The following is a 556,247-nucleotide window of genomic DNA, read 5'->3' as shown; positions in this document are numbered from 1 at the left end:
CCGAGAGGAGGCTGGGTACCCAGTCTAGGGTCAGGAGCCCTTCTAGTGCTCAGTGGTGTCACTGCAGGGGCAGGGCTGGCATGCATGCTCCTTACGGCAGCCTGGCCCCATAGCCTTATGCCCTGGAAGCCCTCCTGTATTTCTCAGGTGGGTGCCAGTCCCTCCCACTCTGTCCCCTGCTGTCACTTGGTGAGTTGTCCAGAAACTGCTGCTATGAGATAACCCTGCCCTCCCTGCCTGCCCCCTGCCCCCACCTCGGGGCTAGGAGGAAGTACACGTTCCCCCAGCCTGCCCAGGTTGTTTGTGTTCATACAGGCGATGTGGCCCTGCAGGTTCTGGGAAGTGGAAACCTTTTATAGCAGAGAAAGTGAGCCAGGAGAGTGAAAGTGACTGGGGTGGCTGTGTGAGTGTGTGTGTGTGTGTGTGTGTGTGTGTGTGTGTGTCTGTTTGTATGCACTGCACACAAAGGCATGAAACTGATTCTCAGGTCTTCAGAGTGGGTCTGCAAAGATCAAACAACTGAGACTTTTAAATTGTTTACTTGTTTTTAAAAATTACATATATAATACAAGAGTACGATCTCATTTTAAAAACCAATTCATACAATGCAAAAGACGTTTAAAAACTTTGTTACTGGGAAATGTAACACATGCACAGGGAAGTACATCAGATGTAAATATACAGTTTAGCAAATAATTACAAGGCAAGCATTCCTGTAACCCCCAGATCAAGAAGAGAATCTTGCCAGAACCCGCAGAAGCCACTCCCTCCCCCAGAAGCCACTACTCTCAGGACTTCCGTTCGCCATTTCTTGCTTTCGAAGTTGGGTCACCTGTGTGAACAACCCTGCGTAACATGGTTCCATTTTGCCTGTTTTTGAACTTTATAGAAGTGGAATCATAACCCATATTATGTTCCGCGTCTGGCTTTTTTTTTTGCTCAGGATCATGTCTGGGAGCTGCCTCCTGGTTTTGATATCAGTGCATTTCTGGTATTAAAGCTCGTTTTCATTGATGTACAGACAAGCCTTACGAATTCTCATGTTTGTGCATTTTGTTTGATGAGTATTAGAAAAAAATAATGACTCCAACACTGATATTATTAAGCCTTTAATAAACGAGTTGGTTGAAAGGACCGTCTTAAGTAAATAATAGTACAGGTGGTCTGTTAAGTAAATAACAGTACAGGTGGTCTGCGATTGTGTCAGTGGAGGTATGTGACTTCGGGAAGTTTGGGAGCTTCAGGGTCTAGGACAGGATGATCACATGTACACACACGCCACTCCCCTCCCTGGGGTCACTGCTTACAGCTGGAGCTCAGCCTTTCAGATTTTAGCTCTGTGTTGACCTAGGTGGCTATATAGATATAAAATAGGTAGCTGGGGATTTTTTTTTAATACTAATTTTTTTTTTTTTTTGCTAAGAGGGTGTGCCATTCTTCTAAATTACTTCTTGGGATTTCTGAGTTTGTTCTCTGATTAAAGCAGCCAGTTTCCTTATAAGATTGTATACTTCAGGAGGGGGGTGAGACTGGATATATATACATATATATGGTCTTGGCCTGCAGATGTTGGGAACTTGGAATCTGGAAGGGAGTTAACAGAGGGACCAGGCAGAGGCTGCCAGCCTGGAGCACATGACCAGTGGTGAGTTAACATGGGATTGTGACCCGGGCCTGAGATGTGCACGGCTGTGGTGTGGCCATCTGTGCGTGCACATGTGTGAGAGAGACACACAGAGGAACAAGGGCAGGGACATGGAGAGACAGGAACAGGGACACAGAGGTAAAGGAGAGACACAGAAGCATGGGACCAGTTGGCTGGCTAACTTGCTGGGTGGCTGGTTGGTTAGTCGGCTGTCTGGCTTGGTGGCTGACTGGGTGTCTGGTTGGTTTTGGTTTTGGGGTGTTTTTTTTTTTATGGACTCAGGAAATCCAAGACTCCCTGGACTGTGGAGGGCTTCCCCTGATCTCGGCGCTGCTGTGAACCTAGGGATAGAGAGATTAACAGTGGCTGCAGGCATTTGGGTGTCTGATCGCCCCTCCCGCCATGAAGGTACTTTGAGTGCAGCTGCTTTGTCTTCATTATTATTGTGTTCTGTTTTGTCTTGTTTTGTATTTTTCTTTAATCCTGAATGAGGATGTACGAGTGCTTATTATGTGCCATTACTGTGGGGAGTGGGGCCTTACGGGAACATCTTGGGCTCCTCCAGCAGTCCAGTGAGGTGGCACTGTTATCCTCTCTGGTCTGCGTTGGGGCCGGGATTTAATCCCAGGAGATCTGACTCCAGAGCAGAAGCCTAACTTCTGCCATAAAATTACCCAGGGACAGAGGGCAGGCACTTATCAAAGACCCACCATGTTCACGGCTCTATCCCTGCTTTTTAGAGATGACAGTAGTTACGATGGCCTTAGAGTCACCCACCTGGGTTCGAGCCCCACCTCTGCCTTTTCCCTCACTGGGTGATCTCAAACAGGTAACTTGCCGCTCTGAGCCTCAGTGTTCCTTTCTGCAGTGTGGGGCAGAATGGTAGAGCCTTCCCCCTGGGAGGCCGCATGGGTTGAGTTAGGGCCAGGTGTGAGGCCAGTGCTTCTTAGCGGGGCTGCCGTTGTTAAGTGTAGCTGAGGGAACTGGACCATGGGAGCAGGCCTCCAGCCTGGGCTCCTGGCTCCGTAAGTGCCAGATTTTGCTCTCACTTTTGACAACTTGGACTCCTGTCCGTGAGTGGTCTCAGGACAGACTCTGGAGTGAGTCAGAGTTCAGAGTTCTGAGACCCAGATTCAGACCCCTGCTCCTCTGACCTTGGGCAAGTGATGTCCCCTCTCAGAACCTTGCTTTCCCCATTCTGAAATGGAGGCGATGAGAACACTGCCTCCACTGGTCACTAGGAAACTTGAATTCAGTGTTTTGTGGCACGGACTCTGCAGGGGGGCCTGGCACTCTGGATGGGGGAGGGGGGCAGTTAGGATGGTTACTGTTGGCAGCTGGGTGCCACCCAGGATAACAAGGCCCAGCTATGTGTGTCCCCCTCACCCCCCTCCCCTCCCACCACGGGGAGCCTTCCTGGCCGCGGTGTCCCTGGTGGGCTCCACTGCTCCCCGCCCCTCACCCCAGAGTCGTCCTCAGGTGAGGACAGGCAGAGCCCGAGACACCTCCAGCCTGGCCCCCCAAGAGCAGGATGAAAAGAACAGGGCTTTAACAGATGTTCTTTGCCAAGGATTCCCTGGCTCTGTTTAATCAAGACTGTCAAATATTGATTTAATCTCTAGACCCAACAGATGTGATCTTAGCAGGTTTCAGTGGCAATTAGCTGGGATTAGTTAGCAAGTCAGGCTCCAAGCTGACAAGACAACCATCTTCTAAAGGAAGTTTGGCCTGGCTACAGGAGTGAGCCCTGCGGGGGGAACGTACTGCATATTTAACCACCAGTCCGACCTGGGCAGCAGCAGCCACGAGAGCAGCCTCAGAAGTGGTGTCCTGGAAGCCTCTGTGGGCCCAGCGTTGCCCCACACAGTGATAGCGGCAACACTCGGGGTTTCGAGGCAGCAGCCGTAGACCAAAAAGCTTCAATATCAAAATAAACGGCATGGCCATACCAGTGCATGTGGCTTGACATTGGGCCTGGCTAGAGCCAGGAGATCCCTCGAGGAATGTCCAGCTCCCTGGAGCAGGGGTTGTGCCCCTGATTAAGTCTTCCCAGGAGGGGCTCCCCTGACCTCAGAGGCCCGTAGCCCAGCTCTGTCACTGTATCCCCACTCCACGAGCATGGCTGCAGCTCCTGGGTGGGCCTGGTGCATGTGCCTGTACTTCAGGAAGCATCCTTTTTTTTTTTTTTTTTTGTGGTACGCGGGCCTCTCACTGTTGTGGTCTCTCCCGTTGCGGAGCAGAGGCTCCAGACGCACAGACTCAGCGGCCATGGCTCACGGCCCCAGCCGCTCCGCGGCACGTGGGATCTTCCCGGACTGGGGCACGAACCCGTGTCCCCTGCATCGGCAGGCGGACTCTCAACCACTGTGCCACCAGGGAAGCCCAGAAGTAACCACTTTTAATGGTTTGGTGGATGTCTTCCTAGACCCTTTCTTGTACGTTTTATAGAATTTACGTATATACACGCTCACACTAACAAAATCTGTCCCCCTCTTATTTAAACCAAATGGGGTCATGCTACACAAACTATTTCACAACTTGCTGCTTTTCCTTCCCAAGTGGCAGCGTAGAGTAAAAGAGTATAAGGTAGGAAGCTGGATAGCCTCGGTTCAAATCCCAGTGCTACTGGATTCTAGCTGAGTGACCTTGGGCAAGTTACTCAGCCTCTCTGGACTGAGTTGCATTGGCTTTAAATGAGCATGGTCCCTCAGGCTTGTCATGAAGATTAAATGGGTGAATGTGTGTAAGCATTTCACCTGGTGCACAGTAAGCACTCGGTAAGTATGAGCCATGCTCATTCCCTTCAGGCCGTGTGGACAGTCTGCATGCACGACACCACATGGTGCTACCTCACTGTTTGTCACAGCTGCGGCACCTTCCCTGGAATAGAGGCACCCAGTTCACTTAACCCATCCTCTGCTCGTGGGCATTGGGGCTGTTCCCAGCGCTTCCATATTACAGCAGTGCGGCAGTGTGAGCACCCCTGCGGTTGAACCACCTTGAGTCTGTCTTTCAAGGTGCGAGAAAGACTGGGGTGAATATCCGAGGAAGAGATTCCTAGAAGGGGAATTGCTGGATACAAATAAAAACAATATGCACACCTACATTTTCAATGCATAATTCCAGTTCATTCTTCCTATTTCCCCAAGGGGAAAAAACCGATACCGATTTAACTCTGACTTGTGTGGGACCCTCACCTGTTTTGAGCGTAATAGCTGTACATGGCTGCCCTTGCCCCTGTGGGGACTGCCCTTGACTCCTAGGTAGGAATGTGGAGCCCTCCTGGATGCCTGGGAAAGTTTAAATTAGAAACACCCATCCGCTAGGCTCTGACATTAAATATGAAAGTGCAGGTTCTCACAGTGTGATACTGTGATATAATGAGAAAAATATTTTGGTCTTCATTCAGGTTCCTGGCACAAGAGCTTCTAAAACCCTTGGAATTTCCTGAGAGATATGGGTGATACCATCCTTTGTTATTCAAAATAAGCTCCTTTGAACAGTACCTGAGTTTATGCTGAAGAGGTGACTCTTGGTGGAACCCTGAATATCTTCAGGATGGGGCTGGTTGCCAGAGGAACCAGCCACGTGATTAGAGGCTTGGGACTTTCAGCCCCACCCTCCTGACCTCTGGGAAGGGAGAGGGGCTGCAGATTAAATCACCAATAGCCAGTGATTTAATCCATCAGGCCTTCATAACAGAACCTCCATGAAGCCCTAAACAACACGGTTCAGAGAGCTTCTAGGTTGGTGAACGCATGCACATGCTGGGAGGGCGGCACACCCCAAACTCCACAGGAACAGAAGCTTCTGCACTCAGGACCCTTCTAGACCTCATCCTGTGTATCTCTTCATCTGACTGTTCATCTGTATCCTTTATAATAAACCAGGAGTAGGAAGTAGTGTTTCCTGAGTTATGTGAGCTGTTATAGCTAATTATTGAACTTGAGGAGGGGGTCGTGGGAACCTCTGATTTGTAGCCAAGTCAGACAGAAGTGTGGGTAACCTAGGGACCCACTGCTTGCAGTTGGGGTCTGAAGTGGGGACGGTCTTATGGGACTGAGCCCTTTACCTATGGGGTTTGTGCTCACGCTGGGTAGTTAGTGTCAGGATTGAGTTAAATTGTGGGACACCCAGCCCTACGAGAATTGCTTGGTGTGGAAAACCCACACATTGGGTGTCAGGGTTGTTGAGCATACGAAACATATCACAGTAGTACATGGCCACGGTCAAGGCCCTGCTCATTGTTCTTTGGGCTGATGGAGCAGTCTCTGCCATGATACTTTCTAATGAGATTTCCATCCACCTTGTTTCCTGGGGGAGCTCTAAAGTGGTCCTGTGTATGCTCAGGTTTCCAATAAAGTGGGGAAAGATATAGCGGGGAGGAAACAGATTCTTAATCTGAAATCTGCTGAGGTGTTGCTGACATTCCAGAGCTTTGTCCTTATGAATTGATTTCAAAGATACTTGCGTCATTCATGTATTCACACGACACACCCATTGGACCTGCTGTATCTTTTATTTAGAGCATAGGTGTGTCAGACTGTCGAGGTTTGAATCCCAGCTGTGTGACTTGGCCATGTTACCCTTGCCTCATCTGTAACACAGGCATGCTAGGGTCCCTACTTAATAGGGACACACAAGTTAATACACCCCACGAGGGTAGCCCCGTACCTGGCCCATCAGGAGAACTCATAAGTATTGGCCTTATTGTTATAAGCATCACCACCATATCATTCCTCTCCTCTACCCGACCCATGTGGCGAGAACAAACTTTAGACCTCAGTCCACGACAGACTTGGAGCTGTTCAAGGTCTAAGGAGAGCAAAAGATACTCAGAGGCTTAAAAATCCTGTGGGCTAACTCTCGTAGTCGAGAGTGTGTGCAGTCCAGAGCCCTGGGAGCTCAGGGAGGGGAGGACAAAGGTGATTCTGCCTGGGGTGTGGAGGGGCTGGCGGGAGGCGTGCTGGCCAGCAGCACCGGAGGCGAGGGGCGTGGACAAGGCTCCCTGGAGCGGCAGTCCCCTGAAGTACCTCCTGCAGTGGTCACAGTGCCCTTCAGACCAGTAATTGTCACCAAAGGTGACCCTCTCAGCCTGTGAACCACCTGGTCCTCCCCAGACCACACCCCGCCTCCAGGGCCTCTCGCACACCTGCCCTCCTGCCCCTCTGCCTGGGCCCGCTGTGGCCAGTGTGCTCACTCCCTCTGACATTTGTGGCCTCTCGAGGCTTGGTGTCAGACGCTCCTCTCTTTGCTCTGTCCATTTCTTCCTCTCTCCTCAGCCCTGGCTACATGTTGGAATCAGCTGCAGAGCTTTTAAAAGACACTCAGGGGCTTCCCTGGTGGCAGTGGTTGAGAGTGCGCCTGCCGATGCAGGGGACATGGGTTCGTGCCCCGGTCCGGGAAGATCCCACATGCCGCGGAGCAGCTGGGCCCGTGAGCCATGGCTGCTGAGCCTGCGCTCCGCAACCGGAAAAAAAAAAAAAAAAAAAAAAGACACTCAGGCCTGGGCGCCACCCCAAACCAGCTGATCCAGACTCTCTAGGGGTGGGGTGTGAACACCTGTATTTTTATTAAGCTCCTCGGTGCCTCTAATGGACAGCTGGGGGAGAGAACCACCGTCTCAGACAACCCAAGAGAGCCTTATATGTGGGCCGCTCCCAGCTTTCCTGCCCCAGCACGTCAGCCTCGCTCATCAGCACACCTGGGGCACGGCAGGCGCCCTCTCTTGATGCAGACCCCAGGTCAGAGGGCACCCCCTCTCTGAGCCTTCAGGGTGGGACCTCCTCCCAACCTGTCACAGCATTACATTTTATTTCTTTATATGGCTGACTACCCTTTGAAGTTCCCTTGTTTTCTGTCTTTGTTTACTTATTTCTCTGGCTTCCTTCTACTGGAAGTAAGTTCTTAAGGGGTGGGGAGCGTGGTCTGCCCTGCTCAGGGCTATATCTTCAGCTCCTATAACAGCACATAGTAGATGCTTTAAGAAATTTATTGAATAAATTAATGGATTTTAAGTGCTTAGTGTTTGTGGAATAAATGAGTTATACATGCCTAGTAAATGGTGAATAAGTGAATAAGTTTTTAGTGCTTTTTTTGACTGAATGAATTTTTTGGACTGAATGATTTGTAAGAACGTGATAGATGTGGGAATTCCCTGGCGGTCCAGCGGTTAGGGCTCCGCGCTTTCACTGCCAAGGGCCCAGGTTTCATCCCTGGTCGGGCAACTAAGATCCCACAAGCCCTGCAGTGTGGCCAAAAAAAAAAAAAAAAAAAAAAAGAATGTGGTAGGTGGTTGTTATATGAGTGAGTGAATGAATGAATGAGTTTTAAGGACTAACTAGTTCTTTTTTTTTTTTTTAATTTATTATTTTTGGCTGCGTTGGGTCTTTGTTGCTGCCCTCAGGCTTTGTCTAGTTGTGGCGAGTGGGGGCTACTCTTCGTTGCGGTGTGCGGGCTTCTCACTGCAGTGGCTTCTCTTGTTGCAGAGCACGGGCTCTAGGCGCACAGGCTTCCATAGTTATGGCGTGCAGGCTTCAGTAGCTGTGGCTCGCAGGCTCTAGAGCGCAGGCTTACTAGTTGTAGCGCACTGGCTTAGTTGCTCCGCGGCGTGTGGGATCTTCCCGGACCAGGGCTCGGACCCATGTCCCCTGCATTGGCAGGCAGATTCTTAACCACTGCACCACCAGGGAAGCCCAAGGACTAACTAGTTCTTACTGGACAAATGAATGACTTGTATGTGCCCCGAAACTACTGAATCGCCACTGTGTCCCTGGAGGAGTCATTGTTCTCCATGAGCCTCTGAGAGTAGCCCTCAGACTTGGTGCCACAACGCTGAGCTATCCAGAGCTCACGGGTCCCACTGAGCCCCCATCACAATGACTGGGTCGTGTTTCCATAAAGGAGAAACATCTGGAGTAGACCAGGGCAGCCCTGGACACAGAGGCTGTATAGGATGGAGGCCCTGGATGCCTACTTAGCAACCCTCTCATCTAAGGCCTGTGAAGGGGCAGCACACATACACACACACACACAGACACTGTCTCTCCCCCCAACACATTACTTTCAGCTTCTTCCCAGGGGCAGACACACTTGGGCACCAAGCAAGCCCTACCTACCCTCAGGTCACGGACCCCAACTGAGACGGTGCTTCCTGGTCCAGAATGAAGTCATTCATCCACTCATTTATTTAGCAGATATTTATTAATGGCCTACTGTGCGTCAGGCTTGTGCCACAGGTGCAGGCAGTGACTCACATTCAGTGCCTCACAAACTTCACATATGGGAAACAATTAATTACGTGGTAAATTACTTACATATATGTATATATTTTTAATATTTATTCATTTTTGTTTGCATTGGGTCTTAGTTGGGGCATGCAAGGTCTTCCTTGGGGCATGCGGGCTCTTCATTGTGGCGCGTGGGCTTCTGTCTAGTTGTGGCAGGCGGGCTCCAGAGTGCGTGGGCTCTGTGGTTGCGGCACGCGGGCTCTTTAGTTGAGGCACGTGGGCTCAGTAGTTGCGGCGCGTGGGCTTAGTTGCCCCGCAGCATGTGGGATTTTAGTTCCCCAGCCAGGGATCGAACCCAGGGATCAAACCCATGTCCCCTGCATTGGAAGGCGGATTCTTAACCCTGGACCACCAGGGAGGTCTCTACTTACATATATTGATGCAGGTACCACCAAAGGGAAATGCAGAGAGCTCAGGTTGGGGATTGAACTGGTTGGTGAGAAACGAAGCTTAGGTGGAGAAAGTGTCATTTGTCCTGAGTCTTGAGAAAGAATTACCTAGGTAAAGGAAGGCGAGCAGGAATGGCATGTACAAAGGTCCTGAGACAGCAGGGAAGATGGGTGTGAGGGGAACTGAAAGAGGGACATTGTGGCCTGGGCTCCAAGAGCAAGGGGAAGAGGAAAGGGAGCCTGGAGGACTGAGAGGAAGATTTTGAATTTTTTTGTGTGGAAAAGGGCCCTTAGGAGCACAGGAACAGAAGCAGAGACACCAGTGAGGCTGTGGTGTAGTGAACCGGTGAAAGTCACAGCAGCTCAGACCAGAGGGCTGGTGGGAGAGAAAGATGGATTCGGATATGCTGTGGGGAGAGTCAACAGGACATGGGGTGGTGAATTGGACGTGTGGAGTGAGGGAGAGGAAGTGTGAAGGATGACATTGACGTTTCCAGTTTGAGCCCTTGGGTGGAAGTAAGTGCCTTTTGCTGAGATGCAGAGGAAGCAGATGGCCAGTTGCATTCCTGTTCTGACAGATATTCTGGTGTACCACCCTGCTGACATCTCTTGTCTTGATTTGGCCAATAAAATGTAGTTTGCAGAAGTGACACGTGTCATTCCTGAGCAGGAACTTTAAGGGCCATTGCATGGTTCAACCATGTCTTTTCCCTCTGAGATTGGCAGGGTCTCAGGTGAAGGGCTACTCCCTCAACTGGGAACAAAGCTGACATGAGCGGGGCCCTTGGCCAACCCATGATGGACATGCAGTATGAACAAGAAACAAACCCTTGCTGTGTAAGCCTCTGAGCACTTGGGGTCCTTTGTTAGTGTAATGTAGCTCAGCCCGTCCTGACTGTCCTGAGAAGGGGCAAGTTTTGTGGTTGGGAGAGGTCAAGAGTCAGGCTGGGAATGTTCAGTTTGCAGTGCATATGAGATACAGACATGGTGGTGTCAAGTAAGCAGGTAAGTGCCTGAGTTTGGAACTCAGAAGAGCAGTTGTATCTGGAGATCATTTGTTGTGTGTCACCACTGAAGAAAAGGAGAATCACGAGGCGCAGGAGGCTGCCTGTGATCACTGGGAGGGCTGGTGCCTGAGCTCAGGACTGCCTCACTTCAGGAATGAAGCAGCTGGGGTCAGTCCCAACTCTGCCACCTCACAGTCATATGGTCTGGGACACATTCCTTCCTTCCTGTTTCCTCGTGTGTAAGCTGGAGATAATAATGATATCTACCTCATGGAGCTGCTGTGAGGGTTAAGAGAAATAACAAATGTCGGGTGCTTAGACAAGGACCTGGACCACAGAAGGGTCATACGTGGTAGCTGTTGTTACAGATGTTGTTTTGTTGTTGTTTTGTCATGTAACTAAAATGTCCAGAGGTGGGAAGTGGAATCGGGTTGGCTTCAGGTCCAGGCTTGATGTAGAGACTCAAATGATGACTACAGCCCCCAGATGGTCTGTAACTCTCAGCCCCTTTCACAGATGGTTCTCCCCTCATGGTCACAAGATGGCTGCAGTGATTCCATCTTTCACATCCTCTCTGGCTCGGGGTAAAAGGGAAAAGCACAGTCTTCAGCCCCAGCACTTCTAGCAAAGACATCACTAGGTCTCTGGTTCTGATTGAGTTGTGTGATTTGTTCCTGACCTTGAGAAGAAGCCCTCCTCTAGCCCATTGGGTGGAGGTCAGAGCGGGCAGGTTCTCAAAGGGAAATCTGGGCTGTTGTTGGAAAAAGGAGTCATGGAGGCTAGGGGAGCAAACTACAAATGTCTAACACTGGAAGGCTTGTGTTTTTCCCTTTTCCTCTGCTCTGTGAGGTTCTGGCAGATATTGTGACCCCACAGAGCAGGGCCCTTCAGAGCCAGGACACTGGGGCCATGCTGCTGGCCTGTCCGCCTGCTGTTCTAGCCTCCAGGCTTTGGGGGCCTGATAAGGAAACATCCTCTCAGGTCAGAGTTCCCCAGCTTCTTTACAAATGACAGTCTGGGAGCTCTTACACAGATACACCATTAGTTGCCCGCTCTTCTAACAGACCCTGACGTTTTCTGGGAACCAGTGTGGCCAGCCCCAGGGATGAGTCCTCAGTGGCCCATGGGCAATCAGGATGATCGTAGACTCTGGCTGGCTTCACCAGCTTCTCTGGCAACCGGAGTGGCCATACGGGACCACATCCTGGCCAATGAGACATAAAAGAATGTCTGTGGAGGGAGGGGCAATGTTCTGGCAATGTTCTCCTTCCTGATTAGGGTCAGATCGGTAAGAACACTCTTACATCATCCCTTTCTTTACCCCTCGCCAGTAGTTCAGTGAGAGGCATGGCTGTGGCTGCCAGCTTGTGACCACGGGGCCACAAGCCAAAGATGTAAGCCAGCAGCACACTGCGGGACGGCAGTGGGGGAGAAAGAGAAAACGCCTGACGTCATTTCCCTGTACCAAGCGTGGAGCTGCCATATCTGGCCTCCTTGTTACATGAGATAATGAAGTGTCTTCATTGCCCAAGACACCATTGGACGGTATTGTTACTTGCAGCCAAATGCCTCCCACCTGACTCACCCACTGTCGCTTGCTTCTCATTGTGCCACTGCCTTGGCCCCATTTGTTCCCCTCCACCATCCACAGGTGCCTTCTTTGCACACAGCACCGTGTCTTAGTCAAGGTCCTCAGATGCCGGCAGCAAAAGCCTTGCTTGACAGTCTTGGGCAGAGGCAGATTTATCAGTGGCTTACAGAATCAACAGGAGGCCAGAGGAGCAATTGTAGAAAACAGGCAGGAGCCAAGCAACACTGGAAGAAAGGAACACCAGGGCCCCTAGCAAGTGACATGTAGGAAAAGTCAGATCCACATCCCCCGCTACTGCAGGACACCCTCCAGCCTTTTATGCTCTGCTGAGGTCCTGTGCCCACCCCTGGCTGTGCTTCTGTAATTGCGGGGAAGAACTCCTGCCAAAGATATGCGAAGGAACGGTGATAATAGCAGGGACCATGAGGTAGATGGTATTATCCCCATTTTACGGATTGAAATTGAGTCACAGTTTCAGTAACCAGTCCGTGGCACACCAGTATCTGAACCCAGGCAGTCTGGCTCTCATAACAAGAGGTTCCCCATCAGGAAGATCAGAGTGCTTCTAGGAAGAGGGAGTTCGACAGAGACAGCTAGAAAGGGACCAGTGTGCACCGGTCCCTGAATCCCAGAGAGGCTGTGGGTATCACACACTCAGTCTGTGAACGTCACAAGGAGACTCAGCTGCACCTGCTCGGGGAAGGGATTTGTGCAGAGACTGGGGCCTCAAGAACATCTGTGTGTTTTCATAGAAGGGAGCAAAGCGAATTGGGGGTTTCCGACTGAGCTGAAACAAAATGCCATCAGCAAAGCCCATCTGTCAGAGGTGTTTGCACAAGCAAGTCAGGGTCGCATCGGGGCCACTGCGTTTCCCAGCCAGCCCAAACGTGACCTCAAAGGACTAATCCTCTGCCAGGCTGACCCAAGGGCACAGCTGGGCTGCCAAGCGGCGCCAACAGTGCCCTCAGCTGGTCGGGATACCCCAGCCTGGCCTGGGATCCGGGGCCTAGCAGAGTTTGGGGCTGCCCTCAGGCCCTCATCTCTGGCGAAGCTGAAGACCAGTCACCGAAAGTCACAAACCAGCAGCCCCTGCTCAAATCAGGCCCACATACTTACTTTGTTGGACCTCGTTGTGGTGTGTGTTGGTAATTCATCTGTTGACTAAGAATACATGTAAGTAATGCAAGTGGTAGCCAGTGGTGTGCAATAAAAAGTAAGGCTCCTTTCTGCCCCTTCTTCCAAAACACAGATCCTGGGGATACACAGTAGCTCACATTCTTTTTTTTTTATTTTTTTTAACATCTTTATTGGGGTATAATTGCTTTACAATGGTGTGTTAGTTTCTGCTTTATAACAAAGTGAATCAGTTATACAAGCTCACATTCTTATGGGGGGAGGGAGGCCAGGAATAAATCAGAGACATAAGTGAGTATAAGTACTAAAGAAAATAAATGAAGCAGGGATGGGGCTGGGAGTGGAGAGGAAAGATACCCAGTTTCCCTCCCCAGGGGCAACCACCATGAGCAGTTTCTTGAAAGTCCTTTTAGAGGTCATCTCTGCATGTTAGTTTGTTGCTGTCGTAGCTGTTGTTTTTGCTTTTCAGGTTGGGAGATGTTGCATACAGTTCTAGATTCTGGTTTCTCTTGAAAAATCCCATGATCAGGCATCCACATGCCTGCAAGGCTTGTTTGCAGAAGCTGAGGCCCAGCTGCCTCTTTAGAGGACGCTCTGCTGTCCAGGTCCCCACGGCTTCACCTGGCCTCCATCTCCCCTAACCAGCCCAACCCTGGGTACTCTCCACTTTCCTGCCCCTTCTCTGCCACCTCCCCTGTATGCCTCCCTATGGTACCTTCAGGAATGCTCATGGGGAACCAGGAAGAGGGCGCTTTGCGCCCCAGCCCCACCTCTCCCCTCACCTGGTTCTCACTTTCTCAGAGGCTATAGGCTCCCCTTCTTTTTTGCTCCATGAATCTGCTTCATGCTTCCCCGGCGGTGCCTCTCTGCCAGCTAACTCCATACCTCTAGGCATGAGTTGTGAAATGCCTCCTACACGTGTACACGTGTGCGTACACACACACTCATACACGTGCTCACACAGGAGGCCTTCCACTTACTCAGAAAGCACCAACACTCACTGACTCACATGAGTCAGGCACATCACTCACAATGGCCATGTCCAGTTCCACATTCCAAGGGAAAGTAATTGTTAGTCACCTTGAGTCAGATGCCCAGGCCGACCCAGCACTCTGCTGCCCTGAATAAAATCAGTACTGTTGGCAGGAGAAAGAGGCACAGCTGCTGGGACAAGCAGCAGTTTCTGCCACAGGCCATGATCCACTTTCCCCTTCCTTCCCCACTGAGGGTTTCATCTTCCAGAAGCTCGGGGTAGAGACAAAGGGAAGTGATCCTGCAGAGTACTTTATGTTGCCGGGCAGAAGAAGAATGAACTCCCTTCCCCAGAGGTGCGCAAGTCAGGATGCACTAAACACATCAGGTCAGGTGGAGGCTGTCTGTTCGCTCATTCATACACTTGTGAACAAGTGTCCTGGACACTATTCCAGGAGCTGGGGCTACATCAGTGAACAACACAGATCGCCCTGCCGTTCTGGAACTGATAATTTAGTGATGGAGATAACCAGTAAATAGCAAACTAATTTCAATTAGTGGTAACCTCTAAGGAAAAAGAAGAGAGCAGAGTGACAGAGAAAGGCTCCTAGAGTGGTTTGGGAAGGCTTCATTAAAGAATGAATATCAAGTTAGGGAACCAGCCTGGTGAAGGACCGAGGAAGGATACCCACACATCCTGGATGGGGCCTGATATGTCAGAAGAACAGAAAAGAAGGCCAGTGTGATGGGAGAGGCACATCCCTTAGTTGGGGCTGGGGAGAGGCAACAGGGAGACTGGCCAGTCCTGTGGGGCTCATGAGCCAGTGGAAGGAATTTGGATTTTATTCTAATGCAGTAAGAAGCCACTGGGGACCTGTCAGCAAAGAAGCAATAGGAGCTGATCTGCCAGCTCTCATAGTATCAATATTTATTAATCACATAGATTTCTAGAGACATTCCCTCCCCCAAATCCACCAGTGCTCATGGTGACTCCTCCATCTTTTTCACTTCCTTTCTGGCGGGGTGGCTGGTCAGGTGGACTACAAAACAGATGGACAACCGTGCAGCCTCTGTGTACAACCACCAGTAGACAGGACTCATGGGGGGCAGAGGAACATGTGCAGTGACACCACAGGGAACAGTCAGCCAGATCCTGAAAGTGAGAAGCGCCGCAGGACAAGTGACCTCATTCCTTCCATAAGTAAATAGCATCAAGATGGGGGAGGGGGGGTTGTAGAGTAGTGGAGACTTAAGAAATATATATGCCAAAGCAGGGTACAGATCTTGTTTGGATCCTGATTTGAACAAGTCAACTTTCAAAAGACATCTTTGAGACAGTGCGGGGAAATGTAATGCAGTTGGGGTATTACATGACATTAAAGAATTCTTATTTATTTAGATGGGTATGATAAAGGTATCGTGGTTACTTTTTTTTTTTTTGAAGGCCTTATATGCTAGCGATACAAGCTAAATTATTTATAGGTAAAATGGCCTGATGTCTGGGATTTATTCTAAAATATTGTGCCAAAAACAAAGTGGAGGAGTAGGGGAACAGATGAAACAGGAATGGCCAATAGTTAATAGTGTTGAAGCTGGTGGGGTGGCTTATCGTGTCCTCCTCTCTGCTTTGGGGTATGTTTGAAATTTTCCATAGTAAAACGGTTTTTGTGGTTTTGTTTGTTTTTAAATGAGTAAAGCTGTCAAAAACAAAAGGTCATTCTCTGGGAGCAGTATAACGTCACATCTCACCTTTGCCTTTTCTCCCTTTTCAGCATGGCAGGGAAGGCACCCCTGCAGCCTGCCAGCCCTCGCGCACACCTGCTGCTTGCTCGGCTCCGCTGAGCCACTCAGTCTGGAGGCCCCAGGACAGCGCCTGCCTCGTGAGGTTGTCCTGGCTCAGTTGTCCACAGCGATGGTGGAGAACTGGACTCCACAGGCTCACAACCTTCCCGACAGGCTTCAGGGGCCAGAATCCTTCATCCTGGGACTGGTGGCCCTGAACAATGGCTGAGGGCCAGGGGACCCCATAAAGTTAGTCTACAGCTTTCAGGGGCCAGTAGCACTCCAGTGCCCGTGGACTATGGCCACCTATCGGCCCATTCCCAACGATGGTGTGGACCTGGCCGTCAGCTGTGGGACCAGGGCAGCCGATGTCCTCCCCGGCCCGCACACAGGGGACTACGCTCCCATGGGATTCTGGGTCCAGAACGGCAGCATGCCCCAGGCTGTGGGTGAGAGCCCGGCCAGTGCCACCACCCGCCCCAGTCCCACCACCCCCGCGGTGCCCAAGATGGGCGTGCGGGCAAGAGTGGCCGACTGGCCACCCAAGCGGGAGGCCCTGAGAGAACAGAACAACCCCAGCCCCTCACAGGACACAGATGGCACAAAGGCCACAAAGGTGGCCCATTCCATGAGAAGCGTACAGAACGGACAGCCCCCCACCAGCACCCCGGCTTCCTCAGGGTCCAAAGCCTTGCACCGACTCTCCAGGAGAAGGTCTAAGGATGTGGAGTTCCAGGACGGGTGGCCCCGGTCCCCCGGCAGGGCCTTCCTCCCGCTGCGGCACCGCAGCAGCAGCGAGATCACCCTCAGCGAGTGCGACCTGGAGGACGCGGCGGAGCCCCGGGGCGCCCGGCACACGGGGGCGCTGCCGCTCTTCCGCGAGTATGGGAGCACGTCCTCCATCGACGTGCAGGGTGTGCCCGAGCAGAGCTTCTTCGACATCCTCAATGAGTTCCGCAGCGAGCAGCCCGAGGCCCGGGGTGCCCCGAGCCTCACTGAGCTCCTGCGGGCCGATCCCGGCCGACACGTGGCGGGGGGCGGCAGTGGAGCCAAGGGGGACGCCCGCAACGGGCAGCCCGCCAAGGACGGCCTGCTGCCACTGCAGCCCATGAAGGAGAAGGAGAAGGCCCGGAAGAAGTCCACGCGGGGCCTGGGCGGTGGGGATGCGGTGGACTCGTCCATCTTCCGGAAGCTGCGGAGCAGTAAAGCCGAGGGCGAAGCGGCCCGGTGCCCCGGGGAGGCCGAGGACGGCCGGAGCCCCCCGGAGGCCAGCAGGCCGTGGGTCTGCCAGAAGAGCTTCGCCCATTTCGACGTGCAGAGTATGCTGTTCGACCTCAACGAGGCGGCCGCCAACCGGGCGTCCACGGCCCAGCGGCGGAACACGACCACCGGGGCCTCGGCCGCCTCGGCCATGGCGTCCCTCACGGCGTCGCGGGCCCACAGCCTCGGCGGCCTGGACCCCGCCTTCACCAGCACGGAGGACTTGAACTGCAAGGAGAACCTGGAGCAGGATCTCGGCGACGACAACAGCAACGACCTGCTGCTCAGCTGCCCGCACTTCCGCAACGAGATCGGCGGTGAGTGCGAGCGCAACGTGAGCTTCTCCCGGGCGGCCGCGGGCTCCACAGGCAGCAGCGGTGGGGGCGGCGGAGAGGGCCGCCCTCCGGAGCCCACCCTGAGCGCCTACCGCACGAACGCCAGCATCTCGGTGCTGGAGGTGCCCAAGGAACAGCAGAGGACGCAGAGTCGCCCACGGCAGTACAGCATCGAGCACGTGGACCTGGGCGCCCGCTACTACCAGGACTACTTCGTGGGCAAAGGTGAGGTGGGGGCAGACAGGTGGGCAGCACCTGGTCTCTGAGACTGTCACTGCTCATTCATTCGCTGCCAGGCCCTTCCTTGGGCACCGAGGGTGCAGAAAGACACAAGACCTCCCTCAGAGAGGGGCTGTGACGATGCAGGGAGTCCAGCCTCATGACACATGGGTAGCACTTTAAAACCCCGAGCTACATGAAGCAGTAGATATGCATTAACTTAGCAAATATGTGCTTGGGTCAGCTATGTGCCAGGGCACTTTCTAGAGCTGGGGGATACAGTATCGACCAGCTTGAAACAAAAACCTTGTCTTCCTAATGTCTTAGTGGGGTAAGACAAACAATAAAACTAGATAAATATGTAAGGTGTGGTGAGTGGCAAGTGCGGTGGAGAAAAGTAAAGCAGGGAAGAGGGAAACAGTGTCAGTGCTGGGAGTTGCATTTTCAGTAGGGAATGGTCAGGGAGGGCCTCCTAGTGAGTGCCCTTTGAGTACTGAGGTGAAGGAGGTGAGGGAGGGAGGCTTGTGGAGATTGAGGGCAGTGTTCCTGACACGGGAAACAAGTGCAATAGTCCTGGAACACTGGAGGAATAGGATGGAGGCCAGTGTTGCTGGGACAGAGTGACTGAGGGAGAGTGGAAGGAGCTGAGACAGGTGACAGGGGCAGATCATGTGGGACTTTGTGAGCCACAGTGAGGACTCTCACTTTTACCCTGAGTGAGATGGGGCCGCAGGAAAGTTCTGAACAGGAGAGGGCCTTGATCTGACTCAGGTATTCTCAGCCTCCCTCTAGGGAACAGGCTGTGGGGGCAGGGGGAGCTGGGAGACCGAGGAGGAGGCTGCTGCAATGGTCCAGGCAGGAGATGGTGATAGGGAGGTCTAGGGGAGCCTAGGAGGGGGGAAGAAGCTGGCAGGTTCTGGATTCCCTTTGACGGCGGAGCCGTTGATGTTTGGAGGGTGTTAACACAGGCATCACACATGGTTAAGTTCATTAGTGCTGATGAGGCAATCCTAGGAGGCAGCAGAGCATAGTGCAGAGACTACAAACCCAGGCAGCCTCGGGGACCAGGCAGGAGACAATAGAGGGAAGCAGACCAGGCAGGGACTGCACAAAGGGCAGCTCCTGCTCAGCTCCAGCTCACTGTTGTCATCAGGAAGTATAGACAAGCTCAGTGTTGCCAGCCTTTCCAATTTTTCTAGATTCTCCTGAAATTCAGATTTTTTTAGTTTGGATTCTCCTATATCAATTCAGAATTGAATTGATATAGTAACAGGCTTAAAACAACATAGAAGTTTATTTGTCTCACATAAAGAAGTCTGGAGATGTGCAGCCCAGGACTGGTATGGTTACTCCTCAGAAACAGTGGAATGCCAGCCTTAGTGCATGGCCTCCGAGCCCTCAGGGTGGTCTCCTGGTCCAAGATGGCTGCTGGAGTTCCAGCCATCACATCCATGTTTCCAGGCAAAGAAAAGGAGGAAAGGATTCGGGCAAAATGTCAACTCAGCACCCCTACCTTTTTTTTTTTTCAAGTCAGCCCCTTGTAAAGAACATTTTCAGAAGTCCCAGCCAACTGCTTCTGGTTATTGGCCACATCTGTCTGCAAGGCAGGCTGGGAAATGTTAGTTTTTAGGTAGACATAGCCCCTCTCTTTTCTTCCTCCAAGAACAGAGGGTTTCTCTTAAAATGAAAGAAGGGAAGAAGAGGTAACGGATAGGCAGCCAGTACTCCACAGCAACTAGTTTCAAATTTTTTTAAAAGCAGTATCCTAGTCAAATACAACAAATGTCAACTAGATCGTCCAGAGTATAGTCTCTGGGGGTCCACCAGTGTTGGAGTCCGACAGCCCTGGGTTTAGGATGTCTTTTTCATAGCTTATTAGCTACGTGACACATTTTACCCCTTGGACTCCGTGTCCTCATGTGAGGAACAGAGATGATTGTAGCAGCATCACATGCCCAGAAACAAAATGACACAGAGACTGAAAATTAAGGGGTGAAAAAAGAAGTTCAGACAGTCACTAACCAAGAGAAAACTGGTGAGGTGACATCAGTATCACACAAAATAGATTTCAAGGCTAAAAGCTTTGTTAGAAGAACCAAAAGGGCCATTTCTTACTGACTTTTTAAAAATTTACCCAGAAATTGTAATAGTTGTGAACCTTTGTATACCTGGCAACCTGTTTGAGGGGTATATAAATAAAAAACTAATACAGCGACAGGGAGACGTGAACAAATCCACAACCCATGGGAGAAGTTGACAGGGTCGCTCTTTGAAATTGACGAATCTAGTAGCCAGAAAGTAAGGCTGAGAGGATTTGAAACCTGGTTTTGCATTTATATTATATTAATTTTCTACCTAACCAACAGAGAACACGTTCTTTTCAACTTGCACGTAGGAATACCTACACGGAAGGACTGTGGTTAGGATCAAATAAGATTGTACATCAAAACAGTTCTTCATCAGGCAGATAGTGAGTACTTATCATGGAGCATTAAAAAGAAGCTTTTCTTTAAAAGAATGATTTCTTTGTAGCTCTGGAAACTCATAAATAAGTTAGTCATTGGTCAGTGTTTATCGATTGCCTATTCTATGCTAAGACCGCAAGGTACTGGGTATGCGTTGGCGGAAAACAAAACAGATCCTGCAGCTGTTTCAGGAATGAACTGATATCTGTGGAGCACACTTACTCTGTTCTCTGACCAGCTGGGGAGATTGTTTAACCCACTGCAGGTGCTGTTCTTATTGGGACCATTAATTAACACACATTTGAGCCTTAGATAAGCCTTTGAACCATCTTACGAGAATAGAAACCAACGTTTAAATATTGAGAGTGCTGGGGTGGGAAGGAATCTCTGGCAGTGCGGAGCTGCTGACTTCACGGACTTAAGACAGACTGCTGGTGGGCATCTCCCACAAGCAGGAGATCCTTGGGTTATATATCAGTTAGAACTGTTTGCCTGGAAGGATTATAAGACAGCAGCATGTTTGTTTAAAAAGGGGAGACAGCTGTCATTTTGGGGAGAGAACAGGAGACTTCCTCCATGACTTGGTAAAGTCTCTGTCACCATAAGGAAAAAAAGAGTAGTGTTTAAGCTTCCTACATCTATAGAAATATGGTTAGATAAAGGTGACGCTTGGGGACTGGAATCATGGTCCTTTTCTGTGACAAACATCATGCCCTGGGGGTAGTACTAGCCAACACATCTCATGTGCTTACTCTGTGCCCGGCCCTGTGCTGAGTGCTCCATGCTTATTAACCTGTTTAGTCCTTACAGCCGGCTGAGAGAGGGCTCCATCCTTCCTGGCACCGTTGTACAGATGAGAATGCCATCAAGCAACTTGGGCCACACATCTAATGAGTCCAGGGCCCGGATTTCAGCCGGGCAGAAGCCTCTCTAGACTAGAATCTAACCACTTCACGAGGGCTAATTGGCAGCTAAGCTGCTGAACATTTGCAAATATGGGATAATCACAGCGAAACTAGGTTTATAACATGGCACGCACTGCACTAAGCGTTTTTGGTTCGTAGCCTCGTTTCACTCTCACATCGGCTCTATGAATCATGGGTAGCGTGAGGGCCCCCCATTTCCCAGATGAGAGCGCTGAGACTCAGGAAGTTTCTGTGGGCTATAGTAAGGTGGGCTTTAACCTCTTAACGGTCTCTCCATTGAGTGTGATCGTGACCAGCCATGAGGTTTGTGTGACCAGGATCCCAAGAGCCTGCACAAGAGCTCTGTACGAGTTGCACAAGAGCCTTCCCCAGCTGTCCTCTCAGCAGGCCTGCCGTGGGACGTCACCCCTCCTTCCCAGAGAGCTGACTCTGAGCTCACCTGCTCTTCCCTCTCAGAGCATGCCAATTACTTTGGCGTGGACGAGAAGCTGGGACCAGTGGCCGTGAGCATCAAGCGGGAGAAGCTGGAGGACCACAAGGACCACGGGCCTCAGTACCAGTACAGGATCATCTTCCGGACCCGCGAGGTAGGTCCCATTGCTATTGTTATTATTACATAAATCACAGCCACTCACATCTATGAGCCTTACTCTGTGCCAGGTTCTGTGGGTAAGTGCTTCCCCTGTTTCAACTCGTAATCCTTCCAACAGCCTCAGGAGAACAATCCTGTCAGTCTCCCCATTTTACAGAAGGGAAGACTGAGGCTCAGAAACATGTCTGAAATCAGTGACTAAGTGGCCAGGATTGGAATCCAGTGTGTCTGACTGCAGAGCCCAAGATTCTGACATTTGCAAAAGATTAACTGTGATGAATATAAAAAATAAAGGGAGAGATATAGGGGATTCTTTCAGGATTGTGAGATGCCCTGCAGAGTGGAAAGGAGAACTAAGGCAGCAGGTCTCGGGCGGGGCAGGAATTGGGGAATCTCAGCAGCAGGCACTGCCGTTGATGTTGATCAGCTCAAAACAGGCCCAGCCTGCCCACTTTCATTCAGAATAGAGGATCCCATTGTCCTGGCTTGGTCAGAGGTCTTCCCTTGCAATAAATGTCAGCTGTGGCTAGGGAACAAGGCCCGTTGGGGGCACCCTGCTCGATTAGGACTCTTAAGTTGTAGGTGGCAGAAATCTACTTCTATCTGGTTTAAGCCAGAAATAGAACTCATTGGTTTATGTAACTGCAAATCCAGGGGTAGGAATGGCTTCAGGCATAGCTGGACCCAGGCACTCAAATGATGTCACCAGAACTCTGCCTCCTTATCTCTCCCGCTCAGCTGGCTCTGCTGCTTTTTGCATTGTGAATGTGATCCTCTCCTGCTACCAACAAGCTCTCTCCATGTCATGGGAAAATGGGGACCGGCTGCTCAAATCTTTTCCATCTTTATACTTTCTCCTCCGCGTTCTTATCTGCTGAATCTCTGGGAAGGACTCTGATTGGCTCTGCTTGGATCACAAGCCTGGGCCAGTCACTGTTGTCAGGGGTGATAGAGGACTCTGTCTAGATCTAGGACATGTGCTCCACCCTGGGTCCAGGGGCCGGGCTGGGCACTGTGATCGACAGTTCTGTCAGAGCCACCCACAGGTGGTGGTAGGGGGGTGGTTCCTCAGCAAAAGGTGGGGAGCTAGGCCAGTAGAAATGATAGCGACTTCCAAAAGACCTCAAAGGAAGACCTTTTCAGAAAAGGAGCAATCATCAGCTGGGCAGGCCCCCCCAATGGATCTCCCTCACCCCTGCATTACCCCATCCCCCTTGGGCCTGGGCTTTTGCACAGACATGGGAGCCCAACAGGCAGGCACTGCCAGGGAGTTTGGATGCGGGGCCGGCCGATCCTGGACCTCATCCAGGCCGGCAGATGCTGCACCGAGGGCCATGGCCGCATCCCCTCGCGAAGACCTTCCCGCTGAGGGGGAGTGAGATGACACAGATGGCAGTGTAGGGGAGGCAGCCCCAAAAACTTGGTGCCCCAGATCACAGGTGGTCACCGGCCCCTGAGTCTCCCCAGCATCCTCCTCCTTCCCTCTCCTCACCTTTCTGGCCAGATGAACACCAGGGCAGAATGTGAGGTGACAGCTCACACTGTATCCAAGTGTTATATGACATGTGGGGAGCTGCCAGGTGAAATGACAACAGCCATCATATACTAATCAATAATATTACACCTGCTGTTACATTATAGATTTATTCAACACTGTGTGTCGGGCATTTTCTACACCGATCATGTATATTCACTCCCTTTGCTGTGGTTCCTATTCAGTAGGTTGGAAACTGGCTTGGTGCCATTCCTGGCTCGTTCCTGCTTCCGTTCACTTCCCACGCCCAGCGCCCACACACTAGCCTCTGATCCACCCCAGGCTGGGCACAGGGCCTTCGCAGCTCAGGGGCACAGGCCTGGGGTTCATCCACTCCACGGAGATTCACTCAGTACCACCACCGGCCAGCACTGTGCTGGGCACTGAGGAAACAGTGTAAATAAGGCAGCAGAGATGCTCATGGGACTGCATTTTTGCTGGGGAGGCAGACAATACGTAGATACTCTTGTAAATTATACTACGTGGTACATGATGACAAGGTGGAAAGTAAAGCAAGGAAGAGAGATAAGTGCGGGGGTGGTAAGATTTTTAGACAGGATCGTCAAGGGAGGTGTTACTCGGAAGGGAACATTTGAGTAAAAGACCTGAAGAAGATGAGAGGAGCCATGTGGACATCTGGAAGAGTGTTCCAGACACAGGGAACATCCAGTGCAAAGGTCCTGAGGCAGGACCAGGCCTGGCACGGTCACTCAGCAGCTGTGAAACCTTGGGCACGTGGCTTCTTCTCTCAGAGCCTCTGTTTCCCCCATGGGAATCCCACTCTCACAGGACCATAGTGTGGGCTTGGTGAGGTTGCCCATATAAAATAGGCAGTGCTGGGCCTGGCACTCGGGGAGAACCCAGTGAGGATAGCCGTTGGGAGAGGTCTCAGTTTCCTGTCCCCTTGTCACATTCAGTCAGCCCTGTTGACTTTTGGCCCACCGTGAGGTTCATGGCCACAAGCAGGCCTTTCTCTGCCCCTCACACACATGCAGGCCACACGTGTACTCAGTCCTGGCCCCAGCCCCTTGCAGAGCCGCCTGTTGGGCACTAAGGCCTGAGGACCTCGTCATCCTGTCATCTGGAGGTAGGGGCAGAGGCCAACAAGGTTTGCCTTGCCCCTTCCTAAGGCCCTTCCTGCCATGGAGGCAGAGAGTCACATAACCCAAAAGTAGTAATGACAGTAGTAATAAGAATAGCTAACACTTTGAGCACATATTCCTGCCAGGCACTCTTCCGAGTGTTTTATATGCATTGACCCTTCAGATTCTCTCAGTAGTCCCACGATGTGGGTCCCATTCCCCCCATTCTACAGATGAGGACTCTTGAGGCCTAGGGCTGTCACTCGTGAGGGTCCCCCAGTGGCAGAGCCAGGATATGAACCCAGACTGCCTGTGTCCCCAGCCCGTGCTCTTAACCACTCACCACGCCCTGTGGGGTTGAGTTTGTATTCTGGCTCTGGGAACAGACAGCTTGGGGTTCGGTTGGGCTCTGCCACTCACTAGCCTTGTGAGCTTAGGCAGATGGCTTTACCCCTGGATGCCTCAGTTTCTTCATCTGTAAAATAGACTTTGTACCGTTTGTTCCTTGTGTCCTGGAGAGGCGGGAAGGTTCTCCTGGACCGGCACGCACGAGGTGGCATAGCACAAGGCTGCAGGGTGGTGAGTGCTCTGAGCGGCAGATACTGTGATGACGCTGCTGTCGTGTTGTCACTGTTTCCCGAAAGGTCAGAGGGCCTTTCTGGGGAGTGAAGGTTCAGCTTATGGTCAGAGTTCTGCCCTTCTCCTGTCGACACACACATCTCGGGCTCCAGTTAACCAAGGCATGGGGGCCAGAGCGAAGGGCCCAGGCTGTTTTCCAAGCCAGCCGGCTGGCCTGCCCCAGATGGCCGCCCCCGGCCGCCAAGCAGACCGAGTGGGCTCACATCTCCCAGCAGATGGGATGGGAGTGTTGGCAGCTCTGAGCCTCCCGCTGGGGCGGGAACAGACTGGAGCTGGGCTTCAGGACCACACGCCGAAACATCAGCCCCACCCACCCTGAGCCTGGACAGGACAAGCTCCAGGCCAGGGCTGCCCTGTCCTGAGCCCCTTGCCGGCAGGACACAAGGAATGCCAACTAGCCGGGGACTCTTTGGCCCAGCAGGCTCGGTGGGTTCCCTTTGGCCCCAGATATGAGTTTTTGACAAGCCTTAGTTTTGTGAGGGTTAGAGATTTAGATTTTTTTTTCTTTCTTTATTGAAAAAGTAACTGTCACTCATTAAGAATTTAAACAGTATATATGTATACAAAGCAGAAAAGGAAGAATCTTGTATTAAGTGTAAAAAGCAAGTGTAGTAGCGAACCTCATTTGGGACCTCACTTGTGTTCAGTAGGCACCGATGATGGTGTGATGTAATCTCCAAAGCATACTGTTAAGTGGGGGGAGAAACAAACTGTAGCTTCCTATTAAGGTTAACTTTTTTAAATTTTTAACTACACATATGGCTTTGTGTAAAAACATCCGACGTGTGTAATGTGATAATGGCTAACACATATATTGAGTGCTCACTGTATGCCAGATACAGTGGTAGGAAAGCACTGTACATGGATTATCTTCTTGAATCTTTATAACCCTTTGCGACAGGCACTGTTATTCCCCATTTTATAGATAAGGGAACAGGCACAGAGAAATTCAGCAGCTTGCCCAGAGTCACACAGCTAGAGAAGGGGGAGAGCCGGGATTTGAACCAAGGCAGACTGACTCCCAAGTGACCTCCCAGGAAGAGCTCTTGGAGGGTGGACGCAGCACAGGGGAAGGCAGGGATGCATCTGAGTCAGTAGCTGGTGGAGAACAACCTGTGCCGATGGTTAGTTGCTGATGTGGCCCTGAATCCCTTTCACAGCTCAGTGAGATGGTGCCAGATGTCATCAAGGGTCAGAGCACACAGGGTCTCGCAGCCTGAGCAGCGAGTGTAGTTTTGTTTGGTTTTGTTTTAAGGCAAGGGTTTTTTTTTTTAAATTTTTCTTTTGGCCATGTCGGGTTTTAGTGGCAGCACGCGGGATGTTCGTTGAGGCATGCAGGATCTTTCATTGCGACGTGCGGGCTTTTCTCTTCTCTAGTTGTATGTGGGTTCTAGGGCACGTGGGCTCTGTAGTTGTGGCACACAGGCTCCAGAGCACGTGGGCTCTGTAGTTTGCGGCAGGCGGGCTCTCTGGTTGAGGCATGCAAGCTCAGTAGTTGTGGCATGTGGGCTTAGTTGCCCCGTGGCATGTGGGATCTTAGTTCCCTGACCAGGGATCGAACCCGCGTCCCCTGCATTGTAAGGCGGATTCTTTACCATTGGACCACCAGGGAAGTCCTGCGAGTGTAGATTTTATTGGGAGAGAGGCGGAACGCTGTCAGCAGGTTCTGCACAGAGGAGAGACACCATCTGACTCAAGCTGCTGCGGGAAGAATGGACCGGCGTGGGGTGGTGGTGGGGCAGGTGCAGGGAGACTGGGAAAAGGCTGCTGTCACAGTCCAGGTAGGACATGATGGTGGACAGGGCCAGGTGGAGAGCAGAGGTGGCCACACGTTGCAGCCTGCCAGTGCCCTACTTATTATCGCCAGCAGAGAAGGAAAAGCTGGGAGCTTTTCAAGTAGTGGCTTTTGGTCAAGTCTTCAGAGCCAAAAATGTGACGGTAGGCCACCTGTCTCGAGTGTTGGAAGAGAATGAGGATTTCTGGTCCACGCTGTCTCTTGGCCCCAGCAGAGGGCACTGTGGGGCAGTGTCAGCAGGATAGAAAGGCGCTGATCCCGTCGGTGCGTTCATCGAAATTCACAATCCCAGGGCCACCCAGATTGGCAGGGCAGAGCATCCACATCCCAGTTTTTCGTGATGTACTTCAAGACTATCTGGCTTATCCTAAGAGAGATTTGTTTATTAATTCCCAAAGCCAGAACTGGGAACTCCTAACCATGAGATCATTCATTCCTAACACACATGCCTCTTGCCCAGGTCCTGTTTGGCGGGGTTAGGCTGTATGCTTAGAGGCAGTGTCATGACACGTCATTTTTGCCACCTCTTGCATCTGTTGACTTTTTGGGGTGAGCGTGTTTTTCCAGTTAACGTTGATCCTCCCTAGTCTTTAAACCGTAGCCCCAAGTGTATTTTGGGTGCTGACAGCAATCCCCTTGGGGGAGGATTTTTTTTCCCTGTTCTGCTGCAGACTAGGGAGTCTTCTCGCTGTGGTGCTGGAGCTGCCGTGCCTCACCCAGAGCACAGCGGAGCCTGGCGGCCAGCAGCACAGCGTAGATGGAAGCCTGCGCTAGTGATAGTGAGGACGGGAAGCAGCAGGGGCTCTCAGACGGGGCTGGCGGGGTGTAAATTGGTACAGCCACTTGGAAAACGATTTGGCAGTTCAGTAAAATTGAAGATTAACATGCCTGGTGACTCAGCAATTTCTCTCCTAGGTATAAACCCAGACGAAAATGTGTCCATGTGCACTAGGAGATGCTTCCGTGAATGTTCCTAACAGCACTGCTCACAGTTGTCAAACGCTGGAAGCAGTTTCCGTGCTCGTCAGCAGTAGGATGGATTAAATCCATTGGGGTAAAAACGTCAGCCTCTTACTGCAACATGGTCGTATCTCACATCCATAGCATTGAGAGAAAGAAGCCAGATAGAAAAGAATACAAACGACATGAAGCTCAGAAGCAGGCAGAAATAAATTCTGGTGTGAAAAGTCAGGATGGGGTTGCCATTAGGGAGGTGGGAAGGGGCACGAAAGAGTTTCCGGAGTCTAGTAATGTGTTTCTTGGTCTGGGTGGTGATACCTAGGTATTCACTCTGTGATCATTCCTTGAGCTGTACTTATATGTGTTGTAGACTTTTCTGTATACGGATTATATTTCACAGTTAAAAAAATATTTCAAAGAGAAAAATCATGAGCTTTGGAGACGTCAGACCTGGGTTGGAATCCTGGTTCAGCCACTTAGCTGTGGTGACCTTGGCTAAGGCACCTAACCTCGTAGAGCTTCAGTTTTCTTATCTGTAAAATGGAGATAGTAAAACCTCCCCTGAACAGACCTGTACCTAGATAGCTGCTATCATTCCTGGAATACAGTGCAGTGAACTATGCCTTCATAAATGTGACTCGTTATTAAGATGTATCTGTTAGAAATTGCTTTGTCTGCAAAGTAACAGAAAACATGACTAACAATAGCTAAAACAAATACGGGGTTATTTTAATTATCTAACAGAAGAAGTCTGGGGATAGGCAGTGGCAGGACATGACTTCTGTGTAATTTTTGTTGTTGTTGTCTCTTTACTTACGATCACAAGATGGCTTCCACAGCTCCAAACATCTTATCCTTATACCAGTGTCCTTAGAAAAAATGGGCAGGTGGAAAGGGGCTTTCCTTTACCAGGGAAGAAAATCTGCCCTAGACGTCCTCCCCAAGCTGAATTCCATCCCATCTCATTGCCTGGAACTAGTCATGTAGCCAACTATAGGAAAAACTTGGAAAGCAACATCTGCGTAAGAGGAGTGAGATGGCCATGATTGGCTTGACTCAGGTTTTCAACCCTGGCTTCACATCAGAATCACCTGAGTAGTATTAAAAGAGACAGAGAGGGGCTTCCCTGGTGGCACAGTGTTTGGGAGTCCGCCTGCCGATGCAGGAGACACGGGTTCGTGCTCCGGTCCGGGAAGATCCCACATGCCGCTGAGCGGCTGGGCTCGTGAGCCATGGCCACTGAGGCTGCGCGTCTGGAGCCTGTGCTCTGCAACGGGAGAGGCCACAACAGTGAGAGGCCTGCATACCACAAAAAAGAAAAAAGAAAAAGAGAGAGAGAGAGTGAGTGAGTGTGTGTGTATAAGTATACAAATATACAAATATGTAAGTGTGTGTATACATACATACGTGCGTGTATACATACATGTCTGGGCCCCACCACAGACCAGCCGAATCAGAACCACTGGTGGTGATTTTTTCAGGAAACCAGGTTGAAAACCAGTGTCACAATTCAAGATCCAAGATGGTACCGGTGTCCAGGGCAGGCAGGTGTTTTACATAAGAGCTTATGGTAATAAGTGTACACATAATATTATTCCTGATAATGACAGTAAGAGTGTTTGTTTGAGTGTCTACATTGTGGAGCTTGTTTTATCCATTATACCTCTTATTACCTGACATAATCCATCTCCTCGCCCGCACGTCAGCTCCAGGAAGACAGGGGTCTTTCTTCTTTCATCATTCGTTGAACAAATGAAGGACGTTCCATCCACCATCTCATTTAGTTCTCCCAACAGTCCTTGGAAGCTGAGGCTCACAGATGGGCAGTCACTTGGTCAAGAACACACAGCCAGGACACAGCAAGTTCAAGTTGGTCCAGACCTAGTGCTTTCTGGCAGAGCCCAGGCTACTAACCATCCCACATGTCGCTTTGAGAACAGGACACCCTCATGTGCTCTCATCCCTTCCCGAGTCCTGAGAGCCTCCTAACCTTCCCTCCTCTTCCTCGAGCAGCTCACCACCCTGCGTGGCTCCATCCTGGAGGACGCCACACCCACAGCTATGAAGCATGGGACAGGGCGGGGCCTGCCCCTGAAGGACGCCCTGGAGTATGTCATCCCCGAGCTCAACATCCACTGCCTGCGGCTGGCTCTCAACACTCCCAAGGTGACGGAGCAGCTGCTGAAGCTCGACGAGCAAGGGGTGAGCCGGGGCCCAGGGAGGGGGGTGGGGGGACACTGGGGCAGCAGCCTGCAGCCCCACTCCCGGTACCTCCTTCTGTCTTGGTCACTTGTTTTTTTCTCCAAAGAACAGAAACCCACTCAGGTTAGTTCCAGTAAAAGGAGTGGTCTCCTATCAAATTCTAGGGGTGCCAAGAGCCGGAACGTGACTGGGTCTTAGGAGGGAAATAGTCTAGGAACAAAACAGCCACCAGGTTCCCGTGTGTGTGTGCGTGCTCCCTCTCCCTCACTGCACACTGCCTCCCTCTGCTTCTCTGGCCCTCCCACAGCTCACAGAATTACTGTTAGGATTATAGGCACATGCAGGCCCCAGTTAGCTGACTCTCAGCCCCAGTAGAGCCTCTGACTGGCCCACCCTTAGGTCACATGACTGTCGATGGTCCAGTCACCAGTGAACAGAGGAATCAGGGATACATAAAAAAAACATGGAGGACTTTCCTGGTGGCACAATGATAAGAATCTGCCTGCCAACGCAGGGGACACGGGTTCGAGCTCTGGTCCGGGAGGATCCCACATGCCGTGGAGCAACTAAGCCCATGCGCCACAACTACTGAGCCTGCACTGTAGAGCCCTTGAGCCACAACTACTGAGCCTGCGAGCCACAACTACTGAAGCCCATGCTCCTAGAGCCTGTGCTGTGCAAAGAGAGAAGCCACCACAGTGAGAAGCCCACGCACCGCCACAAAGAGTAGCCCCCACTCGCCGCAACTAGAGAAAGCCCGCGCACAGCAACGAAGACCCAACGCACCAAAAATAAATAAATAAAATTAATTAATTAAAAAAAGAAAAAACACGGTTATCAAGGGCTCACCCCCTAAAAAACAATGTCGACTAGACTGAGTCCTCCAGAATTTTCTTTTGCAGAACCTTAGCCAGGTCCGGTCCACCTACTGTGGGAAGCCGGCCAAGGTCTTTCCCTTGAGAGAATGGCGTCGCCAGCCGCCCTCGGCCCTCATGTAGAAAGCATGAGAATGGCGGCACCAGCACCTTGTTGTGCCTCCCTGGAATGGCAGGGTGGGAGAGGGACAACTGGGACGTGCCCCCATGCCTTTTTTCTTCTCTGGCTGTAGCACTGAATTCCTGTGTGACCCCGGCAGCTCCCTGGGCTCCGCGCCCGAGAGAGCCTGCTTTGTTCCATGCCCCCCCTCCATTCTGCCTGGCCTGCCTCCCTGATGCCGCTCTCGCCTCCGCAGCTCTGCCGGAAACACAAAGTGGGCATCCTCTACTGCAAGGCTGGCCAGAGCTCGGAGGAGGAGATGTACAACAACGAGGAGGCCGGGCCGGCCTTTGAGGAGTTCCTCTCCCTCATCGGAGAGAAGGTCTGCCTGAAGGGCTTCACCAAGTACGCCGCCCAGCTGGACGTCAAGAGTAAGTGGCAGTGGCGGGTGGCCTTGCTGGGGGGAGCAGGGTGAGTCCCAACCGCACCCTCATCCCGTGAGCTAAGGCCCAAAGGCCTGGTGATACCCAGGTGAGGACTCCGGGCAGCGGGAGCTCGAGGACTCCATTGGTGGGAGTGCGGGCAGTGCAGCCACTCTGGACAGCAGTACCTCCTGTTCTGGTAGAGTCTGAAGACTCACTTGCTTTGTGTATCAGCCCTTGTGCTCCTAGACACGTCCTCTGAGATCCTGTGCACATGTGCGCTGGGAGACGTCCTAAGGGGTCATAGCCACAGACACCTGCATGGTGCCCAGTGTGCACGAGGACCCTGGGGAAGACAGTGCTCCTGGCCAGTGTCCCCAACTAGCAGGCAGGGCTGCCCTGGCCTCACAGCCACCTGGAGGTCACCTGGCTCTGGCACTGGCCAACCAAGGCTTCAGTGACCTCACCTGTCACAGCTTCTCCCCTAGGATGGAAGCCCACAAGAACAGGGATTCCTCGGTCTGTTTTACTGCTGTTTCCCCTGCACCTACAGTTAAATAAAGCTGGTGGACCTCAGTGCTCAAAAAGGCCAAGGAGTAGGCTTCCAGGGGTGAGTGTGACACCCTGGAGTTACTTGCAGTGTGGTTTGTGGGTTCACTCACACATCCAGCAAAAACAACCTCCTGGCTGTCCTCCCTGGGCAGGAAGGAGCAGTTCAAGAGGATACGATCAAATATGGGGAACCCAGCCTCATGTGGGGGCTGGGCCTCAAGAACATGGCATGTGACCCGAGAGGGATGAGTTGGAATAAAATAGGCAAAGAGGGAGCAGGAAGTGCGTTCCAGGGAGAAAGAACAGCACGTGCAAAAACCCTGGACCCTGAGGTCTAAAGGCTGTTGTTCAGGGAATTAATGTGAAGGAGGAAGTGAGGGAGGCAGGCGGGGGCCTTACCGTGCAGGACCTTTAGGGCTAAAGATTAGGGATTTTGGTCTGTTTCCTATGAGAATTTTGAAACTCATAAGAGGCAGCATTGAATACTGTTAAGGAAACACTCTGGAGTCAGATAGCCTGAGTTCCAGTCCAGACGCCACCACTGACTGAAGTGTGCGTGACCTTGGGCAAGTCACTCCCTCCCTGTGCCTCAGTTTCCCCCATAGAGCCCCTAATCAGGTGTTTCTCCCTGGTCATAACTCCCTCCCATTAGAGATGAACAGTATTCTGACTCGTACGATTATCGTTTCCTTCTTTTCGTCATAGTTTTGCCATCTTCATACGCATCTCTAAATAATATAATTCGTTTTGCCTGTTTGACAACATAATGTGAATGGAATCATACGGTTTGTGCTCCTTTGTGTCTGGCCATTGTATTCATGGGATTTGCCCATGTGATGGCTGTGACTCATTTCTTTTCACGGCCGTGTACTTTTCCACATTATGAACTGTTTATCTATTCCTTGGACTAACATTTGGAGGATACTTGTACCCGTATTCCGGGGCATCTGTGTACAATTTCTCTAGGCTGTGATCCTAGGAGATGAAGTGCTGGGTCATCAGTTAAGCCTATCTGCAGGTTCAGTCGATCTTACTAAAGAGTTTTCCGAAGTGGTTGTACCACCTGACCAGCCACACAGAAGGTTCCAGTTGCCCCACATCCCCACCAACCCTTGGCACTGTCAGACTCTTAAATGTTTACCAGTCTGGTGGGTGCTTAATGTATGGCTTCCTTTTTATCTAAATTTACTGGATTTTAAAGGGTGGAGTTAAGTGAAAACATCGAGTTGAAAACTAACACAGGGCTTCCCTGGTGGTGCAGTGGTTGAGAGTCCGCCTGCCGATGCAGGGGACACGGGTTCGTGCCCCGGTCCAGGAAGATCCCACATGCCGCGGAGTGGCTGGGCCCGTGAGCCATGGCCGCTGAGCCTGCGTGTCTGGAGCCTCTGCTCTGCAACGGGAGAGGCCGCAACAGTGAGAGGCCCGCGTACCGCAAAAAAAAAAAAAAACTAACACAGATGGCATGTGGGATATGGCAGGAGCCCAGGGGTTTTGGAGGCGTGGTGCTAACTGGTGTTTCTGTTTCAGCTGACTCCACGGGAACCCACTCCCTCTACACGACTTACCAGGACTATGAGATCATGTTCCATGTCTCCACCCTGCTCCCTTATACCCCCAACAACAGGCAGCAGGTCAGTGGGGCCCAGGGTGGGGGCCCCAGGTGACTTCCAGTGGGTACACAGCTGAAGCCATGGCGCTCTCCCTCCCCACAGCTGTTAGCTGGCTGCCTGCCTGGCACTGGCTCCCCTGGCACCATCCTTTGCAGCACATGGAGGCCTTTGGCCCTGGAGACCCTCTGCATCACGGTCTCATCACCTGGGGGTTGGAGACTAGGTCAGGTGTCATTCACTGTCAGTTTTCTTCTGTTTCCTTGGCCATCCTTCTACCCCAACTCCCCTCAAGAGTCTCTTGAGTCATCAGGGATCCTATGGAAAAAAAAAAAGTGAATCAGTCAACATTATTTCGACTGCAAGTGATAGAAGCACAAATCAAACTGGCAAAAGCAAAAAATGGGATTTACTGGGTTAGGTAATTCTCAAGTACTGGGAGAGGGCTGGCTTTAGGTATGGCCGGATCCAGGAGCTCAAACAATGTTAGGAATTCTTTGCATTTCTCGCCTCTGGTTTTCTTCGTAGTGGCCTTATTCACAGACCTTCCCAAGTAGTGCAGAGTCGACCCCCAGCAGCCCTCGCCTTACATCCCACCAGCTTTGCTACCCCGGGAGAAAGAGAGCTGTGCCTTGCAGAAGTCCCAGAAACGTTTCAGGAATGAATCTCATTGGATCACTCACTTGCCAGGCCCAGGGCAGGGATGGAATGGGCTGACTGGCCAAGCCTGAAGGACATGCCCACCCCTAGAGAGGGCGAGTGAGGTCAGCTCAGCTTGAAACATTGACAGAGATCAGGGAGGTGCTTTCCCAAAGGGGATGGACACGACTGCCAGAAGGAAGAGGAGGAGGTGCTAGGTGGGTGCAACAGCTGACTCCCACCACCAGGAGCCTCCTCACCTGGACACGCCATGCATGCTCAGTCTGGGAGCAGTTTCTAATGAACAGAAACCCCACAGACTTATGGTTTAGTGTATATATTTTTTTCCATTGGTACAGGTGATGTTGTAGATTTTACTGGCCGAAAATGGTCAAATATCGGTGATTTCAGAAGGGTCACCTAATAGCAGCTGTAAGAGCATTGCTGTCATTAAGCCTGGGTTGGAGTTCTTTCTCTGCCACTTCCTAGCTGTGTAATCTCACCTCCCTGAGCCTCAGATCCCTCCTCTGTAAAATGGGCAGAATGGTAGCACCCATGTCGCAGGGTCATTGGGAAAGGACCCTGTACTCATGCATGAAACTGGGGCTTGAGTCAGGGCCCGACATGGGAGGCGCACAGGAAGCAGACAGAAACCTACTCCTGGACGTCTGGGAGGCATGGTGGGCAAAGCTTGGGTTGTGGAGTCCAGCAGAAGCGGGTTCAAATCCTGGCTGTTTCCCTCCATGACTGTGTGACTTAGGGCAAGACGTTTAACCCCCGGGAACCTAACTTTTCTCATCGGTAAAAGGAGGTAGGATGAGTTAATGACTCACAGCCTTGTTGTAAAGATGAAACGAGGACTTCCCTGGTGGCGCGGTTGTTAAGAATCCGCCTGCCAATGCAGGGGACACGGGTTCTATCCCTGGTCCGGGAGGATCCCACATGCCGTGGAGCAGCTAAGCCCGTGCACCGCAACAATTTAGCCTGCGCTCTAGAGCCGGCGAGCCACAACTACTGAGCCCGCACACCCTAGAGCCCGCATGCAGCAAAGAAGACCCAGTGCAGCCCCCAAATAAATAAATAAATAAAAATTAAAAAAAAAAAGATGAAACGAGGTTGCAGCTTTCAGATGTGGATGTAAAATGCCTAGTACAGGGCCGGCCACAGTAAATGGGTACTTTATCTAGCAATTTAATTTCATCCAGTGTAAAACACACATAAAGAGCTAAGAGTTCCACAGTGTGAGTTGTGCCACTCTGTGTGACTGGATTTCACACCACGGGCCACCTCATGTAGAGCTACACGTGTCTCCCATCTGCGGACCTCACGTGGCCAATGGGGATTCCTAACAGTTACATGAAGACTAAACTTGTACAAATAAGAACAATGTAATTTCAGCAAACAAGTAAAATGTCGTGAGTACATCATCGCCTACAAAGATGACAGAGTTTTTCTCAGAGACCGTGACAGGCAGGGGAGAAAGGACAGGGTTCCTGTGGGCTGGTCTGAAGCTGCTGCCCCAGGCTTCTCAACTCAGGTGTCCGAGAAGGGGCGGCAGCAGGGATGGGCCCTGCCAGTGGTCTCGGGTCTGACTCTGCCATCGTCTGTGAGCATGGCCTTGAGCAAGTCGAAAGCCGCCAGCCCATGCTCTTCTCCAAGAGATGTTTCTTGAGCAGCTGCTGTGTGCCAGGCTCTGCTCTAGGCACTGAGGATACAGCAGGGGGCAGCAAACAAAGCAGACAAAACCCTTGTTCTCACGGAGCTGACATGGTAGTGGGAAAAGACAGACAAGAAACAAAAGGAAGAGGGGAAGCCGCTGTACGCTAAGCGTTAAGTAATAAAGGCAGAAAAGCAGAGGGGGTGACATCATGGGTAAGACAGTCAGCGAAGGCCTTGTGGGAGGGTGACATTTCAGCCAAGACCTGAAAGGAGGGAGGGCGGGAGTGAGCCATGTGGGGATCTGGGGGAAGAACGTTCCAGGCAGCGGGAAGAGTCAGGGCAGGGGCCTTGAGGAGGAAATGTCTCTGGAGTGTTTGAGGGGCAGCAGGAGGCCAGTGTGGCTGGAGCAGAGTGAGCGAGGGGGAGCACCGAAGGAGACGGCAGGGAGGTGACAGGGCAGATCGTGAGCCTTGAGCCGACCATGACGTTTTCCTCTCCCCGCCGTTTACCAGCTACTAAGGAAGAGGCACATAGGAAACGACATCGTGACCATCATCTTCCAGGAGCCCGGGGCGCTGCCTTTCACCCCCAAGAACATCCGCTCCCACTTTCAGCACGTCTTCATCATTGTCCGAGTCCACAAGCCCTGCACCGATAGCGTCTGCTACAGGTATGCGCCTGCACCCTACCCCTGCATGCACCGGAGACCACAAAAGCTGGTTTCCAGCATCCAGGCAGCGTGCGGCAGAGAGAGAGAGTGGGGACAGCTTGCGGCAGAGAGAGAGAGTGGGGGGACAGCTGGCCCAGGTGGGCTGCCTCCTGCGTTTCTTGTTTGTGCTTCAGTAGGGGAGCTCTGTTCACACCTTCCCACACCTTCTGAGAGAGTGATTCTTAACCAGAAAGGGGCATGTCACCCCAGTTTCGATAAGCAAACCATCAGGGATTTGTATTTGCCTGGAATCTTTTGCTTGCAAGTGACAGAAAACCCACCTCAAAAAGGCAGTTATGTACGTTGGTTCTCATAAATGACACGTTCGGGCCTAGCCGGATGTGCTCCACTTCCCTGTCTGTCACTTCGTTTGCTGGCAGCTCCAAGCTTAACATCTTCCCAGCTGCAAATCCAGCACAAAGACAGCTTTCCTTTCCCAGGAAAAGAAGCCCCAGGATTGAGGCTCATTGACCTGCTTGGGGTCACGTGCCCATCCTAGAGTAAGACCACCAGCTGTGCCTGGGCACAGGGCGCATGGGCTGAGAGGCACAGGAAAATCGGAATATGGAAGGATGGAGACAGGGCAGGCAGGGGCCCCCCTCGGGAGGCAGAGCTGAGGCTTCTCTTAGTTCGCAGATCAAGAAGTGACACAAGCCTCAGACCCATTCAGCGTCCTTCCAAAGCACCAGTTCTCACCTGGGGGCGTGGCTGGCCCCCAAAGGGCAAGTGGAAAGCTCTCTGGCCTCTCACCTCTGACCCCCAACCACCCTGTTGCCTGTCGCAGAGGCAACTACTATTAGCTATTTCTCACGTATCCTGATACCTTCGGGCCATACAGGCAAATGCTTACAAGTATTCCTTTTCCACCTTTTAACACACATGGTACCATATCCCACACACTGTTCTGCATCCTGTATTTCTTCACTCAACAGCCTTTGAGAACTTGGCACACCAGTCCTTAAAGTGCCTCTTCCTTCTTTATGACTGCATATTAGTCCATCACGTGGATGCCTGAGAACCTCCCCCCATCCCTTATCAGTGGGCGTTTGGGTTGTTTCCTGTTGCCTGCTGTTACACTCCCTGCTGCAGTGCATAACCTAGTTTTGTGGGGGGGTTTTGTTTTTTGTTTTTGTGTTTTGGCCATGCTGTGCTGCTTGTGGGATCTTAGTTCCCTGACCAGGGATTGAACCCGGGCCCTCAGCAGTGAAAGCACTGAGTCCTAACCACTGGACTGCCAGGGAAGTCTCCATAACCTAGTTTAGACTGTCATCGCACACGCGTCCAAGTACACAGCTGGGATAGATAAAGTCCCGAGCATGGAGTTACTGGGCCAAAGGGTATGTGCGTAGGTACACTGGGTGGTCTCAGTGGAATTGCCAGAATCTACCAGTTTCTTCTTGGCCAAATGTGTGAGAGAAGGGAGGTGGATTCCAATATGCAGGACGTGCTGTTTGACCACCAGGCTAGATGTGTTGCCCAGTGGCCACTGGGAGCCAGTACACCGCATGACAGGGCCTTCACATGGCCCAGGCCCAGGCCTGCAGCCCCCCTCCCTCACCCCCACCCATTTGTTCCCGGGACGGAGCAGCAGCTACGAGGCCCTGCACCTCCAGGCTCCATGTGGGCCTGAGGTTACTGAGATGCTGTCGATGTTCCTCAGCAGCTCAAAGGTAGCCCTGGTGAGCAAAGATGGAGTTGTTCTCGAGCTCACACACACACGTACACACAGACACAGAAGGACACAGCTCTCCTGTAGCACATCAGAAGCAGGGGGCTGCTGGGTGGGCCTTTCTCCCCTCTCTCCTAACTGTGAGCTCCCCTCTTCCACCTGGTTTATCACAGGAGCCTGCGGCTGACCTCCTGCCTTTCCAGGCCGGCCTTCACGTGGTTTCCAGAACGATCTCTTTTTTTCTGATGCTCGAAGCTTTCTTGTTTTTTTTGCAGTTTAATTTGAAATACTTTTATTATGCAATGTTTTAAACGTTCTGAAAAGTACAGAGGATAATATAACAGACACCCATGTGCCTACCACCAAATCTAACAGATGTTAACATTTTGCCATATTTGCTTCAGCTCTCCCTTTATTTCTGAAGAAAGAAAATGTTAGAGATACAACCAAAGCTGCCCCTCCTGCAACCCCTTTCTTCCCCTCCTCTCCTTCCCCACACGCAGCTGCTCTCTGGACTGACCTTCCCCTGTCCCCACTCCCACCCCCCGGTGTCTCCAAACACGTTTCTGTCTCAGCATTCATCACCCTGTAGGAACAAACTGTTGATGTGACTCTCACCTCCCTCGAGGGTAACCCCACGTCATACTCACCTTCATACATCTATGCTGGCCCGGCGCTTGCCATGTAGAGGACCGCAAAGACGCCTTTGCCAACTAGACACATGCCTGGCCCAAACATTGTAGGCCCTGAGAAGATAGTTGTTGAATAAATAATTATGAGTGTTCTAGAAATACTGAGCTACAGCGACCAGGTGACCTGGTGGTCGCACCATCTCCTGGCTGCATAAGGAGGTGCCGCCCTTTCCCGCTCGCTTCAAGTGCGTACTTTCTGCATAGTGCACCGGCATCCCCGCAGCCTGTGGGCTGGGGAAACCCCATCCCTCCTGCTGGGGAAGTGAGGGACCAGCTGTTCTGATTGTCCAGAAACCTTCGGCAGCTTGCAGTTTCATAATTCTTAAAATCATGAATCAGGACTATGGGAAGAGCCCAAATCTGTCACTATAAGCGACCATGTCCTGAATGAAGAAGTTGCAGAGCCATTCACATCTGTAAAGTACAGTCTGAACAGGGCTTTAATTAGAGTAGAGAGACTGGCGAGGTTGTCTTATCCATCCCCCTGCCTGGAGGCAAGGCCACGCCCACAGGATTTCCCACAGAGGAAAAGCTGCCTGGTTTGTGTGGCCTTTGAAGAACCTCTCCACCGGGAAATGCCTTTTTCTGTCAAACCTACCCATTGGTAGGAATCTGTTTCTTCTTGGTCTGTCTGCTCAAGTTTAAATCATTACTTTAATCGGTATTGAACACCTGTGCTGGCTCTGGGGCATCAGCTGAGCCCAGGTGGGTGGCACCCGCCCACACACATTCCCAGGATGTAGAGAAGGTTTCACTGCCCAGTGAACCGTGGAGGTGGAGAGCAAGGGGTCTGGCCTGACCCACCTGGGTCTGCAGTAGCTGCCTCCATGGTCTCCTGCACATTCTCTGGTCCCGCCCATCCCTTTCTTCATGGGGCAGCCACGGTGATCGTTACAGATGGTCAGCCTGGCACCTGCATTCATCAGGGACCCGCAAGAAGCAGGTGCCCCCCACTCTGGGTTTTAACTGAGGGATTAATGAACAGACTAATAGGTGTGGGTATGTTAAGGGAACCAATACAGGAGAATGAGACATCCAGGGACCAGCAACAGCAGGGAGCCATTACCCCACCCCCAGGGATGAGGTCAGAAGGGGATGGGAGAAGTTTCTGGAAACTAGGGAGAACTGTGGCTTTGGGAGAGGGGCTGCACAGCAGAAGCTGTGGCTGTTGAGTAAAGGGCCCAGGACTACAGCCACTGCCGCCGTCCGAGTCCAGCAGGGAGGCAGTGAAGAGAAATAAATACTCCACCTTCTCTCCTCTCCCCTTCCCGTAGCCTGGCCAGGGGAACCCAGTGAAGGTCGCACAGCCTGTAGAAACCCACCTTCCAGGGCAGAAAATGGTAGAGACTGCGTCTGGGGGCACAGGTGGTGAATAGCCAGCCCAGATGGTAAAATCGTTGCTTGTTTCGGGATGAAAAGCGCTAACTCGCCATCAAGGCCCTGCCTGGCCTGGTCCCTGGTGACCTCACCAGCCTTCCACCCTTCACTGCCTGGGCTCCGGGCACCGCGGCCTCACCTCGCCCTGCACGTGCTCTTTCCTGTCGGGCCTTGTTCCTCCCATGCCCACTGCCTGCACGGCCCTTCCCTTAGCTCTTCCTCTGTCTCCTACTCAGCTGCAGATCCCAGTGTAATGTCTCTTCCTCACAGCGGCCTTCCCAGAACACTAAATCCCCAGGGCCTAAGAGGGGGCGCGTCCCAGAAGCGCTGGTCAAACAAATGCATGAATGTCACCCTGTCCTCTTGTCAAGTTGGGTGGGAGCTTGGGAGTCGAAACCTGAACAAGCCTTTCATTGTGATTGGGTTTCACAAAACAGGTTTTAATCAAGAATCTCATTATTTTAAAAATTGTCTTATGGTATGAAATCTCTAACACCGTACTCACAAGCTGACATTTTTATAGAAGCTGAATGCAGTACTCTCTAAGGAAAACCTCGTTTTCAGCACCTCATACTGTTTTTTAATCGTCATTATGTAAACAGCACAACTCATGGTGTCTCTGGAGCCCCTTTAAATGTCTTTCCTTGAGAGTTGTCTTCCCCTGCACCCTGGGTGTTCACTCTGGCAGGTGCTATAGCCTTTCTGCCTAATACTAGAAATCGTCTAACTTGTAGCCAGCCACTGGGTCTCGAATGTCACAAACGAGGTTCATCAAGTCTAAACTTGACTTCTCAGCAAATCTCCTGCCTCCCAGCTCAGGATTGCCTCTGCCTGGGAACCTCGGTGGATGGGGAGCCTGCTTCCCTGTCCTCTGTTTCTCCGCCTTGCACTTCCCCTTCCCCAGGCCTGCTCGCTGCCAGTTTCTGACCTGTCCAGGGTTGGAGCACAAGGAGAAAACGGGAGACAGGGAAATGTCACTGGGGCTCTGGTCACAGCGGGCTGCGTGCTCTCTGGGCTCTGCGGGGGCTCCCTGTCCACCTTCTAGATCTCCCAGGCAGGAGCAGACCCAAGTCTCCTCCCAAATATAAGGGTCACCTAGGGACAGCCCCTATTCATGGGGCCACTTTCTCCAAGGATTTTCCTCCCAAGGAGATCCTCCCTCTCTAATTTGCGTAGTGGGTGAGAAGGTTATTTGGGGGAACAGGTTTTAGATCATTTCCTTTTTACTTTCTCACTCAGTTGCTATCTGATTTCGATCATAATAGCATCTCAGTCAAAACTGAAGTAGGAAGAGCCCCATCCTAACTTCCCCATACAATGAATTTTCAGAACAACCTTTGTAGAGATGATTTATAAAGTGTGTTAGTCTGACACGAGTGTCTGAAAGAAGTAAATCACAGAACGTTCCACGTCATTCAGGTGTTCCTACAATGCTGCTGCTTAACCAACCACCCCAAAGCTCAGTGGCTCACAAACATTATCATTTCTTCTTGGCTCACACATCTGCAGGTCAGCTGAGGTCTGGCTGGCCCTGGCTGCAGGTTTGCTCCAGGTGTCCTCATCCTCCTGGACCAGTAGGCCCTGGGGCATGTTCACGTCATGGTGAGGGCAGGTGCATAGGAGGTAGGCCTGGCCCGCACACACATTTGTGCCTTTGCTCGAAAGCCATTGGCCAAATCAAGTCACGTGACCAGGCTCAGGCTCAGTGGGGTGGGGATGTACCTGCCCACAAAGGTAGAGAGGAAGGGGTGAATTTTTGCCAAACTATAATTTACCGCAAGCCTGTATGTATGTAAAACAAGATTAACTGAAGTTGAACAATGCTAGGAAAATTATCCTTTGAATATCAGTGGATGTTCTAACATCTGCTGTATAGGAAGTAAAAATGCATGCATGTGCCCTAAGACTTTCTCCAGTTTCCAGTCTAGTCGGCTGGCAACTTACTAGTTAGACGTAGACTTCCGTTCTTAGAAAGGAAACTCCTCCTTCTGGTCATGTATTGTCTTTCTAAAGGAACTCTCAAGTGCCTATCTTTCTACCATGTAAATAATTTCTCCCTCCTCAGTATGGCTGTGACCCGATCCAAAGACGCTCCTCCTTTCGGACCCCCCATCCCCAGTGGAACCACATTCCGCAAATCTGATGTCTTCAGAGACTTCTTGCTGGCCAAGGTGATTAATGCTGAGAATGCCGCGCACAAGTCCGACAAGTTCCACACCATGGCCACCAGGACCCGCCAGGAGTACCTCAAGGACCTGGCTGAAAACTGTGTCTCCAACACACCCATCGACTCCACCGGCAAGTTCAACCTCATCTCCCTGACCTCCAAGAAGAAGGAGAAGACAAAAGCCCGGGCAGGCGCTGAGCAGCACAGCGCTGGGGCCATCGCCTGGAGGGTGGCGGCTGAGGACTTCGCCCAGGGGGTAGAAATCGACTGCATTTTGGGAATTTCCAACGAGTTTGTGGTGCTCCTGGATCTACGCACCAAGGAGGTGGTGTTCAACTGCTACTGCGGGGATGTCATCGGCTGGACCCCAGACTCCTCGACGCTCAAAATCTTCTACGGGCGAGGGGACCACATCTTCCTAAAGGCCTCTGAGGGTTCTGTGGAGGACATAAGGGAAATTGTCCAGAGGCTGAAGGTAAGGGAGAGAGCGTCTCAAGGGTGCTGCAGTTCTGTGGTCTGACAGAGGCCTTAGGAACCACTAAAATGCCTCCCTGAGCCCAGTCAGTTAGGCCAGGACACTCATCGGCCCCAAGCAAATCAGAATTGTCACTTACACACCAGGGGTCTAGTGGGTCCCACAGCCTGGGTTCTTTGTGGGGAAGGTGTCCGAGGCTCTCCGTGCCATCACCTTGGGAGGACAAAAGGCATATTTACTCACTCAAGATGTTGATAGGAAAGATAAGTTTAAACTCATGTTCAAAATGTAAGGATACTTTCCAGAAGAATTAAAACAGAATAAAAGGTTTCCAGACCATTAAAATATAGGACAGAAACAGGATGTTGCGGTGGGGAGTATACAAAAGCATAATAAAAGAAACGAAACAAACAGAAAATTGTATGACAGGAATAATTCCACATCAGTAATCACAATAAACGTGAGTGGATTAACATCTCCTGTTAAAAAACAAAGACTCACAGTCTGGATAAACATCTTAACCCTAAGCTCTCGGTAGCTCAGGCTCAGACTGTTGCCAAACCAAGGGTAGCAGATTGGTTTCAAGTCACATGACAACTTAGTTGGTAATGGCTGTTTGAAGCATTGGGCTAAGAAGTACTAAGGCCACATCTGAGCCCCGTGTGAAGGAATGCTGTGGTCAGTGATTGCCTCTCAGTGGGTTTAGCAGAATGGCATGTCATGCGTGGAATAGAGAAGGCAGTGTATCACGGGAGTTAACACAGGTTCTTGAATCAGAAGGCCTGGCTTCAACTCCCGGCACTGCCACTTACCAGCTGTGTAACCTCACCCTGTTGCTTAACCACTGGGTGACTCAGTTTCCCCATCTGAAAAATGGGAACAGTAATCATCCTATAGCACGTAAAAGTTTTAAGGATTGAATGAGTTATGTGGCCCAGGCAAGCTGGCCTGACTTGGGAGGCCGTGACCTCCAGAGGCCACTGTGACAGCTGGCTGTCCTCACCCTTCTAGGCCTTTGCACTTGCTCTTTGAGTTCAGTTGGATTGGTAAAGCCCTGCTCTCAGCTTCCCTGACTCCAAAATTCATGCCCCGCCTTAGACTACCACAGTAGCTTGTGTGTAGATTTCCCATTAGGATGGGAGGTTCGTGAACGAGGACCTCTAACTGTTTTGCTCACTTGCTTGTCTCATATGCACAGATCAGAGCTGGCACGTAGTAGGTGGTCAGTAAATGCTGATTAGTTGGTTCGTTGAATGAGATGACTGAACCCTGACTCTGTGCTAATGAGCCATTTACGTGCATGACCTCACAGTTCTTCACCCACCCTGTGGAATGTAGGCACTGTTTTTATCCCCACTTGACAGATGAGAAATGCAAGGTTCAGAGAGGTATAGATACTCACAGAAGGTCATACAGTAGGTGGCAGACAGGGATCTGAATCCAGATTTTTCTGACTCCAAAACCTGTTCGTGCCCAGACTTGAGGCTGATAACTAACTGCTTGCCCGGCATCTCCACTCGACCTTGAAACTTAACATGTCTAAGAGCAAGCTCCGGGCTTCCCTGGTGGCGCAGTGGTTGAGAGTCCGCCTGCCGATGCAGGGGACACGGGCTCGTGCCCCGGTCCGGGAAGGTCCCACATGCCGCGGAGCGGCTGGGCCCGTGAGCCATGGCCGCTGAGCCTGTGCGTCCGGAGCCTGTCCTCCGCAGCGGGAGAGGCCACAGCGGTGAGGGGCCCATGTACTGCAAAAAAAAAAAAAAAAAAAATCTGATTTAAGAGCAAGCTCCTAGTTTCCTGTCCCCATGCCTCCCAGGGTTCTCCTGTGTCAGCAGAGGACAAGCCTGTCACTTATTTGTGGGATCAGGGGCCTCAGCATCAGCCTCGCTCCTCTTTCTCTCACACCCACATCCAATCTGTCAGCTCCATCTCCAGTAGGCAGGCTCCACTACTTCTCCCCCTTCCATAGCCCCTCCTGGCCTATCCGGTAGCCTCCCCACTGGTCTCCTTTGCATCAACACTTGCTTCCCTGTGGTCTCTTCTCAGTAAGGTCGTCAGAGGGATCCGATCATGTCACTGCTCTGCTCAAACCCCTCAGCCCACTCTGGGTAAAAGCCCAATTCCTTACGGTGGCCCCTGAGGCCCTGCGTGGCCTCTCTGTCAGCCTCTCTGGTCTTGTCTCCCCTTGCTCTCTCTGCTCCAGGCACACAGACCTCTGCTGTTTCCCAAGTGCTCATCAGGCATCCAGCCTCAGGGCCTTTGCACTGACTGTGCCCTCCTGCTGGAACACTCTCCCTCATCCCCACATGGCTCCCTCCCCTTCTATATGCCTTTAGTCAGATGCCACCTGTCAGTGAGGCCTCATTATCCAAAATTGCAAACTCCCCTCCCCACCTCGGCCCTGAGCTTATTCCACCCACTTTCCCCACTTTAATTTTCTCGATAGCACCTACCACCACCTGACGTGTATTTTTACGTATTTGTTGTTTGCCGCTGTGTCCTCAGCACCTAGGCCAGCGTCTGGTGTGCAGTAGGCACTCAGTGACCGCGGACTGAATACTCGCATGCGTGCTACCCTGTAGTAACAGCAGAAGTGGCCATGCATGGGGGCCTGACTGTCTGGCTGCTTGCAGCCTTGCACAGCCTTGCATTTCTGATTCCCAAAAGCCCAGTGAGGGAGATACTGTTATCACCCCCGATTCACAGATGAGGAAGCTGAGGCCCAGAGAGGTAAAGGGACTTACCCAGGGCCCAGAGAAAGTGAAGGGCCTGGGTTCTTAAACATGAGAGGTCTTCCTCCCAAAATCCTGACGGCAGCTTGCGTTTCTTGAGCAGTGACCGTGCCAGGCACTGTGCCAGGCTACGTGCTTTACCCATATCCTCCTCTCTGTCCCACGCCCACCCCCGTGCCTACTGTTGGTGCAGTGCTTTTAGAGCACATTTCCACAGCCCCCCTCACAATCTCAATGCCCCAAAGCCCGCTGAGAAACCGGGCAGCCAGGAAGTGATGACATAAGCCATCTTCTGTGAAGCGACAGGGCCATCTTAAATGGCTCACAAGGTGAGTCTTTCTTTATGAAGTCCTCCAGGGTGAGGGGTCCACACCCTCCCCTGGCACAGCTGGGATTCAGACATCCTTTGTTTGTTAAGTCGACAGGTTTTATTATGTGCCGGGCCCTGGGCCGGGCAGTGCTGGGACTCAGCAGTGACCATGGTGGGCCCAGGCTCCCATCCGAGGCAGACACTGAACCGGAATCACAAGTGCCAAGAGGCTAAAAGGCAGAGTGTTGAGGATGCCAGGGGAGCCTATCATGGTGGGCAGTCTCAAACCCACAGATGGGATGCAGCCCCCAGACATATTTAATTAGTTACCAATGCTTAACATTCCGAGGATTGCGTCTGAACCTAGCTTTCTGGCTTCTCTTGAAAAACTGGGGGATCTGGCTATCCAGGGCCTATGTTTATACTGGTCAGGAGTCAGCTGAAGCAGGGTGTTGGGTGCCCCCTTGACACAGGGTGTGAGTGCACCATTTGACCATGGTTGTCACCAGCCTGCATCTCCCATTACCCACCAAGCACCCCAGCTTGTGAGCCTTGGCCGGGGTAGAGCGAGGCTTCCCTGAGGAAATGACTTAAACTGAAACTAGAGTAGTAAGTAGGAATCATCCTGGTGAAGAATGAGGGGGAAAATAAATAAAAGAGAAAAAAAAAAAAAAAGGCAGGGGAAGCAGCACAGGGGCTAAAAGATAGAGTTAAGGAGTCAGATCTGCTTTATGACCTTGGGCCACTGACATGCCTCAGATTCCCCAGCTGTCAAACAAGCAAATTATTGTATGTACGTCATAAGTGAGATGTTAGAGAAATCGGGCATTGAAAGGACTTAACCAATGCCTGGCACACAAAGATCGGTCCCCAAGAAAATTAGCTTTAAAGGGGGCAGGGTGGCCGCATGACACAGCAGAGGTTCCTCTGAACTCACTGTGTGTTTGGTCTCATACGGTGTTCCGTGTGCCGTGGAGCCTTTCTGGAAGCTTGTGAACATCGGGAATGGCTTTCTTCTTTGGGTGGGGCTGCCTTCGGATTGTAAACAAAAGCAAACGGCACAGAAGTTTCAGGACACTAAGCCGGAGCAGCCCGAGTTCCCCTCCTGGCTCTCTCCCGCATCCAGAATGACCCAAAGCAGCTATACTGGGTAGTTGCAGGCTGAGCTGCTAAAAGAAAGAGAGAGAGAGACTGAGAAATCCAGTGGCTGAAATAAGAGGGGAGTTTATTTTTTTTGTAGTTAGCGCTCAGGCTGCTCAAAGCTGGCAGAGACAGCTCAGGGACTCACGTCCCTTCCACCTGTGGCTCCTTCTTTCCCTTCGATATTGTACTTTTCAGCATGGTCAACGTGGAGTCACTCCATATCCACGTTCCTGTCTGCAGGGAGGGAGAAAGTGTGAGCGTGGAGGACAAGCAATTTTATTTTTAAACACACTGTTCCATCACTGCCCAAAACCAAGACATGTCCACACCCAGCTGCAAGGGAAGCTGAGAAATGTGGTCCCTAACCAGGTGGCCATGCACCCATCAAAACTCTTGATTTGCGGTGGGCAGGGGCGTCTCATTACTCAAAGGAAGAAGGGGAGGATGGAGAGTAGAAGGCACTTAGCGGTCCTTCTGCACAGCAGTGCCTGAGCCGTCGGGGCCTCTGCGGGGGGCTGGCTCTCAGAACAGCCCGGGACTCCCAGGGCTGGTGCTGCCTAATCGGGCACAGGCACAGACACACAGGACTCTCCTGTGAATCCCCCACAGCCAGATTCTTCGGACACAAGGGTGACGGCTTCAAAGGGAAGAAGAAGTTTGACTCCCAAAGCAGAAGTAGTGGTCTAGGCTGGAGCCACCCACAGCTTTCTCCTTTGAGGCACTGAACAGTAGACTTTCCTTTCCAACCAACTTTTTAAAACTTATTAATCGTGGAAATTTTCAAACATACAGAAAAGTAAAGAGACTCACACGGTGAATTTGTAGCTCCATCACCAGTTTCCATAGTTATCAGCCCGTGGCCCGTCTTGATTTTCCCTTCCCTCCCTTCTCTTCCCCTGATTATTTTGAAACAAATCCTAGACATCCTATCATTTCATCGGTAAACATCTCAACATTTATCTCTAAAACATACGGCCTCTGTAAAAATAACTATTTTGTCATTATCATACATAAAAAATGAACAGTAACTCCTTATTTTTTGGTCATGTAAACAAGTTGGGTTATGAAATCAATTACTGGGTCTCAACCAACAATTCTCAAAGATAGCGTAGAAAAGATTGCAACGTATCCAAGCGGATCCCAGTGGGGAAGGGCTTGGCTTCGTGGAGCTTTGTTCCAGTGTTACACGTTTCCTCACTTCCCAAATTCTCACTGTCCAGACCAGGAACAAATGTGTTTACATTTTCAGGCAAGTCTTTTGCCATCCAAACTCATTGCTCGCTACCCACACTCGGGAAGGTCACTGTGCACTGCAAGGAATACTTTCGTGTATACGGATACGTGCGTAAATGTGTGAATGCATAGCGTGGCTTGTGACATAAAATTCTTTCTTCCGGTGCTGCTCTGATAGGTACACCAGGTAGCCTTCTAGCCAGGGAATGACTTCTCACAGGAAGCGTGAACCATTACACGAACGCTTTCCTTAATGCAGTTTTAGGATAGGGCAGACAAATCCTGATGTAACTTGTTTAACAGCTACGGCTTGTTAAGTTAATCTTTTTGTCCCAGGAAGAGGAGGGGATCCCTCAGGACCTGCTGAAGAACCAGGGGTTCTGTCCAGTGGCTTCTCATATCTATGGTAATCATGACGAAAGTCTCATACAAATGAAGCAGGGAGTAAATTGGAGGCATGGCCCTGTGTGGTCTGGTCGGCTCCAGGATGGGGGACGGTCTGGGAAGGAGATTGGGAAGGGGTTTGTACCTCTAAGAATGATGTCATGAAGTAAAAAATATGGCCCGAGCCCCCAACCTAGAAACGGTCGCAGGATCTCTGGTCTGTCGCCTCTCTGGTTTTTACTCTGGTCACAGTCACCGTATTGGTCAGGATGCATTATTAGTGGCTTCAGATAACAAACGTTTATGTCACTCCCACCACGTATCCATCTTAGGTTCAGCTGGTGCCTGTGCTCCACGTTATTCTAACTTCGGGACCCTAGCTGACCAAACAGCCACTCTCCGGAATAATCCTAGAGGCTGTGGCTGAGGGGAAAGGCCTGCAAAGGGTCTTGAATTGGCAGTGAAATGCCCCAGCCCAGACAGTATGCCATTTCCTTTCCACACTTCATTGGCCAGAACAAGTCCCAGAGACCACCAACGGTGGGGTGGGGGGTGGGGGGAGGGCATTTGGAGATCACAGCTCATGACCGCCACCTCTGTGTGAGGTATCCACGTTTCTCCACAAGTCAGGAACCCCGGTCTGGGACTAGGTGGGTGTTTGCGCTCCCGTACCCCGACATCACCTGGGAGGGTAGACGGGGGTCAGCAGGGTCTTTGGCCTCAAAGGGCAGAATCTGACCAGGAATCTCCCACAAGAGCTGACCCCGAGCAGCTTGTGAGGCTAGACCCCCACGTGTTGCCTGCAGGTGATGACCAATGGCTGGGAGACGGTGGACATGACCCTGCGGCGGAACGGGCTCGGGCAGCTGGGCTTCCACGTGAAGTACGACGGGACCGTGGCCGAGGTGGAGGACTACGGGTTTGCCTGGCAGGCCGGCCTCCGGCAGGGCAGCCGCCTGGTGGAGATCTGCAAGGTGGCCGTGGTCACGCTGACCCACGACCAGATGATCGATCTGCTGCGCACCTCCGTCACCGTCAAGGTGGTCATCATCCCGCCTTTCGACGACGGCACGCCCCGGAGGTAAGTCTGTCCACCCTGAAAGGTCGGCAGCTCCCCAGGTGCTGGCACTTGAAGCCCTCCCTCGGTAGGAAAAGTGATAGTGGTGACGGGGTCAGAGCTAATATCTGTGGAACCCCTCCTGCAAGCCAGTCGCGGTCGAAGCTCTCCACGTGCGTGCTGTCCCATCCAGCCTCCACAACAGCCCTGTGAGGCGGGCAACCTCCTTAGTCACACACAGCGTCAAGAGTCCTTGACTGAGGGCACGTGGCACGTCACTCACTTGTTCAGCACATGTGTTGAGCCCCTACTGTGTGCACACTCCATTTGAAGTGCTCAGGATACAGCGATGAACAAAATAAAGTTCCCTTGGAGTTTGTGTCCTGAGGGAAGGACAGGCAATCATCAAATAGATGTATAATACAGGACCTGGCAGTGATGAGGTCTGAGAAGAGAAAGTGGGGTCGTTGAAGGGTTTGCAGCGTGGCAGGAGAGTGGCTTACGGGGTAGTCAGGGAAGGCTCCCGGGTGGAGGCCACCATGTAGTTTTCCAGGCTAGCGGGTCCGAGACAGGAACAAGCCAGGACAGGGTCTCCAAAGTGTCAGTGTGTGTGGTGTATTCCTGCAGCACAGGGAGGCCGGTGTGGCTGGAGCACAGAGAGCAAGGCTGCGAGATGGGAGAGACGGACAGACTGGGGGGCCCTTTCTGGACATGGTGATGAGCTTGGGTTTTGTTCACTAGGAAGCCAGTGCAGTGTTGTTTCTTTTCGTTTTGTTTTCTTTTGTTTTAATGGAACATTTCAAACATATGAAAAGTATGCTGAGCCCCTTTTTTCAACATTTAGCAACATGTGGCCAGTTCTTGTTTTGTTTTTTGTTTGCTTTTTAAATATTTATTTATTTGGTTGCTCTGGGTGTTAGGTGCAGCAGGCGGGCTCCTTAGTTGCGGCTCATCGGCTCCTTAGTTGCAGCACACAGGCTCTTTAGTTGTGGTTTGCCGGCTCCTCAGTTGTGGCATGCAAACTCTTAGTTACAGCATGCATGTGGGATCTAGTTCCCTGACCGGGGATTGAACCTGGGCCCCCTGCATTGGGAGCATGGAGTTGTATCCACTGTGCCACCGGGGAAGTCCCAGTTTTTGTTTTTTTTTTAATTCCATACCTCCCCACCTTGGATTATTTGAAGCAATCCCAACTCCTTGGAATGTATCTCTACCCAGTCAGGACCTTTAAAAAATTATTATTACACTTAAAAAATGTAGCAGAAAGTCAGCATCAAGTGCCCAGTCTATCTTTCACTTCTTTTGTATCAGAGAGAGATTTTTTTAAAAACAGTTGTTTTGTTACTCAGGCTCCTCCTGTGGCATTTGGTTGATGTGCCTCTTCAGGCTTTTCTAATCTGTAAGTTTCCCCTCCCTCTTACTTTTTTCTTACAGCTTACTTTGGGAGGAAACCAGGTCACTTGTCCTTTAGAGTTTCCCACGTCCTGGCTTTAGCTGCTTGGACACCACCCCTCTGGTGTCCTTTAACCTGTTTTTCTAGCATGTATATTTCCTATAAACTGAAGTTCAGCATAGAAGCTCGATCAGATTCTGGTTGAATTTCTTTTGGTAACGGCACTTCCCAGGTGTGCATACATTAGGAGGCATCAAATGTCTGGTTGTCCCTGTGTGAGTGATACCAAGGGCGCTCAGAGGGTTCAGATGGTGGCAACCTGACCCTTGACCATACGTTTCCCTTCAGCTCTCAGCAGCCATTCGTGATCATTGCCTGGATCCCCCATGTCATTACAGGTCACATTGAAGTGATGTCCTCATTTCTGTCATTCCTGTGTTATTTATTGGCTGGAATTCTTCCCTTTTTTTTTTTTTTTAATTTTTATTTTATTTTTTGGCCGTCCCGTGATATGCGGGATCTTAGTTCCCCGACCAGGGATCGAACCTGTGCCCCCTGCGTTGGAAGCCCAGAGTCTTAACCACTGGACTGCCAGGGACGTCCCTGGAATTCTTCTAAAAACAACTATCCTTGGGCTTCCCTGGTGGCGCAGTGGTTGAGAGTCCGCCTGCCGATGCAGGGGACACGGGTTCGTGCCCCGGTCCAGGAGGATCCCACATGCCGCGGAGCGGCTGGGCCCGTGAGCCGTGGCCGCTGAGCCTGTGTGTCCGGAGCCTGTGCTCCGCAACGGGAGAGGCCACAACAGTGAGAGGCCCGCGTACCGCCAAAAAAAAAGAAGAACTATCCTTCAGCAACTATATGATTCTTCTGAGGTATAATTTGTACAGGGAAGGCAGGATAGGTGCAGTTCTTAGAATAATGAGTTGGTACCCTCACAACCTCCAGAGGGGTCTGGAGACAGTGATTCTCTCTAGAATCACTACATTCCAAGGGTCGGAAACACAGCTGCACAGAGGACAGTCAAGGCCTGCACCCTCACAGCCCTGCTGTATGGATCGGGGGAGACAAACAGTGAACAAGTAAACAAGTGAGATGGTTCATATAGCCAAAGGGGGAGGCAGCTGAGCGTAGTGGGAAGGCAGGCTCTGCAGGGAGCTTGCCTACGTTTGACTCCAAGCTCCTCCTCCTATTAACTGTGACCCTGGGCAAGTGGCCTCACCACTCTCTGCCTGTTTCCTCATTTGTAAAATAGGGACAAGAATAGATCTTTCCCTAGAGGTGGTTGTGAGCTCGGGGGAGGTAAGGCCTATAGAGCACACGGAACAGGACTTGGCCTGTAGGAGGCACTCTGAAGACACCAGCTGTGAGATCCTGTGTGTGAGGAGCATAAAGGGTGTGACGCGACATCGGGTAAGGGCTGGGGAAGGCCTGGAGACGCGAAGGAGCCAGGGGAGGGGCCTTGCGGGCGGGGAGTGGCCATCACAAAGGTGAGGACAGAGGCCCTTGGCTTGTTGATGGACGAGAAAGAGGGTCATGTGACTGGAGCTGAGTGAGCCACGAGAGGCACGAGATGAGGTGACACTGAGTGCTTATATACATGACCTCGCAGGGCTGGTATGATCCCCGCTTTACCAGTGAGAAGGCTGGCGCCCAGAGTGGCCCAGTGTCTTGTGCAGAGTTGTACGGCTACTGAGTGGTGAGCAAAACTCAGTCCAGCTTCTGTGTCCAGATCCTCAGCTGCCTCTGAAAGCGATTGCGAGCTGTGGGCGTGTGCGTTCCGGCTGCACCAGCCCCATCTTCTTGAGTCTTTTTGCTCTGACCTTGGTGGGGGCTGGTTCTGGGCAGGCTTAAACCCTGCTGCAGCCAAGGGCTTAGCCACCCACACCCCAGCCCACCAGCCTCGGGGCTCCGGTCAGGCCCCAGGCGTCCCCTCTTCCCAGCCCTCTTCCGGGGCCTCCTTCACCCCTGCACAGAGCCAAGGCCTGGCCACACCTGCTCTGAGCTCTGCAGGGACAAGTCAAGCTGAGGTAACCCCACAGGCAAGCACACACACACACGCACCACACACACATCACACGCACATCTCTCTCTCTCTCTCTCTCACACACACACACACACACACACACACACACACACACACACACACGAAATACCCTACCTTCAAAACTTGGGAGCGCCAGAGGCTACAAAGGCGTCCTTGGACCAACAGGCAGGGACCAGCTGAGGCAAAAGGAAATGTCTCCCTGCAGGCTCCCTTCTCCAGCTCTGGGGAGATGGGGCCAGGAGGGTGGCTCCGCTCCCTGCCCTATTTAGGAGAAAAACTATCATCCGGCTCCCTTTACAAGGCGGCCTCCGAAACAGGATCTCCTGTTTACAGGGGCGGGTGTGGGTTGGGACTTGCGTGGTTTTTGTTGTTCTTCAAGTGCAGAGGCGTCTGGCTGGCCTCATTTGCAGAGCTGATAACCCCAGCGCTGGGGTCCCTCCAGCCTCTTGCTGCAACCCTGGCCTCCTGGCTCAAATGTCACGATAAGCTCTGAGGGGAAACACACCAGGATGAGCAGAGGGTTCTCCCTGCCTCCAGCCAGCCTCCGTATGGCGTGTGTCTGGACCCCATGTTCCTCAGACACCGAGCAGAATACAGGGGATCATCCTCACACCCCCCAGGCCGCAAGGCTGGGGTTCTCAAGTGAGCCCTGCACCGCCAGGCTGGGCAATTGCCAGGCGGGGCCAGGTCGCCAGGAGGACATTCCAGAGCCCCCAGTGAGGTGTGTCGTCGTGACCTTGGGTACTTGCACAGGCTCAGAAGGGATGTTCTCCTCTTGCCGTCTCTCGCTGCCTGACGGGGAAGGCGATCTGGGATGCTTTTGTCCTCTTCAGTTGGACTTAGATGTCTGAAGGGCGAGGGGGTAGAAACTCCTCCCTGAGAAGGGAAATTGAAACCCCACAAGTCAGTGAGTAGTAGAGATAAGAAAGGAGTCCCCATGGCCCCCAGAAACTAGGCTGTCAGGAATCAAGGACAAGGAGGCAGAGTGGATCCCAGGTCATCCACGTGATGGAACAGTCATGGGTTGTTTATAAAGAAAATGCAGTGAGGCTCTTTGTGCCGAGAGTTCAGAAATGCCGAACTCTCTGGTGAGAAATGTCGTTAATTGGGAAGAATAAAAAAAAACAAGATGGGATCTGGAGTTAAGTGTAATATTCTTTTTATTTCTATTTTAAATCATCTTTACGTATGTGCACAGGCTATTTCTGTCAGAATATGTAAAAACCTGGCAGCTGTGGGTGCGACTGGGGGGCGGAGACGGGGACAGGGATGCCCTTTTATACCACTTTAATTTCTAAGAACAGTTCAAAAACAAAATAAGTGAAATGGGCTTCGTAAACTTTTCCTCATGTCAGCATCATCCGTGGCAGCTTGGTAAAACGCAGCTTCCTGGACCCCACCTCCAAGAGGACTCTGCTTCAGAGGAGCCGAGGTGGGGCCCAGGAATCTGTGTTCCTTGACTGAGCGCTCAGGGGTAATTTAGATGCTGACGGATCTCAGATCACTGGGAAGGAATTTGTTCCAGAGCCCCCAGGTGGGTGTGGTTGGACTTCAGAAGGCAGAAGGGAGACTTTCACTTCTGAGCGTGTGGGAATGGCAGGTAGACAGTCCACAGAATCGGCTGGGGAAGGCGACAACAGCAAGAGCTCCTGTTTGTGAAGCACTTGGCACGCGCCAGACTTTCTGCTAATGCTCGCAGCCATCTTACAGGTTAGGAAACTGAAGCTCTGAGAAGGAAAATCCCTCACCCAAGGCCACACAGGCCATAAGTGGCAGAGCTGGGATCCGAACCAGCCGTCTGGCCTCAGAGCCCTGGCTCTCCATCACTCTGTGCTGCCTTCAAGATGACTGTTTCCCTCTTTGACGTCATGCCCAGGGACTCTTGACCAAAGATGAAGCTGTCAGTAACTGGGGCAGAAGGGACCCAAAAAATCTACTCACTGGTTCCCAAACCACTGTTCAGTGGGCCAGTGTATATGGTGGTTAAAGCTGTGGGCTTTCAAGTCAGCTTACTATCCAGTTTCCGGGAATTCCCTTGCAGTCCAGTGGTTAGGACTCCGCACTTTCACTGCCAAGGGTGTGGGTTCGATCCCTGGTTGGGGAACTAAGATGCCACAAGCCATGTGGCATGGCCAAAAAAAGAAAAAAGAATAGATACATACATACATACATGGGTACATAGATAAGTACATGGATACATAGATAAATCCAGTTTCCACCTCTTACTGGCTGTGTGACCTTGGATAGATTACTTAACTTCTCTGTGCCTCGATTTACTTCTCTCTTCAGTGTATCTACTGATTAGAATTCTGGTTACCAGCAACAGAGGTGAAGCAAAAGAGAGACTTTACTAGCTAATGCACCTGATAAGACTAAGAGATAGGGCAAGATTTAAGTGTGGCTTTATGCAGGGACATCTTCATCAGGAATCTTTATCACCTGTCTCCTTTTGTGCGTTGCTGTCATTCTCAAGCCATCTCCCACTTCACGGGGACAAAGATGACCTCTCCCTCCTCACAGCTCCAGCTTAGGTCTCCCCAGCTCAGCAGCCCAGGGAAATAGATCTTTCCTCCGGTAGTTCCAGAGCTGATGCTCACCGTCTCTGATTGACTCAGCTCGGGGCACATGACAATCCTGTGCCTGTCATTGTGTCCAGAGAGAGAAGAGTTTCTGACCAGCAGGCCTGGGTCATGTGCTCGTACCTGGAGCCAAGAAGTGGGGTCAGCTCCACCTAGAGCACACAGACCTGTTCTCAGGAGAAGGGGTGTAGAAGCTGAGCAGGCAGGAGTAGCAGGTGTGCACTGCCTGGGGCCACGATGGTACCCCCTCCGCCTCTGCTCAGGCCTGGCGTATCTGTGGGTTCTGGTAGACATTTGTATGTTGTCATTCCTCACCTGGTACCTTGTGCTAATCCAGAGCGTCTGCTGGAAGGAGCTACTGAACGTCAGCTCAGCTCCGACTCTAGTGCTACTGAGCGGCACTGTGTGTCTGACCCCGGTGCCAGAACACATCCTCAGGTCACCTTTTGATGACTCCTTAGCAGACAAGACCTGGGCCCATAGGCGCCCAGCCACCAAGTCCGCCAGATCTTTTGCTGGATGCCCTGAAAGTTCCCCAGGCTCCAGGGGACTCAGGAGAACCACAGAGGATCGGCTCAGTGTGGGCAGGAGAACTTCCAGGCCAAGGGCTCCTCTGAGCTCAGCTCCCACAGCTGCTGGGAGGTGGATTTTGTGAGCACGGCCCCCTCCTCGGGCTCAGAGCCCCCTTCCGTGCTGCACTGCAGCAGTGGTGGAGATGCCAGCCCAGCCTGTGGATCTCCGCAGCTAGAGCCAGGAACGCTGTGGTGCGTGTGTGCCGGCCTGGTCTGGGGGAATTCACGGGCCGTTCTGCATCTATTTCAAGGTTCTGGATTCCGGGGCTTTTTTTTTTTTTTTTTTAACCACCCTGCAAAGTAGGTCACCTGCTCCTCTTCCAGCTGCCTTTGAGCTTCTTCGGAACAAGGCAGATACTGTCCTCTGATTCCGAGGGCATCCGCCTTCCTGGCCCCGAGAACCACCAAGGGGGGCCGAGCCAGCCCATGGAGGACTCTGGCCGACCCAAGGCCTGGGTCTGGGAGAAGGGAGAGGAAGGGAGACGAGAGAGGAAGAGGAGGGGAGAGGAGATGAGGTAGAGAGCGCCAAGCGTTGGAGCCACATTGTTGGGCCCTGTCCCGGTTGAGGCCTCCACGCTGCTACATGTCAGACCAGTTTAAAGGGTACCTACTGGGCCTTTAAAATAGACCATGTCCGTTCAGATTGGGTGGGAAAGCCCAGCCCGTGCTGGTGCCATGCTCGGCAGGCGTGCGCGCTGGTGGGCCGGGGCCTGTCTGAGTAACGCAGTTTTTCTTCCCAGGGGGTGGCCAGAGACCTACGACATGAATACCTCGGAGCCCAAGACGGAGCTGGAGAGCCTGGTCGCGGGGGGCCGGCCCCCCTACCGCAGCAACGCTCCCTGGCAGTGGAGCGGGCCCGCGTCCCACAACTCTCTCCCAGCCTCCAAGTGGGCCACTCCCACCGCCCCCGGGCACGCCCAGTCCCTGAGCCGGCCCCCGAAGCAGACCCCCATGGTCCCCTTCCGGGAGTCCCAGCCCCTGCACAGCAAGAGGTAAGGACTCCCCCCGCACCCCACCCGGGGCACCAGCCCAGCCCGCACCTCCCTCCTGTCTGCAGCCGCCCTTTGCCCTTTTCTCTCTCCTTCCCCTGCTGTCCAGTCTCTTCCTCTCCTCAGTCTTCCTCCTTTTCTTCTTGTGCTTCTATGCCCCTCACTTCCTCCTTCCCTTAAGCTTGCCTTATGAGCCTCTTGTGTGAGGGCCCAGGGCTGGGGAGCTCAGGGTCTGAGGTTGGAAATCCACCCTAATGTATATGATTAAAACTATATATTTTTTTAAAAGGTCAAAGGACTGATAAGCACAAAATTTAGGACAGTGATTCCTTCTGGCAGGGAGGTGGGAAGGGGAGGAGCCCACCAGTGGGCAGGTATTGCCACCACCCTAGCTCTTGGGTTGGGTGGTAGCGTCAGGGAGTTTGTTTTATTATGATGGCATATACCTTAAAGATAAATGCTTTTGAATATATTATATATTAAAAGATAAAGAAAATTTTCCAAGTAATGAAGGAATCCACCTTGCAGAGGAGCGTCTTGGCCCAGGCGTGGGCGGGAACGGTCTTCGCAGCCCCATCAGAGCCCCGTCAGGCCACAGAAGCTGAGGGGCAGGCTCAGCTGCAGTGGGAAGGCAGGCAAGGGGTGCCCTGGCTTCCTGCTGCCCTTTGCTCAGCAGCCCTCTCTCTGTCCCCATGGGAGGATAGCAGGTGAATCAGATGGGGTGTGGTTGGGCCTAGGGAGAGGTGTGGCTGTCGCTCCTCGGAGGGCAGGGGTATCCTCCCCGCTCACCCCCACTGCCTTCCTCCCTCCTATCTCTGTTCCAGGCCCGTCAGCTTCCCAGAAACCCCTTACACAGCATCACCAGCAGGGGTCGACAAAGTCCCTCCCTACCGACAGCCTTCTGGGAGCTTCTCCACCCCCGGCTCGGCCACCTACGCAAGATACAAGCCATCCCCAGAAAGGTCAGAGTCTCTTCGCTCTTTTCAGTTAAGGAAGCTGGTGAAAGCCAGAATCCTTCTTCCTCAGGAAATGCACTTACCCCACAGGTTTATTTGCCATTTTATGGGGCTTCTGGACCCCTGAAGGTCATCAGAGGACCTCCAGGAGGGTGGGCTGTGTGTGTTAAGATGCAGGGCCAAGCCGGCCTGGGCAGGACTTGCTGTGCCTGTCCTTGCAGCAGCATTTCCATTGCCGTTTTCCTGACACCTGAATCACTTGTCTGAGCAACAGCAGGCGCCCTCCAGAACAAGCATTCATCTGACTCCAGCCTGTGCGCCCCAGGACCAGGCCACCAGCATTACCCAGTTTTCATGGCCTGTCGGGCTTCAGTCCTGTCCCCTTCTCCAGTCTGGCAGCCTGAGGGATCCTCCCAGCTCCTCCCTGGCTCCCCAGCGCCCTCGGGATACACCCAAGCTCTCTAGCTTGCTCTCCAGCAGCCTTCAGCCCTGGTGCCCTACAACCTTCCTCCTCCAGGGTCCCTGTCTGAGGGTCAGCCCCACCACTGCCCTGTCTTCAGGCCAGAGCCGTGCACCTCATCCTGGATGTGTCCCTTCCCCCCCTCCCCTCTACTGCGGTCCACCCCTTCCACCTCCTGAGCATCTCCGCCCCCTTCTCCTTTCCCCAGTGCCCCACCCTGGCCACCTCCCTGAGCCCCCAGCCTCTGTGCCACCTCCTCTGGTCCACCCCCCACTCGGTAACTGGGAGGTCTTTGCATATCTGGCCATGTCTGTCCCCTACTCCAAACCCTCCTTGTGTCCCGGAGCCCTCAGGACACAGCCTCCATGCCTCACTCTGGCCACTGGGACGCACCCGCCTCTCCAGCCTTGTGCAGTGCCCTGCACGTGAGCCGCCCTGGCCACTTCTGATTTCCTAGGCAGGCTGTGTGCATTTCAGAATCCTCCCCATGGAAATTCTTCATGAGCTTCACCCCCACCCACTCCACAGACCCCAGTGTGGGTGCTGCTTCTCCTCCTCCAGGAAGGCTTCCCTGCACCTCCCCCCACACTAGGTGACATGCTGCCCCTGTGCCCTTGGCTTCATGTGTATTTCCTGACCATGGCCTTGAGCGCTCTCCGTTCTGTTAGCCCAGTTAAGCGTGTGTGCACACACACGTGCATGCATACTCACGTGTGTGTGCACGAACAAGCCTGCTCTCCAAGATACGATACCTTTCCAGGTCGTTTTGTATAATATTATTACCATCACACAGCACAGGGTCTGGCACATGGTAGATCCTTGGTATATATTTGATGAAAATGGATCGAGTGAGTGAGTTGGTTTAAATAGTGAGCTTCCGAATCACCCGGAGGGAGGGCTTGTTAAAGTACAGATTACTGGTCTTACCCCTGAGTTTCCAGCTTGGTAGGACTGGGGTAGAGCATGCGATACCAAGGCTGCTGGTCCAGGGAACACACTTTGAGAGCCACCACACTAAACATCGTTTGATTCTAAGCCTCTGTTGTAAAACTGGGGGAAACATACTCAGTCTTTCATCTTCTAGTGGCCACCATTCAGCTTTCATCAGCAAAGGATCCCCAGAGCCTTCCATGTGCCAGGTGTCAGAAGAAATATTTGAGATACTCACTTACCCCAGGGGTTCCTGTTGTCAGTGCTGCTGTGGTGGAGAGAGGGTCTTAGAAGGGTTGTGCACTCTGATGAGAGCTCTAATAGACTCAGGCCTCAGAGGAGGGAGCTCAGCCCAGCGTCAGGTCTAGGCTGGCTGCCAGGAGGAAGTGGCATTTGAATAAGGCTTTGAGAAATTAATAGGAGTTTGCCACAGAGAAGAGGGAGAAGGTCATTCCAGACAGCAAAGGCTACAGATCTGAGTAAGCAGAATGGTGTGGAATGCAGGAGGAAAAAAAAGTTGAACTCAAAGAAACAGAGTAGAATGGTGGTTGCCTGGGGGTGGGGGAAATGGAGCGATATTGGTCAAAGGGCACAAACTTTGGGTTATGAGATGAATAAGTTCTGAGGATTTAACGTGTAGCATGGTGGCTGTAGTTAATAATTCTGTACTGTACACTTAAAATCTGCTAAAAGAGTAGATCTTAAGCATTCTCACCCAAAACAAGATAACTATGAGAGATAATTAACTCAATTGTGGTAATCATTTCACAATGTATACATAATTCATTACTCTGTACACTTTAAATATATTGCAGTTTTATTTGTCAGTTACACCTCAGTAAAGCTCCGGGCCGTGGGCGAGAGATGTTTCTAAGAGTGCTATTTACTCAAGGAGTTGAGAACATTGTTATTTCTGTGAAGGGGTATGCTGACCATTCTGTGTTATGTGTAGAGAAGTGTTTAGGAAGAAAAGAGAATACAATTGCTTACTTTGTGGTAAGTCCATTTTTAGTTTTAAAAAGAGCTGCCGAACTGTTTTCCAGAGTGGTTGTACCATTGTCCATTCCCACTGGCAAGGTATGAGTCATCCGGTTTCTCCACATCCTTGTCGCTCTCTGGTGTCATCACCGTTTTTCGTTGCAGCTATTCTCATAGGTGTGTGATGGTATCTCATTGTGGGGTTTTTTTGTCTGTTTTGTTTTTGGCTGCGACGGATCTTCATTGCTGAGTGTGGGCTTTCTGTAGTTGCAATGAGCGGGGGCTACTCTTCGTTGCGGTGTGCGGGCTGCTCATTGCATTGGCTTCTCTTGTTGCGGAGCACGGGCTCTAGGCGCACAGGCTTCAGTAGTTGTGGCACGCGGGCTCAGTAGTTGTGGCTCGCGGGCTCTAGAGCGCAGACTCAGTAGTTGTGGCGCATGGGCTTAGTTGCTTCGCAGCACGTGGCATCTTCCCGGACCCGGGCTCGAACCCGTGTCCCCTGCATTGGCAGGCAGATTCTTAACCACTGTGCCACCTGGGAAGCCCTCATTGTGGTTTTAATTTGCATTTCTCTAACGGCTAATGATGTTGAACATCTTTGTTTTTCAATGTTTATATATTCTAGATACAAGTCCTTTGTTAGCTTTGTGGTTTGCAAATATTTTCTCCCAGTCATTAGTTTGTCTTTTCATCTTCATAACAGGGTCTTTCACAAAAGTTTTTAATTTTGACGAGCTCCAAATTATCATTGTTTTCCTGTTATGGATCATATGCTTCTGGTGTTAAATCTTAGAGCTCTGCCTAGTCCTGAGTCCTGAAGATTTTTTTTTCCTAGAAGTTTTTCCTTTTTTTTTTTTTTTTTTTTTGCCATGCTGTGCAGCATGCAGGATCTTAGTTCCCCGACCAGGGATCAAACCCGTGCCCCCTGCAATGGAAGCATGGAATCCCAACCACTGGACCGCCAGGGAATTCCCTTCCTAGAAGTTTTAATTGTTTTCTATTTTACATTTAAGTTCATGATCCACTTTGAGTTTTTCAAAGCTAGTTTTTGCCTAAGGTGAAAGGTTTAGGTTGAGATTCCTTTTTTTGCCTGCCGATGTCCAGTACCATTTATGGAAAAGGCTCTCCCTCCTCCAGTGTATTGCTTTTGCTTCTTAAAGCAAAAATTCATTGGAAGGGGAAATTAATTGGGCACATTTGTGTGAGTCTATTTCTGTAATCTCTAGACTGTTCCACTGAGCTACCCGCATGATCTCAACGCGTGCTTCCAGCAATTCTGTGAGGTGGGCAGCGTGTCCCATTTTACAGAGGGAAAGGGAAAACTGAGGCTCAACAAGGTGAATCCACTTGGCCAAGGTTGGCCAAGATCACTTTTCCAGGAACCCAAGCCTATGTGATTCCAAGGGACCGACTCTGACCCAGAGCTGTCCTGCCTGCCCACGAGACTCTGAGCGCATCCTCCAAATCAGGGTGACATGCATGGTCCTTACTGGAGTCCCCACCCCACAGTGACACTTGATGGCTGTGATTTTGTGTTTCAGGCTTTCTGGCATTGGCAAGTGAAAAACTCTCACTTTTCCCTTGGATTCCAACTGTTCCCAGCCCACCCCTCTCTTCCCAGGGCACCAATGGAGCCTGACTCGGCTCTCTGTGGCCTAGGTCTCAGCAATTTTTATCTCTGTCAACAGCTAAGTTCCAAATTTTGCCAACCATTCCTAGCACACCTCAGCCCCTAAACCCCCAAAAGTGTGTCTCATGGCCAGTCACCAGCCGGCGATAAGAGGCCCGGGAACAAGTCAGGCTGCCCCAGTGGCCTTTGGCCCCAGCTCCTTTCCCCCTTTTCCTGCCGCACAGTTGACATCCTGGAGCCTGTGTGACCCAAGCCAGACATTCCAGCCCAGCCGCGGACATTCCCCCCTCAGGACTCCTGTGTCTCCTGCTGTCTTCTCCAGCGGGCCTGCAACTTGCCAAATTCATCAGGCTTTTTGGAGCTCGAAGGCCCTCATAGACAGAACCTGTCCTGTGGCCCATTTTAGATTTACTGAGACAGAAGGGCAAGATGGCCTGCACCTCATCAGCCATGTGAGAGTAGGCTTCACCTCTCTGCCCCTCAGTTTGCTCACATGTAAAACGTCTGCCCTTGGTGGTCCAATGGTTAGGGCTCTGCACTTCCACTGCAGGGGGCACAAGTTCCATTCCTGGTCAGGGAACTAGGATCCCTCATGCCACACAGCAAGGCCCAAAAAAAAGAAAAGAGAAATTAGCTGTTAAAAAAAAAAGTCTGCCTCTGAGCAGTGTTGAGGACAGTCTAGGAGGGAATCTCTCTCGAGCACTTAGGACTGAGCCCGGCACACAGTAAGCGCTCTGTGAGGGTTCTGACTGTTACTGCTGCACGCAGGGCTGTGCCGGCAGCTGCAGATGCGGTCCCCGTCCTCAGGAGTTTGCCACTCTCGTGTGCAACATGAGCAAACCTCCAAACTCAGTACAGAGCGCTAAGACAGAATTGTGTACCCAGCTCAGCACCCTGCGGGGCTGGCGTGGACCCCAGACATTTCCCCATGAGGCCACCTGGCTCGCTTTTTTTTTTTTTTCCTTTGTTTTTCTCTGCCACTTCCATAAAGAGCGGTATATCAGTTAGGCGGCATTTGACTTCAGACAAAATACCTAACTCAAGAAGGCATGAGCATCGGGGGGATTTATCATCATCATGTAATAAGTCCAGAGGTGGGGTGGGTCTAGGGCTGGTTAATCGTACAGGGTCGCCCTCAGGGACCTGGCTCCGTTCATGACCCCCAAGGGCTACTGTGGCCCCAGGCAAAACCGGTGCCCTGCAGAAAAAGGAGGAAGAGCTTCTCTCTGTTTCTAACAGTAAAGGAACTCGGTCACTTGCCTACCCCTGAACTAACCCCTGGCAAGGTCCCATTGGACCCCCATGACTGTCTTAAACCATCAGGATGTACACAAGTCGCGTGTCAGAGGGATGGCCGCCAGAGCAGAATCTGGACGCCACCAGCAGAGGCAAAGAAGGTGATGCTGACTGGGGTGACAGCTAGCGGTGGCTGCATCGTCCGTGCACCCTTTCCCCAGTCCTCCTGTAACGCACCCATCCACCGTTCCATCCAGGCCTGGAGCCCTGCCCTCAGGAGTTCAGTTCCGTCTTGGTACTTTCCTATATGGCGGAGTGGGAAGTTCAAAGCCCAGATCCTGGCAGCCCAAACCTGCTTCTGGGAAGTTTTGCCCAGAGCTATGCATGGTGAGATTCTGGAATGTTCCAGTTTCCAATCAGCTTGACCAGGATGTGGTAATGATAGAAATGGCCCCAAATAGGACATATTCAGCACCTAAAGAATGGTCAACATAGGTCATTCAGTTTGCACTGGGATAATAAGAAGGCTTTTTAGTGAGAGAATTACATAAATGGACAAAGTACAGGTTGTCTTGACTGGGGACAGTTAGCTGAGAGATGAAGCTGGTAACATATATCCAGCTAAAGACAGTCCATCAGGGGACTTCTCCGGCGGTCCAGTGGTTAGGATGCGGCGCTTTCACTGCCAGGGCCCAGGTTCAATCCCTGGTCGGGGAACTAAGATACCGTAAGCCACGCAGTGCAGCCAAAAAAAAAAAAAAAAGTTGGGATTGGGTTTGGCTGCTCCTCCTCGCCGACGTTCTGTCACCCTTGGCCTGTGGCCTACTGATCTTAAGGTGGCTGCTCAGCCTTAAGGAGATAATGAGGTAAAGGCACCCACCGCACACTTCCAGAGGTTGCCTGGGAGTCACGTGCAGTACTCTTATCTCATTGGCCAGGACTGCAAGGGAGCCTGGGAAATGTAGTTTGTTAGCCGATCACATTGCTGCCCCCAGTACAGTTGGGATTCCGTTATCAAGGTGGAAGCAGAGAGTAGACACTGTGGGAGCAGCCTGCAGCATCTACCACTTGGACCTTCCGCTTTCCTTTAGCTGATCCCAGCCACTGCCGTCTTCCTTTAGTACTCAGAATTCGATATGGACATTTTGAGACAATGGAATAAACACATCAACACTGCAGTTTCCAGCTGTGCTGGAGCCACATTTTACCAGGAGGTTGCCTGCCTCTGCTTTTTTATTGTTTTGACTCTTTTTTTCCCGGAGGCATTAGAGTTCAAGGTCTGGAGAAGCGGGGATACTGTGTATTTTCTTGGCAGGTGAGTCAAGATGAGATATCAGGAAGTCCAGGGCACCTCTGCAGCACCCCTCTGCTGCCCTGGAGGCGTTGAAGCCAGGGGTTTAGAGGTGGTCTCTACAGAGACAGCCCTGGCTGAGGGCTGGCAGGGTGACCCTGGAGAAGTCAGTTAACTCCTCTTTCGGATTTGGGGGGGTCCTGGTTTATCATCCTCTCAAGTTGCAAGTATAGGCACAGGAGCCAAATGGGGAATCACAGTATCAGCTTGATTAATGGAGGCTCAGCGACTCCTGCAAAGTCCAGGGCTTATGTCAATGGAATGTTTCTGGTGGCAAGTAGCCAAAACTTGGCTGACTCAGAATGCTGTAGGAATGTGTTATGTCACAGCAAGGAAGGTTCAGAGGCAGAGCAGGCTCCAGGGAGGGTTAATCCAGCCTCCCGACAACATCATCAAGGGCCCGGTGCCTACTCCCTTCCACGCTCAGCACTGGCCTTGTTCTCAGGCTGGTTGGGAGAGGGTGACAGCGGCTCTGAGCCCAGCAACACCTGGTGAAGAAGAGAGGCCATCTTTCCATGTCAGCTCCCTTCGGAGCAAGGAGACTTTTCCCCAAAGCTCCTCAGCAGACTTCCCCCTTTTCAGTCAGGTTATGCTGGGTAACAGATGCCTGAAAATTGCAGTGACCAAAGCCAGCGAAGGTTTATTTTGCACCCACACCGCAGGTCCAGCACTGGTTGGACCTCTCAGGACGCAGGCTGCCTCACAGCTCACTGGTGAGAACTAGTCACACAGTCCCAGCCAGCCGTCTCAAGGGGCAAGGAAGTGTGGTCCTGCCATATGCTTGCCAGGTGAAGAACCAGAAGTATTTCATGGGAGTCTTAATAACTCACATCCTCTCACATCTCATGTGCCTGTCCCTAACCAACCCCAGGCAGGGGGAAGGTTTCCGCCATGACTGGCTCTGATCTGAGGTGGAATGGACGTTGGGAGGCGCCCACAGGATTCACTCCGGGTTCATAGAGAATGTCTGTGGGATCTGAGGCCACAGAGAACCTTTTGCCAATCCCTCCGTTAAATCTCAGCCCTTGCCTGCGGGCGTGCAGGGCCAGCCTCCAAGAGAATCTCTGTCTAGGAGACAACTTTGTTATTTCATTCCTCCACGACCCTGTGAAGCAGAAAGTGTCATTTTTCAGACAGGAAAACGGCAGCTCAAACTGATGAGCGCTTGCCCAACCAAGGTCACGCAGCTAGTAAGGGATGGAGCTGGGGTTGAGCCCAGGCCTGCCTTGTTCTGAAGCCTGAGCCCACAGCTTCTCCTCTGCAGCTCTTTCCTCCACCAGAGAGACATACACAGTTCCGGCCTGTCAGCCTCAGGCTAAGCTCTGGACACACAGGACGACATTCAGTCCTGCAAGGAAGGACCTACTGCAGTTGCCTCTTGACAACTAGGGAAACTGAGGCTCAGGGCAAGGGAGTGACTGTACCTGGCTGGGCAAGAGGCCGAGGGGAGGTTTGATCACCAGGCCGCCAGGTTCCAGGCCTCCTATACCTACAAACGCAGCCTTATCCTGCCCTCCTCCACCAGAGATAGAGGGAGCCCAAGACAGGCCTGGGGGTGGGGCCTGCTGATGACAGCTCACCCCGTTTCGCAGCCAAGAAACGGGACCCCGGAGGAGCCTCTGGGTAGGGCTGTTGCCCAGGTGGCTTCTGCCCCCTCCTTCCTTGAGGACCCCACCTGGCCCACATGCCCTGCCACCACCAGCTCCCTGGCATGCTTCCCGTGCAGAACTCACTCCTGACCCTCAGTTAATAGCACGTTTCCAGGCTTCCTCACCTAGCCTCCCCTCTGCACGGGGCCTCCCGTGTATTTAAAACCCCACATCGAGGAAGTCTCACTGGTTTTGGCACACCAGCCCTTCACCCTGTGTTTGGTCCTCTTACTCCCCTGCAGGTACACAGCCGCCCCACACCCACTGCTGTCTTTTGATCCCCACTTCAGCCACGACGGGACGTCCAGCGGCGAGTCCTCCTCAGGTGGCCTGACCAGCCAGGAGAGCACCATGGAGCGCCAGAAGCCAGGTAAGGTCTCCGCAGGCCAGCTGTGCCCCTGGCCTCACCCTGCACAACCTCTTAGTCACAGCGTGACAGGTGACACCCCTCCTCCTGTCAGTGATGGATAAAACACAAAAGAACGCTGTAAGTGCCCCACGTAAGATTAGAGAGGTCGCCCGGGAGCGCGGCAGGGACCAGTGAGCCAGATCCATCTCCACCCGGGCAGGGCATCAGCGGACGGGGTCTGCCGACACTGTCGGCCAGGAGCCAGGGCACAGGTGTGTGTGCGGCTTGGAGGTGGGGACCACCGGGGGAAGTCGTTGAAAAGGGCTGGAAGTGGTGCTCTCAGGGGAGCCGAGCCGGCAGCGTTCTGAGGCTGCTCGTTACATAAAGGTTCCCGTGTTGCTTCTCGACTGCTGTGCTGAGAAACGAGCCCAGATCTGGAGCATCTAGCATGATAGCGTATCTCAAAGTGAACACGCCCGTGTTCCACACCCAGGGCAAGAGACAGACGTGGCCAGCCTCCTGGAGGGCCCCAGCCCCTCCCAATCAGTATCCCCAAAGGCCACCCCTGTCTTGCTTCCCGCGACCAGACTTAATCTTGCCTGGTTTTGAACTTCACGCATATGGGATGTGGACTCCCACTGGATGCACTGTGTGTGTGTGTGTGTGTGTGTGTGTGTGGCTTCTGTTGCTCAGTATTGCGTTGGTAAGGGTCGGCCACGTGGTTGTGTGTAGCCACGCCATTTCTGAGTAGCATATCCATTGTCTGAATGACCCACAATTTCTTACTTGAGTCTAACGTTGAAGGACATTTGGATTGTTTCCAGTTAGGGGCTGCTTAGAATAGTGCTGCCAGGAATACCCTCATACCTGTCTTTTGATGAACACATACTCACATTTCTGCAGGGAGTATACCTAGGAGTGGAATTGCCGGGTCACGCGTTTAACTTTATAAGAGACTGCCAAACCATTTACACCACTCCCACCAACGACAGAGAGAGAGCTCTATGTGCTCCGTCCTCACCAGCCTTTTCATTTCAGCCTTCCTAGTGGGCACGTAGTAGTATCATGTTGTGTTTTTAATTTGCATTTTTCTGATGCCTGATGAGACTGAGCATCTTCTCATCTGTCTGTTCTTCTATGTATAAGTATTAATCATGGGCATGTACTACTTAGAAGAATGTCTTAAACACGATTCCTCATAACAAAGTTGTAGCCCCTTTGAAGTGTGAGAACCAGCAGGTGATGGGTGGGTTCAAAAGAAAGACAATCAGTGAAGTGTCAGAGAGCGCTGACGTCAGAGGGGCAGGAGATGGAGGTGTCCATGCAGCGGGTGTTCGAGAGTATTCAGGCAGCTCTCGGCGGGGAGGACCATGGCAGCACATCACCGGCTCCCCCGGGCACTGTGGGGCAGGGGAGAGGTTGCCTGCCCCAGGATTAGCGGCCTGGAGAATTCCTCAGCACCCCCGCCCCATGGTTCTCTTAAACCAGGGACAACGGTTGGACTGCAGGCAAGCAGATCGCCCCAACCCCCAACTGTCCGCCACTGCTGCTGCCTCCGGGACCTGCAGACATGGGTTCGCTCCTCTCCTCAGCACGCTTGATCCTGCCCGCAGTCTGTGATCTTTGCTCCAGCACAGGCAGATTTGCATCCTTTTCCCCCCACCCCACCCAGTTGAGAAGAAGAGAAATGCGTTGCTTGGCGATGTCATTACACCAAAGTGTAGAATAAGAAGGAAATTTTTCCAGCATTCACCATGGGCCCCAAATAAGGAGTCACAGAGGCTCACCGTGGTCCCTCCTTTCTTTCCTCTTCTGTCCCCTAGAGCTCGTCTCCCCTCTCACTTCCTTGAGACCTTGTTATAAGTTGACTAACCCCTCCCTGCACACACACACATCAGGGCAGTCTGTGTCTAGGAGTTGTCATACAGTTTAGAATGTATTCAAGACCAGGGTGGGGGAATCAGGTGCCACGATGGATGTGGGGATGTGCCCAGCCCTGGGCAGATGACCGTGATTGCAGTGACAGCAGTACGGTTTCCGGTGCTGTACACTCCCTCCTGTTTAATCATCTCAGGAACACGACAGATTGGGTGCCGTGACTGCCCTGTTTTAGAAACGAGGAAGATGAGGCACAGAAAGGTTGTCCCTTGTCAGAGGTCCCTGCTGGTGAGTAGTATCATTGAGATTTGAACCAAGACCTATTGGTTCTAGAACCCTCCTTAACCCTCATCACCCACAGACAACACGACAGTCCCTCACCACGGAGTGAGTGTTCCTCAAGCCTCAGCGCACCCAGGTTAGGAAGGTGGCCCCAGAGCCACCAGCTGCCCCAGGCCCGTGCCTGGCCGTGTTTTCAGCAGGTCTCTCACAGCCACGTCCATGTCTGTCACCCACTCAGGTGTGTCAAGAGTGAAGCAGGAGCGCCAGAAGGTCACTGGGGCCCAGTTCAGAGGGCCGGTGAAGGGCCCAGGATCAGGGCCTGCTAAGGGCAGGACTAGGGGCAAAGGGGACACTGGGGCGGCCAAGGAGGGGCAGGAACCTAGCCCTTCATCCCTCCATTCATTCAACACGTCACCAATGATATGTGCCAGGCTGGGTGCCAGGGATACAGTGTGAGCCAGACAGGCGTGTCCCCTGCCTTCTTGGTGCTGACAGTTGGTGGGAGAGACAGGCAATAGCAGGAGCACCGAGTAATAAATACTCACTAATAATGCTGAGTATTAAGTGGAAACAAACACAGTGCCTAGAGAGCTTGGTGGGGTCTGGGGGTGAGGGTGTCTCTGAGCAAATCACATTTCAGGCGAGGCTAGAAGAATGCAGAGGAGCCAACTGGGAGGAGAACATTCCAGGGAAAGGGAGCTGGTTGAAGACCCTGAGGTAGCAGGGGGTGTGGTGTTGGTTGAACAGGAAAGAGGCCGAGTGGCTGGAGAAGTGAGAGATGAGGCCAGGGAGGTGACGGGGAGAGCATGGTGGGGACTCCGTCCTTCACTCAGAACCACGGGACTCAGTTCTTCTGAGCACAGGAGGGATGGGATCTGACTCGGGTGTTCACAGGGTCCCTCTAGCTACAGATTCTTGCAGGGTGGGGCCAGTGGAGAGGGAGAGATGGGCAGGTTCTGGATATGGTCCTCTGGAGGTAAAGTTAGAATTCCCCGATGCTCAAGGATGATAACCAGTTTCTGACCCGAGCAGCTGAAAGGATGGAGATGATGAGAGATGCAGGTTTGGGGCCAGATAAGGAGTTGGCTTTGGCCGTGTCCAGTGGGAAGTGCCCAGCAGACGCCCAGTGGAGGCGTGTGAGGGAGCCACATATACAAGTCTGAAGTTACGGGGAGAGGTCCAGCCGGAGACAGAAGTGTGGGAGCCACTGGTGTCATAGGTGGTAGAGAAGGCTGGGTGTGAATGCCATGGGCTTGGCTCTCTGCAGAAATGTGGTTTCCTGGCATGGTCTGCCCACTTCCAGGGGACCAGAGCCTCCTGGGCGTGTCGGATGCTTCCAGGGAGGAAAAGCGTCTGTAGAGGTAAAGTAGGTGGACAGAGCAGCCAGCCCGCCCACTCTCATGACCGTGGTTCCCAAATGAAAGCCACGTGGGCAGTGACACCCTTGGCAATGTCCAGCCAAGCTGCTCTCTGCCGTGTCCCTGAGTGCCGTGCCTGGCCCTCCAGGCCCACCTTCCCCAGCAGGAACATGGGCCCAGAGCCCTCTGGGGCTGCACTGGGGGCAGCAGTGTGTATGGTTGTGAGCTCAGCCTCCGACAGGCCTGGTGAGAAGTTCTGAGTCGGCTGTGTGACCTTGGCGGTGACCTCATCTCTCCCAGCCTCAGGTCCCTCTGCTGTGGCGGACACCCTAAGTGTCCTTCCTTGCAGGGTGCTTTCGGGGTCCAGTGGGATCACACCTGCCCAGCCCTCGGCACAGGACCCAGCCCATCACGAAGGGAATGACGACTTCTGCTTCTCGTGCACTCACTCTGCACTGTCACTGGAGTTGTCATTATTGGGGAAGCACAGAGAGGGTACAGGGGTTGAGAGCACAGGTCTGAAGCTCTTTCTTACTTTGTGACCTTGGACCAGTTACTTAACCTCTCTGAGTCTTAACGTTCTCTTTCATCTGTTACACTGGTACTAATATCCACCTCACAGTATCACTGAGAGGATGTAGCAAGGTAATGCATGCAAAGCACTTATAGTAATACCTGATACAGACGTGTGCTTAATAATAATTATCGTTATTATGATTATTCAGCACTGATCAAAATTGTGGGCTCTGGTGTTAGACCGCCTGGGTTTGGGTCCTCTGTTAGTGCATTTGCAAGTTCGATAGATATCAGCTAGCCCTGCACCGGGGTTGTGTGTTTTTTTAAGATCCGATGCTCCATTCAGGCACACTGGCTAGCCTTGGGAATTTAGACTAATTTACACCCACACCAGCCATCATGATTTTAAACCTGTTTCACCTTTGAGCCAGCCATTCCACTTAGAGAATTCTGTCCCAAACATAATTCCACACTTGCTCAAAGTTGGGTATAGAGGGAAGGCCACCGGAACATTAAGAAAAATCGAAAATAACCGGAATGTCCAATCAGCAGGAAACTGGTTAAATAATTGATGTCCATTCACATGATGGAATACTGTGCAGCTATTAAAAATAAGGTAACTTCATGTTCAGTTAACTTATGTGAAGATGTATTATGAAGATACAGAGCAAAAAGCCAGTGTAAGTATTATTTATTTATAAAGTAAGAAATCAAGTTGTGAGACATTGCTTATTATGATTCCACTTTAATTTAACCAAAAAAAGCTACGCACGTTTAAGCAACAAAGGAATGCGACCTCGGTTATATAAAGAATCTTATTCACCAAAAGACAGTCAATCTCGTAGAAAAATAGGAAAAGGATATGAACAAGTAATTTACAAAATAGGAAATGCAAATGGCCAGTAAGGATGAAAAGGTGCTCAAGCTCCTTTGGGTGGAGGACTGTTGGAGGGCTTCGCGAACTTAACGCATGTCAAGCACTAGAATGGTGCCTGGCACACGGTAAGTGCTCAGTAAACATTCTGTTACCGAGTGTTGTTAGACGCCAAGACATGAGTTGATGGGGGTCGTGGCCGTGTGTGAGCTGAGCAGACAAGCTGGCAGAGGAGTGGGACCATCCAACCACATTAAGGACCAGATTCTTTGGGTGAACTTGGACCAGAGCCTGAGTCATCTCTGACCACTGGTGTGTCTCCTGTCTTAATGCAGAGCCTTTGTGGCATGTGCCCGCCCAGGCCCGGCTCTCGGCCATGACTGGAAGCAGCGGGAGCAAGCACACCTCCAGGCAGGACACAGCAGGCAAAGATTCCCCCAACAGGCATTCCAAGGTGAGTCTGGGCCCCACCTGCCAACCCCGGGGGCCACCTTACCCGCCCTGACTGCCTAGGGCTGGGCGGCTTCACCTGGGTGTGGGCCTCTGAGCAGCACACGTGAGCACATGCTCCACCTCTGCCCCCTTCGGCTCCAGCAGAGGGGCGAGATGCCTGGTCTGGAGTTAGACCCAGCCAGGCGCACATCCTGGCTCCAGCCCCTGCCATCCACGTCATCTTGAGCAAAGACCTTCAGCCCCTGAAGCCACAGTTTCCTCATTACCTCAGCTGTGGTAGGTGTCTTCACCAGCTCGGGCTGCTGTAAGAAAAATGCCACCGACTGGGTGGCTGATGAGCAACAGAAATTTATGTCTTACAGTTCTGGAGGCTGGGAAGTCCAAGGTCAAGGCGCAGGGAGATTCAGCATCTGGTGAGAACCTGCCTCCTGGTTCACAGACGGCCTTCCCTCCACCTCATGTGTGAAGGGAGCTCTCTGTGCTCCCTTTTATAAGGATATAAATACATATATGGATTTTATAACCCCATTCATGAGGAATATATAAACATATATAGGATAAATATGTGAAAATATATAGAGGTTTTATAATCCCATTCATGAGGGCTCTACCCTCATAACCACCTAATCACTTCCCAAAGGCCCTCCCTCCTAATACCATCCCACTGGAGATGAGGATTCAGCCTATGAATATTGGGGGAACACAGACTATTCAATCTATAGCAATAGGTTAACTGCTGTAACAGACAGCCCCCAGATTTCAGTGACCTCACACAATAGAAGTTTATTCCCCTTTCAAATAACAATTCAGTGTGGGTACTCGGTGAGCAGCTTTCCACATGGTGATTCAGGAACCCAGGCTCCCTCCCTCTTGTAGCTGTCCCTCAGGGCCTCAGAGCCCTCCCCTGGGTCCCTGCCTCTTTGCAGCAGATGAGGGTAGGAGGGAGAGGGAAGGTTTTTGTGGCTCAGACCTGGAAATGGCATAAGTCACTTTTTTTTTCTGGCTGTGTTGGGTCTTCGTTGCTGCGTGCAGGCTTCTCATTCCTTGAGGTGGATTCTCTTGTTGCAGAGCTCAGGCTCTAGGCGCACGGGCTCAGTAGTTGTGGCGCACGGGCTTAGTTGCTCCGCGGCATGTGGGATCTTCCCGGACCAGGGCTCGAACCCATGTCCGCTGCATTGGCAGGCGGATTCTTAACCACTCTGCCACCAGGGAAGCCCCGACATAAATCACTTTTACCTATATTGCACTGGCCAGGACTCTTATCACGTGGCCACAGGTCACTGCAGGAGGAACTGGGAAATGTAGTCCTGTGTACACGCCCAGGAGAAGGAGATAGTTTTGGTGAGCAGTTGGAAGTCTCTTCACATCTATTCATTCAGTGGGTGTTTGATGGGCCCATACAGTGTGCCAGGCATTGGGACCACAGTGTTGAAGAGGGCAGATGCACCCCTGTGCTCACAAAGTTGGCATCCCAGCGGGGGCAACAAGCAGTAAGCAAAGAAACAGATTTCATTATATAATGGTAAGAACCAATTCTTGCTGTGAAAGAAAAACAAAGTACAGTCAAGGGAAAAGAGTGTCAAGCACAGCTACTTTAGGATGAGGTGGTCAGAGAAGCCCTTTGAGGAGGTAACCTTTAAGCAAAATCTTGAATGAAGTAAGGAGCAACCCATGAAAATATCTGAGGGAAGAGCATTGTAGACAGAGGGAACAGCAAGTGCAAAGGCCCTGAGGGGGCCGTGTGCCTGGCATACTCAAGGAACAGCGAGAAGGCCAGTGTGGCTCGAGGAGAGTGATCAAGAGGGAGGCGGGAGATAAAGTTAGAGACCAGAACCTGGAACCAGATCACACAGGGCCTCAGAGGCCATGGTGAGGACTCTTGCTTTTCCCCTGAGTGAGCAGGGAGAGGACATGAACTGACGCAAGTGTTCACAGCCTGTCTCTGGCTGCGTGTAGGGAACAGATGGGGGGCCAGGGGTGAGGGGAGACAGGGACAGGGAGTTGGGAGACCAGGGAGGAGGCTCCTGCCATGGTCCAGCAGGAGGCAGTGGTGGACAGGACCGGAGGTGGGGGGGAGCCACAGAGGGAGGAGAAGTGGCAGGTTTGCATCTGTTCCGAAGATTCAGGCGACAGGATTTGGTGTTGGACTAGATACGGGTGTGAGAGCAAAAGCAGCGTCGAGTGACTCCACGGCTCTTGGGTGGAGCAGCTGAAAGGACGGAGGTGCCGTTATGAGACAGGCAAGAGGCGAATTCAGGAGGGAAGGCCAGGAGCTCAGTTTCAGACGTGTTCAGCTTAAGTTGTGGGCAGCACGTTGCGCATGTGCTGTCATTTATCCCTCTGATCAACCTCATGGGGCAGGGTTATTATCAACCCATTTTACAGATGTGGAAACTGAGGCACAGGGAAGTTCAATCAGTTGCCCAAGATAGCAAGGCCAGTAAGTGGGGGAGCCAGAGTTCGAAGCTGTCCGGCTCCAGGGTTCACACTTAGGGGTAGGGAGGACCCAGAGAAGGAAGTTTGTCCCCCGCCCCCCCACCCCGAGTCTAGGAATGACACACTTCTCCTGCCTTCCAGGGAGAGCCTCAGTACTCCAGTCATTCCAGCAGCAATACCCTCTCCAGCAACGCGTCCAGCAGCCACAGCGATGATCGCTGGTTCGACCCCCTGGACCCACTGGAGCCAGAGCAAGACCCTCTCTCCAAGGGCGGCTCCAGTGACAGTGGCATTGACACCACCCTCTACACCTCTAGCCCCAGCTGCTTGTCCCTGGCCAAGACGTCTCGGCCGGCCAAGCCACACAAGCCCCCGGGAAGTATGGGCCTCTGTGGAGGCGGGCGCGAGGCTGCCGGGCGGTCCCACCATACAGACCGGCGTCGGGAGGTCTCGCCCGCCCCTGGGGTCACTGGCCAGAACAAGGGCTACCGACCGAAGCTGTACTCCTCAGGCTCCAGCACCCCTACAGGCCTGGCTGGGGGCAGCCGCGACCCACCGAGGCAGTCCAGGTAAGACACTGAATCTAGTCCAAGTCCTTCAGGGGGACCCTGACCACCACCTGCATCCCTCACAGTCCTGACAGTGGTGTTCCCCTCCCCAGAAACATGCTCGCAGATGGGAATGCTCGCACCTTAGTTTGCTTACAGAGTTGGGAGACTCGTGGACCACCCCCTGCTGCCATCCATTGGCCTTTAAGGATGCCAGTAGAGGGAGGTAAATCCCTGGCTGTCTGTCTCATCTGTCTCTGGTTCAGTCTGACCCTCAGTCTCTTTCCTTTTCTCTCTCCTGAGACTAGTAGTTTTTACACTTTCTGGGGGCCACAGACTGTTTCTGTTAGGAGTGCATTTGTCTGGAGGTAACAGGAAACCTGACCCACAGTGGCTTAAACAAATAGAGGTTTAATAGTCCCCTTTTGGGAAGTCCAGAGAGGGCAGAGCTGGGCTGGTGCAGCAGCGGCTCAGGGGGGGCCTCAAGGCCTAGCAGCCTGTGTCTTCCTGCTCCATCACCCTCCTCATGCTGGCTGTGACTTCCTGGTCTCCAGATGGCTGTGGTGCCCCTGGGGGACATGGGGACAGAGAACAGAGGAAAGACGGCAGCGTCTGTGTAGCTCCGTGTCTGTGGAGAAAGCAAAAGCTTTCCCAGAACCCCCTTCAGCAGGCAGTGTCACATGGCCATCTCAGCTACAAGGAAGTCTGGGAGATCACGGGTTAGCCTTCCAGCCTTCATAGTAAAGGGCAGTGTGGTCTCCAGACAGTCCACTGGAGGGCTGTTCAACACAGATTCCCCTGACCTACTGGGTGGGGCCTGAGAGTATGCGTTTTTACAAAGTTCCGTGCAGATGCTAATGTTGCTGGTCCCGGGACCACGCTTTGAGAACCACTGGTAGAGAGGCAGACAGGGTAATAAGTGAGAACGAACAGGCATTGACTAACCAACAACCTGGAGTCTGGACCACACACACTGCGAATGTGATGAAAGCCACGAACTGCCTCCTGGAAAAGTTCTGCCGTCACAGGACTCAGCCCGGCAGGGGCCCCCTCAGAGGTCTGCGGCCCCAGGCAGGGATTACTGTGCTGCAGTCCCCAGTGTGCACCCCTGAGGCCACCACCTCCTTTCTCCTCCCTGACCACACCTGAGCAGGGGCCAGCCCGTGTCCAGGACCCCCATTAGGGGCCTTCATCTCCCTTGGCTTCCTGACACCTTGGCCCGTCCCCAGACCTGCGCCTCTCTCCACACAGGACACGTGCACCCAGGCGATGGCCTCAGACCTCCTTGACCACAACCCACAGTGGACTTGGGTCTTTGACTATACAGAAATATCTATATATTTTAAAAAGGTGAAGCAAAAATCTCCCTAGCAGTTCCTAGCCTGGCCGTGCAAAGCCCTTTAATCCAGTCTGCTCTGTTGAGAAGGTTTGAGCGCTGCTCCCTACCTCCTTAAAGGATCTCATGACCGAGCGGCGGTTCTCTTGTTGCCAAATTCAGGTTCTGCTGCTTGACACTCGAAAGCCAATATTGGAGAGACAGGTGTTGATCGGAAAGGAAAATATGCAGAAGCGTGAGGGGGTTTAGCTGTTGTAGAAGTTAAAGTATTTAACTAGATTCTAAGACCAAGGGGCTGCTTACCCTCTGACAGACTTGGAAACCACGGTATTTGAGAGTGTCCGTCTGTCAGTGCTTTCCCTCACTGTGGCCCTGGTCCCCCTGGAGTCAGGAGCCAGGAGAAGGGTGAGGGTGGAGAGAAAGGGTGCCCCAGGGAGTTAGGTCTCTGTCTGAGCCAGCCTCCCTAGACAGATAGATGTTAATCATTTGAACTCACGGACTCTTTTGAACAGCTCATTCATTTATTTATCCATTCATTTCATTCACAAATATTTCTCAGGGATTTGTTGTGTCCCAGGGACTACGCTGAGAGCTAAGGAGAAGTAACGAGCAAATTCAGACGAGGCCCCCAGCCCTCACCTCACCCACCATCTGTTGAGGGAGACAGAGTAGAATCAGGTCATCACTGAGACAGATGTCAAAGTGCGCCCACCGAGAGGGCCTCAGTGCTATGCGGGTCCCAGGTCCCGGCTGTGGTAGGCCCCGTGTTGGGCACAGGCCCATGTCAGTAAGGCTCCGTAGCTGTAAGGTTTTGGAGTCTGTGATATAAAGGCAGCGGTGCTGGGGAGTAGACTATGTCTGAGGCAGCGGGGTGGGTATAAAATTACTCTGCGTCTGAGAGAAGGATTTGCTGAACCCAGAAATGAAGGGAATAAAATGGGAGAGGAACCTGCTACAAAAGAGGGCCCTGCGGTTGGGAGCTTTAATTTGCATACAGACAATTGATGCTAATTGCAAATCATTCTTATCTGCTCATTAAAGCTGCTTCCTGAAGTTTTCTCCTAGGCAACCAGGCTTTAGTGTGAAGCAGCATTTCCCAAAATGGGGTGCTTGAGGTGATTTGGGTGGTGTGGGGAGGAAAATGTTTTATTTTAAATGGATATTAGGAAAAGTGTTATCAACCCATCCCCTGATTTTACAGATATTGCCTTGGACAAATTAAGGAAAATTAAATGAGTTGATTTAAAGAAACAAATGTGTTCATGGTAGATGAGAGCGTGGACTCCAGAGTCAGTCCACTGGGGTTTGAGCGCCACCCCACACCGCCTTGTCTTGGCTGTGTGGCCTTGGGCAAATTACTGAACCTCTCTGGGCCTCAGTTTCCTCATCTGTGAAATGGGGGCCCTGTCACTGTCCCTAACTAAGGCCATGTCGATGTCCCTAGCTAAGGCCCTGACACTGTCCCTAACAGCCTGAGCTGTCCCTAACTAAAACTCTGACGCTGTCCGTAAGAAAGGCCCTGACTCTGTCATTAAGGCCTTGATGCTGTCCCTAACTAAGGACCTGAGCTGTTTCTAACTAATGGCCTGAGTTGTCCCTAACTAAAGCTTGACGCTGTCCCTAACTAAGGGCCTGATGCTTTTCCCAACCAAGGCCCTGAATCTATCCCTAAGACGCTGAATCTGTCCCTAACTAAGGCCATGACGCTGTCCCTAACTAAAAGCCTGACTCTGTCTTACCTAAGAACCTGAGCATCAGCACTTTATTTAGGGACAGCGCCAGGGCCTTAGTGAGGGCTCAAAGTCAATGGGGGAGACATATCCCTCCCCAGACAGTGACAGCCCATAGTGGTCAGGGCCAGGGTGAGGGAAGCGTTCAGGGTGTGGGAGCCCAAAGGAGGGGCCTGACCCAGTATGGGAGGTGCTTTCCTAAAGGAAAGAGGGTAAGCTACTGGAAACTAGGAGGGCAGAGTGTTCTAGGCAGAGAAGATGTGCAAGTCCCACCTCACCCTGCCAGTCCTCCCAGAATCTTCCCATCTCAGTAGGTACAAGTTCCCAGCAGGTCACTGAGCACCTGTGCTCAGTAGGTACAAGTTCCCAGCAGGTCACTGAGCACCTGTGCCCACACGTGCCTCTGCCTGCCGCTAGCCACACTGCCCCTTGCTCAGGGCAGCCCAGCAGCCCTGTGCATCTGCTGTCATCCGTCCATTCCCTGGGGCCGAGCCGGAATGACAACCTGCTGCCCAGCCATGGCTCCCCAAAGAGAGGCACAAGCGCTCCATAGCTGCCCTTGTGTCTACTTCCAGGCCCTTTGTAGCCCAGCACTTTGCGTTCGTTCATACAGAAGGCGCCTACTGAATGCTCAGCCCTCTGCCGCAGAGGACCCCGGCCGTCCTGGCACTGACAGGGTGCCAGGGGAGACAGCAAGCAAATAATTACAAAAGCAATGAATCAATTATGCTAGGGGAAAGCCTTCAAGGGAGACCTCCTGGGATCTGAGAGTGGATGTGGTGCAGGGGCTGGAGGGGGTGTCTAATCTAGGCGGGGGGTTGGGGGGCAGGGATAATTCCCCTGAGGAGGTGTCGTTTCTGCCACAGATGAGAGGGATAAGGAGGAGGGAGCAGGTGAAGTGGTTTCAGGGGGACCGATGATATACTCTTGATGCAGTTATGTGGGTGTTTGCTTTGTAAGTGTTTGTTAAATTGTACATACATGTTTTGTACACTTTGTTCTATGTGGGCTATTTTACAATGTTTTCTTTAAAAGAGAAAAAGGAAAGATGATGTGTGGAGAAGGCATCCCTATGAGAGGGAGTAGCATGTGCAAAGGCCCTGGGGTGGGGAGGAGGGTGGGTGCCATCAGGTCACTGAACACAGGCCCCTTGGCTCAAGTATAGAAATTGAGGGGGGCAGCTGATGGGAGGTTGGCAGGGACCAGATCACGCAAGGCGCTGTCAGCCACATTACAGAGTTTGGATTTGATCCTAAGAGCCGTGGGCAGCAAGGAAAGGCTTCAGCAGAAAGGATAACGCAGGGAGATAGATGTTTTGAAAGATGGTGCTGGAGGCGCAATTGCAGAAGTCTCAGGGATGGGTCTGAGGCCGAGATGTGAGTGAGAAGGAAGGGGACCTTGACTAGAGGACAGAGCAACTGTGGATGTGTCAGCAGGTGGCAGCACCAGGACCTAAGGAGGGAGGGAGGCAAGAGTCCAGGACAGTGTCTGCTGCAGTGTCGGGAGGCTGCTGCAGATGGGGAATGTTGAGATTCTTGAGAGAGAAGAGGAGAGCAGGGCTGGGCAGGCCTGAGAGGAATGTTATTCTCACATTCCCTGACACCAAAGCACCCACTGTGTGCCGGGTACCGTTCCAAACACGGCGATACAGAAGGGGGCAAAGTCGAGCCCTCTTTTGTGGAGCTGATGTTCTCCTGGAGAGAGAGTGAGGCAGACAGACAACTGAGCAACCGTGTAATATTAATATGCCAGGTGGAGATAAGGTCTGGGGAGAAAACCAAACCGGGCAGAGGTCCCAGAAGGCCTCTAGGAGGAGGTGATATTTTGCAGGAAGCATGGAAGTGATCCAGGCAGGGAAAATAGCAAATGCTGAGGCCCTGAAGGTAAACTCGTTTGCAGGGCTCTGGAAATGCTCTGGTGGCCAGACAGGCCAAAGGAAGGCAAGAGGTCTGATTTGCAAGGTGGGCAGGGGCCCAGCTCTGGCAGGCTTACCAACCACGGGCGGATGCTGGGATTTGATTCTGAGGGACGTGGGAGCCATGGGAGCACATAATCTGACTTATGTTTTAAGTAGATCACCCTGGGCTACTCGGGGGAAAGTGGACTGTTTCAGGGGTGGGCGGGGATTGAGTTCACCGGCATAGTGCGAGGACTGCCAGGAAAGGGATGGGCCCTGCCATGCCCAAATCCCCTACCCACTCCCTCCCTGCGCTGCAGCCCTCTCCGTGGAAGCCACCGCAGCCTGTAGCAGCTTGTGCCCGTGGATGATTCCACTGACTTCACAGACTCTCCCCCGAGACGTTCGTCATGGGAGCCCGGCTTCCAGGCACAGTGCCAGGCGCCAGTGCCTGCTGTGGGCATCGCGATGGGCTGAGTGATCCCAGGCGGGCAGCCACCTGCCCCCCACCCACCCCCCCGCCCTCTCTCGAGGCAGCGTACACTCCAAAGCTTCCTGGGCTTCCTGAGCAGTTTGTCAAGAGCTGTTTAAAGGCACTGAGAGGCTCTCCGCCCCATGTGGAGCCGACATCGCCGGGTGTTCCCAGGCAGGCAGGAAGCACGTGGCCTTGCTTCCGTGGGTGGGGCTGCGGTCTCCGGGATACCCTTCTGGGCGCATAGCCCTGAAAGGTGATGTGAGGGCCTTGGCATCCACTGGGGCCAACCCCACCTCTGTTGGCTAGGAAGCCGGGGTCACGCAACAGACCTACTCGGAGAGTCGCAGTCAGCTTGGGAAGAGGAACGCAGGCCATCTCCAGGAACTCAAGGGAAGGAGGGAACCTTGCAGAGATCTTGGGGCTGGGGCAGGGAGGAGTGCAAAGGCCTTGAGGTGGGAAGGTTTCTGGTGTGTTTGGGGAACAGCTTCCATGTGGCCAGAGCAGCGTGAGCAAGAGGCAGAGTGGGAGGATCTGAGGGCAGAGAGGGGTCGGCACAGATGGTGTGGGGCCTTGTGGACCAGGGGAGAGCTCTGACTCACCCTGAGCAGAGGAGGGCGGTGGTTGCACTCAGGCATTCACAGCCTCCCTCTGGCTGTGTTTGGGGCGAGGGCAGGAGGAGGCTGCTGTGGCGATACAGGTGCGCGGTGGTTGGTGGAGGTGGCCAGTGGTGGCTGGATTCCGCATCGATTTTGTGCCAGTGAGTTTTTCTCCCATGTCATCTCTGCTTCCACCTCCTGAAGACCTACTGTTCTTGCTCACAGGCTGCAGGGCAGAATGTTGCTGCATATGGCTCCTACACTGAGCCTGATAATTCCAGCCATGTGCAGGGACTGATTCAACTCTCACGCCCCTGCCAGACACCTGGGAGAGAGGGCGAGATCAGTCCAGCAGTTAAGGCCCCACAGGGGCCCACCTGGGGTTACCTGGGTGAGCAGTGTGATTTCCCAGCCTCTGGCCTCTGGCTGCCTGTGTCCAGGTCACAGCTCCACCACTCAGCAACGGTGTGATCTCCACCAGGCTCCTTAGTTCCTCTGAGGTTCAGTTTCCTCCTCTGTAAAATGGGGGTGAAGATGCGCTCTGTGGTCCAAGGCTGCGAAGATGAACCTACACCATGTGTTTAAAGTAGTTAGCACAGGGCCTGAGACATAGCTGGTCCACATATATCAGCTGCTGTTTGGTTTTATTTTCATGTATTGTGTATTTATCATGACTACCGTTGTCATTGAAAGTATAGGTTGGTGGTTAAACACAGTGTCTCTTGAGCCACACTGCCTGGCTTTGTATCCTGGCTGTATCCCTGGCCAGCTGTGTTATTTGGGGCAAGTTATTTAATCTCTCTGGGCCTCGGTTTCCCCACATGGAACTTGCGGGAGGTGGTAGCTTCTGCCTCGTGGGGTTGCTGGGGCAACTAGATGAAGTGATGCCTGTGAGATGCTTAGAACAGGGCCTGGCCGTGTTCACAGGCTCAGCGCGGTCACCACCATCACTGCCACCTGCTCCGTCACTGCTCTTCCTCCTAAAGGCAAGGGCACAGCTCCCTTTGTGCCTGTTGCCCACCCTGGGCCCACCCATCAGCGTCCCTGGGGGTGAATAGACCAAAGCATCACGCATGCCCAGGCAGCTGTGCGATTTCTCCATCCAGCCTACAGTTTTTTAGCTTTTTTTTGTAAGCCACAGAACCTTTTACTCCAACAAAATCTTAACTGCTCCTCTGAGATACAACACAGATAAACGCACAGCCTCTCTGGGTGAGGGTGGGGTCGGAGCAGGATGCCCCCCCCCCCCGCCAGTCCTGGCTGAGCCCAGAGCCCAGGCTTTTAGCCCCTGGACGCACCACGTCCCTGTATATCTGCAGCTCGGGGAGCACGCCCCGGTGCCCGGGCCTGTGCTGAGCACCGTGCACATAATGATCTTGTGAGGCAGGTGCTGTCATTGCCTCAATTCTCAGAGGAGGAAACCGAGGCTCACTGAGGGGAAGGGGCTCGAGCAAAGAGCACAGTGTGTCAGGGGAGCAGCATGGCCCATGTTCTCATCCACCACGAGGTGCTGCTTCGTGTTTCAAGCTGAGACCCGGGGAGGGCACCTGGCCTCACCGGTGCTTCAGAAGGAAAGTGATTGGCAGGTGGGGTAAGAGCTCCACCCTGTACTCGTGGTCCAGGGGACGTGTGAGAAGGGGCGCCCACCTCAGAGGGCCGGGTCAAGAGGCACAGCATATTCAGAATAGTTTTTTGTTGCCCTACTGTGTGGGGGACACCAGCCATTCCTGAGGTTGGTAGAGGTTGAAAACAGGGGAAGTCACGGGAATGCCTTTGCCTCCAAGCAACAAGAAATCCCAGCTCAATGGGAGGAAGTCTGTTATCTCTCAGAACGTGAAGGCACAAGGTAGGAAGGGCCCCACGACTGGGTAATTCATTGACTTGAGGACTCCTATAGACTGGCTCCCCTCACAGCCTCAAAGTGGCTGTCATTCAACCAGAGAGTCACAGTGTCCAGTGGAAGAACAGGGGATATTTGCTGCAAGTGGTCTGTGTTAGTTTTCTAGTGAAGAAATCTTCCCCAGAAGTCCCCTAGCACACAGTCCACACTCACACACCTGATGTCTCACTGGCCAGAAGTAGATCGCAGACCTACCCCAGACCCATTGCAGACAAGTGGCGGCAGCCATTCAGGATTTGTGCCCTGGGCTGGGTGCCAGCCAGGTCACCTTCCTTAAGGATGAGTACAGTCAGCCTTCATTTACAGGGTAATGGGATTAGCATGACACCCAGTGCCTGCCACAGGCCTGAGGAGAGGGCGAACCCCTCCCAAAAGAGGCAATGGCTGGAGCCAGCTGGCAGACACAGAGGCAAAGCGTGTTCATCTTATTCCCTTCCTTTTTTTTTCAATCATCTCTTGTTTTTCTCAGCTCGTAAAAGCTGAACATGCCTGATGACAAGGTAGAGAAATACGTACCGTAGAAAGTAAAAGTTAGGGTTAAAATCAATTAGGATATATTCGTAGAGTGGGCCCTCTGCAGCTGTTGAAGGGAGAGGGGCTTGTGTGGACTGACACGGAGAAGTCTCCAGAGCGCCGTGTTAAGGTTAAAGCCAGGTGCAGAACAAGCTCAGGATAGGCTTCCATTTATGTTACGAAGGAAGGTTGTGCTTGTGCGTACTAGGCTCTCTGTGGAAAGAGAAGAAAGGGGGAGGGGCAAGGTTGCCTCGAAGGAGACTGAGGTGTCAGAGGACACTTCCTTCCTATCCTGCACCTTTTATATGGTTTCATTTCCCCCATCATTACTATCTCCAGAGGTAATCAGTTAGTGTACACTCCCCCAGAGATTTTTCTCCAAACCTGTACCAGCCCAGATCTTTCACATATTTTTGGCCATTACCCAAAACAGGAAAAACATTTTATACTACAATCCAGCGTGGACATCCAGAATAAGGTTTCACAAAACCACTTATCCTTACCTCACAAGGGGTACACTGAAGTTTTTCATTCTAGTCTATTTCTTTTGTATTTTCCTCTTAGTAACAGTCAAGATCCACTAAGTTGATTTCATGACCCACAGTGGAGGAAAAAAGTGTACATTTCCTTTTCATAAAAAGATCCCCCCAAAAAAGCCCAGTAATCATATAGTATACATACTTTTTTTTAAAATAAATTTATTTATTTATGTTTGGCTATGTTGGGTCTTTGTTGCTGCCTGCAGGCTTTCTCTAGTTGCGGCGAGCGGCGGGACTACTCTTCGTTGCCATGCGTGGGCTTCTCATTGCAGTGGCTTCTCTTGTTGCAGAGCACAGGCGCCTAGGCACGCAGGCTTCAGTAGTTGTGGCGCTCGGGCTCAGTAGTGTGGCGCACAGGCTTAGTTGCTCCATGACATGTAGGGTCTTCCTGGACCAGGGCTCGAACCCGTGTCCCCTACATTGGCAGGCGGATTCTTAACCACTGTGCCACCTGGGAAGCCCCCTATATATACATTTTAAGAGAAGAAAAAGCATGCTTTACACAATGCCCTTTTTCCACTTACTGTAGCTCAGACATCTGTCCTCACCCATAAACAGAAATTGACCTCATTCTTCGCACTGGCTGCATAGGTTTTGATCATATGTATGTGCTTGGAACAATCTATTAATCCCCAGTTAAAAGACATTCAGTCCATGTCCATGTTTTCTTGATTACACACAGCATTGCAGTGACAATCCTTGGGCTTTTCTGTGGTGTGGATGTCTGGGAGGTCAGATCTGTTAGACTAAGGCTGTATCTCCTTCAGTTCTCAGCTCAGGCACCGTTGCCTCATTGGGGAAGCCCCTGACCACCCCAGACAAAGTCCAATCCCGATGTTACATGCTCCATGGCTCCCTGGACATCCCCCCACCAATGTGCAACCTTGGGCCTGTTAGTAGATGTTGCTGAATTATAGAAAGTATATATAAGTCAGTCAGAGCTTGCTTTTTTAAATCCAGTCTGACAATCTGCCTTAGAATGGGGGTGTTTCAGCATTCACGTTTAATGAAGTTACTGATAATGATTGGATTTATATTTGCCGTTTTCCTCTTTGTTTTCTATATGTTTACTGTTTTTCTTGCTCCTCTTTTCTTCCTTTACTGCTGCCTTTTGTGTTAAATAAATGCATTTTAATGCACCATTTGGATTCCTCTTGATTTTTTTGGACTATTTTTTTTTAGTTGTTATAGTACGTGCCTTTTCATGTAATTCAGATTAATACTAACTTAATTCCAATAAAGTATGGAGACTTTTTTCCAATATAGCCCCATTCCATTTCCCCTCCTTTGTGCTATTTTTGTCATCTATATTATTACATCCATACATGTTATTAACCCAACAGTATAGTGTTGTTATTATTGCCTTATACAGTCTTATGTTTAAGGAAGTTAAAGAAGAAATAAGGAAACGTAAGTCTATAGAGTTTTTTATTCTAATCCACAAATTTACCATCTTGGATCCTTCATTTCTCCGAATGGATTCAGGTCACCATCTGCAGTCATTTCCTTTCGGCCCAAGGACTTATTTTATTATTTATTAGGCAGATGTGCTAGCAATGAATTCTCTGAGTCTCTGTTTATCCGGGGACATCTTTACTTTGCCTTCATTTGTGAAGGATACTTTTGCTGGACATAAAAGTCTTGGTTGACAGTTTTTTCTCTCAGCACTTTGAAAATATCATTCCATTCCATTGTTTCAAATGACAAGTCGGCACTTAATTGTATTGTGCTCCTCTGTAGGTGATGAATCCTTTCCTCTTGGTGCTTTCAGGGGTTTTGTCTTAATGTTTGACCTGTTTTTCTGGATGATGTCTTAATATTGATCCTGGTGGGAATTTGTTGAGTTTCTTAGATGTGTAGATGAATGTTTTTTTTGTCCAGTTTGAGGAGTTTTCAGCCATTATTCTTTCAAACCTTTCTTCTGCCCTTTTCTCTCTTCTCCTTCTGAAACTCTCAGTGAGCATGTTTCGATATGCTTGATGCAGCCCCAGAGGTTCCACTATGGCAGAACCTGCCTGTTCACTGAGCTGGGCAGAGCCCCCAGGCCACAGTGTCAGATTCCCTCTGTTCTTACCTGAAGTTCCGTTTTTCAAGCATAAGCGATACTTGGATTCTTGCATGCCCTTGGTCAGTTTCCAGAGTGCTGAAATGATTGTTTTTGTCGATTTTGTGCTTTGGGGGAAAGAATTTGCCAATCTCCTCGTCCTGCCATAGTCAGAATCCCACCCCTTCAGTATTGCTAAATTGACCTTCAATAAGGATTTATTGACTTGCACTCCAAGGACGTTAATTTTCCCATTAAAGACCTCTTACTTGAAGTGGAATTGGAATTTTATTTAAAAGTTTTAAAAGCTGATTCGCCTCAGTGGGATCAGCATTTGGGTCCCCACGAGTCAGGTCCTAGTTAACAGCGTGAGGTTCATTGTAGCATCAACTTCACAGGAATCCAGCATTTGGGATATCGAGCTGTGGTTTTAGATTAGATCAGCTGGAGTGGTGTCCGTCGTGTAGTAGTGCGCAAAAAATATTTGAATGAAGAGGCGTGGCAAGGTATAAGTTAAAAAAAAAAGAAACACATAAGTTACAGAGCAAGTTATTAGCACAATCCCAGTTATATATAAAAACAATTCTCCCACCCCTCAAAAAAAAGCTCCTGTTTTCTGATTATATGCACTTTGTTTATTTGTTTTTGGCTGCAACATGCAGCTCGTGGGATCTTAGTTCCCCGACCAGGGATCTAACCCAGGAACCCCAGCAGTGAAAGTGCTGCGTCCTAACCATTGGACCACCAGGGAATTCCCAACACGTGTGTTTTTGTTTTTGCGGTACGCGGGCCTCTCACTGTTGTGGCCTCTCCCGTTGCGGAGCACAGGCTCCGGACGCGCAGGCTCAGCGGCCATGGCTCACGGGCCCAGCCGCTCCGCCGCATGTGGGATCTTCCCGGACCGGGGCACGAACCCGTGTCCCCTGCATCGGCAGGCGGACTCTCAACCACTGCGCCACCAGGGAAGCCCCACGTGTGTTTTTAATCATAAGAAAGGGTTAAGAAGGAAATAGAGCAAGCCATAAACCACGGTCACATCCAGAGACAGGCAGGCCCCCACCTTCAGCTGTGTAGGTTGTGCCTAGGAGACAGGGAATCTCTGGGGCGGGGTGGGAGCATCCACCCATGGGGGGTGACTTTTTAGATTCACATAGGGGTACCAACTGTGCTAGAAGGGCATCCCTGGGGTGGGATCGGGACTATGAAGGCAGCTTTACGTTTTCTCCACGTAGACATCTATGTATTGGAATTTTCCACAGCAGTAAAGTACTTGTATCTCTCCTGGGTGAATGAAGTTTTGTTTCCCAAGAGGAAATTTAAACAGATCGGTTTTTCAAAAAGTGGGATGGAATTGGCTTATTTCTCTCATTTTCACATTGCAGCGACATGAGCTCGAGGGCCGGCTACCCCACTCAGGTTCACAAGACGGCCAGCGCAGAGACCCCGCGGCCCTCACAGCTGGCCCAGCCCAGCGCCTTCCAGCTCTCCGCCTCCGTCCCCAAGTCCTTCTTCTCCAAGCAGCCCGTGCGCAACAAGCACCCAACGGGGTGGAAGAGAACAGACGAGCCCCCGCCGCGGCCGCTCCCCTTCACTGACCCAAAGAAGTAAGTGCCTGGACGCCCGGTGAGACCCTGCCGGAGCTGAGCTCGGGCATCTCGGGGTGGGGAGGAGGGTGACACCTCGCTCCCTCATTCATCAGGACGCCGTGCCGGTCTACACACTGGGAATACAGCTGTGAACAGGCGGACAGGGATCCCTGTCAGCTCGGGGAGCTGACAATGCCTGTTGGGGAGGCGGACAGCAAATAGGGTAACTAAGAAAAGCATGCAGCAGGTCAGATGGTGGCTAACACTGTGTGGCATGTAAATGAAGGCTGTTCCAGGCAGAGGGAACAGCAGCTGCACAGACCCTGAGGCAGGAGCATGCTTGGTCTGCTGGAGGAGGGCCAGTGTGGCTGGGATCACGTGAGCACGTGAGGTCAGAGAGGCGATGGACACAGACCGGGAGGGTCTTGTAGGCTCCACATAAGGACCTGGGCGTCTGCTGTGAGTGAGGGGGAGCCGCGGGAGGATCTGGAACAGAGGAGGGACATGACCTAAATTGGGTGTCCACAGGGTCCCTGTGGCTGCGTGCGGAGCACGGCCTGCGTGGGGCAGGGAGACCAGCGAGGCGCTGCTGTGATGGTCCAGGCAGGAGACGAGAGGCCTGGAGCAGGATGGAGGCCAGGGAGGGTCAAGGGGGCGGTTTCAGGAAAGATTCTCTGACGTGGGAGCAGGCAGGCTTTGCTGGCAGATTGGCTGTGGTGTGAGAGAAAACGAGGTTGAACATGATCCCAGGTCTCGCAGCCTGAAGGATGGATGGACTCTCCTCAGGCTGAGACGGGGACTGAGTGGGGAGGAGGCTCAGGGGAGCTCAGAGCTCAGTCCTGGACAGGTTAAGTTTGCAACTAGAAGATGTGGAGGAGGCAGTCGGGTAAGGAGTCTGGAGCTCGGGGGAGAGGTCAGGCTGGAGAGAGAAATCTGGGCGTCGTCAGCATAAAGGCACGAGGCTGGAGAGGAAGGGAGGTGTAGGACTCAGCCTGAGACCCCTCAGTGTTCATACGAGGAGGAGCCCGGGGTGACGACTGTGAGCCGTCAGCGGGACGAGCCCGGGAACTGAGCGTCGGTTGAGCCTCACAGAGGTGACTGCAGGGTGAGGGAGAGAAGGCAGGGCAGCACAGGAGGCAGCTGGTTTGCGGCATTTTGCTGTGAAGCGAGAGAGCGAGCAGAGGAGTCATCAGTGAAGACAGGGTTTTTGTGTTTCCAAGTTAGAACGTGATGATACCGAACATTTATCGAGTACTCACTGTGTGCCAGTCTCGGTTCCAAGCTCTCGTCCGTGAATTTATTCACCGAATCCTCCTCAACAACAGCTCCGGGAGGCGGACCTGTTATTCGTCCAGTTTTACTGATGAGGCACCTGAGGCCCAGAGGCTCAGAGCTGGGAAGGGACGGAGCTTGGATCAGAGCCTAGGAAGCTCGGGCCAAGGCTCCTCTTCAGTTGGTTTGGGGGGGGGGTCTGCCCTCCCCCATCCTGTTCTCGGTGATGTCCTCTTTCATGACCTGGTTGGGGCCATTCAGATGTGTGCTGGCTCAGAGCTCCTAAGGAGAGAGGTGTCAGGAGACAGAAACGGGATCCCTGGAGATGTGGGCAGGGAAGCAAGCTGAGAATCCAGTTCACGCACCTCACTAACAGCTGGGGGCACCCGGAAAACTAGATTTGGATCCTTCGCTCCCCTGATTAAAACCTCCAGTGGCTTGCCCCACTCCCAGGATTAATGATGAAGGCTCACATTTGCAGAGCACATATATCGTACCAGGCACTAGGGCACCGTGTGCTTTGCCTAAAATGCCACCTGGACCCTGCATGACCCGCCCCGTCACCCCTCTGCCCTCATCCCCTCCCACTCTCGCCTGCACTCACTCCACTCCAGCCACCTGGCCTCTTCCCACTCCTCAGACTTGCCAAGTGCAGGCTGACCTCAGGGCCATTGCACTGGCTCTCTCTGGTCCCTGGAATGCTCTTCCCCACATCTTGTGGCTGTCTCAGGGAGGGGAGGGGTTTGGTCCAATGCCACCTCCTCAGACGGGCCTTCCCAGCCTTCTGTAGCCCCTGCCGTCATTCTATCACTGGTCTCTGTTTCACTGCTCATTTCTCCCACTGGAAAACAGGTGACTCTGTCTTGACTTGTAGCCACCTGGCACTGTGTGGGTGCTCCGTCAGTGAATGGAAGGTATGAGCCTCGTATCTCACTTCATTCTCACTGTAACCCCCAAAATACAGTAAGGCTCCCACTTTTCAGGGTGGCCGGAGGGTCAGGCCCTGTTGACCACACTGTGCCCCTCCATGAGGGCAGCTCCCCTGGCCTTCCCTGGCGTGTGTGCTGTTCCTCCTGCCCGGGTCCCCCCCAGCCCCACCTGGCTCACTCCTGCCCATCTGTAGTTTGCTAGGGCTGCCATAAAAAAGTACCGGAGGGCTTCTCTGGTGGCGCAGTGGTTGAGAGTCCGCCTGCCAATGCAGGGGACACAGGTTCGTGCCCCGGTGCGGGAAGATCCCACATGCGGCGGAGCGGCTGGGCCCGTGAGCCATGGCCGCTGAGCCTGCGCGTTCGGAGCCTGTGCTCCGCAACGGGAGAGGCCACAACAGTGAGAGGCCCGCGTACCGCAAAAAAAAAAAAAAAAAAGTACCGCAGACCAAGTGGCTCAACAGCAGAAATGTATTTTCCCAGAGTTTTGGAGGCTGGAAGTCGGAGTCAGGGTGTCAGCAGGGTTGGTTCCCTCTGCGGGCTGCGAGGACGGCTCTGTTCCACGCCTCTCTCCCAGCTTCTGGTTGGCTTGCTGGCAATCTGGGGGATTTCTAGGCGTGTAGATGCGTCACCCCAGTCCCTGCCTTCGTGTTCACGTGGCCTTCTCCCTGTGTGCATGTCTCTGTGTTCACATCTCCTCTTTTTATAAGGACACCAGTCGTTAGATTAGGGTCGATCCTAATTGCCTCATTTCGCCTTGATGACCTCTGTAAAGACCCTATTGCCAAATCAGGTCACCTTCTGAGACACTAGGGGTTAGGACTTCAACATCTCTTTTGCTTGGGGGACCCGTAACACCACCCCTCAGGTCTCAACACAGACACGCCGTCCTCGGAGAAGCTCTCCCATCCCCCACACCAGGCTTATCCCTCCCACTGACCGCACGCTTCTTCCCTTCCTCAGCCTCTGTCCCAGGACACATCAGGCAGTCGTTTCCTAGAGACTTGCTCCCTCCCTGTCAGCCCACTGGACCGAAGGTTCTGGGAGAGCAGAGACACCCGAGCCCCATCCAGGGCCCAGCACATACACAGTGGGCACTCAGAAAACATACCTGGATACATGACAGCTGTAAAGAAACAGCAGCCCCCCCTTTCCCAACATAAAATCCAAAGAAGGCTTTTTACATATGTATGTGTGTTGTGTAAACATGTAAACTAAATATATAAAATACTGGGGGGACACAAAATAGGTTCATGGTTTCTTATGTTTATTAATTTAGTTACAGATGCATTTTTAAAATCACATGCATAAAATAACATGTTAATTTAGAATTCATGCTTTTGTCCACACGCTCCCATTTCGGAAAGCTGTTTTATTCAAACTCTTCCTGAGCATTTTGGAGACAATATCTTTGTCATTTAAAGACACTTCTGAGTCACCTAACCTAGTTTTCCAGAAAACATTGTCTTTACTTCCAGCTAAATTATTTGAGGCTAAAAGGTTTTTTTTTTTTTTTAATCTGTAATTCTGTTGCTGAAATTTTATCCCAAGGCAAAAGAACTCATTTGCATAACTTATTTACCTAAATTTTCTGATACCTCCCCTGCCAAGTACTGTCATAAGCCCTGTACCTACTTTAACCCATTTAATCTTCACTACAGAACAATGAGGTATAGGTACTTTGTATCCCATTTTCCAGATAAGAAAAATCGAGGTACAGAACGGTGAAGTCACTTGCCCAGATTCACTCAGTTAGTTAAGGTCAACAACTGCAAATATTATGGTTGTTGGTTTTATAATCTGTCGCTACAGGTCACCACATATTATGAGATTATCCCCAAAGGAGTAATTACCAAATCTGCCTCCTTTCTCATTGATTCTGGTCAGGGACCTAATGTATCCCCAGAGGAATGGAAAATGGCTGCGGCCGACGCGGGGGCTCTGCCTTTCAGCCAGGCTGCTGGCTAGGGCTGTACAACCTGGCCCCCTTGATCCTCCCGGCGACTTCCAGAGGAGAGGCCGAGGCCCAGCCGGAAGTGTGTAGCCCAGGGCACCTAGCTGCAAGCGGCAGAACCAGGACTCACGCCCAGAAGGACAACTACCAGAGCATCTCGTCCTAGGAGAGACTCAGGGAAGACTCGCTCGCACCCAAGGCAGTGACGTGCATTTTCTGAGGACTGACTTCTTGGATTTGGGCACGTGGTCTGTTAAACGAAAGACAGAATGAACTGGTGAAGGACAGAGGGGACACTGAGGGGACCGAGAGCACCTGCCACGGAAGGTCCCTCACCTCGGCCCCTCTGCTGCAGGCCCTGGTCAACTCTGGGGGACGGGCCAGCAGCTCTGCCTCGGGAGATGGCTGGACAGCCCCGTTTTGACCGCTTTGTCCCCAGACACTGAAGTTACTGGACTGCCTTCTCCCAGCCAGGGGAGGAGGAGAACAGCATGGGGGTCAGGGTGGGACTCGGCTGCTTACCCGCTCCTAAACCCCTCAGCTCCCCGCTCTTTAAAGTGGCCTGACGGTCCTCCCTACCTCCCAGTTGTGAGGATTTCCTGAGTTAATCCATGTGAGGACCCCAGCACCGAGGCTGAGCTGCACAGGGCTGAGCGGTGAGGGACGACTAGGCCGAGGGGTTGCCAGGCTGGAGCCCGCAGAGCAGGAGGCAGAACCAGTGGCCCTGCGTCCTCAGCCGTCCTGGGCACCTCCTCCCCGCCAGGCTGGTCTCAGCCCAACTGAAAGGCTGGCGTGTTGCTGCCCTGCTGGCCCCCATCCCTGCTGGCAGGCCCAGTGAGGAGGGGGCAGACCCTAGGGAACAGCCTGTTTGTTGCCTTAGGGTGGAGTGGTGGTTGGGAGGCCAACCCCCAGGTCACGCCTGAGGACCCAGGCCCTGAACGTCCTCATTCTTAAGAAGGGCAGCCCTAGGGCTTCCCTGATGACGCAGTGGCTAAGAATCCGCCTGCCAGTGCAGGGGACACGGGTTTGATCTCTGGTCCAAGATCCCACATGCCGCGGAGCAGCTAAGCCCGTGCGCCGCAACTACTGAGCCTGCGCTCTAGAGCCCGTGAGCCACAACTCCTGAACCCGCGTGCCACAATTCCTGAAGCCTGCATGCCTAGGGCCCGTGCTCTGCAACAAGAGAAGCCACCGCAATGAGAAGCCCGCACACCGCGGCGAAGAGTAGCCCCCGCTGGCCACAACTAGAGAAAGCCCGTGCGCAGCAACGAAGACCCAACGCAGCCAAAAATTAATTAATTAATTTTTTTAAAAAATGCAGCCCTGCCTCATGTAGGGCCACTGAGGGGATGAGATGAAATAATGTGTGTGAAGGGCAGCCTGGGGCCTGAGAGAGGGTGAGCGCTCAGCAGGTGAGCTTTGCTGCTGCTGCACTTACCACCCCTGCAGTCAAGAGCAGTCCCCCGAGTCAAGCCCACAATGCGACTCTGCTGTCGCCGTTTCAGAGCGGTGCTCTCAGAGCATCAGCGCTCCCACCAGCAGAGCGATGGAGGTGATGGCTGTGAGAAAGGAGAGTAGCCCCGTGGGACGCACCAGCCCCAGGGTGAGGCCCCACATCCCCCAGAGCCGCCGTCACCATGTTCCAGGCACACTGAGCACCGTGTTCATCATGAGCAAACCTCGGGCAGCTCAGCGCATCAGGCAGATGTGGGTTCTGCATGTCCTCAATTCACTGTGCCTCGGTCCCCCGGCCTCAAAGGGGAAGACAGGAGTGCCTACCTCCCAGAGGTGGCATGAGGATGCAGTGAGGCATAGGGAAGTGCCCGGTCAGCCTCGGCTGGGCTGACAGGCACTGGCATCTAGTGGTTGACACCTGGCTTTCGGGCTCCCTCCTTCCTCGAGTTTAGGGGCCCTGGGGCCAGCTCAGTGCAGCCACGGAAGGAGCAGCATCCCCACCCCACGGCAGGGTTGTCCCCCACTCCCGCCGGCCTCTTTCAGCCATCCTTCCAGGAAAATCCACCTGCTGCCTGAGATGCAGACCTGGTGAGTGTCCTCACCAGCGAGGTTGGCAGAACCCCCAGCTCGGGCTGGCTGACAGTGGTGCTAATTAGCTTAATTAACCCGGCCCCAAGGGAGCCGCTCCAGTTGGAGGCCAGCGCTCCAAGTCAGCTGGGATCGGGCCCAGACAAGTCGGAGCCGTTGGTCGCCTTCCACTCCTGGCCCTTCTGTCACGGGAGAAAGAAGTTGCTGTTGTCCGGGTCCTAACTGCAGAGCCTTCTTTGCAGTTTTTGTCTTCCTTTTTCTTTTCTAATGTGAGTGGTTTAATTCCACAATGTGGCAAATGCAAGTTCAGACAACGTGAGCAAATTAGAGGCTCTGTCCAATGCTGTCAGTCAGAACCTTGAGAGCGGGTACCTCCTCCTGGATGTTTTTTTGCATTTGTGTTTTAGAAGGTAAGACATGCACAGGATAAAAACCAAACTAGTACAAAAGGGTTTGCAGTGAAAACCAGGCCTCTCTCCCTTCCCTGGCCCCCTGCCATCCAGCTCCCCTCGCCAGAAGCAACCATTGTTTCATTTGTTCTGCATCCTTACAGAAATGTTCCGAACATGACCGAGCACACGTGATGGAGTGTGCTTCCTTTAACGCCGCTTTTTATTTATCCATGTGGTCACCTCCTGTCTGTGCTCCAGCCTTTTTCACTTACTCTTAGCTCAGCGACAGTTCCGTATTAGTACACAGAAGTTGATCTCATTCTTTTTAGCAGTCAGAGAATAGTCCATTTTATCCTCAGAGGTCATTAAGTTTAAGCATTTATGGAAACCAGAGATCTTGAGAAGAAGGAAAAAGATCAGAGATGCACAAGCCCAGTTTGGTGTTTTGTTTTTTTTTTTTTAACCTGGAATTAATGCCATTATAAATTATTGCTTAAAATTTTCAATTTAGAAAATACATTGGGGGACTTCCCCGGTGGTGCAGTGGTTAAGAATCCACCTGCCAACGCAGGGGACACGGGTTTGATCCCTGGTCTGGGAAGATCCCACATGCCGCAGAGCAACTAAGCCCGTGCCCCACAACTACTGAGCCTGTGCTCTAGAGCCCGCAAGCCACAACTACTGAGCCAACACGCCACAACTACTGAAGCCAGCATGCCCTAGAGCCCACATGCTGCAACTACTGAAGCCTGCATGCTCTGGGGCCCACGCACCATAACAAAGAGTAGCCCCCACTCACCACAGCTAGAGAAAGCCTGCGTGCAGCAACGAAGACCCAACGTAGCCAAAAATAAATTTAAAAAAAGAAAATACATTGGAAAATTCTTTCAGAAGAAAGCGAATAAGGGCAAAAATGATCAGTTTGACTCTCCAAACTGAACTTCATCATACTTTTTCTCTTTAGTCATGTCCCAACAGCCCACTAACAGTGTCAGCCATGTGGAACTTGCAGTGGATAGATAGGTACAGAGTTGAGGGTCAGGGGAGAAGGTTCTAGCAGGATTTCTTCCAGTGAGCCAGCCTTCCGCTGTAGAATTAGGAGTCCTGGAGGTCCTGGGAGCTGGGAAGGCAATTTAGCAAATGAACCCAAACAGAGCAGGGAAGGAATAGTTCTGTTCTTTTGGCTTGACTTTTTAAAGTATAGAGAGTAAAGTGTCTCTATACTTTTTCCTGTTTTATAAAAGTCATTTAAGCTTGTTGGAAAAAGAAAGGAGAGAGTAAGGAAGGTTAGAAGGAAGGAAGAAGATGGGTAGGGAGGTTGGCTGGTTGGTTCCATGTGATACACGTTTAACCACTAATCTGGAGTGCCTGCAATGTGGCAGGCCTTGTTCCCAACACTGGACATAGAATACAGAAGGCTCTGAGTCAGGTGGGAGGAGTGGAACCACAAACACAAGCACACAGAACAAATCATCATGAGATGGATACAGTGAAGAAGTAGCACAGGATTGCGTGTTGGAACTCACCTGGGCTGGGAGGGAGCTCCAGAAGGTCAAGTGGCCAGGGGAGGTGAGAAGGTGACAGTTGAGCCAAGCTGGATGGATGAGAAGCTGCCATTCACGGGGAATGCTGGGGAGGCGCTCTAGGCAGACAGAGCAGCCAGTGCAAAGGCCCTGAGGCAGGAACATGCCTGGCATGTTTAAGGAACCTTGGGAAGCCTGTGTGGGAGGAGATGAGGGCTGAGACCGGGCAGGACAGATTGTTTCGGACCTCGTGGGCTGTGGTGAGGAACATTTTTAGAAAGTGAATCCCCACATATCCACCTTTGGAGCTGAGACTTTGGTAAACTTCAGTATACCAAGCTAAGCTGTGTGCGAGTTTTGTTTTCTAAAAATGATTTCGCACCATAAATACCACTTCTTTATTCCCATGACACATATCTGGGCGAACCTCTTCCCATGTCATGTGGACCAACTCCACTTCTCTTCAGCAGCAGTGATGCCACTGTCCCTCCCTGTGGGGCCTCGCCCTTCCCCTGCTGGCCAATTCTGTTTGCTCCAGAGACAGGACCCCATGAAGTGTCCCCACACACCAGGCACACATGGGTCCCCATACACCTGGCACATTAAAGGACACACTCCCAGATGTAGAACTCCCAGGGTAGAGAAAGCGCACATGTTAAAGTTTTCAGCAGGTCATTTTACACCCCTTGCAGAGGGGAGCCTCGGGGACAGCGCCGGTTTATTGCGGTGGATGAGCTGGAGGCCCGGCCTGCTCCCACACCAGGTTGATGGGCTCAGGCGCGCCCTGCGCTGAGTCACATACTCCCCTTGTGCAGAGGATTCTGGGAAATGGCAAAATCAAAAGGGAAGAGGGAGGGGTGAATCCCCTTCCAGCCCCCAAGGGAGCAGCACGTACTCTGGGGTATATACGTCTCTTTCTGTCTTTGTATCTCTATTTCTCTCTTTTGGATAGGATGCTTTTCCTTTGCCCAAAGAGCATACTTCCCTAATAATGACAGAGCCAGAATTACCCTAGACCTGGAATTCTCATTTGAGAAGGAATACGACCTCACAAGAAAAAACTTACTACCTTTTCTTCCTTCCTTTGTTAAAATCCCAAGGCTGGCAGCTGAGAAAATGAGAAAAAACGTAGACTTCAATCCCCTCAAGAGCCCAAGATATCTTACTTCTTCCTGGGTTCAAAGATTCTTTTTCTTTCTTGAGTTACAAAATGAAGACGTCTAGGTGCCAGCTCTAGTTTTTATATTATTATTGTTATAACACATGATTATAGCAAAATAAATTCAGACAGTTCAGAAGGGTGTTGGTATCAGGTGAAAAGTAAAAATCTCATTTTTCCACCTCCTAATAAGACTACTACTTCCCAGAGGTAATCGTTCATAATTTCTTCCAGAATTTTTTTTCAGCATATAAAAGCATATTATTAAACCAAATGTGATTATATTCCACATACTGTACAGCTCTCATATGCCATCTCTGTGGTACAAACGTGACCGCCAAGCGTGATCGTGACACCGTGGGCTCGGAGGCCTGGTGGCCTTGGCTGGCATCCTGGCTCCTCCATTCATAGGCTGTGTGACTTTGGACAGTTACTTTCTCTCTCTGTGCCTCAGTTTCCCACCTGTAAAATGGAGATGCTAGTAATAGCGGCTCCCAGGAAGGGCTGCTGTGCAGATTTCACAGGTTAGCACACGTGGAGCCCTCAGGCTGGCGGATCATGCCTGGTGCTGTGCTCCTCTTAGCTGTCGTTATCTCTCTCCTGGGGAGTGGCAACACCTCAGGGGAGGGATCTGGTTTTCACTGGGGAAGTAAAACCTGATCCCAAAGGCTGGGCCGGAATCAGAAGGCAAGAGGAGATCTCAGGGGAGGTCCCAGGAGTGGAGGACACAGAGCCCCCGGGAGCCAGCCTTGGCCAGGAGAGGGCCAGGGAGCCAGAGATGACGGCCTGCGGAGCCAGCGGAGGGGACGGGAGCAGCAGGAGAGGACTGTGTGCAGCTCGGGGTGCCGGGCAGCCTCGGGTAAACAGTTATAAGAGCAGCTCTCATTTCCCCATTGTCTGTTCTGTGAGGTGCTGGCCAAGCGCTTTGCAGCAAACCCCAAAATGCTGTGAGGTCAGCGTGTTTTCCAGATGAGCAAACCAAGGATCAGAGAGGTGGTGTGACTTGCCCAGGGTCCCACAGCAGGAACAGGTGCAGGTACCTCATGTCTAGATCCTCCCAGCCACCCCGTGACGTGTGAGCTGTCTTACCCCACGTGGTGGATGAGGAGACCAAAGTTAGGGAAATCTGGTGCCAGGCCCTGGAACACTCAGGCCAGGGGTCTGCTGCCTTTGGCCCTGCACTTGCCCAAAGGGACTGGTCCCTTTGGGGAATTCTCCCTCTGTGGGACCCCATTCCCTCTTCTGTGGTTGGAACCTCTGGTCCAGGCCACCTCAGTCTCCCACCTGAACAACTGCCTCCCTTCCTCACTGTCTCCCTGCTTCCATGAGGGTCACTTTTCTGTCTGAGACCCTTCTAAAAGGCACATCAGGACCTAGCACTCACCACATCAGAGGCTCCCTAGATGCAACCCCAAGTCCCCTCCGTGGCTCATGAGTTCCAGCACATCTGCCCCAGCGCCTCCCAGGCCTCACCTCCTCCCCCTCAGCTACTCATCCCCGCCGCTCCGCAAGCTCACCGAGCCTGTTCCCACCTCACAGCCCAACAATTGCTGTCCCCTCTGCCCTGTGTCCTCTTCCACATACCAGGTGGATTCCTGCCTTCCTCTCCAAGTTTCTGCTCCGATGTCATCCCCTCAGAAAAGCCAGCCTCCATCCCCAGCGATCCCTATCCGTTTACCCAGCTTTATTTCTCTTCAGAATACCTCTCTCTACCTCACATTATGGGGTCTCTGTCTTTGTTCATTTATTCATTGTCAGTCTCTCTGACTGGAGTCCGCTTCACGTTCACCGCTGTATCCCCCCCTCCCCCCGCCAAGAACACGCATGGCACAGGGTAGGTTCCCAGGCAACATCTGTGGGATGAGCGAGTCGAGAGAATAAACCAAGTCTCTCCTCTATCCCACTTGCACCAGATGTTGTGGAGAAGCTGCGGTCGCTCGCCCAGCGGCGGCCAGCCTTCCCGTGTCAGGACAACCTTGAGAAGCAGCTTGAGCCTCCCGAGACCCCTCTGACCTTGACCATGACCCTCTCATTCCAGGCAGGTGGACAGCAACACCAAAAACGTCTTTGGGCAGCCGCGGTTGAGGGCCTCCCTCCGAGACCTCCGCTCTCCCCGGAAGAACTACAAGTCCACCATCGAGGATGACCTGAAGAAACTCATCATCATGGACAACCTGGCACCCGAGCAGGAGAGAGACGCCAGAGTACGTAGAGGCTGCCCTGCCCCTGCCCCCCTACACACACACACAATCAGACAGGCTGGTGGGGGGAGGAGGACTGCCTCTGCCTGCCCACCGCCTCTGCCCGCGGCACCTGCTGGCCTGTTTGGGTGTGTGGCTCCGCAGCCAGGAGTCAGGACGTCGAGCTGGTCAGGGGCAGGATCACAGCGTGAGCCAGCCTGGCAGGCTTGCAGGGGATTTATCTCCGCCGTAGCTCACGCGACTGGACCGGGATGCTCTTACTGGCTCTCACGTCCTTCTTGTGGAGCCCAGGCTGGAAGCAGCCCCCACCCCCGGACCACAGGACCAGGAGTGCAGGCGCGGGGCCCAGGGGGCATTTAGGCTCTTGTGACCCAGGGGTGGGGGGGCCAAAACAGCAGGCGTCCTCAATCCCCTCACACATGCCCTGCTTCTTTTCCCTCTTGTCCCTCCCTCCCTCGTTGGAGCTCTCTTGTGGGGACCTGGGTGGCAGCAGTCTCTCTGGGGTTCCCTCCCACCAGCCTGAGCTCTGGGGGAAGCCAGCACTCTGTCCCGTGTGGTCCCCACCAATGACTGGCTCTCAAGCTCCAGCTCGAGTCACCCCTGCCTTCCCTGACCTCACCTGGAGCTGGAGGGTGGGGTCGGCCCTCCAGAATAAGGTGGGCTGCAGAGGGGGTAGGAGGGATCCCCAGGAGAAAATTGGAGTACGTTGACCAAAAAGGGAGCAGAAATGGTTGGTGGTTGGGTAAAGACCGCAGACGTCCAGGACGGGAAGAAGCCCCTGAGGACGGCGACCCTGGCTGGGCCTGGCCGTGACCGCGCCGGGCGTCCCGCCTCCCACCCCTGTCTTGGCAGCAGTCGCCACAGAAGAGCCTGCAGCGGACGCTGTCGGACGAGAGCCTGTGCAGCGGGCGTCGGGAGCCCAGCTTTGCCAACCCTGCCGGCCTGGAGCCGGGCCTGCCCAGCGACGTGCTCTTCACCAGCACCTGCGCCTTCCCCTCCAGCACGCTGCCCGCCCGCCGCCAGCACCAGCACGCCCACCCTCCCGGCGGCCCCAGCACCACCCCTGCCACCGGCAACGGCTTCCCGGAGAAGAAATGTGAGCCCGGGCACCCAGGAGCTGGGTGAGGGTGAGGGGGTGGGAGCAGGGGGCACGAGCACGCAGCTCGCCTAGAGATCAAAGGCTGGGGGTCATCAGTGTCAGTCAGCTGACGGAGGGAACCGAAGCGCACGGGAGCTTCGGGGGCCCTGAGGATGGAGCACCGGGTGTCACCCACAGAACAAGGGGTCGTTGGCCAAGCATCAGGGGTCACCTAGGGATGGGGGCACCCAAGGACGGGGGTCATCTGAGACCAGAGAGAGGGTGTTAGTCTCTCTAGGTGTCTCCAGACTGGGGAGCTCATCCCTAGGGTCCTGACCCCGCTTCCAGCACCAAGCAGATCGCCTCGTGAATGTTTATTTGCGTAAGTGACGTCCCCCAGGCCTGCCAGCTCTGGAAGGGAAGGGGGTACAGGGGTGTGACCAGCATCAGCAAATAATTACTGAAGGGGGCGCTGTGCACACGGCCCCCATCAAAAAGCTGTGCGCTGGCTGGGGTTGGCCGTACCTTCAGCCCAGCCTGTAATCCCTTATCCACAGCCCCAAAGGCTCTGAAACTGAAAGGCCGAGCAGAAGTTTGGGCCAGGCTCGCTGGGCAGCAGGGCTCGACCTGAACGGATGCGAGGCCGTTTATGGTCCTCCTTCACCCCACGTGGTGTGAACGATCAGTCGCTTCGTTGAGGAGCGCTAGTGTGTTGAATAGGGGTACTGCCGACCTTCTGGGTGTATATGTATACATAGCGCATCATACTTTATCAAATCCCAACGAATCTTGACTTCAGAGATGTGTCCACCCCAAGGGTTTCAGCTGAGGACCTGTGCCCCTGTAGCATCTAGATGGAACCCTTTTGTACATTGCAGGGGATGGGTTGGAGGAGGCTCTGGGACTTTTTTGAGGGGTTCTATCTCCCCCCTTAAAATTCTTCCATGGCTCCCCATTAACCTAGTATCTGGGTCCATGCTCCTTGCCTGGTGTTTTGCCCCATGGGGGGAGCCCCACCTCAGTCCCTCCACTTCACAGTACCCTCCCTTAGATCCTTCTGTCCGCCACTCTCTCGCCTCAGGGCATTCCACATGCCTGGTCTCTCTGCTGGCCATGCTCTTCCCCTAACCCTGTTCTCGATAACTAACTCCTGCTTCTCCTTCAGGGCTTTGCTCAGTTATCGCTCTGGAGGCCTCCCTTAAGCTCCAGCCTGCGCCATCCCTCCCGTCTTAAACTCCAGAGCACCCGGCCTGCCCCTCCGTTGCCTTCGTTCCACGGATGTTTCTTGAGCACCTGCTCTGGGCCGGGCTCTGCTCTAGGCACGAGGCACACAGCAGGAGCGCGTCAGAGCAGCCCTGCCCTTGTGGGGCTGAGCTTCTTGGCAGTTCCTCTTGCAGCTTCACTCTGTGTCTCCTTCATTTGCATCTTGCCTGTACTGCCCTGTCCGTGCTGCAGGCAGAACCCGACACATAGTAGGCATTTGACACATCGTGAGGAGAAGGCAAGAGGGGCCAGGGCAGGGGTAATGTGCACAAAGGTCACAGACCCACACGGGGCAGACAGAATGCCCCTGAGTAGCTCTGCTTCATCCTTTCAGTCTCACCTAAGATGCCACTGCCAGGACTTCCCTGGCAGTCCAGTGGTTAAGACTTCGCCTTCTAGTGCAAGGGGTGCGGGTTCGATCCCTGGTCGGGGAGCTAAGATCCCACATGCCTTTGGGCCAAAAAAAACCAAAAAAATAAAACAGAGGCAATACTGTGACAAATCCAACAAAGACTTTAAAAATGGTCTGCATCAGAGACTTCCCTGGTAACGCAGTGATTAAGAATCCACCTGCCAGTGCAGGGGACACGGGTTCAACCCCTGGTCCAGGAAGATCCCACGTGCCGTGGAGCAACTAAGCCTGTGCATCACAACTACTGAGTCTGCACTCTAGAGCCCACGAGCTACAACTACTGAGCCTGCGTGCCGTAACTCCTGAAGCCCATGTGCCTAGAGCCTGTGCTCCGCAACAAGAGAAGCCACCGCAATGAGAAGCCCGAGCACCACAATGAACAGTAGCCCCCGCTCGCCGCAACTAGAGAACGCCCACATGCAGCAACAAAGACCCAACACAGCCAAAAATAAATTAATTAATTAATTTTTAAAAAAATGGCCCACATCAAAAAAAAAAAAAAGATGCTGCTGCCTCCAGGAAATCCTCCTTCCCCAGCCAGGCTGCCAGGCTGAGTCAGACGCCTCCTCTGGGCCCCCACAGCCCCCTGGCTTGCTCCCATCCCATCCTGCTCACTCTGCCTTATGTTTTCCCATCACAGCCCCACTCACTCCGGGCTGTCACTGTGTGGGAATGAGTCTGTCTCCCCTGTTGGACTGGGGGCTCCCTAAGAGCCGGGTCCAGGTTGTCTGGGTCCCTATGGGGACCACAGCCCAGGGCCCTCTGTCTCATGAAGCACACACATATACCTCTCTTTGCCCGTCTGACTCCCCTGTCCCCCTGAACCACAGAGAGTCCCGTCTGGCCTCAGTGTGGCCGGGGGCCCTGGGCCTGTCCACCTCTCCATGCCTGCTCGAGAGCCCTTCCCAAGCCACGTCGGGGCTGAAGAGATGCCGTCAGCCAAGGCCTGGGCTTCACGGATGAAGGGCTCTCCATGCCAAGGAGCCTCTCACAGCAGCGCCCGCTGATAGCTTGCTTGGCTGTGGCAGCTGCTCCCGCAACCCTCACCCGCTCAGTAGTGAGGTGCTAGGAGGCTGGAGATGGAGAGCATGGAGGTCAAGGGCTCGGCATCCTTCCTGCCCTCATTCATTCCCCTGAGCTTTCATTCACTGGGCAACACTTACTAGCACCGCACGTCCTGAGAGCTGGATGGCCCAAGTTTGTAGCCCAGGTCCTGAAGTTACAGCTGTAACCTATCTGTGCCTGTAAAAACGTGGGCAAAAACAGTGCCCACTTCACTGGGTTAATCCGAGAATCCAACAAGTTCTTCATGGAACCACTAAGCTCAATGCCTGATATGCAGTAAGCGCTGAAAAAAAAAACAGCTGTTTACGTATGTTTCTGTTAGTGTGCTGTCACCAGGAGCGAGCATTCTAATCCGTTATCAGTCAGGTTTGTGCCTCTGGACTAGAGAGCAGGGTTAAAATAGGATATTAACAGGGACCCTCTGAACACCAGAGCCGTGTGGGGTTGGGCTTAGAGCAGGGTCAGTGTCAGACCCCACGTGTCACACCCCAGTGCCACCACTGGCGAGCGTGAGTCTGCAGGCAAGGGAGTTTCCCGCTCTGAGTGTAGGCTGCCCCCTCTGCCTCACAGGGTCATAGCAGCACCTCCCTCCCGGCTAATTGGAGGTGGGACTGTGAGATGATCCCTGTAACACCCAGCGTGGTGCCCGCAGAGAGGACACGCTCCTTGGGGACATGGCTCTTCCTGCCTGAGTCACCTCCTGACCTCTATGCTTCACTGTCATCCTCTCTCCCCTTCCCTTTAGGGGCTGTGAGGCCTCGGTGAGCTGAGGCCGGGGGCCTAAGCCCAGCACGGGGGACTCGCTCTATCTTTGCAGCAAATGCAGCTGTTGGTGCGGTGCTTGTGCCACCTGTCACTTCCAACACCCTGAGACTCTTTCTCTACCCAGCGTGTCATACCTGAACCGACCAGGTCTCCCCACGGTGACCCTGCCACGTCTAAACGTCATCTGTACGCTGAAGCGCCCCACATCGTATCTGCAGCCTGGCACTCCTCCACTCCAAAACTCACGTGGCCAGCACCCCACGGGTGTCTGAGGCATCTCACACGCCCCCAGAAACTAACTTTCGATCCCACCCCCAGCCTTCCCCATCTCGGTACCAGCTCCAAGATCTTGAAGTCATCCTGGACCCTTCTCTGTCTCACGCCCACATCTGCTCTCAGGAAATACTATTGACTCCACCTATAAAATAGACCCAGGATCCGTCCACTTGTCCCTGCAGCCCCACCTGGTCCTGTCCGCCCTCATCTCGCTCCCTGGACCATCGCAGGGGCCTCCCCACTGCCTCCCTGCTCCCCGCTCCCCCCGCCTACCATCTGTCCCCCACACGAAGCCAGAGGGACCCTCTGGACACCTGTGACAGGTCACACCCCTCCCTGCTCAGGGCCCACCTGTGGCTCCATGTCACCCAGGTGAAGAGAGAAAGTTCTCATCATGGCCCACAGGGCCTCACACAGTCCAGCACTGTCACCTGTGACTTCACCTCCCACTGCTCTCTGCCTCTCCTTCTGTCCCAGCCACGCGGGCCCCCTCAATGTTTCTGAAACCTCGAGGCATGTTCCTGCCTCAGGGCTTTTTCAGCTGCCCAGAATGCTCTTCCCCCAAGTGCCCCCGCCCCGCCCCCCCCTTCCTTCAGAGCTTTGTGCAAAGGCCATCTTCTCAGCGAGGCCTCCCCCAGCACCTAAAATCGTACCTACGTAAACATCCAACGCTCCGACCCCCTTACCCTGCTGGGTGTTTTCCCTGGCATTTATCGTCTAATAAATATAATGTACTCGTTTAATTATACGTTAACAGGTATAACAGTTACATAATGTTACATAATTGTATATGAAGTGTAACATAATGTGTTAATTTCTTTGTTTCTCACACGTTGTCACTCACCCATCTCCCCTCTCCGCTATCCCCCCCCAGCCACCATCTCAGCCTCCGAGCTCTCACTGGCCGATGGGCGGGACCGGCCCCTGCGGCGCCTGGACCCAGGGATGATGCCGCTGCCCGACACGGCTGCTGGCCTTGAGTGGTCCAGCCTCGTAAACGCAGCCAAGGCATACGAAGGTAGGCGCCTTCCACCCAGGCCCGCCAGATCCCTCCTCCCTTCTCTCTTCTGGAAGGATCCACGGAGGGTCTTGGGGCTTTGAAGGGGAACACACTCGGGTTCCAGAATGAGGGGGAGCAGGGTTCACATCCTGCCCTGTCCCTTGGTCACTGTGCAGTCCTGGGCAAATGTCTTCATCTGTCTGATTCCCCCAGTTACCTTGTCTACAAAACTGGGATGAGACTGCACCCACTGCCTGGAGCCGCGGGGAGGAGTCTGTGTGTAAAACGTGTCGGGCACAGAACACGCTCTCAGCAGACAGTACTTTCTGTTATTATTACAGTGTGCAGAGTTGTCATAATCCAAATTGTACGTAGACATACTTTGGCTGCAAATGGCAGAAAATCCAAATTAACAATGACTTAAACAAACAAGATTTTATGCAGCAAAAATTCCTGGGGTGGGCAGTCTGGGGCTGGTACGGCATTTCCACAGACGCATTAGAGCTCAAGCCCCTTCTGCGCCTGCTCTGCCGTTCCTGGGGTGCCTCACCCTCACAGTCAGGCCACTAGAGCTCTGGCCATCACGTCCAGCTCTGAGGACATTTCCCAAAGCCTTATACTCTTCCTACACTCGCTTCCCACTGGTCAGAGTGTCACGGCCACACCTTGTTGCAGGGCCAGGGCAAGCTGGGGTGTGAGGCCACGTGCGAGGCTGAAATTTGTGATGTGCTATTACCGAGAAGGGGAAGGAAAAGCCATGAGGGACGGCTGGCGGTCTCTGCCACTTCTCTCCCGTGTGACTTTGGGCAAGCGGCTTTACCTTTCTAAGCCTCGGTTCCCTCATCTGTGAAACGCTGACAGACAAGACCATATTCTTCTGGCTCATTTTTCATCTTTTAGGCCACAGCTTTGCTGTCCCTCCTCCAGGAAGCCTTCCCTGATATCCCTTAGTCTGGATCAGGCACCTCCTCTGGGCTCCTATAGCCCTGACCCCTCTGCCTGTGCCCTTGCTTTCTAATGATGGCAAGACCCGGGGCTGTCTCAGTCACCACTGGGTGCCCAGCATGGGCCTGGCACAGAGCAGGATCTGTTAAACCAGACCCATACGGTACACATCCTTCTTATTTCCACGTGTGAGCCAGCCCGCGTCTCACAGGTGGCCCTGGAGGAAGCTCCTCCCTCTTTGCTTCCATTCATTGCTTCCATCCTGTCCTGCAGCCTCTCCCCAAGCCACGGGATGAAGGCAGTCAGGCCTCTGGGGTGGGGAGGGCACGGCAGGAGGGAGAGCAACGGAGAATACAAGGCCCGGCTTCAGGGATACCCCAGCCTCACACTCCAGAACCACTGGGGAGTGGCTGCCAGGCAGTGGCCCAGCGCTGCTGTCCAGAGGCCTGATGAGCTCGGGGGTGGGGGGCGCTTCCTGAAGGAGGTAACTCTGCAGCCACAGTGACATTACGGAGCATCTCCTCAGCCGGCACGTTATCACTTTACAAACTTCGTCTCTTCAGTGCTTCAGTCTGAGGGATGTATTAGGATCCCATTTACAGATGAGGTGACTTGAGGCTCGGCTGCCACCATCACTGGGCCAGATTGTACACTTTTCAGCGTGCGCAGTTGGTTGTATGTTGGTTAAACCACAATGAGCTGTTTTTAAAACGTAAAGGAGAAGAGTGATCAGGGGAATAAAAAAACCAAAGAGAGTGCAGGGGAGGGAACCAGAGTATGTTGAAAAGTGTTGAAACTGGCGATGGGTTCATGAGGACCCATGATGCTCTTTTCTCTGCTTTGGGGCCTGTTTGAAACTGTTTATAGAAAAGTATTTTCGAAGGGAAGAAATATTGTATCCAGGACAGAAAACCACAGCTATAAAGGATGTTATTTAGAGAATTGGAGAAATTTCAAGATGACTATCTATTAGACAGTAATACCATATAAATGTTAAATTTCCTGAGTACGATGTTGTTTCATGATTATATAGGAGCATGTCTTTACTTTTTGGAGATGGGTAGTGAAGTACACAGAGATGAAGTACCAGGATGTCGGCAATTTACTCTCAAATGGTTAGGGAATAAAATACACACACACACAGGGCTTCCCTGGTGGCGCAGTGGTTGAGAGTCCGCCTGCCGATGCAGGGGACACAGGTTCGTGCCCCGGTCCGGGAAGATCCCACATGCCGCGGAGCGGCTGGGCCCGTGAGTCATGGCCGCTGAGCCTGCGCGTCCGGAGCCTGTGCTCCGCAACAGTGAGAGACCACAACAGTGAGAGGCCCGCGTACCGCAAAAAAAAAAAAAAATACACACACACACACACGCAGAAAGTAAGTGTGGCAAACCGTTAACAGTGGGTGGGTCTTGGGGAAGGGTATTTGGGTTTTCAGTGTGCTGTTCTTTGAGCACAGAGATATAAAGAGCACAGAGATGTAAAGGAGCCTGCCTTTGCCAGGTAGCGGTGCCCTCTCCCCACGGGGCGACACGCAGCCCCACCTCTGGTGGTTCACTCCCCGCACATTCCATTGTCTGGCTGTCCTAGGGCTCACTCAGCCAGCTGCCTTTTGGATGCATCAGGACTGTCACCAGTTCTTGCCATTATAGAAGGATCACCTAATGGTCCCATCTGAAAATGCAGGTGCTCGGGCCCCTCCCCCAGAGCCAGTCAGGTGTCTGGGGTGGGACCCGGGAAGCTTTGCTTTAACAGGCAGCCCCCTGAGATTTTTTCCTCTCTTCCGTATACCTGATATCCTCTGTTTCGCTTTCCTTTTTGCTTTTGAAGTTTTACATTCTCAGAACTAGGATGATGAATCCCCACGTCCTCATCACCGGCGTCAGCCCCATCCACTTCTGGCCACTTTTCCCCCTACCGTTTATTTACTGACCGTGCCAGGTCACTTCTGCCCAGTTGGGGTGGTCACTTCCCCACACCGCAACTTGATTTCTTTCTCTGTCCCTTGTATTTTGTATAAGCTGGTCATCGGGTCTGGAGGCTTGCTCAGAATCAGGACAGGTTATTGTTGTTTGTGTCCCGATTTGGTTTGGTATTTTGGCAAGAATCCATCCTACGTGCCTGTGTGATCTCACCGGGGTGTGATTGGCAGTGTCCTGGAGTTTCCAGGGAGGGCTTGGTCACTGGGGGAGGGGGTGGGGTGAGGAGGAGCCGGGAGCCCTGCCGACCACCGCCCCCCTCTGCCCGGCAGTGCAAAGAGCCGTTTCGCTCTTCTCTCTCAACGACCCAGCTCTGAGCCCGGACATCCCGCCAGCGCACAGTCCTGTCCACAGCCACCTGAGCCTGGAGAGGGGGCCCCCGACCCCCAGGACTACCCCTACCATGAGGTGAGGTTCCTTCCCCCACGCTGGGTGAGAGGCCGCCGGGCAGGTCACCCCACCACCCCCTGGGCAGTAGCTGCAGGAGCAACCGCCCCTCTCACCTGACAGACTTTGGACTAACCCACGTGCTGGGGCCCAGCAGGGACCAAGTCGGGGTCAGCCCTGTGATCAGCACTCAGGATTGTTTCACTGCCAACTTGCAAAATCACTAAGTAGTGCCCCCCAGTCTCCCCCCCGCCCCCGGGCCTCTCGTCTGCCCCCTCTGTCTGCCCGCTCCCGGCCTTCAGCCTCCCGTCTGTCTGCTCCCGGGTCTCCTCCTCTGCAGGTTCCTGAATTACGCATGTGTTCCCCTGACATTTACCTCTCACTCTTCCCCGGCAGGCCCCGTGCTGGGCTGTCTGGGGACACAGCGGTGATGGAGGCCCAAGCCCTGCCCTCACGAGGCTTCCGGGGGAGGAAGGAGGACGGGGAGGCGGGCATCTCACATGTGGCATCTCACATGTAGTGCAGCAGATTCATCCGCACCAGCTTGGCAGAAAATAGAACTACAAAGAGGGAGAGAGGATGGAAATGGCATGTTTGCATGTCCGTGGATTTCAGTAGTGCATTTCACACTCATCTGCACACCTCACCGTGCAGGGTTCTGTATACAGCAGTCGTGCACTGTACTTTATGGGCAGTTGAAGCAATTTTCGAGGGTGGTTTTGACTCTCCTTGTTTTTTGCTTCACACAGTGGCTTTAGAACTCAACCTCCACCAAAGATTGGCCCCACTCTAATAGCAGAGCTGGGTGGTTACAGATGGGGCACCGTGGCAGGGGTAGGAGCAGGGTGGGTGTGGAAATGGCGGGACCTCCGGGCACGCTCCCGGACGCCTTTTGCCCTGAACTGTTGACCTCCCTCCACCTGCCTCCTGTCTCCCATTGTGGCTGCAGCTCCCCAAGATGCAGCACCAGCAGGGAGGAAAGGGTGGGAGAGGCGGGAGGGCCGAGTCCTCTCCCCTTCTTGGGCGGAGACCCCCCCACCCCCGTCTCCCTCTCGTCTGCTGCAGCCCACGCGCCTCCCCGACCCCGGCATCCCTGCCGGGTGTGTGCGTTCCCACAGCTTCCAGTGGAGCCTTCTCGGCTGCCTGCCCTCCTCTGCAGGGGCCAGGCGGGCCCAGGCCTGGGGAATCTGCACAGAGGGGGAGCCACGGGCTGGGGTCCTGGGTGCAGAGCCCCCGCCTGAGCCTGGGTTTCCCCTCTGTCCAGTGGGGAAACCACCGTCCGCACTGTGAGGTGAAACCTCACACGGTACAGGGTGGGCTCTCGGTAGCGGGGGGCTGTTATTGTCCGTATCGTTACTGGTCCTGTCCACCAGTCAGGCTCTCCCGTCCGTTTGCCCACTTACATGCCCCATGTGCCGGAGCGATGCTCGGGCCTGCCGGGGGCTCGGTGGATGGGCGTGGGGGGGTGTTCTTTGTGCTGTGCCACCTGAGGTGGTTATACGTGGGGGGAGTTTCTCCCAAAAGCACACGCATGGTCCATCCTCTGGAGGAGTGCACACACAGCAGGCCTGGTGCTCCCACGACCCACATCGACATCCACAGACGTGCCCTCGCCAGGTGGAGCGTGGCCTTCTCCTCCAGCAAGAAAAGGACTCCCCAGAGCCTCAGGGACAAGAGGGAGCCTGTATCCCAGGCTCCTCCCAGCTGTGGGCCAAGAGCCTGACCCTGCCCCCTGTCCTTCCAGTGAGGAGCCACCCCTGGATCTGACAGGCAAGGTGTACCAACTGGAAGTGATGCTGAAACAGCTGCACACGGACCTCCAGAAGGTAAGGCCGCCAAGCAGCCGCTTCACGTGGCACGCACCTCCCCATTGCACTTCCAGGCCCCCCCGAGGGTGGCGGGGGACAGCGAGGCTGAGGCACCCGTCCCCACCCACACCCCATCTATTCTAGGGGAGGCCGCCCAGCTTCGAATGTAGTCATGAGTGAAGATTAAAAAGTGACAGTAGGGAACGCTGGCAAAGCACACAGAGAAACCCTCATACCCTCTTGGCGGGAGAATAAATTGGCCCAGCCTTTTTGGAGGGCAGTCAGACAATATTTGTCAAAACTGTAATTGCGTACCTTGTCGACCCAGCAGTTTCACTGTGGGAACTTGTCCAACAGAATTTCAAGCATGGGCACGAAGAGACCCATGAGCAGGGATGTTCGCTGCTGCACCGCTGGCGATAAAAAATTGGAGCCAGTGCAGCTGTCCGTCGACAGGAGAATGGTTATATAAATGACAGGACACCCGCGCAGCGGAACGGTCTGCAGGCAATTAAAGCAGTCACAGAGATCTGTGTATTTACTAACATACAAAAGAAGTCCAGTAACTCAAGCAGAAGATTAAGCAAGTGGCAAGACCGTTTCCTAGAACATCATCATACTTAAAACATGTTTAAGAGCTGTGGGTCAGAGGGATACTAGAAGGCGACATTCGAGATTGTTCCTTGTACTTATCTCCAGGGTGTGGAAGAGTGAGGGGAAGTAAGAGTGGAAGAGGCTTTCACTGGTCGTTTTATATGTGTTTGGGTAAAAAGCCAAAAGGTGGCCGAGTCGAACATGGGAGCCTCAAGCACAGGGGTCATAGGGGCCCAGGTTCACGTCCCACCCGACCCCTTGATGCTGTGTGACCTTGCACAGGTCACTGCCTGAGCATCTTACACTGTCCTGGAAGGGCAGCCCTGCAGCCACATCCCAGCCCCCTACGTGCTGTGTGAGGTCCGGTCTCCTCTTCCAGGAAAATGGGGGTAACAACAGTCCCCAACCCTTGGGTGGCTGTGAGTGTGGAATGAGGTGCTCCTCATGACAGTGATGCTTGTCAGTTACTGCACGTCAGGCTGTGTTCTGAGAGCTCAACACATGTGACCTCAGGGAGACCTCTCGACTGCCCCTTTTAGAGCGGAGGAAACTGGGGCCGAGACTTGCCCAAGGTTGCTCAGCTGTTGCGAAGCAGCGCTGGGATTTGAACCCTGGCAGCCTGGCTCTAAACCACGGCCTAGCGGGGCTCGCAGGCCCCGGGGAGCCATTCAAGGTGCGCCCGCTGATGCCAGCCCCCGCCCCCGCAGGAGAAGCAAGACAAGGCAGTGCTGCAGTCGGAGGTGGCCAGCCTGAGGCAGAACAACCAGCGGTTGCAGGAGGAGTCCCAGGCCGCCAGCGAGCAGCTGCGCAAGTTCGCCGAGATCTTCTGCAGGGAGAAGAAGGAACTCTGAGGTGGGGAGGCTGCCACCTGCCCCCCTCCGCCTGGGCAGACCGGGGGCTCCTGCTGTCCTCTCCTTCAGCCCGGCTTCTGGTTGCAGGTGTGACCGAGCTATGCAGCCAGGGCCCCACCGCCCTCCCGTGGACACGGACACCTGGGGTGGCAGTGGGACCTGAGGGAGGCCTCACGGGGCTGTGAGCTGGGGTCCACTCCTGGCCCTCGAGCCCCAGAGGGCGACGTGGTCTCCCTCTGAGCCGCCATCTGAGGTTCCTGGGGGCTGGGCCACGCCCACACTGCCCCCAGGGTCCCATCCTGCCATCCACATCCAGCCTCTTCCTAGGACCAAGCCACTGGAAGCTGTAGGAAGGGGGTGGAGGGCAGGAGCGAGTCTCCAAACCCCACAGCTCCAGGAATCCCCAAACTGGGTTTCTTCACCACACACAGCAGCGTCTGGGCTTATGGGGCCAAGACCCCTGCCTGAGAAATCACAGCGGGAAACCATCCCGCTCTCCCCTCACGCCCGGAGAGGTGCGGGCCGGCGTGGAAGTGGGCCAGGGCTCTTGGTCCCTGGTGCGCTGGCTCCAGAAAGCATGGACATTGCCCCCTCCCTACCCTATCCTCCAAAAAGCAACCAGGAGCACTTTCTTAGAGTTTCATTTATTGTCTTGGGAGGTCCCAGGGTGGAGCGAGGAAACCCCATCCAGAGTTAACTTCTTTGAGGGGGAAGGTATTTGCACGCTCGGGACCATTTCTCCAGCCTTTGTCTACCAGTCCCTTGACTGCCAGAGGCCACGGCACCTGGGCCCCTCCGCCTGCGAGCTGCTGACCCGGCCAGGCCCAGCGGCAGAGCCGGCACAGCCCAACCCCTCCTCCTCCCCAGCTCCGTCAGCCCCGGCCCCTCCCGGGCACCAGGAGGGGCTCCACGGAGCCGTCAGATCCGGGCCGGAGGGAGGCAGCCTCCCTCTCCTCTCCGCTTTTGTTTCCCTTTGCAAAGCCCCTCGGCCCATCTCGTAGGCCCCGCAGTAGCAGCAGCAACATCGGACACCGTCACTGTGCTCCCCGGGGAGCGCCTTGCTGTGCTAACCCCACAAGACGCTGGTTCTCTCGAGGCAATAAGGGGCAGCTGGCCAGGCAGCCAGGCCGGTGTGGTACTACGCTGTTCACCCAGGAAACAGTTTCTTTTTTTCCTTTAAAAACAAACAAACAAAAATATATATATATATATTTATTTTTTCATGTGGAGTTGCGCCAGAACAAGTCTGTACGGCCACAGTCTGTGGATTCCCCCAACCTCAAGCTGAGGACCGAGGCGCGTCCCCCGTGGGCTGGGGACGAAAGCAGGGTGGGCAGGCGGGCCGGGGGGCCCAGCTGAGAGCGGCTCGCTCCGGCGGGGGGCCAGCACCGGGCGGTCCAGTCCCGTCCGGAGACCCCGCCACCTCCTCTCTGGGGCCGGAAACCTCAGGGAAGGAGGCTCTGGGGACCGACCGCACAGGACACAGACGTTGAAGGAGCAAGAGAAAAGGACCCTCGTCGTGCCTCCCTGCCGTCAACCTCTGGCCCCTCGGCAGCACTGCAGTCCCGCGAGAAAGGCCCTCAGGTCTGCCATCTCCTCTCCCTCACCTGTGGTTTGCGAGGGGCGCCTGCCGGGTCCTCAGCCCTGGCCAGCTACTGTGATGTCTCTGCCCCTCTTCCCGGGTCCCTTTTGGGGAGGGTTCTCCAGGACCACTTACCACCCCACCCTTTCCTCAGACCCTAACCTGGGGCTCACCCCTCCCCCACCCATTTTTGTTTTTTTAAGTTGTCTCCTCACATCTTCAGATCATTTGAATCATTTTGGGGACCTAATCATGTACATCGACAAGTGTAAATTATGATTTGGGGTTTTGTTGTCTGTTATTTCTAAAGGATCTCTGCAAAGCACATTTAATTTGAGTTTGGTGTTCTATCTGATGGCTGAAGATAGCAGCAGGGTTTTTTTTTTATGTTGATTTGTTTCATTTGGATTTTTTTATTCTTTATTATCTCCCCCCACCCCCCACCCCATCCCCGTCTTGAGATTTTCTGGCATGTTTCTGGAGGTTTTAAAGGAAATAAATGTTTCATAGAAGTGGCTTGTGTCTTCGCTAGCTGAGCAGCTGCCTGGACTCCCTGAGAAGCGGGTGTGATCCAGCGTCAGCCCCCTCCTCCTGTCCCCCTTGTCCCAAACGCCGTCACCCCCCCGAGGCACGCACACACCCCTAAGAACCAGGGAGCACCATTCTCTCTCTCTTGAAACCCAAGTGACAGAAATCCAACACTCAGAATGTAAGGAATTTAGTGAGAGCACGGAGTCCCTAACCACTGCACCGCCGGGGAGTTCCCCCGAATGTAAGAAATTCTTAAGTTAAAAAGAGGAAGGTTTTACCTCAGAATTCTTCATATACTTGAGGCCTAAGAGCCAGACCCGGCCCACGGAGTTGTGTTGGTTTTAAAATTAATGGTCAACTTTTTAAAATCTGGAGATGGTACAGAAAGAAAGCTGGATTTTCGAGCTTGGTAACGCTGTCCTCTGCAGCAAGACGCGGAACTGAGGGGCCCCGCCTCCTTGAGCGGGGCTGTCGCCCCAGGCCACACCCTGCCGGTGCCGGCTCATTGGCACCGCACCCGCCCTCGGTGGGAGTAGGCCTCCCTCTGCCAGTCAGCCAGTCGGTGGTTTGGAGTGAAGAGCAGCCCCTGCTTCCAGGCCCCGGGGGCTCGGGGAGAGGTGGAGGTGTCCGGGGACCTCAGCCCCGGGCCTAGGGGCTCTCCTAGGTGGGAGCGGTCTTCACTCCTGGGCCCAGATCTGCAGCTGCCCTGGCGAAACACTTTCGCAGTTTGACCCGGGGATCAGGGTCAAACTTATTTTCCAGACCTCGAAATTTCTTGTGAGAATCCCAAGGTCCGGCTTCTGGTGGGAAGTCTAGGTCCAGCTCCACCTGGATCTGAGAAGCAGCCCCTTCTCTGGACAGGGCTGGCCCCACGGCCGGGGCTTTCTGGCCCACCTAGACATTTACCTGTGATGGAGTTTACCGTTTCCGTGCTCAAACCTGGTGCTTCTGTAACCTAGACTCTCCCGCACACACACACCCGCCCCCCCACACACACAACAAATCTTTTTCCAAAACGGTTATATATCCTTTTTCCCGAGGAGGTGGACCAGCTACTTCCACATCTCCTAAAAATTCTAGAGTGTTCCAGACACTCTCCCCGTCTCCGCCCTCCCTGAGGCCCCATCCTCAACCCATGCTGCCCTCCCCCCTCCAGCACGGAAACGGCGGAACAAGCTGTTCTCACATCCTCTCCTGGCGCCTGTGACACACACCAACTTCCAACACCCCACAACTCGCACACGCCAGCCTGCGCTCTCGCCTGAACTGTGCCCTGCTCGTCCCTTCCCCATCTTGCCCCAGTTTTCCACTTCCTCTGCCTGTCCCCCTCTCGCGGGCCCGGGCGCCCTCCTCGACCCTCCCCCAGTCTCCTCTGCCTCCCACCCCGCCTCTGGCTCTCCCCTCACCCAGGCTCTGAATCCCTTCCCGCTCTTGGCTCTCTCCAGATTTTTCTATTGTCTCCCTAAATTCTTTGTGTCCTCTCCCCTGAAATCTCATCTCTGTGGCATTGTCCTAGGACTTCGCCTGTGCTGGGTCCTAACTTCATCTCTCTCCCCAAATGTGCCTCCCCGCTCTTAGTCTCTCTTCCGCTCTCCTATTTTACGTGCCCTGGTTCCCTGCCTCCCCACATGGAATCTCTTCTGCTTCTCTCTCCAGATCCCTGTACTTCCTCCTCTGTCTCTCCCCATGTGTCTGCTGTTTTTTATTACTATTATTGCCTCTCTCCCACTAAATCATCTCTTCTGTCCTCTTCCACCATAATTCCTCTGGCCCTCTTCATCTACATCTCCCTCCAGGTCTACGTCTTCCCTCTCCTGCTCTTTTTCTCATTCTCTATAAATGTGTGACTCCTGTCTGTCTCTCTCCTGACTGTTCTTGTGTCCTGGTTCTCACTCCTCACCTCACCTCACCCAAATCTGTCTTCCTCCTAATGTCCCTGGATCTATATCCCATGGCCCATTCCCCTCTGTTCTTTGCCCCACATCGGGATAGGGAGCTCCAGGTGACGTCTGGGTGTAGGGTGAGGCGCCCCTGGCACCCCTGATCCCTACCAACGGCCCCGAGGGGAGGGGCCAGCCCCCAGTCTTCATCTTTCCATCCCTTCCCTTCCCCCAGTCCCCAGCTTCCCGCCTCCCTCCTCACTGCTTCCCCGTTGCAGCTGCAGCAGTCCGTTGCCAGGGCAACCACAGCTGGCTGGGTGGGAGCCCCCTCCACCCCATCCCCCCCTTCTCCTTTCCAGCGAGGCAGGGAGGAGATGGGACAAAGCCAGAGAAAGGCGGGGTGCAGAGGGGAGCTGGAGGGAGATGGACGTAGGGCCAGCTCCAGCTGTTAACCTCGGTTGCTTCTCCCCCAGTGAGGCCCCATCTCCCCTTCTTGGTGATGCCCCAAACCAGCCTGGAGAACGAGGCAGACGACGTGGGCAGAGGGGTCAGGCCCAGTTTAATACACGGAACAAGTTAATTCACAGCAGAGGCAGGCAATAAAGGAGACTCGTTTACAAGGGGGGACACGCCTGGATCGGGGGAGACCCCCCCAAACCCACCACCTCCCCCACTTGCAGTCTCAATTTCCCTTTTTTTTTTAAACCCGAACAACAAACACACACAACCACAAGAAACAACCACGCCCCCTCGCGACCCGAAAATGGCCAGCGAGGGTGGCAGGGGGCAGCCCGGCCTGGCCGGTAGGGAATCGGGGCGGGGGGAGGAGGAAAATCTAGTCCGTTGCAGAGTCTGTGCTTCTCATTCCAGCAGGCGCTGGGCAGGGGCCCGCCTTGCCAAGGCAGGCACGGAGTGGGCTCGGGGCGGGGCTCTCGGGGAGGGAGCAGGAACGGAGTTCAAAACCGTGGTTCACATCATGCAGTATCCACAGTGGGCACCGAGAGGGCGGGGGTGGACACCACACCCTCCTGCCCTGGGCACAAGGGGGGAATGGCGCCCACCTTGGGTGGGGAGGTGGGAGAGCTGCAACGCCAGGGACTTGGGGGGAGGAGCCGCCAGGCAGGAAACTGGCGTAGACTGGTGCCCAGTAGATGCGCTCAGCAGTGCCCCCTCCACCCAGCCAGACCTTATAGGACTCTTTGTTATATATTAATTTCTTTTTTTTTTTAACTTTTTGACTTTTTCTTTAGAAAAAGGCTTTGTCCGTGCCCCCAGCTGGCATCCACCACCCCTCGTGCCCGCCCAGAGGCGGGGTATGGCTTTGAGGGGAGCAGAAGCCCCTGGTGCCCATTTGCGAAGGGGTGAGGCAGGAAGGAGGAAGGGAGAGGACCCTGCTGGGCCCACCAACCCACAGGGCAAACATTCCACTTGCACAGAGGGGAGGGGTGACCCAGCCCCCTCTCAGGCTCCCCCCACCCCCGGCCCCTTCCACTGTGGGGCATTAAGGATGGGGAGAGACTGGAGGAGCTCCAAGAGGCAGGTAGGCAAGCATCACCCCAGAGGTCCAGGTGAGCCAGAGCCAGGCCTAGGTGAGGGTGATGTAGGCAGAGGCCTTCTCTTTCAGGTGCCGAAGACAGAGGTGACAACTCCAGCTCCCTGTGGCGCGGCCGGAGGACAGGGAGTTAGGCCCAGGTCTGGGCAGGGCTGCCCCGACCCCCTCCCACCCAGCGGACAGCAGGACAACCACTGTCCAACACCCCACCCCCGTGTCCGGCCCTCCTCTTCTCTCACCTTCCGGGGGCTCCGCCATGGGGGGACTCAGGCAGTACATGTGGTAACCCCGATCGCAGTCGTCACAAAACAGCAGCTGGTCCTGGGAGGTGAGACCCGCCCAGCTGGCACCCTGGGGGCACGGGCACCAGAAACCGGGGTGGGGGGCGGGGGCAGGGGCCAGGTCAAAGGGGCTGGGGGAGGCGGTCCCTTGCAAGACAAAGGGCTCTGAGAAGGTCATCTTTGCAAAACCCTACTGGGCGACGAGCAAAACACCCCTGAGGACTGTCGGTTTGCAGTTTGTAGTTTAGGTTTTATAGGACTCTGTGGAACACTTAAAATGACACGAAGATGGTCTGGAAGTCATGGACGTGGGTTCAGGTCCCAGCCGTACCATTTTCCTGGCTGGGTGACCTTGGGCAAGTCTAGTCCCCTCTCTGAGCTCGGTTTCTTCTCTGTGAAGTGGGAACGAGATCACCTACCTCAGGGCAGTTGGAAGGAGTCAGAGAGTGAAGAGTATTAAGTGCCGGGCTCAATTAATGGACACTAACAATAATCATAATACAGGTTACTGGTGTTCACCAGGGAGGGGGCTCCAGGGAAAGGGGGCCGCCTGGGGGCATGTCCCGGGGAAGGGGGCACGTGGGCACTCACGTCGTTCTCCGAGGTGCCACACAGGCTGCAGGACTTGCACTCGATGCACTGCCAGCGGTAGGTCCGCACAGCTGCCGTCATGTTCACCGTGAACTGTAAACACGAGGGGTGTCCTGGGGGCCAAGGGGCAGGGATGCGGTTAGGGGTCATCGTGCCCCTGGTGGCTGCTGACCCCCGGGGAAGCAATGGCTCAGCCCCCATCCTTAGCTCACAAGGCCCACAGCCCGACCCCACCCAGCCCACGGTGCCCAGACCCTGTCCCGCAGGCAATGCTGCCCTGGCCACCAGTCTCCTACCCAGCCACCATGGCAACCACACTCTGCTCCCCAGGACACCATGGCAACCGCATTCCATTACCCACGGTGCCGTGGCAACCACTTTCTACCACCCACAGCACCGGGGCAGCCACATTCCGTTACCCACAGCAGAATGGCCAACCGGTTCCATTCCATTAACCGCAGTACGTGGCAACCACAGTCTCCCAGCCACGATGCCATGGCAACCGCCTTCCACAGAGGGGTCCCCACACCCTGGTTTTCCCTGCAACCCAAGCCCATTACACACGAAGCCCCAGCAACCACACTGTTACCCACATGACTGTGCAGGGTGCTAACCCACTGGTCAGCCCACCACCCCAGTACAGATGCGCAGCCACTACCCCAGGCCACGACGACCACCTTCCACTGCACCCAATCGCCATGACAACCATATTTCACTACCCATAATACCATGACAACCACAACTCATTAGCCACCGTGCTGAGGCAACCGCCATCTATTACCCACAAGTCCACCTCGGGAAACCACAGTCTATTACCCACAGCTCCATGGCAATGGCAAGCACCCTCTGTGAGCCACAGCGCCCAGGCAGCGGCAATCCATGACTCGCTATCACAGCCCACTACCCACGATGTTTTGGCAACCATCTTTCACTGTTCCCCACGCCAGGTAAGCACATGCCGGTACCCACAGTGCCATGACTCCCGCATCCCATTGTTCCCAGAGCCTCCCTGACCCCGCTCAGTTTCCCACAATCCTCAGCAGTCGAGTCAGCTGTTTAGCCTCAGTGCCCCTGGGATGCTCTGCATACCCCACCAGCAGTCCTCTCCCTCCTCTGCCTTCTCTCCTCCAGATCTGGACTCCTGGAGTCCTTTCCACCGCGGCCCCCAGAAACCTCAGGTGGGGGCATCACCTGATCGCCCACAGTCGGCACAGGAGATGAGGTCCTCGGGACACCCCGTCTTCTTGGAGCCACCCAGGCAGAAGTCACAGTAGCCGTTGGGGATGACAGTGCCATCAGGCGCCTTCTTGGCTGAAAGAGAGCAGGCAAGGGTTGGCATGGGCGGCAGGGACACCCAGTCAAAGGCTGCTGCAGAAGTAGGGGCAGAGGGAGGCGTCCCTACCTGTGTGTTTCCTCTGTGCCTCAGGGACCCAGGCCAATTCTTTGTAAAACTCTGGGGATGGGGGGACAGAAAGAGGGGCTCTCACCATAGGCAAAGCTCCACCCTGCCCCCAGCCTCAGCCAAAGGGGTGGACCCCTTCTCCAGGCATGGAGGAGGTGGGGGGAGGGAGCAGCTACCCCAAGCTGTGGCCAGTAGCAAAAGAGAGCTGGGGGAGCCCAAATAATTCTCATCAGGACCCCCCCAACTCCTTGAGGGCAACTGATACATCCTCTTTATTAGGTAAAAACGTGGCAGATGCAGCTTTAGGAAGAGCTCCCTGCTTCCCCGCCCATACACACTTCTACCAGACAGCCCCCCCCAACTAAGCCCCGACTAAACAACAATTAGGTGGACACCACGGGCTGAGATCTGGTATGGAAACAGACATTCGGAAGGAAAATTCTGAACACAGAGGTGCCTCGGTGTGTGGTGGGGATGGGATGAAGAGACTGCCCTCTCCCACCGAGGGGTGGGTGGAAAGATGGTTTTTCCACTGGCAGAGCCTCCCCCCCAAGCCTTCCCCCATCCCTCAGCTGTCAGGGTTGGCACCGGATTGGCATGGGCGGTCACCAAGGGTTCCCAGGCCACGGACCCTGCCCCTCGGCCAAAGCTTAGCAGAGAAGGGAGAAAGGGAGGCAGGGAGGGAGGGGAGTCATCTATCACCCCCCCTCCCCAAGCTCTAATTGAAACAATAAATCAGACCCAGAAATATTACGCCCGGCCAGGAGCGAGGGAGAGATGGTTGGTTGCCATGGCAACCTCAGAGCCAGCATCCCCCATGGTTGGTGGGGGGAGGGGACCGCTGAGCTGGAGATTTTCCAGAAATGTCTAATGTGCCCCCTCCCTCCCAGGCTCCTTAGCCCCCACTGCCAGGGCCCCTCACCACCCCACGCCCTGCCCGCCTGCTCACGTTTATGGTTGTTTTTCCGGTGGAAGGGCAGGGCGTGGCGTTCGGCGTTCTCCTCCCCCTCCTCCTCAGCCAGGTGGGTGTGGGTGTAGTGGTAGCTGAGCCCTGGCCGGTTCTTATACCGTTTCCCACAGACTGGAGAGTGAGCAGGAAGGGCCGGTCAGCCCTCCCAGCCCGCCTCTGCCCTGGCCTCCAGGATCACACCTCCACCCTCTGCCAGAGGCCTGAACATCCCCCAACCAGGGTCCAGAACAGAAGGGAGGGGGCCAGGAGGGGAGAGGTCTCTGGGCCCCACTCTCTCTCTCTTCCCCCCTCTTCAGAAAGACTCACTATCACAGACATACGGCTTGTCTCGGTCCTCCAGGGAAGCGGTGTCCTGGCGTTTCCGGAGACCCCCGATGCCATATGCCTAGGGGAAAAGGCATGAGTGAGGGGCCAAGAAAGGGAGGGAACTAAGAGAATTTTCATCATTTGGGCCTGAAAGTCAAATCGCAGCTCTGCCACTTCCTAGCTGTGGGCCTTGAGTAACTCCCTTGATCTCTCCAAGGTTCAGTTTCCTCATCCGTGACACAGGTATGAAGCTAGTTCTAACCCACTGTACAATCTCTGTTCTGCAAATGGTTTAATAGACCCAAGCCTCAATTTCCTCATCTGTAAAATGGGTATAAAAATCCCCTATCCCTTCAGGCTGCTCTGCGGATTAAATGAGGTCAAACTGGGGCAGGGTCTGAACATTGTACATACTCAGTAAATGGGATCTGCATTGAGCGGAGGAGTGATGGAGAGAAACTCTGGAGCGATACCTTTCCTTTGGCCCTGTTCTTCCTCCTGGGAATGTCATCCTCCAAGTCTTCCACTTCAAGATCATGTGGAAACTCCAGCAGCTGCTGTTTCTGGGCACCAGGAGAAGGGAGATTGGGGTTAAGAAAATGGGGTATTGTTCTGCTTTGCGGGTGGGGTGGCTCTGGGCGGACCGGAGACTGGGGGTGTCAGGGCAAGTCAGGAGGTCTTCCAAAAAAGAGATGACGTGTGGAAGAATAGAGACTTAGGATGCCCAAAGGCCCTAGGGGGCCAGGGGAGATTTCAGAGCAGGAGCAGGATGGGCCGGGGCAGGAGACAGGGGTGGGTGAGAGGGCAGCTGTGGCCCCTGGCGGGGGGGTGGGGGGATCCTACCTGGCAGTCCATAATGGTCTCCTCCTCCTTCAGCTCTATCTTCTTCTCCCCTGTCTCAGCACACAGTAGAGCCTCAAGGACCGGCCCTTCTGGGAGGCCGCCCTCCTTCTTCAATGGCGCCTCACAGTCTGGGGACAAGGGAGGAGGGTGTCAAGTGGAGAACTTGTTCCTGGAGGACTCCTCAAACTGCCCAGATTGGAGAATCATGCTCTTTGCTAGAGGGAAGAGGCTTTCCCACACTCAACCAGCAATAGACTCAAAGATTCAACCATACACCCTTCCAACAATACTTCCATACATCCTTTCCAAGGATGCCCAGACCCTGGGGAAGACACAGCCAGACCCTCAGAGCCACTTGGACACACTCAAGGGGAGACATGCCCAGACCCTCCTATATAACTACATACATACCTGTAGGAGACCCCACCCAGACCCTCACACCTGGAAAGAGCAGACACTCAAACAGGACACACATGGACATACACAGAGGAGATACATACAGGTCATCTGAGACAGCCAGACACACAAAGGAAGAGATACACCCAGACACTCAGATATACCCAGACCCATGGAGGAGACATATCCAGACCCCTGGGTATACTGGCACACCCAGCAACACTACAAAAGAGAACATTAGACCACCAGATATACCCAGACCACATGGGGAAGACACGGCCAGACCCTAGCAAACACCTGAACATACTTAGGGGAGATAGAGACACACCTAGAGAGAGTCACTCAGGTGGATACACATACACACAGGAGATAGAGACAGTCCCTCCAATACACCTGGACCCACACAGATCCTTGGATATACCTGGACAGGGGAAGAGAAACAGCCAGTGACTCTAATAGTACTGGACACATTCAAGAAGTGATAAAACCAGACACTCATGGGGCAGCGCACGTGCAGAAATACATCTAATACACCAGACAGACACTCAGGGAAGAGATTCTCCCAGACATTCCAAAGCATCTGGCGCTCAAAGGAAGAGAGAGCCGGACCCCCTGATACACCCACATCAGGAGCCACTGGACACTCTGATAGACCAGCCACACACAAGAGGAAACAAACCTTCTAATACACTTGGAAACACCTGAAAAAAGACACAGACACTGAGATACACTCTATTACAAAGGGAAAGAGTTACAACCTGACACTCTGATACATCCAGACACACTCAGACATCCACAGGAAGCAATACAGTCAGATACTCTGATACATCCCAGCTCACAAGGGAAGAGATACAAAGACTGGATACACCTGGACACACATAACAGATACCACTCTGTCCTGAACTACGCCTGGGCCCAAGTAGGATAACATACAGTCCAAAGCTCAGTCACTCAGGGAAAACTGGAGAATCTCTGGACGACACCCAGACACACAACGGCAGACACAGCCAGCCACTCAGACACTGGCTAGGAGGGAAATAAGGGCGAATGCTCAGACGCACACCGGCATCACCACACACTTATCAGCGTGTGCTGTGGGCACCCACTGGGGCCACCGAAGGCACAGGACGGAGCTCCACCCACCAATCTTATACTCGCAGGGCCGGAGTCTGGGGTCTTCCAGGATGTTGAGTCTCCGTTTCTTTCTCCAACAGCGGGCGGGGTACGTGTAAATCTGTCCCGGGGCCAAACCTGGAGTGAGAAGGGCGGTAAGAACGCGGCCGCGAAGCCACCGCCCCGCCCCACCCCCAACCTCCCAGCCGTACCCGGGCCGCGGTGGGTCTTCTCCATCCAGATGTAGCAGTTGTTCTGGGCCACGCCGGTCTGCGAGTCGAGGAACGGCAGGCGCAGGCTGCGCTCGGCGCACAGGCGCGCGTTGTAGCTGCGGCAGTGCTCGATGGCTTCTCGGTAGAAGTCCTCGCCTAGGCTGCGAGGGGCGGGTGGGCGGGCGGGCGGCTGTCAGCAAGGGCAGGCGCACCGGGTCGCCCGGCACCCCTCCCCCAGCCCGCCCGTGGGGAATGGGTGGGCCGACTCCTCCAACCTCACCTCTCCCCCGCTGTCGTCGCTCCTGGACCCAGGAGCCCCCAACCCGGACTCAAGCAGGCCTTGAGCCAAGGAGTGGATACACACAGTATAGAAACAGATAAAAATACACCGGGACCCATCCATACAGGCACATATCCAAATACACAACACAAACAAGTCGCACATAGTCACACAGGATTCACACACAAAGAGAGACATATCCCAAGACTCACAAAGGAGAAACAGACACATCTCACATATGTGCTCCCACAAATATCTACTGAAAAACACAAGTATCTCAAGTCCCATAGTGTAGAAGCAGACAGATCACACACGTATACATGCACAAATATATATCACATATCCGAAGACACACAACATAAACAATCACCCACACAAAGACACACAACATGCAAACAGATGACACACCACACACAGACACATCCACTTACTCATCCATCCGAAGACACACACAGATACACAAATGTTAAAAAAGAAAAAATGTTAAAAACAAACTACCCACATATGCACTTACACGCATATCCAAAGACACAACACAAATCACACACACACACACAATCCAGATACACTATACAAAGAAATCACACAGATTCACACAGGATACACACACACATTCACGAAGATACACAATATAGAAACCAACATCTAAAATCCCACATACTCAAACACACAAAGATACACACATACACAACATAGAAACGGACAAATCCACCCATAGTCACACAAAAATTTGCACATAAATACATGCATACCTACATATCCAAAGACACAGAACATAAATGATGCAGAGTTTCAAAGGATATGTACACACACTCAAAGACCAAAATATCCAAAGACACCTAGTGTAGAATGTGAAAGAAATTAAATGCATATCCACACACATATCCAAAAAAAACCCAGAACCCGAACAAGTGACACACACTCCACAACCCAAGACAAAGGTAGTGTGAGCTTCACTCAAGTTTACCAAGGCCCCCGGGCCCCCGGGCCATTTCACCCTCTCCCCAACTCCGGGGGTCGCAGGGCGGGACATGACCCCCTTTCCCGAAGAGGGCGCCAATAGGGCTCCGAGTTCCCCATACTCCGCGCTCCTCCAGGAGCAGCGCGTCGGACACGGTTCTTGCCAGAGACCCACAGTCACACACATTCGCAACCCCGCGCAGCCCGGCCCACGGTGACAGCCCCCCAGACACCCCATCGGCCCCACCCCCAGCCGCCGCACACACACACACACACACACACACGCCCGCGCAGACCCGCTCGAGCGCCCTCCCCTGCCTCCCGCCGGCCTGCAGCACCTCAGGGGGCCGGGGATGACCGTGGCCATCTTGCTCCCAGGGTCCTGCCCCCAGCAGGTCCCCGCCGGGCCGGTCCTCCCAGCGCTCGGGCGGGCGCTGAGGCCGCCCATCCATTCATTCCCGGGGGGCGGGAGCACCGGGACCACAGCCAATCAGGGTGGCGGGGTGGGCCCACCCGGGCCATGCCGGGAGTGGTAGTTCTCCCCGCCCGGGGCTGGCGGGACCCCGCAGAGAAGCGGGTCAGAGGTGGGGCCGGAGGCACGCACAACTACTCCCGCGCGGTCACTCATGCACACCTCTCGAGTCTCACACATGGGCCTACACTCAACCATGCACACCTGGACTCGCACACACCCACACGCGGCAGCTTACACACACATTCACACGTATACTCACAGCGTCCCACGCAGACTCACGCACACTCCCTCTCCCACACCTTCGCACAGACTCACATACATTTACACTCACACAAACACTTCAGTGCCAGGAGATTTAGAGACACCTTACAGGTGCCCACACGAACGTCCCACCAACGCGTGGCTCACCGACACCTCCCCCTCCCCCTAGTCCCTCGTAGCTCGGGAGAATCCTCTCCGGTCCCCCTCGGAGCTGCCTCTCTCACAAGGACCCCGCCCTACTCAACCCCTTCCCAGGCCTGACAGCTGCTGTGCTAGTTAGGAGATATAGCCACACCTCCTAGGTTCAAATCCTGGCTCTGCCACTTGGTGGCCATGTGACCTTGGGCAAATGACTTAACCTTTCTGGCCTCAGTTTCCTCATCTGTAAAATGCAGATGATGGCTCATTGGATTATTGTGAGGATTAAATGAGTAAGCATGGGTAAAGTGTTTTAAAAGGTACCTGGCAAGTAGTAGGTGTTCAATAAATTCATTCATTCCACAAAGAGGACCTGATATGTACTAAGATGTAAAATGGTGATAGCTAACCATTATTAGAAAGAATAATGCTGGGCACATAATAGATGCTTAATAAATATTTGTTGAATAGAAATATACTGAGTAGCCACCATGTGCCAGGCACAGTTCTTTAACAGAGATTAACTCACTTGATCCTCATCCTGACCCTCTGGGGTGATATTATCACTACCCCCATTTTCCAGATGAGAAGGTGAAGTCACATGCCCTCAGCTCCTGGTGGCTGTTTGAAGGTGGGACTAAGAGAAGGATTCACTCACCCAGATGTCTGTACCCAAGTGGTCACCTCCTTTCTCCCACTGTCACCCACACTGACTCTACCCTAAGGGATGCTCAGAGAGGGAGCTGACCTACTGAGTCACAACGATCACCAAGTCCCATGCACACACACCTGGAACACACCCCGCCCCCCAACCCCCGGCCCCCATCCAAAGTTCGTGTTCAAGTTTGAGCCCTTGCATGGATGAAAACGCCCACCAATGTCCTTGTCCACCAGGGGGCTCTCCAGCAGACAGAAGAGGCATAAGAGCCTTCACCTCCTCTTTTGTCACTCGACACCCCCACCTACACCCTGGTGAGAGAGACCCCCTCAGGGTCTTCCACACTCATGGTCAGTTCTGGACACATACACACACACACGCACACACACACACACACACACACATACACACACACACCTCTAGTCTTAGACCCCTTCTACAGTCTCTTCCCCATCTCCCCCAGGTAAGGCCTTGACCTCCCCCTTCCCAAACCCAAACAGCAGGGAGTGGGTCTCTGCTTCACATCTGGCCTAGAGCAGATGGCAAGGGGAGTAAGTCCTGACACTCACTCTGGCCTCCAGGTCCCTACAGTGGCCACCCCATATCTCAGCCACGGTAAGCCCTGCCCCACTCCTCCCAACAGGCCAGCTCAGCTCAGAGTGCCCTTGCCACCTTCATCTCTCACCTTCCACCACCCTCACAGATCTTCCAGTATGCCCTTACACTTTCCCCCCACACCTCTAGCCTCAGACACCCCGCTCACTCCTGCCCCACCCCGGAACCTGTGCATCAGTTTCGGTCAGCTTGGAGCCTGACTGTAGAACACTCCATCACTTCCCTGGACGCCCTTGTCCACCAGCACAATTTGACCCGCAGCTGACATTTGGAGAGGGGTCTCCCTTCCCTTCCTTATCCCTAGTCACCTTCAGAGACCCCTCTCCCACACTTGAGCTCCCCTGCCCAAACAATCCTCCTGTCCCCATCCCCCAGTGCCCTGTGTGGAAGCTGGACCACAAATGAAATCAGTATTGATACTACCAATAATAATCACTACATTCAGTCAGTGTCAGGCTCAGTACCAAGTGCTTTACAAACATCACAGAAGCACCATGAGGTAATAAGAGCTGTTATGATTCCCCAATTCACAGGTGGTAACACTGAGGCTCGGGGCGGGTGGGGAGGGCAGGAAATTAGTGCTCAAGATGGGGTTTGAATGATGCAGGCAGTCAGAACTGAGAGCAGCACCCTCCACCTCCCACTCCCAAGGGGACCTGACTCGCATTCTCTCAGGAACCAGTCCCTGCCCTCACCCCTGCAGACCCCTAGGAAGGTGAGAGCAAAGAAGGGTGCTGGCGCTCCCACCCCCAAGCTTACTCTAGCCTTCATGTCCCTGCAATGGCTGCCCCATACCTCCTCCAAGAGGTCTGGGCCAGGGTCAGAGTGAGGATGTCTGGATACCCACAGATCCACCGACCTGCACAGGAACCCCGTCCCAGCCACTTTGAGGGTGTCCCTCATAGGGGAGACAAGTGTGTGTGGAAGACTTAGAGTAAGAGGGAAACAGAAGTGTTGTCACCGTTACACACCATTTCACACTGACCCCCAGCCCCGTACACACCCTCCAAGCCCCCTTTGCCCACCGCCAAGCCACACTTGTAGGCGCGTGCCTCTAAGGTTCAGCCCCCTCCTCTCCCAACTCTCCCCCCCACACACACCTGAAACCAGAAGCTACTGGGCGCCTTCGGTCCGGCCACCTGGCACAGCCTTTCTGGAGGGCGGGGGCGGGGGATGGGGGGCGCCCCCGGGCCCCTCCCCCCCTCCACCACCACCCCCCGCATAAGTTGCTCAAGGTCAAGGTGGCGGGTGCCAGGGGTTGGGGGAAGGGTGGGGGAGGTCGCCCAGGCCCCTTTGTGCGGCGCCGCGGGCGTTCGCCCTCCTCCTCCTCCCCACCAGGCCGGGGAGGAGGGGGAGGGGAGTGCCGCGCACGCCAACCCGGGAGGGAGAGCGGGAGCGGCCGCGCGCCTGTCACTCCCAGTCCGCCGTCACCGCCTGGGGAAGGGGGGTGGGGAGCGCTGGGACCCAGGAGTTCGGGATCCCGAGGAGGGAGCGAGAGAGATGGAGAGAGAGGGAAGAAGAGAGGTGGAGAGAGCGAGGGATGTCTAGGAGAGGTGAGGGCTGGAAGAGAGCTAGGTTTGAACCCAGGCGTCCAGGATCCCAGCCAGTGGGCCCGGGAGGAAGCTAACACTCGGAGGAGGGACGCGGACAGGGAGAAAGGGAGGGAATCCCCGGAGGCTGAGGGCGCTCCCAGCACCCTCTCCCGAGGCATCTAGTCCCCAAGGAGATGAGAGATGCTCTCGTTAGATGTGTACGGGAGGAGAGAGGGAGGGATCCCACGGTCTAAGCTGAACGGGGCGTCGGGGCTTTAGGTCCTGAAGACCCGGGAAGGGAAACAGCAGGGATCTAATCGGGGACCCCCGACGTCTAAGCTCCCACCCTGCGGTCGCGCGGACCGAGGTCCCCGAGATGGGGGGGGGGGGAAGAGAGAAAGATGCTTTGATGAGGGGAAAGGATGGTGGAGACCCCGGAGACTGAGGTCTGGACTTAGGCGTACGTACTCCCAGCCCCATGCAGGGGCAGGCCCGGCGCCCCCAGAGACTCGGAGGAGGAGAGAGGGAGGAGGAGGAGAGGGAAGCCCCTACCCCCACTCTGGGTGGGGAAACGGCCTCCGCCACCCCCCAGCTCGCGCCACATTCCTTCACTGACAGCGACAAAGAAGAGGCGCCCCCGCGACCCCCGAGGGGCTCCCGCCCCCAGCCCCAGGGGGCGACAGGGGGTGGCGGGCCCCCCCAGGGGAGGAGGGCGCAAACTGGGGGCCCACATTCAACTGCCATCCGCCCACGGCGTCCCCCTCCCCAGCGAGGGCGGGGGAAGGGTTCGGGTAGGGGGCGGGATGGAGGGACGTGGACGGCGGGGACACTCACGACTTGAGCGGGTTCTGAATGGCGGTGGCCATGGCCCGCTCGGCTGGGCCGCCTCCGGCCCGGGGCGCCGCTGCCGCCGCGCGCGGGCCCAGCCCGGCCTGCGCCGCCCGCTCTGCCGCCCAGCGCGCTACGATTTCATTCATTCTTGGGGCTGCGGCGCGAGCGGAGCGGGGCGGGCAGGGGGCGGGGCTCGGCCAATCCCCTCACCTCCCGGCGCACGACGGGACGTGGAGTCTAGGGGCGCTCGGCGGCGCCCGAGGGCGCCCCTGTCCGGACTACACGTCCCAGGGGGCGTCGGGAGGACCGCACGCCCATTGGCTACTGGGGATACAGGGCGGGGCTGGGTCGCCCCAAGACATCCTTTCCCCTCCCTGGGGGTGCTCCATCCCCAGCTCGGGTTCTCCATCCTCCAGGCACCGCGTGCGCGCAGGAGAAGGTGGTCCCTGGCTTCTGGGTCTCCCCTGGGTGTGTGGATGACCCCAGGGTCTGTCGTGTATTCTTGCCTTTGCCTACTTGTCTGGGTGCCTCTTCTGTGTAAGCCAGTCTGTAAACAAGCACAGGGGTTAATCAATGCCTTTGTTCATTTATTAAGTGCCTGCTATGTGCCAGGCACTCTTCTAGACACTGGGGATACCGCGTGACCAACAGGCAAAGTTGCTGCCCTCAAGGAGCTGACCTTTTAGTGGAGGAAAAAAGATGATAAACGAACAAATAAGCTGATCATTTTAGAGAGTGATAAGTATTATAAAGAAAGTGGCTGCTCTGAGGAGGTGACATTTGAGCTGAGACCCGAGAAGCTGCCACCGTGCAATGGGAGGGGAAGGAGGAAAAGCTTGGCAAGTTCAAAGATCAGTGGGAAAGCTAGTGTAATGAGCAGAGTGAGTGGGGGGAGGCGGGGAGGGAGACAATATTAGGGAGACAGCAAGGATCCAGATTGTGTCGGGCCTTGTAGGCCATTATAAAGAAAACGGATTTTGTTCTAAGTGCAATCAGTCATCCTTGACTCTTCATTTTCACACACCCCCCAGACCCATCAGCAAATGCTGTTATCTCCACATTCACAAAATAGATCCAGAATCCACCCACTCTTCTCCCTTCACAGCCTCCATCCTGGTACTGCTCCCCTTTTGCTCCCCCCCCCCGCCCCCACAGTCCATTTCTATTCTCTCCAGGGCAGCCAGAGTGAGCTGCTTGAAACAGCTGGCATCACAACGCGCTCTGGCTCAAAACCTCCAGTGGCTTCTTTCACACTTTTTAAAGAAATATTCATTGATCTATTTGGTCGCTCTGGTTCTTAGTTGCAGCAGGCGGGCTGCTTAGTTGCAGCTTGAGGGCTCTTCAGTGGTGACATGAGAATTCTTAGTTGAGGCATACATGGGAGATCTAGTTCCCTGACCAGGGATCAAACCCGGGTCCCCTGCATTGGGAGCACAGAGTCTTAACCACTGCAGCACCAGAGAAGTCCCTTCTTTCACACTTAGAAAAAAATTTGAAGTCTTTACTATGCCCTCTAGGCCCTACTCAAACCCGTTCCCAGGCCCCATCACACTTCTGATCTCACCACCCTTCTTCCTTCCCTTGTCTAACTTTACTCCAGCCGCACTGGCCTCCTCCCTGTTCCTGGAACGTTCCACTCCCACTTCAGCCACAGGACCTTTGCACTTGCTGTTCTCACTGCCTAGAATGCTCCTCCCCCAGACACCTGCATGGCTCCAACTCTCACTTTATTCAGGTTTCTGAATGTCACCTTCTCAGAGACAACCTCAGCTAAGATGGCATCCCCCAGAATCTCTCTGTCCTCTTAAAAACTTTCTCCTTCTCCCAACACTTACCATAACTCATCATCATGTTGTAGGCCTATTTAGTTACTTGATTGAGTGTCTGTCTCCACTCCTTTGACTACCAGCTCTATGAGGCAGGGATTGTTGTTCATTCCACTGCTGTCTCCCCAGTGCTTAGAACAGGGCCTGAAAAATAGCAGGTGCTCAACAATTATTTGTTGAATAAATAAATGAATCAATTAGTCATTATCCTCCATGTCTCTCCCCACTGTCTGGCTCTGCAGAGTGCAAGCAGCAGGGAGAGAGAGTCATGCGGGCTCCAGGCTGTGCCTTCCCACACACTTGGACCATCTGAAGGGGACTTGGCGGGCGGGGGGCGGGGAGGGGTTGTATTAAGGAAACCTTCCCAGCAGAGGGTCTGGAGCTAAAGCTTCAAGGCAAAGAGAAGGGAGAGGTTAAGAGGCACATTCACTCATTTCTATAGAGTATCACTGTCCCCAGCCCGGTGTGGGCATGCTGGGGACACAGCAATGACGTGTCTGATGGCCCTGCCCCAGGCAAAGCCGTAAGCTCACAGTCCAGTGGGGTAAAAGACCCATCACCACACGATGACAGCCAAGGGTGGGGGAAGCCAGGGCAGACGGCAGGGCTGGGATAGAGGATGTACTCGGGGCTATGGGAGCCCAGAGGAGGCTCCTAACCCAGCCTGGGGGTCACGGAGGGCTCCTTGAAGGAAGTTCCAGGAGAGTCTTTTCAAGTCCTGACCCCCTGACCTCTCCAGACACAGGGCAAGTCCCTGTTCTGACCTCTTGGGGCTCTGGGGTCTACCTGTCACCCAAGTCTTGGGAACAAACAATTGCCAACGTTTGTTCTCGTCTCCTAACCTGGAATGCAAAGGTTTGGCCACCAGAGGGCACTGTGGCCTCAGTCTTTGTCCAGACAGACTGTTCGTGAAGCCTCGGATCCTGGAGGGACATTGTGGGGCCAGTGGGACCAGCCAGTGGAGACACTGGTGCCCCCACTATGAGCTTCAGACCCTGCCCAGGACCTGGTCACCACGGTCTGAGTCCCTCCCGCCAGAGGCTCCTGTGGAATCAATAGACCCTCTCTGTCCCAGACCCCTGAGGGCCCAGCTTGGGCCTCCGAGGGAGACCCTTGCTAAGCCCCCCTGATCCCTCTCTTCCCCGCTATTCTTCAGAGGGTACAGCCCTCCCCTAAGCTGCCCTTGGGGTGTTCAGACATGACCCTCAGAAGTCTCCTACCCAGATGAGGATACTGAGGTACAGAGGACGTGAGGCTGGGGGGAGGTGGTCACACAATACCAGGGCAACAACAATAACAATTAATAATAATAACAACAGTACATAAGGTCCCGTTGACTTAGCTCCTCCTGTGTGTCAGGATGGCTCCTGAGCTTTTCACAGGTCTTACGTCACGATCATACAGACCGCACTTAGGAAGCAGGACTCTCCACCTCAGAGTCAGACAAGGCAACTTGGGCTCATATAGACAATGCCCCCGCCAAAAGTCCCCACCTATCAAGGTGGGGAGAGCTGGGGCTTGAACCCCTGTCTCACTCAGAAGCTAAACCACAGGCCACCTCCCTGTGCTACTCTGAAGGGGGTTGCTGACTTCCTGTGTCAGAATCTGCTCAGGCCCTCCATGAAAATGCCATCCCTACCCACCCTCCCGCCCCCCAGTCCCAGGGATCCAGCGTCCCTGAAGGCAGATCCCAGAACCCCAGGTCTCAGGAGGCAGCCCCCAAGTCTTTCTAATGACTGCAAAGCCCTGAGAATCATGGTTTGTGTTTGGGCACAAAGGCAGAAAGAAGAAACAAAATGCAATTGAAGGGATGGTTCTCAAGCTCTCAGGTGGGGAGGGATGAGGGTATGGGTTTGCAACAGAGGCCTTAGAGTCGGTGGTGGAGTGTGGGCTCCACAGGCCACCTTCCTGTCTCCCCAGTAGCTCTGCTGGAACTTTTTGGTACTTTGGTTTTCTCATCTGCAAAATGGGAGTAATGGTTCCAACCTCACAGGTTCGTGGTGAGGGTGCTTTGGGCCCGTGTAGAGCCCTTAGTGCTTGGCACACTTTAGCACACAATAAATACTATCTGTGATCCTCACATCATCATTTCCTGTGGCTGAACACCTACTGTGTGCCACTCCCGGGCTGACGGCTTTACATACACAATCTCAACAGCCCAGAGACGTGTGGTCCCTGCCTGGAGATCACGAGGAAATCACGAAGTCTGGACTTGGACTCAGGTTTGCTGACCCAAAGCACCCTCTGTGCTGCCCTGATGGGCACTCTTACCTCTGCTGGGCACTGCGCTAACGTGTACACTCACGTGACCCTCGCAACAATCCTGAGACCGGGGATAAGGTGAGACCATGTCAGGTAGGACCATAAAACCCAGGGTAAGGAGTTTGGGTTTGATTCTGAGGGTAGGGGGGAGACAGTGGATCGTTTTCAGCATGATCTCCTCCTGTTTTTTTTTTTTAATATTTATTTATTTGACTGCGTTGGGTCTTAGTGGCAGCACACGGGATCTTCGTTGCAGCATGTGGTGCGCGGGCTTCTCTCTAGGTGTGGCACGTGGGCATGTGGGACCAGGGATCGAACCTACGTCCCCTGCATTGGAAGACAGATTCTTAACCACTGAACCACCAGGGAAGTCCCCATCTCCTTCTGTTTTTAGAAAGATCCTCATGGCTGCAAGTGTGGACCAGACTGTGGGGACAAGGTAGGAGGCGGGAGACCTGGGAGGGGGCTGAGATGGCTGGGGTGGGAGGATGGGGCCAGGGTCGGGGCAAGAAGGGGATGAGAGGCAACAGAATGCGGCTGCTGTAACAAATGACCATGAACTTGTCAGCTTAAAACAACAGAAATTCGACAGAGGCATGGATAAAGAAGATGTGGTACACATATACAATGAAATATTACTCAGCCATAAAAAAGAACGATATAATGTCATTTGCAACAACGTGGATGGACCTAGAGATTATCATACTGAGTGAAGTCAGAGAGAGAAAAACAAATATCATATGATATCACTTATATGTGGAATAAAAAAAAAGGTACAAATGAACAAATTTACAAAACAGAAATAGAGTCACAGATGTAGAAAACAAACTTATGTTTAGCAGGGGGAAAAGGGGGGGAGGGAAAAATTGGGAGATTGGGATTGACATATACACACTACTATGTATAAAATAGATAACTAATAAGGACCTACTGTACAGCACAGGGAACCCTATTCAATACTCTTAATGGCCTATATGGGAAAAGAATCTAAAAAGGAGTAGATACATGTGTGTGTATAACTGATTCACTTTGCTGTACACCTGAAACTAACACTACATTTTAAATCAACTATACTCCAATAAAAATTTAAAAACAAAACAAAAAGCGCCCAGAAATTTATGCTCTCACAGTTCTGGAGGCCAGCAGTCAGAAATCAGTATCACTGAGTCGAAATCAAGGTGTCAGCAGGGCCACACTCCCCCTGGAGGCTGTAAGGGAATATCCATTCTTTGCCTCTTCCAGCTTCTGGTGGCGGTTGATGCTCCTGGGCTTGTGGCCTCATCACACCAGTCTTCAAGGTTCCATCTTCACATCACCTCCTCCTCTGTGTGTGTGCTTCTCACCCTCTGCTTTTGTCCTATAAGGATACTTATAAGTGATGGTATTTAGGGCCCACCTGGATAATCCAAGATATTCTTCCCATCTCAAGATCCTTAACTTCGTCACATCTGCAAAGACACTTTTCCCTATAAGGGATTAGAACCGGTAGCTTTGGGGCGCCATTGTTCTGCCTACTACAGCAGAGTGGGCAGAATTTGCAGATGGATAATTTATGGGGCGCATGGGAAAAAGTCCGTGGAGTGGGCGCGAAGGCCCGTGGCCTGAGCAGCTGGAGGGATGGAGGTGCCGGCACTGAGATGGGGCTGGAGCCAGAGGGGCAGGTTTGGGAGAGCCCAGGAGCTCAGCTTCAGAAGCAGAAGCCTTGAGTTTGAGATGTACGTCAGGCATCCAAGGGGGGCTGCTGGGTAAGTCCCGACGTTGGGTTAAAGAGAGAAATTTGGGTGCATAAAGTGAGACTGGATGAGCTCTCCAGGGAGAGAGGAGGACCAAGGTGGAGACCTAGAGTTGACCATCAGTACCAGATCCAGAAGGTAAGGAGGAGCCAGTGGGGGCGCTGACAGGGAGCCGGCAGGGAGGCTAGAGAAAACCAGGAGGATGGCCGGTGTCTCAGGAGCAAAGGAGACAGGGAAGGATGACGGCTGATGGGTCAAGTAAGACGGCAACTGAAATGTGACTTGGATTACCACCAGGGGGACCCTGACAAGAGCACTTCCATGGAGCAGGGGATGATGGACAAGTAGAATGTGAACGTTTGATTGGAAAGAGTGCAGAAGGGAGCTGGAACCATCTCTGGGGAGACATTTTGCTGTAAAGGGGAGCCAAGAAACAGGGCTGCGGCTGGAGGAGGTCAAAGAGTTTTGTCTTCTGTTTTGTTTTAAGATGGGAGGAGTTACACTACATCTGTATGCCAGCGGGAATGATCAGGAAGGTGACGATGCAGGGGAGAGGGGAGCATTGCTGGAGCAGTGATGGAGACAAGAGGAAACAAGCGAGTCCCCGAGTGGTGGGTCAGCCTTCGTGAGGCTTGATCCGTATCAGGAGGAGGAGAAGACGTGTGGAGCAGACGCCAGGAGGTGGGAGACTGAGGACGTTCTCTCCTATGGCTTCAGTGAAATGAGCTGGGAGCAGAGATGGGGGGAAAGAGAGAGGATGCACAGAAGACCCCTTGAGGGGCCGGTCAGGAACTCAAAGTTTTGAGCTCTTAGAAAAGGACAGAAGCGTGGAGTAGAGGCCAAGTTTGATTTAGCCAGATTGGGCGTTTCCCAAGTGAGAATAATAAAGAGAGGGAGTTGAGGGGGGATACAAGGGAGCCACTTTGGTGAGTGACCACAGACTTGCAGGGCTGAAGGACAGTGAGAGGGGAGGGGGATCAATGGGGCTGTAGGTCCTGTCAGGGTTGGGGGACTGGAGGGAGGGAGTTGAGAGAGAGGAGAAGGCGGATAGAGAGCGAGAAGCATGAAGCTGAGATTGAAGGGGCTGTGTTTATCGGGCATGGGCATGACGAGAGCCAGGGTGGCTGGAGGGGCCGGGGTTGGGCAGAGGACCAGATCCCTGGCAGAGAGGTGGTGGGGGCATGGGGAGGCTGGGGGAGGTCGAAGGAGCATCTACCTGGATGTGAGGATTGTGTTAGGAGTGAGTGGTGAGCCAGGTGGAAAATGTAAGAGACCGTGATCCCCACGGTCATAGTGACCCCAGCACCCTCAGGAGGCATCCCTAACTGGAAAAGGGGACTTGGGTTCTACTGGATGGGCGGTCAGCTCTGGGAACGACATCTGCAGCTCCAGCTCCATCAAAGACCCGCACGTGAAAGGTCAATCTATAAAGTTTATAGAAGAAAGTGTGGGTGACTTCCCTGGTGGCGCAGTGGTTAAGAATCCGCCTGCCAGTGCAGGGGACACGGGTTCAAGCCCTGGTCCGGGAAGATCCCACGTGCCACGGAGCAACTAAACCCGTGCGCCACAACTACTGAGCCTGCGCTCTAGAGCCCGCGCTCCACAGCTACTGAAGCCCGCGCGCCTAGAGTCCGTGCTCCACAGCACAGCAAGAGAGGCCACCACAGTGAGAAGACCGCGCACCACAACAAAGAGTAGCCCCCGCTTGCATGCACAGCAACGAAAACCCAATGCGCCAAAAAAAAAAAAAAAAAAAAAAAGAATAGACACCAGAGAACTTGTTCTCTCTCTTTCTGCCATGTGAGGATTCAGTGGAAAGGCAGCGGTCTGCAAGCTAGGAAGACAGCCCTCACCAGAACCCAACCCTGCCGGCACCCTGATCTTGGACTTCCCAGCCTCCCAAACTGTGAGAGAATGAATTTCTGATGTTGAAACCACCTAGGCTATAGTAGTTCATTATGGCAGCCTGAGCAGACGAATACACTCAGCGCCACTTCCATCACATTTTGTTTGTGAGAAGTGAATCCCTGAGGCTGGTCTGTTTTTAAGACAAGGGCAATGAGACACCACCTTTTGATGGAAAGTATAGCAAAAAATGTGTGGACATGTCACAGTGATATTATTCTTCATTTTCTTGTATTAACTCCATAGTTTTATTCTTTACATTTAGGTCTTTACTTCATTTGGAGACTACCTGTGAGTCTGTTCTGTTCCTTTGCTGTATTCATCTGTTCTTCATCAATACCACACTTTTTTTTTTTTTTTGGTGGTACGCGGGCCTCTCACTGTTGTGGCCTCTCCCGTTGCGGAGCACAGGCTCTGGACGCGCAGGCTCAGCGGCCATGGCTCACGGGCCCAGCCGCTCCACGGCATGTGGGATCCTCCCGGACCGGGGCACGAACCCGTGTCCCCTGCATCGGCAGGCGGACTCTCAACCACTGCGCCACCAGGGAAGCCCAATATCACGCTTTTTATCCCTATGGCTTAACATTTGGTAGAGCAAGCCTTCCTCACTTTCTTTTTTAATGTTGGCTTGGTTATTTGTACATATTATGTACAACTGTTGTTCTTCCTCCATACAAATTTTAGAATAGACTTTACCAAGTATCTCAAAAAATCCACCCAGAATTCTGATTGAGATTGCTTTGAATTTATTGGCTAACTTGGAGAGAACTTACATGTGGATAATATTAAGATATCTTATGCAAAGGCATGGATGGTCTCATTTTTCCAAATTATCTTCTATATACTTTATTGGCATATTAATGTTTTTTCAATCAAGGCCTTATATATCTTTGATTAAGTTGTTAGATAAACTATAGTTTTTGTAGCTATTGAGAACCGCACAAGTTTTTTGTTTGTTTTGTTTTTTGTTTTTTGGTGTTGAAGCCTGGGAACAAGCTTTTAAAATGATGTTTTAATTGGTTATTACAGTATTAGTGAAATGATATGGATACTCGTAGGCTTATAGCAACCATGATACACCCTTCGTGAAGAGCCTTCCTGCCCTCTTTATTTATTATGAAGTATTTCTAAAACGTTTTAGCCAGTTGTGAATACCAGTCATATCATCAATGCGACACCATTTCTAATGTTTATCATTCTGATTAGCAGAGTCTCTGGTGTTGATCTAAGACGGGCGAGTGCTTTGCTGTAGCGACTTCTGAAGCCAGCTCTTAAATAAATGCCGGCCGACCAGCCCTGGAGTAGCTGACCGTTGGGGTGTAGTTTATTTAAAACAACCCGCATAGCCACGAGAGGACGCTAAGGCTTCACTTCTAGTCGAAGAGGGTTGCTGTGCGCGGAGAATGCGTCCCCGTTATTGGGCAAGCACCCGCTGTGTGCCAGGCGCTGCTCCGGACGTTAGGAATACAGCCGTGCCTAAGGAGCTAATATTCTGAAGGTGGGGGGAGGGTAGACAGACAATAAAGTAATGCATAATTTCAGGGTGTAATAAATTCGTGGAGAAAATTAATTATTGTGACAGGATAGTGACAGAGGGTGGTTTCTTCCATAAGGGGCTCAAGAACACCTGTCTGGAATTACATCTAAATGATGATCCCTCACTTGGGCGGAGTACTCCGGGCAGAGAAACGTCCAAGGGTCCAGGAGGGGAAGAGTCTCGTGGGAGTGAGGGGGGTTGGCGGGGAGTGCAGGTGAGGGAGAGGAGAGGGATGAAGGATGACAGGTGGGCGGGTGGAGCGTGTAGGGGGAGACTTTGGTTTCTCCTCTGAAGCCAAAGGAAGCCCGTGGAGGGAGCAGGGTGGATGGAGACAAAAGTGAGAGGGCCTTCCCTGGTGGTCTAGTGGTGAGTACTCTGCGCTTTCACTGCAGGGGCCGTGGGTTCGACCCCTGGTTGGGGGAACTAAGATCCTGCGAGCCGTGCAGCACAGCCAAAAAATAGATAAATAAAAAGTAAAGTGAGTGAGAAAAAGCATTATTGGGCTGCTAAGTGGGAAACAAGATCACAGGCCCTGGGAGGCAGCGTGAGGAGGTGAGTGTGGCAATTATGCAAGGGTGGTGGCTCGGGTACACCGTGTCCTTTGTGGCTTTTCCTAAGCAAAGCGCCTGTGATTCAGTGTTCCTAAGGGACATCTTGCTGGCCAGGGATGGCGGCTGTAAGGGGCTAATGGTCCAGCCCCTCCCTACAATGATAAGGTTGACGATAACGCTTACTTTGTGCCCGGCACTAGTCTACAATCTATGCATTTAAACCTCACAACCACCCTGGGAAGTAGGTACAATTATAATCATTTTCCAGATATGGAAACTTGAGGCACAGAGAGGTTAAGTGACTTGCTCAAGACCACACAGCTAGGAAGTAAGACAGATGGCATTTGAATCCAAGCACTAACCCCGGAGTCCATGCTCTTACCCACCATGGTATGCTGCTTCCCGATCCTTTTGTTGTAGCCTTGTTCTCAAATTGTATTGCCCTTTAGACAGGCTATCTCAGAGAGCTGTCAGCAGTCACTAACACCTTAGTATGAATTAGTCCACCTCTTCTTGCCACTGAAGAATTGCAATGTATGCTAAAGCTATGGCTTATAGGGGCACTGTAGTGTAGAAATATTTGGGTTCTGGAATCATAATGCCTGTGATTAAAACCCACTGCCACTTCCCAGCTGAGTGATTTTGGGCAAGTGTCATCACTAATCTGGGCCTCAGTTTCATCTTCTGTGAAGTCCCCATTTTCCAGATGAGGAAACTGAGAGGCTCAACACACGGCACACCCAAGACTTTGCTTGGGTACGAGGAGGAGGGATTCCTCCATTACACTCTCTATCCAGTTGTGTGGAGGGGAGGGGGCACTGGAAGCCTGAGGTCTGTCTGTACAGGGACAGCAAGGTCACCTGAAGGGCTCAACAGAGCAGATGCTCCTAGATACCCCTCTTCTTCAGGGTCGGCTTCTCTTCCTGCCAGATTAGAGCTGGGACCCCTGGGATGGGTGTCTGATCCTGGCAGGGCTTCTGGGCAGCACTGCATGGGCATGGGGCTCGGGGCCCCAATTTTAGGCAGTAGAGGTGAGATGGGAGGTGTGCTATGACCTTGGGGGAAGATTCCCCAGTTCCGGCCTGGCCCCAGTCCTAAGCACAGCCACAATCCCACCCCATCTCCTGACTGTACACAGCTGGGACTACTGTTGTTGAAATAATGAAGCACTTCCACAGTCTTTAGTAAATAACCACTACCCACTTCTGATACCCTTGCCCTTCCCCTGAGACCCTTCAGGGCCCTCCATTCCCCAGCATGAGCATGCCCCAGCCCAGGGGGCTTCCCTGATCCAGCTCTGAGGGACTTGCCCATCCTGACTGGTAGATGGGCCTGCCAATATTTGGTATCTTCCCTGGCTCAGCCCCAATATCAATCCCTCCTCCCACCAGTTCAGAGTCCTCTGATATGGGTACCCATTTCACACAAACTCCTATGCATCCTTCAAAGCCCTGCCTAAATGTCACTTTCTTCAGGAAGCACTCCTAGATTTCTTCACCACCCCAAGAGTGAACAGCTCCTCCTACTCCGTGGGCTCCCAAGTATCTTGGACCATGCAGCACACTTTGCTCGAATCCCCTGCTCACAGGCCCTTCCTCCCCACCACTGTGTGAGCACCTTGACGCCAGAGACTATCTTCTGCTATCTTTGTGTCCTCAATACTAATGGCCAGGGTAATCATACAATAGGTGCCCAATAAAATCTATGGAGAGGATGAATGGTTTGTTCCCAGTGCACTGTGGTCACATCAGGTACATTCAGTCCTGTGCATCTCCTGTGGCCCAGGGACCACAGGCGGTCCTCCCTACAGGAGCCCTCCTGTGCCACCCACACACTGAGGCCCTGCTGGCTGGGACTGGGCCAAGGCTGGGGGAGGTGAGGCGAGGATGTGAGTCCCAGGCCTGCAAGGTCAGCAGGGCCTGTTCTCATGCTCCCCGGCTGAGGAATGATTCTCCATCTGCCCGGGCCAGCTGAGGGTGCTGGGACATGAGGAGACGCAGCAGGAGAGAGGGAGGTGCGGGGAGGAGCTCAGGGAAGCCCACAGTAACCAGGGAGAAGAAAAACAGGCACGCAGTGTTATTGTTACAGAACCATTAAATACACCTTATAAACAAGCCAGGATGGCGTTGGGGGGAGATGGAGGGGGGTCACAGAGGCCAGAGAGGGTCAGGGCCGCGCAGTCCAGGCTCGGTCCTGGAGGGGGCTCAGGCTGCCGTCACCGGAGGGGCTGGGCTGGCGGAGGCCTGGCTGCTTGTGGAGGCCTCGCAGCTTCACCAGCAGCTCCTGGACGAAGTCCTGAGGACAAGGCGAGGGTGCTGAGAACACGGGAGGGCTGGGGGCATGCCCTGCCCTGCCCAGCCCTTCTGACCTGGGCCCCTCTATTTCCTGCTTCCCGGTCAGTGAGAGGGGGAAGGAGGTGGAGTTAAGGAGGGGTAGAGGCTACAGATGGAGAAGAACATGGGGGGGTGGGGGGGAACAGGGAGAGAGAGATGGAGAGAGACAGAGACCAGTAGACAGAAACCAAGACATAGATGCAGAGATAGAGAGAAATGAAGGGATAGGGAGAAACGAAGGGACAGAGCCACAGAGAGACATGCAGATATTTTTCGAGCCAAGAGATTATCAGGAGCGTCCCCAGGGACAGAGGCCTGAGCTGGCTCCAGGGCAGACAGACACACAATGACGTTTGTCGCTCAGGCAGCCCAGAGCTGGTTAGAGGAACATGAATATTTTTCCCTTTTAAAGCAGGGAAGGAAGTGGGAGGGGCCAGGCCGCTCAGGGCCTGGAAGGATAGGGTGGCCCCTGAGAAGTGGGGAAGGGAGCCCCAGGGCGGTGGAGGCAGTAACAAGGGAGAGAGGCGGAGGGAGGTGAGCGGGCAGACAGAGCGCAGCAGTGGCAGAAATAGGAGACAGATGGGGCAGCATGTCAGCAGGGAGGCGATAATGGAGCCCCGGGGGCAGATGGGAAGAGAGGGGACAGGAGTGAGGAAGACAAAAGACGCCACTGGAGATGAGAAAACGGCCATGGGAGAGGCAGGGCTCCCAGAGTTCCCTCTGCTGGTCCTAGGCACAGCCAGCTTCTTCCCTCCTCCCCGGAGACCGCCCCCCAGCCCCCAGTCAAGGTGCAGGGGGCACAACAGGGCCTGGAATGGGGGATGGAAAACTCACCTCTGTGGGGTTTGTGCACGACTTTAGGAGTCCCTAAACAACCCCCCACAAACAAAAAAAAAGAAAAGAAAATAGTAAATGACTAAAACATACGCCCCGCCAGCCCCTTCCATTTCCTAGCAAAGCCCCAAGGCAGCAAGACAAATGGTAGTCAGACTCCAGGTGGACTGGCCCCTGTGGCTTCAGGGGAGGAACAAGGCCCCGGCATCTTATACAGCAACTGGGGGCAGAGCTGGGTCAAGAAACTCAGCACCAAGACCAGCGCTAGATCCAGAGAGGGCCCGAAGGGCACACAGCATTTCCTGCCTCTAGGAGAGCACAGGCCGGAAGAGCAAGCACGCTGCGTCCAGGCTGCCTGGCTCTGACTCCCAGATATGCGCCTTCTGAGCTATGGGACCCTGGGCAAGTGATGAGATCTCGCTGGGCCTCATTTGCCTCAAGTGGAAAGCAGAGATAATAATAGTGATAATAGTGAGACGGAGATAATAAACCCTTCAGAGGGTTTTGTGAAGATTAAATGAGTTACTAAGCGTAAAGCAATTGAAACAGCGCCTGGCACTTAGGAAGTGCTCAAGAAACACGTTAACTATTGATATGATTTGTAGGGAGGTGCAGGGTAGGGGGCTGGGGGCGGCTTTCCCCTCCAGCTACCTGGATTTTCCGGCTTCTCTCCTCTTCACTCTCTAATTCCAACAATTCATCAATGTTGACCTCATCGGGCATGTCTGCCTCCTAAAAGGCGGAGAGGGAGGGGCGTCAGGGTCCCTTTCCCCTCCCTCCCCCGCCTTTGTCCAGGTCCCTGGAGGAGCCCCAAAGGCCCCGGGGCCCAGCTGGCGGGTTCTGGAGCAATAATGTGGCAGTCAGGGACAGCACCGCCAAGGCGGGACATCTGGGTGTTGGGGGGAGGGGTGACAGATGGGTCGACAGAGGCCCGGGAGCCTGTACCATCTCGGAGGCTGGCCCCTGGGCCTCGGGAGTCTTGGGCCTGGCACGGGTCTCTTGCCTTGGCCCTTACTCCCACAGCGGGAAACAGGCCTGGTGGAGTCTTGGAATGTCAGATTCCGGGATTCAGAAGAGGGGTTGGCTTTGCCCTTTCAAGGAAAAGTTTAAGCGCTAGGTGCAGGGGAGGGAAGCTGGCAGGCTAGAGCCTGCTGGGGGTGGCCCCTTGCCCCAGGGCACCCAAGCGGGGAGGGCTTGGGTCAGGAAGCCCCCCAAGGTGGGTGGGAGAGATAAGCCACAAGCCCAACTTTGAGCAGCCAAGAGGGGGACCCTTGGATGGCCTCTTGGGGCAAAGGGCAAATGCAGGCTGGCTCAGTAACCCTGTGGGGGCAGAACCCAGCTGTCTGAGCAAAGAGATCCCAGGGGTTACAGAGCTTTGCCTCCCCTACGCAGTTTTGCTGACTCCACTGTGGGCTTCAGGCCTGGGCGGCCAGGGGATTGTGTGTGGCACGGAGTGTCTGTAAGTGTGTTACCTGCTTGTGTGAGTCTCTGTGTGTGAGCCAGAGCCTGATGCCAAGGTGCCAGGGCCGGCACGAGGGTGCAGAGGTGTGTGACATCGTGCACAGCCTGTGCAGGGGCCTGTGGTCCTACGGGTGGGCAGTGGGCGACTCTGGCTTTGCTGTATTTGTCTCACCGTCATGCGTCACTGTAGCATATGCTGATCAGTAAGTGACCACAGCTTGTGTCCCTGAGAGTCTGGCTAGCTGGAGTGCCCACTGTCAGAGGACGACCTCAGAGGATGCCACCTACCACTAGCAACTGTCCACCTGTGTGAGCCCACATGTGTCTGAGAACAGAGGGCCCTCGTGTCACTGCGAGGGGCCGTGGCTTCTCCCACCTTCGCACTGTGCTGCAGAGCATCTGTCGTCTTGTGTGTCTGTGTACCTGTGACCATGCTCCACAGCACGTGTGTGTTGTACAAAATGTGACTTCAGGCAGAGACCCGAGTGAGATGTCGTGTCTGTCTGTACCCCATGAGACAGCATAGGAGGCCATAGCTTGTGCCCTGTGTGTCCACCGGCAGCTGCAGTTTCTACCATCGTATGTCTGGAGGTGCCCATAGCTTACGTGGTTTTCTGTCTGGGTGTAGCTATAATTTCTGTTATTTTATGTCTGCACGTGGCTGCAGCATCTATCATTGCGTTTGCACGTGATTATCGTTTTTTGCCTTTAGGAGATAATGGATGGTCGTTACTTGAATCACTAGGTGTCCGGGGGTAGCTGTTGTAACTTGTACCGTCTGCGAGCCGCTACAGCCTGTGCTGTGTGTATCTATGAACAGCTGTAACTGGAGTCCTTTTGTGTGGGTGTAGTTGTGTTGTGTCTGCATATGGCTGTGGCCTGTGCTGTTGTGACTGTGAGAGCCTGCAGCTGTAGCATAGGTTGATCCGTAAGCGACGCCAGCCTGTGTCCTTGAGAGTCTGTGCATGGCTGTTGCTTCTGTCACTGTGTCTGCGAGTGGCCATAGCTCGTCACTGTGCACGTCTGTGAATGCTGATGCTTCCTTTGCTGTGCAGCTCCGTGTGGTTGTATCTCCCCTGCCACCATGTATATGTTTGGCTTTAAGACATCCCCCTCCCCCCACCCTTTCTCCAGATATGGCCACTCCAGTTCCCCAAGTTTGCCTCCTCACCTCCCATACGCTAAACCCCTGGTGCTCCCCTGGTGTTTGGACCCAAGTGTCTGTCTGTGTGCACAAGCAGAGTGCCATGGAGGGTGGACGGCGAGGCCCATGAGTCCAGGAGCGTGCGTCCTAACGTGCGAACGAGGCTGCACCAGCGCGCACCAGCGAGCACAAGCAACCAGAGGCCCTCAAGGCGTAGGGAGTCTGGGCTCAGGGTCTATCGGTCCGGGACTCCCCCTGCAACCCCACCTCTCCCCGTCTCACCCTGCCGCAATAGAGCTCCTCCAAGCGCCCGTCGATCCACTTCTCCACGTCCAGCCGCCGCTGCAGCTCCCGCCGGTCATACTTGACGGTGACACGCGCGTGTCGCTTCTGCAGCCCCCCGGGGCTGCCTCCCGGTCCCCGGGCCCGCGATGAAGCCTGCAGCTTGCTCAGCACCCGCTTGCCCAGCCGCTGAGCTGCCATCGCGGTCCTGGCCCCGGCCCCGGCTCCGTGCTGTGAGCTTTCGCCTGGCGGCCAGGGGACCTCTTACGGGCCGGGGCGGGGCCGACCGGGGGCGGGGGCTCGGACTCGCAGGGGGCCGGCCCCGCCCCGGCTGCCCCGGGCCTCAGTTTCTCTGCCTGCAAAGCGAGGACTGACCGCTGCGCCGGCGTGAAGCCCGCGGCCGTGCCTGGCTCAGGTATGGGCGGGATCCGGGAGTCCCCGGCCCGATCGGGCGACAGGGGCTCCCGGGGCCTGGATCCGGGGGGGCGGGTCCGGGATGGGCTCTAGGGAACCCGGCCTGTCTGCGCCCTCTGGCGGTTGCCAGGGACAGTGCACGAGCCCCTGTGCTACCTACTCTCTTTGCAAGGGAAGGTCAAGCCATAGTACCTAACGGTGCATCATTTGTTCCTTCTTTCATTTATTCACTCATCCATGCATTCATTCGTTCATATTCACTCACTCTACTCAACAAATATTCATTTGACATCATGACATCTGGGCTGTAACCGCCCCCCCCATATCAGACTCCTCATGCCAGATAGCATCCAGGGGTTCTCTGTGCCTCTGGTTATCACCAGGCTCCCCGTCCTGAACTTCCCTAGGCACTGGAGATAGAGCAGTGAACCAAACAGACAAGCCCAGTCCTCATGGAGCCGGCGGCATTCTTGCGGTGGAGGCAGGCAGTGACATAATAAGTAAGTACAGTGTATTATACAGTTTATTAGAATATGATTAGTTCTATGGAGAAATATGAAGCAGAAAATGAGAAATAGAGTGAGGGTGGGGTTACAGTTTTAGCCAGGGTAACCAGAGAAGTCTCTTAGCTCACAAGTCTTCCCACTTTAATTGAAAGCAGCAAGAATAACACTTCAAAACTGAAATGAAACTTAAATTTGGCCATGTCCCTCCCCTGCTTAAGACTATCCATAACTAGGCAATGGTTTCTTAAATATGACATCAAAACCAAAGCAACAAAAGAAAAAAAATAGGAAAATTGGATATCATCAAAATTTAAAACTTTCATTTTAAAGAACGTCATCAAGAAAGTGAAGAGACAACCCACAGAATGAGAGAAAAAAATTGCAAATCATATATCTGAAAAGGTACTTGTATCTAAAATAAATAAAGTTGTGTAATTCAATAGTAAGATGATCCAATTTAAAAACAGACAAAGGATCTGAATAGACATTTCTCTAAAAAAGATATAGAAAAGCCAATAAGTACATGAAAAGATGCTCAACATCATTAGTTATCAGGAAATTGCAAATCAAAATGACAATGAAATACCACTTCACACCCATTAGGATGACTATAATTTTTTTTAAATGGAAAATATCAAGTGAGCGTTGGCAAGAATGTGGAGGAAGCAGAACCCTCATACATTGATGGTGGGAATGTAAAATGGTGTAGCCACTTTGGAAAAGTCTGGCAGTTCCTTAAAAGGTTAAACTTAAAGTTACCATATGATCAAGTAATTCCATTCTTAGGTACATACCAGAGAATTGAAAACAATGCTCACACAAAAATTTGTACATGAATGTTCATAGCAGCCAATAGGTGGAAACAACCCAGCTCATCAACTGAAGAATGGATAAATAAAATATGATATATCCATATGATGGAGTGTTATTTGGCAATAAAAAGAAATTAGGTACTTATATATGCTACAACATGGATAAACCTTGAAAACATGCTAAGTCAGTGAAACGAGACACAAAAGGCCACATGTCACATGATTCTATTTACATGACATGTTCAGGATAGGCAAATCCATAGAGACAGAAAATAGATTGGTGGTTGCCTGTGGCTGACAAGATTGGGGGAAGTGGAGTGACTGCTAGAGAGTCAAGGGTTTCTTTTGAGGATGATGCAATTTTCTAAAATTGATCATGATGATAGTTACACAACTCTATGAATACACTAAAAACCATTGAATTGTACACATTAAAAGGGTGAGTTGTATGGTATGGGAGTTATATCTCAATAAAGCTGTTATATTAAAAAAAAATGCCCAGAGCTCCCCATTGTTCTGGGGCAATCAAAGCTCTGCCAAACACAGTCCCATGCCAGCACCTCTGCACTAGCTGTTCCTCTGTCTAGGAAAGCTCTTCCCTAGAATGTCAACAGGGCTCACTCCTTCATCTCCCTCAAATGTCACCTGTACAGTGAGTTCTTCTCTGACCACCCTATTTCATATGGCAATTCCCATCCCCCTTACCTGGCTCTATGTTTTATCCATAATGCTCACTGCCTTTTCACATTGTATATAATTTACTCATTTTATTTACTGTCTGTTTTCCAACTAGTAGTGTACCAAAGGGAGGGCAATAGGAGTGGTCCACCTTGGGTACAGGAAAAAAGGGGTGCACTGTCTGTGGAGAATTTAAAAATAATAATAAAACTGATCAAATTTGGCCAAGCTTTTATTATGCCATGTGACAAATTCTAAACAGTATCAGTGATAAAATAATGCTTCCACCCTCAGGAAAAAATTGTTTGGTGGTCTACTGACTGAATTGATGCAATACTGTTGAGTTTGTTTTTAATACTGTTGAGTTTTAATAATATATATGTAAGCTTCAAATTATTTTTATTACTCTATCCTTTAGTAAACATTGTATTTGTATTCGTTTTTTTATTGCTGTGTAATAAATTAGCACAAACTTAGCATCTAAAACAGCCCATGTTTATTATCTCATAGTTTCTGTGGATCCAGTCCAGTCATGGCTTAGCTGGGCCCTCTGCTCCAGGGCCTCACCAGGCTGCAATCCATGGATCAGCCAGGGCTGCTCTCTCATCAGAGACTCAACTGAAAAAAGATCTGTTTTCATCTGTTGAGGCTGTGGGGATGAGGTCTTCATTTTCTTGCTGGCTATCAGTGGGGTTTGCTCCTGGCTCCTAGAGGCCACCTACATTTCCTTACCATGTGGCCTTCTCCATAGATCTTCTCACAATGTGGCGATTTATATCTTTCAAAGCTAGCAATGGAGAATCTCTTTCTTTTCATTCCACGAAGACAGAGTCTTACATAATATAATGTAAACCTCCTTTGCCATATTTAATTGGTAAGAAGCAAATCCCAGGTCGTGCTCACACTTGAGGGGATTATACAGGCCATGAACATGGGGACTGTCTGTTTATGTTTAAACATCTGTTTATCACAATATTCTACAGCAGCGGTTCCCAACTTTTTTGGCACCAGGGACCGGTTTTATGGAAGACAATTTTTCCACGGACCAGGGGGCAGGGGGGGGATGGTTTCGGGATGACCGAAGCACATTATATTTATTGTGCACTTTATTTTTATTATTATTACATTGTAATATATAATGAAATAATTATACAACTCACCATAATGCTGACAGAAGGCAGAGCTCAGGGCTCAGGTGGTAATGCGAGTGATGGGGAACAGCTGTACATACAGATGAAGCGTCACTTGCTCGCCCGCCCTCCACTCACCTCCTGCTGTGTGGTGTGGTTCCTAACAGGCCACGGACCGGTACCAGTCCGTGGCCCAGGGGCTGGGGACCCCTGTTCTATAGGGAAGTCAATATAGAGAACTCTCAGGTATACAGTTGACCTCTGACGTATGAAGACTCAGCTCTGTGTGTTCATTTTGAAAATAAGTTCATAACAATTTGGAATCATTTGGGCTTGTTTCAGGCATTTCTGTGATTCTACATATTCTTGCATTTAAATAATAGGTTAGAAATTTAAATGATAGCACACTGATTGTAAAGATGAAGAAACTATTCTGTCATTCTACACATCCTTTGGAGTTTTTGTGTTTAAAAATGTAAAAGAGTGAATCAGGGTATGAACTGTGAGGTATAATATTTTTATTTGGTAAGTACAAATTTTCATCCACACATGAAATATTTTACTGAATTTGAGTAATATCTTTAAAATGGAAATTTATTCATTTTCAATTATTAATTTTAAAATTAAAGAACACATAAAATAATGATTCTTACATGATTATTATCGAAAATAATTTCCTGGTAGAGAGGAGGTATAAAAAAATGATCCACCCCAGGTGTTGTTACAGAACTGAATGTGGGTTTGCTTGCCTGCCACACAAAACCAATTTACTGACACTGGGTTGTGGTAAAGGAAAGTACAGCATTTATTTGCAGGATGCCAAACAAGGAGGAGGGGCAGCTTGTGCTCAAAAGATGGGATCTCCCCAATGGCTTTCAAGGAAGGGGTTTTAAAAACAACATTTGGGGTGAGGGTTGTAGCTCGTGGACTTTCCTCTGATTGGTTGGTGGTGAGGAAACAGGGTGATGTTTTGGGAATCTTAATCATCAACCTTCTGGTTCCAACCAGTCTGGGGTCTAGATGCTTGTGGTCAGCATTTAGTCACCATCCTCCACCTGAGTGGGGGTCTTAGTTTCTGCAAACAAAACTCAAAGATATGTGTCAGATTGTCATGCATATCCCTTGAGGAGGAACGGACTCTGTTTTATCACTGAACTATTGTTTCTTGCCCCCTTCCTTTGTTTCTGCGTTCCTTTACTTCCCCAGCTAGTAACTGTTGAGTCTGCTCTTTGGAACTCAAGGAAGGCCTAAGAGACCAAAGCCTTTTTCTACAAACAAGAAACAAAGGGCTTTTGTACCTGGGAGGGCCCCACAGGGTCCTGCTTGGTTTCAATCCCCCTTTTCTTTGATACTCCTCAATCCTGAAGGGCACAGGGGCAGGACAAGAAACGGAATAAAATTTTGGATAGAGAGGTTAATCATAAACTTGATAGGTCCTCATTGCAAGATTAAAGAAGATGGCGGGCAGAAAATCTTAATTGTTTAAGGTAAACACCACTTTGATAACCCAGTTAAGGCTCTTCACATATTATGTCTGCAGGGAGGCCAAGTAGTGGGTGTGGCCCTGGCTCCTGTAACACACTGACATCTTTCTTGCTTCAGGACTTTTGCATTTGCTGTTTGCTTAGAATGTTTGTTCATCAGCCTTTCTTATCCTTCAGGGTTCATATCAAAACCATCTCCTCCACCACCTGTTCTCTGTTAATCCCAGCCCTTAATTCATCTCCTTCATAGCACTGTTAGGTGTTTTAAATAATAATACACTTATTTTAATTATCCTGTTGGCTACTCCTATGCCTGCCCTACTCCAACCTCTTTTCGAGATTCAGCTCATATATCCCTCTTCCAGGAAGCCCCCCCTGGCCCGGAAGCTGGTCAGATGCCTCCTCTGGGTTTTCCTCCTTTCAGGTCTGATTACTCTGCCTGTGCTTCCCCATCACAGCCCTGACACTTATCCTTCTCTGGTCAATTATCTGTCTTCATCTAAGTACTAGGAACTGTGGAGGCAGGGTCTGGGGCTCTTGTTCATTCATGGGTCTATGACCTCCTCTGGGAGCCCTCCGTGGCCCTCTCTCAGGCTGAATGGGAACTTGTCGGGCCTCCCAGATCTTCCACCACGCAGCCTCTGATCACTTAGCCTGTGCTTGTGCTGTCACATTCATAATCACTCTGCCCTATGCTTCTGTCATCACTGCGCTGGGCTGTTCCTGTCTGGTGATGCAAGGACCACTCTGGCGTGGTCACCTCTGGGTAGGCGCTCAGTGAACTTTGGAATTTAGGAAGAATAAACCCCTCGCCCTCAACGGAAGGTTGAAGCAAGATGGGCAAAAAACACAGGTTTCCAGTATGAGCACGTCTGCGGCCTCTCCTCCCACCCAGAGGCCCAATCCAAGAGAGAAGGTGCTCGGACGTGGTCAACAAGCCCACGCGCAAGGGCAACCGGAGCCCCGAGGTTCAACCTGCGAGCGCCGGGCCCTGGTCTAAGTCCCACCGGGGCGGAGGCGACGCAAGTCCCGCCCCTTTACCCCAGTGCCAGGGGCGGACCCAGGTGCGCCCAGGGAGGAGGACGGCCGCTCAGGTGCCTGCTCTTTGCGCCTGCGCTCTAACGCGTCCCGCCTCGCCAGGTGCGCCCCGCCCCTTCCCTGGCCTTCCACCTTCGGTAGCAGCTTCGAGGCAGCCGCCATTATCTCTGGCAACCGCGGAGTGTCTGGGGGGTGTGGCGGGGTTCTGAAGGGTGGGGGGAGTCCGGGGCAAGCGAGGAGCGAACTAAAGCATCGTGGGCGCAGGAGGCAGAGTGTCCGCACACCAAAGGACCGAGAAAGGTGCTTCCCGGAGACTTCCTGTGCGGCGAGGGAACGCGCACACCTGAACGCGACGCGCTCCAGTGCGCGTGCGCGGCAAGGGTCTTCCCGCACCTGATCGCGAGACCCCAACGGCGAGCAGCTCGAGGCCTCGCCTGGGCGGACCGGTGGAGCCAGTCATGGCGCAGCTCCGTGGGCTGAGGCGGTACTGGGCGCTCCTCGCCCTGCTGGCATCGCTGCTCCTCTCCGGGGCTGAGGCGGCCGACGAAGAAAGTGGCGTCCAAGGTGAGGGCCCGGGCGGGTCTCCTGGGAGCTGTGGAGGGCTGAGAGGCCGAAGGCGGGGCGTCAGGGGCAGGGTCGAGGGGGTAAGTGGGGGTCTGCGGAGGCCCTGGGCAGGGTCTGAGCGGGGAGAATTGGCGGGGGAGGAAGTTGGGGGCGACTTGGTGAAGCTCAGGGTGTGTAGCAAGACTGAACCTTGGGAAAGAGGTTTGGGAGCCCTTGGGAGTGAGGACAGGCGGAGGAGCCCGGCCTGGGAAAAGTTTCCTGTGAATGAGGGAGGAGACTAGCGCTGTTGACCAAGAAGAGCGGCAGTGCCCCTTCCTGTGGCAGGAAGGAGGTGAGGGGCCGAACAGAAGACCAGCCTCTTCCTGGCAGAGAAAAGTTCCAAGAAAGTCCAGGGAGGCCAGCCGCAGCGGGCGGGGCTTGGATTCGGTGACCTGGTGGCCGTTTTAGCCTCAGGAAAGAAGCCCTCACCCCCACCTTTTTGGATATTGGACAGCAGGCTCCTGAGAAACCTTTCTGGTTCAGCTGCAGCAGAATGCCTCCAAGAAGAAGGGTGTTTCTCAGTGATATCCAAAGGAAGGAAAAGAAAAGCAAAAGTGTTGAGGGGGAAAAACTTTGTCAGGGTGCAAGGCGGGGAGCCTCTTGGTGTAAGAAGAATATTGGCATTGAGAAGCTGGACTTGGATTCCTTGGCCTGGTCCTTAGAGGTTGGTGGAGGGGAAGGCTCCGTTTAAACCTCTAAACTCTGTGGAAGTTTGGCCTGAAAGGTCTTTTTGAACAAGTGTCGGTCTAACCTTACTGCTTCAGACAGCCACAAGGAGGCTTTGAAAATAGATCTCTTGAAAGAAAAATTCGTTGGTTCAGCAAAATTTATTGAGCCCCTGTTATGTGTCAGGGGCAGTGCTGGCAGCAGTGATAACAGTTGGGACTCAGACAAGCCAGGTCCCTGCACTTAGAGAGCTTATATTCTAGTGGGATAGACAGAGACAGGGAGTAAACATTCAAATAAAGAGCATTCACCGCAGTATTAAATTACTAAGACGTAATTGAGCGGGGTGAAGTAGACAAACAGGGATGATGTAAGATGATGGGGGCCACTTTAGCTCTGGTTGTCAGGGGAGGTCTCAGGACAGTGACGGCTGAGGTCTAACATGAAGAATGAGCAAGTGGCAGCGACACAGAGGCTTCAGGATCCAACTGGAAGTAGTGGAGTTCAAAGGCCTTGAGGCTGGAGCAAGCTTGGTGGTACTGGAGGAAAAGAGATGACAGCGTGACTAGAGCAGGAGTGTGTTGGGCGGGAGAGGTGGGGCATTGGAGGAGGATGCCAAGTGGGGAAAATAGGCAGGAGCCAGGTGGCTTTACAGGCCAGCATTTTGGACGGAAAGAAAGAAAGCAGGATGTATGTGCACCAAGTCATCACCTGTGCTGTCTTCTGAAGACTGTTAATTTCCCTATGCCTGAGGCAGAGAGGAAAAATTGAGTTGTGGGGTGGGGAGTAGTGTTAAGAGCCAGTGGGGAGAGACTCAGCTCCAGGGAATTAGGAATGCAGGTGTTGATCATTCTTGTGGTCTGAACTAGAATTTGTCAGCCCTTCTGGATTTTTTTAGGGGAATTAATTATGTTAGGATATACCTTCCAGTTACCTGGCCTGGGACTTTATCAAAACTGAGTTTGGGGCTAACATGTGTTGCTTACTTTGAGCTCTTGTGCATCACTTAATCCTTGAAACAACCTGGCGGTGGTGGTGAAGTTACAGATCTTGCCTAAGGTCACACAATAGTAATTGACAAAACCAGGTCTGGCTGCAGAGGCCTTTTCTGTTTGTTCCCAGTGGCTTCCCCAGCTGTTGCAGCTGGCTGGACCTACTGACCTTTCAGAAGTACTCCTATCTGGCTGGGTGAACTAATGCCCTTGCTTATCTGAAGTTCTATTTGTATGAAAGGTTTCAACAGCTTAATTTGAGGCAGGAGGTAGTTTTTATCCCTCCACCCCTTCTGATTGCTTTGATTTTTCTCAGGAAGCAAGGTCATCCATTAAGAGTGAGGTGTTTCTCCAGCCACACACAGCTGCACAGGTACCTCCAGATGAGTATGGTGGAGCGGGGGAAGTGTGTAGTGAGTGTGTATAGCGGGGTGATCATAATGATCTGTGTGAAGACATGAGGGGGCTGAGGGGTAGTGGAAAGGCGGTAGGGCCAGTGGATTGTTGGAGTTGAGATTTTGAAGAGACTGAACTAGGAAGCTAGGATACAATGGGCAGTGAGGGAGATGCATGAAACTGAGGTTCTGAAGAGGCTGCAATTATTGAGACAAGGTCTAGGTGTGACCATGGGAGGGAGCGGCTGCAGGGAGGGCAAGATCACTGAAGTAGAAGAGGTCTAGGAACCAAGAGGCCAGGGTGGTTGGAGGATCGCCTATCTGGATATGGAAATCACCAAGAATGTTGATAGGAGCAGCAGCGGGAGTGACAGTGAGCCAGGAGCTAAAATCATGGAGAAGTGAGGAGTAGTGACCTGGATCAGCAAATGACCCACAAGGTGGGATACGATTTACTCTGATGATGAAATTCATAACTGGGTGTTGAGGGTGGAGGGAGAATGGTGTAGAAGCAGTGCCCACTTGGAAGGACACAAGAGAAGCTATATCTTCAGGGGAGAGCTGGGTTCAGTTAGAGTAAGAAAGTGACAAGAATGTTCAGAGAAGAGATTGAAGAAATGAGAGATTTTGCTTAAGATAGGCCATGAGTATCAGAGACTCCAGGAGTTGGGGGAAGGGAGATGCTGACAAAACAGGGTGATGAAGGGTAACTGGAGTCTGGGGCTGATGTGGTGATAAGCAAGTGATAGGAGTGTCACATGGTCTCGAGACTGACAATGTTGGTGAGGCACTGGGTGGTGGAGGGCAGAGAGGAAGGGGTGTGGGATACAGTGGACATTTGGAGGCTTGGCAAAGTGTCCTGACTCCAGACCTTTGCAGATGGAGGTGGGGGAAAGCTGATACTTCTGTGGGTGTTCAGGTGTTCGTAGCATTCAGGGAGAGTGCTAGTCTGCATGGAAGCACGTAGAGATTATAAACTGGCTGTTCCCAGCAGGCCTCAAACAGGCTTTATGTGACTTGTACAGTTTCCAGGATTAATAATTTTTTATGAAATATTTTTATTTTTGGCTTTGCCTGAAAAATTTGTAGATCTGGCGGTGCCAGTCCAGTGTTCCCACATAGCACCCATGGGGTGGTGCCAAGTACTTCTTTTGGGAAGGACAAAGAAGACTGTCTTTCTCAGCCTGTATTTATTCACTTGGCCTGCCCTCTGTATCTTCTAAGAGTTGTGACTCCCATGTTAAGAGTATGCCCCATTTAGGAAACAAAGGTAGATAAAACATAATAGCTACTTACAAATTGTACAGTGCAGTGAGTGTGTGTATGTGTGTTATTGTTGTTAGGGAACACCCCTTATCAGGTGGCCACAAATGTGCATGATTTTTTAATCTCTTCTCGGGTGATAAGTCCTGGTATTTGGAGTGCCCCCAAATACACAATTTCGATCAATACAAGGGCAGATAATATATTCCTTTTCAGAATAGAACCTCAAATATTCCTTTTAGGAGTGGTTAGTTAAGTGTAGTTCCTGCTGCCGATAACGTATGCATCAGAACTTGTGTTAGTGGTTCCTTGGGCATCAGAACTTGTGTTAATGGTTCCTTCGCCCGTAGCCCTTCGTTGATTGTTCTTGGGAATTTCCACTGGAGATAAGTGCAGCAGCATTCATGTGAGAGCCTCCACCACGCTTTGAAGTGATCTTCCATGTGCATCAACCTCTTCGATTAATTAGTTTCCCCAGAACTTTGACTGAAAGAGTGAACTTTCCAGTAAATCTCCAAGAAGCATGTTATTAGTCACCACTCCTTTTTCTTCTCCTCACCCCCATGGATAGTTGTAAACTGAGTAGCCAAAGAGAAGATGACAGGTAAGAGGGAAAGTGCAGCTGGTGTTGGTGATCAGCTGGGAGTTCTCCAAAGTAGCATCTTGTATTCTTGTCCTTCACAGAAGAGGCACTTGTTTAACTTGCAGGCAAGACAGTTTCGTTCCAGGAGAGTTTGAAATATTTATTCAGCACATATTGAACACCTGCCAAGTGCCAGGCACAGTTTTAGGCCCTGGAAACAAAGCACTGAAATGAAACAGATGACACCCTCCCGCCCCAATCCAGGGCAGTTACATTGTAATGAGAAGAAGATAATACAATAAATAAATGAACCATGAATAGATAACTTGGTGATGAGTACTATAAAGAAAAGTAAGGTGGGGGAGGGAGAAATTAGGAATTTGGGAGTAACAGATACACACTACTATATATAAAATAAACAACAAGGACCTACCGTATATCACAGGGAACTATATTCAATATCTTGTAATAACCTATAATGGACAAGAATCTGAAAAAGAATATATATATATATATATATATAAAAAAACTGAATCACTTTGTTGTATACCTTGAAACATTGTAGATCAACTATACTTCAATTAAAAAAAAAGAAAAAAGTAAGGTAAGGTTTGGTGTGCTTAGTACTAAAAGCATGGCCTTTGAGGCTCAGATGGTGACTATACCTAAAGAACATTGAGGGGCTTGCCTGTAGGTCCACTGAGGGAAAGTGGACCCTTGCCACCAGAAACATTCCTTTGCCCTGGTCAGTATTTGAGAAGTCAGCCTGTAATAGAGAAAGCCAGCCCCCAACCTGTTTCTCATTTTACCTATCCCCAGAGTAATTTACAACATTCAGACTTGTCTTCAGGTAGTTGGCCAGGCAGCCAAACCTCTGTGTGCCACGTCCTGAGACTGACAGGCCAAATAAGGGGTGAGGTAGCTTGTGATTCATGTGAGGCAGGAGAGAACCCTGCAGGGGTCACACTGAAATGACTTAACCCCAGGAGGCCTTGGTGGCCCAATGATCACGTGACTAATGAGGAATTTGCAAATGACCCCAGAAGCATTAGTGTATGGATTATGGATGTCCTTGTGTGATCCTGGTCACAAATGTCATTTCACTTGTTTCTGACAAGACCTTTTTGAAAACTTATGAAGGAGTGCTGGAACTTGGATGCTGAGGCCCATGAACTTTGGAGTTAGTTACTTTGAAGTTTATTTGAAGCACATTTTTCATTATTGGAAAGCCATTTTAGAAATGAGGGCAAGTGTTTGAGATGGATCTCATCAATGGGGTCCTGGGTCCCTGGCCTCAGAAGCCCCGTAATCTGAAGTTCCTGAGTTCATATGTGGTACTTTGTCCATGTTTATTCCAGGGTCAGTCATTTAGAGTCTAGGGCGTGTTTGGGGTGGGGGTGGGGATGAAATAATACTAGATATAATAGTTTTTGACCTTTCAAAGGGCTACATAGATAGATATATGTCTGTGGTATTGAAATTTAGTGTGGTGCTTAGGAAAAACACGTCTACAAATGCTCCTGGGGTGGGGTGATAATGGAAAAAAAGGTTGAGAAACATTGCTCTAGGTAGAGGGCCTGTTAGCTGTAATCAGTTCCTGAAAATGGTCCATTTTTCAAAAAAGGTTAAGAACCCCTGAATGTGAATTAACAGACAATTCCATGAAAGACTTTGAAGCTACTGTTTGCTTACAAATTTTTTTTTTTTTTTTTAACATTTAGGACATTTTTCTAAAATTTGGTTTTTTTTTTTGGCTGCGTTGGGTCTTTGTTACTGCCCGCGGGCTTTCTCTAGTTGCGGTGAGCGGGCTTCTCATTGTGGTGGCTTCTCTTGTTGCGGAGCACGGGCTCTAGGCACACGGGCTTCGGTAGTTGTGGCACGTGGGCTCAGTAGTTGTACCTCACAGGCTCTAGAGCACAGGCTCAGTAGTTGTGGCGCATGGGCTTAGTTGCTCCGTGACATGTGGGATCTTCCCGGACCAGGGCTCGAACCTGTGTCCACTGCACTGGCAAGTGGATTCCTAACTACTGTGCCACCAGGGAAGCCCTTCCTTACAAATTATTCAGATGGAGCACTGTGATTCTAGTTATGAATTTAGGTAAGGGTAGAATTTATAGTCCTGCTTGAGTGATGAGTATGAGGTGACAGTGGGTAGGGGTGGTGGTTTGCATTGTGCTGATAGTTTATGGAATGTAAACCTTTAAATCTAAATATTTTATATCTAAAATGCCAAGATTATATATCTAAAACAACAAGATTTTATGAGCCTTATAATTTAAGTTGGATTTGTTATTGTAAATGTTCTTTCCTCATAAACACCTAGGGGTTATTTTAAAGTTTCTGAATTACTTATCCTAATAACGACAACTTCCCGGCACCACAACCTAGAGGACGTGGGTAGTTAGTGGCTTTCTGTACTAGAAACAGAAGTCTTCAAGTATGTAGAACCTATCCAACTAAGCAAAATAGCTGGATTTGTAGATCACCTTGAAATAAGACTGATTGTAAAATAAATGTCAACTTCGGAATTTGGCACAGTAGAATTAAAGCAGCCTTGAATATCTGCCTCCCTGGTATTCAGTACCTCTTCACTCACACAGAACTTTAATATTCTCTCATTCCTTGGTGAAAAGATAACTTGAAGTCCAAATGGGTAACCAAGGCATAATTTTTCTTATTTTCTTGTCTCCGACCTCTTAATCTCCTGATACTGTAGTGTTGCAGGACTTTGATCTCTGTGATAGTCTGCCATTGTCTTACTGTAGGTGAAGATAAGGAATTTTGTGTCTTCAGGCATGGCAGGTGGTTGCACAGCAGAAAAACAAAGGGAAGGAGTGATGGTTGGATTGGTTTGATCAACTCACTGACTTGAGTTTGTACTTTGGTTTTCCATATCCCCTCTATCCTGTCAGTCACCACATTCAGTTGGACTTACTAGTGAAATGTGTCATCCTTCTCTTTATCTTCATTCCCACTGTTCCTACAGTAGTCTGGTCTTCATAAAAATATAATATCTACTACTTGCTCAAAACTTTGTGCCAAATGTTTTAAGCCCTTATAGTGGAGTAAAAAAACGCCTTTAATTTTCACAACACTCTTAATGATTGTTCCCTGTGTCAAAGAAGTCCCTTCCATTTGAATTGTTTTTAAGAAATGCATCTGCAAGTCCACAGAGTTTAACTCAATGGGACCTATGGAGGGAAAACCAGCTGAATCTCCCCACTTTATTACTCACCAGTGAATTCAAATTACATTGAGCAAATGCCCTTTCCCAGACAGGCCATGGTCAAGATAACCTCAAGATTAATAAATGGTGCATTCCACAGCAGGAAACAAAAATCTAGGTGTCACAAAATGAGACTTATTGCTAACAAACTTGTCAAAAAACATTTTTATACTAAGTAGATCCAGAATGGGTACAAATCACACAGAGAGGCCTTCACTTCAACTTGGGCTGAGTTGTATTTATAATGTCCTCAAGTTAGTTCTCTTGCTAACATTTCAGCTTTCACTGTAACCTGAAGGAATTTTAAAGAGGAGACTCTCCTGTTTACTACAGAGAATATTTCTGATACAAGATGTGTGGGTTTTTCCACATCAAGCAGTTCTCAGCAGACATGGATTGGGTGTTTGGCAATTTAACTCAATTCTGAAACCGCAGGGCGTGAGCACAGATCCTGTAGGTTAAGGGCTCAGTCTCGTAAGACTCCCTCTGCCCCCTTCAAATGCCAGTCAAAGTCCGAGGTTGTCCCCTGTCATTTTCACCAACCTGCTATAAATCAAGGGCTGCCATGACCCCCTTGGATCCAATTTGCTAGAGTGGCTCACAGAACTCAGGGTAACACGTTTACCAGTTTATTATAAAGGATACAAATCAACAGCTAAATGAAGACAGAGGTCTGGAAGGGTCCTCAGTGTAGGAGCTTCTGTCCTTCTGTCCTTGTGTGAGCCACCCTTTTGGCACGTGGATGTGTTCACCAACCAGAAGCTCTTCTAACCCCTTCAATTGGGGTATTTTATGGAAGCTTCATCACATAGGCATGATTGATTATTAACTCAATATTCCACCCCTCTCCCCTCCCCGGAGAATAGGGGGTGGGGCTGAAAGGTCCAACCCTTTAATCTTGCCTTGGTTTTTCTGGCAACCAGCCCCCATCCTTTTTTTTGGCCGTGCCACAAGATTTGTGGCATCTTAGTTCACCAACCAGGGCCCTGTGCAGTTAAAGCGAGGAGTCCTAACTGCTGGACCGCCAGGGAATTCCCCCAGCCCCCACCCTGAAGCTTTCTAGGGCTCCCCCAGCCACTATCATCTCATTGGCATACAAAAAGACAATCGTACTACTCCAGAGATTGCCAGGGTTTTAGTTCTTGTGTCAGAAACATGGGTCCAAGAACGAACATTAGAATAGAGCATGCTCCAGCTCTCAGGAAATTACAAGGGTTTTAGGAGCTCTGTATCAGGAAGGGCAGGCGGGGAGAGACCAAATACATATTTCTAATTATGTCACAGATATGATAGGTCTATAATCAGAGCTTTGCCTTATCTTCCTAAGCCCCCCAAGAGTCTGATTTAGATACTCTAAGCCTCTAAAATCTGCACTTTTTTTTGATTAGCCAGGCCTAAATCAGAGAATATGGGGCTTGCCGAATTGAAGAATACTGGGTTTATACATTTTCCAGCTTTATTGAGAGGTTTATACATTTTTGTTGCATGTATTATTGTTCCCTTATTATGAATGAGGAAATGGGTGTGCAGGGAGGTTAGGAAAGCTGCCTCCCATCCCCCCCCCCAGACAGTGGGCTAGTAAGAGGCAGCCAGGAATTCCTGCACACACTGGTCCTTTACCAGAACAGCTTCCTACAGGCCCTGTCCTCTCATCTGTCCTGCACACTTTTGCCAAGTGACTCTTCCTTATTGTGTCACTTCCCTATACCAGAGCCTTTGCTCATTTCCTTTGTACCTTGTGTGGCTTACAAGCTCTTTGAATTTAGGGTGTGATTGTAATATTTTACCTTGGGTGATTTTCTTTTTCTTCTTCTATCCAAGCCAGTCTTGTGGCTCTAACTTAATTGTAAACCCCTGGAGGTCAAGGACTACATTCCCAGTGGGTGCCTTCTATGTAGGATGGCTACTCAGCTCAGTTTACCTTGGAGGGTTCCAATTTATGCCACTGTGTTTCCCACGGTAACTATTAAGAATACCCCTTTTCGGGCTTCCCTGGTGGAACAGTGGTTGAGGGTCCGCCTGCTAATGCAGGGGGCGCGGGTTTGTGCCCTGGGCTGGGAGGATCCCACATGCCGCGGAGCGGCTGGGCCCGTGAGCCATGGCCGCTGAGCCTGTGCCTCCAGAGCCTGTGCTCCGCAACGGGAGAGGCCAAAACAGTGAGAGGCCCGCATACCGCAAAAAAAAAAAAAAAAAAAAAAAAGAATACCCCTTTTCACTCTGAAAAGTGTCTTGATCTGGAGGATAAATTATATGATCGCCCTATTTACATATATTAGCTATTCACCAAACACTTGTTGCTTACTACTGTTCAAGATACTAGGGAATTTAGTACATTCAGTTTTATTTACCATGAAAAATTTAACTGAAAAATTTAAGCAAACAAAAGTGATGACTATAATCCACTCTCCAGATAAAACCCTTAAAGAAAATAAAAGTAATGAATTCACAAAATTAGAATACTCAAATTTTACTAAAAGATACAGATGGAAAAGAAAAACTGGAAAAGCTTCTCCCTCCTTTAGTCTCTTTCCCTAAAGATAGATTCATATCTAAATTAAAAATTTAAAAAGGAATCATAATATGTAAAACATTCTTTTGCTTTTTTTCTCTCAGACACTTTTCTATACCAGCACATACGTAGTTGTCTATTTTATTTTATTTTATTTATTTATTTTCTTTGCGGTACGCGGACCTCTCACTGTTGTGGCCTCTCCCGTTGCGGCTCCGGACGCGCAGGCTCAGCGGCCATGGCTCACGGGCCCAGCCGCTCCGCGGCATGTGGGATCTTCCCAGACCAGGGCACGAACCCGTATCCCCTGCATTGACAGGCAGACTCTCAACCACTGCGCCACCAGGGAAGCCCCAGTTGTCTATTTTAAACAGCTCTGAGTATTCGATTATGTGGATGTCTCACAAGTTATTTCACTAGCACGAACAGGGTGTTCTGGTGGTGAATTTTCAGTTATTGTAGGTCTGTGCGCACCAAGCCCTTTGTGGATGTGGTAATAGTTGCCCCTGTTCTTTGAAACTCTTGAATTAATTGATTCTTCCTTGTTTGCTTTTTGCTACTGAGGAATGAACTGTATGCTCTCCTATTTTTTTGTATAAAATAGTATTTTCAGATGTCTGAGGATTATTGTAGCAAATCATTTCTCTTTGGCCATTATCCTTAGAATTCTAAGTGGCTTTAATGAAAAGAGTAGAGCTGTTTTTAGTGATGGAAGGGTGTGCTGCAGCATTTTTGGCAAAGGATTAACCTGAGGAAGGCGTGGTCAGTGTTGTCATAGAAATGTGAGCCCTAGGAGTCTATGTGATAGCATCTGACCACACCTGTAGGACTGCTGAGTTCTGTCACATGACGGGGTGGGGGGTGTGGAAAATCTGAGCAGGGTGTTTTTAGCAACACTCTCTAAAGAAGTGATTGGCAAACTGCAGCTCGTAGTCACTGCCTACATATGGCCTACACTCTAAGTATGGCTTTTGCGTTTTTTTAATAGTTGAAAAAAATCAAAAGAATATTTTAAGGCGTAAAAGTTATATGAAATAAATTTTTATTGGAATGACAGCCATGGTCGTTCATTTACATATGGCCTTAGGCTGCTTTCATGCTACCATGACAGAGTTGAATAGTTAGGCTAGGTGACCCGTGAAGCTTGAAAGAAAGGCAGTCCATGCTTTGCACAGTTTTCAACATGCACAGATTTCAGTTACTACAATATATTAACTGTGAGTACTTGGGTACAGAACAAGTTTCAGCTACTAGCTCTTCAGTCACAAATCATTGTGTAAATTACACATATGCATAGTGATTGGTCACTGCACATCTGTTACTCGGTTCATGCACAGCAAAGCATGTAGTTGTGTTGCTTCCTTGTTTCCCAGTATACATGACAGTTTACAAAAATGGTTAATCACTAGAGGAGTTGGCCAAAAAAAGCACCAAAGTGTAGCAAAGAGAAAAAGTGATAACGCTGGAAGGGAAATTCCAATTGAACATAAATGGAGTGATAGAAGAATGCGTTAACTGTGGGAATGTTGACACTGCTTGCCATTTGAGGCCAGATATGCAGCCAGAGGAGCTTATCGACAGAAATGAGGAAAGTAGTTGTGACAAAAAAAGGATGATCCAGTGGAAGTAATGCTGGCAGAAACTTCCACAAAAAGTCAAGCAACTCTCAGCAATTTTGTGTCATTGAAAGAGCAAAGGATAAAATGTTGGAAGCTGATCCAAACCTAGAAAGAGGTGTGACACTTCACTAAGGCGAACTGAAAAGATGCTTGCTCTGTATCATGAGTTATATGAGTAAAGACCTTCACAAGCACTGTATAGACTACTCTTGGTGACTTATTTATTTACAAAGAAGATTAAACACTTCGATTCTCAAGTTTCTTTTTTTTATTTTAAATAAACTTATTTATTTCATTTATTTATTTTTGGCTGTGTTGGGTCTGTTGATGCACACGGGCTTCTCATTGCGGTGGCTTCTTTGGTTGCAGAGCACGGGCTCCAGGTGCGCAGGCTTCAGTAGTTGTGGCGCACAGTTGCTCCGCGGCATGTGGGATCTTCCTGGACTGGAGATCGAACCCGTGTCCCCTGCATTGGCAGGCGGATTCTTAACCACTGTGCCACCAAGGAAGCCCCAATTCTCAAATTTCTAATGTTTTAACTTATAGTGTACTAAATAAATATTCATTTTATTTTATTTATTTTTATTATTCTATACATTTATAGCCCACAGTTTTTCATTTTAAAGGTCACGGAACAATCATGATTGTTCCCATTGCTCTGCATGATTTCACACTATTCTGCCTGTATTTACTATTTGGCCCATCATTAAAAAAGTTTACTGACCTTCGCTCTAGAGAAAACAGATGAGGGGAGGAAAAGGACCATTTCATGAGTGGCTCCCAGCTTGTGATGTGATCCAGGGCTTTCTTATTAGTATACAGTGAGGCAAGAAGTTGGTGTTCTTCAGTTTATAGCACCCACAGGAGTAAAAAGTGTATCAAGGGACTTACCTGGTGGAGCGATGGTTAAGAATCCCCCTGCCAATGCAGGGGACACGGGTTTGATCCCTGGTCCGGGAAGATCCCACATGTCGCGGAGCAACGATGCCTGTGCAGCACAACTACTGAGCCTGCGCTCTAGAGCCCGCGAGCCACAGCTACTGAAGCCCGCGCACCTTAGAGCCCGAGCTCTGCAACAAGAGAAGCAATGCAATGAGAAGCGCACACACTGCAACGAAGAGTAGTCCCCGCTCGCCGCAACTAGAGAATGCCTGCGCGCAGCAATTAAGACCCAACGCAGCCAAAATTAAATAAATAAATTTTAAAAAAAGCTCAAGCAACTTTAGAACCAGAGAAACCTGTTTTCTATGACAAAGACCGGTCTGTTTGGCAATTTTGTAATAGCCAGTGTTCAAAATGCCTGCCAGGGTTTTGTAATTTAGGTTCATATGTCAGATAATGTGTGATTTTAACCATTTTTAATACTTTTCCAAGAGAATGTTACTGTTTCTGCAAGGCAGGAATTCCATTTTTCCATATTCTGAAGCAAGTGTATCCAAATTTGGTGCCCTTCAACTTTTCCCTGTTTTTCTTATTCTGTTTTGAAAACTTATAGAACATATTTAATTTTGCACTAGCATTTGTGAGCACAGAAATAGAACTTGAAACATATTTTTCATGAATGTTTTCCAAAACTATTCTGAGACCAGTATATCATTTCGTCATCTCTTAATAAGAACAGTTATTTATTAAGGAATAACTTCCTGAAAATTTTCCAACCGAGTCCCCCTCAGCCTTGGCCAGTTCTTTGGTGTGGCTGTTTATGACCCTGTCATTGAGTGTCACCATAAACAGGCATAGCAGAGGGCCTGGCCTTGGTGAGCCCTCCAGTTGTGATGAAGCCTTGAGGAATGTTTTGGCTTTTAGGCAACTTCAGTTTCATGTTTTTCCCACTGCCTGTCACTATAGTGGTTTTTTTCTTTCTTTCCATCCAAGGAGTCGTTTTGTTTGTGCCTGCGCTTTCTGATCAGACCCATTTGAATTCATATACAGGTCTGCTGCTTGCTTAGCTTAACCTACCCAGAGCCTCAGTGTTCTGCTTTGTAAAGGGCAGGGGTGGGGGTGTTACTGCATGAGTCACAGTTTTATTGTGACTATTAGAAATCGTGCATAGAATGTGCCTGGCATCAAGCTTAGTGAAGGCAATGAAATGGGGTGTCAAGAAATAAGTCATGCTCTGCATTTTGGTTCATTTTGATTTTAAGCTGGGTCTACCAAAGTATAGTATTTTGACTTTTTTGACTTTTTTTTTGTGTGTGTGTGGTACACGGGCCTCTAACTGTTGTGGCCTCTCCCACTGCGGAGCACAGGCTCCGGACACGCAGGCTTAGCGGCCATGGCTCACGGGCCCAGCCACTCCGCGGCATGTGGGATCTTCCCGGACCGGGGCACGAACCCGTGTCCCCAGCATTGGCAGGCGGACTCTCAACCGCTGCGCCACCAGGGAAGCCCTGAAGTTTTTTTAAGGAAGGTGATAAGTCATGGAAGTCATCTTACATACTAAAGTATTTCTGGCTTTTTGTACAAGATTTTTGGAGAACAACAAAAGAGAAAATGCACTGATGTTATTTGGAGTGAGGTGAACAACATGTGGCCTGTGTTTCCTAAAGGAACATTCTCTCCTTTGAAACGAACCAAGCAAGCAAACAAAAACAAAATCCTTTTTCATGAGATTACTTCCTTAAGCCTAGAGAGTAAAAATGTATATGATGGAAGCTTAAAAGCAGTTTAGTTAGTAAAAGCATGTGACAAAATGAGACTTTTCTCCATTTGACAAGGAGCCTCCATACTCAGAGAAGGGACTCTGTCTTGACACAGTAAGTGTGTGGTTAAATTTCATCTTAATTGAACCTAGCTTTGGCCAACTAATCTGCTCCTTAGAGCTCTTTTACTCTAATTAAATTTATTTTAAAAAGATCAGCTTTTACCCCAATTTTAAAAAAATAAAAACAAAGAGATTAGCTTTTTTCTGATTTTATTATAGGAATTTTCAAATGTACACAAAGGAGTGAAAACAGTTTTATGAGTGCCCATAGACCATCACTCAGCTTCAACAATTGTCAGCATTCTGTCTTTTCAGATATACTGTGTTTTTAGTCCAGGTTCTCTCCTAATAAAGAGACATTTCTAAATTCTCCTGGGACAAAAATGAAGTCACCCCCATCCCCTCCTACCCCACCCAAGCAACCTGAAACTGAAAATAAGGCTGCTTCTGAAACTTAAACTATGAGATCAATGTGTGATCATTGACAGCAGATATGAGCAGCCGTCTGAGACAGAATAGCCTCTGAGGCCCACAAAATTTATAATGAAGGAACCATCACATCTACAGAAAGAATGGTCCAGTCAGGAAGAGGCATTGGTCAGTGGTGGAAGTCAGAAAAGTAAGTGTTCCAGAGGCAGACCTTGACTGTGCTCTCTTGACCTAAGCGCTTCCCGAGCTGTCTGCTGCAAGCCTCTAGTCTGCGTGGTAGATCCCAGTAGAGAGTAAGTTCACAGGAATCCTACGGAAAACTTCCTTACTGTGACTCCAAGTCACCTGCTCCATTTCAGCTTGCTATCCGAGGTGGTATGTTGGTACACATCCGCCCCGCTGGACAGTTATTTTCTCAGTATCCTCCTGTGTGCTTTGTTAATAAGATCAGCATCCCTGTGCCTCATCAGCTCTGGGGCACTGAGAGTGCCTGTCTGAGCCTACAAAGATGAGGGCCAGATTCTGTGCAGTGTTTACTTCACCAAGGTAACTGCCCTCCATCCCTAGATGAGCTTTTCCCTCTTCCTCTCTATGCACCCTCAGGCTTCTATACCTGCACAGAATGTATCTGGCACCCTTGCTTATGAAAAGCCACCCAGTTCTCACCCTTTATACTGTGTTCGCCCTGCTGCATTCTCTGCTGTGGTGTCTGGCAGTTCCCACCTGGCTGGCTTGAGCTTTGTTTGGCCCCTCTCAGGTGTTTGTTTCCATTGAGACATAATTCACGTTCTGTACAGTTGACCCATTTAAAGTGTACAATTCCCCCCTCAGGGTTTTTGTTTAAAAGATTGTACGTGAAGCTGCTCAGGAAGCAAGGACACAAAGCAGTCGATGATCCCCAGGGCTCTCAGCTTGGCAGGGCATTGGATAGGCTGTTGCCAAACCTCGGCAGCAGTGGGGTGCTCCCGCCTTGATGTTGTTTTCAGTTTGGGATCATAAGTGGATCACGTGTGGGTCCTCTCCATCTTGTCTTGTTTTTAGCAGTGCTGCCTCTGGCATTTGACAGCCATGTGGATTGGGCAGAAATATATACCAAAGAACTCTTCTCCTTCCGTGTCTTCCCTGGGCCTTGTTGATTGCGTTTGTTTTGTGACCTTTGCACATTGTCAAAAGTACCTGTTCCAGGTGCACACCCAACTGGTTCTGGTTGATGTGTTATATGGACAAAAGGTGCCTGGGCCTATTTAAAAAAAAAAACTGATTTAGTAAAGTATTTACATACCATAAAATCACTTGTTTTAAGTATACAACCCAGGGCTTCCCTGGTGGCGCAGTGGTTGAGAGTCCGCCTGCCGATGCAGGGGACACAGGTTCGTGCCCCGGTCCGGGAAGATCCTACATGCCGCGGAGCGGCTGGGCCCGTGAGCCATGGCCGCTGAGCCTGCGCGTCTGGAGCCTGTGTTCTGCAACGGGAGAGGCCACAACAGTGAGAGGCCCGCGTACCACAAAAAAAATAAATAAAAGTATACAACCCAATGACTTTTGGTACATTTACAGAGTTGTACAACCATCCCCCCAATCCAATTTTAGAACATTTCCATCAGCCCCAAAAGATCCATCCCTGTGCCCATTTGCAGTCATTCTCCGCTCCACACCCCCAACACCAGGCAAACACTAATCTACTTCCTGTCTCTATTGATTTGCCTTTTCTGAACATATCGTATGATTCCATTCATATGAAGTATCCAGATAAGGTACTTTTTTTTTTTTGGTTGTGCTGGATCTTAGTTGAGGCTCATGGACTCCTTAGTTGCGGCAGGTGGCTCCTTAGTTGCGGCAGGTGGGCTCCTTAGTTGTGGCATGCAAACTCTTAGTTGAGGCATGCATGTGGGATCTAGTCGAATCCGGGCCCCCTGCATTGGGAGTGCGGAGTCTTATCCACTGTGCCACCAGGGAGGTCCTCAGATAAGATACTTTCTAACTGGTGGTTTCATTGACGGTTGCTTGCAAATTAACAGAGCATTTTTTTTACTTCAGAGTATGCTTTTTCTGCTGTACTAGTTACCTGTGATTTATTGGTGTGTGTGTGAGTTTCTTGGGGTGTTTGTTTTGCATAGCACCAACCTTTTTTGTCCATAGATAGATGTTTTGTGGAACATTTGGTTTCTTGCCCATCGTTGTGATGTATTTTGGGAGACGCAAGAGAAGCACAAATCCTGCTCTCTGTGCTTTCGAAAGGTATCCCCTAGTTGGTGAGGTAAACCTAGCAAACATGAAAACAACTAGGGAGGAGTAAATGACAGCATATAACCAAGTTTTGGGCCCTAGGATGTTTTTATTTGAGATGTTTATGAAGCACCCTGTGCTAGGCCCAGGGCAGGGTGGAATGCCCTGATGCCAGAAGGCAGAGATGTAGGAGGCCAGGGTGTAGGGAGAGGTGATGTGGACTCGTGATGCCAGGAGGGGGTGATATGGTGGTGCAGAGCACACGTTGAATCACATGGTCAAGTTACTCCCTTTCCAAGTTGCTTTCAATCCTCCTGATTCCTCCAGGAGAAAGTTTCATTCTAGTGCAGGTGATACCTCCAGCACTTGTTTATCTGTCCCTTTTTAAGAGAGAGCAGATTTCTAGGCCTTCTGCAGGCAGATCTATCTGGCTGCAATTGTAACATTGTTCTGTTTTCCTTGTACTAGAGTGGGGCCAGATTTTAGGACACCTTGTAACCCAGCCCATCTTGGTGTGCTCAGATTGGGGGAGCCATCATAAGCGCCGAAGCAGAGGAGTGACCTTAGTTGTCTCTGGAAGGTTGGCAGTTGGGGGAACTAACATTAGGGAGCTTCTTTCTGAGGCTCTTGTGGTAATTTGACTATGAAGTGGCCTATCCTGGCAGAGAGTAGACAGGAAAAGTTAGGAAGGGTCCTTCTGTGGGGCGCTAAGAGCACCAGGCCGTGCGTTTCCTTCCTGACCGTGCATTGCCAGCTCTGGGCTTTCATTTTTTTTTTTTTTTAATTAATTAATTAATTAATTTTTGGCTGCTTTGGGTCTTCTTTGGTGCGTGCAGGCTTTCTGTAGTTGCAGCGAGCGGGGGCTACTCTTTGTTGTGGTGCACGGGCTTCTCATTGTGCTGGCTTCTCTTTTTTTTTTTTTTTTTTTTGGCGGTACGCGGGCCTCTCACTGTTGTGGCCTCTCCTGTTGCGGAGCACAGGCTCAGCGGCCATGGCTCACGGGCCCAGCCGCTCCACGGCATGTGGGATCTTCCCGGACCAGGACACGAACCCGTGTCCCTTTCATCGGCAGGTGGACTCTTAACCACTGCGCCACCAGGGAAGCCCGCTGGCTTCTCTTTGTTGTGGAGCACGGGCTCTAGGCACGTGGGCTTCAGTAGTTGTGGCATGTGGGCTCAGTAGTTGTGGCTCGTGGGCTCTAGAGTGCAGGCTCAGTAGTTGTGGTGCACAGGCTTAGTTGCTCCGTGACATGTGGGATCTTCCCAGACTAGGGCTCGAACCCTTGTCCCCTGCGTTGGCAGGTAGATCCTTAACCACTGTGCCACCAGGGAAGTCCCATCTCTGGCCTTTCAGTGCTAAGCTCCCCTTGGCCCAGTGAGACGGGCACATATCCAGAAGGATCCTGCAGTCTGGTTTTTTGCCTTTGAAAGTCCTTTTTCTATACTGGATGTGTGTGTGTTTGATAATGGGGGCAGGGACCAAATCAACACGCAACTGAAATTCAGTTCAGTCTGGTGGGTTGGTGTCTTTGTTGTTAGATGATGCCTTCCTATACAAAGAAGGAATCACTAGGTAGGCCTGATGGCGACACTTCAGAAACAGCTCACAGAGGAACTGTGCTGAAACTTAAGGCTCTGGTTCTCCTCTTGGGGCTCTGGAAAGCTGTGGGCCTTCTCCTACAGGTCTGTGCATGTTCTGTCTTGCCAGAATTGCCCTGCCAAGCTAACTGGTCTCTGGTTGGTTGTGTTTTAGATTTTTGCCGAGTTTCGAAGAGTGTGGGAAAATGCCGGGCCTCCATCCCTAGGTGGTGGTACAATGTCACTGATGGATCCTGCCAGCAGTTTGTGTATGGAGGCTGTGGAGGGAATGACAATAATTACATGACCAAGGAGGAGTGTCTTGCAAAGTGTGCTGGTGTCACAGGTAAGACAGTGCTGTTGGGGAAGTTTTATTATCTAGAGACACTTTATTAATTGGGACATAACTGCCTTTTGCTCTTTGCTAGTTCTTCGCTGCTGAAACCGGGAGACGTTTTTAAAAGCAGAAGAAACAGGCACAGTGTGAAGGTCGCCCACACGGTGGTTTCACAGCGGTATCCTCCCTCCTCTTCCCAGAAAGGGGAGAGTAGGCCGCAGACTGGAGCCAGGGGAGGGGTGACATGACTGCGTCTTCTCCCCAACTTCCCTTCTCCCACTACTGAGAGCAGGTCCCACGTCAGGCCTGGTATGAGCAGAGTGCTCCAGGTCTACTCAGATGGGCTGCCCTCCTTGCTTCCTGGGCATTTGGGTTATTTTTACCTTTGGGACAAATGACTTGAGGAGCTCACCCAGCCAGCCAAGTTATGAATCAAGTTAAAACTAGAACATACTTCTGGAATCCATCCTTCTCTCAGCCTTCGTGAGTGACTCTGTGGAATCAAGATAATGTTGACCCTGAGAGCCTCCCAGTGTAAATAAAAACCTAAGGCCCCACAACAGTGTGCACTGGCTCTGAACGGAGCCTCGAGGGACTCCTTGAGACCTGATGGCAGTGTGATATTGGCCCTCTGGGGCCTGATCCTTCCTAGGTGTTCCAGAGACCCGCAGATTGGGCCAGCCAAACTGTCAAAGATTTTCATTGGCGATTTCCTTAACATTGTTACGGGACTTCTTGCATCCTTTCCTGACAGCTTGATGTCAGTGTTTGGACTCTGGATTATGATTCTGTGTCAGAATGTGCTGGTGCCCTCAGTGCTCACCGCACTGGCTGTAATCTCTCTTGGCTTTGAACTCTGCATTCAGAAATCAGATAAGCTTATTAAAGTTGTGTGTAAAGAGAGGAAGACAACAGTGGTCTTGGCTGTGAACTGAGGTTTAAAACATAATGCACAGACACACAAGCCCAGCAGTGACTGAGTGCCTTGAGGAACATTTTATTGATCTTTGTGTGCCCAGTGCCCGGAAGGCACTCAACAAGTGTTTGGAGAGCCGAGGTGGCTGGTATTAGTTTTGGATTGTACAGATGAGTTCCTCGTCTGTTTTGGGGCAGGATGGGGGGGCAACTGGCAACCTTACCAGATGGTGATGGAGAAAAATACCATTTATTGTATGTGGTTTTCCGCCATCAGCTGTGATCCAGTGTCAGGGAAGGAATTAAGGGGAAGTGTTTTTTGCTACCTTTTCTGTCCTTTTCCAGTCAGGAGTTGACAGTAGCAAATGTACATGCCGTTCTGGTTACTCCTTGGTTTCTCAGGGGGAAAGTTAAGTTCTAAGAACACAAGCAGTGGACAGTGGGCATTAAGGCGGGATGTCTCTGCAAGGAGCCACAGGGTGTAGTGTTTTGCTGGGAGAAGGCAGACAGCTATCTATCTTCCTAGAGGTCAAGCCAGAGTCTGGCCCCAGCCTTGACGTCCCGGAAAGCTCATTTGCTGGCATCCGAGCGTGGCCGCACTGCACAGCTCCTGAGGCGTTCTCTTTGCCAACATATTTTCTCCCAGGCAGGCAAGCTCTGTAGGGAACCAAATGATAATGAGAATGCCAGTTTATTAATTAATTATAATGAGAACCAGAACCACCAAAGGGACCAGACACTTCTGTCCCTGTGCCTTCACCCTTAGTTTGTGTAGGCAAACCTCTCAGCGACATTCCCAGAACATTGCTTGATGAGGGGAGAGGCAGAACTGGAGGAGCTGGTTTGTGATGGGAATGTGTAATGGCATCAGGTTAGGCCAGCCCCGCGCCTCTGCACAAGGGAGGGTTCCTCCCTCCTGGACCCTGCCAGCGCTCCCTTTTTTGCACTCGCACCCACGCTCTTAGCTTTGTGTGTGTGCAAGATAAAATATACATAACGCGGGCTTCCCTGGTGGCGCAGTGGTTGAGAGTCCGCCTGCTGTTGCAGGGGACACGGGTTCGTGCCCCGGTCTGAGAGGACCCCACATGCTGCGGAGCGGCTGGGCCCATGAGCTATGGCCGCTGAGCCTGCGCGTTTGGAGCCTGTGCTCAGCAACGGGAGAGGCCACAACAGTGAGAGGCCCGCGTACCACACACACACACACACACACAATATATATATATACATAACGTATAATTTAGCATTTAACCATTTTTAAGTGCACAGTTTAGTAGCATGAAGTACATTCACAGTGCTGAGCACACCCTTCACTTTTTAAAAAATATTTATTTATTTATTTGGTTGTGCCGGGTCTTCGTTGTGGCACATGGGCTCCTTAGTTGCAACAGTCAGGCTTCTTTGTTGTGGCAGGTGGGCTTCTTAGTTGTGGCACACGGGCGCCTTAGTTGTGGCCTGCGAACTCTTAGTTGCAGCCTGCGAATTCTTAGTTGCAGCATGCATGTGGGATCGAGTTCCCTGACCAGGGATTGAACCCAGGCCCCCTGCATTGGGAGCGCATAGTCTTTTTTTTAACACACCTGCATCTTTTTTGAAAAAATAAATTTATTTATTTACTTATTTATTTATTTTTGGCTGCATTGAGTCCTCATTGCTGCACGGGCTTTCTCTAGTTGTGTCGAGCAGGGGCTACTCTTCATTGCAGTGCGCGGGCTTCTCATTGTGGTGGCTTCTCTTTGTTGCGGAGCACGGGCTCTAGGCACCCGGACTTCAGTAGTTGTGGCATGCAGGCTCAGTAGTTGTGGCTCATGGGCTCTAGAGTGCAGGCTCAGTAATTGTGGTGCACGGGCTTAGTTGCTCTGTGGCATGTGGGATCTTCCCAGACCAGGGCTCGAACCTGTGTCCCCTGCATTGGCAGGCGGGTTCTTAACCACTGGGGAGCGCATAGTCTTATCCACTGCGCCACCAGGGAAGTCCCACGCCCTTCACTTTTTTAATTCATTGGGTGAGTTAATACAGTTCCACAGGTTATTTGGCCCTGGAAGCCATTCTGTCTTTTTATAATGTCATTTCACACGTCTTTGCTCGGATTCCCAGCTGGTTGATCTTAAAATTTAACCCACAAGGGCAGTCTTGGTTCCTTATTTTCCAAGTTCTGGCAGGTTTGTGGTCCAGCATGTGCACTGAAGGGCCCACATAAAGGAGAAATGGGAGTCGCTGTGAGAGGCACACAGGACCAAGCCTCCTCAGGGATACAGCTTGTTTTGTTTCACCAGGCAACCTTGGAGGTACACTTTCTCACTGTGCTGTTTATTTGTCCTCTTGTAGTGAACACCATCAATGAACTGTCCAGGAATGGAGCAGATTCCTCTGTCCCAAGTGGTAAGTTCTTAAAAAGACCCAGGATGGAATGAGGGCCATCCAGATGGCTAATGTGAAAGGACATTTTTACTTTGGGCATTGTACAAGGGCTTCCACCTCCTGGTTCTGTTTACTCAGAACTGGCGAACAGGGGCTCTGCCTGGGCTGCCAGCTTCTGGCTCCTGGCCAGCATCCTTCCGCTGGGGAGTTCAGCAGACAAGAGGGCTGAGGGATTCTACAGTGCTTCCTGGCTGACCTCAGCTTCCTCCTGGGGGATAAGGGATTGTGGCTACTGCTGCATGTGGCTCAGACCCCTTCCCCCGCTTTGGGCTGGCTTCCAGTCCCCTGGCCTCAGCCTTCGTGCTGTCTTCACTGCCCTGTCCCACCTCCTTGCTTGCTGTATCTCCTTTGCTCCGTGTCGTCCTTGCTGTCCATCTCCCTCCCTGTGCTAAGAGTCCTCTGCCTTCTGCCACCCCCGCCTCCGTTCCCACTGCAGTTCTTGATCTGGAGCTTTGTGTTAGCTTGCTTTGTAGTGCTGACAGCAGCTGCCCCATTCCTCCTTTATGCTTAAAGGACTCTGCATCAGGAGCCGGGGGTGAGTGGTTCAGATGCACTCGTAAGTCCAGTCCAGCTTTCCCAAAGGCCAGTCCCCAGGCAGTGGGTTCTGCTGGGTGAGACCTGCTGTGGAGGGAGAGAGTCCCCCCCTACCCCATTTGAGGATGGCCCCCAGTCAGCCACTGGCCACACACTGGTTGCAGTCTTGATTCTGGTCCTTTGACTCTGACATCAGCACCCACGTTAGAGTGAGGCTAGGAATCCTGTGACTGTCCTGACCATTGCTTTGCCTGGGTTCATTGCTTATTCCCAAGCTGGCCTCTGCAAGGTCATGCAGAGCCATGGGGCACTGGCATCGTAACTCTGGTTTCTGTCCTGTTTCAGAAGAAAATTCCCCCAAGAGAATAAGGGACTCTCCTCCCTGTGTCAGAGAGTGGACACCTCTGGTCTTCCTCATCACCCCAGAAACTGTGGCTGGGATTAGTTTCCATAGTAACCCCTGAGGTGACAGGCAGGCTTCCCCATCCGGCATTCATTCTGTGTGTGCCGTAGAGCCCATTAGGACTGGGAGGTGATGGAGCAAAGCTGCCCACAGAGAGGGGCTCCACCCCCTTCCAGGTACCTCAGTGGGCCCTTTTAGACTCAGCCCCAGCTAGGCGACGTGCCCTGTGTCCATTCCAGCCTCCCTGACATGGATGTTTGTGTTTCAGTTCCCAGAAGGCAGGATTCTGATGACCTGTCCAGTGATATTTTCAACTATGAAGGTATAACTTTTAAAAAACATGTTTTCTTACTTAATTGGGAATTGAGACACACTTGAGGATTTCCATTAAGGGTATTGTAGAGCAGGGCTTCCCGACCTCTCCCAGGTGTTAGGACTCATGAGGATGCCCTGGGGCAGCAGGAAGCAGGATGTGACACAGCACACCCTTGGGAAGCTTTGCTCGAGAGGCAGCAGTGGCGTGCAGGCTCTGCCTCCCACCAGCTGCGCCCACGGGATACTGTAGCTCTGCCTCAGAGTCCCTGACTATGAAATGAGGGGCCTAGTTCAGACCTCTCTTGAAAGTTCAGAGACCGAGTTGACACATGTAGAGCCTACAACAGTGACTGACATAGAATAACCTCCGTAACAGTGTAGTCTGGCCATAAAGAGAAAGAGATCTGAAAATGTGGGCCAGAATGGCCACGTCTGTAATGGCCAAGTTTCTTTTAACAGAGAGATGTTTTCCCCATTGGCTGGCAGTCATATGACTGCTTGGGAGCATTCTAGCTCCATTCACCTCTCCTGGGCCCTGCTAATTTGTATCCCTTGGGCTGTCTCACTCCCAGAACACTGCACTGCCAAGGCCATCACTGGGCCTTGCCGCGCATCCTTCCCACGCTGGTACTTTAATGCCGAGAAGAACTCTTGTGATAACTTCATCTACGGCGGATGCCGGGGCAATAAAAACAGCTACCTCTCCAAGGAGGAGTGCATGCAGCGCTGCTTCGGTGAGTCTGCCTGACTCCTAAATCCAAGAAACAACCATGGGCAGATGAACCCTCCCGAGAGGACACCAGTCCCTTTCCTCATCCCTAAAATGAAGGCCTTGGAAATGCTGTCATTTGGACTCTGCCGTTAGTCTTCTCTGGCTCCCTGGTGGGGAAGGGGGTGGGCTGTGGCTCCAGCTGTTGGGCACATGTGTCCTAGGTCCCTACTGGGGTGGCAAGGTCTCAGAACCCTCAGAAGAGCTGGAAGAAGCCGTTCAGAAAGAGCGTGAAGGCCCAGGGCTGAGGGGAATCCTCAGGTGGCTGCAGCTGTGAGGGGAGGAGGGCTGAAAGCTGACCTCAGGGTTGTGTGTTTTCTTCCAGGCAAGCAGTTGTATCCTGCCCTGCCCCGCACTAAAGGTAAACGGCCTCTTGCCCCCTCCACCTGCCTGCCTTGACTAAGCTCAGCTGTGTTTTTTGCAGGCTCATGTTGTCTTGGACACATCATCCTTCACTGTAAACATCGTTTTGTTAGAAAGTCGTGTTTCTGCACGAGAACAGCCAGGCAGCTTGGAACATGTGGTGGATGTTTGTCCCACTGTACAGTGTACATAAACGGGTTAGGAGTGAGGCCACCTCTGCCTAGGCAGCCTGGGGGTGACTGGGGCCACCTCCTCCTGTTTGAGGTGTGTGGGATCTGCTGCACGCAGGCCTGGGACTAACTCCAGGTTTTGAGGGGGAACTTTACTGCCATGGGGTGTACAGAGTTGGTCATGGGTGATAACAAAGGAAGGTGGAAAGCCCTTGTCATGTGTGGGTGGAGCATGGCCCCAGCCAGTGCTGTTGTCCCCAAGCAGTCTGGTCTGACAAGGAGGCTAGGCCTCCTCTAGCTTTTGTTTCTGATTCTGAGCCTGAATCATGGATGGTAGTGTTTGCACAAAAGACCTGCCACACTGGTTTGGCCTCTTTCCACCTGTTTCCCTGTTAAGGAGTCCAGGCCTGGCCTGTGTGTCTGCTCTGCTTTAGAAGAGAAATGAAACTGGGACCTGGTTTGCCAGGCATAAGGATCTGGACGGTTGGAGATGGAGAGTGAATCGACCCTGTCCAATTCTGCAGCCAAGCGGGGAGAGGGAGCCGGGTAGCTGCCATAGGAGGCCACATTCCTTAGGTGGAGCCCCACCTGAAGAAAAAGCATCTTAACTGACCAGTGGGACTGCAGTGGGGCAACCACTATTAAATCTACCTGGGCAGTTAGGAGCATGAGGGTCCCCTCCCGGCCCTGCTCCGAATATACCCATGCCTCTGCCCTTCCCTCATTCCACAGGCAGCCACCCCAGCCAACTGCAGGGCCACATCTTTCTCTGTGGCTGGTTGGGGGAGGGGGGTGTGTGTTTGCACACACACACCAGAGGTGTGTGCTTTTCCTGTACAAATTGCCGCAGAGAGGTGGCAGGGTAGTACAGAGTTGAAGTGGGGATTTTTTGTTCAAAAAGGAGGAACACAAGGAGCCACTCTGTCCATGTGCACATAGCATAGCACCTCCTTTTTTCAGGAACCTACTTCTCAAGACTGTAGGGACTCTCCTTGAGGACTTCCTGTCAAGCAGTGTCAGTTCTCCAGAGCCTTCTGGGTTGGGGTGGGGGGACGTCTGGCCCAAGGGCTGCTGGTCTACCTCCCAAGCCCACGTGGACACTCTGGCTATGGCCCGCCTCGTCCTGCTGGTTCTGAGGCCTCTCTCTCATCCACAGTGGTGGTCCTGGCAGGGCTGTTCGTGATGGTCCTGTTCCTCTTGCTGGGAGCCTCCGTGGTCTGCCTGATCAGGGTGGCGCGGAGGAACCAGGAGCGCACCCTCCGTACTGTCTGGAGCTCTGGGGACGACAAGGAGCACCTGGTGAAGAACACTTACGTCCTGTGAACGCCCTGTCGCCAAGGGGCTGCCCTCCTCAACCCCCTGTTAAGAGAATCTGCGAAGGGAGGAGAGACAAGTGTCGAACACGTGTGCTTTTTCAAATAGAGTGATTTGTCTGTATTTGCGCGATCATTAGGGCTTTTGGCCTGTTTGTTAATCCAGAAGGTAAGAGGGCTGCTCCCTGGTCTCCCGGGATGGGTTTGCTTTGGAAATTCTCTTAGTGAAGGGCTGTGCACGTTGCAGATGTTCTAGCCCTAGATCGGAGTCGGTTCCTCTTCAATTTATTTCTTTGCTCCAGGTATAGTTTTCTTAGCTTATGTTGAATCCTGTTGCCTCCTTTCCCATCACAAAAGTGATGTTTTAATAATTTCCTTTGTTTGTTTTCTGTTTGTTTTTTTTAAGTAAGCAGAAACATAAGTTTTTTTAATTAGGATTCTGAAAGGAAGAAAGTTAAATGTACAAGTTTAATAAAAATGGCCTTCCCTTTTAAAATAAATTTCAGCATGTGCTTTCTTTCTTTGTGGGACTGCTAATTTAAACTCTACCAAAGTTACCACAGGACACTACATGAGATGTCCCATTCCAGAAACAGACTTCTTAAAAAAAACAGCATCTTTCAGATCTTCTTTTTTATTTATTTATTTATTTTTTGCGGTATGCGGGCCCCTCACTGGCCTCTCCCATTGCGGAGCATGGGCTCCGGACGCACAGGCCCAGCGGCCATGGCCCATGGGCCCAGCCGCTCCACGGCATGCGGGATACCCCCTGGACCGGGGCACGAACCTGCGTGCCCTGCACCGGCAGGTGGACTCCCAACCACTGCGCCACCAGGGAAGCCCCTTTCAGATCTTCTTGAATGAAATACATCTTACATTCCAACTGAGTGCCCATAAAATTTCACCAAACAAGACTTAGCCTTACCACCTGTGGTAAGCTCTGATATTTTCTTATTCTATTTCACTTTTTAAAAATTTCGGCCTTAGGGACTTCCCTGGTGGCGCAGTGGTTAAGAATCCGCCTGCCAATGCAGGGGACACAGGTTTGTTGATCCCTACTCCGGGAAGATCCCACATACCGTGGAGCAACTAAGCCCAACTAAGCCTGCACTCTAGAGCCCGTGAGCCACAACTACCGAAGCCTGCATGCCTAGAGCCCGTGCTCCGCAACAAGAGAAGCCACCGCAACAAGAAGCCCACGCACCGCAATGAAGAGTAGCCCCTGCTCATCGCAACTAGAGGAAGCCCGCATGCAGCAACGAAGACCCAACACAGCCAAAATAAAATAAATAAAAAATTAATTGGGCTTCCCTGGTGGCGCAGTGGTTGAGAGTCCACCTGCCGATGCAGGGGACACGGGTTCGTGCCCCGGTCTGGGAAGATCCCACATGCTGCGGAGCGGCTAGGCCTGTGAGCCATGGCCGCTGAGCCTGCGCGTCCGGAGCCTGTGCTCAGCAACGGGAGAGGCCACAACAGTGAGAGGCCCGCGTACCACAATTAAAAAAAAAAAAAAATTTAATTAAAAACAAAAAGGGAAAAAAATCGTAAAAAAAAAAATTTTGGTCATACCACGTTTTTTTTTTTAATGACCCACTTTGGCATCCATGATTTTTTTTATTATTTAAAAATAAATTGGAACAAAAAGACAATAAGCCCTCCTTTCCTTGACCCTTCGTAGAAATCCCTTCAGGCCAAAAGGCCACATTCTATACAGACATACCTCCTGTTATTGCACTTCGCAGATACTGCAGGGGTTTTTTCGGGGTTTGTTTTTTGTTTTTTTACAAATTGAAGGTCTGTGGCAACCCTGCGTTGTCAGATGATGGTTAGCATTTAAAGTTTTTTTTTTTTTTTAAAGAAGATGTTGGGGTTAGGAGTTTATTAATTAATTTATTTATTTTTGCTGTGTTGGGTCTTCGTTTCTGTGCGAGGGCTTTCTTTAATTGCGGCGAGCGGGGGCCTCTCACTATCGCGGCCTCTCACTATTGTGGCCTCTCTTGTTGCGGAGCACAGGCTCCAGATGCGCAGGCTCAGTAGTTGTGGCTCATGGGGCCTAGTTGCTCCACAGCATGTGGGATCTTCCCAGACCAGGGCTCGAACCCGTGTCCTCTGCATTAGCAGGCAGATTCTCAACCACTGCGCCACCAGGGAAGCCCTAAAGTATTTTTAAATTAAGGTATATACATTGTTTTTTTTTAGACACAATGCGATTGCACACTTAGTAGACTATAGTGTAAACATAAGTGTTATAATCACTGGGAAATCAAAAAATTCATGTGACTTTATTGTGATATTTGCTTTGTTGTGGTAGTCTGGAACTGAACACACAATATCTTGGAGGGATGACTGTACATTGGGGGAAAGGCTTGTGTCCATTAGGGCTTAGAAATCTATCCCAGAAGCAATTGGGTAAATACCTCATCCAGTTTCCCCCAGCCTCTCTGGTCCATGGTAGACGTTGCTCATGGATTCTGGCATTCTCCCTGCCAAGCCTTCTGGGCAACCTGGTGTTCCCAGGCCCTCACTGTGGTTGACTCAGAGTTGGTGAACAGGTGCCATATCCCAGACAAACTGGGACACCCGCCCCCGTTTCCCAAGCCCCCCACCTCCCCAGTGCTCTGCAAGAGCCTGTGGTCCAGGGAAAGAGGGCCTAGACATTGGGAAGAGACTCTCCGCCCACCACCCCCCTCCAGGTGTGCAACAGCAGGCAGGTCACTTAACTCCTTCGAACCTCCGGTTTCCTCACCTGTAAGATGGGTGGATGTGAGGATCACATGAGATCATAGATGTCAGGTTGCCCATGGGAAGTGGTGGCCACCTCTACCCACCTACCTGTGTCCTCGTTCCTCCTTAGTAGTTGGTGGTTCTTCCATACACCACCCTGCCACCCCACGAGCAACTCTCAGGTCCACTCATGTATCTCTTTGGATTCAGGAACCTCAGACCCACTAATGCCTGTGGCCTTTCTCTACCTGCTTGAACAAGAGTTGTCTCTCCTTCATGTGAAGGAAAAAAGTAGTGTGTTTGGATTTTAAAAGAAACTGTTGGGAATCACTTCACTTTTTTTTGTTTATTTTTGCCGTGCCATGTGGTATGTGGGATATTAGTTCCCTGACCAGGGATCGAATTTGCACCCCCTGTATTGGAAGCGCAGAGTTTTAACCACTGGACCTCCAGGGAAGTCTGGGAATCACTTTTAAATAATTCTACTGTAGTAGGAAGATCATGAGGTGAATTCTCCTAACACCATCAAGGCCAGTCGAGTTTTCGCAGGTTTTTCATAGTGTATGTTTTTGATGCAGAAGTTATCTCTGTGACTCACTTCTGCCAGAATTTGTCCTGTTCTGTCTTGTGGTTTGGGAGGCCCTGTGTCTCCACTTGCTCCTGGCAGATTGACAGCATGGGGCCTTGCGGCGCTCTTTGTCTGCCGGTGGTGTCTTTGTCTCCCTTCTGTACTTTTCCGGGTTATGAGGCTGCTGTTCCAGTCTGGGCAGCCACCTCCTGCCACGCCACTATGGCGCTTGAAACTAAACTGCCATGTTTTCCACTTTCTAGACCATTTAAAGGCTGACGTTGGTCCTCTTTTCGTTGCAAAAGCTGCCTAACAGTAGGCCAGTAGCCAAGGTGTTCAATGGACATTTCATGGCCTTTGTCATCCTCAGACTGCTAGCATCATTCAGAGGTGGAATGGACTTCTAAAAAATCAACTCAGCAAAGATCTCTACCTCTTCCTGGTCCGTACACTTTAGTATGGTAGTTTGGTCACTGAATGTGTTTGTCACCAGAAAGGATTTCTCTCTATCTCCTGGGTAAAGATCAGGTCAAAGGGGTTGGGAGTTATATAGACTATTTCGAAAATTTGGAACTCTACCCTCATCATTCCTGTGTATGATGCATCTTTCTTCCCCCAACAGCAAGCCCAGGTTCACCTGGTTGGTGCACCCTCTGGCTGGCAGCTGACCAAAGCGGGCCTCAGGAATTAATTCTGGTTCAGCCTCCGAGATTCTTTCTTGGATGCCTAGTCCCAGGTCATGAAAACAATCACTGGGTGCCCTGCCTGCCACTTCTCCCTACAGTGGCCCACATGGTCTCTGTAAATTTGTAAAAATGCTTGTTCCATTTACATCTGACCTTTCCAAACAAAAGGTCTGGGTGTGAGTAGGTGATGATAGAAGAGGTAAAGCTGTACCTTCTGGGATGGGAGTCACACTGATTTCGTGTCCTCGGAGGGAGAATAACAACCTGGCACCTGGCAAGGGAACACCTCAGACCCCAGGAGGTGTGGGGGGTGGGGAAGGAGGGGTGTAATCAGTGCTCTTTGTGCCCTCTAGATCCAACAGTGCAGCCTGCCAATCCCTTACCTGGTCCGCCTGAGCCCTGCAGCAGGCAGTGTGACGCATAGACGCAGCCAGTCCTGAACCATTCTGCTATACCCAGTGCCATCAGCAGCAACGCCTGAATGTGGGCCCCACCCATAGACGTTTACAAACACATGGACCTGCTCAGCTTTGTTCTAATCTGGCTGATAAAAGCACACACTTCTGATGCCAAGCAGCTCCGAGCTATGCCATGTATGGCAATTGAGGCCACAGCTACTCATGGCACTGCCCATGTGGCTTAACCAAACCAGTGCAGTGGTGTTCCAAGTCAAGTTTAATAACAAGTCCTGAACTGGAGTGCCTTGTGCCCAGTACTCTGTGTGTTTGCATGTGGGAAAGAACAAGTCACAATGTCTCTCCATTGGGCATGAGGGCCTGCTCGGGGGCCTTGTAATTATTGGCCGTGACACCAAAGATCAACAGGTCAGTCTGAAGTCCCTTGTGGGGTTCCTAATGGATAAGAGACTAGCCTTTGATTACATCCTGGCTGTCTGAAATAAGCCCTGCATGGTCACAGCTTGATGAGTCCAGGACACTGGATGGCAGGTTGGCCTCATCAACGGGAGTCACTGCTACTTGGAGTCCTGCTGACAGTAATTAAATGCCGTATGAGACAAACTGTTGTTTGTTTCCCCGTCTCCCTTGCAGCTGGATGTGACCAGGTGTCTAAATCCAGACTGAAGGGATGTGTGCTGCCTCCAGGTCGGGTCCTTAAAAGGAAGTGGTGTGCCCTCCACTTGCCCTTTTCCTTCCTGAGAACCCGATAGTGGGGGCCAGGCTCCCCACAGGCCCAGGGACGACATCCTGGAGGAATGCAGAGCACCCAGACAGAGGGAGCCCGGTCCCTGGATGATCTTGCAGAGTCACCCACTCACCTGCTCTGGACTCCCACCAGCTCAGGTTTTCGTGGGAGAGAAAAGTGACGCTCTCTTGTTAAGCCTCTGTCTTCAGAGACTCTGAAAGCTGCCACATCCTTAATATAATATAGGAGCGAATAACCGGGGATCTGAAGGATCAGGCCAAGGTCTCCCTGGACCCATTCACTCACTCACCCCACAATTTTATTTAGCACAGCAGTGAAGAGCTACTACTTCCTCTTGAGTCTGGAAGGTCTCACACTGCTGTCCCACAACCCACTAGCCCAGTGTCCCACTGTACCTTTTAGGGCTCAACTACATATAACATGGGGATCCTATTGCCAGTTTCATAAGGAATCATGAGACTGTGTTTGTGAATCATAATAAAAACTAACACTTATCAAGTATCTATTTACCTTGTCCCAGGCACGCTCTGTGCAAAACCATGTACCTTATGAGGTAAGTTCCATTTGACAGAGGAGGACAATGAGGGCCAGACTGACTAACTTAATGTCCACAGAACAGTAAGGGGTAGAGCAAGGATTCACCTGTAAGCAGACTGACCTCCAGAACCCAAACTCGTAGCCACTCTAAAATTGCTCTAACCTGCCGTTGCCACACTGCCTGGCATCAGGTAGCCCAATTCACCAAATGATAGGGAGCACCAACTCTGAGCCACACCGTTCCAGGCGCTGAGCAAAGCAACGAAGCTCCCACCCTCCTGAATTTATGTTCTGCCGGGAGACACAGGCACTTTCTCTCATATCCTGCACACGGTTGTCGGCAAAACCACAATCACTGTTCACCACCTCTTCTCAGAGTAAAGACCAAAGATCTTTGATTTACAAGACACTCCACCACCCACCCCAACCATCCCTCCTCTTCTACCTCTCTCCCTCCAGCTCTTCAGATACACAGGTACATTCCTGCCTCAGGGCCTTGGCACTTGCCACTCCCTCTGCCTAGCTAAGCCTCCGTGTTCTTACATGGCTTGTTTTCTCACCTTCAGATCTGTACTCAGAAAGGCTTCAGTGAGGCTTCCCTGGTAACTATCTGAAATCCAGCGTCTCCCAAACATACTACATAGTTATTCCCTGGTCTCCCCCTTCTTGCTGTATTTCTCTTCTTAACACATATTACTTTAAAAAAAAAAAATAGAGTTCATTGAGTTATAAGTTACATAAAACCCATTTCAAATATACAATTCAGTGATTTTTAATAATTTTACCAGGCAGTGCAACTATCACCATAAATCTGTTTTAGAACATTTTCATCCCCTTCCCCCCAGTAAGATCCCTCATGGCCATTTACAGCTAATCGCCATTCCCACACTCAGCTCCCAGCAACCACTAATCTACTTTGTCTCTCTAATTGCCTTTTCTGAATACTTCATGTGAATGATATCATACAACATGCAGTCTCTTGTGTCTGGCTTCTTTCACCCAGCATAATGTTTTTGAGGTTTATGTAGCTGTAGCGTATGTCGGGAGTTCATTCCTTTTTATTGCTGAATAGTATTCCATCGTATGGATAGATATATCACATTTTGTATATCTATTCACCAACTGACGGACGGTTTTGTTTCCAGCTTTTTCTAACATACTCTACATTTTGCCTTGTTCCCGGCACTAGAATGTCAATTCCACGGGGCTGGAATTTTTGCTGGTTTTGTTCAGCTCTGTGTCCCCAGAACTTGAACTGTGCTGGACACATGGTAGGTACTCAATAAATATATGCTGAAGGAACACGTGAGAATAAAGATAACCTCAGAGAGTGGTAAGCAAGGGCTATCTACGCTGGCCACGAGGCAGGGGAAAGGGGATGGAGTGACGAGGCTCCGTGGACCCAGCAGTCAGGGCAGTCTCCTCTAAGGAATGGACTTTGGAGCAGAGACCTGAACGCACAAGGCTGATTACTACACGTTCGTCATCATCCGCAGGCCTCAGCTACCTGCTCCTGCCTAAATGCCAGTCTTGCCTGCCACTCCTGCAGGTCCAGGCAGCCAACTTGGCAGCAGGGCTGGGCTGGAGAGGGACTTGCAAGGACTAGCCTCACAGCCATCGGAACAGATGACGCAGGCCCCAGCTCCTCCCTGGGCCTAACCTGGGCCCTGCGCAGTGTGGGGAGGGAAGGCTGGGCTCGCCTGGCTGCCCCTTCTGCTGAGTGACCCCCAGGGTGAGACAAAGGGGTGAGGCACAGCCTTGGACTTGAGCTACACTGCCTGGGTTCGAATCTCAGTTCTAGCCTGTTCACAAGGAGCTAATTTTGTCCGTCATCTTAACTGGTCCCTCAGTTTTCTCATCTGTAAAATAGGGATAGCAACCATAGCTACCTTTTACTTAAAAGCCAAACATTATTTTATAAGCACTTACTCCTTGTAACTGTGTGCAGGCATGGTTGTGGGAAACTAATCCATTTGATTCTTACAACAGCTCCATATGGTAGCTGTTCTTTACAGATGAGGAAACTGAGGCCCAGAGAGGGGGAGTAACTTTCCCCAGGTCACTCTGCTACTAAGTAATACAGATGGGCTTCCAATCAGCAGACTGGTTCCAAGTGCATGCTCTTCACCCCTTCAGACACTGCTTCTCACCAAGCCAAAGGCATTGTCATAGTGAGTTAATGTATCTGAAGCCCTTGGAACAGCAGCCCAGCACGTAGTAAGTACACAAGGAGTGTCAGTATTATCACAGAGGGCATGGGGAGGCACCCTCCCTCTCATTTCTTCAAAAGCAAGGATCTGACCCTTTTAGGGGAAGCTGATAAGAGCTCTAGCCCCTCAAATCTGCAACTGCCCACACATTCCTCCCCCAGCCCCACCCACCACTCACTTGCCAAGGCTCACTGGGTGGGTGGTGGTGTGGGGGAGACATAAGTTAACTGTCCACCCTCCCCATTTCCCAGAGGACCAGTTGGGCGGTGCCGGGGAGGGGCTGTGAGTCAGGGCTAAGGACTCTGAACAAAGGTCTCGGGTTGGGCTCCTCAGAACTTCCGGGGCTGGCCCACTGCCTCTCCCCAAGGCCGGTCCTCTGCCTTTGGCCGTGCAGACATACCTTCTCTCAGCACCATGGAGGTCGACCGGTCGGCAGGTGCGCTCCTGGGGAGTGGGGAGCTTGAGGGGCAGGGGGCCAGACTCAAACCCAGGGACTGCCTCCAACGGGGCATTCCCTGCGCTTGCACCAACGCACCCAATTTCTCTTCTCTCTGCAGCCCTGGAGTCCACCTCCAAGAAGCCCCACGGGGCAGGCCAGGTAGGAGACCCCAAGCACGCCCCCGACAAAGTTGAGGTAGCTGATAACCCGAAGGTAAGTCACTTCATTCTTAGGAGGGTGTTTTTGACCCCAGGGTCCCGCTAGGTCTGGGGCCTCCGACATGGGGGAATGGGAGCTGGGAAAGGGGTCCCTGGCCTCACTGCCATGCCTCCGACTAGCATCAGCACGGCCACGGCCACGGTCACGGCCACGGCCACGGTCACGGCCACGGCCACGGTCACGGCCACGACCACGGTCACGGAAGGTCCTCAGGTTCCGGCAGCAGCTCCAGCGACTCAGAAAATGAGGCGAAGGTAAGAGGCTTACCCCTCACTAGCGGGTGCCCGGCGCCCCAGCCCGGAATTCGGGCCGACGTCTCACAGGCGAACCCTCTCTCTCCTCTCCCTCCCCCACCGCCCTCCGCCCCACAGCCCAGCGCTGCCGGCTCCGAGCTATACAAAAGCGCCCCGGGCAAGGTCAAGAAGCCCAAGGTGAAAACGGAGAAGAAGAAGGAGGAGAAGAAGGAGGAGAAGAAGGAAGAGAAGAAGGAGGAGAAGAAGGAGGGCAAGAAGAAGGAGGGGAAGAAGGAGGCTTCCCACTAACGGGCCTCTCCGGGGCTCAGTAAACCTTCTCTCGGCCTCCAGGTTGCCTTTTGTCCCCCGCCCTTCCCCATCCCCCTTCTCGGACCGGGCCTGCCCCCTGCTGGGCACCGCGCGCCAAGGAGAGGCTGCCCAAGCCGTGCCCATTACGGTTTATTGTTTCTGGAACAGTGGCCGCACTGCTGGGGGGCGGCCTGTGCAGCTGGAGATCTCAGCACCTCGGCGAGGATGGGGAGGGAGGGACTCGGGCGGCGGGGTGGACCCTGTGGCCGGCAGGTGGCCGGGAGATGAGCGCGGCAGCGCGGTGGCCACCGGAAGCAGCAGCTGGAGGCGTTGTGGGGCCGCCCTCACCGCACCAGGTGGAAGGTGAGCCAGTACATGAGCAGGGGCTGCGCCGCCGCCACGGCCATGGTCAGGTACATGCGCAGCTGGTTCCGCGCCCCACGCACCGGGATGCCCTCGGCCGCCGCCTCGGCCAGGATCTTCAGCCGCAGCGTCCGGATCTGGGCGGGGGAGGGGTTCACTCTTGAGCCCGCACTCCTTCCAGACTCCAGTTTCCCCACCCCTCCATAGGGCAGCTGGGCTCAAGTCTCTGCTCTTGAGGAACCTTGGTTTCTCCCAAATCTCCTAACACACGTGGAGGACCTGCTCCTCCTCCCAGGCCTTGGGAGAAAATGTGAGGGTTCCAAACTCAAATGCTAGGCGAGGCCTCTTAAGTGAGTGGGGTGAGGAACTTCACTGTGAATACTCCGCCTGAGGGGATGGCCAGGCTCGGCCCTTTGGCCGTCACCAGCTTGTGTTGACCCTTGACAATTTTTCAACACAAGCCAGAAATGCCTTCTTTTTCTTCTTAACTTTTTTCCCCTCCCCTCCCCCCGCCCAGAATTTTAAATAATGACATCTAAGTCGAAGTTTATCTGAGCAGATCTGGCCCACCAGCCACTAGTTTTTGCCCTCTGCTCCTCACACTGAATCCTCCCAGTACCCTGACGTGCAATTATCATCATCCCCATTTTACAGAAGGGGAAGCAGGTTTAAAGAGAGGAAGTGATCTGCCCAGGATCGAGCGAAGCCTGGGTTCAAACCCAGGCCTGGTGGATCCCAGTGCTCTTAACCAGCACCTCCACTCCAGCTGGATGAACTCTCAGAGAAGCTACTTTGAGGATACTGAACTCTTTTCATCCTAAAGGAAATTCTGGTAGGAGGCCCATCATGCAAGGCGAGTGGAGTGAGGGTGAGAGCCCACTCTAGCAGCCTGGCTGGCGCCTCCTCTTCCTTCAGGACCCCGCTTGGACACCCCCTCTTCCAGGAAGCTCTCCGGACCCTCAGGCTAGGGCAGCCACTCCAGGGCTCCTCAGTTCACCAGTGTGGGGCCTCTGGTCTAAACTCCCCACCTGACATCCCCTGCTTGGATGCCTCCAGGGACCCCCAACTCTGCCCAGGAGGCCTGTGCCCTGAGTCCCATCCTTCCCTGAGCCCCAGCTCACCATGAACACAAAGATGGACACACAGCACCAGCCCAGCACCAGGTAGTAGCCAATCTTTCCAAAGAGCAGGCCCATGAGGACCCCACCAATCATCCTGTGGGGGAAAGGGGAAGGCTGGTCTGAGGAAGAAGCCCCAGAGCTGGGGGCTGGCCGTGGGAAGGTGGAGGGGGGGTACTCACCCAACATATTTGTAGCCCAAGAAGGCCACCAGGTCGATAGTGGTGAGGTCTGTGTTGACAGTGACAAGGTAGAGGCTGAGCAGGATGGCCAGCACCTCCAGTGTCAGCCAGGCCAACGCCGAGCTCGCCTGCAGCCCCAGGAGGTCTGGGGAGAACCTGTCAGCACCCAATCTCTGTCATTCAGTTAGCTGGCTCAGACCCTCCCTAAGCATCTGCCTGGGGACAGCCTGTATGGGGGGGGGCGGGGCATGCTGAAGACCCGGCAGGGGCCAAGATGGATCTGGGCCCTGTCCTGGAAATCCCATCCCCAGTGACAGCCCAGAAAGGTCAGGGCTGGGATGGGGAAAGCACCGGGCAGGGGAGGTGTGTGACCCCGTTGGGAGGTGGGTATCAGACACTTGAGCTAAGGCTTGAAGGAGTAAGGAGCTGATTGGGGAAGAAGGACCTTAGTCTCTGCCATATCCCCAGTGCCTCAACAATAAATTGACTCTAATGACAACCGTTTTCCATGCCACAAAGGAAATGAACAGGGGTCTATGAGTGAGAGGTGGGGGCCTGACGTAGGCTGGAGGGTGGAAAGGCTTCCCTGAGGAAGTAACATCGCAGTGGAGACATCATGAGTGAATAGGTGCTCAGCAGGTGATGTAGGGGAGGAACACACTCCCCAGCAAAGGGAACTGATGTGCAAAGGCCCTGGGGAGGCAACCCAGGTCCTCTGGAGAAACAGAAGGAGGACCAGAGTGGCACAGCAGAGTGAGGGAGAGGGGCAGGCAGTGCCAGGCTAAGGAGCTGGGGCTTGGTCTGGGGACAGGGGAGCTAGGGACAGCTTCTGAGCGGGGGGGGACATGGCCAGGCTCACCTCCCAGCCAAGACCTTCCTGCTGGAGTGGGGGTGCAGGGGGTATGTGTGGGCCGGGCAGCTGGTTAGGAGAGGCCAGGGGAAGGATGGATTTAGTGTCACCCAGCACAGGGTGTGGTGATGGGCTGCACACGGGTGGGAAAGAGGAAAGGGGCAAGGGTGACCCTGAGGGTGACCGTGCGGGCTCTGTCTTGGGCTAACTGGGAACATGGTGGGGCTCTTCTGAGACAGGGGAACCAAGAGACCTTCCTGACTGCCCCTCAGCTCCCCCAAACCCCACAACACTCTGCCTACTCCAGGCCACTCTTACCTATCCTGGGTCCCCAGCGCCAGGCCAGCCACCAAGACGTAGGTGATGAAAGCCATGGCTGTGAGAGGGAGACACACAGACACTAGTCAGCCCAGGGCCTCCGGGCACCTAAACCTCTGCCCGAGACAGGCCCACCCAGAGGGAGGAGGGCACCGGGCTGTGGTGGGTAGGGTGAAACCTGGAATGTAGAGGTCAGGAGCGTTGACATCAAAGCGCGGGGCCACTGGTGTGTCCTGCTGGTACTGCACCTCCCAGTCCTGTGGGGAGGGCGGAGGGGGCAGGCAGGACCAGAGCTGGGCTCCTGGCCCGCCTACAGGCCCTCTCTCGGCCTATCTTCCTGCCTCTCACGCCTGCCCCAGCCTGACCCACCCCTGTCTACAGGCTGCCACCCCGCTTAGATGCTCACCTGGTGCAGGTAGGGGAAGAAGAGCAGACCCAGCTTTTTGCCCACATACATGGTGTCCACAGCGAAGTAATACTTGAGCTTGGTGACGGGGATGAAGCGGTCGATCTGGGGAGGCAGAGCGCCAACCTGAAGCCCTGGCCCCAAGGCCCCTACCTGCCCCCACACCCACCAGCCCGGCCCACTCACATTCTTATCCACCAGCTCCTTGCCCTGCGCGGCCAGGCTGCTCCCGTAGGCCATGGCCATGTTGGACACAGGATCACCCAGGAAGGCCGACTGGGGCGAGGCGGAGGCTGTAGGGTAGCCCAGGCCGCCAGGCGCCCGCTGGGCCCCATAGCCTCGGCTCTGGGCCGAACTCGTGTCATCAAAAAGCTGGTGGGGGTCAGCCATGCCTGGCTGGGACACAGGTACCCTCCGCTTCGAGGCTGCAGGGGGAGAAGGGTGGGGAGCCTCATTCATTTTGCAGGAGCTCTCCCTCCCACTTCTGCCGCAGTGGGGCACTGGTTTTGCTGTCAGATGGGTTGTCTAGTCAGGTTTGGGCGGCCTCTGCCTGCCTGCCATCCATCCATCCATCCAAATAACAATGATGAGGAGGAGGACGACGATGACGGCTACTATGTACTGGGGTTGACTGCACAGCATCCTGTGCTAAGCCTCTTACAAACAAGGTCTCTAGACAGACCTTCTCCCTGCACGTTCCCTCCTACTCATCCAGCTCCAGCCACACCGGCCTCAGTACTCAGTGAACACACCAGGCACATTCCCACCTCAGGGCCTCTTCACTGGCGGTTCCTCTGCCTGAACGCTCTTGCCCCAGACATCCTCAGGGCCCCCTCCTCTCCTCGAGGTCTTGGCTCCGTGGGGCCTTCCCCAGCCATCCTGTCTACAGCTGCATCTCCCTTGGTGCCATCCCCTCATCCCTCTTCCCCACTTCATTTATATCCACAGAACTCAGCAACAGCTGACACACTAGCTGTTTATTTTATTCACTGTCTGTCTCCCCCACTCAAATTTGAGCCCCAGCCAAGGTGAGGAGCTTTGTCTTGTTTGTGACTGAAGCCCCAGCCCCTAGAACAGGGTTAGAGTAGGTGCTTGATAAAAACCTGATGTAAAAATAAAAATAAATAAATAAATAAAAATAAATTTTAAAAAAGGGCTTCCCTGGTGGTGCAGTGGTTGGGGGTCCGCCTGCCAATGCAGGGGACACGGGTTTGGGCCCTGGTCCGGGAGGATCCCACATGCCGCGGAGCGGCTAGGCCTGTGCGCCGTAACTACTGACCAGTGCTCTGGAGCCTGCGAGCCACAACTATTGAGCCCGCGAGCCTGGAGCCCGTGCTCTGCAACAAGAGAAACCACTGCTCCCCGCAACTGGAGAGGGCCTGTGTGCAGCAATGAAGACCCAACGCAGCCAAAAATAAATAAAAATAAAAATAAATTTAAAAACCTGATGAATGAATAAATGGCCATGCCCATTTTACAGATGTGGAAACCGAGGCTCAGACAGGCTAAATGACTTGTGCAAAGGGCCAAAATGAGGGAGTGACAGAGCAGGATTCCAGCCCAGGTCACCCTGTTAAATATTGTAATAATTAAACCCCAGCTGAGCACTTAAACCACACACCAGGCCATGTTCTAAACACTGTGGATTAACTCATTTAATCCTCACAACAATCCATTCTGTGTTGGTGAGACTATCATCCCATTTTACAGATGGGAACCATGAGCCCCAAAGAGGCTCAGGCCCTTGCCCAGAGTCATACAGATGGTGTGAAGCAGAGCCCGGTTTCAAGTTTTCAAAAGATCCCTCCATTTCTTGCGGGGGAACAGACTGGGAAGGCGGGGACAAGATGAGGGGAGAGGAGGGGAGGGGAGGGGGGAGGAAGCTGCTGAGGTGGTCCAGGTGGGAGAACAGGATGGGGCGGGCAGGGATGGGGTGGGGAGGGGAGGGGCTGCTTCTGGCAAATTTTGGAGGTAGGAGAGGCAGGATTGTTGGAGGTGTGCTTGGCTGCGGTAGGGTAAGGAAGATGAAGGAATTCACGCTGTCTTCCCAGATTCTGGTCTGAGTGATCAAGTGGATGGGAGTGCTGTCTACTGAGATGGGGAATATGGAGAGAGCAGATTTGAACCCAGCACTCAGGCTCCAGTACCCTGACCAATAAGCCATGCCACCGCAGCAAACGTTTACTGAGCTCCTCCTCTGTGCCAGGCGCCACAGTGGGAACAGGGTGGTAGGATTACAATGGGATGCGGAAGAGGAATCACATAGTCCATGTCGTGACTTTCTCTACACCTCAGTTTTCTCCTCTGCAGGATGGTGTCAACACTCCAGGGCAAAGTGACATAAACTCCTCACCCCCTGGCCTGGCCCATAAAAAAGTGGTCAATCCCGTCACCTATTATCAATAACTAGCCCCTCGACTCTTCCTCTTCATTATTTGTAGCCTGAAAACAGACCCAGGTAGTCCTCTATCCCAGAGCAAGCAGCACTGGCCCCGGCCCACTTGTCCCCAAGCACCGCTTCTCTTTTCCCTCTCCCACTTCTGGCCAAAGGGCTGGCTTCCTGAAAGCTTTAGTGTAAGCACTTCCTCCCTCTTTGTTGCCCCCTCAGCCCTTGGCATTTGGGGTTCTGCTCTCACCAGTCCCCTAACTGCCTCTGCATTACCAGGCCAAGGCCGTTATTACTCTCCTCAGACTCAAGCTCCTCGGCAGCACTGAGGCCCTTGCTCCAACTGCCAACCTCCAACTCTCTGCTCTCTTGGCTTCTGAGACACTGTACTACCTCTTTCTCTTTCCTGTCGGAGCCCCACAAACATCGACTGAGCACCTCTGTGGGTTAGGCTGTGCTGCGGGTGAGGTGGATACAGCAGTGAACCAAAAGGGAAAAACTCATGGAGCTGATGTTCTGATCAGTTCTTCTCAATCAGTGATTTCTCTCCAGCTCCCTGAATTGTGTGCCCCAATTTTCCACCACCCTTACCCTTGTCTTCTCTCTCTCAACTAGGGCAATCTCACCACACCCATGGCTTTCACAGCCACCCACCCTGTGCCCTGGGCTGTCTCTAGCCACCACTTCCTGCCAAGGCCCCAGGGCCTTTACCTCTGACATCAGTTCTCACCCATCTGGTCTCAATGTCACCCTCCCTTCTCAGACTCTGTCATCTTGCACCTGACTTAAATGTCCTCCTACCAGCTTCCCCTGTTCATTCTTAGCCCCAACAACCTCCTTTCCAGTCAGCAGCCAGAATGATCTTTTTAAATGTAAAAGAGAATATTTCATGCCCTCTGCCTAAGATCGGTGCCCACTGCGCTGAGAACAAAATCCAAATGCCTAGGAGGCCCTGCATGACCCAGCCCTGCCAACCACCCTGGTTTGCTACCTCTCCTGGGACTCACTCCACCAGTCACAAGGGCCTCCTCCTCTCGGGCCCTGACCCTGCCAAGCTCCTTGCCCCCTCAGGCTTTTGAACATACAGTGCTCTCACCTTGGAACACCTTCCCACAATTAACACCTGACAATACAGCACTCAGGCCTCAGCTCAAAAGATTCCTTCTCAGAGAGACCTTCCTTACTCCTCAATATAAAGCACTAGCCCCACACTTTTCTTCTCATAACATCCAGTGGTTCTTTTTTCTCTTCCAAGTACTCGTCACAACTTCTGAATCTATATTCATTTGTCTACTTGCTTACTCAGCACAGGCCTCCCACGCTTTTCCCTCGCACCATAAATCCCCTTCCCCGGGCTAATTCCTCATCATTCGATGTTACCTCTTCCAGGAAGCTTCACTGACACGCCTGGGCTGGGTCATGTTTCCTAATCTGGGCTAACACAACACCTCCATCCCTGCCATAACCACTCTGATTGTGCTTCCCCCATCCCAGCCCTGACCCCTCTGCCTGCTCTTCTCTTATCACAGCTCCATGAAGACAGGAACCAGGACTGATGGGCACGGCTGTATCCCCAGCATCGCCCACCACAGGGCCAGTCAGGCATCTTACAAAGGTTGAGGGAGGAATGTAAGGCCTCCTCAACCCCTAGTCAGTTTCCGGCTTATTCCCTTTACAGTCCTAATCACTCCCGAAATTATCCTGCTGCCTAGTTTGCTTCCAAGTTTAGTGTCTGTCTTCCCACTAAACTCTGAGCTGTAAGTTGCCAAGTTGCTGGTTACTACTGGGTACCCAAATTGCAGCACAGGGCCTGGCACAAGGGAGCTGAAGTAAGATATTCTGAATGAATAAATGAGACGCACTCACACTCCCGGAGATGAAGAGGAACTTAAAGAGAGATACAAATTCACAGACACGGGAAAAGGGGATTAACAGCACAATAAACACAGGTTCAAATCTTAAATGAGGGGTAAACACGGCCCTCTGCGATCACGCAGGGCTTTGAACGCCGTCCTAAGGTGCGTGGGCAACAGCCCAAGGCCACGGAAGGGTGGGGAGAGGACAGACGGCTAACTGAAAATGAATGAAAGTCGCGTTGTTCTGCACATCACACAATATCCTGCCCAAACTTGTTTTCTTCTAAAGGAATTTCCTAAAGAAGAATCGAATCCAACACGCCCCTACCCGGACCTGGCATCCCTGCGCCGTGCACACCTCGTAGCTCCAGATCCCTGACCTCGTGACCTCCGACCTGCGGCGACCTCGCCAACCGCCGAGGCGGCCCCGCCATGCCCCGCCCTCCTAGCGCCTCGGTCGGCCACGTACGCCACTTACGCTGCCGGGGCGTCCCCGCCGCCGCCAAGCCTGCCGGGTGCATTTTTCGCTGCCGCCGCCGCCACCGCAGCCCCAGCCACGGTTCGAAATGTGCCCGCCCGGCTCCCGTAGCCACGCCTCACCGGCCACACGACAGCCAATGGGCGTCACGATCGCGCAGACGCCACGCCCCCTCACAGAGGCCCAGACAAGCTGGCGGGTAAGAGGCGAAGACTGGAGGCCGGTGACGTTAGGCGAGAGTCAGGCCTGCAGGGCAAGGAGGGCGGAGCCCGGAACAATCGAAGGAGTAGGCGGTGTCGTGCATGATGGGAAATGTAGGTGTCGAGCGAAGAGGGCGATGGGAAATGGAGTTCTCTATAGACAAACGCTCAATTTGGCTCTTGAGAACACTGGGGAGCGAGAGAAGGGTATGGAGCAGGAGAGGAGAGACCCGTTAGTGTTCCCCAGGGGCTAAGCAGAGTTGTGCGGGCTCTAGCGCTTATACAGTTTTGGCAGACTTTAGGTATTAAAGTGATTATTTAGAGGGAGAGAAGGATATCCAACAAGTTAGGTGGGAAGAACCAGGTGTCTTTCCTCAAGACGTATTGTTAAAAAACAAAATTAGGGACTTCCTTGGCGGTCCAGTGGTTAAGCCTCCGCGCTTCCACTGCAGGGGGCGTGGGTTCCATCCCTAGTTGGGGAACTAAGATCCCACATGCCAGCTTGATGCGGCTAAAACCAAAAAAAAACCCCCACAAACAAAACAAACCAAAAAACCCCAAACTAAACCGAGTAAAATTTCTTAAATTAATTTTTTATTGGAGTATAGTTGCTTTACTAAACCGAGTAAATTTGAAGACCTATGGGATTTATTCAAAAATTTATGGGGGCTTCCCTGGTGGCGCGGTGTTTGGGAGTCCGCCTGCCGATGCAGGGTACACGGGTTCGTGCCCCGGTCCGGGAGGATCCCGCGTGCCGCGGAGCGGCTGAGCCCGTGGGCCATGGTCGCTGAGCCTGCGCGTCCGGAGCCTGTGCTCCGCAACGGGAGAGGCCACAGCGGTGAGAGGCCCGCGTACCGCAAAAAAAAAAAAAAAAAAATTATGAATCGGGCGACATCCCATCTAGTAAATAGAACGGAGCTTGAAGGAGTTGTACAAAATGGAGGGTTTTTTATAGAAGGAGGCAAGGAAGTTATTAGCAAGAGAAAAGAAAGAATTATTTCAGACCAGGTCACCTTCTTTTGGTGGGAGGGTGAGAATCTATCTTATAGAATACCTCTTCTTCCTTTGCGGGGGTAGGGGTGGGGGCGTGGGGAATGTAGAAATGGTGAGGTCCCACATGACAGATTACCTCGCTGGTGCTGACCAGGAAATTCCAGACTGGACGATTAAGATTACCTTCCTGGGGAAGGACAAAATTGCAGTTAGGTCAGATGTTAAAATCTAGGTTTGGTATCATGGGCTTTAGCACGAGTGACGCCATTTGGGGTCTGTGGTTTTCTCTTTAACAACATCTTTAGACATTTTCCCAAAAAGTCATAAAAATGTTCCTGTGTTGCAACCTGGTTTCCCTGGTTTGCCAAAAAACATTATAATCCCCAGCAAGTGAGCACACACGGGCACACCTGCAAGTGAGGGGCCCTGAACATTAAGCTACCTTAGTCTCTCCTGTCTCTGCCCTCCATCTCCCCCTTTATCTAACCTGTCTCCCCCTCAGCCTCCCCTTTTCTGTCCCTCAGTCTCCTCCAGTTATCTCAGGCAAAGATAATGGTAGAAATGACTTCTGGGGAGTGATAGCCCTCCGGAAGGATGTCAGCAAGTGACCGTGTCACTGTGGCTTTCCCTTTCCTCTTCTGAGACACTGTCTTTTCTGGGGACCTTGAAGACTGTTCTAGTCTCTCAGTTATGACTCCTGGCTGCACAGTCCTCTAGGCTTCACCATCCAAGCCCCTGTCACTCTGCCTGTGCTTCCCTTATCACAGCCCTGACCCTCTGGGCTGTCAGTCGGTTGAAGTGCGGGGAGCCCCCCCGCGAGGGCAGGGCCCAGGGACTGTCTTGGTCACTGCGTGTCCCCAGCATCACCCAGCAAAGCGCCAGGCACAAATTGAGGGCTGAGCAAAGATTTGGTGAATAGCTAAGGATCCCCACTCTGTGAGGGCACAGGTGACACCTGGCCCTGTGGTGTCCCCTTTGTGAGTTAGACAGGGGTTCCCTCCAGGTGGACGCAGCCCCACTCCAGAACGCACGACCTGGCGCGTGGAACGAGGGCTGGATTTCAGTTTGTCCCCTTGTCCCCTCAGCAACGCGCCTCGGTGCGGCGCACAACCTTCGCAGCCTTGAGCAATGGCCCTAAGGAGTCGGGGAGCGACTCCTCGGTCCGCGAGCCAAAAACAGACTTAGAATTCTCTCTGGCGTAGGGAGCCGCGGCTCCGGGGAGGAAGCAAAGGAAGGAAGGGGGAGGAAAGGAAGAATACCCCCAACCCAAGCATCCCTCCGGTCTCCTGGGTCCGGGAGCGCTGGTCTCATCCCTCTCGGTCTTCACACCTGGCGGTGGGGCGTGCCTCAGTTTCCTCCACCCCGCCCCTCCCCTTTTTCCTCTTCTTCCTCTTTGGGGCGCCGGTGGCCGCGCGTCAAGCACTCCCGGAACTGAAGCTGGGCGCCTGGCGGTCGGGAGGCAGGGGCCACGTCAGCGGGGCGGCCAGGAGCTTGGCGGGCCGGCCGGCTGCGCCATGCGGCGGGGAGCGCTCCTGGCGGGCGCCCTGGCGGCGTACATCGCTTACCTGGTGCTGGGCGCGCTGCTGGTGGCGCGGCTGGAGCGGCCGCACGAAGACCGCCTCCGAGCTGAGCTGCAGACTCTGCGCCAGCAGCTGCTGCAGCGCAGCCCTTGTGTGGCTGCCCCCGCCCTAGACGCCTTCGTGGAACGGATGCTGGCGGCAGGACGGCTGGGGCGCGCAGCACTCGCCAACGCCTCGGGGTCCGCCAACGCCTCGGACCCCGCCTGGGACTTCGCCTCGGCGCTCTTCTTCGCCAGCACGCTGGTCACCACCGTGGGTACGTGGTCGCCCTCCCGAACCCCCGACCCGGGACCCCCCGGAGCCCCCGCCTCCCTAAGGACCCAGGAGCCGCCACGAAATACCCTGATCCCGGCGGATCATTCTCGATCTACTCTGAGCCCAGAATCCCCTCAAAACCCCCCAACGAGGACCTGGGACCCACACTCATGGGCTTCTCCACCTTGGGGGGCCTCCATCCATGCCTTTCCTCCCAGTAGGAAATCCACCAGTTCCCTCGGGGACCAGAGCCACCCTCAGAGTACCTTCCGGCGAGCATCTGGGGCCTCATTCCTCTGCCTTAACTCCCTTGGAGACCCGGGTCTGTCCAGTCCCCTCTGGGCCTAGAACTACCCTCAGAGACCTCCTGCGAGAACCCCGGACCCTCTGCCTGAGACCCTCGCCCCATCTGGACTGGGACCTCAGCCATGCTGAGCCAGCTCTCTCTGGCTCAGACCGCCATCCCCTCCAACACTGTCTCTTGGTTCTCCAGATACGTCCTTCTGGGTTGCCCCTTAGGAAGCCTTACCCCAATCTCCTCCCGACCCTGGTGCCCCAGTGAGGACCCTGAGTCTCCAGACCCTCTCCAGGTGCTATCCCTAAAGACCTTACTGCCAGTAGACATCCCTCAGCCAGAACCTGGGGCCCCTATCCCAGACTTCTAGCCCTCTGGACCTAGACCACTCCCCAGCAAGGGGCCCTGCCCTCCTCCTGACCAAGGACCACCCCCACCCTCATACTCCTCTGCAGGTGGCCCTGACTCCAGACACAGGGCCCCTCTTCACGTATCCCACTCCGTCTTAACATCTTTGTATTGAGGAGCCCTCAGTGCAGGGCTTTCCTCCCAATAGGGACACCCTGTTCCCTCTGAACGTGGGACTTCCAATTCAGCAGCCCCAGCTGTGGAAGTGCGTGAGAAAACTAGAGCACCTTCAGGAAGGGCCGCTGACTTTCCAACCAGAAGCTCCCTAGCCAGGACTCCCACCCCTCCAGTCCCAAAACGGCACCAGCAAAAACCCCTACTGTTTTCCAAGCCAGGGACTCCCCATGGGGACCCCTTTGTTTATTTATGTTGGCCCCCGCATGGATCTTTGTTCCCTGAACACAAACCCATGCCCCCTGCAGTGGAAGTGCGGAGTCCTAACCAGTGGACCACCAGGAAATTCTTTGCAGACCTCTTTGAACCCGAGAACCCCTAGCTGAGACTCTCACCACTCTCTGGACCCTGACACCCCTCGTAAGAACCCCAGAACCACCTGAGACCCCAGCGCCCTCCACACACGCTGTCCCTGAGAGCAGAATCGCCCCCCTCCCCAGGATGCCAGTGCAGGGAGCCGGCTCTCTGCACCTGCTACCCCTCCCCCGAGACCCCCTGCCCAACCTGAATTTCCCAAGAAAGGGAACCTCCTGGGGACCTGGGACCCCTTCAGTCTCCTCCAGACCCACAGCTGGGACCTTTCTCTCCACCCCAACCCTGCTGTAGTCTGCTCTGGACCTGAAGTTCTCCCTCCATCAAGGACACTCCAGGCTCTCTGTACCCCAGACCCCCCACCACCACTGTCCACTCAAGACCATTCCCACTTTCCACCCTTGACACTCTCAGCCAGAACCTGAGACACACACACCCCTCCCATCCTCCCCGTAGCACTGTCTACCCCCATCATGTCCCCTCAGGCATCCTTGGGCTCAGAAGCCCCTTCTGCCTGAGGATTCCCCTTCCAATCCAGAAAACACCCACACTGGTGCCTGTCCCCCTTCTTCCTCTGGACCCAGGACCCCAGCCCCAAACCAGGATTCTTTTCAAACCAGGACACTGGCCTCTGATTTCAGATTACTGACTGGACCCCACAGATCCTCTTCTCTGGACCCCTACAGCCTCAGGTGGGACTGACGCCCCCTCCCAGCCCTACCCGGGAAATCTCTCACCTCAGGGCCCCTCAGACCTGGAAAATCCCTTTGTTGTCAGGCTCTGCTGGTCCTCCCACAGCCCCTCCCCAGCCCCCAAACTTCCTCTTTGCCTCTTTGCTAGGATTTGGATAGGGGAGGTGGCTGGGGCCTGGCTGGCCCAGACTCCTAACTCCCTTCACTGCCGGCAATAGCAGGCAGCCTTTGCCTTTTGTGCCCTGTCGTCATTGTGTGGATCAGCAAACCAAGGCCCGGGGCAGCAGGGCTGGGTGCTTCTCACAGACTTTCCAGCTGCTGGCTGGGCCTGCACGACCTGCTCCCCGGCTTCACTCTCCCTCTGTCTCCTCCCAGATCCTGGCTTCGGAGAAGTTGTCCCAGGCAAGACAGGTGAAGAAGCCAAACTCAAGGCAGGCACTGTCTGGGGGATCTCTGATTCTCAGTGTCCTCCCTCATCTGTAAAATGGGGATAATAACACTCCCTGCTTCACGGTAATAGCAACACCTGGTAGAGGACTTAACCACATATGGACTTTGACTCACTCAGTACAATAAGCCTTGTGAGGCAGGTGCCATTAGCGGTTCTATTTTTCAGCAGTAGAAACTGAGGCCCAGAGAGGTTGGACAACTTGCCCAAGGCCACACAGGTAGGAAGTATAGCGTGCGGTGTTGAACTGAGGCTGTCAGGCCTCAGAGTCCCATGCTGTTAACCAACACACCACACTACCTCTTAGGCTTGCATGAATGAAGGAGGGTGATGTATGTATATTAAAAAAAAATTATTCTGACATTCGTTAAAAATGGTAGGTTATGGCAACAGGGGAGAGAGACTGAACTCAATTCCGAATATAGCAAAGACAGCTGGAGAGATTTAGAGCTGAGAGCAGAGTGAAGGGGTCAGTGGATGGAAAATTACCAAGAGGAGCATGGAAGGTAGGGGGATTCTTGCTAAATACTGGCCAAGGGCTTCGATATCAGTGGTGGATGGTGAGGAATCTGATCAGATATCAAGAGTGGGGGGATTCTCCCTAAACCAACTGAGGATTCCTGCTAAAACTGGGCTTAGTCAAGAAGAGGGCTCAGGACTTCCCTGGCGGTCCAGTGGTTTAGACTCTGCGCTTCCAATGCAGGGACGCAGGTTCGATCCCTGGTCAGGGAACTAAGATCCCACATGCCGCGCGGCACAGCCAAAAAAAAGGGAAAAAAAGGAAGAGGGCTCAGAGGAGCTGACTAAAATTTGGTCAAGGTGGGAGTCTGTGTCCGTGTGAAGTGCCGGTAATAATAACTGAGACTGACAGAGCCTCGGTTATTATTATTGTTGCTGGTGAAGCCGGGAGCCCTGAATGTATCTGGAGAAATGGAAGACCGTATGTCATTCATAGAGACCTCTCCCACAGCGTCTCTGGTCTTGTCATAGGGCCTAGTCTTCTGAGGAAGACCTGGGGCCTGGAGCTGGTCCAGGCAGCCTTGCTGTGATTGAGGCCAGGGCTGGAGGAGTCGACTCACCTGCAACTGGGAATGGGGGGAGGGAGCGAGCATTACAGTCATGCTAACTCTTTCTATGCCCATGCTAGGTGCTACACCCTGTCCCAACCTGCATTTGAGGAAGGCATTGTTTATGAGGCCATTTTGCAGTACTCTGAGGAAACTGAGGCTCAGAGAGGAGAAGTCACTTGGCCAAGGTGATGCAGGGACCAAATAACAAAGCACCGATTTGGACTTGGCTCTCTTGGAGGTAGCAAGTTGAGGCTCACAACCCCCATTCTATTCTAACTCTACGATTTTTCTGTTTATGAGGATTTCGTGTCATCTGCAAACGTGTCATTTCAGCTAGGCTGCTGGAGTTTCTCTATCAAAAGCCTTGTATTAATGAAGCTTGGAGCCATAAGTGATAAACCTCAAATAACAGCTGCTTAAATAAGATGGAAGTTTATTTCTTGCTCACATTCAAGGGAGTCAGTCCAAGACCAGGATGGTGCTGCATGGTCAGAGACCTTCGTGTTCCTTCATAACTCCTGGGCACGGTTTCCATTCCCAAGCCCATCTTATGGTCCCAGATGGCTGCTCACCTCCAGCCTTCATATCTGTGTTCCAGGCAGCAGGAGGAGGGAGGAACGAAGGAAGATACACATCTCCCTTTCTCTAAGGACACTTCCTGGAAGTTGCCTGCTTCTTTCATATATACCTCATTGGCCATAAATTATTCCAGAGCCACACCTAGCTGCGCTGGAGGAGGGAATGTCTTTATTCCAGGTGGCCACCTGTCCAGCAAGAACTAGAGGATCCTTTATTTTTCCCTAGTTTTTTTTTTTTTTTTTTTTTGCGACAAAATACACATAACATAAAATTTTCTATCTTAACCATTTTTAAGTGTACAGTTCAGTGGTATTAGGTACATTCATATTGTTGTGCAACTATCACCACCATCCATCTCCAGAACTCTTCTTATCACACAAAACTGAATCTATACCCTTATGTACTAACTCCCCATTTGCCCCTCTCCTCAGCTACTGGCAGCCATCGTTCTACCTTCTTTTTCTTTTTTCTTTTTTGTCTGTGTTGGGTCTTTGTTGCTGCACGCGGGTTTTCTCTAGTTGTGGCAAGCGGGGGCTACTCTTTGTTGTGGTGCGTGGGCTTCTCATTGCTGTGGCTTCTCTTGTTGCAGAGCATGGGCTCTAGGCGCGCGGGCTTCAGTAGCTGTGGCACGCGGGCTCAGTAGTTGTGGCTCGCGGGCTCTGGAGCACAGGTTCAGTAGTTGTGGCACACGGGCTTAGTTGCTCCGCGGCACGTGGGATCTTCCCAGACCAGGGCTCGAACCTGTGTTCCCTGCATTGGCAGGCGGATTCCTAACCACTGCGCCACCAGGGAAGTCCCCGTTCTACTTTCTGCCTCTATGATTTTGACTACACTAGGTACCACATATAAATGGATTCACAGAGGATTTGTCTTTTTGTGACTGACTTATTTCTCTTAGCATAATATCCTTAAGCTTCATCCATGTTGCAGCATGTGTCAAAATTTCCTTCCTTTAAAAGGCTGAATAATATTCCATTGTTTGTATTTACATTTCGTTGATCCGTTCATCCATCTGTGGACACTAGCGTTGTTTCCACCTTTTGGCTATTGTGAAGAATGCTGCTATGAACATGGGTGCACAGGTATCTCTTCAAGCCTCTGCTTTCAATTCCTTTGAGTATATAAAAGCCAGGGGATCCTTTTGTATGGAAGAAGGGCTCAGGGGAAAGCCTGCTCGTAACGTGCAATTCTTCCACACTTTCTTACGGGTCACAGGGCTGGATCTGCAGTCTTTTGGGCAAGACATTTTACTGTCAGCATAAACCAGGCCCCTTACCACTCCAGTCATATCTCTGACCCTTTGGTTTGCTTTATTTGGGAAATCAAAAGAGATTTTCAATTACACACTGCCAAAGTGATCCAGTTTCACCCACACCTGAATTCCCCTTTATCGTGTTTCTGTTTGCAGAACTCACACCCACCCTGGCCTTCCTGTGTTCCCACGGTCTCCGGGAGCACAGTGGGGCTTGTCACACCCACTTTAGGGTAGAGGAAACTGAGGCTTTGAGCCAGGGTAAAGCCTGCACCCTTTATTCATTATTTTGACTATCGATCAAGTGCCCACTCTATGCCAGATACCAGGGCTACAGTAGTGAACAAAACAGACAGAAGCCCCTGCCCTCCTGGAGCTGGTACCCTGTGGGGAGCCAGACAGTAACCACATAAATAAACCATACGGTATGCTAGAAGGCGTTCAGTGCTATGAAAACAAACTAAAAAGAAGAGTTGGGTAGGAGGGTGTAACAATTTAAAGTGGTGAGGGTGTCACTGAGAAGGTGACATTTGAGCACACCTGAAGGAGGGGAGTAAGGGAGCCATGTGGATACCTGGGGGAAGAGTGTTCCACCAGGAAAGAACAGCCAGTGCAAAGGCCCTGAGGTGGGAGCGTGCTGCCCTGGGTTGTGTGGTGCCCCGTGGGTCACCATAAGGACTTTATCCTTTTACCTGAGTCAGATGGAGCCATGGGGGGATTCTGAGCAGGGCGGCGACATGACCTGACTCACGTGTTCACAGGGTCCCTCTGGCTGCATAAGGGGGGAAGGGAGACCAGGCAGGAGGCTGCTGGGTAGACAGGACCAGGATGGAGCCGTGGGGTGGAGTGGGGCGAGTCGGTGGGTTTTGGATCTGTCTGAAGGTTGAGACAACAGACAGAAACTGGGTGTGAGTGACAAGGGAGTCGAGGATGACACCAGGCTCTTGGCCTGAACAGCAGGAAGGGTGGAGGTGCCGTCGCTGGAGATGAGAGATTCTAGGAGAGGTGGGTTCGAGAGTGAAATTAGTCCTTGGCTTAGAGTGGCCACAGACCCCGGAGTGGATGCCGAGTGGGCAGAAGGATTTCCCCCTCACTCCCACAGGGTACGGGTACACGACGCCGCTGACCGACGGGGGCAAGGCCTTCTCCATCGCCTTTGCGCTCCTGGGCGTGCCGGCCACCATGCTGCTGCTGACCGCCTCGGCCCAGCGCCTGTCCCTGCTGCTCTCCCACGCGCCCCTGTCCTGGCTGAGCCGGCGCTGGGGCTGCCACCCCCCGCAGGCGGCCCGCTGGCACCTGGCGGTCCTGCTGGGGGTCGTGGTGACCATCTGCTTCCTGGTGCCGGCCGCCGTCTTTGCCCACCTTGAGGAGGCCTGGAGCTTCCTGGACGCCTTCTACTTCTGCTTCATCTCTCTGTCCACCATTGGCCTGGGTGACTATGTACCTGGAGAGGCCCCCGGCCAGCCTTACCGGGCCCTCTACAAGGTGCTGGTCACAGGTGAGTGGGGTGGCTGGCCGGGGACCGAGGGCCGGGTCTGAGGGGGACCTGGCCCCAACCCAGGGGGGAGTTGAAAGTCACTGCCCAATCTTTGGGGGTCCTGTAGCCCCACGGCCATGACCTGGAGGTCTGAGTCCACCCATCGCCCCTCTGCCGTCTCTGCAGTCTACCTCTTCCTGGGCCTGGTCGCCATGGTGCTCGTGCTGCAGACTTTCCGCCGCGTGTCTGACCTTCATGGCCTCACAGAGCTCATCCTGCTGCCCAATCCATGCCCTACCAGCTTCAACGAGGATGGGGACGATCGGGTGGACATTCTGGGCCGCCAGCCAGAGCCACACCAGCAATTCGCCGCCGACTTGCACCCTGACTACGCCTCCATCCCCAGGTAGCTGGGGCAGGCGCCGCGAGGCTGCGGACCTGGCCTGCGGCTGAGGGGCCCAAGGGACTGGACTGACAGACTAGCACGTCCACAAGCACATGCAAGTGTTCCTGAGGCCCTGCCTCCGCTATCCGTCTGTCCTTTGTCTTACCTGCCTGAGCACCACCCGGATCCAGGAACCAGCATTGCCTAAGTTTCCCCTGCCCCTCCTCTCACCTCCCTGCACACTCTGTGCTTCCCTGGCTTTCTTACCGTCTCTGTCTTTCCCTCTCACCATCTCTTTGTTTCTCATTCTTTTACGCCATCTGCCACTCACCACCTGCTGATTCTCCCAGGCTCTGGACTCACACCTCATTTCAGGAGCTAGATCAGTCACTCCACTTTGGCCAAGTGGCCGGCCCTCTCAGAGCCTTGATCTCCTCATCTGTCAAGTGGAAAGAGTATATTCACTCACTCAAAACTCCCTCCTCTGTGCCAACCCATGCTGGGCAGTGCTAGGGACATAGTAGTGTTCCAGATGGTCTGCCCCCTGCTCTCATGGGGCTTGCCATCCTGTAAGGTAGACAGACCTGTCCTCACACAGTGACAGTCCATAACAGGCAGGACTTCAGTGGGGGGGTGAGGGTGGCGGTGGGCAGAGTGGTCAGGGCTAGGGTGGAGGGAGCACAGGGAATGTACCCAATCCAGCCTGGAAGGTCAGGGAGGGCTTCCTGGAGGAAGGCGCAACTGAACTCAGACCTGAAATCTGAGGAGTAGTCCGGGGAAGAAGGTGTACCTGACTCATTTTCCTCAAGTGTATCCAGGGAGCAAGACACATTCGGAGACTCCTGGGGTAGGCTTGTGTGATAGAATCTTCTTCAGCAGCCTGGCAGGCAGGAAGCTAAGGCACTGCTCTTTGTAAGACACCATTGTAACAGCTGTTCCCGTTTACCAAGGACTAATTACATTAGGTGCACTGGGCTCTGAAGCCAGCCTGCTTGGGCCCAAATCCCAACTCAGTCCTGTCTGTGTCCTTGGGTGGTCACTTTGCCTCTGTGATTCTTGGTTTCCTCATCAGGAAAATGGCAATAACGAAAGATGATTTCACAGAGCCTGCCATGTTATTCTGTGATGCTTTCTTTGGCCAGGCCCTGTTCTGGGTACTTTACATATGAGGCAGATAATGATAATATTATCAGTGGACATGGGCATATCGTAAGCATCCTTAAAGGACCATCTTGGGAACTTGGCTTCTTTCTTGAGGGCACTAGAGAGCCATGGAAGGGTTTTGAGCAGGAGAGGGCCATGGTTAGGTTTGGGTTTTAGCTGCTGTGTGCAGGGGGACACTGAGGCTGGGTGCCCAGGGGAGGCTGGGGCAGGAACAAAGCAGGAGACAGTGGGACTGGGTAGGGCCAAGGGAAGAGGAGGAGGGGGCGAGTCGAGGGATGCTCAGAAGGCCAAGTGGACAGGCCATAAGCCTTACAGACTTGGGAGGGATAAGGCCAGAGAAAGGTCCAAGGTTGGTCAGCTGCCCCTGAGGTGGGAGCCTGGGAGAAAGAACAGATTTGAAGGGAGATGCTGAGGCTTGTTTGGAACATGGTGGCTGTGAAGGGCTAATGGGACACACAGGGGAAGGCATCAGGAGGTTACAGGACCCTCAGGGCAAGGGCTCAGTGGGTGGTTGAGGCTGGAGACAGACAAGGAAACCAAGGCCATGAAGGTGGGTTTGACAGCTCTGGGTGGGAATGAAGAGAGAAGACCAGCCTTGAGAAATCAGCCTTAGGATGTTTATATATTTATATCAGTAAGGAAAGATTTGGGTTGCAAGTAACCAAATCCTGACTGGCACTGGCTGAAACGATGAGACGGTTGTATATTGTACATCACCAGGGTTGGGGACAGCTCCAGGCATGATACAATCCACAGCTCCAAGGAAGTCTTGTGGTCCCAGGTTCCCTCTTTCTCTGCTCTGTTACCCTCAGCTGAAGGCTTGGCTCCCACATGGGCTCTCCTCGTGGCCCCAGAGTGGCTGCCACAGATCCAGGCATCACAATCAGACGTGTTAATTTTTATTACAGGAAGTTGGCGGGGTGTGGTGGTGGGGGCATCTCTTCCCATGGTACCTTTTTGGAAACAAGGAAACCTTTTCCCAGTGTCTCCCAGCAGCCTTCCTCTTCCATCTCATTGGCCAAAATTGGCTCACATGCACATCCTGACCCAATCATTGGCCAGAGTGATGGCATCACCATGATTAGATTGGATGCCTCAGGATTCCCCCTGCCACCCAGGTCTGAGGCTGGGGCTGAGGTTTTAGTTTGCAGGCTGGTGAATACTTGAACAAAACTGGGCTTCTATTAGAAAGGCAGAAAGTTGGGAGAATGGGCAGACATCAATAAACTAATCAGCCAAGGCAGTGATGTACAATTATGCAGGTTGAGACTTACATAAGGGATGCCTGGCTGGTAGGGTGGAAACAAATAGGGGCTGAAGTTCATGGCTGAATATGCCCAAAGGGGACTTCTTTTTCTAATTAACATAACAGCCCCATATGGTGAGCAGTGACCCTTCAACCAATGCCCTCCTACCCGAGAGAAGAGCTTACAAAGGAGACAGCAAAGGAGTTCTAGAGAGGAGTAGGAAAACCAGGAGGGTGGAGAGTATTGTAAGAGATGAGAGAATTTTAAGGAGGGAGGAGGCAACATTGTCAAATGATGCTAAGAAGTCACACAAAACTGTTTTAATAACAGTGATAGAAAACACTTATATAGGATTTGCTATGTGCCAGGCATTGTTCCAAGCCCCTGATACACAAGAATTTATTTAACCCTCTCAGCAACTCTGTGAGTCAGGTACATTCTCCATATTGCAGATGAGGAAAGGAGGCCCAGAGAGGTTAAATAACTTATCCAAGGTCACACAGGAAATACAAAACTGAGACTTGGACAAGGTTTTGGTTGGTCACCTTGTCCCACGGAGGCTCAGAAACACCCACTGTCTAGCTCTTTCTCAGTCTCCCAGCCTTCCTGGCTCCTCAGCATGGTCGTTGACCCTGCTGCTGAAGTCACTAGCTGGGTGGAAGGCAGGTGCTTGGGGGAGGTGCCTGTGTGATCTGGTTTCTGCTCCTCACCACTTCTCCTTCCAAATTCCCCCGGAAAAAGAAATCAGGCCCTGCTCAGTTCAAGATACTAAAAAAAAAAAAAAAAAAAAAAAAAAAAAGCACATGCTTAAAAATGGAAAAAGTAGAAAAGACTGTACAGTGAAAAGTAAGTCTTCCTCCTGTACTTGGGCTGTGTTGACAGATTTCTCAGGTCTCCTAGGCATGTACCAGCAATATACATGTGTGTGTATATGTGTGTTATTAATTTTTTTCTTTCACTCTACATAGTGGTACCTAGTACAGTGAGGTGGTTACAATCACAGACTCTGGAGGCAAAGTCCCTGGGTATAAATCTGAACTCTGTCACTTCTAGGCTCTGTGGTTTTGGGCAAGTGATTTCACCTTCCTGTGCCTGAGTTTGCCAATCTGTGAAATGGTATGATAACAGCACCTACCTCATGGACTTGTTGGAGAATGAAGCAATTTAATAAAGCTCTTAGAACAATATCTGGTGCTCAGTAAAATGTCAGCTAATGGTTATTCTCATTTCTGCACCTTTTTCATATTATATGTTTCATATATACATGTATGCTTTTCTAATATTCTCTTTTCTGCACCTTGCTTTTTTCACCAACCCAGTGTCACTCGGAGATCATTCAAGAGGCACACAAGTAGGTCTCCTATCCTTTTTTACGTCTGTGGTGCCTCCTCTAGGACCCACATCCAATAAATTATTTCCACGTTTCATTAACGGACATGTGGGTGGCTGCCAGTCTTTTGCTGTCGTAAGTGATGCTGTAGGGTGTACTCTGTGCATCAAGGTAACAGAGGCCCTCCCCTTGGTGGGGCTATATTCCTGAGTGTGGGGGGGTGCCATGAGGACACCCCAGTCTCTCTGCCTCTGGGAGTCTAGAAGGGCTCAGGTACACAGCTGCAGGATTTCTTCCCTCAGATGAAGTCACCCTCCATGGTCTGTGGGGATGGGCTGGGGGGTGGGGAGCACAGACCCCTGTCAGCTCTTCATTTACGTAGAACACCTATAATGTGCTGTGTTGCACAGAGTTGGGAACAAGTGACAGAGAAAGCCCTAGGCCCTACCCTCACGGAGCCTGTGATGCAGTGGGAAACAAAGACCCATTCCCAGATAGACATGGCCTAGCATGGTCAGGGGAAGGATGGGGGCTGCTCGCATATCATAGACAAGACCTGAAAGGAGCAAAGTGGTCAGCCGGTGACAAAGTAGGGAATTGCATTCCAGAGGGTGTTACAGCAAATGCACACTCTGGAGGAGAGCGAGCATGCTTGATCAAGGATATTCAAGTCGCTCCGTGTGACTAGGCTTTGGACTACAGAGGGAGAAAAGGTGCCTGGGCTAGGAAGGACTACAGGGATGAGATTATGCAGGGCTCTGGAAAACAATTGAGTTTGGATGTTTCCCTGGGGTCCTGGGGAGTCATGGAAGGTTCCCAGGGTGTTGTCCCCAGACCATTAGTATCAGCATCACCTGGAATCTTGCTGGAAATACAAATTCTCCAGCCCCATCTCAAAACTTACTGAATCAAAACCCCTGGGGGTGGAGCCCAACAACCTGTTTTAACAAGCTCTTTTGGTGAGTCTAATGCATGCTAAGGTTTGAAAACCACTGGGGTTTAGAGTAAAGTCAGCTTTGCAGTTCATCAAAAAATCATGGTCTGGGGAATTCCCTGGCGGTCCAGGGGTTAGGACTCCACACTTTCATTGCAGAGGGCCCAGGTTCAATCCCTGGTCGGGGAATTAGGATCCCCGGAAAAAAAAAAAAAAGTCATGGTCTGAGTCCTTAACTGTTAGGCATCAGAATAACAATGAAAACTGTTAACTTATTGAATATTTACTTGTGCCAGGCATTCTTCACGTGCTATCTTATTGGCTTCCCGAAACAGCTCTATGAGATGGCTGCCTTTGTCCCTGTTCTGTAGAGAAGGGTGTTAAGCCGCAGTCAGATTAATTCCCATATGGAGACCAAATTGTTTTTCACTAGAATTGTGATATCAATGTCTGATTGGGTAGAAAGACAAGTAGGCGAGAACCACCAATAGGAACTCCTTGAAGGGCTTCCCATCGCAAACTTCGTCCCCAGCACCCTCTGCCGGCCAGGCCTCGCGCTACTGGGTGTTGAGCACCGCCCTCCCTCCGCCCCGCAAGCCGTAGGCGCTGGTTGGGGTGCGCGTTACCATGGAGACAGGCGGGCGAGGCAGGCGTGCCTCGAGAAAGGCAGAAGTCGGTTGTGGAAGTGTAGGCGGCCATTTTGAGACCGGGCAAGAGGGGCGGGACTGGAGCGGCCGAGTGACGGTTGACCGGTTCAACTTAGAGACTGGTACCACGGGGAGGGGAGAAGAGGGAGGTGCCTGGGGTCATGCCTGGGAGGGAAGGGTGGGGGGGGCGGGGTTAAGAAGGGGAGGGGAGGGGGGAGGCGAGGAGGGGAAAGGCTGGGGAAAAGGAGGACAGTCCAGGGACTGGGCACAGGAGGGGCGGGGCGGAGAAAGGGCGGGGCGAGGAGTCGGGAGAGGCTAAGAGAAGAAGCGGGGCGATGAATAGGGTCGGGGCTAGAAGAGGCGGAGCGTAGAGCCAGGCTGTCCAGGGAATGGAAAGGGGTGGTGAAAAGGGAGGGGGCGAAAAGGTGTCGGGGTTCAGGGGGAAGGTGAGGATCAAGAAAGTGCTGACTGACAAGGTAGCGCCGACAAGGAACGAGGAGAAGTTGCAGGACGAGGAGAGGGTGCGGAGCGAGGGGAAGACCAGTGGCTAGGAGAGTTCCCAAGGCAAAGAAAGCGTCTCTAAAGAGAAGGGGCGGGGCCATAGGAGGGGGCGGGGCAAGGAGCTGGCTTGGGAAGAACAGCTCCCCCAGGATGAGGGGGAAGGGTGGGTCTATAAGGGGCGGGACGAGGAGCAGAAGCCGAGCGAGGAGCAAGCTCCAGGCGAGAAACAGGAGCGGGGACAGGGGAAGCGCGGGGCGTGGGGAAGGGGCGGGGAAGGTCCGGAAACAGGATCCGGAGAGGGGCGGGTCTAGAGGCAGGACCCGGTACCTGGGCAGGGCCCGAGCACGGACAATGGGGCGGTGCGAAGAGAAGTGGGGGGCGGGGCAAGAAGTGGGGGCGGAGCCACGTGCAGGTTCGCGACCAGAGGAAGTGGGGAAAATAGGTGGGGCGCAGCTAAATCGAGAAACAGAAACCGAGACCCAGTGAAGAGTAGCGGTGGGAGGCAGAGCAGGGGCAAGAGGAAAGAAGTGTGGGGCAAGGTTAAGGGGAGAGGCCAGGAGGCCGAACGAAACCAGGAGTAGGGGCGTGGCCAGGAGCAACAGGAGGGGCGAGACCTGGAGTAGTAGCAGAGGCGGGGTCCAGAAGTGTAGTAGATGCAGGGTCTGGGGCAGGGCCGAGTTCTGGAGCAGAGGCGGAGCCAGGAACAAAAGCAAGGGTGGAGCCTGGAGCAAGAGCAGGAGAGGAGCGAGGAGCAAAAGTAGGAGTGGAGCGTCTGAGCAGAGGCGGGGCCAGGAGCAGGGACTGGACGAAGCACCGGAGCGAGGCGGGATCTCAGAAGGCGCCTACCAAGAACAGTCTTGCAGGCTGGTGACCTCCGCATTCTCCAGGTTGAAGCCACGTTATCCACTGCCCCGAGATGTCCCCTGCTGGCCCTGCGTGGCCGAGGCTCCGAGTCCTGCAGACGCTGTGGGCACTGCTGGTGGTGCTGTTGGCACCGTGGAGGTTGTGGGCGATAAAGAATACCCAGGAGTGCACCTGGCAAGTTGTCCTGAACAACTTTGAGACAGTAGGCAAGAAGGACGCGAGCGATCGTTTCGTCGATCAAGAGCCCTTGTACACAGTGGACAAAGTGTTCAGCCAGCTAGTGGACGCGCCCATCGACCCGGACGAGGTGAGGGGACTGGTGTCAGGCAAACGGGAGAGGTCCTGGACCTGCACCCCACTGGGCTCTGGACATTTGCCCACCCTCTCCTTGCAGACATACCTGGGCTTTCCTTACTACCTGAAGATCAACTACTCCTGCAAGGGAGAGGTGAGTGGGTGCAGAGGGGGTGGGTTCATTCTGTTGGGGCCTCAGTTTCTCCATCTCTAACATTTGAATAGCGGTGGCACCACCAGACCCTAGGGACCTTAAAGATTCAAGAAAATTCCCAGTATCCCACGAGGCACATAGTTGGTGCTCAAGTAAGCTTTCTATTTCCATGTTTTAAAATTGACGTATAGAGTCTTACCTGGCGGTCCAGTAGTTAAGACTCCGCGCTTTCACTGCAGGGGACACGGGTTCCATCCCTGGTCCGGGAACTAAGATCTCGCATGCCCCACATCGCGGCCAAACAAAACAAAATAACAACAACAAAACACTTTCCTCAATAAAGTGAAGAAAATATTTTTCGAAAATTGAGATATAGGGCTTCCCTGGTGGCGCAGTGGTTGAGAGTCTGCCTGCCGATGCAGGGGACGCGGGTTTGTGCCCCGGTCCGGGAGGATCCCACATGCCGCGGAGCGGCTAGGCCCGTAAGCCATGGCCGCGGAGCCTGTGCTCCGCAACGGGAGAGGCCACAACAGTGAGAGGCCCGCGCACCGCAAAAAAAAAAAAAAAAAAAAAAAAAAAAATTGAGATATAATTCACATACCATAAATTCACTATTTTAAAATATACAGTTCGGGAATTCCTTGGCGGTTCAGTGGTTAGGACTCTGAGCTTCCACTGCAGGGGACACGGGTTCCATCCCTGGTTGGGGAAATGAGATCCTGCAAGCTGCGGGATACAGTTCAATAGTTTTTTGTATATTTACAAAGTTGTGCAACCATCACCATTATCTTGTTCCAGCACATTTTATTTTAAATTAATTAATTAATTTATTTATTTGGTTGCGCTGGGCCTTAGTTGCAGCATGTGGGCTCTAGTTCCCTGAGCAGGGATCAAACCCGGGCCCCCTGTATCGGGAGCGAGGAGTCTTAACCACTGCGCCACCAGGGAAGTCCCCTCAGCACATTTTTATCACCTCAAGAGGAAACCCTGTACCCCCATCCCTCCAGCCCCTGGAGACCACTAATCTACTTTTTTCCCCTATGAATTTGCTTATTCTGGACATTTCATATAAAGAATGGAATCAGGGGCTTCCCTGGTGGCGCAGTGGTTGGGAGTCCGCCTGCCGATGCAGGGGACGCGGGTTTGTGCCCCGGTCCGGGAAGATCCCACATGCCACGGAGCGGCTGGGCCCGTGAGCCATGGCCGCTGAGCCTGCGCGTCCGGAGCCTGTGCTCCACAACGGGAGAGGCCAGAACAGTGAGAGGCCCGCGTACCGCAAAAAAAAAAAAAAAAAAAGAATGGAATCATACAATATGTGGCCTTTTGTATCTGACTTCTTCTCAAGGCTTATCCATGTTGTAGCATGCGTTAGTATTTCCTTTTTATGGCTGAGTAATAATATTCAGTTGTATGGATGTGCTACATTTTGCTTATCCATTCATTAATTGACGGACATTTGGGTTATTTCCACTTTTGAGGGGGGATATTACGAATAATGCTGCTATGAACATGTCTGTACAAGTTTTTGTGTAAACATCTGTTTTCAGTTCTCTTCACTATATACCTAGGAAAGGAATTGCTGGGTCATATGTTAACTCTGTTTCTCTTCTGAGGAACTGCCAGCCTGTTCTCCAAAGCAGCTACACATCATTTTATATTCCCATCAACAATGTATGAAGGGTCCAGTTTTTTCTATATCCTCACTTGCTCTTGTTCATCTTTTTGATTATAGCCATCTAGTATGTCTAGTATCTAGTATGTGTGAAATGGTATCTCAGCGTGGTTTTGACTTGCATTTGCCTCGTAACTAGAGATGTTGAACATCTTTTCATATGCTCGTTGGCCATTTAACTTCTTTGGAGAAACGTCTGTTCAGCTCCTTTGCCCATTTAAAAACTGGGTTATTTGTCTTTCTACTGTTGCATTGGAAAATTTCTTTTTATATACTGGATACTAGTTCCTTATCAGATATATAATTTGTAAATATTTTTCACATTCCATGTCTTTTCACTATCTTGATGATGTCCTTTAAAGCACAAAAGCTTTATGTTTATTGAGATATAATTCACATATCATACAATAGCACCAAAGTTTTTAATTTTGATAAAGTCCAATTTATCATTTTTTTTCACTTGTTGCTGGTGCTTTTGGTGTTGTCTAAAAAGGCTTTACCTAACCAAAGTCACGAAAATTTACTTCCATGTTTTCTTCTAAGAGTTGTTTGTTTGTTTTAGCTCTTACGTGTAGGCCTACGATCCATTTTGAGTTAGGTTTTGTATATGGTGTGAGGTAGGGGTCCAACTTCTACATGTGAATATCCAGTTATGCCAGTACCATTTGTTGAAAAGATTATTCTTTCCTCATTGAATTGTCTTGGCACCCTTGTCAAAAATCAATTGACCATAAATATAAGGGTTTATTTCTGGGTATAATTCTATTCCGTTGCTCTATATGTCTATCCATATGCCAGTACAACACAGTCTTGATCACTGTAGTTTTGTATTAAGTTTTCAAATTGGGAAGTTTGAGTCCTCCAACTTTGTTCTTCTTTAAGACTGTTTTGGCTCAAGTAAGCTTTCTGAGGACAGTAGAATGTTGTGGTCTAGAACTGAAGTTCTGGAGGCTACAGACCTGGGTTTGAATCTGCCATTAGCTAACGTTACTTGGAGGAAGTATAGCATGATAGTGAATCCTTTGGGCTGTGGAGCCAGGCTGCCTGGCTTCAAATCCCAGCTCTGCTACATAATAGCTGTGTGATCTCAGGCAAGTTACTTAACTTCTCTGTACCAAAGTTTCCTCATCCTTAACAAGGGTCCAATAATGATCATACCCATTTCATAAAATGCTTAAATAAGTGTGAAGCACTTAGCACAGTGCCTGGTTCATAGACAGGGCTCAGTGAATGCTAGCAACAAGTTTCTAGAGTGTGACCCTGGGCAGAGAGTTTACTCCATGAGCCTTCTCTCCTTATCTGTGAATTCCTTTTTCTGTTCATGCAACACCTGCTCTGAGTCAGATCCTCTTTTTTTTTTTTCACAATGGGGTGGGGAAGGCAGTACAATGATAAACAACGTGGCCAGGTTTTTCTTCTGGATGCAGTCCACCAGGGAAACAGACAATTGGCAAGTAAATACATAAAATAATTTATTACAGTAATCAGTGCAAAGATGAAAATAAAATGAGGTGATATGTCAGAAAGGAGGGTGTTAGCTGGGGTGGTTGGGGAAGGTCTCTGAAAAGCTTGAGCAGAGACTGGAATGATGAAGAGGGACACACATGTGGAGAACTGGGGAAAACATCTGGGCTGAGGGAACAGCCAGGACGGAAGCCAGTGTGTATGGGGAACCGACCAGAGGCCTGTGTGGCTGGAGGAGAGTGAGCGAGGGGGAGAGTGGGAGGAGATAGTGAGGACCTGGCTTTCCCCCTGAGTGAGGTAGAGCCATGAGAAGGTTCTGAGCAGAGGAGGGATGTGATGGGACTCAGGTGTTCACAGGCCTAATGGGGGGCAGGGCAGCAGCAAGGAGACAGGGAGGGGGCTGATGCTCAGTCCGGGCAGGAGTTGAGAGTGGACAGCACCAGTGTGGTCAAGGCCACTGTAGCCCTGACGGGGAGGAGGTCCCCGCCCACCAGCACCTGCTACCCTGTGATTGGAAACCCTGAGGCAGGACTGGGGCCGGTGTAGGGGACAGGATTGAAAGGGCCCCGGCCTAGGCATTCCTCAGGATGAAGGCCTGTGCAAAAGGGGTCAGACCCGTTAAATCTCCCGCCTGCATCTCACAGCTGCCCCCAGCACCCCTGCCCACAGTGGCTTGAGCACTCTTGGGGATGCCTCCAAGCCTTTGCTAGTGCTATTCTAGGGACTTCCCTGGTGGTCCAGTGGGCCCTCCCAGTGCGGGGGGCACGGGTTCAATCCCTGGTTGGGGAACTAAGATCCTGCATGCCGCACGGTGTGGCCAAAAAAAAAAAAATTAGTGCTGTTCTATACCCTAAAACACCTATCTTCTCCTTCCATCTCCGCTCAAGCCCTGCCCTCCCTTCTTAGCCCAGCCAGGATCCTGGCATCTCTGGGAGGTTGTCCCTGGCTGCCCCGTCACCCTCTTCCCCAGTTCCTTTCTGTCTAACTGCCCCATCCCACCCTCAGCCCCAGGCCCCAGCCCACAAACCTGGTGGCGATGGCAGAGACTCTAATTTCTCTGGATAGGGGGTGGGGTAGAAGCCTCAAGAATGGGACTTGAAATCCCTGAAGTGAGGGAAGAGGCTGCTAGTATTTTGGGTGCCAGGCACTCCCACCTTTATGTTTTTGCTTATCCCATGCTGTTTTTCCCCATGCATTCCCTACATCCAAATTCTGTCTGAGGTCCTTGCTCTGGACTCACCTCCTCCAGGAAGACCTCCTGACTCCCTCCACAGCCCAAAGCACTTCTGCTCGTCTCCTAGCCTGGCCCATCCCCTGCCCCAGCCCCAAACCTAAACCATGTTCTCTAACCTTCCCTCAGTGGAGAGTCTGCTCTCCTGACCCAGCCCCAGGGAGAAGACAGGCTAGTAAAGGTAGGGTCAAGGCAGCGGGACCCACAGGCTATCTTAAGGACACACTTGTGGGGCCATCTCGCCCTCAGTCCTCTGAGGCCCTGGTCCGCAAGGGCCACCTGACGGGGCTGAAGCCGGTGGTGCTGGTCACCTTCCAGTCCCCAGTCAACTTCCATCGCTGGAAGATAGAGCAGCTACAGATCCAGATGGAGGCAGCCCCCTTCCGCAGCAGAGGTGGGCCTGGAGGGCTCCTGGAGGGGTCACAGCATGGCGGGCATGTGGGGGCATTGCCAGGGACCTCAGCAGGGTTCATGACCTTGAGGGGAGGCTGGAACCATCAAAGGGGCCTATGACCTGGTGGGCATGGGGGTTTGTTGGGGGCCTCACAGAGGTGTCTGACCTGGAGGGGGGCCTGGGGAGGCGTCAGCAGGTTGCTTGGCCTAGATGGGACCACACAGAGGCCCCAGTGGGGTCCATGGCTGAGGGGAGGCGTGGGGAGTTGCAGGGGGATCCCAGTGGTCTGTGGCCTCGGGGGCTTGCTGCTGGAAGGCCCCAGCAGCCTCAGTACCCCCTGCCTGCCAGCAGAGAGGTGTAATGCAGAGGAAGTGTGTCTCATGAGCTGGTATACACCCATGCCCATCAAGAACGGCAGCGTGGTCATGCGCGTGGACGTTAGCAGCAACGGCCTGGGGCCCTTCATTCCCAATAAAAGGTGCCCTTTCCCAAACCTGGGGCAGGGGGTAGTCTCTGGGAAGGGCTTCCTAATCCCCAGATCCCCAAAGAAGACAGGAGGAGCCCAAAGGGAGGGAACTGGACAGGGAGGTGGCAGTGAGCTGTAGCAGGAGCTGGAATGCATGCCCCACACCCACCTCCAGGTTTCAGGTGAATATCAACGGCTTCCTGGAGAGACAGCGAGACAACACACTCCAATTCACTGTGGGAAATGAGGTGAGGGGGGCCCGGATGGTGGGAAGGGTAGAAGAGGGGGTTAAAGACAGTAGGCTGGGGCCCTGATTACTTCCCAAACGAGCGGCAGATTCCATTTACAGAGCATTTACTGTGTGCTGGGCCCCTGGCGACGTGCCCTGCTAAATGCACAATCACATTAGGTCTTGACAGTGACCTGTGAGGGAAGGTGCTCTCACATACCCATTTTAAAGAGGAGAAAACTGAGGCCCCAAAAGGGTGGAGCCATTTGCCCACAGGCTCTCGGCATGTACACATGGAACGAGACTTGAAACTGTGTCTGCCTGACTCCTGCACCCATATTCTTAACCACAGTGCATTCACTCATTCATTCATTCATTCAGCAGGCACTTCCTGAGCACACAGTGTGGCACCATGGGAACATAACAGTGAACACACAGACCCAAACCGCTGTCCTCTCTTAGAGCTGACATTCTAGTGGGAGAGACAGACAGCAAACCAGTACACATGAAATCAGGTAAATTCTGTAGCAGGTTAAAAGGTAGTTAGTGCTCTGGAGAGAATTCAGAGTGAGGGGAACTGGGTCTGTGCAGGAGGGGACGGCAGTGTTTAATGGAATGCTCAAGAAAGGCATAACTGGTGGGAATTCCCCAGCAGTCCAGTGGGTAGGACTCTGTGCCTTCACTTCGGAGGGCCCAGGTTCGATCCCTGGTCGGGGATATAAGATCCCACAAGACCCCACAAGCCGCGCAGCGTGGCCAAAAAAAAAAAAAAAAAAAGGCGTAATTGAGAAGCTTGGCATTTGGGTAAAGGGAATCACGTGGCTACCAGGGGATACAGAGGGAGCAGTCTGTGCAAAGGCTCTGAGGAGCGGGAGACCCATGTGGCCGGGAGAGAGTGGGTGAGAGGGAGAGTGCTGGGGGATGAGATCAGAGAGGCGATGGGGCAAATAGACGGAACCGTGGGAGAGGGAAGGGAGGGGCGTGTTGAGCAGCCCTCCTGCCCCTCCCCGCAGCTCTTCAATCTGATACCCCGGTACTTTGTGAATGTCCCGTCGAGGCCCTTGTGGTACACTGTGGACCAGGCACCTGTGTTCATCCTGGGCGGCATCCCTGAGGAGAAGGCCATCCTGCTGACTGACACAAACTTCAAGGACTTCTTTCTCGTGGAGGTGAGTTGATGTAGGGCAGATGGTGGTCTGGGCCTCAGCTCCTAAAATGGTGGGGGGGCCTGGGACCAGAGAAAGGTCCCCAAAGACCTACCACCAATGAGAGGCAAATAGCATGAATGAAAGACCTAAGACTGCAACCAGACAGCCTGGGTTCAGGTCCTGGTTCTGCCACCTCCTGGCTGTGTGATGTTGGGCAAGTCACTTTACCTGGGCCTCAGATTCCCCATCTGTAAAATGGGAGCAATACTTATATTTACCTCACAGAACCATTGCGAGGATGGTATAAATTCATGTCAGCCGGACACAGAATGAGCACTACGTGAGTCAAAGCTATCATTACTTATAGGTCCACCATTTCTAATTCTGAAATCCAAAATCTTTGAAACGGCGTTTTCAGAAGTTTAGGGCTAAAATGTATTTGTTGAGAAACTCCGACCTGAGCTAACAAAGGCTACTTTTTTTAGTCTTTATGCATTCCATTTAGTGTTACTATTCAGATACTGCCCTGCAGAAATATTAAGGAGTTTGATTATGGGGTGTTGCCCCAGACCCCACTGGGGTTTGGATGGTATATATGTGCCATCTTACCTTCTAAACTGGAAAATTCTGAATTTCGATACACGTCTGGCCCCTAGGGTTTCAAGTTCAGCATTGTGAACCTATATTATTCCCGGAACAGGGAAGGAGTGTCTGAAGCAAGGTTCTTTTGGTGTGAATGACAAACACGTTTGAATTAATTGCAGCTGTAGGCAGAACTGCAAACCAGTTTGGTTTAAGCAGAGAAATGGATTTAGTAGGTGTGCCTAACTGCAAAGCCCAGACACAGCTCAGCCTGCAGGCCTGGCTTGATTCAGGGCTCACATAAGGACTCCAGCTTTCGGTTCCACTTCTTCTGGATTAACTCCATCCTCAGTGTGATTCGTATCATCCCAACTCCCAGGCAGAGAGAAAGGGAGCGTCTGTTTCCCAAATAACTTTAAAAACAAACAAACAAACAAAAAACCCTTGAAATTTGTTTGCTTTGCCCTGATTGGCCCAGCTTGAGTCATGTGTCCCAAAAGAATGGAATGTGACAGCTGGCTTAGCACAGGTCATGAGATCCATCCTAGTGAGGACGGCAGCCGAGACAAGAGGCAGAGAAAGGATGGTTCCCCCAGAGTGAAATCAGGCTAGCTTTGCCACAGGTTGGGGGGATAAGATGCTGGTTGTTAATTGTGTCCAAGATAACAGCTGTGCAGACCGCAACCCCAAAAGATTGCCTTAGCCTCCTCCCCTTAAGGTTGAAAGCCCCGCACGTGATTTCTGACAACCCCATGTGGACTAATGTTCTCTCAGGTCCCTCTGGCCATGAATTCCGGCTTCTACTGATCTCATTTCATTGACAGTCTCCCTGTCCTGGGTCAGCTCTCTCGGTTCTGGCCCAAGTCTTTCCAGACCTTGCTCAGTTTTCATGCTCCTGACCCAAACACACCCACAGGAAGTATGTGGCCGATGTGGATTCTGCTGAAGAGATTTGGAGGACAGAGAAGGCGGTTTATGTCATGAGAATGAAAAGTGCAATTTGAACTTCAGTCATCCTTGTTCTTTTTTTTTTTTTAATTTATCAAGATGAAACTCATAAAATTCACCGCTTTTTTTTTTTTTAAGATTTTTTTGATGTGGACCATTTTTTTAAACTCTCTATTGAATTTGTTACAACACTGCCTCTGTTCCATGCCCTGGCCCTTTGGCCTCGAGGCACGTGGGATTCCAGCTCCCCGACCAGGGATCGAACCCACACCCCCTGCACTGGAAGGCGAAGTCCCAACCACTGGACCGCCAAGGAAGTCCCTAAAATTCACCACTTTAAAGTGAACCATTTAGTACCATTGAGTACATTGATACTGTGCAACCACCAACTCTTGTTTCCAAAAAGTTTCCATCACTCCAAAATCGAAGCCTACTTATTCTCATTCTTTAATCACAGGGATTTTCCCCATATTGTTGTCTCCTCTCTGTTTTCCTTCCTCTTGTTTCACCTCACCACTCCCTTCTAGACGGCCCCTAGGGTCCCATAGGAATCCTCCCCCTACGCGGCTCTCTTCGGCCCTGAGTTGGTCAGGTTTAGATACTGTAACAGGAGTTCCCTGGTAGCCTAGTGGTTTGGATTCTGGGCTTTCAGTGTCATGGCCTGGGTTCAATCCCTGGTCAGGGAACATCCCGCAAGCTGCATGGCCAAAAAAAAAAAAAAAACAAACAAACCTGTAACAAAGAGACTCCTGAGAGAGAATAGCTTAAATAGTTGCTGTTGCTCATTCCCCGAACAGTTCAGAAGTGAGAAACCGCAGTCCCTTCTATTTTCCTGCTTCACCATCCTCTAGGCCCCAGGTGTTGATCTCATCAGTGTGATCAGAGCTGGGTCATGCCTACGTCCATATTCCAGCCAACTGGGAAGGAGAAGGAGCAGAAATGAAGGGCAAGCTATTTTCTCTTAAGCAAGTTTCACTTCCACTCACATTCCATTACTGAGGAATTAGTTGCTTGGCTACATCCAACTGCAAAGGAGGCTGGGAAGTATAATTTCTATTTGGGTGGCACATGCCCTGCTAAAACTCAATTACCAAAGAATATGGGAGAAAGGGATTTGGGAGCCCAACTAGCCACCTGCCAAAAATGGAAGAGGAAATTTGTAAGTTTGTGTAACCAAAATATTCAGGACTTCAGGTCCGGCTTGACCCAGGATTTCAAACAATGTCACCAAGACTGAGTTGCTCTCTCTCCATCTCTCGGACCTGGTTCCTCTGTATTGACTTTATGCTCAAACATCTCTGTCCTTGGAATTGCAAAGGCTGCATCTCAGGCCCACATCCAGTGGGAAAGATCTTTCCCATTACCCTCTAACCCCCAAATCCCAAGATTCCTTCCACTTGGTGTGGCTCACCATTTGCTCACCTTGACTCAATCACTGTGGCCAGAGACACCCACCATGCTGCTTTTTGAGTTAAATGAGTCAGAACTCTCAAGCTCTGCTCAAATAAGAAATCCAGCTGACTCACAGCTTTTCTTTTTCTCACGTATGTGGGAGAAGGGAGATGTGATGATCCTTTTCTGGTTTAACAAAGAAAATTTCCAAGTATTTCTTCCAGAAAACAGAGGCAGCACTTTAAATATTAACAGGGCAATAGATGAAGTATGACAACCAATCAAAATGACACATTGAGAGGGTAGAGGCTAGTTTCACCGGGCACAGCAACAATGTCTGTAGTCTGTAGAAATCTTTTGTGTGCTGAATAGGGTAGGAAAGTGAGAATGTACTTGTTACCCTTAACTTGATGAAATTTCCCTCAGCATCAGAACTTAGAGTGTTACTTTGATATATGCTTTTTATTGGAAAAGTTAGTGGAAAATTCCACTTTTTAGTGGACAATTTCAATCAAACACAGAAGTAGAGAATTGTATAATGAACCCAGCTTCAATAATTAACATTTTGCCTTTTTTTTTTAATCCCACTATTTTTTTTTCCCTGGAATATTTTAAAGAAAATTCCAGCCATCATACCATTCACCTGTAAATTCTGGAAATAACTGAGGAAGTATCCCTAACACATGAGAACTTTTTTTTGGGCTTCTCACTGTTGTGGCCTCTCCCGTTGTGGAGCACAGGCTCTGGACGCTCACGGACCCAGCCGCTCCGCGGCATGTGGGATCTTCCCAGACGGGGGCACGAACCCGTGTCCCCTGCATCGGCAGGCGGACTCTCAACCACTGCGCCACCAGGGAAGCCCCACATAAGAACTTTTAAGAAATAAAACTACAATGCCATTATAATGCCCAGCAAAATTAAGAGTAACCCCTTAATAGCATCTAACCCGGTCATAGTCAATTTTCCCCAATGATCCAAAAATGTGTTTTACAGTTGCTTTGTTTGAATCAGGACCCACACGTTGCATTTAGTTGTTACGTCTTTTAATACCCTACATTTTTTCAGGCAATTTAAGAAACCAGGCCTTTTGTCCCATAGAATTTGGCTGTTTGCTTCTTCACAAAATCGATTACAACTTGTTCCTCTGACCCTATGTATTGGTCTGCTCAGGCCGCCATAATAAAATACCATAGACTGGGTGGCTTAAACAACAGAAATTTATATTCTCATAGTTCTGGAGGCTGGAAGTCCAAGATCAAGGTGTCAGCAGGGTTGGTTTCTCTCCTGGGTTTGCAGAAAGTACCTTCTCACTGTGCCCTCACATGGCCTTTTCTCTGTGGGCATGAGTGGAGAGAGAGATCTCAGGTGTCTCTTTCTCTTTTTATAAGGACACCAGTCCAATAGGATTAGGGCCCCACCCTTATGACCTTGTTGAACCTTAATTATCTCCTTAAAGGCCCAAATACAGTCATGATGGGGGCTAGGGCTTCAACATATAAATTCTGTCCATAACACCCTATATTGCCTATAAACTGGTAGTGAGCTCTAGAAGCTTGGTTAAACTTAGACTCAAAAAAAAAAAAAAAAAGAGGGCTTCCCTGGTGGCGCAGTGGTTGAGAGTCCGCCTGCCGATGCAGGGGACACGGGTTCGTGCCCCGGTCCGGGAAGATCCCACATGCCGTGGAGCGGCTGGGCCCATGAGCCATGGCCGCTGAGCCTGTGCATCCGGAGCCTGTGCTCCGCAACGGGAGAGGCCACAACAGTGAGAGGCCCGCGTACCACCAAAAAAAAAAAAAAAAAAAAAACCAGGGAATTCCCTGGTGGTCCAGTGGTTAGGACTCCATGCTTCCACTGCAGGGGGCCCAGTTCGATCCTGGGTAGACTCAATCTTTTAGGCCCTTCATTGGTGGTCCTTTCCCACTGTTAGTGATATTGCCAGTGCTGGTGATCGGTCATAAGTTCAGATGGTGTCAGCCTGACAGCCAATTGTGTTCGAGATAGAATAGGATTATTACAAGTGTGCCTCGGGCAAACTTAGAATCTTTTGGGTCCACGTGAGTACAGCCCTGACTGTGGCCCGGAGAACCAGGACTGCTGAGCACTGTTGAGTATGCTGTGTACTGCCCAACTCTAGGGAGCACAGAAAGCCCCAACTGCCTCTGGCCTGGGTCACCTGCTTGCAGGGGAAGTTTGTTGGGGAAGTTTGGCCACCAAGATGCTGCTGCAGTGTGCGCAGGGAGGGGACCCTGGGGGCAGCCGCATGTGTTCGTTCCAAGCAGTTGTCAGAGCTGGTGCCTCGAGGCAAGGGAGGACACAGGGGCTGAGACCAAGGCCACCTGCTTACCAGCGGCTCTACTCCCTTGCAGTTGAGCATTGACAGTTGCTGGGTAGGCTCCTTCTACTGCCCCCAGACCAGCTTCACTGCTACCATCTATGATGCCATCGCCACCGAGAGCACCCTCTTCATTCGGCAGAACCAGCTCATCTACTATTTCACGGGCACCTATACCACACTCCACGAAAGCAACCGTGGCAGCGGTGAGGGGGCCCTGGCCGGGTCACATACCCGTGTGTCCTTGGCATCTTAGGCAAGGGGACCTGCCTGTTGGAGCCCCAGGGAGGGCACCTCAGTGAATCCATCACTGGAGACACCTGGGAATGGAATTTCCATGAGTGGGGAGGGGGATGTTGGAGGGACTTTCCAAGCTCCTAAAGCATCGCTGCCGCCCTGCAGGGGCCTCCTTCTACCCTCTATATGCTGGGGTGAGGCTTTCATCCAGACCTTCCCAGGAGTTGTGAACCGACTAAGGGCAGAGAGAGGTGTGAGAGTGAAGGGAGGGAGCAGAGAGCAAGACACTCGGGTGCACGCGCACTCACACACACACGTGCAGAGAGAGAAAGACAAACTGGAGAGAGTTGCATACCAAGCGAGAAATGTGTGGGGTTGGGGAGTGGCAGAGAGTCAGATAAAAGACATACAAAGAGAGAAACAGAGATGGGCCGTTGGAGAGGCAGTGCCATGAGGGAGACTGATCAGAGAGGAAAAAGAGGCTTGATTCAGCCTCATCTGTTAAATGATACCAAAGCCCTAGTTCTTCTCACCTTCTGCCCCTGCCCTATCTAAATGAAAGATGTCAACTTACAGAGTCACAGAAACTTGTACTGTAACCCATATTTCATTAGTTAGTCAGTGTTCCCAACAGCTTTATTTTTCTCCCTTTCTTTCTTAGGGCACTTTGACAGTGGGAAGGACCAAGTTAAAAGAGATTTAAGTCAAAGACGGGTGTTTATTGGCTTAGATAGCTGGAAAACTCAGGGGCATGTTGTTTTCAGGCACAGCTGGATCTCAGGGCTCACTGCAGCTGTTAGACCCATCTTTGTGGTACTGCCCCCACTCCATCGAGCAACTGCAGGCTTTTATGCCGGGGGTGGAGGTCGGGGGCAGGAAAGAATATCTCTTTGTTAGTGGTTGCAGGCTGAGAACTGTCTCTGATTTGCCCAGCTTGGTCACATGCCCAGCTCAGAATCCATCCTCTGGCCAGGGGAATAGAAGAGTGGGGTCAGCCCAATCTGAACCTTGTGGGCAGAGTGTGAGCGGAGGTGGGGGGATTTTCGCAAAGGCAGCTGGGGCCCTATACCAAGGGCCCCTCAGACGCCACACTGAGCAGTCACTCCAGTGGGAGAAGACAGATAACAGGCTCATTAAGGCCTGGAAAATGTGGATGGGGGCCCAGGTGCCAGGCTCAAATGTCTGTGCTGGCCCCCACAGGGAGATGGGTCCGTGTCCTGGCTAACGAGTGCATCAAGAAGTTGTGCCCTGTGCATTTCCATAGCAATGGCTCCGAGTATGTCATGGCCCTCACCACTGGCAAGCACGAAGGTTACGTCCACTTTGGGACCATCACGGGTAAGGTTGGTACCTGGTACCTCTGTACCCTCTCACTTCTAAGAATTCTGACCCCAGGCCCTCACCCCTCACCATATTCCTTCAGGAGGGGTCCCAGGCTGGAGGTTCTCCCTGTGAGTCGATATGGGCTTACGCCTTTGTAGGGGCAGGGCTTGGGGTGTGTTATGTATCTTTCACAATGTGTTTGGTTTCAAAGGGTAGAAGCCCAATTCAAAAATCACTTAAGCAGGGACTTCCCTGGCAGTCCAGTGGTTAAAACTCTGGGCTCCCACTGCAGGGGGTACAGGTTCGATCTCTGGTTGGGGAAATAAGATACTTACATACTGCACGGTATGGCCAAAACATTTTTTAAAAATCGTCTAAGCATAAAAAATGTGTAGACATATAAGTGAAAAGACCAGGATCCAACGTCAGGCATAGCTGGATCCAGGGGCTTACAGGGTATATCCTCAGGACTCTGTCTCTTGGCAAGGTAGTATAGCATAGGGATTATAGCACGGGTTCTGGAGAGAGACTGCTCTAACACACCAACTCAAGTCACTGGCGGCTCCGGATAGGTGACTTAACCTCTCTTTTTGGTCTCATATCCTCATTTGCAAAATGGGGCTGATAGTACTAACTAGTACCTGCCTCATCGTGTTGATATAAAGATTAAATAGACATATATAGGGTCTTAGGAGACTGCTAGGGACATGGTACTGTTCAAGGGTTTATCATTGTTAGCCTTGTGATTTGGCTTCATTTTCAGATAGATACTCCCCTCACGAGGGTTAGAGATGGCCTCCAGGAACTTGGGGCTCACATCTCCCACCAGTCTGAGTCACCCCGAGAGAGTGAGAGTGGACTCTTCCCCACTGGCTCTAGCACAGATCCCAGGGTGCATTCTGATTGGCCCATTCTGGGTCACATGCTCAGACCTGAGCCAAATACTGTGACCAGAGACAGACATACTCTCTTTTTTTAACCTTTTTTAAAGAATTTATTTATTTATTTATTTATTTATTTATTTATTTATTCTGGGCTGTGTTGGGTCTTCGTTCCTGCGTGTGGGTTTTCTCTAGTTGCAGCGAGTGGGGGCTACTCTTCGTTGCAGTGTGTGGGCTTCTCATTGCGGTGGCTTCTCTTGTTGTGGAGCATAGGCTCTAGGCGCGCGGGCTTCAGCAGTTGCAGCACGCAGGCTCAGTAGTTGCAGCTCCTGGGCTCTAGAGCACAGGCTCAGTAGTTGTGGCACATGGGCTTAGTTGCTCGGTGGCATGTGGGATCTTCCCTCACCAGGGCTCAAACCTGTGCCCCCTGCATTGGCAGGTGGATTCTTAACCACTGCGCCACCAGAGAAGTCCAGGCAGACATATTCTTTTTTTTTTTTTTTTTTTTTTTTTTTGCGGTATGCGGGCCTCTCACTGTTGTGGCCTCTCCCGTTGCGGAGCAGAGGCTCTGGACGCGCAGGCTCAGCGGCTGTGGCTCACGGGCCCAGCCGCGGACGCAGCATGTGAGATCTTCCCAGACCGGAGCACGAACCCGTGTCCCCTGCATTGGCAGGCGGACTCCCAGCCACTGCGCCACCAGGGAAGCCCGGCAGACATATTCTGATAGGCCAGTTGTGAATGACTGAAAGGCCAGTTGGGTGAGAGCTGCCCCAGGGAATCCTGGGACTAAGAAGGAGGCACAGGCATAATTGGAGAGCCGGTGTGGTGGGGTGCCAGACAGGCTGGGAAGGGCCTGAGCTTTGACCTGCCCTGCTCTGCAGATGGCCGCGTGTCCTTCGAGTTGCTGCCCAGGCAGCGGTCCGTGTGCAATGGGATACTAGGTACCCAGCTCCCAGATGGGTCTGCAGTGGGCAGGGGGTGGGGTGGGTTTGGGGGGGTTGGGGGGAAATCGAAGGTGTGGGAGAGCAGCAAAGGGTGGGAGAGGTCATAGGACAGGATGGGCAATTTCTTGGGGATGGGTGGAGAGTCACTGGGATAGATGTGGCAGTCACAGAGCCTATGGAGAAGGACGGGATCTGGGGGCTGCTCTGGACTTCTGCCTTCCCTACCAGTTGTCAATTGCTCCATAACCTGGGCCGTATTCATTGCTGGTGACTACAATCTACTGCTGCTGGTGGAGATCGAAGACCCCTCCACCAGGAAGTATTTCCAGGTGGTCAGCTATGACCTGGGTAAATGGGGCGCCACGGCGGGGGCAGGGGGCTGAGCGGGAAGGGGCAGGAGCTCGGAGTGTGAACTGCGGGCCCATCCTTTGGAATCTGTGCCCAGCAGACAGCTGGAGGGAAACGTTGCTCGTGCCACTGCTAGGTAAGGGGCAGTGGTGGAGAACAGGCCGTCTGGGCTGAAGAGCCTGAGAGGAAGTCAATGAGACTAGAACAGAGGGGAAAGGAGAGGAGGGAGATTGGAGATGTGGGCAGACGCCAGAGCTGGAAGGGCCTTGCGGCTCACAGCGAGGAGATTTGATTTGATTTGATGAAGTGAGAATAGGGCTGCCGTGTACAGCTGTTGAGGCTGTGCCTGGTACTCCCCAGCCAAGGAGTCAGAGGAGGGAGGCAGGTCCTCTGCCCTGACAGGACTGTGTCCTCTCAGAGGAAGTGTCTTTTTATTATTCACATAAAGAAATTCTAAAGATTAATGGGCCCAAACGGGAAGCTGTTGGAGGGTTTGGGGAGGGGTTGGGGAGCTAGGGACCTGCTCAGTTTCAGGTCTTGAAAGCTCAGGGCCTCAGGAGATTTTTGCTATGTTTTCCCCACCTGTAGTCAGTGATTACCTGGTTGTCCTCTACACCATCCCGGAATTCATCCCTGACGGTAGGAGGGGAGGGAAGAGGGGGCTGAAAAAGTGGGGGGGAGGTTAGGAGGGGCCCAAGTGACCCCACCTCACTGCTGTGTCCACTCTGCCTCTGTCCCTGCCAGCTCGAGGCCTGGAGTTCCTGATGGTCCTAGGGACAGAGTCTTACACCAACTTCCCGATGGTACCCAAGGGCATGTCCTACAACCCGTATAACAACCTGCTGTTCATCTGGGGCAACTTCCTCCTGCAGAGGTATGGGGCCGGGTACAATTTGGCCTCCCCAACCCCACTAGGGTGGGGGTCCTTTCTGAAGTCACCAAGTTTTCAGAGTATGCCCAAGTCCAGAAGTTACCAGGACTGTGATGGGGGGAAAATGGGCTGGGGTGGGCAGAGATGGGATGGGGGAAGCTGGTAGTTTAAAGCTGGGAGCCCTTTCTTAGATGAAACCTGATATGAGGACCTAACCTATGTGAGCAATAGAAGGGCATTGTCTGGGGAAAGGTAAGGATGCTTTTCACCCCTCAGGAATCCAGGGGTCCCGGAGCCAACTCCATGGGCTGTTGGCAAACTGCCAGTTCGGTTGAACCTTCCTGTTCACTGATGGGCAGGTCAGCCAGAGGGTTTGGAGTGTGGTGCAGAAACTAGAGTCCCAGGCCTCCTTTGCGTGTTCTCACGAGGCTGGTGGAGAACTGAGTAAATGGTTCCTGCATCGTGTCAGGCCTAGTTGGGGAAGCAGATATTCCCCAGGGCCTTGCCTGGTGCCCCTACCTCCCACCTCTGCCCCTGCAGCTATAACAGTAAAAACTTCATCTACCTGGCGGACTTCCCCAAGGAGCTGTCCATCAAGTACCTGGTCAACTCGTTCTATGGGGACACGGCTATTGTCACAGAGACTGAGGAGGTGGGCTGCCCTGCCCCTCTCCCCACTTCCTTTCTGCCCACCCCCAAATCCCAAGGGTTTCCCTTCTTCCCCTGTCAGGGTAAAGGGGCCCAGGAGAGGGAACGTCCTCAGGGACCCAGGGGAAGGGCAACGAAAGCTCCATTTATAGCTGAGAACCCTCAAACTCAAAAAGGATAAGTATCTTTCCAAAGTCACTCAGCAGAGTGAAAAACCTGTGCTCAGAGTCATGATGTCATTTCCAGAGGGGGTCCTCTTTCATTCCATCGTGCAGTTCAGTTCATAAATATTGATCCAGTGCTGGAGACACAGTGGCCAATGAATCAGTCCTGGGCCCTGCCCTCACAGGGTCCCAGTCCAGTTGGGAAGATGGACTCATTCCCAGACTGTGATGGTTCAGAGCAGCCAGGGCTGCAGTGCGGAAACAGCATCTATGGAAGTTCAGACCCGGTCTGGGGGTGTGTGTGTCAGTGAGGGCTTCACAGAGGAGGCCACCTGGAGGGGGGACATGCTGGAGGCTGGAGGGGATCCTCCAGGTCGAAGCTAAGGAGGAGGTGAGATCTAGAGCAAAATGTGTTGGGGGATGAGACGGTGGGCAGTAGTGCAGAGATGGGAAACTGAGGCCAAGGGGAGGGTGCAAAGAGTGAGAAGGAAAAACGAGGGCTCATTCCTTGGATCCCAGGCCTCCAGGGAGTATATATATTAGGAATGGTTACATTGCAAGTAATAGAAACTCAAGCAGACTAAAACACTGAAGAAATTTATCATGGCGAGTGAGGGCTGTAAGCACAGGTGTTTGGGTCTGGGAAGTAGAGAGATGGCTTACCCGATCCCAGCTGGAGGTGAACTCCCAGGCTTCACCCCTCAGGGAATGGGGCCCTCACACTCGGCAGAGCGAGAGGTGGGGGTCACAGGGCCCATGACCCTCACACACACACACCCGGTTGTCTCACCCCCAGATCTGGTACCTCCTGGAGGGTAGCTACCAGGTGTACAAGCTGTTCCCATCCAAGGGCTGGGAGGTGCACGTCAGCCTACAGGTGATGCAGCAGTCCTCTCTCTACGCCCCCAATGAGACCATGGTCACCCTCTTCTACGAAGACCACAGACTGTACCAGGTGCTAAGCGGGGGGCTATGGGGGAGACATGGGGAAGCTGCAGGGTCGCTCATGTGGCCCTGCCTTCTCGCTGCAGCTGGTGTACCTTATAGACAACCAGCAGGGCAGGCTCGTCAAGAGGCTTGTGCCTGTGGAGCAGCTTCTGATGTACCAGCAGATCAGCAACGACTACCTCTTGGAGCGGCAAGGGTGAGGAGATACTGGACCACAGCAGCAGTCAGAGCCTTAGGCGCTGCCTGTGGGAAGCTCCCATTCGGGGGGTGGGGGTGGGGTGGAGATCAAGCCATCCCCAGTGACAACCGCTGGGCTCAAAGGAGGGGTCTGACCCAGCCTGGGGACAGGGTGCATCAGGGAGGGCTTCAAGGAGGAAGAGGTGCATGAGCTGTGACCTGAAGGGTGAGGAAGAATTGACCAGGTGATAGCATGGGGCAGGGTGTTTCAGGCAGGGAGAACCACATGTGCCAAGGCCCCGGGGAGGAAAGGAGATTGCCTGATCAAAGAACTGAGAGAATGCCGTGCTGTTAGAGTGCAGTGGTGGCGGGGTGGACAAGGTGAGCCTGGTGGTCACAGGGAGGAACTTGGACTTCATCTTGAGGGGCCTGGGGAACCACCATGGGACTAAGGGGAGGGGCTCCATGGTCAGATTTTACTGTGTTCAGCAGTGATCCTTTTGCTCACCTGCAGAGGAGCCCAGGGAGGCAGCGGGGGGAGGGGGGAGGACACTTTGGAGGTGGAGTACCGTGGAGGGGGTGGGGGAGAGTCTAGGATGAGGTCCAGGACTCTGGCCTGTGCGGCCGAGGGCCGACCACGTGAACGTGTGCAGGGGCACCAGGGGCTGAGGCTGAGGGGGAAGGGCAGGGATGGATTATTCTTGAGTAGTCAGCAGCGCAGGGGTGGTAAGGGGGCCTGCGGAGGCTCCTGGTGCACGCACGGAAAAGTCAGCCGCCGTCCTCCACTACCGCCGCTCAGGAGCCACCTGACGCTCTCCTTCACCAACTTCTGCCCCTTCACGGTGATGCGTCTGCGGGACCTGCCCAACCCGCAGATCTACACGCGCCAGGAGCGCTACCGGGCGCAGCCGCCGCGTGTCTTGGAGCCCGGGGGCTTCCACAGCGACAACTCGCTCGCTGTCTATCAGGGACTCGTCTACTACCTGCTTTGGCTGCACTCGAAGTACGACAAGGTGGGCGCCTGGCGGCGGCCGGGGCCATCGGGGCCGGGTCTTGTGTGAGGCGGGACCGCAGAGCCGTAGAAGGCAAGGCCTGCGTGGCCGGGAGAACCGCCGCGGAGGGCGGAGCAGAGCAGAGCCGCCTCGGTGCGTCCGAGGCTAAGGCGGGCTGGAGAGGGGGTCGAGCACGGCTCACGGGGGATGGCTTTGGGGGTGTGGCGGTCGGGCTGAAAGCGGGGCTTGAGGCCGATTTCAGGATCAGGGGCTGGGACTGAGGCTAGGAAGGACTCGGAGGATACTGCCTGCCTGGGCACGCCCCTTGGCCCCCCTCAAGGTGCTGGCGGTCCCCGCAGCCATATGCGGACCCGGTGCACGACCCCACCTGGCGCTGGTGGAAGAACAAGAAGCAGGACCAGGTGCGTGGAGAGGGTGGCGAATCGGTGGGAGGGCCGAGCCCGGATCCCCCCTCACCGTCCCCCTGTCCGGGCACTGTCTTTGCCCCGCATCCCGTCCCTCAGGATTACTACTTCTACCTGGCCAGCAACTGGCGGAGCGCTGGCAGTGTGCACGTTGACATGGCCAGCTACGAAAAGATCTACGACCTTAAGGCTGAGAACGAGCTGCCCGAGCGCATCTTCCTGGACAAGGGCACCAGCTACCGCTTCTCGGTCTTCCTGACGGCCCGGGAGCCGGAGCCCCTGCACGGTCTGTGGGCGGGGCTGGGTGAAGCCTTAGGGGCGGGGCTTCTGTCGGGTGCGGCGCCCTGACCCCTCCCTCTGCTCCAAGCAGGCCCCTCCTTCCAGCTGCAGAGCAAGGTGGGCCTGGCTGTGGTGCTGGCCGACCCGGAATGCATCGAGGCGGTGGTGAAGGAGAAGGTCCTTGTTAATCGCAACTCGGTGCTTTTCTGGGTGAGACCAGGTGGAGGGGAGGAGCTGAGGTGACGACGGAGCTACTGAGGCAGTGGACCTGTTAGAAGCCCGCGGTTATTTGAACTGTCCCTGGGTCCTCCCGCTGGCCCGCTGACCCCTTCATTTCTGCCCCCACCCCCAGGTTACGCTCAGTGATAAAAGGTTTTGCTTTGATCAGGGCATTAGTGGACATCACCTCATGAAAACCTCCATGCTCCTCAAGGTGCGTTCCCAGCCTGGAGGGGAGGGATGCGGATGAGGGAAAAGACTGGGCCCGTGGGGTCCACCAGTCATCATCTCCTACTCACAGGTGGTGGGCTCGTCCGGGCACTGCTTCCAGAACACGAACCAGGGGCCCCGCATGCAAGTATTGGACTTGGGGTACTGGGCCCTGTGCTGGGAGGGAAGGGGTTGGGTCGAGTCTCAACAGGGCAGAACCTGAGGGCTCCTTCTGGGAATTCCTTGAATGCCTTCCTAATTTCTTCTTTCTCGTTCATTTTCATCATTCACCCGCCCAGCCACCCACTCCCTCCTTTAATCCATTCGTGTTTTCAGAAAGGGCTGCTTAGTGTAGATTGCACACAAGCTTGTATGTTCCTTCTGATACTTTTCTGCAGGGAGAAGTAAAGTATCTGCCACACAGGGCTTCTTTTTCCAATTGGCACAAAGGCGGCATGTGGGCCAGCTTGGCCCTTCCTTCATACCTCGCTCTTCCTTTGCCTGTTCACATGTGCCTTGTTCAAGCCTTTGGGTCCTTGGTTCTTCACTTGCTTACACATGCAGTATCCCCTTTGCATAGAGGCAAACACTGAGGCTCAGAGAGATGCAGACAAAATGCTCAGAGTAACCCTGGGAGCTAATAAGTGGTAGAGGAAGCCTTGTTCTCACCCACTTCCCTGCCCACTCTCCAGGAGACAGACCCTGGTGCTTCTTCCTCCTGGGTTGGTATGACCCAGGGCAGTTAAAAAAAGGAGCTTGTCGGGCTTCCCTGGTGGCGCAGTGGTTGAGAGTCCGCCTGCCGATGCAGGGGACACGGGTTTGTGCCCCGGTCCGGGAAGATCCCACATGCCGCGGAGCGGCTGGGCCCGTGAGCCATGGCTGCTGAGCCTGCGCGTCCGGAGCCTGTGCTCTGCAACGGGAGAGGCCACAACAGTGAGAGGCCCGCGTACCACAAAAAAAAAAAAAGGGGGGGGGGGCTTGTAACAGCTCCCAACTCCTTGGATCACATGGAATATTTGGGGTCAAATTCAAGGAAGAGTGACTGACCTCGGCTCAATAACAATTTCCTTCTATCCTTAGTGATATGCATTATTTTTAAGGTCTTTACCTTAACCCCAGAAAGTCAAAGTTAACATCTCCATTTTTTTTTTTTTTTTTTTTTGCGGTTCGCGGGCCTCTGCAGGTGCTGAGGGAGAATCTGTTCTGTACTCTCTCCTAGCTTCTGGTGGTCGTTGACGGCCCCTGACATTCATTGGCTTGTAGATGCATCGCTCCAATCTCTGTCTCCATCTTCACAAGGCCTCCTCCCTATGCGTCTGTGTCCAAATTTCCCTGTTCTTATAAGGACACTGGTCATTGGACTAGGGTCCACCCTAATCCAGTGTGACCTCATCTTAACTTGATTACATCTGTAAAGACCCTCTTCCAAATTAGGTCACATGGGCAGGTACCAGGGAATTAGGACTTCCCTGGTCCTAATATCTTTTTGGGACACACAATTCAACCCAGAACAGAGAGTCAGATAATAAGCAAGAGAAATAAAAGATATTGTATGTTAAGGGCAATGGGTGCTAGGAGAAAACAGTAGTGAGCAAGGGCCCTGGGGTAGGTTAGCATTTTCCATAGGATGGTTCAAGGAAGACCTGGCCGAGGAGGAAACATTTGAGCAAAGACTTGAAGGAGGGGAGGAAGTGAGCATGCAGTTATGTGCCGGAAAGCATGTCAGCGAGAGGGGACAGATGGCAGAGGCCTGGAGGCAGGAGTATGTTTCATGTGTTAGACTAAAGGAACAGCGGGGAGCAGGCATGGCTGGATCAGGGCTAGCAAGGAGGACCATGGAGAGAGATGAGGTCAAAGCGGTGATGGGCAGGTCACATGGGAGGCATCTGAGCAGAGGAGCAACTCAGGTGTTCACAGAGTCCCTCTGGCTGCATGTGGGAGACAGCCTGGGTGGAGGGGCGGGAGCAGGGAGGAAATGGGCCAGCCAGGGTGGAGCAGAGGAGTTGGGGGTTTGGGGAAGGGAATAGCTCTATTTTGAAGTTTAGAGACAACGGTATTTCTGGATGGACTGCATGTGGGGGTGAGAGAAAGAGAGGTTTCCAGGATGAGGCCAAGGCTTTTTAGCCTGAATTTGCAGGGGTGAGGCGCCATAAACAGAGGTGGCCTGTGGATAGATTGAATCTGAGACGCCCATTAGACGCCCCAGTGATTCAGTGGCTGATAGGTGTAAAGTCTTTGGCTCAGGCGAGCATGGGAACTGCTTAATCTGTGGCCACGACGCCTCTCCGCGGTAGACATCAAGCCCAGCCCACAGTCTCCAGATGTCCATGTCCTTTTGACAATTGGGTGAAATCCTTGGGCCCTACCCCCAGAATGGGCCAGAAGCCTTTCATTCCCAATGACAATGTCACGGGAGTTCCCAGATCCCTAACCCCCATCCTGGGCTCTACTTCCCTCATATACCCCATGCTTCCCCCAGCTCTACTGTCTGAGAATTCAGTCTCAACCTCAGCCCTTTGTTTTATTTTATTTTTTTATCTTTTTTTTTTTTTTTTTTTTGCGGCACGCAGGCCTCTCACTGTTGTGGCCCCTCCCGCTGCGGAGCACAGGCTCCGGATGCGCAGGCTCAGCGGCCACGGCTCACGGGCCCAGCCGCTCCGCGGCATGTGGGATCTTCCCGGATTGGGGCACGAACCCGTATCCCCTGCATCGGCAGGAGGGCTCTCAACCACTGCGCCACCAGGAAAGCCCTGCGCCACCAGGAAAGCCCTATTTTATTTTTTAAAAATTAATTTTTTTTGCCATGCTGCGAGGCTTGCGGGATCTTAGTTCCTCGACCAGGGAGTGAACCTGGAGTCATGGCAGTGAAAACCCGGAGTCCCAGCCACTGAACTGCCAGGGAATACCCTCAACCTTGCAAGTCCTTGCTTCATAGGTGCAGGTGTTAGTGGTTTTGTATGTCTTATTCTGGAGGCAGTTGGAAGCAACCTGTCTCAGTTTGAATCCCAGCTCTACCACTTACCAGCTGTGTGGCTTTGGATAATTAATAAGTGACTTGACCTCTCTGTGCTTCCCTTTTGCCATCTCTAAAATGGAGATATTAATGGTCTGTATCATACAAGGTTGTTTTGAGGATTAAATAAATCTGAATATGTAAGGCACTGAGGCCATTCCTCAGTGCCTTGTGCATAGCAAGAGCTGCTTAAGTGTTTGCAGTTATTATTGTTTTAACGATCATAATAATGATCACCTTGCCCTCTGGTGAGAGTGAGCCTGGCAGGTAGGGGTGGTGTGTGTGGGAGGAGGGGCGTCTTCCCTGCCCCACCCCTAGAGCCAGGCTTTTCTCCTCCCATTCAGGGCAACCTGATGGTGCCAGTACTTATCGGCTGCCCCCCAGGCAAGCGCCTTGCCTTTGACATCACCTACACGCTGGAGTACAACCGCCTGCAGAACAAACACTACTTTGACTGCGTGCACGTCGACCCCGAGATGCCCTGTTTCCTCTTCCGCGACAGTGCGTGTCCAGCCCCCTCCTCTCAATGTTCAGTGTCCTCCGCCCCCACTACTTTGCCCTCCCAGGCCTTTCCTCCCTGCCCGCTCACTGCCCCAGCACCCTCTGCTCTTCCCCTTGGACCACTCGTCTCTCCTTCTTCCCCTCTCCATCCTCCACTTCCGAGCTAATTTCTCCTCCCCGCCTCAACTCCTCCGACCCCACAGTCTTCTACCCATTCTTCTTGATCCAAGATTTGGTGACGGGAGACTCTGGCAGTTTTCAGGGCAGGTAAAGTCGTGGCCAAGCCAGCGGCTGACAGGAGTGAGGTGGGGAGTCGGGGGGTGGGGAGAAGGGGGGAGGAAGTGGGGGTGGAGGTGGTAGAGGTGATGCAGGACTTTGGACAGTCCGTGCGCACCTCTGCTCCCGGCAGCTACGTGCTGAAGGTGGTGGGCGGCGGGCCCACCCTGGACACCATCAAGGAATACAGCGAGGAGGATATCTACCGCTTCAACAGCCCCCTGGACAAGTAATCCCTGTGGGCCGGGCCCATAATCGGCCTTTCTTCCCCTGCAGGCCCCTGCATCTTCCCAGCCACAGACCAACCCTGGGCTGCAAACCCCGCCCATCTTGGTGTCTCAGGCCCCACCCACAGCCCAGGCTCCTAGCATCCCACATACTCGGCCCCGCCCACGGCAGGAGGCTCCGCTCACCCAATCCCGCCCACTGCCCCCTCTCCCTTTGGGGCCTCTGCCCGCTGAGGCCCCGGCCCCACTGAGGTTACCCCTTCCTGCACAGGACTGGCAGCCTCATCTGGACCACAAGAAACACAACGACTACCGAGGACTCAGCCTTCAACATTTTGTCCCACAACAGTTTAGGCATTGAGTGAGTGCCGGCCGACTGCACGCCCCCTTCTCCCCTACAGTCTGTCGGGCCTGTCCATCCCTTCTGCCTCTGGGAGACCTCCTGGTCCTCAAGCTACACTGACTGCCTTTGCGGTCCTCAAATGAGACCGATCTCTACACAAGCTGGACCCTCTGTCTGTAGGACTGGTCCCTCTTAATCTTTCTTCAGGCCTTAGTTCAGATGCCACTTCAACCAGGAGGACTTTTCTGACTGTTCTAGATGGGACAGTTTTGCTCTCATGTCCTCTTGTACGTTCCCCATTCTCACCCTGACCCCTCTGCCTGTGCTTCCTCCTTCCCAGCCCTTACCCCTCTGAGCTGTCACTGTCTCCTGTGGGGTCTGTCTCCCTTATAGTCCAGGTCCAGAATAGACAAATAATATTTGTTGAATGAGACAATGAACAAGTTAATTCATCCATGGTAGACATTTATTGACATTTGAATGGAAGTATTAATGAATGAATAAAACAATGAAGGAATAAGTTAGTATAGGGGGAATTCTCTGGTGGTCCAGTGGTTAGGACTCAGTGCTTCCACTGCTGGGGGGGCCTGGGTTCAATCCCTGGTCGGGGAACTAAGATCCCGCAAGCTGTGAGGCACCGCCGAAAAAAAAAAAAGCATGTAGGGCCTCAGTAACTGGCACTATAATAATGAAAGGAATAATAATAATGAAAGGAAGAAAATGATGCCATGACCAAATGAAGGAAGTGAATGAATGAACAAAGTAGCCAACTTGCACCTATTCGGTATTCAACCTGTGTTTATTGAATATATGAATGAAGATGTGACTTTGTACCTAGTAGCTGCTCCAGATTCACTTGTGGGATGAAGGAATAAAGGTAGCAAAGAATAAATGAGGGGGTGGCACCTAATAGGTATACCATCCACAATCTAGGTGAATGCATAGTAACAGAGGAATTGACAGCTGGAGATGTAAAGACACGAGGAAATGAATGAGTGAACAAACAGCCTGTCACCTGGGAGGGGTTCAGTCAGCCTTACTGGCTAAAGTGGGTGAAGGAGTGAATCAGGGAGAAAGGGAGGAGATTGCACCTAGTTAGTACTCACCCAGCGTCTGTGTGGTAGAGGGGAAGGTCAGGGAATGGCACGTGCTAGGCATGATTTGTACTACAAGTGCCTGAACTTGGGCCCCCAGGTGGCTCTGTATGGAGAACTCCCCGTGCCATGACACCATTCCACACAGCATCTTTGCCTCCGAGTTCTTCTTCAAGGTGTTGGTGAGCAATAGGTGAGCCAGACACATGGCCCAGGTGGGCTCAGGGGCTTCCTGTGGGGTGACCGCCTCCTCCCCCGATCCTGAACCCCATCCCCCAACAGAGGTGTGGACAAGAGCACATACTGCGACTACCAGCTCACCTTCCAGCTGCGCATCCACGGGCTCCCACTCAGTGCCAGGCGGGCCTTCCTCATCCTCATGGTGAGTGGCTGCCCTGGAGCTGCCCTGCTGCGTGGATGGGGGCCCCCAGGCTGCCCACCCATGCCTGTTGTGTGGTGTCTGCAGGTGTCAGCCAGCCTGTTCGTTGGTCTGGTGATCCTCTACGTCATCTCCTGCCTCCTGTCGCCCTATGTGGTGAAGGTCTGCAACGTCCTCTGCTGGAAGATCAACAACATCATCGCCTGGGAATCTTACATCTACAGTGTCGCCTCCGACACCGGGGCCTTCAGCAACACCTCTGGGATCAAATCTGGGGAGAGCTCTGGGGGCATCTCCAGAGTTGTCTCCAAGGTGGCAGGGGAGAACAGGACTGACACTAAGGAAACCTTGAGGAAGAAGCCAATATCCTGAGCCTCTTACCTGCCCCAACTGCCACCCACCCTCATCCCTCGTTTTCTGGGCCACTTTGAACATGCAACCTGTGGCTCGCTCATCCCAGGCCTTTCTCCCATTTTGCTTGAATTTTCACTTTGCATTTCAGCACCAGCTGTGGGACCTTGTAAGGACTCATGTTCAATTAGTTTGTACCACTCAGCCACATAAGTTATAAAATATCAAAATCCTTCTGTGCCAAACTGGTAAATACTGGCTTCTCTGTGTGCCTGCCTACTCAGCCCCTCCCCAGAGTGCCCCTCACCTCCCGACAGTCCAGCGGGGTCCTCCATGACCCAGGCCCGTTGCTATGACCTGTAGTCTGTTCTGATTGTTCAGCGCCCAGGTTTAACACTAGTTGTTAAATATTTTGAATGGCAACACGTATCTAGTGTCTATCTTAAGGAGGGGACTCTGCAGAGGTTAGAATTTTTGTTTTGGTTGCAAGTAGCAAAAATTTCACTCAGTGGTCCATATGGAAATGGTAATTTACGGACTTTGTTAATATAGGCTTCAGGTACAGTTTGATCCAGAAGTCCTCAATGTCCATAGGATTCTGGCTCCCTTTGTCTACCTTTCCCTGCTCCGCCCTTCTCTGAGGGTGGTCTCTGACCTCAGACCAGCCCACTTCACCGTCTGAGGCTGCACATCCACATGTCTTACTGTTCAGAGAAAAAAGGAGCTGAAGTCCAACATTTCCAGGCAAAAGTCCTGTCAGTCACTCTGATTGGGTGGGGTTGGGTCATAAGCTCACTACTTTACCACTCACTCTGCCAGACAGATGGGACCTTGATTGGGTTAAGCCCTTCAGAGCCCACCCCTGGAGCTGAGGGTTGTCAATCCCTCCCTAATCTCTTGCTTATGTGTGGGGAAAGGCAGCTCTTGTAAGGAACATGTGTGTCAGGAAGGGGAAAAGGACAGACCGAAAGGCCAAAAGCAAATGTGCCTTTGTACTCCACTCCCTGTCCACCCAATAGGCTCAACTCCAGCCCCTCCCCAGAGGTCTTGGGTGAAGGGACTATGCAGGTCCTCTGATCAACCCCTCCACTCCTTCACTGTAGAAGCAGAGGCCCAGGGGACACACCCTCTGAGGGGACACCAGGGCAGACAGTTGGACCAGCTTGTCCGTGATGAGGCAGCATAGCTCCAGAGCAGGCGAGGCCACTGAGGTCACATGATAGAGCTTAGGAATTATCAGGAGAGCATTCAAGCTGAGAAGCTGAAGGACATGCTCAGATGTAGAAAGATGCTCTGGCTGCCCTGTGGAGGATGGCTCGAGACTCGAGGCAGTAGGCCAGGGACCTGGGCAGGAGGGGATGGTGCTGGACCGAAGCCTGGTGTGGGAAGGAGAAGAAGGGACGGGTGGGAGGGATGCTTAGGAGGCCAAGTGAACAGGCCGTGAAGCTGACAGGCCACGGAAGGAGTGGGAGCAAGGGGGGCATTTAGGAAAAGGCCCAGGCCTCTGCCCTGGGCACGGGGGACAAAGAGGCTGTCCCTGAGATGAGGACTGGGGAGAAGGAACAGATTTGGGGGAGACAGGCCATTTGGGGTCATGGTTGGTGTGGGAGGTCTGACAGACTTCTAGAGGAGCCTGTCCAGGAGGCTGCGGGAACCCCAGGTCTGGGGCTCGGGAGGGAGCTCAGCAATGGCCAAGCAATGCACACAACAGTCAGTGGTACAGATACATCTATCAACAAACTTCACTGTATTGCCGCAATTAAGGAGAATGTGATGAGATAACATCCTGGTGTTTTGTTGTGGTTTTTTGGGTTTTTTTTTTTTGTGGTACGCAGGCCTCTCACTGTTGTGGCCTCTCCCATTGCGGAGCACAGGCTCCGGACGCGCAGGCTCAGCGGCCATGGCTCACGGGCCCAGCCGCTCTGCGGCATGTGGGATCTTCCCGGACCGGGGCACGAACCCGTGTCCCCTGCACCAGCAGGAGGACTCTCAACCACTGTACCACCAGGGAAGCCCAACATCCTGTTTTGACCTAAGTCCATTCAGGCTGCTGTAACGGAAAACCATAGACTGGGTGGCTTACAAACAACAGAAATTTCTCAGAGTTCTGGAGGCTGGGAAGTCCAAGACCAAGGCGCTGGCAGATTCGGTGTCTGGTGAGAACCTGCTTCCTGGTTCACAGATGACCATCTTTTTACTGTGTCCTCACATGATAGAAGGGATGAGGAAGGTCACTGAGGTCTCTTTTATAAGGACATTATTAATCTCAAATATGAGGGTTCTGCCCTCACAGACTAATTGCCTCCTGATACCATTACATTGGGAGTTAGGTTTCAACATAGGAGTTTGTGGGGAACACAAACTTTCAGTCCATAGCAGATCCCTTTTCTTAGATTATCAACTAATCTTCATGATGTTCTATCAGGAAAGTTCTATCATTGTCCCCATTTCATAGATGAAGAAACAGAGACTCAGGTGTGCAAACATGTATGATTACATGAATAGGTACCTGAAAAAGCTTTTTATAAAATTCGACATCCATTCCTTATATTAATTCTAAGTCAAATAGAAATAGAAGGAAACTGTTTGAGCAAGATTATCAAATTACCTGATTACCAAAGACACATGGGACTTCCCTGGTGGCCCAGCGGTTGGGAATCCGCCTGCCAATGCAGGGGACACCGGTTCGAGCCCTGGTCCGGGAAGATCCCACATGCCGTGGAGCAGCTAAGCTTGTGCGCCACAACTACTGAGCCTACACTGTAGAGCCTACGAGGCACAACTACTGAGCCCACACGCCTAGAGCCCGTGCTCCACAGCAAAGCCACCACAATGAGAAGCACGTGCACTGCAACAAAGAGTAGCCCCCGCTCACCGCAACTAGAGAAAGCCCACGCGCAGCAACGAAGACCCAACACAGCCAAAAATAAATAAATAAATAAATAAATAAACAAACAAGAAACAAAGACAGATGGCGTATGGCATATGGCATATGGCAGTTAAATGCCAAAGCCATTTTCATTAAAATTTTATAGGTAGAGTCCACACGTATGAAAAACTAGAGCTAATAAATGCATTCAGCAAAGTTGCAGTACACAAAATCAACACACAAAAATCGGTCGCATTTCTATACACCAGCAATGAATACGCTGAAAAGGAAATTTTTAAAAAAAAAATCCTATTTACAACATCAACAACAAAAAGAATAAAAGTTTTAAGAATAAATTTATAGGGACTTCCCTGGTGGTCTAGCGGTTAAGACTCTGTGCTCCCAATGCAGGGGGCCCGGGTTTGATCCCTGGTCAGGGAGTTAGATCCCGCATGCTGCAACTAAAGATCCCGCGGGCCACAACTAAGACCCGGCGCAGCCAAATAAATAACTATTTTAAAAATAAATTTATGCAAGGAGGAAAAAGACTTGTATAGTGAAAGCTACAAAACATTGCTGAAAGAAATTAAAGAAGACTTAAATAAATGGAAAGATATCCCATGTTCATGAATTAATATTGTCGACAGTACTATCTGAATTAGTTTGCTAGGGCTGCCATAAGGAAATATCACAGACTGGATAGCTTAAACAACAGAAATTTATTTTCTCACAATTCTGGCCAGAAACTTAAGATCACAGTGTCAGCAGGTTTGGTTTCTGAGGCCTCTCTTCTTGGCTTGCTGATGGCTGCCCTCTTGCGGTGTCCCCACTGTCTTTCCTCTGTGTGGTCACATCACTGGTGTCTCTTCGTGTGTCCAAAGTGCTCCTCTTATAAAGACTCCTTTCAGGTTGGATTAGGGCCCATTGAGCCTCATTTTAAAGTAACCACATTTGGGGACTTCCCTGGAGGTCCAGAGGTTGACTCCGCGCTTCCACTGCAGGGGGCGCAGGTTTGATCCCTGGTTGGGGAACTAAGATCCCACATGGCATGCGTGGGGAGCGGCAGAAAGAAAGAAAGAGAAAGTAATCACCTTTTAAAAGGCCCTATCTCCAAATACAGTCCTGTTCTGAGGTACTGGGACTTTGGGCTTCAACATATACATTTTAGGGGAACACCATTTAGCCCATAACATGACCCAAAGTGAAATACAGATCCAGTGCAATCTCTATCAAAATCCCAATGGCAATTTTGCATACATATCCTAAAACTCATATGGAACTCCAAATAGCCAACACTATCTTGAAACAGAAGAACAAAGTTGGAGTACTCATACTTTCTAATCTCAAAACTGCAAAACTGCAGTAATCAAAACAGTGTCTTACTGGCATAAAGACAGACATACAGACCAATGTAATAGAATAGAGATCTCAGAATAAACCCTCACATATATAGTCAACTGATTTTTGACCAGGTGCCAAGACCATCCAAGGAGAAGAGACACTCTTAACAACAAATGGTACTGGGAAAACTGGATGTCCACATGTAAAAGAAAAAGTTGGACCCTTACCTTATACCGTGTACAAAAATTAACCAAAACCAGATCAGATTCCTAAATTTAAGGGTGAAAACTATACTGGGAATTCCCTGGTGGTCCAGTGGTTAAGACTCAGCACTTTCACTGCCATGGGCCCAGGTTCAATCCCTGTCAGGGAACTAAGATCCCACAAGCCACGCAGGGTGGCCAAAAACAAAAACAGTTAAAACTATAAAACATAGCGGAAAATCTTGACCTTTGATTTGTCAGTGATTTCTTAACTATGATACCAAAAGTACAGGCAAAAAAAGAAAAAAACAGATAAATTGAACCTCATCAAAATTAAAAACTTTTGTGAATCAAAGGATACCATCAAGAGAATGAAAAGCCAACCCACAGAGTGGGAGAAAATATTTGTAAATCATATATCTGATAAAGACTAGTATATAGAAAATGAAGAACTCCTATAACTCAACAACAAAAAACCACAGGCAACTCAATTTAAAATGGCAAAGGACTTGAACAGACATTTCTCCAAAATAGATATGTAAAATAACCAGTAAGCACATGAAAAGATTGTTCAACGTCATTAGTTATCAGGGAAATGCAAGTCAAAACCACAGTGAGATATCACTTCACATACATTAGGATAGCTATAATAATTAAAAAACAACAGCAAATACAAGTGTTGGCAAGGATGTAGAGAAATTGGAACCTTTGTATATTGCTGGTGGGAATGTAAAATTGTTCAGATGTCATGGAAAACAGTTTGGTCATTCCTCAAAAGGTTAAACATAGAATTACTGTAGGGGCTTCCCTGGTGGCGCAGTGGTTGAGAGTCCGCCTGCCAATGCAGGGGACACACATTCGTGCCCCAGTCCGGGAAGATCCCACATGGCGCGGAGCGGCGGAGCCCGTGAGCCATGGCCGCTGAAAAAAAAAAAAAAAAAAGAATTACTGTATCATTCAGCAGTTCCACTCCAGGGTATATTACCCAGAAGAATTGAAAACATATTCTACAACAAGTACATGTACATGCATGTTCATATCAGCAGTATTCACAAAACCAAAAGGTGAAAACAGCTCAACTGTCCATCAGTGGATGAATAAACAAATGTATATCCATACAATAATACAATAGTATTCAGCCATAAAAAGGCATGAAGTATTGAAATACTCTGTAACATCTATGAACCTCAAAACCAATATGCTAAGTGAAAGGAGCCAGACGTCTAAGGTCACATATTTTATGATACCATTTATATGAAATACCCAGAATAGGTAAATGCACACAGAATGCAGATTGGTGGTTACTAGGGGCAGGGAAAAAGGAAGGAATGTAAGGCAACAGCTTAAGGGAAATGGGTTTCCTTCTGTGATGATGAAGATGTTTTGGAGGTTGATAGAGGTGGTATTTGCACAACAGTGTGGATGTAATAAATGCCACCGAACTGTTCACTTTAGGATGATTAATTTTATTTCCATTTCACCTCAACATAAAGTAGATATATATGTATATAAAAACCAGTACGGTATTTACCAAGAATAAATATTTAAAAACAGTGTGGGGACTTCCCTGGTGGTCCAGTGGTTAAAAATCTGCCTTCCAATGCAGGGGATGCAGGTTCGATCCCTGATCGGGTAACTAAGATCCCGCATGCTGTGGGGCAACTAAGCCCACACGCTGCAACTACTGAGCACGCGAACCACAACTAGAGAGACTGCGTGCCACAACTACAGAGCCAACATGCTCTGGAGTCCGCATGTGGCAACTAAGACCCAATGCAGCCAAAAATAAAAATTAAAAAAAATATATTAAAAAAAACAGTATGGTATTTACCAATAATAAATATAGACCAGTAGAATACAGTAGGTGACTTAAAATATGTGTGATTATTGAAGAGCTTTAATATGATACAAATGTTTTTCACTTTGGTGAGAAAGTGATAGTTTAATAAATGTTTCTGAAAAAATTGACTGTGAGGATAAAATCGAATTTAGATCACTACTTCACACCATATGCAAAAATTAATTAAAGATTAATAATAAAAATCACATGTGGAAAAACACAAATACTTTACCAAAAAGTTTTGGAGACTATTTGTTTTACTTTGGCATGGGGAGAATTTCCTAAGCAAAAGGGAAAGAGAAAGTTACATAAATTTGACTATGTAATAATTAAAATTTTGGGGGCTTCCCTGGTGGCGCAGTGGTTGAGAATCTGCCTGCTAATGCAGGGGACACGGGTTCGAGTCCTGGTTTGGGAAGATCCCACATGCCGCGGAGTAACTATGCCCGTGAGCCACAACTGCTGAGCCTGAGTATCTGGAGCCTGTGCTCCACATTAAGAGAGGCCGCGACAGTGAGAGGTCCGCGCACCGCGATGAAGAGTGGCCCCCGCTTGCCACAACTAGAGAAAGCCCTTGCACAGAAACGAAGACCCAACACAGCAAAAATAAATTAATTAATTAATAAATTCCTACCCCCAACATCTTCTAAAAAAAAATTAAAATTTTGCATGGCAACAGATGAATAAATTATAAATGTATATATGTATATATATTCAGAAAATAAACACTAGACCAAAGAAAATAGTTGCAACATATATGATAAAACGTTTTATCTCCAATATGCACAAGTACCTAAAAATTTATAGAAAAATGCAATAACCCCACAGAAAATTTCAGAGAAGAGGAAATCCAAATGTTCAATAAACACAGGAAAGGATGCTCAACCTCATTAGTATAGAAATCCAAACTAAAGCAACAAAAAATTAGTGCTCGTCCCCTATCAGACTGGTAAAAGGAAAAAGCAGAAGCTATATAGCCCAATAGCAGTGATGCTGTCAGCACTTTCATTGCTGGTGGAACTGTGAACTGCTACAACTTGGGAAAGCAATCTTATGATGTCTATTAAAATGAAAAGAATATGCTTATCTCAACTCAGTAATCTTAATTCCTATGATCTGTCCCTTAGAAATAAAAAACTGTATTCAAAGAAATGCATTTAAGGATTTTTTTACACCGCCCCCCACCCAGTTTTACTGAGAAATAATTAACATATATCACTGTAAGTTTAAGCATGATGGTTTGATTTGCAGGTAATGTGAAGCGATTACTACAACAGGTCCAGCTTAAATCCATCTCTCATATAGATACAATAAAAAGAAAGAAAAAAGGCAAAAAATTTCTCCTTGTGATGAGAACCCATAAGATGTACTCTCTTATCAACTTCCCTATATATCATACAGCAGGGTTAGCTGTAGTCATCAAGTTGTACATTACATCCCAATTATTTATCCTATAACTGGAAATTTGTACCTTTTGACCACCTTCCTCCAATTCCCCCTCCCCTCCCCTTAAGGATCTTTACTGCAGCATTGTTAGAAGTGGCAAACAAGTAAACAAAAATAACACAAACATCAATATGGGCACCATTACATGAATTGTATATTCATGCTGTGGGATATTATGCAGCCGTTTTTGTTAAAGTGTCAGAAATATGCCCACTGATCTCCAGAGATGTCTTTAGTGTATTGCTAAAAAGCACTGTGCTTTTTAGAAAATATGTATAGTACGATGCAGTTTTTCTTTAAAAACTTTTTTTAAAGACACAACTTCGGAATTCCCTGGCGGTCCAGTGGTTAGGACTCTGGGCTTTCACTGCTATGGCCCCAGGGTTCAATCCCTGGTGGGGGAATTAAGATCCCCGCAAGCCACCGGTGCAGCTTCGGGGGTGGGGCTGGGGAAGACACAACTTGTTTACACACCCACTCATTCAACAAATATTCATTGACTGTCTACCTCGTGCTGGGAATACAGCAGTAAAGAAAACCGATAAATATCCCTTCTCTCATGGAGCTGACATTCTAAATGATGGAGACAAGAGAATTGAGAAAAAGTGGAGATGTTAAATAGGCGGGTGTGATATAAATGGAAGAATCGGGGGTAGGGATAAAAAAAAATTGGGAATCCTCCGCATATATGGTGGCATTTAAAGTCATTAAGACTGGATGATTTTTGTAAAGTTTGTGCGTATTCGTACAAGCTCGGAGAAAGTGTGGAAGGATGCACTGAGAGACGAGAAAGACCTAACGTCAAATCTCAGCCGTTAGTCTCTTGGAGGTTTACCCAGCCTCTCAAAGCCTGTCTGTAACATGGGAAGAATAACACAGCTATCCAAATGGCTCCACCACCACCACCTCTTGGTTTAGAAAAGCTGCCACGCAGGTGTAATCTCCAATACAGAAACGTAGCATCTCGAAAGCCCAGGCTGAAGCTAGGCGGGGAGGCGTTGCCACCGCTGCCATTTTCAGTTAGGGCAGGTGGCGACTTCCGGTCGCCATCTTGAGTGACAGCAGAGGCGGAGCTCCGACTAACATGTTCCTTAAGAGCCGGGCTCCGAGGGCATCTCCCCGAGAGCGACTGAACGCTAACCCTGGCAGGCGGAGGCGGACAGTCGCAGCCCCGCCCCCGGCTTTGGGCTCCACCTCTCGGCCCCACTTCTGCCGGGCGAGGCGCAGTAAGCGTCGCTGCCGTAAATCGGGCGGGCGATTTGCCGCATCACGGAAGATGGCGGCCGCGGCGGTGAACGGGGTGGCGGGAGCCTCGAGCTCGGGGCCTGCGGCGGCCTCGGGCGCAGTCCTGCAGGCCGCGGCCGGCATGTACGAGCAACTCAAGGGCGAATGGAACCGTAAAAGCCCCAATCTTAGCAAGTGCGGGGAAGAGCTCGGCCGTCTCAAGGTAGGGATCGGCCGGGGGTGCTTCGAGGGGTCCAGACCCAGCCGAGTTCCGGGCGCGGGGGGAGGCCGCAGCGCCGACACTAGGACGGGCTGGGTGATCCAATAGGGTGAAGGATTCGGAACAGCCAAAGTGCGGGCTTGGAGGAATGAAGACGTGAGAGGGGCCTGGAATGGACCAAATGCGGCCCCACGGTGGGGGGAGACGGAAAGAGTGTTTCTGGCACAGACGAGTGAGAAGTTAAAATTTTGGTGCTTGGAGACCTAGCTGGCTGGAGTGGCAGGATGGGGCTGTCAGAGTTTTTCTGATGGAGGATTCTGGACGACACCAAGTGGGGAATGAGGACTGGACAGGGTGATGGAAGAAGGAGGCTGAGATGATGGGGTTCGTGGTTAAGATCAGGTCAAGTTAGGGTCTGAGAAATCTGGGGCTTAGGGATGCGTCTGTGGGGAGAGGGGCCCAGCCAAGTTGTGAGGGCAATACTGAACTTAGGAAAAATATTCTCACAGTAGAGGACCAGAATGGGGCTCGGGTTGCTTCAGGCCAGGTGTGTTTGGGAGAGAGTACAAATACAGTGGGCTGGACCAAGTTGCTGAGGGGGGTGTATCTGATAAGGGATAGTGTGTGGGCTGGACTATGGGAAGAGGTTAGCCCCCTTTCCTCCCTGGTGCAGATGGAGGGGGGTAGCTGGGCCCAACCCACCAAAGTGTGGGAAAAGATTGCAGAAGAATTGAAGGTGCTAGTGTCTCCCCAACCCTTGATTCCATTGGGTCAGGCGTGGAGTGGCGTTACTGTTTCTCGAGTGGATCTGTTAATACTTGTAATATGAGGTCATCTTAAATGAGCCCTCATCATGTTCCCAGGCCCCGATCTGAGGGCTTTATGAGGACTGACTCCTTTAATACTCATAACAACCTTATGAGTCGGGGATGATGATTAGCTCCATTTTCTAGGAGGGAAAACCAAGACCTAGAAAAAGGTAAGTAATCTGTACTTGAAGTCCCATCTTCTCTCCTTCCTTCCCCTGCCCTCCTCGTCAGCTGGTTCTGTTGGAGCTTAACTTCCTGCCAACCACAGGGACCAAACTGACCAAACAGCAGCTCATTCTGGCCCGTGAGTGTCACTGGGGTTGGTGGGGTAGCGGTGGGGGTTATGGGCTGTGGTCATGGCAGGAATGGCGGCAGTGGTGGTCAGGGTCGGACCACAGTCACCTCCTGAGAGCTTCCCCTGTTACCCACAGGTGACATACTGGAGATAGGCGCCCAGTGGAGTATCCTACGCAAGGACATCCCCTCCTTCGAGCGGTACATGGCCCAGCTCAAATGCTATTACTTCGATTACAAGTGAGGATGGGCCCTGCCCCTAATTTGGTTTGCGTGTGTGTGTGTGTGTGTGTGTGTGCGCGCGCGTGCGCGCGGGGTTGTTACTCAGCAGCTTTTTATCCTTGTTGCTCTAGCCACTTGAGACATCTTCCTTCACTTTGGAATTACCCCTTTGCATAGCTGTGCCGCCAGAAGCCTCAGGGTTAGGGGTTGGCCTGGAGGTCCTGAGTCTGGGATTATACCATCCAGTCTCTGTTGCGCTCCAGTCTGTCTCCCCCTTCACATTCCCACTCTAAATTTCCACTCCCCAATGTAGCCACTATCCCCTTTTACCTGCCTTGGCCCCAGCCTTGTCCCCTCAGATTCATCCCCCCATGGTAGCCAGTAGGTTCTTTGTGACACTAAAATTTGACCATGTTTATCATCAGCTTAGAACCTGTCCTGGCTCCCCATAGCCTTCAGGTTTCAGACCAAGCTCTTTCCTGTGGCCTCCAATGCTGTATCAGCCCTGACCCGTCTGTCTGTGTCTCCCCATCCCAGCCCTGTCTCTCCCACTGGACTGTGAGTCTTCTATAAGCAGAAGGGTCTTAGTCACTGCTGTGTCCCAGCACTGCCTAGCATGGAGCCGGGCCCAGAGCAGGGACTCATTGGCTGTGTGTTGAATATGAAACTGAATGGCTTCATAACTGAATGGGGCTTGCATGGACTAATGATTAAGAATTTGACATCAGAAGCCAGACGAACCTGAGTTTGAAACTAATTTTGCCGCTTCCTGATTATATCGTCTTGGGCAAATGACTTTACTTCCCTAATCCTCAGTTTCCCCCCAAAACTGAGGGTGATGATTCTTAATATCATAATCATAATTAACACTTATATAGTATTTATTTGGGCCAGATACTGTTCTAATCACTACCTGTATTAAATCATTTAATAACTTAACCCTTATTTATTTAACCCACCTCTATCAGATGGGTACTGTGGTGATACCCATTTTACAGTTGGGGAAACTGAGGCTAAGTCACTTTACTGGTGTGAGATCACTTTCTAGGGCCCATATGATTGTGACTTCTTCATGTCTCTTTGGGCCTTAGTTTCATCTGAAAACCCAGGACCCGATACCCCTCCAAGGAGAGAGCACTGGGCAGTCGTCAGGGTCCCTGAAGCCTGGAGTGGGGGGCTTGGTCGGTACCTAAGCCCTCCTTACCTTGGTGTCCCACCCTGGTCCACAGGGAGCAGCTCCCAGAGTCAGCCTACATGCACCAGCTCTTGGGCCTCAACCTTCTCTTCCTGCTGTCCCAGAACCGGGTGGCTGAGTTCCACACAGAGTTGGAGCGGCTGCCTGCCAAGGACATCCAGACCAATGTATACATCAAGCATCCGGTGTCCCTCGAGCAAGTGAGGCTGAGGAAGGGGGAGGGGAGGGCCTGGCTAAAGGGAGTGGTACAGGGACAGACATTTGGGAGGGTATCCTCGCAAATGAGAGGGTTCACCCATCTTTCAGCCTATGGACTCCTTTGTCCAACCGATATTGAGCCCCAGCCCTGTACCAGGCACTGTGGTTGGTTTTCAGACTCAACAGTGAACAAAACAGTTAGAATCTCGATTTTGTGAGGATGACATTCAGGTGAGGAAGTGGACAATAAACAAAAAGATTAAATAACCTGTATATGGTCTGTCAGATGTGAAATGCTGTGGAGAAAAATAAAGCAGGAAGGAGGGTGGAGGGGCAGGGGCAGGGTGGTCAGGGAATGCCTTGTTGAAAAGATGAAACTTGAGAAATACTTTAAAGGGGTGAAGAACCCAACCACCTGGTCATCTGGGGGGGAAATGGTCCAGGTAGAGGGAGCAGCCAGTCCAAGGGTCCCAAGGCAGAAACATGCCTGGTGTGTTTGAGGGGCAGCGAAGAGGACAGTTTCTGGAACAAGGTGAGCAGAATCAAGGAAGAGCTGTAGTACCTAAGGTTAAGAAGTAGTTCTTAGAGCTGAGGTTTCATGGGAGGATTTCACTGTGGGGAGAGGATGGGAGAGAGGGCATTTATGGCAGGGGCAGCACAGCTTGGGCAAAGATGTAGAGGAATGCGCTTGGGGTGGCTCCAGCTCTGTCTCCCTCCTGGAAAATAGATAATTAGATACTAACCAAGGGCAGGCTTGGGAGAGAGACAGAGAGACAGAGAGAGAGAAAAAACCAGGAAGGGCTTCCGGGAAGAGTAGGACCCAGTCTGCATGGGGAATGGGTGACTGTATTGCAGAGAGTGTTCTAGTAGAGTGTGGATTATGGAGGCACTGGGAGTATGGTGAGGCCTCAGCGGGTAAGCCCCTGTGCTGCCTCTTCCTCACCCTCTCTTCTTCCTCACCCCTGTCCTCTACAGTACCTGATGGAGGGCAGCTACAACAAGGTGTTCCTGGCCAAAGGCAACATCCCTGCTGAGAGCTATACCTTCTTCATCGATATCTTGCTTGACACTATCAGGTGTGTGGGGGGCCAGGGTCGTGTGGAGTTTAGAAAGAGCCTGGACTCTGGAGTCAGACAGCTCTGTGTTTAAATCCCATTCTGGCCACTTGTGATCTGGGGAAGCTGGGCACATCAGTTCTCCTTTTCTCTGAACTGGAACTGGTCATGAGATGGGGGTAAGAGCCCTCATCTCACTATGGGCTGTGTATGTGTGTGCCCGTGGACATCAGACCCTGAGCATGGACTTGGCACCCAGACAGCACTCAGCAGACAGAGACCCTGCTGCCTCTCATGGGAGTCATATGGCTTCACCTCAGAGTGTGGGCCCAGGGGTCCCAGAGATCTGAGTGTGGACCCTACTGTGGCCCTAGCTTTGCAACTCTAGTCAAGCTACTCTCCCCTGAGCCTTGATTGGTTGAACAGGGCAGGTAACACATTCCAGCCGTCAGTGCTGAACTGCAGGGTCTGGCCTGAGAGGACAGGGCCTAGAGAGTTGTCTGTGCTCAGTAATGAGAATCTCGTCTTCCCCCAGGGATGAGATTGCTGGGTGCATCGAGAAGGCCTATGAAAAAATCCTCTTCACTGAGGCCACCCGGATCCTCTTCTTCAACACACCCAAAAAGATGACAGACTACGCCAAGAAGGTGGCTGGGGTGGAGGGCAGGGGACCATGGGGCCAGCGAGCCAAGGGGTGCACTCACTAACAGCAGGGTGGGGTGGCCTGGAGGGACACTGGAACAAGACTGCCCAGGTTTAAATCCAGCTGTGTGACCTCAGGCAAGTTGCCGAATTTCTCCGAACTTCAATTTCCCTACGTGTAGAAAGGGGCTAGAGTTTAATATGTGGGATGAGCTTAGCCCAGCACCTGCCTCCAGGTGCAGGTGGAGGCTTAGCATATGTTGGTTGCTGGGCTTATCAGAATTCCTTGGAGTTTGCAGCTTTTCCCCACAAGACTTTGTTTCATTTGGTCTGGGGTATTGGTGTGGGAGCAGTGCCCCTGGAGATGCTGATGCATGGGGTGCAATAGCCCTGGTGACTGAAGAGGGTCAAGATCAGACTGGAAGAGGTGAAATTGAACTTGAGTGATTGTAACAGCTGATACTTAGTGATCGTTTACTCTGGTCCAAACACTGTTGGGAGACAGTTTCTTCAAACATGGAGAAACTGAGGCACAGAGAGGTGAAGTTACTTGCCTAGGGTTGTGCAAGGTAGAGTAGGGTTGGTGAGGAAAGCGATCCAGGGCCCACATGGGTAAGGGGAGGGTGCCTGTGTGATCACCCCACCCATCTCTCATCTCTCCCTTCTTGCAGCGAGGGTGGGTCCTGGGCCTCAACAACTACTACAGCTTTGCCAGCCAGCAGCAGAAGCCGGAAGATACCACCATCCCCTCCACGGAGCTGGCCAAGCAGGTCATCGAGTATGCCCGGCAGCTGGAGATGATCGTCTGAGCCCACCAGGCACTGGGGTGGAGCAGAGCTTGCATTGTTTAAGGCAGTTGCAGTGCAGGGTTTCCCCCAATAAAGGTGGATTGACATTTTCTCTCTTAGGCCCTTGTCTCCCCGAGTGGAATGGTAGGGACGTAAGTTCTTATCTCTGAAGAACTTGGAGGTTTGGGGGCCCTAGGAGGTCTGAGGTAACCCTGGGCCAGCCTCTGTCCAGTGGCCATTGCTCAAGGTCTCAAACACAGATGTCCACTGTGGGGGCCCAGTGGCACAGCGGGGAGAGCACAGGCCCCGGGTAGAGGGACTGTTGCAGCCAGCTGTGGACACACAGAAAGGCCAGACCAACGTACCAGAGTGTTTCAGTGAAGGGGGCGAAGTGTCCTGATTTTGAAAAATGTTTGCAATGAATTAAACCAGTTTTTTAAAATGACATGCTGAATGGACCTCTGTGGAACAAAAGGCATGGGCCCTGGCATGGGCTTGCCTTGGTTCCCACTCTTCTGAGCCAGTGCTGTGACTTACGACCTCCTGCACCCCCCAGCCTATTTCCTGCCTTGAAGTCCTCAAGGTGTTTAAGGCAGAGTCCAAATCTGGCTGAGCCATTTGTGGTTTGTGGGATTTTCAAGAAAGTCTCAGAGAGGGAATGATCATTCCTGCTTTCCAGAATGATTTGCACTGAACCCCTGAGCTTGGCACCAGATCGGCTTGGAAATGGGGCTGATGGTATTAAGGGGAATGAGAACATCTCACCCCTGGGTGCATCAGTCCGCATGCTGGTTGAATGGAACCTCCCTTATTGCTAGTCTGGGTCCAGCCTCGTGTTGCCAGGATGTGGTGCTTTCATGGAGACCTCTGCCCCGCCCCACCCCTTCAACCCTTAGCCAGTGACTGACAGGCTCTAGGCATCTGGATGGTTATTTTATTGTCAAGGAGGGGAAGGCAGAGGGCATTGAGCAGACTGCACTCAGTTGGAATGGGTAGCCTGCAAGTCGTAGTGCTCCAGCCCAGCTACCAGGGAGCCGGCCAGCTTGATGGTGGTGACCCAGGGTGGCTCACTCAGGTGGTTGGTGGGTGTGCTCAGCCTAGGGAGAAGGTAGAATCTTCAGGACCTGGCTATGTGGCCAGGCCCTTACCCCTTCTAGGCTCCACTTTCTCCATCTGTGTAAGGAACCATGTCTGAATATCCCAAAGGTAGTTTAGAGCCGGGCTGTATCCACTTAAACTTAGTAGAAAAGGGGGCTGAGGGTTGGTGATAGTAGTTCTCCCAACTCCCCCTTCAGGTCCCAGCTGAGCCCCAGAGGTACCAGGGAAGAGGGTCTCCCAGTTATTCAGGTTCCTCAGGAGCCAGGGTCAGACAGACCCTGATGACCAGATCCTGAGATTTAGGGGTGAAGGAGAGGTAATCGCAGGATGCAGTGTCTCCCCTGAATCTACGGAATCAGGAGTAACCTCTGCAGCACAAGGACTGGGATATCAGTGCCCTCTGGCGGTCAAAGTCTTGGGTTCGTCGGGAGAAGGTGCCAAAGGCTGGAGGGGTAAGGAGTCTGGGGGGCTAGGCCTGGGGCTTCCTTTGGAGGCCTGCATTTATACCCGTTTGGTTCCAGAAGACCATCATCTCCCATCCCATCCCTGAAGAGCCTGGGATGTGGTCCTTGATGTCACCAGGGACAGGGTCAATGCAGTGAATAGGGTCAGGCCAGCTGGGACCAGTTTTCCCTCCCTGATGGCTCCAGAGACTAATAAGAGGGCCAAGGGTCACGTTGGAGGTCTGGATACTAAGGAGCGGGGCCAAGGTGTTCTCTGATATCAAGGCTCCTCTTGGTTCTGAAGGGTTGGAGCTCAGCTGGGTTTGAGATGCAGCCAAGGGGAGGGTCTAGGGTCAGCTGGGGTCAGGACGCCAAAGGGTTGAATGGGGCACTCCAGGAAAGTCGGGTTCAGGACTTGGAACGGTATAACTCCCCTCCCTACTCCCCGACCTCCCCTCACCAGGCAGACACGTTGCGTGGCAGGCGGCGATGGCGTGGCTGGTGGCGGCAGTAACACTTGAAGGGACAAGACTTAAGCACCTGGAAGGGTGGCCAGTGGCGCGTGGCGCCCGAGTTAACCGTCCCCGCTGGAGGAGCCCCGCTGCCACCCCCCCCTCCACCACCGCTGTCAGTCACAGTAGTTGCAGTACATTCGCGAGGACCATCTCCAGGCGCGCCATCCTCACGCGGAGCGGCCCGGGCTGCGCGGGGACCCCTGTTCCGGCGCGTGCGGACCTTGACGGGCGCGGGCGCAGGTGGCGATGGCTCAGCCACGGTGGGAGCTGGAGCCGGGGGTGAGGCCGGGCCTGGGGCCCGGTCAGCGGCCAAGGCGAGGGGCAGAGCGGGAGCCGGGGCGGGAGCCACGGCCGACTCCAAGTGGCCAGGGCTTGGGGTGGGCGGGAGCGCCACGGGCAGCCGCGTTGGCTGGAGTACTGGCGGCTGCGGCGCGGGAGGCGGCGTGGGTGGTGGCGTGGGCGGCGGCGGCGGCGCTGGCGGCGGCGGCAGCAACTCCTGCGGGCTGGGAGGCCCGGGGCGCACAGGCTCGCCATTGGTGGGCGCCGGGAAGATGAACACAGGCGGCGCCAGCAAGGTGGGTGCGGGCCTCCGGGGCCTGGGAGCTGGATGCATCCGCCCTGGCGGAGGCGGCGGGGAGCCCCTGGGCCCTGAGAGCGCGACTGCGCGCCGTCGGGGCGCCCCGACGCCTCCGCCAGCTCCACTGAAGCGAAATTGGCGTTCAGGGCCATTAGGGGGTCTCACCCAGTCAAATTTCGGCTTCGAGCCTACAAAGGTGGTGTAGGATGGAGGAGTAAGGGTCCGGGCGTGGGACGCAGGCGCCGAGGGTGGTCCAGAACACCCCTCGCCGTCTCCATCACCGCCTTCTGCTTCATGAGTTCCCCGAGGGACCTCTCCCGAGGGGCGAGAGGCCCCAGGAGCCAGGGGTCCCTGCTTCAGGACCTCAGCGTAGGAGATGGTGCCCGAGGCGGCGGCGAAGAGTCCTCCTCCGCCGCCGCCCCCGAGAGAGGCTTTGGCCGCTAAGGAACTCGACGCTGCCGCAGGGGACAGCTGGGGCCCTGACTTGAAGGTGACTTTACACAACAGGCTCAGGCCGGGCTCGGAGGCCACAGGCCGGGCCATTTCGCCCTCGCCTGCTTGGGGAGGTGCCCCTCTGCCGGTCATCTGGCCCTCGCTACCGTGCCTGGCCTGGCTTTCTGTAGGGGTTGCGGCGGACGTGGCCAGAGCAGGAGTGCTTCTGCGTTCTGGGGGCTGCGGGTCGGAAGGTGTCGGTAGTGGCGGCTCCAAGGGCGGCGGAGTCGGGGATGGGGCCCTCGGGACAGGGTCGGGGTCCTCTCCGGTTAGTTGCTGGGGCGGCGGCGGCAGCGGGCGGAGGTTGGGAGGGTCGCCCTGGCTGCGATGGCTTGCCTCCAGCAGACCGCGGATCCGGGGCACCGAAGTGCCTGTGGGTTTTCGCCACTTAGATGGCGCGGGCAGCAGGGTCCCCACGGGGGACGGGGGTGGTGTGGAGACCGCGGCCGCAGTCGCCTCCTCTGAAGGGGGCGTCACTGGCGAGGGCAGTTCTAAGGTCAGGGGCAGGGGTGAGGGTGAGGCCTGGGGCTCTGGGGGTACCAGGAGGCCCGGGGACGTGGAGCTGCCAGGGAACCAGACGCCCAGCCCGCGAGCCAGGCGCATGGCCGGGGAGGAGGGGGTCCCCTTGGGCTCCAACAGTGATGTCCGGCGGGAGTCGGAGGACGGGTCCAAGGCCTGCTCTTTTCGGGAGCCCCCACCCGCGGACGACTCCGACTGCACGTTCCCCATTTCTGACGGAGGTCAGGGGCTGTGGTCAGAAAAACTTCCGCCAGTCAATCTGCCAGGGCTGTGGGAACCCCACGAGGCTGGCTGTACTTGGTCCTATCCGTCAGCGCCAACCCCGCCCTTGTCCTCCACGATCCACTCAGGCACTAGTCTCTCCCCGCATTCCTGTTCCGTGACTCTTGATGTTCACATCTTCTTCCCCGTGGCCCCATACAGTTGCTGTTCAGATACTTAGTCCTCCATCTTCCTAGTGTACTAAGGTTGGGTCCCTGTCTCCCTGGCTGGTCCCTCGTATCACATCCCTACACTTTGACCACGTCTCAGGTCTCTAAGCTCCAAGACACAGGTCTTGCCCGCTTTCCTGTCAGTCACTCGGGCCACATCACTCATGATGGTTGTGCTCTGTAGCCTATAAGGCCTACAAAGAGTTCAAGCTTTTCTCCCTGGACTCTAAATAGGCTCCAGAGGCCCAGGCCCCGCCCCCGCCCTGTGGTCCCGCCCCGATTGTCAGAGAATCTGGCCTTCACAACACCTCCCGCCCCAGGTCTGGCCCCGCCTCCGCTTAACAAATTCCCGGTATTCTTGTCAGGCTAACCGCTCAGTCACCACCTCTAACCCTCAGATCTCTCTCTCTGTGTTGATCATTTGGTCCTGCCCTCTTCCCAGGCTTTAGTCCTAAATTTCTTTTCCCGCTCCTGGTCTAGCTGCAGGCCTCACTCTCAGGCCCCACCCCTTTACCCAAGCTCCGTCCTGGCTACTCCTTCGCTCAGAGGATCCCACTCACCGACTCCTCCAGCTGACCAAAGTTCAGACCGCGGCTCCCTGGGCCCAGGGCAGGGCGGGGAACGGCCGTAGCAGAAAATAACCGAAAAGAACGGGGTTGCGGGTGAAGGCAAGTGGGCGAGACTGCGAGGGCGGACCCCGAGATCTAGGCCACGCCCCCGGGCTCGAGGCCCCGCCCTCCTTGAGCCAGCTTGGGCACGGCCCCTTACGAACCCGGTTCTCCCTTTGAAATACTCGGGAGTCTTCTTCCCCGCCCCCAAGCCTTGTAGTCCTAGGCCCCACCCCTATAGAACGTTTTAAGCCCCTCCCCTTTATAATGCCCCGCCCCTCTCCGTTAGTCTCTCTCCCGAAGCCCCGCCCATTACAAACACTGCTACGTAGCTCCTCCCTTTTGGAGCTCTCCGACGTCCAGCCCCTAAAGACAATTTACTTATAAGCTCCGCCCCCTTAGGACTTGGAAACCTCTCTTCCCTAGACCCTCTCCTTGCTCGGGCCCGCCCAGAAGGTCCTTCCTCCGTGGACCCGCCCCTTTCTTGACGCACGCGCTTGTCCGCGCCTTCGGCGTCCTCACCCTCTCCTTCCCCCTTTCCTTCCCCCAGGTCCTCCGACCCCGCCTCCTTGCAAATGCTCCCTTCTTGCCCCACCCCTTTTCGAACCTAGCCGGGCACCCAGCCCCTCCCATTTAGAACCCAAAACGTAGACCCTTGCCTCTTTAGAACCTTGAGACCAGGCTCCGTCCCGGACCCCTTCCTCATATCCTCAGGGACCAATGGCGCGGATGGGTGGGAAAGTAGGGGATCCTCTCTGGATCCTGAGAAAATGCGGGCTGGGGGGCTGTTCGCTGGAGCCAGTGCCGGGCTCTAGGACCCAGCGGGCAAGTGCGCCTGCCTCGCGCTTACCCCTCCCCCAAGCCGCCCCCTCCCCCCCACCCATCTTTCAGGTTCCCCCTCCCTCCCCCCTCGCCCCGGCTCCCGGTGCCCGTCTCTAGCGCCGCCGGAGCCAGCGAGGGAGCCGGAGCGAACAGGAGGAGGAGGAGGAGGAGGAGGAGGCCACGTCGCCACCGCTCGGAGCCCGGCCGGAGCCTCCCAGGCAGGTGCAGAGGGGGGCGAGGGGGCGGGGGCTGACAGACCGCCTGTCACGGTGAGGGGGCAGACAGCACCGCGCTGCGCCTCCTGCCCACCGGGGCACCCCCCGGACCCTGGCTGGGAGGACAAGGGGGTGGGGGCCCCCAAACTGCGCGGCAGCCATTTGGGGTACCAGTGTCCATTTGGGGGGCCTGGACTTCCTCGGAGGACGCCCCATTCATAAAATTCCGTACTGGACCCTCACCGTTGGGGAACTCAGGGGACCACTCCCCCCGGGAAACAGATGTGTGGGGAGCGTAGGGCATCCAGAAAGCCCGGCGTCCCATCCCAGTAGGCCCTGGTGCGGGGGGGACCCCTGCCCTCTTTCTCTGCTTCACCTGTTGTCGGGGGAGGCGGGCGGACAAAGGAAGCAGCGTCACGTGACTGCTCATTCACAAAATCCCATCCCATTGAGAAAAGGGGGCTGGGGGCGCTGCGGCCGCCCCTTCCCCTCCCCAAGGGCTGGGGAAACCCGGCAGCCTGCAGGTGGGGGAAGGGGCTAGACCTCGTTGCTGGGGTCCCTAAGGCTGGGGCGCCAAGGTCCCTGCACTCGGCGGTAGTGAGGGGTTGGACGCTGATCCCGATTACTGGGCGGAGGGCTACGTCCCTTGAGCTGGGGGGCGGGGTAAGATGGTTCTGAAAGATGCTGGGGCGGGGAGGGAGAGGAGGAGGGATCAATTCCCCCCGCCCCCCACCCCCCGCAATCTCTGCCCCTTGCCTTTCCTCGGCAGGGGCCTGAGAGAGCAGGCTTGATTTTTGTGAATGAAATGCTCTCTGGATGTGTCTCGGTCGCCCGTTTCTGGCTTCCTCTGCCTCCATCTCCCTTTCGGCCTGTCTCTGGCCATTTCTGGTTCTCTCCCTGCTCCCTGCCCATCTCCCGTTGCTGGGTGACTCAGTGAGCTTTGCATCCGGTCTCATTCATAAATCCGGGAAGGGGTGGGGGGGAAGAGAGCCTGGGTTTCTCACCCAGCCAGTGGCCTGGGCGGCAGGGTGCGGAGGCAGTGTAGGGGGGACTGGAGCTGAGTTGATGGGCTCTAAGAAAATACATATGCGCAGGCACCCAGCTGTGAGGGGGACGATGGGTGGGGCCGTGGGTACGTGCTGAGGGAGGAGAAGGAGACAGGGTTGATAGGGGATGAGCAGGAGGAGGAAGGGAAGTGGAAGAGCAAAGCTATGGGGGTGAGGATGGGAAAGATGGGGAAAGGGAGGAAAGGTGGGTATGGAGAAAAAAGGTAGATATGGAGAAGAAGGTAGGCATGGGAGAAAAGAGATGGCAAGAGGAAGAAAGAAGCCATGCTGGAAGAAGGTGGGCATAAGAGAGGTGACGGGTATGGGGAGACAGTGGGCCTAGGGGAGGAGGTGGGTGTGGAAGGTAAGGTGAGTAGGGGTGGCTAAGGGTGCAGTAGATCCAGCTGTGAGGGATGAAGAGCAGAGATGAGGGTTGGGGGAACACTGAATTGGAGAGCAGGATTGACGCTCACTGACCCTGTTGTCCCTGTCCCCCCACCTCCTCCAGGTACATGGTTCGGGTCCGAGCCGTGGTGATGGCCCGAGATGACTCCAGTGGGGGCTGGCTGCCTGTGGGGGGCGGGGGCCTCAGCCAGGTGAGCGTATGTCGGGTCCGAGGGGCCAGGCCCGAGGGGGGGGCCCGCCAGGGGCACTACGTCATCCACGGGGAGCGCCTCCGGGACCAGAAAGTGAGCCACCCTGGGGCGTGGGGGTAGGGTGAGGGTGTGGGGAAGTAGGGGAATGGGACTGGGGATGTAGAGGTGAGGTCAGGTCATCTCGCAGCACCGGGGTGTGGGATGGAGTTGGAAGCATATCTGTCCTCTGTCTGAGAGTGGGGAGTTTGGGGACTATTGGGGGTATTAAGCAGGTCCTGTCCACTGCCGTTGCCTGCTGGACTGTCACAGCAGCCTCGCACTGGTCTCTTTGCCCTTCTGCTGCTCCCTCCCCCAACCTCAGTCTGTTCAAAAGGGGCTGGGCTAACACCTGACTCAGATCCTATCCCTCCTCGGCTCGGAACCCTCCCCGTGGCTCCATCTTGCTCAGAGATTCTCATCACGAGGATTTTACACCACTGGCCCCTGTCTGCCCTAAGTGTATGGAGGCATTTGGTGGGGGGACCGTCTGGAAGTGTCCAGTAGGGTTTACAATCCTAATGTGGGTTCAGCAGGAATGTTCTGGGCTGTCTGGCCTGAAATGGAAAGAGAATGTTGACGTTGCAGCTGGGGGTGTAGTAGAAAGGTTTGGATCGTTTGAAAAGGCTTGGAGTAAGGGTTGAATTTCAGAGCAAGGATCGGAAGGAACAATGTACGGGGGTTTGAAATGGTGTCAAAGAATATAGTGTTGTTGGGCAAAAAGATGAGGGAACTTCTAGGGTGTTGACCAGCATCTGAGGGGAAATATGTGGGAGTTTGTTAAGAATTGGGGGATAATATTTGGGGAGCTTATTGGGGCATCAGAAGGGGATTAACAATAACATTTTGAGATGTTCAGTAAAATTTGGGGAGTATGATTGAGTCACATGGGGGATATTGGCTCTCAGAAAGAGGTTGACTCATTTTTTGAGGCATTCAATAAAATTTGGGATTCCTATTGAGATATGGGGCGGGGGATGGTTAGGAAAATGTAGGGATCAAGGGGTTTGGGGGAAATATTGGAGTATCAGAGGTGTGCCCAGTAAAGTTGGGGAGTGGTATTGGGGTGTTGATCAGGGTTCAAGGGTACACCTAGGGTTGAGAAATGAAGTTTGTGGGATGCTCTGGTATAGAGTCTGGGGAAGTCACAGGCATGGCTGGAAGGGGGGATATCTGACCTGGTCCCTTCCTGCCCCCCTCAGACCACCTTGGAGTGTACCCTGCGGCCAGGCTTGGTTTACAACAAGGTGAACCCCATCTTCCATCACTGGAGCCTGGGTGACTGCAAGTTTGGGCTGACGTTTCAGAGTCCGGCAGAGGCTGATGAGTTCCAGAAGAGCCTGCTGGCAGCACTGGCTGCACTGGGTCGAGGTGAGTGGTGCAGGTGGTGAGCATTGGTGGTGGTGGGGGGGGGGCTGGGGTGGAGGGTGGGAGAAGCCGGGCCCAGGGAACTCACTCTCTGCCTTTCTCCCTGCCCCAGGCTCGCTCACCCCCTCCTCCTCCTCCTCCTCTTCCTCCTCCCCTTCCCAGGATACCGCAGACACTCCCTGCCCTCTGACGGTGAGTCTCCAGGAGGCAGCTCTGCTGGGAGGGCAGGGGTTTCTTACTATGCTACAAACATTCTTGAGCACCTACTGTGTATCCAGCACCATGCCACGTGCTGGGCACACGAATTGGGGCCCAAACAATAGTGTCAATTTTGATCCCAGTTATTCTAGTTTTTCTGTTCTATCCTGATTTATATGTTCATTCAAGGGTATTTATTGAACACCTTGAATAAGAAGTGTTTTAAGCACTGGGGATACATCAGTGAACAAAACAAAGTCCCTTTCCTCGAGGAGCTTCTATTCTAGTGTGGAAAGGCAGAAAAAATATTAAGGTACACTATAAAAATGAATAAATATTAAAAGCAAATGGATGAACAAATTAATGGGAAATCCATCCTTCTTAGGGGTACAAACCTTGGAGTCATCCTTGCCTCCTCTCCTCTTTGATGCCCCTCATCTAATCTGTCAGCAAATATTGGCTCCACTTTCTTTCTTTTTTTTTTTAAATTTGGCCACACTGCATGGCTTGTGGGATCTTAGTTCCCAGACTGGGGATTGAACCCAGGCCCTGGCAGTGAAAGCGCTGAGTCCTAACCACTGGATTTCCAGGGAATTCCCTGGTTCCACTTTCAAAATGATCGGAATGTGCCTCCAACCTGGTTACTGTTCAACCTCATCTCCCCACTGGACCATCTCATCAACTGCCCCCTCCCCACCATCTCCTTTCCCCACACACAGAGAGGGACCCTATTGACATCTAAGTCAAATCATGGATATCTCCCACTTACAACCCTACCCAGGCTCCATCTCACTCGTGGTAAAGGACAAAGTCCTCACAGTGGCACATAAGATCCCACACAATCTGGCCTCCTATTACTCTCCCTCATGCTCACCTGGCTTTAGCCACACTGGCCTCCTACTGGTACTCCAAAAGGGCGGGCACATTCCTGTCTCAGCGCCTTTGCACTCGCCGTTCCTCTGTCTTAGAACACTCTTCCCCAAATTTCCACATGGCTTATTCCCTTATTTCCTTCAGGGCTTTACACACACATTACCTTAGTGAGGCCCTCCCTGAGTAACCTGTTTAAAATCTCCCAGTGCTCCTTATCCTACTCTTTATCCCCACCTTCTAAGATATTTTTTGTATTTCCTCTCCCAATAGACAGTTTTCTTATCAATGACTTTACTGTCCATCTCTCATGCTAGCATGTCAGCTCCAGGAGGGCAAGGATCTTTTGTTGCTTTCTTGCTGCATCTTCAATGCTTAAAACAGTGCCTGGTAGACAGTAAGTGTTCAGTAAATATGTGTTGAATAAATTGATTGAATGAATAAATGCACATAATGTCGGATTCGATTTGGCATTTGCTGGGGTACAGTGGGAGTTGCTCGAGAACACTTGGAAGAACAAAACTGGTTCCCTGGGCAGAAAAGGGAGATTCCCAGGGTAATGGGAGATGCAGGTGGGTCTACAAAGTCACACAGACAGGTCCCACTTATTGAGCACTTACTCAGGAAAGATGCTGTGCTCTCCATGCTCCATCTCACACCCTCCCGATGGCCTTTGTGAGCCTGGCATGTCGTGGGTGCTCAATGAATGTTTATTGAAGATAGTAATCGGATGAGGTGGGAATTATTCCCAAGTTACAGAAAGGAAACCAAGGGTCTGAGAAGCTCGTAAAGGACAGAGCTTGGTTTGGATGGGAAGGAACACATTCCAGGTGGGTGGAACTGCCCCAGTAAAGGTGTGGTGGTGGGAAGGAGGCAGGAAGGCAGCTGACAGCCAAGGGAGAGGGCTTCTGAGAAGGGAGGTTGGTTTGATGTTCTGTAGGTTGGTGAGCTGAGCAGATAAGAAGAGAAAGTCAAATAATAATAACCATTTCCAGTCCTTCCTGTACTTCAGGCATGTTTATGCCCTTTACAGTGGGTCCTAACCACATCGTTACGAATAGACAATATTATGATCCCCATTTTACAGAAGAGGAAACTGAGGCTCAAAGAGCTGAGCTCACTTGCCGGAGGTCACACAACCAGTCAGTGGCAGAGCCGGGGCTTGAACCCAGGCCTGTCTGGCCGCAGAGCCCTCGCTCACAATGGGAGGGGGTCTATGTAAGGGCATCGGCTGTGCCAGGGGTCCCGGCTCTGAGGCCGCCAATCTCCCCCAGTCCCACGTGGACAGCGACTCCTCCTCCAGTCACAGCCACCAGGAGACGCCTCCCACCGCAGCGGCGGCCCCCATCGTCACCGTGGAGTCAGCTTCTGGCTTCGGGCCGGCCACGCCCCCCCAGCGCCGCCGCTCGTCAGCTCAGGTGCGACCTCCGACCCCCGGTGAAATAAGGCCGGGCGCTGGGGTCCCGAAAGTGGGCGGGAACTGAGGCCGCAGAGGGGCAAGAAACCACAGATTCTAAGGGATGGCTGACCCGACTTATGGCGGGGGAGCTTAGGCCTGGGTTCCTCGGAAGGTTGGGTGAGGGCTTCCTGCGTCTCCTGCGCTCTTGGAGACTGGAAAGTTCTGAATTCCACAGAGGTTTAGGGGACGACTCGGACAATGACTATATTAGGAAGTTGGTGGTACTCGTGGAAGGAGTCCTTTAGTGCTTAATTCACGAGGGGTAGGGCTCAGTATCCAAGGGGTAAAAGGGACCTGGGGACCAGACTCCTGCGTCCTGAAGGAGGAGACGGCTGGGGTCCAGGAGTCTTGAATCTGAGAGTAGAGGGGGCTGGGTACTGGGACCCCGGATCTTGAGAGAGGGCAGGACTGAGAGCCTGGACCACTGGGTCCTTAAGGTGTGGGTTTGGTTCCCGGAGTCTTCTGTCGGTCCCTAGATGTCCTCTGTCCCTGGGAGGGGAGTGGGCTGAGGACTTACAAGTCTGAGTACCGGACCCAGGCAGTCAGGATACCAGGGCAGGATCCTAGGATGAATGACGCCTGTGGCTGGGTCTGTGGATTCTCGGGTCTTCTAAGGCCGGGATGGATTGTGGTGGGATGTGGGGCATCACAGACCCCGCTAACTTCTTCTCCTTTATCTTCGTCCCGCAGAGCTACCCTCCGCTCCTACCGTTCACGGGGATTCCGGAGCCTTCAGAACCCCTGGCCGGGACAGGGGGGCTGGGCTGGGGCGGCCGCGGCTATGAGGATTACCGGCGAGCTGGGCCACCCGCACCCCTCGCCCTATCCACCTGCGTCGTGCGCTTCGCCAAGACCGGCGCGTTGAGGGGCGCAGCCCTGGGGCCCCCCACAGCCCTGCCCGCCCCTCTCACCGAGGCTGTGCCTCCAGCACCCCCGATTCGCCCACCCCCGGGCCCCGGCCCGGCCCCTGCACCTACCAAGGCCTCCCCGGAGGCGGAGGAGGCGGCGCGCTGCGTGCACTGCCGCGCGCTCTTCCGCCGTCGCGCCGACGGGCGTGGCGGCCGCTGCGCCGAGGCCCCGGACCCGGGTCGCCGGCTGGTGCGCCGTCTCAGCTGCCTGTGGTGCGCCGAGAGCTTGCTCTACCACTGCCTGTCGGATGCCGAGGGCGACTTCTCGGACCCGTGCGCCTGCGAGCCGGGCCACCCGCGCCCCGCCGCGCGCTGGGCCGCGCTGGCCGCACTCTCCCTCGCCGTGCCCTGCCTCTGCTGCTACGCGCCCCTGCGCGCATGCCACTGGGTCGCAGCGCGATGCGGCTGCGCAGGCTGCGGGGGTCGCCACGAGGAGGCGGCGCGGTGAGGACGGCCTGGTGGGTCCGGTAGCCGGACCGAGGACCCAAAATTGAGGGTCCAGGACCCCGGACTCCGTTCGGACCCCAAACCCAAACCTAGACACACCCGGAACTTGGAGCTTGAGTTTGGATTGAGAGACCCCAGACCTGGAACCTGGACCCCAAATGTAGGACTGAGAGACCCCAGAACCAGCTTCATTGGGATGTCTGTCCAAGAGGTCCCAGGCATCCTGAGTTCTGGCGTCCCCGTTCTCCATCCCCACTCCGCCCCGCTCTGGCCTAGACTGAGCAGATTCCAGGGATGCCCAGACTCTTCACCTCAGGCAGGCAGGGGAGCACACGGATCCCTGAGAATCGGGCTCTGAATCCTGACTCACTGTTCAAATTACCAATCTAGACCCAGTCATGCCTGGCACCATGAACCCTCAAATTACAACCCCAGAATTAGGAGTTGCCGGTACCTGACCCTGCCTGTATACAATTACTCCCAGATCTTGAGACCCTAAGACCCAGAATCACCCCTAAATCGTTCCTGAATGCTCACCTAAAACTCGGAGCACCTGTATCTGAGATGTTCTTGTAGCCCCAGGACTTCTTAGATACCGAATCCTCTTAAGATACTCTGAGTCCTTGGATGTGCTCAAACGGATGTTCTCTGACCCAAATGACTTGGGAGACCCATCTCAGAGCCCCCCCTCCCCACACGCACACTGCCCAAGATCCAGAATTAAGACTCCAAGATGCTCTGTGAGCCAGGGATCAAAGAAGTCTGTAGACCACCGACACCAAGCCTGTGTTCCCAGGAGCTTTCGACTTCATATGTAGGACTCTGAGATGCCTAGTCCCGCAGGTGTAAGACTGGAGGCAACCAACACCTCAGGGCCCAACACATTGGTCCCAACCCCTCAGATAGCCCTCTTCCAATCCTCCTTGGACTTGCATTTCAAGCCCCAGAATGTCCTGGAATCTTTGGCTTCTTCGTACCCACAAATTCCCCAATCCACTAAAGGCTGGGAGCCCAGCTCCCACAAGATGGGATGTTCATGGCAACTCAGACCTCTGACCCTTTGCCCCTGAGTGACCCCAAGGTGCTTTAGGAGCACTAGATCCAAGACCCCAAGGTGCCATTGACCCCCAAATTCAGCACTCAAGCCTACACAATATTGGGATCGTCCCTGACCCAAGACCTTGGTCCCTCCATACCAGAGACAAATCTGAGGCTCCCTGGGACCCTAGCACCTTCAGATCCCAGATTTCTTTGGACCCAAACCTCTCTAGCCTGATACTTCCCAGGCCCAGCTTGTGCATCCCCTGAGGCCTGCTGCCCATTGAATGCTGCCATCCATACGCCCCTGAAACCCCAAGTTCCCAGACACTGGAATTCTAGTCTCAAGGGCTCCAGCCCAAGCTCTCAGTATCCCACAGAACTACCCCTTTACCCTAAGGGGAAAAAAACATTTTGAGGTAATGTTCCTGGATTCCAGGACCAACCAAGAGCACCCCTGCTCCCATCTCTAGGACCCAGCATTGCTGTAGATGATTGTGCAAGCTGTTCATGAAGCAGAGGCACACAGCCAAGGTGGTGAGTGGGGCTGGCCATGCTGTGCCCTCAGAGGAAGGTGGGCATTGCACAAAGGCAACTAGATATGGCTCTATTGGCACAAAGGCCACACACACACATGCCAACCTTGCAGACTCTCTTCCAAGCCCAACTTTGAGTCCTAGCCCTAGTCCAAGCCTTTTATGATCTGCCCCTCTGTTAACTCCTTCTCTTCCATTTCAGAGTTGGGGGTTGTTTCAGAAAGTTTGAAAGCGTGGTTCATGGCCCATTGAGAGTCCTCTTCTGGGGAAGGGGGATTCCAAGGTCACTTTCCCCTGAGTGGAATGGGACTTCTAGTGTACCACAGATCTGATGGCCTCCTGCGTTGGGGGGGGGGTATCACGGTCTTGGAGCAACACAATCTCAATGTTGTACGGGCTTGGGACCTGCATCTGGTCCCGAGCACCTTGAAATGTGCACTTACCTTTCCTCATTACCCAGACTTGGATAGCCTTGTGGGCGTTCAAGGGATAGGTCAAGGGGGCCAGAGGGGTGGATCCTCCTGTCACTTCCTTTAAATTATTAACTATTTATTATATCCGGAACCTGTGAGATTCAGCTCTCTCAAGCAGACCCTGGGATGGGTGAGAGAAAAGGGGGGTGTCCCTCCCATCCCCACTCTGCCCAGCTCTCATCACTGTCAGACCCACCAGAGCTGAGGGCGGAGGGACTGGAGGCTGGGGCAGCCTGGGTCCCCATCCCCCTCTCTGTGCCTCGGTCTCCTCCCTTCCGTGGTGGGCGGGGGGAAGCTCCATTCTTAACCTACCTCGTTTTGGGGAGGGGTGGGACGGGGGACCAGAGTGCTGTAAGGTGCTGCGGGATCTGCGGATGAAGTGGGGGGCTGGGGGACGGTTCCCTGGCTCCCACCTCCCAGCACCGCCTCTCCCAGGTCTCCCAGTCCTGCTCCCTGCTGATACCCACCTCTGATCCATGATTACTCTTCATCACCCCTAAATCAGGGGTGCATGGAGGGATGACCCTGGGAGCCAGGAAGACCTCAGACCCTGGAGCCCCCAGGCCCAATTTCCCAGCTGCTTGCCCCTCAGATTGGATGCTTGGCCCCCATACTCGGGAGAGGCACCCCGACATTTATCTTCCTGATCTTGATTCTAAGCCAGTCTGTGACCTCAATGTTGTTATCAGGGCAGGCTGAAGTAGCGGGGGATGATGCGGGCCGAAGACCCAGCCTTGTCATCGGGGGAGGGGGCATGAGATATCGGCTCCAAGAAATGTCTGTGACAAAGTCTCAGCCTGTGTTCTTTATTTGCATTGATGCACCCCATCCATTCACCTTCCTGAACCACCAGACCAGTCCCCTACCCAAATCCTCCTTTCCCCTTCCCATCCTTTAGTCCCAAGCAGATCCTCCAGCTGAATCTTATACCTCCAGTCACTCTACATTTATTGGACACCCTTTTTATTGGCGCTGGGGATAAGGCAGTGAACAGAACAGACAAAAATTGGGGAATTCCCTGGCGGTCCAGTGGTTAGGACTCCACATCACTTTCACTGCCAAGGGTGCAGTTTCAATCCCTGGTTGGGAAACTAAGATCCCTCAAGCCACGAGGCCAGAACAGACAAAATCCTTTCCCACAAGGAACTTATGAGCCTTACAGTGAAGGAGATAACATGTTAGAAATGATACATACTATAAAGAAAAAATAAAGTGGAGATGGGGGATACAGGCAGTTGTAGCTGGCGTGGTCAGGGAGTCCCCACTAAGGAGCTGGCGTTTGAATAAAGCCCTGAAGGAGGTGAGGGAGTCTTGTGGATGTCTGCAGGAAGAGCACTCCAGGTAAAGGGGACAGTGGTGCGAGGCCCTGAGGGAGAAGCATGCCTGGTAAATCTGAGGGACATCAAGGGAGCTGGACGGGGGAAAGCAAGGAGGAGGGTGCTTAGGAGATGAAGGCTGAAAGGTGACAGGGAGGATCTGTGGGGCCTTGCAAGCTACTGCATGGACTTTTCTGCTCACACGGAGTGAGGTGGAGCTACAGGAAGGCTCCAAGCATGGGAGGGATGTAACCTGACTCAGGTATTCATAGGTTCCCATCTGCTGCCTGTGGGGGACAGATACTGGGGAGGAGGGGCCGTGGAGACATGGTGAAGGCTGCTGGGATGGTCCAGGGGGGACAGTGGTGCACAGGACGAGGGTGAGAGCAGTGGAGGCGGGGAGAAGTGGGCAAGATACTGGATCTGTTTTGAAGGTCCAGTTCACCAATTTAGATATGGAGTACACTATAAAGAGTAGAGTCAAGGTTATGACTCCAAGGCTTTGGCCTGATCAATTTTTAGTATTTTATTAAGGTCAACAAATGCCCCCTGAGTACCCAGCCTTGGGCTACGCAGGACTATGGAGGAAACAGATTAAGGGTAGGCTCTGCCCTGGAGAAACAGGTTCTGGCCCTTTTCTTCCCTGAGGCTCTACTCCCAGTTCACTCCCACTCCCAGTAGAACTACAGAAACTACAGGAGACCAGAAAAGAGTCCGGAAGAGAGTAAACCTGGAACAATAATTTTAACAACAGCTACAAAAACAAGAGCAGTAATAACAATAGTAATAGGTTAAGTGGTAAAAAGCAGGGACTTTGGAATCAGATCTGAATTTGGAGTCCTGGCACCACCATGCATTCACTCTGTGATTCATCCTCTCTGCATCACAGTTTTCTCTTCCATAAAATAGAGATAAGATACTTAGCCCAGTAGCACACACGAAATGCTCAATATATGTTAGTCATTTTTAATAGAGTACCCCGTAGATGTCTGCTAAGCACTAATCCTCACAAACAACTGTAAAATGTAGGCGTTATTACCCTCATTACACAGATGTGAAGAAATTTGGCAGGAACACAATGGTGGTGAATGGTGGAGTCAAATCCTAACCTTTGCCTGCAGACAAGATTGCACTCCTAGGGTGCAATCTCTTAATCACCATAATATATTGCACCTGCTCCCTCTCTCCAAGGCTCAGGGGGGCAGAGGGGTGAAGGTCCAACGGACTAACTCGGTTTGGTGTGTGTGTGTGTGTAGCTGGGATTCCTGGGTCCCTGACAGAATTCCAACTCTAAGTAGGAAAGGAGGGAAAGAGTTTCTGGACTTGGAGAGGAGTTGGGAGAACAACACTTGGTCAAAGTTGCTTTAAAAGCAGAGGGCATTTGAGGGAGGCTGAGGAAAAGGAAGCCGAAGTTGCTTCTATGTCGCAGCAGTAGCGACATCGCTGGTCTGTCGCGACAGCCGGGATTCAGAACGCCCGCTGGGGGTTTCCAGTGTCCTGACTGCTTACCCGAAGGGCGGTGCTCTACTGCTCGGCTCTGGAGGCGAGCCCGGGGGCGGGTTCTGCCTCCTTCTGCACCAATTGAAATGACGAAGGCCCTTAGCAAGAAGAGGCTGATTGGTCAGTTACGGGGGGTGGGGGCGCACGCCACTCCTGGGGCGGAGCTTCCCACGGACCGGCAGGGGGAGCGCGCGCCGGGCGAAGGCGCTACAGTTCCATGGAGGGGGCGGAGGCGGAGGAGCGGGAGTGGGCCGCGGTGGCCCGGGACCTGCTGACGCTGGGGTAAGGGGAGCGGGCTGTGGCTGGGGGTGCAGGAAGGGGCAGGTTTGCCCTCAGAAATTCCTACTAACCTCCCCCACCCCCTCCCGCTGCCTCGGCCGCGCCGCAGGTATGAGGGTTTTTCGGGGGCGGCGTCGCTGGGAACCTCGTGCCCAGACTTCAGGGCTCTGTGCGCGCGGCTGGCGGCGGAGCTGGCGACTCTGGGTGCCCTGGAGCGGCAGCGAGAGGAGGGCACGGAGGCGCTGAGCGCCGGCGACGGTACGCATGGAGCGGGAGGCTGGGAATGTCGGAGCCATGGGTGGCGCCGCCACGCCCTGACATCTCCCGCCTCCCGCAGGTTCTGTTCCCGAGGAGGAATTCCTGCGACAGTTGGCCGGCCTGTTGCGGGAGTTGCACTGCCCAGACCGCAAGCTCTGCGGCAGGAACTGCGGGGCCTCGCTGCGGGAGCCCGGCGTGCGCCTGCGCCTGCTGCGTGAGCAGGGGGCTGGCCGGGATGCGGAAGTGGGCGAGGCTACAGCCTCGAGGGGGGCGGGCTCTGCGCGTTGAGGGGGAGCCGGGATCCCGAAGGGGCGTGGTCAGAATTTTGAGACCAGCAAGAGGGCCGGACGGAGGTGGGTGGGGTCCGAACCCTGGGCTAGGCTAAGAGCTCTGCGATGGGCGGGGTTAGTATTTTGATGGTGGGTTTTGAAGCTCACGTGGGTTGGGTTAGACGGAGCGGGACAGGAGGTTCCGAAGTGGGCAGGGTTTGAAAATCTGCAGAGGGAGCTGGGTCTCGAAGTGAGTGGGGCTTATTCTGGAGGTAGAAGCAGGATTCTAGGTGGGCGGAACTAGGAGGCGGGAGGTTTTGAAGCCGCTTGAACTTTTTGACCCTGGTAGGTGGGGTGGCAGCCCTCCTTGATTGCACTGCTCCTTTCCCCTACTTTTAGGCTTTCTCTGCTCGGAGGTCCAGGCTGCTCGCCTCCTCCGCCTGCAGTCCCGTCTGGATCCCAGCCCTGAGCAGTCCGGTGTGGAGGGAGCAGAGGAGGGATCTGGCTTGGTCCAGGAAATGGTCCTTACTCTCCAAGCGCTGGGGCTGCCTAGACCCATGCCGGGGACCCCAGCCAGCCAGCTGCTTCGAGACTTGCATGCCAAGGTAGAGGGCTGGAGCCCCCTCCGCACCCGGCTCACCTCACTCTCCTCGTAGGGGGGACAGCCCCCTCTTCAAAAGTGGCTCTGGGAGGAGTGCACAGCCACGGATGTTTCCTAGAACTGTGACTGCCATTCTTGGTTCTGTGGCCGGGGTCCTCAGGGTCGTGGGGAACTGGGGTCCACGGAGGAGTCTATCCGATTTCTGCCCAGTCAACCCCAGCCTCCTTCTTCTCTCATCAGATCGCAGAGCTGCTGCCTTCCCTGCCCGCAGGGTCCCTAAAGCCTCTCCTCAGCTACCCGCTGGATGCACCTAGATGGGTAAGGCCGTGTATGGCTGTATGTATGTGAACAGAGATGGGAGTGAGGGGGGCCCCTGGCATGACTGAGACCTTTTCCCCCAGGAAGCATTGGAGTCTCTGCACCAAAGCCTGCGAGATCAGTACTGCTGCCGCCGCTGCCTCCTCCTCAAGCGCCTGGACCTCACAACATCTGCTTTCCACTGGAGTGATCGGGCAGAGGTGTGGGCAGAAGACCAAGGCAGGAGCAGTTGTGAAGGCTGCAGCTGCAGGGAGGAGACATGAGGGCCAGGGACATTTTAGAATCTTGTGAGGTTTGGGGGTCTTGCTGGTTCTGAGGCCCAGGACATTTTAGAATCTTGTGAGGTTTGGGGGTCTGGAATCTCAGGGAATTCCCTGGTCTGATCTGGGAGTGTATTTAGAGCAATACTCCTTACTAAAAGATGTGGGAAGTGCACAACATTGTAAATCAACTATACTTCGATAAAGCAACCAAACAAGAAACATAATGAAATATTAAAAAAGAAAAAAAGATGTGGGAAGTGAGGCCCCGAGACAGGAAGAGATGCTTTCAAGATTACAGATCCCATCTGGGGAGGTCTCGTGGGCACGTTCTCCATGTCTACCCCTACTCACTAGGCCCAAGGAGAGGCCATGAAGGCAGTGCTGATCCCAATTCGAGAGGCTCTGACCCCAGAATCGAATGTCTCCATTGCACACGTCCTGGCTGCTCGAGCTGACCTGTCACGCCTTGTCCCAGCCACCAGCAAGACTGCCCGCCGAGGGACCTGCTGTGCTATCCACAAGGTGAACACCTGGGGATGGGGAAGGGCCCCAGCATCCTTGGCCTTCAAACTGGCCTTTTAGCCTTTGCTTGTACAAACCTTGTCCTCTTCTGCCTGGGCTCCTGCTCTCGCCTTCTCCTTGGGTTCCTGGCCTCTGGACTCACGACCTCTAATCTGCCCCCTCCACATGGCAGTTAGAAGGATGTTTCTAACTCAAACATCTGACCATGTCCCTCCCTAGCTCAAAACACTTCTATGGCTCCCCAGTGCCTTCAGAACAAAGTCTACCTATTTACTGAGGCCCTGCCCACCTCTCCTGCTTTGGCTTAGAATCCTCTCCCACCACTCACCCTGTCCGCTGCATTGGGTTTTAACCATTTTTAAAGCAAAACTACCCTCTGTTCAAATGATTACGTATTTAGCCTGCATTGGGAGTAAGGAGTGTTAACCACTGGACCACCAAGGAAGTCCCAGCATCTGCCCTTCCTTTTTCAACCTCATGCTGTTCTCTTGGCTCTCTAGCCCCCTTGTCCAAGATATTTTTCTTCTCTGCAACTCAAGTCTAATCACCTCTCAGGTGCTTATGGGCAGCGTTCCAGACCGGGGGGGCCGCCCAAATGAGCTGGAGGCTCCCATGCCCAGCTGGCAGAGCAGAAGAGAGGACAGAGGCGGGCGGAAGGCAGGCCGCCAGTGCTGGGGCCGCAAGAAGAAGAAGTAAAGGGAGACTGGTGGTTGGAGGAGGGGTCCTTCATGAGGTGCTGACATTGATAATCTCTGAGGAGTCACTGTGAGGGTTTCTCTTGGCACCTGGCACCCCAGCCCCATATCCCCTGTTCCTCAGGTCCCAAATGTCCTCCCCACATCTACCATTCAACACCAGGGACCATGTTCTCTGGAAAATAAATTCAATTAATTAATTTTTTAAAATTTATTTATTTATTTTTGTCTGTGTTAGGTCTCCGTTGCTGCACGTGGCCTTCTCACTGCGGTGGCTTCTCTTATTGCAGAGCATGGGCTCTAGGTGCACGGGCTTCAGTAGTTGTGGCACTCGGGCCCAGTAGTTGTGGCTCGTGGGCTCTAGAGTGCAGGCTCAGTAGTTGTGGCACACAGGCTTAGTTGCTCCCGCGGCCTGTGGGATCTTCCCAGACCAGGGATCGAACCTGTGTCCCCTGCATTGGCAGGCGGATTCTTAACCAATGCGCCACCAGGGAAGTCCTAAATTTAATTTATGACAGCCCTAGGACCTATCTCTGTGGGGGCCAGGTCAGGGGTGCTCAGGTTTGAGGAAAGGTAGGGGGTCTCTGTCCCCTGGGTCTGAACAGGCCCCTGCTGCTCTGACCTTTAAAGCCCTTTGCTCTTCAGCAACATCTTTCCCTCCCAGTGGGCATGGGGGAGGAGACATGCAGGCATCGGGCAAACATCTGTCAGGTGCCCACCATGTGCCAGCCATGTGCTAGGCATTGGGGTTACAGATAATAATAACCGCTGGTCTCCCGGAGCTGACCTTTCTGGTGAGGAAGGGCAGACGAGAAAGTTTAGTTTGTCAGATGGGGAAAGGGCTTTGGAGAGAAATAAAGCAAGAAGGCAGGATTGGGACCATGGCGGGATTGCAACTTTATGCCTGATCAGGGGAGGCCTCTCTGAGAAGGTGGGTACTTGAGCTAAGTCCCAAAGAGGGAGCCATGTGGACCTCTGGGGAAGAGCCTTCCCTTCCTGACAGAGGGAGTGTCCAGTGCAAAGGCCCTGAGGTAGGAGTATTTTGGGGCATGATCAGGGACCATCGGAGGCCAGTGTAGCTGAAGCAGGATGAGTGAGGGGGTGAGTGGTGAGAGGGGAGGTGGGAGAGGTGATGGGGGCAGACCATGAGGGGTGGGCCACAGTGAGAACGCTGGCTTTTCCCCTGAGTGAGATGAAGCCATGGGAGGGCTCTGAGCAGAGGAGGGATGTGATTGGACTCAGGTGTTCACAGGCTACCTCCCTGTTCCACCCTTTCTCTGGCCTTCTCTCCCATCTCTGGAACTCCAGAGTTTGGAACTTTACCCACCCTGTACCATCCCCCTCCTGACCCATGCTGACATCAGCGTAGCATATTGGTCAGTAGCTTCCATTTTAGAGGCAGGCAAACCTGGGTGTGAGTCCTGTCTCCAGCACTTAGGAGTTCTGCCACCTTGGGTGAGCAGTTTAACTTCACTGAGCCTGTTTCCTCATCTGTAAAATGGAGATTTAAGGAGGTGGCGAGATGATGCCTAGGTCTAAATGTATCCAACACAGAGCTGCACAGATATTAAATGCAAGAAAAGGGAGTACGATTAATAGCCACTCTGATGCAAAAGAAGAAAGTAACTTTCTTTCGGAGTAAGAGATGACGGATGCTTCAACAAAGGCAGTGTGGATGGGAAGGAGGCGATGCCTTTGGGGGGTTCTGCTGGAGGCCTGGAGGCCGAATAATAGGACTCGAGACTGACTCTGGTGGAGGGAGTGGGGAGAGAGCAGACCAAGGCAACGTCTAGGAACTCAGCTTGGAGGACCGGGTGGGTGATGGGGCCGTCGCTGGCAGAGGGACCTGGAAGGAGGAAGACACTGGGTGATGTGGGAAGTGTACGATGTCCAGGAGACGGTTCACTGCAGGGGGAGAGCCTCACCCAGACTTGTTAAAGTGGATGGATGAATGTCCCCTCTGGATTTTCTTTTAGCTCAGTCTGAGAGTCCCCACTTTTGAATCGTGGTATTTATTCCACCATTAGTGTCTGATATATTTGGCCTTATTCTAGCCATCTTATAGTTGTCTTTCTTTTTTTCTTCCTAAACTCCCTTTTCTTTTCTACTAGTGGCTACCCCTTCCCCTCCCCACACCATACTGTAATTCCTATTTTTCTATCAACATTAAAAATTAACCACTATCTATGCCCTCCTACCCAAGCAATTGAGGACTTTTGCATATTTTAACTTTCCTATGCTTCCCCAAATCTGTCTGGGCTCCCCCAGGCAAATAGGCTGGTCTCCCTGTATCCAGTTGTGGGTAGGGGCAGCTCCTCCTCACCGTCTCTGGTTCCCAGGAGGGATGTGAGGGTTCTGTCTGGGTCCAGGCATGGCAAACGTGCCACCCAGTCTCAGGTTCCAGGGATAGCGTGTAGGAGAGATTGTCCTCGGAGCCTGTTTGTGGGGTTGTGGACGGGAGGGATGTGGGTGCGGTAGGAAAGACCTCAGGACCTTGGAGTTAATCCCCATCCATCCACCAGGCCCCCTTCCCAGGACTGCTACACCCTGGGTCTTACCACAGCCGGCATGGGGAACTGGTGTGGGTGGGACAGGGGCTTCTGGGGGGCTCACGTCGCCCTTGGCCCCTGGCCTCTTCTTACACTCCACCTTCACTTGGTCTCTGCAGTGTTTGTGGCAACACAGCCCACAGTCTGGGGGAAATTCAGAGGTTAGTGCCAGAGGCCCAGTCTGTGTCCTCTATTCTTCCAGCCCGCGGGTCCTGGATTCCCTCCCCCTACCCGTGCCCCGCTCACCCTGACAGCGGTAGCCTTGCTTGGTGACACCCCAAAGCTGGGAAGAGAAAGCAGAATAGGTTACCTAGGCTAGGGGAAGGAGGGCTGTGATTGGGGTGGGGCTGGGGTCTGTCTGGAGGAAACAATTCAGGTTTTGGAAGTTTTCAAGGCTAGAGGCTTATGTGGGATCTGGGAGACTAAAGGAATTAGGAGGTTATCTCAGGTCTGGAAAGTCATCTGTGATATGAGAATTGGACAAAATTTGGAATTAATAAAGCATAAATTCTATGGGCAGGGATTGTGTCTGTTCTGTTTCCTCCTGTGCTCCCACCCACCCAGAGCCTATAACTGTGCCGGGCACACAGCAGATGCCCAGTATATATTTATGAATGAAAAAATGAATGAAAAAGTAAATTCGGAAAGTAATCCAAGGTTTGTGAATTGGTCTTGGTTTGAGATTGAGAGATTTGTCCATTATACAGAGTTTGAGGATACCCTGAATTTGGAAATTATCCAGGGTTTGAATTATCTGGGGTCTAGAGACTTGGAGATTGATTCTGCTTGGAGATAATCTACTCGTGTTTGTAGATTCTCCAGGGTTTGGCAGTTATCCAGGATGGAGATTGTCTGGGAATCGAGCAGTATCTAGACTTCAGAATTATCCAAGATGTAGGGAATATCCATTGTTTAGGGTTGCTGTGAAATATAGGGATTATTTGAGGCTAGAGGCTTTTGTGGAATTTGGGGATTATCCGGGGCTTGGTGACCATGCGCGCTCCAGGGCAGGCCTGGCTTTTCCAGCCCAGGCTGTGAGGAGTTAGGGCGCTCCAGGGGTCCCTCAGGGTGACAGCGGGCGGAGTGCTCACGAAGCCGCTGCAGATGCCACAGAAGGTGGGCTTGCGGAAGGTGACCTCCTGGAAGGTGTGCAGGAAGGTCAGGCCCAGCTTGGAGCAGATGGCGCTGGCCTGGAGCAGGTACCCTGTCAGCTCCTCTCGGCTGAAGGAGCCACTCCTGGGGGAGAGACTGCGCTTCAGCAGGACTGGCCCATTTCTCCCAGACCCAGGAGTCCTGGATACCCCAGGTCCTCGTCTTAAGGGAACCCAGGAGTCGGGAGCACCTACCCCTGGCGGGGGGGTGGGTGAAGCCCGTGGCAGGCGAAGGGGAAGTTGCCTGAGAGTCGCTCAAAGTCCTCCTGAGAGATGGTGCCTCGGCCTTCGGGGTCATAGTTCTTGAACACAGACTTCGGAGGAGGAGCGTGGGAAGGGGAGAGTCAGGCCGAGTCAGAGGCCCCAGGGCCTTAGATCCCTCCTCCCGCCCAGGGCTCCTCCTCACCTCCACCAGCTGCTCCACGTGCCGACCCAGCGTGACCCTGTCGGGCTTGGGCGTCACGCCAGGGGCCCACTGCACCACCAGGGGCACCTGGAAGGGGGAGGGTGGCTGGGGCAGGGACAGAGGGTCACAGTTAGTCATTGCAGAGGCTTGGGCTGGAGGTCAGAGGTCAGGGCTGGGGTCTCACCAGACTCTTGGGACAGCGGGGCTCCCGGGCATAAGAAAGCTCATAGATCTCGTCCTCCGTGTAGAAGAGATCCAGGGAAAGCTGGAGGATGGGCAGGGCGTTACGGACCCTCCTTGTCTCTGTCCTCCTACCTACAGCCCATGCCTGCTTGGACCCCCAATCTCCTCCTCTTTCCAAAGCCCCTCTTCCCTGGGACCCCCATGGTCCTCTCTCCCACTGAGCCCCACTTCGCGCTGCACACCGCTGGTCCCCTAGACCAGAAACACCATCTTGTCACCGAGGCTCTTTTGATCCTATTTAAAATTGCAAACCCCTGTCACTTTCCATGCCTGTTTCTGCTTTAATTTTCTCTATAGCACTTTTTATCTAAAAGACCATATGATTTACTTATTTACTTTTTTCACTGGCTATCTCCCCCACTAGGAAGTCAGCCCCACAAGACAGCAATTTTTCTCTGATGTTGCACACTGCTGTGAGCCTAAGTGCCTAAAGTAGTGCCTGGCTCACAGCAGGTGCTCAATAAATATTTGGGCTGATGGCCTCTTAGGGTCAGCATAGCATAGCAGCTTAGGCACCAATCATTCTGGGGCAGGACCAGCTTCACAGGCAGGCCTCACACTTAGAGGGGCCTCCACTTCATTTAATGCCCTGCTGTCACCATCTTGAAATTCTTAATAATTTCAAACAAGGAGCTCCACATTTTCAATTTGCTGGTGGTCCTGTCTTAGGATCTGAAAGTCAGCTTTTCAGTCTTAGACTACCTGGTCCTCAGAATCCCAGTCTCTCTCAATTTATAGCTCTTTAGAATGAAATATATATATCTCTACCTCTCTATCTCTATTATCTATCTATCATCTATCTACCTATCTATCTGTCTATGTAAAATAAAATATAGCCAGAATCTCACACTTGCAGTCTTAGGACATAGTGTGATAGTTAATACATGTTCTGAAGCTGGCCTGCTGTGGGACAGGGGGCAAGTGACCTCACCTCTGTGGGTCTCAGTTTCTCAGTCTGTAGAATGGACACAATAAGGGTCCCCTCCTCGTAGGGTTGTGAGGATGGAATGAAGTGCTCTCTGGGGACTGTTAAACATGGTGCCTGGCACATAATAAGTGGTCAATAACTGTTATTAGCTTTTTGCTTAGATTCCTGGATATGTTAAAGCTTGGAATTTTGGACTAGTGGCATGAGAAGCTCAGAACCTTGGAGTTCAGGAGCGCAAAAGCCCGAAGCAATTCTGGAGCTCAGATCGATGGATACTTGAGTTGCTGGGGGAACTGGGGGAAAAACGCATCACTTATATAGAGCTCACTGTGTTCCAGATACTATTTTAAGTACTTTATGTGAATTATATGAATGATATTTATATGAATGATATTACTGATTCTTTTCAACCACTCTCTGAAGTAGGTCCTATTTGTATTCCCATTTTGTAGTTAAGGAAACTGAGGCTGAGGGGTTAAGTGACTTGCCCAAGACCACACAGAAAAAAAACAAAAACAAAAAAACCCCTAGAAGCTCTGGCTCCAAAGCCCATGCATTCCAGTGCTATTCTACTATTCTATCCTGACCCTCACCCACCCAGGACCCTAAATCTCAGTACCCCGCAGGTGCAGCCTCTGGGAGCTCAGCCTGGGCAGCTCAGGGCAGCTCACCGTGAGCAGATGCAGTAGGTCCTCCTTGGCACTGCAGGGGGGGTGTTGCCTCTGGAGGGCTGCCAGCTCCTGCAGCCGCAGGTAGAGGCTGTTGAGCTTGGGTAGGTGCAGGCGGCCGTCAGGCAACCTGTCAGGCTGTGCCTCGTGCAGGGACACCAGATCCTTGAGATGCACACCCAGTACAGGCAGCCGGAAGCCGGTGCAGCCAGCCCAGGTGCGGCGGTAACAGGCGTAGTTGTTGTGAGCAGCAAGGAGCTCAGTCAGCTCCAGCAGGGCCTGTGTGGGAGGGGCATGTTTCTTTTGGGGGGGAGCAGCATGTAATCGGGGAGGCCAGTTCTGTTCCCCTAGCTCCTTGAAGGGGAGTATCTAGCAGCGTCCTGTGTGGCTCTGGACCCCCCAGGGGCCCAATGGCATTTTGGACCTCTCCCCAAGCCCCTCCATGTCCCACATTGGCTTCAGCATCTCCCCAGACTGCTCTTCCACTTGGGCCCCCATCTCAGAAAGGCCCCACTGTCTCCCATTCCCCAGGCTAGAGTGGTTTTTCAAAAACCCAAATCTGATCATGGGTGCTCTCAGCATTCCCAGACGCTTCCTAGCTCCCCACTGCCCTCTAGATAAAGCCCAGACACCTTAGCTGAGCTTGCAAAAGGCTCAACAGGATCTCCCCCCGCCCCCTGCCCCGGCATCTCCAGCCCAATATCCTGCCACATCCTGACCTCAGGCACACACCAGACTCATGAATGACTCACTCTCCTTAGACACTTTCAGGACACCCCCAACCCATGCTCCTCCCATGGGTGGCCCAAATGTTGGCATCCCTGGGGGCATCATTTCACTCCCCACCTGGACTGCAAGTTCTCTGCTAGCGTCTCTTATCTGCCTCCCTCCAGTCCTGCTCAGGACCAGACACACAGTAGAGAGAGGTCAGCACCACGGATGAGGAGGGAGGAATGACAGAGGAGGACAAAGCCTGGGGGTCTGTCGGATTTGGAGGAGCAAAAGGTCTCTGGGTGGCTCCAGGGCCCCTGGGAAGGGACGGAGGGGGCTGGGGAAAAGTGTGTGGGTTCAGGATAATTGACCACTGGAACTTTGGGGAGGGCAGTGGGACTTCACCTTGGTGCTGTCAGGGCTCAGGTGGGTGTGGGAGTCCTTGAGTCTGGAGATGGCGCTATGACACAGGCCCCCAGTGACTGCCATCAGCGTGTTGAAATTCTGCAGCTGGAGGAGCCTCTAGGAAGGGAGGGTGATGCAGAAGTGGTGGGCACCACATGGAGGACAGGCAAATTGGGGGTTCAAATGACAGCATCCCCATTGAGTTGGGGTCTCAGGCATGTGTGGGGATGGGCCAGTGCAGGCATCAGACAGGTGAGATGTGTCAGGCAGGAGTGGGCCACAAGCAGGTATGTGGGCATCACACGGAGGTCAGGCAGATGATAGACTAATGTTAGGTCAGAGAGAAGTGGGGGGAGTCAGGAACTTCCCTGGCGGTCCAGTGGTTAGGACTCAGCGTGTACTTCCACTGCCGGGGCATGAGCTGGAGCTCTGGTGGGAGAACTATTATCCCGCATGCCACGTGGTATGGCCAAAAAAAAAAGTGGGGGGAGTCAGGCAAGTATGGGGTGTTGGACGGGTTTGGGGACTCAACAGGTCTGTGTCAGGCAGGTGTGGAGGATGCAGACAGACGTTAGGGTGTCAGACAACTAGGCGGCCTCTGCACTGGGAGCCAGCCAGGTGAGGGGAGACCAGAAGGCCTGGGTTCTGGGCAGGAGTTGGGAGCTAGGCAGAGGTGAAATCGTCCAGAGTGATACGGAGGGGTCAGGTAGATATAAGAGACAGGTGTGGGGTCAGCCCTCCCCTTTCTCAGGTTTGAAGAGCGGAGGTTGCTGGGGGAGAAGGTTGTTGGGTGCCAGGGAGGAATGGAAGACGCTCAGACCGGGGAGACCCCATGTAGATGCCAGAACACCCTGGTCTGTCGTGCGGGACAGGGGAAGCAAGGAGATGGAAGACGCCAGAGGCAGGGCGTGGTCTGCGAGGAAGTACGCAAAGGGGCGTGGCCACGCTGGGGGAAAGCGGGCTTCCCTTTTCTCCAGAAGGGAGGGAACATAGCTGGAAAGGAGGGGGAAGGGGAGGGGGGAAGGGAAAGGGGGGAAGGTGAAGAGAAAGGGCGGGCCAAGGGAGACCTGAAGTGATGGGGTCGGATGCTGTCACTGTCCTAAAGGGACAGCTGGGGCCTAGGGACGGGGTAGAGTTTGACGCAAAGGTGCGGGCAAGAAAGAGTCTCCTCTTTCATTGCCCTGCGGATAGAATATTCGGGCACTGGGCTTGTGAGACGGGGTCAGGAGGAACGTCGTCAACTGCCACGTCTGGGACCAAGGAGTGGGGCCAGGGCGGGTTGGACGTGGTGAAATCAAGGCCAGGGAAGAAGTGCCGTTACAGTCCCGGGTTAAAACGACAGGACGGGGGCCGCGGGGCCGCGGGCAGGGTGGGGCGTGATGCGTTCGGGAGGGGCCACGATATGGTGACGTCACCACCCGGGAGCCCCGCGGGGCAGGTGCTCAGAAAGTGGGCAGAGCGGCGGGGCGGACCTCACCTGTGCCACGTGGATGAACTTGTCCAGCACCTGCCCGCGCTGTGCAGGCCCGGGGCGGCTCAGCACCATGACCTGCACCCAGCGGGACACGCTGTTGCTGAGACCTACGGATCCCTCCAGGGCCGGGCAGCCCCGCACGGAGCCCTGCAAAACGTAGCCCCGCAGGTCCTGGGGCTGGGGGTGAGGTAGGTGTCAGGGTGGGCCCTCGCTCTCAGGCTCTGCCCCTCACACGCCATCCCCCAAGCAGTCACGACCTCTGACGTCCTAGCCCGGCCATCACATGTCCCTGAGGTCACCATGGCCCTCTCCCATCTGAGGAGAAGTGTTTAAAGAAAGTTGGGTACTATTCTGAGCCCTTCCTCATAGCCTCACAAGTCTATGAAGTGAATACTATATTATTCCCATTTTAGAGATGAGGTCATTGAGGCACAGAGAGGCTAAGTAATTTGCCCAGGGTCACACAGGCCCGAGTCAGGGAGGGAACCCAGTCTATTGCTCTTAACTGTATACCTGACTGGTATATAGTCAGCAAAGGGAAGGGTGGTGAAGAGGACACGAAACTAACTTCCATTTATTCTGCTCAAGGAGTCAACATTACATACCCACATCCACTGCACTGTGTGTGTGTGTGTGTGTGTGTGTGTGTGTACAATCAGGAAATTTTCCCATTAAGGAACCAGATCCCCAACTACCCTCAAAACGATGATGGCAAGATGGCAATAGCTAAACGCTTATATATAGGTTGAAGCATTTGAAATTACAATTTGGGTAGGTTAAATATGTCAAAACATGGCAATTTCAAATGGTTCAACTGTAGAGCATTCACTCTGGACCAGGCGCTGATCCTATGAGGCAGGAGCTAAGTCCCCCTTTTACAGATAACGGGCTGAGGCACAGTGAATTTAAATGCTTCTCAAATAAATGAACAATTAATAAAATATTTTGAGCACTTACTATGTGCCAGGCACTGTGACGAGCATTTTTAAATGGACATATTAATTTCCCCCACCAGCCAATGAATTAGTATGACCTCCTTTTTACACATGAGAAAACTGAGTCCCAGAGAGGTTGAGAAACTAGTTCAAAATTACACAGGTAGGAAGGGGCTGATGGGATTTGAACCCGGAGCTCTGTGCTCAGCCAGCTTAATTCCTTTTCCTGGACCCTCTAGCACCCAAGTTTGACAGTTTGGGTCCTCTCAGTCCTGCCTGGTCCCAGCCAGGCCTCAGCCCACCCCAAGCCCTCCCCAGCTGGGAGGAGGGGCGTCCTTACCGTGATAGCCTGGAAGGACCGGAACTCCAGGTAAGTGAGGTGCTCTGCCAGCTCCTCGGTCTCCAGGTGGTCGAAAAGCAAGGACACTTTGCGCTTTTTGCCCAGGCCTGGGCTGCTTAGGGGGGGAGGGGGGCCAGGGCCACCAGGGCTCAGCCTGGGGGCAAAGAGAGGCAGGGGGAGGAGCTGGGGTGGACGGTGTGGGAGTGTGGAGGCAGAAGGCAGAGTGGGGGTGGGAGGGAAGGGGAAGGGACTGACTCACAGGTTCGCGGAGTCTCCCAGGCTCCGCTGGGTTGCGTTACCCTCCTGTTCCACAGTGGCCCAGAAGCGACCTATAACCTCTTCTAACTGGGGCTCCTGATGCACTGTCTCAGGGTGTTGGGTGAGCCAGTACCTGAGGGTGGTTTAGAGATGGTGGAATGAGGCTGGGGGTGAGGCAGGTCTCTGAAAGGGGTCTCTTGGGCTGGGGGATCTCTAGGTGCTGGGCTTGGGGGCGTCTCTAAATGTGTGAAGGGGGTCTCTGGAAGGCCAGGGCTCAGAGAGGCACCAGGCTGGGAGGGTCTCTGGGAGTAGGACTGGGGGCCTCTTAACACAGGCTGAGGGATCTATGGCAGATGGACTGGGCAATCTCTTGGAAGTGGGATGGCTAGGAAGCAGGGTAGTGGGCATGGGTCTCAGGAACTAGGTTGGGGGCCTCTAGGGGTGAGATTTTGGGGGAACAGGGTGAGGGGGGTCTTAGAAACTAGGCTGGGGTATATGGGAGGTCGGGGTTTTAGGAATCTGAGCTGGACGTCTTGGGGGACCAGCTGGGAGAGGGTCCATAGGATCTGGTCAGGGGTCTCTAAGAGGTGAGGGTTCTAAGGAAGAGAACTGGGAGGTTTTAGGGACCAAGCCAGGGGATTCTCAGAGTGGGATTTGCAGGAGCAGGACTGGGTAGTCTCTGGGAAATGGTTTATTTTTGGGGGGGGGCAGTAGGGTGAGGATCTTGGGTCACGGGAGTGTAGGTCTTGGCCCAGGCCTACCTGACCAGGTGACAGATCTGCAGCCTCCTCAGCTCCTGTGTGCTCCCTGTGGCCTCCTGGTACTTAAGTTCCAGTCAAGGTTCTGTTATCCAGCATCTCAGACCTGCCTGCTCACCCCGTCCCCACCAGGCTCTCTCATCTCCGCCCTCCGTCCTCCACCCACTGCTCATGGCCCCCGGAGGATATAAGGTCAGCAGACGGGCAGCAAGGTGGGCAGAAGGCAGCACCCAGTTGTGCATGGCAAGTACCATGTTGAGAATGTGGTCTCCACGGCGCAGGCTGCCAGCCGAGTCTGAAGGCAGGAGAAGGGGACACTGTGTCAGAATGGCCCCTGGGCAATGGACTGCACAGCTTCCAGAGCCGGTTGGACAGCCTGGTTCAAACCCCAGCTCTACCAGCGACTCCACGTATGAACTTGGGCAAACAACCTGGCCTCCTTGTGCTCCAGTTTCCTTGTCTGTACCGTGCATGGAGGAGCACCGTCCCTGGCAAGTCATACTGAAGATGGAAATAGTATCAGACTCCTCCCCCTGCGGCTCAGGAAAAAGAAGCGCAGGTAGGTGTCTGTCTTACTCCTGCTGTAGTGATTGAGAGTCATTCCACATATGCCTGCCTCTATTTTATACCCCTCAAGTTGAGCCCAGAGAGAGGTGGGTGCTTGGCCCAGCCTCAGGACTGGGGAGGCTGGCCAGGGAGGGGACACTCACCAAAAGACTGAATGCATTTCTCCAGCAGGTCATCTTCGCTGCAGCCGCCCTCATTCAGCATACCCAGAGCCATGGAAGCCATGACCTTGCTGATTTCCCGGGGGCTGGGGCACGTCTTGCGGCGGCGGGCCTGTCGGGGCCGGCCCCGGCCCCCTGTCTTCCCCGGGCATTCCTGGTAGGACTTCCTGTGGACACATTCCCTGGGGAATCATGGGAGCCCCTTCCTTGAGGCAGACCCCCAGAATTCTTCTTGACCCCAAAGCCCCAAGGCATCCTAAAGGCAAGGTCCTAGCATTAGTCCTGACCTACCGTGGTTCCATAGGAGAAAACCCCAGGAGTAGTCCAGATCATGGGAGGCTTCTCCTACAAGAAAACCCCAAGGGTCACGCCTGTCCTCTTCAGGGAATCAGGGGGGAAAACCCTAGGACTACCCTGAACCACCGCCCCCAGCGAATCATGGGAGAAGAGCCCCAGGACTACTAAAGACCCTCCAGGAATCATAAGAACTCCTCCAGGCATTGTCCCCCAATTCCCCTTGACTGTATGGCCCCAAGACATCATGGGAGAGACTTCCTGTTGGCAGATGGGTTACTCCTGACCTCCCAGGGAATCATAGGAGAAGACCCCCAGAATTATTCTTATCCTCCCCAGGAGGAATCATGGGAGGTTCTGCCTTCAGGGATACTCCGCAGAATTCCCCTTTGCTTTCCAACACCTCCCCCTCCTCCCCCCAGCCCTCATGAGAGAAGCAGACCCCTGAGATTCCATCTCTCCCTCCTCCCCCACCTTGACCGCCACTAAGGTGACAGACCCCTCCCCCAAGCCAGCCTTTCGGTGGGACTGGAGTCTTAGCTGCAAGCCTGGGTCCCTAGATTTGGAGCCTGGAGAGAAGATACAGGTGCAAAGTAGCCTCACCAGAGCCCTTCAGAGCTGGGTGCGGTCCCTGGGGCTGAGGCAGCTTCAAGGAAAGTTTAAAAATAACCCTCACTCTGCCCTGTGCCTCCCCAAGGCTCCTGTTCCAGTTGGGGAAAGAGGGTAATGGAGAGACAGGGATGGTGGAGGAAGGAGGGAGCAGAATCCAGGCAGAAGGCCTTGGCTTCCACAAGAGTCAGACAGAACTGGGCTGGAGAAATTTATGCTGGCTGGTGAGACTTTGTGTTAATCACATAATTTCTTTGGACCTCAGTTTCCTCATGTGAAAAATGAGGGTCGTCTTCAGACCTTCCCCAAGAATTTATTATGAACATTCAATGCCTTGCTCTTCAAAAGTGCTAACTAAGGGACTTAGTTTGCTTAGGCCCTTAAGTGGCCAGAGGTGAGAAAGTTAAATTTGAGATGCAGAGAAAGAATGTGATGGAGCAAACTAGAAGCAAGGCCTGGGGAATGGGGTTGGAACCAGAAATCGGGAGACCCCCCCATAACAAGGGCACGGCCACGTCCCTGGTGCATCCTAAAAGCTCGGTAATCATTTTGAATGTTGTTGAGTAACAGCTGGCATTACTGAGCACTGGATGTGTACCGGGCAGAGGGTTGAGCATCTATCTAGTTTAGGGGTTCCCAAAACATGGTCCCCAACCAATCCCAACAGCATCACCTGGGAACTTGAGAGAAATACAAATTCTTAGGCCCCGCCCCAGACCTACAGAATCAGACACCTTGAAGTTGGGCCAGCAGCCTGTGTTTTAGAAGCCCTCCAGGTGGTCCTGATGTGTGCCCAAGCTTGAGAACCACAGGTCTAGACTGTACCATCGAGGACTCATGCATCCCTCTGAGAAGGGACTATGATTATTCTATTGACAGAAGAAGAAACTGAGGCACAGAGCGGGTAAGTGACTTACCTAAGGTCACACAGCCAGAAAATGAGGCAGCCAGGTCTCCACCAGTAAACTCCTGGAGATTATAGGGAGGGGACACTTTGCCTATCAAAGACATGCTGGGGGAGGCAGAAGGAGCTGCCTAGGCTATGGACCCAGCCACCATGGCCCCTGTGAGGACAGGAAGGCAGAACCTGCTGGTATAGCCAGCTGCTAAGCCCTTACCTTCGGACTCTCTGCCCCCTGCAGCGTCTGGAGCAGCCAGGAGTTGCTTAAGACGCCGCCGGGGAGCCGCCTTGCCCTGCGTCACACTCCCCTCCCCTGGGGCAGGGCCCTGCAGGAGTCTGGAGTTTCCAGTTCTGGGGGCAGCCAAGAAGACCCCAGGGAGGACAGAGACACCCAGCCTACAGAATTAGGATGGGGGCGTGAAGGGCGCGGGGAGAATGGGATCAGAGCAGCTCAAATTCCAGAAGAGCAAGGATAAGACACAGACACCCAAGCAAACAGCCCCAGCCTGAGCTGGCTCTGGACTCCCTGAAGCATCTTTCCACCTGGCGCCCCCTGCTCCTGCTGCTGCCCCGAGAGTAGCCCGATACCCTATGCCCCTGGTTAGAACCTCCCCAAACTTCCCATGCAGCCCAAGCGAGACCCAGGGGCGTAGGGCGCTCCTGGTCTCTTGGAGAAGGGTCCCCTCACCTCTTGCTGTCTTTCCTGTTCATGCTTCCTTGAGGGGAAGGGGTCTTTTAAGAGTGTGGCTCAGCTCCTCCCCCGCTCACCAATGCTCCAGCTTCTTAGCCCCTTGGGAGCTGGGGCCTCCTCGGTGCTTGGGAAGGAAAGAGGAACTGCCCCTCCCCACCCAGCCCCAGGCCAGGGGGAAGGAAGAGGCTGGGGAGAGACCAAAGGTCCCTCCTCCCCCCACACGGGGATCCCTTCAGGCTGAGGTTTCCGGTGCTGCGGGCCCCCACCCCCAATCACCCAGCGGACTCTCTATCTCCCCCATCTTTCGGTCTCCAGACCCGTGATTCTCTGTTCTGTCACTGTCAAGCTTCAATAAGAGCAGTTTTTTAAAAAAAGTATGCCTAATATGACACATTTTTGTAAACACACTCAAAAGAAAAGTCTATATTTCTATGAGGACATATTCATGTATAATAATGCACAGCAGTTTGATTGGAAAGTCACAAGACATAATATTTTGTATATTTCTTATGTTTCTTTTATTTCTAGCTTAGTTTTAATAATACCATTTATACCCCAGAAAACATTTTCACTTTATTCCTTTTATTGTAAGAAAACCTTATGTAGCACCTACTGTATACTACACACTGTTCTAAGGGCTCTTAACATATTAACTCATTCAATTCTCACACAAACTTTTTTTTTTTTGGCTGTGTTGGGGTCTTCATTGCTGCGCATGGGCTGTCTCTAGCTGGCGGCAAGAGGGGGCTACTCTTCGTTGCGGGGCTCTAGAGTGCAGGCTCAGTAGTTGTGGCGCACGGGCTTATTTGCTCCGTGGCATGTGGGATCTTCCTGGACCAGGGATCGAACCTGTGTTCCCTGCATTGGCAGGCGGATTCTTAACCACTGTGCCACCAGGGAAGTCCTCACATAATCTTAAAGACTGTTATCTTAGTATAAAAACATTGCAGGTGGAAGTTAACCCTTGGGGAGTCCCCTCCCCATCCCACTGTCCCTGTTAGGCAGGGGTGACCAATATCATACATGGTTGGGTTTCATCTGATCTGTTGGCTCTGCTTTTAAGTACATGGACACATGCTCATAGAAACACAGACTTTTCTTTTGAGTGTACATGCTTGTTTTCGCTTACCTAAATGTGTCATGCTTGACATATTTTTTTTGACACATTTTTAAATTGAAGTACAAAAAAGAGTCAAATCGGAAGTGTTTAGGTTGTTGAATGGTGACAAACAGAATATGCCCCTGTGACATTCACAGAAATCAAGAAATAGAACATTTCCATTCCCCATAAGCCCCCTTGTGTTCCTTCCCAGTGCTATCTCCCAAAAGTTACCAGTAACCTGATTTCTAACAGAGTAGTTTTGCCTGGTTTTGAGCTGTATATAAATGGAAACAACTATCTGGCTTCATTTTTTTTTAAAATTATTTATTTATTTAGGCTGCTCCAGGTCTCAGTTGCGGTGTGCGGGATCTTTAGCGGTGGCATGCAGGATCGTTTATTGCAGTATGCGAACTCTTAGTTTGTGACATGCATGTGGGATCTAGTTCCCTGACCAGGGACCGAACCCAGGCCCCCTGCACTGGAAGTGCGGAGTCTTAGCCACTGGACCACCAGGGAAGTCCCTGGCTTCTTTCATTCAACATCATGTCTTTGTGATGCTTCCATGTTATATTTAGCTGTAGCTCATTCCTTTGGTTGTTGTAGAGTCTTCCATCATGTGATTAGTCCATGATTTATTGATTGATTTTCCTGTGACGGACATTTGAGTTGTTTCCAGTTTGGGGCTGCTGTGAATAATGCTGCTGCTGTTATTCTAGCCCCTGACTTGCGGTGAACACTGTGGTGTGCATTTCTGTAGGGTAGATACCCGAGAGTGGATTAACGGTCACAGTATTTAGTATGATTCTGCCAAACCTAGTAAGTGAGTCCATTCAACCAAAGCTCTTTTAGAAGTCTAGTTTTGCACAGAAAGAAGTCACCATGGATTTTTTTTCAGGCCAGAACATTTAGACGAGCACAGAGCCCATTCCCTTTAGCTTTTCCATTCCATGCCATGCCGTATGGTTGCAGACCCTCTCCGTGTTTTCCTCCACCTGCCTTTTCTCTTCTCTCTCCTTTGATCTCAAGAGTGCTCTCTGTGATGTGCTGTCTGTCTGACTCTCAGCCTATCTCCTCGGCACCTGCCTTACAAGAGGTGATGTAACAGCCCTGGCTGAGACCAGCTTATAGTGGGAGAGTGTCTCCAGGCCCCCAGGACTCAGAGAAGCCTCAGAGAGGGAGACGGGCAAAGGTCCCTGGCACTGGTATAAACGTGTGCCGCCCTCATGGCCCTCGGGGATGGTTAATACCAACAATGACACCAACAACCGCAAAGGAAAAGACTGCTGAAGCAAACCACAAAAACTCATGAGGCAGAAACAGGATGCATTTGATAACATCCAAATAAAGATTTCTTTTAATGAGGACACCATGGAACAAATATCAGATGACAGAGAGGAAAAACAGTATTTAAAGTGTGTAACATCGGGACTTCCCTGGCGGTCCAGTGGTTAAGACTCCGAGCTTCCACTGCAGGGGGCGCGGGTTGGAGCCCTGGTCGGGGAACTAAGATCCTGCCTGACTCGTGGTGTGGCCAAAAAAAAACAAAAAAAGAGAAAGTTTAAAATCAAGGAGAGATTAATATCTAGAATGGAAAAGGGACAGCTGCAAGTCAGCAAGAGAAAAAGACAGCCGCTCTGATAGAAAAATGGGCAAAGAGGATGAGGGTGAGGAAGAGACTCCAAAACTCTCTAGACAGGCACCTGAGAAGGTGCTAGAAATTATTGGTAGGAGATCAGGGAAGTGCAAATTGAAACGACAGTGAGTCATCCTATTTGTCTGGCAAAAATTAGAAGCTGGAAAAATGCCAAGTGGAGGCTGGGGCCTTGGGGACGGAGGAGCCCTTATGTACTGATAGGGGACAGCCCTTCCTGAGGACCGCTTGGCGCTGCAGTCAAATTAAATGTATGCGTGGAGCTGTGACCCCACGGTCAGCTCCTGGGTGTTCATACCGAGACCTTCTCCCTCAGTTCCACGTGGGGACATATACAAGGAAGTTCACTGCAATGTTATTTTGGGGGAGGCGGGGGCAGCCTGGGTGTCACCTCCGCAGGCGGGAGGGGGAATAAACAGAAGGGGACAGTCACCAGGGAGGCCTGCAAACCCCCCGCGGCCACAGACCAGGTGTCCACAGAGCAACGTGGGTAGGTCCTAAAACACATAATGATGACTGACAGAAAAAGGAAACGCTATTAATATCTTATGATGTAATGCACAATGACACAGAATAATTTTCTGTTATATATACAACTCTGAGGGAAAACTTCATATTTAACATGCAAGTGTGCATTATATAGTGTATGACAGATACACATATAGTTGTGTTACTTAATTATATTAGCCTAAGTATCTAATTATATAATTACACATTATATAATCTAATAATATGGTACAAACATATGTGCCATTACAGTTGTGTCAATAAATCAATATTTAACTATGTAACACATAGCAATAACATACCTTAACATTTTATGTATAATTTTATTGAACTGCAAGATATTGTTTTGTATAACTTATTAGATACCATTACATGTTAATAATTTTTCTTTTGGCCACACCGCGTGGCATGTGGGAATTTAGCTCCCCAACCAGGGATCGAACCCGTGCCCCCTGCAGTGGAAGCGTGGAATTCTAGCCATTGGAGCACCAGGGAGGTCCCAATAATAATTTTAATAGATCCCTGTATCAATCCGTTACCATGTGGTAGGTGCTAATTGGTTTCCTCATGGAATCTTCTCCACAACCCCAAGAGGTGGGGAATATCCTAAATTAGTCTAGTTGACAGATGAGGAAACTGAGGCCTAGAGGCATGAAGCTACCTGCCTGGCAGGAGGTCCAGGTGTGTGTGGCATCCTGTGTTGGGCCTCTAGTCCCCAGAGCTGCCAGTTTTAGGGAACTGCAGAGGCCCTTTGCCCCATCTCCCCAGATCCCAAGCCTATTCCAGCACCCCCTCCCCCCAGGTGGCCAGGAACAGGAAGGAGCTGGTTGCCCCTCTCAGTGCTCCCTTACTTACAAAGCCCAGGGTGCTCATCTGCATAAGGGTGGCCCAGATAGTGACCCTCATTGGCTCAGGCAGCCCCTGGGGAGACAGAGGATTAGAATTCTGAGGGGGTGTAGCCTGGCCCTGGTGAAGTGGCTTTTTGTTGTAACTGGGAGATTTTATGCAAATATAGAGACAGTATAGTGGAATGGTTAAGAACCTTGGCTCTGGGTTCAAATCCCTGGCTCAGCCTCTGTGTGACCTTGGGCAAGTTACTTCACCTCTCTGTGCTCAGCTTTCCTCATCTGGAAAATGGGCACCATACAAGTACTGACTTCACAAGATTACTGTGAGAACTACAGTCATCCCTCAGCATCCACAGGGGTTTGGTTCCAGGACCCCCTTGGATACCAAAATCTGTGGATGTTCAAGTCCCTTATATAAAATGGTGTAGTATTTGCATTAACCTACGCACATCCTCTGGTAAAATTTACATCATCTTTAGATTACTTATAATAACCTATTACAATGTAAATGCTATGGAAATAGTTGTACACACAATGCAAATGCTATGGAAATAGTTGTGGGCCTGTGGCAAATTCAAGTTTTGCTTTTTGGAAATTTCTGGAATTAAAAAAAATTTGTTTTTGATCTGCAGTTGGTTGAATCTGCAAATGGAAAACCCACAGATATTGGGGGGGGCGGCTGTACCTCATTTATTCAGGCCGTGTCCTTAAAACCATGCGTGGCAAGGACCATACATTTTTATTTTCTCCTCTAAACAATGAAAATAATAGCAGGATTGTTGTGAGAACTAATGAGATGCAGTGAAAAGATCGTAGCCCAGAGCCTGAAATGTGACAGGCACGCAAAAGACTGTAGATATTAGATACTATGCCTATTACTCCTGCCTCATAAGTTTTTATAATAATGATGATGATGACGAAGACCATGATGACACTAGCAACACTTACTTAACATTTTCTATGTGTAGGTAGCTTTTTAAATTATTATTAATTAATTTATTTATTTTGGGCTGTGTTGGGCCTTTGTTGCTCCACGCAGGCTTTCTCTAGTTGCGGTGAGCGGGGTCTACTCTTCGTTGCGGTTCACGGGCTTCTCATTGCGGTTGTTTCTCTTGTTGCAGAGCACGGGCTCTAGAGCGCAGGCTCAGTTGTTATGGCTCTCGGGCTTAGCTGCTCCGTGGCATGTGGAATCTTCCTGGACCAGGGATCGAACCCGTGTCCCCTGCATTGGCAGGCGGATTCTTAACCACTGCGCCACCAGGGAAGCCCTGTATAGGTAGTTTTTAAATACAATTTTTAAAGGTTACTTTTCAGTTATTACAAAATATTGGCTATATTCCCCGTGTTGTACAGCATGTCCTTGAGCCTATCTTACTCCCAGTAGTTTGTACCTCCCACTCCCCCTCCCCTTTATGGCTCCTTCCCCGCCCCCCCACCCCCACTGGTAACTACTAATTTGTTCTCTATTTCTGTGAATCTGCTTCTTTTCTGTTATATTCTCTAGTTTGTTGTATTTTTTAGATTCCACATGTAAGTGATATCATACAGTGTTTGTCTTTCTCTGTCTGACTTATTTCATTCAGCATAATGCCCTGCAAGTCCATCCATGTTGCTGCAAAGGGCAAAATTTCGTTCTTTTTTTATGAGTAGTATTCCATTGTATATATGTACCACATCTTCTTTATACATTCATCTGCTGATGGATATTTAGGATGCTTCCATCTCTTGGCAATTGTAAATAATGCTGCTATGAATATTGGGTGCATGTATCTATTTGAATTAGTGTTTTGGTTTTTTTTTTTTCGGATACATACCCAGGAGTGGAATTGCTGGGTCATATGGTAGTTCTATTTTTAGTTTTTTTGAGAAACTTCCATACTGTTTTCCACAGTGGCTGCATCTGTATTGGTACAGTTTTAAGTGCTGCAAATAATCTAATTTAATCCTTGCAGCAGCCCTGTGAGGTAGGTACTATTAATATCCTCCTTACCAGTTGAGGAAACTGAGGCACAGAGCGGCGAAGTGACTTGTTCAAGGTCACACAAAGGAGTGGCAAGACAGGGATTTGGATCCAGTCTGTCTCAAAGTCCATATTTTTAATCATTGTGTATGGTGCTTTTTAAAGCCAGGAGACCTAGTGCGCATCCCCTCTCTGCTGTATGACATCAAGCAGGGGCTTCCTCATTCAGAGCCTCAGTTTGCTCTCTGTGAAATAGGAGAATGATGGCACCTTCCTTATCGCGAAGGGAGAGAGAGGGTAGCTGCCTTAAAGACACTCCCCTAAGCGCCCCCACCTCAAGCGTACCTTTGGCCAAGGTTTGGGGTTTGTGGGCGGGGCTCCGTCAAAGGGGCGTGGCCTTGGCCGTCCTGCTCCAATGGGGACCCGGGGGCGGGGACCTCCTCCCAGCTCTGTCCAGCACACGAGTCCTCCACGCAGTTCCATCTACGCCGCGGGTGCCTCTGTCGTCCCCAGAGGTCTCCGACCCCAACTCGCCCCCAGCCCACCCGTCCAGCCTTCGGCCCCCTCCTCTTAGCCACCGACCTCAGCCCCAGCACCTCTGGCCTCGACATCATGGGTGACGGAGGAGAGGGCGAGGATGAGGTCCAGTTTCTGCGGACGGTGCGTATCTCTGTGTTGGAGTCTCTGGGACTATCTCTCTGGTCTGAGTGTCTCTCTGTCTCCGACGTCTTTGTCCTGATTGCTGGTGGTCTCTGAGACTCTGGGGTCTCTCCTCTGTCCCTTTGGGTGACTGTCACTCCGTCTTTCTCCGTTTCTGTCTCTCTTAGTCTCCCCCATCTTTCTCGTCAGAGAATTAGCAGAATCTGGGACTACAGAATGGGGAGGAGGATCCTCCCTCCTCCACCCTCTCTTCTGACACTAGCGATTTGTCCCAGAGAAGGGGGCCGCTGAGAGAGCACCCCCTCCCACCACTCTGGAAGCAGGCACTTGGGGAAGGTGGTTCTAATTCCTGAGCTTAATTTAGCTGTCCCCTCCCCCACCCCCCACTTAGCCCTAATTCTCTTTTTGCTCCAGACTCTGACCTATTTAAATTCTTGGGAAGAGGGCTGTGGTGGGCTGAAGGACACAACTCCTTTGAACTCCCAGCCCTTGAGGGTCTCCTGAGGGTCCCCCTGTTTCTGGGTCTTCTTTCTTCCCCACTTGATTTTGGAGAGGAGGGTCAGATATGGCTACTATCTATCTCTATCTGTCTCTATCTATCTCTCCCTATCTGTCTCTTTGGGTTGTCTGTGTCTCTGTCTCTTTCCATCTCTGTCTCCCTGTCTCTGTCTCTGGCTTTGTTCTTCGGCTTCAGGCCCTCTGTGTTTCTCACTGTGTCTTCAACTCTGTCTCTCTCTGCATCTCTGACCCTCGGCAGGCGGGGGGGCAGGGATGGGAATTGGAACAACAGGTGTCCCTCCCAGAATAGTCCACTTTTCTGGGGCCTGGGCAGGGGACAGGGAGAGGATGGGGGGAGGGGCTGCCCATCTCGAAGTCCTTCCCACTTTTCCCTCCCAGTGGTTCTACTGGGTGTGGGGCTGTGAATATGGGAGGGGATATTCTGTCTTCTGGGCCAGGTCCACTGATCCTGCACTAGCCCCTCCCCACCCCCTCCAAGTCCTGGGAAATGCTGACACAGCATTCCGGCCCCAGAATAGGACCCTGGTGAGCCGGCTCTGGTTTCCTGGGAGGGAGGAATGGACAGCTGGGGCTGGTAGTGAAGGATAGGGACAGCTGGACATTCGGCCATGGGAGGAGGCCTAGCTTCACCCTAGACTCTTGCACTGGCTCCAGTCCCTTAGCAGACACCATGGGTTGGGCTCTCCCCTCCTCCCAAGCCCTAATAAGACCGTGGCCATGGCCTTGAGCCCCTGAGCAGCCACTCTACGTCAGACCCCATGCCCAGGGCCTCAGCCTCCTGAGGCATCTAATTATATCCTTGCTGCCCTATCTTCTGAGGTAGGGCCCTATCTTTATCTCCCTGGGAGTTTTGAGGGAAACCGAGGCCCGAGTGGGAGTCACTGACCAAGGATAAGGCCAGGAAGTGTTATCTCTGGATGCCCCTGGGGGCCAGCCCTCCTGCTTTCATAAGAGGAAAACTGGGCTCAGACTTGCCTTGCTAGCCAGTGTTGGATTCTAGAGGCCTGGCCTTGACATCTCTTGGCCCCAGACTGGGTCCATTTTCCTGAACTTTACTGAGGTTATGTGGTGGTTTTCTCAAACTTTTTGGATCTCATCCCACTGGTAAGAAATATATTTTATATTGCAACCCAGTACATGCATATATTCACATACGTTATAAAAAGTCAACTTTACTAATAGAGCTATAATTGACATGCAATAAATTGTACCCCTTTTAGGCGTTACAGTTGACAAGCTGTACACACCCATGTAACCACTATCATAATCAATAGAACATTTCCCAGAAAGTTCCCTTTGGCTCTTTGCAGGAATCACCCTGCCCTTCTGCTTTATGTCACCATAGATCCCATAAGTCACTAACTAGTGTTTCATATAAAATATATGCTCATTTGTCCTGCTTCTTTTGCACACTGTAACATTTTTGACATGAATCCATGTAGTGTGTATCAAGAATTCATTTCTTTTTGTTGCTAAGTAGTATTCCATTGTGTGAATACGCTACAATTTGTTTATCAGTTCACCTGCTGATGGACACTTGGGTTGCCTCCAATTCATGCTATTATGCTCAAATTAGGTGCATTCACACAATTTTTTTTTTTTTTTGCGGTACACGGGCCTCTCACTGTTGTGGCCTCTCCCGTTGCAGAGCAACAGGCTCCAGACGCGCAGGCTCAGCGGCCATGGCTCACGGGCCCAGCCGCTCCACGGCATGTGGGATCTTCCCGGACCGGGGCACGAACCCGTGTCCCCTGCATCGGCAGGTGGACTCTCAACCACTGCGCCACCAGGGAAGCCCCACACACAACTATTTTTAACTGAAACAAGTTTCATGAAATGCAGGTAGCCCTTAGAACACAGGGAGCATGCTGCTATTTTCTGTTCTTGCTCTACTTTTATTTCACTTTTTAAGCATGATGGGCATGGTCCCCAAGTTCATTTCATTTCCTTCTGATGGGTGGCAACATCCAGCCCTGCCCAGGCTGGGGTTCCTCAAAGCATGGCCCATGTCAAAACCTCCTGGGGGCAGGTTAATGGTCCAGATTCCCTGCTGACCCCAGATCTACTGAATCAGGCTCTTGGTGTTGAGGGGGAGACTGGGGCAGCAAGGAAGTTGCATTTTTAACCAGGCTACCCCCCTTCATTCTGATGCAGGAGAAAGTTAGAGAATCATTGGTGTAGGGATTAGGCTCCCTGTCCCTGGTTTATATCTTGGTTTTGCCATTTGCCTGCTTCCTAACTTTGGGCAAGTGATTTTTAGTTTTCTCTCTGAGCCTCAGTTTCCCAATCTGGAAAATGGGGACAAAAATATGTACCATAAGGATTCAATGGGTCCATGCAAATATCTCTCTGGGCTCGTCTCCTCCCACTTTCTCCCTTGATCCTGATGGCAGCAGCGCCAGGCTGTCTCCCTTGCTTTTTCTGAACACCCACGGCCCCAAGCCTTTGCACAGGCAGACTCCTCTTCCGGGAACTTTCTTCCTCCAGAGATGATCGGGCCTGATTCCTTCTTGTTATTCAGACAAGGCTCAGCTCAAATGTCACCTCCTTGGAGAGGCTGTCACTTCACCCCCCTCACTGATGTCATCTCTACCCCAAACTCTTACATCACCCTGGGTTATTTTTTCCATAACACTTATCACTGAAATTAACATTATAAATTGATTCACCTGTTCATTGCATTTCCCCCACAAGGATGTCAGCTCCACAAGGACAGGGAATTCGTCTGCTTTATTCGCTGCTCTATATCCAGTGCCTAGATCAGTGCCTGGCACATAGCAGATGCTTAATCAGTGTCTATTAGATGAATGTAAAGCCCTGAGCATGAGGTGTAGCAGAGAGTCTGTACTTAATAAACGCAAGCTGTATGATCCCTGTGAATACACGGCATATGCCAAGATGTCGGGGATGGGGGTAATAGGACAGAGCAGTCCTGGGGCCTCTCTCTCCCTCCTCCCAGGCTGACAGAAAGAATGAGGGCTGCCTGTGTGGGGTGAAGCCCAGGATTTGCTGGAAGGGCTGGAGTCTGTGTGACTTCAGGCACAACACCTAGCCTCCTTGAACCTGTTTCCTTTGCTGTAAAATGGAATAATCACTGTCTTAACTGTGGTTAATCACTGCGGTCTCCATCTGTTTTTTTTCCCCATCAATTTTGATTGAAACCTCTATCAGTAAAAATGTGGAGCAAACCCCCACATACATTTATATTAGTTATGAATGTAACATGGGCTATTCTACTAACATATCAAGAGGTGGTCTAACGTTCTAAAAGTGGCATATTGGGACTTCCCTGGTGGTCCAGTGTTTAAGACTCCACACTTCCACTGCAGGGGGTGTGGGCTCGATCCCTGGTCGGGAAACTAAGACCCTGCAAGGGAAACTAAGATCCCACAAGCTGCGCCGGCTGTGTGACCTCAGGCAAATCACTTCACCTCTCTAGGCCTCTGTTTCCACAGGTTCACATACTAGGACTTACCTCAGAAGGGTGTTTATTTTACTTAAAATTTTAATTAATACCCTCGAGATTATTTCAAACTTAGAGAAAAGTTGCAAGGTTACCTCAGAGAACTCCCATGTGGCCTTCAGTCATTTCCCCCAAAGGTTAGGATGTAGCATGTCTGCTTTATCATTCCCTCCATCTCTCCCTCCCTCTCTCTCCCTATTTTTTTCCTAAGCTGTTTGAGAGTTAGCTGTGGACATGATACCCTTAACCCCTAAATCCTTCAGTGTCTGTTTCCTAAAAAAACAAGGGATGTCTCTCAGAAAACCACAGCACAGTTATCAAAATCGGGAGATTTCGTACGGCTATGATACCATCATCTAATTCACAGTCTGTTTCACCTTTCACCACTTGTCTCTATACCGTCTTTTATGGCATTTCCCCTCCATCCAGGATCCAGTCCAGACGCTGGCACTGCATTCAGGAGTCATTAGACAGCACTCCTTAAATGAGAGCTACTATTAAAATAACACACAAAAGAATAATTAGATAAGGCTGAACTTAAAAGCCATTTAACTTGAGGCACTCGTATCTTCCACCCTCCAGTGACTCACCTTGTGGACCCCCACCTGGGAGTCCTCTGGAGTCAGTTGGACTGGGGTTCAGATCCCAGCTGCTTCTCTTATCAGCCGTGTGGCCTTGGACAAGCCATGTCCCCTCATGGAGCCTCAGTTTCCCCATTTTAACGTGGGGATGCCACTGGCTTGGATCTCATGGGGATGTTAGAAGCATGTACAGTGCTCAACACGGGCCCCTACTTGATAAATGGCGAGGGTGGCTGTTATTAGTCACATCTTTTTCACGAGGAGAAAGGGCCAGGTGGGTGGCCCATGGTACAGTGTCTGCGGGATGCGGGTGGGATGCGGGCCCCCACCCTGACCCTCTGCCCGTCCCCAGGACGACGAGATGGTCCTGCAGTGCAGCGCCATGGTGCTCAAGGAGCAGCTCAAGCTCTGCCTGGCTGCCGAGGGCTTCGGCAACCGCCTCTGCTTCCTGGAGCCCACCAGCAATGCCCAGGTCTGTGCAGGACGGAAGGAAGAGGGGGGCCTGAGGGGCAGAGAGCCTGGGGCCCAAAGAAGAGGGGTCTGGGAGTCTGGAGAGGGGATGCTGACAGGAAGGGGAATAGGGAGGGGGGCTAAGAGGGAAAGGGGGCTGGAGGTCTGAGGAGGGGAGCTGGGGTCCTGGGGGAAGAGGGAGGGGGGTCTAAGGAGATAGAAGGTCTTGAGTTCAAAGAAGAGGGGATCTGAAGGGGGTGCTGATAGGAGAGAAAATGGGAGGGGGCTTACGGGGGAAAGGGGCAGAGGTCTGAGGTGGGTGGAGGTCTGAGGAGGGAGGGGCAGGGGGTCTTAGGAGGCAGGTGTCTGAGGGGGCAGAGGGTCTTCAATCCAAAGCAGAACAGCCTAGAGGGTCAGGGGGTGCCTGCAGGGGGCTGACTGGGGAGGGGGTTGGAGGCTGAGAGGTGGGGGGATCCTGGGGTCTGAGGCTGAGGTGAACTCAGGCTCTGAGGGAGGAGGTGACCTGGGGGGATGGGGCGGAGGCTGGGAGAGGGAGGAGACCTGGAGTTTGACGGGGGAGGAGGCCAGGGGCCTGAGGTGGGCAGAGAGTCTTGGGTCCAAGGGGGAGGGTGTCTAAGTGCTTGAGGTGCCTGGGTGGGAGCCTGAGGCGGGAGGTGTGAGGTGGGGCCTTGCTCCTGGGACTTTGAAGCAGTGTTCACAGGTGTCTGAGGGAGAGGGCAGGAGCTGGGACTGTCTGCTCGTTACAGCGGGAGTTGGGGCTTCCTTTGGGGTTGGAGAGATTTGCGTTTTCTGCCGGGAGGGCAAGGAGGGGGCTCCCGGAGTCGGATGGGTGGAATGCGTCTGACAGGGCCTGAGGCTTCCTATGGGATTAGGTGTGCTGTGGAAACTTCTGTGAGGTTCGGGTGGGGTACAGGGGTGTGAGGCAGGAGGCAGAGCAGAGGTGTCTTCTGGGATGTTGGTGCGAATTCAGGGTGTTTGAAGCGGGAGGCAGAGGGCAGGGCTTCTTGGAGGGCTGGGTCGGGTCTGGGTCTCTAAGGGGTGTAGGTATTTAGACTAGGGGCAGGGCGTGCACCAGCACTCTGGAGCCTTCAGGTCCCCCGTTCACATCTCCCCACCCCCCAGAATGTGCCCCCCGATCTGGCCATCTGTTGCTTCGTCCTGGAGCAGTCCCTGTCCGTCCGAGCCCTGCAGGAGATGCTGGCCAACACCTTGGAGGCCGGCGTGGAGGTGAGGCTCCCACCCAGCTGGGATGGGTGGCAGGGACGGGTGGGAGGACCTGGGGGTCATTTACCATCTGTTCTTCTTCCTCTCTCTGCCCTGCCCCCCACAGGCCCTCAATTTGGATAAGTGGGTAGGTCTGGCCTTGGGTGTCATCTGTCCTTGCCACCTCTCCTGACCCCAGGTGGGCCTCTTGGGTCCACACCCTGCACACAGGGGCTGGGGGTTCTTCCCCACCCCGGTTGTCAGGGTCTGTGGAACCCAGAACAGGCCAGGCAGGAAGGAAGGAAGGGGGTGGGGGCTTTTGAGCCCCTGTTCTCCCACCTGCTCCTTTCTCCTCTTTTCCATCCTTTCCTCCGACCCTCCTAGCTCTTCTCCGCATGGGACCTCTCCCCTCATCACCTCCCTCCATCCCAAGTGTGAGTCCCCTCTGGACCCACATGGTGGGTCCACCATGTGATCACGTGGCCCCATCACATGGCCCCCTCAGAGCATGGGCATGTGAGAGCTGGGATGGGGGGCATGATGCCGTCGAGTGCTGGGTGTACCCACCCACTCCCAAGAGGCGCAGAGTCTTCTTGGGCCCGGGGGTGTGTGGCAGCACAGGGCAGGTCCCTGTGGGTGATGCTCCAATGTTTAACAGCTGGTAGGACAGTACCGGTGCACAGCTGTGTTATGACAGGTGAGAGCAGAGGGAGCTAAAGTCTGTGGAACACGAGATACGGGGGCTTCCCTGAGTGACCCCAGGTATCTGAACCTCTGGAAGAGGGGTTCAGCCCCCTGAGTGACTCTGGGGCCTGGTTAACAGGTTGAAGGACAGAGTGGGCTTGGGGGAATAGAAAACACCCCACCCACAGGCTTCTCAGAGACACAGACCTTGCTTCCCCTGGAAGCAGGGAACCTGAGGCAGAGACTCTGTTGTGGGTCTGAGCTGAGGCTTCTTCGCATCCAGGCCCGAGCATCGTGTCTTCTGGGAAGTGTATTGCCACCTGAGATAGGCCAGATGTTTCAGGGGGGTCTATTCTCACTCTGTGTCCTCCCCTGCCCCCTGCAGTCGTCCCAGGGTGGGGGACACAGGACACTCCTGTATGGCCATGCCATCCTGCTCCGGCACTCGCACAGCGGCATGGTAAGTGCGTCCGGGAGGGGCCGGGGCGGCGGCAGGGGCCAGAGAGTGCAACGCCCGCCGGGTGGCTGACTCCCCTCTACAACCCTAGTACCTGAGCTGCCTCACCACCTCCCGCTCCATGACTGACAAGCTGGCCTTCGACGTGGGACTGCAGGAGGACGCAACAGGTGCAGGGGCTGGAGGGAGGGGCTACGATGGGGATGCCGCAGGCAGGGAGTTGGGATTCAGAAGGTCTGCAGAACCCCGGGAGCGGGCATGGGGATGTTCCAGGGGCAAAGATGGGGGCCTTTGGGGCTGAGAGTCTGGGGGTGTGGATGAATACATTCTGAACAGAGAGACTCAGGCAAGCAGGCAGAGAGTCTGAGGACAGGAACGGGGGACTGTGAGGCAGAGAGTTGGGGGCACTAAGAGGAGAGCTTGGGACGGAGGGCTTGGGAGGCTCCGTGGCTGGGAATGCCTTGGGGAAGAGCGTTCTGGGCAGCCCTCACCCCACCCCCACCCATAGGAGAGGCCTGTTGGTGGACGACACACCCGGCCTCCAAGCAGAGGTCGGAAGGAGAGAAGGTCCGAGTTGGGGATGACCTCATCCTCGTCAGCGTCTCCTCTGAGCGCTACCTGGTGAGTAGCACCTCCCTCACCACAGCTCCTACTGCTCCTGGGGCTGGGGGCACACGGGATCCACCCCATCTCCTCCTCATTGGTTTGCCTGGTCTCTGGCCTCAACGTCCTGACTCCCAATTTCCAGTTTCCATCCAATTTCTGGTTTCTGACGCCCCATTTCCTGACTTGATCTCGGTTTCTTTTCTTTCTTTCTTTTTTTTTTTTGTGGTACGCGGGCCTCTCACTGTCGTGGCATCTCCCGTTGTGGAGCACAGGCTCCGGACGCGCAGGCTCAGTGGCCATGGCTCACGGGCCCAGCCGCTCCGCGGCATGTGGGATCTTCCCGGACCGGGGCACGAACCCGTGTCCCCTGCATCGGCAGGTGGACTCTCAACCACTGCGCCACCAGGGAAGCCCGATCTCTGTTTCTTGATCTGTGACCTGTAATTTTTGGTCTCCTGTCTTCTGGTTTCCTGGCTTCCACCCTTGGTTTCTGACTCACTCTGGAACTATTGCTCACCCCCCATTATCTCTGACCACCACATCCTGGTTGCCCACAGCACCTGTCGACGGCCAGTGGGGAGCTCCAGGTTGACGCCTCCTTCATGCAGACACTGTGGAACATGAACCCCATCTGCTCTGGCTGCGAAGAGGGTGAGGACCCTAGACCTCTGACCCCTAACCTAAGACCCCCAAAACAGACCTTCAACATTGCCCCTCAGACCCCAAACCAAGATCTCCAAATTATGACCCTCATACTTAGATCTCCAACTGACCACCAATCTGGAACCCTAGAGCTCAGACCTCGAAACCTAAAACTCAGTATCAGACTCCTAATTCAGACCCCAAAGCTCGCATGCCAAACTCAGGTCCTGGAGGTCAGACCCCTAAACTCAGACCCAAAGCTTAGAACATAGAATGTGTAGCTTATCCCTCAGACCCCAAGCCTCAGATGACAAGCACATGGGACCTCAGCCCCCCAAATTCAAACTCAGATCCCAAACTAAGAGCCCTACTTCAGACCCCGAACCTCAGCCAATCGACTTCACACCTCCAACTCTAACCTCAAATCTCCAAAATCATCTCCCCGTTTGCAGACCCCCATGCTGAGTCCCTAAAGCATGAACCCGAAACTTTGAACCCAATTCTCACACCTCAAACCTCAGAGCCCTAAGCCAGACCCAAGCTGAGATGCACGCCACAAATCTCGAAACTCAGGCCTTAATCTCAGACCCCGAAACTCAGACCCGCCAACTTCTAACTACGACAAAGCTCACATCTCCCCAGACTCAGACCCCAGAGCTAAGCCTTCCAAACCTCAGACCTCAAACCTCAGATACCAGCCTCAGACCTCCAAAATAACACTTGAAATTCAGACCCTGACTTCAGACTCCACCGTCATACCTCTAAACCCAGACCCCCATATCAAGCCCTGGAACTCAAACCTCAGAATCGGGGAACATTAGACCCAAATCTCTAATGACATTCTCTGAAGCCAACCTCGAAAATCCAAACTGAGACCTTTAAACCCCAGACCCACAAACCTCCCAGCCCCAGCCCTGCACACCCAGACCCCCAACACTAGATCCCCAACCTCAGACCCCAAATCTCAGGCCCAAATCTCAGACTACAACTTTGTACCTTGAAACTCAGATCTCCATCTGCAGACCCCCAAACCCAGCCCCCGGCTTCCCACAGGGCAGAAGCAGGGCCTGCAAACTCCACTATGGCTCCCAGGCCTTTCTGGGGCTCCAGCTTCCCAACGACCACTTTCCTTTGCTCCTGTCCAGGCTATGTGACCGGGGGCCACGTCCTCCGCCTCTTTCATGGACACATGGATGAATGTCTGACCATTTCTCCTGCTGACAGTGATGACCAGCGCAGGTCTGGGCTTGGGGACAAGAGGGTCTGGCGTCTTCGGGCCAGAAGGGGGATGGCAAAGGTTGGCTAGGGGGTCCTGGAACCCTAGGATTAGGGATCAGATTCTGGGGGGCTGGAGCTTGAACTCTTGACCTCACTCTCTTCCATGTACCCAGACTTGTCTACTATGAGGGGGGATCTGTGTGCACCCACGCCCGCTCCCTCTGGAGACTGGAGCCACTGAGAATCAGGTAGGGGTCAGGGGCAGAGGAGGCAGGCTGGGGGAGGGGCTAGGGGTTCCTGGGGGCCCTGGGAGGAGAAGAGTGTCTTGAAGGAAGAACTGAGGAAGAGACTGGAGGGTTTTGAGGGAAAATCTGGGGAGCCTAAGAGAGCAATAAAGGTCCCCAGGGTCCTAGAATCCTGGAGGAAAAAGAGGTCTTGGGGGTAGTGGAGGTTCCTGAGGGAGAGATCAGGGTCTCGAGTGAAACTGTGGGGAAAGGAGGGGAGAAAATGACAGATCTGGGAAAACTGGAGACACTGAAATCATCTGGGCAGCCCTGAGGAAGTGGTGAGGGCCTGAGAGAAGATTGGGGCTCTTAAAGGAAGGCTGGGGGTCCTAAGAAGGATTTGAGGGCTCCAAGGAAGATTTGGGCACCCTGGAACAGGGCTGAGGGCTTGAGGAGGTTTCAACCAAGACTATGGTGTCCATGGGAGAACTGGGGGGCCTCTGACCTCTCCCTCGTCCTCACCCTCTGCAGCTGGAGTGGGAGCCACCTGCGCTGGGGCCAGCCACTCCGCATCCGGCATGTCACCACCGGGCGGTACTTGGCACTCATTGAGGACCAGGGCCTAGTGGTGGTTGACGCCAGCAAGGCCCACACCAAGGCCACTTCCTTCTGCTTCCGAATCTCCAAGGTCGGTGGGGTCAGGATACCCTCCCTCAGCTGGAACCCCAAATCCCGCCCCAGCCCCCCACCACTCTGCAGTCTCTTGGGGGGGAATCCCCCATTAAATGCACAAGCAGAGGAGGCTGACCTCTGTCCCCTGCCCCTGTAGGAGAAGCTGGATACGGCCCCCAAGCGGGATGTGGAGGGCATGGGCCCCCCTGAAATCAAATATGGGGAGTCCCTGTGCTTTGTGCAGCACGTGGCCTCAGGCCTGTGGCTCACCTATGCTGCCCCGGACCCCAAGGCCCTGCGGCTCGGCGTGCTCAAGAAGAAGGTGGGCACCTGGCAGAGGGAAGGGGTGGGGTACAGGCTGGGGCAGGAGGGGCACTGGGGGTGATGATGCTTGAGCCTTTAGGAGTTTGAGGTTGGGATTGAGAGAAAGACAAAGACTGAGAGAGAAACTGAGATTGAGAGAGACAGGAAAAAAGAAAGAATACATATATGAAGAGAAAGAGAGAAGTATAGACAGACATGGGGACAGACAAATAGAGAAAGACAGAGACAGAGAGACAGAAATAAGAAAGACAGAGGTGGAGAGAAAAAGATGAATAATAACAGAATAACAGAATAATAACAGAATAACATTCAGCCAATTATTGAGTACCCCAGGTGTTGTGGATGTATGTGTGGACAAATAGCTGAGCTATACAGACCTGTTCCCTGCCTTCCCTGTGCTCAGACACTGTGACTAAACCCTCTCTAATGAAGTACACAGTTTTACAACCAAACAGTGGGAAAGCTACTTTTGACAGAGGGAACACCAGGTGCAAAGGCCCTGAAGTTGGGATGAGGTTGGTCTGTTGCAATCACTGAAAGGAGATCTAGTTCGGCTGGAGGAGAGTGAGCGAGGGGTGAGTCGTGGGAGATGAGGACAGAGAGGGGACGGGAAGAGATCAGGTAGAGCCTTGTGGGCCACCGGGGAGGGTCCTGGCTTTTACTCTGGGTGAGAGGGAGCCGCAAGATAGCCTTGAGCAGGCCAGGGCACGGGGGGTGGTGCCCTGATTCAGGTTCACAGGGTTCTTGAGCTGCTTATGGGAACAGACTACGGGGGTGGGCAGAGCTGGAGAAGGAAGACCAGGGCAGGTCTGCACTGGTACAGGTGGAGGATGACAGTGGACAGCACCAGGGTGGGGACTGTGGAGTGAGGAAAGGGGGCAGAGTCTGGTTGTATTCTGAGGGCAGAGCCAACAGGATTTTCTGACAGATTGGATATCAGGGTGAGAGGGAGAGGGACTGAGGATGAGACCATGATTTTTGTCCTTTTTTGCCTGAGCAGCTAGAAGGAGGGAAGTGCCGTTAACTGAGTCAGGGACAGCCAAGTATCAGCTCAGGAGGATGGGCCCCAATGCCTAGAACAGAGCCACTCAATAGACTTGCTGAGCGAATCAGTGAGAAGACTAGGGAGGCACCTGTTTGTGAAAACTGAGGCTGAAGTTGGATACAACAGCAGAGGATGTAGAGATGGGCCTGGGCCAGAGAGGGCAATGTGGGAGTCGTCAGCAGGTGGACGGTATTTACAGCTGCTGGACTGGATGGGGTCCTGGGGAGGTCAGCTCAGGGGAAAGCCGGCAGCCATGATGGTCTCACCTCCCAGAAAGGTGTTCAGGCATTCTGTCTGGGACATGTTAAATTTGGGGTGCCATTAGAGCTTTCTGGTGGGGGGATGTTAAGTCAGTAGTAGATACAAATGGAGAGGGGTTTGGCCTGGAGAAAGACAAGATAGAGAGAGACAGAGAGGGAGAGAGAGGGAGAATCAAAGAGGGACAGAGAAAGAGAGAAAGAAAGACAGAGAATAGATAGCTAGTGGGAAGCAGCCGCATAGCACAGGGAGATCAGCTCGGTGGTTTGTGACCACTTAGAGGGGTGGGATAGGGAGGGTGGGAGGGAGGGAGACGCAAGAGGGAAGAGATATGGGAACATATGTTTATGTATAACTGATTCACTTTGTTATAAAGCAGAAACTAACACACCATTGTAAAGCAATTATACTCCAATAAAGATGTTAAAAAAAAAAGGAAAGAGAGGTAGAGAGAGAGATGGACATAGCAACAGAGAGGGAGAGACAGAGCATGGGATAGGCGTGAGAGAGACAGAGAGACAGAGACAAAGACAGACAGACAGAAACAAAGAGGACAGAGACAGAGAGTGAGAGGAGAGACCTAGAGGGGGGAAAAAGAGAGAGGGGTTGAGAATGAAAGACACAGGGACAGATGAAGAGGGACTGGGGGCGGAGCTGGCAGAGAGATTCCGTAGAGGATGGGGGCAATTTGGGGGCTAGAGTCTGGGTGGAGGTCTGGGGAGCATGGCCCTGGCTGGCTGAGCCCCTCCTGACGTCTCTCTCCCACCACTGTCAGGCCATTCTGCACCAGGAAGGCCACATGGACGACGCACTGTCACTGACCCGCTGTCAGCAGGAGGAGTCCCAGGCCGCCCGCATGATCTACAGCACTGGCGGCCTCTACAACCACTTCATCAAGTGAGCCACCGGGCCCGCTCTGCCCTGGGGGCCAGGCCACACCTTGACCCCACGCTCCTGGTGTTCATGCGCCAGACCATTTAATCTCTACCTCTGACATTCACACCTCTCACATACACAGACTCCTGACCTCTACATACTTGACCCCTAATCTGACCTCGACAGCTATGACTTTGACTTCATACCCCTGACACCCTCGACCCTGGACCTCCCTAGCCCTGACCTCTGCTTTCATGACCTGTCCCTACACAGGCGGGGGTCCCAGGCCCAGCTCTGCCCTTGGCCACTGGGTCACCTCGGGCCAATCAATGCCCTTCCTTCTCTGCGTCTCACTCTCTCTGTTAAATAGGTGTGTCTGTGGGAGTCTGGCAGGGACCGGGGGTGGGTGGGGGCGGGACCCTCACAGTGTTCACGGACCCTCACTGATACGTGCGCGGTCTCCGCAGGGGCCTGGACAGCTTCAGCGGAAAGCCGAGGGGCTCGGGGTCTCCGGCTGGCACAGCACTGCCTCTCGAGGGCGTCATCCTGAGCCTGCAGGACCTCATCGGCTACTTCGAGCCACCCTCCGAGGAGCTGCAGCACGAGGAGAAGCAGGGCAAGCTGCGCAGCCTGCGCAACCGCCAGAGCCTCTTCCAGGAGGAGGTGAGGGCGCGGCCCGGGGGGGCGGGGTCTGTGGGCGCGGGGTCGGAGCCTTCAGAGGGGCGGAGCCTGCCGGACCCGGGGAAGCAGTGGTCTGAGAGGGGGCGGGGCAGGTGGAGGGGCAGGAGGAAGTTCCTGGCCTGGGTGAACAGGGCGGGGAGGCGGGTCGTAGGGGACACGCGAAGGGGCGGAGCCTTGAAGCGGGTCCGGAGTGGGTTGGTGGGCGAGGCTTTGGTGAGGGGCGGGGCCTGTGAGAGCAAAGTGGAACCCGAGCCTGACGGCGGGGGCAGGACTTGTTCCCTCTCCTGGGAGGACGGGGCGGGGTGAAGGTAAGCTCTGGGCCAAGGCAAGTCAGTGGAGGAAAGGCCTGGGAAGAAGCCCGAGACTGAGCTACTAGACTCAGGAGGCGGTGACTGTAGGGGTAGGGCCTGCGGAGTGGGAGGATAGAACCAGAGTGGGGCATGGTGGGAGGCAGGGCCAGAGAGGTGGGCTTTTGGGTGGGAGGATAGTGTTGGGCGCGACCCCAGCTTGGGTCAGAGGCTGGGGGTCTGTGTGTTATGAGAGGAGACGTGGTGGGCTCCGCTCAGCACGGAGTCTGAGTGCGAGGGGCCGAGAGGGGTGGAAAACTGGGGCTGTACAAAGGTCCGGGGTCTGCTGTCTCCTCAGGGTGATTGGGGAGCATGTTCATTTAAAGTCTTCCAAGTTGGCCCTGCTCCTCTCCAGGGGCTCCCATTGTGATGGGGGTGGCAGACCTAGAAATGATGATAGTAACAACAACAAAACTTACTAATGGAGTGGGGTTAGTATATGCAAAGTGTTTAGAACAGTAGCAGCACAGAGTAGATGCTATATAAGTGTCAGTGGTTATTGTTACTTTGAATTTAGCCCTTACTGTGTGTTATGGGTGTTATATACCTGACATCCTCCCCATAACCCCATGGGGGGTTGTAATTGCCATATTACAGATGGGTCACTGAGGTGCAGAGAGATTAGATAACAGCTATTGCTGAACAAATATACCAGGGGGGATATAGCTGTCAAGAAAACAGACAAAAATTCCTGTCCTTGTGGAGTTGACGTGGGGCGGGAGGATAAATGAGCAATAAAATAGGACGATTATGTGGTATATTAGATGATAATAAGGAGAAAAACAAAGTAGGGCAGGGACTTCCCTGGTGGTCCAGTGGTTAAGAATCCACCTTCCAAAGCAGGGGACGCGGGTTCGATCCCTGGTGGGGGAACTGAGATCCCACATGCCGCGGGGCAACTAAGCCTGTGCGCTCTAGAGCCCACGTGCTGTAACTACTGAGCCTGTGTGCTCTGGAGCCCGCGTGCCACAACTAGAGAGAAGCCCACGTGCCACAACGAAAGATCCTGCATGCTGCAACAAAGATCCTGCAGCTAGGTCCCGCAACTAAGACCCTACGCAGCCAAATAAATAAATATTAAAAAAAAAAAAAAAAGGGCAGCGGTAGGGAGTGCTGGGGTTGTTGCAGTTTAAAATACAGTAGTCAGGGAGGGTCACGTGAATGAAGAGAGGCAGCCATGTGTACACCTGAGGGAGGGACAGAGAGGAGACAGAGCAAGTACACGGACCATGAAGTGGGAGTGTGCCTGGCAGCTTCCAGAATAGTGAGGAGGCCGGGATGACTGGAACTGGGTGAGCTAGGGGAGGAGTGGGAGGAGATGAGCACAGAGAGGTGACAAAGGCCAGGCCGTGATGAGGACTTGCGGTTTGGGAGCCACAGAAGGGTTAGGTCTTTGAAAGTCACAACGAGTTAGGGGCAGAGCCACTGTGTGTGACTCCAGCTGGCTGTGCTGTCTACCACGATGCACTGCATCTCTTACTACGGGCCCAGGATATAGATACAACAATTATCATAGCAGCCCAGTTGTCCACCACCACTGGAATGAATCCACAAATGTGGCATATCCGTATGATGGCTATGGACACTACTCAGCAATGAAAATGAGCAAATGACACCCCCATGAAACAATGCTCTTAACCTTAAAGCGTAATATTGAGAGAATTCCCTGGTGGTCAAGTGATTGGGACTCGGCGCTTTCACTGCCAAGGTCTCGGTTCGATCCCTAGTCGGGGAACTGAGATCCTGCAAGCCGCTCAGTGCGGCCAAATAAATAAATAGAAAAAAAAAATTTTTTTTAAAGTAATGTTGAGCAAAAGAATCCATGTGCAAAAGAATACTTACTGTACATCTCAAGTTCAAAAACAGGCAAAATTTTACTAGACTGTTTATGAATGCATGCATAGGTAGTAAAAATAGAAAAACAAGGAGAGGATTTCCATAAAAGTCAGGATAACGGTTATCCCTAGCAGAGAGGGTTGTGTAACAGGAGGGGCATCGAGGTGACTTCTGGGAGGCTAGCAATGCTCTCTTTCTTGACCTGGGTCATGGTTACACAAGTGTTCTTTCATATTTATTTGTTAAGCCATATACATTTGATCTTTATTATTTCCAGATTCTGTATTTGCAAATATGCCTACTTGCTAAAATTTATTTGTAACCTCCAAATCGATGCTTGCAGAATATTTGTAGTCATTTGTGGACATGTGCAGAGAGGCAAAAAATTTAAGGCATTTGATGTTGTGTTTCCAGTTGAGGTTGAACAAGGCGACAATTTGCCTTGTTATTTCAACTCTCACCTGTAAACAAGTGTCCTCTTTGTGGTGTATTTAGTGCCACGCTTTTCACATTTTTGTGCTTTTTGTTAATTTCACTGATTAAAATGGCCCCTAAGCACAGTGGCGAAGCGCTGTCTACTGTTCCTAAGTGCAAGAAGGCTGTGATGTGCCTTACTGAGAAAATATGTGTTAAAGAAAAGCTTCACTGAAGCGTGAGTTACAGTGCTGTTGGTTGTGAGTTTAATGTTAATGAATCAACAACATCTATTAAATTAGTGTCTTTAAACAGAAACACACATAAAACGAGAGTGTGTATTGATTGATTGATGAAAATGTTGTGCTCAGAGACTCAGAGAAAGCCCCTGTGTTTCCCCTGGGAGCCTTGGTTCTCAGGATTCACTCAGTGCTCACGGCGACTTTACAGAACCTAACTACTACGAAAAGCAAGAATAGACTGTATATATTTTATTGTTTTTTGTTTTTTATTTTGCGGTACACACGCCTCTCACTGCTGTGGCCTCTCCCGTTGCGGAGCACAGGCTCCAGACACAGAGGCTCAGCGGCCGTGGCTCACGGGCCCAGCTGCTCCGCGGCATGTGGGATCTTCCCGGACCGGGGCACGAACCCGTGTCCCCTGCATCGGCAGGCGGACTCTCAACCACTGCGCCACCAGGGAAGCCCTAGACCGTATATGTTTTATGTGCTTTTCTGTATGTCTGTTATAATTCAAAATAAAAGAAGACAAAAGGTTAAAATGTTTTTTAAAAAAAGAAAGAGACAGAAGGCAAAAATCTCTCTGGTGGTTGGTGTGGAAAGTGAGCTGGGCCAGTGGGACCAGCAGTAGGGTCCTTGGAGGTGGAAAGGAAGGAAAGAAAATACTGGAAGGAGAAACACAGATTCAGTCCGGATGTTAATAGGGATGTATTATGCTGGGGACAGAGGCAGAGTGCGACAAGGCCAGGTCTGGAGAGCCGAGGAGGAAAGAAGGGAGTTGGGAGTGCGGGTGCACACAGGTGGCTCTGGTTTCGACCTGGGGACACCCAGTCACTAGGTGTTGAAGGAATATGAATTAGCAAGTCCAAGAAAGGCAAGGCAGGGAGGGCCTGGGATTCCTGTGATGAAACCCCCTCTTTTCTCTACCCCAGGGGATGCTCTCCCTGGTCCTGAACTGCATCGACCGCCTAAATGTTTACACCACTGCTGCCCACTTTGCCGAATTTGCCGGGGAGGAGGCAGCCGAGTCCTGGAAAGAGATTGTGAACCTGCTCTATGAAATCCTGGGTGAGGGGCCTCGGACTGGACTCCCCCTAGAGCACCCGAGGTTCCCAGTCCTACTGGGTCTGACCCCTCTCTCCACCCTCAGCCTCTCTGATCCGTGGCAATCGTGCCAACTGTGCCCTCTTCTCCAACAACCTGGATTGGCTGGTCAGCAAGCTGGATCGGCTGGAGGCCTCCTCAGGTAGGAGAACCCAGGCGGAGGGGATGGGGACTTGCGGGGACGGGAGGGCTGCAGCCACTTCACCTCTCTCTGATCCCTGTGCAGGGATCCTGGAGGTGCTGTACTGTGTCCTGATTGAGAGTCCCGAGGTCCTGAACATCATCCAGGAGAACCACATCAAGTCCATCATCTCCCTCCTGGACAAGCATGGGAGGAACCACAAGGTTGGCCTCTGACCCCTGACCTCTTATCCCCTGAATGCTGAACCCTGACCTTTCCCCATGGCCCTCGAATTGCCCCCATTTCCCCATCTTATCTCTTACCTGGACTCCTCTACCACAAGCTTCCATCTCAACACAAAGGTCTCAAACTCATGGTTCTTGAATGGGTTCTGGGCCACAGATGTGCTTCGTTATCTCGTTGAAGTATTTTTTCAATTTCTAATTTTGTAGCCTTTAGGGGGGCTGCATAGACACTCTCCAGTTTGCCCCAAGTGCTACTGGTTCCCACTGAATTGTTTCTAACCACTTCACATATTTACATTATCTACCTGGCCCCTGAAGACACAAGTTTGCAACCTCCACTGATCTAAACCTCATCTTTATCCCTGTGCTCTCTCCCTGACCGACCCTTTCACTCTTCCTACTGACTTCTGACCTTTTACCCCAGTCTTTTTTTTTTTTGGCCAAGCCATGTGGCTTGCAGGATCTTAGTTCCCCAACCGACGATCGAACCCAGGGAAGCTCAGAGTCCTAACCACTGGACCGCCAGGGAATTCCTCAGTCTCTCTTTTCTTACATTGCTGATGTCTTATCCCAGCTCATACGGCCCCCGCCTCTTGCCTGATGTTTCTCTTTGACTCCGATCTCTCTCTGTGACCCCTGACCTCCCACTTTCACCACCTCTTCTCAGTCAAAAGCTCTATCTCCCATCCTGGCATATCATCCTTCTGGTTTCCCACTCTGGGTCTTCCATGGACAACCCCCACCCCACCCCACCCCCCGCCCAGGTGCCCTCACACCCTGACCTCTGACCTTGACCTCCAGGTGCTGGACGTGCTGTGTTCCCTGTGTGTGTGCAATGGCGTGGCCGTGCGCTCCAACCAAGATCTCATTACTGAGAACTTGCTCCCTGGCCGCGAGCTTCTGCTGCAGACAAACCTCATCAACTTTGTCACCAGGTCTGGCCCCTAACCCCGACCCCAGAACTCAGAACCTCGCAATCCCCTCCCTGACTCAGACTCCACACCCAGGTGGATGGGCCTTCCTCCATCTCCCACCCCGGTCCCCACAGCTGTCCCCAGCTCATCCCTGGCTTCTCATTCCTCTTGTCCTCTCTCCCTGCTCCATTTCTGCCTCTGTCTCTTCCTCCCTCTTTCTTTCTGTGTTTGCTCTTTTTGTCTTCATCTGTCTGTCTCTATTTCTCCTCCATCTCTTTTTCCTGGTCTCTCTCCCATCTCTCTCTTCTCTGTCCTTTGATGCCTCTCTGTCCGTCTCTGTCTCTGCTTTCTCTCTCTGTTTCTGGGTCTCTGCTTTTCTGTTTTTCTTGTGTATGTATATCTTTGTCTTTCTCCCTTCCTCTCCCACCCCCCCGCTAGCCTGGATCTCCTCTCCATCTCTCCTTCATCCTCCTCTCCTGTCCTGTCTCTCCTACAGCATCCGCCCCAACATTTTTGTGGGCCGAGCAGAGGGCTCCACGCAGTACCTCAAATGGTACTTTGAGGTGATGGTGGACGAGGTGGCTCCATTCCTGACAGCTCAGGCCACCCACCTGCGGGTGGGCTGGGCCCTCACTGAGGGCTACAGCCCGTACCCTGGGGGCGGCGAGGGCTGGGGCGGCAACGGGGTCGGCGATGACCTCTATTCCTACGGCTTTGATGGGCTACATCTCTGGACAGGTACCTGGACCCTTCTAGGGGACCCTCAACCCTGACCATTGACCCAGGGTTTCTAGGCTCTCACCACATGCCTTGGGATCCTGACCCCCAAACAGGCTAACTTTGACCCCTTACTCCTCATTTCCCAAGACCCTAACCCTAGAGCTTTCAGAATCTGGGCTCGAACCTGTTTCTTCATAGCCTCCGGAGCTCTGACCCCAGAGGATGTCAGATCTCTGACCCTAGAGAGCCCAGAGAACTGCCCCGATTATTATGATCTCTGATCTTTGACTTACGCCTCCAAAGGTTACAGAATCCTAACTCCAAGATGACTTTAATCTTTGACCCCCACACCTCTCAGGAACCTAACCTCAGGGGAAACTTGACTTCTGCCTCTAATCTCTTGACCTTAGAGTTGCTAGGGTCCAGACCCTATAGGATCCTCTAATACCTGCCCTTATCTCTTGAGACCATTGGTTCCATTGGACCTCTGACTTCTCCCTGGTGATCCTGGTGCAGGACACGTGCCACGCCTGGTGACTTCCCCAGGGCAGCACCTCCTGGCCCCCGAGGACGTGGTCAGCTGCTGCCTGGACCTCAGCGTGCCGTCCATCTCCTTCCGCATCAATGGCTGTCCTGTGCAGGGTGTCTTCGAGGCCTTCAACCTTGATGGGCTCTTCTTCCCCGTTGTCAGCTTCTCAGCTGGTGTCAAGTAAGGACTTGCCCCAGCCCCCTGGCCAGTCCCCAGACCTGGGACTGTCCTGAGACAGCTTCTGCAAGCACGCCATGGCCTTCTATGGGGCCAGGACCCAGCAGCCTTCTCTCAGGACTGACGGGCCAGACCCCTACACGAAGGTCCCAGTGACCTCTACATGATCCCAGACACTCTCAGTGTCCTCCCAATGACCCAGACCCTCCCAATGATGTCAGCTTCACCCCAAGTGTCCCCCAAATTTCACAATGACCTTCTAATGATTAATAAGTTTCTTCCAGTGACCTCCCAGATGACCTCTGACTCTCCCAATGATTCTGTGCCATTCCAGTGACCTCCAGATGATTCCAGAATCTGACAGTGATCTTCCAATGACCACAAAGCCTCCCAATGACTCCATGCTCTTAACTTCCCAATGACCCCAGCATCTCCCAACGATATTCTAATAGCTCCATAATTTCCCAGTGACCTCTCAACGACCACAGTTACTTCAGAGACCTCTCAGTAGCCCAATCTTTTCCCAGTGACCCCAACCTCTGTGAATGACTTACTCACCATTTCAGTGGCGATTATGATTTTCTCAAGGTTACACCAGACTCTCAGTGACTTCCAAGTGACCTTCTTCTTGGTCTCCCCCAAACCTTCTGGTATCTCTAGATGTTCTGTTGATCCAGGACCTCCTCCAAAGGACTTTCCCATGACCTTGGATTAACTCCCCAGTGACCTGACCCCCACTTTCCTTTTTTGGTTTTCCAAAGATTCCTATTGACCTCCAGCATTTTCTTTGACCTTAGAGTTTCCTGACTCCTAAATGACCTCCATGACCCTATGACTGTCCAGTGACCTCAGGTCTCCCCAGAACCTTCCACTGATCCCAAGATTGCTCCCTTCCCCCCACTGAGTACAGACTCTCCTCTGTACACTGCCCTCACTAGTGACTCCCACTCTCCCACCTAGGGTGCGGTTCCTCCTTGGTGGCCGCCATGGCGAATTCAAGTTCCTCCCTCCGCCTGGCTATGCCCCTTGTCATGAGGCTGTGCTCCCGCGAGAGCGACTCCATCTGGAGCCCATCAAGGAGTATCGGCGGGAAGGGCCCCGGGGGCCCCACCTGGTGGGCCCCAGCCGCTGCCTCTCACACACCGACTTTGTACCCTGCCCTGTGGACACTGTCCAGGTACTGCCTGCTCTACAAGGGTTTCTTGGAGAGGCAGACTCCCTTAGGAGCCAGGGAGATGGGGAGCTGAGCTGGAAGCTGGGGACCCTGTTGTTTAACAGGTGGGGAATCTGAGGCAGAGAGGAGGCAAAGGATTCTCTCAAGGCAGAATCTCGGTTTCAGGGAGTCCTCAGTATAGTCCCCTAAAAAAAAAGGACTGTTATTTATTTATTTAATTTTTAAAAAGTATTTATTTGCTGCTCCGAGTGCCTGTGGGATCTTAGCTCCCCGACCAGGGATTGAACCTGGGCCCTCAGCAGTGAAAGCACGGAGTCCTAGTCACTGGACCGCCAGGGAATTCCCTAAAAAGGACTATTATTGCCCCCAATATACAGCTGAGGAAAGTGAGGCCCAGAGAGGTTAAGCAGCCTGTGCACGTCACACAGCATTTGAGCCCAGGAAGTCTGATCCCAAAGCCTGTGATCTTATCCACCACAATTTGTTGGGCATCTTTTCTATTCCACACATCTCTCACTCCGCCTATCCCAATCTGAGCCCCCCACCTTTCCTCCAGGCCTGTCCCTATAGGAGGGAATATAAGTCCTGTTTAAGAGGCTGATCACAAGGGTTTGACTTGCAGCACGTCACCGTGGGCATGCGGCTTCACTTCTCTGTGCCTCAGTTCCCTCACCTGTGAGGAAAACGGGGGAACGAGAGAACCTCCCTCTAGCATTGTTGTGAAGGTTAGATGAATTAATATATGTGACGTGCTTAGCATGGTCCTGAGGAAATAGTAAGTACTCAGTAGAGTTACTGTCATTATTGGTAGTAGTAATGTTATTGCAGGGGTGAACTTGCCACCCCCCTGTAGCCAGGCCAGAGCCCTGGGCCTCCTCCTGGATGGCTCCCTTCCCCTCCCCCACCCACCCGGCAGCCTCAGGGGTTGTCCACTCCACCTCTCCCAATCCCTTCTCCCCCCACATCCCACCCTGGTCCAACCATCATTATCTCTGCCTGCAGAACACCAACGATCTAAACATGACTAGGCACCTACCACGTGCCACGTAGTTATAGAAACTATGTGGGAGGGTTAGGGGCACAGTCGCAAGTCCCAGCACGGCTCTCTCTGTCTTAAAAACAAAGGAATTGGTAAATGACACACCCTAGGGCAGGAAGCTAAAATAGTTCGGATAGAATCAGGACTCAAGCCCTGGTTCTTCTGATTCCGCATCTTGTGATCTCTAATCAAACACAAGCTTTTCCCCACACTTAGTTAATTGAAAGATCTGTAAAATGAAAATACAGGTACTGTGTATGTTGATTGAAAAAAAATCCGCGCAGTTCCAGCTCACGTTGTTTGAGGGTCCACTGTATATAGCATTTAGTAGTTTATGTAAATGATTTCACTGAACCCTTATAAAGTAAGTGTCATGAGTTAATATTGTTCTGATTCTCATCGTACAGAGAAGGAAAGAGACTCATCCATTCATTCAGGAAACATTTCACGAGCATCCCCTTCTGGGCTGGACAGGGCTGGGAAAATGCTGGAGACAGAGACAGCCCCAGCCCTGCCTTCACGGAGCTCCCAGTCCACAGGGGGAGACAGACCCATTCCCAGATAGTTCCTTAATTCTGAGGATGCTAAGTCCTTACGCAGCTGGACGTCAGCCCTGGAGGCAGGGTGAGGTGATGGGGAGCAAGGCTCGGCAGTAGGAAAGGTCAGAGCTCTCTGGGGAACTGCTCAGGGCTCGCACGTGTTCTCGGGAAGAGGGGTCACGACGCAGACTGGAGGGGATGCAGGGACCTCACAAATGTCACCTGCCCCCAGATTGTCCTGCCTCCCCATCTGGAGGGTATTCGGGAGAAACTGGCGGAGAACATCCATGAACTCTGGGCGCTGACTCGCATTGAGCAGGGCTGGACCTACGGCCCGGTGAGGGGGCTGCCTGCAGCGCGGCGGGGGGTGGGGAGAGGCTAGGCTGGCTGTGGTGGAGTGACAACTGCTCACTAACTGGGAGGGGCTGGGGGCTGGGGGAAGCGACTTTGGGACACCACGGGCTCCTTGGGTGGCAGAACGGGTCAGGGAGGCCAGGGGTCACAGTCTGGGAGTCCTGGGGAGGGAAGGGGAACCGAGGAGTTGACTCTGGAGTTTCTCCAGGTTCGGGATGACAATAAGAGGCTGCACCCGTGTCTCGTGGACTTCCACAGCCTGCCGGAGCCCGAGAGGAATTACAACCTGCAGATGTCGGGGGAGACGCTCAAGTGAGGGGCGGACCAGGGAGCAGGGACCCGGGCCTGACCGCTGGGCGGGGGGCAAGGAGAGACAGGGGGAGCGAGACCGAGACTGAGAGAGACAGAGAGAGAGAGACAAAAGGGAGGCAGAGAGAGAGAGGGAGACTGGGATTGTGAGGCTGAAACTGACAGGGGGCAAGTAAGAGACAGAGGCATAAAGGGAGATGCTCAGGGCTTCCCTGGTGGTGCAGTGGTTGGGAGTCCGCCTGCCGATGCAGGGGACATGGGTTCGTGCCCCGGTCTGGGAAGATACCACATGCCGCGGAGCGGCTGGGCCCATGAGCCATGGCCGCTGAGCCTGCGCGTCCGGAGCCTGTGCTCCGCAACAGGAGAGGCCACAGCGGTGAGAGGCCCGCGTACCACAAAAAAAAAAAGAGAGAGATGCTCAGCAAGTGAAAGAGAGAGAAAGAGACAAAGAAAGAAGCAGACAGGAAAAGACAAACACAGTCAAAGAGATACAGCGACAGTGAAACAGGGAGAGTCAGGAGCCAGAGAGACACAGACACCAAGACCAAGAGAGACGGGACAGATGCCCAGAAAACCAGAACAAGAGAGGTGGAGAGAGCTAGTGACCCAGAGACAGAGCTGACAGGGGCTGGGGGATGAGGGGAGCTGGGCTGGGGGGAGAGGATGCCAGCGGCAGGGGAGCCACGTGGGGTGACCCTGTCCCCCTGCCCCCACCCCCCGCCCCAGGACCCTGCTGGCGCTGGGCTGCCACGTGGGCATGGCGGACGAGAAGGCGGAAGACAACCTGAAGAAGACAAAACTCCCCAAGACGTGAGTGTGGGCGGCCCGGGCCCTACCTGGGGAAGAGAGTAGGGGGCCAGGGATGCCGTGGTGAGGGCTGGAGCAATTGAGGGCCGGTGGGAGGAGGCTGAGGTCAGAAACCAAGGGGCTGTGGGTTAGGGTGGAGGTCATAGGACCAGGGGTCGGGGCTCTGGAGTCAGTGGTGAGTGTCCTGGGGAGGTGTCAGGAATGCGGAGTTAGGCATTCCAGAGTGAGAGTGGGAGTGAGTCGGACCCAGGGTCAGGGTCTGCCATGGAGTCCGGGAAAATGAGAGAACAGAGGTAATATCTCTGAGTTAGAGGTCAGGGATCAATGGAAAGGGGTGAGAAATTGTTAGAGTTGTAAGTAAGGGATCTTAAAATTATAGATGAGAGATCAGAGGTCCTGGGGATAGATGCCAAGGTTCAAACGTCAAGGACTCCAAAGCCAGGAGTTTGGAATGATAGGGTCCTGGGATCAGAGGTAAGAAGCCTCAAAGTTAGAAGTGAGGGGTCAGAGAGTTCCAGCGTGAGAAATGAGGCTCCCAAAATCAAGATGAAGGGGTCACAGAGGCCAGAGGTCAGTGAAGTCAAAGCCCTTGCTACGGTCACAGGATCCTGGGGTCAGAAGTCAAGTATATCAAAGCTTATTTAAGGGAGTCATAGAACCCTGATGTCAGAGACCAAAGGTCCGAAATTTCAAAGCTCAAGGCTAAAGATCATGGAATCCGAAGGACAAGGGTCAGAAGTCAGGGAGCCCGTAGCACAGAGCCTAGAAGTGGAGGTGAGGGTCTTGTCCCACCGAACCCCGCCACACCCGCAGGTACATGATGAGCAATGGGTACAAGCCGGCGCCTCTGGACCTGAGCCACGTGAGACTGACGCCCGCGCAGACGATGCTGGTGGACCGGCTGGCGGAGAACGGACACAATGTGTGGGCACGAGACCGAGTGGCCCAGGGCTGGACCTACAGCTCTGTGCAGGACATCCCTGCACGCCGGAACCCTCGCCTTGTGCCCTACCGCCTGCTGGACGAGGCCACCAAGCGCAGCAACCGGGACAGCCTCTGCCAGGCCGTGCGCACCCTGCTGGGCTACGGCTACAACATTGAGCCGCCCGACCAGGAGCCCAGTGAGTGCTGACCACAGGCCCCTGACCCTGACTCCTACCCTGACCCCAACCCCGGCCCTTGACTCCTGATCTCTGACCCAACTCGCCTCTCAATGGGCTACATCTACAGCACTGACCCTCTCCCCCCAGCCCTGACACTCTGTCCCTGACCCTGAACCTGATCTTGACCACTGACCTTGACCTGACTCAAGCCCTGCCTGGGCTACGGCTACAACACTGAACAGCCAGACCAGGAACCAGTGAGCGCTAACCCTGACCCTGACTCCAATTCCTGACCCCCAGCTACGACCCCTAACTCCTAACCTCTGGACTATAGCTATAACATGGAGCCACCCAAGCAAGGACTTAAAGAGCCTCTAATCCCTACTCCTGACTTGACTCCTGACCTATCACTGAGCCCCCAATCCCAGCCTCAACCCCCAACCCTGACTGTGGTCCTCAACTTTCAATTTCTTAACCCCTGACCCCAGCCGCAATTTCTATCCCCTCTCTGACCCTGACTCTCTCTTCCTGATCTTACTCTCAACCCTTGATTTTTACCATTGACCTTAATTTTGACCCTTCACCCCAGACCATGACCGTGACTGACCCGACTTTCTTCCTCCATGCCTCTGTCACTAGTTCCTCTGTGAAGCTCTGACTGCAAAGGGATGGAGGAGAAGTCTCAGTAGGTCCCTCCTGCCTCTCTGTGACTGCTCTGAGATTCCCCAGTTCTTCCCTAACACCAAGAATTGTCCCTTTCCTCCCAGCCCCCCAAAGGCCCTTACCTTTCCTGGTCTCTGCCACCAACCCAGCCTCTCTGACTGTGCCTGGCCCCATTTGTAGGTCTGGTGGAGAGCCAGTCTCGCTGGGACCGGGTGCGCATCTTCAGGGCAGAGAAATCCTATGTGGTGCAGAGCGGCCGCTGGTACTTCGAGTTTGAGGCAGTCACCACCGGCGAGATGCGAGTGGGCTGGGCGAGGCCTGAGCTGCGGCCTGACGTGGAGCTGGGAGCTGATGAGCTGGCCTATGTCTTCAATGGGCACCGCGTGGGTAGCTCCCTGGGCTCCACTCTGCCGGACTCTGTGGTCCTTCCCACAGCTCATACACTCCAGCCCTTCCCACAGCTCATACACTCCAGCCCATACACCTGTGCCTCACTCTGTCCGCCCATCTCTGCCTCTACCTTCCCACTCATCTACCCGTTCTTCCATGTAGCCTTCCCTCTCTCTGCCCACGCATATGTCCATCCATCATCCATCTCTCTATCCAACCGTCTGTCTGTCCATTCATCCATCCTTCTCATCTGTCCAAAGAATCATTTAGTCATCCACGTTGCCATCTATTCATGTAGTTGTTAGTTCCGCGATTCACCTGTTTAGTCAATTTGTGATTTCATTTATCCATTCATCTATCCAATAATTTAATGCGTAAGTACATCATCTATTTATCCATCCACCCATCCATCTACCTATGTGTCTGTCTACACTTTCTTCCCTCCCTGCATCAACCCAGGTAGACTCTCAGCTTTCATTTTGTTCTTCCGTCCAGCCTTATACCCTGCTTCCTATCCATCCATCTCATTATCCATTTATCTATTCTGGGGGCATATGTGTATATTTGGGTCCGTATGGGGGACATTGACAGGTTAGTTTTTCCTTTCCATCCCTCTACTTGCTGCTGTCCCCAACCCTCCACTAGCACTTTGGTGGTCTGTATAACCCCAGCCCCAGTCATGGAAACAATAGAGAACCCAGGCAGAAGGGATGAGATACAGAGATTAGTGGGAGGGGAAAGCATGAAAGCTTATCCTTTGAGGATCATGGATGCAAACGTGGGGTAAGATGGGGGCCACATGTGGGGTCCCACATGCCCTGGACCTGACACTTGTATCTTTACGTGTCCCCTTGCTTCTGTGTCTCCCCGTTCCTCTGTGTGTCTCTCCTGCACCGCGTGTCCCCTTGCTTCTGTATCTCCCTGTTCCTCTGTGTGTCTCTCCTGCACCACGTCTCCCGTTGCTTCTGTATCTCCCCGACCCTCTGTGTGTCTCTCCCGCACCACGTCTCCCCTTGCTTCTGTATCTCCCCGACCCTGTGTGTCTCTCCCGCACCACGTCTCCCGTTGCTTCTGTATCTCCCCGTCCCTCTGTGTGTCTCTCCCGCACCACGTCTCCCGTTGCTTCTGTATCTCCCCGTCCCTCTGTGTGTCTCTCCCGCACCACGTCTCCCGTTGCTTCTGTATCTCCCCGTTCCTCTGTGTGTCTCTCCTGCACCACGTCTCCCGTTGTTTCTGTATCTCCTGGTCCCTCTGTGTGTCTCTCCCGCACCACGTCTCCCGTTGCTTCTGTACCTCCCCGTCCCTCTGTGTGTCTCTCCCGCACCGCGTCTCCCGTTGCTTCTGTATCTCCCCGTCCCTCTGTGTGTCTCTCCCGCACCACGTCTCCCGTTGCTTCTGTATCTCCCCGTCCCTCTGTGTGTCTCTCCTGCACCACGTCTCCCGTTGCTTCTGTATCTCCCCGTCCCTCTGTGTGTCTCTCCTGCACCACGTCCCCCGTTGCCCCCTCACAGGGTCAGCGCTGGCACTTGGGCAGTGAACCGTTTGGGCGTCCCTGGCAGTCAGGTGATGTCGTGGGCTGCATGATCGACCTCACAGAGAACACCATTATCTTCACCCTCAACGGCGAGGTCCTCATGTCCGATTCAGGCTCTGAAACAGCCTTCCGGGATATTGAGATTGGGGATGGTGAGGGCTGGCCTTGTGGCCCCTTTCTGGTTTTCTTCCATCTCACCTGACCCTACACTGTCCCCTCCAGCCCCCCTCTCTTCCATCCCTTCTTTCCACAGTACCTCCTTCCCCATGGCTGCCCGTGCCCTGCCCATCTATCCTCACCCCTGCCTGTCTATCCCCTCCCACTAGGCTTCCTGCCCGTCTGCAGCTTGGGACCTGGCCAGGTGGGTCACCTGAACCTGGGCCAGGATGTGAGCTCCCTGCGGTTCTTTACCATCTGTGGCCTCCAGGAAGGTTTTGAGCCATTTGCCATCAACATGCAGCGCCCGGTCACTACCTGGTTCAGCAAAAGCCTTCCCCAGTTTCAGGCCACGCCCCCTGAGCATCCCCACTATGAGGTGAGGACCGAGCCCACTCAGCACGCTCTGATCTGCTTCCAAACCTCATCCTCCCCACAGTTCTCTTCCCCAAGCTTCTCTTTGGCTTCTCTGTTAGCCCACAAACCGCGTAGAAGTGGGTGTCAGGATCATGGGCTCCCAGGGCTGCCTTGTAGGGTATAACCTTGGCAAACTACACCTTCCTGGGCTCCAGGTACCGCCTACAAAATGCGAGAAGGGAGAAAAGAGAAGCTGGATTAAGTGACCCCAGTGGACATTTCCAGCCCTTATAACTATCTAATCCTACAACAAGGTTTAAAGAAATATAAATCACTGGGTACATTTCGGCACCTTCCTTACTGTTATCTGTGGTGGTATTTTGGGGGTTTGTTTGTTTATTTATTTATTGCCGGCCACAAAGCACGGCAGTAAGCTTGTGGGATCTTAGTTCCCCAACCAGGCATTGAACCCGGGTCCTTGGCAGTGAGAGCAAGGAGTGCTAACCACTGGACTGCCAGGGAATTCCCATGGGTTTATTTATTTTTAGTAACTCTTCATTAATCTGGTATCCTAATTTTTAGACCCTAGTGCCTTTCTTTCCCAAGGTTAAACTCAGGGTCAGATTGTGACAATAAAGTGATACAGTCTTTTTCTCAACCTGGGAAGAACTTGAATTCCACGTGGCTAAGCTTCAGCTGGTACTTTAGAATCAGACCTGGAGTTGGCCTTTTACCTGCTGTATGACCTGGGCCTGTGACTGTCTCCTCCTGAGCCTCAGTTTTCCCATCCTAGGCATCGTTCAGATCTCCCTCTCTCTCACATTCTCTCTCTCTTTCTCTTTCCTGAATTATTTAGGGAAGTTGGAGACATCATGCCTCTTTATCCCTAAATATTTCAATGTGCATTTCTTCAGAACAGGCTGTGCTCTTACAGAGCCGCAGTTATGAAAATCAGGGAATTTTACATTGATACGTACTGTTACCTAATTTACAACCCATATTCAAATTTTGTTAATCGTGGCAATGATGTCTCTTTTTATTTTTCTGATCCAAAATCCAATCCGCAGTTACACGTTGCAGTTAGCTGTTATGTCTCTTTAGTCTTCAATGTAGAATATTTCTGAGTGTTTGTCTGTCATGATGCTGACATTTTTGAAGAGTACAGACCAGTTATTTTGCAGAATATTCCTCATGTATTTGGCACGAATACCATAGCAAAGAGGTTGTGTTCTTCTTGATGCGGAATATCAGGGCGGCACATCATGTCATTATGTCTTATTACTGATTACATTAACTTTGACTGTTTGGTTATGGTGGAGTCCGCCAAGTTTCTCCACCATCAAGTTACTATTTTTCTCTTTATAATTAATAAATAATTTGTGGGAAGGCATTTTAAGGCTAGGTGAAAATGGAAGGGTTTTAAACAAGGGAATGTCCAGTCTAGATCTGAGTTTTGGAAAGGTCTCTATTGACAGTGGATTGGAGGAGGCGAGAGTGGGAGCACTAAGACCAGAGAGGTGCCTGGGGTGGGAGAGGATGGTGGGGAAGACGTGAACCTCCCAATCCCTGCCACTGCCAGATGGTGTTCTCAACCCAAAGAACAGCATGCTAGACAGCAGTGAGAATGAATAAACTAACCTACCCACAACCATGTGGATGAGTCTCTCAGGCACGATGTTGAATGAAAGAAGCCGGACGCAAAAGAGCACATACTGTAGGATCCCATTCACAGGAAGTTCAAGAATGGGCAAAGCTAACCTGTGATGTGCTAAGTCAGAAGGGCGTTAACTGTGAACGAATAATCAGACATTAAGTTGCTTTGCATACTTACCACAGGAAGGAGATGGTCAGTAGGCTTGCCAAGGAGCAGAGGCAGAACAGGATTTAGAAGAGAGATGGGAGAGGGGGGAGAAAGAGACCCTGCAGACAGTCTTGGTTGCACAGTTTTGGGGTGAATTCACTGGCTGGTGAGGAGCACAGAGGTCTCTCTTGGCAATTGGTCCTTAAGGAGGTCAACTTGAGGTGGGGCATCAAAGAAAGGGAACTGCTCCAGTTGTTAATGGAGTCTCCAGAAAACTTGAGAGTCTGCCTTTGGAGCGCACAGGCCGGGCACCTGCCCCTCTCTCAGCTCCTGCCCTTTATTTAGGCCAGGTCGGTGCATTTCCCTCATCAGAATCCCTCGCTATCTTTGAGAGTGTAGTGACTAAACGGGCACTGAGGGGACTCCCAGGGGGACTGGTGGTGTTCCATTTCTCCATCTGAGTGCTGGGTGCATAGGCGTGGTCCCTCCAAAACCTCATTGTGCTGTGCACTTACGATGTATGCGTTCTTCTGAGTGTTATATTCCCACAACCAACAAGTCTAACAGAAATTCCTCTGGGGAGCCTTTAAAAACATCTGACCCTTCTGGGCTGCTCTCCCCAAGAGCCCTTGTTCTGTTCACTGATGTGTTCCCAGCACTTGGAACAGTGCCTGGCACACAGTAGGTGCTCAGTAAATATTTGTGTAGTGTTAGATGGATGGATGGGTGAATGGATGGATGGATGGACTGGTGGGTGGAAGGATGGAAGAATGAATGGGTGGATGGGTGGATGACCTGGTCTGGAGTGAGCCCTGTGTGCAGGAAGGTTTTGAAAGCTCCCCAGGTGATTCCAGTGTCTGACCAGGGCTGCCCACTGTACAAAGGTGTCCAGACAAAGGTAGACAGAAGGCTGAATGCACCCCACGGCCAAGCTGTGTGTCCCATGGGAGTTCGTACGCTTGGAGGAGTGAGTCTTTGGCTAATTCTCACACGGTGCTCTAAGGCCTCGTGGTGACTCTGTGTGTAATAAGGTTTAGGGCCAATGGCCTAGCTCACCCTCCTGGCTCAGTGCTTCCTGCCTCACCCCCACAGGTGACTCGTGTGGACGGCACCGTGGACACACCCCCCTGCCTGCGCCTGACCCACCGCACGTGGGGCTCCCAGAACAGTCTGGTGGAGATGCTGTTTCTCCGGCTGAGCCTTCCGGTCCAGTTCCACCAGCACTTCCGCTGCACCGCAGGGGCCACCCCTCTGGCACCCCCCGGCCTGCAGCCTCCTGCTGAGGATGAGGCCCGGGCAGCGGAGCCTGATCCCGACTATGAGAACCTGCGCCGCTCAGCTGGGCACTGGGGCGAGGCTGAGGGGGGCAAAGAAGGAACTGCCAAGGAAGGGTCACCCGGGGGCACCGCCCAGGCTGGGGTAGAGGCCCAGCCTCCCAGGGCAGAGAATGAGAAGGATGCTACCACGGAGAAGAACAAGAAGAGAGGGTGAGTCCAGGGTGGGGCAGGGTGGGGTTTGGGGGTCTGTCCTGGGACCCCCAATTAGGCAACCTCAGGAACTTGAGAAACCCCCTGTATCCCAAAGTGGGCCCATATATGCTAAGCGGGGTCAGATTACTGAGGGATCCTGTTATGTCTCGAGTGAACGTTATTATGTCCCTGGGATGCTCTAGTTTCCCTGAGAATGTGAAATCGGGATGCCCCACTCTATCTATGGAGAGCTCCACGGTCCCTGGGGTACCAAAGCTTTTCATCCAATGGACTTCATTATCTGTGAACACTAAAGGGGACCTCAGAATCTTGGGAAAGTTGACTGTACCCCAAGGTACCCAGTGAATATCATTGGTCTTCTAAATTGGGGTCACTCCTGTGTCTCAAATGTACCCCCCCAAAAACTAACTTCAAGGGAGACCCTCAAAGGGCATTCAATTTGAAATGAAACGAAATCTGCTTTTCCCCTACTGTGGCAGTAGTTTTCAGTGGGATTTAGTTCTGTGTCTCTTGAGGGGATGTTTGGAAATGATGGGAAGTTTTTAGTTATCACAGTTTTGGGGGGAGGTACTGCTGGCTGGGGGCTCCAGGGATTCTGCATGTCTTCAATGCACAAGGCAGTGCCCGATGAAGAATTGTCCTTTCCCAAATGCCTTTAGCACCCATATGAGACATGGTGACTTAGGGGACCATTGTGTGCTCCCCCAGGGAACCTCCATGTTCCCAGAGGCACCTTTACATCTGGATAACCCGAATCCGAAAGCACAGAGCTCCTCCACGGTGGACTATGCTGGTGCAGTTGGGAATTTCATCCCTCTAGAAGCGAGGCCTTGGGTATTAGAAATGAGGCTTATTTAGGATGGATGTGGAGGCACGAACGTTGCGATGGAGAGGGCTGGGGAGCTGGGCTTGAGAGTGAGTCTCGTGACAGCCTCTCCTCTCCACCACCAGGTTCTTGTTCAAGGCCAAGAAGGCCGCCATGATGACCCAGCCACCAGCCACCCCGACTCTGCCCCGACTCCCTCGCGAGGTGATGCCTGCTGACGACCGTGATGACCCTGAGATCATCCTCAATACCACCACGGTGGGAACCGGGGACCCTCAACTTCAGGCCCCCCCCTCCAGATTTCCAAATTTCATGCTGTAATCCCCAGTAATTGCCCTTATCTGGGGACACCGCAATATATACAGGAGACCACAAAATACAGTACACATCAATTTAACCCTTTGAACCCGTAAATCCATATAGCTAAGGGGCCTAAAAATTGCAGGGAACACAATGAAGCCATGGGGCACACTGATAGAACTCCCAGGGCCCCCCAAATCCCAGGGATAAACCAACATAGACTCGGCACCCCAATATTTGGGTTCACCCATATAAACTCAACACCCCAAACTTAGTAGCTATTCTAGTATATTCCTGGGAACCAAAATTCACAAGTATTCCAATACAGTTTGGGGATTCACCAAATCTGGAATATTTTCTGAGACAAGCAGCCTAGTGGTTAGGATCACGGGCTACCTGGGTGTCACTTCACGGCTCCATGTCTTCTCTGCTGTGGAAGCGCTATGGTTTCCCCATCAGTAAAATAGAGATAAAAAGTGTATCCGCTTGGTGTAAGGATTGAAGTGAGTTCATTTGTGAGCTATTATTTATTTATAACTTTGCTGTATAACCTGGGGAGGGACCCAAATTTGGGTGTATCACGAAACAGTCCCAAAGGATTCCCGAATCTAGGAATACATCAGTAAATACAGAGACAGAGGGACACAGACCCAGGGGGTCTCAAATCCAGCAACTTCTTGTTAAACTCCCAGAGGACACTGAGAATCCAGAGAAGTCAATTCAGAGTCTCAGGGAAGCCCACTGACCACCGGTCCCCCCTTTGCCTCTGCAGTACTATTACTCCGTGAGGGTCTTTGCCGGCCAGGAGCCCAGCTGCGTGTGGGTGGGCTGGGTCACCCCGGACTACCATCAGCACGACATGAACTTCGACCTCAGCAAGGTCCGGGTGGTGACGGTGACCATGGGGGATGAGCAAGGCAACATCCACAGCAGGTGCGGGCAGGGGCGGGGGCCGTGGGAGACCGGAGGTCAGCGCCGGGCACCTCCTCCTCCTTTCCTCCTTTTTTTTTTTTTGCGGTACGTGGGCCTCTCACTGTTGTGGCCTCTCCCGTTGCGGAGCACAGGCTCCGGACGCGCAGGCTCAGCGGCCATGGCTCACGGGCCCAGCCACTCCGCGGCATGTGGGATCTTCCCGGACCGGGACACGAACCCGCGTCCCCTGCACCTGCAGGCGGACTCTCAGCCACTGCGCCACCAGGGAAGCCCCTCCTCTCTTCCTGCTTGTCTTCCTCCCATGGCTCCTGCTCTGGGTTTTCCCTCCTCTTCTTCGTCCATTTCTTTTCCATTTTCTCCTCCTCTTCCATCTTGCCGTCCTCTTTCTAGTTTACCTCCTTTTTCTATCCTCTCGTCCTGCTCCCCTTCTCCTTCTCCTCGTTCTGGAACCACCCCTTCCCCCCACGAGCTTCTAAGAATTCTAGCTCCGAGGGGCTCAGGGTCTGGGGTGAGGGGTTTCAGCACTCAGGTCTGCAGGTGGCGGGCGTTTGGGGGTGGGGCTCTGAGTCATGGTATTCCGGGAGCTCAGGGAAGGGGGCGTCCAGGGTCCAGAGCGCCTCGGCTGGCGATCGGGGCACTGATCACTCCTGTGTCCTCTAGCCTCAAGTGCAGCAACTGCTACATGGTGTGGGGTGGAGACTTCGTGAGCCCCGGGCAGCAGGGCCGGATCAGCCACACGGACCTTGTCATTGGCTGCCTGGTGGACTTGGCCACTGGCCTGATGACCTTTACTGCCAACGGCAAAGAGAGCAACACCTTTTTCCAGGTAAGCCCAGCCCACATTCAGCAACTTAGCAATAGCATCCTCGTGTCTCAGCATCCCGGGACATCCCTCCCAGACACCCTCTGAGGGCAGACCCCAGAGAGACAGGATAAAACAGCCTCAGGACAGGCCAGAGCTGGGAGGTTCCTGGGAGACCACCTAGGTGAACCATTCCTCGAACTGACATCCAGAAAGGGGGAGACAGAGCAGAGCCTTGACCTTGGAGAGAGGTCCATATCCCTCTTGGGCTGGGTGATACCAGTCGCCACCTTTTCACCAATCAGGGCACATCCTGGGATGGGCCAAAATTCTAAGGTAGGATTTTCCTTTTCATCACTTTATTATGAAAGATTTCAAGCATACAGCAAAATTGAAGGAATTGTATCATGAATGCCCATATACCTACTACCACGAATCTGCTATCCATCCATTAATCCATCTAACTTTATTTATTTTATAAAACTTTATTTTGAATGGAGAATTTTAAAAATGCGCAAAAATAGAACAGCGTAATGAACCTCCATGTCCCCATTACACAGCTCCAACTAGTACCCACTCACGGCTAACCTTGATTCATCTTTATCCACACCCACTGGAGGATTTTGAAGGAAATCCCAGATATCGTATGGTTTGTCTCAGATATATGATACAGTTTGTCTCTTTTCAGTATGTATCTCTAAAAGATAAGGATTCTTTTAAAAAACATAGCTACAATACCACTGTTGTCTTAAAAAAACCCCAAGAATTCTTAGATATCACCAAATATCCAGCCCATGGTCAAACTTCTCTGGTTGTCTCCAAAATGTCTTTTTACTGTTTGTTTGAATCAGAATCTAAATAAGGTGATATGTTTTGGTTGGTTGCTAAGTCCCTTCAGTCTCTTTTCATATGTAGATTTCCCTTCCATTTTTTCTTTTTTTCCCCTTTGAAATGTATTCACTGAAGAAATCAGCTGTCTGTCTGGTAGAACTTTGCTCCTCAAAGTGTGGTCCCGGGACCAGCAGGCTCTGCATCACCTGGGAGCCTGTTAGAAATGCAGAATCTCAGGCTCTTACCCAGACCTGCCCAATCAGAATCTGATTTTTTTTTTTAAGAGGGCTTGAATTTTAGCTCAGTTATTTATTTATTTATTTATTTATTTATTTATTTATGGCTGTGTTGGGTCTCCGTTTCTGTGCGAGGGCTTTCTCCAGTTGCGGCGAGCGGGGGCCACTCTTCATCGCGGTGCGCAGGCCTCTCACTGTCGCGGCCTCTCTTGCTGCGGAGCACAGGCTCCAGACGCGCAGGCTCAGCAGTTGTGGCTCACGGGCCTAGTTGCTCCGCGGCATCTGGGATCCTCCCAGACCAGGGCTCGAACCCGTGTCCCCTGCATTAGCAGGCAGATTCTCAACCACTGCGCCACCAGGGAAGCCCCAGAATCTGATTTTTAAAATAAATCTCAGGGCATTCGTGTGCACACTACCATCTGAAGAGTGCTGGCCTAGTTTCCCACAGGCTGAATCTGGCTGGTGCACACCTGAGGTGTCATTTAAACATTTTCCTCTGTCCCCTGTATTTTCTTGTAAACTGGGGGATGGGTCCAGATTAGATTGGATTAGATTCAGGTTTGACAAGACTGCTTCACAGATAGTGGTGTTTGTTGTGCCAGAGCCTGGGTGGGTTTCTCTTCAAAGATCAGAGGGGCTGCAGGGAAAGGCAGTCAGAGGATGCTTTTTGAACTTTGAAGAATAAATAAGTGCTTGGGAGAGAAACAGGAATGGCATTCGTGGGTGGGGGTGGGCACGATGTGCGCAAAGACCCAGACGACAGGTTGCCCTGGGGGAGGGGGAGGAGGTTGGCCTCATTGGATCAGAGGAGGTGCAGCCCGTGAGCCACTTCAGGGCTCTTGCGGAGCCTCCAGCGCCTGAGTTTGGATCTGTAGACGCCAGCAGCATCAGGCTGGGGCAACTGGCTCCCGAGTCGGGGATCCAGAGTCAGTACCACCTCCAGTTCATCTCCTTCCTCACCCTGCCCTCTTCTCCCTTTCCAGGTGGAACCCAATACAAAGCTGTTTCCTGCTGTGTTTGTCCTGCCGACACACCAGAACGTCATCCAGTTTGAGCTGGGGAAGCAGAAGGTCAGGTTGCAGTGATGGGGCGCTAATGGGGGCAGGCTGAGGACAGAGGTGTGGGAGGTCAGGCTGGCAGAGCGGCTGAAGTGGGGGGAGAAATCCGGGAGGTCTTCCTGGAAACAGAGTGGCCGGAGGGAAAGGGTGGGGAATCCTGACACGTGCATCCCCCTGTGTCCCCAGAACATCATGCCGCTGTCGGCCGCCATGTTTCTGAGCGAGCGCAAGAACCCCACCCCACAGTGCCCGCCGCGGCTTGAGGTGCAGATGCTGATGCCCGTGTCGTGGAGCCGCATGCCCAACCACTTCCTGCAGGTGGACACGCGGCGTGCGGGCGAGCGGCTGGGCTGGGCTGTGCAGTGCCAGGAGCCGCTGACCATGATGGCGCTGCACATCCCCGAGGAGAACAGGTCAGGGACAGCCCCGGCGCCCAGGGGTGGGGCGGATACTGCAAGCGCTCTGGGGTCTGGATCCCACCCGGTGCCCCTCCCCACTACCCCGGAAGCCCCGGACCTACCTTACCATCCCCAGATAACACTCCAGGGGGCTCTAAATCCCTTTCAGCAGGCTCAGACCCACCTCAGGGGACCCAGACTCAGCCCAGGCATCCCCAGCTAACACCCCAGTGGACTCCAGACTCACCTACGGGGCTCCAAACCCATCGCAGGGAGTCCAGATCCACAGCAAGGAGACCACACAGCATCCCAGGGGCCTCAAGTGCACCTCAGAGGGTCTTGCACATTATTCAGAGAGGCCTGGAGGCGCCCCAGGTTCTCTTGGACATACCCAGGAGACTTTAGAGGTATCCCTTGGAGATATCTAACCCGCTCCAGGGGACCCAGGCACACCGGGCTAAAGAGTATTCACATGGATGACAGGAAAGCTTTTAAGGACTCTAAATGTGGCCAGGATCCCAGACTCACCCGAGGAAGAGGCTTCATCTTTCCTTTATTCACTGATTCGACAGATAGCTCTGAGCTCCTCCTGTGTGACAGCAGAATTCTAGCCTGGAGACACCAAACTCTTGTGAACGGACATTCTAGTAATGCTCTTGTATAACTCAGGGGACTCAGACCTGCCCAGGAGGACTCAGACGCATCCCCAGGGGCCTCAGACGCACCCATTTATTCATTTGTTCCTACAACAAATATTTATTGAGCACATACTATTTGCTAAGTCCTTTATTTATTTATTTATTTATTTTTGGCTGTGTTGGGTCTTCGTTGCTGCACGTGGGCTTTCTGTAGTTGCAGCGAGTGGGGGCGACTCTTCGTTGCGCTGCGCAGGCTTCTCATTGCGGTGGCTTCTCTTGTTGCGGAGCACGGGTTCCAGGCGCACGGGCTTCAGTAGTTGCGGCACACGGGCTCAGTAGTTGTGGCTCGTGGGCTCTAGAGCACAGTCTGGGTAGTTGTGGTGCACTCACTTAGTTGCTCTGCGGCATGTGGGATCTTCCCGGACCAGGGCTCCAACCCATGTTCCCTGCACTGGCAGGTGGATTCTTAACCACTGCGCCACCAGGGAAGCCTGCTAAGTCCTTTTTAGGTGCTGGGAATATAGCAAACAAACAAACAAAAGAGGCAGAAATGTCCTGCACTGGCGGAGTTTACATTCTGTTGGTGCTCAAATATAACCAGGGTACTCAGACCTGCCAGAGGGGGATTCAGACCCAACCTGGGATCCTAGATACATCTCAGGGTCATCAGATATTTCCCATGGACTCTTAGATCCCCAGAGTACCAGACCATCCCATGGAACCCAGATATATGTCAGGGAGCCCTCAGACCACTGAGTGACTTCCAGAACCATTAAAAGACTCCTAGACTCAGCTCCACAGACCTCACAGAAACTTGACCCAGCAGAACACTGGGATTCGCTGCTGGGGCCACCAACACTCCCCTGAGCACCTCTTTGCCTCTCTGCGGTCTGTGTCTGTCTCCCACCTCCTCTGCCTGCTGAGTCCCTGAATGTGGCCCATCTCCACTGCAGATGCATGGACATCCTGGAGCTGTCGGAGCGCTTGGACCTGCAGCGCTTCCACTCGCACACCCTCCGCCTCTACTGCGCCGTGTGCGCCCTGGGCAACAACCGCGTGGCACATGCTCTGTGCAGCCACGTGGACCAGGCACAGCTGCTGCACGCCCTGGAAGACGCGCATCTGCCTGGCCCCCTGCGTGCAGGCTACTACGACCTCCTCATCAGCATCCATCTCGAGAGTGCCTGCCGCAGCCGCCGCTCCATGCTCTCTGAGTACATTGTGCCCCTCACTCCTGAGACCCGTGCCATCACCCTCTTCCCGCCTGGAAAAAGGGCAGATAATGGTCCCCGCCGCTACAGCCTTCCTGGTGTCGGCGTCACCACCTCGCTGCGGCCTCCACACCATTTCTTAGCTCCCTGTTTTGTGGCTGCCCTGCCAGCTGCTGGGGCGGCAGAAGCTCCATCCCGTCTCAGCCCCAGCATCCCTCTGGAGGCTCTTCGGGACAAAGCACTAAGAATGCTGGGGGAGGCAGTGCGAGACGGTGGGCAGCACGCACGCGACCCTGTCGGGGGCTCCGTGGAGTTCCAGTTTGTGCCCGTGCTCAAGCTTGTGTCCACCCTGCTGGTAATGGCTTCCTCCTGCTTCCCTCTGGCCTGTTCTTTCACATTCCAAATCATCCATCCATCTGTACATACATACCTCCATATGTTCCCCTCCCATTTATACATCCAGCTACCCATTCATCTCTCTGTCCATATACCCTTCACCTTCCAACTTATCCTTCTGTCATCTGCTCATTCACTTTTCCTTCCATCCATTCGTCTGCCATCTATTCATCTGTTTAGTAATCACTTCCTTCTTTCCATTCATCCATCCAACCAACCGTCATTCATCCAACCTCCACCAGCCTTTCCATCCATCCACCTATTCATTCAAACATACCCCCATCTTTCCATCCAAATGTTCCTCATCTATTTATCCTTCCAGTCTCCACCCAATTATCCATCCATCCATCCATGTATCCATCTAACTTTCAATCTAGTTGTCCATTCATTCACACAACATCACATCCACCGTTTCACCTATTCATCCGTCCCCCTACCCATTTATTTATTAATCTATCTTTCCCTTCATGCATTCAACCATCAGCCTCCTTCCACCTGTGCATCCGTTCATCCACCCATCCACAGATTCACCCATTTCTCCATCTTCCACCTATCTGTCCATCAATCCATGCATCTCTCTATCCATATATATTAAGACCCATCCACGTACCCACAAATCCATCCAACCATCTACACCCTTTAATTCACCCATTCTCCATCCTTCTACCCCTTCTTCATTTCATGTACCCTTTCATTCACATGCCCATCTAATGACTCATCCATATATCCATCCATCCATCCAATTTTTCATACGCAAACCTATCCACCCATCCACATATCCATCCTACCCTGGTGCCTGGTTAGTTACCCATTTATCTATTTGCCCATCCACTCATTTACTTGCTTATGCATCTGTCAAACCATCTGTCCACCCACCTATCTATACATCATTTATCCTGTCATCCATCTACCCACCATCTCTTCTTCCACCTTTACCTTCATCTCTCAGTTCATTATCCACCCATCCATCCATCTCCCCATCAAACCTCTACTATTCCGTTTATTAATTCATCCACCCAGTCACCCAGTCCTCCCCCCGTTCATTCATCTCTCTCTCTTTCCCCACTATTTTTCCCTTTTATCTACATACTCTCCTTGCATCTGATAGCATCTTCATTATGTTGACTGAGAGCTAGCATATGCTGGGAGCTATGAGGGCCTCAGGTGTAGGGTGTGTCCTGTTACAGAGTAACAAATGCTCAAGCTTGGGAAAAAGGACACTTCTTGTGAAGGGAGAGGTGCGCATGTTTGGCTATGTAGTCTGGGCCACGTACGTGGGACACAGGGTGTGGATCTGGGGGGATCTTAAGGAGGATGGGTGGCAGGGCGGGGGTGGGGTGCCATTCCTGCTTGTAAGAGGAGCTGTATACAGCCAATGCAGGAATGAATCTGGCCTGTGCGGGAGAAACAGATCTGGGGAGTGAGGCTGGGTCTTGATTATGGAAGCCTTGCAGGCCACAGTGACAGACCCGGGCTTTGTCCCATAGGTGATGGGTATCTTTGGCGATGAGGATGTGAAACAGATCTTAAAGATGATTGAGCCTGAAGTGTTCACCGAGGAAGAGGAGGACGAGGAGGACGAGGAGGACGAGGAGGAGAAGGAGGAGGACGAGGAGGAAGAGGCACAGGAGAAGGAAGATGCAGAACAAGAGGAAGAGGAGGCGGCAGAAGGGGACAAAGAAGAAGACTTGGAGGAGGGGCTGCTGCAGATGAAGCTGCCGGAGTCTGTTAAGTTACAGGTGGGCTGATTCTTCCTGTTTTCCAGCCTCCCTCCCTCTGGGCTAGGACACACAGGGTCTGGTGGGGCTTGAGTGCGGACTTTGTCCCAAGGCCCTGGGGAGCTGTGGAAGGGCATAAAGCAGTGGAGTGCTGCTGGCTTTGAATGAGCTATCTGGTTTCCATGTGGGAGGTGAATTAGAGGGATGAGACGGTGGAGATGGCCGGCTTGAGGATCCAGGCAGGAGACAGTGGTGGCTCGACCAGAGCAGGGCTATGGAGTGGGGAGAGAAAGCAAGAAAAGTTTCAAGGAAGTCCTGACGGTCTCACCACCATCCCTCCTACTGCATGGCTGTCATCCCACAGATGTGTCACCTGCTGGAGTATTTCTGTGACCAAGAGCTGCAGCACCGTGTAGAGTCTCTTGCAGCCTTTGCAGAGCGCTACGTGGACAAGCTCCAGGCCAACCAGAGGGACCGCTACAGCATCCTTGTGAAAGCCTTCACCATGACTGCAGCTGAGACTGCCCGACGTACTCGCGAGTTCCGCTCCCCACCCCAGGAGCAGGTCCTCTGACCCCTGACCCCAGCTGGCCTTACTGTCTAAACCCAACCTCAACCTCTCCCCTTACTCTGATCACTGACGATACTCACTTAACCTCTAAATCTGAGCTTGACCTCTGACCCTATCCATATACTTATCTGTTACTCTTCTACCTCTCTCTGAACCAGACTTCTGAGTCACCGCAGACTGACCCTGACTCCTTTCGAACATTTAGTCGCCCAGATATTCTTCGCTAATGACCTTAGACAGGAACTCACGATAGGGTCTTTGATCCTTGACTTCAGAGTTCCTGCTCTGGGGTCTCTGACCCTCATTCTAATCTTTGACCTTCCCCTAGATCAACATGCTATTGCACTTCAAAGATGCTGACGACGAGGAAGATTGTCCTGTCCCTGAAGAGATCCGACAGGATTTGCTCGAATTTCATCAAGACCTGCTGACACACTGTGGTAAGAGAGGAGATCAGAGAATCCTCCTCCCAAACTTGCTCTTGAGACCTGTCTTGAAGTTTTCCTGATCTTAAATATCTACAGTATTCGTGCAGTACCTGTTGGTAAAATGAATGAGTGACTGAATGAATGAACATGTCAGTGAACAGGTAGATGATGAGTGGAAGGATATGTTTATGTGGGTATTTGGGTGGATGTATATGTGGACACATGGCTGTAGCTATAGCTGGATGGAAGAGTGTGTGAACTGATGGAGAGAAGGATGGCCAAATAAAGAAATGCGTGAAGAGACGGCTGACTGGTTGAATGAATGAAAAGAAGGATGGCTGGAGGGGTGGATGGCTGACCTCTATTTTTTCTCATAAGTCAGCTGATAATCTTACTAAGATTTTCTTATATGTGATGAGTCATTTTTCCCTGGCTGGCTTTCAAGATTTCTCTTTACCTTTGCCTTTAGGCAGTTTGAGTATGCTCTATCTAGGTGTGGAGCTCAATGAATTTATCCTACTTGAGCTGTTTTTGGTTTTTGCCGCACCATGAGGTTTGTGGGATCTCAGTTCCCCAACAAGGGATCGAACCCAGGCCACGGCAGTGAAAGCCAGGAACCCTAACCCCTAGGCCACCTAGTTTCTTGGATGTGTAGATTAATATTTTTCATCAAATTTGGGACTTTGAGGCCATTATTTTTCCAAATATTTTTCTGCTCCTTCCTCATCTCTCCTCCTAGGACTCCCATTATGCATCTGTTGGTACACTAGATGGTGTCCCACAGGTCTCTGAGGCTCTGTTAGTTTTTCTTCAGACTGGATAACCTCTGTTGTTCTACCTTCAAGTTCATTGATTCTTTCTCCTACCAGCTCAAGTATGCTGTTGTACCCCTCTAGTGTTTTTTAAATGTCAGTTTTTGTACTTTTCAACTCTGTATGGTTATTTTGTATATTATCTACCTCTATTAATATTCTCTGTTTGATGAGTCATTGCCATCATAATTCTCTTTAATACTTTAGACTTGGTTTCCTTTAGCTCTTTGAAGATACTTGCAATAGTTGATTTAAAAGACAAATGATTCAAGGAATGAATAAATGAACAAACATGAACATATAAAGAAACAAATGGACCCCCCCGTGAATGCACACATGAATGAGAAATGAGTGAGTGAACACATGAATGAATAAAGAAGGAAATGATAGAGCAGATGAATAAGCAAACGGATGAATGACACGCTCTCTCTTCTTGACCACCTCCAGGAATTCAGCTGGCGGGGGAGGAGGAAGAACCAGAGGAAGAAGCCACCCTGGGCAGCCGCCTGATGAGCCTGTTGGAGAAGGTACGGCTGCTGAAGAAGAAGGAGGAGAAACCGGAGGAGGAGCCACCTGCTGAGGAGCACAAACCCCGTGAGGACCGGGGCCACCAGGGATGGCACAGGGGTGGGCCAAGCAGCCCTGCGCTTGGGGAGTTTCTGGGTCCAAGACAGGCCACCAGGAGTAGCCCAAGGGACGGGTGGATGGGTATTAATGAGAGAGGAGGAGTGGAGAGAGGGGTGAGAGGGGAGGCATGCTGGAGGCGTGGCCCCGAAGTTGGGGCTGCACAGTGTGTGTGTTGGAACAGTGTGGTGCATGGCGGCCAGAGCAGAGGCATACATCCAACCTTGGGATGGGGCATCTCCTGCACCACCATGGCTTCCACGTACTTGTGGCTTTTCTTTGTTTTTCCCTTATTTCTTGGTGAAATGATTCCTATGCTGAGGGCTTAGGAAAGCAGTCGTGATAAATGTTGGGCCCATGGGTCATTAGGCAAACTAGATATTAACACCATATAACAAGGAGAGAGTCCCTAACATTGGTGGAGGGTTTATTCTATAACATTCAAGAAATTTTATTGGGCCAACTCCGGGCCAGGCACTGTTGGTAGGGCCAGGGAACGTAATAGGGGGAAGAGTCAAAGTCCCTGCCTTCAAGGAGTTTAGAATATTACAAAAGATACCAATATACATATACCATAATGTCAGATGGCCACACATATTAAGAAGAAAACTAAAGCTGAGTGAGAGGAGAGAGAGGGACAAAGATGGAGAGGTTGGAGTGGGGGAGTGAGGTATGCAAAGATCTGGGGAAAGATGATTGGTACAGATGGAACAGCCAGTGCAAAGGCCCTGAGGCAGGAAGATGCTTGGTGCGTTTAGAGACCAGTCTGGCTGGAGCAGAGTGAGCCGGAGGAGAGGTACAGAATATGAAGTCAGAAGTGATGGGTCCAGATCGTGTAGAGCAGATGGAAGGAAGGTAGGACATGTCACAGGTCATGAATTGACACCATCATTCAGTGCCAGTGCAGGAAGGTTTCTCCTGACCCTGAGACACAGGAGACATCTGTCTTCTCTCCCAGAAATCCTGGGAAGAAAAAGGGTTGGGAGAGAAAGAGAGACAGGGAGAGAAATGGATGCTGGATATAGAAGAGGAGAGTCCTGGGGACATCGCCAGGGAAAATAAAAAGAGTTCATTTTTGACATAATTTTCAGATGACACCAAAGTCTTCACAGTTTTTCTTTGTGTCTGTTGTCTCCCATGATGAAAAATCAGCAGTGTTTTTACAGAACAAATGGAATTACCACTTGCACTTTCAAAGGCGCTCAGAATAACGCTCTGGTACTTTGCAGTGATACAAATGCTTTTTCCTCCTAAAGCTTTTAGGGGGGCACTTACGGTCTGGGTATAGGGTGAAGAGGATAGGGAGACTCCTAGAGCCACAGAGCAAAATCTGCCAGAATCCGCCCCCTCCTGGCAGGGGGAGGGCGGGGGGTGGGTGGTTAGTAACTGAGAAGCCCTCTGGAAAGAGGGGCGCCCTCTGTACCGTTTTCGCTCAAGGCCCTGGCCAGGAAGAGTGTTCCTACCCTTGTGTCCCCTTCCCAGAGTCGCTGCAGGAGCTGGTGTCCCACACAGTGGTGCGTTGGGCCCATGAGGACTTCGTGCAGAGCCCCGAGCTGGTACGGGCCATGTTCAGCCTCCTGCACCGGCAGTACGATGGGCTCGGGGAGCTGCTGCGTGCCCTGCCCCGGGCCTATACTATCTCACCCTCCTCCGTGGAGGACACCATGAGCCTGCTTGAGTGCCTTGGCCAGATCCGGTCCCTGCTCATCGTGCAGATGGGCCTCCAGGAGGAAAACCTCATGATCCAGAGCATTGGGTGAGGCCCCGCCCCTCCCCTGACGCTGCACGTCCCCGGGGAAGGGAGGGGAGACCTTCCGGCTCAAGCTTGTCCACCGGCTCACGTCCTCTGGACGCAATAATGTGTCCTTCCCTACTTCTGCTCCATCCTCAGGGGGGTGTGCTCCTCCCAGCAGCTAGCCCATCTCCCTAGGTAATGTCCACCCCCCCCACCCCGTTACCTCTCCACCCACCCCTGGGTAACAGCTCCTGCTCACCTGTGACTCTTGGCTCAAGATGTACCCTCTTTGAACTTCGGTTTCTTCATCTCTAAACTGGGGAAGAGCCGCGCTTATCTTGAAGAGTTGTGGTGCGGCTTCAGTGAGCTCATGTAGCGGTAATAACAGTAATAATAATTATGATAACAATAGTCTTGAGCACTCAGTGCCAAGTGAGCCTCATTCATTCACTCAGCAAACATCTATTGAGCACCTACTGTGTGCCAGGCCCTTTCTAGGCACTTGGGGTTACAACATGCAACATGATAGAGATCTCCGCCCCAGGGGAGCCCACCTTGGACCCTCTGGTTTCCTTGTCTGTGAAAGAGGGATAATTTTAGTTCCCGCCTCCCAGAGTGGACATAAGGATTGAATGAGTTCAGATCTGTAAAGGGAGCGGTGCCGGGCACAGACTAGGAGTTCAGGAAATGTTAACTTTTACCACAGTGGTGGTGATGGCTCCTGCAAGGGTCTGGAGGCTCTCCCTGGACTTGCCTCCACGCACTCTACCTGTCCACAGGAACATCATGAACAACAAAGTCTTCTACCAACACCCGAACCTGATGCGGGCGCTGGGCATGCATGAGACAGTCATGGAGGTCATGGTGAATGTCCTTGGGGGTGGCGAATCCAAGGTAAGGGGGCTGCGTGGGCCGGCAAGCTCAGGGGAGGGGGCCCCGGAGGGCAGGCACTGACCACCAGCCCACCCTGCTTGCCCAGGAGATCCGCTTCCCCAAGATGGTGACCAGCTGCTGCCGCTTCCTCTGCTACTTCTGCCGCATCAGCCGGCAGAACCAGCGCTCCATGTTTGACCACCTGAGCTACCTGCTGGAGAACAGCGGCATTGGCCTGGGTGAGGAACCCCGAGCCCACTCCTGGCGGTCCACCCAGGCTGGCCCCACTCTCCGCTGGCTCACTTAGTCATTTAACAAATACTCACTCTTAACTCACCCTGGATCTGGACCTGTAATGAGAAGTGCTGGGGATACCCAGACAGCCCTGGCCCTGGCCCTAATGGGGTTCACAGTGGAGTGGGGTAGACAAACCCATCCCAGACAGTGTCAGCCTGGACTGGTCAGGCCTGGGATGGAGAAGCACAGTCAGAGGAGGCACCTGACCCAGGCTGGAAAAGGGGTGGTCAAGGAGGGCTTCCTGGAGGAGGTGAGGCAAGCAAAAGTGAGACAGTCAGCTAGGCACCTCCGAAGAGCATTCTCACTGCCTCTCACCCCGACAGGCATGCAGGGCTCCACGCCCCTGGATGTGGCAGCTGCCTCCGTCATCGACAACAACGAGCTGGCCTTGGCGTTGCAGGAGCAGGATCTGGAGAAGGTGTGGAGGGAGAAGGCCTGGCCCATACCTGGCCGCTTGGGGCACCTGCTGATTTGGGTCCCACTCTATGAGTGCCATTGTGCATGATCCAGAACTGAATCAGAAGGGGAATAATTTGCAGCAAAGGGACAGGACCCAGTCACTCGCTCACAGGGCTGAGTGAAAATCCACACCCACCCTCCCCAGCCACGTGGGCTTGGCACGTTTCTTGGCCCTCTGTGCTCCCTGCTTCTGCGTGTAGCAGTGAAAGGCATGGGCTCTGGAGCTCAGCAACTTAGATTCAACTCCCCGCCCCTACTCCCAGCCCCACTCTCTTGCTCTGTGGCCTTGGACAAGTGGCTTAAATTCTCCAGGCCTCCATCTCCTTATTTGTAGAATGAATATAATAGAAACAATTTCGTACAGTTGTTCTGAGGATTACATAAGTTAACTCACGAAAGCATTTACAAAGCAGTAAGCACTCTCTAACAGTTGTCTACTATTATAGTATTATTTATTTAACAAATGTTTTTGAGCATCTACTATGTGTCAGGACCCATCCAAGGCAGCAGGCGTATGACAGTGATTGAGAGTCAAAAATCCTTGTCCTTGTGAAGCTGACATTCTAGTTGGGAGGAGGGACACTAAACAAGATGAAGAAGTAAAATATGTGGTGTATTAGCTAGTGACGAGTGTTAAGGAGGAGAAAACGTGAGCAAGGGAGAGAAATGTCAAGTGTCGGGAGGGTGTCTGAGTTTAGACACAAGTGGTCAGAGAAAGCCTCACTGAGAAAGTGACCTTCAGGTAAAGCTCTGAAGGAGATGGGGGCCATATGGACGTGAGGGGGAAGAGCATTCCAAGCTGGGAAGCAGCCAGTGCAAAGGCCCTGAGGCAGGAGTGAACCTGATGAGTCTGAGGAACGGCAGAGAGAGCAGTGTGCTTGGAGCAGAGGGAGACAGGGTGAGTGCTAGGATGTGAGGGCAGGGAGTTGACAAGGGCAGATTGTGTGGAGGGTCTGTGGGCCACAGCGAGGGCTCTGGCTTTAGCCCTAAGTGAGACAGTAGGGGTCTCTCTGACTGTGTGGGGGACAGACTAGGGGTTGAAGGGAACAGTGAGCCCAGGGAGGAGGTGGCTGCGATGGTCCAGGTGGGAGATGATGGTGGAGGATGAGGGTTATTGTTTGCTGAGGGATCCAAATTGGATTGCGGAGCTCCAGGGATGGGCAAGGACTTGAGCCTCGGGGAGGAAGGTCGTGTGGGTATAGTCTCTGGCTGAGCCTCCTGTGCCCCCAGGTGGTGTCCTACCTGGCAGGCTGTGGCCTCCAAAGCTGCCCCATCCTCCTGGCCAAGGGGTACCCAGACATCGGCTGGAACCCCTGCGGCGGCGAGCGCTACCTGGACTTCCTGCGCTTTGCCGTCTTCGTCAACGGTGAGGCAAGGGGTGGCGGTAACAGGGCGGGAGGCTGGGGGTCACTGGCCAAAGCCTCCCTCGGGTGTGGCCCACATCCTGGGCCACAGGCCTGGCCTGGGCAGGGATGCCTCCAAGTGGGCGCGGGGCAGGGTCTGGAGGTCAACGGGGGCCTGACGTTCACCCCTGAGGTGCCAGGTCAGGGGCTGTCCAGGGAGGGACCCTGGGCAGTGGCTCATGAGGCCTCCTGACCCCGCGAGCTGCCAGGTGAGAGCGTGGAGGAGAATGCCAATGTGGTGGTGCGTCTGCTGATCCGCAAGCCTGAGTGCTTTGGGCCTGCCCTGCGGGGCGAGGGCAGCTCGGGGCTGCTGGCCACCATCGAAGAGGCCATCCGCATCTCCGAGGACCCCGCGAGGGATGGCCCAGGAGTCCGCAGGGACCGGCGGCGTGAGCTGTGAGTCTCCTGCCCCTTCCTCAACAGAACCACCACCCTCCCCGAGCCCCTCGCTGCCTCCTCACACCACCCGCGTTCCCCTGCAGCTTCGGGGAGGAGCCCCCCGAGGAAAACCGGGTGCACCTTGGACATGCCATCATGTCCTTCTACGCTGCCTTGATCGACCTGCTGGGACGCTGTGCACCGGAGATGCATGTGAGACCTGAAGGCTGGGCTGGGGGGCGGGCACAGCCAACCTTGAACCTCTTCATTCAGACATTCAGCAACATTGATTTAGCTCTTGCTATGCGTGTGGTCCTGGGCTAGGCAATGCCGGGGACACACCAGTGGCTGAGAGAGCCCCTGGCCCCGCTCTCACAGAGCTCTCAGTCCAGTGCGCGAGATCAGGCAATGAAAGCCAGTGGTAGTCAGGGCTGCAGGGAGAAGCACAGGCAGAGGGGTCAGGGCTGGGAATTCTAGAGTTAGCCCCACGAGACGGAGTCTTCACCTGCCAGTGGGTTGGGAAGGGGTGGAATGGGGGAATGACCATATGGGGCAGGGGGTGCCTGATGACATGCCCACCTCCCCTCTCCAGCTAATCGAAGCCGGCAAAGGCGAGGCCCTGCGGATCCGCGCCATCCTGCGCTCCCTCGTGCCCCTGGACGACCTCGTGGGCATCATCAGCCTCCCACTGCAGATCCCCACCCTGGGCAAAGGTGCGGAGGGGCGGGACTCAGCAAGGGAGTGATGCTGGGGAGGAAGCAGAGGGGCCCCAAGGGCAGCCCTGACCCCGCTCTCTTGCCCACAGATGGGGCACTGGTACAGCCAAAGATGTCGGCATCCTTTGTGCCGGACCACAAGGCGTCGATGGTGCTCTTCCTGGACCGCGTGTATGGCATCGAGAACCAGGAGTTCTTGCTGCATGTGCTAGACGTGGGTTTCCTGCCCGACATGCGGGCGGCCGCCTCGCTGGACACGGTGAGCAGTCTGGCCACTCTCCCGGCCTCCAGAGTGGGATGTGTCATGGGAATAGTGGCAGCACTTTTGTTTGTTCTGAACTTGTGTACATATCATAATCCTCCCTCCCCCACCATCAAGATAGAAAACAAAAACCAAGAAAAACTCTTGAGTTCTGGGAAAGGGTGGGTGGAAATCTCCAACACCTCAGGTTATAAAAAAGAATTCTCAGTGATGGCTCAGCACCGTGGAGATACAAAGACCCGTGCACAACAAGAACAATAATAACAGAAGGTGACAATGCCAAGTTAAGATGAAGACTGATAACTCACCATTGGTTTGGCCAAATGGGGGAAGCAGTTTCAGTGAGGTGGGGGGGCTAAAGCCTTATGGGAAAGGGTTTAGGAGAGCCTGGGAGGACTTCCCTGGCGGTCCAGTGGTTAAGACTCCACGCTTCCACTGCAGGGGGCGCAGTGGAAGTTTGCCCCCTGGTCAGGGAACGAAGAGCCCATATGCCATGCGGTGCAGCCAAAAAAAAAATAAACAGAGAGAGAGAGAGCCCCTCTCAGAGAGAGGCTGAGAGGTGAGGTATTGGAGACAGCGAGTGTTGACAGTCTACACAAGCTGGTGACAGAAGAGGCAGGGAAATGGCGATGTGCTGGCTGGGTGAACTTGGTCAAGAGAAGGCTCTTCTTAAGATGGGAGAAATGACTGTTCCCTATGGGGAAAGGGAACCCCGGAACTTGAATCTATAACTACCAGTTTATCAGAAATACAGGGGGCAGAGGAACAAGTTAACTGACACCACTGGGAAGCGACCAACCAAGGCCAAAATGTAGGAAATTCCTTTGGACCCATGACTCAGTTTCTTCAGCAGATAAATAGCCTTAAAAGTGGGGGAGGAAAAGGAACAGTTGCTGATGGAGAGACCTGTCAGCCAAGTACAGTATGGGGGTCTTCCTGGGGCCCTGATCCAAACAATCGCAGCTAAATGCAAAGCCATTTTTGAGACAATTAGAGAAAGCTGATCATGATTATTAAGAGATTTCGTTAATTCTGTGAGGTGTGATAATGGCAGCATGGAATGTTAAATAGAAGTATTGATACTTGTCTGAATGGAGATACATATTGAAGTATCTTTGGATAAAATGATATATGGCTGGGGGTTGCATGAAATATTACAGGAAAAAAGGCGAGGGTAGAGAGGAAAAGCATGCAGAAGGTGGGTGTCTGCAGAACAGCCTAATCTGGGTAATGAGGGTTCATTCATTGGCTCCTGGACTTTTGCGTGTATTTGAAATTTTGCATAGTCCAAAGTACTAAGGGTAGTGGAGTCTGGGAGAAGAAGTTTTCAGGGGAAGATCAGAAGAAGCCCGGGTCGTTTGCCCAGAGTTATCCTGGGCGGGTGTCAGGGCTTGATGTCCCCACCCTGCGCCCCAGGCCACTTTCAGCACCACGGAGATGGCGCTAGCGCTGAACCGTTACCTGTGCCTGGCGGTGCTGCCGCTCATCACCAAGTGTGCGCCCCTCTTTGCGGGAACCGAGCATCGCGCCATCATGGTGGACTCCATGCTTCACACGGTGTACCGCCTGTCCCGCGGCCGATCGCTCACCAAGGCGCAGCGCGACGTCATCGAGGAATGCCTGATGGCGCTCTGCAGGTGGGGCGGGACACTGGTGGGCGGGGCTACGGGTGGGGCGGGCCTCAGGGTGAGATAACCCCGCCCCGTGCATGTCCCCGCAGGTACATCCGCCCGTCCATGCTGCAGCACCTGCTGCGGCGCCTGGTGTTCGACGTGCCCATCCTTAACGAGTTCGCCAAGATGCCGCTCAAGGTGAGGGCAAGCCCTCTTCAGCTTGCGTATTTCCATGCTCCACCCACCAGCTTGCTCCACCCACCGGCTTGCTCCGCCCTCGGACTATGGGGCTCATTTGTATCACACCGCCTAGGCCAGTTAACCTGAAAACGCGCGGGCAGCGGGCCCCATAGAAACCTCTTTAACATTCACTTTGCGTCATTGGTGCCTCTAACACTCCCTAATTAGCGTTTAATTCGCATAACAGTGAGCCAACCCCACCTTAATTAGCATATATTTGCGTGGGCCACACTTTTTCTAATTAGCATGCTTATTTGCATGCTTAGACCACCGGCCTTCCACTATTCAAATGACTGCATTTATATGAGTAAATAGTACCACAGCTATCCTGAATATTTGCACACTGTCTCTCCTATTATATTTTCATTTGCATGCTAGTTTGCATAAGGAGATACCCCCAACTCAGATATTTTAACTATTTTGCATAATACATCTAAATCAGCCCCCATTTCAAATTTGCATATTGGCTGGTGGAGGCTCTCTTCCCAGCTACCACGTGTTTGCATGGGGTGCTGCCTATGTTTCTATTTGCCATGTTAATTCACATAAGCACAGATCACTTCATCCGTATGCCCATTTGCACATAACCCTACCCATGGATTAATATCTGCATGCTTATTTGTATAAAGAACACCAGACAAATCCAGCTCTGATTTAATGCCCATCCTGACTCTGAATTAGAGTGCCAAATTTACATAATAAACTGTCCAGGACCACTTCCCAATACACATGCCTTTCCCCCTTTATTAGCATATCATTTGCATAATCCACACCTCCTTCATAATTTAAAAGCACTGGCACCTCCCACCCCCACCCCGGGGCCTCCCTGGGCCTTCATTCGTCTGCCACCTGTTTATGTCCCCCTCATTTATGTGTCCCCCTCTTGTTCCCACCCAGCTCCTCACCAACCACTATGAGCGTTGTTGGAAGTACTACTGCCTCCCCACAGGCTGGGCCAACTATGGGGTCACCTCGGAGGAAGAGCTGCACCTCACCCGTAAACTCTTCTGGGGCATCTTTGACTCTCTGGCCCATAAGGTCTGGGCACCCAAGGGCCCTAAAAGAAGCCGGTTTGGAGGGTCTGGGGCCCGAAGTCAGGGATCCAGAATGAAATCCTCAAAGTTGGGGGTTCAGGGAGGGAGGCAGTTCTGCAGGTTTGGATCTAGGAGAATCTATGAGTTGGGTCTCTGGTTTGAACATTATGGAAGAGGGAATGGGCCTCTAGTTTGGGGGCTTGGAGGGGGTAGCATAGGGGTGGTTTGAGAGTCCAGGTGGGTCTGAGGTTTGGGTTTCAGGGAGAGAGACCATACTTCATGTTTGAGGGCTCAAGAAAGAGGGGTGATGATTGGAGGGGTGAGTTTGAAGTCCTGGTGCTCCAGGATTTGAAGGCTCCGTCAGGCCTGCAGTGACACCCCCCCGCCCTGACCTCCCCAGAAATATGACCCAGAGCTGTACCGCATGGCTATGCCCTGCCTGTGTGCCATCGCAGGGGCCCTGCCCCCCGACTACGTGGATGCCTCATATTCATCCAAGGCTGAGAAAAAGGCCACGGTGGACGCCGAAGGCAACTTTGATCCTCGGCCTGTGGAGACCCTCAAGTGAGGCCTGGGGGCAGGAGGGGGGCCTGGGGGCTGGGAGAAGGAGAGGTTTCAGAGGTGGAAGGAGGGGCCACAGCCCTAACATCTGCTGACCCCACCCTACTAATAGTGTGATCATCCCAGAGAAGCTGGACTCCTTCATTAACAAGTTTGCGGAGTACACACACGAGAAGTGGGCCTTCGACAAGGTTGGCGTCATGGTCCTCCCCTCCCCAGGAACCCCCACCCCTGCCAGCCTTCCTCAAGACCCCAGCTTTCCCCCAGACCCAGATCCTGCCGGAGGGCCCCAGATTTCCCTGAGACCCATAACTCTTCCTGGGATTCACAGCCTCCTCTGGAACCCTCAGCCCCTCTAGGGTTCCCTCTCAGTGTGTGTCCACACCTCATCCTGCTCCCACGCCCAGCTCCATAGTGACACTGCCCCCACCTGTCCCCTGTCCACCTCCAGATCCAGAACAACTGGTCCTATGGGGAGAACATAGATGAGGAACTGAAGACCCATCCCATGCTGAGGCCCTACAAGACGTTTTCGGAGAAGGTGACCAAGCCTTGGCGCCCAAGTTGGGGGTCCAAAATTTGGGGGATCAGGGAGGGGTGAGGCAGCTTCGTGGGCTTGGATCTAGCTGGATCTGTGGGTTAAGGCTTCCCATCCATGGACTTTGCCTTCCCTCAAACTTGGCTGCCTCCCCTAGACCCCAGACTCCTAGTGTCCCTTCTCTTAGAAAGAGTTGGAGAGACTGGGTTTGATTCCTTGACCATACAACTTAACTTCTCTGAGTCTCATGTATAAAAGGGGATAATGAGAGTTTGGGAATCTCTGTTACAGGACAGGTAAGACACCTGGATTGAATTCAGACTGGACCACTTCCTAGCCACATGGTCAGGGCTTTCCCCTTTTGGGACACTGGAGGCCAGTGAGGCTGAGCCAGGGGCTCCTACCTCCACCTCCCTCTCACCCCATTCCACCAACTCCACTCCTTCCTGTCTACCCCAGGACAAAGAGATTTACCGCTGGCCCATCAAGGAGTCCTTGAAGGCCATGATTGCCTGGGAATGGACGATAGAGAAAGCCAGGGAGGGTGAGGAGGAGAAGACGGAGAAGAAAAAAACCCGGAAGATATCCCAAAGTGCCCAGGTGGAGGCGGGGCTGGGACAGGGGGCGGGGTCATGAGGGGGTGGTGAGCGGCTGGAATAAGGGGCAGGGCCAGGAGAGGGTGGGGCCAGGCAGGAGGTGGGGTCGAGAGGGGGATAAGGGCCACGGGGAAAAAGGTGGGGTCAGCAGAAGGGGAAAGACCAGGAGGGGGTGCAGGAGAAGGCTGAGAGATCTGGGAAGGGAGAGGGCATGGGTCTGAAGAACTGCAAAGGGCAGAAGAGAGGAGGGTGGCTTAGAGACAGGGACTTAAGGAGAGGGCACAGAGGAGGGGTGTAGGGCCAGGTAGGGGGGATAAATTGGCTTGGGGGCTGGGCTTCCTGCTAGTCCGTCCATCTTTCCCTTGTCTCCCCAGACCTATGATCCACGGGAAGGCTACAACCCCCAGCCCCCCGACCTCACCGGAGTTACCCTGTCCCGGGAGCTGCAGGTGAGTCTTCTGATCCTTTATTTGGGGACTGGAGGTGTCTGTAGGGAGAGGAAGACATCCTCTGAATGTGGGCTTTGACCCTTTGTATCCTCTCCCAGGCCATGGCAGAGCAACTGGCGGAAAATTACCACAACACATGGGGACGGAAGAAGAAACAGGAGCTGGAAGCCAAGGGTGAGGCACCCATCCCACGCCGCACAGACTCCCCTTCGCCGTAGTCCCCTAGTCACAGGCTCCGGAGTCATAAGGGCCTGGGTTAGAGCTGTGTGACTTTGAACAGTTGCTTTCACCCCACTGAACCTTCGTTTCTGTGTCTCTACCATGGGGATAACCACAGCATTTACTCCTGTAGGGCTGTGGTGAGGATGTGAGGAGACTCTGAAAGCAATGTTTGGTTATTCTTATCTCTGTCTTTATTACTATAATTATGCACACCCTCAACTTCAGGAACCACTTCAATGAGCAGCCTGGGTCAACCCCCACGCCCCTGATTTCTGGTCTTTGCTGCCCCAGGTGGTGGGACGCACCCCCTGCTGGTTCCCTACGACACGCTCACGGCCAAGGAGAAGGCACGAGATAGAGAGAAGGCCCAGGAGCTGCTGAAGTTCCTGCAGATGAACGGCTACGCGGTCACCAGGCAAGCGGGCTGGAAGGCTGGCCCGGGAGGGGTAGGGAAAGTGGGCGGAACCCCGGCAAAAGCTGGGATAGGTGAGTCCTAGGTAGCGGAGGCGGAGACAGAGAGAGGAAGATGATGGGGGAGGGGCCTGGGGGCAGAGGCGGGGCCAGAGAGGGGAGGAGCCTAAGAAGGGTGGGGCCTGGAAAGCGGAGGCACGGCCTGGGGGAGTCCAGGCCGAACTGGAAAGAGGCGGGAAACACGGCGGCTCTGCGTCTGGGCTGACCTCTCGTTCTGCGTGCACGCAGGGGCCTTAAGGACATGGAACTGGACACGTCTTCCATTGAGAAACGGTTCGCCTTCGGCTTCCTGCAGCAGTTGCTCCGCTGGATGGACATTTCTCAGGAGTTTATCGCCCATCTGGGTACGGAGAATTCCCTCCCCGTCCCCGCCCTAGCTGCAGTTTCACAAAGGCACCCAGTTCATTCATTTCTCCTTCCTCCCCTCATCTAATCATTGTGCCAGACATTGTTCTAGGGGTTGACAATAAGACAGTGAACAAGAAGACAAAGATTCCTGTCCTCCTGCAACTTACATTCCTGTGGTGGATTCAGCCATTTAAAGTCGGAAATAAGGAGATCACTGAGTGTGTCAGAAAGTCATTAGTGTTATGGGAAGAGGAATACACTAGAGCTAGCTAAAGAGGGTTGGGAGTGTGGGCCGGTTGTAATTTTAAACGGAGTGTTCCAGGACTTCTTGGCGGTCCAGTGGTTCAGATGCTGTACTTCCACTGCAGGGGTCATGGGTTTGATCCCTGGTCGGGGAACTAAGATCCCACGTGCCCTGCTGTGCGGTCAAATAAATAACTAGAGTATTCCAGGAAGCTGGGGAGAGAGCTATGTGGTCGTGTGGGGAGAGTATTTTAGGGAGAGGAACAACCAGTGCAGCGGTCGCTGATGTGCGTATTAGGAGGCCCATGTGGCTGAAGCAGAGTGACAGAGGGGAAGAGTGAGAGGAAATGGGGTCAGTGACAGGCAGATCGTGACGGGCTTTGCAGGCCATGGTGAGGACTGTGGCTTTTTGCTGTGAGTGAGATGGTGCCACGGGAGCATTCTAAGCAGGAGAGGGCCCTGATCTGCCTTGGGTGTTCACAGGCTCCCTCTGGCTGCCTGTGGGAGCAGACTGAGGGGGGCAGGAGCAGAAGAGAGAACTGGGCAGATTCTGGATCTATTCTGAAGGCTGAGGCTGTTGGGATGCCCCACAGATGCCTCTTATATACCACTAAGAATCACAGCTGGGCCCCCTATGATCCCTTCCTGCTTCCCCTAGAGAGCCCCAGCATTCCCCTTAAGAGCCACCCAGGAACCCCCAAATTCCCTTCAGGTGAGTGAGTGGCCCAGCAGGATTCACTCATACATCTCACCCCAAATCCCACGTGAGCCAGACCTCCATGCCTCACAGCCTCCTGGCAATTCCCTCTCCTCCCTGAACCTCAGTTTGCTCATCTGTGAAAGGGGGATTCTGTTCACCATAACCAGCTACAGTTCTGTCACTTATTTGCTGAGTGACCTGGAGTGAGCTATTTCACCTCCATTTCCTCATCTGTAAAATGGGAATGAAGGACCAAGTATACAGGCCTCCAGGTTGGGAGGAGATTGTGCAAGAACATTTCTCACAGTGCCAGGGGACATAGCGAGTGTTTAGTAATTGGAGCCTTATTTTTTATTATTATTATTATTTTAATAGTACTATTAGTTTAATAATATGAATTATTACCGTCACTACGATGATGATGATGACGACTGAAACAGATTTCCACTTTAAAGTTGAATCTAATCTGTCTACATTGACTTCTTGTTTCATTCATTCATTCCACATCTACTCAGTGCCAGATACTGAAGTTCAGAAAGAAAAGGACTTGTGATTGGTGAGGAGGGCGATGTTCCATGGCCTTACCCCATCCCAGTTTGTCCTCCTCCCCATTTTCAGTCTCAGGAAGGGTTTGATCAAGGAGTTAGGGGGATCAGATGAAAGATAGGGGAGAGAGGTTTACCTCAAAGCCAATACAAGTGACTTCATACCAGGAGGCAATCTCCTATCATATCCCAACCCTGCCCCCTCAGAAAACCCTGAGTTCCCTAGCCTTGAAGCCACCATGACCCCTATTTGCCTTCCCCCACCAGAGGCTGTGGTCAGCAGTGGACGAGTGGAAAAGTCCCCTCATGAACAGGAGATTAAATTCTTTGCCAAGGTGAGAGGCGGGCTCAGAAGCTGGAGGAGGCTGGGGACTGGTGGGCTCTCCTCTCTCTTCACCCAGTCCCCTTCGTCTCTTCCCCACGCCCCCAGATCCTGCTGCCTTTGATCAACCAGTACTTCACCAACCACTGTCTCTATTTCCTGTCCACACCAGCCAAAGTGCTGGGCAGTGGTGGCCACGCCTCCAACAAGGAGAAGGAAATGATCACCAGGTGCGCCCCCCTGGGACCTGTGACTCACACCCCTGACCTCACTGCATTGTAATCCTGGATCTTTTCCTCCCACCCTTGGACCTTAGAGGCTCTGTCCTAGGTGCTGGGCACTGATCAGTCTACCTGCAGAGGTGATGGAAGGGCTATAGGGTGACCAACCGTCCTGGTGTGCCCCAGGACATGGGACTTTCAGGCAACCTGGGACTAATTGGTCACCCTGTCAGAAAGGCAGACCGGACTCCCCACCCCCAGCATACCAGTTACTGCTTGTGACTTCCAAGCCGGTTCATCTCTCTGCCCCTCTGCACCCCCTCTGTCTCCTTCGTTTTCTCCCCCATCATCCTTTCTCCTCCTGGCTCTGTCTTCTGTCCCTCTCCCCCTGTCTTCCCTGTCCCTCCTCCTCTCATTGTGTCCCCTTGGTGTCCTCGCTCCCTGTTTCTCCTGTCCTGTTTCTTTCTCTTTCTTCAGCCTCTTCTGCAAGCTTGCCGCTCTTGTCCGTCACCGAGTCTCTCTCTTTGGTAAGTAGCTCTGCTCCCGAGCCCTTCTCTCCAATCTTCCCTCTCTTCCCCTCTTCACAACCCCTCGCCCTGAAGAAATATGGCCCCGGTTCATGCCTTAATCTGAACAACTTTCACTGTGTTCTTCCTCTGGACTTGCACATGGAGTGGGTGGTCCTGGGGACAGAGCAGTGATGGGATAGTCCTGGGCCCTGCCGTCATGGAACTCTCAGACTCATCACCAGACGGTGACGGCCCAGAGGTCAGGGCCAGGATGGGGGAGGGACAGGCAGGGGGATCACAGCCAGGATGAGGGAAGGACAGGGGCCTATGGGAGTCTAGGTGGGGTGGGGATGGATGAAGAGAGATCAGCTGAGTTGGCTGTAGAGGGAGTACTGTCCCCATAACCCTTTCTTCACCCAAGCCCAACTTCCTCCCCAAGGGACGGATGCCCCAGCTGTGGTCAACTGTCTTCATATCCTGGCACGCTCCCTGGATGCCAGGTGGGGCTAAGGGTCGTGGTGCCCACTCCCATTCTAACCGTGCTCCCACCCCCAACCCCTGTGCTCCTAGACTCCCCTCAATCTTGAATCTCAGATTCTGAAGCTGGTTTGCCCCCACTTCCCTGTTAGGACCGTGATGAAGTCTGGCCCCGAGATCGTGAAGGCTGGCCTCCGTTCCTTCTTTGAGAGTGCCTCGGAGGACATCGAGAAGATGGTGGAGAACCTGCGGCTAGGCAAGGTGTCGCAGACACGCACGCAGGTGAAGGGTGTGGGCCAGAACCTCACCTACACCACCGTGGCCCTGCTGCCTGTGCTCACCACCCTCTTCCAGCACATCGCCCAGCACCAGTTTGGAGACGATGTTATCCGTAAGGGCTCCTGATCCCAAGGGCAGTTGTTGGCGGGGGGGGTGTCAGTTCAACCAACACCACCCATCCCAGTGTGCCTGATAGAATCTGCAGGTGTTTCAGTGTTATATTTATTGAGAGGATTCATTGCCATAAGCAAAGTGTGCATTCAGTTCAGAAAATTGATAGGTAAGAGAATGAGTTAATCAGAGCATTAATTCCACAGCTCTAACAAAAGAACCTAAATCACCGTAGCTTAAACAAGTGACAGATATATTTCTTTTTCATGTAACAGTCTACTGGTAGGTTGATCATGATGTCAGAAGCCCAGATTCCTTCCATCTTGTTGCTCTGCCATCCTTGAAATATTGCCTTTATCCATATGGTTCAAGAGGGTGCACCACCACCTTCTCATTCTAGCCAGTAGGAGACAAGAGAAGACAGAGGAGGGCACCTCAGTTCTTTTAAAGGAACAACGTAGAAATGGCTCACATCACTTCTGCTCACATTTATCCTATTGGCCGGAACTTACCATATGGCCACATGTCACTGTAAGGAAGGCTAGGATGGTAGACTTCATTCATGTGTTGAGCTAAGTATGGAGGTCTCTTACCAGGAAGAAGAGAAGAGCAGGAAGAAGGTAAGAGCAGATATTGGGAGTCAATTGGCAGTGTCTGCTGTATTTATCCTACCAAATGGCACCTACAGTGTGTGACCCAGCCTGGGATCTTGTAACATAATGCATACAGTGTGTAACATAATGTTGTTAATGAGACACGGGCAAGATAAAACACCCAATAAGGGGTGATGACATTGTATGTTCAGGTACTCAAAAAGCCCTACAAGAGGTAGAGCATGGCAGAGGCAGGAAACGACAGGAAGAGCTGGTGGGAGAGATGTCTTGGAGGCCGAGGAGATAGGCTGTAGAGGGGAGGCATCCAGATTGAGGCCCTGGCCTGGGACCTGGAGACAGTGGGGCCTCCATGAGACAAGTTGGAAGAAATAACAAGTTTGAGGGAGATGCCCAGGTCAGTTTGGGGTTCGGTGGTTGTGAGGGGCCCAGGGGATCGGAGGCATCCAGGATGGGCTGTGGGGACTGAGGGGTAGGGGAAGCCTGCCTCAGCTCCCTGCTGATTTGACATTGACAAAAATTTTAAAGAAGTAGCTCTTGGATGGGGTTCTTTCCCGACTCCATATTTTTTTTTCGGCCGCACCATGGGGCACGCGGGATCTTAGTTCCCCAACCAGGGATCGAACCCGAGCCCTTGGCAGTGAGAGCAAGGAGTCCTAACCACTGGACGGCCAGGGAATCCCTCCAACATTTTATTCTGAAATTTTAAAAACATACAGAAAAGTAGAAAGAAGAGAATTGTTAACAATCTGCCCCCTTTGTTTTACCTTTCACTTTATGAGTGAAAGTATTTCCAAACTTTTTGTTGAACTTTTTGTTTTTAAATTTATTTTAATTTATTTTTGGCTGCATTGGGTCTTTGCTACTGCACGCGGGCTTTCTCTAGTTGCGGCGAGCGGGGGCTACTCTTCGTTGCTGTGTGCCGGCTTCTCATTGCGGTGGCTTGTTGCGGAGCACAGGCTCTAGGCACGTGGGCTTCAGTAGTTGTGGCACACGGGCTCAGTAATTGTGGCTTGTGGGCTCTAGAGTGCAGGTTCAGTAGTTCTGGTGCGTGGGCTTAGTTGCTCCGCGGCATGTGGGATCTTCCCAGACCAGGGTTCGAACCTGTGTCCCCTGCATTGGCAGGCAGATTCTTAACCACTGCGCCACGAGGGAAGCCCTTGTTGAACTTTTGAATGTGAGTTGCACACACACAGTGACACCTCATCCCTAAATACTCAGCCTGCAACACCTGAATGTTACAGAACGTGCTCTCGTGTACCCACAATATCAGTATCACACCTAACCTGACTATAGTTAAATTTCCCTATTACCCTCAAAATGTCTTTGATTTTTTTTAAAATTCAGAATTCAGTGAAGTTTCTCCCATTGCATTTGGTTTTTATGTCTCTGTTGTCTCTTTTCAATCTAGAACAGTCCCCCTGCCCTCTTTTTGCCCCATGACATTTAGGAAGTGGATGAGGTTCTTAACCTGGCCTTCTGGGGTGGGGGGTATGTGGATAACCAATATTGAAGTCACAATTGGATGTCTGTTTGCATTTGCTGGAGAGAATGTCCATCACATCATCAAGAGATCCGTGACTCCTCTCCAAGAACAGCTAGCCTTCACTGAGTGCCTCCTGTGTGCCCTGTTCCAATTGCTTTCTGAGTATTAACTCATTTAATCATCACAACAACCCCATGAGGAAGATACTATAATTATCTACATTTTACAGAGAGGGAAACTAAGGCCGCGAGAGAGTTGGTACTTGCTCAAGTAACAAAACTTGTAAATAGCAGGCTGGCTCTACAGCCCCTGCTCTTACCCGTCATTTGGAGACAAGGGAGGGGGTTAGAGAAGAACCGGTACGGACCCTCACCCTCCCTCTTTCCCTCAGTGGATGATGTCCAGGTCTCTTGCTACCGAACGCTGTGCAGTATCTACTCTTTGGGAACCACCAAGAACCCTTACGTGGAAAAGTAAGGAGAGACAGCCATAGTTTGGGGCTGGAGTGGATACTTTGGGGCCCCAGGGCGGGGAGGGCACAGGAGAATATGGGGGTGAATGAAAAGCCGGGAAATCGTCAAAGTCTTCAAAAGACGTCCGCATCGTGGCCACTGCAGTTCCTAAAGATGACCACGTGAGGGCGCTCGGAGGAAGGCCGGTGAAGAAAGTGGAGGCCACTGGCTGGGGGCCAGGTGGGCACAGGCGCTTGGCGGCCAGGATGCCAGGTTATTCTGGGCTGGCAGGGGGTACGCAGAAACCCTGGCGGCCCACAGGAGCCAGGCATGCTGGGGGCACTGGGGAGGGCCGCTGGCAGTGCCAGAATCACCGGTAGAGCAAAAGGGCACTCAGGAAACCCAGGGAACCGGCCGCATTGGTGACCACCAGTGAGTGGCATCTCTGCCCCAAAGTGTCCTGGGGAGAGGCACTTCTGTGAGGAAGGGACTGGGATCCAGGACAGGGCAGCGGGGGCGTGGGAGCTGAGCACAGCCTCGTCTTCCAGGCTTCGGCCAGCCCTGGGCGAGTGCCTCGCCTGCCTGGCAGCGGCCATGCCGGTGGCGTTCCTGGAACCGCAGCTGAACGAGTATAACGCCTGCTCAGTGTACACCACGAAGTCTCCCCGGGAGCGGGCCAGTAAGTCGGGCGGGGCTGGGGCAGCTGTCCACGGTTATATTCCACCTGCACAGGTTCCAGGGAGACCCACTGTGGGTGGTGTGGCCCAGTCGGGGCTCTGAGGGGCTGAGGATTCCTCAGGTTGGGGGCGCTCCAGATTGGGGAACCCCAGAGTTTGTGGGTGCTCTGGGCTATGGTGTGGACACTGAGGTCTGGGCATGATGGGTTGGCATGCCCTGACCCCCTCCCCGCACCCCAGTCTTGGGGCTCCCAAACAGCGTGGAGGAGATGTGTCCTGACATCCCGGTGCTGGAGCGGCTCATGGCAGACATCGGGGGGCTGGCTGAGTCGGGGGCCCGCTACACAGAGATGCCGCACGTCATCGAGATCACGCTGCCCATGCTGTGCAGCTACCTGCCCCGCTGGTGGGAGCGCGGACCCGAGGCACCCCCGCCTGCCCTGCCTGCAGGGGCCCCTCCCCCCTGCACAGCCATCACTTCCGACCATCTCAACTCCCTGCTGGGGAACATCCTGCGGATCATCGTCAACAACCTGGGCATTGACGAGGCCTCGTGGATGAAGCGGCTGGCTGGTGGGTCTGGCGGGCCTGGGGCTCCGGTCCCTGGGCCTGATGGCCTCAGAGGGAGATCCCGGGGTCCATGGTTTTCTGGGAGTGAGGAGGAGTCAGAGCTCAGTTTTCTCGGGGTCACAAGGCCAGAGGTCATCCTAAGGGGTCAGAATCTCAGGCTGAGGTGGAAGCATGGGTCCTGGGAGTCCTCCAGGCTGGAGTCTGAATTTCTGGAGCCTTGAAGAGGGTTAGGTCATGGGTTAGAAACTGGGTCAGAAGGCTGAGTTCCTTATACAAAGGGTCAGAGGACCAGGTCAAATATCAGGGTCCCCAATATGGACAGTTAGGGTTCTGGGTCAGAGATCAAGAAATGAATCTTTAAAAGATTGGGGCTCCTGGTTCAGAAGTTCCATGTCAGGGGAATTCTCTGGCGGTCCAGTGGTTGGGACTCTGGGCTTTCACTGCAGGGGCCTGGGTTCAATCCCTAGTCGGGGAACTAGGATCCCACAAGCCACACAGTGTGGCCAAAAAAAAAAAAAAAAATCATGACTTGTAAGTTCCTTGTCAGGAGTTAAGTTTTGGATCAGGGCCAAGCTAGAGATCAGGGCTGAGGTCAGAGGGCAGGGTCAGAGGTCAGAGGCTGTGGTAAGAAACCAGGGTCATAGTCAGAAATCATGTGGTGAGGTGTGTCGGGGTATAGACCAGGTCAGAGGTTAAAGACTGGGGTGAGATGTCATAGGCTAGGGTAAGATATCAGGTTAGGATTCAGTTGTTGGAGTCAGAAGTCAAGGACTTGTGTCGGGCTGAGGGGTCACAGTTTCAGGTCAAGGGTTAGGGTTGGGATCCAGGATCAGGGGCTATGTCAGAGGTCACAGCCCGAGGTCAGGAATGAGTTCAGAGGTAGAGGCTGGGGTCAGAAGCCAGGGTCAGGCTGGGGTTGATGACAGCTGCTGGGTCAGAGGTACAGGTCGGAAGTCGTGGGATGGGAACAGAGGTCAGGGGTGGGATCAGAGGTCTTAGGTCAGGTGCTGGAGTCAGTGGCCGGCCAGCAGCACCTGCGCCCCCTCTGGTTCTGCAGTGTTTGCCCAGCCCATCGTGAGCCGGGCCCGCCCTGAGCTCCTGCACTCACACTTCATCCCCACCATCGGGCGGCTGCGCAAGCGGGCAGGGAAGGTGGTGTCCGAGGAGGAGCAGCTGCGCCTAGAGGCCAAGGCGGAAGCTGAGGAGGGCGAGCTCCTGGTGCGGGATGAGTTCTCTGTACTCTGCCGGGACCTGTACGCCCTCTACCCGCTGCTCATCCGCTACGTGGACAACAACAGGTCAGCATGTCCCCAGCCGTCCCCCCACACACCCCAGCCTGACCCCTGGCTTCCTTGGACCCCATCTGACCTCTCGCCTCTGACTTGCTATAAACTTGTTGCAATTCTCACTCAGTCCTACCCAACCTTCTGACCCCCAGCCCTTGTTGCTTATGGACCAACAAAAGCCAGCCTGTGTTTTCTCCCTTTCTGCTCCTTTAAACCTCCTGAATCTGAGGCCCTGTGGGGGCTGCACTATCGGCCATAAGGAGCCGTACTTCTCTCCCCCAGCACTGTGTCTTCAGGCTTGGGTAGACAGGATGCCTGATTTGTGCAGTGAAGTCCAATGGTCAGGCCCTCCTCCATCACTGAGAGAAGAAAGGAAGATAGTCCAGATCCAGCCAGACTAATTTCCCCCAGAAACATAGGTCTTTATAAAAGGGCAAGTGCAGGTATCAACCAATTGCTAACATCTCCCTAAAATCAGAAGCAACGTTTAAAGAATTATTGAGTCTTAGGTGCAGCCAAATCCAGGGATAGTGAACAAGATTCAACTCCAAGTTCCCTCTGGGTTGAAAAAGATTTTAAGGTTGCATCAGGGCTTTGTGAGAAAGGGTGCTTGGATTGATTAGCTATGTCTGTCATGGGAGCTGAAGCAGGAAGCAGTGGTATGCATGCTGTATACATCCTTGTACACCCATCTTTGTGCTCATGAGTGGGTATCGCTATAGGGTAGATTCCTAGGAGTAGGAGTGTTGGGTCAAAAAGTTTGGGCAAGTAAAGTGAGGTATACTCACACAGTGGAATATTACACGGCAATGTTGCAACACCCAGCAACATGGATGAATCTCTCAAACATCAGGTTGAATGAAAGAAACCAGAAAATTTTAAATAGAGTACATATTGTATCATCTATTGGTGTAACATTCAAGAACAGACCAAACTAATTCATCGGCTAGGGGACTTCCCCGGTGTTCCAGTGCTTAAGACTTCGCCTTCCAATGCAGGGGGTGCAGGTTCGATCCCCGGTCAGGGAGCTAATCCCACATGACTCGCAGCCAAAAAAACCAAAACATAAAACAGAAGTGATATTGTAACAAATTCAATAAAGACTTTAAAAATGGTCCACATCAAAAAAATCTTTAGGGGCTTCCCTGGTCGCCAGTGGCTAAGAATCCGCCTGCCAATGCGGTGGACATGGGTTCGAGCCCTGGTCTGGGAAGATCCCACATGCCGCGGAGCAACTAAGCGCATGTGCCACAACTATGGAGCCTGCGCTCTAGAGCCCGCGAGCCACAGCTACTGAGCCCGCGCGCCTAGAGCCCATGCTCTGCAACAAGAGAAACCACGGCAATGAGAAGCCCGCGCACCGCAACTAGAGAAAGCACGCGTGCAGCAGCGAAGACCCAATGCAGCCAAAAATAAATAAATAAAATTATTTTTAAATCTTAAAAAAAATTTTTTTTTAATCTTAGAAACAAAATTTTCTTTAAATGTTAAAAAAGAAATTCATGGCCTAGAAGTCTGGATAAGGGCATCTTTCAGACCGGGGACTGGAAATGTTCTATTTCTTGATTTGGGTGGCAGTTACACAAGTGTGTTCACTTGGTGATAATTCATCAAGTTGAAACTTTGTACGTAATACTTCAATAAGAAGGTTAGAGAAAGAAGAAACAATTTTTAAGGAAAGGTCATTGATAATTTTTAAATCATCTGAATGGCCAGATTACCCTAGAAAGCTCTATCCCTCCCATTGGAGTCTCCGATCCCCTCCCCTGAGGTCTGTCCATGTGGGCCCCTTCTGTGGGGGTCCCTGCCCTCATCCCTCACCAGCCCCTTCCCCTGCCTGCCCAGGGCACACTGGCTGACCGAGCCCAATCCCAATGCGGAGGAGCTGTTCAGGATGGTGGGCGAGATCTTCATCTACTGGTCCAAGTCCCACGTGAGTCCCCACCCACCCTGCCCCTCCTCTCTATAAGCCGAGAAGCTGCTGCCCAAAGATGCCCTCCCCCACCCTGTCTGATCCCCAACACTGCCTCCCCGCACCCCCAGAACTTTAAGCGCGAAGAGCAGAACTTTGTGGTCCAGAATGAGATCAACAACATGTCATTTCTGACTGCAGACAGCAAGAGCAAAATGGCCAAGGTGGGTGCTTTGCTCTGGGAAGAGAACTTCGCAGGGAGGGAGGGAACAGCTTCCTGGGCTTCCTACCTGAGCCCTCCTCACCCCGCCGGCCTGCCCTGTCCTAGTCACATTCCCTGCAGCCCTCATAGCAGCCCCATCTCCCTCCTCCTTCCTCCCCACCTCCCCCTTCTCTCATCCCCACCTCCTCCCTCCCGTCCTTTTCCTTCCCCCCATTTCCCTCCTCTTTCCCATCTCCTCCCTCCTCCCTACATGCTTTCTCCTCCCCGTCACCCTCCTCCCCATCTTCCTCCCCATGTCCCTCCGCCATCCCAATTTCCTCCTCTCCTTTCACCCACTTCTTTCCTTCTATCCCATTATCCCACACCTCCCCCTTTCCTCTCCTCTTATCCTTCCCAGAACTGCCCCCTAAAGGACAGGGTCTAGAGAACAAACCCACCACCCTGAGTGAGGTCTGGAAATGCCCAGCTGGGGGATTTGCATCAGGGTGGGGCAGAGGAGCTGCGCTTAGGGCTGACTTGGAGGGGGCCTGGGGTTCTCGGAGGGACTGGGGTAACACTTCTTGTCTCTGTCTGCAACCTGATGAAGCAGGTGGGAGATGTACAGGTCAGCCCCACGTCTGGGACCTTCCGCATGGCTCTTGGCTAATACCCTCTACTGCGCTCCCAACCCCAGCCTCTGCTCTGCCTCCAGAAAGCCCCTGCCCCTGTTCCCCAGCCCCCATCCTCTTTCTCTTCCTCCACCCCACCTCCCACCAACCATTCCCTTCCCGGCCCTCAACTTTTGGCTGTTGAATTTTTTTTAACTTTTGTTTAAAAAAAAAAACCAACTCCCCTCTCAGCTTTCCCCAAAGCTTCAAAGCATTTTGGGCTGAGGTCCCAGGGAATGGGAATGGGGGTGGGAAAGGCACGTGCATGGTTGGGTTTAAGGCCTGGGCTCTGGAATCAGATGGACCTGGGTTAGAATCCTGACTCTTGGCAGTTAGCTGTGTGACCTTGGACAAGTGTATTAACCTTGTGAGCCTTGGAGGGCATCCAGTCAGTGGCCCCCCAGCCCCAGGGCTCTGTGAGGACCCAGCGAGACGCTGCATGTGCTGGCACATGGGTCACGCTCCACGTCACAAGCTGGCATGGATGTGGCTCCGGCCGAAGCTTGTCACCGGGGCTTCTCATTGGCATGACTGGGGTGGCCCAGGCCATGGGTCTGCACCCAAGGCTCCAGAACATGGCTGTGGGACTCTGTGCTCTGTGCTTCTGCTTCCAGATCTTTCTGAATCTTTCTTGCATCTTCTGTCTCCTTGTTTGTCTCAGTCTCTCAGTGTCTCTCTCTCTCTCTCACTTTTTCTTCCAACTTCTCTCGTCTCTTGGGACTCTTTACGGTTCTACATCTTCACTTCACTCTTGGGAACTCTGTCTTGGGCTCTGAAGGGGGGGTTGTAAGTGTTATGTAGGGGCAGGAGGGGTGTCCTACTGAAAGTTCTGGGGGGATTCTGAGAGAAGACTGCCAGAAGTTGAGAAAGCCTGGAATGGAGGGAAATCTGGAAGGATTTGGGATAGAAGTTGGAATTTGGGATAGAGGCTTGGATCTGGGAGGGTCTAGGGTCAGGGCTGGGGGTCTGAAGTGAAAGATTAGCAAGGTCTGGGGTGGAAACTGGCATGGGTGGGGGCTGCCTAGTATTCAGGCGGGGGCTGGAGTGTGGACAATGGTAGCTGGTTGGGGCTGGAGCAGGGGCCAGGCTGAGACTCAGGCTGGCGCTGAGCCCCCGTGTCCCCACAGTCAGGTGGCTCAGACCAGGAACGCACCAAGAAGAAGCGCCGGGGGGACCGGTACTCCGTGCAGACGTCGCTGATTGTGGCCACGCTCAAGAAGATGCTGCCCATCGGCCTGAACATGTGTGCACCCACGGACCAGGAGCTCATTACACTGGCCAAGACCCGCTATGCCCTGGTGCCTGCTCAGCCCCTTTCTGAGAACCTACCAGGATCCCACTCAGCACCCCCACTGAGCCCCTGGGACCCTACTGAACCCCCAGGATCCCACTAAGGCCCTCCCTTAGGACCCTACTGCATCCTTCTCCAGGAGCCTGAGGATCCACTGGGCCTCCTAGGATGCCCTGAGCCTCCCCACAGGATACTTGGGATGCTGTCAGAACTCTGGGACCAAAGGACCCTAACTGGGACCCCACTGGAAACTGGAAAGGCCACTGAGAGCACCACACCCCTGCCATGCCAGACCTGCTAGGAACCTGGGGACCCCAGCTGAGACCCCATGAGCCCCCCGAAACTCCTCCAAGCCCTCTACCAGGACCTCCCCAAGTCCCTCGGGACCCACTGATCCCCTCGTGACCCCATTGCCCCCCCCCGAACCTCTGGGTTCCCACTGACCTCTCCAGCTCACCATATCTTTCCTCAGGACCCACTGAGCCCCTCGTGACCCCACTGGCCACCCCCCCCCGAACCTCTGGGATCCCACTGACCTCTCCAGCTCACCACATCTTTCCTCAGGACCCTGCTGACCCCTCCCCCGGGACTCTGTTGACACCCACCTGAGCCCCCAAAGACTCTCGGGCCCAGTGAGCACCCTGTGACCCTAAGTAGCCCCCAGGATCCTAATGGCTTCTTCCCCAGGACACACTGAAACCTTTGAGGTCTCAATTGACCCTGCCCCTGAATCCTTCTAAGCCCTCTGGGGTTCCAAAGAGGCCTCCCGGGACCCCTCTTATCCATTGTATGGGATAACAACCCCCCTCCCTGATCCTTTGTGGCCTCAGGGACCCAAGAAGCCCTCCCAGGACTCTGCCCCAAGACCCCTAGAACCCCAGGACCCTGCTAAGCACCCTGACAATCTAACCCGAGGGCCCTGAAGACCACTGACTCTCCCCTGATATCACAAGCACCCCCTTTCTCCTCCTAGGACCTGTTGAGTACTGCTGAGATCCCTACGAGCCCTCCTGGGCCCCTCTGCCCACTTACTTCGTCATGAGGGCCCCCTCTCCTGGGACCCTAAGGAAACCCCACCCTACTGATCCCTCCCTTAGCCTCCGTGTAAACCCCACCAGTGACTTGGGTGATCTGCCTGACCCCCTATGACCTCTGCTGACCTTATCGTCTCCTTCTAATCCCCCTCACCCACCTCTAATCTTCAGAAACTCCCTGCCCATCTCCCACTTACTCCCAGCCCCACTCTGACCCTCTTCTGACCTTTCTTGACCTTTGGGGATAGCCTCATGTCACCCCCTACCTCCTCTCACACCCCCAACGAGGCCCCTCTAATCCTGTCTCTTCAAGGTTCCTCTGTGGCCTCTGATGCCCTCTAGGACTCCTCTCTGACCACTCCTGACCTGTGGATCCTTTCAGTTTCTCTCAGATCTTCCCCACACAAGCCTCTCACCAGTTGCTGGGGTGATGGGGCTGGAAGGGAAAGGGTTGTAGGTCAAGGAGGACGCTTGGCCCTCCAGAGTGACCCAGCCTGTCATGTCTCCCCAGAAAGACACAGATGAGGAGGTCCGGGAATTTCTGCAAAACAACCTTCACCTTCAGGGAAAGGTACGCCTCCTCCTCCTCGTGCAACCGAAACGGGCATGTCAGGTTAACAGCAAGAGTAACAGCCGACGTTTGAGCACTTACTATGTATCAGGCATCGAAAGAGGAACCTTGTATTCAGCACCCCAGTGAATCATCACAGCATTGAATGGGGGGTGGAGCGGCCGGAGAAGCCCACTCTGAGCAGAGGGGCGCTTCGAGAAGCCCGGCTGAGAGAGGAGGGAGCGGGCAGGGGAGGGGTCTCATACGGACCGTCCTTCCTCCTCTCAGGTCGAAGGCTCCCCTTCTCTACGCTGGCAGATGGCCTTGTACCGGGGCCTCCCGGGCCGCGAGGAGGACGCTGACGACCCGGAGAAAATCGTGCGCAGAGTCCAGGAAGTGTCTGCAGTGCTCTATCATCTGGAGCAGGTGTCTTACTACTGAGTCGCCGAAGCTTGCGTCTCTGGGCGGGGCCTGGGGCGGTCCTTGAGCCTGTGGGCGGGGCCTGCGGGTGAACCTTGGGACTCTGAGCGCGGCAAGGGGCGGGCCTTTAATCTGTTGGGTGTGGTGACAGTTGAGTTTAAAGCGAGACTTAGGATGGAAACTTTGATCTGGGGGGTAGGACCTGGCGCTAAATCTTGGGCCTGGGAACGGCGACAGGGGCAGAACTTTGGGTCTGCGAGTCAGGCCCGGTGAAGACGCCTTGACTCTCCGGGCAGTGCCTTGGGCGGGTCTTGAGATGGGGGCGGGGTCTGGGTAGTGGCCCCGGGTCTGCGGGCGGGGCGTAGGAGGGAAATTCCAGTCTGATAGCAGAGTAGTACAGGTCGGAACCTTGACTCTGTGGGTGGAGCCAGGGTGTTTCTTCGGCCCTGTGAGTCGGGCCTGAATTTGGACATGGGCACTGATGGGCAGTTTCACTCGGGGCTGGAAGTGAGAATCAGACCAGGGGCAGAGTCTGGAGACGTGACAGATAATCCCGCCTCCAGATCGAGCACCCTTATAAGTCCAAGAAGGCCGTGTGGCACAAGCTCTTGTCCAAGCAGCGCCGGAGGGCGGTCGTCGCCTGTTTCCGCATGACCCCCCTGTACAACCTGCCCACGTAAGACATCCCCCCTCACCCATGGAGGAGGGAACCTCTAGGGGCCTTGGAGAAAGAGTGGCTAAAGAGGCAAGAGGATGGAGTGTCAACCCCAGTGGGGTTTTGGGGAGTGGTTAGGGGAGGAGATATGTGGGAGGACAGAGAGGCGTGGACGGGGAGGTCTCGGCGACACCGCACGTCTTTCCCCCAAAGGCAACGGGCCTGTAACATGTTTGTGGAGAGCTACAAGGCGGCGTGGATCCTGACTGAAGACCACAGTTTCGAGGGCCGCATGATAGATGACCTTTCAGTGAGCTGGGGCCTGCCTGGGAGTGTCGGGGCACAGTGGGATAGGACTGGGGCCCAGCCGTCCATTGTACACCTCCAGGGGTGGGTCGCCCTTCGCACTGGGGGGTATGGGGACCAGGGCCGGGTGAAGGATGTGGGGGGAGAGAAAAAAAAAAAAACAGCCCAGGGCTTCCCTGGTGGCACAGTGGTTGGGAGTCCGCCTGCCAATGCAAGGGACACGGGTTCATGCCCCGGTCCGGGAGTATCCCACATGCCGCGGAGCGGCTGGGCCCGTGAGCCATGGCCGCTGAGCCTGCGCGTCCGGAGCCTGTGCTCCGCAACAGGAGAGGCCACAGCAGTGAGAGGCCCGCGTACCGCAAAAAAACAAACAAACAAAAACAGCCCAGCAGGGCTAGGGGGGAGACAGGTGGGGACCCTAGAAGCCCCTCCCCCGAGCCCCACACCTCCCTCCAGAAAGCTGGTGAGCAGGAAGAGGAGGAGGAAGAGGTGGAGGAGAAGAAGCCAGACCCCCTGCACCAGCTCGTCCTGCACTTCAGCCGTACCGCCCTGACTGAGAAGAGGTGAGGGCCCTTCCTAGGTCCCAGAGAGAAAGCCGCGACCTCTGCCCACTCCCGCAACCTCCCTGTCACTCAAGAGAGACCCTCTGTGTGGGAGCCCCATAGCGGATCTTCTAATATCATTTTACTAGGACAGGCAGAGCTCCCACGTACCACTGTGCAGACTGAGCACTTCACAAGGGCATCTCCTCTGAAGTGTTCACGTCACAGGCAATATTGATTTAGGCTTTTTCTAGAAGAAAATGTCTTGCTCAAACAAAATCAATGTACTACAGTATATTATAGGGAGAAAATCAGAATATTATGACAAATTTCCAACAGATGGCAGTGAGGAAGGGGGGCCTTTGTCTATTTCACACAAAAGCTTCGTGTGGGCTAGTGGCAGTCATGGGAATAAATAGCAGTGTTTATTAAATGTTTTTTTTATGTGTCAAGCATCATGCTAAACACTTGACGTATAGATCCTCTCCCTTAATCGTCACACTATGAGATAGATATTATTATCAACGTTTTTTTTTTTTTGTGGATGAGGAAATAGAGGCACAGAGATTTGTTTTTCTTATGTAATATCAAGTCAGGAGGTGGAGAGTCCAGGGCTGGGCAGTGGCACAATGACACTGACAGGGACCCAGACTCGTTCAGGATTTCTGCCCTGCCATTCTGAGCTGTTGCCTGGTGGTTACAAGATGGATGCTGACATCCAGGCATCATGACCACATGTCAGGCAGAAAGAAGGGGAAAGGCTTTCCCTTAAGCAAGACCAAAACCTTTTTGTCCTAGGAAGGTTCTCCCTGGTGGGTTTCTGCACATGTTTCATTGGCCAGAATTCTGACATCAGGCCACCATCAGTTGCAAGGGAGACTGGGAAACTGAGTATTCTGTTTTCTGTCCTCTGGGACGGCAATGACCCTGGAGTTAGACTGTCCAGGTTTGAATCCCAGTACAAGGTTTGAATCCCAGTACAAGCTCCATGGTTTGAATCCCAGTACAAGCTCTATGACCCTGGCGAAGAAGGATCTTTGTGCCTCAGTTTCCCTCGTCTGTAAAATGGGGCTAGTAATCCAATTGACCCTTGAACAATGCAGGGGTTAGGGATACTGACCCTCCATGTGGTCAAAAGTCCAGGTATAACTCTATAGTTGGCCCTCCATATCTGCGGTTCTGCAGCCATGGATTCAACCGGCCATGGATTGCATAGTACTGTAGCAGTGTTTCTTCTTAAAATGCACATGTAAGTGGACCTGTGCAGTTCAAAACTACATTGTTCAAGGGTTAACTATATATTTACCTCATTGAATTACTGTGAGGATCAATTTGTTATTATATACCAAGCGCTTAGAACAGAAACCACCCTAGAGTAAACTCAGTGGGTGTTGGCCATTACCTCTGCTGTTATTAGTATTATTATTACAGAGGAGACCTAAGGAGGTGGTTGGTCATAGTTGTCAGGTGAGCCAACCAGTTGTCAGGTGGCAAGATGGCCCCAGAAGCTCCAGGCTTCCATCACACCATCACAGCAACCCCAGTGGAAAGGGAGCAGCTCTATCAGTAGCTTCAGCAAAACTCCCAGAATGAATTCCAGTGGACCAGAGTGGATCACATGACCATCTCTTACCTACTATTGTAGCCAAGCAGATAGAAAGTACTGATTGGCTCAGCCTTGATCACACGCCCAGTCTGGCAATGGAGAGTCCTACCCCATCTAAACCACACAGCCTGAGCATGGGGAGGGGTGGCTCTCCAAAGGAAAACTGGAAGCTGTTATAAGATGGGGTTCCTCTCTCCTGGGTCCTGACTGTCTCCCCACTTACTTCCTCAGCAAACTGGAAGAAGATTACTTGTATATAGCGTATGCCGATATCATGGCAAAGGTGAGGCCCTGCCCCCATTTAGGGCGGGTCCCCTTCCCCCTCAGCTGCAATGCCTGTCCACTGAAAGGGCTGGAACTGGCCTGGGGTATCTCTTCTGTTCACCATCATCTCTAACTGATGCCCTATCCCCAGAGCTGCCACCTGGAGGAGGGAGGGGAGAACGGCGAAGCTGAAGAAGAGGAGATTGAGCTTTCCTTTGAGGTAGGTGGGATCAAGCAGTCCCTGAAGAAAGGGATGGGGGATCCTGACTTCATTATCCCCCATTCAGTCAGCAATGCTCTGGGCCCGGCCCTAGGCGGCACGGGCAGAGGGGTCAGGGCGGGGGGAAGCCAGGGAAGCTCAGGGGGTCATGCGGGCCCAGGCAAGACGCCTGATCCAGCCCGGGGGGAAGGGTTTCAGGGAGGGTTTCTCAGAGGAAGGGATGTCTGAGCAGAAGGCTAAAAGGAATGTGCCAGTTGAAGAAAAAGGGAAAGGTGTTCCAGGTAGGGGCACAGCATACGAGAAGGTCAGGCAGGGAGAGAGAGCTCGTAAATGCAGTTAACCCGTCCTTTCACTCATTAAGGTGATCGGCAAGCATTTCCCCAAGTTTCTCAACATATTTTGTGTCAGGGTCCCCTTTGGCATCGGATGAACCCTTTCTCAGAATCCTGTACTTAAATGTGTAAAACGAATCCAGAGCAGAGGAAACAAGCATATTGAAATAGTTATCAAAATATTGCTTTAAAAATTTGTGACACAGTAATAGTCGTACTTCTCTATTAATCTACCAAATAACAAGAACTAACAGTGGATCCAGGAGCTACTGTAATTGATAAGTAGTGATGAACGTAAGTGATATTTCAAGGGAATTCCCTGGTGGTCCAGTGGTTAGGACTCGGTGCTTTCAATGCCGGGGGCCCGGGTTCAACCCCGCAAGCTGCGCAGTGCGGCCAAAACTAAAAAGGTGATGTTTCGAGATGTCTTTAAAAATGATGTGATACGGAAACGTCTGTGATGTGTACGGATGACACAACCACGGATTCTGCTAATGTTGTTGTGATTTATGGCCTCATCCATAACGGAAGGAAATGCTACATTTCAGAGGGAGGATGGGAAATATAAAAGTATAACTTTTTTCCCCATCCATGTTCACAGACCCCCTGGGATTCTATCCATTAACCCCTTGGAGGTGCATGGGGCCAGGTTACGATTGCTCCATGCCCAGCCCTGTGTAGGTGCAGGAGGCAAATCGCAGACTTAAGTCCCAGGGGATAGAAGGAGCTTACAGTTGAAGGGATGAGCCAGGGGATGTGGCTGGAGCAGGAAGGCAGCGGTGAGGGCAAGGCTGTGAGGGGGAAAGGCTGAGCTGGTGAGCCTGGACTCACCCAGCTCCGTGGGCCGGGCTCTGCTGCAGGAGAAAGAGATGGAGAAGCAGAGGCTCCTGTACCAGCAGGCGCGGCTGCACAACCGGGGCACCGCGGAGATGGTGCTTCAGATGATCAGTGCCTGCAAAGGTGCCCTGCGCGTGCATTCAGCTCCTCCTGAGTGAACCCCCCCTGTCCCCAGCCCACTCATCCCCTGTGCACCCAGCGGGCACACTCTCCCACCCCTCATGCATGTGGATTGCACTCACGCACTTGCCTTGCAATTTCTCACCAATTCCTTCAGTCCTGATCACCCCTGCATACACGCCCTTGCACTCTCCTCTGCCCCATTCTCTGACATCCCCCGGGATGGCTGTTTTCTGGTGAGTGAAGAACACTGCTCCCAAACTGAGTGGACCATCCGTTGCCTGCCCCGCCCCCCAACCCATCCCCTGCAGGAGAGACGGGCGCCATGGTGTCCTCCACCCTGAAGCTGGGCATCTCCATCCTGAATGGAGGCAATGCCGATGTGCAGCAGGTAATGGGCGAAGGCACTTGGGAGGGGAGCTGGGAGGGGTGGGAGGTTCCTGTGCGACCCCCAGTTCCCCCTCCACTCCCACCCCCTCTGCAGAAAATGCTGGATTACCTGAAGGACAAGAAGGAAGTTGGCTTCTTCCAGAGTATCCAGGCGCTGATGCAAACCTGCAGGTGGGCTCTAGTGCACATCTTTAGTGAAGCTGCTTGGTGTAGCCGAGCCCCCAGTCCTCGTACCACCTCCGGTTCCAGGTCTGTTCTCTTGGTTCCAGGAACAGAGACACACTCAGACCAGCTCAAATAATAGGGAGTTTATTATAAGGATTCACATGGAACGATAAGGGAGGCAAAATGCCACAGACTTTAAGAACGAGTTGTATTAAGGATCCAGACAGCTGGAACCGGAAGGTTGTTGAGTCTTCAAGGGACACTCAGGCAGCAGGGACTTGGGGCTCTTTCCGATGACCCCTATTCATGTGGCTGCACTGCCGTCTGCCTTTGTTCTCCTCTTGCGGTTGACTGACTTTCGCTGCCTTTCTGAAGCTTTTGCTAATTGATGGTTTCTGTTTCCTTCTGATTTCAACTTTTATACATTTCATCCTTGCCCCACCTGACCTCACAGCTGCCACTGCATAGCTTCTATCAGCTCTTGGTTTCTGCTTCCTCTTTTTTTTTTTTTTTTTTGTTTAAGATGTTGGGGGTAGGAGTTTATTAATTAATTAATTTATTTATGGCTGTGTTGGGTCTTCGTTTCTGTGCGAGAGCTTTCTCTAGTTGTGGCAAGCGGGGGCCACTCATCATCGCGGTGCGTGGGCCTCTCACTATCGCGGCCTCTCTTGTTGTGGAGCACGGGCTCCAGACGCGCAGGCTCAGCAGTTGTGGCTCACGGGCCTAGTTGTTCCGCAGCATGTGGGATCCTCCCAGACCAGGGCTCAAACCCGTGTCCCCTGCATTAGCAGGCAGATCCTCAACCACTGCGCCACCAGGGAAGCCCTCTGCTTCCTCTTGATTTCAGCTCACTCATGGTTTACGACGGCTCACCACCTTCCACCGTGGGGAAGCTACCAGGCTCTGGAAGAGAGGAGGGCAGAGGCCTCAGTACGTGTTCACCATCTTTCCTTTCTTTCCCTCAGTGTCCTGGATCTCAATGCCTTCGAGAGACAGAACAAGGCAGAGGGGCTGGGCATGGTGAACGAGGATGGAACCGGTGAGGCCTTCTTGGGCTTCCCTCTCCCTGGGGCATCCCCTTCTTTCAGGATCCACCCCCTCCCCCCCCAATTGCCCAGAGCTCCCTTCCACCAAGACACCTTCCCTCCCCAAGAGCGTGCCCAGGTTTCCCCCCTGCAGTGGTCCCCAGTCCTGCCTCCCCCCCATTCCTCCAGAGTCTCCCTCGCCATGGTCCCACCCCTGGGTGTCCTTCTGTGTTCTCTCACCCATCACCACATGGACCCCACCCTCCACTTGCCCCAAGTCTCCAGCCCTGGTTGCTGTTCTCTCATTAATGTCCCTAATCCGAGTTAATCGAGTCTCCTCTTTGCCGTGTTGTGACGTGCCTAACCTTTCTGCCCTGATCCTCGCCTCCTGCCTCTTCACCTGTACCTACCCGTCTCTCTCTCTCTCTCTCCCCTCTTCTTTCTTCCTCTCTGCTTTTACCCTCTTCTTGTTCTCTTCTTTGCTTCCTTGCTCCTTGTCGCTCTTCCTCTCTGTGGGTTGTTCCTCTCTCTGTGTCTGTGCCTTCATGCCTGACCATGTCACTGTGTGTGTGTTTCTGTCCGTCTCTCTGTCCCCTTCTGCCTCCTTTTCCCCTCTCTTCTTCTGCTTCTTCCTCTCATCCTGTCGGCTGCCCCAGTCATCAACCGCCAGAACGGTAATTCCCCTAGTCCGTTTCCCGCGCTATGCTACTGCCACCCCTTCCTTCTAACCCCGACCCATCCCCTCCACCTGGGGGCTGAGGATCTGGGTCATCCAGGGGAGGGAGGGTCCATGCCCGAGGAAAGTCTCGAGATCAGGGGTCCAGAGACCAAGATTCGGATCCCAGATTAGCCACTAACAACACATGGGACGCTTACCTTCCGTAAGCCTCAGTTTCCCCATGTGTAAAACAGAAGCTAGAGAAGATGGCAAAGATCCCTTTCCAGATGGATGTTCTCGGACTTCCAGACCCAGATTCGCAGTCCCGAGGTGGGGTGAACCCCTCTCCCACCTACCCTGCTCTCTGCGCCCGCGACCCCACGTTGATTGAGTCTGGGGCTCCCATCCACCAACCAGATTGGTTGCCCCCAAGCAGCCACTCTGATTGGTGTGCGTGCCTCCTCTACGCCTGCTCTGGTTGGCCCGAACCTTTGCTATCTAGCCTTCCCTGCCCCACAGCCCACAGTGATTGGCTTCTTTCAGAGGCCCGTTCTGATTGGCGCATGTTTACATGCCTCCTCCTCTGCTTCTCCTGGATTGGCTGCTTTCAAGGCTTCTGAGCCAATTGGCTGGCTTTGGATTCCCATCCCCCTGCTCAATCCCCTCCTGCTCAGAGCCTTTGCGTGAAAGTGACTCTGACCCCCCGTAATCCATTAACCGCCCCACACTGTCCTGGAGGGGGGCTGAGGGAGGTAACAGCAGCCCGAACCTCTGCTAGGTCGACAGACACTCCCAGCTGTCACACAGGTGGTGACATCAAAGGGACAGTGATATTGTAGACAGATACTTGAGGCCCCAGCTTCATGACTCAGGGCGCCTCAGTTTCCATCTGCTGATGTCCTAGACTCTGGTGTCATGGATGCCCGGGGCCCTCATGCTGTCTTTAAAGGCGTGGCTGCTCCTCCCTGCGCGCCCCATGCTTTCTGCATGCGTGTGCAGTGTGCATGGGCCACGTGCATGCGTGCTGTGTCCTGGCGCATCTGATCCCTCTGGCCCCTTCCCCCCTCTTCCACCCAGGAGAGAAGGTCATGGCAGATGATGAATTCACCCAAGACCTGTTCCGATTCCTGCAACTGCTCTGCGAGGGGCACAATAACGGTGAGGAGGAGGGGTGGCTGACATAGAGAGGCGGCCAAGGTTTGGGGTCGGTCTGGAAGGGTTGCCTGAGTTGATCTCCAGTCTCCTCTTCCCCTTATCAGTGATGGCCTCAATGCCCCCATCCAGGCCTTGTCCTCAATCCCATTGTCGTTCATTCTTTACTCCCAGCCAGTGTCTAGTGCTGCCTGCCCACCTTCCTAAATCTCTCTTGCATGTCTGGAGCCTAGCCGCTTTGCTTCACTTTCACCTCCTCTAGCCAGTCCAATTCCCCAAAAGCAATCTGCCAAAACCCAGTTTGGCCCCAAATCAATGTTCACAAAGGAGCCATTTGCCACATGCCACTTTTCCACAGGCATTTCGCAGCAGCCGCCAAAGTTCAGTAAATGTGGTCGACGGCCGTAGTCTGGGTCTGTAGAGGGAAAAACTGCCGGGCATTTTTAAACGAATCTACTAGAACCACCGATTCATTTTGCTTATAAAATACTTGGCCACGAGGAAGGCCTACAGACTCTTGGCTAACTTAAACAAGTTTTGCGTTTTCACAACTTTTGTTCTGGTTCTGGCAATATAACCAGATCAAGGATGACACAGCAAGTTAATTAAATACATCATTGGTGAGAAAACACAACCTCGTGTGGCACACAGCTTACAACGTTAAAGGAATAGTTGAAATTCTGAACGGTAAACATTGTACCCAACGCAGTTTCCTATGACAAACGTGTACAGTCTCAAGGTTGTGGTCATAACACTTAGTGGGTGATAAGAAACCACAGACTGCCCAGAAGTTAACCTTCACGATAAGAAAGGGAGTAATTATAAATCTAACCTCCATAGAACCCGCACCCCACTGGGCTCGGGTTCTTCAAGGTAAACGTCTTTAATCTTCACTTTTTTCTTTTCAACAGAGGATAAAGCATGATCCATTGTTTTGTATTATCATAAGCGCTTATGTCCACAGCTAGTTTTTCTTCAAGGTTTATTAAATACCTTTGTGCCATGTGACTGGGGTTTTCTTTCTTTAACAAAGGTGGCATCAGTCTTTGGGGCTTAGAATGAATTCTGTTCCCTGGGTCTATGACTTTTTGGAAATGAGAATGTTCTTATGGTGGGATTTCTCTCTCCCACCAAATTTGCAATCTGGTCCTCTGCCCAAATTTGTGGATTCATTAACCAGCCCAGTCGAGTAAATATTTGAAATATCTTTCAAATCTCAGATGCCTTGCAGGTCTTGAGTATTCAGTGCCATTCAGAGCAGACAAAAGCCGGGGAGCCGTATTAACCATTTAGGCATACAGTCTGATTTAAATGAACACAGAAAAAGGAATTAGAAAACAGGGTTGATGGGAAAGCCTGTCCATTTGCTTATAAAATCTTGAATATTTGAGTATACTTTTCGTCTGTAATGTGAAACCAGGCAAAATGGACATTCAGCCTGATATAGTGATCGTGAAGTGGCTATAGGGAAATCAGGTGGAAGTAAAACTTTGGGAGAAAAAAACTTTCAAGGGCTGTTGAAGCCATCCTGGGCAACGTGACATTGCTATAACATCAGAAGGATTTCACTGAAGCTTGTTTTCATTGCCTTGATAATTTGATGAATTGGTCATTTGGCAAATGGGCCTACAGAGGTTGTTCTCAAACTCAAGCGTACCTAAGAATCACCAGGAGGCCCTGTTAAACTAGGCTTCTGGACCCCATCCCAGATTTTCTGATTTAGTAATTCTGGGGCGGAGCCCAGGAATTTGCATTTCTAACAGGTTTCCTTCCGGAAGATGCTGACGCTGCTGGTCTGGGCCCATGTTTTGAGAGTCACTGCTCCAAAGTGCAGCTCTTAACCTCAGCACTCTCTTTAAGGCCCTTTAAGAACAGCTATTGTTTATTGAGCGCTTATGTACCAGGTTCTGTCCTCAGTTCATTATATATGCTAAAGCATTAAAACCTCACCAAAGCTCTTTAAAGTAGGGCTTATTGTGACCACCGTGTTACATATGGGGGAACCAAGGCACAGTCTGCCACACAGAGAGGTTCAATAACTTGCCTGAGGTCACACAGCGAGGAATTTGCGCAGCCAACTCGCAGGGCTTCAGGAGAAGCCCTCCCTGACCACCTTGTCTGGGTCAGGCATCTCCTCTGGGCTCCTCCAACCCCCTGAGCTTCCCCCATCACAACCTTTATCATCATCATCATTATTATTCCAGAACTTCTCAACCACACCCTGCAGTAGAGAGAATGGTATAATAAGCCCCCAAGAAGCCGTCACTCAGCTCTAACAGTTATCAGCTTTCTGCCATAGAGCAATGTTTTTCAAATAGTGGGAACCAACTCACCAGAGGGTCGTGAATCAAGTTTATCGCAGAGGTTCTCATTCCTAATTGCGCATTGGTATGCCTGGGGAGCTTTACAAGACGCTAAAGCTCAGGTTTCACTCAGGCATTCTAATTTAATTGGTCTGGGATGGGGTCTGAGCACCGGGATATTTAAAATCCTCCAGGTAGTTCTAATGTGCAGCCAGGGTTGGGAGGCTGAGAACTACACATTCAGTGGGTTGAGTTCGGAATTCATTTGTAGTTGACTAGACTAGTACAGGGCAGAAAATAGCAGAACATATGGCACAGAGTAAGGGTATGTGAAACTTCTGTTTCGGGTATATGTGGATGTAATTTCAGATTAGACACGCGTACTGGGTCTCAGTGTAAGTATGTACTTACTGGATTTCCTACTGTAGGTTGCAGTTAGAAAAGACTGAAAACTTACTACATGATAATATAAACTTCACAAGGGCAGGGACTTTGTCTTCTCCTACTGCTGTATCTCCAGGGCACATAATAAATGCTCAGGAAATTTGTAGTATCAAAGTATGTGACCAGTCTTCATCTCCCGTTAGCATATAGTATATGCTCAATAAATATATATTAAATAAATGAACAAATAAATAAAAAATGCTTATCTCCTCTGGTTCTTGGTAGGTGCTCAATAAATATTTTTTGGATAAATGAATGAATAAATAACCAATCTCCGATCTCCCCAGCACATAGCAGGCATTCAGTAAAAAACTTTTGTGAACAAACGAAGGCTGAATCTCCATTTCCCCCTGCTACATTGTAGGTGCTCAATAAATACTTCGGGGAAAAAAATGAGTAAATGACTGGCCCTCCACCACATCTGGCACATAGTAGGCCCTCAATAAATATTTATTAGACAAATGGATAAATGATCCTCCATCTTCCCCTAACACATAGTAGGTACTGATAAAGAGCTTTTAAGTAAATTAATGATTATATGCCTTCCGGCATACAATAGGCCCTCAATAAACATTTATTGCATAAAAGAATAAAGGACTCACTGTCCACCTCCCCTAGCACATGGTAGATGCTCAATAAATGAGTGACTTTTCACCTCTCTAGATTTCCAAAACTACCTACGGACACAGACAGGGAATACAACCACTATTAATATCATCATCTGTACTGTGGACTACCTCCTGCGGCTTCAGGTGAGGCTGTGAGGCCGTCCAGGTGTGACCCGGGTCGGGGTCTGTTGGGCCATGGTTGGCACCAGCAGCCCCTCACACTGTGTCTGCCCCCCAGGAATCCATCAGCGACTTCTACTGGTACTACTCGGGCAAGGATGTCATTGAGGAGCAGGGCAAGAGGAACTTTTCCAAGGCCATGTCTGTGGCTAAACAGGTGTTCAACAGCCTCACCGAATACATTCAGGTAGGGCTCGCCCGCTGCGGCGGGGCGGGGCAGTTCCGCATCCCGCGCCCTGCCTCGCGCTCACGTAGAACCTCTCTCTGCCCCACAGGGGCCCTGCACCGGGAACCAGCAGAGTCTAGCGCACAGCCGCCTCTGGGACGCCGTGGTGGGATTCCTGCACGTGTTTGCCCACATGATGATGAAGCTCGCTCAGGTTCGGGCCTCTCTGTTTTTCATCCAACTGCTTCCAGGCATCCCCCAACTGGCACGTTTCCAAGTTTTGCCCCGTCGGTCCGTGTCGCACTCCAGTGCTCCCGGCAGGTTGCAGACCGGTCCCTCTCCGTGGCCAAATCCATCTTTCTTCTGGATTGGCTCTCTCCATGACCCCGCCTCCTCCTCTGCCACCGCCAATCGGCCGGTTATCCATCTACAGTTCCCTTGGACTGACGTTTGGGGCCCGCCCGCTCTGCTCCAGAGCTCCTCTATGATTGGTTGGTGTTCTTTCCCCTCTGATGAGGTCACCCAGATTCGGACAGGACTAGGGATAGGATGAGGGTAGGCTTCTAGATCTGGGCCTGGGGCTGAAGGGGTGTTTTGCTTCTTTATTCTGCTTGCGGCAGATGACATCTATCCAGGGCATCCATGATGTAAGGTCCCTGTCGAGCCCCGTCTCCCATCTCTAGCATCTTCGTGCTCCCCTTTTCCCCACCACCCCCGCCCCTTTGCAGCCTTGTCAATGCCTCACAAACACCGTATCCATTTGTTCTGCTTCTGTCTGGTAAACATATTCAAGGCTGCCATATGCGCTGCAGCAGGGCCCAGCATCTGAAACGGCACCATCCACATCCTAGACGTCATACATATATCGGTGTATTTATTACAATAGTTTTCCAGCAGATGGCAATATTCTGTATATTATAATTTCCCAACAGGAAAGAGTCTTGAAGAAGGGAAGCCTTTTTCTGATTTATTCAAAGGCACCACAGGGGCTGGCAGAAACCCTGTCTGGTGTCATCTGACCTTTTGAAAGGAGTTGAACTTAAGAATGCAATTTCTTAGGGTCAGTGAGTTCAAGTGGGGGTGTTGATGTAATCTTAAAATTCTAGAGGATATTGGTATCTTAGTGTAGTGTTCCAAATCCTGCAGAATTAATTCCTCAGCCGTAGTCTAGGTTAAATTGCAAGGGCTAGAAATCCAATGCAAAGTGGTAGCTTACAAAAAAAGAATTTATCAGTTCACATCACAGATCAGATCCGGGGCCTGTAGTGCTGTTAGTAGAAATGTCCCTCTCCTCTCTAGCTTCATTCTCAAGCAGGTGCTCCCCATGGGCTGGGAAAATGATGCCCTGGGCTTTCATGAGCTCCACTAACAGCTCCAGAGGGAAGAGAACACCTCTTTAGATCCAGAAAAAGATCTGCCGTATTCTCTTATTCGACTACTAGGTCACATGCTCATTCCTGAACCAATCACCCTGGCCAGGGGAAAGAAAGCTCTGATTGGCCAGTCCTGGTTATATACCCACCCCTACAACCCGGAAGATGGGGTTAGTCCCATAGGCTCTGAGAGTGGGATTGTTGAGAGAATCAAGGGGCTACATCATGGACAGGCACACACCACAGGACTCACCCATCTTAGGATCTTGAGATCCTGGAATGTTGGAATCTTAGAGTCAGAATGCAGAGCTTTGGAACTGTGGAAACGTGTTAGGATTAGAATCAGCAACTCTAGAACTAGCATGGGGTAGAAGGAGCCTTACATCCCATTTATCTGGTACCCTTCCCCTTCCTCCATTTCATTAGGTAGAACCATATGAAATTACCACTTTGTTGGTGAGAAATGACTGAAGGCTAGCAATTTTATGTAGCTCAACCTAATACAAATAGGGACCAGGGGGCAGAACTTTGACCATGTTGGAGACTTCTGTGGACCCTACATGAGACACTGTGACAGGAGAGCCATTCTTCCCAAATGGCTTACCAGAAAGCACATAGCTGTGTCCCACAGCCTTCTTCCTGAACCCAGAGTCCCACTTTTTCGATCACACATTCATTCAACAAACGTGTCAAGCACCCACCGTAGGCCAGGTGCAGTGCTGAACTCTCATCTCTTCCCAGGTCTGTGTCACTGTCCCCAGTATTTGCCCCTGTCCGTCTCTGTCTCTCTTGGCTCCAAGCATCTGCTCTCAGGTCCCCATACACCTCCCAGTTCTCCTTGTCTGCCAGCCCTTGTCCTTACACGTCACCTGTTGGGCCCACTTCCCCCAAAGTGCCAATCTCACCCCACAGTCTTGTCTCTCTGCCTTTTCCCCTGCTTCCGAGGAACATGTCGGGACTCGGGTCCCCTCGGAGGTAAGAGGGGGAAAGAAAAGGGGTCTTAGGCCCTGCTGGGTGGGTGGAAGCAGCTGGAGGTGGGGGAGGCGTCTCTGCTGAGAAGAGCCCTCACGAAGCTGGGATGTGGGGTCTCTAGGACTCGAGCCAGATCGAGCTGTTGAAGGAGCTGCTGGATCTACAGAAGGACATGGTGGTGATGTTGCTGTCACTACTAGAAGGTAAACTCCTAGTGGGTGGGGGTAAGGGGAGGGTACCAATGTTCAGATGATCCTAAAAATGGCCCTCTGAGACCCAGGAGAGCCTAACCTTCAACCCCATCTGATATCATGTGAGGGTCATTGCATTTAAGTTGCTATAAGAAGCTCAGCAAACACTTATTGGGCACTTATTATGTGCCAGGTCCTGACTGTAGATATAGTAATTTATCGGATCGCCAGAGAAATCTTAATCAGGTGAGTGGCCTGGACACTTTTTAAAATTTATGCACTGAATATTTATTTGCTGAATATGTCATTTAGCTCTTGCTGCCTAACAAATATACCCAAAACGTAGTGATTTAAAACAACCATAATTTATTACTAATTAATAAAATTATTTAACTTGTAGACAAAGACTTTTTCCTATAGAGGTTCATAACAACATCCTCATTCTTTTATATGGCTGCATAGTACTAATTGCGTGGGGGTACAGTGATTCATTTAACCACACCCCATCAATGGGCATTCAAGGTTCTTAATTAAAAAATATTTTGCTATTACAAACCATGTTGCAATGAATAATCCTCCTACAATGTTTTAAATTTTTGGTAACTAGTCATCAGCTTTTAAAAATCAGATGTAAAGGGACTTCCCTGGTGGCACAGTGGTTAAGAATCCACCTGCCGGGCTTCCCTGGTGGCGCAGTGGTTGAGAGTCCGCCTGCCGATGCAGGGGACACGGGTTCGTGCCCCGGTCCGGGAACATCCCACATGCCGCGGAGCGGCTGGGCCCGTGAGCCATGGCCGCTGAGCCTGCGCGTCTGGAGCCTGTGCTCCACAACGGGAGAGGCCACAACAGTGAGAGGCCCACGTACCACAAAAAAAAAAAAAAAAAAAAAGAATCCACCTGCCAATGCAGGGGACACGGGTATGAGCCCTGGTCTGGGAAGATCCCACATGCCGCGGACTCCGCAACAGAAGAAGCCACCGCAAGGAAGAGTAGCCCCCGCTCACCGCAACTAGAGAAAGCCCGCCCACAGCAACAAAGACCCAAAGCAGCCAAAAATAATCAATTAATTTTTAAAAAATCAGATTTAACAATCAAAAATCCCTTTAAACATTTTTCTTGAACAATTGAAAGATTCAGTGACCATGCATCCGCATTCTCACATGGGAAAAATCAGCTGAACTGGATTAAATAACTGTCATATCAATGTTCAATCTGATTTTGATGACTGCACTATGATTACATAAGAGAATGTCCTCGTCTTTAAGAATATATATGTGGAAACGTTTAGGGGTAAAAAGGCCTCACGTCTACAGCTTAGTCCTTAATGGTTCGGTGAGAAAAAAATAGAGAGGGAGAGATATTATAAAGCAAACATGGCAAAATGTAAACAGTTGATGAATCTGGAATACATGAGGGTTCCCTTGCACTATGCTTGTGAACTACCTGTAAATTTGAAATTATATGAAAATTGAAGGGTACAAATAGAAGCTGGCGCCAGTTTGGGGAGTTCCCTGGCAGTCCAGTGGGTAGGATTTGGGGTTTTCACTGCTGTGGCCCGGGTTCAGTCCCTGGTGGCAGAACTAAGATCCCGCAAGCTGTGTGGCACAGCCAAAAAAAAAAAAAGAATAAATATAAATATAAATATAAATAAAATTCTGTTGAAAAAAAAGGTGGAGCCAGTTTGCTTTAGAGGGGGTGTGGGGTCCCAGTTTACCACAGTCTCCACCTCTCCCTGTTGTCTTGTCTTTGGCCTACCTCACTCATCTGTGGACCTGCCTGGCCTCTGTGGGCTAGTGGAAGGCTTAGGTGGTGTGAGCTCTGAGGTCAGGCAGCTCTGGGTTCAAGTCCTCCCCACCCCCTTTACTGGCTGTGTAACCCTGAGTTTGAGATTTCTCTGAGTCTGTTTCCTCATCTATAAAGATGAATAGTGACACACGTTCCTTACAAAGATGAGGTCGTGTCAGTGCAGCACCTGGCATGGCATCTGGACCCGCCATTAGTTTATGCCATTGTTATCCTTGTTGATGACTCCCCCAGCTATCGGGGGAGGAGGACATAGACAGAATCAGCCAGGTTCACACCTGATGCCGAGGCAGATCAGAAAGTGACCCTTGCCCTCTGAGGGGAGGTACAGGAGCTGGCCAGGGAAGCTTCCACCAGCGCAGTGGATCCTGGTGGCTCCTGAGCTGGAGAGGGAGGCAAGCCCAATGGGGATCCAGAAGGGAGGCTCTGTTGAGCCACACTGACCTGGGGCTGCCTGCAGGGAACGTGGTGAACGGCATGATTGCCCGGCAGATGGTGGACATGCTTGTGGAATCCTCATCCAACGTGGAGATGATCCTCAAGTTCTTCGACATGTTCCTGAAACTCAAGGACATTGTGGGCTCTGAGGCCTTCCAGGACTACGTCACTGACCCCCGTGGCCTCATCTCCAAGAAGGACTTCCAGAAGGTGAGTACTGGAAGGCGGATGGGTGGGGTGCCAAGTACCAGTCATGCCCTTCTGGCTGCCTGCTGTAGGCAAGAGACTTCTCTGGATGCCTCAGTTTCCTTATCTGTAAAACGGGGATAAAATTATCATCCTTGGACTTGTTTTGAAGATGAAATGCATCAACACAAATGAGAACCTTATTTCTATTATCATTATTAACAGTCATAATATTATCATTATTATAAATAGAGATCAGTTATTCAGTTGATAACCATCTATTGGGTTTCTCCTCTGTGTTGGGCTCTGTGCTGATACCATGGACACAGCAATGATTGAGACAGACACAGCCCTGCCTTCATGGGGCTTATAGACTAAAGGGAGAGGCAGTCACTAACGACCACTGCAGGTCTAAATAATGAGGCTGTTAGGAGGGAAATGCAGGAACCAGCTCTGTCCAGGAGCCCACTCACCTGCCTCTGCCAACCCTTCGACCCCAGGTAAGCCACTCATCCGCTCTAAGCCTCAGGTTCCTCTGTGAAGTGGGGCTAAGATAATAACATTAACTGTTTCACAGGACTGCTTTGAGGTTAGGCAGTGGGTGAACAGAGCCTGGGCAGTGCCTGGAACACAGGAGAGTACAAGAGATATTACCTATTATTATTACTGACAGATCTTTTCCATCACCATTTTGTTAAATTTTTCCTTTGAAATAACTTCAGTCTTATGGAGGAGTTGCAGGAAGAGTACATAAAATTTCTGAATACCTTTTCACCCGGATTGCCCAAATGTTAACTTTTTATTTATTTATTTATTTGGCTGTGCTGGGTCTTAGTTGCAGCACAAGGGGGGTCTTCGTTGCGGTGTGCAGGATCTTTTAGTTGCAGCATATGGGATCTTTAATTGCGGCATGCGTGGTCTTAGTTGCGGCGTGTGGGATCTAGTTCCCTGACCAGGGCCCCCTGCATTGGGAGCTTGGAGTCTCAGCCACTGGACCACCAGGGAAGTCCCCCAAATATTAACTTTTTACCTCATTTGCTCTATCATAATTCCTCTTTACCTCTAAATACTTCAGTGTGTATCTCCTGAGAACAAGTTCATTCCCTTACATAACCACAAAACAATTATTCAAATCAGGAAATCAACATTGAGACAATCCTGCTATCTACAGACTTTATTCAGTTTTTGCTCTTGAAGAAATTTTTTTCCTTGTCAAGGATCCAGTCCAGGATCAGGGATTACATTTAGGCATCCTGTCTCTTTAGCTCCCTTCAATCTGGAACCCTTCCTTGATCTGTCTTTGCCTCTTATGATCTCGATATTTTTGAAAAATAGAGGCCAGTTGTTTTATAGGATGGCCCTCAGTGTGGGTTTGTCTGAGTTTTCCTTGTGATTCGATTCAGGTTATACGCCTTTGGCAGGAATATCAGAGGAGGGCTATGTCTTTCTCAGTGCTTTCTATCAGGAGGCATGTGATGTTGGTTCTTCCCATTACAGTTGGTGTTAGCTTGGTCACATGGTGAAGGTGGTGTTTACCAGAGTCTCCACTGTACTGATACTATCGTTCCCCTTGGTATCTTGTGAAGATGTGCTTTGAGACTATGTAAATATCCTGCGCACCCTCTCAGGGTTAGCATCTATCAGTGATACTTGTCTCAACGATTACTACTATGGCAGTTGAGAAATGGTGGTTTTCTAACTTCCCTGTACCCTTTACCTTTACTAGGTACCTTTTTTCATTTTATTGCAATATGGTTGACTTACCATATTGCAATAAAATGTTGTGTTAATTTCTACAGTATAGCAAAGTGGTTTGGTTATACATATATATATATATATATATATTCTTTTTCATATTCTTTTCCATTATGGTTGATCACCACAGGATATTGAGTATAGTTCCTGTGCTGTAGAGTAGGACCTTGTTGTTTATCCACCCTACATGTGATAGTTTGGATCTGCTAATCCCAAACTACCAATCCTTCCCTCCCCCACCTCCCCCTCTCCCTTGGCAACCACGAGTCTGTTCTCTATATCTGTGAGTCTGTTTCTGTTTCACAGATGTGTTCATTTGTGTCATATTTTAGATTCACACATAAGTGCTATCATGTGGTATTTGCCTTTCTCTTTCTGACTTAGTTTGCTTAGTATGATAATCTCTAGGTCCATCCACGTTGCTGCAAATGTCATTATTTTATTCTTTTTTGTGACTGAGTAATATTCCACTGTATATTTGGACCACATCTTCTTTATCCATTCATCTGTCAATGAACATTTAGGTTGTTTCCATGTCCTGGCTATTGCAAATAGTGCTGCTATGAATATAAGGGTGCATGTATCTTTCTGAAATATAGTTTTCTCTGGGTGTGTGCCCAGGAGTAGGATGGCTGGATCGTATGGCAACTCTATTTTTAGTTTTTTGAGGATCCTCCATACTGTTTTCCGTAGTGGCTGCACCAATTTACATTCCCACCAACGGTGTAAGAGGGTTCCCTTTTCTCCACACACTAGGTACGATTTTACTGTAAGGAAGAGTTTTTCCCTTCTCCTCCATTTATTTATTTGTTTGTTTGTTTGTTCGTTCATTCACTCATTCATTTGTATGGGTATAGACTCATGACTTCTTATTTTATTCTAGGGATTGCAATCACTGTTGTCCGTCAGCATTTAAATAAACCCAGGGTCTCCTGAGTTGAATACAAAGTGCCCCATGCCTCCCAGTTGCCTTCTGAGAGCCTCCCTGCCTCTCTGTCTCCCCGCTTCTCAGCCACGCCTCCCAAGAGCTATCTACCCTCACTCACTCCTTTCTCACCTCCCACTCCTTCCCTGATTCGGGGCTTCTGTCCCTGTCACTCTCCTGAAACTACACCAGCTAAGATCATCAGTGACCTCTTCACCCTAAATCTTTCCTCTGACTTGTCATCTTGGCCGCGTTTGCCACAGTCGGCCATTTCCTCCCCCTCGGCAATGCCTTGCTCCCCTGGGCGTCTGTGCCACGCATTCCTGGGACCCCCACCTTCCCTGCCAATCTCTCGCAGGCTCTTTTTTTTAACATCTTTATTGGAGTATAATTGCTTTACAATGGTGTGGTAGTTTCTGCTTTATAACAAAGTGAATCAGTTATACATATACATATGTTCCCATATCTCCTCCCTCTTGCGTCTCCCTCCCCCCCACCCTCCCTATCCCACCCCTCTCGGTGGTCACAAAGCACCGAGCTGATCACCCTGTGCTATGCGGCTGCTTCCCACTAGCTATCTATTTTACATTTGGTAGTGTATATATGTCCATGCCACTCTCTCACTTCGTCCCAGCTTACCCTTCCCCCTCCCCGGGTCCTCAAGTCCATTCTCTAGTAGGTCTGCGTCTTTATTTGTCGCCCTCGCAGCCTCTTAAACGTCACTGTCCCTGAGCCCTGCACCTTCAGAAATAAGAGCTAATATGTATCATGTTCTCACCTGTGTCAGGTCCTGTGTGTAAATGAATGTTAATTTACAGTAACCCTTAGGTAGTAAGGACTTTTTTTTTTTTTGGCTGCGTTGTGTCTTCATTGCTGTGTGCGGGCTTTCTTTAGTTGCGGTGAGCGGGGGCTACTCTTTGTTGTGGGGCGCGGGCTTCTCACTGTGGTGGCTTCTCTTGTTGTAGACCACAGGCTCTAGGCATGTGGGCTTCAGTAATTGCGGCTCATGGGCTCTAGAGCGCAGGCTCAGTAGTTGTGGCACACGGGCTTAGTTGCTCTGCGACATGTGGGATCTTCCTGGACCAGGACTCAAACCCGTGTCCCCTGCATTGGTGGATTCTTAACCACTGGACCACCAGGGAAGTCCCAGTAAGGACTATTTTTTATTCCCATTTTGCAGAAGTGGAAACTGAGGCACAGGAAGGTTAAAGTGCTGTGCTTAAGGTCACACAACTGATAAGTAACAAAGCTGGGATTAGAACTCAGGCAGTCTGGTTCCAGAGTACACTGCCTCCAGATTCATCCACTAATCTAGCCTAATAAACAGTCAGTGAGCACCTCCTGGGTGCCAGGCCCTCTCTGGGGAGTCCCAGCTCGACTCTCAAGACAGGCAGGTTAGGGTGAGAGTCTCAGTAGGGACTGCAAGAGAACCAAAAAGGACGGTGCAGGAGCTAAAGTCGCATCATTTATAATTTTAAAATGACTCTACTCAGCAAAGGAGACCATCGACAAAAAAAAGACAGCTGGGCTTCCCTGGTGGCGCAGTGGTTGAGAGTCCGCCTGCCGTTGCAGGGGACGCGGGTTCGTGCCCCGGTCCGGGAAGATCCCACATGCCGCGGAGCGGCTGGGCCCGTGAGCCATGGCCGCTGAGCCTGCGCGTCCGGAGCCTGTGCTCCGCAACGGGAGAGGCCACAACAGTGAGAGGCCCATGTACTGCAAAAAAAAAAAAAAAAAAAAAAAGGCAACTTACGGAATGGAAGAAAATATTTGCCAACCACATATTTAATATGGGGTTAATATCCAAAATATACAAAGAAGTCATTATAGCTCAAAAGCAATAAAACCAATAACCCAATTTAAAAATGGGCAAAGGACCTGAATAGACATTATTCCAAAGAAGACATACAAATGGCCAACAGGTACAAGAAAAAGTGCTCAATATCACTAATCATCAGGAAAATGCAAATCAAAACCACAGTGAGATATCACCTCACACCTTTTAGGATGGGTGTTATCGAAAAAACAAGAGATAACAAGTGTGGCAAGGATGTAGAGAAAAGGGTATCTTTGTCCATTGTTGGTGGGAATGTAAACTGGTGCAACCACTATGGAAAACAGAATGGAAGTTCCTCAGGAAATTAAAAACAGAACTACAGTAGGACCCAGGAATCCCATTTCTGGGTATCTATGCAAAGGAAATGAAACTATAATTGCAAAGCGATGTTTGCACTCTCACATTCATTGCAGCATTACTCATAATAGCCAAGGTGTGAAAACAACCTAAGTATCTGTCTATGGATGAATGGATAAAGAAGATGTCGTATGTGTGTATGTGTGTGTGTGAAATATCATTCAGCCTTGGTTAAGGCTGGAAATCTTGTCATTTGCAGCAACATGGATGAACCTGGAGGGCATTACACTAAGTGAAATAAGCCAGCCAGAGAAAGACAGATACTGCATGGTATCACATATGTGAAATCTAAAAACAAAAGTCAAACTCAGAAACAGAGAGTAGAAAAGTGAGTGGTTTCCATAAGCTGGGAGGTGGTGGAAAAAGGGAGAGTTTGGTGAAAGGGTACAAACTTTCAGTTATAAGGTGATTTTTTAAAAAATGGGCAAAGATCCCTCCTGACGATTCAGGGTTTCACAAATCACAAGATTTGATGTCACGTACACAACATTTTGTAGCTCAATATCTGTTTCACAAAGTTACAATCTGTAACTTTAAAAGTGCATTGGCTTTATTTTTTGAATAAATAATACATTCACATAATTTTTAAAGTAAAATATAGCAAAGTATGAAGTGTGAGAAGTCTCATTCCCGCCCCTTTCTCAACCTACGCTTCCTTCACCCCCACTGCTGTGAGTAAGCATTAGTTTCTTTTTTTGTGTCCTTCTATCATTTTCTCCAGATATTATTTTCCTCTTTTCTTACATAATAGGTAATAAGCTATATACATTGGCCTGTATCACTTAACAATATATTCTAGAGATATAAGGAGTGTCCTGATTATTTTTTATAGGTTTCCAGTACTCCACTTTGTGTATATATTATGGTTTATTTGATTATTCCCTGTCGATGGACACTCACTTTTCCCCAGTCTTTTGCCATTACAACACATGCTGTCATTAGGGTGGCCATGGATAGTTGTACAAGTTGTGCACTGTACAAAGGTGCCGTTTATAGGACAGATATTGTAAATTTATACTGCTGATTTCCAGTAAGAGTGTTGAGGAAGGCTCCACATGGGCCACTAGCAATGCTGGCTAGAACAATTACCTTTGTATGTACATCACTTTGTACGTGAGTTGTATCTAAAGGTAAACTTCCAAAAGTGGGATTGCTGGGTTAAAGGGTAAATTCATTTGTCATTTGGACCGATCTTGCCCTGCATTTTTCCTTCTCATTAGTAAAATGTGAGACTGCCTGTTTTCCCACAGCCTCACCACCAGACCACATTGTCAAATATTTGGATTTTTGCCAATCTGATAGGTGAAAAAAGGTATTGAGTGAAGTTTTAATTCACATTTCTCCTGTTACGAGTGCAATTAGGCATCTTTTCATGTTACTTCTTTTGTATTACTTGTTCAGTGAACTGACCATGGCTTTGGTTTACTTTTCTATTGGGATGTTGGTGTTTTTCTTCTTGATTTCTATATTTGGCTGACTATAACTTTGTTAGTGATATGAGGTGTCCTTCTTTTTTCTAGTTCAGCATTTGTCTTTTGACTTTGCTTATGGTGGTTTGTTTTGTTGGTTGGTTGGTTGGCTTTGGGGAGAGAGGGTTGGCCATGCATAAGACTTGCTTTTTATGTAGAAAATTATTTTAAATATTTTATTAATTTTTAACAGAATAGATAATACAGGGATTCAGTCCTTTTGTAGAGAAATTCAGAACTTATAGCTATGGTTGAGGTTACCTTTGGTCCCCATACCCAACCCTACTCTCATCCCGCCTCTTCAAAGGCTGCCACAGTTATCCTCTAGATGTTCATATCTCTGGACATTTATTTCTGCATTTCCGTTCATATGTAAATCTTCACTGAAAAATATATAGAGGGCTTCCCTGGTGGCGCAGTGGTTAAGAATCTGTCTGCCAATGCCGGGGACACTGGTTTGATCTCTGGTCCGGGAATATCCCACATGCCGCGGAGCAACTAAGTCCGTGTGCCACAACTACTGAAGCCCGCGCGCCTAGGGACTGTGCTCCGCAACAGGAGAAGCCACCGCGATGAGAAGTCCGCGCACCGCAACAAAGAGTAGACCCCACTGTCAGCAACTAGAGAAAACCCGCGTGCAGCAGCGAAGACCCAATGCAGACAAAAATTAAATAAATGAATAAATAAATAAATTTATTAAGAAAAGAAAAATATATAGAATTATTTTAGGGCTTCCCAAGTTCTTCGTGGTTGACAGTGTTCTTGACAGTTTGCAAAACATGTCTCCAATGGTAAGTACTTTGCAGATTCCAAAACATCTACTACAGTTTGGAAAGCCCTTCCTGGTGGGTGAAAACACATTTCAGGCTACTAATTTATTCTTAGTTAGTACTATTTTGTGGTTTTCTTTATTGTTTTTTGTTAGCAAATGTTTTTGTACCTATCTCTAAATTAAAAGACTTCCTTTTAAAAAACATCTTTATTGAGATATAATTCATATGCTATAAAATTCACCCATTTAAAAGGTACAACTTAATGTTTTTTTGATATATTCACAGAATTGTGCAAGCATCACTACAATCTAATTAGAACATTTTAATCACCTCAGAAAGAAACCCCATACCCTTTAGCGGTCACTTCCATTTCCCCCACTCAGGCCCCTGGCAGCTAATCTACTTTCTGTCTCTATAGATTTGCCTGTTTTGGACACTTCATATAAATGGAACTATACAATATACGGTCTTAAAAAGCTTTCCTTCTATTTAACAAACCACAGTGTCATTATCACTCCTAACTAAAAACAAAGCAATAAAGACAAAATGAAAAAGATCTGTAGTTCATTAAATCATCAAATGTCTGGCCAACGTTCACATTTCCAGATCTTCTAAAGACCACATATAATTTTTTGTAATTTCTTTGAAGCAGGATCCAAACAAGGCCACCCAGTGCTATTGGTTGCTATTTCTTAAATTCTCCTTTTTTTTAAAAAAAAATTATCTACTTATTTATTTTTGGCTGTGTTGGGTCTTCGTTGCTACGTGTGGGCTTTCTCCAGTTGCGGAGAGCAGGGGCTACTCTTTGTGGCGGTGTGCAGGCTCCAGTAGTTGTGGCACATGGGCTTAGTTGCTCCACAACATGTGGGATCTTCTCAGACCAGGGTTCAAACCTGTGTCCCCTGAATAGGCAGGCAGATTCTTAACGACTGCACTACCAGGGAAGTCCCTGGTTGCTGTTTCTTTAAACCTCCTTTTATCTACTGCTGCCCCTCCATCACTTTTCCCTTACCTGGCAGTTTATCTGATGGATACCTGGGTTGCTGGTCCTGTAGAGCAGCACTGCCCGATAGAAATACAATGAGGGCAACACATATACTTAAGAAATTTCTGGGACTTCCTTGGTGGTCCAATGGTTAGAATCCACCTTCCAATGCAGGGGACGCGGGTTTGATCCCTGGTCGGGGGAACTAAGATCCCATATGCCACGGGGCAACTAAGCCCACGCACTGCAACTACTAAGTCCACGCGCTCTGGAGCTCTTGCACCACTAGAGAGAAGCCCATGTGCCACAACGAAGAGCCCGTGCACTGCAAGGAAGGATCCCGCGTGCCACAACTAAGACCCAACACAGCCAAAAATAAGTAAATAAATATTTTTAAGAAAAGAAATTTCTAATACTTACATTTAAAAAAAGAAGTAAAAAGAGGGCTTCCCTGGTGGCGCAGTGGTTGAGAGTCCACCTGCCGATGCAGGGGACACGGGTTCGTGCCCCGGGTCCGGGAAGATCCCACATGCCACAGAGCGGCTGGGCCTGTGCGTCCGGAGCCTGTGCTCCGCAAAGGGAGAGGCCACAACAGTGAGAGGCCCGCGTACCACAAAAAAAAAAAGAAGTAAAAAGAAACACGTGAAATTATTTTTAACCATGTTTTATTTAACCTACTCTACCAAAATAATATTTCAACATATAGTCAATGTAAAAATTATCAGATATTTTAAATTCTTTTTTTTATACTAAGTCTTTTTTTTTAAGGAACATTTATTTATTTATTTATTGGCTGTGTTGGGTCTTCGTTGTTGCATGCAGGCTTCCTCTAGTTGCGGCGGGCGGTGGCTTCTCTTGTTGCGGAGCACGAGCTCTAGGTGCGCGGGCTTCAGTAGTTGTGGCTCACAGGCTCTAGAGGGCAGGCTCAGTAGTTGTGATGTACAGGCTTTGTCGCTCCGCGGCATGTGGGATCTTCCCGGACCAGGAATTGAACCCACGTCCCCTGAATTGGCAGGTGGATTCTTAAGCACTGCGCCACCAGAGAAGTCCTATACTGAGTCTTTAAAATCCATATGTATTTTACACTGTCAGCACACCTCACTTTGCACCAGCCATGATTCAAGGGCTCAGTAGCCACATGTGGCTCGTAGCTGTCATTAGTGCTCTCCTAGTTGTAGAGTTTCCCACAGTTTTGATCTGGCTGATGCAACTTTGTGGTGTCATTTAACGTGTTCCTCTGTCCCCTGCATTCCCTGTAAACTGGGACTTGGGTCAAGAAGCTCAATCAGATTCAGGTTTGGAGTTTTTGTTTTTATTTTTCACCAACACCTTCCTTTGTGGTGCTTCATACGTCCGTCAAGAGGCACATCCTGTCCCGTCATCTCTCCTTTTGTGATGTCAGCAACCACTGATATTCAATGCCCAGACACATTAGTTCATTAGAGATTGCAAAATGGCAGTATTCTCATTTCTAAATGTCTAACCTTTACCAAACATCATATGGTTTCCCAAACCCAAAGCGTCCTATGATTCCCAGACTCTTTACAAACTTTTGTATTTTACAATATGCTTTTCAATTTTTTTATGGTTTAAAAGAACAAGGTTAGGTGTTTTTTTTAAGGACTTCTTAATTTTCAAAAAGTATAACAAAGTTAAAAAGTCTTTTCAGTTTTCAAGATGCTTAATTCATTTGACAAACATGCGTTGAGCACGTACTGTGTGTAGCAGTGAACAAAACAGAGACTGACAGCCCAGTGGCTGTCAGATGAAAATAAGTAAAGAAACAAAATAATTTCAGGTTATAACCTGTGGTCTGAAGGAAGTGAGCAGGGTGGTGTGCAAGAGAGCATGCGTAGAGTAAGCCCTGTAAATTGGGTGGTCAGGGAAAGTCTTTCTAGAAGAGGACATTGAAGCCAAGAGCTGAAAGCTACCCTGTGAAGTTAGGGGAGGTTGTGGCATCCCCAGGACAAGGGACAACAAGTGTAAAGGCTGAAAAGTGGGAATAAGAGGGATGCAAAGGAGGCCAGTATGGCTGGAGAGGGCTGTTGGGGGCGGGGAGAGGAAAACTTTAAGTCTGAGAGGTGAGGGGGGCAGATGTGCTGACACTGGTTGGCTGCAGGGAGGACTCTGACTTTTGGCCTGAATGAGATGGAGCTAAGGGAGGATTCTGAGCAGGGGAGGAATGTGACCTGACTCAGATGTTCACAGGGTCCCTCCAACTGTGGGTGGGTGGGGAAGAGACTGTGAGGATAGAAGAGGAGAAGGGAGACCAGGGAGAAGGTTGCTGTGAGGGTCCAATGGGGGACAAAACCAGGGTAGGGGCCATGGAGGGGGCAGAAGTGTGTGTGTCCTAGATCTTTTGAAAGTAGAGCTGACAGATTTGCTGATGGATTAGGTGTGGGTAGTGAGATAAAAGAAAGGAATCAAGGATGACTCAAAGATTTTAACTTAAGCACCTGGGTGGGTGGTGATGCGATTCCGGAGATGGGTAAGACTGTGGGAGGAGAGGTTTTGCAATCAAGAGGTCAGTTTTGGCCATTTCCACAAAGAGATGTCAGGTAAGGCTTCCCCTGTTAAGTGTATGGATTCTGGGGGGCAGTCAGGGCTGGGACGTAGGCTTTACCATCATTGGCACGGGATGGCTTTCGGAGGACCAGGCCTCAATGACATCTCCATGACGAGTGTATATCTCAAGAAAAGCATGCAAATTCCAGGCCTGGAGCCCCTCCAACTTTTAGACGTCTGGAAGAGAAGGAGACTCCAGCCAAGGAAACTGACAACAGTCAGAGAAAAAGGTATTTCAAAAGAAGGGGATAGGCAAATGCACAATGTGGAGCATGGTTGGGGGGGTGTCAGATTTTAAGAGGGACAGTGTCACACTGTATCATAAGGGAAGGAGTCAGGCTGATGGCGTGATGGTAGAAGGTGAACAGTTCCTGTGTGATTATGTCTCCACGCTCTGTGGTTTCTAGAGCCCTTCATGATTTGCAAAGCATGTTACTCATTTAGAAAGCATTTTGCAAAGTTCTTGGCTACAAAGCATTTTTTAGAGCCAGAAGATTTCGCTTCTGTTCATACCCCAGAGCAGTGTTTCTCAAACCACGTTGCAACCCATCTGTTGGTCATGAAATTTAGTTAAGTCATGACCAGCATCTTTAAAAATAAAATAGAATAGAACATTGCAGAGTGTGTTACATAGCAAAAGTCAGAATTGTGTCGTGAAAACTTTTTTTTTTTGAGTCATTATAAAATGCATTCTTACTATAGGTGTGGTCAAAACATTTGAAAGGCTGCCCCAGAGAACCTCTTGCAAAGAGTGCATTGAAGATCAGTACAAGAACATTTAATGAAAGTGTGTGTAAAGTTAAAAACTGGATATAAACTAAATGTCTGTCATCAGGAGAATAGATAGAGTGTTGTGTTTATAAAACAGGAATACTACACAGCAGTGAAAATGCATTCATTTGATCTATATATCAACATGGATAGATCTTGAAAACGTACAGCTGAGTGAAAAAAGCAAGTTTCCAATTACATGATTATAATTATAATATTCTTTAAATCAAAATAATGCACAGGATACCAAATTTTTTGTGTGACAAAGTGACAGAATATAAGTAGTAGAAGTACTGACACATCTTTTTTTATTGAAGTAGAGTTGATTTACAATATTATATTAGTTTCAGTGTACAACATAGTGATTCAATATTTTTATAGATTATACTCCATTTAAAGTTATCATAAAATATTGGCTATGGGCTTCCCTGGTGGCACAGTGGTTGAGAGTCCGCCTGCTGATGCAGGGGACACGGGTTCGTGCCCCGGTCCAGGAAGATCCCACATGCCGCGGAGCGGCTGGGCCTGTGAGCCACAGCTGCTGAGCCTGCGCATCCGGAGCCTGTGCTCCGCAACGGGAGAGGCCACAACAGTGAGAGGCCCGCATAACGAAAAAAATATATATATTGGCTATATTCTCTGTGCTGTACAATATGTCCTTGTAGCTTGTTTATTTTATTCATAGTAGTTTGTATCTCTTAATCTCCTATCCCTATCTTGCCTCTCCCCCCATGCCCTCTCCTCACTGGTTTGTTCTAATTTGTTCTCTATATCTGTGAGTCTGTTTCTGTTTTGTTATATTCATTCACTTGTTTTATTTTTTAGATTCCACATATAAGTGATAACATACAGTATTTGTCTTTGTCTGACTTATTTCACTAAGCATAATACCCACTAGGTCCATCCATGTTACACATAGTTCTTTGGAAGGATACACCAACTCCTCGGTGGATACCTTGAGGGAGGGTGGGGGTAATGGAGCAAGAGAAGGGTACACAGAGGGCTCCAGTCATACCTGTCATGTTATAGTTCTTACATATACAGTAGCTGAAAATATGTTCTGGGGTGACGGGCATACGACTTTATTCCCAGTTGAAATTTGGAGGCTTCCATTGTGTCAGGTGCCAGTTACTTAGTTGCTGGAAATGGTAGGATGGGAGACCAAAGGGCCTTGGGGAAGGGGCAGAGGTGGTGGCATGTATCAGTCAGGGCCCTAGCTGTAAGGGGGCTGGCCTGGAGGAAAGAGTAATTATCGAACTCAGAGACAGAAGGAGCTGTGTGGACAGGACGGCAGAACTGACCTTCGGCGGAGAGATACAGCCAGCACAGGGAGGGAACCGAGGACAGAAATGCCACAAGTCCATTCTCCTGCTGCTCCCCGACCTCGGCTAGACAGGCCCCAGCTGCAGCCAGAGGGTCAGGAAAGCCTCTGGTACAGACCACAGGTGTCATCATGTGGGGGGAGGACGGGTGGAGAGCAGGCCTGCGGGGACTCACCAGGATGGCAGGCAGGGAGCTTGGGGCGGCATCTCTTTACCAGCTGCTACACAAGTGCTGCGTTTCATCGATTCACATCTTACCATCTCTGAAAATGGATTTTATCTGACAGTGGATGGTAGCTCAGCTTTGTGGAAATGCAGCATTCAGTATTTTTTTTAATAAATAAATTTATTTATTTACTTTTGGCTGCATTGGGCCTTCACTGCTGTGCGCGGCCTTTCTCTAGTTGCGGCGAGCGGGGGCTACTCTTCGTTGCGGTGCGCGGGCTTCTCGTTACGGTGGCTTCTCTTGTTGCGGAGCACGGGCTCTAGGCGCGCGGGCTTCAATAGTTGTGGCACGTGGGCTCAGTAGCTGTGGCTGGCGGGCTCTAGAGCGCAGGCTCAGTAGTTGTGGCACACGGGCTTATTTGCTCCGCGGCATGTGGAATCTTCCCCGACCAGGGCTCGAACCCGTATCCCCTGCATTGGCAGGCAGATTCTTAACCACTGCGCCACCAGGGAAGTCCCATAACGTTCAGTGTTTTAATAGCTGGTACAGCCTCACCCATACCAACCTGCTGGACGTCAGCCTTGGGTGCTGCTTATATGATTCTGGATTTTTCTCTCCTTATGAAAAGTCCATAGTTCTTTCGGGAAAGGCATTGGGGCTCCCTAGGCCACCCCTCTGACCTCCCCCGCTCACTGCTGCCCACTCTCCAGGCCATGGACAGCCAGAAGCAGTTCACTGGTCCAGAAATCCAGTTCCTGCTTTCGTGCTCCGAAGCGGATGAGAACGAGATGATCGACTGCGAGGAGTTTGCCAACCGCTTCCAGGAGCCAGCCCGCGACATCGGCTTCAACGTGGCCGTGCTGCTCACCAACCTGTCGGAGCACGTGCCTCACGACCCGCGCCTGCGCAACTTCCTCGAGCTGGCCGAGAGCATCCTCGAGTACTTCCGACCCTACCTGGGCCGCATCGAGATCATGGGCGCCTCCCGCCGCATCGAGCGTATCTACTTCGAGATCTCGGAGACCAACCGCGCCCAGTGGGAGATGCCCCAGGTCGGTGGCCCCGCACACGCGCATGCTTGCCTCCCGGGGCTTCGGGGCATGCTCCTGGCACGCTTGGACCACACATGGGGCTGTGCACACTTCGCATATCCGCTCTGCAGACCCTGGTGTGTCCCTGCTCCGCTCGTGCAAGCCCACGCCCACCCTTCTGCACACGTTGTAGGGGTGCTGCTGTGCCCTTGCGCACCCCTGGCTCTCCTATGCCCACCTCGTGCAGACCCGGCATGGACATATACCCTTATACATGCAGCAGCGCCTGTGGGCCCTCACTGTGGCTGCTCGCACACCACGCCTGCCACTTGTACACTCACCCCGGGAGCTCTTATAATCCTGATGCGACCACACCCACACTCTTGTACTTGAACCCACGTGGTTACACACACCTTGCTCACCTTACCAGCAGCCCCTGGTATGCCCTCTCTCGGCCCTGGCCTGCCCATGCCCACTCTTTTGCACACGCACCGTGGGGGCTCTAGGGTGCCCTGCTGACTGGCATTTTGTGCCCCCAAATGCCCTCTGAGTTCCTAGCACAGAATACCCTTCCCACTTATGCTGGGCCCACGTGTGCGTGCACCTCTCTTGCACACTCACTCTGAGGATGCCAGTGTGCATTCCTGCAGCCCTGGCATGCCATATGGTTGCCCGTCCTCACTCATTCACCCGCACATGCCCCGGCACACCCATGCTCATTCATGAGCACTTGGACAGCCCTCACCAGCCCACCCACAAGAGCCCCTGTGTGTCCTTGGTGGCCAGGCCTACTCCTTGACCTGATGTGCCCCGAATATGCCCAGCCTACAAGTGTGTGAATGCCCCTTACACACTCACTTGCTCCAAAGTATGCCCACGTAGCCCTGGCACACCCTCAGCCCACCTCACACACTTAGCCTGCATGTGGTTCCCATCTCCCATTCTCTCACCCTCCCATGTGCCCCTCACGCATGCTCGGCCCCTGGCCCCGCCCCTGCTGTCCAGGCGGCCCTCCTGCCCACACTCACAGTGCACGCCGAGCCTGCGTGCTCCTTACCTGCCCCTTGCACTCCCACTTCCCTTTTACTCCTCAGATGCCCCCAGGCACCTGCACACTCCTCCCACTTGCTCTTGCACACCCTTCCCACCTTAACACTCACAGTTCATGAGACTTGCACTCCCATCATCTCCTCAACACCTGGGCCCCTTGAGTCTCCTCCTCAGTGACACCTGGCTCACGCACGCCCGGGCTTGTGCCCTACCCTGAGCCCTGCCCTCACGTTCTGGGCCCTCTTACACTGACTCCCGGGTCCTCTTGCACACTCATCCTGCCGCACGTGCCCTGACCATATGAATTGCAGACCCCTCCCACATTTACACTCCCCACCCGCGGTTTCACCCAGGCCCTTGCATGCCTCTGCCCCATATGCCCATGTCCGCCGAGCACTGAGCCGGGCACAGTCACGTTCTCCCCATGTCCTCCCATGCCGCCACGCCCTCCTCACACCCGATTCCTCCCTTAGTCCCGGTGCCCTCTCACAAGGCTCTTGCACATCGGCCCTTTCACATACTCCACCGGAACTCCCAAGGTTTTGCACACTCACCTGTGTCCCTCGGGGCACCACTGTATACTCATCCTCCTCTGCAATCTGGCTTAAAAGCCGTTGCATCGTCCTTGCACCCGGGACGTCTGCACATCCCTGCATCTGCAGGAAGCCCTGGTTCACCACTGGCCCTTCACACTCTAGTACACCCTGTGGGAGCTCCGCCCCTCACGTGCACCCCACGTGCACACTCTTTCTGTTAGTGTTATTCCTCCAGACACCCACTTCCTCCTGCTCACTCCTTCCCATTCCCACGTTCTCCTACGGGTCCGGAGTCCACGTCTGCCTGCGTGGCCCTCTAGCGCTCATGCAGCAGTACCACAACAGCAAGCACTATATGGCGTTTGGTAGGTGCCAGGCACTGTTCTAATCACTCAGCATCTATTAACTCATTTAATCCTCACGCCAGCCCTTTTATGCACGGGTCCTACTATTATTCCCCGATTTACATAAGGGGAAACCGAAGCCCAGAGCGTTAAGTCTAACTCAGTGGCAGAATCAGCATTCGAACCCAGGCAGGCTGGCTGCAGAACCTTTGCCCTCAACCACTATGCTCAGTCTGTCGACGCCAAGAACATCGATCCTGGAACCAGCTTGCTGGGAATTCGAATCCTACACCTGCCACCTCTCAGCTGCATCACCCCAGACACGTGACTTTCTGGGCTTCCATTTCCTCATCTGTAAAATGGGGATATCGGCCCCTACTTCTAGGATGGTTTGTGCGGATTTAATGAGATACCATACATAAAATGCTGGATACAGGGCCTAGCCTTAATGAGGTTCTTACAGGTGCACCTCCAGCGAGCGCTATATAGGTTCGCTTTCAAAAATAAAAATGACGATGCTTAGAACAGCGGCGAACGCGCGTGGCTGCCACCGCTGTTGTCCCAAGTCCCCGCTGACGGCGCCCCCATCACGTCCCCTCCGCCCCGCGCTGCAGGTGAAGGAGTCGAAGCGTCAGTTCATCTTCGACGTGGTGAACGAGGGCGGCGAGTCGGAGAAGATGGAGCTCTTCGTGAGCTTCTGCGAGGACACCATCTTCGAGATGCAGATCGCCGCGCAGATCTCGGAGACCGAGGGCGGGCCGGGGGAGGACGACGACGAGGGCGCGGGCGCGGCGGAGGCGGGCGCCGAGGGCGCAGAGGAGGGCGCGGCGGGGCCCGAGGGCGCGGCGGGGACGGCGGCGGCGGGCGCGACGGCGCGGCTGGCGGCGGCGGCGGGTCGGGCCCTGCGGGGCCTCAGCTACCGCAGCCTGCGGCGGCGCGTGCGGCGGCTGCGGCGGCTGACGGCGCGCGAGGCCGCGACGGCCGTGGCCGCGCTGCTCTGGGGGGCGCTGGCGCGCGCGGGGTCGGCGGCCGCGGGGGCGGCGGCGGGCGCGCTGCGCCTGCTCTGGGGCTCGCTCTTCGGCGGCGGCCTGGTGGAGGGCGCCAAGAAGGTGACGATGACCGAGCTCCTGGCGGGCATGCCCGACCCCACGGGCGACGAGGTGCACGGCGAGCAGCCGGCCGGGCCCGGAGGCGACGTGGACGGCGAGGGTGCGGGCGAAGGCGCGGGCGACTCCGCGGAGGGCGCGGGCGACGAGGAGGTGGCGGCGCAGGAGGTCGGCCCAGGAGGCCCCGACGGGACTGTGGCCGTGGCCGAGGATGGTCCCTTCCGGCCCGAAGGGGCCGGCGGCCTCGGGGACATGGGTGACACGACGCCGGCGGAGCCGCCCACGCCCGAGGGCTCCCCCATCATCAAGAGGAAGCTGGGGGTGAGAGCGCGGGCTGGGGCATCAGGGTTTTGGAGAGATTGGGGTAGGAGGCAGGGTGAGAGAGACAAATAGAGGTTGGAGAGCGGTGCACAGAGAGAGGAAAAGGGCGGAGAGAGGGCCTGAGAGATACGCAGAGACAAAGAGAGACACGCTGAGAGATGGACGCAGAGATGGAGACCTGGAGGAAGTCTCCCGGTGAAGAGGGTAGTGATTCTGGGAGAGACAGGAAAAAGTGTCTGGAGCCAGAAAGAGCAAGAGACCCAGAGACCAAATTAGAGGAGAAGCAGGACCAAGAACTAAAAAGACCCAAGATAGGGTCAGAGACACTGGGAAAGACCCTCAGAGATACAGGCGGATGTAGGGAATTAAGTAGTCCACGTGACAGAGGCCCCTAAAGCATCCTCAGTGCAATAAGTGCCATGGGGGTGCGGTTGTCAAGGTGATGGAAGGTTGTCAAGGTGACGGAAGGCCATGAGGGGAGAAGAGCTCCACTTGGAGCCAGCCTGACTCTGCACAGTGCTTTAGCCAAGGCACTCCACTTCTCTGAGCCTCAGTTTCCCCTCTGTAAAATGAGAATCTTGATCCCTCTTCTGGGGGGTGGGGGTGGGGAGTAAAACTTAGATTGCCCAGGAGAAACGGCCAGAAAGGGACACAGAGAGGAATAGGCAGGTCTGAGAGGCGCTTGGGGTGCAGGCTCAGCCCTGATACTTGCCCTGCCGCCAGGTGGATGGAGAGGAAGAGGAGGTACCTCCAGAGCCGGAGCCTGAGAAAGCCGAGTGAGTGGCCTTGGGTCCAAGGGGCCCAGCCCCTATCACTGCCTCCCTCCTGGACTAGAAGCCTCCGGAGGTCAGGGCCTGAGGATGTCCTGTTCACTCTGGGACCTCAGCATCACCCATCCCAGGCCCAGGCCCGGAGGAGGGCCTCTGTGAAAGGCAGTAGAGAAATGAGCGCTCCTCTCTTACCTGCAAGCCTTTCTGCCAGCCGTTCCCTCCACCTGTAAAACCTTCTTCTGCGCTTCGTCTCAGCCTTCCTCCTCCTTCCCATGTTGGCTCACGTGGCTCCTTCTCTGGGAAGCCGACCTTGACATGCCCCCTAAGTTGAAGAGGTGTCTCCTCCGGGCTCCCATAAGCCCCTGAGCTACCCTCGTCCCAGCCCTGACCACTCCGGGCTGCCACTGTCTGGTGACGGGTCTGTACCCCCATTGGACTGGAGCCCCATGGGGACAGGGCTGGAAGTTGTCTCACCACTGTGTCCCCAGCACCATCTAGACCTGGACCAGGCATGGGGTGGGCCCCTGCTCATGGCTTTGAATGAATGAATGAATGAATGCATTTCCCAGGCACCTGCTCACTCTTTCTGTGTCCTGCCCTGCAGTGCTGAGAATGGGGAGAAGAAAGAAGTCCCCGAACCCCCACCAGAACCCCCCAAGAAGACAGCTCCTCCTCCCCCCCCTCCAAAGAAGGAGGGGGCTGGAGGCGGGGACCTGGAATTCTGGGGAGAACTGGAAGTACAGAGGGTGAAGTTCTTGGTGAGGACCCAGCAAGGGCACCCTGAAGCCTCCTCTCCCAGAAAACATTCACACCACCTCTCCCCCAACCCTGTCCTTGAGCCGACCTGGGCCAGACTCATCTCTGTGAGCAGAGACGTCCCCAGACAGAGCAGGACTTGGGCACAGGGCAGCATTTTCAGGTGGCCCCCACTTGGCTCCTCGGCCTCTCCCTGCTCACAATCCTTATTCCAGCCTCCCCGCGTTTGCGCACCTGGGGCCACCGGCCTCAGCTTCCCACCCCCATCCTCTATCCAGAGCTGAATCCTGCTGAGGCCTCTGTTCCTCCCACCGTGGCCTATTTCTTGGCTCTCAGCCTTCAGGAAGGAGCTGCCACACCAGCCCCAGCTCCTCCTGTGGGGGGAGAATTCATCTCCTCATCCAGGCCCGGAAGAAGGGAGTTCGGGGCCCATGCCTCCATCTGTCCTGTCTCCTCTCCAGGCCAGCCTGACATGAGGGGCTGAGGGAAACCTGTTGGACAGAGGGTGGTTTAGTGAGGATTTGGGGAAGGCATGGGGGATGGAGAGAAAAAGAGGAAGGGAGAGGTGGAAGTAGATGTCTTCTGCCCGGGATAAAGCAGACGGGGTACCCTCACCCGGGAAGCAGCATGGCAGAGTGGCTGGGAGTGTGGACTCTGTAGCTGGACCGCCTGGCTTCAAAGCCCAGGTCTGCCACTTCTTGGCTACGTAACCTTGGACAAGACAGCTCACCACCCTGAGCCTCCATCTCCTCATCCAGAAAGTGGGCACATCAGCAGTACCTACTTCATAGGGTTGGGGTGAGAATTAAACAGGTTCACGTATGTAAAGCTCTTAGCTCAGGCCTTGGTATACAAGAAGCACTCAATAAATGGGAGATTGTGGGACCAGATGTTAAGGACCCCGGTGCTTGGGTTGTGGGTGAATGTTGGGATAAATTCTCCCGGGAAGCGAGTGGACCGTGAGCTCTGTCTTTTTCTTTCTCTCCTCATCTTAGAACTACCTCTCCCGGAACTTCTACACTCTGCGATTCCTTGCCCTCTTCTTGGCATTCGCCATCAACTTCATCCTGCTGTTTTATAAGGTGCTGATCAAGAGGGGCCGGGAGGATCAGGCGCTTACCTGGGCTGTGGGGCGGCAGGCTCAGCCCCTAACGGGTTCCCAGGGCCCTTGCAGTTCACCAGGGACAAGGTGTTGGGCTCAGGGTCCCCAGGAAAGTTCAGGCTGAACACCTGGAGCTTAAGATCCCTGTGGTGGTGAGTATGTGTGTCTGGGTCCATCTGGAACAGATGCCTGAGTGCCCTGTGAGAGTTAGTGCAGGGAATCAATCCTGGGTTCCACGCTCAGTTCTGCCACTGGCCAGCCCTGTGCCCCTGGATGCAGGCCTTCCCCTCTCTGCAACACCCGCTGATTCGGTTACATCTCTTTGTTCTCACATAAGCTAAAGAGAAATTTGTGGGGAGGAGGAAATGGGCAGCTCATGGAAGAGAAGGAGAGGGCTATGAAGCAGGCCTCCCAAAGGACAAAGGGACCCTCGGGGTCTTGCGCGAGATCTAGATAACAGGACAGAGGGGCAGTCTAGCAGAATGGTCAGAGCATGGCTTCTGTAGGATCCGAGTCTGGCTCCACCACTCACTGGCTGCATGATGTTAGGCAAAGTTCTTAACCTTTCTGTGCCTTAATTTCCTCATCTGTAATATGGGATAATAACAGAACCTACATCTTAGAGCTGTGGGAATTAAAAGAGGATTAACATGAGGAATTTCCTGGCGGTCCAGTGGTTAGGACTCCACGCTTTCATTGCTGAAGGCGTGGGTTCAGTCCCTGACAGGGAACTAAGATCCTGCAAGATGTGCGAGGCCCAGCCAAAAAAAAAAAAAAAGAGGACTGATGTATGTAAGGCACTCAGAATAGTACCTGACAAAAAAAGGCGCTGTATAAATAAACGACAGCTACTACTAATTTTAGTATTAGTGTTAATATTAGTGTTTAAAGTAGTCTCGTTAGGGCTCCACTATCAAGACGAATCAACTCTGTTTTCAGTGCTCCTGTCACTCAGTTCAATAGTCAGATTCCCAGGACAGAATCTGATTTGCTAGCTAGGGTCCTGGGCCCACCCCTTGATCTTGATGGACAGCCCTGCAGAGACTGTATCTGACGAGGGCCCAGTTCTGGGTGTGGCAGACCAGGTACCAGGACACCGGGTCCCCACCCTGTCTGACCTCTGTCCCCCTTTAGGTCTCAGACTCTCCACCAGGGGAGGATGATGTGGAGAGCTCAGCAGCTGGGGACCTGTCGGGAGCAGGGTCAGGTGGAGGCTCTGGCTGGGGCTCGGGGGCCGGAGAGGAAGCAGAGGGTGACGAGGATGAGAACATGGTGTACTACTTCCTGGAGGAGAGCACGGGCTACATGGAACCTGCCTTGCGTTGCTTGAGCCTTCTGCATACGCTGGTGGCCTTTCTCTGCATCATTGGCTACAACTGTCTCAAGGTGGGTCATGACCACAGCCTTGGGGCTGGGGCATGTGTGTGCGCGCGCGTGCGCGTGTGTGTGTGTGTGTTTGGAGGGGATGTGTGCCGGGGCACTGGCTGAGAGGACCTGGGGCAGGGGCTGGGGCATCTAACACAGTGATTAGGACAGAGGGGCGTCTAGGGTTGGGGTAAGGCTGGGGGACTGAGTACAGGATTGGGGTCTTTAGCAAGGGTGATATTCAAACTGGGAACTGATACAGGTTGCAGCTGAGGAGATGGGTCCTGTGACGATGTTAATTTCTGGATCAAGAAGCAAAATTTGTCATTCGGGAATATTTATTTTCTACATGTTGGTCAGTGGGTGAATTAATATCTGTGAGGGTCTGTGGGCCTCAGACATAACATGGGTGCCAACAGGGGGATGTGGATTCTGACATCAACTATGCCTGAAGCTCGTGATGCCCCGCAAGGTGTATTACGAAGACTTCAGTATGGGTTCCACGAGAACTGACTGTTCAGCAAACCTTGATACTTTACAATTGGACGAACAGAGCTCTTTTGGCTTAGAACTTTTACAAGTGCTGTCCCCTCTGCCTGGAATGCCCTGCCCCACTTCCACCTCCTTTCACCTGCCTGTTTTATTCCTCCTCCTTCCCTTGGGAGGCCCCAGGCTGCAGCAGGTGCCCGTTCTGGGCTCTTCCGGGTTTTTTCCTCATCCCAGCCCTGACCCTCTGACCGCGTTTCCCCACTACTACCCTGATCACTCTGGGGAAGCTCCTGTGATGTGGGGTCTCACGAAGGCTCCAGCAAGATGTCCTAGCTCCTGCCGAGGCTGTGGTCTCCTGACACCCACCCCTTTGCCTCCCTGCATGATCTAGGTGCCCCTGGTGATCTTTAAGCGGGAGAAGGAACTGGCCCGGAAGCTGGAGTTTGACGGCCTCTACATCACGGAGCAGCCTGAAGACGATGACGTGAAGGGGCAGTGGGACCGGCTGGTGCTCAACACTCCGTAAGGGCCCAGCCCCAGCCTCGTGGTGGGTTGGGGAAGCAGAGCTGGGTTTCCACTCCAGTCCCAGCCCAGGCCTCAAAAGGCCGGCGTTCCAGTCACTGCCCGTCCTGACTCATTCTCCCCAAGCCTTTGTCTTCCTCTTAGTAATACAGACAAATTTCCCCTGCATTAAAGTACCTCTGGGGGTGCTGCTGACACGTGGGGATTCCTGGGCCCCATCCCTGGGGATTCTGGTTCAGTGAGTCTGAGGTGGCACCCAGGAACCTGCATTTTAAACTCTGTCCCCACGCGGGATTCTCACCAGGTGCCATGAGTGGGAAATATATGAAATCACTTGGTTTTCAAACTGAGCCCAGAGAGGAAATGAGGGTTGTGAGGGCAACGTGGTGGGACTCTGGACCCCCAAAGTACACTCCCAGCCCATTCCATTTTCCCCCAGGTCAAGTCCCATCTTATCTGTTCATACAGCGGGGCTGCATCCTTAGAGGGAGTCTAGAGTAAGAACACCAGGTCAGGTTGGAACCCTGGGTTGGCCACACTGTAGCCGGGAATTCTTGGTCCAGTCACTTGGCCTCTCTGTGCCTCAGTTTCCTTATCTGTAAAGTGGGGATATATAATAGCACCGACCTCACAAGGACCTTGTGACAATGAAATGAGTTAGTGTAGTTTCTGGGGCACTGTAAGCTCTAGGTAAGGGTTGGAAGTCATTTTCTTTTTTCTTTTAATGAAGACACTTTTTTTTTTTTTGCATCAGGTCTCAGTTGCGGCATGCAGAATCTTTGTTGAGGCACACATGCAGGATCTTTTGTTTCCGAGAGCAGGCTTTTCCTTGTGGTGCGCGGGCTCCAGGGCGCGAGGACTCGGTAGTTTGTGGCATGCAGGCTCTCTCGTTGAGGCGCGCGAGTTCAGTAGCTGTGGCGTGCGGGCTTAGCTGTGGCACACAGGCTTAGTTGCTCCGTGGCATGTGGGATCTTCCCAGACCAGGGATAGAACCCACGTCCCCTGCATTGGAAGGCGGATTCTTTACCACTGAACCACCAGGGAAGTCCCGGAAGTTATTTTCTTATGGGGTCCTGCCTAGTGAAGTGGTGCAAGGAGAGAGAGAAGCCATACCAAGGACATGCTATACTCTCACTGTCACCATCAAAGACACATGTAACTTACACACATTCAAGTACACATGCTTAAGAGAGAGAGAGAGAGAGACACCTATTTAAAATGGTGTCTGCCCAAGACCTTGACTTCTAAATACCATTTCCCGTGACAAGGAACCAGACTCCTTGGAGAAGTGGCAGATTTTTCAGGGCTGTGTCGGGGAAGTGTAAGATGAGCCTGGATTATCTTGTTAAGTCAGAAAGCAAGGGTGTGCTCACTGCAAAATGGTGACATGCTGAAAGGAGCCTGCTGCCAGCTTAGAAGCGGCTCCCCGTGGACAAATCAAGGACAGTTTGAGCGTTGATAAGGATAGAAAGTGCCACAAATTGAAACACACATCAAATAGGCCTAAATCCATGGATTCATAATAAAACTCCACTTCACCCCCGACCCCCTCCCCAGCAAAACTCATTGGGCCACCTTTGCAGGAATGTTGGGACATCAACTCATCAATTAGAAAACTGGTAAATAAAGGGCCAGAATCATCAAATAAAATTAAACAGTGTGAGGAAGCACCCCGGAACCGGAGCAGGGCCAGGCTGCTGGTCCCGACTCCTCCCCACCTGAGTGCAGTTCTGGGGTCTTTGCACATCCCAGCTCCGAATGCGAGCCGCCTGCCTCACCTGGGCTCCACCAACGACAGCAGCGGGGGAGGGCGGGGTAAGAGTTGACCTTGGGCAAAAGTCACCTGGCCTGGGGTCTTTAGAGCCTGACCCTGAGTGAGATGTGACCCCCCCTGTCTCCTGTGAGAAAAGCATTGGAATTCCAACCCCCCGCCCCGGCCTGGCTGGTGGCCCCTGTTCCCTCCTACCCTGATGTCTTGTGGCTTCTTTCTCTTGGCAGGTCTTTCCCCAGCAACTACTGGGACAAATTTGTCAAGCGGAAGGTGAGAGGACGTGGATGGGGAGGTGGAAGGGCCTCCTGGGCTGGGTTCCTTGCTGCCACCAGGCCATCCAAACCCCATCAAGCACTTGCTTCATGTGTGACCTTGGGCAAGAGGCTTTGACTGTCTGAGGAGCACCTCAGATTGCCAGTCTGGAAGTGAGCATGACAGTCACCCCTCCCGCTCTGTAATGAGACGATACGTGTAACAAGCACAGCACAGTGCCTGGCGCAGAATATTAGTTTTGAGGGAGGAAGTAAGAATATTAGTTTTGAGGGAGGAAGTAAGGCATCCTATTTTCAGCACGCAGACTCTGGTGCTAGATTCTCTGCTTTTCTATTCCTAGTGGGGTCAACCTTTCTGTGCCTCAGTTTCCCTCATATTCAAAGTGAAGTAATGAGGGCCGACCCCACCAGGTTGTTGTAAAGGTTATATGACCTACTACATGAGCAGTTCAGTAACATTCAGTTACAATCATTCAGTCACTCAACAAATGTTTCTTGAGCACCTACTGTGTGCCAGGACCTGTTTTAAGGACCTGGAATCCAAGGAGTAAACACATTTGGACCCTCAAGTTGGAAAGACAGAGGAGGAACACATTTATAGCATTCAGGTGGTGATAAGTGCTGTAGAAGAGAAAAGCCCCGCGGAGGGGTGGGGAGCGCGTGGGTGTTGGCCCAGACAGGTTGCTCTTTCGTGCAGCGTGATCAGGAGGTGAGGGAGCGAGGCAGGTGGGAATCTGGCGGAAGGGTGTCCTGGGCAGGGGGAACGGCCAGTGCAAAGGTCCTGGGGGAGGAATGTGCCTGGTATATTTGAGGAGCTGTGAGGAGGCCAGTGTGGCTGGAGCAGAGTGAGTGAGGGGGTGAGTGGGAGGAGATGAATTCATAGATGATGGGGTGGGGACGCCAGTTATATAGGATTCCTTGCCTACCTGCCTAATAATAATAAATGATCCCAATTAATTTGGCTACTGAGTAAACTGGACCTTTATCACTTTGGGACCTTCCCCCTGAGGATCTGAAGAAAGCTCTGGCCCTTCTCCCCAGAAAAATGCACCCCCAATCTCTCACACAAAGTTCAGAGTGTCCCCAGACACCCCCAACCATGCAGGCTGTGACCTTCCCCACTCTAGTTGTGTCTGCACGGCCCTATGCTCCCCTGCGTAGGTCTTGGACAAGCACGGGGACATCTTTGGGAGGGAGCGGATCGCCGAGCTCCTGGGCATGGATCTGGCCACGCTGGAGATCACAGCCCACAATGAGCGCAAGCCTGAACCACCACCGGGGCTGCTCACCTGGTGAGCCAGGGGTGACCCTGCACAGGCCTGGGACAGGCAGGGGAGGTGGCCAGGGTCTGACCCCCCAGCATCTGGCCATCCCTCTTCCCTCCACCCTACAGGCTCATGTCCATCGATATCAAGTACCAGATCTGGAAGTTTGGGGTCATCTTCACAGACAATGTGAGGGGGGCCCTGTAGCGGGGGAGGGGCCTGCTGGAGAAGGGCCCGAGGGCGTCGGGTGCCCCACCCCCAGGTATCCCTGACCAGGGGCTGACTCCTGACCCCTGTGCACCTCTGACCCGCCCAAGGCTCCTTACCACCCAGAACACTCTTGAATTCCCAGACTATGTCCTTCTGCAGAGGGTTCCCCAACTCCCTGCAGAATGGCTTCCCACCGAGTGCTCCGCTGTTTTAGAGTTGTTCCTGATCCTTCAAATAATCCCTAGCCAGAGATGGCCCCCCGAACCCCAGAGCGTGCCCAACACTCTCAACTGTTCCCTGGCGCCCAGAGTACTCCTTGACCCTCATGAACACACGCTGACCCCGGCTCTGTGTGCCCACAGTCTTTCCTGTATCTGGGCTGGTACATGGTGATGTCCCTCCTGGGTCACTACAACAACTTCTTCTTTGCCGCCCACCTCCTGGACATTGCCATGGGGGTCAAGACGTTGCGCACCATCCTCTCCTCTGTCACCCACAATGGGAAACAGGTGTGGAGGGGACCTGTCTGAGGGGAGTGAGCCTGGAGGGACGAGTTTGGCAGTCTGAGGAGGGGTGGAGGGTGAGGGCTGGGCAGGTAGGGTGAGGAGGGGCAAGGCTGGGCGGGCTGAGCCAGGGCAGGTGTGGGTGGTGAGACCCCAGGGGGAAGGCCACCTGGGCCGAACTGGGGCAAGGATAGAGAAGGCTGGGGACTTCCCTGGTGGTCCAGCGGTTAAGGCTCTGCGCTCCCAGTGCAGGGGGCCTGAGTTTGATCCCTGGTCAGGGAACTAGATCTCACATGCTGCAACTAAAGATCACACATGCTTCAACTATGGAGCCCGCGTGCCGCAACTAAGACCCAGCACAGCCAAATAAATAAATAAATATTTAAAAAAAAAAAAAAAGGATAGAGAAGGCTGGGCATGGGGGAGGGGCAAGCCCAGAGTGGAGCTGACCGGCCCATTGCCCGTCCCCAGCTGGTGATGACCGTGGGCCTCCTGGCGGTGGTGGTCTACCTGTACACCGTGGTGGCTTTCAACTTCTTCCGCAAGTTCTACAACAAGAGTGAGGATGAGGACGAGCCTGATATGAAGTGTGACGACATGATGACGGTAAGCCCCTCCCCCCAATACTCTTGGAACAAGTTACTGACCATCCCTGACCCTTAGTTTTCCCATCTGTAAAGGGGGTGAGTAATAGAAACTACCTGTAGACTTATTGTGAGGGTTCAGTGAGCTGACACTTGTGAGGTACTTAGAACAATGCTCAATAAATGGTAGCCACTGTTGTAATAGTATTTGAGTTTTTCAAGCTATCCTTATTGGAAGGGTGCTCAGGCGTGGTGCCTGACTTACAAGCCATGTGAGTTGGCTGCTCAACCTCTCCATCCTCTGGTGTCCTCACCTGTGAAATGGGTGTATAATAACAGTGCCTACATCTTCGGGTTGCTTTTAGGACTCAGTGATGCTCCCTGATCATCTAAGATTTAAAAGTCTTAGAATAGTGCCTGGCAGGTATTAAGGATTCCACAGATGTGAGCTACTATCATCATTATAACGAAGAGTGTCACCCAAAGCATGCTATCCGTGTTTTTATTTTCTCTTCTATTCTAGGAGTGGTGGTCATAACCCAAACTGAGTTGTTGTTTTTTTTCTAAACTCCATCTTTTTTTTTTTTTTTTTTTTTTTTTTTGCCTTACCGCACGGCTTGTAGGATCTTAGTTCCCTGACCAGGGATTGAACCTGGGCCCTTGACAGTGAGAGTGCAGAGTCCTAACCACTGGACCACCAGGGAATTCCACTAGACTCCATCTTTATTTTTATTATACCCCAACTGCACCTTAGCATTTCCTCCACTTGTGAATTTTTTAAACTTTTTATTTATTTAGTTAAAAAAATTTGTTTGGCTGCACTGTGCGGCTTGTGAGATCTTAGTTCTTCGACCAGGGATCGAACCTAGACCCTCAGCAGTGAAACCGCAGAGTCCTAACCACTGGACCGCTAGGGAATTCCCCCCAAATTAAGTTTAACCTACTATAGGCATGGGCCACAGTGGAAAGAATCATCCCAGGGCTTTATCTCAGAGATGGCCTGTAATCTGGCACTGTGCTCGCAGGATCCACTCAGCCTGACATTTGAGGCCCCACCAGACCTGGTCTTGCCACTCAGCCTTGTTCCCATCACTCACTGGTCTTAGCTCTTACCCAAGAGAACTGGGTTCTCTCACTTCCCAGGGACACAGAAAGAACAGTGTAAAGTCTTTCCCAAGTGCCAGGCAGACCACGTCCCTCCCTCTGCTCAGAACCTTCTTGTGGTTTCCCGATGCCTTCACCATGGCTTACAAAGCCAGGGAAAAACCAGCCTGGCCTGAGTCTAACCAGAGTCCTTCTTGCTTTTTGCTCTCTGGCTGCCTGGTCCTTCTTCAGTTCCCCTAAGATCATGTGTTTCCTCCCAACCCAAGCCCTTTGCATCTGACATTCTCTCTTCCTCCCTTGCCCGGCCCTATGTACACACACCCCTTCACTTGATGCTTCACCTTCAACTTAAATGCTGCCTCCTACAGGAAGCCCTCCATGACCATTGGCTGGACCTCATTTATCTCCCTGCTCTTGCCCACAGGAACTCTATTTTCCAGCTTCACTGAACCTCTTTCAGTTCCTCACAAGAGCAAGATGCATTCTTTCCTCCCCAGATGGTGATGAAGCACATGTGGTTTTCTCTGCCTGGAACTCTCTCTCCCACCTAACATTTTCTTCACGTTCCAGCTCACACATGTCCCCTCTTCTAGGAAGCCTTGCCCCATCACCGCAGGCTGGGTCAGGCTTTCAAAGCTTCAACGCTTCCTGTGCTTCCCCCATCTCACCCCTGATTACACTGTGCTTTCACTGTCCTGGCCCTGAGCCCTCCCTATCACAACCCTGATCATTTCTGGGCTGTCACTGTCTGATGCCAAGTTTGTGAGCCCTGTGAGAGGAAGGTTCAGGGCTGTCTCAGTCATTGCCATGTGTGCCCTGCTGCAACTAGCCCAGGGCCCTGTAGGTAGTGGGTGAATGTCGAATGATTGAGTGCATGACTAATGTGCTTCTCACCCTGCCCCCGCAGTGTTACCTGTTTCACATGTATGTGGGTGTCCGAGCTGGTGGGGGCATTGGGGACGAGATTGAGGACCCAGCAGGCGATGAATACGAGCTGTACCGGGTGGTCTTCGACATCACCTTCTTCTTCTTTGTCATCGTCATCCTGTTGGCCATCATCCAGGGTCAGTGCTTGTCGGGGGTGTGGGAGTGGGGGCTCTGTGCCCAGAGGCAGACTAGCTCATTTAAGAGTGCAGTCCCAGGATCACATCAGCCTGGATTCATATCCTGGCTCTGCCTCTCCCTACTGTGAGACTTTGGGCAAGTCACCACTCTGAGCCTCAGTTTCTCCATCTGTAACATGGGGGGTTTTAATTGTACTAGCCTCATCGGGTTGTTGTGAGAATTCAATCAATTCATAGGTGGCAAATGTCTGGCCCATGATAAGTGCTCAATAAATGCTAGGTATTATTATTTTTAGGAAGCAGGGTGTGATTAGGGGGATGAGGGTGGGAGGCAGGACTCAGAGGTAGGTAGCCAGAAGAGGAGGGAGTCTGAACTGGGTCAGAGGTTGGGCACTGACTTGCGCCCTGCCACCCCAGGTCTGATCATTGACGCTTTTGGTGAGCTCCGAGACCAGCAAGAGCAAGTGAAGGAAGATATGGAGGTAGGTCATATCTGGGGGGGCGACCCAGAGGGATCATGGGACCCTGGGGGGTTGAATGGGCCTTGACTCTGATGTCTCCTGCCATGCACAGACCAAGTGCTTCATCTGTGGTATCGGCAGCGATTACTTTGATTCAACACCGCATGGGTTCGAGACTCACACACTAGAGGAGCACAACCTGGCCAATTACATGTGAGTGTGGGCCCACTGGCCAATCAGGAGGGTGGAGGCGTGGCTGCCGCCAGCCAGGCCGAGATACTGGCCAGTTAGGGGAGGGGGGATGGGGTCCATGTGGGTGGATTCCCAGCCAGCCAATCAGGAGCAAGTAAGGGTGATTGCGACCTGTCTACCGCTGCCTCCCATCCCCAGGTTTTTCCTGATGTATCTGATAAACAAGGACGAGACCGAACACACGGGTCAGGTAAGGGTGTGTTAATGGGACGACAATGGGCAGAGACATGGTGAATTTTACTATAAGGTCAATCAGCAGGTGACAGTAAAAAGCTCTTATCAATATGAAGCATTTGAAGATGTGACCAACCAACCCTTCCCCATCCCCCACCCCTAGGAGTCTTACGTCTGGAAGATGTACCAAGAGAGATGTTGGGATTTCTTCCCGGCTGGCGATTGTTTCCGCAAGCAGTATGAGGACCAGCTTAGCTGAGACACCCCCAGCTGGCCCTTCACCCCCACCTCGAAGGTCCTTATTCTCACAGCAAGCCCCTTAGCCCCCAAATCCCTCCCCGCAAGGCGGCTGGGGGAGGGTGACCATGTACTGGCAAAATAAAGTCTGTGCTACACCCCTGACATCATTGTGCTGGATTGTTGACATTGGGGGGTAGGTGGGCATACAGGAATTCTGCCCTCCTCTCCCCCGCCAACCCAAGAAAACCAAGACGGCAGCAGAGACTGAAGTCATGTTTATTCAGAGACAGGGGCACGTCGTGATCACTAATGTGTGTCCGCTGGGGAGGGAGGTGTGGGGACTGGTTCCTAACACCCCGTCAGGGACTCATTCCTGGATGTAGAGGTTGCTGGGGGCAGTAGGATCATCTGCTGGGCGTGTCTCCACCACCACAGGCCTGGGGAAGGAAGAGAGAAGTCAGTTCATTCATGCATTTGTTCATTCCTTCATCTGCAGAGGAGTTTATGGAGTCTTTGCCAGCACAATGCTGGGCTATAGCAGTGAATGAGCACACATGGCCCCTGCCCTCGGGGAGCTCAATCTAGAGCAGGAGACCAACATGAATCAGTGAATCAGATGAATGCAAAGAAGCATGAGGCACATAACAGGGAAACCTAGCCCAAGGGGTCAGCCAAGGTGCCCCCAAAGAAAGGATGGTGGAGCCTGAAAGAGGCTCAGGAGGGAACTTGGTGAAAAGGCAGGGAAGAGTGTTCCGGGCAGAGAGAACAGCCTGTGCAAAGGCCTTGAGGTGGGAGAGAGCCTGGGGTTTGACTGCAGAAGTCATGGTTTGTGAGCTATGACCAGGATTGGGTATTTATCCTGAGGTCACGGGAAGGATTTAAGCAGGTGGAGAGTGACACAATCAGATCTGGATTTTAAAAGACCCCTCTGGGCTTCCTTGGTGGCGCAGTGGTTAAGAATCCTCCTGCCAATGCAGAGGACACAGGTTCGAGCCCTGGTCCGGGAAGATCCCACATGCCATGGAGCAACTAAGCCCGTGCGCCACAACTACTGAGCCTGCGCTGTAGAGGCCGTGAGCCCCACTACTGAGCCCATGCACCACAACTACTGAAGCCTGTGCGCCTAGAGCCCGTGCTCCGCAACGAGAGAAGCCACTGCAATGAGAAGCCCACGCACTGCAACCAAGAGTAGCCCCCGCTCGCCGCAACTAGAGAAAGCCCACGCGCAGCAACGAAGACCCAACACAGCCAAAAATAAAGAAAGAAAAAAAAGATAACATCACCAGTAATGGGACAAAACATGTGCTTCCTGATCTGATGCAGTGAAAGGACACACCATCATTTCTGTGGTATTCCTGCCCCAAACGCTTAACCTGGAAACCTCAAACCCAGTTGAGGGACATTCTGTAAAACAAGTTTCCTGTACTCTTCAAAAGTGTCAAGGTTATGAAAAGCCAAGAAAGTCTGAAGAATTGTCCTAGGCTCAAGACTAAAGAAACATTACTCCAAAATGCAGCCCATCATCCTGGATTATATCCTGGACGAGAAAAAACGTATTATTTTTTGGTTATAAAGAGCAAGAGCATCATTGGAAGAACTGGTGAGACTTGAACGAGCGTGTGAATTAGAAGGTAGTGATATTTCACTGTTATTTCCTTGATTTTGACAGCTGTATTGTGGTTTGTAAGAGTATGTCCTGGCCTTCATTTAGGAAACATACACTGAAGTATTTAGGGGTAAATTGGCATCACGTCTGCAATTCACATGCAAATAGAAAAAAATTGTACATATATGAAAGGGAAGAATAAAGCAAATGTGGCTAAAACATAATATATGGGGAATCTGGGTGAAGGGGATACACAATTTTTAAATTTATTTTTGCAACTTCTCTGAGAGTCTAAAATTATGTCAAAATAAAAAGTTAGGATAAAAATTAAAAAATGAAAATTCCACCTTGGCTGCTGTGTGGGGAATGGACTATAGGGGGCAGAGATGGAAGCAGGGAGACCAGGTGAGAGGATGTCCAGGCCACAGATACAGGTGGCTGGGGATACCTCCGGATGCCCTCTCCACATCAGAAGCCCCCCCTTCCCGAGTTCATACCTGGGGGAGCCAAGCAGACGGAAGGTGAGGGTGGGGTCTCTCAGCTCCTGCAGCAGCTGGGGGAAAAGGTGCTGTGTCAGTGTCTCTCCTTTAAAGAGTGCAGGGGACAAGGTCTCTGAACTCCTCAGGTCCAGAAATAATCATTCTTGCCAACACCGCTCATCAGCTGTGTGACGTCAGGCGAGTTACTTAACATCTCTGCACCTCAGATTACTAACCTTTGAAATCATAGTACCTACCTGATAGGCAATCACGAAGATTAAGTAAAATACAAAACTGTAAGGGCAGAGCCTGACACATGGTGTTCTGTGAGGTAAGCACCATTTTTCACTCCATTTTCCACTCCATTTTCCGGATGAGAAAAGTGAGGCACAGGAAGATTAAGTCATTTGCCTAAGGTCATTCAGCTGGATTCCAACCCAGGCAGTCTGGGCCATGCTCTTAACCCACATATCTCTACAGTGACCCTGGATGAGGTCTGGACCTAAGCGACACTGGGGTAGAGAAGGGGACCCGTCTGAACTGAGCCTAGAGAAAGCTTCTCCTCCAGGACTTCACACCCTGACTCAGTTCTCCCAGTCCATCTGATGAATGAGATGACTGACATGGGAGGGGCTGGGTTGCGGGGGCTGGGACGGAGGAGCTTACCTGGTCCGAGCCTAGAGCCCACACCTGCACTCCATGCTTCCAGAAGGCCTGGAGCCGACCCCCGACCATAGCTGGGAGGAAAGCAGTGCCTGTTACCCTTGACTTTCCCTTAAGCCTCCAACCTGGACCCCGGACCCTATCATCCCGGCACATACCCACGGCCTCCACTGCTTCAGTCATGGGGATCTCTGGAGTTCGAAGCCCCCTGACTGGGGCCCCCTCTGGGGTCACCAGCTTCAGAGACCCTAGAAGGAGGTAGAGCGGGGTCTTTAAGAGCAGTAAGCGGGACTTAGGAGGTTATGGAGGGACGAGACAATAAATTCAGCGTGAGAAGCAAAGCAGGATGGACAAGGACTGGAGGGGCTCAGCGTTTCTGAGAGAGGTACAGGTTCTGGGGTTCGGAGATCTAGGAATAGTGGGGGAAAGGGAGGGAGGAAGGTTCTTACCGTCCATCAACACCATCACCTTGTCTTCCTCGACCTGAGTCACCTGTACTGGTCCCTTGTGCTCTGCTTGAGAGGCGGGGGTTCAAGGACCAATTCCACCTCACTCCGCCTTTCCCAAGCAAGCGGGCTAGGCACCCTGTCCATTCCCAAGCAAAAGGGCTAAACCTCGCCCATCATAGGGTTCCCCAGTTTCCTATCATCAATCTCACCAATTATATATACCCAATGTTCTCCCGTCCCCTCTCGTTTTAACCCCTTTCTCAATTACGCCTCAGGCTAAGCACCGCCCAGCCACCCAGACCCAACCCTCCCAAACTGATAAGCCCCACCCCTCCCAGAGCCTGCACCTGTGCTCATCTCGCCCAGCCAGCAGGAGAGCGCGCCGAAGCGCACGGTGTGGAAGAGCACCGACTTCGCAGGCCGCCCGGGGCTCACGCCGATGCACACGGCGGGCAACTCGGAGCCTGGCCCGGTCAGCAGTGCAAACACCGGCAGAGGCGTAGGTAGCGGGAACAGCACCTGCTGCGGAACGCGCAGGAAGGGGCGGGCTCAGAGAAGGCTTGGGGCGGGGCCTGAGCGGGGGCGGGGTCTTGGAGGACAGTGGGCGTGGGGCTTCCGAAGTATTTCCTAAGTATTCCCTTGCCGAGAAACTTCAGGGGGTGAGGCCTCAGAGGGCTTAGAAACTGACGGATGTGCCCTCAGAGTGGGCGCGGCTTCCGTTTGGGGGCGTGCCGCCTTGGCGACAGAGAGGCAGGGCCCCCGGGGGCTGTGGCCCCAAAGGCAGCAAAGTCTCCTTAGAGACTCAAAGAACCTGAATGGGGTCTCCTTAGAGGTGGGGGGAGGGGCATAGGGCCTGAAGAATAATTAGGCCAGGGGTGAGGAGCGGAGCTGAAAGATCCGTGAGGAGCCTCCAGGTGGGCGGGGCCTTGGGGAGATCGGGGCGGGGCCTCGGGTGGAAGGCCGGATTCGTGGAGCTCTCAACAGAAGCGTAGAGTGGATGACCCTGGCCACCCAATCTGACAAAGTCCCCAGCGTCTGCAGGCTCCCTACCCGGACCAGCAGGAACTTGTTCATGGGCTGGTACCACTGAAGCAGGACCACGGATGTCTCCAATGCCCCACACAGGAACGGGCCCCCGGAGCTCGCGCCTTCTGCTGTGGAGGTAAGGATACATCTTTCCCCGGGCTCTGTTCACCCTGCCTTAACTCTGCAATCCTCTCCGGTCGAGAGGGAGTCCAAGTCCCGCCCCTGGTCCCGCCCCCTCTCTGCACACCCATGGGGTTTTCTCTCACCCACACAGCACGCCCGGCAGCCTTTGGTGTCCTGGATCTTAGTGGAGACCATGTTCTTCCTGCAGAAGAAGGGAGGCGTGAATGGGGGGAGGGACGGCAGAAATGAGGCATTAGAGGGGTCAGAGGTGCCACTGCGGGCTGGTACCTTGCCAGTAGCCGGTGGGGGCTAATGTGAGCGATGGGGCTTCCTGTTCTGGCCTCTTTCCGTTCCAGTAGGCCCAAGATGCTATGAGAATACAGGTGGGGGGTCTTTCCTGCAGTGTGTGTGTATGTAGGGGAAGCAGGCAGTTATAGGACACTGCACACTCCCACCTTTTCCCTATCCCATCACTTGGCCCCATCCCTTTAAAATGCCCAAGCCCTCAAGTCTCAAGCACCTTTATTTACTCATTTTTCACGCAACATATTTTAAATGCCCACTGTAGGCCAGGCACTGTGCTTGGCTCTGGTGAACCATTAATGGTGAGTAAAATAATTACGTTCCCTACCCTCATGGTGCTTGTAGCCACATGACAAATGATGGACACTTAACCAGTCAGATGAAGTTACACACATTACAAAATGTAAGAAAAACATATCTACAAATTCTGCAAAAGTCTGTCATCACAAACTTTTGGCTTCGGGTCTCCTCATAAATTAGAAATTCTTTTACACAAAGTGTTTATAAAACAATGACACATAATTTTAATCTACCACTTGCTCGCTCTATTTTAGTAAAGCATGGAACAAGTACTAACTGTCATCTGAACATCAAAGAAATGTAAAGACTGACTTCTTGTGGAAATTACCTCAAAACTGACTTGAGAGGTGGGCACTACTGTGAGCCCCATTTTACAGATGGGGAAACTGAGGCTCAGGGAGAAGTCTCTTGCCCCAAGTCCCACAGTGGAAAAGTGGCTGGAATTTGAACTGTAGGCTCTGTGAAGGGGGAGCCTAATTTTTTTTTTTCAGCCATGCCCAGCTATCTCCCAACCCCTTGACTCCTTAAGTTCTGACTCCCCACCCTCCCACCCAGCCATAACCAGACCTGAGAGAGACATGAGGACATTGTTGATAGAGTACACCCAGGTAGTCCGGCTAGAAAAAAGCTGTAGAGGAAGGGGAGATGGCTCCTGTAAGACCCCAGCAACCCCAGCTCCAGCCCCCACCCTTGGCCCATCCTAGGTGCTGCCCCTCACCATCTCCAGTGTGGCCTCCTGATCATTTCGGTTCAGGATGAAAATGCCTTCCTCGGCCCCCAGAAGCAGGTGCTGGTCTGGGGAGCACAGACATGAGGATGCTGGGACCTGCCTCATAGTGGGGGACTTCCCAGACCCCCCTATGGCCCCAAACACTGGTACTCTGTTCGCCAGCCCTGACCCTCAATTCTCTGCTCTCCCTCCAAACTGACACTTCCGGCCTCTGTTTCCCCAAATCTGAACTCAAACCCTGACCAGTTCCCCTGAGCTGATCTCACTCTCACCAGCCTCTGACCACCACTGGTTCTGGTGGTTCTTCCATCCCTGACTCGCAAATCCTGACCCTCTGTCCCCTCAATTCTGCCCCCAACATTAGATATGACTCCCCAAATAGCCCTCTAAATTCTTTCCCTCTTTCTCCCCAGTTCTGGTCCCTGAATGCTAATCCTATCTCAACACTGAACCTCAAATTCAGATAGCCTTCCATATGGCTTTTTCTGTCCAGTGTGACCCCGAAAACTCTAATACTGTTTCCTTAACATTTATCCCTCACTGACCTTGTCTCCACATCTTTGATCCCCAAACTCTCTCCCCTTCTGCTACATTCTAATCCCCAAAACTCCTGGCCCCCAAATCCTGATCCCAGTCTCTCTACCATTAACCTACAACCGAGGTTAATGGGGTCCAACTGTCCTGGATCTTGTACCCCAAACTCTGACCTGTCTGCTATATCTGACACTCCTTTTTAAAAATTTATTTATTTTTTATTTTGGCCACACCGCACAGCATGTGGGACCTTAGTTCCCCCGACCAGGGATCGAACCCCTGCCCCCTGCGGTGGAAGCGCGGAGTCTTAACCACTGGACACCCGGGGAAGTCCCATATCTGACACTCCCGGCCTCCAAACTCTAATTTTCCTAGTCTTCACTCTCAAACCCATCTTCACTCTACCCATCTTTGATCCCTCAACTCCACCTGTAACTCCTGGCTGTGCCCCTGCCTCAGCTCTGCCACTCTCTCCCCTCCCCTGTCCCTGCCTTTGTGCCTTCCATTAAGGGCCCTCCCCGTCCCCACCACATTCTCCATGACCCTCCTGAATGCTCACCCTTGGTGGAGGGGTGCGTCCAGGCTGCCGTGCTGTGGATCCGGAGGGGGCAGCCATTGAATAACTTTACAAGAAGGGCACATCCCTGGGTGGGCCATGGGGGCGGGGCAACAGCAGATCCAGCAAAAGGGACGAGGGGACCGGAAGGCATGGTGGTTAAGATTTGGAAGCAAGAGTGCCAAGGTTCAAATCCTGCCTCTGCTTCCTCAAAGGTTTATACCTTGGAAAGCTACTTAACCGCTCTGTGCCTCAGTTTCCCCAGTTTGAAATGGGGGATAACACCTATCTCTACGACATCTACCTCTTTCTGTGAAGGTATACACCTTGTAAAGACACGAGATCAGTGTTTGGCACAGAGGAACTGCTCAACGTATGTCACCTGTTATATTATTAGTCTTCCCAGCCCAAGCCCCCCACTCCCACCATGCATCCCCAGTCCCATCCAGAGGTGTGAGTCCTCAGCACGGCTGGCCTCACCTTTCTCTTCATCTTTTCCTTCTTGGGGGGCAACAGTGGGGGCTGGTCAGGCTCCCAGGGGGCTGGGTTCCAGAGTGAGGGTTCTGAGATGGGGTGGGGAAAATCAGCCCCCAAACCCCCCTAACCCTGCCACACCCCACCTCTGCCCACCTCCCACCCCAGCCTGCCCTGTCACCTGAGTGGGCAGTTAGGTGGGGGCTTCGCGTGACTGGGGGAGGCCCAAGATGTGGGGTGCGTGGAGGAGGCCCACTGGCACATCGGACCAGCACCCCCGGGCTCAGCTGTCCCTCATCCCCAGTTTCCCCAGGACCCTCGTCCGATGGAGAACGGAACTTGGGCTTTGGAGAGAGAGAAGGACGGTGGGGGAATACATTAGATGATCTGAGAGAGAGGGCGCCCTTCAATCTGCCTCCACCAGCACTGACAGTAGGTCATGGCTCTGACCCTCCCCACGATGTCCGACCACCACTCCAGCCTTCCCCTCTAACCCACGCCCAACATCGACACATGCCAGCAACTAAAGGGCGAGTGCTGGGTGCAGCAGGCGTTTCCAAGGACCAGCTACTGACCAGTGTCCATCGGGCTAAATATTCTGAGTCCCACCCCTAGGGTCGGGGTTACCACTTCCAGATCCCAATGTGCTTATCGTCCCAGTCTTCCCAGAATTCAAAGGACCCGGCATCCCAGACTCCAGCCCTAGAGGGCTCAGTATCCCAGCATCTATGGACTCTGGCCTCCTGGCCCCGTGGCCCCCAGCTCTGACCCAGGGCCTTACCTTGGGGGGCAGCGGAGGAGGTGTGTCTTCTGCAGGGGTGGGGCTGGAACACAATGATGGGGTAAGCAGGCGCGGGTGTGGGGAACAAGCACTGGGGAGGGTTGGGGCCAGAGGTCTGAGCTCAGGAGGCTCAGAGGGCAACGCGGTCTGGGCTGGGGCCGGGGGCTAAAGGACTGATAACCATGATGTTAACGGTAACAGCAACTCCTGGATATCGAGTGCTGACAGTGCAGCAAGTCTCTGCACCTTCACGCCCGCCTTGGAACACAGATCCTATGAGCTCCTGGGGTCAGGTTCTCACTTGGTGCCAGGCGCGCTGCCCGTGAGCCCATGACAGACGAGACGTGTGGGATGGATGGGTGGGCCCTGAGGCTGACACAGGCCTGGGGCTGGGGGAGATGGGGGCCTGGGCCGACTGCTGGGGCTGAGGGCCTGACATGGGGGAAAGGTTCAGCCTGAGGCTGGGTGAGATGAAGAAAGATGAGGGCTGGGGGTTGAGGGTTAGGACTGCCGTTGAGATCTGGGGATGGGAGCAACCTCTGGCCGGAGCCGGGGACTGAGATGTAGCAGGGGGCCCAGGGTTGCGTTGGGGTGGGGTTGAGGGTCAGGGGTCCGGCGTGAAGGAAGGTGGGGGCATTGAGGGTCCAGTCAGGGGTCAGGGGTCAGCACTGAGTGGTAGAAGGAAAGCAGGGGCTGAGGCTGGGGTCAGGGTGGAAGGAAGGCGGGGTCGTAGGAAGGTGGGGGCTGGGTGGGGGCCTGTGGAGCTGTCTTACATGTCCACGTCGTCGTAGTCATCATCAGACTCTGACAGGTGCCTCCTGAGGAGGGACAGGTATAAGCCTCGGGTGGTCCCCGCATGTAGCCCAGCCTGCCTCCCACCCTGAGGGTCCCTGACCTAGGACTGCTGCTCTTGAAGTCTCCAGGGGGCTGTAAGTGAGCCTGCGGGATAGTAAAGGGTCAGCAGTGGCCCAGTGGGAGGGGAGGGGAGGGCGGCTGGGCGGCAGGGGAGGCATCTCACCGTGTCGGCTGTGGGTCTGGACTCCATGCCTCTGAGCTTCCTGAACTCCATGTGCCGCCCTGGGGGTAACACACAGTGAGCTGGGGACGTGGATTTGGGAACAAAAAGAGTAGAATTGGGGGTGGGGTCTGGGATCAGGGTCTTAGGACTGGAGCTGTCGCTCCAGGGGAGGGATCTTGGTTTACAGGGGTCTCATTTGGGGGTCAGGGTTTGAGATCAGGGAGCTGGGGGCTCAGAATGGTTACAGAGTGTTTGTTTTGAGGTTCCAGCTGGGTACCAAGGATCAGACAAAGATTTCTGAGGTCTCTGGGAGTCCTGGTGGTTGTGGGAAGTCTCAGGGGGTCTGTCTGCAGGACAGAGAGGTAGGGGTCTCTAGAGGCACTTTGTAGATCAGGTGGTGATGAGGTTTTCTCTGGGGTCTCCTGTGGGGTCAGATGGTGATGGGGTTCTCTGGGGCCTCTGGCCGTCTGATGAGGGGGCATCTCTTGGCTTATAGGATCAGGTGTCCCCGGACGTAGGGGTTCTCTACTCACGACAGCAATCCGCGTCTGGGATCCCCAGAGAGCTGGAGCGATGGGTGGATCTGATCCGCCGAGGGATGGCGGGGGGGAGCTGGGCAGAGCAGCGACTGCATCAGGACCATGCCCTCTAGCAGCCCTCACCACCCTGTGGGCCCAGCTTGGAGCCCTTGGTCCTCCCATAACCTCTGTGCCTCCAGCCCTGCGCCAAGCTCCCCATCCTCACTGGCTTTTTTCCTTCTAAGACAGGCAGCAAGGGGGTGCTCCAGGCAGGGGAACAGCGTGAGCGAAGTGGGGGGGCGGGTCCCTCACCTCAGGCTCCTCATCTTCAATCTCGCCAACAGGGGCCCCCTTCCCTGGGTTCCTCAGTTTGTCAAGAAGATCTACGATCAGGCCTCTGTTTAGCCCAGGCTGGGACACCAGTTGATGCTGGGGAGGGGAGGAGGGTGTCAGCAGACAGAGGGCTGGGCTGGAGAGAGAGGGTTGGGACGAGGGGCTGGAGAACCCATCTAAGGGAATCTAGTGGGGAAGTTGCCAACAGAGGAAGACGCAGGGAATTCTGGGGACCTGGGGGATTCTGAGGAGTCTGACGGGATTAGATAAACTTAGGGTAGGGCACTTCCCTGGCGGTCCAGTGGTTAAGAGTCCCCGCTTCCACTACAGGGGGCACGGGCTCCATCGCTACTCAAGGAAATAAGATCCCGCGTGCGCGCATCGCGGCCAAAAAAGAAAAAATAGGGTAGTTGGAGAATTCCAAAGGTGTCTTAGAGGGGACTGGAGTTCCCCTGGAATTCCAAAGCACAGCCAGGAATGGGTCCTGAAGCCCCTGGGAATTTGTGAGTTTTAAGAACTCAGCGTATCTTGGAAAAAGGTCTGGGATACAATTTGCAGAGTCTTGGGGATCCCTGGGGAATTCGGAGGGACTAGGGACTTTGAAAGGGCCATGGGGGTTCTGTGGGATGAAATTATCAACGTTCTAGGGAGCTGTGGGAGGCCCTGGGGGATTCCGGGGGTGAGTCTGGGAAGGCTTCTCTGGGATGGGAGGTTTACAGTGAGCATCTTGGTGGCGCTGGGTCGTTTCTTGGGGCTCTTAGTGAGGGTGACTTTGACAAAGTTGTGGAAGGCAGCCGACCTTGGGAGGAAGAAAGCAAGTTCTGCGGTGAGGGCACCAGAGACCCTCCCATCAGACCATCGCCCCTGGCTCCACCCTCCCTCTCCCTCCTTCCCATCAACCTCTCCTACCATTTGCCTTTTTCCTTTAGCCTTGGGGGCTGGTAGCCACTCTTGGTCATGAGGAAGAGAACTCTGTAAACAGAGTAGGACAGAATATGGGGATCAGACTTTCCAGCGGAGGTCAGACCTCATGGCTCAAGGGAACCCCGATAGCACTAAGATCAGCAGAGAGCCAAGTGGGGGACAGAATGAGAACGAGGGTTAGGATTTACAAGGCATGGGATGCCACTTCTAGGGGATACTGCTAATCGCATTACAGAGCTCCTGCAGTCTCGCAGGGAGCCTCAAGATGGCGCTCCCCGTGTTGGGGGCTCCTGGTGTGGAGGGCTGGAGAAAAGGCTTTCTGGGCTCAGGGAAGCCTGAGGGTCTCGGATGGAGCTCAGAGCAAGGGGGTGTCTCCTGTAGGGGGTCTCATGGTGGGGAAGCAGGTTGGGGGCTGGTGTCCAGGGTCAGAGTTGAGTGGGGTAACTGGGACTAGGGGGACATGCCCACATCTGCCTACCTGAGAGGGTGCACGTCAAAGAGCGGTGGTTGTAGCTCGGCTAATTCGATGGCTGTGACGCCCAGGGACCAGATGTCACACAGCTCATTGTATCCCCCCTTCAGGGCCACGGCCGCCACTTCTGGAGCCATCCTGGGGGCAGAGACCCTCAGAGAGCCAGGGCTGACACAGGAGGACGAGGGGAGACTTTTGTGGGGGGTAGGAGAGAGACAAGGAGAACGGGGCATACAGAGAGATAGATGCAGAGAGAAACATAAAGATGGAGAGAGACAGACATAAAGACGGAGCGAGGTAAAGGCAGAGAGACAGAGACAGAGAGAGAGAGAGGGAGGCAAACGTGGACAGATATGGAAAGACAGAGAGATCAGGATAAAAATCAACACAAACACTGAGAGGAACAGGTGGAGGGGGCACAGAGAGCCCTAGGTAAATGGAAAACTCAAAAGGGAGCCCAAGAGAAGACAGAACATTCAACAGAACAAGGTAGAGGCAGGGTAAAAAGCCAGGATGGAGATTCCCAGAGATCCAGGCTGGGAAAAGCTGCTGCCCCCTGCACCACCCCCAGCTGCCAGCCAGGCACCCCTCACCAGTAGGGTGTCCCAATGAAAGAGAGGCGTCGAGCCAGCGTTGCCCCGATCTGGGCCGAGATACCAAAGTCAGCTAGAGGCAGAGGGAGAGATATAGTGACCTCTCCTGTCCCCTTGGGCCCCCAGCCAGTCCCCCTCCAGAGCCCCACCAGCCACACTCACCCAGTCTGACCTCCCCAGCATCATTGATGAGGATGTTGGCTCCCTGGGGAAGAGGGGGCGATTAGAGGCTCTCAGAGATAACCCCCAAGTCCAATGCTGCCGCCACTCCCTGTCCCACACCGCCCCGAGCCCTCCAAGCACCACTCCCATATCCTGGGCTCCCCACCCACCAAGGCCACCTTTCTGCCCCTAGACCACCTTGATGTCCCGGTGTATCTTCTTCTGTGAGTGGAGATAGGCCAGTCCCTGGGGAGGAGGGTGGACACGGGGGCTGTAAGTGTCCGGGGGCTGGAGCAGGGCCCTGCCCCTACCCAAGCCCACAGAGCATCTCCTCACCTGGAGCACTTCCCGGCAGACATAGCTGATCTGGAGCTCTGACAGGGGGCCTGTCACTGCAAAGGTCACCCCGGTGCGGTGTTGGGTGCGGGCCAGGCCCCTGGCCGCCTCCCACACCAGCTGAGAGGGTGCCACATAGAGAGGGGGAAACAGGATGGGACAAGTAGGGGGAGGAGGCAAAGGGGTGGTCAGCAACAGAGAGAGGGGCAGCGATGCAGGGAACCAGAGGCCGGAGGGAGAGGGATTCGTTCAACAGATATTTACCGCGTGCCTACTGTGTGCCAGCCACCGTGGCAGGCACCGGGGATACAGCTGTGGACAAAAGAGGCAGAGATCCCTGCCCTCATGGACAGAACATTCCGGTGGGGGAGAGGGACAGTAGACAAGATAAACAGGTAAGATATACAGTACGTGAGATGCTAATAAATAGAAGAAAAATAAAGCAAGAAAAGACAACAGGAAATATGTGTGGGAAGGGGTATGACATTTTACACAGGGTGATCAACCCTGAGAAGGTGATGGGGGTGAAGATGGGAGCAGCAAGTGCAAAGGCCCAGAGGCAGGAGAGTGCCTGGTGGGTCTGGAAAGCAGTAAAGTGGATGGAGCGGAGAGGAGGTGTGTCTGCTTGGGGTGTGCCAGTGGGGGTCAGACTTGCCGGCTGTGATGAGAAATTTGGGCTTGGCTTTGGAGGGAACTGGAAGGTATGGAAGGGCTCTGAGCAGGGGGTGATGTCACTTTGTAAAATGAGGAAAGGCAGAGAGAGACAGGGAGAGAGCCAGAGAGAGAAAGAGAATCAGGAACAGACCCAAATTGAGGCAGAGAAAGAAAGACATGGTCGGAGAACAAAAAGTGGGAAAACAGACATGGTGAGAAAGAGAGACACAAAGGAGTGAAGAGGATACACTAGAGAGAGACAGTAGGCAGAGGGGTTAGAGACCAGGTCTGACGGGCTGGCAGGGTGAGTCACTTCCTCTCTGTGGGCCTCAGTTTCCCCCTCTGAGGACTTCTTAATGAAGTCCTTCCTTCCTGGCATTTGAGGTCTGAGGCCAGAGGGAGACCGGGAGATGGTCGAAGATAGAGGTGCGCAAGAGAAAACTCGAAGTGATCAGAGGCCCACCCCACCCACACCCTCCAATGCTCCGAGAGAGTGAAAAGCAGGCTAAGAGAATCAGAAATACAGTCACTATTAAACGAACATGTGGGCACTGAGGATGAGCCAGAAATGCAGAAATACTCAAACGCATGAATACACCTTGGTGAGAAAATGCAGACACGGGGAAGATGGGGCAGGGGAAGTAGAGGGGATCATTGCATGCAGAAAGACTGGGGCTGGACTCTCAGGTCCTGGAGGACAGGGGTCAGTGCCCGCTCGGTCACCACAGTATCCCCAGCATCATACAGGCCAGGCCAGGCCCAGAGGAGGGGCCAGCTTACTGTGTGAAATATGGACCGTAAAGACAGTCCCAGGAGACACAAAGGCAGAGAGACAGGACAGGCGAATTGGGGGGAATGGGGCTACCTGGATCCCCGTGCCCTTCCTCTCACCTTGGTAGATGTCCTGGAGAGAACCAGCCCCACAGAATTCCATGCAGATCCAGAGCTTCTGCAGCCTGTAACAGTTCAAAAGCAATACTAATAACAGCAGTAATGATTATAGGATACCTCCTGGCTCACTGTCCATCTTATTCTAGTTCAACAAGAACTTTAATGTAAGAGCTGTCATCTCTCTATTGCCCACTACAGTGAGAGCATCCCATTTTATAGATGGGGAAGTTGAGGCTCAGAGAGGAAATATATGTTTAGGATCAACTGGAGTGGAACCCAGCTCTTTGGGCTCCTGACCCGTGGCATCCTCTGTCGTCCCATGCTAATCTAGGAGACAGGGTAGAGACCTCACAGGTTGTGGAAGTTTGGAGGGGACAGAGGAGCTAGGATACCAGGTCTGGGGGACAGAGGACTTTATTGGGGCATCTGGGATCTTAATTTGGGGGTCAGGGAATTTAGGGGTTCGTATTAAAGGAAATGAAAGTGAAACTAGGGGACCCGAAGGGCAAAATGATTAAAGATTAGTTTTAGGGGACTTGGTTTCAGGTTTGGTTACTCTGAAGGGGTCAGTTTGGTGGACCCCTAGTCAGAAATGGGAGTTATTTATTGGAGATTAGATTTGGGGGTGCTCTGGTCAAAAAAGTGGGACTTTGGGCTGGGGATCAAGTTAGGAGTGCCCCAGTTAAAAATGGGGGTCCAGGATTTGAGGTCAGGTTAGGGGGTACCCTGGTCAGGAATGGGAGCTCGCGTGTAGGGGCTGGGCTGGGTGTCAGGGCAGGTCTGAGGCTCATCACCAGAGATAACTCCCATGGTAGGCAACGATGTTGGCGTGCCGACAAGTTTTCAAGATGAGGATTTCCTTCTGAAGTGTGGAAACATCATCGTCTGCAAGGAGGGACAGAGAGAAAAGGCTGCTACAGGGAGGGAGTATGGGGGAGATCCCAGTGTCCCAGGAGGTGGGCGTGTGGGGAAGAAGCTCCTGAGGTCCTCTCCTCACCAGGCTCCATCTTCACCATCTTCAACGCCACAAGGTCCCCCGTCACCTTGTCTCGAGCCTTGTAAAGGGGAAGTTGGCAGTCAGGCGGGCTCCATTCGCCTGAGCTCCTCCTCAGCAACCCTGAACCAAAGCCAAGGACTGGGACCCTCTCACATCCCCTTCCCTTCTTAGGCCTCACCCCAAAGGTCACCGGTTTGAGGGTGATGGAGAATGAGGGGGTTCCTCACCTTGAAGACTTCCCCATAGGTGCCACCACCCAGCCGCTGTAGCAGGTCATAGTGGTCCCGGGGATCCCTATTAAAGATGTCAGGGTCCACGAGGTCCATTCCTGGGGCCCGGAGCTGGGCCTGCGCCCAGTGGCCAGCAGGGCCTCAGGGCTCGGAGTGCTGTCACCTCCCTCCCTCCCCACACACCCTGCACCCGCCTTGCCTCCACCGGCTGTGGCCTCCCCCCTCCCCACTCTCGCTTCCTGCCCCAGCACAGAGCTGTGCAGCCGGCTCCACCCCCTGTCCCCTGGGCCCTAAGAGCCTGTGAGGGGCAGCTTGCCTTGGGACCCAGGGGACACCCCCTCCACTTCCAGGGCCCTGGGCTGCATGTAAACCAGATGCAAACTATCTTAATTGTGACCTGGAGGGGTGCCCTAACACTCCCTCCCCCGTTCTGGGCAGCGGCTAAAAACTACAGTTGAACCTCTGCTGAGTGCTTGAGTGCTGGGCCACAACTCAGAGATGGCAGGTCTGCACAGAGACGGCCATGCAATGTATATCACTGCTCACCGGGGGCACATACATGCACTTGGTGGTAACCTCCTGTGCGGTGCGAAGACCAGTCGACATGCAAATGCCTGGATATCCGTGTGCACATATGTGGATGTACCCAGAGCATATACATAAGTGACACATTCATGTGTATCCATGCCTGCAGTGTGCAGAATCTGTTCACACATCTCATGACGGCACACACGGGGCACTCGCTTTCACCCACAAAACGAGCCGGAGGAGTCCAGGAACCCCCTCACCCTGCCCCAGCCGGGCAGAGAACAACGGCTTTGCGGGCCGCAACCCCCGGCGTTAGAATGGAGTGCGAGGAGCTCAGGATCCTGCCTCAGGGACCGAGGCCTGGGCCAAAAGGGGACCTCAGAGAGCACCTTCCTCGGGACTTGGCCACGGCCCAAAAGGAATCTGTCTAACACGTGCATTCCAACACAGTTTTGAGTTCACGGCCGCGCGCAGTGCGACGTGGGTGCAAGCCACCAGTAAACAGGCTCCTTCACTGGGAGTTCCCGCGCACTTCCCAAGGACTGGAACTGGATACTCGAGGCCCCGGAAAACCTTACCCCGCCTCCTCGCCTCTAGAAGCGCCTGCGCACTGGGCTAGACTAGGTCTTTTCTCGCGCCGTTGGTTCTGCTCGGTTAGAGCGTATGCGCACGCGCTAACTGCGCCGCTGGGAAGAAGTCACGCGGCAGCCGGAAAGCGTGGCAGTAGCCTCCAGAGCTTCCCCACACCTTCACCGCCACTCGGGCTGGAGAGAAAACAAAGACGTAGTTTCCGTTTCCACCAGCTCTTCCTCTTCCAGTTCTCGAGGACGCGGTGCCGGCCGGGAGTTCGGCTGTAGCGCTGGTGTGGGAGGCGACAACAGTCATGGCGATGTTCGAGCAGATGAGAGCGAACGTGGGCAAGTTGCTTAAGGGGATCGACAGGTCTGAGCCTGGTCGGAGGGAGCACTTCTGGCCAAGAGGGGTGGAGGAGAGGGTTTTCTGGAGACAGCAAGGGGTGGGATTTTTCGGTCATCCTGGAGGACATGTTTAAGGAAAGCCCTGTAAAGGCCTAAAGGCAGGAGGTAGCCTTGCCAACCGCTCAGTCTCCCCCTCTTTAATTGCTTTAAGCCCGCCCTCTCTGCTCCTCAGCTTTCCCTCTATCAGCCCCTCAGTTTCCTCTCTCTGTTCCTCAGTCTCACTGTGTCTCTCAGTGCCTCTTTATTGCTCTCCTTTTTTTTCCTCATGTCATTCATTGAACACATGTTTACTAAAATCTACTCGGTCAGTTCTGGGCAATGCTGCGGACCACAGGTGACCAAAAACAGCCAAAGGTCATGCTTTCATGCAGTTCCTAGTTCAGAGTCCAGGCAGACCAGACAATAGACAGTGATAGCCAGGAGTGGTCAGAGCGGTGATGGGGGAAGCACAGATAGATTGGTCGGGGCTGGGATGAGGGAAGCTAGGCAGGAGAGGATGGGGCTAGACCACAGTGGGGTTTGGGGACAGAAGGAAGGGGTGGGTGGCGAAGATGTCCAGGGGACCAGGTATACAGGCTGCAAGGGCTGGTTGGCTGAGAGATTGAGGAGGCATCCTAGAAAAGACTCCAGGGTTCTGATGGGGTTTAGAGATTACACTTAGGTCTGGGATGTGGATAAGCTTCAGTAGAGGTTATAGAGCTGATTCAGTATTTGAGTAGAGCAAATGGCCAGTGACAGATGTAGAGGGAGGGAAGAAAGGAAGAGGGAGGAGCAGGCTACAGTGCCCTCCACCCCCCACCGGGTTCCATAGAGTGACGGGCCTCAGCTCTTGTCTCCTCTTTGCTTACCCATCTTGTTTCTCCTCTACTCTAGGTACAATCCTGAGAATCTGGCCACCCTGGAGCGCTATGTGGAGACACAAGCCAAGGAGAATGCCTATGATCTGGAAGCCAACCTGGCTGTCCTGAAGCTGTGAGTGTCTGCCTCCATTCCCACCCCCATGCCAGTAGCCAGCACTCCCAGCACTGGGTGGGGTGGGAGTTGGGGGTGGCCTGCAGGATGTGGTTTCTCTCTCTTTTTCAGAGTTGAAGTATAGTTGATTTACAACGTTCTATTAGTTTCAGGTGTACAACATAGTGTTTGGATATTTTTATAGATTATGCTCCGTTTAAAGTTATTATAAAATGTTGGTTATATTCTCTGTGTTGTACATTACATCCTTGTATCTTATTTATTTTATACATTGTAGTTTGTACCTCTTAGTCCCCTATCTTCCCCTGTTTTGCCACTCCCCCACCCCACTCCCCTCTGTTAACCACTAGCTTGTTCTCTGTACCTATGAGTCTGTTTGTTTTGTTGTGTTCATTCGTTTGTTTTATTTTTTAGATTCCACATAGAAGTGAAAACATATGGTATTTGCTTTTCCTTGTCTGACTTACATCACTAAGCATGATATCCTCTAGGTCCAACCATGTTGTTGCAAATGGCAAATTTCCATTCTTTTTTTTTTCTTTAAATGGATGAGTAATATTCCATTGTGTGTATGTGTTTATATGTACCACATTTTCTTTATCCATTCATCTGTTGATGGACACTTAGGTTGCTTCCAGATCTTGGCTATTGTAAATGGTGCTGCTCTGAACATTGGGGTGCATGTATCTTTCGAATTAGTGTTTTTATTTTCTTCAGATATATACCCATATACCCAGGAGTTAAATTGCTGGATCATATGGTAGTTCTATTTTTCATTTTGGGGGGAAGCTCCATACTGTTTTCCATAGTGACTGCACCAATTTACATCACACTAACAACCTACGAGAGTTCTCTCTTCTCCACATCCTTGCCAATGCTTTGTTATTTGTTTTTTTTGATGATAGCCATTTTGACAGATGTGAAGTGATATCTCATTGTGGTTTTGATTTGCATTTTCCTGATGATTAGCAATGTTGAGCATCTCTTCATGTGCCTGTTGGCCATCTGTACGTCTTCTTTGGAAAAACGTCTATTCAGGTCTTCTGCCCATTTTTGAATAGGGTTGTTTGTTTGTTGGTATTGAGTTGTATGAGCTCTTTATATATTGATACTTTGGATAGGATGTGGTTTCTCTTAATGTGCAAGACTAGGAAGCCAGAGAAGTTGGGGCTGGACGAGGGATGGCTTTTAAATAAAAACACACATACAGGCTAGTACATAAAACGAATGTATAGTTTAACAAGCGATTATAAATGAACACCTGTGTAATCACCATCCAAATTGAAAAACTGTGTGTTGCTAGCACCCCTGGTCCTTTGCCCCACATGCTTTGTGCCAACCACCCTGACCCTGGTAACCACTCTCGTGGTATGCTCTCATGGCCTGGCTTTATGTGAATTTACTGCACGTGCACGTACACACGCACACATACACACGCATCCTGATTAGCTTAGTTCAGGTTTGCCTGTTTTGACCTTGACATGAGTGTCATTATGCAGCTGGAGCTCTTCTGCGCCTGGCGTCTTCCACTTGGCCCTGGGTTCGTGAGCTCCATCCTTTTCCTGTGTGGCTGCAGTTTGTTTGTTGTCATTGCTGTATAGTGTTCCGTGTGTGTCTGTGTCTTAATTATCTGTTCTCCTGTTAGTGGGCGTTTGGGTTCTTCCTCCTCAGTGCTTTACTGACATACTACCAGCTGTGTAATTTTTATAGCTTGCATAGCCTCGGTTTTGCCATCGATAAAATGGAGATAACAACAGTTGTGTTTGTGAGGTTGTTTGGGTGGTTATTGGTGATAACCGCTGCTTAGTGAGTGCTCCCCATGTGGCAGCTGCTGTGCTGGGAGCTTTGTGTGTATTAACTCACTTAGATGTGAGGTAATTGTGCGCTCACTTGCCCTTGAGAGCTAGATATGGTTGTTATTGTCCCGTCTTGCAAGGGAGGAAACCGATGCACAGAGCATTTAAAATAAGTAGTCCGGGCTTCCCTGGTGGCGCAGTGGTTGAGAGTCCGCCTGCCGATGCAGGGGACACGGGTTCGTGCCCTGGTCTAGGAGGATCCCACATGCCGCAGAGCGGCTGGGCCCGTGAGCCATGACCGCCGAGCCTGTGCTCCGCAACGAGAGAGGCCACAATAGTGAGAGGCCCACATACCGCAAAAAAAATAAATAAATAAAATAAAATAAATAAAAATAAAATAAGTAGTCTGCTAGTCCCCACCAAACAAACAAACAAATAAATAAATAAGTAGTCCAAGGTCACTCAGCACTGAAGTTTAAACCCAGGCACTTGGCTCCAGAGCCTTGACCAGTACTGCAGACTGCCTCTTATGTACTCATTTGTTTGTGAGTCACTCAACACTGTCTGCCTTACTGCATGGTTGTGAGGATTAACTGTCCCCATCTACAGAGCAGGAAAGTAGGGTCAGGGAGGTTAAGGTCACACAGCCAGAGAGTGGTGTGGTTGGCATCGGAGCCCAGGTGTGTCCAGCTCCCAGACTCTGGGCCGAAGCAGTGGGCAGCCTGTCTGGCACCTGGTGAGGCCCAGGGACCTGGAGACAGCACTGCTACTGTGTCTCTTGTTCCCCTTCTCAGGTACCAGTTCAACCCAGCCTTCTTCCAGACCACAGTCACCGCCCAGATCCTGCTAAAGGCCCTCACCAACCTGCCCCACACCGACTTCACGCTGTGCAAGTGCATGATCGACCAGGCCCACGTATCCTTCCCATTTCCCGGGCTGGGTGTGTGGGAGGGGGCGGGGCAGGGTAGCTGAATTCATGGGGAAGTGGTCTGAGTTCAGCCACAGACACTGAGCTCTGAGCTTGGCCCAGTGCTGGCTGGGACTGGAGCACTGTGGAGGCTGAGGAAGGCCTGGCCCCCTGCCCTCACGGAGCTCACAGTCCAGTGGGGGAGACCTGTCCTGTCGGTGACAGCCTGAAACAGTCAGGGCTTGGGGTTAGAAAGCAAGAGGCACCTGAACCTGCCTGGATGCTAGGAAAGCTTACTGGAGGAGGGAACATATGAAAGGTGAGGAATTAGGTGAAGTGGTAGGGAAGGGTGGTCCAGGCAAAGGGAATAGTATGTAGGGCAAGGAGGAGGAGAAGAGCTCAGTGCTGGTTTTCAGAGGCAGTAGAGGAAGTTTGGCACAGCTGCGCCACAGAATTGGTCAAACTCAGAAAGGGCACTGGGGAGCCGTAGAAGGCTTTAAAGCTGCAGAGCGATATGGGTAGATTTATGCTTTAGAAAGATTCCCATGAGGCTTCCTAGCTGAGTAAAGACCACCAGGCAAAAGGCAGGAGCCGTGAAGAGCTAGATTGTCAGCTGAACTTCATTGTATGTAACCTCAGGGCCTGGCACAGTGTCTGGCACAGTGCTGGTCTTCAGTGAAGAAATACTGAGTGAAAAATCAATAAACTGGCCTGCTCACTGGTGGCTGGGCTGAGAAGTGTCTTCCTCATTGAACCTGCTCTGCCAGGTGTGTCCATGGGAGCACCTGCCTTCTGAGAGACTGTCCACCTTCCCCAGAGGTCTGTTCCGGTGGCTTAAAAAAGGCACGTTGTCCACTTTTCAAAGTACAACAAAGGGTACAGTGAAAAAGCCAAGGCTTCCTCCCTCCCCATCCCACAGCCACCTACTCCCCTCCCCGAAGACAGCAGTTGTTTGCAGTTCTTGGCTACCTTTCCACAGATACCCTACTGGTACATAAGTACAGGTGTTTATAGACACATATTCCTCCCCAACCAAATGGTGGGCTGTTACACACATCATTCTGCATCTTGCTTTTTTCTTATCACAGTGTGTCTCATCGCTTTCTCCATGTCACTTCTATAAGAGGTGACTCGATCTCAGTGTGTGGAGTGGCCACAGTTGAATTGTCCCCATCACTGGGTCACTAGGGTGTTTCTCACTTTTACCATTACGAGCGTGCTGCGGTGCACACAGGTGGGCGGGCTGGTCTAGGGTCAGCAGCAGCCTCCTCGGGCTCCAAGACCTTTTGCCCTTAACGCTTCCTCCCAGCAAGAAGAACGGCCCATCCGGCAGATTTTGTACCTCGGAGACTTGCTGGAGACATGCCACTTCCAGGCCTTCTGGGTAACTTCTCTTGGGTCCGTGGTCAGGGTGGTGACTGGGCCGCGTGGAAAAGACTGCTAAAAGTCACGGCCAGGGCTTCCCTGGTGGCGCAGTGGTTGAGAGTCCGCCTGCCAATGCAGGGGACACGGATTCATGCCCTGGTCCGGGAGGATCCCACATACCGTGGAGTGGCTGGGCCCATGAGCCATGGCCGCTGAGCCCGCGCGTCCAGAGCCTGTGCTCGGCAACAGGAGAGGCCACAACAGTGAGAGGCCCGTGTACCAAAAAAAAAAAAAAATAGTCACGGCCATGCACATTTGTTGGCTGCCTCCGTGGCAGTGGGCCCTGTGCTCAGAGCTTTGCGTGTGTGGTCACATGGAATGGTCATCCTCACCCGGAGCCAGGACTCCCAGGTCCTCTCCTCTGCCCGCAAAGCTCAGGAGCGTGCTCACGCGGCCTGCTCTCTCTCCCCCCTCCCCCTCCCCTCCCCTCCCCTCCCCTCCCCTCCCCTCCCCTCCCCTCCCCTCCCCTCCCCTCCCCCTCCCCTCCCCTCCCCTCCCCTCCCCCTCCCCTCCCCTCCCCTCCCCTCCCCCTCCCCTCCCCTCCCCTCCCCCTCCCCTCCCCTCCCCTCCCCTCCCCTCCCCTCCCCTCCCCTCCCCTCCCCTCCCCTCCCCTCCCCCTCCCCTCCCCCTCCTCTCCCCCTCCCCTCCCCCTCCCCTCCCCTCCCCCTCCTCTCCCCCTCCCCTCCCCCCACGTTCTTCCAGTAAAAGTCCTCCATCCTCTAAATACTCTTCCCCCTTTTCTTGTTCTAACTGAGCCTGGCTTCCCACTCCTGCAGCTTCCTAAGTGGGAGGCCAGATGGCCTCCTAGCTTCTCACTGCCGCTCCCAGACCCATCTCCCCTCCCCCAGGCCCCAGCCCCGAAGCGCCTGTGATAGCACTTCCTGCCCCACTTTGTTGGTATCAGCACCCCCCTGCCCGCCCCCCATGACTGCTCCTCATTTTTGTGAAGAATTTAGCTCACTGCCACTCTTTACCGCTGCTGTCTTTATTCTCAGATACTTGAAAGGGCAGATCCGTCATCCTTCCACCACCCTGACTTCTCAGTTTCCGGATTTCTTGTCCTACCTGTGTCCTGAGCCCCTCACATCCTAGACCAGTTCTCACCACATTGGACCCCTGAGGAATTAAAAAAACAAATACGAACACGTGAATCCTGCCTTCACAGAATCTGATGTAATTGGTCCAGGTGTGGTCTAGGCTTAGGGATTTTAAACACTTATCCTTGGTGATTCTGATCACCGGCTGAGGCTGGGAACCACCGGCCTGTACTCAATTGCCTCCTCTTCTGCCCATGAATGTCAAACGTTTCCACCCTCCGACCACTCCCTCCTCGCTTCCCAGCTCGCCCCCATGAGGTCAAGTCTCCGACCCGACATTCTTGGGCCTGGCCAGCAGCCCCAGTCCTCTGTTCTGCTTCCTCCTTCAGCGCAAGGCGTGCGCTTCTCCCCTCGACACCTGTGTCTGAGGGGATGCTCCAGGCTGGAGAAGACCCAGCAAGCGACCCAGACCCGCTCTTCAGCTCCTCCTGGCCTGGGGCCTTGCTTCCCTCCCCCTCGCCTGGACAGCTCTTCACAGCTGCCCATCACCACCACTTTCTCCCCACCTCAGCTTACGATCGGGCTTCTCATTTCATGGGAAAATAGAAGCAGCCAAAGCAGAACTTCCTGCCCCTGGCCAGACGTCTACCGGCAGCTGACAGAGCACTTTTCTCTTTTCGTGGGCGACCTGTCCCTCCTCCCGTCACAGGCACCCCTGCTCCGGTGCACCGACCCCCTTCCCCCTGGCCCACTCAGCAGCATCACCCAAGCCGTTCTCCCCAGTCTCTGATAGCAGCAAACTTGGCCTTCCCGCACCGTTTCTGTCACCATGGAACACGTCCACCCCGCAGTGAGTTCTAGCCTAAAAAAGAGAATGCTCCCTGGACCTCCACACTCCCCACCAGCTCTGCCTCTCGCCCGCTCCCTCTGCTCCCCTTCCAGCCATGCTCCCGCCTGGGGCACTGGCTGGCCCAGTTTGCCCAGGGCTTTCCTGGTTTTCAAGCTGAAAGTCTCACATCCCAGGAAACCCTCAGTCTCAGGTGAATCGGGACTGTCGGTCAGCCCGCCCCTGGGCCAGGTTGCCTGTGCTCAGCCTCCCCCTCCCCCTGCTCACATGAACTCAACGCCGCCGTTCAGTGCATTCAGGCTTTTATGACCAAGCCTCTGCCCCCCCAACCCACACGCAGGCCGTGGAACCACTCTTGTTGAGACCCACAGTGACGTCCCCATTGCTAGGTCCAGTAGGAAGTTCTCAGGCCCCAGCCCAGCTGCCTGGCCAGTGTCTCTTGGCCTCCGGGACAGCTGCTCTCCTGGCTTTCCTCCCGCTGCACCGGCTGCTCCTTCCCGTTGTCCTTGCAGTTTCCTCGTTTCTCACACTGAGGTTGGGGGGCGCCCTGGCTGGGAAGGTGGCATTTGAGCAGAGGCCTGAAGGAGGTGGGAGTGGTAGCCGTGGGGGAGGAGAGTTCCAGCCCCCAAGGCAGCCAGCGCAGAGACCTTGAGGTGGGCGGGTGTCTGGAATTTCTAAGGGGCAGCGAGGAGCCCCAGTGGCTGGAGTGAGGGGGTGAGTGGGAGGAGGTGGCGGGCAGATCCTGGGGGGCCTCGTGGGCTGTGGTAGGACCGTTGCCCTTTTCTCGGAGATGGGAGCCAAGAGGAGGTAGGTGAGTGTAGGTAGCTAATCTGTATCTGTCTCCTCTCTTGGGACTGTGGTTTCTGCCTGCCAGGTTCAAACCCCAGCTCTGTGACTTTGGGCAAATCACTTAGCTGCTCTGAGCTTTGATTTCCTCATCTCTAAAATGGGCAAGGGACTTCCCTGGCGGTCGAGTGGTTAAGACTCTGTACTTCCACTACAGGGGGTGCGGGTTCGATCCCTGGTCAGGGAACTAAGATCCCACATGCTGTGCGGTGCAGCCAGAGAGAAAAATAAAATGGGCAAGAAACCAGCAACTGTTGCATCATAAGGTTGCACACAGAAGAAGGGCTGGCATGTGGGGTGGATGCTGGGGTGTTCACTTCTGCTATTGTCAGTGTCAATATTCTTGACATTATTGATGTTACTGTTATTTCAACATTGTAAATCCCCTCACAGCAAGCCCTGGATGAAAACATGGACCTCTTGGAAGGTATAACTGGCTTTGAAGACTCTGTCCGAAAATGTAAGTTCCTCTCTGAGCTTGGGCTCCCTGCTGCGGGGGAGGGAGTGGCAGCAGGGTCTTGGGGGTGGCCCTTCATCATCTTTGTCCCTAATTTCCACAGTTATCTGCCATGTTGTGGGCATTACTTATCAGCACATTGATCGCTGGCTGCTGGCCGAGATGCTCGGGGATCTGACAGGTAAGGCCCCCTCTGGGTCCCTAGTGCCCGTTTAGGAGGTTGGGAGCGAGGAGGGCGGTGGGCCTCAGCCAGCTTCTCAGATGGGCCCACCCCTGCCTCACCAGGTCATTCTTGAAGGCCCAGGGAGGGAATAAGGAATTAGTATAAAATGTTCCCTTCTTTGGCGGGGTTCCTGTGGCATTCATTCATTTATTCTGCGTAAATTAATTCAACGCCTATTCTGTGTTCAAGGCCCTGGGGCCACAGCAGTGAACAACACAGAATGACTCAGATTCGTTCTTGTGGAGTTGGCAAAGCAGATGACAAATGAAGATGTACATGTCCAGTGGGAATTCATGCATGACAGCCCCTAGAGAGGGCTGGGGTGGGCGAGGGGCGGGGGGACAGGAGGCACATGGAGGTGAGGAGGTGCAGCATCTGAACGGTTACAACCTGAGGGCAGAGCCAATGTGAGGATCCCGTGTGCTCACAGAGCAGCCAGGAAGCCCTAGGCTGGAGCAGGGTGAGTGAGGGGGCGTAGCTGAGGGCAGCGAGGTGGTGGTGGGAGGGGCTTCAGATACTGAGGAGCCTCCTGCCTGAGGACTTTGTCCTTTACCCTGAGTGAGATGGAGCCACTGGAGGATCTGAGCAGAGAGGGACCTGATCAGATTTATGTTTTTAAAGATCCCTCCAAGGGCTTCCCTGGTGGAGCAGTGGTTGAGAGTCCGCCTGCCGATGCAGGGGACACGGGTTCATGCCCCGGTCCGGGAAGATCCCACATGCCGCGGAGCGGCTGGGCCCGTGAGCCATGGCCGCTGGGCCTGTGCGTCCGGAGCCTGTGCTCCGCAACGGGAGAGGCCACAGCAGTGAGAGGCCCGCGTACCGCAAAAAAAAAAAAAAGATCCCTCCAAAAAGAAAAAAAAAATGTGTGTGTATTTGCTCATTTTGCAAAAAGAAACGCAAGAAGGAAAAATAAAAGAACTAAGGAAAATGGTTACTCCCTGGGGGCCGGACGTGAGAACAGGGAGGAGAGTGGTGGGTTGGGGGAGAGATTTCTCTAAGTACCGTCTTGGGTAGTTTTGCCTTTTGAGCCAGGTGGGTTTTCTGTGGGATGTTTGTGTGTTTTCAGTGGAAGCTAACTTTTAGTGGGCACTTTGAGTCAGGCACTATACTAAGTGCTTTACCTCGGATAGATGTTTTACATATTTAAAAGTGAAATTAAATCAAAAGGGGATGAAACAACCCTTAGAATGGAATGTAAAGAGAAACAGATGAATAATAGTCATACAGAAAAGAGTTATTTCAAGGAACAGAACACTTCTCTGGCTGGACAACCTTACAGGCATATTTTCTAAAGGCAAAAAACAGTTGCAGAGAAATGCTTAAACCTGGTGCCATAAGCTTGTTGTCAGTGGTAATGATGACGCCCTAATTCTGAAGCCATTTCATGTAGATTGTGGCGAAGGGCAGATAAGTACACTGCTGTCATTAGGAGCCGAGCTTCGAAATGGGAGAGGTAAATAGAAAATGAAAGGAGGCTAAGGCAAAAGCCCTGTAATGGGAAGGATGAGAAGGCTAAAAGGCTCCCTCTGGCTGCTGTTCGGAGAATGAACTATAGAAGCACCAGGCCGGCAGCAGGAGACCAGGTGGGCTGAAGGCAGGGAAGGAGGACACCTTGGCCCCCCGGTGCTGTGGGATCAGAGTGCGCAAAGCCCCTGTGCTGCTGTGTCCCCTGCAGACAGCCAGCTAAAGGTGTGGATGAGCAAGTACGGCTGGAGCACCGATGAGTCGGGCCAGATCTTCATCTGTAGCCAGGAAGAGAGCATTAAGCCCAAGAATATCGTGGAGAAGATCGACTTTGACAGTGAGTGGTGGCCTGAGGCCTCAAGCTGTAGGCCTGAGGAGGTGCCCTTTGACAGACCAGGGCTGGGGCCCCAAAGGACCCAGGTAAATAGGTTCTGGTTCAAGGCCAGGAAATTGGCATCTGCCAGACTCCCCTGACCTCTTCCGTCCCAGGCCGCCTGCCCAGGGAGGGATGGCAGAGAATGCTGGGTGTCCTCCCCTGGAATTCTGGGTACTATATCCTGCCCTGAAGCACTCAGTAAGACTTCCCGGGGCCTGGAGGGGCCTTGCAGGGTGTCCCCGCACCTTCACTGATCCCAGGGCTCTCGGGGCCTCAGCCCCGCATCTGCTAAAACGCAGCAAAACACCAACCAGAAGTGCAGGCTCTGCAGTCCAGCTAGCTGGGTGGGATCTTGGTTCTTTATTTCATAGCTGTGTAACTTTGGGCAAGAGATTTTTATCTCTCTGTGCCTCGGTTTTCTCACGTATAAAGGGGGGATGTTGGCACCAATGATTATAACAGACACTGTGTAGTTGTTTACACTTTTTAAGTCATTGGTCCTCAGGTCACCCCCGTAAGGTAGGTGCCATTATTGTAAGTAACTGAACACCACCACGATAGGCACCTCATGGAGGTGTGAGTGTGAAGTGCGGCGATCCACGTGCACCACTTAGCAAGGAACCAGTCCCACAGCTCACTGAAGGTTACCCTTGTCACCATCACGTATACATTACCTAACACAGACTCCACTGGCTGCTCAGCTGGAGCAAACCTGTTGTTCCACTAGCACGCGCTCTCTCACCTTTGCGCTGCATGGATGTCTTGGAGTGAGAGAGAACCGGGGGACAGGGAAGGGCTGCTTCCTTAGGCCCTGGGTCTCGAGTGTGATTCTGGTGTTTGAAAGATACGGACTGGTATGGTGTAGCCTCTGAGTACAAACCAAGTTGCTGCTTAATCGAGAAACAAGATTGAGCGGGCAGTCATCTCCACATTTGGGGGCTGTGGACCCTCACTCTAAATGAGATGTGCCCACTGGGTGGGGTTCTCTGAGAGAACTCACTGGAGCAAAGGGTTCTGCAGTGAGGAGTTGTAAGTTCAGTGCTCAGAGTATCTTGCAAACAGTACGTAATAAATGTTACTATGACGGTGATGATGATAGCGAGCTACACTTACTTAGTAACAGGCATTGTTCTAAGGCCATCATTTAATCCCATAGGGTAGATGGTTCTTACAGGTGGGAAACTGATGTTTAGCGACTTGCTTGAGGTCACCCCCCCCACCCTGCCCCCGGTACAGGGTGGAGCCGCGACCTGAACCTAGGCCTCCTTGTTCCAGACTCCAGACTTTTAACTCTCCTGCCTTTGTGATGGTGACTGAGGGGGTCTGTGATCATCTGCCCCTAAACAATCATGGGCGCTGTGGTTGGTGGCTAGAGGTTCGTCTCCCGTTGTGCTCACGTTGACCCTGGCCTTCCCTTTCAACAGGTGTATCCAGCATCATGGCCTCTTCCCAGTAACTTTGCAGGCGTTTAATAAAGACTTGTTGACTTCTTAGCCCTGTTACCTTCTTGTTGGCTTCCTGACTCTGCCCCTCTCCCGCCGGGGGAGCAGGCCTCGCATGGCCCTGTGCTGCGGCCACCTCTGTTCTGGCTGCCCACACCCACGTCCACCAGCAGCCAAGCTTCCTTTGATCTCCTCCTCTGCCCGGACCCAGCAACTGACCTCCATCACCACCTTCCTGACCTGTCAGGTCACAAGTGGAGGGCACGCAGCCATGAGTCAGCAAAGAGGGTGTGAATGGGCTGTGGGTGAGTCAGCAAGGAGGAGGGTGTGAATGGGCTGTGGGTGAGTCAGCAAGGAGGAGGGTGTGAATGGGATGTAGGAGCCCAGCCCTGCACCTGGGGCCAGCTTGGGCTCTTCTGTCCTCTTGAAAACCTAGGCGAACAGGTGTGGCCACTGGGTTCCTGGTGAGGGAGAGGCACCGGTTGCCCTTGGCCCTCCTAGATGCAGCCACTAGTGGCCCTGAGGCAGTGGCTGGAGGGGTGAGTTTGCGGGGGGAGGGGGGGTATTCTGGCTGCTTGCTCAAGCGGTTTTGTGTCCTTGCTTTCTGTTCCTCAGTTTCCTCATCTGTGAAAGGGGGAGAATAATGCACCCTTGTCAGAATCATGAGGATTCTGTGAGCTCTGGCTGGTAAATTCCTCAGATCAGGACCTAGCCTGATTTTGGCGCTTAGAAAACTGGAGTCGTTAATTTCAGAGTCAGAAGAGTTTGTCCCCAGTGTTGCAAACTAGTCCCCAGCACTCTTCTGTTTGGTGAGACTTTATAAGAAAATTGGGATTTGAGGCCAGGCCATTCCACCCCTACCCCATGCCAAGTCCCAGCCTACAGTGGCCAGGAGGCCTAGCACACGTCACATGATCCTTAGTTGGGTTGGTCATTCGCATTTTACAAAGTATTCTAGACATTCTGGCAGAGTGACCTTAGGTTGGTTATTCGCATTTTATAAGGTATTCCAGACTTTCAGGCGGAGTGACTTTGGGCGGGTGTCTTCACTGGTGAGCCTGTTGCCTGCAGGAAGAGGGAGTGGGGACAACAGTGACTGGGGAAAATGGAGGAAATCAAATGCCACAATAGATGCACATCCCTTTACATAGACTGCTGGTGCCCCTGAGGGAGCGCCTCATTCTCAAATGACCATATGTGTGGACTCTGCACACGGATAGGGCAGGTGAGCCTGTGCTGCCAGCCTTCCCAGCCCTCCCCACTTGCCAGCACTCACACCCATCGTTCTCTGAGGGCCCTGACTTGGGGAGCCAGGGCCGACGGGACACCCTTTGCTCTGGGATCAGACCTGAGCAGGATCCAGGAACTAGGGCATACCCAAACCCTGGGGACAAAGGGTGCTTTTGCAGCTCAGGAATTGGGAGCTGGCTCTAAGGGGGGTAGAAGGAGGGGAGACTGGTATGCTGTTACCCACCCATTTGGTTGTGTGAGTCAGCAAAAGGCACCCTTTCTGGGTGGGCACACTCCCACTCACCCACGTAACATTGCCCTTGTGTAGGGTACAATGGGCCATGGCCACCCTGCAGGGGAGGAGGAAATGACCTTTATCTGTTTTGGAAGCCACAACTTGTCCGGCTTTGCCAACCTGCTTTTACTCCAGGAGGATCATCCTTTGAGCAGCTAAGAGGCCTGGCTCTGCAGAACGACTGAGTTCAAACACCAGCCTAGTGACCTTCGGGGGTGTTAGTCAACCCCTCTGTGCCTCAGTCTTACAGCTGGGGAGAGTACCCACTCCAGTCATTGCTGTGAGTTAATGCACTCAACTTGTCACCTGTCATGGTGGCTCGGGCTTAGGGCTGCTGTTTCAGGTGCTTCCACAGTCACCTCTAGACATCCCAGGACCTGTTCATGTTCCTGCCCTGAGAGGATGCAGCCCTCTCTCCTTTGTTTCATCTAAGTAGCATTAATAATGGGATACAGCATTTATTTGTTTTAATTCAACACTTATTTATTTAATTTATTTTTTTGACCGTGAGGCTTGTGGGATCTTAGTTCCCTGACTAGGGATTGAACCTGGACCACAGCCATGAAAGTGCCGCATCCTAACCATTAGACTGCCGGGGATTTCCCAGTAATGGGATACAGCATTTAATAAGTTCTGACTGAAGTCTCGAGAGCTCCAAGAAATGGTGATGTGGAAATGGTGAACCTAATGCCAGGGCCCACTGGCCATACCCTTTCACTCAGGGATCTCTCCCTGCCCCCTCTTCTTGCCTGCTGCACCTTAACCCTCCATAAACGGTAGCTATTATTACTGCACTGTCCATGGATGGCTGCTGGGAAGTGGCCTCAAAGCTGGCAATTAAAGGGAGCCTTTAATTTAAACCTCATTGGCTGGGGACCTCGACATCCACTTCATCTCTGAGCCCTTGGTCTGGGAGGTTTCTCAGTGTCAACCGGGAGCACGCAGGGAGGGGCAGATGGCCCATTGTTTGAGTGGCCTTTCCCTGCCCAGTGAGCCCAGCGCAAGAGTCCTGGGCTCGTTCTGCAGGTTAGGCAGGAAGAGGGTGCTTTGCCCCAAGCCAGACCCAGCCCAGCCCAGCCCAGCTTTGGAAACAGCCAACACCCGTGTCTTTGGCCAGGTCATGGCATTACCTGGGAAAGTGGGCTGCCACCTAGGCATCATCCCCTTCCTTTGCTTGCCCTTGGATCTCTTCTAGTGCCTTTGAGAGAGGAGAGGAGAGATCCCGGTAGCTCCCATAACCTGGAGAAGCTGTGTCTTCTAATCCCCATCCCCAGCAGATGACTGCAACACAGTCCTTTTGTATTGCCAGTCAGGCTCTGCTTCAGTCAAACCCTTACCTTCTCTAACACCCACCCATTCCCCTCAAGGTTGCTCTAGGTCCAAAACCTAGAGCCATCTTGAGTCTTGATTCTTTGCTCTTTCCCGCCCCTGCCTCCCACCCCCATCAAATTCATGACACTAAGTCTTGGAGGCTCCACTTTCCCACATCCTCCCACTGCCTCTCCTCAGCACTCTCCTCCTTCACCCTCTTGTCTGTCTGTCCAGCCTCGTCAGGACCATCGCGGCAGCCTCCCCGCTGGGCTCCCTGAACTCACTCCACCTTCTACAGTATGTTCCCCTTGTGTGGCCAGACAGACCCTAGGGACAGTTGAATCAGACCCCACCCCTGCTTGCAGTCCTCTCCTAACTTACCATTGCACTTAGCATAAAATTCATTATATGTCCGCACTGCACTTAGAATAAAATCAAAACTTCTTTTCAGGCAAAAAATAGTAAAAAAACCAAAAAACCAAAAAAACTCCTCAGATTCTTCAGTATGGTTTTAAGTCTGTTCATTCATCTGGGATTTATTAAGCTTCTGTCTTGTGCCAGACACTGCTTCAGGGGCTAGAGATACAGCAGTGACCAAAGCAAAAGATCCTCACCATTCACGGGCTGACATTGTTGGGAAGGAGACAAATAAACATGATAAATAAACCAGTCATGTAGTATATTAAATGGTGATCAGTATTCTGGAAAGAATAAAGCTGGGAAGGTGTGGGATGCTATTTATGAAAAGGTGGTCGGGGAGGTCTCACGAGGTGATACTTCCGCTGATCTGCAGGAGAGGAGGCTATGAGCCCAGGGGATCCAGTATCTGGGGAAAGTGTTCCAAACAGTGGTAACAGGTATCACCGTATACAAAGGCCCTGAGGCTGGAGCATACCCGGGGTGTTGGAGGAACAGCTAGGAGGCCAGCAGTGTGGCGGGAGCTCAGAGAGGAGGGGCAGAGTGGGAGGTGAGCTGGGATAAGAATGGGGACCAGGATGACCAGGACCTGGAAGACCTTGTGGGTTTGGCTGAGGCCCCAGGAGTCTCGGTTATTTCAAAAGCTGGGCTGGGCTGCACCAGGGCAAGGAAGACTCCGGCAGCCTTTCCTCCTTTCCTTGACTTTGACACGAGGCACCAAAGGAAGGTTCTGAGCAGGGAGGAAGGGACTTGATCTGACTCAAGTGTTCACAGGCTCCTTCTGACTTCTCGTGAGAAGGAGAGTTGGGAGGTGAGTGGAGGAGCAGAGAGATGGTGAGGACGCTACTGCAGTGGTCCAAGCGAAGACAAGGCGAGGCTGGACAGGACCAGGATGTGTGGCCCTGGGGGAAAGGGGAAGTGGGTGGATTCCGTACATACTCTGAAGATGGAACTGACAGAATTTCCTGAAGAACTGGATGTGGGGTGTGAAGACAGAGGAGCCAAGGAGGACTGCAAGCTTTGTTGCCTGCACAGCTGGAAGGATGGAGGTGCCATTGACTGGGATGGGGATGACTGTGGGGTGACCAGGTCAGAGAGCAAGATGAGGAGCTCCGCTTTGGATATTTACACTTGACATGCCTCAATGTAGCAATGTCATTTATCTGTATTTATTTATTTATTGCTGCGCCACGCCCCCCCATATTAGCCACTTGAGAACCAATCACATTTATCATGCTCGGCACCATATCGCCAGTACCCAAGAACAGGCCCTGGCACACCAGTAGGTGCCCAATAAATGTTTGTTGAATGAATGAAGATAGACAAGTCCAAAAAATCCTCTACCTTTCCCATCAGCCAGTATCTATTCCAGTCTATCTAACTCCCATGTTCATTTCGTGAATCCCTCAGATGTTTGTTCAAATGTTCTCCTTCTCCGCAAAGGCTGCCTTGAGTACTTCGTTTACGTTCCAGCTTTGCTTGATTTTTCTCCATAACACTTACCCCTGTAATATATATGTACTTAAAATTTTGTTGTCTCCCTTCCATGAGGCCAGGGAGTTTTGTCTATCTTGTTTACTGGCAACGCACACAGAGGGCGCTTAATAAATATTTGTTAAATTTCTGTTACTGAATGGGAATACACGCCACGCCTCAGCAGGTTCAAGCCTGATGTCGAGACCCGCCTTACGAATCATCCATGCTCGGGCCCCGCCCACACGCAGAGGCCGCGCGCGCTCACGCGGGAGAGGGGGCGCGGCTCGTCCATGAGCTGAAGGGCCGAGGGGAGGTGCACTCTGCGCAGGCTCCGAGCTCCCCGAGGCTGGGTTTCAGTGCTTTTTGGCATAGGAAGCGCGCGCGCGCGAGAGGGCGGCGGCGGCGGCGCGGTGCGCAGGCGCAGCGAGCAGTGCGCAGGCGTCAGCGGAGGGCGGGCTGAAGCTGCTGAAGCGGCGGCGGTAGCGGCGGCGGCGGCGACGGCGGCTCGGCCAGAGGGGCGGGAGCAGAGGCGGGAGTGGACGGGCTCGGGAGAGGCAGCGGAATGGTGGACTACCACGCGGCGAACCAGTCGTACCAATACGGCCCCAGCAGCGGGAGCAATGGCGCTGGCGGCGGGGGTAGCATGGGCGACTACATGGCCCAGGAGGACGACTGGGACCGGGACCTGCTGCTGGACCCGGCCTGGGAGAAGCAGCAGCGCAAGGTGCGCGGCCCGCGGGCCGAATGGGCTGGAGGGGGGGGCTTCCGAGGGAGGCTGGGGGCTGGGAGGTCCTGAGACGGAATTGGAGGGTCTGTGGTGAGAACTGGGCGTCCTGGGAATGAACTGGCGGGTCTGGGAAGGGGTTTAGAGTCCTGAAGAGGAGTTGCAGAACTTGAGCAGGGAATTGGGAGTCTGAAAAAATAATTGGCGGCTGAGGAGGGAATATGGAAATCTAAAACAAGGAATCGGGGAGCCCGATGAAGGAATTGGAGGGTCTGGGCGGGGAATTGGGGGAAACCGGCGAGATGATTGGAGACTCTAAAATGGAATGGGGTCTGAGGCGGGACTGGTGGGTCAGGATGGACTGGGGGGTGTTCAGAGAGAAACGGGGGAGTCTGGAATTTGTGGGTCAGGATAGAGTTAGGCGTCGGGGGAGTCTGAAGAGCTCGAGTACGGAGGGGGTTATTTGGATTGCGGAATCCTCTGAAGAGGGTTGGAATTGTGGGAGCCCTGGGTTGGGGGACTTCTAAAGGGGATGAAGATTCTGGAAGTCTGAAGATGGAGTAGGGGTACCAAGGAAGGGATTATGAAGTCTGAAGAGTAGTGGGAGGACTGGGGAGACTGGGGAGGTGGAAGGAGGAGAGGGGCTGAGGAAAGAAGTGGGTGTGAAAGGACCCGGAGCTTGGGGGGTGAGAACGGGGAGGGCTGCTAAGGAGGAGTTCCGGGACTCCGGGTCTGAAGGGAGAAGTTAGGGAGCTGTGAATAGGAGGTTTTGGAGGAGGTGAGATTTATTTGGGGTGCGCTGTTCTACGGGGAAGAGGAGAAGATTGGGAGATAGGAAGAAGAGGAGGAATGTGATGAGGCCGAGACCTCATTGATGAGGAGAGGCCGAAGGGGGATCCAGAGAGTATCTGGAGTGTTTTGAGGAGGGGTTCTGAAGAACTGATGGAACGCAGACAAAGCTCAGCAAAGGGTTGGCGGCGCCGGAGGCTAAGGTAGCCTGGACCAGGTGAGGATGGCGGGAGGGAATGAGCGGAATGGCGGATGGCGGGAGGGAGGTTAGAGTAGTAATGAAAGTCTCATTAGAAAGGGAGTGTGTGATGGATAGACTGAGAAAGGAATTTGGGGGTGGGGGCTTCTGGACATGCAGTCCCGAGACTGGAGAGAGTGTGTGTATTGTGAAGGGAGAATACATTGTTTGGGGAGGAAGAGGTGAGAGTGTCCAGAAGAATTGTGTCTTTTGGGGGTGGTGGTGAAGAGCTCTTTCTAAAGCAGGGTCTGTTTTCAGGTGGCATGTTGAGAAGGTGGTGTGTGTGTGTAGTCCAGGGTGGTTGAGAGGGGAGAGCTCCAAGCTTATAGAAGAGAGGGTCTGAGCATGTGCAGCAAGAGCTAAAGAAAGGAGGGTGTTGAGTGGGTGTGTGTGTTGGGAGGGGGCTGTTTAAAAGTGTTGTGTGTGAAGAGGGTGGGAAGTACTTGCACTTAGAGGCATTTAATATGTTCCGGAGATCTGGATTTTCTTCCTAGCTTTGTTGTCAGCTCTGTGGCCTTGGGCAAGACCCTTGATCTCAGGGCAGTTCTGTCATCTGTGACATGAGGAGGGGTCGAAGGGGTCCCTTCTTGATTCTACAAGGATGGATGTGTGTGGTGTTGGGACTTCGGGAGGGTAGCTTTGGGGGAGCTTCCTCAGGATCATGGGGGCCAACTCAGGCGAGGGGCTCGAGTGGCGAGTGCGGCTGGAAGCCTCTTGAGGGTGTGAGTTGGTGCTTTGGGAGCTCCGTGCAGGCAGCCCAGTGTGGAGGGGAAAGGGTGAAGGGAGCAGCTGTTCCAGGCACCCTGGGGTGGAGCCTGGCATGACCTTGGGTAAATTACCAACCTCTGCTTGAATTTCCTCATCAGTAGTTGGGGGGGGGGCGGGTGGCGGCTTGATGGTGGTGTCCTTATCTGTTGCCCCACCTTCCTCCGGGTGGACAGGTTGAGATAATCTGACATAAAATTCTTTTTGAGGGGAGAGACCTAGCCTGCAGTCTCAACAGTAATTTATTGCCGGAGGCAGTGCCGGGCTGGAAAAGGTTAAGAGTTGCCAAGAGACTTGGAAAGTTGGGAGGGGAACAGGGGGCCACGGGGTTGTTTTTGAGCATGTCTGGGATCTGTCTTCTCCAGCTCCAGGTGCTCGGGGAGAATGAGCTTCGGAACATTTTTACTCAGGTGGTGGGAGTGGGGACCTTCCCTTTCCCTCCCTTCCTGACTTCTACGACTCCCAGAGTGACTCCCTTTGCTAGCTCACTTCCACTCCCCTCTGGGAGTTAGGGTGTGTGCTCCTTCGTGGTTATAGTCTGCCTTGTGCGGTGGGTGAGGCTGAGGCACCATTCAGGCCTGGGTGGGACCCCCTAGGGGACTCACCGGAACCCCTAGGCCTTGCTGCTGTTGGATCATCCTCCCTCCTCCCTTCCACAAGGACCAGGCGAGGTTCAGGGAAAGGGTGGCTCGCAACCCCTCTAATACTAGCTGTTTTAGGTTCTCAATAAGGGGCAGATTCTAGTGTGTCCTGCTTTATACAACTGCTACAAATACTTACACACAGCTGTACTTTGGGGGGAAATGTCGCTGCACTGCTGTGCACCTGCCTGTTATGGGGTGGGGATCCTTTCTGAAATGGGAGAAGGAGTAATTGAAAGGAACCATATACACAAGTTTGTGCTGTTGTCTTCCTTCTAAGAGGAACCCCCCACCCCCATTCCCCCCAGACAGGCTGGCTGGGTTTTTCTGCGCTGCAGTGTCACTTTAGTGAATGACAGATTGCCCTTCTTGCCCCTTCAAGGCTGAGCCACTGGTCACAGGGAGAGTGGCAGTCCTGTGAGTGTCCTGTGTGTACTCTCATACCCTAAAAATCACTATCCAGGATAGCTGTAGGCCCTTAAAGCGTGTGGAATTGAATTCTTCTAGGAATTAAGCAAGGTTTGGCCCAAGTCAGAGGGTGCGTGTGATCCTGGTGGTTCTCACTTCTACCTGAAGCCCTTCTAAGGACCCTTGTAACCAAGGCATTACCTGATAAGTAGCTTATGCAACAGTTCTGATCTGGGAAGGCTCTGCGTGTTTTCTCCAGGGGTGTGGGGGAAGGACTGGTCTGGCCTTTGAGCAAATTCTTGAGCAATTATAGCTCTGGGCCAGAGTTCTCTCTCCCAGTTTCTGAAAGGGGCCTGGGTAGCCTTGCCCCGCCCCCGCCCCCCCATTCTGCTGGACAGGTGAGGTCACTTGATAGCTGATCTAGAACTTCTCATCACAGCAAGAGGAATTGCCTCCTTTGCTAAGGTTGCCTGTTCATTGAAACATCACTGCTTACAGGGCCTCAGTGTTTAGACCCTGACCTTTGACTCAGGCTCTATTAGATTTGAGTTAATTATTTGAAAGTTCTGATGGTGTCTTGTTTTTCTCCAAGTAGAGTTTGTTTGTTTTGTTTTTTCCTTAGGCTGATGATAGAGACCTCAAAGTAGCCGTCTGTTATTTTGTTCCATTACTCTAATTGCTTGCCTCTTAGGACTTGGCTGAGACTAGCAAGATCCTTAGCAGTTTTAAAAACTGAATAAGTTACATACTGAAAACAAAAACAAAACCCCAAAAAACCTAAACTCAGTTGTCATCTAGAATTAAAGACTGTAAATATGTGAGGGCGGCAGGTATCCTGTTTGCCTTCTTGGGAGAGAGGTAGGGGTAGCTATTAGCTGCTAGCCTCTGTCCTCCCCGCCCCCCAGCCATGTGTTTTAAGAACAGGGCTTTTCTGATGACTGCGGAAGAGATGAGATGTGGGAGGATGGCCTGGGAGTACAGCGCCCCTTGTACTCACTCACACTCATTCAGCTGAGAGTTGAAATCTGGTTGGTGCCATGGAGTGGTGCCTGTTTCTTCATATAATTCTGTGCTCTCCAGGGCGTGGGCCCAGGATTGCCCTCTACCTTTTGAAACACCCTCCCTGAGACCAACAAGGAGGCTGCTTTGGCAGCCGGGAGCTGACTCACTCTCCAGTTGGAACTGGTGCTAAATGGTTTCATTTAATGGCAGCCGATTGCCTGGCCTAGAGTGGGATGCCTTGTGGGAAAAGTTTGGTGAAAGTGTTGGAGGAAAACAACCCCGGAAATGAGGGTGGGGTTTTAATATCCAGGTGCTGCTGGTGCTACTAAACTCCTGAGATGCAGTACGGGAGGTCAGTTAAAATGTAGGCTTGCACTCAAAATGTCCTCTTAATCAGATGTCAGGGGAGCGGGGACAAGCCTGGATTCCAATCTGAAGCCTCTGGGGTGGGGAGTTCTGCCACTTAAACATATATTCCAGTCACGGCTGACTTTGGCCAGACAGCACCCTTCTACAGCGTTAACTGAGTGAGTAGTACAAGTTATTTGGCAGTGCTGGTCTAGCAGATGACAGCGAAGAGAATGGAGCCAGAAAGGAATTGATTTGGGGAAGGCTCAAGGAATTTCTGAGACTGTTGAGATGAACGCTTTTGGCTTTTGCCATATTGATTTATAGTGTGCTGGGAATTGTACAAGCCTTTGACCAGATCTTAGGGTTGTTCTTTAAAAAAAAAAAAATTCCTTTGCTCTTATTTTGGGGGGAGGGGAGAGGGAAAGGGCAAAAATAAGGAACAGCTGTTTGCTCTGGTATCACTTGCTCATTCAGGTTTTCTGAATGGCTGAATTATCAACATGTTTCTCTCTTGTCTGGCATTTGGTATATTCCAGATCAATGGTTTCCCCAGCTTTATCCTTATTTCCTTCACTTAGTGATGTCTGTGTTTTCATCAGTCATGGTCAGTTCCCTTCCGTTGCCTTTATTTACCTATTTATTTTACAGAATAGCAAATGCACTCACGTTACCTTGTTTAAGTCTCCCTTCCCCCCCTTTTCTTTTTTCATGGAAATAGGAGGCAAGTGATAGCAAGTTGGTAATTCAATGGCAGTGGTAATTGAAACACTGACCTACTAAAAGGTGGGTGGAAGCTTCTACTTGAGCAGCTACAAATCCTGTCATCCAGGGAGGTTTGAAAGAAGCCTTTATGTCCTGGGTAGTTTGAGAGCTCAAAATCAGTCTCCTTTAGGATGAGGTTAAACTTTGAAACATCAAAGCATCAAGCGCGGTTATAAGGAAACTTAGTTTTACAGTGTTGCCTGTCTAGACGCCAGAAGTTGTTATAAAGTGTCTGAAAGTGGCACAAGTAACACTTGCTTTTCTTCAGGAAGGTTTATGAGTTACATTTTAGTCAGTAACCCAGGTATCAGGGAGTGTAGGGTTCAGTGAGTTAAGAGAAACAGAATCATTTAAAATTCCAGCCTCTGTTTAAAGAGTGATCTTATTGGGAGGGAAAATTAACCTGCGGCTGGGAGGAGGATCCCGCCTCCTCCAGAAAGTGAAAACTGCATACATTTAACTGGCAAGAGTGACCTTTATCAGTGCTTGGGAAGTTTTGTCCAAGAAGCGGTCTCCCTGGGATTATAAAAATCCCAGAGACATTTGTCTTGGTGTTGTGCCTTTTTTGGTTGTGTTGTTCTTTCATGTCCCTCCCCCTCCCCTTTCCCTCGTAAACAACAGATGCATTAACTTGGAATGTCCATGGAAAGTCTTTAAAAGCTGGTTGGTGTAACTTGGTTGCCTTCTCTTTACTCTGAGCAGGAGTTACTCCGGAAGAGGCCAGTGGACTTTTTTCTTAGATGTAATTTACTGAAGTGGTATCTAAAAGTGAGTGAATAGAGCTTACTTGGGATATGCTATTTGCCACCTGTTTCTGTACTGGCTCCTGCCTACCTGGAGTGAGATGAGCCCCATCTCCCCAAGAGCGAGGGACCATCCTGTGTTTCCAGAAGGGACAGTGGTTCTCCAGCCAAAGCAGCCTTCCTCACCCCCACCCCATGCTTGTCTCCGTACTTCCTGAACTTCAGTCATTTGTGATTTTTCCTTAGCCACTTTTGCTTTTATATACTTAATAACATTCTTTCAAGTCAATTTGCCCTTTTTTAAAAATAAATTATTTATTTATTTATTGGCTGCGTTGGATCTTTGTTGCTGTGCGTGGGCTTTCTCTAGTTGCAGTGAGCGTGGGCTTCTCATTGCCGTGCGGAGCATGGGCTCTAGGCGCACGGGCTTCAGTAGTTGCAGCACGCAGTCTCAGTAGTTGGCGGCACGCGGGCTCAGTAGTTGTGGCTCGCGGGCTCTAGAGCGCAGCCTCAGTAGTTCTGGTGCACAGGCTTAGTTGCTCCGCGGCATGTGGGATCTTCCCAGACCAGGGCTCAAACCCGTGTCCCCTGCATTGGCAGGCGGATTCTTAACCGCTGCGCTACCAGGGAAGTCCCTGCCTTTTTTAACTTAAGTTTTAAAGGGGAAGTTTATATGAGCATTGCAAATGGAAAACCTAGCTTCCCTGGCCATAAATAGAAGGAAACTGCAAAAGTAAACAGGCTGAAAACAAAACAGTGCTATTAAGTTCTAGCTAGGTACTATTCCTGCTGCAGGCTCTGGACTTGAGGCATGCTCCCTTTGTTGAAAGGAGATTGGCAAGTGTTGGTGAGGTGTTAGAGACCCACGTACCAAGCAGAGACTTTCTCTTTGATCAGAATGTTTTCAAGAGAATCAAGGGGAATAACCTTCTCGCTGTTGTTCAAGGTTTAATGGAGAGTGTGGATAACCCTTAAAATCTCCCATGTGTGCATGCCGCACTTGGAAAAAACTTTATCTCGCTTGACCCTGAAACATTCCGCAAGTGGCGGGCAGAGTGACTTACCCAGGAACACACAGCCCATCCTGCTTGCCCGGCATCCCACTGTACTACCCTTGAACAAGATTGGATGGCACTGGGTTTCTCTCTGCATATTCAAATGTTAAGGTTTCTTGGGTTCTGGGTTTTTTTTTAAGTAACTAGGGCCATGTTCTAAATACAAGAATTGTGGGTTTATCCCTTGCTCCTCACATCGCTTTTTCTTTTTAAGGCTCCAGCTTTCTAACACATATACACTTAAAGTTTGGCTGCTCCCATGAATAAACCACCCTGCTACCCTGTCTGGGTTTGCATCCTAGATTCAGAAAGGAAGGCAGTACCCTCCTGCCAAGTTAAGGAGGGCTGATTTGAATGTTTTGCTTCCAAATATCAGAGCAGAACAGATTCCTTGTCTCCTATGGAACTATGGACATGGGGCAGAAGTAGTTGGAAGTGGCAGTTACAACTCCACAGAACACAGTGAAGTCATCTCGGGAAGTATCATTGATGGTGCTGAAATGATTGAACGGGATGCTAGAACACCATCAATACAACAGCATTTGTGTCTTCAGCTTTGGGCAGGAATAAAGAAGACATTGTGGTTTGTTTTATGCTTTTTAATGTTTTCCCCCCAAAGATGTGGGGCTGAGTGATGTCTTGTTACTGGCTTTCTAGTGGGTTTTTCTTTTCATCTTTTTCCCCCTCCCTGATGGCTGTTGAGAGTGGGTGGAAGCCACAGTCTAGGTGGATGGGAGGCAGTGCGGAAGGCAGGCAGTACGCCTTCCTCCTTGTTCTCCACGTGTGAAGGGAACACATTTGGTTTTTTAATCTCCAAAGAGCCCAGGATGAAGGGTTTCCATATCTTACCTCCTGACCAGTAAGGATTCCAGCTCCAAGAATGTCTTAATTAGCAGCCATCCAGGATGGGGGCACTGCAGGAAGCCAAATAAATGCATTTCTTCTTTTTCCTTTCCTTAATATACACTTCATTTCAGTGGCAGAGAAGGCTAGTTTGAGGTTAGGAGAACCATCACAGGAGGAAGCTTGAAAGGGATTGAACAACCAGCCACCACGCTGGGAGGTTGCTTGCAGGGGTGTCACGCCAGGAGGGTTTGTGGGTCTTCAGCTTGTGTTATTGAAAAGACAGGCTTCCCTTTACCAAGCCCCAAGGGGCAGTGCTGGAAGCCAGCTTCAGTCAGTGTCACCGGCCTCGGTATGCGCGTGTGCAAACATCAACACATCAGCGCTCTATGATCAGTCTAAATCAGGGTGTGGGTAAAAGGTATTTAGTTGATATCGCCGTGGAAACTGAGTTGCTAACTGTTTTGGGGATGCGGCTCCGTACTAGAGGCAGCACCAGTTGTGGAATGTTGGGCTACTGGGTAGAAATAGGCTGCTGCCAGCCAGTCTCACAGAAGATACCCACACGAGTGGTGGCCCTGCTGGGGAGGGGGACGAGGGGCCTCTGTTCCGTGGCGCAGGAGTCAGGCCAGCCCGTTTTATTGTTTTATCGATGAGGGGTGTGTATTTAAGCAAGAGACAGAGAGAGAGGGAGAGAGAGGGAGAGAAGAACAAGAGTACACCATGAAAGCCGCTGTTGGCTTTGTGGCTGGGATGTGTGCTTTTTCTCTAGGCATTTAGAGTTGGAATTTCAGCTATGTGACTTCTTAATAGCAGGGCAAAATGTGCCTGCATCTTTTGCCTGTTTTCGCAAACACTGACAAATTAAAAAGAACTCTGAAGTTTCCAGCAAATCCCAAGCACAGTTCATTCCGTGATAACATTTTTTTAAAAAAATCCACATCCTTCCTACTCCAACTCTGACAATAAATAAGCCTTTTTCTCCCTATCATCCCCCCCTTCTCCCCTCCTCCCCCCCCCCCCCGCTTTAAGGAAATGAGGATCTTTACATTAAACTGTGTCTGATGAAAATATTAAATGCTTCTTTGGCTGCTGCTGGCATGGATTATGTTTGGAAGAGTCAGTTTTGTGTTTTGTTTTTTTAATTTTATAGGCTGGTATGATCTTCCAGTTCTGGCCTATGAAATAAGCTCCATTTCAAAATTCAAAATGTCTGGAAGCAGCTGGCTTGCCAGGCTAGTTCAAGGGCAGTCTGATGAATCACCCCTTCTTACAGGCTGTCTGCTAACCAATCCTGGAAGGTGTCCAGCCCGTAAACATCACCAGGATCGTCAGGCAGTTTTTTCTTTGCAGGACGGGGTGTGGGTGGGGGCATCGTTTGAGCTTCACTGCCAAGTCTGGTAGGATTTGGCTTTCTGTAAGACAGAAAGGTCTGTATCAAGATGTCTTTTTCAGAGATGTCAGGCCTGTAGTCGCCCAGCACTGTGTCTGCTGGTGGAGTGAGAGGAAATACCTAGACCAGTTGGGGTGGGGGAACCTTCTTAACCGTTTGGGCACTCGAATTTTCCCTTTCCTTTTGTAACTTTCATTAACTCACTGACTCACTGACTCAGGGACAACCCACGGAAGAGAATTCAATCCATTGAAAGCAGTGAACCATTTTAGGGATGACTGTGGTTGATGCATCATGGCCCAAAGCTGTGGAAGGTCAGGGAGCGGCACTCGGCTCCTACCCGCTGCACAGAAACACCCCAGAGATTCAAAGGGAACAAGCTTTGACCATAAAAATACAAGACTCCCAGCTCGTTGAGTTCTCTTCGCAGCTACCTTAGACTTAAGAAAGTTCTGGGCCTCTTTAATAAACAGCCACAAGGCAGGCCTCGCCAAATACGGCCAGCTCCAGGGCCACAGGGTTAGCTTAGGAGACAACTTTCTGCCTAAAAATAAGTGTATGTTCCTATCGAACATTCCAAGCATAGTTTAAACATGAGACTTGTGAGTAGCAGTTCAGGCCTTGTGGGTTCAGTTATGTCAGAGTGTGGGCAGTTGAGGGTCTTTGGGGAGCCTAGCTCCCCACTTTGGGATTGGCCAGTGGCCACCAAGGAAATCAGATGACCAAATGCAAACCATCTTCCAACTCATTTACATTCTTTTTTTTTTTTTTAAATTTATTTTTGGCTGCACTGGGGCTTCACTGCTGCACGCCAGCTTCTCATTGCAGTGGCTTCTCTTGTTGCAGAGCACGGGCTCCAGGCACGCGGGTTCAGTAGTTGTGGCTCGCAAGCTCAGTAGTTGTGGCGCACGGGCTTAGTTGCTCCGTGGCATGTGGGATCCTCCTGGACCAGGGATCGAACCCGTGTCCCCTGCATTGGCAGGCAGATTCTTAACCACTGTGCCACCAGGGAAGTCCTCATTTACATTCTTGATCTACTCACAGGCTGGTGGGGGAGACAGAGAGCAAGCATGTAAATAAAACAAGGTAATTTCAGATGGGATTATGCACTATGAATTTAATAATAACAGTTAGCATATGACTCTGTGCTAGACACTATTCTAAGAGCTTTACGTGTATTGACTCATGTAATCCTGTGAGGTAGGTAGGTGTTGTTACCTTTACAGGACAGGTGCAGAAATGGATCCATTGAAGTTGAAGTCACTTGCCTAAGTGACAGTGCCAGGATTTGAACCTTTCAAGCCTGCGCTCTCATTTCTACAGTACACTAGAGTCTAGTGATTGGGAATGGCCTGGAGAGAGGTCGCTGCAGGGAGGAGGGCAGTGCAGGTACTATAGATCAAGAGGAAGATCTCTGAAGACATGACATTTTAGCTGTTCCCTAGGGGATGAGAAAGAGGGAGCCAAGAGAGCGCTGGGGGAAGGCCGTTCCAAGAAGCGGGAATGAAAGTGTGGAGGCCCTGAGGAGCAGAAGGGTCAGAACGGTCAGAGCAGGGCACGTAGAAAACATGGGCACAGCCAGATCTCTTAGAGCCTTGCTGTTGGAAGTGGTGATGAGGCCCAGGTCTGCAAATTCAGTTCTTCTTAGACTCCAGTAGGCCAGGAACCTCATGCTTCCAGAACTCTGGCCCTGCAACCCTTTCCCCTCAGGCCCACTGGACAGGCCAAACCAGAACTGACTTCTAAAGTGGGAACCCCAGGACCGTAGAACATTAAACCGAACAAAAGCTTCAATTATCTTTGTGATCACTGCTGCAGAAGACACCTGTGTTTGATTAAAGTGTTGGTAACTTCTGAATCTGGAGTTTTATGGCACTGTGTACTCATATGGCTTTGTAGTCTCTCTTTTAGCTTCTACCCCATGAACAAATTCCAGCTCCCTTCAGTCCCATCAGGAGGCTGCTTGATTTACAAAGCATCTTTGGTAAAATGTTGTGTCTCCCTCTTTGAAGTGGGAAGCCCGGAAGCCTGATTTTTTAAACTGGCTCTCCTAGGTCCCCCTTTCTCTGTAAATCTCTTCCGTTTACTCAGTATTTCCGCCTCGTTTCCTTTGGTCAGGTGGGGCTGTAGCTAGGGTGGTTCTAGTTCAGAAAGACAGATGTGCAGGCTGATTTCATTCTGAGGCATGCAGCTTTCTGTCCCTGCTGGAAGCCAGTCCAGGAACGTGGTAGATTTCATTTGGCCCATGGCTGTAGGTTGGAAGGCACACCTTGTCAAACTAGTTGTGTGGCTTTTACTCAGGAAGGGAGGAACGGTGACAGAGCTCGGAGCTATTCAATGGGCACTTCTGACTGCACACACTGCACCCAGCAAGAAGCTAAGTTCACGGATCATAAAGTGTCCATTGTAAACATGGGCTGGGATTCTCTCTGCCCTGCCCTAGATGCAATTTGACAGCAAAAATCATGCCTTCTGACAGAATGTAAAGGAGTGAATGAGTATGAAGGTGTCCTGTAATGGCCCGGCCAGCCCAGCTGCTTCAGCTGGAAAGAAGATGGTGAGGTTTCCATTTTCCTGGCAGCATACCCATGTGAACTTGTTAAATCTTTTAAGTAGCTGTATAGGAAGGGAGATGTGTGTGTGTTTTTATCCTTACCTCCTTAAATATAAAAATAAAACTTCCCCTTTATAAAACTGATTCAGAGTGGAAAGAAAGTCTATGGCGAGTGGAAAGTGTGTCCGATTATATTGAGTCCTACCCCACGTTTGGGAGACAGCTGTAAGTTTCCACGGTGGGTGGCTTATTATGCATTTATGTTGAGCTGAACCTGCTCCAAGCTGTTCCTGCGGATAGAAAAGGCTTTCTTGTGGGAGTGGGGTGGGGGGAAGCTGTCTCTTTGCACCACACAGGAGAGGCTTGGAAGGTCTGTTGAAAGACTTCAGCAGTCGTCACTTGGGTAGCAGAATTAGGGGCCACTGACCAAAGTGCTTCTGCTTTTACACCAACCAGCATCTTGTGTAACATGAGTAGGGGCTTCATGGGCCCTGGAGTCCCGGGCTCAGGTAGAAACATGACCGCCAGGGCCAGACGACAGCCCTCGCTGGGCCCCTCTGCAGAGCGGAGCTCCGCGCTGAGCCTTTGAGGGTATGAGAGAAACCGGAGACCCGGCCCATGCTCTCAAGGAGCTTGTGGTGTAGCCGGGGAGAGAGCAGAGCCACATGAGACCTCAGGAGGACACTAAGCGGCCCACGGACAAGCCCACCGCACTCTAGCTGTGTCCCAGGAGAGGAAAGGGGGTGACTAAGGGCAGGTGGGGTCAGTCATGGAAACTTTCATAAAGGAGGTGAGTGTGGCCGCGGGCAGTTTCTGGGGGCAAGTGTTAGGGGGATCCCGTCCCGCATGTGCAGTTTGAACAGGTTCCTTAGCTGCCTCTCATGAGCAGTCCTACCAGTTCCTTCCCTCAGTGAGTATTGTCTATGGGGAGTTTCCCATTTGAGGCACCATGTTCAGTATGTCTTAGCCATGCCTTGGAACTTCTGAATTGCAGGACCCCAGGTTCTGAATCCGTATCCATTCGCAGGTCCTGTCACTTTCAGGGCTCTAGGGGGCAGGCCAGACCCTTCCCCAGGTGGGCAGCTGCTCTGACTAATCCTTTTGAGGCATTTGCTTTCAGCTTGCTGATGGTCCGTTTAGAATAAGTGCAGGCTTCAGAAAGAGAGGAGCAGAGAGAGACCCCCTTCTTCCGTCCAAGCGTTTCTTCAAGCCTTGTGCCTTACGGCCCCTCTGGGTATGTGATGCTTGCCACTACCTTCCAGTTCAGATGACACTCAAAGCCGGGAATGGCGGTTCTGTGTTGATCATGGAAATGAATGGGGTTAGTCCCGGCAGGCTGGCAGGTTTGGTGTGCCACAGTAAACACGCTATCCCTGGATGAGGGTAGCCTCCAAGTGTTCTGTCCTGAGAGTTTATTCTTGCCTGCCAAGTGCAGCTTCCAGGTGCTATTCTTTTCTTTAAATAAATGCCTTAGACTGGCTTGTGGAACTTAAGAGTTCCCATCCCAAGAAATACTTGTCTGTTTAAAAAAAAAAAAAAGAAACCTTCTCATTCAGATGCTCATGGCCAAATGTGTGACTCAAATACTGCAGTGCCCTTGATTTGCTTTCCCCAAATTGACATACTTGAGTTACACTCTGGCCCCACCATGAGATAAGGTTGGGGTAGCTGGCCCGTGCCCCTTTCTTTGCATGGTTTCAGTTTGGACTTTTTCTCCCTTCAGTGGATGCTTGAGAGCCGTGATAGCACAGCTCATGCAAATCTGAAATCATCCAGTAGAACCTGGCCTCCATCTCTTAGACTGCCCGGGATCAGTAGGTTTGCCATGGAAGGATTTGGTGGGGTTGCAGGTGTCGCCTGGAACGAGCCAGTCTGTGTAGCTTGGGCACTGAAGCAGTGTTTCTGCCGTTAAGAGCTGTAGGATGTTAGTACAGCCAGTTTCTGTTGCCTTTTCCAGCTTGTTATGGCTTCCAGTCAGGGTCTGCCTTAATCCTTAAGAGGTGCCTCTTTCCCCGCTTTTGAAAGGCAGAGATGAGAGGGAGGTGGACTTTATTCCAGGAGAGAACCCGTGGCTCACTAGTTGCAGTCGGAGAATGCATTGCTCTACCCACACTTTGGGAGAGGTTTCTGGGGGAGACGTTGAAGAAGATTCAGGATCAGAATGTTTGTTGCATGAAGCCAGGCTCTGGGAGGAGATGCCTGCTCAGCCGGTGGGTGAGCCGATAGCACCCAGCCTGCCCACCAGACGATAGGAGACGGCTCAGTTGTCACTGGGATCCAGGCTGTCTCCTGGCTCAAGCAGCTGCAACCCGGGAGGGGGTGTTGAGAGCGCTGAAGCTCCTGTGGGAGGGCGCTTCTGGCCACAGAACCAGGAGGGAGTGAGAGGTGTGGGGTGGGGAGAGGGTCAGATCACAGCCTTTAGAGGGAGACAGAACTGGGTTCCGCACCCATCTCCTCCACCTGCTGTCTGCGTGACCGTGGGCAGGTGACAGGGGTTAAGCCTCGGTGTCCTCCTTTGAAAAGGGCCATCATCCTACCTCACAGGATGATTCTAAGATTAAACAAGAGAAATAGTGTGTATGAAGCACTTGGCACAGTGCATGGCCCATTGTCAGCGCTCAGTAAATGCAGCTCCTCAAAATTCCTTCAGCAGCTCACCATCCTGCATCCAGGTGGGGTCTGCTGCTCGCGTCTCCTCTTTAAAGGAGTTGAAAGGGTCTGCAGAAATGTGCGGCCCAGTGGAAAACCAAAATGTGTACCCCATTTCCTAAAGTCCCCCCAGGGAGCTCTGACCCCAAACCCGGCCAGCGACTTCAAAGCAGCGCTCACTGTCAAGTGGCAACCCGCATGTGAGGTGCAGGTGACAGGACGAAGCCCTCTCCCCAGCCTCCGGGTCCATCTGGGCCTCACTACCCGGGACGTGGCTTCTTGCTTCTGAGCTGCAAGCCCGAAACAGTTTTGTGTCTGGATGAGCCGTAGGCAGTGCCAGCAAGGCTTTTTTGTGAGTAACCCAGCTTGTTACTAAGTTTGGAGTCAGCCGAGGGGCTCTTCCTCAGGTCTGCTTCTTTCCCTGTCCCCTTCCCCCAAAGCAAAAAAAAAAAAAGTCCTTATCAGCTCAAGTTAGAAACAACCCACAGCCTCGAGCCAGGCCGCCTTCTCTCAAGTGGTAATGATGTAGAAAGAAGAACGGCCTCCCACTGATAACCCCCAAAATAACTGCCCAGAAATGCTGTCAGTCGGGGCCTAGGGGTGTGCAGGAGCCTGTGCTTCGCTGCTGGCCCAGAATATGGGACCTTCCAGAAGGCTCTGCGGAGCCATGCTGCCTCCTTCCCCAGCGCTTCTCACGCCTGCGGCTCCATCCTCTTTTCCGCCTGCCTCCTGCCCCCTCCCCGAGGTCACTTCCTGATGCCATTCCTCAACTTAGCCCCTGTCCCCCCCAAAAGCAATCAAATCCACAACCTAATAAGGCAAAAGAATGAGGAGAATGTCCACCTCCCAGCCTCTCCCCTAACAGGGCGCAGGCCCGAAGCGAATTTGGAAAATGTTACGACAACGGGAAGGACAACTGACTGGTGGGGGTTGGGGGGGCCCATTTTCTGGAGCTGCCCATTGTCCGCAGCAGGCGGGACCCTGCGGGAGGGCCACCTGGTTTGCGCTTTCCAAATCAGGCGGTTGACGCCCCTCTTGCCCACAAGAGTGTGTGGAAAGTAACAGCCGAGGGTCAGCCGCACCTGCCGCGCCTTGGGGACGTGAAAGCACAATCTGACGGACGAGTCCACTCGGAGACACCTCCCCTCCATCGCAACTGGGACTCTGCAAATCGAAACACTTTTTGCCTCTGAGATGAACAGTTTTCTTCCCCTCCATGGTGCCAGGGTTAAATTAGCCCTGGCGTTAATGAAAACTTGTCGACACTTAGAGCCCCAGAAACCTGTCACCCCTCCTACATCGTTATCCTGGAAAAATCAACCCTCTCCCGACTCAGTTTCCATTCTCCATTCTCTCCATGGAGAAGGAGGGACAAGCCCCTCTCTGCTGAGCCAGACCTACTTGTTTTGGAAGGTCAAGCTTAGTAATTAACCTGAACGCTTCGGGGAGGGGATGAAGGAGAAGGAACCAGGTCTAGGGATGTGCCGGGTCTTTCAAATCACTAATTATCTGCAGGCATGAGGTCATCCATAAATATATCTAATTCTTTTGCTATAATTAAGGTGCTCATTAAAAGGGCAGGGAAGTTTTATTTTATTTTTTTTAAGGAAAAAAACACAAAAAGCCTTTGTTTTGACTTGACAGGATGGCTTAGAACAGGCGGAGGACTCAAGGCACAGGGCTAGTTTCCTGTCTTAAGAGCCTTTACAGGAAATTCACTGCAAACAATATTGGTGACCCTGCCAAAGAGGCAAACCTGGGGTGATGTCATTGTTCGAAGCTGTCACCCCCAAGCCTGGCCTTGGGGGAGGAGGAGGGTTGGTGGGATTAGAAAAGTGTGTGTGTGTGTGTGTGTTTAGTTGTCTCTAAAAGAGGGAAGTCAATTGAAAATCTGGGCGGGAGAGAAATCACAAGTGGGGGTCTTTGATATTCTTAGCTAGGTTCAACTTTCCTTGTTTTTCCAAGTTTAAAAAAATTCTCTGTTACTATTTTTGCTCCTCAAAATGCTGTTGCTTTTTCAGACACAGCCTTTTCTGAGCCATTCCTCATTTAATGCTTTCTTGGGTAACTGGCTGTTACAGTCTGGGATTTGTGGCCCACAAGGCAGGGAGTTAGGCACCAGGTAAATGCTCACTACTGCTTTTCTCAGGACGAGAGTCCGTTGCTAAGAAATGTGGAAATGGAGACACAGGACTAGGTTAATGTCCCTGTCTCTTCCACAAAAATCATTTTGGAAAACCACCCAGTGCCAGTAAGTTGGCATCTATGAGTTGTTAACCTTCCCATGTGCCTCCAGGAAGCGTCTGGAGCATCTCTGAAAAAAAGGACAAACTTTGCATCTTGTCATTCTTCTTCTGGCTGGAAGTCTAACAGAGAGGCATAAACACAGTCTTAAAATGAAAGCAACAAAAATAAACTCAAACCAGCCCCGCGTGAAGACATTAATGCCAAATATGCAAGCTGACTTACTATTTATAAGGCAGAAGGCAGTCATAAGGAGATCTAGGCCTGGCTAAGGAGGGTTATGTCTTTTGAGGTGCCTGTTCCTTAGAATTCCAAATAACCCATGGGTGATTTACTCAGATGGGGTTGAAATGCAGTGTCTTGTTTCATGCTTTGCACAGTTCAGTCACTTGCTGAAACTTCTGAAATGCTAATGCAGGATCAGGATACAGTTTAGAGTGCCCCACTGCAACCTCCCCTCCTTAAAAAACATCCTAACAGCTTCAGAAGGAAGTTTGAGGATTGAATAAGGGAGCCATAAGTTTCCTGTGGTTCACATCCTGTGATCTGTTAGTGTTCTTTTTTTTTTTTTCCTCACTCGGCTGACATTTACCCAGACATTCACAGGGTTAGATTTAGAGATACAGTGGGAAAGAAAACCAACCTAGCTCCTGTCCTCAAAGTAGTTCCATTCTGGAGGGGAAGGTGGACAATAGGTTGAATGAGTTTGCAGTCTAACTTAAATAGGCCCATTGACATTGCCTCCCTGGGTTCAGAAAGGATCTTCCCAACGAGCCATGTGTGAGTAGGAGCTCAGGTGTTCAGGCTGAATCCCGAGTGTTTGGTTCTTGGTGTGCAGTTTCGTAAGTTCCCCAGGGCTGAGGAGTCGCCTTGGGATCCAGCTTTTCCTGGAACTATCCTGGCTTAGGGCACATTGCTGGAAAGGGCTGACAGACCTAGGCAAGAAGGATGCATCTCCTGGCCAAGGAAACCAGAGTTTGCAGGTGTCCCCCATCAGTGGCATCTCTAGAATTTCTGTGTGGGAAAAGCTTCAGTGGCCCAGTCTGGTCTGGAGTGGGTGAACAGGGGCCTGGTCTAGAAGCTGCAGACCTGCTGTTTTTGCTAAGACGGAGTGTGTATAGGAGGCAGCTGGGGAGGAGCTGGTGGAGATGGTGATGGGGGTGGTGGCAGATGCCACAACCATTGCCTGGGGAGATGGTTGCCCTTGGATTGCTCGAGCTGCTGCTCCATTGCGGAGCTGCCTTGTGCACTTAGAGCCACAGTTTTGTGGTAACTACCAGGAAGCTGAGCCCCGTGTGGCCTCAGGAAGTTGGTGAGGTTAGTACTGCTTTTTGAGGGGCTGGGGACAATACCAGCACTGACACCCCGTGGGCGTAGCCCCAGGATTTTGTTCTTTGGGGACACTGTGGAAATCGTCTCTTGGAATGCTGGCTCACTTGCTCATCAGGTATCTTGAAGCGAGAGTTGAGGGAAGGGGGGAGAGGTAACAGTTGCAGCCCAGCCAAAAATCTCCGATGTATAAAATTTTAGTGCTTTTCTGATCTTCCGTGGCAAGAGCTGTTCGCTCTTAGCACCAATTGGAAACTGTTGGCAGCTAAAGGGGGTCGTTCCTCCAGGGCCCGTTGGAGCTGATATATCTGGTGTTCCTAACGTTTTCCTGACCATGCCTTTCTTTTCCATTTGTCCCATGTCAGCCTCCCAGCCCCATCATTTGGATAGAGTGCCTGGAAAGCATGTCTTCTAGGTCCCCCAGGAAATTTAGTGTTTCTGCTTGGGGGAGTTGGGGACCACATAACACCCTCTACCCCCACCCGGGGTTTCAGGCTGTATGTGGGCGCATAGGAGATGGTGGGATCCAGGAGGGAGAGTCAGAGGAGGCTGGAAGCCGAGCCGGGGCAGCTCTGCCCTCAGTCCTCTTTCAGGAATAGTGAGGACAGGGCTGGCTCTGTCCTGGCATGTAGCTTGTCACTCCGGGTGGGTGGCCGTGTCACTTGGGCCTTGCTGGAATGGGTGTGAGTGCTCCTGGTTTTCTTCTGGAGCGGCGAGACTGCTGTCTCGGGTTATCGTAGGGCAGGTGACAAAAACCAGTAAAGTAGCCTGGGTGGGGACAGGGGCAGCCACTACTCAGCTTCCGCTGATTGTGGGCCTCTGGGACTTTATTTTCCAGAAGTTTGGAAATCCAGAGTTTTATGGGGCAATTAATTCAGCTTAAAAAACAAAACTCCAAATCTGCAGGCCATACAAAATGGGGCCTATTTGGTCCCCAGAGGTACCCATTTGTGACCTCTGACCTTGAACATTTGCATGGTCTTGATTTTGTCTCTGACTCTCCTTTAGTTTCTTCTTTCCTCTTGACTGGATTGCTGCTGCTTAACCCTCTTACTGGGAGGGAGAAAATCCATTTTCTTTTGCTCCTTGGTGACAGCTCTGATAAACGGTGGTTGAAATGAATGGTGGTAAAAAGGGCTTGCCCTGGCTGGTTTTCCATCTCCGGACTCTTTCCTTTTTCCCATTACTGTCGATAAAAGAGTTGGCTCCTCAGAATCCCTCTCACCATATACATATTTTTAGGATCTGGCTCCACGTTTCTGTGAACAGAAATAGTGGAAAGTTTCTTTCGTTTGTTTTTGTTTTAGAAGGCCCCAAACAATTTTCCTACAAAGGCAGCTATTCTGCGCACACAGTAACCTGGTGAACAGGGCCAGCCTTCAAAATTACCTGCCAGTTCAAATTTTGCACCCAAGTGGCAGTTGTGCAGAAATGCTCATTTAGGATTGTTCAGCTAAACTTGACTTCTGGAAGATATTGGCAGTCCGGGTCTTGTGAAAGAGATCAATTCTAAGGTCTGTGTAGACAGAAGAGCCAGAACGCAGCACTAATCGCTGATGAGAGAGTTGGTGGATTTCAGGAAAGCGGGATCTACTAGGTGTGCGATAAATTTGTTAACTTTTGGGGAAAAAAAAAAAAAAGACACTTATCCGTGAAGAATTTATGCAGCTTTTTTTCCTAAGCTCTAATTAAGTTCCCTGTTTATTGGATTAATGGCCCCACAGAGAAAGATCCTTATCAAACTTTGCATTGGATCTGTCTGTCTGGGAAAATCCAGGAAACTCCCCATAAAGGCATTGCCCTCAACTTTAATTTTTTTGGGCTCCGTTGCCTCCTTGCTGGTTTGAGTATTTCCTGGCTCAGTTGTTTTCTCAAGCTGGCCTTGAGTCCTTAGATGTTATTTGTGTGCCTAGAAATAGCTGGAGGAAAAATGGTTGTAATACTTTACATTGCTCACTGCCTCTCCGGTGGATGGAAACTCTCTCCGCAAGGGAAAGGGCTTTCCACCCAGGAAAAGAGCTGGGTGGAGAAGACTTCAGTCACCCCTTCTGGCCATCACGTTATTCCAGCAGGGCTCTCGCTGTACCATAGTGACTGGGCTGAGAAAGTTTCCAGCTCACCGCAGATTGGCAGCCCAAGGTGCGTTAGGGTGGAGACCAAATTGGTAGGAGTTCTCATAAATGGGCTTCGCTGCTAGCCACGTGGACCACCCAGGGGTGTTTGTTACACGAGGTTCTGTTTTTTTGATCTGTGTCCTTTTTGGTGGATTTGGAATGAGTGGAGGAGGAAGGAAATTAATTATGGAGGGGAGGAGAGGTTGGGCAACAGACTGATAAGGAAGAGAAGCCCTCTCACCAGTTTTAAATAATTGATCCCAGCACAATTGATGAAGAAGATGGCGTTGTCCATGCACTCAGCATTTACTGAGCATTAATCCAGTACGTGCCATAAACAAGATACTGGGTAAAGAGATGTGAACAAAATAGTCCTCTTTGTCCTCATGGAGCTTACGGCCCAGTGGGGAAGATAGGCATTAAACAGCAGCAAAAACAACAAAACCCCCAAATATATAGTGTTCCAAATTGTGATCCTTGTTTTGAAGGAAAAGAGCAGAGCCCTTTAAGAGGGCACAGTGGGGAACTTGCCATAGATTGGGCAGGAGCCACCCTGGGAGAAGAGTGTCCCGGGCAGGGGGACCTGAGAAGCGTGGGAGGAGAGAATGAGACCAGGGTGCCTGGGGCCGCGAGTGGGAAGGGTGGTGTGAGGTGAGATCAGAAAGATGACAGCAGCCAGAACATGCCTCCAGTGAGGATCTTAGATTTTCTCCCAAATGAACGAGAAAGCATTGATTCCACAAATATTTACTTCAGGCCAGTCACTGTTTTAGGCACTGGGTATATAATTGTGAAAAAAAAAAAAAAACAAGAAAAACAGAACCATCCCTGCCCTCATGGGGCTCTCCGTCAAGTGGAGCTCCATGGAAGTATGTCCTTTTCTGCTGCTGGGACAGATCCCGCGATAGCTCGTAAAGCGTATAGCACTTTAATATATATTCCTTGAGGGACTTCCCTGGTGCCTGCCAATGCAAGGGACATGGGTTCGAGCCCTGGTCCAGGAAGATTCCACATGCCGCAGAGCAACTAAGCCCCCATGTGCCACAGCTACCTGAGCCTGTGCTCTAGAGCCCGTGAGCCACAACTGCTGAAGCCTGCATGCCACAACTACTGAAGCCCATGTGCCTAGAGCCCATGCTCCGCAACGAGAAGCCACCACAATGAGAAGCCTGCTCACCGCAACAAAGAGTAGCCCCTGCTTGCCACAACTAGAGAAACCCCATGTGCAACAGGGAAGACCCAACGCAGCCAAAAATATGTAAATTAATTTTAAAAAGTTTTTTTTAATTAAAATAAATAAATAAAATATATTCCTTGGGAATATATTCCTCGTGGTCCAGTGTTTAGGACTCGGGGCTTTCACTGCTGAGGGCATGGGTTCGATCTCTGGTCGGGGAACTAAGATCCTGCAAGCCACACAGTGCTTCCAAAAAAAAAAAAACACAACTGTGTTTTTATCCCCACCTTATGGTTGAGGAGACTGAGATTCAGAGAGGTTATGTGATTTGCCCAGGGTCACTCAGCCAATAAACAACAGAACCAAGAATCAAACCATGCTCTTCGTCCTTTTAGGTTATTTCTCCCATGTCAGGGCTGAGTGATTGGTTCTCTTCTTTCTGACTTTATATACCCCTGGTAGTAAGATTCAAGGACTCCTGGTGATGCTTGGACTTCAGGCATATCAAAACACCTACACCTTGGGTCCTGCAGGATGGGGTATGGCAAGAGGACAGAGGTGGTGATACCCCTGCTTCAGTAGCCTAGAGCTGTGCTTTTCATCTTTACCACAACGTCTTAGGTTGGAGACAAGCGTTTGACTGACCCACATGTCTGGGAAAACCTGTCTAAGTGGTGGTGTAGAGCTGGGGAGTGACAGCTCTCTGGCCAAACCTTCTGGGTGCAGTCTGCCTATATATGGCCTGGCCTCAAAGAACAGGTGATGGCAGTAGGAGTTGTTTTCTGTGTTCCTGGTGGGAGGTGTCCAGCTACATTCCTTTGTAGACAAGCACAAACTAGATATTTTTGAAACTGAAGGTCTGAAACCAGCCAAAGAATTAATCCCAGTCTGAAAAGCATATGGTGAGGGTACAGCCAACCTGGCTGGGGTGTCGCCTTCTCAACTTTGTTGCTTTTTAATAAGCCTAGAAATATCTCTTAAGAGGGAGGATCTTGGGCTTCCCTGGTGGCGCAGTGGTTGAGAGTCCGCCTGCCGATGCAGGGGACGCGGGTTCGTGCCCCGGTCCAGGAAGATCCCACATGCCGCGGAGCGGCTGGGCCCGTGAGCCATGGCCGCTGAGCCTGTACGTCCGGAGCCTGTGCTCCGCAACAGGAGAGGCCACAACGGTGAGAGGCCCGCGTACCGCAAAAAAAAAAAAAAAGAGGGAGGATTTTTGTGAACATCTCCAGCCACTTTGCTTTTCCTTCTAGCTGACAGTGGAGGCCTCCAGCCGACAGTGGAGGCCTCCAGCCATCAAGGGCTCAAGTCTGTCTTGCTGTTGTGCGCACTCTGGCTAACGAGGTGCAGAGGTTGCAGCCGCTACCAGAGGGTTTTGTGATGAAGGGTCAGCTGGATGGGCCCAACTCTTCATCACTCAATCAAGAGGCTTCGTAGCAGAGAGAGAGCAAGGCCTGGACGCAGGGGCTCCTGCGGTGCACGGCCCTGCCAAGCAGAGGCCGAAGCTGGGTCTCTTCTACAAAAGGGGACCGATAATGTATTTACCTCAGGGTCAGGATTTAGTAAGGAGATAGGGTGGGGCATGTCTGCCCAGTTGCAGAGATCAGTACCTGGCGGCTCTTTTCATTCTTACTCTGTCTACTGGGGTGGGCGGTTGGGATGGAGTCTTTCTGAGGTCTCATCCTGTGGGATCTGGAGTCCCAGTTGGAGTGGTTGGTTGGGGGAGTTTGGGGACCAGGGAGCCTTTCTTCAATTAGGAAACTGCGGCCGGAGAATTAAGATAATAGAGCTGTCTTATGGTGTCTAAGTTGAAGCCAGCTGCTCTTTGAAGATTGACCCTGAGATCCAGCGAGTTCAACTGCTAGATATGGAAGCATTAAGCATTTAAGGGGGCCTGGAAGTAAGGTTCCTAGAAAGAGGCAGCAATCTCTTGCTCATCGCCGATTGTCTCAGACCCAGGGTGGAGGACGGAGCCCCTCTGGTTGAGCGGCAGACTCTGGGCGAGAAAGCTAAGCCAGGAGAGGCCGAATGCTTTGTACAGCAGTGTCCTGCAAGTGGGCCAGAGTGGGCCCTGCTGGCCCTCAGAGGAGGCTAGATGACTGTGTCCTGCAGAGCGCCCCATGTGTCCTTCCCTCTGGGAAGCCTTCCACCCTGGCAGGGCCTCTGGGGCCGGATGTGAAAGGTAAACAGGCAGCCCTTCTGCTCTGCTTTTCATCTCAGGAAGCCCTGAGGTCCCACCGGCTCCCCTGAAGCAGCCTCATTGTCCCTGTGCAGCGGCATAACCAGTGTGGCCCAGGCACTGATGCTGAAGCTTGAGCAACAGCCCCCGGCCCCCTCCCATCCATTCTCCACCTGGGAGCCAGATAATAGCCTGCTTGAAATCTTGATCCATATCCCAAATCTGGAAGCCCACTGGGCCCTGCAGGATCTGTTCCTTCCTCTCCAGCTTCATCTCTCTCCCCCTCCCATTGTATCACTGTGCTCCAGGCACGCCAGCTGCTTCTCTGCTCCATGCTCTTTCCTACCCGTGGAATCCTCTTTCCCTCGCCAAATCCCCACCCAGCTCCTCCTAATTCTTTAGATCTTCCCCACTGTGGGTGAGGAAGTCATACTCAACCCCTCCAGCCTAGGCTAGGTCTCTGTCTTAGGGGCACACCTTTCACCTCCACTTCTCCTTTTAACTCTAACCATCCTTTGATCTCTCCACCACCCCACCCCACCCTACGCTGTGAGGGCCATGAGAGTAGAGACGGAGTCTGTTTTGTCCACTGCTATGTCCCTAGCATGTAGAACAATGTCTGACAAATATAGGTGCTCCGATAAATATATATTTATGGAATGAATGGATTAATAGCAAGCCGACCAGGCAGGTGGAATGGACCTGCCACCCATCTGTTCACCCACTTATTTGAGTGCCTTCTGTGGAACAGCTTGGTGTTAGGGGCAAAGATTGATCACCCTCAGTTTTCTGAGAAACAAGGCACTGACACTCTGCAGGCCAGTCGAGTCCCAGCTAAAAGCTGGCCCTGCGGTAAGCTGTGTGCTCTGGAAGGTTATAAGACGTCCTCCCCCAGGACACTTCCAGACCCAGTGGGTCAGCCAGCTGTTCTGACAGAGTTCTGCATCAGTGCCTGCCAGTTACCAGCCACAAACAGGATGCTTTTCAAGTGCAGAAAGGAGGGGAGACATCACTGTCACCTGAAGAGTGGGGAAAACATTGTTAGGACAAAATTCATCCCTTTTTGTGCAAATACCAAGCTAGGTGTCCATGTGTTGTGTGCCAGGCACTGGTCCAAGCATCAGGGATGCAACACAAGAGAAGGCCCCTGCCCTCAAAAAAATGAGACACGAGGCTAAACACAGGGAGAGACCTTTTTAAATTTTTCTTTTTTTAAACTTATCTCTTTTGTACAGAGATTGCTACCTATTGCAAATTAACTTAGTATAATAAGAGACAATAAAGTGTTTTGTTTCTAGAGATAGCTACAAACATAAAAGCGTAGCCCTGTGGTTTAACTGCCTGCCCACCTTCCTGAAACCCAGCTTACTATGGTACCGTGTTCTGGGGCAGCCCACTCGTCTCCATGTCCTGAGCTGAGCTTGGAGATGCGCAGTACCAGGGAAGGAAGCGCAGTCTGGGCTATCTTTGGTGGCCATTGTTATTTATGGGGCATTGGCAGAGAAGTCAGTACCGTGGAAAATCTAGAGAAAGATAGAGGCTACACGGTGTGGTTGAGCAGAATTCGATAGCTCCTCGGCGCTCTCTGGGCCATGGGACCCAGAACGACACAGCCGCCCTGTCTCTGCTGTCAGGCTTGGCCTTGGGCTTGGTCTGCCACGTCCCTCCACACCTCCTTCGCTGTCGGTGTGAGCGATGCCGGGGAATCAGCCGCTCTGTGTTCCGAATCAGGCCCCTGGGACCTTCTCTCTGTTCGGGAGACAAAACCTGAGACTGTTTCTCCTTTTAAATGCAACTTTGTTCTGCAGGAGAGGAGAAAAGCTGGAAAGAGATGGCTTGTTCGTTTGACGATAGTGAGGTGTACTCCGATATGCCTTTGAAAAGGGCCCGTTTGCCCAGCAGCCTTTGCCAGATAATGAGAGGAGAGGAACGCGGGGAACTTGGTGGGAATCTGAAGCTGGGGGTGGGCATGGGGTGGGGGAGAAGTTCACCTCGGAGCAGCCCGGTCTGTCTCTCTCCTGTAGGAAAGTAGAGTGGTGCTGGATGGCTCACCAGCTGGGTTCTATGCCGGGGAGAAGAAACGTGCTTGGCTATTGGCCTTGGTGCATTTAAAAAATGCGTGCGCCCCTGCTGGCTGATTCCACTTCCTCACTTCCCAGTTACTTCTCAGCCCCAGCAGCTCCCCGAGTCTGCCCTCAGAGGTCTCCAGAGACTGGCTGATTACCATCCCTGAGGGTGTGGGCGCAGCACTGCCTAATCTGGATGTGCTTGGCGCCTCCTAAGTGCCAGGCGCTGTATTAGGTGCTGGGGATGCAGGCCGTGGTGCCTGCCGTCTCTTCTCAACCTCTCTGCAGTGCATGGTCCTTTCAAAAAAAAAGACCTAACACATTGATGAACATGTACAAAAGTGGAGGGAATCCTTATGTACCCATCACCCAGCATCAACAATTACCAAAATTTTGCCCAACTTGTTTCATCAGCTTCTCCCAACACACTCCCCGCTCAGACATCACCCATAAATGCTTCCGTGTGTTTCTCTAATGGACATGGGTGTCTGTGTCTTTGATGGGACAGCACACCACTGTACTGGGTGCTTTTGAGCATGCCTTAAGAAAAAGAAAAGTTCTCCCCTTTGCCTTCCTTGACATCACCTTCTCTACTTCTCCACCGTCTCATCCTCTGTCTCTGAATCCTTTCCCTCTTCCCACCTCTGAAATGGGGACATCTCACAACATCCTTTTCCCAGGAGGATTTTATCTCCCGCCTTCCCCTGGCCTTAGGTCCCACACCAGTGTGGATGACTCCACGTCCCTAGTCCTGACCCCCTTCTCACACTCTGGTGCAATTGTCTGCTAACATGTCTCTGTCCCCTGTTAGACTTGAGGTCTTTCGTGGAGGAACCCTATCTCATTTCTCTTTGTATCCCCAGCACCAGCACCACGCCTGACTCTAGGAGAGGCTCAGGAAATGTTTGAATGAGTGACTGAATGAATGCACGTGCAAACAAATGACCTTTCTGCCGAATCTTAGACATAAGTTTCTGCACACCAACTGGTTGTGCAGCACGTACTTCACTCTCGGTGTGTCCCAAACCAGACTCATTCTCGAGCCCCTCTCCCTGGGTTCACTGTACCCGGGTCCGACATCCAAGCCAGAAACACTGAAATCATCTTTTGACTCCTCACCCCGTCACGGGCACCAAATTTTACTTATTTCTTTCTCTCAATTATCTCTCCTCCTTTCCTTTGCTACTGCCATTGTCCTCATGCAGGACCACATAGTAAGTGCTTAAAAGTGCAGATTCTAAAGTCACACTGCCTGGGTGTAAACTGCAGTGCCGCCATTCGCTACCTTGAGCTGCGTGACTGCGGGGAAATGCCTTAACCACTCCGTGAGGATAATGTCTGCCTCCACGGCCTATGGTGAGACTTCGGTGAGTTAACACTGTGTGCCCTTTGCTCCATGCCGGGCACACAGGAAGTGTTCTGACGTTGGCTCCATCATCATCACCATCACCCCTGTTATACTATGTCCAGGTCTCCTGCGGCGGCCTCCTGACTGGCTTCACTCCAGTCTCCTAGTTCATCTCAGTGGCTCCATGAACATTATCTTTCTGAGACCCATATCTAAGCAGGTCACTCTGAGGAACCTTCCGATACCCAGAGAACAAGTTCTGAGTTCCTCGGCCTTTCTGCCTTCTGAGCCCAGCTGACACCATCTCCTGCCACTTTCTCTTAGGGGTTCCCCAAACATTTCTTGCACATTTATGTTTTTTTGTTCTTGATGTTCCCATCACGTGGAACAACCTTCTTCCCAGGTCGCCACCTATCAGAATAGTGCTCCTCTTTCACGGCCCGGATCAGGTGTCACCTGACCTCTGCTGTCCTCGGATCACACTGCTCTGCAGTGACTGGCTTACCAGTGTCCCTCTCCAGCCAGACCGTGCACTCCTCCAGGACAGAATGTCAGGTTCTGTACATCTCCCTAGACTCTTGGTCGTGATTCTCTTTACTCATCCTGAATCTCAGTTCCTCCAGGAGATGGGAAGCTACCTGAAGGCCAGTTTCACCTTCATAGACATTTAGTTAAGTAAACAGAGGATTTCTCATTCTCTCCGCCTTTAGCTCTTCCTTTTTTCTTTGTTTTCTCGTCCAAGAGGAGAGGATGCTGTGGAAGTTAGAAACTCACGGCAAGGGTCTGCTCCCACCGGGGGAACGGCTGCCTGCTTTGCCGCTCTGCTGTGAATTCCTGTTGCCTTTCTCTGGTTCTCTCCAACAGGTTCCATCTGTGGGCAGCAGGCCAGACGCTGGGGGAACTTTGGGATACAGGCCTTCTTATCTTCCCTTTGTTTGTTGCCCCACCTTCCAGAAGGGAGCAGGCCCCAGCCATCTCAGACTGAAACGGCAGCACATGTGGTGTCTGCCTTCCTCTAGCCGCCTGCCACCCATGGAGCAGAGAGGATCAAAGGCTTTAGCAGGCGAGGAGACTGACGGGGTTTCGTGTCAGTGGAACCATCGCTTGGCCTGGCGGAGCCCCGTCCTCCCCTCGATCTGGTGGGATGTAGGGGCTACTGTGGAAGGGGCTACAGCCATTTGGAATAGATTTTGCATGGGGGGTTTAAGATTTAAAGCAGTGACATTTTTCCGTGGCACAGCTGTCTTTCAAGTTGAATCTCACGTGGATCTGCCATATTATAAAATCGATTAAATAGCTGCTGAAGTTCCATGTGAGTAGGGGGCAGCCTCCCTCTCTGCTGGCACCCCTCACGGCAGAACTCTTTTCAGAATGCTGTTTGAAAATCACTCCTTGGTATCACATCCACTTCTCTGCTGAAAGAGGCATTCCACTGTCCCTTTGTGGTTCATCCTGGGGCCTGTGTGTTTCTAAAGATGGCTGGGGCCGCGGTGGGGGGGTCCTGGGTCGGCACGTTGGGTGCAGCTTCGTGCTGTGTGGGATAACGGTCACCTGGTTCTGTGGAGGAGGAGGCTTTGACAAAGGACAGAGCGTCCTAGTGGCTCTGCCTTCAGGGTTCTCTCCATCCTCACTGCTGTAACCCTGACATCCCCACGGCCACCAGGGGGTCTTCCCACCCCGTAAATCTAGTCATGCTACTACTCCCCCCACAAGAGCTTCCTGCCACTCTTAGAATAAGACCCAAACTCCCCACCGTTCCTCCCCAGGGCCTGTAAGGCTCCCTCTGCTCCGGCCACACCCATGAGGCCTTTCCCACCCGGGGTCTCTCCTCCTGGAATGATCTCCCTCCTACTGGCAACTGGTTTGCCCTTTCTATTGGTTCAGACTCAAATAGCACCTCCACAGAGAGGTCTTCCTTGGCTGGCTGAACTTGATTCCCTCCCCGGCTGGCCCCCTCCTCCGGTTACTCTTGCTTGCATAACCCTATTTTTACTGCACCACCACTGTCTAATTCTTCTCTCTTTTTAAAATTATTTATTTATTTATTTATGGCTACGTTGGGTCTTTGTTGCTGCGTGCTGGCTTTCTCTAGTTGCAGCGAGCGGGGGCTACTCTTCGTTTCGGTGCGCAGGCTTCTCTTGTTGCAGAGCACGGGCTTCAGTAGTTGTGGCACACGGGCTCAGTAGTTGTGGCGCACGGGCTCCACGGCATGTGGGATCTTCCCGGACCAGGGCTCGAACCCGTGTCCCCTGCATTGGCAGGCGGATTCTTAACCACTTCACCACCAGGGAAGTCCCATTATCCTCTTATGTATCATCTCCTCCACTAGAATGTAAACTTCATGAGGGCAGGGATGTTTGTTTAATTCCAGTGCTCAGAATATGGCAGCATGTGGTGGCTGCCCAATACATTTTTTTAATTGAAATGAGTGAATGAAGTTTGAGAGAGACTCAGAGCAGTGAGTCTCCCCCTACTGGGAGCTGGGGATGCCAGGGAGGAAGGATCTGATGCCAGCATTCTGAGCCCAGGCTGGGATGACGCTGGAATCCTGAGTTCCAGTCGGCTTTGGTTCTCATGCAGTGTCAGAGCACTCGGACCTAACCATTTTGTCCCGTAGCTCTCCTCTTTTGGGCTCCTCCGGGAGAAAGCAGGCGGCTGGGGCTCTGTGAGCACAGGCAGGACTTGCCATTCTGCTCCAGCCTGAAATCGATTTCCTCCGGGCCCTGCCTTGAGCCAGGCCCTGTGAACAGAGGGAGGGGTTGAAGCCAGGTCTCCCCTACCATGTGTTGGGAAGAGAGTGATATAGCCACTTGGCCTGAGAGCCACCAACCTTCCCCCCCCCTTCCCTAAAAGGCACACAATGGCAGTTGGGCTGCGCCTTTGTTTTATGAGTCATCGGTGCTAGCCCGTCATAAACTGTTTTTTCCTATACTATCAGGGCAGCTCTATCGGGCGTCTCCTATGCAATCCGGGAACGGATTTGATACAGGGTCAGTTAACGTGTTGTCGAGTCGAAATCTGTCATTGTGCCCATATAAGGCAAACTCCTCGGGTTACTTTTTACCTTGGCAGAATCTCAGGAATGTCAAGGTAACCAGGCCACCTCAGCATAGCTCTGATTCTCGTTGGGTCACCTGACTTGCCCTCCCTCTCCCATGACTCACCCTGCAGCTCTGCACTAAGCCTGCCACCCTGGGTGGTGCTGGTGGCTGGTGAAATTGGGGGAGGGTCTCCGGGACCTGCTTGCTTCTGTGTCTTCCTTCAAATGAGAGAAACTATGTGAGGTGCCTCACAGGGGGCCTGACAGAGTGAGAACCAGAAACAGAAAGTAGCCTTGGCCAGACTTGAGGTTGGTGAGGAGACGATGTGGGCCCCGGCTCTGACACCTACCAGCTGTGTCACCACAGGCAGATGGCTTATCTGTAAAATGTAGAGCATTCGGAACAAATCCTGGTACATAGTAAGTACTCAATAAATGTGAGTCATTTGTACAATCATGTCAGGTTACACCCCACCCAATCATAAAAACACCTCTGCTGTTTTCCTTTGAGGCTCAACCCCTTAGTAGCTTTAATGGGGCAGATTGAGCTGGTACTCAGAGTCCCTCCCTGGAAAACTGAACCCACAACTTCCCAGTGGCACCTCATTCCCTTTCCTCCCCCATCCGCCCCCCACACCCACACGCATGCAGAACAAGCCACTCCTCTGCTGTTACAGGGCCAGGAGTCAGCTCTGCGAGAGCGCGGCAGAGGCCCTTTGTCCTCTGACATCACACTGCTTCTGGAGACGGCCGCCCCTTATGACTGCTGTGTGGTTTGGCCAGGCCTTAGTACCAGCCCCAGGAAGGCCTGTAGGTTGGGCGAGCCAGGGTGAGAGTCTAGTGCTGTCCCTCTGCCAGGGCAAACGGTTTCACCATTTTTAATAGAGCAGTTATGAGTCAGAGGTTTCAGTCTGTCTTTACTGGTTCCTCCCAATCCTATAATTACCGTTTGGCTATAGAACCTTATTTTGGTTTTTCTTTTTTTAAATCCTAAGACACTGTTCATATTGTCCATCTCATGTGTCCAAGGGGTCTAAGATGGAGTGGCAATGGTAAAGGGAAAAGAGAGAGACTCCAAATCCAGAGTGATTTCTTAACCCACAGAAATGATGCCTTCTCCCCACCCACTCCAAGCACCATTCTAGTGCCACGCCAGGAAGTAGAGCCAGCACCGGCTTACGCAAGGCTGATGGCAAGAGTGGATAACTCTGAACACCTCCAGTTGCCTCTTGGCAAACTTTAAACTCCAAGCCTGGAATTTCTGGTCTGAGGCACCTCCCAGATTGACCGATGGATTCGTTCACACTCTTATCCAGTACGAGCCTCAGCAAAAAGCAGGCCTGCTGACGAGCACCCGGCACCTCGTCAGGCCCCCTGCCAGTGCCGGCCCACTCAGAGATGAGGGGAATTGATCATGCAGATAAACGCCCTGCATTCACTCAGTCTCCACACTCTCCCTGCTTCTCAAAGGGATCGTCTTACGCCCAGGCTCTGAGAGTGGGAAGCCAGTGGGACAGAGTATATAGAAAACAGTGCATGTCTGTGAGTGCTGGCCCAGGCTCTGGTTCCCCCTGGTATGTCAAGAGCAAAGATTTCCAGCCCGACCCACTCCACTCTAGCCATGTCGCTCAGCCCTGCTTTTCACTGGAGCAGGAGAAGGCTTCTGACCTGACCGGCAGACCGGTGAATCAGAACGTCCCAAAAACAGGGAAAAGGAAAAGGGTCACCGAGGAGGAGTTTCAGTTGTCAAAGGTGTCAGGGCTGGCACAGTTGCTTGCCCTTCCGCCAACAAGGCCTAGTTTGTGGATCATGTAAATTGCTGCAGAAAACAAGCTGTCTGCTAGAAGGCGGCAGGGGGAATGGGAGTGTTTGCACTGCCTTCAGGTGCCCCTGGCCTGTGGCACTCTTTGCACCTCTAGATTCTGTTCGGGAGTTCCTAGGGTGGGCCACCGTGGCCCAGGGTGGAAGGGGCACAGCGCCCCCTCTGACTTCTCCTCAAATGTCAAACACCTGTTATCTCGATGAGCCAGTCCATGGGCGGATTTGTCCAGGCTAAGATGTGATTCTAAAGACCCGTCCTCTTAGGCACCTGTTAGGATTCCAAGCCGCACAGTCTCGAGGCCAGAATTGGCTCACTCGGCTATCTTTTTGAAGGATCAAAGTTTAAACCAGACGATCTTTAATCTCCCCTCCCAAGCCCGAAACCCGAGCTCAGCTGTAAACCATTGAAAATAAATGGGGTTTTTGTAGCTCAGACTCCCTCTTCTCCAGGTGAAGGGCCCCCTGTGCTTGATTGTTCCACAGCAAAATGCCAGATGGGGCCAGAGGAGAGGTGGAGGGCAGGGCCCCAACCTCTGCTGCTGCCCTAATTTTAAAACTGCCTTTTGGGAGTGGAAGTTTTCTCTTTTAAAGGTAGCTAATTTCAAGGTAGGCCTCACCCATCTCCTCTTCCTGCTGAAAAGCCCTCCTTTGAAAGCGGAGCACTGCCTCCTGCGTCTACCTTGTGGGCCCCACCTGCCTGTAGTTCAGACCCATATCTCCCTATGGATTCTGTGTGGGGAGGGCAGGCTCTTCCCCCTCAGGGAGGACCCAGTTCTTTGGAGTGTAATCTGAGTAGCTCTGGGTTGGTTGGTTGGTTTTCCGCGTGTGAGATGGCTCTGGAAAGGTCCATTTGAGAACAGACACAGGCTCAGACTGGGGTACCTCCCTACCCTGGGCTGCCTGTCCCCTGCTTCTCTGGGGTTTCTTTTAGCTCCAAGAGTCCAGTCCAGTCTAACAAATGCAGTGGCAAGGCTCACCGGTTTTGCCTGGGCTTCAGATCCCTCATTTTTAGAACAAGGGGTTAGATTTGAGTGGTGGTTCTCAACCCTGGCTTCATGTTACACTCAAACCCTGGTTTCATGTTAGAGCATTTGTAAAATATCGTTATTCCGGGACCCACCCCCAGGAAATCTGATTCATTTGGCTTGGGGTAAAGTTCAGGCTTTTTTTTTTTTTTTTCGCGTTACGCGGGGCCTCTCACTGTTGTGGCCTCTCCCGTTGCGGAGCAACAGGCTCCGGACGCTCAGGCTCAGCGGCCATGGCTCACGGGCCCAGCCGCTCCGCGGCATGTGGGATCTTCCCGGACCGGGGCACGAACCCGTGTCCCCTGCATCGGCAGGCGAACTCTCAACCACTGCGCCACCAGGGAAGCCCAAGTTCAGGCATTTTTAAGAAGCTTTCTGGTCCCATACATTTATTGACCTTTGTTTTTCAACAAGGGTCCAAGACATATGCATTGGGGCAAGAATAGTCTTCCCAGTAAATGGTGCTGAAACAACTGGATATCCACATGCAAAGAATGGAATTGGACCCCTTCCTTATACCATATACAAAAAAGTACCTCCAACTGGATCAAAGACCTAAATGTAGGAGCTAAAACCATAAAACCTAGAAGAAAACGTAGGCATAAATCTTCATGACCTTGGGTTAGGCAGTAGTTTATTAGATATGACACCAAAACCATAAGCAACCAAAGAAAAATAGATAAACTATACTCTCCAAAATTAAAAAAAAACTTTTTGCTTCAAAGGACACTATTAAGAAAGTGAAAAGACATCCCTCAGAATGGGAGATAATATTTGCAAATTATACACCTGATAAGGGTCAATTGTCCAGAATATATAAGAAGTCCTACCATGCAATAATGAAAAGATAAATAAACCAGTTAAAAATGGGCAAAGGACTAGAACAGACATTTCTCCAAAGAAGATATACAATTAGAAAATGGTACATGAAAAGATGCCCAATATCATTAGTCATTAGGGAAATGCAAATCAAAACCACAATGAGGTACCACCTCACAACCACTAGGGTGACTATAATCAAAAAGCCAGATAATAACAAGTGTTAGCAAGGATGTGGAGAAATTGGAATTATCATACATTGCTGGTGGGAATGTAAAGTGGTGCAGCCTGTTTGGAAAACAGTCTGGCAGTTCCTCAAATGATTAAACATAGACTTACCATATGACCCAGCAATTACACTTCTAGGTATATCCCTAAGAGAACTAGAAATACATATCTACACAAAAATTTGTGCTTAAACGTTTGTAGCAGCATTACTCATAATAGCAGATATATATAATAGCAAAGGTAGAAATAACCCAAATGTCCATCAACTTATGAATGGATAAGCAAAATGTGGTATGTCCATACGATGGAATCTTCAGTCTAAAAGGAATGTACTACACTGTGGATGAACCTTGAAAACATGCTGAATGAAAGAAGCCAGACAGAAAAGGCCACATATTGTATGATTCCATTCATATGAAGTGTCCAGATTAGGCGAATTCATAGAGACAGAAAGTAGATTAGTGGTTGTCATGGGCTGGTTTGGCGGGCAGGAGGAGGAGAAATGGGGAGTTACTGCTGACAGTTCTGGGGTGATGAAAATTTTCTGGAATCAGATAGTGGTGATAGTTTTTCAATCTCATGCTAAAACTCACTGATGTTTATATTTTAAAGGGGTGAATTCTATGGTATGTGAATTATAATTCAATTAAAAATTTGATTTTCCAAACTATGAACATGATTAAAAAGAGTACATGCACGCCTGTGATCCAGCTGCTCTACTTCTATGTTGTATTAGTTATCTACTGCTGCATAACAAATTGCCTTTTCAAAGCTTAATGGCTTAAAGCAGTAAATATTAGAGAGAGAAAATGCAAACGAACCAGAAAAGTGCCTGGGTAATTCTGTTGTAAAGCCAGGATTTGAAGGATCTCTGGAAGCAGGAAGGACCGGATCTGATCATTATATTCCTTTACTCATTTGGTAGTCAAGAGGCCAGGCAAAGGGGAGGGGAGGTTTGGGGGAAGACGGCTTTGTGTCAGCCACCAGAAAGCAGCCCGTCAACTTGGCGAATCCTAGGGTGGAGGTGTGGCTTCAACAACTGCAGCGCTGCTACCAAGGACGGCACCTTCCGGAATAGGAATAACATAGTAATGACTAGAACCTCTGTTGAGTGCTCACTGTCTGCCAGGCTGGGTGCCGTGCTGCTTCTGTGTTATCCTGTTGAGTGCCCACACCCGTCATGTCTGTTACCCTCATTTTACAGGGGAGGAACTTGAAGCTTAGAGAGGGGAAGTTCATTTTCTGCAGCCACACACAATGCGTGGCAGAGTGAGGATTCGGACCCACGTTTGTTCAGACTCGAGAGCCCTTGCTCTGGAGCACTGTGCCATGTTGTCCTCTCCTCACCCTTGTAGACCCTGGCAGACTGATGTCTTGACATGTCTGTCAGCTCCTCAAACTGTCTCCTTCTAGCCCACCTACTGCTCCGCCCCTGTCTAGGCCCAGACCCGAACCCCATGAACCAGGGTCTCTGCAAGTCCAGTGGCCTCAGATGCCTGAGCGAAGAGGGCTCCTGAGGGCTCCTCTCTTCCATTGGAGGGGCACGCCGAGGGCATTGTCTTCCCTGGCTTGTTTTTCGAACGTCTACAGCTCTAGGATTATTTCTGTGAACTCCTGAAAGCAAAATAGACTTATCCCTAAGTAGGGACCCTCACCAGTATAAAATGGGATTGGAAACCATGAGAAGTCCTAAATGGCTGGCCATGAGAAGCACCAACCCTGTTCCATTCATTCTAGGATTTACTGAGCACCTACTATGTACAAGGCGCACCGTTCTAGGCAGTGGGTCCTGCAGCAAATAGGACCCTGCTCTCATAGAGTTTATGTTACACATGGGAGGGAGACTGGTTATGGACAGAGAACCTCATTTCTGATAGCAGTAAGTGCAGTGAATAAAACAAAGCAGAGGGAAGTGACAGCATGGTGGAGATAGCTGGGTCAGGGAAGGCACCCTGGGATGATGGCATGAGGGAAACCCTGAGTGATGAGAACTAAGCAGGCTGTAAAGAGCTAGAAGAAAGTCTTAGACCAGCATTTCTCAGGAGGAAGGGACTACACTCCAGAATCAGCCTGTTGCAGCAATAACATACACGTTTTCTGGTGCCTCGCAGGAGATTGGCTGGCGCAGGAATGTTGGCTACTGGGGGGGGTCGTGGGGGAAGAGCTGGTTTCTGGATGGACACGCAGGACCTTTGGAATGCTCTCTACTCCACTCGGCGGTATTTATACCTCTCCTCCGACTGGGAAGTCAGCTTTTTCATGTAGGCCGAGAAAACTCCGAATAAGGCAACAGCAGGCCAGGACATAAGAAAGAAGCATTCCACATTTCCCTGTAATTGCTTTCAAATTAGGTTCTGTTGTCATGGGGCAGGCACACACAGCACGCCTGCTCTGTCCCTGGCTGGATATGGAGTTGGGTCCTGAACAGGCAGCTAATGTGTCCTTTGTGCCGCTGAACCGCTGGTCTCGATGACCCATGCTGGCGGGGCTCTCTGAGTCCCATGTTGCTGCACCCGTCTAAATTGTGGTCATGTCATCATGACCGGATCATTTTCTCTTCTCTCAGCCTGGTCCCTGGTTTTTATCTTCAGAATCTGGTAAAGGCAGTGGATCTTCAAAATAGCACTCACATGTATAATCTCAAAACCGTTCCAGAGGCTTCACAGACTTCCTGGATGGATCCGTGCAGATGTTGCCAGGGCAATCGCCTGTTTGCCTGGGCCGCTCGCTGGTAACCCAGATTCCGGAAGGCTTAGCCATCGGATCCTGAAAGCACCTTTATAGTTGGTGATGAAGCCCAGGGGCCAGGGGAGCAGTCTCTGCTTTCAGGAACTGAGAAGATGCCCCACTGGGGCCAGGCCTTGCCTGAAGCCTGGCAGTAGCTGGCAGATGGGTGATAAGAAGGGTGGGTGCCTACCCTAGGAGTAAATAGCTGTCCCTCCCCTGTGTCCAAGCCCCGGACACCCTTCCTGAGGTCCTGTGGAAGCAGGAACCATGGGCAGCGTCAGAGGCCACACCAGGCAAGGTGGGCGTTCAGGAGGCAGGGTGGCGCCCTCCCCCTCAAAGCAGCCAACGCCCCAGCGGAGCGGCAAACCCAACACGGTATTGCAGAGACGAGGTTTGAAAACTCCCAGCTCCCTAGGGAACCCTGTCTTGCCTCCGAGTGCCCTGGGGGAGTTTGCAGTTCTTCCAGCCAGCCCTGGTCCTCCGGCAAAGATATGCAGCTGGTCCTTCTGGGTCAGGCTGCTGGCCTGTGATGTTCTGCTAAGGGGGTGGGCGGTATACACAGCGGAAAGCGGGGGGTGCAGCACGAGACAGCGAACGGTTTTTCCTAAAGTCTTGTCCAGTGTGGAGTCAATGGAATCCACATGTGAGCATCTGCTGGCGGGTAGAAATAGCGCAGCCCCCAACCCTGGTCCAGGAGCTCTCCTTCGCCAGTGCTAATAATCAGAGCCAGCACGCTTGCCCCAGCCTGAGGTCGCAGGTGAGCCCATTTCTAGGTCCAAACTGACTCTGCAAAAGACTCCCTTTAGTCGGGGTTTAGTGGAATTCCAGCTTCCAACTGACATTTCCCTCCACGCCACCCCCTTCAGTACTAAGAACATGTTTTGTGACACGTAGTCGGTAAGAAGAAAAGGGAAGGAAAGTTTTTTCAGCTGGGTTAGCCGCATCCCACCAGGATCCTTCTTTCTTGCCCTTGGCATCACTCTGCCCGCTGGAATACCACCGGGTTGCCCCACGTCTTTTGAATGTTTGTTTCTTCCTTGGTGACTGCCCCAGCATCAAGAGGGTTTACCTCTTTGGGTTGGGGGAGGGAGTCATCGATGAATAGCTCATTAAAGCCCACTGCTGCCACATTCCTGGCCGTTTAGTTCACCTCCCGAACAATATGCATCATTCATTCACACAGCCACCCCACATCCTGGCAACTGGGAGGGGTCCCTGTGACACAGGAAGGACTTTATGACCAGTGATGCTAGGTCTTCTCCCCCTCCCCCAACACACAGTGACAAAGCAGAAACAGCTGGGGGGGGGTGTCCTCTGAGGTTTGCCTTCCCCAGTGCATGGGCTTCGGGCCTCGGCACAGGGAGTGGTGACTGGATCCCAAACAAACCAACAAGCTCGTCCTCCCTTCTTCCACCCCGCCTCCCCCCTACACCCTGTGCTATTTTAACAACCAGAAAAGAATCTTTAACAGGCTGCCAGTGTGCAGAGGCAAGTTTTGAGGGCTATTCTCTGTGGGTTTTTTTTCACGTGTGTTCTCAAAGGCAGACGACTCCACATCCTTCCTTCCTCCCTAGATAGGTCAAGGGCTGGGTGCAAGCTCCCTTCACAGGATGGCAGGGCCAGGCCTGGAGCAGCACGGCCAGCGTTGGCCTCCCACACTGGGCTCAGGCCACCCTTTAAGAGGCAGGCAGGCTTTTAGGGAAACAGCCCTGCCTGCCTCGCTTTGTGAGCTCAGCTCCAGTTTGGGGACTGAGGCTGGGCGGGGCCCTTCTTGACTAGGTTCTGCGGGCTCTGCTTTGCCAGGCCGGTAGGTAGCATTCCCCTCAGAGGAATGAGTGGCCGCCCCATATTTGTGTTAATAGCTGTGTGACCTTGGGCAAGTCACTTAACTTTTCCCTGCCTTAGTTTCCTCATCTGTAAAATGGAGATGATAATATCTCACATGGCCATGGGGTTGGAGGTTTTAAACACTTGCTATTTGTAAATGGTAAGAACTAGCAATTAGCATTTACTGGCCACCCCACCCCCGCCGCCATCAGAATGTAAATTCTGGGTCTGTTTTGCTTCCTCCCGTGCCCAGTGCCTAATCAGGCCTCCAAGTCAGGATTTGTCAGCCCGGTGATTGCATCGAGCGCCTCTTAGGTGAGGTGCTGGGGACACGGCCACTGCTCAGAATCAGTACTGCCCCTGGAAAATGACCTTGACAATAAAACCCAGATGAGCTTGAGATGCTTTTTGCCTTTCCCTTCTCCCACAGAGGGCCAGTAGCTCCGGACCCTCCCAAATGAAACCTTGAGTTTGCCTTGCTTGGTTACAACTGTCAGCATTTCCAACACGGCTCCTCTGCCTTCCTCCTCCTGCCAAGTTTCTCGTAGAGGCCCTTTACCCTCTTTTTTTCCCAGATCATCACACATTGACCCTTGCCCCCTTTGGGTTAATCCCCACACAGCAGCAGCCCCATGAGGGTGGCCCTGCCAGCCTCATGACACAGCCTGCTCTCCCTCACTCCCTTCCTTCCTCTCTCCAGCCGGGCTCTGTTCTCGCTGCCACAGGGCCTTTGCACATGCTGTTCGCATTATCTGGAAAGTCTCCCTTATTTTCATCTTACTCGTTCTCCATAGGGAAACTTCCACATGTCCTTCCGGCCAGTAGATCAGGAGCTGTTCCCTGGCATGCTAAACGCTCTCTTCAGCTCCCTCTCTGGGGGTGAGAGGGAAGAGGACAAATGCAGGTTGATACCTCAGAGTGTGGCTGCTGGAGCCAGAGTACCTGGCTTTAAATCTAGCTCCGCAACTTTCCAGGTGCGTGACTTCCTGCGGGCAAGTCATGTCACCTGTCAGACCCTCGGTTCCCTCATCTGTAAAATGGGCCAGAAATAGCAACTACCTCACAAAGTAGCTTTGTGGATGAGAGATGTTAACATCTGACGAAGTGCCTAGAACGGTGCCCGACACCTAGTTAGCTTATAGAAGTATCTGCTGTGGTTGTTACTGTTACCGCTTTTCCTAAGGGTGTCTCTTCTGTAGTTGAGTAGTTGCTTGGTTAATGAGATCCGTCCTCTTCCTCCTCAGAGTGGGAGCTCCTCAGAGTGCAGCCTGGGTCTGCTTTTGCTCACTGCTGTGGATTCAGCACCAGGCCTGGCCCCGGCTCGGCATGTAGCGAATCCTCCCTTGTCGTGGGAGTGGATATGTCCCGCCCCACAGGGACCTGGGCATCGCGGAGCCCGTGGGGCCTGCCACGCTCGGGCAGTCGGGCCCTGTAGCTCGTGCTCTGACAGATCTGCATGGTGGAGGGGGTACAGTGGGCCCACGAGACGTCCATCTATAGCAGCCACCCTCCACACTACCCACCCCACACATCTCAGTCTAAACTGGGTAGGGAGAGGGAGTGAGTAAGCAGAATGTTATTTTTGTAGCCAAGTAGAAGAAGCTATGAATTTTTCATGTCCCGTTGGAACTCCAGCTCCTACTCACCAGTCATGCCGCGTGGAGCAGTGGCTGCGCACGGTGGGCTCGTTCCCGAGGAGGGCCTCGTGACTCCCGCTCCCCTCGCCCCTCGCCCAGGACCCAGCAAGCCTCCGGTGTCAGTAGATGCTCCTCGTCTTCCAGGAGGAGAAAACAGGGCCGCGCAGGCCGTGGAGTGAGGATGGGAGGCCTGTCGGCGGGGTTCCCATCGTGTGTCAGGTTCAGGAGAATATCCACAGGCTTTTCCTCACTACCGAGGCGAGACCAGGCCAGTGGATATTCTCCCCTAAGCACCCGCTCTGTATTCTGCTTGGGCCTCTGCCTGCTTCCAGCCAGGGAGACAGAAGTACAGGGCAGAGTTACCATTTATTTAAAAATAGTCCTTTCCCTGAGGTTTGTATAACACTGAGTACTTAATCTGTGCCAGGCACAGTCATAAGTGATTTACTTGCATTGTTTTATTTAATCCTCATTTAAGAGGGGAGGTTATTGCCTCCATTTCACCAACAAGGAACCTGAGGCTCATTGCTTGCCCGAGGTTACCCCGCCGGCAGGTGGCCTCAGTGGCCGAGGCAAGATTGGAATCCAGGTCTGTGTGAGCCCCAAGTCAGAGCTCTTGTTTCCTGCCCAGAGAAGCTGAGCAAAGGTGCAGAGATGGGACGCATGTTTGCAGGGTGGACGGTGCCGTGACCTTCTGAGGACAGACTGCCTGAACCCAATGAGGCGAGGTTCGTTCAGAGCCTCCACAGGTTGGAGTGAGGGTCTGCTGTATCTTGCTACCACTCCACCCATGGCCGTGGGGTAAGGGCCTTTGCAGAGAGACGGGCTCTCATCCATCCTTCCTGGGAATGGAATGGGAAGCGGCCGGGGTGGCTGAGTTTGCATGTGTGCGCATGCTCAGTCCATCTGGCTCTTGATGCCAAGCTCTGTGCCAGATGTTTTAAAGCATTCCCCCCCATTTAACCCTACAGCAAATACAGGAGGTAGATTCTGATAAGTCCATCCTACAGAGAAGGAAGCTGAGGTGGAAGTAGGCCAAGTCACTTGGTTGGAAACACAGAAGTAAGCCGAGGGGCTGGCATTCAAACCCCGAAGGGTTACCCCAGGTGTAACCCAGGCAGGCCGAGGCGGAGAGGGTTGCCTTTCAGACACGTGCCCAGCTCTCCCTGCAGCCCAGGCACCTAGATCTCGGCCCAGCAGCAGCGCAGCACCAGGGACGCCTGCCCTCTGGGAACTGCCCTCTTGCATCCTCGGCCACGGGGTGTAATGGGCCACTTTGCTGCCCCGCAGCATCTTTCAGGTACATGCCTTAGCAGAGGCCCAGCATCCCCTGCCACTTCCTGCCCCAGCCTGGCCTGCTGCTGCCCTCTGCTTTACAGGGTGGCTGAGTTCCCCGCCCGCCCGCTGCCCACCACCGAGGCTGCTGTGCTTTGGGCATTCTATTTATTTATTTTATTTTTTGGCGGTACACGGGCCTCTCACTGTTGTGGCCTCTCCCATTGCGGAGCACAGGCTCCGGACGCACAGGCTCAGCGGCCATGGCTCACGGGCCCAGCCGCTCTGCGGCATGTGGGATCTTCCCGGACCGGGGCACGAACCCGTGTCCCCTGCACCAGCAGGCGGACTCTCAACCACTGCGCCACCAGGGCAGCCCTGGGCATTCTAAATGCATGTGCGATGTGAGACTTAATTCCTACTCCCTGGGAGCACGCACACATGCAATAAGACCCAAAATGACTGGAGAATGCTGTCAGAGAGATGCCAAGGGTCGAGCGCGGTGGCGGGGGCAGGCAGGGGACGGAGAAGGCACTCAGTGGAAGAGGCGGGCCAGGTGTTGGTAGAGGAGGAGATCCTGGGAAGCACGGGCTGTGCGGAGAGCTGCCGCTTATGAGCACCTGCCGTGTGCTCTACAGGCATTGCCGCTTCGAACCCTCACACTGACCGTGACCCAGGTGGTGTCTTCATCGCCAGGTTGCAGATGAAGAAGCTGACGTTAGGAAGGTTGGGTAACCTGCCCACATGAGTGGTGTAGCCCTGGTCTGTCTGAATTGAGAGCTGCAGAGGGGAAGGAGCGTGGGAAGCGAGGTAGGGAAGGCGGATGCCTTGCTGAGAACCTGCTCCTGGCCAGAGCCCAAAGTAGCTCATGCTTGTGGGGAGGCAGAAGCAGAGACAATGGTGCTGTGATAGAGCTGCACGAGGAGGGGGCATCCGAGTCAGAGTCGGGGTGGGGCAAGCAAGTCAGTGGGGGCGTCCGGAGGAGCCGCACTTGGGACTGCTTTTGTGGGATGGGTGGGTGCGGGCTGAGGCGAGGCGGAAGCGGGGTAAAGGTGCCCGTCGCTGAGGAGACAGCCTCACGTGGGTGTCCGTCTCCGAGGTGGAAGAACTCTTCTTCGTGTTGGCGGGAGGCGGGCGGGGTGCCCTGCCCGTTCGCAGCCCTCCCCCCGCTTCGGGTTTGGAAGGAAACCTTGTACCTGTGGTGCAGCGTATTAATCAGGCGGCTTCTTTGTCTGGGAGGGGCCTCGTGTTGAGTCTCTGAATGAGCAGGGCTGGTGACAGTTGTCAAAACACATGGTCCTTGGCCAGAGGCTCCTTGGAAGCCCCTCAGCCCCACATGGACTCTGCCGGTACCCGGGTGCACATGGGCTCTTGCGCGTTCCTGGCTGTCGGCCCACCTCCACGCTGGGCCCTGCAGATTGACGAGGGCAGAGCGAGGGACTCCCGTGAGAAGCAGGCGTGGGGTTTTTCCCAGATCTTGCTGCAGGGGCCTGTCTCCACAGAAGGCATCTGGGCACATGCACCTTAACTGATGTGACGTGCACCCCTGGCGCTGAAGTCTGATAACACGCCCCAGCCAGCAGGGGGCTGAGTGGTGGTTACTACTCGGGCATTCTGTGCTCTGGTTTGGGGTTTGGGCTTCTTATCGACGGGCCTCTCCACCTGAAAAGGCCCCTTCGCCTTCCAGCACCCGCGTGCCCTGTGATCCTCCGGCAGTTACTCCTCAGATGTGGTTGCCTAACCCTGGTGGGGGTGGGTGCCTGCCTCCTACTTGCCTTCCAGCCCCCTCTGAGATACACTGGATCTTAAGATGTGGAAGGGTGGGGCGTGGGATGTTCTCCAGGGAATAGAGGGTGTCTGGCCTCTAGGGAAACAGCATATGTAGGGGTGCCACAAGGCTCGGAGGATCTGTGCGCCCGGCCTTTGGGGGAGGTGTTGCCACTGGGCTACTGGCAGTTCGAAGAGAGACTGACTTGAGCAAACCTTGAATTTACAGGAGGCTTGTTTTCCAACTGCTTTTCTGTCCCAAGTCATCTCTGTGCCAGTGATGGGGAAATCGCTGCCCCTGCCTGAGGGGAGGGGCAGGTGGAAGGGAGCCAGGGCCGTGGGGACCTGTGGTCTGCTCTGCCCGCTCAGGGGGATGGAGGGCTGGTGGGTCTGTCCAGAAGAACGTGTCCGCGGGAGCTGGACCCCTGCTTCTTGTTTCCATGCTCAGGACCCGGTTCCGTCAGCACCTTTGCCCGATGCGTGCAGTGGGCTCACTCAGGGTGTGGTGGGGCCAGCACTTGCTCTGAGGCTGGCCGACGTGGCTTCCAGTCCACGCTCTGCCACTCGTCACCTGGCTGACCAAGTGGTAGTCTGGTAACTGCCCTGAGCCTCAGTGTCCTCAGATCCACCTGCCTGGGTCGCTGTAAAGACCAGAAACAGTGTCATTGTTGATAAAAAGTGGGGCCCAGGACCTGGCCCTGAGCAAGGGCCCCGTGGCAGCCGTGCTGTCGCAGGGTCAGGGCTGTGACCTGGCCCTTTTGCTGGAGAGCCCTGACGAACACGCCGACCCTCCAAGCCATGCTCTCCTCTGCTTCCCCAGACCTTCACAGCCTGGTGCAACTCCCACCTGAGGAAGGCCGGCACGCAGATCGAGAACATCGACGAGGACTTCCGAGACGGGCTCAAGCTCATGCTCCTCCTGGAGGTCATTTCAGGTGAAGCCCCCTCCTGCGGGTGCCCACGGGGTGCTACCCACCCCGCCGTCCCGTTGCTGCTCAGGGAAGAGCGGGGCCTTTACCAGCTGCAGCAGCACTGCGCTGGCATGGGCCTGTTCTGGGGAGCAGCGGAGACCCTGAAGCTCCTCTCCCTCTCTTTCTCGGTGTTTGGCCCTCAGGGGAGCGGTTACCTAAGCCGGAGCGGGGCAAGATGAGAGTGCACAAAATCAACAATGTGAACAAGGCACTGGACTTCATCGCCAGCAAAGGAGTCAAGCTGGTCTCCATTGGGGCGGAAGGTGAGCTCAGATGGGGCCCGACCTCTGCCTTGGGAACAGAAGTTGTGTTGGTGGCAGAGAGAGCACTTGGGGGTGCCTAAAGCCCAGATACACCAAGCAGCGACCACAGTGACTGCCCTTGATGTGATGCTGGGCCCACAGACCTCCCTCCCTTCCCCCAAAGGATAATCCAGCCCAAGACCAGGAAATCCAGCTCACCCGGTCATGAGGGGCACAGGGGGAGGAATGGCTTTGACTTGGACCCCGGACACCCTCACTCGCCCTCCTGGTGCCGGGCCTGAGGGACACAGACCGACACGTGACACGGCATCTCTCTGAGCCAGCAGCACCTTCGCCCTTAGGCCCTGTCTGGTGTCTGCAGGCAGGAGCGCTCAGAGTAGGGGAGGGCGCTTGAGGCCCGGTGTCAGGGAGTGTAAGCCCAAAGGTCAGTGAGCAGACTTTGCTGGCTGCACAGCTTGGGAGAGTGTGGCCTCTTGACAGAATACCCGGGATCCTCTGCGCCCCGTGCGGGCACCTGGAACTGTGACCCTTGTCTCCGAGCCCTCCCTAGAGCAGCGGAGTGCCCTCCCTCCAGTGCAGGCTCTTGTCTCACAGACGCCTTTGGAGACCAGGCGAGGCCTGACAGAGCCCAGAAGCTCCCCATCAGCCTGGGCTCCCAGCTCTGGTCATTAATCAGAGCAGGGTTTCCTACACCCCCATATCCATGTTGTCCCAGCTTTTAGAAAAACAAAGAAAACTAATTGCCGCTAATGGCAGGGCTCCGAGAATTTGGCCAGGACTCCGGGCCAGAATGCGCATCCCGCGTTCCAGGGCTCTGCCCCAACCCGGGACCTCTCCAGGGAGCGCTGCCAAGCCTCGCATGCCACGGCTGAGGTGGTTGGTGTTTGCTTAAAAAAAAAAAAAATCAAAACCCTGAACTCAGTCAGACCCTGAGATTTTCTGTTCTTGCATGGCTCTTTCCTCCTGGCTCCCCTCCAGCCTTCCGCTTCTCACAGCTGCATTGATTTTGCTCAGATGCTAGCCTGTAAATACAGAAGGGGTTAGAGGAGAGACCCGTGGCAGTCATCAGTTTTCATCTGGAGAAAAACTCAGTCTAAAAATGTTTTCCGTTCATGCCCAAGCTGCTTCACTCCCAATCCCCGTGGCCGTCGGGCCTCTGGAGGACAGCTGACTGGAGCCGCTCCGAGGGCTTTGGGATACCTGAGCGCCCCAGTCCCCGCCCACCCCCAGCTCCCTGTCCCTCCACACCATCTAGGCAGTTGCAGGAACGTGGCTTCCTCGTGGGGGTTGTGAGAGGGGTTGGGAGTCGGAGGCACAGCTGCAGGTCCAAGAAGCAGCTGGTGGATGTGTCATGAGAGCGGCCGTCTTCCTCCCCTCACAGGGACTCTCTGAGTCCTCCGTGACCAGCTTGCTCGTGGAAGCGGCTGGGTATGGGCGCTGCGGCCTCCTCTCCAGCTTGTGTCCGTCCCCGGCTTTGGGGTGCCTGGCCCTCGGGGGGAACGCAGCGTAGATTTCCTGAATGAATCACCGCCCTCACCCCACGCTGGGAAGGCTCGGCCTCGTTTCCGGCCGTGGGGGTTCTTAACACTGGGAGAGAGCTGGACAGACAACGTGTCCTTCCCCTGCTTCCAGGCGGCCAGCTACGCATTATCTCCTCTCCTGAAACCCTCAAGCCGAGAGGTGCCCTCGGCCGTCAGCCCATGGCTTCGCTGTGGGGAGCCTCTCCAGTGGCTAAAAGAGCACCCACCCTTTCCTAGCGAGCATGTCCTCGGGGAAGGCTGGGCCCCATCCTCTGGGGGACCATCGTGCCTCCTTCCCAGATCAAGCCCGCCTAGAGTTTTCTGTTCTCGAGGCTGGTGAGCAAGCTCTCTTGAAGTGTCCCCTCCATTCTCCGCATCCTCTCTCCTGCATCCGGTGTGTGAGAGGCGTGGGGGTGGCAGGCCTGAGAGGACCGCCAAAGGCGCGTTGGGCCCATGGGCCCCAGGAAGAGGCCGCTTGCATGCACCTCCCTCACCTGGCTGCAGACACACGGTGCCTGAGCGTTGCAGAAGTGGTTTTTCTCTTAAGCTGCTGAAGCTGAAGAACGTGTGGTCCAAACCCTTCTCTTTCACTCCCAGGAGTTTGGGAGAGAGGCTGGTTTTCGGTTAGTTAAAAAAGCACGCACTTATCAGCTGGACCTTGTGCTACCCACCCTCCCCTCCCTGCAGCACCGTGTCTTTCTCAAGGGCCGGGTCCAGGTGCTGGGGGTGCAGAGGTGATCACGAAGGCAGACAGTGACCAACTAGACAAACCAGCACATATCAGTGTGTGAGGGGAAGAGCAGGGTGCTGGGGAGGGAGGCACCGGGACGGTCAGGGAAGCCATTCTGGGGAGGTGACATATAAGCAGAGCCTTACAGGCTGGGAAGGACCAGCCATGTGAGGAAAGGGTCGAGGCGTGCGCTTTGTGGCGGGCCAGAAGGTGTGAGATCCTTAAAACAAGAGAGAGCTGGCTTGTTGAGAGGACGGAGCTGGAGAATGCTGGGGAGGGAGGTGGGAGTCACGCAGGGCAGGCCTTGTAAGCCAGACTCCAGAACACAAAGCAGGCGACCGACACAAATCCGGTGCACCTGTTCCAGTGAACACTGTGCCTGCCGCGCGGGGTGGATCGCAGTGGGGATGGAGGAGGCAGCACGGGAGGATCTGAGGGAGACGACGGTGGCTCGGACGAAGGTGGCGGCAGTGGGATTGGAAGGAAGTGGGCAGACTCTCAAGAGACATGCCCATAAGGTGTGGTGGGTCCTGGAAACGGAGGCCCAACACCTGGGACGAGGCTCAGCGGGGAGCAGTCCGTTGAGCTGGGTCAAGAGAATGAGCTGCCCAGAGAGGAAGAGGCCTGCGTGGCCGAGAATACACGGGGATGGAAGCCCGAAGGTGCCAGGCAGCAGAAGGCTTTAGGGACAGCACTTCCCGGAGTGTTCAGGGGACATCTTCTCCCAGTGAAGGTGGTGGAGGACAGGCCTAGGCAGCTCTTTCAGATGATTGGAGTTAATCTCTAGACAGGGCTGGGGGCCACCTGGGGAGTCCCACTCTGGTTTTAACAACCCTCTTGCCCTCTGCCCCCTTTCCCTGTGTGCAGAGATTGTGGACGGCAACGCAAAGATGACCCTGGGAATGATCTGGACCATCATCCTCAGGTTCGCCATCCAGGACATCTCTGTGGAAGGTGAGAGCCAAGGACCTGCTCACGGGCAAAGAACAGCCTCTCCTCCCCACCCTGGTTCCACCCGAGCTGGGGGGACTTAGTTAGGATTTCGGGCTTTTTGTCTTCATGCTTTGAGGCTCTTTCTTGTGTCCAGACATCACTCAGATGCCCTGCCTGGGGGTGGTTAGTAGAGGTGCTGGCCCAGGCTGCAGGTGAAGGGTCCCCCCCGCAGCCGCCCATCTCAGTGGACCCTCACACCACCCTTGTCAAGTGTGGCCCCATTTTATAGTCAAGTAGCAAACTAGTGATAGAGTCAGGCCTGGCCTCGTTCTCCTGGGCGTCAGCACCTATGTTTCCACTTAGCCTCCCACCCTCGGACCTTGGCCTCCATGGACCTGGGGTTGGTCCAGGCCACCACAGGATGAGAAAAGACACAGGGCCAGTGTGCAGAGGGGGCTCCTGGTGACAGACCACAGCAGGGAGCGCATCTATCTGGTCACTTGTAGCACTCCCAGTGTGTTGAGGACAGTCAGAGCTGTCCACGGGGAACGGACGGACCTCCTGGGGCCCTCCCTCCCTGCTTCCTCGAAGCTGCGGCCAGGTCTAGAGACCCTGAGTGGGCAGGCCCGCATCAGGGCTTGTTTGGCCGTGTGTCCTGCCAGCTAAAGGCACAGGCTTTGGGGTCAGAAACATGGCGCCGGTTCAGGCCCTCACACTGGCCTGCCACTGCCACTTCTGGGGTGACCCCAGGCAAGGGACTGCTCCTCGGGGCCTGGCGTGCTGTTAGGATCAGCAGGCGCCCACCCGCGTCTGGAAGGGGCACTGCTGCTGCTCCGTCCAAGGGCCTCTCCCCCAGGTTCTGTGCGACCCTTATGCCCGAGCCGAAAGTGCAATCCACCGGGGCTGGGTTCTGAGCGCTTAGTTTTGGGCCAGTGCTCACCATCCTCATGTGTTTTGCAGAGACCTCTGCCAAGGAAGGGCTCCTTCTCTGGTGCCAGAGAAAGACGGCCCCGTACAAGAACGTCAACGTGCAGAACTTCCACATCAGGTGAGCGCCGGCCAAAGCACCCAGCCCACATCATTCCCACTCTGCTTCCTGGGACCTGAGATGCGGTCCTCCCACCCTCTCTCTTTTCCTGTGGTGTTGTCATGGTCTGTGAGGTGCCAGCTCTCAGCGGCCCCTCCCCCTGCCACTGGCCCCCGTGAGCCCCTGGCAAGGTCCCTGCGTCCCCTGGGGGAGGCAGCAGTCACCTCGCCGTCCCAGGCTAAAGGCATTAAGGCCCGGCACTCTGGCAGGCCCTCTAGAATCTTCTTTTTCCCCAAGCAAGGTAACTCAGAAGCAACAACAAAGCTCTTCCTTTGTTTTGACCTCTCAAGAGGGACCTGCCATCCTTACGGTTGCTAGTGAACGTAGTGTTGGGAAAAATGTACCATGTCCACTAGAGGAACAAGACTCGGCCTGCACGAGCCTGTTCTTCCTCGGTTGAGGGCGGGAAATGAGTGTGTCCATGAGGTGAGTGTGGTCAGTGCCACACAAGATCTGGGAGCGTGGCATGGCCCGGGGGTTAGGAGTGCAGGCTTTGGGGGCGGCCCCGAGGTCAGATCTGGTGTGACTCTGTGACCTCACCTCTCTGAGCCTCTGGTGTTCTCCTGGGGTGGATGGACCAGGGAGAGGGCACACGTAGGAATGAAGAACGGGGCTTCATGGGATCCACAGAGGTCCTGCTGTGTCTTCAGGCTTCCTGGAGCCCTGGCACTGGACGTTGGGGACCATTGTGCTCTGCATTGAGAGCATTTGGTCCCTCCCTTGAGCTCCTCTGTGTGTTTCCTTCCTTTTCCTGCCACCAGCTGGCTGGTCCTCTGTGCATTTCTTTTTCTTTTTTTGGCTGCATTGGGTCTTAGTTGCCACACGTGGGATCTTTCCTTGTGGAGCGTGGGCTCGGTAGCTGTGGCCTGCGGGCTCAGTTGCTCTGAGGCATGTGGGATCTTAGTTCCCCGACCAGGGATCAAACCCGCGTCCCCTGCATTGGAAGGCGGATTCTTAACCACTGTGCCACCAGGGAAGTCCCTGTGCATTTCTACTCGTTTATTTATTCAATCACTAAATGTCTATGGAATGCCTACTCCATGCCAAGAGTGGGAATACAGCAGCACCAAAATAAAGTCCCCACGCTTGGAAGGTAACACCACAGCAGGGGGACCAGTAGTTCACAAAGGCGTGAAGAAACCAACAGCGTAATTTCAGGTAGTGAGAGGAGTCATAGAAAGACGACAAAGTAGGATAAGGTGATAGAAAGTAACTGGAAGAGTACCACAGTCGGGGGCCGGGGGGGGTCTTTCTAAGGAGGCGTCATTAACCTTGACCCATGAAAGAGCCAGTGTGACTAGTATGGACTGTGACCAGCTGTCACTTTCCTCTGAACAGAGCCCCTCGTGTCAAGCCACATCCCGGCATTTAGCCAGCCCACGGGTCAGGTCAGCTAAGGTGCAGAGGGCCTGCAGTGGCCTGCCCGGCTCAGTGGGGCCTTGCAGGGACAGTGCTCAGCAGGTCACAGCTACCCTGGTAACGAGCACTCAAAGCACTTGTCATTTGTCAGGTATCGGCCAAAGCCTCACATATTTACTCATTTCATCCTCACAACAGCCCAATGAAGTGTAGGTACTGTATTATCCCCATTTTACGGATGTGGCAACTGAGGTAGCAGGAGATTATGGGACTTGCCCAAGGTCACACTGACAGCGAGTGGAAGGGCTGGGATTTCCCCCAGATGGTCTGGCTCCAGCAGCCAGGTTCACGGCCAGCCGGCCACACCGTCTGCCTACAGTGCCAGGCACACACTCTAAACCACCTCACTGAGTGGGAGTTAATCATTCCTGTGGGTGCCCACAGCCTGCAGCCCTCCCATGACGGTGGGGGGGCTCCACTCATAACCTTGGCCTTTCCATCCCCAGCTGGAAGGACGGTCTTGCTTTCAATGCCCTGATCCACCGGCACAGACCAGAGCTGATTGAGTACGACAAGCTGAGAAAGGTACGTGTCTCCTGCTCCCCTCAGTGGCCCACAGACACCCTGAGTCTGACCCTGGCTCCGGGCCACCGCCCCCAAGCCCATCTGTTGCTGGCGTCCAGAGCTGGACTCTGTGCTCAGATGGGCAGACTGGGAGGGCCTTGTGCCACCTGTCAGCAGACCCCAGGCTCGGTGGCTGATCTCGCCTCCTTTGCTCCCCTTGGGGACTGCCCTTCTCCCTCCTTGGTCATCGCAGCTACCTGGGGTTATTGTAGGGCCTGGCCGGCCATGCTTAATAGCCGCCCTTCCTTAACCCTCTAGATTCTGGAAGCATTTGGGGAGGGGTAAAGAATTCTAAACCATCACCGCCGACAGCCCTGTCCCGTGCGGGGTCCTGTTGTATTTTGCCTGTACAGAGCGTGTAAGACCCAGGCTCTGCCCTCTAGGAGCTGCCAGCCTCGCGGGGAAGACAGGACAGTTGTGTCCAGAGCAAACCAGCCGTACAGGGCCCTGTGCATGTGCTCAGGCTGCGTGGGAGTGGAGAGGGGATGGGGCCGGACAAATGCTCCAGAGGAAGGAAGGCACACCTGAGCTGACCCGGTGGGGTCAGGGCCTCTGGGGAGGAGGCAGTTGAGGGCCAGAGAGCGGGCATCCCAGGTTGGGGAGGCACAGGCCTGCACTTAGCCCGTTCAGTCCGCAGTGAGTAATCGTATTGGGCTCTAGCTGGAAAGCCTAGGTGAAGGCACCTGAGGGAGGGTCAGGGTGAAGTGCCTTTCATCCTGTAAGCAGCGGGGCAGTTAGAGTAGGGAGGTTAGAACGGGGGCAGTTAGAGTAGGGAGGTTAGAACGTGGATGCACTCCGTTCCCTCTCTACCCCACCCCCCACGCCCAGGGCTCTCTCAGGTCTGGACCAGTGTGGGTTTCAGGGCAGGGGTCTTAATCTGGGGTCTGGGGATGGATGGAAATTCTAAGAAAAGAGCACGCCTGCATTGTCTCTGGAGAAAGGGTCCACAGTTTGCCCCACAAAGATTTCCAGAGGCATTCCTTTGGGTAGGAATTGACTTTACCCGGGTGTCCCCCCTCCCCTCACTGATCCCTGCAGCAGCACAGGTGGCTGAGAACTGCCTGAAGGACCCTTTCCAGTCCTAGCCCTTCCCAAGATCCCTCCCTTCCGGGCCAGCCCTTGTTCCTTCTGCTTGTGCATCCTGCCCCTGACCAAGTTTCTCCTCCTTCCCTCACCTCCCTCCCCCAGGACGACCCCGTCACCAACCTGAACAATGCCTTTGAAGTGGCTGAGAAATACCTAGACATCCCCAAGATGTTGGATGCAGAGGGTAAGTACATCCCTTTTGTTCAGTCAGCACCCTGTTTTGTGGGCATGTCTTGCAGTAGCCTCAGGGAGCTGGCGGAGCCAGCCAGAACGCCTGAATGAATCAGCGTGAACTGGGGACAGTGGTGTCACCCAGGGAGCCAGAGCAGGAGCAGCCTGAGCAGCCAGGGGTGCAGGTGGTGGGGAAGAGGTCCTTGAAGGGTCAGCTCTCAGGGGCTGCCTCTTGGGCTGGGCCCAGGTGCCCTGCCTTCCTGACTGATCCCACCCCTCCCTCCGGAGGGGCGAGGGAGGTCGCCAGGAGGGTTGACTCCTGCAAACAACCAAGGCCTCTGCCTTCCCTGCCTGCCACAGCCTCGGAGTCTGGAGCCCACCAAAGTGGAGTGTTTTTTCCTTTTCTGGCTTTGCTCCTTTTCCCAGCCATGTACCACCCCCAGCCAGGACCCATGCCTCTGGCCTCTGGTGGCCTTTGGGGTTGACCGTCTAGCAGCCCCTTGAGGCCACTCTCAGAGAGAGGAAGTGGCCTCGTTTTAATCCATTTCCCACAGGCTTGGCCTTTCCAGTGACCATGGGGGATGGAGGGCCCAAGGGTGTGGCCAAGCCAAGCCCACTGGAGTCGCCAAGGGCCGTGGAATCAGTTCTGAGGGTCCTTCTCCCAGGATGGCTGTGGCCTTGGGAGCCTGTGGATCCAGTGGGTGACCGCCCCCGCCCCACCCGCCCCTGCTTGGGCGGTTTAACCCTTGTTGTTCACTTGCAGACATCGTGAACACGGCCCGGCCCGACGAGAAGGCCATAATGACCTATGTGTCCAGCTTCTACCATGCCTTTTCAGGAGCGCAGAAGGTACCGGGCAGGGCCAGGCAGGCCCACCTCGCTGCCACTGCCCAATGCCGCTGCTGCCTCTCGCCTCCCGTGCTCACCTCATTTCTCTTGCAGACGGCAGCGGTCTCTCTCCGACTGGAAGCCACCCCCTGACTCCTTGGCACCTCCGCCCATTCAGTCCTTGCCCACACTGTCTATCAAGGGCCTGACCTGTGCCAGGCTCTGTTCCAGGCACTTAGGATATAGTCAGTGACTGAGTCAGGCACGGTCCCTGCTCTCATGGAGCTTACATTCTAGTGGGCAAGGCAGACAACAGGCGTGTCCACAGATAGAGTAATTTCATGTGATAAGTGCAGTCGAGAGCATGGGACAGGATGGTGGGATGGGGAAGCGTGGGGGCTGCTTCGCTGGGGCTGTCAGGGGAGGCGAGATGAGCAGGAGCTGCCTGGTGAAGATCTGTAGGAAAGGTGTTCCAGGTAGAGGAGGGAGCAAGTGCGAAGGCCCTGAGGTGTAAATAAGCATGGCTTTTTCAAGGAATGGCTGGAGAAGAGTAGGAGAGGGGAGGAAAATGAGGTCGGAAAACGTGACAGGCCCAGGCCGTGCAGGACCATCGTAGTCTGGGATCCGGAGTTTGGGTTTTATTCTGGGGACATCAGGAGACCACCAGGGGTTTATGCTAAGGTGGTAGGTGGTCACACCGGACAGGATCTTGCTTATGTTTCCAGGAAGATCAGATAACACCTGATCCTTCCAGCCCTAAACAAGGCTTCCTTGCTAGTGTTTCACAAACTCAGGCCTGGTTCGAAAAGGAATCCATCTTATTCAGACCCTCCCCCTTCCCCTCTACAAAACCCCGGCAAGACATGCCCACCCAGGCCGGAGCCAGGGTCTGGCTTCCAGTCCAGAGCAAGCGCTGTTCCTCCGCATGAACCTTGGGCCTCGGCCGGCCTTCCTGCGTCTTTCACTCTCTCCTGCCTCTCTCTCTCTCTCTCTCTCTCTCTGCGCAGATATTGTAGGCACTCTGAGGCCAGATGAGAAAGCCATCATGACTTACGTGTCCTGCTTCTACCACGCTTTCTCGGGGGCTCAAAAGGTGAGCTGGGGCGGGAGCACCCTCACTGCTGTGGCTGGAGACTCGCCCTTGCCACCCCTCCACCCCCACGTCCCCCTGCCCGGGCTGCGGCCTGAGGACCGACCCAGTCTGGCAGGTTCCTGTGACTGTGGGCCTCCATTGCCACCACCGAGCCGGTGCTGGCCCAGTGTCGAGACACCACAGGTAGTCTCTCTGTGAATACCGCCCACTCTGTGAGATGGGTGGTGGCACCCTGGTTTCTCAGACAAGGCAGCTGAATCCCAGTGTCACCTTAGATGGCAGAGCGCAGCTTGGGCCTGTGCTGCTCTGCTTGGCCGCCCCGCCCTTTCCGTGATCCGTGCCGGCCACCTGCCTGCTGCGCTGGCTGTGCCTCTGCCCGGAGCATTGGCTTTGCTGCCCCTCTCTGCAGCTCTGTCCCCTCCCAAAGGCCCCAGGAAAGGCTCTGGGCCTGCTCCTGCTGACCCAGATCGTCAGGCCGCTGTCCCCAGCAGCCCCGCGGACACAGGTAGGGCCGTCAGAAGTGTCTGCTCCCAGGAGCGGCCCTCCCCGAGCCTGGCTGACCTCACGTGTCCCCTGCTGCGCCTGTCAGGAGCCCTCTGCTTCCACAGGATGGTGCCCAGCTGCCCCCACGTGGAGGCCTGGCCGGCTCTGTCCCCTCCACTTGCCTCCTGGGTGTCTGGTCTTGGCCAGCGGTGTATTCCCAGCAGCTTGATTTTGTGTCACCGTTGGCAGTTGGGCAGGGAGGAGAACAAGAAGAAATGAGCTCTCATTTATTGAGCACTTACTGCATGCAAGGGACTGCTCCGAGGACTCCATGTGCACAGGCTCTAAGAGTCCCCTGCACACCCCCGGGAGGGGTGGGTGCCGTTATCCCCATTTACAAGAGGAGGACACTGAAGTCACGGGGCGGGGACTTTGCTGCCTCCTTCAGAGCCTCAAGGCCAGTGGGGGCCTTCCTACGGGCCATCTGCTTGGGCCGCCTCTCAGCAGTGTGACCTCGGATAAGTCTCTTCACCTCCGTTCTCCCACGTGGAAAACGTGGAGCAGGCTAGTACCCGTCTCAGGGCTGTCCTGAGGATGAAGTGAGCTCATGCGGGTGAAGAGCTCAGGACGGTGCCTGGCCCCTTAAGCGCCCCGCCCGCGGCCCGGCAGTCAGAGTGGCCCGCCTCTGCCCGCCTCTGCCCGCCGTGCCACTTCCCGTGCCACCTCCCCGGCAGGTGGTCGGAGCTCGTGTTCGGAGTGTTCTGTGGGGGGGCACAGGCAGGGAGAGTGGAGGGGACCCCTCACCCTAGCAGGAAGGCGGGGGGGGGGTGGGCGGTGATAGATTCCTCGCCACAAACCCCAACTAACAGCACGTTTGTGTTGGCCTCACCCCTCCACGGGCCCCAAGCCAGCCTCGCTGCCCACCACACTGCCCTCGAGGGAGTGTCTTCTCTCTGCCCAAACTGCCCCCTCATGCTTAGAGCTGAGCTCTGGTGTGGGGGACCGGAGGCCTTGAGGCATCTGTGGGAAGGGATACTGGCAGGAAAGCCCAGGTCAGAGCATTTGGGAGTCTTTGAGGCAGCTGGGCCCCTCTCGTGAGGGAGGAAATAAAGGCCGGCCTATTGGGAGCTGCCCGTCACCAAGGGACGTGCAGGATCCAGGCCTCTCCGGCTATGAGCCCAGCTTCCCCCGGCCCGTGTTTACTTCCCAGGACATCCTTGTAATGCTTTTATTATTGTGGCTGTCTTTTCCCCAGAGGTTCAATCCAGTCTCTTAAAAGAGTGCTCTCTGGGTTTTGTTTTGTTTCATGAATGCAAGGGCAACCCTAGCCCTAGCACCAAGTTTGCCCGTTCTCTCCTGATAGTTTATTTCTAGTCACTAAAGCATTTGCTCCTTGTTCCTTTGCTCACTCATTCATTCATCAACTCTTGAGTACCTCAAACACGCCAAGCCCTGAGCTGGGTGCCAGGAACTCAGTGGTGAACCAAAACACTTGTGACCAGCAGCCCGCACCTTCGCGGGCCTGCACAGCGCAGTGGAGCTGAGCTTGGGGTGCCGGTTGTCTCTCCAGATTTGGGGTCAGGGACTCACGTCCGCGACTCCCCCACAAGCTGCGATCTTGGCTCTGCTTCCTGCACTCACTAGGGGCTGGGTGTTCATTGGCCGAGGCCCTCGGGAACCTCACCTCTGAGGAGCACTGCCTGTGGCCGTCGGCCTGTGTCCTGCAGCATGAAGCAGGGTGTGTGTGTGTGTGTGTGTGTGTGTGTGCGCGCACCACTCTCAGCTGTCCCCCACTCACCTCCCCACCTGTCCCAGAGCAGCGTGTGGAAGTGGGAGGCTGGGCGTCAGTGCCTGCAGCTAGCCAGGTCTGGAGCCACCCCCAAGCCTCTCTGTTTTCCTTCCCCACCACTCTGTAGACCCTCCTCACTATTTCTGTTCCTGTTCTGTTGCCGTTTCAACTCTTCTTCTTGGACCCTTTCTGTGCTTCCTGAAAGGTACCTGGTCTCTGTGTGGCATCCCTCACCCTCCTTCTCCTGTCCTTGCATTTTCCCCCCAGCAGGACAAAGCAGGACATTGTCCTGTAGTTCTGGGCAGAGACTAGTCACTGTCTGCACCGCTCCCTACTCTCCGAAGCCCTGGCTCCCCTCCGCCCTGTGCATCGTGACTTCCGCCCTCTGAGCCTTCACCAGCCTCCTCGAGGGGAGGATTAGGAAGGGGCCGGGCATGCTCTGCCTGCGCACTGACCACCAGACTTCTCTGGGGGGCGCCAGCACCCCCCCCTCTGCCCGCCGCCACAGCTCTCTGGCGCTCGGCCTTCCCCGCGGTCTCCCTTCCCAGCCAAGGGGAGGGTCCTTAGCCTAGCGGAGGACCCTACCCAGCCTCACCCAACCCTCCTCTTGGAGGGCCTGTGAGTCCGTTTCCCCCACAGTGGGTGAGCGTACGGCTCCCTAGTCCCCTTCAGCACCTCCATGGTCCAAGTCGAGAGAGCCCACAGGCCCAGCTCCCCTGGCGGGGGCCTCAGCAGTAAGCTTTGGGGGCCCCGGAAAGGCCTGTCAGGACACAGCCACTCGGCCCCATCTTGCTGATGCTGTGCTTCCTCTCCTTCCCTCCTTGGGGACTTCTGTGTGGGCCACGGATGAGCCAGCTTTCAGGGGACGTGCCTGTCAGGAGGGAGGGTCAGCAGCCCCCAGGCAGCCCTGACTGTGTGCTTTCCCCGCCCCTGCCCCAGGCTGAGACTGCCGCCAACCGGATTTGCAAGGTGCTGGCTGTCAACCAGGAGAATGAACACCTGATGGAAGATTATGAGAGGCTGGCCAGCGACGTGAGTGTGTCACTCCCCCCTGCCCTGGTGGCCCCGCCAGCGCTGAAAGATTAGGTCACCTCTTGTTACTCTCTGCCAAAGGTCATGGGACATCTGCAGAGGGGAGAGCAGGGATGGCAGCGAGACTTTCTAGAAAAGGTCATAAGGTTATATAGGCTGTGGAGTTTGACCAAGCCAGTATGTGACCTTTCGGGTTGATTTTACAAGACTAAGGGGTCAGACTGCTGTGTCACTATGCTGGCTGGCTTCTGGGGTCTCGAGCTTGGGTTTCTACAGAAGATAACTCAAGGACAGAGTTTTCTGAACACCCGACTGCATTAGAATCAGCTGGGGAGCTTTTTAAAAATTTAAAAAATTTTTGTTCCCGTGCCCCACCCGTGGAGAGACTGATTCCGTAGGATGGAGAGAGACCCGAGAGCTGATATGGTGACAGGACAGCAGTTTGTCATGTCAGGCCCCCGTGCAAGCACTTCACGAACAGGATTTACCATCTCCACAACAGCCCTGTTAGGAGGGAACTCCTATTACCCCCTTTTCCAAGTGAGGAAACAGGCCCAGAGAGGGTCAGGCACAAACCCACCACCATGCGGCTTGGTGGGACGGAGGTTCAAACCCAGGCAGCCCTGCTCCGGAACCTGAACCCGGACCATCAGTTGGGAATGTGGGTGTTTAGTACATCTCTCCTAGATTCTCCCCTTTATTTTTAAAATTTCCACATTAAAAAAAAATAAAAACATCTACGCTCCCCAAGAGGAGTAGTTTGACTGCTCTTCTAGACCAGTGGTTCCCCGACTTCGAGATTTCACAGACCAGGAAAATTTGGGAAAGTATTTGCCAGCCAACCTAGAGTGGTGAACTTCTTATTTTGCCAAGTTAAGGATATTTTTAAAAGAAAAAGCTACCGTTTGTTACCACCATCATGTCTAACACCTAAGAAGGTTAAAAGGTTATATCTTAGGATCCCGGCCCTTCCCAAGAGAGGGCAGTTAGCATCACGCACCAAGATGTCAACACACACGGAGACCTTTGTCCTTGGTTTTCTCATCCTGCCAGAGGTTGGCATTTGGGAATCACTTCCCCGGGCCTATCTATGCTGGACAGTACTCGATTTTCCTCTCCTAGGATTGTTCTAGAATGTCCAGTTTGTTTGCTTGTTTGTACCCTGGTCTCACTCCATCAAAGACATGAGTGGCTCATACGGGTCACTTTCTTTTTCAGTTGTACTTTATAATTTTCTGTGTCCCAGGCCCCGCGCATGGCACTGACCACCCGAGAGTGAGCTAGGCGTGCAGTCAGCCCTGCCCTTGAGGCGGCACAGTCAGTGACCAGGACACAGTGAGGCTCTCAGTGTGAAGCTCGGTGCAGATGGCGACAGCGGGCTCTCATGGGGGTGCAATGGGGGCGGCCATCCAGGAGGGGCGTCTGAATTGAGGCTGCCCTGCTTAGGTGAGGGAAGGAAGGCCAAAAGCAAAGGCAGGAGCAGGAAGTAGCCAGAGAACAGCCCCGTGGTTCAGAGGGGGCACGTGTTCCCAGAATTCCTGGTCATGGGATTCCCGTCGGGAATCATGGAAAAGTCGAGCTGGGGAGCAGGGGTGATTCCCCAAGATGGGGCCCTCGGAGATCCAGGTCCCCTGTGCCCATGAGCCGGGGGCGGCCCTATCTGTGCTCAGAGGGTCCCCTGCAGAGGCCACCGCAGCTTCTTGTGGGCCCACAGCTCCTGGAGTGGATCCGGCGCACCATCCCCTGGCTGGAGGACCGCGTGCCCCAGAAGACCATCCAGGAGATGCAGCAGAAGCTGGAGGACTTCCGCGACTACCGGCGCGTCCATAAGCCGCCCAAGGTGCAGGAGAAGTGCCAGCTGGAGATCAACTTCAACACGCTGCAGACCAAGCTGCGCCTCAGCAACCGGCCCGCCTTCATGCCCTCCGAGGGCAGGATGGTCTCGGTGAGTGCCGGGGGCTGAGGGTGGGCCAGGGCCCAGGAGGTGTGTGGGGCTGCAGGTTCCCTGTGAGGGAACAGCTGAGGGGCGGCTGCTCACCGCCCACAGGCTTATTTCCCCAGCATGGTCTTTCTTAACTGAAGTGCACAGCTTTCGGAGTGCAGAGTGCGGTGGGGCATGCACTTGACACTTTACTGGGTTCCTTCTCCCCCCATCACTCCCCAGACTTTTACACCCATCCCCAAACCACACCATAGTTTGTGTGGAATTGTTTGAATTTGGACCCTCTTTTGGCTGTGACTCCAGGACCTCCAGTGCTTGAGACCCCTTCTCAGGGGAGGGACAATATTCACTGGACAGTCACCTTCTGACTCCCAGTGCCCCGTATGGCATTCGTTCATTTTCATTCAATCATTTACTCCAAAAGTATTGACCGCACCTGCCATGTGCTGGGCCCTGTCCAGACACGCAGATACAGCAAAGCCGGGGAGAGATGTGACCCCAGCCCATTTCTGCTGCCTTCCCGTCATCATCAGGGTGGTAACCTTCAGGGAGGCATTGCCCTGCTGCGTGCCCCAGCTCCCTGTGGTAGCCCTGCCCTCTCCCGCCCCCACAGGACATCAACAACGGCTGGCAGCACCTGGAGCAGGCCGAGAAGGGCTACGAGGAGTGGCTGCTGAACGAGATCCGCAGGCTGGAGCGGCTCGACCACCTGGCAGAGAAGTTCCGGCAGAAGGCCTCCATCCACGAGGCCTGGACCGACGGTACGACCCTCCCAGCTCCCTCCCTCCTTTCTTGTCTCTCAGAGACACACGTGTACGCACACACAGACACACACACACACAGAGCCCCTCCTGCCTGCATAGCGTCTGTTTGTCAGACCCCCTTTCCTGCTGCCTGGGAACATGCATGTCACAAATGCCGCTGTGGGTCCATCCAGCCCCAGGCAGCAAGGAACAGTTTGGGGCCAGGTCCGCCCAACCTGCCCTGGCCTCAGAGATTACTTACAGGTGGACTGCTTCCTGGGTCAGCTGCACAGGGACGTGGCCCCTGTCCCGGTCCCTCTGCCACGTCTCCCCTGAGTATGGCGGCCCTCCGGGCCAGGGTGGGCGTGGGGGTATGCTCTCCCCTCCCTGGCAGCCTGGGTTCACACCCTGCCTTCCGTGCCCAACACCCTTTGAGACTGTGGACTTCACACTGAAGAGCCAGTGCTGGATGGTCTGTGGTCCTGAGCATGGTCCTTAGAACGGGCCAGGGAGCCGCCTCCCGGCCCTGCTGCCCGACTTGCACCTGCTGCTCACTGACCACCAGTCACGCGCCCTTCGGTGTGGCCCGCCGTGGGAGCTCCTTCTCACCCCTGCCCTGTCCCGGTGCCTCCCCCGGGGCCCCTCCCACAAGGGCAGCGGTGATTCCGGCTTCTCCGCAGCTTTGCAGTGCCTGTTCCCTTGGCTCGGGATGTGGAATTCCATCACGTCCCTGGCCCTCGGTCGGGACCCACACCACGGCTGAGATTCTGCATCCCAGGGGCCCAAAAGCTTTCGGGAAACGGCCAGTGCCTTCCACTGGGCTCCCACCCTCCCACTTCCGGCTGCCTCCTGCACTCCCTGCCCTGGCCCTCCTGCCACCACTCTGCCTAGCTGGTCTCACACTTCCTTGCATTGGTCAGTGCAGTTTTTCATCCCTCCCAGCCTCCCAGGTCCCCATGAGATCCTCACTGAGCCCCTGGGGGCTCCTCTGGCCCCACCCACCCAGCTATTAGGCAGGCTGCCGCAACCCTGGTCAGTCGCTGAGACCCACCCAGAGGCACCCATACGGAGCCTGCCCCACCCTTGCCGGCACGCGGACACGCAGCTCTGCAGGGTCCGCAGACCTGGGCCTGTGTCACCTGTGTCCCCAGCCGCAGCCCGGCTAATGCCCTCCTCACATTAGCTCAGGCCAGCTGCTCTCCCGCGGCAGCTTCCAGATGCAGAGCAATACCCTGACCCCTCCTCTGCCAGGGAAGGAATGCAGAGGAGGGGAAGCCAGAAGGCAAGCCGAGGACAAGGTAGCCTGGGCCAGGGACGCAGGCACCTCCCTCTGCCCCACAGAAATGGCGCCTGTGGGCTCTGCCCCCGCAAACCTGAGGGGGGGGGTGTTGGCATGTAGTTTATTCGTTTGTTCTTCATTCATTCATTCATTCAACAAACACCTCTTGAGCCTCTTCGCTGTGCTCAGCAGTTTCCAGGTAGGTGAGGTCCCTGCCCAGGGAACTGCAGACTTTGACATCTTTCTTGTCAAGGGGCCCTTGGACATGTAAGTGGATTTTACAGCACCCGGTCCCACGCTTGGACTGAGCTGCCTCCTGTCATTATCCACGTGTTGTAGCCCCATCATCCTTTCTTAGGCTCCTGTGTCCTCCCTGTGGATTTCCCTTCTGGGGGCCTCTTACCAGCCCTCCAGCCTCTCTCCTGGGGCTCCAGGAGGCCCTGAGAAGATGGTCTCCTGAGGCCGAGGGGTGTGGGTGTGACGGCCCACCAGAGCTCCTTCCCTGGGAACCACTTTGGCCGGCCTTCACCCGAAGGCATTTAGGAGAAGTGGCCCAGTCTTTAGCCAGGGCCCAACTCCACACGCCCCTGCCCCACCCCTACCTCCCCACAGGCACTTTGGCATCTGGCCCTGCCCCTTGCATTAGCCCGGAGTCCCCAGGCAGGCCTGTCCATTCTCATTCCCAAGGCCTGAAGCCTCTGTCCTCTGAACCACCCAATTATGCAGAACAGGAGGACAGACCAGCCTCCCGACCCCTCTACAGCCCTGGAAGCCAGGTGTAGCAGCCTCCTCACCTGTGGGGGGTTGGGGGGCAGAGGGCGGGCTGAGCCACCATCACTCTGTGCCCCCTCACCATCCCTACAGCCTGCAGGAGTGAGCACCCATGTGGGTGCTTCTCACAGGGTCTCAGATTGTCTGGGGGAAAAGCAAAAATGAGCCCCCATCCCCCCCCCAGCCTAGCTGCCCCTTGGCCTGGGTCCCAGGCAGCCGTGGCTGTGGCCCCCTCCTCCCGATTCTTCCCAGCACACCCCTGGCAGCTCCCTTGCTGAAACTCTGCTGAGGCAGAAAAGTGGTAACCTACTATTTCTGGTTCCCACCCTTGGGAGAAAGCAATTTGGAGAAGGGAATTGCAAGCTTGCCTTTGTGGTTGAGCCTGCTGCCCCGGGGCTGGAGTGGCAGGGCTGGTGCACTCGGTCTCCCAGGCTGACACCTCCTGTCCACCAGTGCCGGGCCCTGTCCACAGGGTGGCTGAGATGCAGTTGGAACTGGCTGGTGCCCGGCCTTCTCAACATCCCCTCATTGAGGTGTTAACCTTGGCCTGGCACTGGCCGCATTTACAGGGGAAGAACAGGTGGGGAGAAGCTGTCTGCCATCCCCTGCTCTAGGCAGGCAGCTGTTGGTTGGATTTCCTGGTGCCAGCTGAGGGGGTCTCTGAGCTGCCGCTCCGGGGTAGCCGGAGGTAGCTTTAGGGGTTGGGGGTCCCAGCCACCTTTCCCGGCCAGCGTTTCCCCCTTGGTTCTTAGCAGTACCTTACTGTGCTTGCAGGGCTCACTTGAGCTTCTGTCCTGGGGTGTATCATTAGCCAGGCTCCAGGACTGATAGCAGTGTTCCTCCCTTCCTTCAAAGGGCCCGACAATGGGCCCTGCCTCGCTGCACATGGAAAGCCCTTAGGATAGTGTGGAGCGATAGGTGTGTGATAGGACTCCCACACCGAGGGGGCCTGGCGCCCAAGTGCCAGGGGCCAGGCTCCTGGAAGAGCCCTGACTCAGACTTCCCCTTCCCCCCACTGCTGAGGCATGGCTGCAACGCCAGCTGCTTCTCCAGATCACAGCGGTCCGCAGGTAGGTGTCCACATTTCCAGCCCTGGTAGCACAACCCAAATTCTTACCGTCTACCAATAAAGGATACTAAGTTTAGAGCCCACAGCTTGAATTGGGATATGTCTCAGGCCCACCAGCCCCACAGCGTCTCCCAGCTCCATCCAGGATCTAGTTGGGCATAGAGGTTCCTGCAAAGGGCGAGGAAAAAGGCTCTGGAGGTTTCTAGCTCTCATGGCACCATCCTCGACAAGGCAGGGCGTGGGGTCCACACCCCGTCTCCCTCCCTCTGGCGCTGTTGACGAAGCACCCCCTGCCCTCCGCGCCCCCCAGGGAAGGAGGTGATGCTGAAGCACCGGGACTATGAGACGGCCACCCTGTCGGACATCAAAGCCCTCATCCGCAAGCACGAGGCCTTCGAGAGCGACCTGGCCGCGCACCAGGACCGCGTGGAGCAGATCGCCGCTATCGCCCAGGAGCTCAAGTACGTGTGGGCTCGTGGTTCCCCGTCACCTGCTTCCCCTCCAGCACCCAGTCCAGAGCAGTGGCGGGGCAGTGGTGGAATGGGGTCCCCCAGCCCTTTCCACCCTCACACCCTCCTTTCAGATGCCAGGGAGGAGCCTTACAGGATGATGCCTTTTGCCCACCTTGTCTTTACCCCAGATGAGAAACAGTGGGATCTAGATTCTCCAGCAGAAGGGGGGGGTCTCTGACCCCTTGTCCTGATTCCTCAGGCTGTTGGGGTCCCTGGGGCTCCCCCTCCTCTGCCTGCCACACCAAGGAGACCCCCTGGCCCCCTGATGTGGTGGGCGGCCTAGCCCACACTGCTCCCACCCCCTGCTCCCTGAGGGAATCTGGCTGCACAGAGAGCCCATTGTTTTGCCCGGCCCCTTCCCTCTCCTGCTCAGAATACACTTATTGTAAGAGCTTCCAGGCAGTCGGGTCTCTGCCCTCCCTTCCCCACCCCAGTCAGATAAACTTGTGCACACAATTAGTACACTGAACCTCCAGAGCCAGTGAAAGGGGCCTTATTCCACCAGCGCAGCGGCCATCAGCAAGCAGGGCCCAGGGAGTGGGAGGCCCAGGCCATGACTTCATGGAAAATCCACAGGCCCTGGAGGGCGGCCGGGCTCCCAGAATAGCCGTCTGCTCCAAAATAGGATCCTTGGCTGGAACTGCCCTCTCCACAGACACCCCCTACCCTGTCACAGTCATCCCCAAAGTTCTCCTTGTTCCTGCAAGGCTGGGGCCTAGCACTGATGCCCAGTGGAGCCCCACACCGGGCAGGGCTGGCTTCCTTCCTGACTCACGCCCGCCACACTGCCCAGCTGCTCTGGGGGCTCCCCATTTGCTCACCCAGAGGCAGAAGTACCACTGGGTCTTCACAGTACCGGGGACACGGTGTCCCCATTGAGCGCTGTTGGGGGCACCCCTTGAAGTCCTGCAGCTCCCCTAGGATCGAGCCCCTGTACCTGGCATGCCCAGGCCGAGGAGAGTGAGGTCACAGACGCAGACGTCCACCACCCTCAGGGGTTGTGGGGTGGGACATAGGCAGGTCCCCCACCCCCACCCCCACCCCCATTGACAGGCGAGCTCCTGGAAGCCAGTGAGAAACAGACTTGGAGGAGCTCCTAGGCCAGCCCACTTCTCAGGCACTGGGAACAGCCATGTGAAACCCATTACCCTGAGCCGGGGAACAGGCGGTCCCGAGGCAGCTTTCTGGACAGTAGCCCTGGAGGAGAAAGGGAGGGCTGTTTGGGGTGCTGTCTGTTGCCCCGAAGATGAGTCTGAGGGCCCAGGGCCGGCCAGGATGAGCCTGGATAGACAGCCCGGCTGAGCGTAGATTAATGGTAATGACGAAAACTCAGGGCACTTAGTGCTCTATGTGTACTAGCTCATTTAATCCCCCAGCAATCCTGTGTCACAGAGTGGGAACTGAGGCACAGAGAGGCCAAGGGGCCTGCCCAAGGTCACACAGCTAGGGAGTGAGATAGGACTGGAACCTGGGCCGCCTGGTCCCCGTGTGAAGCACAGCCTTGCTCCTCCTCCAGCCCTTGCCTGCTCCCCCGGCCCCTGTATCCTGCCTGCCCGTCTGGCTCACCAGGCAGGCGACACAATCCCTGTGTCCTGGTTCCCATGTCATGTTCCTCCCCATAGTTGTTCCCCCAGACCTGTACACTGACTCCCTAGGAGCCTTGCTGCTAAGAGTATCCAAGTGTGGACCCCAGGAGGCAGGAATGCTGGGGCTGAAGAGAGGGAATAAGGGGCAGGGGGCTGGGAACTATGGTATCAGCTTAGTGTTTCCAACCTCAGTCATTGCAGTAATAATACCCATTCCCTAATCAGCTCACTTTTTTTTTCTTGAATATATCGTTAGTTGCGTACAGTGAGATTGTAGGCTAATTGTACATTTCTTCCTTAATACCCATTAAAGTAAATACACAACCTTTAATGAGGAACTGTTGCTACTTTTACCTACTGGGTGCAAAGGACTGCTCTCGGCAGTTCACACGAGCTAAGTAACTTGGTCTCCGTGATAAACCCCACCCCCATTTCAGAGAGGAGAAAACCGAGGGATCCAGAGGGAGTTCATTCGCCCAGGGTCACACAAGTTCAAAATCGGAGAGCTGGAATTCACACCTAGAGAACTTGGCTCCAGAGCCTTATTCTCTAACCAGTGTGTTCTGCTAGACTTCCTTTAAATGGAAAATTATCCAGGGCACTTCCCTGGTGGTCTAGTAGTCAGGACTCTGTGCTTCCACTGCTGGGGGTCTGGGTTCGACCCCTGGTCGGGCAACTGAGATTTCACCAGCCTACAGGGATGGTCGAGGGCCACGCTCTGGGAGCCCTGCGTAGCTTACAGTGACAGCAAGCTCTGTTATCCTCTCCCCGCAATTCCTCCTGCCCCGGGCCAGAGGGGTGATTGATGACTGATGTGCTTAAGTGTCGATATCCCCTGGTACCAGGGCCTGGGACACCTGGGGGCGGGTGGGTCCAGCACACCCTGACTGCCCCCGCTGGATCTCATCACCCTCTGCCCGGCCCACAGCGAGCTGGATTACTACGACTCCCACAACGTCAACACCCGCTGCCAGAAGATCTGCGACCAGTGGGATGCCCTTGGCTCTCTGACCCACAGTCGCAGGGAAGCCCTGGAGGTGAGGAGGGAGCGATGCCCCCCACTGAGGTCTGTGCCTTGTTGCCCTCAGAGCAGGGGTCTTCCCCTGACCCCTTGGTGCCCCCGGACCCCTCTCCACCGTACACACCTCCTGCTAGCCTACTGACCTCCCTCCTCTGTCCCCGTCCCTCCCAACACGCACCAGAAAACGGAGAAGCAGCTGGAGACCATTGACCAGCTGCACCTGGAGTACGCCAAGCGGGCAGCCCCCTTCAACAACTGGATGGAGAGCGCCATGGAGGACCTCCAGGACATGTTCATCGTCCACACCATCGAGGAAATCGAGGTCCGCCCCTTCCCCTCCCGCCCTTCTCGTGGCTCGTGGGGCCTCCACGGGTCCAGGCCGCGCCCTCATCCCTTCTCTTCCTGCCCCCAGGGCCTGATCTCAGCCCACGACCAGTTCAAGTCGACACTGCCGGACGCCGACAGGGAACGGGAGGCCATCCTGGCCATCCACAAGGAGGCCCAGAGGATCGCCGAGAGCAACCACATCAAGCTGTCAGGCAGCAACCCCTACACCACCGTCACCCCCCAGATCATCAACTCCAAGTGGGAGAAGGTGGGCGGCACACACCCACCGGCAGGGCCGGGGCAGGACCAACCAGGCGAGGCGGCCGCCCCCCTGACTGCTCCTGCCTGCGTCCCCTTCCCCAGGTGCAGCAGCTGGTGCCCAAGCGGGACCACGCCCTCCTGGAGGAGCAGAGCAAGCAGCAGTCCAACGAGCACCTCCGCCGCCAGTTCGCCAGCCAGGCCAACATCGTGGGGCCCTGGATCCAGACTAAGATGGAGGTGAGGGCGAGTCGCCCCAGCCCTGCTGGGCCCAGGAGAGTCTCAGGGCAGAGTTGAGGAAGAGCCCCCACTGAACGGGAGGCTGCTTGCCCCTGGTGGGAGGGCCCCAGTGCTCCACGGGGCCGGTGGATCTGGGACCCAGCTCTCGTGGCCTCATGGGATTAGGAGCGTCAATAACGTATTCATGGAAATGGCAGCACCATCCAGAGAGAAGCTGTGCTGAGGGGTCAGGTAGAGACGGGTTCGAGTCTCGACTCTCCCCTCGACTTCCGGTCGGGAGTCAGGCACAATTTAACCTCTGTGGCTCAGTTTTCTCACCCCTAAAAGGATGAAGAAGACCATTACTTCATTCCCTCAACAGACACTTTTGGGCACCGCCCTATGCCAGCCGCATCACAAGCACTGTGGTGTAGCTGTGACCAAGGTGGTCCGAGCTCAGACCCTCCCCGCGCCCCCACTCTGCCCTCGTGACCCAGCCACGGGAAGGCTTGTAACCATGCCGACTGCGACTCAGGCCGCCACTTACGAGTGCTCACTGTGCACTAGGCACCCCACTGACCAAAGTGGCCTCACTGAAACTCACGACAGCCCGAGAGAGGATCGGGCAGGTTGGCCGCGGGGCTCAGTGCCCCCTGCACGGCTTGGTCACCCTGGGAAGCGAGGCGTGGGGTGCTCGTGCTCAGGAGCACGGGTTCTGAAGTCACCAGGCCTGGGTTCCGATCCTGGCTCTGCCTCTTAATGTCATAAGTTGCCCTCTTTGGGCCTCAGTTTCCACCTCTGTGGAATAGGCCTGTCCCAGTCTTGGGCCTCACAGGGAGTCAGGCGGGGAGCAGCGAGGTTAGCCCTGTGGAGCGTTGGTGCAGAAACCGCATCGTGGCTGCTGTTACACTGGAGGGAGGGCCGGAGGGGACCCCTGGGCAGAGGTCCCGGGCTGGAGGCGCCCTGGCATTGGGGCGGCCCGCGACAGACCGCCTCCTGGTGGCTGGTCGTGGCCGAGGGTCCGCCAGTCCCCCACCCAGTAGCACCACCCTCTGTGCAGGAGATCGGGCGCATCTCCATCGAGATGAATGGGACTCTGGAGGACCAGCTGAGCCACCTGAAGCAGTATGAGCGCAGCATTGTGGACTACAAGCCGAACCTGGACCTGCTGGAGCAGCAGCACCAGCTCATCCAGGAGGCCCTCATCTTCGACAACAAGCACACCAACTACACCATGGAGGCAAGCCTGCCCCGCCCCCACCCGCTTGCCCTTGCACGCGCTTGCGGGATTCCTGTGGCAGCCCAGGCAGGGCCCGGCTGTCTTATTCCAAATGGCTTTTGCCCTGTAGAAAAGTGTCTCCTGCTTGCTCTGTCTCCCCTTTCTCTCTGACCAAAAAGACTAGATCCAACGTTTACATGTCTCTAAAAATCACGGTTTCTCTACCACTACTCTCCCATCACCATGCCAACACACATCTCAAGACAAGCTCCCTGGAGAGCTGGGAGGGCGGGCAGCACCTGCCCCCAGTGTGACCTCAGCCGTTTCATCCTCACTCGAGGACGCAGATCCAGCCAGCATGTGCGGGAATCCCGTGCACCGGCTCGCTGCCGCCAGGTTACAGCATCAGGGCTGGTTGCCATCATATTGGTAGCTTGAAATGGTCCGTGGTGACAGCACTTAGACCATGCAGATCGGAAGATGCCACCAAATAAAAGGGGGGAAGGGCTGTTTCCCCAGAAAGCTAGTTACACATTGCCCAGCATGTCTCTACAAAGCTTCCCTGTGGATCCTGGCACAGGTATCAGGACCCGCTTGTCTGCTGCATCCGTCACTGGGACATACACCGGTGTGACGTGAACCCCGCTGGTTGGCAGAGGCAGTAGGCGGGCACCGTGCCTGTGGCCCTGTGTACATGAGCCGCATGGCAGAGTGTGGGGCTGGGTTGGCATTTGGGAGAAAGTTGGGGTGAGTCTGACTCCAGGCCACACATACCCCCGCACAAGGAGCAGCCAGTCCCGAGCCCCCCTCAGCTACAGCGGCGGTGGTCCCAGCATCCCCACCTGCCAGCCAGCCCACACTCACGCCCTCATTCCTCCCGCAGCACATCCGCGTGGGCTGGGAGCAGCTGCTCACCACCATCGCCCGCACCATCAACGAGGTCGAGAACCAGATCCTCACCCGCGATGCCAAAGGCATCAGCCAAGAGCAGATGCAGGAGTTCCGGGCGTCCTTCAATCACTTCGACAAGGTGAGCCGCTCCCTCTGCCCCCTGCTGTCGTCCCTCCCCACCGTCACCTCCCACCCTGCCCCCTGCGTCTTTGCATCTGTCCGTTTGTTCACATCACAGTTGCTGAGTATCAGAGGCCACTCACAGGGGCCGGCAGGGCCCCAGCCACTGAAGGGGGTGCAGAGGTGCATCACCTCGACCCACAGCGTGGGCAGCTTCCCTCAGGAAGAGAAAGGGGAGTCCCAAGCCCCGCCCCCGGGGCTTTGCATCCTCGCCCACCTGCCGATGCAACCCTGAACAGACAGGTCCCAGCACACCAGGGATTTGAGACCTGACGCAGGAATCTGATCCACACATACACACAGTGTCCTTAAAAGTCAGGTTTGGTTTGGCAGCCCCTTTAGAGGGGCCCTGAGCACCAGTTTGCCCCGGGCCCTGCCGGGCCTGATGTGTCATCTGCCTGCTCTCTGTGGGTAGCATGTGCTCTGGGCGTTAGGCAGGGGCCCAGCAGGAGGGGGTGCAATCCCCTTTCTCCCACCCCAAATCCTGGAGGTGAGGAGAGCTCCCCCCTTCCCTCCCAGGAGTCCTGGGACTCAAGCCTCAATCCTGCACCTCTCAGCTCCCACCCCTGCTCTGGCCCAGAGGAGCTGGGAGGCGGCCTCTGACTGCCCTCCAGGCCACCCACGCCCCTCCACCTGCCCCGCCCTGGCCATCACCTTGTCCACGTCACCTCTAACTGTGTTTCCCTCCCCCGTGTGTCCCCTTCCCCCACCCTCTGCATGTGACCCGGGCCCCTCTCCCTGCCTTGGTGCCGGCCTGGTCTCCACACCGCCCCTTGTGCACACCTGCCTTCGGACGCCGGCAGGACCACGGCGGGGCGCTGGGGCCAGAGGAGTTCAAGGCCTGCCTCATCAGCCTGGGCTACGACGTGGAGAATGACCGGCAGGTACGCGCCCCCTGGGCCCCAGCGGACTGTGGCATTAACTGCTCTTCTCTTTCTCTCTCTCCTTCTCTCTGTCTCCCCTCCCTCTGGCCATCCCACCCCTTGCCATCATGTGTGCCATTTCACGGGCTCTCTTGCCGCCTCCCTGCCCTGTGTCTCTCCGGACACCTTCCCCCTTACCTGGTCTCTCGGGGCCACCTCTGTCTCCCCCGCTCCCTGCCACTGTCCTGTTTCCCCGCTGTGCACACGGGGCGGCCCCTCTTGCCTACTCTGGGCCCGGTCTCCTCTGCTGTCCCTGCGTCCTCGAGCAGAAGCAGACGGGCAGCATGGACTCCGATGACTTCAGGGCTCTGCTTATCTCCACGGGATACAGCCTGGTATGCCGCCTCTGCCTGCCCTTGCTGCTGTGCCTCTTCTCCTCCCCCTCCTCCGTCCCTCCCCCTCCTCCGTCCCTCCCCCTCCTCCGTCCCTCCTCACCGCCTCCAGAATGTCCGCGTCCTCGGGGACACTCCTCCACCAGAGCAGCATGGCCTGGCCTCCCTCCTCCTCCTCTGCTGCATCTGCTGGTTGGGGTCCCTCCGATGACTCCCTGAGTCTCCCGCCTCCTTTCCTGGAAGTCTCCGGAGAGAGGAGGTCAGGCCTCCAGCTCTCTCCCCTTCTCTCTCTCTTTCTTTCTTTCTTTCTTCCTCGCCCTCCGGAGCTAACTTTCCAGCCAGGGCTGAGGAGCAGTAGGCCTGCTAGATCCACTCCCCAACTCCCCACTTCCCAGAAACGCGGGACGGGAGGAGCAGAGGGTGCACGTCCCAGGTCTGGGGCAGGTGGGGCAGTCGGCCGGGGAGCCAAGACCCTTGGAGGCGGGCTGACGACGCCTGTCGTGTGCGCTGGGGTCGGGCCCTGCTCTCCTGACCCGGTTCTAGCCACCGGGCCGGCCCGGCCGCCCTGCCCCGCTAAAGGCCGCCTGTCCCCCGCCCACCCCCCTCGCAGGGCGATGCCGAGTTCAACCGCATCATGAGCGTGGTTGACCCCAACCACAGCGGCCTCGTGACCTTCCAAGCCTTCATCGACTTCATGTCGAGGGAGACCACCGACACAGACACGGCCGACCAGGTCATCGCCTCCTTCAAGGTCCTGGCCGGGGACAAGGTGAGCAAGACACCTGGGAGGCACCCAGCGGCCGGCGGGGAGGGGCCCTTGCGGCCAGGGCTGGGCGTGACCCAGATTCCCGCCCTGCCGCCCCCAGAACTTCATCACAGCCGAGGAGCTGCGGAGAGAGCTGCCCCCCGACCAGGCCGAGTACTGCATCGCCCGCATGGCCCCATACCAGGGCCCTGATGCCGTGCCCGGGGCCCTCGACTACAAGTCCTTCTCCACAGCCCTGTACGGCGAGAGCGACCTGTGAGGCCCCCACCAGAGAAACCCTGACCAAACACCCCTCCTCACAGCCTCCAGGAGGGGCTGGGGGAGCTTTTCTGCCCCACCCCACCCCCCCACTGCAAGGGCACCCCCTGGCCCCGCTCCTCTGACTCTGTATCTATGCAAAGCACTCTCTGTCAGTCCTTTCTGGGCGGGAGTGGGGTGGGCAGGGAGGGGCTGGGGCAGGCTCTCTCCTCTCTCTTTGTCAGTGGGCCAGGAGGATCTCCCCCTCCCCCTGGACGGGTGTGAGGGAGGCTTCCGGGGTCAGCGCTTCTGGTCTGGTAAATATATATGATGTGTTGTTTTGTTTTGTTTTTTTAACTCTGTGGAGGGGACAGTGGATCCTCACAGTAAAACAGGCCCCCTCCAAGCCCTAGAAACGCCCACCCCTCACCACCCCCCTGGTCCATTTCTTCTCCCCTGAGGTCCCTTCAAGGCCTCCCACATCCAGGCCAAAGCCCGACGTGCCTTGTCCAGGAACCGCCCGGGCCTGCGATGGGCCCCGTAGAGGGTGCCACAGCTGCCCGGCAGGAAAGAGGACCAGCCTGCTCCCTGCTCCCTTGTCCCCTCCCCTCACTTGGCATCGCCAGGAGATGAGGGGGTTCAGCTCAGTCCCCCCTCTTCTGCACCAGGAGTGGGGTTGGGCAGACCAGCCTCCCACCCTCACCCCCAGCCAGCCCCCACCTTGCTTTGTCTGGACCTGCGTATCTCTCAGATTTTCTAAGGACCCCCTCCACCGGCAAAAAAAGAAAAAAGAAAAAAAGAAAAAAAACACACACACAAAACACACACAAAAAAAACACACAAAAATCCACAAAAAAAAAAAAAACTATGAAAAAAAACTTTCAGAGAATTACTATTTACTTGATTAACTTACGGATTTATTATATAAATATATATTCACCTAGCAGCATATCTTCGCCGCCTCTTGCTCTCATAATGAAGACGTAGCTGATTTGCTCCCCTCCCCCAGCCCCTTACTGATTTCTCTGATGTCTGCCGTCGGTGTGGGTCTCTGGGACCCCCCCCCCCCCCGAGGCGGAGGGTGGGCTGCTGGCCTAGCTGCCTGTTAGTGGATGGTTTCACTCCACCACCTCCCCCCCCCCTTTTTTTTGAGTTTATTCCGATTGATTATTTTTTTTCTCGGTTTCTGGATAAACCACCCTTCTGGGGACAGGATAATAAAACATGTAATATTTTTAAGAAGGATTCCTACAGTGTCCTCTGTTTTTCTATCTGTTCTCCACCTCTTAGGAGAGCGATGATAGAGCACCTCTTGCCGGAGTGAGGTGGGGCGTGGGAGTGCCCCGATCCCTGTTCCCATGAGTGTGTGAAAGTAGGAGTGCTGTTGGGGACCCACTCCAGGTCACGCACTGTTGTAAGCGTGTAACGTGGGCTAACTCGTGCAGCCTGCATGAGAAAGGTGCTGTTACCATGCCCGTTTACCAGAGAGGTGCAGTGACTTGCCCAGTGTCACCCAGCTGGTGAGTGGGGGGGCCGGAAGTCAGCTCCAGGCAGGCTGGCTCCCAAGGCCACACTCTGAATCACTGCTTAACATCAGGGCATCAGCCCCCTTCCTGTAGAGGAAACCCTGGTCCGGGCTGGGAGAAGGGTAAGGCAGGGCTCCCAGGCTGAGGTCCTAGAAGATGGCCACCTCCATCCACTGAGCGAGAGGAAACAGCAGGCATGAGGCAGGGGACTCCTGACACTCCCGTGCCACCCCTCCCTGCAGCCCAGGCTCACCTGTCTGTGGGTCAGGCAGACGACCCCCTCGCCCCCATCCAGGTGCTGGCTGCAGTGGCCTGTCAGAGAGGGGCAGGGTGCGCGCCCACCTCCCTGGTCCACCTACTATGGAGACATCCTCCCCCTGTCCCACCAGTGCCAGGGATGACACTCACGGAAGAGGCAGATGAGCTGGGCCACGCAGGACGCCAAGTGCTTGAAGTCCACGCGCAGACGGCTGTCCCGGTAGCAGCTAGTGAGGGCCTGGGTCAGCTGGTTGTTCAGGTGGAAGCCCGGGGGAGGCCGCCTCTGAGCCTGGGCTGCCCCGGGAGCCCCACCTCAGGGTCATACCCCCCCTCTGACTCCCCAGGGAAGGCAGACACCAGGGGGGCCTGGTCCCACCTCTCTAGTCCCAGCTCTGCCTCATCCCAGCCGTGAGGCCACGGGCAGCTCCCTTCACTTCTCTGGGCTTCAGTTTCCTTATCTGTCAAATGGGGACTATGATAGCCCTGACCCTGTAAGGTCGTGTGAAGATGTTATATGTAGAGAGCTTAGGGCAGTGTCTGGCCCATCATAACTACTGTATTATCATTCCTTTAAACTCTGCAGGATTTCTGCCAATAGACACTAGAGGATATTTCTGTGCAGCAAAGCATTTTTGTCAGCCCCGTATGATGTCAATTTCTTGATGTTCCAGACCAGGGGCGATTTCTGGAGTTCAGAAATCACCTCCGATGAGGAATCGTCCCACAGAGGCTTTTAAAAGCCAGTCCTTGTGAAAGCCCTTACCTCGGTTACTGGGCCCTAGTGACCATGACCTCCTGGTTACCCCTCCCCAGGGCCCCTGTTGTCCCCAGCTGCCTGGTGGCCTGCACAGGCTGCACCTCATCTCCTGTTCCCCACCTCCCTCTCCTCTACTTGACCTTGGGTTTTGCCTTGCCTTCTTTGCACTTGATGTTCCCTCTGCCCAGAACACCACGTCCTCTCTCAGCCCGGAGTGTTCCTACTCTGATACACGCCTCCTCCAGGAAGTCCTCTCAGATACTCAGCCCCCAGCAAGCAGCATGAAGCCCCTCCTCTGGGGTCCCACAGCTCATGTCCCTGCCCTGAGCCCTCTGGGCCTCCACGTCCCTGCCCTGAGCCCTCTGAGCCCTCTGGGCCTCCACGTCCCTGCCCTGAGCCCTCTGGGCTGTCACTGTCTTTGGTGGGTCTGGCTGCGCCTGCACTGGGCAGGGGAGTGAGTGGTGGGTGAGGTCCAGGAAGGGCTTCTGGTCACCACTGAATCCCCAGCACCAGCCAGCACAGGGCCTGGAGCAGAGCGGGGCTCAGGGGGTGCTTGTGGAGCAGAGGATAGGATTGGATCGGAGCAGGTTCTTTTTCCTGTCCGTCCCCCCAGCCCAGGATTGCCTAGGTCTCCGGACCTTGCTCCCAGCTGGCCCGCTCCCTGGTATTCCCTCCACCATACACACCACCTTTCCCTTGCCTGTCAGCTCCAGGCTCACACACAAGTCCCTGACCCTGGACTTGCCTCTCCCTCCTCCCTCTCATACATATTTAAGAATTTTTAAAGAGCTGTCCTCCCAAGGCCTCGTGGGGCTCTCCTGTCTTCCTCCACCGATCTCCTCTCTGACCACCTCCCCCTCCCCACTTGGCTCCAGCCACACTGGCCCCCTGTCATCTCCATCACTGGGCCCCTCGTTCACTCCGCTGCCTCCACACCAGCCTCCTCAGGGCCTTTACACTGACTTTCCCCATCTGGACCGCTCTTCCCCAGCGTCCCCAAGGCTCACTCCTTCCGGTCTCTGCTCACACATCACCCAAGTGAGGCCTTCCCTGACCGCCATGTCTCAACCCACACCTCACGCTCTGCGGGTCCCAGCACCATGGCCTGTTTCCTTTTGCCACTGTAGGACTTCTCACCATCTGCGCTAGACGTTCTGCTTGTTCTGTGTCTGCACCATCAGCACGTCAGCCCCTTAGAGCGCTCCTCTGCCTAGGCTAACACCAGGCTTGTACCAGGCACTCGGGCATACCGCGTGAACAGTACAGCCTTCCGCCTTCCGCCACCCTCTCTCGCCTCTGCTTCTGCCTACCTGGGACTCCTGTTTCTCAAGCTCACATCTCCCAATCTTCTCTCTGACTCCATCTCCCCCCTGTCTTGAGTTCCCTTTTCCTGCACCTCCCTGCACCTTTGACTTCCCCCCTCAGGGTCTCCCCCTGCCTCTCAGACTCTGGGTCACATCACCCCCAGCCCCCCATCTCCCCATGTCTCACCCTTCCCTTTGCTGTGGCAGATGAGCCCTGCGGTGGGGTGGGGGTCTGGGAGTTCTGTGTCTGATCCCAGACCACACCCCGTCCATGCAAGGTGGAGTGGGGGACAGATCACATGCACTTTTCCAACTGTATAGCCCAGGGAAAAAGTTGCTCTCTGCCTCTGTTCATTGGCTAGGATTTTTGGGCTCCCACACAAATGGAATGGGGCTGTTCTACGTCTCCTGGAAGAACTCAGCCTTTCAGTGGGAGCCTTCCTCTGGGTACTCTGGCATGTTGTCATGGAAGCTGCATTCCCCAGCACTAAACCCTGTGGGCTCCATTCCACAGGCTCCTCCTGGCCACCCTGTGTATTAGCCATTTTACAGAGAGGGAAATGGAGGCTCCAGGCACCCAGGGCCACCCAAGGAGTCCAGGAGTCCAGGACATTCTACCATGAGGTCCTGGGAGCTGGGGCCTCTCAGACACCAGTGCCCACGCCCCCCTTCCCCTCCCAGGAGGGCCGCACTCCCTCCCTCAGTGCCCTCCTCCCCACACACAGAGGATTCTCCCCTTTGGGCCTCTCTCAGGGTCACCCATTTCCTGCCAAGAGTGGGCAACTGAGGTGTGGGCTTTGTGGATGGCGGGGGAGGAGTACAGGGGAGGAGGGGGAGCAGATCTGTCCCCAGGATCCCACAGGACCTCTGTCCATACCCACTGCGTTCAGGGCCAGCCTCAGTTCATAGGAGTTCATGGTTCCGGAGGCGTCCTCACCGAACTTGTCAAATGTGGCCTGGGCAGGGAGGTATTGGTCAGTCCCACCCCCAGGCCCCTAGGCACCCTGAAGGAGGCTGAAAGTGGGTCTTGAAGCCAGAGAACCTGAGTTCCCACCCACCTCCCTTTCTTCCTGGCTGCCCTGTGCAAGCAGCTTAACCACTTTGGGTGTCTGTTTCCCATTCGGTGTATTGGGAATAACAGTACCAGCAGTAACAAGGGTGTTGTGAGGACAAGGTGATATTCTCACCACAAAGGGCTTAGGGAGGGCTCAGTGAACAGTGGCTTACCACTTGCAGTGTGGGGAGACCTGGGACCATCTCCTCACGGGGAGCCAGAGCAGGGGCGGGGCGGGGCATTATCGCCTCCCAGTGACAGACAAGTAGAGGGACAACAAAGGGGTGTATGGGGCAGGGATATCCCAGCCAGATGCCTCCAGGTTGGCGTGGTGTGGTCAAGTTCCCCTTCTCCCCTGGGGCCCTGCTAGCCCACAGAGCACCTATGCCCATGTTAGTAAAGGTGCCTCTCCCTCCAGAAGGAGGTGCCCTGCCCAGCCCCCATCTTACCTGCCACTCCAGGAGGTGGCCCCAGAGCTGCTGGAAGTGGTACAGGTCGAGGCTTCGCCCATGCTGGGGATGCGGCATCTGGTTAAGGTCAATGTCCCCAGAAGGGAAGAGGAGGCCATCCTCCGTACCCAGGCAATGCCCCCATCATATACCCCAAAACGCTGCAGCAGCTGCTCCCAGGTCCTGAGCCCGATTTCTCTGGGAGTCCGTGCATGGGCCCTGGCTACAGGGAAAAAAAAAGGTACTTTCTGCGTACTGGCCATTAGTATAAGTGCTAGGAATTATTGTTATCCTCAATAATCCTTTCTGAAACTGAGGTGCAGAAAGCCATGGGACTGCTGGAAACTAGTAGAGCTGGGATTTGAACCCAGGCACGGGGCTCTGGGTCTGTGCTCAGGACAGTTACACTTCCATAAAGGAAGATGGGCTTATACGTGGCCATGGCCTTGGCCACGGGTCCTATCACAGAACCCACAGGTCTGGCTACAGGGGAGATGCCAGCAGGCTGAGCCCAGGGTTCCCATGGCCTGACTCCCAGAAGCATCGTGGATTAACACACATGGGGGCTCCGGAGTCCACTCTTGGTCCCTAACTCACCAGGCTCCAGGGCAATGCTTAATAAGGTCTGGAGCTGAGGGGTACTGAGTTCTTCCTCCTGGTAAGGAGAGAGCCGGTTGTGAGCCTGCACTCGGGCAGTCATTCAGCAAAGAGCCCTGGGCCGCTCAGACAGTATGCTGGGTGGTGCTGGGACACAGCAGGGACTGAGAGAAGCCCAGGCCTGCCCTCTCAGAGCTCCTGGTCCTGGAAGGGAGTGAGACCTGTCCCCAGAGTGGTCAGGGCTGCAATGGGGAAGCATTGGGCTGCGGGAGCCCACAGAGGACAAGCAGCTGACCAGCCTGGGGGAGGGTCAGGGCACGTTGGAAAGATAAGGCCTTAGCCTGGCAGGGGTTGTGAAGGGAGAGAAAGCAGTCCAGGGGGAGGGTACGGACTGAGCAAAGGCTCTGAGGCAGGGAAGAGCTGTGAGCATTTTGAGAAATGAAGCTCATGAGATTTAAGCACAGACAGACTGAGAAATCAAAGCAAAATGAGATGTCTAGGATGAGGGAGAAAGGGAGGGAGGGGTACATGGCGAGGGGAGGGGAGGGGAGGGGAGGGGAGGGGAGGGGAGGGGAGGGGAGGGAAGGGACCCCCTTAGCCCTGCCCCATCTCCTCACCTCTCCTGCCAGCTCCTGAAACAGCTGCTGCATCTCTAGCTCCAGGGGAATGTAGGGGACCTGTGGGGTAGGGGGTGTTTAGTTCTGGCCCCCCAGCACACACACACCCTCGCACCCCTTCCCAGAGCAGCGCCTCACCATGAGGGCACGCAGGTCGGCGCTGATCACATCATCTACCTCCCTGCAAATTACAGACGGGAGATGGGGGCAGGGGACTGCTCACCCCGCGGCTGGGGATATGGGCCGCGCGGGGTCTCAGCTGAGGCTCGGGTGGGGTCTAGGTGGGATCCTGGGGGCGCTGGGCTGACCCAGGCGCGGGGCAGGGGACCGGGGCGGAGCAGGGGATCCCGGCTCACACTGCGGTGTGGCGACGCTCGGAGAACACGCGCAGCGTGAAGTCGACCTCGTCGGCGGCGCGGGCGGCGCGGCGCTGGGTACCACCAGATAGTGGCCGGGGCGCAGGCGGCAGCGGTGGCTCACGTCGTGGCGGGCACAGAAGGGCGAGCGGTCGGCGCGCAGCAGGCCCCGCAAGAGCGCGCGACTGCGCGGGGAGTCCCACAGTCCCAGCAGCTGGGGGGCAGGGCGGCGTGACCACCGCCGTCCAAGTTCACCCCACCCAGCCTCCGACCCACTGCATCCTCCACACCGCCCTGTCCAAACCCACTGGTCACCCATCACCCCAAGCGCGTCCCAGGCCCCCAGGTTGTCCCAGCTGCTGAGGCTGGCTCAGAGATGGATGGAATCTGGGGTCCTACCTGATACCCACCTCCTCTGGGATCTGTAAGAAGGAAGAGCAAGGGGAGTCAGGGCCAGGCAGAGGCAGCCACCCCTCAGAGTCCCCCCTCTCCGGCTCCCTCCACACCCCTCCCTCTCTTTTCTTCCCATCCCACCCCTTCTAAAGCCCCTGCCCCAGCCCCTCCGGACCCCTCCCTCCCATCTGTGCCCTCTGCTCCTCGGTCCCCTCCCTGATCCTCAACCTTTCCTCCAGCCCTTTCTCTGTCTCCTTTCTGACCCCTCACCCCTCACCCCTCTACCCTTCTGACCCCCAGCCTCTCCCTCTGCGCCCTCCCTAGCCCTTCAGTGTCTCCTTGACCCCCACCTCCGATTTCCTCAGCTGTCTCCTGACTCTGACCCTCGGCCCCCATCCTCTACCCTCTCAGATCCCCCCTTTGGCCTCCTGCACCTCCATGCCTCTGTGTTCCCCCCATTGCCTCTTCCAGCCTGGGGTCCCACCTGGAGCACGTGGAAGCCCACAGTCAGGTATGTGAGGCCCTGGGCCCTCAGGGGCCGCCGGTTGCGCTGGATGGGTGACAGAAGCACAGTGCATTTGGGGGTGCGCCCTCCAGTGGGGGCCCTGTGCCCCTGCTGCCCCCCAGCCCTCCCAGGGCCCCTCGTCCTCCTCCTCAGGCTCCAGCAGCGTCAGCCAGAACTGGGGGTGAGTCCAGAAGGTTTCTAGTGAAGGACAAAGAAACAGGGTTACCCAGCCTGCCACGGCCCCCCTTGCTTGCCTTTAGGGGACCCTCCAGGCCTCACTGGCACGAGGCTGGCCCCGGCCAGAGTTGAAGCCGCGTACCCAGCGGCCTTGGAAGGTGTGGATGTGCCTGCCGCCTCCAGCCGGGCTGCGGACCAGCACCTCAGGGCTCAGCGAGCAGACCTGGATGGTGGCGAAGTGGCAGAGGAAGTCCTGCAGCTCCATCCTGGACGGTGGCCGGCAGTCAGACCCTGGCCCGGCCCCCACCCCAAATAGCTCATGACCCCCAAGTCACAAAGCCCCTAAATTCCTTAAATGTCGCCAAGTACACTTCAGTCCCCCAAATAATACATGTCTCCAGAAATTAGAGCCCTAATTAGAGCTCAAATTAGAGCCCTCCAGCTCCCTCAGATTTCTCCAAGTCCTCAGAAATGCCCTGCAAATAGCCAAGGTCCACAAACTCCCCCCAGATATGGTCCAATTGCCTTCAACCCCCAAATACCAAGACCCTCAGATTCTCTATTACCAGTAAGTACCCTTCAGCCCCTCAATATTGCCAAATCTCAAGAAATGCCCCAATGTCACCAAGCCTCCCTCAACTGCCCTAAATATTACCCATCCCCCTTCAACCCTCCAAAGATTACTATGCTTCCAAGTTCCCTAATGTTACTGCTAATTCTAATTCGACTCCGTGAAATAGAACCCAACTCCCGAATTACCACAGACATGGACAGTTTCTCCCCCTTAGGACCCACCCCCATGAACTTCTCCCATGTCACTTCAAGCGGGACTTGCCCCCTCCCTGACCCTGCTGGCCTGGCGCCCCTCCCCGAAGCAGACCGGGGACCCTGCCCCACTCACCAGAACTCACCATCCTCCTTTTTCACCAGCAAGGCATCTCGCCACTCAGCGGGGAGCACGTCCCAGCATGGGCATCTGGGGAGACGGAGGTGTAAGGGGTGGGCAGGTGGGACCGAGCCACCCACCCACCCCAGATCCATCCCACCTATCACTCCAGGCCCCAGGCCACTCCACTCGGCCCTGTGGGCTCCGCAGCCGCAGCAGACGCACGTTGGTGAAGCCCCGTGACACCTAAGGGAGACGTGGTCAGTGGGGGTTTGGTGCTTGGACACCCCCTGCCAGCCCACCCTGGGGGTTCCTCACCTTGTGTGTGCCTGTGACTGAATATGCATGTCCCTTCACCAGCCCGTCTTCTGTACGGTACTCGCCCCGATCACTCTAGGAAGAGGACAGGACAGTGAGCCATAGCAGGGGACAGAGCTCCCCTCTGCATCCCCACCTCCTTTCACCAAAGCAGGAGTCACCCAGAGCACCTAACTGAATGGCACCAGGCTCTGAGAGGGGCTGGGAGTTGGCAAGTGAAGGCAAGAGAAGGAGAGAGAGGCAGATGGAGACAAGAGACCAAAACAGATTTAAAGAGGAGAGACATACGACTTCCCTGGTGGCGCAGTGGTTAAGAATCCGTCTGCCAACGCAGGGGACACGGGTTCAAGCCCTGGTCTGGAAAGATCCCACATGCCGCGGAGCAACTAAGCCCTTTGCCACAACTACTGAAGCCCGTGCTCCTCAACAAGAGAAACCACCGCAATGAGAAGCCCGCGCACCACAATGAAGAGCAGCCTCTGCTCACCGCAACTAGAGAAAGCCCGCGTGCAGCAACGAAGACCCAACATAGCCAAAAATAAAAATAAATAAATTTATTTTTAAAAAATTTACTAAAAATATAAATAAATAAAGAGGAGAGACACGGGGACAAAGAAAGATACAGAACAGAGAGGAAAAGAGGTGGAGAAATGCAAAAGACACTCAGTAACTGAGTAGAGGATTAAATAAACGAATGAACGAATGAGTTAGACTGACTCAGTGAATGAATATGTGATTGGGTCACAGATGGACATATGACCCAAACTGAGCCCATGAAAAATCAGTCCTGAGACTTTTGTTGAAATTCTCAGAAAGAGGCACTTTTTTTTTCACACACACACATCCCCCGGGGGGCAGTAGGAGGAACCTGCAGCTGTGGGGCCCACTTTTGTGCCCATGAGAGGAAAGCCTGCCTGTGAGTGAATCTAACCCAGAAGCAAGAATAGAAAAACACATTCACAACAGCCACTAAGCACCTGGATCCAGCTGTGCCTGAAGCTTCATTAGTCATGAGAGCAAATAAATGTCCTTTTGACTTGCTGGCATTAGGTTTGAGAGAGACAATAAGCCAGCAGTGAAAGCAGAGGGGAGAAAGACCCAGGACACCACCCCTCTCTAGCTGTGACTGCACTCTGGTCCTGGCGGGGGTCTTCATGGGAGTCTGACTCTCTCACCAGGGCAGCGGCTCCCACGAGGGACCCCTCGGCCAGGGCATGGCGCAGGGTAGAGAAGAGGCCTGGAGTGTCCTGCCTCAGGTAGAGCACCTCGCCCACACCGCCTGTGAAGTCCACGAAAGCCTCATTCATGTGGCCGCCTCGCATCACCCCGTAGGAGCCATGGAGCCTGTGGAAGCAGGTCTCGGGTGGGGTGTCTGAGTCATGGGCGAGTATCTTGGGCAACCATGGGAATGTGGGGGGCCTCTGTCTCATGCTGTGAGGTCCCAAGGGCTATCCCCCAAATTGGCAGACTCTTAAGGAGGGTGCACTTGGTAAGCCCTGAGAAATTTGGCTGGTGGCTCTTGGGGCCACCAGGACTGCGTGATCTGGGGGTCACAGAAGAGCTCTGTCAGAATTCTGGGCATCCTGGGGTCTGTGTCTGACACTGAGTCTGTGGGAGATGTCTGCTTTGGGGGGTGATCCCTAGGGAGTTTGTCAGGGATTTCAGAGCTGCAGGATAGGGAAAAGTGAAGATTTAAGGGTCCCAGGATTACACCCAATATTTTAGAGGTGTCTTGGGTTTCTCAAGGGATCAGGAGAGATTGTCTGAGGTTACAGCAGTCCCCCAAGGGGACTGCTTAGACTTGGTGGCTCCGGGGCCTCATACGAGATTTCAGTCTCCTTCAGAATTAAGAGTGTTCGGTTGGTATCTGGGAATATTTTGTGTGAAATATCAATGGAGGGGGACTTCCCCCGTGGTCCAGTGGTTAAGCCTCTGTGCTCCCAATGCAGGGGGCACGGGTTCAATCCCTGGTCAGGAAACTAAGATCCCGCATGCCACAAGGCACGCCCCCCCCAAAAAAAAATCAGGGAGGTGTTTATGATTTGGAGGTCCTCAGGCGAGGGTATGACATGAGGGTCCTGTGGGCTGTACCTTGGTTTGAGATCTTTGGTGGGGTGTCTAGAGGATCCCAGAAGTCGGGGGTACTCCGGGCGTCCCCTGTGGCTTGGGGCCTGCTGGCTGGGACTTGGGGCTGCCCCTGGTGGCGTCGGGGTCCTTACTTGGCGTACTTTCCAGGAGTGGGTCCCAGAACTCGTTCCTCTGATCCGAGCGCACGAACATCAGCTTCCCCTCACGCACAGGCAGCCTGTCGTCCACCACGACGTCCACCCAGCAGCCAAACTACCAGAGCTGGTGGGAGAAGGGGAGGGGCCTGGGCTCGGCTTCCCACCTCCAACCCTGCTGGGCCCCAACCTCTGGCGCCTGACCCTGCTGTACCAGTCCGGAAATTACAGCCCCGTGGGGACAGTGTCAACTATGAAATCCATGTCACCCTGGGGGAAACTGAGGCATGAACAGAGGAACCGAGCTTTACCTGGAAGTGGAAGACGCCTGCGTAGCCCTCTTGGAAGCCCTGTCCCGGGGAGACCACCTGGGACAGGAGTCATGGGTACAGAGTGATGGAGGCAGCGGCTGCAAGAAACCAGCTGTTACCTGGCAGGAGAGGCTGGGATTGGGGGAGGGTGGAAAGAGGGAGACCGAGGCACCAGGAGAGGAGAGCCTGAGAGGGAGAGGGAGGGGCAGGGACAGGGCAGGGGGACGCTGAGGGTGGAGCTGTCGGGGTCCCCACTGCAGCCTGCCAGATCTGGGGGCTCAGCAGGGGTTCAGTGGTCTCCCCCAGACTCCCCTGACACATGTCTGTTCCACTCATGTCCTCACAGATGAACTGGGGCTTAGCGCAAAACTCCTGGAGGAGATGGGGGAATCCAGACCTCAGCCAGGAAGGGGAGGGAAGAAGCAGCTGGGGGGTCAGATGCCCGGGCCCCCTCCTGCCCTCGCGGCTCTGGAGTAATGAGCGCCTCCAACCCCATGAGAAGCTTGTAAAACCTGTGGGCAGCCGTTTGGCTTCCCTGGGCCTCCCCTGACCCACGATTGCTGAACCTGCTCTGAGCTGGTCCCACAGTGACACCTCCTCCCTCAGACCAGGAGCCCAGCCCCCAGCCTCCTTCCTCAGACCCGGGAGCCCAACCGCCATCCCCACATTACATGGGGCGTCTTCCATTCCACCCCTTTGGCCTTCTCCGAGTCGGGTCCCAGCTGGTCATAGCCAAGGGCATCAGGGCCAGCAGGGAAGTAGGGCATCAGGGCCAGCAGGGAAATAGGGATCTCGGAACAGGATCCCCTCATCCAGGCAGGCTGCTTGGATTGCTTTGTAGTTCTGGCCCCGAGAGGGCTTTGGGCCCTTGGTTCCAGGCCCTGCCTCCTGGTTCACCAGCTGGATGGTGACTCTCTTTCTGCCACACGCCATCCGGACACTGTGGGCTCACAGGCCGGATCTAGGCCCTTTAACCTCCTGAGTCATGGGGGTGGGACCTCCCCTCCATCTGAGCCCAGATGGGGGTCTTTAGGCAGAGAGGAACCTTCCCTCGTTAATACTAATTGATGGTTTGGTGTGCAGGGAGCAAGGATGCCTCTTCAGTGTTTTCCTCCTCAGGGCGTGGGGCCTTCAGCTGTGGCCAGGGTAGCAGCTTAATGGGCTTGGCCAGCAGCAGGAGGGAAGGTGGGCAGAGCTGAAGGAGGACCGGCTGCTGCTGTGGGAGTGCCTAGAAGGAGGTCAGTGTGGGCGGTGCATCTCCGCCAGCTTGTCCCTGCAGGCCTCCCTCTGTGGGGTTGAGAAGGGCAGGGATGGGGAGAGAGGCATCTTTTTTTTTTTTTTTTTTTTAGTGCCTTTGATCTGCCTTTTTTATAGCCTGCTTTATCCTGGAGGGAGTTATCTTTACTGCTGTATCTCTCTCTCTCTGTCTCTCCATCTGACAGTTTCTCTCTCTGCCTGCCATTGTTATCTCTCTTCTCTATCTTGACCTCACTGTCTCTGTCCATCTCTCTGGTCTCCTTTTGTCTTTCTCCATTTTTTGTTTATCTGTATCTGTATCTCTCTCTGTATCTCCCGCTGACTCCATCTCTCTCTCTCTCTCTTTTTTTTTTTTGGCCAGGCTGCGTAGCATGTGGGATCTTAGTTCCCAACCAGGGATCGAACCCACGCTCCCTGCATTGGAAGCATGGAGTCTTAATCACTGGACCGCCTGGGAAGTCCCTCCATCTCTCTCTTTATATCTCTTCTTGTGTCTCTTTTTCTCTCTGTGTCTTTCTTGTATGTGCCTCACTCTCTGTCCCTCTCCATTTTTCTCCCTGCCCCTGTAACTCCTCAGTCACCCAAAGTGGGACCCCCATCTCTCCCCTCCCCGACAAGGCAGACCTCAGCCTGGTCGCCCCAGGCAGAGCTGACCATGGAGGGGCCGCTCTGCACCTACCTGTCCTGGGCTGGGGCAAGGCCCACCGGTGACTATGACACCCCATCCTGCCCACCTGTGGCTCAGGGTTCGGTAGAATAGTATTTCCCCAAAAGGATGCTGTAGCTGATTCTGGTGGTGGAGCGGCTGGAAGAAGGACCTTGGTTCTTGTCTTCTTTGAAGAAAGAATTCAGCAAAGAGACAAAGATTACGAAAAAGATAAAAGCGTTTATTAGAAGCAAAGTACACGTGGCAGAGCCACAGAGGTTGCACACAATAGGGGCAGCTTAGGTTGCTTTTATAGGGGCAACTTTCCAGGGTTTTTTTCTGACCAATCATCTCCATATTTGGTCCTGGTGTGGGCACCAATCTCTCAGCCAAGATGGATTCCAGCTGGCATCTTCTCCCTCTTGCCCTTTCCCTAGACTGAGGGCCTTTTCTGAGCATGTTTTGGGCTGGGAAATCCACAAGAACGCACCCAGTCAGGGCCCAATACCTCTGCTGGTATCCCATCTCGAAGCAGCAGGAGACCAGCCGCAACTGCTCACCCGGGGGCCTATCTCCTACCTCAAATCCCTCCCGAGAGATGTGGACTCAAAAACATCTTATTGGGAGGCTGAAGGGCAATGGTTCATCTTCTGTAGCTTCTTCAGGCTGACACTGGGTTCATAGACCCGACCTCATCGGGGCCATGGAGCTCTTACCTTGCCTTGTTCGGGGCCCCAGGGCAACTTCCGCTGTTATTCCGGCAGGACTGGTTTCAGGCAGTGGATGCAATCCCTGCATCGCCATCATCTTGAATTGCTGTAACCTGGAAAAAGCAAACTTAACAAGCAGGTTAAAAAAGCAAGCGCTGAAGATCAGCCTTCGAGCAGGCCCTTGCTTTTCCCATCGATCTGCCTTAGCCAGGGTCAAGACAAAGGGCTGCCCTAGGCCCACCCTTAACCCTAATATAGCCCCAAGGGGGCCCAGAAGGTCTCACCCCAGTAGTAGGGTAGGACACTCAGGAACAACTAGAAAGGCATGTGAGATCAAACACTGTTCAAACCGGCAAGCGAGGGGCCCAGGGAAGTAACGCGCTCAGGCTTTCTGTCAACACCAGTTAACTGTGCAACTTTTAGAGGAAAGAGGCCCAGCATGAGAAATCAAGACAGAATAAGTGGCTGCCGTATCAATTTAAAAACTCCATCTTCTTACCTGCCACATCAAGGACCACCTGGGGCTCCTCGACAGAGACAGACAGCTCGTGAGGGGGCATGGGGGAGCCGCCAGAATCCCTGGGACCGCCTCAGTTGTCCAGCATGGCCATCTGGAGCAGAGACGCCTTTCCCCTTCAGGACTGAGGGCACGCCCATCTCCAGAGACCGGTCTCTTTGCAGACTGGGCGTGGCCTGGGGGCGCTCCTGGCATTTACAGGCCCAGTGGCCTGTTGACTTATATTTGAAGCATTCCCTCTTGTTGGTTTTACCTCGAGACTGATGGTTGAACCTAGACTGAGGCCTTCTCTGCGCATGTGTTGGGCTGGGAAATCCACAAGAATGCACCCAATCAGGGCCCGATGCTCCCGCTGGTATCCCATCTCAAAGCATCAGCAGGAGACCAGCTGCAGCTGCTGAGTCTGGGGCCTATCTATCTCCTACCTCAGAGCCATTGGAAGAAATGGGAGAAATAGGTTTCAAGTGGCCGAAACTCACCAGTTTTCATCCCCACAGCCCTTCCACACTCAGCAGGGGGGTCTCCTGCCCCAGCAGAGCCTTGTCTCCTCTGTGATACTAGATGTCCCTCAGCCCTCTGGCATCTTTCCCTCCAGATGGACAAACAGATATTGTCTGTGCCTCCCGGCTGTGTGGCCACAAAAAGGAGGTTATAAACAGGTTTTCTTCCTATAGAATTGCAAAGACCAACCCTCCACGTGAGGCAGGTGACAGGGTTAGGAGTCAGAGGGCCTGGGTTCAAATCTCAGAGCTGCCACTCAGAACTGTGTGTCGTGGGCAAGTCACTTATCCTCTCTGTGCCTCAGTTTCCTCATCTTTACAATGGGGGTAATAATAAGACCTATCTCTGGGTGTTGTTGTGAGAAACATATGAGTCGATATGTGAGACATGTTCAGAACAGTGCCCGACACACAGTAGTTGCTCAATGAACGTTCTATGTCATGACTACGTCCTGTGATCCCATCTATGGTCACCTATCATCACCGGCTTTGGCTGCTGTCTCTGCCATTTCTACAGTCACTTCCACCATCCCATTATCTGTTCTCCATGTTCTCACCCCGCGAGGTCACAGCCCTCTCCTCTTTATTTGCCCCAAAGTACCACTAACAGTAGGAGGAAGCTTTTAGTAAAACCTGACATCTCGCAATGATGGATCCTGTCAGATGCTCTGGCCTCCTACCTGCCCCTTCCCCGGCCCCTCCTGCAAGGCCCCTCCAGGCTGCTGCTCTTCCTAGCTGCCTGCCGGCTGCCGTGCTTCAGGGCTCTGCTCACAACCCACAAGCAAGTGTTCTCTCGATCATCACTCCCCACATCGCTCCTTGAATCCGGAGTCCCAAATATGCTTTCCCCAGCCAAGGTAAGAAGAACGCATTGATGTTACTGTAGTAGATGCTTTGTGAGCCCAGCACCCCCGACCTCTTTCCGGAATCAGCACCCCCATTATGTTTTGGGGACCCACGGGCCCCTTATTCTCAAGCCCTGTGGCTCTGGTAGGGCTGGCCCCTCCCTCCAGCTCCAGGGAAGTGCATGTGACTCAGAACAGCCAATCAGAGCACGTCAGCCCCTGGTCACGCCCCTCGGTCACACCCCTTGTTCAGTACCTGGGAGTCAGGACAGGGCTTCTATTTCCCTGAGGCCACTAAGCGGACGGCATGTAAGCCCCGAGTGGCTCAGCTCTACCTTGGCCGTGTAGTCCGGAGACCCTGCCTGAGAGTGAGGACAACGCTGAGGGAAGCAGAGCCAGTGGCAAGATTCCCGCGAGCAGACAACCCCTCAATCGGGTGTGCTCAAAACCAGACTTTTACATTAACGGAGTCAATAATTCTCCTCTCTTTTTCCCATTTATTTTATTTATTTATTTATTTATTTATTTATTTATTTATTTATTTATTTATTTATTTATGTCACTAGCAACCAAAAGAAACCTTCCTAATTCAGTTGGCATGATTTCTGCAGCGGTGCGCTAGCCGGAATGTCGAGGACATCGATTCCCTGTGGAGTAAGGAATTCCTTCACTGTCATGGAGTAAGGGGTCTGGTGCCAGTTACTCGGCTTCTACTCCTGCTTCCTTACCTAACCAGCAAAGTAGAGTGTTCCTGTTTCACCAAGTTAAGGCTGCACTTGAGCCAAATTAAAAAAACATTTTTTTTTTTTTGCCTGAAATGCTATCATGAAAATGAAAAGACCCACCATAGAGAGCAGGTATTTGTTACACATATAATAACAAATGCTTACTATTTACTGAGCACTTGCTGTGACTGTGCACAAGAGATCTATAGCAGCTATAGCAAAGACCACAGACTGGGGGCTCAAACAACAATGACTATTTCTCAGTTCTGGAGCCTGGGAGTCCCAGATCAGGGTGTCAGCATGGTCAGGTCCTGCTGAGAGCTCTCTTCCAGGCTTGCAAACGGCCATCTTCTTGGTGTATCTTTCCATGGCAGAGAGAGAGCTCTGGTGTCTCTTCGTCTTCTTTTTTATTTATTTTTTTTCATTTGGAAGATCTATAGTTTTTCACTATATTTAATTCTATGTCCCATCTGTTTTTTTTGTTTGTTTGTTTGTTTTTGTGGGATCTTAATTCCCCGACCAGGGATTGAACCCAGACCCCGGCAGTGAAAGTGCTGAGTCCTAACCACTGGTCCACCAGAGAATTCTCTCTCTTCCTCTTCTTATCAGGACACTAATTCCATCATGGGGATTCCCCACCCTTATGATCTCATCTGAACCTAATTACCTCCCAAAGGCCCCCACCTCTAACTACCACCACATTGGGAGTTAGGGCTTCAACATATGAATTGGTGGGGAGGGGTACAAACATTCAGCCCATAGCAAAAGGTAAGGTTTATAGTGACCCCATTTTACAGATGAGGAAACTGAGATACAGGGAAGTGTGGTGTTGTGGCCATGCTCTCACAGTTGCACACTCAGGATTTTAATCTGGTGGTCTGGCTTACTGATTATACTATACTGCTTCTCAAAAGGTCAGTATTCAGAATATACAAAGAGCCCCTGTAAATAAACAAGTTGACTCAATAGAAAACGGGCAAAAACATGAATAAGCAGTTGCCGAATAAGCAGCATGGCCAATAAGCATATGCTAATATGCATATGCTAAGGAAATGCTAATTAGAACCATATGAAATACCATTATCCCACTAGATGAGGAAGAAAGTTAAGAAGTCTGAAAATACCAAGTGTTGGCAGGGATGTGGAGCAACAGAAGTGCTGATGGAGAGGTGTAACTTGGTACAAACACTTTAGAAGACAATTTGGCATTACTCAGCAAATGCCTATGCTATAACCCAGCAATTCCACTCCCAGGTATACGTATCCTAAAGAAACGCATGTGACATGTATCCCAGGAGACGTGTTCAAAAACGTTCATAGCAGTATGGTTTGTAATAGCAAAAACCTGAAAACATCTCAAATATCTTTTGTCAGCACAATGAGAAAATTAGGGAAGACTTCACAGAAGTGAAAATTGGATGAACTGCAGATACAGCATGGGTGACCCTTAGAAACATAATGTTCAGTGAAAAAGCAAGCCTCAGAAGAATACCCACAGTATGACACTGTTCTCTAAAAACAGTACCTTTTGTTACAGAAAATTTAAAACACAAACAGAAGCAGACTGAAGGATATAATGAAGCCTCGTATCTTGATCAGCCAGGCTCAATAATTTTTAACTCAAATCCAGCTTCACTTCTACCCCACCCCTCTTGTATAATTTTGAAGCAAATCCCAGACATCATTTCATTTCCTTAGTAAATATTTCAATGTATTTCTCTAAGATAGAAACTCTTAAAGAGAACCATAACCTGAATACCATTGTCACACCAAGAAAATTAACAATAATTCCTTAATATCATCAAATATCCACATTTCCAATTGTCTCATAAATGTAATAAAATTATTAGTAGTTTATTTGGATCAGGACCCAAATAAGGTAGCTTCACTGAAGTTGATTGACATGCCTCTTAAATCGCTTTTAATCTGTAGGTTTCTTTTTTCACCTTACGGAAAATGATGAAAGTTTACTAGATTCTTATACACTATTCAAACAAGGGTGGAAAGTGTCTAAAATACTTTAGTCAACACTGCAAGCTACCAATTTCATCAATAACAGGCCATTTTTAACACCCACTATGTTAATTATTAATAAGCCACTCAATATGCAAATGAAAAGCCATTTCTAACTTTCATCATGCTAATTAGTGAAGTCTCTGGTGTTTCTCAAAGATAGTTGAAGCCCTTGAGGTAATTGCCTATTTGGCTTTTGATCAGATGCTGGCTGACTCTTCTGGAAGTGTGTATTCCACCTTAGGCCAACTGATGGCCCCTGGAGTTTAACTTAAATGAAACATATATTTAAATCGCCCTGTGTCTTAGTGTGAGTTCCTTAAAAACAGACTCCAAGGGACTTCCCTGGTGGTCTAGTGGTAAAGAATCCGCCTGCCAATGCAGGGGACACGGGTTCGATCCCTGGTCCAGGAAGATCCCACATGCCGCAGAGCAACTAAGCCCGCGTGCCACAACTACTGAGCCCTCGTGCCACAACTACTGAAGCTCACGCACCTAGAGCCCATGCTTCGCAACAAAAGAAGCCACCGCAATGAGAAGTCTGCGCACCACAACAAAGAGTAGCCCCCGCTCGCCGCAACTAAAGAAAGCCCGTGCTCAGCGACAAAGACCCAGTGCAGCCCAAAATAAATAAATAAATAGGGAATGTATATATATATCTATATATATATATCTGAATCACTTTGCTGTACAGCAGTGATTAACACAACACTGTAAATCAACTATACTTCAATAAAAAAATTTTTAAATTTTTTAAAATAAAAAATATTGTCTTTCTATAAATGAAAAAAAAAGTATCTCAGAGTCATTTTAAGGATTGAACGAATGGTTTAGCACAGTGACTAACACATAGTAGGGACTCAGGAAATGTTAGCTAAATAGGTATATAAATATATATATTCCAGTTTCCCCCAAAATGTACAAGGTAGATAAATTATTATAGAAAAATGACTAGAAAGAAACACACTAATATACTGTGTGATTATTTCAGAGTGGTAAAATTGTGGGTAATTTAAAAATTCTCATTCAAAACCGTACAATAAGTGTGCATATATTTTCCTTATTTTTTTATGCATATATTTTCTAATAACAGTGGAGATTATTAAAAAGGTAAAAGCTTCGGGCTGTTGTAGGTAGGTCCAAGGAAACTCACTGAAGTGTAGTTTGTAGGTAGGAGATGATGTGACACCAGTAGACATCCAGCGGGTTCAAGTGACTTTAGTTGTGTTACTCCTTGCAGTGGAGTCCTGGGAAGCCAGCAAAATGAGTGAAGCTGTGTATATATCTCTCTGTTACAAAAACAAAGTCTCAGTGTAGGAAAATGCAGCTGATTTTTGTGTGTTGACTATGCGTCCTGCCACTTTTCTGAATTCATTCATTCAAGTTTTAGCAATGGGGGGGGAGAATCTTTAGGGAATTCTACATATAAGATCATATCATACATTTATGATATAATATATATATATATTTCTTGAAATGACAAAAAGTTTTAAGTACAATATAAACTTCAGTTTTTTCTTGAACGATTTATGAATAAGTTGCCAACATGCTGCCTCTTTATCTCCAAATAGTTTGTATTTTGTATAAATAAGAACATTCTCCACTATATACACGGTAAGACAGAGGTGAAAGTCAGGAAATTAACACTGATGAATCATTACCATCTAATCGGCAGAATCCAACCCCTTTGTGATTGTGCCAATAGTGCCTTACTTTCCACTGTATTTGTTGAAATTCGAACTGTATAGTATATTATCTTTACAAACATTTTTTAATGTTCAGTAACTACATGAAAACACACATAAAATAAAAATTAATTCATTTAACAATGAGCCCTGGAGTCCCAAGGGATGCCAGATTTTCTCAGGTCTCCGCAGGGGACCCCTCATTCCACTGCCCCCCAGAAACATATTCAGAAGGACCAGCATGGGGAAAGGTAGTTATAGGCGGTTTGCAAAGTACAGAAAAAGCTCAGGTCCTGAAAGGGCTCGAACTGGCGCCCAGGCTTGGTGGTCCCACAGGATTTTCCACCTCTCTTTAAGGTGAAACCAAGGAAAACAGGGCCCTGCTCCTGCACCGATTGCCAAGATTGCAATGTTGGCAGCGGCCAGGAGGGGGAAACATGTCACTGGTTTCGCAAGGTTCCAGGACGAGAAACATCCGGCAGGGGCGCGGCTCCGGACTTTCCAACACGTGGTGCGCTGCCGGCACGCACCTTCCACCCCCTTCTCCGTCCGCTGCTGAGAACCACATACGATGCGAGTGCCTTGTGGGTGCGGGATTCGGGGGCGCTCCCGTGGTCTGGGCTCCTCTCCCACGAGTGGCCTTTTAGGGACAACCAAACCACCCCCCTGAAACCAGAAAATTCCCACATGGCACTCAGGGCTGACTGGGCTTCTGTATGTACCCCGCTGCCCGTTCCCCCTCCAGAATCCCTCGGGTAGGGCCGGGGTCTCAGGGCCGTTGAATGAGCCGAGGAGGAAGAAGTGTGAGAACGGCGCTTTAGACAGCAGGGGGTCACGGAAGCACGGCCCTACGCGTCCCGTGTCGCTGCAGTATGCGTCTGCCTCGGGGCGCGAACTGGCGGGACCTGTCCCAACTCGGGGACAGATGAGAGGCCGGCGACGCCCTCATTGGCTTCCAAGCCCCTTCCTGCGCCACCTGTCTGCAGGCGCCAGGAGGCCGGGGAAGCGACGGAGAGGAATAAAGCCTCGGGCATCGGCGCGGGGAGCCGGAGATTCACGCATCTTCTCCGCGAGGCTGCGGTCTCCAAGAGACCTATTTGCAGACGTACCGATTGGGGGTTCCGTTACACCCACGGAGCGGGCGCCAAGGGATGGCTGGGGCCCCTGCAAATTCCCTAAAGTCGCCCCCCACCGCATTACCACCTGGCTGCTTCGCAAAGTGCTGCAGGGGGGCAAGCCAAAGCCCCACTCCCGCCAGATCGTGACCCTCCTCAGGCCTCCAGGGACAAAAAGTGCCCTCGGAGATCCAGGCCCGGACCCGCCCCGGCCACACAATCGCTGTGTGACCCTTAATCAGTGTCTTCACCTCCCTGAGCCTGCTATCCTCATCTATATGAAGGAGACACAGACACACAGGAGGCGCACAGACGAGAGGCTAAGACTTTATTTGTCACTCAAGAGCCCTGTGCCCCGTCCCCACCTGCCCTCCTGGGAAGGCTCAGAAGATCTTCACAAACTCCAGCTGCACGTCCCTGCCCACTTCGCACCAGAACGCGCGCTCTGGTGAGATCCGGTAGCGGTAGTGGTGGTATTCCTCGTCCCCGATCACAACCTGCAGGGACAAGGAGACACGGTTTGTGGTTCCCGAGGCGACTGCGGGGTCATTCCCGACTCGTACCCACGCTGCGTGACCTCGTCACCCACGCAGCCCCGCATTAGGGAAAAGGGCTGCTGTTGATTCCAAGCCCTTGCCGTGAGGAGTCAATGAGCTCATCGCTGGCACGGGGTGCTTTGTAAGCTTTGGCGGTGGATGTGGTCTCCACGGTGCCCGCGTCCACCGCCTCACTGTGACGCACAGATTGAAAGTGGAGAACGGCCTGGGTGGTGGAGGGTCTACAGCGACCACTCCCTGCCGGGACTTATTCTGGGTTCTGTCTCCCAACCCATCCATTCCCCTGCCCCAGAGCCGCTACGTCAGGCGCCAGTGGACAGGGAATAGGGTCCGGGGTGTCCACGCCTCCCCACTGGACACCCACCCTTTGGGCTCGTTCTCTCGCGTCCTTGTCACCGCCATACGCCTGCCCTCTAGTGCGCTTGCGCCAGGGGAGGTGAGGGACTGGGGACGCCGTGGCCAGCCTTGGCCGCGCCTTTGCTCCCCACCTCCGACAAGGGCCTTCCTGGCCTTGCCAAGGGAAGAGACCTGGGTGTTGGCGGCCACCCCTGTGGCAGAGACGCACCTGGAAGCCGTCTTTTTGGGCAATGATGAGCATATCGAAGCGCTCCCCACGCTGGAAGGCAGGGCCAAAGCCGAGCTCCTCTAAGCCCCACTCGCCACACTTCCAGGTGTTGAAGACCACCGAGGATTCATCCAGACGGGGGTTGAAATGCAGGACGATCTCACTGTCTGGATCGTCACTGCACAGCAGGTTTATGTAGAACCTGTTAGGTGGCGGATGGGAGGGGGCGTCAGAGAAAGGACTTACCGATTGCCGAAGCACATCCAAGTCCACAGGGACCTGAGAGCCACACGCCAGTGAAGGAGGGGTGGTGGACTGGAGGCCAAGGAGCCCAGGTTCCAGGACATCCAGAAACCAACTGGGGACCTGGACACACATCCACCCAGGCAAGGGTCACTGCACTACGGCCTGGGTCCCCCGCATTTCCAGAGTCTGGGAGTTGCCGAGGAGTCATGGTCCTGAGACAGGGGTGCCTCCGATCCCCCAATTCCCAGAGGGCCGGGAGCAATACCAGGGACCCCAGTATTCCCAGGCATCGTAGATTCCCAGAAATCCTGAAGCTCCCGACCCAGGAAGTCATAGGTTTGATTGCTGAGGCCTCCCAGGTGCCCAGGGCACCTCTGACTCACAGGCTGTGTTTCCACAGTTGCTTCAGACTCAGACTGGAAGTCTTACTATAAGTAAGAGCCTTGGATTGCCCTGGAACTCCCAGATTCTTAGAAGGTTGTAGGGACCCCAGGTACACTGTCCTGGGACAAATGAGTAAAGACATCAGATTCCAGAAGGTGGGAAATAGCTTGGAGATTCCAAGATCCTGGTGGGCAAAGCTGGCCTGGGGCTTGTTCTCTGGGCTGTGAGAAGTGGGGTCAGCTGAGCCTGGAGACCTCCCACCCCTTACCGCAGAGGCTTGGAGGTCTCACCTGGCAGCATCTTTGGGGACAACACCACGAATTCTCAACACAGTGCCGACTTCGAAGCCGTTGACCAGCGAGATCTTGTGGGGCAACGTCTGCAGCAGCAGGGGTGCGGGGGCCAAAGTGGATCAGGGAGGCAGAGGAGAGAGACACATGGGTCAGTGCCGGGGAGAACATGACCAGGACCCAGGCCAACAGAATCAGAGAGCAGAAAGGGCACAGAGGCAAAGGAAAGAGAGCCAGGCGTAGGGAAAGGGTTGGAGAGAGGAACACAAAGAATCAACAGGAAGATATTCAGAGAGGTAGAAAGTAAGGGGGAAACACCAAGGGGGAGATGGGAGCATGGGATGGATTGGGTCAACCCAGAAACAACAGCCCAGAACGTCATAGCACCCCCGAACACCCGTTTTCTCCTTGACACAGGAGACCTCAGCCAAGCCCCAGCCCCTACCCCATTCCAGTGCAGCCTTGGGTCCAAAACCTCGCCACCTCCACACCCCTGGAGCACTCACATATACCGGTGGCATGGCTGGAACAGCGGACAGGCAGTGGTGGTGGTGGGTATGGCTGCTGGGACCTTAAGTAGAAGCAGGGCGTGGCTGGCCCTGGTGACTCACCGTCACCCCTTTCCACACCCACCACCCACACCTGGCACAGACCCTGGCCCTGGGGCCATGCTGGCCAGCACCCTCCTTCTAGGGCCTCTGACACCCCTGCAGTCCCTGAGGATTCCCAGGTCCCTCTCCTCTGGGCTAATAATGATAGGAACAGTTAACAATAATAATAATAATAACACTATAGGGATTCCCTGGCGGCACAGTGGTTAAGAATCCACCTGCCAGGGGAGAGGACACAGGTTCGATCCCTGGTCCAGGAAGATCCCACATGCCTCAGAGCAACTAAGCTGGTGCACCACAACTACTGTGCCTGCTCTCTAGGGCCGGTATGCCACAACTACTGAGCCCGCGTGCCACAGCTACTGAGCCCGTGTGCCACAACTATTGAAGCCCGCAGGCCTACAGCCCGTGCTCTGCAACAAGAGAAGCCACCGCAGTGAGAAACCCGTGCACGGCAACGAAGAGTAGCCCCCTCTCGACACAGCTAGAGAAAGCCTGTGTGCAGCAACGAAGACCCAACGCAGCCAAAAATAAATAAATACATTTATTAAAAAAAAACAACATCAGAGAAGGCTCATTGAGCCACCATCCCTCCAGCCCTAGCTTCCTGGTGCCTGGCGGAGAGAAAACACGCTCGTGCCCATTTCATCATGGAAAACTCGAGTCCTGAGAGGCTAAGCTGTGGGCTGCAACTCTGGACCCTCCCTCCCAGGTTAGGACCTGCTGACTAGGGCTAAGGACGTGTCTGCCCTGACATTCCAGTTTATGCTTCTGGAATATAATAATAACCATGGCAACAGCAATAATAATAGAAAAGGGAGCTCAGAGGGGCAGGGTATTTTGCCTGATGGTCAAGGCTGTCTCCTTGGCGCCTAGTGCAGTGCCTGGCACACATAAGTGCTCCGTAAATATGGGTGAAAGAAGGAATGAAAGATAACACAGCTGCCATCAACGCAGCCTCCGGCCTTTCTAGCATGTGCCAGAGACCACTGATTTCAGACAGGCCACTGAGGCAGGGCCATTGATCCCCCTTATTTGACAGATAAGGAAACTGAGGCTCAGAAATGAGAAGCCGTTTGCCCAAAAAACACAGCTGTGCAGAACCACGGACACTGTGTCTCTGGCTTTCTTGATCTCTGGAAGTTTCTCTCTGGTTTATTCTGTCTCCAGGATGCCCTAGTCTCTCTGACTCTCTGTCTCTCTGGCTGTCCTGTGTCTCTGTCCCCCCACCCCCCGACGTGTTCCTGTTTCTCTCCTTCGAGTCTCTCTCCCTCCTCCTCCCAGAACACTTCCTCTCTCCCATCCGATGTTCAGGACAAGGGGCGGGGAAGGAGGGGTGTCCTACGACCCGCCCCCCAGCCAGACCAAGGAAGAGAAAAAAGTGGGACCCTCCACCCAGGCCCATTTCCACTCCCCACAGCCCAAAACTCCAGAAGAGGAATCCAGGTATGAAGGGTGGGGTCAGAGGGAGAATGCTGAAAGAGGGTTCTGGGAGACAGGGAACGGGGAGGTGGGGAGCTGGGCAGAAGCCCCTCCTAGCAGCCCCTTCTCCGTTTCCGCCGCCCTACTCCCCGCACCCCACCCGCATTGGCTCCCCACCCAGCAGAGGGAGAAGACGCCTGGGGCAGAAGCAGGAATGGAAACTCTGGGTGGAGACAAGCAGACTCAGAACCTGATCCACAGCCTCGCAGGCGTCCCAGCCTCCCTCCAGGCCCCTGACCACACAGCTAGGGCAGCTGGAGGAGCCAGGGCCTCGGAGACGGAGGCTGGGCAGCTGCATTTAGGCGTTTGGTTGGGGGCTGCAGGCACCCCCATTTGGCAGAGGACAAAGCAAGCTTAGAGAGGGCCAGCCTCTCCCCAAGGCCTCACAGCAAGGACGGGCCAGGGCCCGGGCTGGAGCCGCTCTGTGTGCCAAGGGCACCTCATCGCGACTTTCAATAGAGAGGACAGTGGGGACTGAGGTGGTGACACCAACATCTGCTCGGGTGGAGAGTTTCCCAGGACGAGGGACTCCATTACTCTGATCACTAAGGGTGTCCCCTTTCTGTACCTCATTCTGTGTATTGCTGTGTATCCCACTAGCTCATCTGTTCCCCGATTTCTTCATGGTGGTTGGATATTTCCCCACATGCTGCCGGCCTGCAAGTCCTGACCTGACCTTCGTGTTTGGCCGTATGTTTGCACTGAGTGTGTTACCAGCTTGATTGCTAGGTCATCTCTCTGCGTCGGGCACGGGCATCCCGGCTGGATTCGCATTCATTTGTGCTGGTTATCTTCCATCAGTTCTGGAATAACATGCTTAGGAGCGTTTTTGTCTCACCTCTAAATAAGTGGCGGGTGTCCTCACTTCCCAATACTCTTTGTTTTGTCGAGCTGCAGGTCACGCTCGTAAGTCATCCAGGCTTTACCGGAACACTTCCATGAGCCTTGACAATACACGGACCTGGGCAACCGCCACCCCAATCAAGTTTTAGCCCCTGAAACAGCCAGTCCCCCTCCACCTGCCCCAGGAAACACTGTCGCTCCTCAGCATTTGAGAGCCACCAAGCTCATCTGCGATGAAAACAAAGAAAGGGATGCCCAGCGGGCCGAGTCTGCTGGCCCTCCCCTCCTTCCGAAATAACTGGGGCGAAAAGTACTGAGTGCACCACGGTGTTTGTAGGAATTGAAAATCCCAGGCTCTGTCCATGTCAGCTTCTTGCAGACTTTGGGTTGGTTTTCATATACAGCGAAGAAAGTTCAGGGGCTGGATTGGTTTTGTAAGTTAGTTTACCAATGAGGAAAATGACGTGTTTTACAAATCTGACCTTTTTTTTTGGCCGTGCTGTGCTTGACTTGTGGGAACTTTTCCCCCTGATGAGGAATTGAACCCGGACCCTCGGTGATGAAAGCACCGAGTCCTAACCACTGGACCACCAGGGAATTCCCCCAAATGTGACTTTTTCTTAAGCTAGGAAGTCCGCTGGAAACCTTACAGTCCTATTTATAAATATAGTAAATTGTATCGATGCAATCACTTGCTAAGGAGAAGCAGGTGCTGTCATATTTGGTTCCATTGATAAACTGAGTTCATTAAACCCCTTTAAACATTTTAATCAGAATGCGGGATTTTGACATGTTGAGTTTGAAGTATTTCCACTGTCTCTCCAAGGCCAAAGTAATCTTGTACATTTCCGTCTCGCTCTGTGAAAACACTGATTTGCTGTTTCTCCTCCTCTTCTCCTTCCTTTCCTTCTGCTGAGCAGTTGGGTCCTCCAGCTGTCATGCTGGTGAGTAAGTGCTGCCTCTGGGGGTGGGGGGCCCACAGGGCGGGGTGAGGAGTCTGAGGGGGCGCCCCTCTCCCAGGGCTGGGTCAGCTGGGGTGTCAGAGGGAGCCGGTGAGGAGGGTGCTCAGCAGAGGCTGGCCCTCAGGAGGCGGGTAAGGAGGGTGGCGGGACAGCAGGGAGCGCAGCCCCGACGTGGGAGGAGGTGTCTGTGCAGGGCTGAGGGTCACTGAGAGGTGCTGGAGCCCAGCGGGGGAGGGGGGCTTCCCCAGGGGGAGGAAATGCTGTGTGGGTGTCAGCGATGGAAGCAAGTCCAGAGCTGCTCTCTCCCTGTCAGAGGAGGGACGTATAGATGTGGACCAAAGAAGTGGGCCGTGAACCCTGTGACATCGGGCTGGAAACGGAGGTGACCGTGTGAGCTAATAATTACAAGATTAAATGTATGTTAACATTTTAGGTGTGATTTGTACTGTGATTATATAGGAGAATTATGCTTCAGAAATGCACACTGTGGGGACTTCCTGGTGGTCCAGTTTAAGAGCCCGCGCTCCCAATGCAGGGGGCCCGGGTTGGACACCTGGTCGTGGGACTAGATTCCCCCCTGCTGCAACGAAGACCTGGTGTAGCCAAATACATTTTGTACAAAATGCACACTGAAGTATTTAGGGGTGAAGTGTCATGATGCCTGCAACCTGCCTTGCAGTGGTTCACAGAGAGAAATGGCAGATGTGGAAAATATGAACGCGCCTGGGAGCCTGGATGACATCTCTGCAGGCGTTCACCGTCCTCTTCTTTTAAGTTTGCTGTAAGTGTGAAAATTTTCAAAATGGTGGGGGGATAAACCAAACTTGGGGTTCTGATTTTACAGAATCCGGACTACTGTGGTTCCCAGAAAGAGCATCCTCTCCAACATCCCTACCCCCCAGATGAGGCCTTGGAAAGCAGTGGAGACAAGAAGAACCTCCCTGGAGGCAGAACCAGAACGAGTCTTTGATCTTCATGTCCAGTGGGCTTATCTTTGCTATGGACCAGTGTCTGCTGCACGTTGCCCTGTTTCCCGTTTCCTGCATAAAAATGCCTTCACCGGGCTTCCCTGGTGCGCAGTGGTAGGGAGTCCGCCTGCCGATGCGGGGTACGCGGGTTCGTGCCCCGGTCCGGGAGGATCCCACGTGCCGCGGAGCGGCTGGGCCCGTGAACCATACGCCACTGAGCCTGCGCGTCCGGAGCCTGTGCTCCGCAGCGGGAGGGGCCGCAGCGGTGAGAGGCCCGTGTACCACACACACACACAGAAAAACCCAAAAATGCCTTCACCTTAGTTTATTGGGTGTCTAGGGCCAGCCTTGGCTGGTCGTGACAAAGAGGACTGTGTGTGTCTTCCACCAAAATCCTGGCCTCTGGGCTGGGCACAGTAACCAGATGGGAGCTTAAGGTTGTCTCCACTGGAAGGGGAGGTGAGTGGTCTGGGTAGGGGAGGAAGAGTACAGGTGAATATTATTGTAGACAAAGGGCTGCACTGTAACAGGGAGCACCAGTTGACCATCCAATATCCATTATCACTTTCTCTCTTAATCAGAGTCCTGACTCCGTCCAGGATGGCCATGTGGCTGTTGCATTTCCCCGGGTTCCAGTTACTTTTGTTGTGAAGCCAATTACCCCAACGCTTTGCGGCTTCAAACAGCCATCGTGTGTGTGTGGGCTCATGGCTTCTGTAGGTCGAGGGTTTGCACAGGGCACAGAGGGAATGGCTTGTCTCTTAAGGTTCCATGATATCTGGGCAGCCTCTGTTACTAGGGGGCTGGGGTCATCTGGGTGACCTGCACACAGCCTTCCTAGGAAGCCTGTGCATCTTCAGAGCAGCCGGACTTCCTTCATGGCAGCTCAGGGCTCCAAAAGCCAGCGCCCTTTCAGCTCACCAGGCGAAAGCTGCCTCCTCTGTTCTCGCCTGGTCTGGGAGGTCATGCCAAACCTCTCCATGCTGCACTCTACTTGTTAGGAGTGAGCAGCTGAGGTTGGCCTGCGTTTAAGCCTCCACCTCATGGAGCAGAAGTGCCAAAGAACCGGTGGAGGTATTTTTGGTGGTAATTTCATACTTTTGTTATTTTTTTTTAAGATTTAATTTAATTTGTATATTTTTGGCTGTGTTGGGTCTTCGTTGCAGTGCGAGGGCTTCTCATTGCACTGCGGTGGCTTCTCTTGTTGCGGAGCACGGGCTGTAGGTGTGCAGGCTTCAGTAGTTGCAGCACGCGGGCTCAGTAGTTGTAGCTCGTGGGTTTAGTTGCCCCACGGCATGTGGGGTCTTCCCGGACGAGGGATCGAACCTGCGTCTCCTACACTGGCAGGCGGATTCTTAACCACTGCGCCACCAGGGAAGCCCAGGTTCTTTTCTTTTTTTTTTTTTTGCTGTACGCGGGCCTCTCACTGTTGTGGCCTCTCCCGTTGTGGAGCACAGGCTCCGGACGCGCAGGCTCAGCGGCCATGCCTCACGGGCCCAGCCGTTCCGCGGCACGTGGGATCTTCCCGGACCGGGGCGCGAGCCCGTGTCCCCTGCATCGGCAGGCGGACTCTCAGCCACTGAGCCACCTGGGAAGCCCCGCAGGTTCATTTTTATCAGAGGACAGTCCCAAGACCGTGACTTCCCCCCGCTCCCCACTGCCCTTGCCGGCAGACTGGAGGGGCGTGGCCGTGGTGCCCAGTGGGCACACACCCCCGGCTCCACTCCGGCGCACTCTCCTGGAGGACTGAGGGCGGTGCCCTGGGCTCATCAGCAGGATCTGTCCCGAAGCCAGTCCGAGAGTGACAAGAGCCACACCTGCAGGTCTGTTCCACTGACCAGCCGCCCTGGTTAAGGGCCAGACGCCTGGGATCGTTTTTTGGCCCTGCATTCCCTGACTGCGTGATCTGAAGACAGTTGCTTTTCTCGTTATGTCAATAAAACAGGGATGACAGCAGTCCCTACCTCCTAGATTCGATTAGATTACAGTGACAAACTGAAGGGTGAATGTTGATCAAGTGCCTAGAGCTGTGTGACACACACCAGGATATGCCGTTTGCATGGGAGTAACTGCTGCTAGTGGGTTTTAGGAAGGGAGCCACATTCAAATGACACATTCTCCAAGTTTGATGTGTCAGCCACATGCATTCAGGTGACATTTTTGCCTGACCAAACTCGATCTAGTGTTTTGAGTTGAGAAGCTGAGCTCCTTTCCTATTTTTCTTGCCTGGTAGGGCCACAATGTTTGTAGATATTCAAATGACACAAAGGGTCCACACATCTTTTGCCTTGCCTGACTTTGTTTTTTAATTAATTAATTAATTGTTTTATTTATTTTTGGCTGTGTTGGGTCTTTATTGCTGTGTGCGGGCTTTCTCTAGTAGCGGCGAGCGGGGGCTACTCTTCGTTGCGGTGCGCGGGCTTCTCATTGCAGTGGCTTCTCTTGCTGTGGAGCACGGGCTCTAGGCACGTGGGCTTCAGTAGTTGTGGCTCGGGGGCTCTAGAGCGCAGGCTCAGTAGTTGTGGCGCACGGGCTTAGTTGCTCTGCGGCATGTGGGGTCTTCCCGGACCAGGGCTCGAACCCGTGTCCCCTGCATTGGTAGGCGGATTCTCAACCACTGCACCGCCAGGGAAGTCCCTGTATACACATTTAAATGTTTTACATGATCCTGGAGCCCTCATAAGGAAATAAATGCAAAGAAACAGCTAAACCTTCAAGCTAAGAACCATAAAAGCAATTGCGGAAAAGTAACTAATGTGTGGGGAGGCTAAAGGAAGATAAGAATTATTTTAACAAGGCCTGTTTTTATTGAACTCTCTAGGTCTCAGCTTGCTGATAAAAATGTTACTTTCCTTGGGTCCAAGTAGGGTGTCTTTCACTTAGTAGTTTTTATCTCCTGTTTTCAGGAGAAAAGGGGAGATTAGAATGCCCTTCCTGTATTTGCTGCTTTTCAAGTGCTTTTAGCTCAAAATAATCCTCATGCCAAAGGGGCATATTCTGTTGGTGGTGGTGGTGTTTAATATTTATTTATTTAGGCTGTGCCAGGTCTTCATTGTGGCATGCGGGATCTTCGTTGCAGCATGCAAACTCTTAGTTGTGGCATACGGGATCTAGTTCCCTGAGCAGGGATCGAACCCAGGCCCCCTGCATTGGGAGAGTGGGGTCTTACCCACTGGACCGCCAAGGAAGTCCCAAAGGGTAATATTTTGGGTGGCATATTTGTCACCCTTCAACACACACACACATGTTTACATCCATCTTTCTTTCTCTTTTATGTGTAATACTCATCAGTCACAGAGGGCAAGTATGACTCCACTCAGACAAGGTACCCAGAACAGTCAAATTCACAGAGACAGGAAGTATACTTCCGTTTCCAGTCCTCCTCTTCTTCCTTTCCTTCTTCTGCTGATCAGTTGGGTGCTCCAGCTGTCATGCTGGTGAGTAAGTGCTGCCTCTGGGGGGTGGGGGGCCCACAGGGTGCGGTGAGGGGGCTGAGGGGGCGCCCCTCCCCCAGGGCTGGGTCAGCTGGGGTGTCAGAGGGAGCCGGTGAGGAGGGTGCTCAGCAGAGGCTGGCCCTCAGGAGGCGGGTAAGGAGGGTGGCGGGACAGCAGGGAGCGCAGCCCCGACGTGGGAGGAGGTGTCTGTGCAGGGCTGAGGGTCACTGAGAGGTGCTGGAGCCCAGCGGGGGAGGGGGGCTTCCCCAGGGGGAGGAAATGCTGTGTGGGTGTCAGCGATGGAAGCAAGTCCAGAGCTGCTCTCTCCCTGTCAGAGGAGGGACGTATAGATGTGGACCAAAGAAGTGGGCCGTGAACCCTGTGACATCGGGCTGGAAACGGAAGTCTGTTTGAAGTAATGATTGCATGAGTTGGAGATTTATTTGGAGAGGATTATTTTAAAACGTTTTTTAAAATTGTGTTAAAATAGAAAACCATGGAATTTACCATTATAACTCTGTTTTAAACGTACAGTTCAGTGGCCTCAAGTACATTGACATTGTTGTGCAACACTCACCACCATCCATCCCCAGAGCTTTTTCACCTCCCCAACGGAAACCTGTACCCACTACACACTGGCTCCCTGTTCCCCTGTCCGCACCCCCTGGCCACCACCATGCTACTTCCTGTCTCTGTGAATTTGACTGTTCCGGGTACCTTGTCTGAGTGGAGTCATACTTGCCCTCTGTGACTGATGAGTATTACATACACATAAAAGAGAAAGAAAGATGGATGTAAACATGTGTGTGTGTGTTGAAGGGTGACAAATATGCCACCCAAAATATTACCCTTTGGGACTTCCTTGGCGGTCCAGTGGGTAAGACCCCACTCTCCCAATGCAGGGGGCCTGGGTTCGATCCCTGCTCAGGGAACTAGATCCCGTATGCCACAACTAAGAGTTTGCATGCTGCAACGAAGATCCCGCATGCCACAATGAAGACCTGGCACAGCCTAAATAAATAAATATTAAACACCACCACCACCAACAGAATATGCCCCTTTGGCATGAGGATTATTTTGAGCTAAAAGCACTTGAAAAGCAGCAAATACAGGAAGGGCATTCTAATCTCCCCTTTTCTCCTGAAAACAGGAGATAAAAACTACTAAGTGAAAGACACCCTACTTGGACCCAAGGAAAGTAACATTTTTATCAGCAAGCTGAGACCTAGAGAGTTCAATAAAAACAGGCCTTGTTAAAATAATTCTTATCTTCCTTTAGCCTCCCCACACATTAGTTACTTTTCCGCAATTGCTTTTATGGTTCTTAGCTTGAAGGTTTAGCTGTTTCTTTGCATTTATTTCCTTATGAGGGCTCCAGGATCATGTAAAACATTTAAATGTGTATACAGGGACTTCCCTGGCGGTGCAGTGGTTGAGAATCCGCCTACCAATGCAGGGGACACGGGTTCGAGCCCTGGTCCGGGAAGACCCCACATGCCGCAGAGCAACTAAGCCCGTGCGCCACAACTACTGAGCCTGCGCTCTAGAGCCCCCGAGCCACAACTACTGAAGCCCACGTGCCTAGAGCCCGTGCTCCACAGCAAGAGAAGCCACTGCAATGAGAAGCCCGCGCACCGCAACGAAGAGTAGCCCCCGCTCGCCGCTACTAGAGAAAGCCCGCACACAGCAATAAAGACCCAACACAGCCAAAAATAAATAAAACAATTAATTAATTAATTAAAAAACAAAGTCAGGCAAGGCAAAAGATGTGTGGACCCTTTGTGTCATTTGAATATCTACAAACATTGTGGCCCTACCAGGCAAGAAAAATAGGAAAGGAGCTCAGCTTCTCAACTCAAAACACTAGATCGAGTTTGGTCAGGCAAAAATGTCACCTGAATGCATGTGGCTGACACATCAAACTTGGAGAATGTGTCATTTGAATGTGGCTCCCTTCCTAAAACCCACTAGCAGCAGTTACTCCCATGCAAACGGCATATCCTGGTGTGTGTCACACAGCTCTAGGCACTTGATCAACATTCACCCTTCAGTTTGTCACTGTAATCTAATCGAATCTAGGAGGTAGGGACTGCTGTCATCCCTGTTTTACTGACATAACGAGAAAAGCAACTGTCTTCAGATCACGCAGTCAGGGAATGCAGGGCCAAAAAAACATCCCAGGCGTCTGGCCCTTAACCAGGGCGGCTGGTCAGTGGAACAGACCTGCAGGTGTGGCTCTTGTCACTCTCGGACTGGCTTCGGGACAGATCCTGCTGATGAGCCCAGGGCACCGCCCTCAGTCCTCCAGGAGAGTGCGCCGGAGTGGAGCCGGGGGTGTGTGCCCACTGGGCACCACGGCCACGCCCCTCCAGTCTGCCGGCAAGGGCAGTGGGGAGCGGGGGGAAGTCACGGTCTTGGGACTGTCCTCTGATAAAAATGAACCTGCGGGGCTTCCCAGGTGGCTCAGTGGCTGAGAGTCCGCCTGCCGATGCAGGGGACACGGGCTCGCGCCCCGGTCCGGGAAGATCCCACGTGCCGCGGAACGGCTGGGCCCGTGAGGCATGGCCGCTGAGCCTGCGCGTCCGGAGCCTGTGCTCCACAACGGGAGAGGCCACAACAGTGAGAGGCCCGCGTACAGCAAAAAAAAAAAAAAGAAAAGAACCTGGGCTTCCCTGGTGGCGCAGTGGTTAAGAATCCGCCTGCCAGTGTAGGAGACGCAGGTTCGATCCCTCGTCCGGGAAGACCCCACATGCCGTGGGGCAACTAAACCCGCGAGCTACAACTACTGAGCCCGCGTGCTGCAACTACTGAAGCCTGCACACCTACAGCCCGTGCTCCGCAACAAGAGAAGCCACCGCAGTGCAATGAGAAGCCCTCGCACTGCAACGAAGACCCAACACAGCCAAAAATATACAAATTAAATTAAATCTTAAAAAAAAATAACAAAAGTATGAAATTACCACCAAAAATACCTCCACCGGTTCTTTGGCACTTCTGCTCCATGAGGTGGAGGCTTAAACGCAGGCCAACCTCAGCTGCTCACTCCTAACAAGTAGAGTGCAGCATGGAGAGGTTTGGCATGACCTCCCAGACCAGGCGAGAACAGAGGAGGCAGCTTTCGCCTGGTGAGCTGAAAGGGCGCTGGCTTTTGGAGCCCTGAGCTGCCATGAAGGAAGTCCGGCTGCTCTGAAGATGCACAGGCTTCCTAGGAAGGCTGTGTGCAGGTCACCCAGATGACCCCAGCCCCCTAGTAACAGAGGCTGCCCAGATATCATGGAACCTTAAGAGACAAGCCATTCCCTCTGTGCCCTGTGCAAACCCTCGACCTACAGAAGCCATGAGCCCACACACACACGATGGCTGTTTGAAGCCGCAAAGCGTTGGGGTAATTGGCTTCACAACAAAAGTAACTGGAACCCGGGGAAATGCAACAGCCACATGGCCATCCTGGACGGAGTCAGGACTCTGATTAAGAGAGAAAGTGATAATGGATATTGGATGGTCAACTGGTGCTCCCTGTTACAGTGCAGCCCTTTGTCTACAATAATATTCACCTGTACTCTTCCTCCCCTACCCAGACCACTCACCTCCCCTTCCAGTGGAGACAACCTTAAGCTCCCATCTGGTTACTGTGCCCAGCCCAGAGGCCAGGATTTTGGTGGAAGACACACACAGTCCTCTTTGTCACGCCCAGCCAAGGCTGGCCCTAGACACCCAACAAACTAAGGTGAAGGCATTTTTGGGTTTTTTTTGTTTTTTTGTGTGTGTGTGTGCTGTACGCGGGCCTCTCACCGCTGTGGCCTCTCCCGCTGCGGAGCACGGGCTCCGGACGCGCAGGCTCAGCGGCCTATGGTTCACAGGTCCAGCCGCTCCGCGGCACGTGGGATCCTCCCGGACCGGGGCACGAACCCGCGTACCCCGCATCGGCAGGCGGACTCCCTACCACTGTGCACCAGGGAAGCCCGGTGAAGGCATTTTTATGCAGGAAACGGGAAACAGGGCAACGTGCAGCAGACACTGGTCCATAGCAAAGATAAGCCCACTGGACATGAAGATCAAAGACTCGTTCTGGTTCTGCCTCCAGGGAGGTTCTTCTTGTCTCCAAGACTTTCCAAGGCCTCATCTGGGGGGGTAGGGATGTTGGAGAGGATGCTCTTTCTGGGAACCACAGTAGTCCGGATTCTGTAAAATCAGAACCCCAAGTTTGGTTTATCCCCCCACCATTTTGAAAATTTTCACACTTACAGCAAACTTAAAAGAAGAGGACGGTGAACGCCTGCAGAGATGTCATCCAGGCTCCCAGGCGCGTTCATATTTTCCACATCTGCCATTTCTCTCTGTGAACCACTGCAAGGCAGGTTGCAGGCATCATGACACTTCACCCCTAAATACTTCAGTGTGCATTTTGTACAAAATGTATTTGGCTACACCAGGTCTTCGTTGCAGCAGGGGGGAATCTAGTCCCACGACCAGGTGTCCAACCCGGGCCCCCTGCATTGGGAGCGCGGGCTCTTAAACTGGACCACCAGGAAGTCCCCACAGTGTGCATTTCTGAAGCATAATTCTCCTATATAATCACAGTACAAATCACACCTAAAATGTTAACATACATTTAATCTTGTAATTATTAGCTCACACGGTCACCTCCGTTTCCAGCCCGATGTCACAGGGTTCACGGCCCACTTCTTTGGTCCACATCTATACGTCCCTCCTCTGACAGGGAGAGAGCAGCTCTGGACTTGCTTCCATCGCTGACACCCACACGGCATTTCCTCCCCCTGGGGAAGCCCCCCTCCCCCGCTGGGCTCCAGCACCTCTCAGTGACCCTCAGCCCTGCACAGACACCTCCTCCCACGTCGGGGCTGCGCTCCCTGCTGTCCCGCCACCCTCCTTACCCGCCTCCTGAGGGCCAGCCTCTGCTGAGCACCCTCCTCACCGGCTCCCTCTGACACCCCAGCTGACCCAGCCCTGGGAGAGGGGCGCCCCCTCAGACTCCTCACCCCGCCCTGTGGGCCCCCCACCCCCAGAGGCAGCACTTACTCACCAGCATGACAGCTGGAGGACCCAACTGCTCAGCAGAAGGAAAGGAAGGAGAAGAGGAGGAGAAACAGCAAATCAGTGTTTTCACAGAGCGAGACGGAAATGTACAAGATTACTTTGGCCTTGGAGAGACAGTGGAAATACTTCAAACTCAACATGTCAAAATCCCGCATTCTGATTAAAATGTTTAAAGGGGTTTAATGAACTCAGTTTATCAATGGAACCAAATATGACAGCACCTGCTTCTCCTTAGCAAGTGATTGCATCGATACAATTTACTATATTTATAAATAGGACTGTAAGGTTTCCAGCGGACTTCCTAGCTTAAGAAAAAGTCACATTTGGGGGAATTCCCTGGTGGTCCAGTGGTTAGGACTCGGTGCTTTCATCGCCGAGGGTCCGGGTTCAATTCCTCATCAGGGGGAAAAGTTCCCACAAGTCAAGCACAGCACGGCCAAAAAAAAAGGTCAGATTTGTAAAACACGTCATTTTCCTCATTGGTAAACTAACTTACAAAACCAATCCAGCCCCTGAACTTTCTTCGCTGTATATGAAAACCAACCCAAAGTCTGCAAGAAGCTGACATGGACAGAGCCTGGGATTTTCAATTCCTACAAACACCGTGGTGCACTCAGTACTTTTCGCCCCAGTTATTTCGGAAGGAGGGGAGGGCCAGCAGACTCGGCCCGCTGGGCATCCCTTTCTTTGTTTTCATCGCAGATGAGCTTGGTGGCTCTCAAATGCTGAGGAGCGACAGTGTTTCCTGGGGCAGGTGGAGGGGGACTGGCTGTTTCAGGGGCTAAAACTTGATTGGGGTGGCGGTTGCCCAGGTCCGTGTATTGTCAAGGCTCATGGAAGTGTTCCGGTAAAGCCTGGATGATCTACGAGCGTGACCTGCAGCTCGACAAAACAAAGAGTATTGGGAAGTGAGGACATCCGTCACTTATTTAGAGGTGAGACAAAAACGCTCCTAAGCATGTTATTCCAGAACTGATGGAAGATAACCAGCACAAATGAATGCGAATCCAGCCGGGATGCCCGTGCCCGACGCTGAGAGATGACCTAGCAATCAAGCTGGTAACACACTCAGTGCAAACATACGGCCAAACACGAAGGTCAGGACTTGCAGGTCGGCAGCATGTGGGGAAATATCCAACCACCATGAAGAAATCGGGGAACAGATGAGCTAGTGGGATACACAGCAATACACAGAATGAGGTACAGAAAGGGGACACCCTTAGTGATCAGAGTAATGGAGTCCCTCGTCCTGGGAAACTCTCCACCCGAGCAGATGTTGGTGTCACCACCTCAGTCCCCACTGTCCTCTCTATTGAAAGTCCCGATGAGGTGTCCTTGGCACACAGAGCGGCTCCAGCCCGGGCCCTGGCCCGTCCTTGCTGTGAGGCCTTGGGGAGAGGCTGGCCCTCTCTAAGCTTGCTTTGTCCTCTGCCAAATGGGGGTGCCTGCAGCCCCCAACCAAACGCCTAAATGCAGCTGCCCAGCCTCCGTCTCCGAGGCCCTGGCTCCTCCAGCTGCCCTAGCTGTGTGGTCAGGGGCCTGGAGGGAGGCTGGGACGCCTGCGAGGCTGTGGATCAGGTTCTGAGTCTGCTTGTCTCCACCCAGAGTTTCCATTCCTGGCTCTGCCCCAGGTGTCTTCTCCCTCTGCTGGGTGGGGAGCCAATGCGGGTGGGGTGCGGGGAGTAGGGCGGCGGAAACGGAGAAGGGGCTGCTAGGAGGGGCTTCTGCCCAGCTCCCCACCTCCCCGTTCCCTGTCTCCCAGAACCCTCTTTCAGCATTCTCCCTCTGACCCCACCCTTCATACCTGGATTCCTCTTCTGGAGTTTTGGGCTGTGGGGAGTGGAAATGGGCCTGGGTGGAGGGTCCCACTTTTTTCTCTTCCTTGGTCTGGCTGGGGGGCGGGTCGTAGGACACCCCTCCTTCCCCGCCCCTTGTCCTGAACATCGGATGGGAGAGAGGAAGTGTTCTGGGAGGAGGAGGGAGAGAGACTCGAAGGAGAGAAACAGGAACACGTCGGGGGGTGGGGGGACAGAGACACAGGACAGCCAGAGAGACAGAGAGTCAGA

At 52.9% G+C, this 556,247-nt stretch overlaps 19 protein-coding genes, 1 long non-coding RNA gene and 1 other non-coding gene across 73 annotated transcripts in view; 11 read left to right on the top strand and 10 right to left on the bottom strand.

Annotated features, from left to right (window-relative positions):
- The window catches only part of SIPA1L3 (signal induced proliferation associated 1 like 3), a 236,956-nt gene extending 123,275 nt beyond the window's left edge, over positions 1-113,681 (top strand). For 7 of the 9 annotated variants that reach the window (XM_030874387.3, XM_030874389.3, XM_060288390.2 and 4 more), the window contains 20 exons: positions 15,800-17,629; positions 21,471-21,601; positions 29,630-29,818; positions 31,050-31,224; positions 33,295-33,398; positions 36,185-36,342; positions 42,185-42,761; positions 49,367-49,641; positions 56,946-57,197; positions 58,019-58,156; positions 66,627-66,754; positions 71,977-72,095; positions 74,672-75,099; positions 87,491-87,712; positions 99,002-99,167; positions 100,017-100,260; positions 104,898-105,041; positions 108,217-108,352; positions 110,076-110,157; positions 111,441-113,681. In XM_030874387.3, the coding sequence (XP_030730247.1) occupies positions 16,108-17,629; positions 21,471-21,601; positions 29,630-29,818; positions 31,050-31,224; positions 33,295-33,398; positions 36,185-36,342; positions 42,185-42,761; positions 49,367-49,641; positions 56,946-57,197; positions 58,019-58,156; positions 66,627-66,754; positions 71,977-72,095; positions 74,672-75,099; positions 87,491-87,712; positions 99,002-99,167; positions 100,017-100,260; positions 104,898-105,041; positions 108,217-108,352; positions 110,076-110,157; positions 111,441-111,584 (5,334 nt within the window). In that variant the 5' untranslated portion in view covers positions 15,800-16,107 and the 3' untranslated portion in view covers positions 111,585-113,681. The remainder of the gene's footprint in view (positions 1-15,799; positions 17,630-21,470; positions 21,602-29,629; positions 29,819-31,049; positions 31,225-33,294; positions 33,399-36,184; positions 36,343-42,184; positions 42,762-49,366; positions 49,642-56,945; positions 57,198-58,018; positions 58,157-66,626; positions 66,755-71,976; positions 72,096-74,671; positions 75,100-87,490; positions 87,713-99,001; positions 99,168-100,016; positions 100,261-104,897; positions 105,042-108,216; positions 108,353-110,075; positions 110,158-111,440) is intronic. The other 2 variants (XM_030874393.2, XM_030874391.3) reach the window with 2 other exon arrangements.
- A 3,109-nt stretch (positions 113,682-116,790) lies between these two features.
- Positions 116,791-129,088, bottom strand: DPF1 (double PHD fingers 1). 8 transcript variants are annotated; one of them, XM_030874399.2, is made up of 12 exons: positions 128,997-129,088; positions 123,244-123,404; positions 123,062-123,169; positions 121,523-121,650; positions 121,153-121,242; positions 120,680-120,758; positions 120,353-120,484; positions 119,404-119,454; positions 119,193-119,312; positions 118,002-118,114; positions 117,369-117,480; positions 116,791-117,233 (listed from the first exon to the last, which is right to left on the bottom strand). In XM_030874399.2, exons 1-12 carry the CDS (start codon positions 129,026-129,028, stop codon positions 117,163-117,165), a joined length of 1,197 nt encoding a protein of 398 aa, XP_030730259.1. In that variant the 5' UTR covers positions 129,029-129,088; the 3' UTR covers positions 116,791-117,162. The 8 variants fall into 8 exon arrangements, with proteins under 8 accessions (XP_030730259.1, XP_030730260.1, XP_030730264.1 ...); XM_030874400.2 differs by having other exon boundaries at positions 117,369-117,450; XM_030874404.2 differs by lacking the exon at positions 128,997-129,088 and adding an exon at positions 124,822-126,143.
- Positions 129,089-137,466: 8,378 nt separating this feature from the next.
- Positions 137,467-145,325, bottom strand: PPP1R14A (protein phosphatase 1 regulatory inhibitor subunit 14A). Its single transcript, XM_030874840.3, has 4 exons — positions 144,862-145,325; positions 142,626-142,706; positions 141,975-142,007; positions 137,467-141,102 (listed from the first exon to the last, which is right to left on the bottom strand). The coding sequence occupies exons 1-4, from the start codon at positions 145,060-145,062 to the stop codon at positions 140,974-140,976; spliced, it is 444 nt and encodes a 147-aa protein (XP_030730700.1). The 5' UTR covers positions 145,063-145,325; the 3' UTR covers positions 137,467-140,973.
- A 5,799-nt stretch (positions 145,326-151,124) lies between these two features.
- SPINT2 (serine peptidase inhibitor, Kunitz type 2) lies at positions 151,125-177,769 on the top strand. The gene is made up of 7 exons (XM_030874382.3): positions 151,125-151,487; positions 169,891-170,061; positions 173,293-173,346; positions 174,591-174,644; positions 175,210-175,371; positions 175,732-175,767; positions 177,096-177,769. The coding sequence occupies exons 1-7, from the start codon at positions 151,382-151,384 to the stop codon at positions 177,260-177,262; spliced, it is 750 nt and encodes a 249-aa protein (XP_030730242.1). The 5' UTR covers positions 151,125-151,381; the 3' UTR covers positions 177,263-177,769.
- Positions 177,770-185,441: 7,672 nt separating this feature from the next.
- Positions 185,442-190,678, top strand: C19H19orf33 (chromosome 19 C19orf33 homolog). The gene is made up of 4 exons (XM_030874380.3): positions 185,442-185,577; positions 185,699-185,793; positions 185,919-186,053; positions 186,171-190,678. Exons 1-4 carry the CDS (start codon positions 185,556-185,558, stop codon positions 186,339-186,341), a joined length of 423 nt encoding a protein of 140 aa, XP_030730240.1. The 5' UTR covers positions 185,442-185,555; the 3' UTR covers positions 186,342-190,678.
- Positions 186,451-197,191, bottom strand: YIF1B (Yip1 interacting factor homolog B, membrane trafficking protein). Of its 8 annotated transcripts, none has more exons than XM_030874373.2 (10): positions 197,057-197,191; positions 195,628-195,678; positions 194,290-194,687; positions 189,765-190,003; positions 189,579-189,683; positions 189,351-189,429; positions 189,173-189,230; positions 188,005-188,160; positions 187,826-187,919; positions 186,456-186,841 (listed from the first exon to the last, which is right to left on the bottom strand). In XM_030874373.2, the coding sequence occupies exons 3-10, from the start codon at positions 194,339-194,341 to the stop codon at positions 186,686-186,688; spliced, it is 939 nt and encodes a 312-aa protein (XP_030730233.1). In that variant the 5' UTR covers positions 194,342-194,687; positions 195,628-195,678; positions 197,057-197,191; the 3' UTR covers positions 186,456-186,685. The 8 variants fall into 8 exon arrangements, with proteins under 8 accessions (XP_060144417.1, XP_030730233.1, XP_030730238.1 ...); XM_030874378.2 differs by having other exon boundaries at positions 194,299-194,687; XM_060288434.2 differs by having other exon boundaries at positions 186,451-186,841; positions 189,579-190,003.
- On the top strand, positions 195,623-207,617 carry KCNK6 (potassium two pore domain channel subfamily K member 6). The gene is made up of 3 exons (XM_030874379.2): positions 195,623-197,327; positions 203,659-204,054; positions 204,220-207,617. Exons 1-3 carry the CDS (start codon positions 197,006-197,008, stop codon positions 204,441-204,443), a joined length of 942 nt encoding a protein of 313 aa, XP_030730239.1. The 5' UTR covers positions 195,623-197,005; the 3' UTR covers positions 204,444-207,617.
- A 2,228-nt stretch (positions 207,618-209,845) lies between these two features.
- CATSPERG (cation channel sperm associated auxiliary subunit gamma) lies at positions 209,846-238,668 on the top strand. 10 transcript variants are annotated; one of them, XM_030874370.3, is made up of 28 exons: positions 210,643-211,412; positions 211,500-211,553; positions 216,170-216,314; positions 216,666-216,792; positions 216,956-217,028; positions 218,023-218,178; positions 223,446-223,617; positions 224,849-224,986; positions 226,734-226,793; positions 227,025-227,144; positions 227,733-227,783; positions 227,889-228,018; positions 228,556-228,667; positions 229,624-229,782; positions 229,859-229,971; positions 230,752-230,965; positions 231,304-231,366; positions 231,469-231,655; positions 231,740-231,858; positions 232,001-232,081; positions 232,169-232,225; positions 235,435-235,591; positions 235,795-235,858; positions 236,001-236,096; positions 236,366-236,455; positions 237,632-237,724; positions 237,814-237,913; positions 237,998-238,668. In XM_030874370.3, exons 1-28 carry the CDS (start codon positions 211,158-211,160, stop codon positions 238,280-238,282), a joined length of 3,471 nt encoding a protein of 1,156 aa, XP_030730230.2. In that variant the 5' UTR covers positions 210,643-211,157; the 3' UTR covers positions 238,283-238,668. The 10 variants fall into 10 exon arrangements, with proteins under 10 accessions (XP_060144874.1, XP_060144873.1, XP_060144872.1 ...); XM_060288891.1 differs by lacking the exons at positions 216,170-216,314; positions 216,666-216,792; positions 216,956-217,028 and adding an exon at positions 209,846-209,862 and having other exon boundaries at positions 211,129-211,553; positions 237,998-238,666; XM_060288890.1 differs by lacking the exons at positions 216,170-216,314; positions 216,666-216,792; positions 216,956-217,028 and adding an exon at positions 210,167-210,216 and having other exon boundaries at positions 211,129-211,553; positions 237,998-238,666.
- An 8,359-nt stretch (positions 238,669-247,027) lies between these two features.
- PSMD8 (proteasome 26S subunit, non-ATPase 8) lies at positions 247,028-252,727 on the top strand. The gene is made up of 7 exons (XM_030874356.3): positions 247,028-247,407; positions 248,445-248,517; positions 248,645-248,747; positions 249,959-250,124; positions 251,098-251,198; positions 251,713-251,824; positions 252,491-252,727. The coding sequence occupies exons 1-7, from the start codon at positions 247,045-247,047 to the stop codon at positions 252,626-252,628; spliced, it is 1,056 nt and encodes a 351-aa protein (XP_030730216.2). The 5' UTR covers positions 247,028-247,044; the 3' UTR covers positions 252,629-252,727.
- Positions 252,728-253,560: 833 nt separating this feature from the next.
- On the bottom strand, positions 253,561-257,569 carry GGN (gametogenetin). 2 transcript variants are annotated; one of them, XM_030874358.2, is made up of 3 exons: positions 257,243-257,569; positions 254,609-256,480; positions 253,561-253,704 (listed from the first exon to the last, which is right to left on the bottom strand). In XM_030874358.2, the coding sequence occupies exons 2-3, from the start codon at positions 256,459-256,461 to the stop codon at positions 253,587-253,589; spliced, it is 1,971 nt and encodes a 656-aa protein (XP_030730218.1). In that variant the 5' UTR covers positions 256,462-256,480; positions 257,243-257,569; the 3' UTR covers positions 253,561-253,586. The 2 variants fall into 2 exon arrangements, with proteins under 2 accessions (XP_030730218.1, XP_069900251.1); XM_070044150.1 differs by lacking the exon at positions 257,243-257,569 and having other exon boundaries at positions 253,609-253,780; positions 254,609-256,734.
- On the top strand, positions 255,129-268,404 carry SPRED3 (sprouty related EVH1 domain containing 3). 5 transcript variants are annotated; one of them, XM_060288676.2, is made up of 6 exons: positions 255,129-258,330; positions 259,882-259,969; positions 261,208-261,376; positions 261,486-261,565; positions 263,716-263,859; positions 264,591-268,404. In XM_060288676.2, the coding sequence occupies exons 2-6, from the start codon at positions 259,886-259,888 to the stop codon at positions 265,254-265,256; spliced, it is 1,143 nt and encodes a 380-aa protein (XP_060144659.1). In that variant the 5' UTR covers positions 255,129-258,330; positions 259,882-259,885; the 3' UTR covers positions 265,257-268,404. The 5 variants fall into 5 exon arrangements, with proteins under 5 accessions (XP_060144659.1, XP_060144656.1, XP_060144657.1 ...); XM_060288673.2 differs by having other exon boundaries at positions 259,882-260,062; XM_060288674.2 differs by having other exon boundaries at positions 255,129-258,334; positions 259,882-260,062.
- Positions 268,405-270,282: 1,878 nt separating this feature from the next.
- FAM98C (family with sequence similarity 98 member C) lies at positions 270,283-276,379 on the top strand. 2 transcript variants are annotated; one of them, XM_060289274.1, is made up of 8 exons: positions 270,283-270,400; positions 270,507-270,655; positions 270,735-270,869; positions 271,324-271,529; positions 271,766-271,843; positions 271,927-272,043; positions 272,461-272,628; positions 273,562-276,379. In XM_060289274.1, the coding sequence occupies exons 1-8, from the start codon at positions 270,336-270,338 to the stop codon at positions 273,625-273,627; spliced, it is 984 nt and encodes a 327-aa protein (XP_060145257.1). In that variant the 5' UTR covers positions 270,283-270,335; the 3' UTR covers positions 273,628-276,379. The 2 variants fall into 2 exon arrangements, with proteins under 2 accessions (XP_060145257.1, XP_030730215.1); XM_030874355.2 differs by lacking the exon at positions 273,562-276,379 and adding an exon at positions 273,184-273,537.
- RASGRP4 (RAS guanyl releasing protein 4) lies at positions 273,559-287,499 on the bottom strand. Its single transcript, XM_070044242.1, has 19 exons — positions 287,370-287,499; positions 286,698-286,749; positions 285,169-285,222; positions 284,860-285,044; positions 284,339-284,444; positions 284,153-284,215; positions 283,393-283,524; positions 283,134-283,287; positions 281,862-282,035; positions 280,385-280,501; positions 279,272-279,547; positions 277,614-277,694; positions 277,430-277,534; positions 277,219-277,337; positions 276,964-277,108; positions 276,119-276,155; positions 275,882-276,016; positions 275,647-275,759; positions 273,559-275,169 (listed from the first exon to the last, which is right to left on the bottom strand). Exons 3-19 carry the CDS (start codon positions 285,177-285,179, stop codon positions 275,113-275,115), a joined length of 2,010 nt encoding a protein of 669 aa, XP_069900343.1. The 5' UTR covers positions 285,180-285,222; positions 286,698-286,749; positions 287,370-287,499; the 3' UTR covers positions 273,559-275,112.
- Positions 287,500-293,905: 6,406 nt separating this feature from the next.
- On the top strand, positions 293,906-412,357 carry RYR1 (ryanodine receptor 1). 7 transcript variants are annotated; one of them, XM_060288631.1, is made up of 109 exons: positions 293,906-294,100; positions 299,016-299,135; positions 300,257-300,361; positions 300,465-300,485; positions 301,407-301,481; positions 301,570-301,648; positions 301,987-302,099; positions 302,642-302,735; positions 303,872-303,965; positions 304,118-304,192; positions 304,700-304,856; positions 304,998-305,162; positions 307,243-307,364; positions 307,811-308,006; positions 311,793-311,928; positions 312,011-312,106; positions 312,191-312,309; positions 313,132-313,265; positions 313,741-313,982; positions 314,481-314,673; positions 315,631-315,847; positions 317,655-317,759; positions 317,985-318,088; positions 318,812-318,895; positions 319,706-320,013; positions 320,839-321,041; positions 322,560-322,734; positions 322,909-323,117; positions 325,989-326,383; positions 327,338-327,470; positions 328,285-328,445; positions 329,106-329,271; positions 331,298-331,384; positions 331,559-331,785; positions 333,362-333,974; positions 335,503-335,754; positions 336,098-336,298; positions 336,633-336,744; positions 337,992-338,138; positions 339,651-339,924; positions 340,683-340,797; positions 340,883-341,015; positions 341,397-341,491; positions 342,763-342,898; positions 343,145-343,331; positions 343,418-343,526; positions 343,906-344,026; positions 344,119-344,288; positions 345,708-345,928; positions 346,012-346,102; positions 347,042-347,182; positions 347,579-347,742; positions 347,852-347,930; positions 348,191-348,280; positions 348,737-348,877; positions 349,248-349,322; positions 349,421-349,496; positions 349,836-349,959; positions 350,244-350,359; positions 352,119-352,186; positions 352,282-352,403; positions 352,872-352,921; positions 353,343-353,403; positions 353,533-353,771; positions 356,259-356,340; positions 356,868-356,998; positions 357,237-357,569; positions 358,624-358,864; positions 360,698-360,785; positions 360,896-360,988; positions 361,577-361,591; positions 362,762-362,932; positions 364,471-364,530; positions 364,798-364,935; positions 365,493-365,605; positions 365,798-365,894; positions 366,347-366,453; positions 368,270-368,321; positions 368,454-368,522; positions 369,715-369,814; positions 370,123-370,202; positions 370,296-370,372; positions 371,332-371,405; positions 372,048-372,065; positions 373,127-373,207; positions 376,612-376,700; positions 376,795-376,923; positions 377,012-377,116; positions 377,523-377,549; positions 379,188-379,250; positions 379,369-379,450; positions 381,702-381,889; positions 395,498-395,839; positions 398,363-399,175; positions 399,899-399,951; positions 400,550-400,703; positions 401,697-401,783; positions 402,938-403,189; positions 404,049-404,179; positions 406,178-406,220; positions 407,384-407,514; positions 407,616-407,676; positions 408,060-408,206; positions 408,672-408,806; positions 410,796-410,952; positions 411,370-411,434; positions 411,526-411,626; positions 411,804-411,855; positions 412,003-412,357. In XM_060288631.1, the coding sequence occupies exons 1-109, from the start codon at positions 294,053-294,055 to the stop codon at positions 412,096-412,098; spliced, it is 15,204 nt and encodes a 5,067-aa protein (XP_060144614.1). In that variant the 5' UTR covers positions 293,906-294,052; the 3' UTR covers positions 412,099-412,357. The 7 variants fall into 7 exon arrangements, with proteins under 7 accessions (XP_060144614.1, XP_060144616.1, XP_060144615.1 ...); XM_060288633.1 differs by lacking the exon at positions 300,465-300,485; XM_060288632.1 differs by lacking the exon at positions 361,577-361,591.
- On the bottom strand, positions 332,604-372,476 carry LOC132593905 (uncharacterized). 2 transcript variants are annotated; one of them, XR_009559943.1, is made up of 4 exons: positions 372,268-372,476; positions 370,311-371,269; positions 345,753-345,922; positions 332,604-332,920 (listed from the first exon to the last, which is right to left on the bottom strand). It is a non-coding gene; the product is annotated as an uncharacterized lncRNA (long non-coding RNA). The 2 variants fall into 2 exon arrangements; XR_009559944.1 differs by lacking the exons at positions 332,604-332,920; positions 345,753-345,922 and adding an exon at positions 354,079-354,166 and having other exon boundaries at positions 372,268-372,475.
- On the bottom strand, positions 409,416-409,488 carry TRNAE-CUC (transfer RNA glutamic acid (anticodon CUC)). The gene has a single exon. It is a non-coding gene; the product is annotated as a tRNA-Glu (tRNA).
- On the bottom strand, positions 412,344-428,501 carry MAP4K1 (mitogen-activated protein kinase kinase kinase kinase 1). 3 transcript variants are annotated; one of them, XM_060288640.1, is made up of 32 exons: positions 428,338-428,501; positions 427,229-427,295; positions 427,002-427,059; positions 426,799-426,889; positions 426,005-426,069; positions 424,460-424,515; positions 424,322-424,369; positions 424,124-424,166; positions 423,962-424,034; positions 423,375-423,506; positions 422,882-422,944; positions 422,690-422,771; positions 421,952-422,068; positions 421,655-421,733; positions 421,122-421,180; positions 420,999-421,042; positions 420,877-420,921; positions 420,104-420,146; positions 419,504-419,666; positions 419,329-419,411; positions 418,852-418,936; positions 417,747-417,823; positions 417,596-417,656; positions 416,714-416,822; positions 416,569-416,627; positions 416,327-416,430; positions 415,624-415,798; positions 415,277-415,342; positions 414,986-415,075; positions 414,831-414,901; positions 414,183-414,238; positions 412,344-412,516 (listed from the first exon to the last, which is right to left on the bottom strand). In XM_060288640.1, exons 3-32 carry the CDS (start codon positions 427,018-427,020, stop codon positions 412,447-412,449), a joined length of 2,328 nt encoding a protein of 775 aa, XP_060144623.1. In that variant the 5' UTR covers positions 427,021-427,059; positions 427,229-427,295; positions 428,338-428,501; the 3' UTR covers positions 412,344-412,446. The 3 variants fall into 3 exon arrangements, with proteins under 3 accessions (XP_060144623.1, XP_030730203.1, XP_030730204.1); XM_030874343.2 differs by lacking the exon at positions 428,338-428,501 and having other exon boundaries at positions 427,229-427,382; XM_030874344.2 differs by lacking the exon at positions 428,338-428,501 and having other exon boundaries at positions 415,277-415,339; positions 427,229-427,382.
- EIF3K (eukaryotic translation initiation factor 3 subunit K) lies at positions 428,456-440,579 on the top strand. 3 transcript variants are annotated; one of them, XM_030874350.3, is made up of 8 exons: positions 428,456-428,676; positions 429,610-429,708; positions 432,299-432,419; positions 433,721-433,795; positions 436,960-437,026; positions 437,127-437,204; positions 438,922-439,130; positions 440,511-440,579. In XM_030874350.3, exons 3-8 carry the CDS (start codon positions 432,402-432,404, stop codon positions 440,556-440,558), a joined length of 495 nt encoding a protein of 164 aa, XP_030730210.1. In that variant the 5' UTR covers positions 428,456-428,676; positions 429,610-429,708; positions 432,299-432,401; the 3' UTR covers positions 440,559-440,579. The 3 variants fall into 3 exon arrangements, with proteins under 3 accessions (XP_030730210.1, XP_030730206.1, XP_030730207.1); XM_030874346.3 differs by having other exon boundaries at positions 428,495-428,701; XM_030874347.3 differs by having other exon boundaries at positions 428,501-428,701; positions 438,922-439,047.
- Positions 440,580-445,693: 5,114 nt separating this feature from the next.
- ACTN4 (actinin alpha 4) lies at positions 445,694-518,278 on the top strand. Of its 5 annotated transcripts, XM_030874342.3 has the most exons (22): positions 445,694-445,981; positions 489,615-489,729; positions 489,909-490,028; positions 493,146-493,232; positions 494,172-494,259; positions 496,164-496,242; positions 497,470-497,551; positions 498,302-498,387; positions 502,671-502,763; positions 504,478-504,708; positions 505,319-505,466; positions 508,878-509,028; positions 511,594-511,702; positions 511,868-512,008; positions 512,099-512,281; positions 512,377-512,511; positions 513,551-513,730; positions 514,593-514,739; positions 515,584-515,664; positions 515,973-516,038; positions 516,646-516,804; positions 516,902-518,278. In XM_030874342.3, exons 1-22 carry the CDS (start codon positions 445,820-445,822, stop codon positions 517,058-517,060), a joined length of 2,802 nt encoding a protein of 933 aa, XP_030730202.1. In that variant the 5' UTR covers positions 445,694-445,819; the 3' UTR covers positions 517,061-518,278. The 5 variants fall into 5 exon arrangements, with proteins under 5 accessions (XP_030730202.1, XP_060144299.1, XP_030730197.1 ...); XM_060288316.2 differs by lacking the exon at positions 515,584-515,664; XM_030874337.3 differs by lacking the exon at positions 515,973-516,038.
- Positions 518,279-518,713: 435 nt separating this feature from the next.
- CAPN12 (calpain 12) lies at positions 518,714-529,701 on the bottom strand. The gene is given in 24 exon segments (XM_030874352.2): positions 518,714-518,737; positions 518,818-518,876; positions 518,973-519,111; positions 521,765-521,839; positions 522,387-522,449; positions 522,539-522,609; positions 522,984-523,041; positions 523,601-523,660; positions 523,739-523,781; positions 523,957-524,027; positions 524,030-524,170; positions 524,367-524,378; positions 524,834-524,948; positions 524,950-525,052; positions 525,134-525,297; positions 525,933-526,007; positions 526,078-526,163; positions 526,236-526,310; positions 527,411-527,607; positions 528,464-528,584; positions 528,769-528,889; positions 529,073-529,140; positions 529,440-529,556; positions 529,558-529,701. Coding segments are annotated over 24 exon segments (2,202 nt in total).
- A 9,463-nt stretch (positions 529,702-539,164) lies between these two features.
- On the bottom strand, positions 539,165-541,344 carry LOC115862473 (galectin-7-like). Its single transcript, XM_030874336.2, has 4 exons — positions 541,330-541,344; positions 540,824-540,912; positions 539,904-540,105; positions 539,165-539,278 (listed from the first exon to the last, which is right to left on the bottom strand). The coding sequence occupies exons 1-4, from the start codon at positions 541,342-541,344 to the stop codon at positions 539,165-539,167; spliced, it is 420 nt and encodes a 139-aa protein (XP_030730196.2).
- Positions 541,345-556,247: the final 14,903 nt, after the last annotated feature.

The sequence above is a fragment of the Globicephala melas genome, chromosome 19, assembly GCF_963455315.2.
Source record: "Globicephala melas chromosome 19, mGloMel1.2, whole genome shotgun sequence".
NCBI lineage: Eukaryota > Metazoa > Chordata > Mammalia > Artiodactyla > Delphinidae > Globicephala > Globicephala melas.
The sequence above is the reverse complement of the archived record's forward strand: the minus strand, read 5'-3'. Positions and strand labels throughout refer to the sequence as shown.

Excerpts from the sequence above, each read along its gene's own strand:
- DPF1 (XM_060288949.1), bottom strand. The coding sequence starts at position 123,642 with ATGGGTCCCGGTGTATTTTTATCTGTTTCTATACTGTGTGTATCCACT. Across the intron at positions 120,759-121,152 it reads AGAACAGGGCCAAAGGAAAG|GCATATGGCATCGGGGGTCT; the intron begins GTATCGCTCCAG and ends CTTTTCCCCTAG. Across the intron at positions 117,481-118,001 it reads GTGGCACCTCGGAGAACGAC|GGTGCCAGCTGGGCGGGTCT; the intron begins GTGAGTGCCCAC and ends CCGTGCCCCCAG.
- PPP1R14A (XM_030874840.3), bottom strand. The coding sequence starts at position 145,062 with ATGGCAGCTCAGCGGCTGGGCAAGCGGGTGCTGAGCAAGCTGCAGGCT. Across the intron at positions 142,707-144,861 it reads AGGAGCTCTATTGCGGCAGG|GAGGCAGACATGCCCGATGA; the intron begins GTGAGACGGGGA and ends TCCGCCTTTTAG. Across the intron at positions 141,103-141,974 it reads CGTGCACAAACCCCACAGAG|GACTTCGTCCAGGAGCTGCT; the intron begins GTGAGTTTTCCA and ends CCTTGTCCTCAG.
- SPINT2 (XM_030874382.3), top strand. The coding sequence starts at position 151,382 with ATGGCGCAGCTCCGTGGGCTGAGGCGGTACTGGGCGCTCCTCGCCCTG. Across the intron at positions 173,347-174,590 it reads AGATTCCTCTGTCCCAAGTG|TTCCCAGAAGGCAGGATTCT; the intron begins GTAAGTTCTTAA and ends TTTGTGTTTCAG. Across the intron at positions 175,372-175,731 it reads GTGCATGCAGCGCTGCTTCG|GCAAGCAGTTGTATCCTGCC; the intron begins GTGAGTCTGCCT and ends GTTTTCTTCCAG.
- C19H19orf33 (XM_030874380.3), top strand. The coding sequence starts at position 185,556 with ATGGAGGTCGACCGGTCGGCAG. Across the intron at positions 185,794-185,918 it reads AGGTAGCTGATAACCCGAAG|CATCAGCACGGCCACGGCCA; the intron begins GTAAGTCACTTC and ends GCCTCCGACTAG. Across the intron at positions 186,054-186,170 it reads ACTCAGAAAATGAGGCGAAG|CCCAGCGCTGCCGGCTCCGA; the intron begins GTAAGAGGCTTA and ends TCCGCCCCACAG.
- YIF1B (XM_060288434.2), bottom strand. The coding sequence starts at position 194,341 with ATGCACCCGGCAGGCTTGGCGGCGGCGGGGACGCCCCGGCAGCGTAAG. Across the intron at positions 189,231-189,350 it reads TCCTGACCTCTACATTCCAG|CCATGGCTTTCATCACCTAC; the intron begins GTTTCACCCTAC and ends TCCCTCTCACAG. Across the intron at positions 186,842-187,825 it reads TGTCCATCTTTGTGTTCATG|ATCCGGACGCTGCGGCTGAA; the intron begins GTGAGCTGGGGC and ends TCCCCCGCCCAG.
- KCNK6 (XM_030874379.2), top strand. The coding sequence starts at position 197,006 with ATGCGGCGGGGAGCGCTCCTGGCGGGCGCCCTGGCGGCGTACATCGCT. Across the intron at positions 197,328-203,658 it reads CACGCTGGTCACCACCGTGG|GGTACGGGTACACGACGCCG; the intron begins GTACGTGGTCGC and ends TCACTCCCACAG. Across the intron at positions 204,055-204,219 it reads CTACAAGGTGCTGGTCACAG|TCTACCTCTTCCTGGGCCTG; the intron begins GTGAGTGGGGTG and ends CCGTCTCTGCAG.
- CATSPERG (XM_030874370.3), top strand. The coding sequence starts at position 211,158 with ATGTCCCCTGCTGGCCCTGCGTGGCCGAGGCTCCGAGTCCTGCAGACG. Across the intron at positions 223,618-224,848 it reads CGAAAGCAACCGTGGCAGCG|GGAGATGGGTCCGTGTCCTG; the intron begins GTGAGGGGGCCC and ends TGGCCCCCACAG. Across the intron at positions 232,226-235,434 it reads ACCAGGGGCCCCGCATGCAA|GGCAACCTGATGGTGCCAGT; the intron begins GTATTGGACTTG and ends CCTCCCATTCAG.
- PSMD8 (XM_030874356.3), top strand. The coding sequence starts at position 247,045 with ATGTTCCTTAAGAGCCGGGCTCCGAGGGCATCTCCCCGAGAGCGACTG. Across the intron at positions 250,125-251,097 it reads ATCCGGTGTCCCTCGAGCAA|TACCTGATGGAGGGCAGCTA; the intron begins GTGAGGCTGAGG and ends TGTCCTCTACAG. Across the intron at positions 251,825-252,490 it reads TGACAGACTACGCCAAGAAG|CGAGGGTGGGTCCTGGGCCT; the intron begins GTGGCTGGGGTG and ends CCCTTCTTGCAG.
- GGN (XM_030874358.2), bottom strand. The coding sequence starts at position 256,461 with ATGGGGAACGTGCAGTCGGAGTCGTCCGCGGGTGGGGGCTCCCGAAAA. Across the intron at positions 253,705-254,608 it reads CCACGCAACGTGTCTGCCTG|GCTGAGCACACCCACCAACC; the intron begins GTGAGGGGAGGT and ends CCTTCTCCCTAG.
- SPRED3 (XM_060288672.1), top strand. The coding sequence starts at position 259,604 with ATGGAGAAGAAGGTAGGCATGGGAGAAAAGAGATGGCAAGAGGAAGAA. Across the intron at positions 259,672-259,881 it reads AGAAGCCATGCTGGAAGAAG|GTACATGGTTCGGGTCCGAG; the intron begins GTGGGCATAAGA and ends CACCTCCTCCAG. Across the intron at positions 261,377-261,485 it reads ACTGGCTGCACTGGGTCGAG|GCTCGCTCACCCCCTCCTCC; the intron begins GTGAGTGGTGCA and ends TCCCTGCCCCAG.
- FAM98C (XM_030874355.2), top strand. The coding sequence starts at position 270,336 with ATGGAGGGGGCGGAGGCGGAGGAGCGGGAGTGGGCCGCGGTGGCCCGG. Across the intron at positions 270,401-270,506 it reads CGGGACCTGCTGACGCTGGG|GTATGAGGGTTTTTCGGGGG; the intron begins GTAAGGGGAGCG and ends GCCGCGCCGCAG. Across the intron at positions 271,530-271,765 it reads TTCGAGACTTGCATGCCAAG|ATCGCAGAGCTGCTGCCTTC; the intron begins GTAGAGGGCTGG and ends TTCTCTCATCAG.
- RASGRP4 (XM_070044242.1), bottom strand. Across the intron at positions 283,525-284,152 it reads CAGATCTGTCACCTGGTCAG|GTACTGGCTCACCCAACACC; the intron begins GTAGGCCTGGGC and ends AACCACCCTCAG. Across the intron at positions 283,288-283,392 it reads CTGGGAGACTCCGCGAACCT|GCTGAGCCCTGGTGGCCCTG; the intron begins GTGAGTCAGTCC and ends CTTTGCCCCCAG.
- RYR1 (XM_060288631.1), top strand. The coding sequence starts at position 294,053 with ATGGGTGACGGAGGAGAGGGCGAGGATGAGGTCCAGTTTCTGCGGACG. Across the intron at positions 347,931-348,190 it reads AGAAGTGGGCCTTCGACAAG|ATCCAGAACAACTGGTCCTA; the intron begins GTTGGCGTCATG and ends GTCCACCTCCAG. Across the intron at positions 408,807-410,795 it reads AGTGTGACGACATGATGACG|TGTTACCTGTTTCACATGTA; the intron begins GTAAGCCCCTCC and ends CTGCCCCCGCAG.
- MAP4K1 (XM_030874343.2), bottom strand. The coding sequence starts at position 427,327 with ATGGACCTCGTGGACCCTGACATCTTTAATAGGGATCCCCGGGACCAC. Across the intron at positions 424,516-426,004 it reads TCTCCAGGACATCTACCAAG|TGACAGGCCCCCTGTCAGAG; the intron begins GTGAGAGGAAGG and ends TGACCTTTGCAG. Across the intron at positions 421,181-421,654 it reads CCCAGACGCGGATTGCTGTC|GGCGGCACATGGAGTTCAGG; the intron begins GTGAGTAGAGAA and ends TGTTACCCCCAG.
- EIF3K (XM_030874346.3), top strand. The coding sequence starts at position 428,643 with ATGGCGATGTTCGAGCAGATGAGAGCGAACGTGGGCAAGTTGCTTAAG. Across the intron at positions 437,027-437,126 it reads TGAAGACTCTGTCCGAAAAT|TTATCTGCCATGTTGTGGGC; the intron begins GTAAGTTCCTCT and ends TAATTTCCACAG. Across the intron at positions 439,131-440,510 it reads TGGGGCCCCAAAGGACCCAG|GTGTATCCAGCATCATGGCC; the intron begins GTAAATAGGTTC and ends CCCTTTCAACAG.
- ACTN4 (XM_030874342.3), top strand. The coding sequence starts at position 445,820 with ATGGTGGACTACCACGCGGCGAACCAGTCGTACCAATACGGCCCCAGC. Across the intron at positions 504,709-505,318 it reads CCGAGGGCAGGATGGTCTCG|GACATCAACAACGGCTGGCA; the intron begins GTGAGTGCCGGG and ends CCGCCCCCACAG. Across the intron at positions 512,282-512,376 it reads TCAACTCCAAGTGGGAGAAG|GTGCAGCAGCTGGTGCCCAA; the intron begins GTGGGCGGCACA and ends CCCCTTCCCCAG.
- LOC115862473 (XM_030874336.2), bottom strand. Across the intron at positions 540,106-540,823 it reads GTCCCCAAAGATGCTGCCAG|GTTCTACATAAACCTGCTGT; the intron begins GTGAGACCTCCA and ends GCCACCTAACAG. Across the intron at positions 539,279-539,903 it reads CCCAAAAAGACGGCTTCCAG|GTTGTGATCGGGGACGAGGA; the intron begins GTGCGTCTCTGC and ends TTGTCCCTGCAG.